Source organism: Tiliqua scincoides, chromosome 12 (genome assembly GCF_035046505.1).
Source record: "Tiliqua scincoides isolate rTilSci1 chromosome 12, rTilSci1.hap2, whole genome shotgun sequence".
In the NCBI taxonomy this organism is placed as follows: Eukaryota; Metazoa; Chordata; class Lepidosauria; order Squamata; family Scincidae; genus Tiliqua; species Tiliqua scincoides.
In genome coordinates this window covers 11,562,606-12,139,321 of record NC_089832.1, presented here as the reverse complement: position 1 = coordinate 12,139,321, position 576,716 = coordinate 11,562,606, and the positions used below count along the sequence as shown (strand labels likewise).

Below are 576,716 nucleotides of genomic sequence, written 5' to 3'. Positions count from 1 at the left end.
GAACTCCCCAGGAATGGGGGTTGGGATCCAGCATAACTGCTGGATCCCAGCCCTACCTCCCGCTCCCCACCTGCCCGCCCCCTGGGGTCACCCACCCAGCCCCGGGGCCACCCTCTGCCTGCCCTCCCCCTGCCCCAGAATGCCTCCCTCCCTCCTCCTCCCTGCCTCCTCCCCACCCACCCCAGAATCTTATGTCGGCCAAGCTCAGCCAATGCAAGACTTGGAGCCTCCACCTTCATGGAGGCTTATGCATGTTTGCAACCCTCCTGGGCCAGCGCCAGTCCTTGCGCCAGCCCAATGTGCAGTCTGGATTGCGCTGTACATGGACTATGGTAGGCCTAAAAGTTTCTCAGCTCATATCACCAGAATTGTCCTGCAAGATCTAAGGTAGCTGGTATGGGTGAATAGGCCACTGGTCAGGCTCTAGAGCATAGATGGTGTGCAAGATGAGACCTGTTTGAAATCTTCATAGTGCATCAAAAAGTTCCCTGGAGATCCAGGTTAGGGAAGTTCTTATAGAGAGGCACCATATTGTCTTTTCAGGTTGTCTGCTTTCACCTGGGCTGCTCGGCTGTAGTTTCATTTTCCATCTGTTCAGTTCAGGAGGGTAGGACCTCCAGGACTCTTGGATCCCAACTGCCTGTACCCAACACTGGCACTTACAAAATACACACATAAATCGCTGTTTAATCTCAGCATAGAAACATACAAAGTTGCCCAACTGGGAATCATTTCTGCACAAGACTTGGGAGATCTACAAGAAAGTGTTTCATCCAGACATAGCAATTTTATCAGTAGGAATACAGAAGATGGGATAATTTGACATCCTGCCTAACTTTTATCTGTTCTCCTCTCTTCAGGCCCTAATGGATTGTTTCCTGCCAGGGAGGCTGCCAGGAGCTCAGAAATATTTTAGTTATCTGAATGAACCTCATGGCAGTTGATCAGAGAATCCTCCATTGATTTGTGGTTGCCGACGACCATCTTCCTCCATTTCATTCCATGTGGCAATAAAACTGAAATAGAATACAGACTATCAAAACCAAGAGCAGTTACCTAACGACACTGGGATTTCTGTCGCAGGAGATTAATTGTAATGAGATTCTTGCATGATGAAGCAAGGGCCTCTTAAAACCTTCCCCAAAAAGTCAGCCTCTGCCGAGAAATAGATGTTCATGGGATAAGGAATTTCTCAAGGCAACTTTTCCTTGCACTTTGATCCTACCCAGAATTCATTTTGCCGGCTGTCAGGTTGGTGGCACAAGAAGCATGATTAGCATGATTTTGCTTGATGCGGTTGTCTCCTGCAGTTAGCAGTACCATATTAGTTTACAGAAGTGATGCAATGCAGATACCGGCTGTGGCGAAGTTGCACATTTTAAAGTTCAGGAATGCTCCGTGAAACAAACCACACTAAAGTCGCACCCCCATAGCCAACCCCTGTTAAGACCATAAACTTCACATACCTTCATTAGAGTGTTTTTTTCCCCCTCCTGCCAATTACTCCTACTTTGAAACTTCTTCACTTTCATTTAAAAAGTCAAGCTCAGTTCACCCTAAAATCTTGGGTTGCAATAGCTGGAAAATGAATGTATCAACGTTGAAAAATAGGATTTAAAAAACATTCCAAATACATATAAAAGGTATATTATTTTGTTTGTTTGTTTGCTTGTTTGTTTTCCTAATGGACCAACATGGTTACATAAAAACAAAGTGTTTTGTTTTTGTGTTGGTGAAACACAGGGCCCAATCCTAACTGGGCCTTTGGCCGGCACAAATCACACGCGCAGACCTGGAGGTGTTGCAAAATGCCATAAGGCACTTCTGCACCACTGGGAGAGGAGGGAGGCACAAGGTAAGACTGCACCAACTGAGTCGGGCTGGCACAGAGGCTTAGGGAGGGTGGGGAGAGGGCAGAATGGAGGCGTTTCGGGGCAGGGGGAAGATGGGTGGCGGGGGTGGCTGTGGACAGGCCAAGCAGAGCGGGGTGTGGGGGCAGGATCTGGTATTTAGGCCGGATCCTGGCCCTGATCCTGGGCGACCTGGCATAGCTTCGGACTGCTCGGAGCTGCACCACTCTTCTGCATTCTCCTTGCTCCGGGCTGAGATGTGGGCAGCCCGACCCCACTCTGGAGACAGGGCAGGCCAGCCAACCTCCCTGTTTCAGCATTGGGCTAACAGTCCCTCTATTTTCACAACTGTATCTACGACAAGCAGCTGAATGTAAAGGAGACTGTTACCTATGTGAGATGAAGAGAGAAACATGCAGATGGCGCATATCAGCATGTATGCATGGTTCCTCTTTAGCTAGACATATATGGTCTAGCAGTTAGGGTGTTGGTCATAGTTAGGGGGATGCACCACTTTCTCCTCCCAGTGCCTCTTTCTCAACCTGTTGTTCATGCTAACCAGGCTAAGAAACATGTTTTAAGTGGTTGGTCTCATGTATTTATTGGGGGTGGGGTGATGAAGAGCAGTTGTTCCTATTTATCCCAGCCTACAGTGATCTCCAGGAATGTTTGCTGGTATCTCATGTGTGCCTTTCCAAAAGTTTCTGTTTTCTGCCTTTACAACCTTTGTGCATTTCTTTTGGTTTTTTGTCTGTCTTAATAATGCCCTTGTTATTTTTGCAAGTTGTTTGCCCATTCCTTCCTGACCAGAGCTAAGAACAAATGTCCCTTGCTTCCTGACAGATTCCCCCAGGCCCAAAACTACAAAACGCAAGTGTGGATGCAGAGGAATCAACTGGGTTAGTTGGCTTCCTGGGTTTTTCTAACAGCTGGCTTCTGTGCTGAAGGGATCCCAGTAATGAAGCTCTTCCAGAAGGACAGTTAGTGAAGAGAACCTCATTCTGTGTCTTTCCCTTCCTGATATATCCCCCTTTTGCACAGCTGCCAGACACTCAGGAGGTTTCTGAGTATGCAGTATGGAAATGGAAAAGGTGCAAAAGAGAGCGACTAAGATGATTACGGGGCTGGGGCACCTTCCTTATGAGGAAAGGCTATGGCGTTTGGGCCTCTTCAGCCTAGAAAAGAGACGCCTGAGGACATGATTGAGACATACAAAATTATGCAGGGGATGGACAGAGTGGATAGAGAGATGCTCTTTACACTCTCACATAACACCAGAACCAGGGGACATCAACTAAAATTGAGTGTTGGGAGAGTTAGAACAGACAAAAGAAAATATTTCTTTACTCAGCATGTGGTTGGTCTGTGGAACTCCTTGCCACAGGATGTGGTGATGGCGTCTAGCCTGGATGCCTTTAAAAGAGGATTGGACAAATTTCTGGAGGAGAAATCCATTATGGGGTACAAGCCGTGATGTGTATGCGCAACCTCCTGATTTTAGAAATGGGTTATGTCAGAATGCCAGATGCAAGAGAGGGCACCAGGATGAGGTCTCTTGTCATCTGGTGTGCTCCCTGGGGCATTTGGTGGGCCGCTGTGAGATATGGGAAGCTGGACTAGATGGGCCTATGGCCTGATCCAGTGGGGCTGTTCTTATGTTCTTAACAGAGTGACTTGCTTCTCCCCCCCTCCCATCACTGAGCATTGGGTCACACGGGCCTCACAGATGGTACAGGAGACAAAGCACTAAATCAGGGGTCTCAAACATAAGGCCTGCAGGCCAGATGAGGCCCCTGGAAGCTCTTCGTCCAGCTCTCATGATAACTGGGCTCTCTCAGCTTGATGATTGGGCTCCTCCATACCTTGAAAATATGATTAAAATTTGTACATTATCTCTTCTGTCATTTGCAACTCCTGAGTTTCTGTGTGAGAACAAAGTGCTTCTTTCTGGCTATTGAGTGATGCTTAAGGTTGTCACTTCCTGCTTAATGACATCACTTTTGACCCTCAGCAGTCACCATGAATGCTATTTGTCCCACTGTATGAAATGAGTTTGACACCCCTGCACTAGACCTTCTGATTCCATTCATTGCTATTTTGATAGCTCTTTCCTCCATCTCTAGACAATCAATTTTGTATCTTCCAGATGTATGGTGCTTCGGTACTCTTGCAAGCAACCTATCACTCTTCCAAACATAACATAAACCACATTATGCTGTAACCATGTGAATCCCCAGCTATCAACAGAGTATAATGGCAACCCAGTCAAATTCACTCCTCTGAAAGCTCCCTTAACCTTTAAGCTACCTTAGCAGCTAAACATGGGATAATTCAAATTATCTCTTCTCTGAATCCAGAGATTATTCATTACCTATGAATTTCTATTACGAAAGAAATGGGGGGGGGGGGGAAGGAAGCAATAAAAAAGATGTGCCTCTCCCTGCTTGGGGAAAATAATAGACATATTTGCATAAATATCTTATTGGATACAAATTGCCCGTCTTCAAATAGGTCAACTATTGCCTTGATAAACTCTCTGCGGAGAAGAAATGGAAAGCTATTTCATTTTTATTTTAATTACAATGAATTTCCTGTTAAGTGAAGGGGGGAAAGAAAAGTCTTGCGCAGAGGAAAGGTTCTTCTCCCCCTCCTTTCAGGAAGCCGTTTATGGCCAATCCAATTTTATACAGTCCAGATCCATTTTATTAGCATATTATCCGTGCAGGTTATTCAGTCAGTCAGCTGTGCACTTTTCAGAGATAAAGTGACATAATTTCTCCTGTTGTGGATGCTACACTGCTTCCCATTTCTCTCTCTCCCCCCCCTTCCTACAGATAAAAAGCAAAGAGGGAAATAAAATGATCATGAAGCTGTATTTTCATCTTCTACTATATTAATGTCATGAGCTCAGGCTCTTAAGATCTTATAGGGGGATTTTCTGGCAAAGACAGCCCCGACTATGTTATAGCTAAAGGTATAAAAGAGAGTTAACCACCCCTCCCAAAAAGAAAAAAATACACAAGCATTTGGGAAAAAGCCTCAAATGCATGAATAAGCCAAGAGAACTTAAATCTGCCAACCAGTTTTCTTTGCTGCATACAGGGAAAGGTGACACATGCTCTAATGACTCCCTTTAATGTAGGGCAGTGGAACATTTTTGACTCGAGTTTCTAATTTCAAGGAAGGAGAACCCCAAGTTATTTGGTGCTATAGCTGATTAACCCCCAGCAGGCTGGAAACAATCAGATGTCCACAGGTGCATAAAGGCATCTCTGCCTCCCCCCCCCCCACACACACACATCTGTTATGACAAGACCTACAATTCCATGCCCACATATGAAAGAAAAGTCTTTGATGTATTTCCCCACTCCGCTCTCTACACTACCGCAAAATGGTACAAGTGCTGGATAGATTACAAAGTTGTTTTTGCTTGAGAGCCCACCAGCACTCAGTTTTAGCAAGCCTAGGGAGAGACCTGAATAACTGCTGGGTTTAATGTTTTCAGAAAGAGTACAATCATATTTCTTCAAGCCTCCTGCCTTGAGTGTATTTTGAGAGTATTTCAAGCAAGGCAAGTGCTGCTGTTAGATTGCTGGACAAAGGCCTGGATTGCACTCAGTGGCGTTGCTAGGGAGTGCGGGGGTGTGGGCTGCACCAGGTGACATACACAGAGAGTTGACACCGCTACTACTAGCAGAAATTTGCTCTCAAATAATGCCATCCTGTTATATATCATTGGATACATACAGAATACCTGCAGAATTTCATACAGAATGCAATGAAACAGACTGCATTGAAATATCTCTATTATACCAAAAGACCAGCGGGGGCAGGGTAATGGTACATGACCACACTCACTGCCCAAGCATTGCCCCAGCCACTGCAAGGGAGGAAGTCCATCATGGGGATGATGTGTTGGTCTCCCGCACCAGGTGACACAAACCCTAGTTACACATCAGGTTGCACTGGATCCTCATGGTGCAATGGGCTCCCATCTTCCTAGGTTTATGGTCGGCAGTGGCAATGGCTCTTTCTACCAGCCCCACTGACCAATGGCAGTAAAGATGTTTCCAGGTGTAGCAGTGGGGCAAGTCCCTCAATCAACTTGCATCACCACTGTCATTGGTTCTTGAGGGGGGGTCATGAGGGAGGGAGATGACTGGCATTTATTACACCTATCATTTAAAAATGGGTAGTTATGACTTCACTGGTTAAAAGGAACATCACAGATGCATACAGTTGACAGGTCCATACCTGCTCAGTGACATTGCTAGAGGGGTGCGGGGGATGCAGGAAGTACTGGGTGATACACACAGGGTGGGTGACATCACTAGTGGCCAAAATTTTTCAAATAATACCATTATGTCATTTGAAGTGGAATTTCATGCAGAATGCAATGAAATAAACTGCACTGAAATATCTTTATTCTCTCCAAAGATATAGCCAAAAAACCAGTGAGGGGCAATGGTGCATTGCCCTGCCCACTGCATGGGAGGAGGTCCATCATGGGGGTGACCCACTGGCCTCCCGCACTGGGTGATGCAAACCCTAGTGATACCACTGTACCTGTGAATTCCCAGAACATGTGACATGGCCCTGAAGGCTTAGGTTGCAATGTTATACAGGTTGGATCTTGGTATCTGCTGGGGTTTGGTTCTGGGACTCCTGCAGATACAAAAAAAATCATGTTAAATCAAAGTCAAAACAAAACAAAAAAAGCAAGTCAGTCAGGCAGTCAGTTAGAGCTGCTATTTTGCAGCTCAAATCGGAGAAATGTGATCCCCTCTCTTCGCCCTGGTTCCTAGCTGATGATTAATCGCTTCCTCATTCCATTGTTCAGCAAGGCAGGGTGAGGGGAGGGGTCGCTTTTCTTGGAGCAAGCTGCAGAATAGCAGTTCTAATAGTCTGACTCCCTAGAAAAGCGGTTTTTAGAATGGGAATTGTAAAGGGTCATTTTTGGGAGATTGGGAGGGTCCTTCTTATTGACAGTGACCCTCAGTGTTGAGTCTAATCCGTGAATAAAAAAAGTCAGTATAAAAAGCTTGAACCTATACACACTTTCCCAGGAGTAAGTTCCACTGAACTTAATTTCACTTACTTTTGAGTAGACATGCATAGGCTTGTGCTGTCAGTCTGACAAGCCACAATGCCACTTTCTTCCCCATTCATTTCTCGAGCAAAATGAATGGAGGTTTCACAACAAGAGGGCCTGGCTGGATTCTGTTCGTCGTTATTGGCAGCCCTTATTTTACCGTCTACTTAAAGCATCCCTAAATTCACCCACAGAATCCCATTACTATTTTACCTGCCTATAAACAGCAGCCATTTTGAGACAGGCTAGCGGTATTAATCCTGAGGCTGTCATGAACGCCTACAAACCGCTTTCAATAACATTGATTTGGCTGTCAAAATGGGAAAAATGTCAACATCTCAAGCTATCCAATTATAGTCTAGAAACCACACTACTCCTTGCAGGGGAAAACAAAAGGTCTGTTTCTTAGCATCTCTAACATAACTCACTGTTGTGTACCGAAGAGAATACATTATGATAGAGGAGCCTCTCAAGGCGCATAGAACTCGCTTCTATCCGCCAGGCCCTGGGGAGGAAGGATGCCATCACATTTATGGCCATGGAGGCACATATGCTCCAGGACATACAGGTGGGCAGAGAGGAAACGGCAATGAAATTGTTCTACACATTTTTTTTTTAAATTGGTAAAATGTAAAGACTTTCATTTTGTGTATATAAAACACTTCCAGAGCCGGCTTGAGAAACAGGGATAGTTTTGAGACATAAATGAGTACCTTCACTCTTTGTAGGAATCAAAATGTCAACTTACTGCATTCAATATTTTATCACTTGGTTTTATTTATTTTTTTCCTTAAAAAAAAAAAAATTCTGACTGAGCATTGCCATAATCGGGAACGCTGAAATAAGTTTAGGAGAGGTAAGGTGATACAGAAGCTGAGGACCCTGATATCACCGCTCAGGTGCTTTATTGCCTGCATCACTAAAGCATCTCCCAGATGTAGGTAGCTGTTGGCCTGATCTCTGCTATATTATAGTATGCTCACCCCAGTAGGTTTAGCAAGTATTGCACCTCTTCAGTCCAGGAGACCTGAGAAGCCACTAGGAGCTTGGCAGGCTCTCTCTAGTGGGACATCTGCTAAAATTGAGTGTTTGGGGAGCTAGAACAGACAAAAGAAAATATTTCTTTACCCAGCGTGTCATTAGTCTGTGGAACTCCTTGCTACAGGGTGTGGTGATGGCATCTAGCCTAGATGCCTTTAAAAGGGGATTGGACAGATTGATGGAGGAAAAGTCCATCACAGGTTACAAGCCATATGAGTATAGCCAACCTCCTGGTTTTAGGCTACCTCAGAATGCCAGATGCAAGGGAGGGCACCAGGATGCAGGTCTCTTGTTGTCTTGTGTGCTCCCAGAGGCATCTGGTGGGCCACTGTGAGATACAGGAAGCTGGATTAGACGGGCCTTCGACCTGATCCAGTGGGGCTCTTCTTATATTCTCTCTTCCTTCAAGCCCATAATCCTGAAACTGAGCAATTCACTGGCATTGCCATGCAGACCACCTCGCTTCAGTTCATAACCCATGTTTGATCCTTGCCACAATTTCTGCATCTGACCCTTCGGATCCTTATCCATCCAATTCAGTGCTAGACTCAAACCTGACTCCACAACGCTGCCTCCGTCACCCTCCTCTCCTTTCATTGTAATTGAACCTTTCTAGAGCTACAGCCCAAGTTCTGACAGATGAGTATCAATTTGCATCAGAGCAGTGCAGAAAAAAAGGTTAAACCCTGCACCATGGTCCCAACTCTGTTCAGCTTTACTCCCCCTGTGCTGCTACTTCCAAAAGAAACAGAAGGAAAACATTCTAATTATATGTAGTTTGGCCCTTCCTGGAGTCAGGAAGCCTTCATCTTGTCAGGGTTTCTTCGGTGACTGAAACTAGATGTAAAAGAGATGCCAGGGCTTCTGTCCACGTAACAGCCCAGTATGTCTTCTGTTTCTTCCTCACCTGGTAGTAATCTACCCAACTAAATGTGATGTCACAATGGGATTTTCCCCACCCTTCAAAAGCGGGCAACCAATGGCATGGATGAGGGCTGGGAAACTCACAACATGTAGATGTCACATTTTAAATTTCTAGAAATTGCATTCATCCTGTTTACATTCTAGAATGGCTGGTCACATAGACTTCCCCTGTCAAACCTGTCTCCATCTCCCTTCTGTTGTCTTCCTTGGATCAATAACTAAATTATAAGCCCCTTGGAGCAGAGACTTGTCTTTCCACCCAATAGTTAACAAGCAAAGATAAACAAACAAGCATAATTTGTTACTAGAAGCACAAGGTGTTTAAAGCTTTAATTTTCCATCTCTATTCCAAGAAGTTGTAATGGAAATACACAAGATCCCTCGAGGTGTTGGGTCAACAGTGGCCCCTTGCTCTGGCAGGTAAGCATGGGGTTTACACCAGGCCCTTAGATTGCAGTGAGTGTGCTGTACAGCTGCAGCCACTTAGAGGCAAAAAGGCCCTCAGGGTTAAAAGCAGCACCTACAGGAAGGAAAAGTGTGTGGGTAGTAGAAGTAGGAAAGCTTGGAGAAAGGAAGGAGCGAGAGGGCATGAAACCGATGGATTAATGGACTGAGGAGCTAATAGACTAGCTGATGGACTACTGGACCCGTTGACTGACTAACGGACTAATGGACAGACAGGCAAATGGACTTCTGAGGACTGCTGGAACTGAGACTGCTGGACACACTGGCGACTGGTGTGTGGCTGCTATGCCCAAGACTGGCTGAGAACAAAGGTCTAGAAGCTGCTGGCAGGAGAGGGGAGGAAGGAGGACCTCTGTAGGTTAAACAGGCAAGCTACCCTGGTGGTGGGGTCCTGCAATGCAAAACTAGGGTCATTGTTGGGGAACAAAGGGGAGCTAATCAGCTGAAATTGGGTATAGGATCTCTAGGCAAAGCTTGGACCGGGAATTTGGCAAGACAGAAATGGGAGGGTTGTCACTGGTACATTAAAGCGATTCTTTAGGGCAGTGATTCTCAGCCTTTTTCATCTCATAGCACACTGACAAGGCATTAAAATGGTCAAGGCACGCCACCCGGTTTCGACAATTGACAAGGCACACCATGCTGACAGTGGGGGGGCTCACATCTCCCATTGGTCCTATTAATAAATGACCTTCCCCCATATTCCTGTGGCACACCTGTGGACCACCTGTGGCACACAGTGTGCCACGGTACAGTGGTTGAAAATGGCTGCTTTAGGCGGAGGAGGGGGAAATGGCTCCCTAAACGAAGAAGATGAAGGCTTCTGATGTTTGATCAATAGCATTATCAGTAAGCGTCTAGTCTGTAATTAAAATGGAAACTTGTTACAACTTAGAGTAGACTGAAGACTCAGGCTGAGAGTGGAAGAGAAATGTCTGCTCGTTTGTCTCAAGAGTTCAGAACATTGGTCATTTTTCTATCCTGAATTGTTTTGCATTTTCCATCCTGAACAAATTGTTCCCAGGGAATGTGGCTTGCTGTGGTGTCACTGCAAAGAGTGATGAACTTTCAAAACAGCTAGTCCTCATTGAGGTAGCAAACCTCAGTGTTTTGATTCAGTGGTGTTGCTAGGGAGCAGCAGGGGATGAAGGTCATACAAGGTGACACACACAGTGGTGACACCATTAGTGGTCAAAATTTTGCAAATTTTGGTACTTTCAAATAATACCACCATGTTATATATCATTCGATGTGCAATTTCATGCAAAAGTCAGTGAAAAAAAACTGTGTTGAAATATCTCTATTCTATCAAAAAGTTATAGCCAAAAAGCCATTGAGGTGGGGTGGTGGTTCATAACCACACAGACTGCTCAGGGCATTGCCCCACCAACTGCATGAGAGGAGGTCCATCATGGGGGTGAAGATAGACCCTAGTGACAACTCTGTTTTGGCAGTATCAACTTCAGGCTGCAATTGGGGCTCACATGATGAGACATAGAAAGTTGACCTCTACTGCATCATCCCTTCTCACTCAGTAACAGATGCCTACAGTGGCTCTCCAGGGTTTCAGACCAGGGTCTTTCCTAGCCTTACCTGAAGATGCAGGAACTGAACACAAGACCTGCTGTTTGCAAAGAAGGTGCTTTCCCACGGAACTACAGCCACACAGCAGGATAAATAAGTTGTCTCAACTTTTTCCCTCCCTGCAATACCACTTTTCTATATCAAGGAGTATTCAGTAATGTCTGCCCCCCTCCCCTTTGCAATCTGGAGTTCTACAGCCCAGATAGATGCTGTCCACTTCAGTCAGCACAGGATCTGTTCTGTCTGGCTTACATCTGGGCAATGGAAAATTACCCAGTGCGGAGCCGGCTGTGGAGAAACAAGTGCTCAAAAAAACCTTTTAATGATGTGACAGGTCATTCCTATGTGCATTGCGTTGTCATAAGTTGTCAGTCCAATTAAAGGGTTTTTTAAATAGGAACTTATGCCACCTGTCAGTTGGAGAGAAACAGTTCACACTGGACACTCTCCTTGAGACACACATTTCAGGGTATCCAACTTGGATTCACGGCACACTTTTATAAGAACATAAGAACAGCCCCACTGGATCAGGCCATAGGCCCATCTAGTCCAGCTTCCTGTATCTCACAGCGGCCCACCAAATGCCCCAGGGAGCACACCAGATAACAAGAGACCTCATTCTGGTGCCCTCCCTTGCATCTGGCATTCTGACATAGCCCATTTCTAAAATCAGGAGGTTGCACATGCACATCATGGCTTGTAACCCATAATGGAGTTTTCCTCCAGAAACTTGTCCAATCTCCTTTTAAAGGCGTCCAGGGCAGATGCCGTCACCATATTCTGCGGCAAGGAGTTCCACAGACCGATCACACGCTGAGTAAATAAATATTTTCTTTTGTCTGTTCTAACTCTCCCAACACTCAATTTTGTGTGGTTTTTTCAACACAAAGAAATGTATTCATGTGCAGGATCCTTCAGAAGCAGACCAAACATTCTTATCCAGCTTGTTTCCAAAAAAAGATCTGTCTGGGAAGCTCAGAAGCTAGGTGTGAATGCAACTGCTCTTCTCCAGTGTTTTCTCCCAGCACCTAGGAGACAAACTGCATGTCATGTCAGTCTTGACATCAACTCCTTTTTTGTTTTCTCTGTTCTTCCTTTCTCTAACTAGAAGCCATGAGAGAGCGATCAGGACCAAGGTGTGGGGACCTCAGCCCTTTGCTAGTATTATGGTCCCATATCTGGATCTCGTTCCCCTTCTAGCTGTTACTTAATAATAAGTAGCAGCTGGAAAATAATAAGCAAGCCCAGAAGGGTTGGTCACACACTTGACCACTTTGGACCTGGCAGTCAGAGATATACTGCCACTGACCATGGAGGTTCTGTTTTGGGTTTAATTTCTCCTGAGCCCACAAATTCACTTCTGCAACCTCTTCCTGATGAACCAGAAGTTTTGTTTGTTTGCTCAGCTGAACTTCCAGGTTCAACGTTAAGTGGGGGGAGTGGACAAATTAGAAAACATTCCACAGACAAGGAAGTTTGAAGGATCTGTTTTTATTCAGTCAGTAGCAACCATATTGCGGTCTGCCCTCTGGGGTCAGCACCATATTGGGGAATGACAATATTGGGGTTTTAATTCTGTCTTGCCATTGACCTGATCCGTGGGGGTGGGGGTGGTCAAAAAGGCCTCCTCAAGGTAAGGCGAACTTACCTCGAAGTTGCATTGCCCTTACATCAGTGCTGGCAAGTTGGTTAGGATTGTGTCCTAAGCCCCTCAGTTTGGCCCTGTGGCATAGCCAAGCCTGAGACATTTCCTGTGCTGCTTGCACTTCTAAACCAAGTAGCTGTTTAGATCCCCTCTCTTTAGAATAGCCATTTAATGAACCCCTGCTAACATTAAAGCAGTGACTCTCTTATACCTCACAGAGGGAGAGGAACTATTTATCCCAGCAAGGTATCTATTCCCTGCTTGCAAGTGTCCAACTGCTTGCAAGTGTTTCTCTTGTGTTTCTTTTTTAGAGTGTGAGCCTCTCTGAGACAAGAAAGCATCGTTTTGCATGTGGAACTCCCTGCCTATTGAGATTAGGTGCCCCCCTTTTTCTTTACAGCCTTCTGGCAGCTGCGAAAATGCATTTGTTCTCCTGCTGCCTTGGCCTTTAGCTTTGATTTGTACTCCATTGTTTCTGTTCCCATGGCTGATTGTTTTTTTACACCCTGCCTCTGAAATTTTACTTTGTTTCACCTGAGCATTGTTCTTTTGTTGACTTTTAATATATTGCCAGTGGCCTTGAATGCCTCTCTGCTGGGAAGAGGAAAGGTGGAGTAAAAATACTTTAAATCAGTGGTGCCCCTAGGGTTTACATCCCCCAGTCCGGGAGGCCAGCATAACACCCCCATATTGGACCTCCTCCCACGCAATGGGTGGAGCAACGCCCCAGGTGGTGGGCATTGTGATGCACCATTGCCCTGCACCCACTGGTTTGTTGGGCTAATAATGTTTGAAAGAACAGAGATATTTCAACGTGGTTTGTTTCATTGCATTCCACGTGAAATTGCGCATCAGATGATATATAATATGATGGTATTATTCAAAAATACCAAGATTTTAAAAATTTTGGCCCATAGTGGTGTCAACTCCCTGTGTGCATGACCCAGTGTGGCCCTCACCCTGTACTCCCCAGAAACACCATTGCTTAAATAAATATGCTAAAAGGAATTCTTGTTCTTTTGCTATGTAAATCAGTTTGAGAAGTTGTTGTTGTTGCAAAGCAGTATATAAATATTTGTAACAGCAGCAATAATAAAATAAAATTATATTACTAGTAATCTCACATTCAGAAATGGCAACCTCTCTGTTCTGACTGCAGAACATAGCCCTGCTCATCCTTCATGGTAGCATCTCTCCATTTTCTAAATCACATCGTTCTGTCCTAAATTCAGAGACTCAAAAATATCCGCAAGCTGAAGTGCCCTTCCAATTTTTTGACGGATTAAAAACAGGTGCAACACTCAGCAAACAAGCAGGTCATAACGTAATTTGAGTGAGTAAGATACACATGCTGTTTGAGCAGAGGGGGTTGACAGCACCATCTCCACCCCACCTCCCCGCACTTCCCCCAGCTAAATTTAGATAGCATTCAAACAAAAAAAAAAGTGTGTAATTTGTGTGTGTGCGTGCATCTTATAACCCAGTCAACAATCTTGGCGTTGGGATGCTACACAGTCTATCTATATTCTCCCCCCTATGCCAGACAAAAACTGGCTCCAGAAAAGAAGCTTCTCAAAATTCAAGGCACGCCAACCAAGTTGGAAGATCCAACAGAAAAGGGAGACAGCTACATAAGTACGAGTGAAGGGCATGTTGATGTGCCCTTAGCTGTATGTAGCCTTCAACATATAATATCCTATACTCTAACCTCTTGCCTCACAGCTGACAAGAGTACTTTTTCTGCACAAAACAAATATTACTCCTCATTCCTCTTTTCATTCCATATGCAATTTTCTCTCCATCTTAGATATGATCCCTGAATCTCCTTCAGCACAGCAGCTTTTCCAATAATCTCTTTTCCATTAATAGCATACTGACACCACAAGCTTAATAATTGTCCCTTCTCCCCATGGAGTCCTGCAATGCACACTGCTAGGAGTGGGGCTAGAGAGCTCTAACAAAGAACCAGTTGTGGTACTTGGTTGCTGGCTTCAAAGTGCTGCCCACTTGCCCCTTGATGGTGTAATGGGGCTACTGTTACCACCATTCCTGAGGATTCCGGGGGTAAGCCAACCAGGTGGGTACTCGAATGGGTCTGGGCCATCAGACAAAGTCTGACCTGGCCACACCTGCCTAAAACTCTCAACGTCCTTGCCATCCTGCGACTCCCGGCATTCATTGGGAGAGACCATGATTGTTAAATTAGAATAAAAGCAACAGCAAATTTGTACTGTAGATGCACTCCAGGTGTTTGGCATTGAGATTATTTCAGAGCAGGCATCTGGAATATTCCTGAGAAAATTGCTAGCATTATTGGAGGCCTTGGACCCCAAGCCCTAGGGCAGATCTCTGCCTCCTCCAGCTTACTAGTGGTGACAGGTCCTCAGTGCCTTTGCCCCCAGCCAATGGGAACATACCTGACACAAAGATGTAGGGACCGCTGGGAGATGCTTGGTTGACTTGCACCACCTCTGCAACTGGTAATGGAAAGTTCAGGGATTGTCCTGGCTGGCATGGGTTACATTCTTTTGTGTTCTTCCTTGGGAGAAATCCCCATGGACTCAGCAGAATCCAGCCTGTTTGAGTTAAAAGTTACAAGAATAAAAAGCTTGCGGGCAAAACAGCATATCTGCAAATTAAATACCTCTTTTCACAGCTAGCAGATTTGCAAATAAAACACTCTTTTTTATTAAATTAAATACTGTAATGCATTTTTATAAAGGAGAAAGCTCATGATATACAAACCTCACATTATCCTCATATTTAGCCATCCAAAATGCATCCAGCAAAATCCAGTTTATAGCAAACTTGCTATTACATTATGCTGCCCTCTCTGAAACTAACAATGTTAGTAAACTTTCTCATACACACAATTTCCCAAACCTTAATGATATTTTAATTTGTTTCCCAATTGCTGGCAATTGTTGTTTTGGGTGCTGTTAATAAGTTTCCTACCAGTTCTACATCAGCATCACCCCAATTTGATCCCAGCAGTCCTAACAGAACTTCTACATGAGCCATTGTGGATCAAATCTATTGGAACCGACCTTTAAATAAATAACCAGAATTTCTGTTATTGACTGTACTGGTGCTGTAGTTTTGCCTGCACTAGAAGTGGTACATAGCAGTTTCCAAAGATAAGATCCCTGCCCCAAAGAGCTTGCATTCAACACAGGGAAGAAAACAGAGGAAGAAGAGGGAAATGCAGGAATAGATAGAGAAGCATATTTGCTTATTCCAGTTGTATACTTTTCGGCTCTGCTATAGTGGAATATGAGCACTAAGTTGTACCAAAGACTTTGTAGAAAAGGTGGATTTTAAAAAGAGATTTTAAGGAAGCAAGGGTGGCATTAGGAGATGGCTCACGGAGGCACTGGCCAAGGTGGCAGGACCATCAAAGAGACCATAACCCATTCTTGGTGAAAAAAAGATGCTGGCCACCAAGAACTGTTCCCAGCTGCTGCAGCCATGGAAAGATAGGAAAGATCTGGCTGTCGGCTTCTGCAATGGGCCTCATCCTTGATCCAATATCACCTTCGCTTTTGGAGACAATGATGGAGACAGAAGCAGGTGCAGGCAGGGGGTACTGAAATCTCATGCTCCTTGGATGGGAGAGTTCCTAAGAGTCCTACAAGAGAGATGCTGGGCAGTCTGCAGAACCCGGCTCCCCTTCTTTCTCTGAGAGGGCTTCCTCCGAATCAGGTTCTGGCTGGGGCCTGACACTGGCAGGGATAAAGGCACTGCATTTTAGGCAAGTGAAGATAGCAGACAGCAATGCGCCTGCCCATGCGCTAAATGGGCTACCTCAACAACAATTGGTCAAGGGGCTCCATGGACCCACTGCCAGCATCATGCATGTGTTCTGGGTTGGAATTCCAGGCTCTGGAAACAGCAAAGGAGCAAAAAAATAATGAGTCATTTGAGGGAGCACGAAACCTTTAAATGGCCAAGCATGGAAGAGCTGAAGGAACAATGATTCCCCTTCCCCCCCCCCCAAAAAAAAAGAAATTGGGGGGGAGGATTGGCTGAATCAAAACAAAAGGCCTTAGGATTCAGTTCTACTGGCAACGAATGAACAAACCTCTTTCCTGCCGCTATTTTACTTTGGCAGGGATATTTTGCTGTCATAAAAACAAAAAAAACCACTCTTGATACTGATGGCCAGTCTGCCTCCTTGTCAAATTGTAGCTCACGAGGTGTGGTTTTCTCCCCCCTTGAAGAAAATGCTGTGAAAAGATGTAATTTAAATGCAATAGCAGTGTCCCCTGGCTAATACTGGTCTCTGTGCTCAACAATAACAAAGACAGAACGGAGTTAGTTCCTTGAAATGGCCCTAACTGTTCCCCCCCATGCCGCATTTATTTAGAAAATTGTGCCAAGAGACAAGAAAATAGAACACAAATGTGTTCTGAACTTGTACAGTTCAACATGGCATTGAAATCTTCCTAGGAAGTGTCAACTACCTTGACAGCCTCTTCAAGGACACTGTTAAAAACAGAAAACCATATATAAATTGTGTGCCTGTGTGTGTGTGTGTGTGTGTGTGTGTGTGTGTGTGTGTGTTTCCAAGATGGAGCAGTATCAAGCGAAATATAAAAAAACATTTAGAGAGGGGTGCAAGCTTTTGTGAAATATAGGTGATCCAAAGGCTGTAAAGCAATTTTCTCTGAATACTGCTCTAATATCACTTTATGGATGCCATTTGAAAAGCATTGGACTGGATACAGATAAAGAAGTTATCAGGAGCAAGCTGCTAAAACTCTAGATTTGTGTGTGTGTGTGTATGTGTGTGTGTGTGTGTGTGTGTGTGTGTGTGTGTTTGTTTGTTTTTTTTACAGACCAAATAGATTTTAGTAAAGTGACCTCCTTGCATTCCCATTTGCAAAGGAAACCACTTCACACTTTGGTGAACCTGGAAATCCTCTAAGTGTGGAAAGACATTGGGGGGTGGGTGATGTGATAGTGATGGCTGAGCTGCCCCTTCCCCAACTGGATTAGGGAAAATGAACTCAGAAAATGGCTTGTTTTGTTTTCAGTTCCATTCCCGAACTGGTTGTGGATTCCTTGGCACTTCCAGTGAAGCCACTAGGAGTGTTGCAGGGCTCCGTCCCTCCCAAAACTCACCCAAGAAATGTTCAGCACATCTCCACCCCACCTCCCCATCCACATGCCTTCCCCATCCACTCCATACAAGCCTCTTTCCCATGCACATAACCATTTCTGCCCAGCCAACAGGTGGGCTGTTGACCCCTGTTGCGTAAATACAATTTTGGGCAGAAATGGCCTAAATTTCCTGCTGCTTTTGCAGGAAAGAGAACAGCTATATATCTTTCTCCCACCTTTCTTTGGTGCTTGGCACATGGACAGCACAATCCTTGTGCCACACAATACCGCCGTGCTGACATGGTCACTGCTGTATCCTGTGGGGCCAGGGAAGCTGCTGGAGGGAAAAGGGGACACTCATCCCCTTATCCTGAGTAAAACCCCAGTCTCCGCAATGGCGCTTCTCACATCTTCACCAGCTAAATTGCTGGTGCAGAGTTGAGAAGCCCAGTGTTGGGCTTCTGAACCCAACATGGGGGACAGGATTCAGTAGAGAAGGCCTTCACTCATCCCATCCCCCCCGTCCGTTCTGCCCTCTCTCAGCCCTCCTCCACCCAAAGACGCCTCCCCCATGTCCTCCCTCCACTCTCCCCTCTCCCCCATGACACCTGGCACTCACCGTCTCTCTCTCCAGTAGCGGTCTGAGCCTCCCAGCTGGTGCCTGATAGGATCAGGCTCTTAAATGGCTGAGTATGAGATGAATGAAAGTTGGGAATTGTAGTTCATCCTGAGCTAGAGGCAGGGGTTGTCCTCTGCCTGCCTAACCATAGAGCTGTTAGTTCCCTTGCTTACTTAGGAACTCTGGCAGTGAAGCACTTAGGCAGAAGAAGATGGAGAATTCCACTAAGATGTCTTCTAGTGGAGGAAGATTAGCAATTAATCCAGTCAAACATGGGCTAGAACCCATTTCAGGGCCTACTCCATAGCAATGATGGAAGTGAAGAAGTCATACTTCTGAGCAGCCGTCGCAGCCACTGAAAGGCATCAAAAGGAGTGTGGGTTGGGGTCTTGGAACAAAGGAGAAAGCTTTGTCAAAGGAAAGCCTCTTCCTTTCTCAGGGTCTTCACTTCTCCAGTTGATCTGGGCATTCCCACCCATCGGTCTAGTACAGGGGTGCCCAAACCCTGGCCCTGGGGCCACTTGTGGCCCCCAAGGCCTCTCAATGCGGCCCTCAAGGAACCTCCAGTCTCCAATGAGCCTTTGGCCCTCCAGAGATTTGTTGGAGCCCACACTGGCCTGACACAACTGCTCTCAGCATGAGGGCAACTGTTTGAGCTCTCGCGTGAGCTGCGCGATGAGGTTTCCCTCCACTGATTGCTGTTTCACATCTGTGATGCAGTAGCGGCAGCAAAGGAAAGGCCAGCCTTGCTTTGTGCAAGGTCTTTTATGGGCCTTGAGCTATTGCAAGACCTTCATTCATTCATATAAGTTCATCTTTAATATATTCATTTATGTAAACTTATGTAAATTTATTCAAATTTAAAATGTAAATTAATTCTCCCCCCCCTCCGGCCCCTGACACAGTGTCAGAGAAATGATGTGGCCCTCCTGCCAAAAACTTTGGACACCCCTGGTCTAGTACACAGAAAATTAAAATGTCCATTGCTGCAAAGTCCTCAAGTTCCCCTGCCCCAAACCACCCAGCTAGCACCTGTTTTAAGGGCACAAATTTCTTGGTTGATGAATGATCCAAGTTTCACATAGTGATTTGCCATTAATCATGATAAAGAATAAGCCTAACGAGTCATATATTCAACGTACAACTGTTTTACCAGCTTAAACATGAAAGAGTCTATTAATTTCACTGTATTTGAGACAAAAGAAGACCGGGAAAGGTTGCGCTACAGGTGGAGACTTTTTTCCTAAGGGCTGAGATGAAGCCATATGCATTCATGATGCCCTTTTTGCTCTGTCCTTTCGTTCTCGCAAAGAATCAATTCCCCCCCTTCTCTGCCCCTCATACTCAACTTTGCTCTTTCACTTATTCCAATGGCATGCTATTTGCTGAGATAGCACCAAGCAGTTTGCAACTTCAGGATACTGTTAGCAGTTTTTGATTGCCCCATTTTAAGCCTTTCTTCAGCATTCTATGAACAGAGCTAGAAAACTTTCCAAAGTGCAAAGATGAAATTTGCACGTTTGGGAGGGATACTACTTGGGAAGTCAAATTACAGTAAACAAAAACAAGAGGTGACATGGCAGTTTCTCTAAACCTTCCATGTGCTGAGAGGTATGGTGTGGGTTTTACAAGGGAGAGGCCCACAGACTGCATTGTCCAATTAGACTGCATGTCTGTAACAGAGTTTCATTTCTGCTCCAAGTCATTTTATTGGGTAAGCGTGGACCAGCTTCTGAAGAAGTGGCTGACTTCTGAAGACCTATGACATCCCTGTCCTTCTTAGGAGTGTCAAAATGAACAGGATGTCATTTTTGTATGTGTCAGAAAAAGGCTGTACTCACCCAATTTCCCTTTTTTGTGGACATTTTAAGGATGCACAAGTGCCAATCTCCCTAAATCAGTGGTTCCCAAACCTTTTAGCAGTGGGACCCACTTTTTAAAATGATACTCTATCGGGACCCACCTAGCTTTACGAAACCAAAAAAAAAGTTTCACTTTACCAACTGCTCAAGCCTCTGTTTTTATCCTTTTACTATTTTGAGGAGGGCTGCATTCTGGAGCATTTGTTGAGCCCCACATTCAATGGATTAGAACCATTATGGTGGCCTGGTGTTCCTCTTTGTCTGGCCATCGATAAGAGCCAAAGCAAACTTTCCAACTTGCAAGTAAATGTGCCTGTGTGTCTCAGGGTGCAATTCAAAGTAAATGCTCAAAGTGTGTCCCTTGCACCAGCCTCTGGGCAATGCAAAAGTGCTGAAAGGCACTTCTGCACCACTGCGGGAAGAGGTAGGCTATGCACAGATGTACGCTGGCCTCTGGAGGCCAAATTGGGTCCCACTGTGAACGGGGGCATTTTAGGGTGGGGAGGGCAGGCAGCATGGGTGGGCCATGGGTGGGCCAGGCCCAGGAGGGGAGTGGTGCCAGGATCCAGCACTTAGGCCAGATCCTAAACCCCCTCCAAAGCACAGCTTTGTACTGGACCGTTCAGATCTGCACCACCTCTTTAGATGGCACTGATCCGAGTAGCCCCATTTGGGCCGCTGCCATGCAACACAGGGTAAGGGGAAGTGATTCCACTTACCCCAGGTTGCACCATAGCCAGCCCCAAACCTGCGCTGGATACAGTGCAGGCCACCTGGCCTTCCTGTTCCAGTGCAGTATAGGATTGGGCTGTCACTTAATACATTTCACTTAATACGTTTTATTAATACATTTCACTTAATACGTTTGGGTGAGTTTTGTGACTCACCCAAAATTGGGTTGCGACCCACTGCCCTAGATTTTTTTATTGATTGTTCAGTTTCTCCCTTCTCAGGCAACAAATAGATGAACTGGGGTTTGGGGGAGCAAGATTCAAGTCAAAGCAAAGCTTCTTTCCTTTCTCAGTGGTTTGAATCCAAAGGATGCTCTAAAAGTTATATCAACCAAGACTTGTGAGCCTTCCTCTTCCCACCACACTCCCTCACATCTCCCCAAATGCTGTGAGTAAAGGAGGGTGCATCTGGAGTGTCATGCGTTGCAAAGTTGCGGTGGGAAGGTAACTTCGCAGAACTTGCTTTAGCATGTGTCAATGCTTCGGGTGTAAACTAAGAATCCTTGGTTCTCAGCAAATGTTTCTGTTATGTATACAAGTTATGCAGGATCGAAATCCTGCATAATTGATTGGCCCAGACTTATTGCTGGCCAATCGGGTGATGGATCGAAATCCTACCATCCAATTGGCCCTCTAGTTAATGTTTCAGCTGCACCAATCATGGGGAGTCTGGGCGGAGCTAAAGGGTATAAAAGCCAGGGGTGTTTGCCTTGTGTCAGATTCATTCAGATTCATTGCCAGGTCCTGTTCTGAAGATGGAATGAACGTATTGAGCTGTTATCTCTAAGCCTTCCTTTATTCGCACGGACCCACTATATAACTGTTTCTCAACCCTTAACGTGAATTCTGATCTCTCTTTTTAAAAATTTCTTTTACAAGAAAGGCAGAACATTTTCCATTGTTCCCATTTTCTGCGCTTGTTTTAGCAATGGCTGCCCCCCATCTCCTCTGCCTGTTTGTGAGGTGCTCTATAAAAAGTCATCACCATGGCACCTAAGCCTTTTCCCATTAAAGAAACACTATTTTCACTGCTTACTTAGCAACACTGACAATAGCCTCCAGCAGCTGTGAAGCAAACCGACTTCATGGCATTTTGCGAGATGAATTCTTCACCACAGTCTGTTTTCTCCTTGTGCTTGTTCCTTTCCAAAAAAAAATAAATAAAATTTCAGCCTTGGGAAGGAGGAACCAGAGGGAGGGGGGGAGAGAGAGAGATGCTCCCCTAGTCAGCTCCTGCTGATGGTGCCACTGTGTGAGCACTGCATCCATGGATCAGTGGGTACACTCTGTACCTTTGCATGCCAAGAGGAGGAAAATCAATTTCCGCCTTGAAAAGGTGAAACTAGTGTTGCAGAAGATCTACACACCATTCCCAGGTGCTCCAGGGCACTGACGACTTGATGAGGGGATCCAACTAAACTTGACAGAGGGACGAGGCTTGGCTTGAGAGCTAAGTGATGTACTGCCAAAGAGACAGGGCTTTGGAGGGCGGAAGAAAAGGTTGAAAACACCCTCTCGTGCTAATTCATTAATCTCGATTTTTAGCCAGTCCGTGCCCAAATCTCGGAACATATTTATTATCCCAACTCTTTTTAATGAAAAAAAACCTCTTCGCCAATATCTATGTATTTATTTATCTAGGGATTTCTATTCAGCCTTTTCACCTCTAAGAGGTATGCAAGGTGGCTTACAGCAATTAAAATATTCATGAATAAAATGATTAAAAACCCTGAACATAAAATAATTCCAGCCCCAAAGACAATTAAATAACTTCGTGGAGAGGTCAGTATAAATTATAGGAACATAAAAGCAACACAGCACAAGGTTGGTGGTATTAATTAAACAAATGCCCATTCAGTTTTAACTCAGCCACAGAAACTGACCAGTGGAAGGGGGGCAGCTGAACCACCAGGGAAAAAGAATTCCAGAGCCCAGGGGGCTGCAACCAAGCAGATCCCGCTATGCGTTACCTCCAGCTGAAACACTGAAGGAAGGGGAACATGGAATAGAACAGGGATGTCAAGCTTGTTTCATACAGAGAGCTGAAGTTTGCATTCATGGTGACTGCCGAGGGCCGGAAGTGACATCATTCACCACAAAGTGACATCATTAAGCAGATGATGGCCGGAAATAAGCCCTTTGTTCTCACACTCATGAGTTGCAAACGGCAGTAGAAAAAATGTGCAAATCTTGTTTACATTTTCAAGATATGGGAGAGCCCAATTATAACAGGGGTCGGAAGAATTGCTTCCGGGGCCACATTTGGCCCTTAGGTCTTATGTCTGACACCCAGAACAGAACCTTTGATGTTGAGCAAAATGGGTGGCTAGACTCACCAGTTCACACCTTGGCTGCTCTTCTTTTATTTATTTGGACGCATTCATTTTAAATGCTTGTTACATGGACTCCCCAAGCAGTGAGAAATTCCAGGGTCAGGGATGACCGGATTCCGACGTCTTTTGAAGGAAGCATCATTGATAGTTTACTACGTCTTGGTGATATTTGATTTAGTTGCCAGTATGATCATTGGATGGTGGTAGATAGGACAACACACCTTACAAGCAGCAACAGAAGGTTCCAGAAGGTGCCCAGAAAAGCCTTTGCACACTCTAAAAGGTGCTGCTCAATTCTGGCTCAATGCCTTTGCTGCCATTTCAGGATCTCTCTGTCTCACTCAGCAGCTGGCAGAAACTGCCATTTCATCTTACATGAACACCAAGGTGAAAGGAATGAGGGCACAAGCCTATGCATGTCTACCCAGAAGTACGTCAATGTGGCTTACTCCCAGGGAAGAGAGTATAGGATTGCAGCCTGAGCCACCTGATAATCTCCTCTGAGCTCCTCCCAGCAGGTAAAATTCTGGTGGCATCTTCTAGGGCAGTAGTTCTCATCTGACAAGAGCTGAGACCTACCTTCAAATCCCAGTGGGTGAGTGGAGTGAACAAGGGAGTAGCCACCGTTACTACTCTTGACCTGACAGGTGCTGATCGATCAGGAGGTGCTACCACGGTTTCATTCTGCCCCCTTTTTTTTTTCTTCCAGGATGGCGAGGAGGAGCAGAAAGTAATCCATTCAAAGCCAATCTTCAGTGGCCAATCTCCATGCACTGAGTGCATGCTAAAGAGTGCCCGGCTTACTGTATTCGAACCTGGAACAGTTAGGGTTCCCAATCACATGGGGAAAGCTCTTGGCGGGGGGGGGCTCTTTTTTTTAAATTTATAGGGTACTCTTTACACAAGGTTCAAAGTGGTATACAGTGAATGATAAAATACAGTTTCAAACAGATCAAAGTCACACGTATGACAAATGCCAAAATAAAACCAAGACAACCTAAAATTCTCCAACCCCAGTCTCAAACCCTCTGCAGTATATTGTGCTCTGTGCAATTTGTAATAAGATCAATTGTGGATAATAAGAGGTATGTGACGTGCACAGCCCTCCTTGTGGTCAAGGCAGCATGCCAATGCTCCCTTTCTTTCTTTCTTTCTTTCTTTCTTTCTTTCTTTCTTTCTTTCTTTCTTTCTTTCTTTCTTTCTTTCAATGAGATGTGCCAAACTCTGCTCTTCCCACTCCTGGATTTGAAAAGGAAAAAGGGATGAAATGGGGAGGGCACTTTCTCCTCTGCTCTGCCCCTCTCTTCATTTTCCAGTCCAGGAAATAAAGTAGGAGTGAGTGAGTGGACAGAGGTGGGTGCCTTCCTTCTCCAATCTGTTGCAGTCCTGTCCAACTTTCCAGCACTGGTGTGACCTCAATGCAGCCCTGGGGTAAGGGAACAAATGTTCCTGTGCCTTGAGGAGGCCCCTGTGACTGCCTCCGCATCACAGAGGGCCAGTGCATACCCATTGGCACAGCAGCACCAGCACTGGAAAATTGGATAGGATTGGGCCCTCAGTTGGCCTCATGAATGGACTGGTCATGAATGTGCAACTGTGATTATATCTTCTCCATTCATACCTGGGGATGCTGCCAGGAATTGAACCTGGTACCTCCTGCATGCAACACTACAGTCCTTTATGAAGGTCTGACTCAGCTTCACATAGCATGATTTTTCCAATTTCCCTGCAGTTCAGTCTCTGAAACAAAATTAAGCAATAAACAGGGCAGACAGACCAAGAGTTGTTGGAATGGGCTTCTATTTCTGTTCTGTAGTCTTCTTTTACTCCCTCGTGTTTGTCATCACAGACCTACCCACAGTGCTTAGATGGGTAGATGGGAACACACACACACACACACACACACGCACGCACGCACGCACGCACGCACGCACGCACGCACACTCTTACTTCTTTACTTCCCATTTCCATATATACACTAGAATGGAACTATTTTTTGTTTCCCAAGTTTAATGTTAGCAGGCCTTATCTTCTCTATTTTCGCTGGAGGAATTTTTGGGTGAGTCAGATATTAATATTTCAAGCTCTTACTGGAGGAGAATAAGTGCTGGTTAAAAAACAGAAAAGAAATATATAGCTTTTTATCCTAAGTGTTTGAATTAAAAATGCATTTTATAAAAGTTTGCGGCAAGTAAAGTTTTTGAGGGAATTTTCAGACTTCAGGGCCTGATTACTAGTCATTTTAACAAACCAAAAAGCTATCCTTCCCCCCCCCCCAAAAAAAAACCCTATACTTCTAGCCCACTCCTTCAGCTAAGCTGAATTACCTAGACAGACACCTTAATATTATCAGTGCATTTATAGATATGGAACGTATATTCTATTCTACCTAAGGGTCCAAACACATGTGATATTAGAAACATAGAATGTTCAAGTTAGGAGGGCCTTGGAGATTCTAATCCAACTTCCTGATGAAAGCAGGCAGCTTCTACAGCATCCGTGACAGGGGGATGCCCACCCTCTTGCTTGAAAATCTCCAAAGAGGAAGACCCCACAACTGACTGAGGCAGCCTTTCCAGTGCCAGACAGCTCCCCTCTTCCTTGTCCAGTTCAGGAAATAAAGTGGAAGCAAGTGGGTGAACAGAGGTGGGTGACCTCCTCACCAATCTGTTGCCTGAGGTGACACAGTTGGCCTCATGGATGGTCCACTCCTGGATGTGCAAATGTGATTAATACAGTCAGTTCTCTTAATCTGCAAATTTGCTATCTGCAAATGGCAGAACTGACACCTTTTTCTTGTTACCTGTGACTCTGTTCTCATTATCTGCAAATACTGTGCCAGTGCAAGCTGAAAATTGTCTGGATTGGGTCAATTTTCCACATCAAGTGGGCATTGGTATTGTCAAATGAAGAATCATCGGATACATTTGTGTCTACTTCCAGACTTGCTCCACATCTTGGGCACCATCTCTGGGACTCCAGCTGAACCTTCAAAACCCTAGTGATGATGAGAGGTTGATGATGAAAGGTCTGTAGGCTACTGAGGGCTGCTCTGGGGCTGGGACAAACCAAAGGAAGGCACCAAGAGAGAGGTGGATGTGTGAATCACCCCCTCCCCATTGCTGAACTCTGAGGCATCGTTGTGTAGCCTGAATTTAGGGATAGCCAGTACAGAGAAATCACCATTGCCACAACCTTCAATGCATCAAGGGATACCAGCATGGAGGAGGAAGCATCAGATGTTGGAGATGTCGATGAGTCCTATCACCCAACCCCATAAACTTCAAGTTAAGATTCAGGTTCATTAAGTTCATAGACTGCATGGTGAAAAAGTCCCCTGGAACCTAACCCCATTTTCCCTGTAGAGATAAATGATTCTGTATCCACTAATTCAGTATTCACTTGGATTTCCAGGAACCTAACTCGTTGATACTGATAATGAGAACTGACTGTATCTTCTCCATTCATACTTGGAGAAGATCTTACAGTTAGAAGATTCAGATTCTTCTTCATATATAGCCTAAATCTACTTCCCTGTAGTTCAACCAATTGTTGTAGTTCAACATAAGCAAGGGATGGATAGGGGAGGATGGGTGGATAGAGGGATGTTCTTTTCCCTCTCACACAACACCAGAACCAGAACCATCCTCTAAAATTGAGTGTTGGAAGAGTTAGAACAGACAAAAGAAAATATTGCTTCACCCAGTGTGTAATTAGTCTGTGGAACTCCATGCAGCAAGATGTGGTGATGGTGTCTGGCCTAGATGTCTTTAAAAGGGGATTGGACAGATTGATGGAGGAAAATGCCATCCCAAGCTACAAGCCGTGATGGAAATGTACAGTCTGAGTCTCTCATCATGAGGGTTAGGTAGGAATTTTTGTCTGTCATCCAAATTGGCTATGGTTGGCAATTTTTTCACCTTCCCCAGACTGGTGAGGGAGGGAAGATGTGTTCAGTAGGTTACACATGTTAAAAATTGGTCACCTGTGTTTAATAAGGTGGCCCAAGTTAAAGCTAAGGCGCAGTCTGGTGTCTTCGTTGGGGAGTGCGTGGGTAAACCAAATGCCAGATGTAAGGGAGTGGCAGCAAGATGCAAGTATCTGTGTGCTCTCTGAGCCATCTGGTGGACCTCTGTGAGTTACAGGAAGCTGGACTAAATGGGCCCTGGGCCTGATCCAGCAGGGCTCTTCTTATGTTGTTAACCAATTGGTTCTAGTCCTGTCCTGAGGAGCCACAAAGAGCAGGTCACCGTATCTTCCATTAGTCTTCTCTTCTCCAGGCTGAACATACCAGGCTCTTTGAACCATTCCCCATAGGACTTGGTTTCCAAACTTCTCACCATCTTAAAAGGGTGAATGTCCCTCTTCCCACACAACAGTCCTGATAAAAAATAGGGACGTGCGTGTTTTCTGTTTGCATCTTCGAAAGCAAGCACACAGACCCCAGTTGTGCATTATTGGCTCATTTGGGCCTGTGTTTTGCCTTGCATTGTGTAGCTCTGAGCCCTGCCTATCGAAATAAATTCAATCAGTTAGGGGGATTTTTGGGGAGGGGGTGCAAAAATGCAGAGAAACCTCATCGCAATGCGTTACATTTCACTCCAAAGCTCTACAAGCCAGTGCAAAATCTATCTGGCAGTGTTGTGTGCTTGTGCAAGCAGCTGCCTTGCTTGTTTGCCTCACAAGGGACACGACACTTGCTTGAGTTTAACCCTTTGGGTAAGAATCAAGTCCATTTTAATGAAGCAAAGGATGCAGAGAATCTCAGCCGGCTCTGCCCTCTCCTCCAGTCAGAATGATTTGCAGCCTCTCTATGTGGCTGGAATTTAAAATGCTTCCCCAGAAATCATCCCTATTGCTTTTTCAACTGTCACTTTGTGGCATCCATTCATTTGTATTTTGCCTTTGAATAGCCATCCGTGTGAGACCTAGCATATAATCCCAAAACTGTTCTCATGCTGTTGCAGGCGCCCTGTTGCATATTGATGGCTGCCGTAGCTGACCATATGCTTTAAACGGTTCACTTCACAGCGGCAGCCAAAGTGACTGAGAATGGGAGTTAACTCGTATTTTGTCTCAAACAGCCTTCTGACACAGAGTCGATAGCGGGGTGGAGTTGAGACCGGATTTGATCTGGTCCTGAATGCAATAAGATAGCAAAATAATAACCCAGACCAGTGGTTCTCACACATTTAGCACCAGGTCACTGGTGTAGCTAGAGGGGGGCCAGCGCACTAAGTTTTGCAGTGAGCCTCCCTGCAGCGTGCAAGCGGCTCCTCCCCCACCCTTTGGGAGCCATTCACCTCCATTCCCCCCACCACATGGTTCCCAAAGGGAGGGGGAGGAGCCATTTACATGCTGCAGGGAGACTCCCTGCAAAACTTAGTGCACCACCCCCCCTCTAGCTACGCCAGTGCACCCCGGTGCACCCACTTTTTAGAATGATAATCTGTCATGACAGGAAGTGACCTAATCAAGCAGGGATTTTTTTAACAATCCTAGGCTGCAATCCTACCCACACTTACCCAGAAGTAAGTTGCATTTACTATCATCATTAAAATAATAGAGACTTAGATTCAGATTCAGACACCTTTATTAGGCATTATTAAGAGTACAGACAAAGAACATACAAAAGTGCACTAGTATACATGCAAAAGACAATGCAAACAGACTCATTTCCTAAAAAATAAAATCATTGGAATATTTTAGAAAAGTGGATCTACGTCTAGTTAGGATGACGTACAGGAAACTGGCCAGTTGGTTTAAAAGAATATACGCAGTAGCTTGTTAAAAGTACAGGTCTGTTACATTTCTCCAAATGCAGTCGCATACCATGGTAACATCAAGTCTAATAAATTAAAAAATAAAATATTGAAATGAATGGGGACCCACCTGAAATTGGCTCGCAACCCATCTAGTGGGTTCTGACCCACAGTTTGAGAAACACTGGCCCAAACAAATCTGTTTCAATTGGTCGTCCCTGGTTCTAATAATGTGAGAGAGCAAAACTTCTTTCTGTCCAACCCCATTTTCCCATTGTAAAAGGCTGCTAGTATATCTACAGATCTACTCACTGATTCTATAACAGTGCCGTGGCACACTGGTGAGCCATGGATGGTCCACAGGTGTGCCACAGGACTCTGGAGAGGGTCATTTATTAGTAGGGCAAATGGGAGATTTAAGCCCCAAGGCACAGCATGGTGTGCCTTGTCAATGGTCAAAAAACCGATGGGCTGCCTTGACAATTTTAGCTCCTTGTCAGTGTGCCATGAGATGAAAAATGCTGAAAATCGCTGTCCTAGAACTTCCAGGGAGGTAGTCGTGTTATTTTGTAACAGCAAAAACAACAATGAATCCTGTGATACCTTAAAGACAAAAAACTTTATTTCGATTTTGATGGCTATTCACAATTGGTGATGTGGCGTGGGGACTCGTGGTGCCGGCAGAAAGGCCAGCCTGCCAGCAACAGTGGGAGACTAGTCCATGCTGGAGCAGGTAAGTTCCACGTGGGCCAACAGAAGGGTAGGGGCAAGTTGTGTAGCTGGGAGGGGGCAAGAATGCAGTGCTCCTGGGCAGCATAGTTTTTGGGGCAGCAGTGCCACCCCTGCAGCAGTCACTGACCCCATGCCCACCTGATTTTTTACCCCTGACCTGGGCCACCCTCCCCCATTTGTACCCCTCTGAATATGACTAGGGCTGTGCTCCAGTCATGTCCAGAGGATGTTCTAAGGCCTGGGGAGGCCGCACACGACCTCCCTGGGCCTCTGAATGCCTTCTAATGCATCCAGAAGGTGTTAGAAAGGCCGTTCTATGCTATTCCCCCCCCCAAAAAAAAAGTGGAAGTGCCTTTCTAAGTCCTTCCAGAGCCATATATGGCATTCTGAGGCCTGGAGAGGCCACACATGGTTTCCCTAGGTCTCAGAACTCACTCCGGTCACATTTCGATGGGTACAGTTCATGGAGCTGCCCAGGTCAAGGGGCAGCACTGTACTACTTCCAGCTACGTCACAAGTGGAGGGAGGGTGGGCAGAATGGGACAGGGAAAGGGTGTAATGGGGTGGGGAGGACTCCCATATACTATCCCCCCTCCAGGGCCTGAACCACTGACACAAGGCTGTTGGAACTTGCATCAGTGATTTTCTGTATGAGCCTGAGAAGGCCCATAGAGGCTGCTGGGGCTTACAAGTGACAAGTGGGCAAGTGGACAAAAGTTCCCATTATGCATGTAAGTTATGTTATGTTACATACAAGTTATGTTACATACATGTTATGTATGTAAGTTATCGAAATCCTGCATAACTGATTGACCCAGACTTATGGCTGGCCAATCGGGTGATGGATCGAAATCCTACCATCCGATTGGCTCTCTAGTTAATGTAAGTTCTGGCCAATCGGGTGATGGATCGAAATCCTACCATCAGATTGGCCCTCTAGTTAAAGTTGCAATTGCCGCAATCACAGGAAGTCTGGGCGGAGTTAAAGGCTATAAAAAGCCAGGGGTTTGCCTTGTATTTTGCCAGCTTCTGTTCTGAAGATGGAATAAACGTATTGAGCTGCTATCAATATGCCTTCCTTTATTCACATGGACCCACCAGGTAACAGTTCCCTTAACTCAGAGAGACCTGAAATGGATGCAGTAAAGGCCATTTCAGCACCGCTACATCACAGAGTGGGAATCTTGATCGGATTGTGCCATCAGTGACACAATTTTTTTTTAAAAAGCCCATTGTCCTTATTAAGACCTACTACTGTGATTTTTATGCCTAATAAAGGTTTTGTTGACTGTTGACTACTCCTGTGATGGTGCTGAGTCTTGCTCAGAACTCTAATTCTGCTGATTCTTTATCTGCTTCTCCTCTCCTGTAAGCAACGCCAATTGCCAGTAGTGATACTTGGAAAGGGTGCTGCAGAGTGGCACAGATTTCAAGCGCTGAGTGTGATGGTGTTTCTAAGACTCTTCCCAGAAGATTAGCTTCCCAGGAGTCTGTTCATACACAGACTCTGCAAGGCTCTTTCTCCTCCATATATTTGTGTGAATATGCATGAAACAAATAAATATCTTGAATTTGTTTATTCAATACCCTCTTTTATCTTCAGTACTCTGCCAACTTACCTGCTCCAATGGGAGTTGGGCATTCTTTTGGCACATGCATGTGCTTTTTTGTAATATAATTTTATTTTTACCCTCCAAAAATAGAATAAGAACAAGTTTGGCGTTCAACAGCCCCATGTCTTTTTTTCCCCCCTTCTTTTTTCAGGTTTCCAGTGCAGCTGCCTTGCTGGAAACGCTGAATCTCTTCCCCACTGATCAGCCTTCTATTCATCCTCTTTATTGTAACATACACGGGGGCCAGTCTATTGCTGGCGGCCTGCACAAAAGAACTATGAACTCATGAATTAACTATGGAAAACCGCTTCATTGTCTCTGTTGTTGCACCGTCTTTCTGACAGTTCACAGTTCTTGAATGAAAATTGAAAGTTTGGGGAGGGGGGAAGCCCCTGCCTCATGAAAGTAGTTTTGGCTTTCAGCCCGTATCAAAGGAGAGATGATGCTTTGGGTTCATTGCACAATTAGCAGCTGTACATTCCAGGACTCCAGTCCTCGTTTGCCCCCCTCTCCAAAGCAAGTGATTACCCTCCTTCAAAACTCTTTCTCCTGTAATGTTTTTAAATAGTGACATGTCAGACAATGAAGTTCAGGGGAGGTTGGCCAAGCCTCTTATTCTGAGATCAGTGTCATTTCATTGGTGCTAAGCATTGCATATATTCCGCACACTTAATAGGACTGGAAAGTGTCGCTCCATCCCTCCCCTTTCCCAATTGCTGTCATAAACAATGGACTTCCAGAGTAAGCCCCTGAAATCAAATACTTTTTTCCAGCTGCGCATGGGATGCGTTGTGACAAATTGCGAAGCACTTGAATAAAATTAGCCGGAGACGTAGCAGCATGAAAAAGTAGCTGAAGGATCAAAGGGAAGAGCCCATACATTCAGGGTCTCAACTTGGGAAACCTTCATGAGACTTCACAGAAGAAGAAGTACAACAAAGAATGGGTGGGAGGGTAGGGGGGAGGGTGCATATGTCCCAGTTTCTCAACATAGCTGGTCTTTGCTTGCGATAAACACATGTCTTGGAACTGCATATAGCAAAGAATACTTAACCATTCTTTTTGGTGGTACAATGGAAGCAGGGACCAAGCTGTATATTTGCATTAGGGTCTTGTCTTAGTTTTTAAACAATTGAGATACATAATACCATTAATGTTACATTTTTATCCTACTGATCCACTGAAAAGCTCCATTTAGCACACAAGGTTATCCCTGAGGCATTGGAGGTTGGCCATATCATGCACAGACCACAGACCCTTTGCCAACCGGGTACCGCTGAACCCTCAGCACCAGTGCCAGTTGGCAAAGGAACTCATGTCGTTGCTATAGCCAACAACCTGTCCCTCCAAAGGCTTTAACATCAGCCCAATAGGATGGGTAGGAACCATTGCTGCCCACTTCCAGAATGCTTTAGGGCAGCAGTTCCTAAAGTCCTACTTTGGGACTGTTTGCAGGGGAGGGGCAGAGGGAGGCCGCACTGGTGCTGAAGCTATCAGAGCTCTGATCAAAAACTGGAAGTGCACTCCAATCAGCAATCGAAGCTCTGTGCAGCTGCAGAGAGGCTCGCAGAGGGGGCTGTGGGCCTCCCAGACACTGCCAGAGGCCAGCACAACCTCCCGGGTAAGTAAGTGTAAAAGCCCCTGGGTCCCCAAGGCACCACGATCACTGCAGCACCATCGGGGCACCCATTCCTGGACCACTCCCCTTAAGGAGGAATTGCCCATTTCCTGTTCCCATGATGGGTTGTGACCCACTAGATTCTGCCCATCTTCTGAGAACATCTCAGCAGGCTCTGTTGTGGGTTCCGCCTCCAGCGGAAGTGTGGTTGGCAATTGCACAGGCTTTGCAGTGGTGGCACTGAATCTCTGGAATGCCCTCCCACTGGAATTGAGAAAAGCCCCTTCCTTTCTGGAGTTTTGGAGGGGGCTGAGGACTTTTTGTTATGGACTGGAATTTGGTTCATTTGTCCTCCTGCCGGGTTGTGCATTTGATTGTTAATTTGATTTATACATTTAATTATTTGATTGTACGGTTATTTGAAAGGGTACATTGTGCAAATCAATGTATATTGATGTATACATTTAATCATCGGGGACTGTATGGCTGTTTTAATTGTTTTGCAGTACAAGCCTATGCAAATCTACTCAGAAGTAACTCCCGTAGAGTTTAACCCATTTTGGCCCGACCCACAGGTGTACACATTTGGTCCCTGTTGCAATGTTGGGCAGAATTGGCCTAACTGGACTCCCAGACAACTGTAGACCAATTCTGGGTTTTGACTGATTGTTTTATATTGTACTTGTAAGCTACCTGGAGCATCCTTTCCTGAGAATGGTAAGGTGCGGTATTTATTTTTTAAAAAATTAAAGAAACATCTTTCAAGGTAAGCAGATCCAACTCTGATCAGTGCCCAGAGGGGTGAGTATCTGAGAACCCTTAAGCATGCTGTCCTGACCTCCATGATGGGTGAACAACTGGTTACATATATAAAGCAGGTGGGGAAGTAGGCCCATACTCATAGCATACAAGCTTTTGATTGTTCAAACAATCAAGGGTTTAATCATTTTTTTCAAATCCTGATCCTTTTTAGAACGCTAAAGAGTGCCAGCCTGTTACATAGACAAAAAGCTGGAGCCTTAATGTGTTGAGTTGGTACCTTTACAGTCTGTCAAATTTGAAAGGGAAGTGTGATGAACTAATTTATTTTAAACTAAGCAGATAGGGAGAGAAACGCACACACTGGTGGTTCACATATAGGGGGATTTGTGTGTGCATGTTGAAGTGGTGATTAGCACTCATTTCTGGCTTCCTTGGATTTTTAAAAGCACTTTATATTACCTAAGGGCCAAATCCTATCCAATTTTATCGTGCGGTGTAGCTGTGTCAATGGGGTGCGCACTGCATCCTATGGTGGGGAGGCAGTCACAGAGTATGGGAATATTTGTCGCTTTACCCTGGGGCTGTATTGCGGCTGCACCAGTGCTAGAAAGTTGGATAGGATTGGGCTCTAAGCTCTTAAGAGCGACAGCCACACCCAATAGTTTGGCTTGGAATTTGGGACTCCCCCACCCCATCTGAACAGCAGACTACACCCCCCCCCCAACTTGCCATTTCTAAAAGCAGCTTTTGGAACATTTCTTTGGTTTCAAAAGTGGTTTGCAGAGAGTATTATTTCAGAGACTCAAACTCCAAGCTTCCTTAAGAACACAGGAAGAGCCCTGCAGGACACAGGTGGCCCGGGGGGGGGGGGAGAGATCTTGAAAGATTGCTTGCCCCCTGTCCCTCCATGCCTCATTCAGTTTCAATTGGCAACCTTCAGTCTCGAAAGACTCTGGTATCGCGCTCTGAATAGTGGTTCTGGAACAGCATCTAGTGTGGCTGAAAAGGCCAGTTCGGGAGTGACAATCCCTTCCACACTGGGAGCAAGTGCAGTCTGTCCCTGGTCTGTCTCCCTGGCTATGGGCCTTCCTTCTTTGCATAATGATCTCTCCCACCGTCAGAAGCAGCCCCTGGCGTCAAGCTCTACGCCAATCGAGCAAAGACTTATAACCAATAAACTGCTGCTTCCCGTGTTGTGCCGACGCCTTATGGCGAAGTTGGAGTGTCCTCTCCAGTGCGCGAAGCCTGGGTAAAGAAGGTATGGAGGATAGGCTGCTACCCATGCAGCAAATCCCCCCTCTCCAAGTAGCTGAAATGGTCCAATGGAAAGGCAGAAGCCAATACGGTTGGTTCCAGCGGCATCGCAGGAGTTGCCAGAGCGTGACTGTGTTCAGCCATGAACTGCCTCAGGGACTCCGGCTCCGGATTTTGCCTCGAGATTGACTCCTGAAGCCTTTTCCACAACTGGATATAGCCACAAGGCAGTGGAGGTTTGAGGTCAGAGTTTCCTTCTCTTAGATGAGCTGCCTTCCCAGGCTTCCCAGGCCTCATACCTTGAAGTAAAGGCACTTATCACATTCCCATCGTGCTTTTCTTTCTTATTATCACTCACTAGAAGGAGAAGCTGAAGGCCTTGTGCCCAAGTCAGACATGGCAAAGTTGAACTCACGCAGTGGCTTAGGTAGAGGGGGTCCAAAGCGCTAAGTTTTGCAGGGAGCCTCACCCTAACATGCACATGGCCCTGGCCCCTCCCCTTCAGAGCCATTCTGGGCAGTGGGAGCAAAACAGAGGTGAATGCAGGATGAGCACATGGGCAGTCAAGGCAAATGCCTCCATTATGCTCCCACCACCCTGAATGTCTCCCACCCTGAAGAGGAGTGGGAGAAGCCGCTTGCATGCTATGGTGAGGCTCCCTACAAAACTTAGTGCTTTGCACCCCTCTAGCTATGCCACTGAACCCATCGCATAATGCTTTTTAGATTTATTTTCTTATTTTAGTTACTATTTTAACAATCTTTATTTGGATTGCTTTAAACACCATGTAAGTTGCTGCTTTGTTCACAAATGAAGAGCGGGAGATAAATACTATACATTAAATGAAATAAAACATACTTGGCAATGGTTGTTACTCCACTTTTTAAATGTGTCTTGGGTTTAAAAAAAAATTCAGTTGCAATTTTAATTTCAGTCTAGCCTCATTGAAACCTCCACTTAACTCCTAGCAGATCCCTGAATTTGTATTAAACTATTTCACTTCTCTGATCTAAATAAATAAATCCACCCATGTTACTGAACTGTCACATTGTATTGAAGGTAGATGGGGGGATCTTTGTTTGTTCTGCTTCCAGTGTGCAGTTGGCGATACCAGAGGGACTGAATTGAAATGGGGAAATTATCTCCTCTTTTTGATAGGATGATATTTTGCAGGGCATCTGGTTGTTTCTTGACTAACGAGCCTTTCTTTGCCAGTCTCAGCACAGAAAGTCTTCCTTCCTCCTTCCCTCCTGCCTTGCATTTCTGTAATAAAACAATTGATGTGTCATTTTACATTACGTTACACCACATGTTGAAATGCAAACTGACATCTTGTACCCTACAGGTATTTGAACATCTCATATCAGAAGCTAGAATTATTTTTTTTTTAAAAATGCTCTCTCTCTCTCTCTCTCTCTCTCTCTCTCTCTCTCTCTCTCTCTCTCTCTCTCTCTGGGCATATAATTGTTCTTCATTCCTGTTTTAATTCCTCTTCATCTGCATTTTCTTTTTAAAAAAATAATACTAATAATGACAAACCACCAGCCATGCTAGCCAAACATAATGCCCATTGTGAAATTCTTTTCCTTCAAATGGTGAAGGGAACCACGGTGGCAGGAGAGAAGAGCCAGCTAATCTGGTAGGCTGCAAGGACGACACACATACACAGCCCTTCTGTGTTTGCCAGACACGAGAGCCGCAGGAAAGATTAATTAAAGTCAATGGAGAATTTAAAAGCGAGAAAATGCAGGGTAACAAGAAATCATCTTAGGAAGCCAGAGGGGGCTCAATGCCAGTCAACATTAATTTGTGCGATGGGATATGTCAGGAACTGAAAACACTTTTTGGCAGCACAGACAAGGTAGTCTTGGGCTTCTATTCAGGGATGGAATGATGGCTGTATCTGCTGCAAGGCTCTTCTTTGCCAGCCTTGCTTTCCAAGAAATCCCATCATCTTCTCTGTCTTTTCCATCTAGCCTTCTTCCTCCCCCCCCCCCAGCTTTATCGCTTCAATTTAATTCAATATTCTAGCTTTCTCTCTCTTTGTTCACTAATTTTGCTTTTTCCAGGCTGAAGGTATCAGCTGGCAACATTCCATCAAAAATAATCGTGGCCCCTAGGAGGAGACAGTGGGAAGAGCTAGGGAAGATGGAATGAGGGTGGATCCAGCAGGTGGGTCAAGATGGAACTGGTGAGCTAAGGCAGAACAGAGCATGTTGGAGGCACACAGCAAGGCACAATTTGGAGTTTTCTGTTTTTTTGGTTTCTAAGACCACAGTCCTAACCCACTTTCCAGCACTGACATATGCAACTCTAAGGTAAGGGAACAAACATTGCCTTACCTTGAGGAGGCCTCCGTGTCTGCCCCCCAACTGCAGCACATGCCCCACTGGCACAGCTATGCAAGTGCTGGAAAGTGGGTTAGGATTGCGCCCTAAGGCAGTGATTTTCAACCTTTTTTGTCTCATGGCACATTGACAAGGTGCTAAAATTGTCAAGGTGCAATATCAATTTTTGGTAACTAAAAGGCACACCACATTGGCAGTGGGGTCAAATTCCCCAATGGCCCTACTAATTAGTGTGGCCTGTGCTGATATATACTGAAATCAAGCATGTATAGATTTCTTTACTCCTGCACTTTAATTCCAGATTGTTGGTCCAGGTGTGCTTGTGTGTATTTTAAAAGAGCAAAATATCAGCTGTTTCAGTGCCAGTTCTCTGCCCGACACTCCTTCAGCCTCTGCAGGGACAACTTCTTGCAGTCCAAATCCCCAAGCATATTGTAGACAGCTGGCTTTCGAAAAAATGGAGAGGCAAAGTTTACCTTCCCCCTCCAGCCAAAATATGCCATTCCTCTTTCTGGGGCCACAAAGGGCTAGAAATCTTCAGTGGCTTTCAAATCCAATGTGCATGGCGAAGACAGGACAAAATGAGTTTAGGAAATGCATCATGCTGCTAACTCTTTGTTCTGGGGGAAAAAATACCTACCTAACCTTCATGTAAATTATATTTTTAAAATCTGCATTTTAATTTTTCTGAAACTAGGGTAGCACCTTTTAGTTACAACAGAGTAAGAAACTGGTGTCTCAACTTAGGAAGTTGGAAAACATATCCACACTCTATTGCAACATGCTAGAAAAATTGAAATTAAACTTGGGGTTGGGAGAGGAGCTTTGAAATACCAGCATTGTGTGTAATTGATGTTTGGAGTTCACTAATGCCAGGATGGTGTAGTGGTTTGGGAGTTAGACCTGGAAGATCCTAGTTCCAATCCCTGCTCAGCCAATGAAGCTTCCTGGGTGACCTTGGGCCAGACACTATCTTTCTGCCTCACTGACCTCACGAGGTTGTGGTGAGGAGAAAAGGTGGGAGGGAACTATGTTCACCACCTTGATCTCCTTGGAGGAGGGGGCAGTATAAAAATGTAGAAAATAAATTTATTTATGTACATTTTTATACCACCCTTCCTCCAAAGAGCTCAGGGTGGTGTACACAGCTGCTCCCCTCCTTTTGTCCTCACAACAACCCTGTGAGGTAGGTGAAGCTGACAGAAAGTGACTGACCCAAGGTCATCCAGGAAGCTTCATGGCTGACGGGGGATTTGAACCTGGATCTTCCAGGTCTAAGTTCATCTCCCAAACCAGTACACCAACCTCACTCTCACGCAAGATGACCATGAACTGAGATCACTTTAAAGAATGTTAGAGACATTCATGAATATCTTGGGCCACATCATTCCAGAACTCTTTCTGGAGTGATGTCTATTCAGGAGTGACATCAGGTTACTGTCCATGTCCATCAAATACCCCAACCAATTGGGCTGAGCCTTTAGGTCACAGTACAGATTACCGCATACCGATTTTGGCCTCAGTACCAATTCCACAGGCCAACACACATTTTGCTTCCTTAAACGTTACACCAATTCCTGGGTATATTTGGGGTGCTGATTCCAAAAATGGCATCCGTTTTGCCCTATCACGTCTAGTTTTGGAGACGCAGCATAGCCTCTTTAGTGAATGGTTCAAGCAGCTTCCTAATGAGGAAGACTACACCATGGCTTCCTCATGAGGAAGCTGCTTGAACCATTCACTAATGAGGCTATACTATATCTCCAAAACTAGATGTGATAGGGCAAAACGGATGCCATTTTTGGAATCGGCACCCTAAATTCATACCAAACCACCATAAAGTTTGGGAAAAACTTTTCTGACCCTCAATTTTGTAGGCCTGTGTTATCGGTAAAGTTGGCCAATATCCAATTAGGGGCAAGCTGGGGGAGCCATGGGGCTCAGATCAAGGCTTTTTCCATTTAGTGGAGCTCAAAATTCTCCAGGTATGTTTCTTGCAGAAGAATCCCTCCAAATTCACTGTCAGTTTGGCTGTCACTGAAATATTGGTGGCAACCTTAAAGAATCTGTCATTCTCAACATGGTGCTGTGAAGGCTGTGACTGTCGGGCATAAAGCCACAAAACAGTGAAACCCAGAGTCTAATTTCTTCCTTATTTAATCAAAATTACAAAGCCTGTAATAAATGACAGAGAGAGCTTGCTGCAGGTGTGTGGAAGCACTAAGTACTAGGATAGTATCTACACATCTGTCTAATTGCAGAGAACATGGGGGAATCTAAAAGCAGTTTTTCTACCCTGGTTCTGAAATTAGCAGACTCCATCTTTCCCAGCACCAGAGGAGGACTGAGGTTAATGGGCCATTGTGAAATATCAAGGCTGGGTCCTTCCCAAAATCTGGTGTCTGCTGGCAACACAACAGTCAAAACATCTGCTTGCCAGGCATGTACAGATGTTTATTGATGCAGGCTTCAGCATGCACCAGTCATTGTGAACAATTGTTGGAGGCAAAGTGGCACTGTCTCTTGTTGAACACACAGTCTTACAATTTGAGGCATAATTGATGGTTACTTGCACGTGGAATTAAGAAGTTCTCTGCAAATTATTCCTGGGAAAGTCATGATGAAGGCTTCAAATGTTAGCACTGGCTCAAGGGATCCAATGCATGATGGGCCACAATAACCAATACTTATGCTGAGGCAGCTGACTTTATGCAGTAACAACAATTGCATTGTAACATCACTTATAAAATATGAGCATCACTGTCCTGAGAAGCAATAAATGAAAATAAGGTAACAGTTTCTTCTCAGGGAACTTCACAAACATGGATTCTCACAATCAGCCAATGATACTGGCCAATATGGTCTCCAAATGATGGACAGCGAGGAGCTTCAGTAAAGGCACCCATTGTATTCACATTTACCTATCTACAAAAATGTCTGTCCTGCTTTTTAAGCCCTCAAGGGTGGTGGGACAGTCTGTTCTACTTTTTAAGCCCTCTTGTGGTTGTGGGACAGTGCCTGGGGCCTTCTCAAGGTATGGGAACATGTGTTCCCTTACCACAGGGCTGCATTGTGGCTACACTGGAGTTGGAATGTTGGATAGGATTAGGCCCTAAGACAAAGTTGGATAGGATAGGCCCTAAGACAGAGTTGGAAAGTTGGCTAGGATCGGGCCCTAAAGATTGGGCACATCTGTCTAATTGCAGAGATCATGGGAAGAGAAACTTCATGCAAAAGAGAAGAGAAAGATCTTCATGGGAAGGGAAAGATCATGCAGAGAAACTAAAATTAACAGACACAAACTCAATACAATGATACAATGACACATCCAAAAATATACCACAAACAAAAAGATAATGAAGACATACATTGAAAGTTATATAGCAAGTGCAGAGTCCTAAATCTAAATTACTTTGTTGTTCTACAAAATATTAATCAGAAGTAGCTTAGAATAATGGGCTTCAACCATTGTTGTGCCATGACCCAAATAAATAAATAAAGCAACTGGAGACATGTCACTGATCCCATTCCCCTCCTGGGAACTGATCCCCCCCACTCCAGCCCCAACCCACATTGCTTCCCACTACCTTTTGCGTTTTCACAATGCTGTTCGGTAGCAGCCTCGGCAGGGCCAAGTCTTAGGAGCTGCAGGGCAAGACAACAAGAAAAGACTGTGCAGGATTGTATCAAAAACCCAGTTTGGATAAGGGAGTATTATGATTGGATTGGATCCAAGCTGTCTCTTGCACAAGCTTTAAATGGTTGCTGTGACCCCCCAAATGAAGCTTCTTGACCCAATTGAGGGCCATGAACCACAAGTTGAAGAACACTGGCGTAGGGAAAAAAAAAATGTTGGTAAAAACAATAGCAGCCCCAGAAACAATTGATGCAGATTGTTTAGATTATGAGCCTTTGAGACAGGAGCAAGAATGTGAAGAACGAATATATGAATGAATATATGAAGGATATATGAAGACTATATGAACATGGGGGGGGGGGGAGAGAGAGCCTCAGTAATTTATGGGAGTGCTGAAAAAGCATCTGCCACAGTATAGGAAGAAAGAGGCCAAATGGTACCACATTTCACTGGAATTCCACAGGGTGGACCCCACCATGAAGAACATCTTTCACACATCTTCATCAACCAAGCCTTGAAAGGCAGTAGAACCAAGGTACCACACATCCCACCGCCCAATGCACCACATTGACTGGAAGTGCGATTTGACCATGGGTATCCGAACCCACAGCTCGTTCTTTTAACCACTGCTGCAGATGGCTCTGTGACTAGAATCGGAAGGGTTGGGCAGACGTTGTGACCGGTAGATCTGAAGGGAAGGCTGCACACAAAAATCAATACATCCCCAACTTGAGAGCTCACTCTTAAGGCCATGTCTGCCCTAGGCAAAGATGTTGAATTTCTTTCTTTCTTTACCAGATAGGCATGAGATGTTTTGCTGCTCCAGGCAAATCTCTTGTGCAGCTGTTGTCCCTGCTCATTACTACGAGACACTCAGGCTTGTCCAACTATAGTCGCCATGATCAGATCACCTTTGAAAGACCTGTAGATGACCCACACGCTTCTATTCATATCCTTTACTGCTTCAGTGCTTCGATTCAGCGAGGCTGGTGCTGTTTGGAGTGATTTCCCCAAGCTGGGAACTTTGTGCTAGTTTTAAAACAATGCAGGGGAAAGAATAATTGTGTCTTACTTGCAACAGGAAGAAAAAAGATGTGTGTGTGTGTGTGTGTGTGTGTGTGTGTGTGTGTGTGTGTGAGAGAGAGAGAGAGAGAGAGAGAGAGAGAGAGAGAGAGAGAAGAAAAAGTAATTCCACCCCTCCAAAGAAATCCATCTTAATATCATTCATACAGCAATAAATACCATTTCGTGAGCCAATCCAAACATAGATCATGCAGCCCTAAACCACTTGGAGACACAAGATGGATTTTGTTTCAGTCAAATAAATCACTTATTTTCTAAGAGAGCAATATTTACAGCAGCAGAAGGGGAACAAATTAACACTATTTTCAGTATAGAAAAGGCCCAGGGGTGGAATTAATACGTATAGACACATCGATTTCCTCCCACCCCCCAGCCCCGTATTTATTCCTTATTAATGAGAACCTACAAATCTACCGTTTTACTGGAATAGAGTCATACAATAGAGTCATACAAAGAAAACAGCATTGCCCTTCTCTCTTCGTGGGATAGAATTTGTCAGTTTCTATCAGCTCACATGACTGTACTGGCCAACTGTTGAGGTTATGGATAAAACCCAGTTTCTCTTCATGAAACTGAGATATAGAATCCATCCAGGAAGACTGTGTAGACCAGAGATGTCAAACCAGTTTCGTATAGCTCAGGGTTTCGTATAGCTCAAACAATGGCCAAGGGGCCACATCCGGCGCACCACAAGATTCTATCTGACCCGCAGGAACTTGGGTTTTTTGCTAATGTTTGACATTTTTGCTCAGTATATATCATTTATCAGTTTAAACATGGCATTCTTTCTTTGCAATTGGTACATTACTCTTGTCCTGAGTCATATCATGCTGGTTACAAAAAAAGATCCAAGTAAAACTTATTCCTCATTTAAATTCCATTCATTCATGTATAAAACAGATTTTTTTTTTCAACCCACAAAAATGTGCGAACTATGCTATGTGGCCTTTGTGCTGATAAGTTTGGAGCCTTCTGGTATAGCATACTGAATAGAATTCATGGTGACATCATTAAGCAGGAAATGACATCCTTAAACAGATTGCCAGGAATAAGCACTTTGTTCTCAAGTAGGAACTCATCAGCTGCAAATAACAGAAGAGAAAATGCAAATCTTGATCATATTTTCAAGATATTGGAGAGCATGGCCACCTTCTCAGCGATGCTGTTTCTGCTGAAGCATCTGTGCACAGCTCAGCAACTGAGAGGTACTCTGTGAAGTGTGAAGCCTTGGCAGAAGTGGCACTGTTGGAAAGGTGGCTCTGGGTGAGGCCAGATAAAGAGCTTCTGGGGGCTGCATCCAGCCTACAAACCTTATGTCTGACATCCTGATGAGGTGTCACTGCTGATGAGTGAGAGCCTGGGTATGTATGTTACTCATGCTCCAGTAATATCCTGTTTGAATTGCTGGCATGTACTGTATTAGAGACTGCCCTTGTATACAAATATCAACAACCCTTTGAAAAGGAAAACATTTTAAAAATTTTTATAGGTCCTTTTGTGTTGAATAACCATCATCATCATCATCATCATCATCAGGCTGCAGTCCTATCCACACTTACCTGGGAATAAGCCCCATGGACTCTAATGGAACTTACTTTTGAGTAGACATGCATAGGATTGGGCTGCAGTTTTATTATTATGGATTATATTCACCTCCTCCTCACTGTTCTAGACAGCAAGCGTCTTATCATCACATCCCTTTAATAAAGTTGTGGTCTGTTGAAATCCAAGTGATTGGTGGCCTTTGCTTTATTTTCTTTCCCCTGCCATTGTTCGTATGTTGTCTTTCACAGTTCTTTTCCAAAGCGCTTTCCTTAATCTCCTCTCTTTTTTTTCTATTTCTCTTTGTTAAAAAATAAATAAAACTTCAGAGCCTTTTTCCTCTTTCAATAATATAATCCAGGTATTGTTTCAGTGAAGGAAATAGGTTGAAAACAAGCCCAGCTCAGGAATGGCAGATCATAGTCTAGAGAAAAACATCAGGATAATATCTCTTTGTATACTCAGAGATGCGGACAGTTTCAAAAAGATTGTGCTCAGCATGTGTAAGGTTGTTAGATGCTCGTTCGGTGGGATGCCGAATACAGACAAGACAAAACAGAGAGTTACAAAAAGAGAGTTCTTTGCCGTTCAAAGACTTGTCACTTAGCCAGAGTCTTATACATGGAAACGAGGACGGCTTTCGGCACTAATTAGTTCAGGCAGTCAACAAAGCAAGCCGAGGACGGAACAAGACTCGGAATAAGAATGAACGGACTATCCCCTTCCCCAAATAATAGCCATCCTGCAGATTTAAGAAGTCAGATAGTTTGGGGGGGCCCTAGTTCTGGTGACCTCCCAGGTCACAAGTGCCAACAGCATCAGAAGTAATTCTCACTCTTTTTCTGTAACTTTTTCTTTAGCTCCTATGGTGAGAAAGATTAACCTTCCAAATAGGGGTGAAGTTGAACCAGGCTCCTGGAGGCTGAGACCAACAGCTGAATCCTGAGCTACCCAGGGAGTGGGGCTGCAACAGTGCCAAAAATAGCTGCCGCCGCATCCTAAGCACTCCAGGCAGCCACCTGCAGCTTCTCGGGAGAAGAGGACATTTGTCCCCTTCCTCTGGGTAAACCGAGTAGCCCAGCAATGGGGCTACTCAATTCTCTGCTGACCCAAAGGTCAGCTGAGAATTAAGAGCCTCAGTGTTGGGCAGTGACCCTGACATGAAGGATCTGGATCCAGTGGAGCTTTGCTCCACCAGTCCCACCTCCCTCCCTTCCTGCTCGCTCCCCCCAGAATGCCTCCTCCCCACCCTCCGTCCACCTCCCCCCTCCCCAGAACACCTCCTCCCGGCCTCCCCCATGCCCCCACTTACCTCTCTGCTGCTTGGCAGTCTGCATGACCAAGCGGCGGAGCTCCGGCAGCCAACTGGCGCTAGCCCAGTGCTGGCCAACACTGGGCTAGCACTGCCACTTGCTCATTTGCGACAGTGCACACAGGCAGTAAGCTGGCACGCCCTGTTCAGGATTGGGCAGCAAGTCAGAGGAGCTGCTTAAGGGTCAAATCCTAACCAACTCTCCAGCCCTGGTATAGCTGTGCCAATGGGGTGTGCATTGCATCCTATGGTGGGAGGATAGTTATGGAGGCCTCCACAAGGTAAGGGAACATTTATTCCCCCACCTAGGGTGCATTGCAGCTGCACCAATGCTGGAATGTTGGATAGGATTGGGCCCTAAGGCTGCAATCCTATACCTACTTCCTTGGGAGTAAGTCCCACTGAAGTCAGTGAGACTTACTTCTAAGTAGACATGCATAGGATTGCGCTGTAATAGTGCTGTTGAGCTCCGTCTGGACCACATGGCCATTTTGTGCTCTGTTCTTTCATTTGTATCCCACTCAAGCATCTTCATGCAAAGGGCTGTTGGCACATTTACAGCCTCTGCAAGGGGCACATTCCAGGCCGACGAAGTCAGCAGCAACTGGTGATGGCAATGGTGGGGTCACCCTTGCTTTCTTTCCTTTTTTCAAAAGGCTGTTGGTGTTGGTATACAAGGGCAGCCCCTCACACAGCACATGACAGTAATCCAAACAGGATATGACTAAAGCATGAGTAACATACCCAGGCTCTCATTCATCAGCAGTGACACCTCATCCCAGGCAGATTTGTCATCCCAAAAAGTTGGTCCCGGTGTTAAAAAGCTTGAGAGCCACTGGTCTACGAGCATAACAAAAAGTTGTGACCTACAACTGTGTCAGCTTTAAATGTCTTTGTGGTAAAAGACTATGTGGGATCACTAGGCACACATGGTCATGTTGATAATTTGTGCAACTGGTTCCCCGAGGGCCTAGGAGCGAAGGGTAAAGGGGGTAATTTGCACCCAGGCCCAGGGTCAAAAGGGGGCCCAGAAATTTCCTGGGATCTTACATTTTCCTATCTACTCAGACTTGTTGTCTACCCGGGATGCTGGGGACACTACCATGAGTGTGCAGCTGCAACTGCTGTCAAGCCATATATGCTGGGCCAAGGAATGCAGACATGACTTCCTTAACACAGTGTCAAATCTGGGAAGAAACTGGCCTGCTACAGTAACTCTTTGGCTTGTGGATCTGCTTACCATGAAGGAGTGTATAGGAGTTCAGGGACACAGCTGTGGGGTTACAGCTGCTGCAGAAGCAAGTTTTCGTACACACAGGACACTTTCCATTCTAGTGTGAGCCTGGATGTATGCTAATATTCTGCATGATTTTCTACATTTAAAAGATTTTAGAGAGACTTAGGAGTGTGTTTGGTTTTCTGTATTATTATATCTAGCTGCCAATGCCACATGGGTGGGTAGACCTGGGCTGCAAAGACTTTTCCAGTTGTCACCACCCTCCCCCCTTCCTTGCCCCCATTCTGCTCCCCTGCTCTGTTTCACTCCTCCCCCTTTGGGAGGGGGCCTAAAAGAAACTGTGTATCCCCTGATAAAATTCCTCTGCCCCCTCCCCTTTTAGTAAAATCAGGATTTCAGTAGAAATAGTGTTCACTGAGATTTTCTAGCTACATGCACCCAACCATCCCTTTTAGCTTGCTGCTAATTGGCTGGGCAATCTTAACGACACAGGAATGCTGGTAGTTTTCCAAACAAACAAACCTTTCTGGTAATAAATAGTGAGGATATGGAAAGCAGGGAGACCATTCCACTGGGAAAGTCTTTGTAGCACCAGTGCCTGGTGCCACCCACGTGCCAACATGTGTGCTAGAGGTTTTTAAGTCCAAATGGCAGAGGAAAGGAAAACTTAATTTAAAAAATAAAAATAAGAGAGCTTTGTGATTTCATGGCAGGACAAAGCGGGTGCACTCCAGCTGCCTGAGTTGGACAACTTGCAAACTAAGCTGTCAACAAAAAAAACATTTAAAAAAAACAAAACACCACTATGGCAAGCAAGTATGAGCTTCAGCATCAAAGATGGAGGTTGTGCCCTCACCCTGGGAAACTGGCGATGTTCATCGAGTGGAAAGCATTCTTGTGCAGGTGTTCCTATTGAAAGCTGGAACAGCTCTGCCTGAGCAGGAGTGTGGCAAAAACAGGATGTGGCAACAGAGAGGAAGGAGGCCTTCATTTTGGGCAAGCTGTCGAGGTTTTGCTGCCCAAACCAATTGACTCCTGGGTGGGATTTCATTGGCCTTCTTATGTAGCATATGGTCACACCAGGTATGGCTGTAGTGAAAAGCCTGGAATGATCTCCCTGTCCTTCAGTCCCTGGTAGTCCCCCTCTGTTCCCCCTTTCTTTGCCAGGAGAATGTGTAGAAATGAAGAGGAAACCCGAATAACTGGCCCAGAATAAATATGCAAACCCTGTAAACAAATACATTGGGTTGCCAGAATCGGCACATCTGAACACAGGGCATGTGAGCTTCCTGGGTCAAAGAATTTGGGTTGGAGCCAAGGAGACCATGCCAGAAAAAGTCCATTAGATGTGAAGTCCTGAATGGCTATATTCCCCCCCCCCCAATGTGAACCATTTGAAAGGTGGAGGGGAAAAAAAGATAATTATGCAAAACAGTTATAGGAAGGCACCAAACTGACTTCACCAACTAGCCCAGCTTCACGATAACTGCATTTGATTCAGGTCTTTTCAGGGCTTTCGCTCCTACTGGCCACAACAGCACTGTGAAATAGTAGTATATTTCAGGAGCATGTACAGAGAGTTGTCCTCTTGCCATTGACCACCTGCAGCCATTTCGACAAACCTGGGGATAGGTACAGAAAGGGACAAATCCCAGGCAGACTCATGGCACAGCAGTCTTCTCAAAGCCAGGTTTGTAATGCCAGTGAGGTGCATATGGTACAGCCCTCACAAGGATGGCTGTCCTCTACTTCACTTGAAAAGCTGCTTGCACAAAACAATATAAGAGGCAAAAAAAAAAAAAAAAAGCAGGGGAGAATAAATCTTATCAAGATTAACAATACTATTTGTTTCCTTTTACAGGCTGTTTGTGTGCCTAATCCCAGGTGTGTCAACTCAGAAGTAAGTACCATTATAGTAAACAGGTTTTGCTCCCTGGTAAGTTTGGATAGGATTGCAGTCCAAGTCATTTTTTGAAAAGGAGTGCAAAAAGAGACACAGAAGCCCCTCCATGCACCCTTCCAACAGCACAGGGACTGTCCTTGCCATTGGCCCTCCATCCCTTCCTTGGAGCCACAGGGGGGTGCACCGCATGCCCCCCCCACTGCCACTGCAGGCCTCTCCTTGTGGTCTTCTCTTGCCACCCTAGAGGAGAAAGCTCTGAGCACATGCCTGAACACATCCCTGCCATGCACAGCTGTTGCCACATGTCCTCCTTCTCCCTTCCTCACATTGCCCATGCCCTCCCTCTGCCTGCAAGCCAGTTCTCAGGCTGCTCCCTCAAGGAAATAGTGTGTGGTGTCAGCAGTGGTCCCTTGTGTTGACAGGTCTGGAAAGTATAGGGTTAAAACTTTGGCTTGCAATAAGTGTGGCCCACAGCTGCAGCCTAGTAGGGAGGATGAGGATCTTGAGGGTAAAGGTGAAAGTATGATTGTGAGAGGTTGTGAAAGGAGAAGTGGTTGAATGGTGTGCGGCTGCCTTGGTCAGGAGCTGCTGAGAGTTAAGGTGTGCTGCTGTGCTGGAGATGGGAGCAGGGAGGTTTCTGCAGTTTGAACAGGCAAGCTACTGTGGTAGTGGGGCCCAGTGGTACTTTCTGCAGAACCGGGGCTACTTTTGGGAGAAGAAGGGAGGCTAATTAGTCTAAAGTAGGCATAAAATCTCTAAATAAAGGTTCTGATGGGCTACCATAACCTGATGGAGCTTGGTGTTGGCAGCAGGTATTGCATCCAGCCTTGGCCTCTCCTGGGTCTGGATAACCCTGAAGTTGTGTTGCTTGCCTTTCCTCCAAGTGGGTCTTCTAGTGGTCCCTCCCTGCTGCCTTTCCTCCTGCACTGGCTCCTGTAGGTGCCAACAGCCTCACTTTCCTGGTAACCAGGTGGGCTCTTTGTAGCACATTTTCTGAGGGGTTTCTCTCAACCCCACTTCTGTTCCTGCCCAAATTATTAAAACAATAAAACAATCATAATCAAATGTATCCCCTCTCAGTGCCCTGTGAGCCATGGCAGCTGCCTCCTAATGTTTCCCGGGGGGGGGGGGGAGATAAATATGTGAAAGCTCCAAAGCCTATTGGTGAATTTCTCCTGAGGAACGCTTTGCGTGTCAACTTGGAAGAAAGGTCCACAGAGTTCAGTGGGATTTGCTCTCAGGAAATATATATATATTGGCAACCTTCAGTCTCGAAAGACTCTGGTATCGCGCTCTGAAAGGTGGTTCTGGCACAGCGTCTAGTGTGGCTGAAAAGGCCAATCCGGGAGTGACAATCCCTTCCACACCAGGAGCAAGTGCAGTCTGTCCCTGGCCTGTCTCCCTGGCTATGGGCCTTCCTTCTTTGCCTCTTTGCCTCAGACTGTTGGCCAAGTGTCTCTTCAAACTGGGAAAGGCCATGCTGCACAGCCTGCCTCCAAGCAGGCCGCTCAGAGGCCAGGGTTTCCCACTTGTTGAGGTCCATTCCTAAGGCCTTCAGATCCCTCTTGCAGATGTCCTTGTATCGCAGCTGTGGTCTACCTGTAGGGCGCTTTCCTTGCACGAGTTCTCCATAGAGGAGATCCTTTGGGATCCAGCCAACATCCATTCTCACGACATGACCGAGCCAACGCAGGCGTCTCTGTTTCAGCAGTGCATACATGCTAGGGATTCCAGCACGTTCCAGGACTGTGTTGTTAGGAACTTTGTCCTGCCGGGTGATGCCGAGAATGCGTCGGAGGCAGCGCATGTGGAAAGCGTTCAGTTTCCTCTCCTGTTGTGAGCGAAGAGTCCATGACTCGCTGCAGTACAGAAGTGTACTCAGGACACAAGCTCTGTAGACCTGGATCTTGGTATGTTCTGTCAGCTTCTTGTTGGACCAGACTCTCTTTGTGAGTCTGGAAAACGTGGTAGCTGCTTTACCGACGCGTTTGTTTAGCTCGGTATCGAGAGAAAGAGTGTCGGAGATCGTTGAGCCAAGGTACACAAAGTCATGGACAACCTCCAGTTCATGTGCAGAGGTTGTAATGCTGGGAGGTGAGTCCACATCCTGAACCATGACCTGTGTCTTCTTCGGGCTGATCGTCAGTCCAAAATCTTGGCAGGCCTTGCTAAAACGATCCATGAGCTGCTGGAGATCTTTGGCAGAGTGGGCAGTGACAGCTGCATCGTCGGCAAAGAGGAAGTCACGCAGACATTTCAGCTGGACTTTGGACTTTGCTCTCAGTCTGGAGAGGTTGAAGAGCTTTCCGTCAGATCTGGTCCGGAGATAGATGCCTTCTGTTGCGGTTCCAAAGGCCTGCTTCAGCATGACAGCAAAGAAAATCCCAAACAAGGTTGGTGCAAGAACACAGCCCTGCTTCATGCCACTTCGGATGTCAAAGGGGTCTGATGTGGGTCTCAGGGCAGCATGCACAGGATTGCAGCCCAAGGAACTTGAAGCCAGGTAGTAGGCCCCACCAAGGGAGAAATGCATGTCAAGGGTTGTACCTTTTCTGAGTCCATGTGAACACAAGAGTTATAGTCACATTTCCCAGAGGAGAGCATGTTTAAGGAAGGGCTTTCAGCAAAAAGGGTAACCTGCTCAGGAGCAAGAACCTCATTTCCAGTGTAATCCTAGACATGTCTACTCTGAGTAAGTCCCATTGAGTTGTATGGAACTTACTCTCAGATAAGTGTGCAGCCTTAAAAAGTCTTCCAAATAGCTCGGACTGAAACAAGTCCTCTTGTCCTTGTCCCAGCTTCTGAATTTAAGACAGTCTATGCTGCAAAATAAGTGTATTCTTTGGTTGGGTTTATGTTTCTTTTATTTATTGGTTTTTATTGATTTGATTTTATTTATTGGGTTTACATTTCTCCTAGTGCAGGAGTCTTTGGAATATAAGCATAAACTAGAATGTTAGGAAGCATTCTCCTGCTTGGCTGTGCTGTGTCATGTTTACTCAAAAGTAAGCCCTGTTGTAGTCAGAGGCGCTTGCTCTGAGTTCAGCATGTGTAAGGTTGCAGCCTTGGCCTTGGAATCTGGAGGAAAAGGGATAATTGCCCAGTAATGAAACACTGCCTGCTGCTTTACAAATTGTAATGGCAGAGCTGTGGAAGTACAGTATGGCTTTCCATTCCCCTTGCCCAGAAGAAGAGGTGATGTAGCTGTGGGTGCTCTGTGTAAGAGGATGAAGACGGGTAGAGGGGTGAAAGGGCTTATTCTGCAAAACTGCTGGCTCTGCTGCCACTGAGGTGCACGTACAATGCTGGGAGTGTGTGCTAGTGGGCATAGTTGGGGGGGCAAACTTGGGTTGCCCATGGATGTATGCTGGTGAGTTCATCAAAGATGCTTTTGAAACTGCTTTTGCACTTCTTTTAGAACTAGAACCAATGGGTCCAAACTGCAAGAGAGGAAATTTTGATTAGACATCAGGAAAAAAATTCCTGATGGGAAGGGTGGTTTGGCAGTGGAACAGATTGCAGAGGTGGTGGACTCTCCTCACCGGAGATCTTCAAGCAGAGGCTCGACAAGCACCTGTTGGAGATGCTCTAAGAGCATTTCCTGCCTAAGGCAGGGGGTTGGACTAGATCAGGGGTGTCCAAAGTTTTTGGCAGGAGGGCCACATCATCTCTCTGACACTGCTCCGGGACCCAGGGAAAAAAAGAATAAATTTACATTTAAAATTTGAATAAATTTACATAAGTTTATATAAATGACTATATTAAAGATGAACTTATATGAATGAATGAAGGTCTTGCAATAGCTCAAGGCCTATAAAAGGCCTTGCATGAAGCAAGTCTGGCCTTTCCTTTACTACTGCTGCTGCTGCTTTCACAAATGTGAAACAGCAAGCAGTGGAGGGAGCCCTCATCCCACAGCTCTCACGAGAGGTCAAACAGTTGCAATGGGCCAGTGCAGTTCTCTTGCAAGTCTAGAGGGCCAGAGGCTCATTGGAGAGTGGGGGCTCCCTGAGGGCCGCATTGGGAGTCCTCAAGGGCCACAAGTGGCCCCAGGACCGGGGTTTGGGCACCCCTGGACTAGATGATCTATTAGGCCCCTTCCAACTCTGTGATTCTATGTTTCTAAAAATAAGAATTCCTGAATTTAAAAAAGTGAATACTACCACCCCTTTACTTGAGCGACATGGTTAGGCTCAGAATATTCTGTTATCTAGTTGTAAAGCTGCTTTCAGCAATCTGATTTTGTACATATGTGTTTTTTTTTCCAGACATGACAGTCTGCACTTTGTACATGACAGCACGATGGTTTAACTTGGTCAGATCACTGCTCCAATGGCTTCCACTGGCTACTGGTTTGGTTCCAGGTTCAACTCAAGGTAGAAGCATTGATCTTTAATGTTCTCTATGACTTTGGACTGGAGGGGACCTGAGGAATCAATGTCTCCAGTATGAGGCAGCCCCCGTGACACCTAAGGTCATGGGGGAGGGGTTACATGTGCCACCACTGGCTGTCGCTAGGTTGGCCAACATATGGGGTAGGGCTTTGTATGTGAAAGCCCCATGTTTGTGGGACTTCCTCCCTGTCAGCCTTCTGGTGGGGTGCCTTTCCAATGTAGTTGGCAACCTTAGTTGGCAACCTTCAGTCTCGAAAGACTCTGGTATCGCACTCTGAATGGTGGTTCTGGAACAGCGTCTAGCGTGGCTGAAAATGCCGATTCAGGAGTGACAATCCCTTCCACACCGGGAACAAGTACAGTCTGTCCCTGGTCTGGCTCCCTGGCTATGGGCCTTCCTTCTTTGCCTCTTTGCCTCAGACTATGTAGCTTCCTTTGTTATGGAGTGTTTTATTTTATTTTGGGATGCTACTCCTATTGCTTGGCTGTGTTTTATTGCTTACTATATGTTTGCATCTTCTGTTTTAAAACTTGTTGTATGCCATTTTGGGCATCTTGGCTACAGGGGAAAAGGCAGGGTAGAAATATTATTTTTACAGGTGTGTTTGGTTACCCCTGGAGGCAATAGGATACAATAGGTACTGGACACAGTAGGTACTTTCTATGTACCCCTCTGGTTACCTCTATGAGTTTGTTTAGGATTGGCTCATACATTTAGCTGAAATACTTCGCTCTGGCAGCCTTCCCATAAAACCACACTTCATAGTGAATTGGATGCTTTTTAGGACATCTCCTACTCACAGTCTACCCATCTTCTGGTTGATCAGTGCTCACAGATCTGCATATGATTTAAAAGACACTTTTTTTATCCCCAACCTTTCTTTTTTAGTTTAATGTTAAGATGGAATTAAATGACATGAGTAAGGATGCAAGAGAACAGTAAAAGTTCTAACGAGGTCCTCGTGGATGGCATAATGACCTGTAGAGAGTCTTGTGGCAGATAATGAGGTACGAACAAACAATAAATTGCATCTCTGCTACATTGTGAAGCTCAGGTCAGCTCCGGATCTTGACAATTGCCTGCAATGATTGGTACTTAGAAAGCTTATGATTCAGTTTCCAGGAGATACAGGTGACAGATGCTGTAGGCAAATGCTGTAGCCTACCAAGAACTCCTTCTTGAAAGAAATTTGTCTCTCACCTGAGGGATAATTACCTCCCTTACCTGAAAATGCTTCATTTCAAATTACAGTGCTCTTGACTGTTCAGGTCATTTCTTTCTGTATGTTTTTGCACACATTTTCTAGATTCCTTAACTCCTGCAATTCAAAGGTGGTGGTGGGCGAGGAGAAGCAGGTGGGGTGAAATTTGTCCCAAGCAGGGACGTACGGTATGGGGGTGGCAGATGAGGCAAAACTGCCCTGTGCTTGTTTATGGTAAAGCACCACAGTTGCCCTGCCTGCTTACACCTGAGGAGGCTCTCCTCTTCAGGTGTAAGCAGGAAGGGTGGCTGTTGTGCTCTTCCACAGACTACGATGGGGCGATTCTACCTCACTTGCTGCTGCCACAACACACATCCCTGCTCCCAACTTCTCTAGTCTGACTTGACTAGACAAGCATTTTTCTGACAGTGGGGGGCCAAATGTAGTTCACATAGCAGGCAATGCCAGGCTCTCTTGCAACTTCCAACTTTCTGCCAGAATGGTGGGTCATTTGAGTTGGCCACTTAATAATAATAATAATAATAATAATAATAATAATACAGGTATTTATATACCGCCTTTCTTGGTCTTTATTCAAGACTTTATTCAAGGCGGTTTACATAGGCAGGCTTGTTAAATCCCCGTAGGGATTTTTACAATTTGAAAGAATGTTCTATCTTACAAGAACCACAACATTCAGGTGCTTCTTTCTTGATCTGGTTTCACATTCTGGCCTCCATCCTCCCACACTCAGAGCAGATGGAATAACTCAGCTCAGCTTGTCAGCTACGTCAAGGTCGCATGGTGCCCGGTGGCCTCGAACTGGCGACCTTTGGATGTTATCTTCAGGCAAATGGAGGCTCTACCCTCTAGACCAGACCTCCTGCCCACTTCACTCTGTCACTCTGTCAGTGCAGCCAATCAGGGTTGGCTGATTAGTGAACCAGCATAAGACATACATTTCACGCATACAGGTTGATACTTGGCAGAGGGAACCACTGACCTTCAGGTGTAGCTAGAAGTTGTTTTGGGGGTGTTTTAAAATGGCTACTGGAGGTGTTTGCAGTTGATGACTCTGGAGTTTACTGTCTTTAAGCCATTTCTGCCCAACATTGCATATACATAAGAGAGATCAAATGTGTACACCTGTGGGCTGGGCAGAAATGGGTTAAAAAGTGCAATAGAAAAAGTCGGAAACCCCTTTAATTAGACAAAAGCAGGTCTTAGAGTTAGGTGCTTACTAATAAAGGAGTCAGCATTTACAGTATAGCAGGGGTGGCTGAACCTGCTTTAATGTAAAGAACCACATACGGTAAACTTAATATGTTCGAGAGCCGCAAGAGGTTTGAGAGCCATACTATTTAAGAAGCATTTTAATTCTTAAATATGTTTCCTCTTCATGAACATCAAACTTACTATTTAATCCAGTGGACTCTCAGTTTATGCCTTGTAAGTAATTATGAATCTTGAAAAAAAATTATTTACCTTTCATATTAATTTTGATGCAAATACAATTTCAACCAGCATATTTCTGTGAGCCACACGTTGTATGTCAAAGAACCATATGTGGCTTGCAAGCCACAGTTTGGCTTCGTTCAATATAGGATTGCACCATAAATGTACAACTCCACCTCTGTCTTGGGGCAGCAAATAAACCTAAAAGTAATCTAAATGGAATGGAATCTAATTTTCTAAGAAGTGTATCTTTTTAAAGAAATGCCCCAGCTTTATAAGTTAATGTTGTATGGTTTATGGCAGGGGTCTCCAAACTGTGGCCCAGGGACCACATTTGGCCTGTCACAAGATTTTATCCAACCTGCAACAACTGGGAATCTGAATTCAACCATCTCTCTTCAAATTTCAACCCTACCTGTTCTCCCCAGTTTTTTGGCCTTCTTCCCTCACTTGGTCACCCCTTCAATTATTTCAGTAAGTTGATTAACCCTATTAAGAGGAGAGCTTTTATGCTTGCGAGATTTAATATCTTTCCCTCAGCTGTTCATTCTGGCAGATTCTCCAATATCCCACGAGATCACAGATTATGTCCTTTTTGTTTTTTAGAACCGGACACAGTGGAACATATATTACCCTGTTGCCCGGCCCACCAATCTCTCTGAGATACTCATTTGGAACCCCTGCTATCCTCTTTTTCTGACACTTTTATTGACCCCTTACTTGTCCTCCTGAGTGACAATTCTGTGGTCATTACTAACGCAGTCCCCTGTTGCGACTTACCCTTTCGGCAACACACCCACTGTGATGGCTATTGTACTGCTATTTATTGTTTTAATGCCAATAAAGGTTTATGATATGGTACTATGTGGCCCTTGTACTGATAGGTTTGGAGACCTCTGGTGTTTGTATGGTTACCCAAGTGTTCAGACAAGAATGTGCTTTTTAAAAAATTATTTGATGAAAGGTGCTGCATTGTCACTGTGGGTTTCATCCCCTTCCTCTTTTCATTAGTATGCTTGGTGCCTTTCCATCTTTTCTTTGTTGGAATCTTCCTCTCGCCTTGCTGTGTAGATATTTCAGCAGTAAGGAAGTCGCTAAAAGCATGAGGTAGTGTCATTGTCTCTCTTAAGTGGTTGGCTTCCTTAATTATACCGAAGATAGCTCGGTTTCAAGAAGCTGCCATTAAGGGGTGACATTTTGCTCTCTCATTGAATTTTGCCTTGTTTACCTTAACTTCACACACACACACAAAATCCCTGGCAAAGGAAGATAAGTTGATGGCAAGAACTGACAATGGGGAAAGGTCAGATTGAAGTCCTTGTTGGAAAACGCATCCTAATTTATTTCTCTTTAGAAAATCCCCTTTTTCTACGAGGCCAGGCTCAATTGTAACCAGCGTGCTCTAACAGCTTTGTCTTAAAGTGGTAGCAAATATGTTTCAAAAACATGAAAAATACTGAAATGTTGGTCAAAGGCAGGAGGTCAAATTATGCACAGTCTTTGCTGTGTCTAGGATGCCTCTGATGGATGGAAGGAAAGGACCAGGCTTGACATTAAAGGGAGTGGTTTTGAAAATGAGACTGACTTAATGTCCGTGGGAATACTGTACATCTTTGAGGACGGGAGGATTTTCAAGTCAGAGCACAAGTGCAGTAAAACAAACTGTCCACGACATCTCAGTTTTGAACAGGTCAGGATAATTTCACCTGAAGGATGGTGCATCCCATATATATCTATGAGCCTGCTGGTTCCTACAGTTGTCACAAACTTGAGCAAGTAAGGACTATTTTTCCCCAGCCACAAACTGCCTCGGACACTCATGTAATGCCACGTGTTCTCAATACATTTAAGGAACATAAGAAGCTATTGTACAGGCTCAGGTTGTTCGTCCAGTAATGTCAACACTGAACATAAGAAGAGCCCTGTTGGATCAGGCCAAAGACCCATCTAGTCTAGCTTCCTGTATCTCACAGTGGCAGTAGCTCTAGAGGCTCAGACAGAGGTCTTCTTCGCCCTATCTTCTTATGTTCTTACAGTTATTTTTTCACATTCTTTAAGCCACCCTTCCTCTGAGGGTGGTGTATATGGTTCCTCCTCTCTTTTTACCCTCACGACAACCCTGTGAGGTAGGTGGCTGAGAGAAAGTATGATTGGCCCAAGGTCACCCAGGAAGTTTCATGGCTAAGCAGGGATTTGAATCTGGCTATTCCAGTTGTAAGTCCAGCTCCCAAACCACTACACCATCCTGGCTCTCCATCCTGGCTGAATTATAAATCCATCACAAATTACAAGCCATAATGGCTACATGCAACCTCCAGGTGTCAGAGGTAGCCTACCTCTGAATGCCTGATGCAAGGAAGTGGCAATGAGATACCTTGTTGTCTTGTGTGCTCCCAGAGGCATCTATGAGATACAGGAAGCTGGACTAGATGGGCCTTTGGTCAGATCTAGGAAGGCTCTTCTTGTGTTTATACTCAATGCCAACATGGTCATTTGACACAGAGGGGGAAGGATCTAAAGGCCAGTCATGAACAAGGAGCAGTCAGAAGATCAGATTCTCAGGCCTTACTTTCCTAGATAATGTTGGCCTAGTAAATGCTCACAGTATGAAGCAATTTCATAAGGCTGTGTGGCGGAAGACAAGTTGTCCAGGAAGCCAAAGAAGTGGCCATTGTGTGTGTGAATGTGGCTCTAATTGTGCAATCTGTTATAATTCCCTTGAAGAAATTGGTTGAGTGTTGTTGAATGTGGCTCTAATTGTGCAATCTGTTATAATTCCCTTGAAGAAATCCCTTGAGTGTTGGTTCTCAAACCTTTTAGCACCGGGACCCACTTTTTATAGTGACAATCTGTCAGGACCCATTGGAAGTGATGTCATGGCAGAAGTGACATCAATTTAGGCTTCAAATCTAAGACGCAGCCCGCCAAACATCTCATTTTGCAGCACGCTCATGCTGTTACTTTGCATAACTCAGAATTCAAACATTCCAGCTCAGAGGCAAAGCAGAACACAGACTCTGATCCTTCTCCAACCACAGAGCCCTCCACCCTTCCCAGGATCGCATCTTCCCACCTATTCAGGGCAAAGCCGCAGGCCTCTCTCCCACCGAGAGCCCACCCTGTCCACCAGCTCTGTACCCTGTATTCTCAGTTCTGTATTTTCAATGGCTGCTGAGCTAGGCACCATGTGACCCACTGGGAATTGGCTCGCAAGCCACCTGACTCACAGTTTGAGAAATGCTGTTTTAAGAGAATCCCATGTATGCCAGGGAGTAAAGGGCTTGGAGGTAGAAAAGTAGGAATGGGCATCTTTTCTCATGCAAAGTAACATAGTTAGAGTGTTAAATGTTGGGGGAGGAGGTGAATGTTGTCTGCCATGTAAAATGGGTATAGACGCCTGCAACACAGGAAATCGTTTGAGCCATAACCCATCTCTGTCTGCAAAGTGCTTCAGGATCCTTGGACGAAAGAAATGAGAGCTGCTCTAAAAATCTAATCACTCATTATTATTGCCCATTTATTGCTATTGCCTGTGCTCAGTTTCCTTCCCCACATTAGCATGCTGAGACGTTTCTGATGGTCTGGCTTCCTGACATAGACGCTTGCAGATGAATTTGGACCCATAAGCGACCAACAATGAGATGATTTGTTAGAGGAAGTTCTCAGAATAAAGTTATGGTAAATTAGCAGGCTGTTTCCTGATTAAAAAAAAATGAAATGAAAATGAAAACAGAGGTGGGGAGGGAGAGAATTTTGCATGGATCTGGAGAGCTTCCGGAAAGCTGTTTTTAATGCAGCATTAAAATTGCATCCTAAATTTTGAAGACATAGGGATGGATGGGGGAATCTGCCATTAAATGCAGCAAAAATGGTATCTAAAGAACTTTAGGGGAAGGAATGTAGCTTCCTATATCTTAGCGGTGGAACATCTATGTTTGGGTAGAAGGTCCCAAGATTCCAGCAGCATCTCCACGTAGGAGAGCAAAAAATTCCTGCCTATATCCAGAAGAACCAAAGTCAACAGAGATAGTACCAAACTAGGTTGGTCAATGGTCTGACTTGGAAGAAGACAGGGTTGTTCACAGTTCTTTTATTAAAATGAATGCTACCTTTCATAAAGTGCCCAGTCATATGGAAATAATCCACAGGTGGCTTGTGCATGATGCAACTGGTGTGACTTGCATTGAGAAGCAGGGTGTAGAAGGCAAACTGGCTCAGAGTGCCTTTCTTATTGAGTCTACTGCCACCTCTCTCCAGCCAGAGACAGAGCAACTCCAATTCACTCTCAGCTTGCTAAAAGTGAGCGGGAAGTGGGTTGAAAGGCAGCAACCCAGCCCTCTACTTCCACACACTACTCCTTTTTTGTGCAGTCCCTTTAAACAAAACAGGAAGTGTGATGAGTACTGGGGGAGTTTTCCATGCATTCTGCACTTCCTGATTTGTTTTAAAGGGACCATGTGCAGAACAAGCAACAGGAAGAGGAGGTAGGAGGCTGAATAATCACACTCTATGTATCTTCTTTAAAGAGGGCAACAGTGGCAGGTGCTTTGGCTCAAGTGAGGTGGGATCACTCTGCCCCATCCCAATAATTTGACAAAAAAAATCATGTTCAAATGTGCTGCAAAACAGTCATAAAACAGATACAAATGCAGACCTAGCAGCAGATGAATACTGTATGAAGCTGTTCCAGAAAACACCATAGTAGCCATTAAAATGTTGATGTATTAAACACTTGATGTAAACATGGAGGTCTTTATATGGTAGGTGAAGGCCAGCAACAAAGTGACACAGTGCCCAATCCTATCCAACTTTCCAGTGCCGATGCAGCCATGCAAATGGGGGCATGTGCAGGGTGACCAGATACAGTGGAAGACATAGTGCCTATACCTATAGAAGAGGGAATTTGGGCAGGTGGAGCTCAACATGGAAGGGTTTAAAAAGCTTCACATGCTAAAATTCCCTCTTCTATATGATGATTAAAGGTAGAAGCACTATGTCCTCTGTTGTATCTGGTCACCATGGGCATGTGCTGCATTTTGTGGTGGAGGGGCAGTCACAGAGGCCTGTGCGGTCTTTGTTCCCTTACCTCGGTGCTACATAGGCACTGGAAAGTTGTATAGGGTTGCGTGCAAAGTGTGTTTCTCAGGGATGGCATTTCTTTCTGCAGCCTGGGGATGGCCATGAAGAAGGGTCTCTCCCATGTTCCAGCAAAATGCATATCAGATGTTGGTGGAACATGGATGGTGCCCATGCTCAGGCCACATCCAAGTCTATGGAGGTTTGGATGCAAGAACACTGGGGGTGGGGGGTGGGAAACATGGTTTCTTAATTTGGTGCCTCATTGGAATATTGTGCAGCCATTGCTGGGTGCATTCTGTGCATTAGAAAAGGAAGTCTCTTCCACTCCGGGGATGTGCTTCACCACACACAACCATGTTGTCTGTTTTTAGTCTTTGCCTGTGCATCTAGGACACAACTTCTGCATAATTTGAAAGCACTCCTCCTCCTGGCACTTAAGTGAGTGTTTATTTCTGCTGTCAAAGAGAACTGGATGTCGTTTTTCTGCTCCTCTTTTTTTTTGTTCTTCCACCAGCTGGTTATTATGGCATTGGATCTGTTCATATTTGCTCTCCTCTCCACACCTGTATGGTCTTTGCATCCTATTTTGTATCGTAAGCTTCCAGTGCTTACAGAATGCCAAGTTAAGCTTCCCTGTGGTACCACAGATGTACTGCGGAGGCTATAGGACTTGTACCTGCTATGCATCTGTGCAATGAAACAAAACCGTTCGGGGAGAAAGGAGGTAAAGTGTGGGTTGGTTTCCATGCCTATATTTGAAACCAGAAAAGAGGATTATATCAAATTATGTTAAATCGCCCTTACACACATCTTGAGTCACTTAGCATATGTCGTACAAAGGCTCTCTCGGTATGGGCTTCTGAACATGTCATGGGCAAGGTGATGAAGAGAGATGGCGCTCCTATCTCTTGCCAGTTTGAGAACCCACTCATATGACTTGAATTGCAATTTAAAGCAGTCATACTTACCTGGTAGAGGTTATTGTGGGTCTGAGAATAGTAGAAACCTTTTTCTCTTTATGTGTGACGTCAGGGCTGTCTTGGGGGGCTGGGGCATCTGGGAATTTATTTATTTATTTATTGGAGTAAAAAAATGTATATCCCATCCTTTCCCATTCTGAATCAGATGCCGAAGTCAGCATACAGAGTTCCCGCATTAAAATGTACAAGGTATCAAAAAATAAAATCATTAATAAAAATGATAAAACCATGGAGGGGGAACGATTTGGTTCAGAAAGAGGCAGCAGAGCCAAAATACTACTTTGTATTTTTTGTAGGAGGCACAGAGGGCAAACAACACGTCACCCAAATTGTTACATACTGTCATTCAGAAAGAAGGAAGGGGATCCCCTGCTGCTGCCTGCCTCCCGTTGCCCCTGGGTAACCCTCCATATTGGACCTTGGGACCCTGGCCAGTTTACTAGGGAGTGGTTGGAAGTATATTTATTTAAAAGATTTCTACCCTGCCTTTCCTCTGCTGAAAGCAGATGCCTAAGGCAGTTTACAATTTATAGATTTAAAAAAAAAATAATATACTGTAGAGTAAAAAATAGAAAATACAATGCAACAAAAGAAAAATGAAATACAATGGGGGGGGCCAGGACCTTCAAGAGGAATTTTACCGAGGGTTCAACATTTCTTTTGGGCCCCTTCTCAAACGGGGAGGGGGCAATGGGGCAGGCAGAATGGGGAGCAAACTAGAGAAGGGAGAGGGCGCTAACAGCCAGAATAGTCTTTGGAGCCCAGGTCTACCAGGCGGCTTGGTGCAGAGCCCAGGTCTACCCAATCATGTGGCATTGGCAGCTAAAAAAAAGTAATATGGAAAACCAAACACACTCCTAAGTCTCTCTAAAATCTTTGAAATATGGAAAATCCATTGTAGAAAATTAGCATCATGGTATTTAGGCTCACACTAGAAGGGACAGTGTCCTGTGTGTACCAAAACTTGCATCTGCAGCAGCTGTAGCCCCGCAGCTGTGTCTCTGAGCTCTTATGCACTCATTCATGATTATCAGATCCACAAGCCAAAGAGCTACTGTAGCAGGCCAGTTTCCAGGTTTGACAGTGTTCAGGAGGTCATGAAAGCATTCCTGGGCCCAGCGTGTATTGCTTGCAACAGCAGTTGCCACTGCATACCTGTGCTTGTGCCCCCAACGTCATGTCAGTTGCAGACCTACCATAAGGTCTACCCACCTAGAAGAGGTGGTTCCAGAGGGAAGTCAGGATGGGAGCCCAGTCTACCTACCCTGCAAACCTTGGCCATGGTAAATCTGGGCTTCAAGTCTAGATGGGAGCCCAGGTCTACCCGTCCCGCAAACCTTGGCCATGGAGGCAGTAGTTCAACTGAGAGCCCAGGTCTACCCATCCGGTTGACCTGGGCTCTGTCGTTATGGTAGTGCTCATGGTGCCCCCCCCCCAATACAAACACTGGATCTGCACCTGCTACCAGGGTAGGTAAGCAGAAAGCGTGCAGCTGGCAGGCTTCAGAAGTGAGGAATTAGTCCATATCCTCATGCTGATGTCACCAGGAGTGCAAGCACAGGACATCACCACAGGGGAGGGCACCAGGACGCAGGTTATGTCTAGTGTGTTCCCTGAAGTATTTGGTGGGCCACTCTGAGATACAGGAAGCTTAAATAGATGGGCCTTTGGCCTGATCCGGCAGGGCTCTTCTTATGTTCAGATTTGGCTCTAAATAAACCCAATTGGTTTCTGCTATTTTGGAAATCTTGTGGGCATATGCAAAGCATCCATGTGGACAGTTGACGTACAAGAGTATGATGTGATTCAGTACAGTGACCAGCATGTGGGAAGGCTTTGGTGGGATTAGTAATATAAAAAAAAAAAGGAGAGGGGTTTGTTGTGAAGGCTCTCAGGAGCTAGGAACTAAATGGTTGTGTTTGAAGCCAGAATCCCACAGTGGTTGTATTTGCTAACTGAGAGAGTTCTTGTCGGAACTCCTTTCAACGGCTTTCAGAATTAAAAAAGGCAACTGTACGGTAATTAGTCCAAGGAAATTAGCAACATTTTGCATGCCTTCTGAGTGCCAACTTTGTTAGCGGAATTTCAGCAGGGGACGCCGCTCTTCTGTGCTTGTTAAAATTGGCCTCGCAGAACGAGTTAGTCGCCTGTTGTTTTGCCGGTCCTTAGGCTGGTATAACCCATGCATGTTTTTTTGCTCAGGGTACTGTTTCTGTATTTGGCAATGAATGCCATGCAAAATTGGTGTCAAACCCTGGTAATGTCATCCCCTTTGACAGTGAATAATAAAGGAGAACAAATGCCCGGCGCTTCCTGGTTTTCAACCCCTGCGGTGGCAAAGAAATGAGTCCTTTTAAAGGCGCAAATGTATTCTGGAGGTGGTGATTGAAAGCATTTTCGCATCTTGACAAAGATGTGACTGAGCGGGGCTTGTCACTGGCATCCAGTAAGGCCCGCCAGTGATCTAGATAGCAGTTCTGGAGGGGGGGAATAAGCCGTCCAGTTTCACAAAGGATTCATTTAAAAAAAAAAATAGATTGTTGTACTTGCAGGTTACTGTGTTCAAGTGATAATTGTTCTACTGAGTTTCTGTCTGCAAAGCTCTTGCCTCCCTCTGACTCATCTGCCTTACAGGAGTTCTGTGCAGAAGGCTGGTACGCGAAGGGAAGCTGCATAATTGTACTAAATTTTGGCAAATCAGAAAAGCATCCCTCTTTTTTTTTTTTTTAAAGGAAAAAAGTCTAAGTTTTTTTTTCCTTTTGTTTTATATTCCATTTGCAGAGGATGTTTTGCTGTGCAGTCACTTAGCAAGCACATTAATAGCACCGTTAATTTCTATTCCTGGCGGAATCAAAACTCAAGCAGCTTGTTACCCAATAAAATCTCAACGGGTTCTCTCCCCCTCCTACTTGTAATCTGATTATAGGAGCTGTCATTTACTTAAGAGTGTAAGCAGCTGATCTGAGTTGCATCTTTTATTGAAAAGCTTCACTAATGGGCAAAAGAAAATCTGAGCCCTGATTTGCAGGCACGGAAGTGTCAATGAGCATCATTCAAGCTAAAGGAGATGTTTAAGATTCCTGAGAAATGGCGGGGGAGGGACAAGGTGGGCTGGGGGAGCAAGAGTTCCCACAACAAAACTCAGATAGCAGTGATTCCAACACATTGATGGGGCAGACAGAAAAAGGGTAGGAGTTAGTGCTTTTAACACAGAAACAGAGGGCTAGCATCTGCATTTTTTTCCTACCGAAAATCTCTCTTGTAAAGTTAGTGCATTAAAATTTATCGTGAAGTTGTCTCTTTGGGCAAACAGCAGCTTAATGTCTCACTTCCTATAGTAGGTTGAAATAACATCCATGAAGCTGGTGCTGAAATAACACCACATTACATGTCTACTCAAAAGTAAGTCCCACTGAGTTCACTGGGACTTAGGGCCCAATCCTATCAAACTTTCCAATGCCAATGCAGCCCTGCGGTAAGGATACAAATGTTCCCTTACCTTGAGGAGGCCTCTGTGTCTGCCTCCCCCCTGCAGCACGTGCCCTGATTGGCATGGCTGCATCAGTGCTGGAGAGCTGGATTAGACTGGGCCCTTACTCCCCAGTGAGTGTGTACAGGATTTCAGTCTAAGGTGCCTTAAGATACTCTGCTATTAAAATGGCTATCCCCCTGAAAGTTGTTACACAAGTTAGCTTCACAGTCCTATGTGCAGCCATGTAAGAGTGTGTTATTTATTTATTTATTTATTTATTACTTGTCACATTTTTATACCGCCCTTCCTTCAAAGAGCTCAGGGCTGTATACATGGCTGCTCCCCCTCCTTTTTTCCCCTCACAACAACCCTGTGAGGTAGGTGAGACTGAAAGTGACTGGCCCAAGGTCACCCAGGAAGGCTTCATGGCTGAGGGGGCATTTGAACCTGGGTCTTCCAGGTCTGAGTCCACCTCCCAAACCACTACACCACCCTGGCTCTCCACTATAAGATTGCAGTCTTGTCACCGAAAGAAAAGAATATTTCCAAAGGACAGAGCCCGCTTGCAGTGCGATGTCTCAGCAGCTTTTAGCTGCTGAACTTGCACAGGAACTTCTGGAAACTTAAAAGTGTCCAAAAATATTGGGGGGGGGGGAGGGGAAACAAGGCATTCATCACAGGTGTAAATACTTTAGCTAGGAAGACTATCAGTCATTACTGTTGTAAATCACTTTGCCTGCCACGATGTGTTTAGTTTACACAAGAGTAGTCAGGCTGTGCTTCTTGCATTCGATAGCAGTTTGGCCCCCGTCTTTCTCCACTTTGAAGCTGTTTCAGCTTCAGTAGGGACGATGGCTTCTTATCCAACTTCATGCTTCGTTAACTTAGCATCACCAGAAAGACTATGTTGTTATCACCAATTACTATACTGCTGGGAATTATTGTCGCTACACTTTCTTGCATCTTAAGCTTTCCATAATGATCATCGCAGAAAGTATCTCTTCCGTTTCATGGCTCTCTATCCTCATGATTCACTTTTCTCCCTTCTGTTCCCAATGTGCAGGTCTGTGCACATGGACAGATGGACACACACCCAACAACAACAACAACAACAACAACAACAGGTATTTATATACCGCCTTTCTTGGTCTTTATTCAAGACTTTATTCAAGGCAGTTTACATAGGCAGGCTTTATTTAAATCCCTTATTAAATAGGGATTTTTACAATTTGAAAGAAGCTTCTTTCTTTCAAGAACCACTACATTCAGGTGTTTCATTCCGATCTGGCTTCACATTCTGGCCTCCATCCTCCCACGCTCAGAAAAGATGGAATAGCTCGGCTTCAGCTTGTCAGCTGCTTCAAGGTCGCAAGGTGCCGGTGGCCTCGAACTGGCGACCTTGTGGATGTTATCTTCAGGCAGACGGAGGCTCTACCCTCTAGACCAGACCTCCTGCCCCCCTACCTTCCACTTGTTACACTTCTGGAACTAATGAAGGGGACCTGGAATTTTATGGTACAATAAAAGCTTGTCTTTGACATACCATGAGAAAAGTTATTTCTAATGTTCTCTGGTATTCATTGATCAGGGCCTTTTTGCAGTTCCAGGCTGGTAGGCCTGCTTTCAGTTGCTGATTCCCGGGTGACCTTGGGCCAGTTACTGCCTCTTGGCATCACCTACCTCACAGGGTCGTTGGGAGGACAAAAGGAGAGAAGGATCCATGTACACCACCCTGAGCTCCTCAGAGGAAGGGCAGTATAAACATGTGGGGAAAAAATTAGGAAACAAAATGTGAGCGTGAGTTTTAACGGGGGTCATTTTTGTCCAGATGATACAGCTCCCCCATTTTACCAGCTGCTCTGATTTCTGATATGTTTCCAAATTTGCAGGTACTTTTTTTAATGTTCTAAATCAGTGGCCCCAAACTTACTGCCATCGTGACATGGAGATCAGCGCCTGGAAGTAATTGGTGAGGATGGGATGATGTCACCACCAATTACCACCATTTTCAGGGTTGCTTTGCAGGCTTGAGTAAGAGGCTCAGGGCAGGTGGCTGGGCTTTTTGTGCAACAAAAATCTTGTGCATGGAGCTTTGCCCACCAAGCCTCTATTCCGTGGTCTTTGGCATTACAGTGTTCTTGCTGCCAAGCAACTTGGCATGCAGAGTAACTTATGATGTCCCTGTGCCCCACAGAGCCACGATTCACAGCCTGGGAACCACTGCCCTAAGTGGTTGGGGATTAGGTTACTTGCTGAGTACACTTCTGTTACTCCTGAGTACACTTCTGTACTGCAGCGAGTCATGGACTCTTCACTCACAACAGGAGAGGAAACTGAACGCTTTCCTCATGCGCTGCCTCTGACACATTCTCGGCATCACCTGGCAGGACAAAGTTCCAACAAAACAGTCCTGGAACGTGCTGGAATCCCTAGCATGTATGCACTGCTGAAACAGAGACGCCTGTGTTGGCTCGGTCATGTCGTGAGAATGGATGATGGCCGGATCCCAAAGGATCTCCTCTATGGAGAACTCGTGCAAGGAAAGTGCCCTACAGGTAGACCACAGCTGCGATACAAGGACATCTGCAAGAGGGATCTGAAGGCCTTAGGAGTGGACCTCAACAACCCTGTTGAGGTTGGAAACCCTGGCCTCTGAGCGGCCTGCTTGGAGGCAGGCTGTGCAGCATGGCCTTTCCCAGTTTGAAGAGACACTTTGCCAACAGTCTGAGGCTAAGAGGCAAAGAAGGAAGGCCCATAGCCAGGGAGACAGACCAGGGACAGACTGCACTTGCTCCCGGTGTGGAAGGGATTGTCACTCCCGCATTGGCCTTTTCAGCCACACTAGACGCTGTGCCAGAACCACCTTTCAGAGTGTGATACCATAGTCTTTCGAGACTGAAGGTTGCCAACAACCTACTTGCAGGACTACATGACTGTGTAGCCTCCTCAGAAGAAGACTTCAGAAGAAGTCTTGCTTTATGGTCAGCCACAAGCACAGGCGTCAGCACACAGCACAGTTCACAGCACCAGGATGCTTTCTGTTGCCGAATATAGGCTTCACAACCCACTTCCATTTGAGTGCTAGTGTGGCTATTGAGGCTCACTTCCATGGCTGACCCATATTGTGCTAATGGTACATTCCGGTATGTCTACTCAGAAGTAAGTTCCATTGTGCTTAATGGGTCTTACTCTCAGGAAAGTGTGAATAGGATCACAGCCTAAGAGACTGAGCTGTGAATAAGGGCTTTTCATTTTGAAACTCCCCTCTGCCATGAACTCATTAGAGTAGACTTAGGGAAGCCATTCTTTCTCTGCCTCAGTTTTCTCCAACCATAATATGAGTATAATAAAACCTCACAGGGTTGTTTTAAAGATTGTACTGTGATCATTCATATGTAGCACTTTTCACACACAGAAAGCACCATATAAATGTATCTGAGAAGGAATGAAGAGCCATCTTTAATTTAGATTGCCCCCTCCAAGCAACACCAGGTGAATCTGATGAGAAAGAAATCATGTAGCCCAATCTTCTAACCCGCTTGATCTCAGAGTGGGACAGAGCAGGGTATAAATCAAAGTTGTGATCAGATGCATAACTAAGGTGGAGCCTGAGGGGTACCTACCCCGGGCGCTAAACCAAGGGGTATGTGAAGCCACCAGTGCCACCTCCTACAGGGGGAGACCCTGGAAGTTATGCCACATCATGCTGTGATGTCACTGCCCCAGGCACTGGGACTTCTAGCTACACCTCTGGTTCTGATTTGAAAACCTGTGGAGGCAAAAAGGTAGAATAAAAGTGTCCTAAATAAGTACAGGTAGGTAAATAAATACCCCTTGCTTAGCTGAACTGCAGGAAACTGTCAAATTTCCATCTTTGTAAAATAACAGTGGGGAACAGAAAAGCAAAAGAACAAAAGCTTTATAACTATTGAGTTTCGCTTTCATGGCTGACCAGAACCATTACAAATCGTGCCATAATTCCTACAGCAGAGGTAGACTTCCCCCCCCCCCCAAGATAGCGGCAGGGGAGCCTGATTCTCCGAAATGCCACGGTTGCGCTAAACACGATTTTTCGATAATGTATGGGACGGGAGGGGAAGCGATGATAAAGGACTTCTCATAACATAATGAGAACCAGTCACAGGGCTCCGTTTTATTCGCCTCAAATGCTTCAGAAAATTGGATTTTTATTAAGTTTTTGCACCTTAATTTCCTCTCCCCACATTCCTACAAAGGATTATTACATAAAACACTGGTTTAAAGCTGCTGCACAGCCGGAAGGAAGACAGTCTGTGCGCTTCAAGATGCTTTATTGGTTTCTGTGGACATTAGGCATGGTGCATCTACTGGCCACCTACCAGCAGAGCCAGACAGAAAGAAATAAAATCCCAAGTCACAGCAGTAATAATTAAAAAGATTTTGCTGCCTTCTTCCTTCCCTTTCACCTCTGAACTTTGGTTTACTTTCCTCCTTCTGATCTTTGTTGGTTTATTCCTTATTTTATACTTCCTATTAAATCCTCCCCTGTAAAATGTTATAGAGAGCCTTAAATTTGGCTAACTCACCTCGTGTGCCCTTCTTAGAATGGCTTTGATTTTCTGCTTGGTTTTTAAGTTTGCTGTGAGATGTTCCCAACCAGAAAATTTCAAGGCCTCCAATAAAGTGCATGTCAGGAAATTAGTACAGTTGCCATCCTGGACACACCAAAGTCTCTAGAACCATGGAGCACAATAGGATTTGCTTTCGAGTGAGCATGAATGAGGTTGCACAGCATGGCTGCAATCCAATAATATTTACCTGGAAGTGAGTGCTGTTGAAATAAATAAATAAATAATAATAATAATAATAATAATAATTAACAACAGTATTTATATACCGCTTTTCAACAGAAAGTTCACAAAGCGGTTTACAGAGAAAATCAAACAAACAACTAATGACTCCCTGTCCCAAAGGGCTCACAATCTAAAAGGATACAAAATTACACCAGCAAACAGCTACTAGAAAAGACAGTGCTGGGATGAGGAGGGCCAGTTATTCTCCTCCCACTAAATAAAAGAAGAGCACCCATTTTATAAAGAAAATATTTATAAAGAAATTATTTCTTTACCTAGCATGTAATTAGTCTGTGGAACTCCTTGCCACAGGATGTGGTGATGGTGTCTTCCCTAGATGACTTTAAAAGGGAACTGGACAGATTTCTGGAGGAAAAAGTCCATCACAGGTTACAAGCCATGATGGGTATGTGCAACCTCCTGATTTGAGAAGTAGGTTACCTCAGAATGCCAGGTGCAGGAGAGAGGCCACAGGGCGCGGCTCTCTTGTTGTCTTGGGTGCTCCCTGAGGCATCTGGTGGGCCACTGTGAGATCCAGGAAGCTGGTCTAGATGGGCTTTTGCCTGATACAGCAGGGCTCTTTTGTTTTTAAGTAGCTAGGACTTCTTTTTGAGTACTCCTGCCTAGATTGTGTTGAATAGTTGATCCTTATTTCAGTCATGTACCGGTAAAGGATGGTTTTTTTAAACCATCCTTTTACTGTTAACAGTAGTAATAAGAATCAAATTCCCTCTTCCTCTCCCCCTCTCTGTGTAATATTACACACTGACAGTTGCATCCCAGCACATCATTTGAAGTGATTGTGCCATGAGAGTCATCTCAGGATAGTTTCATATTTAGGAGGAAGATATGGAAAAAGGACACTTCCCCCCTATTCCATCATCACCCTGAGAGCCAGGGTGGTGTAGTGGTTTGGGAGGTGGACTTAGACCTGGATGATCCAGGTTCAAATCCCCCCTCAGCCGCAAAGCTTCCTGGGTGACCTTGGGCCAGTCACTTTCTCTCAGCCTCACCTACCTCACAGGGTTGTTGTGAGGACAAAAAAGAGGGGAGGAGCAGCTGTGTAAACTGCCCTGAGCTCTTTGAAGGAAGGGCAGTATATACAAATGTGAAAAATAAATAATAATAAATCACGCAGAACTTCCTCCAGTCTCAAATTTATATCTGACAGTTTGTGAGCAGAAGTATAGCCGACTTCAGAACTGGCCCTTTAGTACTGTCCAGCACAATAGGGCATGGCCTGAAGGGAATGGAAAGAGATGAGATGTCTTTTGTCGTCTTCCCCAGTGTTTCCCAGTCTGTGGGATGGGACCCACCAGGTGGATTGTGAGCCAATTTCGTTTTGACTCTTTATTTCTTTGGGTCCCCTCACCAAGCATCAATTTCTATTGGCTTGTATAATAATACACTTTTAGTATATCTGCAATTACTTTAGGGAAGTTCTGATACATTACCAGCCAATGTCTGAAAATCAATGCATCTTCATTGCAATTCTGGGCATTCAGCAGTCTGTCCTGGTACATGCCAACATTTCCTAGTAAGTGATGGCAGAAAGGGTGAAATGGGTCACTGGGTCATTGTCTTATGATTTATTTAGTTGCATTAAAAGAGTTTTTATCCAGAGAGGTATTTCGCCCCTTATTGAAAATATGGTGAAATATCAACTTAGTCATTCTCATATTCATAGGGCACAATCCTAACCAGTTCTACTCAGAAGTAAGTTCTATTTTGTTCAATGGGGCTTATTCTCAGGGAAGTGTGGTTAGGATTGCAGCCTAAGTCTTCTGAACCAGTAGTTCTCAAACTTTGGGTTGCTAACCACCAGTAGGTCGCAACCCAATTTTTGGTTGGTCAGGAGGCATTATGGCACGCAACATGGAAGTTGCCTCCAGGTTTTGCTGACGCATGACCTGCTTCAGCTGTGATTGGCTGTGCAGCTTCCTGGTTGTGGCAGACCCACAACCAATCAGAAATTGGGTCATGACCCACTGTTTGGGAATGCCTTGCATTGCGAGGCATGAAATGGACAATGATGCAGGACATGTGCTGGCACAACCCGGAAGCAACATCCATGTTGCTCCCCATAATAAAAATAAAAATAGTGAGGTGGCTAAGTTTGCAGACGACACCAAACTTTTCTTTGCAGATTCTGCCTTCTGTGCAAAATATCTGTTGCATCCAGGAATTGAATGCAAAAGGTTGGAGTATGGAATAGAGAAAAAGGACAGTAGCATTAGTGGGGGCAAATGCTGTTGGAGCTGGGAAAACTTTGGCTGATCCACTGCAAACCACTGCTTGTTGGATCAGGATTGTGGCGGTAAGGAGGTTACACACTTCCTGCTTGGGTTTGGCACAGAGCTGTCATGTAGCAGTCTTGGGCTCAATCCTAACCCACTTTCCAGCACCAACATAAGGGCAATGCAGCTCCAAGGTAAGGGAACAAACATTCCCTTCCTTTGAGGAGGCCTCCATGAGTGCCACCCAGCTGCAAGATGCAACCCACATTTCACTCGCACAGCTATGCCAGTGGTGGAAAGTTGGTTAGGATCTGGGCCTTTGTTAGTTAAGCCACAGCTACAAAATTCATCTGGACTCCAAATGAGTCTGGTTTCTAAAGCATAGTTAAGTCACACATGGAACTGTAGTGTCACAAACCAGGATCCCTGGGTACACAAGGCGAGAAGGGAGCATATATGAATTTGCACCTCATTCAGTTCACATTCATCTTTGTTGGGTTACTTGATCCAGTTCACTGACTCAAAATCACAGAGTATGATTTGCAAGGCTGGGTGTCAACAGTGTAAAGCGGGCAGGGGTTTGGCCCCAGCACAGCTGCAGTGCCAGAGCCAGAGCCATTCTATGTCCTCTGTACTGAAGCAGCATCTTAAAAGGAGCAGATACGACAGTCCAATTGATGTTGTATGTATGGCTACCACTTAAGCTGGAAGTTTAAGCTCTGTTGTCCGGTGTCCAGGATAGCACAAGTTTGAACTCCCTGTGTATACAGCGAGAGAGAGAGAGACAGAGAGAGAGAGCAACAACACCAAATGCCTCCATGCTGTCACTGGCTTGGTACAAGGCCCTCCTCCTACGCTTCTTTCTGCAGCTGGAAGTGGAGAGAAGAGAGTGATAGCAACTGTAATCGAGAAAATTGTGAGTGGAAGAGAGAGACCAGGAGAGGCTAAGAGGAACCTTGGAGTCCTTTCAGGTCACATTCCCCCCTCCCGGCTCCCTATGCGCACCCTGTGCCACATGCCAAATGTTCAAATCATTGGACACCTGGTAATGAACCGAATGATGGATTTTTGTGAGTAAATTGTTTTGGTTGCTGAGTGACTGTCACTCTCTGGTGATGTATGCTTCAAGAGAGCATGTTTGTTTGCCGACGGAGGGGGAGGACACGATAAGAAGAGAGAAATCAATCTGAAGGCGATGGTCAAAGACTGCTAATTTCACTAAGTGACTTAATAGTTTTCCGTGAAGTGAATTCTTTCCCGACATCCACTTTGCCCCCTTCCAAAGACAGGCTGATTAAATTGATGGCTGCACACGCCATGGAGCCAAGCAAGACTATTTTCCCCCTGCTACCCATGAGATTGTGAATCGAGCAGCATGACATACGATCAGTGTGCAACGAGCCAAGTCTATGTGAACAAGCTAGTGAATGATGCAAGGATAGACTCCTAGAGCCCCCCCCCCAAGTGACTTCCTGGTGCTTTACCAGGTTCTGGCCCTCCTAAGGGGGGCAATTAACCTCACCAGATGAGCCTGTCCCACTCAGAGTAGCACTCTTGAAGTCTGTCCAAGTGAGACACAAAGTCCCTTCTCCAAAGGAGGCTTAAATTATTGCAGCTGAGCTTGTTGCTCACAGCACTCTGATATAAGTGCATCAGGATAAGTCTGTAGCGGTGCTGACTTGAACTTTCTCATAGGTGAAAGATTCTCCCCAGCTACAGGATGGCTAGAAAAGCCTACCTTTCCCCATTTTTCTGTACTGTGGTTTCTCTCGGTTCATCTGTTCACCTTTCAGTTCAAGCATCTGACTGCAACCAGCCACATGAGAACACACTGGAGGTCTCAAACTGCTTCAGTAGTAAAGGCATAGATGAGTGAAGGGGCCCTTGGTGTCTAGCCCTTCCTCTGCTAAAGCCTGTAGAAATGACTACAGGTAGATACAGTTCTTGAAGGGGAGGGACAAATGTTTTTTTGCCAGGCCAATGGAGGGGGCCTTGGTGTCCTGGCCCCCTGTTGCTGCTGCTTATCTGGTTGCCCCTTGCTTGATACCTGGTCCTTAACCTAAGCGATGCTTAACTCCTTCTAGTAGTCTCAATTCCTATAGAGCAGGGTTGCCCAAACCCCGGCCCTGGGGCCACTTGCAGCCCTCGAGGACACTCAATGTGGCCCTCGTGGAGCCCCCAGTCTCCAATGAGCCTCTGGCCCTCCAGAGATTTGTTGGAGCCCACACTGGCCCAACACAACTGTTCTCAGTATGAGGGCAACTGTTTGACCTCTCACGTGAGCTGTGGGATGAGGGCTCCCTCCACTGCTTGTTGTTTCACATCTGTGATGCAGTAGTAGCAGCAAAGGAAAGGCCAGTCTTGCTTTGTGCAAGGCCTTTTATAGGCTTTGAGCTATTGCAAGAGCTTCATTCATTTATATAAGTTCATCTTAAATATATCCATTTATGTAAACTTATGTAAATTTATTCAAATTTTAAATGTAAATTAATTATTTTTCCCCCGGCCCCCAACACAGTGTCAGAGAGGTGAGGTGGCCCTCCTGCCAAAAACTTTGGACACCCCTGCTATAGAGCAGTGATTCCCAACCTGGGGTACGTGTACCCCCAGGGCTACTTGCCAGGACCTTTAGGGGTACTTGAAAAAGCATTGAATAATGACAGAAAAAGGCAGGTCTGTGTTAGAATGCCTTGTGGGGCTGGCAAGGCAGGAGGGAAGCAAGGCAGTTAACTAGTTGCAAAAGCCCCAGCAACTTCTAGTTTTTGGCCATCAATTTGTGTATTATCAGATATGGGTAAGTAGTTGAAAACATATAAATTTGAAGTAACAGCAACTATTTTACACTTTGCTAGTATAAGGGGTACAATTTATGGAAATGGGCTGCCAAAGTGTTCACAAGTGAAAAAATGTTGGAAATCACTGCTATAGAGCAGCGTTTCTCAAACTTTGAGGGAGCTTTACTGACTCACAGTAAGTCCTTGCAGGGGAGGGGCTAGGGCAGTGATGCGATCCCCAGGATCTCGTCACTAAGGAGAAGCGAGTGGGGAGTACTTTGCACTTTCCTTGAACTAGGTAGGGCTGCTGAGGTGTGGGGAGCCCTGTGCAGCCCCTTGCAGCACTCTCCAATGCTTGGCATCTTCAATAAAAGCAGGCACAGAGCACCTCCTGCAAAATGGAAGTGCTTTGTGCCCACTTTTGCTGAAGATTCCAAGCTTCGGGGAGCACTGCAGAGGGCTGAATAGGGCTCCCCACACCTCCTGCAGCTTCCAGCAGCCCTACCTAGTTCAAAGTAAGTGCAAAGTACCCCCCCACTTCCCTTAGCAACATGATCCTGGGGATCCAGGGAAGCCTCCCAGCTTCCCTGCCTGTCATGAATATGTACAGTTTAGGCCTAGTAGCATATAGAGCCTGAACCAACCTAAACCAGTAACAGAGAAGTGGCTTGCAGTTCCTAGCTGCAAGGGTGTGAGTAACAACAGCCAACAGAATTTACAACTCCATGGAAGGTGATAATGTAGCACCTACTACATTCGGTAGCAGAAGGCGCCCATCAAGGATGGAATGCAGCTGTGGACCTCCAGTGGGGAGGGGGAAACTGAGAGGGCTAGCATCCAGCCCCACTTCGGGAAGATTCGGTCCCCAAGAGTTTCTGATTGGACAGTTTAAATAAGTACAGAGTCACCTGCATCCTGTTAGCCTGAGAAGTATAAGAACAAAGCCCAAAGGGGGCGTTGGGTCGTCTTTTGGTGGAAAGGTTTGTGGGTGCAGTGTCCTGCAGGCAGAGCCTGGTCCACCAGGGCCACGTGGCCTCATAGGGAACCTGGAGCTGAAAGATCTACAAAAGAAAGCTGACCGAGGTGAGAGTTAGGGAATAATAGAGATAGCCAGTTAGTTTTGTTTTTTTAATGTTGATGTGTTTGCTAGATGTTTTATGCCTCTAGCATTTGCTGCCTTTTGTAACTTTATGTAACCCTATGTATTTAATAAAGTAAAAATCCTTTTACTAAGTTGTTTCATTGTCTGTTGGGGACAAAGTTTCAGAATCCTGCCTAGCTGTTCAGCAAGCTACCAAATACTCATTGAGGACTAGCAACTTGAGGACTGAGGCTTTAATTAAAGAAAGTGCTCAGTGCCTGCAAGAGATAGAATTAAGCCTAGAGGGTCTCCGTGTCCCTGGACTGAGAGACTGGCACATACAGGGTGGTGGCAGTACTACCAAACAGGGGTCCTTGCAGGCTCTAGGGTTCGAGAACCAAGAACTCTGAGCACCCCAAACCCTGGGAGTGTACGACACTGCCTCTTCAAGGAATGGGGGAAGTCACGACCCACCAGTTTGAGAACCACTGCTATAGAGGATTCGCTTATGGGTAGACCAGGAGTGTCAAACTCATTTCTTACAGTGGGCTGAATGCCATTCATGGCATCTACTGAGTGCTGGAAGTAGCATCATTACACACGACGTGATGTCATGAAAAGATGATGACCAGAAATCAGCACTTCGTTCTCACATAGAAATTCATTAGCTGCAAATGACAGAACAAAAAATGTGCAAATCTTGTACATAATTTCAAGATATGAGAGAGCCCAATTATTATAACAGAGGCCAAAGAAATTGCTTCAGGCTCATGGACCTGATGTTCAGCATCCCTGCAGTAGACCATGGTGCAAGCTTTATGTACAAATAGCCGCAAATGATTGATGTGCTTCCATAGATATTAATGCCCACATGTAAACCAAGCAACCAGCATTGCTGTCCATCATTTTCCTTCCTCAACTTCCAAGTTTCCATCCAGGCTTATTTTGTTTGTTTGTTGTTGTTGTTGTTTTTTGGGGGGGGGGAGCCTTGAAAAAAATCATGCATGGTTGTTTTCTAATTTGACGTGTAGAGTTGTAAAGCTGACACTGGAATAAATTTGTCAAGATTTAAAGTTATTTGTTGTGAAAAGCCCCATTGTGTAATTAAGATTTTGAAACTAAACTTTAAAGAAATCTAAGAACTTCCTCCAAAGTTTAAACTGAATTTCTGGTGGTGATAGAAACCAATCAACATTTTCCTTGCTTGCCTGTCCCAATATTTCACTCTACATGCCTTATCCTAGATCCTGTACATACCTAATTTCCCTTTCTAAATAGTCAGGTTTCTATTTTGAGGTATTGTTTTTTGGTTGTTGTTTTTTTTAAGTCTTTTCTTCATTCCTGGGTCACTGTTTCTCCCCCAGTTCTTCACAGAGTTCACAAAAGCTGGTGCTGAAATAAATCTGCTAGCCATTAAAGTGCTGCAAATCCTTTATAGCGAAAATCACTGTAGTTATAACTAAGTTTTTGGAGCTACATTTTGAAAAAAAAGTTGAGATCCTCCTCCCAAGTTTTGAGCTGAATTTCTGGTGGAGGTAAGCTGCAAGACAACCTGACCCATTTTTTGCCTGCCCCAATACTTTTGCTTTTCTGGTCTGAGGTCATTACCATATGCATCCATTGTTGCCATCTGAAACCGAGATGGGGACCCATCCAGATTAGGAAGGTGTTGACAAGTCGAAGGCACTTCAGGCAATGTGGAAAGACCAAAATGGCAAGCAAGTATCATTATTCCTTTTTTCTCTGTGAAAGCTAGCAACTGGGTTATAGCCCCCCCCTTTTTGGGGGCCTATGTCACTTAAGCAGACTGTGCAAAGAACTGGGATAGTGTTAAAGAAAAAAAAGTAATGAATACAAGCCAAGGTGGCCCTGATTTGTGTGAGAATTTGAAATGCATTGGTTCTAGTTAAAATTGATTTCTTCCAGCAAATAGTACTGGTTCCACCCAAGAGAAAATGGATAAATCTAATCTCTCTAGATGCTGCATATTTAAATGATAAATACACACACTGAACAGAGGGACTCAAGTGGTGTTTTTCAAAGGAAATCCATTGTCAATTGCTGTGCTTAACTTGGGCACAGGTTTTTTTTTTCTTTTTTCCCCACCCCTAAGATAATGAAAATGGAAGATATTCATAGCTTAGAGGCTGTGCAAGGCAAGAGAGTAGTGCCTGGGTGAGCTTAATAACCTGTCAGCTTTGGGAGGGTTCATCAATATATAATGAAATTTGGAGAATTGCAAGGGAGGAGTCATAAGACAGGTCTTTTCACCCTTACAAGAGGAGGACGACAATGTGTTAGATGGCAGAGGGAAAAATGGCATTTTTCCTTTGGGTAAGTTTCCCCAGGTAATTTGCCTGGCCACCTATCAAATTTATTTATTTATTTATACAGGTATTTATAATCCAAGGCGGTTTACATAGGCAGGCTGTTCTAAACCCCCGTAGGTATTTTTACAATTGAATAGTTCTAGTCTTTCATGGTTGGCAACCTTCAGTCTCAAAAGACTATGGTATAAGCCTACAGCACCCAGTATTCCCAAGCGGTCTCCCATCCAAGTACTAACCAGGCCTGACCCTGCTTAGCTTCCAAGATCAGGCAAGTGCAGGGTAATAGAACTCCTCATTCCAGCTGGATTCCTTCCCGGTCTGGTCTCTCTCTGGCCCTTCGCCTCCCATGCTCCACTTGACGGCAACTCCTCTCTGCCACCGAGGGTCAGCTCATCAGTATATCAGCGTGTCGTCAGTTCTCGGGTACTTCCAGTTGTTTCAAACTGGCAACCTCAGATCTTCAGGCATACAAGGCGGCAGCTCTACCAACTGAGCCAGACCTCCTGCAAATGTACATGAAGGGTTACCAATAGAGGTTGCTCAGAATTTCACTTATAGGAAAAGCGTAGGAAGTTGCCTTCCGCTGCCTAAGACCCTTGGCCCAGTGTTTCAGACAGGAGTCTTTCCTTCTGTCTCTTCTAAATGTCCCCACTAATCATTTTCATTGGATGACTCCTTGTTCTAGGGCAGGGGTGTCCAAAACCCAGCCCAGGGGCCACTTGCAACCCTCAGGGGCCTCCCATCCGGCCCGCAGGGAACCGCCAGTCTCCAGGGAGCCTCTGGCCCTCCAGCGACTTGCTGGAGCCCACGCTGCCCGGCGCTACTGCTATCAGCGTGAGGGTGTCTGTTCAACCTCTTGCGTGAACTGTGAGATGAGGGCTCCATCCACTGCTTGCTGTTTTACATTTGTGAAGTAGCAGTGGCAACAAAGGAAAGGCCAGCCTTGCTTTGTACAAGGCCTTTTATAGGCCTTGAGCTATTGCAAGACCTTCATTCATTCATATAAGTTCCATCTCTAATATATTCATTTATGTAAATTTATGTAAATTTATTCAAATTTTAAATGTAAATTAATTTTTTTCCTGGTCCTCGACACAGTGTCAGAGAGATGATATGGCCCTCTTGCCAGAAAGTTTGGACACCCCTGTTCTAGGGGAAAGAGAAAGAGAGAACGCTTCTTTGTATCCATTCTCTCCATACCATGCATAATTTCATAAGCGTTAATCATGTCCCTGTCTCCCCAATGCCCTTCTAAACTAAAAAGTTCCAGACTTCAGAGGTTGGGAATGAAGACCCCAGTGTGACTTTGCCCTCTTATCACATTTTCAATTTACAGAGGACCATGTGAAAAGGGTGAATATGTGCTGATTTAGGGAAATTCCACTTGAGATAGCGGTAGATCCCTTTGGCAAAGGGAGTTCATTTTAAATGTGTCTTCTGTCACGCTTAGGGGTCATGTAAACAGCAGAGGCAAAGTGTCTTAACATAATAGTTTTTTATTACTTATTTCCCAGATGTAATTTCCTGTTTCCTCTTGTTTTATAAGCAAGCTCAAAACAAAAATCAGATGCGAACAATCAAAACACATGCAGCATTTAAACATCTGAATCTCCCTTTTCAGAGCATTGTTTCACCTAGCTCAGAGCAGCAATCTGGGACAGGGGATCTCTTAAGTGTGCATTGCAATACATTAGGCAGCATTTCTCAAACTGTGGGTCAGGACCCACTAGGTGGGTCATGTAGCATCCAGCTCAGCAGACACTGAAAATACTGAACTGAAAATTCAGGACACAGAGCTGCTGGGCAGGGCAAGTTCCCAGTGGGGGAGAAGCAGGATGCTTTGCCATGAATAGGTGGGAAGATGGGACCCTGGAAAGAGGGGAGGGCTGTGTGGTTGGAGAAGGATTCAAGTCTACCTTATGCTTTGACTTCCAAATTGGAATGTTTGAGTTCTGAGCTATGCAAAATAGCAGCATGAGTGAGCACACTGTGTAAAGGAACCTTTGGCTGATCACAGCTTAGGTTTGAAGCCTAAATTGATGATGTCACTTCTGGCCATGATATCAGTTCCAGGTTAATGACATCACAACCAGTGGGTCCTGACAGACTGTCATTCTGAAAAGTGGGTCCTGGTACATTAGGGCATTGCAGCACACTTACGGGGTGCCATGGGATGTCCCTGGTGGCCCTTCCTCCCTGTTCCCTGGACATTGCCATCTTCGATCTTGCAAAATCATGTGAGATTTGGATGCTGCCATCTTGGATCTCACAAGATTTTGCGAGATCCAAGATGGCAGCACCCAGCTGGGCCAGGAAGAAGAGGCTGCAGGGGCATCGTGAACCAGATACATTTAGGAACCACTGGTCAAGATTCTTACCCATCCCTACCTGGGAATGTCAGGAGATGAATCTTGATCTTCAAGGTCAAACATGTACCCCATCACTGAGCTACAACCCCTTGTGTTGCTTTGTATTATATAGAGCCACATACATGTTTTTTTATCTATCTGTGTCTGTCTGGGTGGTGTAACACACTCCCTAGTAATACTGAAACTAGGTTACTGCAACATGCAGTGCATAACATTGCTCTTGAAAAGTTTTTGGAATGATCAACTGTTCCAGAATGTGGTAGTATGGGTTCTGGTCGGAGCCCAAGCTTGGCAGCAGTATATTCTGTACTTTCTGGGCTGGTTACCAGTTCATTCCAGGCTCAATTCAAGGTGTTGGTTGTGACCTCAAGGACCCAATCCTATCCAACTTTCCAGTGTCGATGCAGCTCCAAAGTAAGGGAACAAATGATCCCTTACCTCGAGGAGGCCTCCGTGACTGCCCCTCCTTTTCAGGATGCAGTGCCAGCCCTGTTGGTACAGCTGCATCAGCAAAGGAAAGTTGGATAGGATTGGGCCCATAAAGTCCTAAGTGACTTGGGGCCAGGATATTTAAGGGAGTATCTCCTCCAATATTAATCTGTCTGCTTCCTTTGTCCATCATCTAAGGCTCTGCTCTGTATTCCTCCACAGCCAGAGGTATAGTTAAGGTAAACGCATGTCAGGGTGTTTTTATTTGCAGCCCCAAAGTTGTGGGACTTCCCACCCTTAGCTTGTTTGGCCCTTTCAATTTTGATATTCCAACTCCTGACAAAGACAACATAAAATATGATATACGTTGATTATCCCTGCTAAGTCTGTTTTTGTTTGCTTTCTGCTTTATATTGGTTATTAAGATACTAAGTGGCTTCAATTGTTTATTTGATTTTGTGTTTTTTTTAACACTGAGTTGTAAAGACTGTTTTAATTTGTGCCTGTGCATTGCCTTGGGGTCTCCCTATGGGGGCTGAAAAATGGCCAAAAATATATTTCAAGAAATAAAGACCTATGTCCACCCATCTTATTGGTTTGTTGAATCAAGATCTAACATGCCGGAACATACATACCGATATTTTGATACCAAGGAAACCAGTGACTTCAATGTCAGAGGTTGATTATTAGTCCTTCTCCCAGTGAGCCTTCTGCAGTGTATGTAAGGAATTTAATTCTGTAGCTAATTTAATTGTTCAGTGGCGCCTATACATGTTGTGATTTAAGGCATTTATTAGCACTTAAGGCTGGGGAAGTTGATGGTATTGATCCTTTGTACTTAAAATAGCTGAGATGATCAATTTTAGGTTGTAAACCAGGGATTTTTCAATGCGTTACCTTAATACCTTTTTAAGGCTAGCCAATTGTCAATCTCATTAGCCCACAGAATGCAACAATTTCTTACAAATAAAACATCAATGGGTGTTATATAGGAATGTTTCACAAATCAAAAATTCCTTTCTTGAATTTAACCTCTCCAAGCTGCTAGCCAATCCAGCGCACTTGCTCCCTCTCCATTTCCATTTATTCCATCCTTGAGTTGCTCTTGGAACAGGATTATCGGATCAGACTACGTTTTTTGGGAAGCATCAAAGATGTGTTTAGTTGAGTGGTGCAGCTCTCCATATTTGAAAATGGTTGTCATGGGCAAATGTATGTGCTTTGAACGAATGCAATTAAGCAGCAATTCTGTGCATGCTTGCCTGGGACAAATGTATGTATTGGGACTTACTACCAAGTCAACACGTATAAAATTGCACTGTAAATGTATAGAACAGTGATTTTTAACTGTTTTCATCTCAAGGCACACAGACAAGATGCTAAAATTGTCAAGGTACACCCTCAGTGTTTTGACAATTGACAAGGCACACCATGCTGCTGGTGGGGAGTTCACATTCCCCAATGGCCCTACTAATAAATGACCCTCCCCAAATTCCCTTGGCATACCTGTGGATAATTTGTGACACACCAGCACAGTGGCTGAAAATTGCTCATATGGAAGGACTATTCTGAAGCTGGTATTCATTATAAAGAACGTTATGTGCTTGTGTGAGAGCATCAGTGACTCTAGCTTTGATTTTCTGCAGACACATATTCGGTGCTGAATCGTCAGTCACCCAACTAACCTTTGGTTTTACCCTAAATGTCCTCTCCTACCATGCTGCGGCATGAAGGGTTTTTAACCGTAGAACTGTTTGCTCTGTGATTAATGACACATGTATAATTGGTGACATACACCATACTCTTCTGGGAACAGTGGAGAATGATTTCCCTGACTCTGATGGTTTCATGGGGAGGGGGGGAGGTGAAGTACATCATTTTGAGGTTTGCTTACGGGCACTAAACGAAACTGCAAGAATTGTAGAAGTAAATCAGTGTAAGTGCATGCTTGGTAGTTGGACTGCGGTAAGGTTCCCTGCTAAACTGGCAGTGTCAATTCTCCAGCTCTCCTTAACGAAACATACCTCTGTGACCTGGGAAGCAAGTGTGTTGAATGATATGATTGAGTGGCACTAACATAAAGACAACGTGGAGAGTATATATCCATGTGTCCTTTTTGCTTTTTTAGGAATTTGGAATAAGGAGGGTGATTCCCCCTTAAAAAAGAGAGAGATGGGGGGGGGGTGTTGGTTTGGGTTATTTTGTCTTTTAGGTATGGGCTGCTTTGCCAGGCAAGAGACTTAGGACCCAATCTTATCCAGCTTTCCAGTACCGGTGCAACCACAATGCAGCCCCGAGGTAAGGGAACAAATGTTCCTTTACTTGAGGAGGCCTCTGTGACTACTTCCCCACTACAGGATGCAGTGCACACCCCATTGGCATGGCTGCACCGGCACTGGAAAATTGGATAGGTTTGGGCCCTTAGCCCTTACCCAAAAAATAAAATAACTCATCTCTCACATGCTCATCTCTCTCTCTTTTTAAGGGGGAGTCTTTTTAAGGGGTGTGCACTGCATCCTTTAGTAGAGAGGCAGTCATAGTTTGTTCCCTTACTTCTGGGTTTTTTGCAGTTGCACCAGGGCTGGAAAGTTGGATAGGACTTGGCCCTCGGGTCCATGGGATTTTAGATTGAGATTTGAATGTTGTGGACTTCATTCTGTGTGTGTGGTGGTGTTATAATTTAAGGCTGGGATAAAAATGTAATGCAGGATGGAAAAATGAAAATACAGAGTGTGAACTACTGGGAATTTTCCCTGTGTAAGTTGCTCTGAAATTGTGCAGAAACAATTTACTCAGGGCAACTTCTGTCTCTCCCTCCCAGAACCTCAGCAGAACTGGCACTGTTGAAAGGGCAGTATTGGGAGAGACCAATTAACGTGTGAGCCAAATAAAGAGCAGCTGCAGGCCCCATCTGGCCCACGGGCCTTATGTTTGACACCTCTGCCACATACCTTAAAAATTTTTTTAAAAAATTCCATTAAACTGTAGCATAAGTTCAAGTTTGTCAACCCAGAATGCATTACCTGGAAACTGCAACTTGAACTGAGTGTTCAAACATGCCTAACCTGGTGCCCAGTTTCAGAAGACTCCTGGCCGATTTTGCCCTGTGTACAAGGATATGATGGAACTCAAGTGTGGGTCCAAGGTGAAAATATATTCTGTGCCTTGCCCACTTACCTCCACAATTAGTAGCCCTAAATTTCATGGTTGTTTTTTTTCCCCTTTGATCGGATCTCGCCACGTTTAGAGGCTGAGCTTGTGGAGAGGCTCAGCAGGCGTCAGTCCATGGGAGAGCTGTAGCTAATAGAGAAAAGAGAGGTGCAAAGAAATTTTCCTATTCAACCAAATAGTCTCGAGCACAGTGTCAGGCTCACCCATTGAGGTGAAAGCTGAATTGCTTTTTCGTTCAGCGCCACAGATAAAACACGATTGACACATAGCTAATTCTGCAGTCTGCCCACTGTATATCTGTGATGCTGCATAACAGAAAACTACATCTTGAGACAAAGTGATTTTTCCCCTTGTCTCTCCTTTCTCTCTGCCCTCTTTCTTTATGAATAGTGCTTCGCTTTTCCTCCAAACCATGCACTGAACACTCAGCTCTCATTCCCTTTTCCTCCCCCTGTTCAGTCTGTTGACATGCCCCAGCCTACCCCATGGAATGTTAGCTTCTTGGGGAAGCAGGCTTCTTAAAAACTTCCCTCCCTCCTTCATTGTTTTGAGGCTACAAGAATTGCCACTTTATCTTAGAATGAGGTCAGTATTCCATGATTTTTTGGTTAACCTTTGCTTTCTGGAAGTGACCAGGAAATGCCTTTTCACCTACGATATATTTGAAGAAAAAGCAAAAGAGCTTGTAAAATGTGTCTGTCTTCCTTAGGTAATGCTGGTGTCTGTTTCAGAAGTTCAGGAAAGGTAGCCTTGCTTCAGCTGTGCATCAGGGCACTGGTGATCCTGGTCCCTGCACTGCCCGAGGTCAGGATCACAGAATGCCTCCCCCCCCAAGTTAAATGCCTCCCCTTTGGAGGTCACGGGAAGGCCTTAAACATCGCTTCCAGTTTTCAAACAAAAACCAGAAGTGAGCTTTAAAGGCCCTCCAGGCCTCCGAAACCACATGTGGCTGTTCTGGTCCTTTTGAAGGCCCCCAGATGGGGTGAGGAAGGTGGCAGGGGGTGAGGAAGACACCCTGGTCCCTGCAGGTGTGGTACCGCAGGGCATTTCCCTTCCTTGACCCCCCTAGGTACACCAGTGCATCAAGGGGAATCCAGAGAGGGCTTGGAATGGCGGTGATCCTCATCCAATGCACAGCCTTCTCTTGAGCAACCCAGAGGTGTGTGATAAAGGAAGAGTTTGGGGGGCTGCCCAGGGTAGTAAAATTCTTCTTGGCAGCTATGCTGGTAGTGCTGTTTGGTTATCTATTATTCACATGTCTATCCTACCCTTCTGCCAAGGAGCTCAGGGCAGTGTATATGGTTCCTTCCCTCCTTTTATTCTCACAATAACTCTGTGAGGTAGGTGAGACTACTGTGAGTGTGTCGCTGGCCCAAGGTCACCTGGGAAGCTTCATGACTTAGCAGGGATTTGAGCCTGGTTCTCCCAGTTTCATTGCCAAAATTGCAACACCATCCAGTACCCTGACACTGCAGGACTAGAAGGTTGCATTGAAGTATTGTGGGTTAAAAAATGACAGACACTGTCATGGCCACGAAGAAGAGCTTCAGGCCATGGGCCCAATGTTCGAGGGGAGCGGAGTCCCAGAGTCAGTGGTGGCTCCTGCTGTGTCCCATTGCAGCTGCCCAATGCCTTGTGTAGATTTCTGACCTTTTCTCCATTGTGGCTCCTTATTGCTCAGTGACCTACCAGAACACCTTAGTGAGGCCTCCTTACTCTCTTCTCCTCCAAATCCTCCATTTTCATGAAGTCTTTGGCACATCTCTTTACTCACTTGTTGGAAAAGAACATAGCCTAAGTCCTGGGTCCGCTCCCTAGGATCTTCGAATAGGGCCAGAAAGACTGCTGTGTTAAAAATCTGGAGAGCCGTTCCTGGACAGTAGTCCGCTTGACAAACCAGCATTACGACTTGGTATAAAAGTTTCCTACAGCAGAGGTTCCCAAACTCACAGAGGCCATGGCACCCTTCGCACTCATAGGGGCTCTAGGCAGCCTTTTCTTCCCATGCTGATATCACATCTCATGCTATTCTTGTGAGATCTTGTCTGTTCTCATGAGATTTTGCATGATGGCCTGGCAAGCCAGGAAGAAGAGACTAAGTGGAGCGTTCCCCAGTGCCCTGGGGCACACCATGGTGCACACTTTGGGAACCTCTGCCCTACAGACACCATGTAACTCAGTTGGGTGCATATTGTTCCCCTAATTTCCACCTGTGTGTCAATTGTTTAAAAAGATTATAAGCACCTTGCTGTGAACACTTGCCTTTCTGTGGTTACAGAAGTTTTCCGTTGTTGTTTACTCAGTAAAATACAGTGCAAGATGAGGATCCTGTATAAATAAATGAGTTGCAATAATCTGTGTATTCTTGTTGTTTCCAAAACCTTGTCGGAATAGGATTCATTAAAAAAAAAAGACTGTAGTGATTCAAATCTTGGACCGCTGCCCATTTGTGGCTGTTGCTCACAGAGTCCTGAAAATGATGAATCCAAAGAGAGAACGGGGGAGATGGCACTCGAACAGAGAGAACGGCTGGTACAACCGCTTGGCACGAGAACAGCTCATTTAGTACTAATGTGGGATTCATGACTAAATCACAGACTTAAAAGAGGTCACATGCCATGCGACAGATTTCTTGTAGAACAATCTTGATAATTTATTCATCAAGATGGTGCCTGGAAGGATATGACAGTGGGGAGGAGAAGAGGAGATTTGTACAAAGCAGGATGTTGGGAAGGTGCAGTAGAATTATAATGCACTCGGTGGTATTTAGGGCAGGAGGTAGTAGAAAATCTAATTAAAAAGCAGCCAAAAGTGGAAGGAAAAAAAAATGAACGTGCAAGACAGTGTGATGCAGGGAGCCAAATGGATAATTTGATCTCTTGCTAACGGAAATGCGAGTTAAGATGTATGAGGCCAGGCACAAGTTTGGGAAGGAAGAGGGGATAATTCCCTAACGATGAAATGGTCTTGCAAAGGATTAGAACTTGCACAGATGCAGTATTATAAGGAAGGCGGCAGACCACATTTCTTAACTGATGAATGACCAGTGCCCATCCCAAGGATTGGTGCCCCATCTGGCTTGCCACTGTGCATGGTGTAACATGACTAAATGCTATTCACCCTTGGGTGCAATTGGTTTTCTTGTGCAAGTCATCACATTTTTTGTGTGTGCATCCCTTAGAAGTACAGTCGGTCCTTGTTATCCACTAGGGTTAGGTTCCTGGAAAACCTAGTGGATACCAAACCATTGAACCTATGGGGAAACTTGGGGTTAGGTTCCTCTTCACCATACACTCTATGAACTTTATAAACCTGAATCTTCACTTAGGTTTTGAGGGCTGGGTGATAGTGATGGGTGGGATCATCAATATCTGATGCTTCTTCCATGCTGGCTATCGCTTGATGTGTTGAAGGTTGTGGTGATGATGATTTATACATTATGCTATCCCTCAATTCATTGAAGGTTGGTGACCAATAACACTTTGACGATCAGCAGAGGGGAGGGGACGCTTCACCCATCCTCCTCCTCCACCTGTCGCTGACTCTTTCCCTTGGCTTGTCCCAGCCCCACAGCAGCCCTCAGGTAGCCTTCCAGAGACCTCTCATCCATAGGGTTGTGAAGGTTCAGCTGGAGTCTTAGAGATGGTGCCCAAGATGGTGGGGCAAGTCTGGAAGGAGACACAAATGTGTCCAAAAGTTATCCACGGGCCAATACCAATGTTCATTCAATGTGGCACCAGCACAGTATTAGTGGATAATGAGGTGATTGGCAGTTCTGCCCCTTGGAGATAAGTGAATTTGCAGATAGCAAATTCCTGACTGTAGTCAGGCAAGAGTTGCTATATTCAGGATATTTGTCTGCTACTACAAATATTCAGTTTCCTTTTTTAACTGTGGCATTGATAACCTTGGGCATCAGTTGTCCCATGAAAGGTGACCAGGGTACAAACATATACATATGGGAGCTTTGGGGATGTAGTACATCTTGAATTCACCTTTCTAGGATGTGCAAAAAAGGATGAGGAGGAAGCTTCCTCTTTTTAATGTTGGCCTCAAATGTCCTGGTTTGTTTTTCTCCTAAGCACATGACCAGGTCTTGACACGCTCTCACGGCTTGTGAAAATTGGCCCCTGCTAGAGGCTTCCGGGGTTTTCCATTTCGGCACTGCAAGTGGCTGCTTCCATCGATGCAGATGACATTGGCATAAGAACAAGCGCTCCTATCAGGATCTCCAGCTGTTCCAGGCACGCTTGGCTTGCAGGCACGCTCAGCAAAGAGCCCCTGGTTTGAAACTTGGAATGTGCCATCTGGCAGGAAGGAGAAGGTGATAAAGTTCAGAGCCATGACAACAGCATCTGCACAGTCGCTCTGCTGCTCCTCTCGTCACTTGGCTGGAGGAGGGGGCTGGCCGAAATATTGGTGAGAGCGTACAAGGGGACAAACGGCCCCAGCGCTCCATAGTTTCTCCAAACAGGACCTGCTGTCGCCACCACAGTTCATATGCAAAAGTGACCATAGAGGCAATTCCCCTAGAGCGTTGGTAGCTCAATGGCAGAGCACCTGGTTGGCACACAGGTGATCTCAGGTTCAATTTGTCCAGGTAGTGTTGGAAAAGAGTCATCTCTGAAATCCTGCCAGTCACCAGAGAGGTTGATGTACTGATGATGTGACTCAGGATAAGATGGCCTAGTACAGTGCTTCTCAAACTGTGGGTTGGGACCCATTAGGTGGGTTGCAAGCCCATTTCAGATGTGCTATCATGTGCAGGAAGGCTCTGCTGCACTGGCTGCTAATGAAGAGCCCCACTGGATCAGGCCAAGGACTCATCAAGTCCAGCATCCTGCATCTCACAGTGGTCCACCAGGTGTTTCAGGGAATGCACAAGTCAATGAAATTGTATCCTGTTGACCTTCCCTTGCATCTGACCTACTGAGGTAGCCAGTTTCTAAAACCAAGGAGTTGCACAAACCTATCACAGCTTGTATCCTGTGATGGACTTTTCTTCTAGAAATCTGTCCAATCCCCTTTTCAAGGCATCTAGGCCAGATGCCATTTCCACATCCTGTGGCAAGGAGTTCCACAGATGAATTACATGCTGGGTAATGAAATATTATGCTTTATTTCTAAGAAATAAAGTGCTTTATGGTTGCTGGGCAGCACCATGCACTTGTTGGAACACATGTCCTGCTGGTGCTTCCTTTCCATAGGGTTGGGCTACAAATCTAGACCGGGTAAGATGCCCTAATTATCCATGAGATATTTCCAAGATTGTTTTCGATGAGCCTTGGGCCTTGTTTAAACTGTCTTTTTTAATGCACCAAAGTAGTTGTGGGCTTGCTTTTTGCCCCCATGGATTTAATGTCTTGAATGAGTCTTCTGAATGGCCTGACACACGTCAGGATTGCAAAACAAGCAGCTTGAGAAAATGGCAGAAGTGAGTTGAATCCATGCTGTAGTCGAGCAGTGAATTTGGACACATGGCAGACCATCTATGACAGGAGTCTTCACCTTTCTGAGATCTGGGACCCAACCTTTTACCCGATCCTGAAACCCAGACCCCCCCTGTTTCAAGTGTTTGCCATATATATCTGTCTTTTCTCTATCTCTTCTCCATACATATCCACCATGTATATTCACTAGGACAGTGGTTCTCAAACTTTTAGCACCAAAACCCACTTTTTAGAATGAGAGTCTGCCAGGACCCATCAGAAGTGAGGTCATGACCGGAAGTGACATCATCAAGCAGGAAAAATTTTTAACAACCCTAGGCTGCAATCCTACCCACACTTACCCAGGAGTAAATCCCACTGACTATCGTTGCTAAAAGTATATAATCCTGTTCAAAATACAGATCTGTAACATTTCCCCAAATGCAGTCTCATACCAGGGTCGCATCAAGTCTAATAGATTAAAAATAAAATATTGAAATGCATGGGGACCCACCTGAAATTGGCTTGAGACCCACCTAGTGCATCCCAACCCACAGTTTGAGGGAAAACTGCACTAGGAAATCAACTCATTAAAGAAATGCTTGTGTGAATCCACCCTTTTGTGGCTGTGTTCGACAAGCCTGCTGAAAATAAATCCAAGACAAAGTGACTGAATGGGGACTTACCTTGAGGCCATTCATGCTGTCACCAGCTCCAAAGTGTTCCTTGGTGTAAACTCCTGAGTACTCTCCTAGCATAAACTAGGAAAGCTTGTCTTGATGATCTGGGAGCTGTGCCTTTGTTCACAGAAGAACTAGTCACAGGTCTGTTGTAGCAATGTGGCTTTAGCGTACCTTGGAAAGACGATGCTTCTACAGCAGTGTTTCTCAAACGGTGGGTCGGGACCCACTAGGTGGGTCTCAAGCCAATTTCAGGTGGGTCCCCATTCATTTCAATATTTTATTTTTGATAGATTAGACTTGATGCTCCCCTGGTATGTGACTGCATTTGGGGACATGTTATAGACTTTGTTCTTTTAACAAGCTACTATGCATATTCGTTTAACAATGATAGTAAATGGGGTTCAGTCTGTTCTGTGGAGCAGAGCCTGTACTCTGTGGTCTGTTGCATCACAATTGCACTGCTGAATGGCTCAGCCAGCACATGTCCTGCAACATCCCCGGGAGCTTGTTGCGATGCCCACTTTGGTAATCTCTGCCTTAAATATAATGTGGCTACCCCCCTTGCTTCTTGTGAGGTGTTGTTCTCTCCAAGTGTGACTTGTGGCTTCTCTTGTGCTATGGAGATGGAGCTGCTGATGTCTCGGCTGTCCCTTCCAGCTGAGCTGCCACTCCTGTAGATCTTCTTGTCTGGTCTTCTTCTGAAGCCATCCCTGCCCATGTTAAACACCACCTATGTGAAGTACTTCCTTCACTCTGTCCTGAATGATTCCAAGTTATATTATTATGAAGACTTGGGGGGGGGGGGAATAAACTTCTTTCTGTCCATTTGCATCATGTCACAATGGAATTCTGTGTTAACATGTCTCAACACCCCCATCCTGTGGGGCCTACAACTTTGGAAGAGTTGGAAGCCAGTGCACTACAGTGGATTGTGTTGAACCAGAGAGACTTGAGTTAAAATCCCCAATTAGCCATGGAGCTTTCTGGATGACCTGGGATAAATCCCTGACTGTGTAAACTACCTTGCAGAGTGGTTTGGAGAATAAAATGTACTATGTACATCACGCTGAGCACCTTGGAGAAAGGGAGAGATACAGTTGGGATAAATAAAACCAAATAAACTTCTGTGGTTGTCGACTTGTCAGCTCCTGCCTCCCTATCTGTGCACTGACCCATGAATTGTTACAACAAAGTCTTATGTTGACTTAGCAAAGAGTAGAACATGTAGCTGTCTTGATTTATTTTTTTCCCCCAGTTCTCTTTCTACCTTCTGGCCTCTGTGCCATATCCCTCTTTGCTTTCTGAACTGTGTCAATGTGTTGGCCGGATGCTTGCTCGTTTCCACAGCTTAAAATAATTGTGAGATTATAGCACTGAGCTGAAAATGCAAGAGTGTTGTGGAAGTGTGGGACGCAGACCATACAGAGTCTTCTTAGCAGCGCTTATCTATACACGCCATCATACGGATGCCAGTTTATTCTATCTGCAGAATCAAATTACAAAGCTTTGCCTGGAATGTAGCTCTTCAGCTGCCTGTCTGAAAGTGCCAATTGGATTGTATTGGCACCACCAGCAACTCAGACTGTCCAATTCACAACCAAATATCTCCTCTGAAGTCTTCTGCTCTTCACATACTGTCTGTATCAATTGATAGCATCCAGGAGCATAGTTCAGTGGCAGAACATGAGTTTTATGTTTGCCGGGTTCAAAAATAAACCCCAGCATGTCCAAGTAGGACTAAGAAAGACCTCTCTGTCTGAAACCATGAGAAACCACTGTCAGTCTGTGTACAGCAATGGTTCTCAAACGTTTTAGCACTGGGACCAGCTCTTTAGAATGACAGTCTGTCAGGACCCACCAGAAATGATGTCATGGCTAAGTGACTTCATCAAGCAGGAAAATTTTTAACATCCCATACGACAAAACCAAATCTAATTAAGTAAATTACAATAAGTTTAAAAATGTATTTAAAGTACAGAAAAATCCTCCCAAGCAGTTGCTGTTGTCCTTCAAGCATTCCCAAGGCTGTGATCCTATTCACACTTACCCAGGAGTAAGCCCCATTGACTATCATTGTTTAAAGCATATACGTACATAGTAACAAAAGTACAGGTCTGGAACATTTCCCCAAACGCAGTCACATACTGTGGTAGCATCAAGTCTAATATATTAAAAATAAAATGCACATTGAAATAAATGGGGATGTGCCTGAAATTGGCTTATGACCCACAGTTTGAGAAACGTTGGTGTAGAGAATTGCTAGATAGATTAATGGCGAGACATGGTACAAGGTACATGGTACATGGTCCTATGTCATTAGCTACCCTGTTGATCATGTACAATGTTTATTCTATGCATGCCTACATGGAAGTAGTGTTCAGTGGAGTTTAATTCCCAGGAAAGCAGGTATAGGATTGCACCTTTGGCTTTATCTTTCCTTCCCCGAACGTTTGCTTCCAGTATTCAGTCCATCACCAAGTCCTGGGATCTGTAGTTTCTCCAGTACTACTGGGAGAAAGGGAGATGTCCCTGTCTCTCAGCTCTCCTACCACCTTAGCAACAACCAAAATCACTGAGAGAACTGGGAGGGAGGCAGGCATACTGGAGAAGAACTTTCAGGCCTGTAATAATAGCCTAGACTAGTAATATTGGACTATGCAGTCATTGCAAGCCTCTCAAATTCATATTTCTGACCCAGGAATACAGATTTGGGTGTCCCACTATTTTCTGACACTGAATCTTCCATTTCCAGCCATGCTACTCCTAACTTCAGTGCCAAAAGATTACCATGTTTAGACACACAGATGGAAATCGGCCCCAAAGCACTTTGTCTGTGAACTGCAGCAATCAAAGGAAATGTTGGGGGGAAGGACTTCCTCCTGTAGGCTGTGATTTTTTCTGACTTTCATGGCAGCCTTTCAAGAATTCGACAAGAATAAAATAGCTTTCTTACAAGTGGTATTTCTGAGTAGCTACTCTCAATTGTATAAAAAGGTTCTACTTCTGCTTCATTCATTGCTGTAGCTGTTCAGATTGCCCTCCCTGATCCAAGTCCAGAAAAGGACAGGGTTAGAAGAGATGCAATATTCTCCTGTTATGCAGAGTTCCTACCACAATTATGGAAACTAATTTTCAGGGCCTTCGCACTATTAAGCAAAACCAGATGTGTGTATGGTTTTGTTTTTTTCCTTTTTGATGAAATGAATAAATCCTATTGTAGTATTTCTACTATCTTATAAAGCAGAAACTCCTTTGACATCTGTACAAAACTCCCTAGATCGAGCTACAATTTATTCTGTATCACTTAATACAGTAGGTAGTATATATTTTTCTACTAACATATAGGATTAGGATGTCCTCTCATTATGGTTTAATAACCACATTTGATCTGCTCCCCCCCCATCATAATTGTATTTTAATTTGGGGGCACAAAATTGGTGAGTGTTTCAAAGAAAGGGGGGCATTAGAAAGTTTTACTGGGAAGTAATTAAATCTAGAAGGGCATGTTTCTCAAACTGTGGGTTGGAACCCACTAGGTGAGTTGCAAGCAATTTCAGGTGAATCTCCATTCATTTCAATATTTTATTTTTAATACATATATTAGACTAGATGCTCCCATGGTATTTGGGGAAATATTACAGACCTGTACTTTTAAGAAGCTACTATGTATATGCTCTTAACAATGATAGTAAATGGGACTTACTCCTGGGTAAGTGTGGATAGGATTACAGCCTAGGATTGTTACAAATTTTCATGCTGGATGATGTCACTTCCGGTCATGACATCACTTCCAGGGTATTCTGACAGATTCTCATTCTAAAAAGTGGATCCCGGTGCTAAAAATTTGAGAACTACTGTAGTAGTACTATCTCTTGGGTTTGGTTGTGAGAGAAACACAAAGATTTTTTGGGAAGGATGATTGCTTTTAAACGTAAGTAAAACAAGTATTTGGCTTTAGAGGTTTTATTTCAGCCAAGGGATGGCACATCATAAGGCCAACTGAGGCAGTTGTCTCAAGCAGCAGACGGCACTCACCTCTGTCCACCCACTTACCTCCACTGCTTCTCCACTGATTTCAGAGTTAGCTTCAGACCTGTGTACTTTCCCTCACTACGCCTGAATGCATATCAGTGTTTACATGCCTGCATGACTAGCCCCTTATTTACTTGGTCAGTCTTCTTTATTCTCAGACCTGGCAAATAAATGTTTTGTAGCAGCAAAATTGGAATTTCTTAACTTTTTCCCCCTAAAAACAAGAGATACCCAATTTATTTGTTTGTTCATTTATTTATTTATTATTAATATAAATAAATATTATATTTTATAATATATAATATATATTATATATTTCTTTACCCGGTGTATTGATGTTCATCCATCATTTTTCAAAGACCACCTTGTCCTCTAACGGGCTATAAGAGTTGGGGGAATGTCAAGACTTGCGCGTGAATTGGATTACAGTGAAGGAGATGTGCGCCTAGTCAGCCTCACTCTCTCTTCCCAGATTCCATCTTGCTGTAATGGCAGGACAAAAGTCAAGACGGTTGGAGATGAGCTGGGTGCAGTGGTTTACCAGGGTGTCTTCGTGTCTTGCCATGCTCTTAGTGTACCATGTCGCTTGCAGAAACCGCCTTCATGACCGTTGGTCCTGTTCTAGTGGGACTCATCCGCTCAATCTGCCAGAATCTGTCTTCCCATGCTCGGGATTGACAAATCCCTAACTCACCAAAGGTCAATGACCCGACTGCTACCCTCAACCTAGTTTAGCCAGCCTGTTGAAGCTGTTGCCAGGGTGTGGCCGCTGTGCATGCTATAGCTCCTGGGAGCCACAGGTGAGAGCTGAGTGACAGGTGGGGACCAAAGGTGGACGAACTGTCCAGAAAGGACACGACATGCCCCTACACCAGAGGTGCACCCCTCCCTGAACACCCATATGGTATACACCCCATATACCCAGTGTATAATTGGTCTGTGAAACTCCTTGCCACAGGATGTGGTGATGGTATCTGGCTTAGATGCCTTTAAAAGGGGATTAGACAAAATTCTGGAGGAAAAGTCCATTACAGGTTGCAAGCCATGATGGGTTTGTGCAACCTCCTGATTTGAGAAGTGGGCTACCTCAGAATGCCAGATGGAAGGGAGGGCACCAGGGTGCTCCCTGAGGCATCTGGTGGTCCACTGTGAGATCCAGGAAGATCCAGGTGGATCCAGGAAGCTGGACTAGATAGGCCTTTGGCCTGATCCAGTGGGGCTCTTCTTACGTTCTTATTTTCATGCAGCTGCCTTTCCAAACAACCACTCACAAATATGGGTAATTTTTATTTCTGTTTTAGTTTGTTGCTCACTCACCCAGCTGTCTTCTGACTTTTTTTTTTTGCAGCGTGAGTCTCTGACATTAGAAATGTTGAGTATCCTTGCTGAAATGGGCTTGTGCATTTCGTTTTGTATTTATTTTTAATGTAACCTTTATACATTCATACATTTGTGTGTGGGGGTGAGTAAGATGAATGCTTAGGATTCCTGTTCTCTGAAACATGTTTAGTTTAAAAAAAAAAAAGAAAAAAAAAAGATGGTCCTTGAGGAACCAAGGAAAGAAGCCATTAATTCACCATGGAAATATTTTCACTGTCATCTTTCCTAGCTTGTCATCTGGTCCTCAGGCCACAATGGCACTGATCCAGTGGTGTGTCATGGCTGTGAGCTCATAGGAAGGGCCTTTTTCCTTCTCAAATGCTGGGACTTCTACTCTAAACATGTGATAACGAATGACTTTTTATATCCTGCACATAACTCTGTTCATGTAAAGCAGTCTCTTCTTCCTGGCTCGGCTGGGCTCTGCCATATTGAATCGCACAAAATCACATGTGATTCAAGATAGCAATGCCCAAAACTTGCAAGATTTGGGCACCACCATCTTGGATCACATGAAATGTTGTGCGATCCAAGATGGTGGCACCTGGGAGACCAGTAGGAGGGGATGTCCCATGGCACCTCTGTGAGTGACGCATACTTTCAGCACCTCCAATGTAAAGGGATGGGTCAGGCACAACTTCTGCCATAATGTGCAGAGGGTGAGATTCTAGAAGCGAAAGCTAAACTGAACAAGGTCTAACAAGAGGTAAGCAGTGGGATAATGCAGAATAGGCAGCATTCAGCATAGGCTGCCCCACATGTCCAACTGAGGGATTTTTACAATTGAAAGAAGGCTCTATCTTTCAAGAGCCACAACAAATTCAGATGTTTCGTTCTGATCTGGCCTCCATCCTGGCCTCCATCCTCCCACGCTCAGAGCAGATGGAATAGCTCGGCTTCAGCTTGTCAGCTGCTTCAAGGTCGCACGGTGCCGTGGCCTCGAACTGGCGACCTTGTGGATGTTATCTTCAGGCAAATGGAGGCTCTACCCTCTAGACCAGACTTCCTGCCTCTTGTAGGCAGCAAGAAAGCCATTTTCATCTCTCTTGGCAGCTGTTTGCACTCCGCATCCTTCCCAAGGGAGGATCACTGCCTGCTTTGAGAACTGCCATCCTAAGCAAGTAATAAAACAGATGTGACGTCAGTGTTGGCGCTTTGGCTTGGAGAGCGGACAGAATCTCTGCTACCCCTCGCTTTGGGAAACGGCTCAGACTGTGACTTACTGTTCCCTCCCTGGAGAAAGAAATCGAATGCCATTTCTGAAACGTTCTCAAGGATTTCATCAGAGGCTCAGATCTTCTGATGCTAAGCTTTCATTTTAAAGAGCCACTGGTGGGCTACAAGAAGCACTTTAGTGAGCTCCGGAGAGGGTGTTTTTCATTTCCTGCTCTAAACTGCAGTGCGGTGTAATAGCAAACAGCTGCTGTGCTCCCTCCCACAGGTAGTCGTGTCTCAACAATGAGCAAAATCAGGCCTGTCTATAGAGTGGCCCATATGCTCCTTTTTTCCTGTGGAGGAGCAGCAAAGGAAGGCTGTGCACACCTCTGGAAATGCCACTTCAAATTGAGTTGGGTTTTTTCATCTGTCTGCGGCGTCCCCTCTGCCGTGCTGCCCAGCAGCTCTCTTTTTGCAGCATGTTCAGGCACCGAGCTTTTGGAATCAGGATCTGTGGTCTGGAGCAATGGAAGGAAGAGCTCACATAAGGCAGGAGATTGGCATTTTAACCGGTATTCTGTAATCCATGATAGATTACATGGTAATGATAAAGAGATGCTCTTTACATTCTCACATAACACCAGAACCAGGGGACATCCACTAAAATTGAGTGTTGGGAGGGTTAGGACAGACAAACGAAAATATTTCTTTACTCAGCGTGTGGTTGGTCTGTGGAACTCCTTGCCACAGGATGTGGTGACGGCATCTGGCCTGGACGCCTTTAAAAGGGGATTGGACAAGTTTCTGGAGGAAAAATCCATTATGGGGTACAAGCCATAATGCGCAACCCCCTTTTTTTAGAAATGGGTTATGTCAGAAGGCCAGATGCAAGGGAGGGCACCAGGATGAGGTCTCTTGTTATCAGGTGTGCTCCCTGGGGCATTTGGTGGGCTGCTGTGAGATACAGGAAGCTGGACTAGATGGGCCTATGGCCTGATCCAGTGGGGCTGTTCTTATGCTTAATCCAAAAGTCTGTCTTTGTGCAACATATAGAACAGGGATGTCAAACACATTCATACAGAGAGTCGAAGTTTGCATTCATGGTGCCTGCTGAGGGCCGGGAGTGATGTCATTAAGCTGGAAGTGTCATCATTAGGCAAATGATGTCCAGAAATATGCACTCTGTTCTCACATAGAAACTCATTACCTCCAAATGACAAAAGAGAAAATGTGCAGATCTTGCTCATGTTTTCAAGATATGAAAGAGCCCAATTATCATGCTGGGAGAGCCCAGTTATAACAGGGGCCAGATAAGTTGCTTCTGGGAGCCACATCTTGCTCATGAGCCTCATGTTGAGTGTTGGGAGAGTTAGAACAGGCAAGAGAAAATATTTCTTTACTCAGCGTGTGGTTGGTCTGTGGAACTCCTTGCCACAGGATGTGGTGATAGCGTCTGGCTGGACGTCTTTAAAAGGGGATTGGACAAGTTTCTGGAGGAAAAATCCATTACGAGTTACAAGCCATGATGTGTATGTGCAACCTCCTGATTTTAGAGATGGGTTATGTCAGAATGCCAGATGCAAGGGAGGGCACCAATATGAGGTCTCTTGTTATCTGGTGTGCTCCCTGGGGCATTTGGTGGGCCGCTGTGAGATACAGGAAGCTGGACTAGATGGGCCGTTGGCCTGATCCAGTGGGGCTGTTCTTATGTTCTTATGTTTGACACCCCGGGGTACACCATGGTGCAAGCTTCATGTATAAATAGCCTCAAATGATTGCCCAATTATAACAGGGACAGATAAATTGCTTCCAGGGCCTGCACTCAGCCCATGGGCCTTATGTTTGACACCCCTGGTGTAGCACATTGCAGTTCATCATTGTGTAAGTTCACTATGTCAGGGGTTTTTAGCAGCTTCGAAGGAGAGTGGCCATGAGATTTTTGGCACAGGAAAACGGTGCTGAATTAGATTAAATGCTTTCTACCTCTGGGCTATGGTCCTGATCTTTGGATCCAGCTATGAAGCAGCTGCTACATTAAAATAAAAACAACCCCAAACTAGATGTTGGCATCCTTCAGTCTCGGAAGACTATGGTATCATGCTCTGAATGGTGGTTCTGGAACAAAGTGTCCTCTCCAGTGCGCGAAGCCTGGGTAAAGTAGGTATGGAGGATAGGCTGTTACCCATGCAGCAAATCCCCCCTCTCCATGTCGCTGAAATGGTCCAATGGAAAGGCAGAGGCCAATATGGTTGGTTCCAGCAGCGTCGCAGGAGTTTCCAGAACGTGACCGTGTTCAGCCATGAACTGCCTCAGGGACTCCGGCTCCGGATTTTGCCTCCAGGTTGACTCCTGAAGCCTTTTCCATAACTGGATGCAGCCACAAGGCAGTGGAGGTTTGGGATCAGAGTTTTCCTTCTCTCAGATGAGCTGCCTTCCCAGGCTGACGAGTCCCATCTACCCGGTGGCTGTTTAGTCGCCTCTTACGACAAGTACAGCCAAATGGAGGGCCTATTCTTATCCCCCAGGGGAAAAACTGGATGGGAAAAACAGGGGAAAAACTAGATGGTGGCCTGTTTTAATGCCACGCTTTGCTTCTTCCTCATTTTGCATTTTTTCTCAGATCAGGCCCTCTTTAAAGAGGGGCTGGATTGCCCATTATACCAAGTACTCTTCAGAGCACAACTATAACCTAATTACAGATATGGTCTATTGAGTTATTGTTTTGGGGTCTCTTGATATGAGTTGATAGAAGTTGATTGGGGAGGGATTTAATTGTTTTTGAATTATATTTTTTCTATGTTGAATTGTTAGTAGCTCTCGTGCTCTCCTCATGCTGTTGTGGAGAGTCACTTTTGGAGCCCAAAGTAATTGTAGAAAACTGGCATAGAAATATGAAATGAAAAAAAAAATGTGTCAAGGATTTTTGCAATATTTCAAGCAAAGCTGCCTGAGTACCACACTGTATGTTTAGCTTGATATGGAGATAGACATCCTTGTGCAAGTTTCTGTACAAATATCCTGAGAAGAAATTAGGGCTGCACCCAATTCCTGCTGGTCTTAATGGCTTGGGACAAAAGGAGTGCTTTTGTCTCTCTTAAATGTTCCCTTTTCATGGTTGCTTGTAACAGTTATCAATCATTATTTTGTTTCTGTGCTATTGTGTCACCATTTTTTAAGACTCCTGTAAAATCAGTTAATCAGGGGGTCAGACATGTGATGGCACCATGATGCTGTCTGCCAATCACCTTGATGATGAGGGCAAACCAAAGCCAATTCAGAGTGAAGGCAATTAAATGCCACAAGCATTTTCCTCACTCTGAATGGGCTTAGGTTGCCCTTGGTCTATTTTGTTATTCAGTGGTTGCCAAACTGTGAGTTGGGACCCACTGGTGGGTCACCAATGAGTGATGGAAAGATCAGATAACTTTGCCTCAAACCCTGAGGCTATTCAAAAATGAGATACTGTAGCTGCTAATCACCCTGCAAAGAGCTCAGATCCTGCAGTTTGCAAGCATGTGTAAATATAGAGTTTTAAATTTGAGGGTCTCTTTTCTGGTTATTATTACTTATAAATAAATAAATAAATCTAGAAAGAAACATTTATTTATCTCCTTTTTTTAAAGTGTGGCAAACCTAAGTGGGTTCTGATTTGAGTGTCATTTTAAAAAGTGGGTCCCAGAGCTAGAAATGGATCCCGGAACCACTGCTATATAGCACTGTGACTCTGAAAGGTGAATATTTTCTTCCTTTTTCACCCAGTCCCTGAAACTTTGCTGAAGGGTGCGTAGGAGGCCTTTTGCTACTGGGAAAAGTATTCTTAAAAAGCCATTTTTCCCATTTGGGCTCAGAATGAATAAAAATGGCATGTGAGACTTTGTGAGTTCACTTCCATCAGTGCATGTGAGAATGTGCAATGCCCCCCATTGTTTCTGACCACTTGCAACCTGCTGCACAGAGCTATATCTGTACCATGGCCAAAATATCTCCAAAACCCCACATGTGGTGTTTTGCAAATAGAGTGCTCATTTCAGCTTCCAACTAGTTTAAACTGGTGGCACCCAGTGAGAAAAACTTGACTGGTTCTCCATCCCTCTGTTTCCCCCCCCCCTTTATTCCTTTACAGAATGAAAAGAAACTAGGTCTCGAAAAATGAGTAAAGGAAACTGTGCTGTATATTTCTTTTTAACATACTGTATGACTGGGAAGAGCAAGTACTTGCTTGAGGTGGTGGAGTCAAAATCTCAACCCTCTAAATTAAGCATCACTTGTCAATTGCGCATTACACCTGTATTCTGCCAAAGCAAATACAATTCCATATTTATTTTGTTTGTGGACAAGCTAACTCAATCAGAAGTGAGAGCAGCTCTCCGGCAAATCCCCCTGAGTCCTGCCTTCTGCAATGATTTGATTGGGCTTCTTGTATGACTCTCTTAAATCTCGACCTGATTTGATTTCTGTTTGGGTTTTTGGTTGGTTTTTTTAAATGCGTGTCTGTGGCCTGTCGCAGCACAGGAAAGGCAGAACACAAGGAAAAATCCTGCTGCATTTTAGAAGATGGGGTGGATGGATGATTGTAGTTCGGTTGCTATTTTTTCCTGTGGAGACGAAGGATTGGTGGGGGATATTGCCAGTTAAAACTAGAACAGTCAACCAATCTCAGGCCACACAACACGCAATGTGTCTCTTTAGATCTCCAGAACAAACCTAAAGACTATCCTGAGACTACCTGCCTGCAACATATTTAGTAATTTTTGGTGTAGCACAGTAGCTAACAAAATTGAGTTGTAAATTGGAACTTCCCTGGTTCAGACCTTGCCTCTGCTTGCTAACAGTTACACATCTTTAACTTGGAAGTAAGTTCCACTGCATTCCATGACTTAGGGCGCAATCCAAACCCCTTATGTCAGTGCTTTCCAGCACTGGCATAGGCGTGCCAATGGGACATGTGCTGCATCCTGCAGTTGGGTGTCACTCACGGAGGCCTCCTCAAAGTAAGGGAATGTTTGTTCCCTTTCCTCAGAACTGGAAAGCACTGACATAAGGGGTTAGGGTTGTGCCCTTAGGGCACAATCCAGCCCTTGACTTGGGCCGGCACAAGTCTCCTGTGCCCACCCAGGAGGGTCACAAACTGGCCGTAAGGCATGTTTGCGCCTCCCCAGGAGGAAGCTGGGCCAGCGCTCAGAGAAGCACCTGTTCAGTGCGGAATAGGATTGAGCCCTTATTCTTAAGTAAATTATATAGGACTGCAGCCAAGTGGCTTTGTTTGCTGCCAAAGAGGTGGCATAGATCTCAGCAGCCTGCCGCTGCATCGGGTTGCCTGGTAGTGGGTTTAGAATCCAGCCTAAGTACTGGATCCTGGCTCCACCCCAGCTTTGGCCTGGCCCACCCACGGGCCTACCCTCCCATGCCCCAGAATACCTCTGTTCCACCCTTTCTCCCCGCACTCCCCAGACCTCCATGCTGGCCCAACGTGATGGTACAAACTCACCTTTCTTCCAGCCCTACACTGCTGGGGGCGGCCTCCTGACTCTCAAGATGGTGCAAAAGTGCCATGGCAGTATACCTCTGGGACGGCCAGCCCAAGGGCTAGTTTGCATTGCGCTCTTATTTTCACAGCACAATCCAGTGCACACGTTCCTTGAATGATTCCCACTGAATTCTGCTGTCTGGTGTCTTCGTTGGGGGGTGCAGTGGTAAATAGAATACCAGTTGCAGGGGAGTGGCAGTGAGATACAAGTATCTTGTGGTTTTGGGTGCTCCCTGGGGGATCTGGTGGGCCACTGTGAGATACAGGATCTTAAACTTGATGGGCCCAGGGCCTGATCCAGCAGGGAACTTCTTATGTTCTTATGAATATGACACTCCTCTCTGAGTAGATATGTTTAGGATTGCACTATAAATTGTTTTATGGTTTATTGTTGGATTATATATTGTTATTTTTAATCTTGTACTTTTACAGTCTGGAGGATTTGACTGAAACACAGCCTAGGGATATTTTAAGTGAACAGCATAAAATAATTCCTAATCCTCATTTATGTAGCCTGTTCCGTAGTTCAGAGGAAGTCACATTGCTCTGAACAGTGGAGAGAGCCATTTAAATGAGGATTGGGATCTATTTTATGTTGTCATGTATTATCTTGTTATAACCCTTAGAACTGTCTTATAAGGTAGGGTGGGTTTGTTATCCCCGTTTTGCAGATGGGGAAGACTGAGGGGGAAAAAGAGTGGCAGCTTGCCTGTGGCCACCTGGTGAATTTGTGCCAGAGATAAGATCTGAAGTTCTCATTCACAGTTCAGCCTCTTACCCCAGCTCTCAATAAGAAACATGACACCATGCTCCCATTTTCATTTTATCTGCCAAGGTTCTCAAACTTACAGGGAGTTTGAGAACCAAGATAAGTCTTTGTGGGGGAATGGTGGTGACATGATTGCCAGGATCGCACCACTAGGGACATAGGGGCTTCTAAAAAATGTACCTTCGTCTGTATGGAGCTCTGGGGGTGTGAGGAGCCCCACGGAGCCCTCTGTAGGGCTCCCCGCACCTCAGAACACTTAAAGGAAGTGATTGTGACCCACTTTGGTTTTGCAGTGTGCAGAGGGCTCTGCAGGGCCCCTTGCTTCCTGCCCCGGAGGCTGGCACAGACTGGGGTGCATTTAAAAAAAGCTGCTCTGTCCCCGGTGGTGGTGTGATCCTGGCAGTGGTGTCATTGCCATTCCCCCCTGCCCCTTAAGGGGGCAGAGACAGTGCTTCTCAGGTTGGTGGGTCACAACCCACCAGTTTGAGAACCACTGAGTTTAGGAAAAGTGGGGGGAGGGAATAACTGTATATAGCCAGAACAGGAGCTGTGGGAGGTGTGTGAACTTGATTCCCAAGCATCTTAGCTGTTTGGAGGTGCTGAAAACCTTCTTGTGGCCTCATAAGGATCTTTTGTGTAAACAGCTGCTCTGTGAGAAATAAACAAGCAGGCAGGTCTATCTCTTCTGCTCTGCAAAGTGGAATTAGCGCATTCAAACTCAGCAGGGTGCTTTACACCTTTTCAGCAATCCGCGGCCTTGTTGTAGGCACTTGGACCCTGTTTGTCACACTACCTGGGGGTGCTTCAGACGGTGTCTTTACCACTTCTTCACTGTGCAAATGCTTCTTCTCTGCTCTCTCATCCCCCTCCTGCAAGTGTCTTTGCAAGTGTCTTCGATAAGAGACCTGTGGATCTTCTTCCTTGGCTATGCAGTTGCCTGCAAAAATTGGTGATCGTAATTGGTGTTTCTGCAGAAACCACAGGCTGGGGCTGGTGGGATCATGAAGCTGCTGTCTCTTAGTGGGGAAACACACACACTCTCTCTCACACACAGAGGTTTTTATGCATTACCACATTTTAAAGGGAAAAACCAGGTGCAAGAACCTCTTGCTACAGACTAGTGGTTCTTGCTTGTTCTTGGGGAGCCTTGAAAATGGTTGGAAGGAGCTAAGAAAGCGACGTCTCATAAGAACATAGGAACAGCCCCACTGGATCAGGCCATAGGCCCATCTAGTCCAGCTTCCTGTATCTCACAGCGGCCCACCAAATGCCCCAGGGAGCACACCAGATAACAAGAGACCTGCAAGGCTTCCTGGGAATTGTAGTTAAGAACATAAGAACAGCCCCACTGGATCAGGCCAGAGGCCCATCTAGTCCAGCTTCCTGTATCTCACAGCGGCCCACCAAATGCCCCAGGGAGCACACCAGATAACAAGAGACCTCATCCTGGTGCCCCCCTTGCATCTGGCATTCTGACAAAACCCAATTCTAAAATCAGGAGGTTGCACATACACATCATGGCTTGTACCCCGTAATGGATTTTTCCTCCATTAGCCATTGTCTCTATTAGCCATTGTTGCTGCCACTGTCATGCACAGGTCTTTAAGCAGTGGCATCGCTTGGGGTGTGCGGGCCGCCATGGGTGATGCATGCGGGGGGGGGGGCGGGTTAACCTCACAACAGGCCAGAATTTTTAAAATCTTGGTATTTTTAAATCATGTTATATATCATTTGATGCATAATTTCATGCAGAATGCAATGAAACAAACCATGTTGAAATAGCTCTATTCTATCATAGGCTATAGCCAAAAAAACCAGTGGGGGTGGAGCGATGGTGTATCACCATTCCCACTGCCAGGGTGTTGCCCTGCCCACTGAATGGGAGGAGGTCCATCATGGGTGGTGATGCGCTGGCCTCCTGTACCAGGTGACGCAACCCCTAGTGACACCGCTGTCTTTAAATGACAGCCACCCAGGGAGGATCACATCATACAGTCCACACTGCCAAACAGGACTCCATCTTCCATCCAACGTTGCTGAGCTTATGCACAGTAAATTGTGTGGCCTTTTGTTTTCTTTCTTCCGTGCAATGCTTGTTGTTGTGCTGTTGTTAATAAGAGTACTTATATAACTCCTTTCAACAAAAAAGTTTATAAAGTGGTTTACAGACAAAATCAAATAAGTCCCTGTCCCTAAGGGCTCACAGTCTAAAAAAATGCAGAAAAACATTAGCAAACAGCCATAAGAACATAAGAGCCCTGCTGGATCAGGCCAAAGGACCATCTTGTCCGTCTTCCTGGATCTCATAGTGGACCACCAAATGCTCCAGGGAGCACACAAGACAGAAAGACACAACCGGCATCCTGGTGCCCTCCTCTGCATCTGACATTCTGAGGTAGCCAACTTCTAAAATCAGGAGATTGCACATACCTGTCATGACTTGTAACCCACGATGAACTTTTTCTCCATAAATTTGTCCAATCCCCTCTCAAAGGCATCGAGGTGAGATGCCATCACATTTCCTGTGGCAAGGAGTTTCACAGACTAATTACATGCTGGGTAAAGAAATATTTACCCATATTTATAGAAATACTTTCTGGGTAAAGCCACTAGAAAAGACACTGTGCTGGGGTGAAGAGGGACAATTACTCTCCCCCATCTTGAGAATGCCACAAAAAAGAGGCAAATAAATAGGGATTTTCCCCTCCAAAATATAATCCATTTTTCATAATTAGATGTCCGAATATATATATATATATATATATATATATATATATATATATATATATATATATATATATATATATATATATATATTAACCATTCCCTAATTGTGCCAGGAAGACCCACATGGAAAGAAAACAGGATAGCACCAGCCAGTAGTGCGATACTAGCTCAGTTACTGATCACCTGTGCACTGGTGCATCGAAACTCCCCCTTGATTTCCATGACTTTATATCAGATGCAGGCCTCTGAGACCCGCCTTGCAGGACAGACGATGAATCGTCCTTATCAACTTTCCTTCATGAGCGATTTCAGAACAGAGGAACCAAATTGCCGTACGTTCTCCGTGATGGATCAGAGCACATACCCATTGCTTCCTGGATGCGTTTAACAAGACAAAAAACCGAGGTCATGCATTCAATTTGTGACAATTACTGTCACTTAAACCCCCGACAATGAAGGACGATGGCACGTAATTAATCAAGCACATAGACATATGACTGTTGAGGGAGATTTAATGGAACAATGGCTGGAGGAATGGGGAGGTGACACCATTTGTCATTTGGGGATGGTTAGTGCTCACTTGGCTTGTTCCAAAATTAAGACTACAGTATGCTCATAATATTCTTTCCTGAAGCATGAAGCAGATCTATATCTTATTAGAAACCACAGGGATGGGGTTGCCGCTGACCCTCCCTAGTAAACAGCTGTGAAATGATAAAAGCTCCAAATTCTTTGGAAAAGGGACTGTGGGGGCCATTCTACAAAGCAGGTTCTTGTTGTGCTAAACAGAGACAGAGGAAAACTCTGTAGAGATGTTGTTTTGCTTTTCTTTATTTTCTTTTTATCCAGTAATAAAGGAGAAGGGGAAAAATAATGTTTTTCCGGCATCAGGAGTGTGTCCGTTGTCAAAAGGAGGGTTGGGATCTAGCGGGCGTCTGTTCTCCCACTTTCCACCATGTTCCATTTCAGTCCTCTCTGCTTTAGTTGCTCTGCTGGCAGAGTTGCACCAGCATCTGACTTGGGTAGAGTCTATGGCATGTTCTTCAGTGATTGGACTTCTACTCTGGCCGGACTGTCATTGTGCCGGCGCATGTGGGAATCAACTGGGGGTATCTTGAGGGTAAGATTGGGCTGCAACCTTGCTAGTTTTGCCAAGTATCCATTGGCAAGTCCTAAGTCCCTTGCACTGGCCCAGGGCTGTCACAAAAGTGCCACCACGGGAGTTGGGAGGCTGGTGCATAGATGTACACCAGACTCTGGAGGTCAGATCCTGCCTCTGCAGCACCTGCAGCAGGTAAGTACATGCCGGCTGAGTCAGGCCAGCACAGGGGTATGGGGAGACCAGAACGGAGGTGTTCTGGGGCCAGGGGAGGGCGGGCAGCAGGTGGGCTAGTGGCTGTATTGGGCCCAGGAGGAGGATGGTGCCACAACCTGACACTTAGGCCAGATCCTAACCCCTCCCAGGCAGCCCAGCCTAACACCAGGCTGCTTGGATCTGCGACACCTATTTAGGTGGAAAAGATCCAACTACCCATTTAGCCTGCTGCTGCGTTGCTCAGGGTAAGGGGAATTACTGTACTGTTGTGGATGCAATGCAGGCTAGCCAGCCTGCCTGCTCCAGGGCAGGAGAGGATTGGGCTGCCCATGTCCAAACTTTATCCCTTCCAGCCCTTCCACTACCCCACTGCTGTCACTCCTAATCTTTAAAAAAAAAAAAATCAGCATCTTGGACACAATTAAACCCTGCAAGTAGGTGCCAATTGTGTGTTTCATTTTAGTTTAAGAGTCTAGCTACCTTAACCTACAATCCTGACTGTTGCCTTAACTGCTGTCCAGTTCACAAAAGTAGACAACCCCCCCCCCCAACCTGCTAAGTACACAGGTTGAATTGCTTAAAGGAATAGCGTGGCTGAGACCCCAATGCAGTTGGTCTTCTGCTGCTGTCCTTTTGGCCCATGTAGTCTGCGTGCAGTTGCTAGTTTCTTCGCTATGATTAGGGTTGTTCAACATCTCTTGGTATGGGTCTAAACACTGGTGAGCTCTGGGGGAAATAAGTTGCGTAGGACAGCAACTAGAGCATAATGGATTACAATCTAAAAGTGCAAAGAGACAGACAAATGGCTGGAGGGAAATTTATACAAATAACTATATGCAAGCTGGTTAGGGTGATTGATGTCTGGCACTTTATATGTTATTCACATTTTTGGTTGTAAACCTTTGTTTCACAGCCAAGCGAAAAGGCTGCCAAGGAGCTGTGAAGTCTCCTCCGAGGCGCTGTCATTGTTGGTTCCAGTGTGGGGGGAGGCCCCTTGAGGCAGGGGCAACGAGACCTTGATTTAACCTCGCCTGTAGCACACTGGAGAGATGGCCTTGATCGCCACTCATTACTCTGACCATAGTGGCCACCATCACCATGTCTGTTGTGCTGTCAACAAACTTGGTAGATAAATTATGCGCTGTGTGGAGAGGAGAGTGAAAGAGAGAGGAAGAGCCCCCATGCGCAGGGCTGGCAGGTTTTTGTTGTTTTTTTTAAATGTGATATTTCCGAAGTGGGGCCTGGTGGTGTCATAAGACTGTTAGCCTTTGAGAAATGTGAAGGGGGGTTGCTATAGTGGGTGCTTCTTCCGCTCTGAGTTCCACTGCACCTGATGCTTTCTAATTACTACTGTAGGATCACCCTGAAAGTTGTGAAATTGAAGTACAGGGTATAAATAAATATTGGGGGGGGCTGCATCTGCAAGTCAATATGAATTTGCATTCTCGCTCTCTCTCACACACACACATGCGCGCGCACTGCTAAGGATATTGCTTCTGACAAAGTCAGTTCTAGCCCATGGAAACTTCTGCCACAGTAAATTTGTTCACCTTTAAGTGCCAGGGCAATTTGTTGCTGAAGCATGAAGGGATTCTGGGCGTTTGACCCAAGTGCAGCCCTCTGTGACAAATGGTCAGTGCTCCCCCAAAGCACTGGAAATTCTGTGTGCAATTGGGAGGCAAAGACTGAAGCTCTCTGAAGCTTCTCTGTGCTGTGGCATCATCGAGTCTCTTTCGGAATGCCACTTTGTTCACCTTCTGCTACGCTGGCTCCGTTTACGTGCCGAACTAGCGCTAACATATTTCTTTCCTGCTACATCTGTGCAAGGAACTGGAGGGTCTTTTTAAGACTGTGAACTGTGAAACTCCGAGAACAAGAGAGCTCGCCTGGCCCAGTGACCCCAAACAAAAGGCTGCAGTGGGTGTGAAAAGGAGGGAGCTGGGAGGAAGGTTAAAAAAACACAAAACACTTCAGAATTAACCTGGGAAGTTGATGTGCTCTGACAGAAGGAAGCAGCCACCACACACCCTTCGAAAGCTTCGCCAGCGTTTTGCAGGGAGAGCAGAGGCCGATTGCAGGTGCAGCGCAAGGGAAGAGGCACTTAACAATTGGGGAGGGGAATTTCCCCTGCTTGGGAAAATTAAAGAGGGGATTGAGAATAAAACAGCCAATATCATAATGCCATATCACACATGTTTTTGTGGAATCATGCAGGCTCACGTCTGTCTGTGTCTAGGTGTGCTTGCTTACTTTTTTGCGGTGTGAAAGACCTCATGAGGCCATCATTCAAACAGGGTGAGCAGTAGGGAAGTTCCAGTTTAGGAGACAGGAAAGGGTTAATTTTATTATTATTTTTTGCAGCGAGTGGGGGAGTGAGCTCTCTTTTCCATCTCTGAAGGAACCAGTGGTCTTTGGACGAAGGATGGGTGGTCCGATTTTTTTATTTGGGTGAGATAGGACAGAAGGAGGAGCCCAAGGGAGTTCTTGCCTTGGAATTTGCTGGAAAAGCCCGGGGGGGGGGGGAAGGCAGGGAAGCCGAGGGGAGGCAGTTCGTAGCGATCCCACTTTCCAACCACATGGCCTCCTTATCAGGAGGAAGAAGCCTCATTGAACAACTGGCACAAATGGGACTACTTCTGGGTAGAGCTGCAAAGGATTGGGTCATACTGGTAAGCCTCTCGGATGCTGCACGTGACTCTCCTCCTTGCTGCTTTGGGCCTCACTCTTTTACAGTTGGTCCCACCCCCTCCCGCCTTGTTTACAGATGGGAAGTGGACATCAGGGGAGTAAAGAGAACTCTGACATAAACAGGGACCCCAGCAGCAGCTTCCGTGAAGCCGCAGCTGACTTTTTAAAGGGAAAGACTCATGATTTGAGTTTTTCGAGTTGCCAAAATGCTCTGGGCGACTCGGAAAGTCTGCCCATTAGGACTAGTTTTCAACTTGAGTCACGGGGGCAGAGACTCTTGATTCAACTCAAGTCAAGCCGTGCTGGACTCGCCCACCCCTGATTGTGTCTGCCATATATCACTGCTGTTGGAAGGACATCGCATCTAGCAAGGGTGAAAGCCCTGCGTTCCTGAGGATGTTTCAACAGGTATATGCTGGTTGGCCGGCCGACCTTAATCGGAGTCTGCAGGCTCAAATGGAGGGCGGTCTTGTGCATGGCTTCCAGGCATCCTTTACCATTCCACTTCCGACCTGGACTACTAACTAAACTAGCAAGGTGTTTCTTCAGTTTCCACTCAGTATTACCAGCATTAAGACTGTAAAACATGACTTTGTGCGTCACAAGTGTCCTATGCCCAGTCCCGCCTATAGCAATTGGTTTCAAATGTGCCCAAAGGTGTGTGTGTTTAGAAAGAAAACATGTTGACAGTTTTTATTGTCTCTTTAAAAACCACTTAAAAATGATAATCTCTTGGGGGGGTAGAGGGGGGATTAAAATAGAGCCACCGTCTTCTCTCGCTCGCCTGTCTGCTCTGTGCTGGTTGTCGCCCCCAGCCCAGTGACCTTCCCCGCCCCAAGACGGTGTTGTTGTGGGAGGATGGGAGCCGCTTCCTGAAGCTGGCTGGGAGGGGGGGGCTTGGGGTCCCATCCTCCATGCCCGTGGCCTGGCTGGGCTTCCAGAGGTGGAGGAACAGGGTAGCGGGGTGGTCCGGCCCGCATATGTGTGTTTATCCATTGTCTAAGCGCCTGAAAAGTCTTCCTTCAGTATCCCCGCCTTCTAGTAACGTTCATGGAATCTGCTTAGTATCTTGCTTGCTATGAGGCTGTACAAGCCTCCAAAAAGCTAAAGCATGTTCTGAAAAAAAAACAAATCACCAGCCTGCACCTGTGGGCTGCATGGAATTATTTTCCTTCTCACGGGCAGACAGCATGAAGTCAGCCGCATGCTGAAGTAATCGGATGCTCTGCCAACTTCCTCTGCAGCCAGGATCTGCTCCTTTTTCTCCAAATGGATGTCTGCACATCTGCACCTGCTTCTGGCAAGCTCCTCCGAGGCAGTTTGACAAGAGGATCTTGGCTTGTGATATGAGCAAAGCTGGAGTCCCTTCACCGGGGAAACGGTGCACAGCTGTGCATCTTTTTGTCCAGAATTGACCCTGTTGCAGTCGAGTGAAAGCAATGGGCCTGTTTTGCAGCAGGGTGTGGGGAATCTAGAAACTGGGGCGGGAGATGATCCACGCCTTTATGGTTTAAACACCTGGTCCTATGGCCAGCCAGGTAAAGGAATGCCAAAAAAATTACACAATTAGTCAAAGAAAGCATATGTTGAAATGCATCTGTTAGCCTTGAAATTTCTGCAAGACTCCTTTGTTGCATTTGCAGTAAGGCTGAAATCCTATGTGCATGTACCTTATTACTTATTCCAGTGGTCTTCATTTAAAGTATGAGACTGGGAACCCACCATCAATCCTGTCCACTCCCGGGAACATATCCACCTACCCTATCCCCATCACCGGACACTCCCTGCCCTCTGAGACCTGTTCACTGTAACCAAATATTCTTATTAGGGAGAGTAGAAAAAGTTACCATGAAGCCTGGCACTAGTGAAAGCACAATTGCTAAGATCCTGAGCAGGACTGGGACACAATCCCCTGGGACCTGAAGGGGTACACCAGATACCTCCACCATTTCCTGGTGGTGCTCTAGTCCAGTGGTCTTCAACCTTTTCATTCATGTAAGTTGCTGCAACCCCAGAACTGAGGCTTTTCTACCTCACTGGGGTCCCCCAAGTTTGAAGAACACTGACTTATCCTATCCCATTACTTATCCCATGTGCACTTATGTTACTTGCCTATGTGCTATGTGCTAATTGAACATAATTGGGCTTACTTCAAATTAAACATGCACAGGATTGCGCTGTAATTATGGATACCCATGTGGAAGATGAAAATTAGTATCTCATCCTATTTTGTTCATATTTAAGGCTAAGCTATTGATGACAAAAGTAGGACTTTCTAACTTTTGCAGGATACCACTGGTATTGCTGGAGTTGGCAGGTGTGCACAGGAGTTGGGTACCCCACAACTGGGACTTTGTTTTTCACCTCCTTCCCTAATTCATGTCTCTTTTGGAGGGTCTTTCGGTTGCAAAGCTGGCAAATCATTCCACTGCCCGACGCAACAGCTTCAGTTGGTTTAATGGGTTGGTCTGGCCCTGGCACAGACTCTCATGGACTGTCCACTACCATGAAATGAAATCCTCAATAGTCTGTTAGGGGTACGTGGGTGTGAATACACACAGATGTATACACGTACACAGGTTTAAAAAAAACTACGTCAATTGCAATACTACAAGGCTGGTTGCGTGACAAGCTTAAAAATATACAAGATAAACATGGTGACAATTCACAGATGGTGACAACCACCTCCTGAGTTAATTAACTCTAATGTGATGATAAACCATTGTCTCTGTTGAGGCCTGCTGAGATGGTGCCAGGTCTTGTTATAAACTGTAATGTAGCTGATTCTCCATTGAAGTTTTCTGCTGAAGAATTGTCACGTTATGATCTGCTCAGGGTGTTTAAAGCGTTCTCCTACAGCTGTGATTTTCAACCTTTTTCATCTCATGGCACCCTGACAAGGCTTGAAAATGCTCAAGGCACACCATCAGTTTTTTGACAATTGACAAGGAACACTGTGCTGCCGTTGGTGGGGGGGGGGGCTCACATCCCCCAATAGCTCTACTAATAAGCAATCCTCTCCTAATTTTTCGAAACACACCTGTGGACCATTTGTGGCACACCAATGGACTGCAGCACACTGGTTGAAAATGGCTGTCCTACAGTGATGTCCTTTCTGGTGTCAGATGCTTTGTTTTGCATAGAGAGTGCCTTGTTTTATCCCGGAAGAATAGCATTGGCAGAAAACAGCATTTATCATTTTGGGAAGAGAAGCCAGTAAATTGACTCCAGTGTGCAGTTCATATCTTTGGGTCTGGTAATGGTGTTGAATGAATAGAACTGAGGACGTTAGCATGGGAGTTTGCAACAGGGTGAAAGGACTTACTTGGAAGGGGTGGGATGGTGGAACTGTGCTTTAGTTTGGAGGAGCAAAGGAGCTACAGGTTGGATACTGATCTCAGCTTGATTGTTGCAGTGTGTCTTGCTCCTGATCTCACACAATGGTGCGGTTTTGGGAAATTCCACAAGCAGAGGCAGAAGAACCTGTGCCTCCTTTTTGGCTGTTCTCGCTAATATTTTTTTTACATCTCTGTTTACAGTCACGGCACTTATACAAAACTGTTACCAGCTGCAGAGAAGCTGTCTTATTAGGCATTTCACTGGCTCCTCGGCTGTGATATGATGCATTACAAATACTGTCACTCTTCAGCAAAATGCCGAGCACGGCTATGGGGCTTAAAAAAAATACCGGTGTTTTTAAACAAAACACTGTTTTCAAATACTGTGCGCAGATGACATGTTGGAAATGAGATTTGCTTCCTACTGTGAAGACTTCTGAAGCAGGGAAGGCTGCCAGACAGGTAGGGCTCTCCTTCAAGAGGCATGAAAGCTCTCCTTTAAGAAAACCTGGTCCTCTATATAACATAGAATGGAACAGACGAGCATAAGAGTTGGGAGAGAGCCAGTGGATTGTACAAATCCAATCTCCAACCTTGAGAAAGAGTGCAGAGTACATTTCAGGTAGAAGAGATGTGGCAGTTATGAGACATAGGTGCAGATAAATCATTCCTATACTCTCCCAATAACACCCTCATCTTGTATTTCAGCTTTCCTTTCCCATGAAAGGAATAAAACTGTGGTAGGAGCAGACTGTTGACTTGTTGGAAAGTCCTACTTTTGTCATTGGTAGCTAACACTTAAATATGAACAAAGTAGAAAGAGAGACTAATTTTCACCTTCTACGTGGATAGCCAAAATTACAGCACAATCTTTTGCATGTTTAATTTGCCCAATTATATTCAATTACATAGGTAATAGCACATAGGCAAGTAATGTAAGTGGACATAGAATAAGTAATGGGATAGGATAGGTCAGTGTTCTTCAACCTTGGGGTCGGGACCGCAATGGGGTAGCCTGTGGACTTTGTGGAAATCTCTGACTGGCCACTGTAGAGACAGAATGCTGGATCAGCTAGTCCAGAGGTTCCCAAAGTGATGCCTTGGGGCATCATGATGCACTCGTAGGGGCGCTGTGGGGTGTCCCCAGTGGCCGCTCCTACCTGTTCTCCTGGACGCCCCATCCTGGATCATATGAGATTTGGGTGCCACCATCTTGGGTGCCGTCACCAAGATTTTGTGAGATCCAATTTGGCAGTGCCCAGCTGAGCCAGGAAGAAGAGGCTATGTGGGCACCAAGACCCCGGAAAGTTTGGGAACCCCAAAGCTAGTTCTTTGGTCTGACACAGCAAGGGTCTCCTCAAAAAGGGAGCTTTCCTAGAATTCCACCTCCACCAAAATTCTTGGTGAATTTGGAGCTTCCTGCTCAGTGAGATAAAGCATCTCAGATTTGCATTTGACAGGAGAAGCTGAGGACTATTCATCCCTCCTTAAGGGGTGTTAAGAGCATTGTGCATTTTTCAGGTTTGTAGCCACAAGAAAGCTCAACCTCCAACACAAAGGCAAAAGAGACTGAAGAGATTTTCATCATGCTGTTGGATGAAAGCCACCAAAATGGGGAGAAGTTTATCCTTCAGTGCAGTCTTTTTTCTTTATGTGAAAGGGATTATGCCTCTTGTGATTTGGTGCTTCTCTAAAGTGGCCGTGGCGCTATAAATAACGTTTTAAGAGAAGAACAATTTAGGTACCCAGCAGAAGGGCAATTTCGGAGAGCCTGGAAAGCACCTGAATTTTTGCAGAATCACTTAACCCCGACCCCTTTTTGTGTGTGGCACAGCTACTCAAGTGCATGATTAATATTAGGAATACAATATCTTCGAGGAGTGCTAGTTTAAGGAAAGCCCTAAGTATTTCAATTAATTCTATCAGCCATCTCACTTTGGTATGCGTTTAATGACTGCAAAGTAAGGTGGTAGACGTAGCTATCATTGGGTGATGAAAGGACTTCTCTTTAATAATAAAGCCAGAGCCTCTTTAAAAATGATGTAGTTTAGAAAAATACAGCTTTTACTAGACCTAAATATAATTTGAACGTGGCTTTAATATTGTTGGCAAAACCTTTGCCCTAATAGCATTAACTCTGTTCCTGAAGTCCCCAGCCCTGTGCCAATAGGAATGTGTGACAAACAGGGTCACCTGTGACTATGTTTCTGGGTACATACTGAACTTGAGGTTTGCAGAGGTTGGGGAAACACACACACACACACACACACACACACACACACACACACACGGCGGGGGCAAATTAACCCATAATATTTTGGTTCCTAGGGAAACTGTGGGTCAAGAGAGTTAACACAGCTAGAGAAGCATTTGTTGACTTGTGTAAACTCTCCATTTGGAAAATAATATGTAATGTCGATAGAAGTTGGGCCCCTGTATAGTGGCTTGCCAGTTTATTCTCTCTCTCTCTCTCTCTCTCTCTCTCTCTCTCTCTCTCTCTGCACTTGAGAAGGCCTAGTCCAGTGGCTGCTACCAGGCAGGGGAGCTGCAGAATCCTTGAGAAAAATTCACCACCCTATGCAACATATAGGATTGTAGCCCTAATGGGAGCCAACTGCCAAGTGGAGGGAGCTGCTAGTCAAAAATGTTTTGGGACCACTGAGCTTGTCTTATCCAGCGCAATCAAAGTTGGTCTTCAGCTATAAAATGTGGAAAGAGGACATGGTGTGGAAATCTTAACACTTAACAATTAATGCTTTTCATATAACATATAACTTCTGGCATTGACTTGTAGAAAGCGTTTTTATAATAATGTTTCAAAGTGAACCAAGATGTATCTATGTCTAACATTTCAGAGCAGACACTATCGGGATGTGAGGAGTGGCTCAGTTTTTTGACAATATGCTTAGCATGTAGATTAGGGTATCAAACATAAGGCCTCTTGGCTGGATGTGCCCCCTCCCCAAAGCAGTTTATCCAGCCCCCATTATAGTTGGACTCTCACAGCTTGATAATTGGCTCTCTCATATCTTCACATTTTCTCTTCTGCCATTTGCAGCTAATGAATTTCTAGGTGAGAACAAAGTGCTTATTTCTGGCCATCATCTGCTTAATGATGTCACAGCCAGCAGGAGACACCATGAATGTTATTTAGCCCACTATGTGAAAGGAATTTAACACTCCTGATGTAGATGGTCCCAGTTCAATCCTTGACATCTACCGGTAGAACAGGGAAAGTTGGAAACTGTGTCGGAAACTGTGAAGACCCTCTGCCAGTCTGCCAATTCTGGATAATTCTGGGTTGGATGACCCAACTCATTAAAAGGCAGAACTTCTGCTGAGTTGGGTCTATTGTACACCTGAGATTGAAAATGCCACCTTTGCAAACATCATACTAGCCTTGCAAGTTTGTGATTGTTATGTCTGCAACATTTAAACATTTAACTGTTTTGATCACATTTTGATGGTCTAGAAAGGCTTCCCTGATTTTTTTTTTTTAATCAACATATTTTCAGCAATTAGGAGTGCGCAAACACTGGCTTGGCTTATAAGCGAGGTATCATTTGAGATCGTCACCACCCCCCAACAAGTTCTCTGTCATGCACAGAGGGCTTGAGAGAGAGGCATGGTCATTTCTCCCTTGTGCTGGAATATGGGGATAATAAGAAACAAGAGGAGGCTTTTCTGCTTCTCAGAGAAGCGCTTGCTCTTCCTTTATCACCCAAAATTGCAGTTTAAATGAAAGCTCCGGGAAAGCAGCCTGTGTTGTGCTGTGTGCTCTGCTCATTAGAGGTTGGGACACTCAATCTCTGGTGAGTGGATTTGTGGCTCTCTGTTTTTAATCCAAATAGTGTACATTTAAAACCAAGTGCCATCTAAGAGGAATTTGATACGTGAGAGGAGAATATCTCTTCTGTGATTCCTAGTGTGGTGCACACATACATCAACAATGAAAAAACATGCATTTCTTATGTGCAGGATCAGCTAGAACTCATGTGGTGTTTAATCAACTAAGTTTACTGTAAGTAAGTCAGGTGACAGGCCCAATTATTGTTTTATATTTTTGCATGAAGAGTTACCAGGTGTTGGAAACCTAAGGCTAGAAGGTTTTATCTTGCCAGTAAATGTCGATGCCCCCACATTGCATCTTTAACTGTCCATCCCTCTGTGCTCTTTGATCTGATAGAGGTTGGCACACCTGGGCAACAGTTTCCTATGATATTTGGAAGTCTTTAAAAGAAGGTACAAGGCATTCGTGATCCCCACTAATTCAAACTTCCAAGATTCTCATTGCTTCCTCCCATAAAGGTTAAAGCATCCCAGAGTGTATGTACTCCTTAATGAAGTAATTATGAAATTGGGATTATGTAATGAGGTAATATGTTCTAAGAATAAATATTTATGAAGTGACTCTGAGGCTAGACATTGCATTTGATTAAACTTCCATATCCCATATGTTCGTCGTTAGGTTCACCATAAGTACCAAAGCGAGAAGGCACACAAGAGATACAGTAGATCACTTGCTGGTGCAGCTTTCCATAGACTGGGCCTGTTGAGGATATTGTGTGGCCAATATTTGTCTATGCCAATTTATTTGCAGTTACTCATTTTGCATAGTATTTCATTAAAAGGAGACTGTAGATGCAGAGTATAAAGTGTACAACTATCCAGATTTAACTTCTTGGCACTGCTAGCATGACAGCTGCCCTCTCTGCCTGGTCCAACAGTAGGAAGCAGCTTCTTATATTGGTTCAAGTAACACAATAGTCTATCTGTACCACTTAGGGTGCAATCCTAACCCCTTATGTCAGTGCTTTCCAGCACTGACTTAAGGGCAATGCAGCTCTGAGGTAAGGGAACAAACATTCCCTTACTTTGAGGAGGCCTCAGTGAGTGACACTCAACTGCAGGATACAGCACACAACCCATTGGCTGGAAAGCCCTGACATAAGGGGTTAGGATTGCGCCCTTAAGCATTTTATATTGCAATGGCAGTTATGGAATTTTTATTCAGTGTTTTTACCCAAGAAACTCCCGGTGGTCTTTCCTCTCCCTCTTTTGCCTTCTCAACCAGGGCTGTGAGGTTGGTAGGTTAGGTTGTGCAACTGTGGCTGGTTCCAATTATCTTATACTCCAGTGCTTCTCAAAGTTTTTAGCACAGGGACCCGCTGTTTAGAATGGCAGACGGGACCCTCCGGAAGTGACAATGTCATCATCATCATCATCTGACACAATGGAAGTAGTGTCATGGCTGGAAATGACATAATCAAGCAGGAAATTTTTTAACACGTAAGAACAACTCCACTGGATCAGGCCATAGGCCCATTTAGTCCAGCTTCCTGTATCCCACAACAGTCCACCAAATGCCCCAGGGAACACACCAGATAACAAGAGACCTGCATCCTGGTGCCCTCCCTTGCATCTGACATATGACAAAAACAAATTAAGTAAATTAAAAGTTTACAATGTTTACAAATTTATTTAAAATAACGAGCACTCCTAACCCTCCCAAGCAGTTGCTGATCTGCTTAAAAAGAAATCCCGAAACATCCCAAAGGCTGCAATCCTATCCACACTCACCCAGGACTAAGCCCCATTGACTTATCTTTGTTAAAAGCATATACACAGTAGCCAGTTAAAAGTACAGATCTGTAATATTTCCGCAAATGCATTCACACACCATGGCAGTATCAAGTATATTTTAAAAAAAACACATTGAAATAAATGGGGACCTACCTGAAATTGACTTGCGAACCACCAAGTTGGTTCCAACCCACAGTTTGAGAAGCACCAATCTACTCAGTGAGCTCCATGGCTAAAGGGATTTGAACTTCTGTGTCCATATAGTCCAGTGTTCTGTGCATTGGTGGTGCATGTAGCTGGGCAGCGTATCCATTGTGCAGGCATTTCACTAGTCGCTTTTGCTTCAGCTAAGTGGACCTGACCTTGTTAAGTGGCCACTTCTGCTTTTCTCTCACCTCTTTCCTCCAGTCCCTCCCAGAGTTCACTCCATTTGACCTTTTCCCTCCTCCTGGTCCATGAACCCAGTATGCTCTTGTGATGAAGAGCTATATATAGATGGTGCTTTTGTCATCGTATAGATTTGTGCATTCAGAAAGTGGCTAGGAGAGGAACTGAAAAAATGACAAGTCTGAGACCTTTGGTTCCTTGAGGTCAGTATTGCTTTCACCAGGGTGGGCAGAAGGTCATGCTTGGGATAGCTGTAGCTCCAGTGGTGATCAAAAATCACTCCCAAAACTTCTGCCTGTCCCACCCATCCCATCACTAAGTCATTGTTTCTTGTGTCCACCCTGACTCCCAGGTTCAGCCCAGTCTTGTTTGGAACATGGTCAGAACATCGAGCAGAGTATACTAGAAAAGTCTTTGTGCGTAAAAATAATTTAAAAAATGTAAAATTATTATAGAAGCCACCATTTTGCAACTGACTCCACCTCTCCAAACTGCCATTTTGCATTAGTACCTCTCAAGGCACTGGCAAACAATGTAGCTCCTTGAATTCAGTCCTTGGCAGTGGTTGCTGACCAGCAGTAACTCTCCAGGGCTTCCTTCCCGGGGGAGGGGTCCTTCCCAGCTGTACCTGGACATGCCAGGGATTGAACCTGGAGTCTTCTGCATGCATGGCTCCCACTCAGCCACAGATCTCCCTCTTAAGTGTTTGGCTTGGCATGTAAACCACACTCTCCAGTGTCTCCAGCTTCATAGTTATTAAAGCTCTTCCATAAATTACTCATCGACTGCCTACTTCCTTGTGTACTGGTAACAACAGACTCATTGCCCTTTGGTGTATCCATGGAGCCTTTCCACAGGCTCTTGTTTCTCCTAGCTGTGGTTTTGTGTTTTGGCTTGAGGTATTGTGAAGACGGAAGAGGCAATAAATTACCCTTATTACCTTAATCATCACAAGATTGCTGAATAAGCTTCACTCCATCATACAAGAAATCACATCCCAGCAGCTGCTACAGCTCTTTAAGATTGGCTGCCGTTTCCAAGGAGGAAGGAATACGAGTCAATCAATATAAAAGGCATTATGATTGCACAGAGTATCATGTGCAACAGACTCCTGCATATAGTTCAGGCTCTGATTGTATCTCTGGAGAGTTTACACATCTGATGTGTATTAATACAGTAATAGGATCCTTGGAGGCATTTTTCATTGCAAATGCAAATCAGAGCAATTCACTGGGTTCTTCTTCTACTTCCTCCCCCAAATGCATTCCTTTTACCAGTTTCTCACCCTCCATTTTGTTCCAGGGCTTGAAGTTATGTTCAAAGTAGGGAGCAGCGTGGGACTGAAAATAGTTATGTAGACTGCTTGACAACAAGAACTTGGCTGATACGTTGCTCAGAGGATTCAACGCAGCGGGAACTTGGACTACTACAGGCAGGTCATCCAAAGCGCCACCTCTCTGCCAGCCTCTCCGAAACAGGGAAACAAACCAGTAATTACAGAACTGCAATTTTCAACCTGACTGGCAGCTTTTACACGTTACATTAACAATTTATTTTTGGTGTATTATGCTCACCCCAGGATACTTCTATCAGTTAGCAATTAGGCTTCTTATTAGTGGTAGAAGTACAGCTCAATTGACCTTAGCCCTCATTTGCCATGAATATATGACTTCAGCAGCACAGGGCTCTCGCTGCTCCCCCCAAAAGTTTCAGATGCCCCCCCCCCCACATTCTGCCCCAAAAGGCAGTGCCAGCCTTTTAAAGTTTTAGACCATCGTTTGAGATGCTTCCCATCATTGAAATGATGTCCTTTCCATCTTGACAGCTCTCACCTTGGTGGAGCATATCAAGAAGGGAAGCTGTCTTCTCATAAGAAAGCCTCCTTTGAATTTTTGTTAATGCCTTATTTACAACCCCTTGCAGAACTGTATGAATTATGGGCTTGGATCCAAAACAAACTGTGGGTGGAAGCTGATCATGACTTAGTATGGTTTTGTATATTCATGGGCAAATGCTAATGGAAGACCCTTGACAGTTTTGAGTCACTGTGTGTTGGGGGAGGGTTGCACTATGCAGTACTGTATATTGAGGGAATATATACAGTACAGTATATTGGAATCCTGATGTGTGGCAATTTCATGGTTTCTGACTTGGGACCCCAAGACGACTCATTTGGTCATCTTCCGCCACCACTGGTCCCTAGCTTACCAAGTTTCTGCTATCTGCAAGGGCTTGAGGGAATAGGGATGCTTCCCTTCTGAATTCTCAACCCGAGTCTGGCTCACGCTGTAGTCAGCTGGCGCTCTGTCAGAACTTAAGGCAGGAATGAAATGGAGTCAATGCAGCTTCTCAAATGAAACTGGGTTTATTTACAAGGTTAATTTCGGTTGCCATATTTCTCTTGGGTAGTTCCAACAATGAGATCGAAGCAGCATTACAACCTTTCCCTGTAAACTCCAGCTCACACAAGAGGGGTTAGGATCTGGCCCTTAGATTCTCTTTAAGACTGCTTAATGCCTTCCCCTTTCTGGTAGTTCTTTGTGAGGGAAATTCAAAGCCAAAATGTCCTGCCTTAAAGGTTAACTCAGAGCTGGCTTTTGAACCATTCTTTAACCTCACCCACATATAAGGTTCAGAAGTGAGGCTCTTAACATTTAAGGTCCCATAGGCCATAAGGAGGTTTTGAAGCAAGCTTGTCTTCTGCAAATGGGCAGACTCCTCTGCATCTGGGGCTCTGTTTTTTTTACACAACACTCTTTCACTAAGGCTGCAACCCTAACCACACTTTCCTGAGAGTAAGCCCCATTTCCTGAGAGTAAGCCCCAAATAGGACTCAGAGTAGACCTGGTTAGGATTGTGCCCTTAGTTGGTAATAGCTCTTCTGTGAGCAGGAAGGGCTTTGCCTGAGTGGATTGGCAGTTTTGTATGCAAGCTATAATTCTGGTGAATAGTGTGCAAAGTTGGTTTTGTGAGTCTTGTGTTCTTCCCTCCTGTGGGCAGGAGGTCTGGTCTAGAGGGTAGAGCCTCCATCTGCCTGAAGATAACATCCACAAGGTCGCCAGTTCGAGGCCACCGGCACCGTGCGACCTTGAAGCAGCTGACAAGCTGAAGCCGAGCTATTCCATCTGCTCTGAGCGTGGGAGGATGGAGGCCAGAATGTGAAGCCAGATCGGAATGAAACACCTGAATGTTGTGGTTCTTGAAAGAAAGAACCTTCTTTCAATTGTAAAAATCCCTATTTAATAAGGGATTTAAATAAGCCTGCCTATGTAAACCGCCTTGAATAAAGTCTTGAATAAAGACCAAGAAAGGCGGTATATAAATACCTGTTGTTGTTGTTGTTATTATTATTATTATTATTATTCCCATGACTCTAAATTATTGAATTACTGGGGCACACCCACAGGGCACACCCACAGTTTCCCTCAACTTCAGAGTGGAAGTGACTTTTTTCCCCAGAAGTGACATTTAAATGGCCATTCTGAGCCATGCAGAGGCATGGCAGGTGCTTGCGGCCTCTGCGGGGCTCAGAAGAGCCTTCAGAGGGTGGAGACATTCCCCATATCCATGGATTCAGGTATCTGTGGGGGATTCCGGAACAGAACCCCCATGGATATGGAGGCATGCCTGTATTCATTAAGGCTGCAATCCTATACAGTTTCCTGGGAGCAAGTCCCAAGAAACACACTAGGACTTCCTTCTGAGTAGGCATGAGTAGGGTACTGCGGTAAGACAAATCAACAGACCTTGGAGTAATGCTTTGCTGCAAGGAAATTGTTGTTAACGCTTGTGACCTCTAACGAATGTGTACCCTTGCTCTTAAAAATTCCACTTCTTGTAGGACTGATTTCAGACTTCTGGTTCTAGTTCAGCAGGGCAGTTCTTAATTTCTTCAAGAACATATGTGAAGTTTCATGAGCAGGCTTGTAAGTCTAGTGAAGGCGCGCGCACACGCGCACACACACGCGCGCGCACGCACACACACACACACACACACACACACACGTTCATGTTACATTTTTAAATAAAACATCCCCAAACATAACATAACCCAGTGTTTCTCAAACTGTGGCTTGGGAGCCTGTAACGTCCATGGTGGGAGGAGGCCCCTTCCCTGGGGTTGTTACCGAGTGCGAGGGGCTTACCCGGTCAATGAGCAGTGGTTGGCGGTGAATTAAAGGACGGGAAGCAGGTATGGTAGCTCTACACAGGCGGTTTAATTGCATCAACCGTTTTACATTCATGTGGACCGTTACTGCACAGCCCACCGCACTCTATGCTGACTTGTGCCGTCGTCGTCTGATCGGCTCAGGACCCAGCCCTTCCGGCTCCTTGGAGGTTCCAGCCCAAGCTTCCTGGCCAGGGTCTCTTGGCCCAGAGCCCGGGTTCTGGATGGCCACAACCCTGCCGGCCGGGGTCAGGCTGGCTGGCCCTGGGAGGGGCCACGGTACCTCTGTGCTGGATCCCTGGTCAGTTCGCCACCACGGGGTATAGTTGGCTGCGAATGCCCAGCTCGAAAACCCAGTCTCTCCAGGGTATACCCTCTGGGTCCGGGCAGGTCCTGGGTCAGGAAGGTCCCTGCCCCAGCCTCCTCTCTCTAGAGTGGACTGCAGCCCCTTCCCTTTGGAGGCCTCTCTCTTTCCCCTCAGGCAGGGGAGACTTTGCCCCTCTGGCTTCACTCTGGCCTTCCACCCCTCTAGAGAGGAGCAACTTCCCTCTTCCCTCTCCAGGCTCCTTATGAGGTCAACCTCCCGTCGGCCTAGCCCCACCCCTCCTGACCACATGTCTGTCTGTTCCCAGCTGTTCCTTGTCCCTACTCCCAGGTAGGTGTTCTGCAAGGGCCCTAGTCCTGATGACACTTGGAGCTTACTCCCGAGTAGGCCTCGACTCTAGAGGAGATCCCTGCTCCCAGGGAACTCCTGGTCGCTGGGCCCAGGTGACAGACCCACTAGGTGGTCATGAGCCAATTTCAGGTAGGTCATTCATTTCAATACTTTTAGTCTATTGGACTTGATGCTCCCATGGTATGTGACTGCATTTGGGGAAATGTTACAGGTCTGTACTTTTAACTACTATGTATATTCTTTTAATAAAGATAGTAAATGGAACTTACTCCTGGGTAAGTGTGAGTAGAATTGGAGCCTAGGATTGTTAAAAATTTTCCTGTTTGATGATGTCACTTCTGGTCATGACATCACTTCCGGTGGGTCCTGACAGATTCTTATTTTAAGTGGGTCCTGGTGCTAAATGTGTGAGAACCACTGGGTTAACCATTAATCATGTCATCTTCCTGTGGGGCCTTACCAATTGCTACTGCTATTCTGATCCTTATCATGGGATAGTTCAAAGCTGCAAGAACGTTATCTGGGACTTGATCGACCTTGGCAGTCCCATACCCAGTGACTGCTCTTTGGATCAAGAGTCATCAAAAGAATACAAAAGGAAGGCCAGGCTTTTGAAATATTTTGCCACAAGGGCACTCCACCAACACACTATCCAACTGTCAACAAAACTGATCATCACTTTTCCATGGGTGTGAAATATGGGCAGATGACTGCAGGCATATCAAACAACTTGAAAGATTTCACAGAAATTATCTTGCAGGTCTCTTGGCAAGATAAAGTGTCAGATTTCACAACTGTTAAAAGGGGAGGGAAAAAAAAAACACAACACAGCATCAAGGCATTGATCATTAAAGGCCAGATCTGATGTATGTGTGGTGTGTATTACAAATGACCTGACCAATGTTGGATTTCTTGAGTACTGTGGCAGCAGAGAAACTTTTTAGATGTCAGTCTCTGGCTGTTGCTAGTTGTGGCAACTGTGTATGTTTTTGTGAGTTGTGTAACTTTAACTGAATTCATAACAGTAAAAATAAATGGGTATTATAGTAGCAATAGAGTGCTATAAATATCATACAAAACACTATGATATTGTCCTGCAAGGCTTACAGTATACTACAGCCTTTCATCTCTCCTCAAGGTTAACAGTATTCAGCAAATAAGAGTGTGTATACCAATGTTTGCTCAGGCTTTGATTGAAGAAGCCTGCCATGGCAAGAGACCTGGGCAGGTAGTAAGAAGGCAAAGTCTGAGCTCAGGAGTAGGGCAGTAGTTTGTTCTAGGGCAGGGATGCCCAAATCCCAGCCTGGGGGCCATTTGTGGCCCTCGGGGCCCCCCAATCTGGCCTGCAAATCGCTCCCAGTCTCCAATAAGACACTGACCCACAGAACACTTGCTGGAGCCTACACTGGCCTGATGTGACTGCTGTCTGTACGAAGGCCGACTGTTCGACCTCTCACACGAGCTGTGGACTGAAGGGAGCACTCCCTCTTGCTGTTTCATGTCTGCCCTGAGCTATCGCAAGACCCTCATTCATTCATATAAGTTCCATCTCTAAGATAAAAATTTATGTAAATTTATTCAAATTTTAAATGTAAATTATTTTTCCCTGGCCCCTGACACAGTTCCAGAGAGATAATGTGGCCCTCCTGCCAAAAAGTTGGACACCCCTGGTCTATGACAAGAAGGTCAGGAAGGTAGCTAGAAGGCTGGGGTCTTATATGAGTTCTAGGAGTTGGAATGGAGTGATTTGTGCCAACAACTTCAGGTTTCCGGCTGAGGTCTCATCAGGCTCTATCATCTCTCTTCTTGCTGGCAGCTTTAAAACAGGGTTCTGTGTGCGAAAATAAATCCCAGATAATGCAGGAAATCTGTTTTCTTAGGGAGCAGATCCCAAGCCACTGAATGGGAACTTCTTCAGTTCTGATTTGGCCTGTAGGAAAATATGTTCTGAGGATTTATGGAGCAACTCTGGGGAGGCTACCAAGGGCAGTACCTTGCCTACTGTTCAACTGAGTTTTGTTTCCTGGTTTTCATAGTTCAGGAAGCATCGATTCAATAACCAGGGGTCAATAACCTCTGAAGTTGAACTATAAGTTGTGCCCTTCATCCTCCCAGATCCCCATCTGGAGGATGGAAGCTGCTTTATATAGACTGAGATCATTGGTCTAATATTGTGTAAACTCCCTGGCAGCAACTCTCCAGGGTTTCAGGCATGGAACTTTCCTAGTCCTACCTGGAGCTGCTGGGGATTGGTTGTGTGTTCATAGAAAACTACCTAGATACTGAACTGATAATCTATCTAGTCAGCATCATCGACATTGACTGGCAGTGGCTCTCCAAGGTTTCAGACAAGAATTTTACTCTGCTTTCCCTGGAGATGTCAGGGGTTGAACTGGGGTCTTTTTGCTTGTGCTCAAACCACTAAACTAGAGCCCCTCTTTGATTGGATTGAAGGTTTGGACCTGACCTTGCTGATAATGTTTTCCTGCTGAGTTACTCAGCCAGTTTATTTAATATAAGCACAATGCATTGTTTTAAAATATCCATGTATGTCTAGCTGGTTTATTATGTTTACAACAACTTACATATAGTGAAACAGAGACGCCTGCATTGGCTCGGTCATGTCGTGAGAATGGATGATGGCTGGATCCCAAATGATCTCCTCTATGGAGAACTCATGCAAGGAAAGCGCCCTACAGGTAGACCACAGCTGTGATACAAGGACATCTGCAAGAGGGATCTGAAGGCCTTAGGAGTGGACCTCAACAACCCTGTTGAGGTTGGAAACCCTGGCCTCTGAGCGGCCCACTTGGAGGCAGGCTGTGCAGCATGGCCTTTCCCAGTTTGAAGAGACACTTGGCCAACAGTCTGAGGCAAAGAGGCAAAGAAGGAAGGCCCATAGCCAGGGAGACAGACCAGGGACAGACTGCACTTGCTCCCAGTGTGTAAGGGATTGTCACTTCCGAACTGGCCTTTTCAGCCACACTAGACGCTGTTCCAGAACCACCATTCAGAGCGCGATACCATAGTCTTTCGAGACTGAAGGTTGCCAACAAAAAAATAACATATAGTGATTTGCATTGTTTGAAATAAAACAGAGACCAGTTTTAATGTGCTCAATGACTGCTTTATATTGTAACATTTTTAAACTTGTACCACCAGGAATTGACGGAGTTTAAAAAGAACATAATCTCTCTGTTTTTTTAATTAGCCATTACAGAAGATATTTCCCTTGCCCATCTGAAACAAATATATTTGACACTTCAGAGTTAACCCCCCTAAATATAAAACCCTGAACTTTGTTGCACAAAGTGACTTCAAAATGATGATGATCAAGAGATATTAAATAAACATAAGCAACTGCACAAGATTATTCAAAGCAAAGTTGATTTTTTTTTTTTTTTTTACAAAATTTGGAAACTGCTGATGACCAAGTTCTGGAATTACCAAAATAGGTTTTAGTTTGCAGTTAGGGGTGTTGGTGTAGGGGTTTAAGGTGTTGAAACTTTTAATGAATGACACTGGGAATGTATTTTTTGAAATCTGAAGCGAAAGTATTTAAAGCTCATCCATCCAGCTCAGAGTTATGTGGTTAACCTGTACTGAAAATCAATTAGTCTTACATCTGCACAGTTTTTACTGTATTTAAGCTGATACAGTAGGTTAAATATCTGCTTGGAGGTAGAGAAGGGCATTAAGATAAGCAAGCCAGAGAGAATGTTTTTATGTTTTACTGTACAACTGCATTTTTCAAAAACAGCAGCAGAAATGCATGTTTATTCTCATATAGTGCATGCAGTTACATCTGGGGGATTTCAAGAACCTCAGAAGACTTAATGATGCTTTCAGACATGCATGCAATGTGCAAAATGACTTTGAGATGGGGGGAGGGCTTTGAATTGAGCTTCTCAACTCAGTTTTTACTTTGGCTTCTACAGTGGTGGGTGAACAAACATGTTTCCTGAAAATGCAAGGTTCACTCCAGAGCTGATAAGCCAAGGTCCTGATCAGTATTTAAATTACTTCTGGGAGTCCACAGGTATGCTGAGACTGACATACATTTTATGGACATTTCTGAAACTGGCAGGACATGGAAGTGGAGCGATCACCGTATGCACGCACAACAGATATGTGCCATGTAAAGTGCACATATTAAGAATCACACTTTAATTATTTTTATGTTGATAACTGATAACACGCAAGAGTAGGTTTCACACTGATCGATGTTCATGAATAATACAGCCAGGCTCTGGTATCCACAGATCTGGTAGCTGTATTTTCATTTATCTGCAGATGCTGGGGAGGCTGGGGATACTGGAGACCCACTCCAAACATGTTCAGAAAGTTAAAAAAAAAGAAGCCCCCAGTAACTTGCCCAATTGTTGCACAGTGCTTTAGCTGTGTCTGCAGGGCTCCAGGCAATTTGGCTTCTTCCAGCCAGTTCTGCGGTCATGTGAAGGCCCTTGTCTCCACTGAGTTTCACCCCAGACTTAAAGAGGGACTTTAAAAAACTTTCTGACCATGTTTGGGGTGGGTATCCACAGGGGAAGTCTGGAATGGAATCCCCATGGATATTGGGTCACTCCTATATGCTAAATAGTGATTGTGTGTGCACAGGGTAAGTGACAGTGGTGTTTTACTCATCTGGAATAAGGGTATGAGGGCTTCTCTATAGGCTGATTTCTGGTACTTTTAAAGGGAAATAAGCCAAGTCGAGGTGCAGCTTACTTATTTGAACCTACAATAATCTAAAGCTAAAAGACATCATGGCACGTGGGTGGGAAGTAAAGAGATGTCTCTACCACCTGCTTTCTTAAACAGTTAACTATATAATGACAATGTATGAGATGCGTTGGCTGCACAGCAGTGCTCTGACCAGAGCACAGGTGAGGCAGGTTTTTACTTAGCATAGGAGAACAGATGTCTTTTGCTCTACAACCCTGTACAAACATTGTGAGTGATACAATGTGACAGCATTTGTGCAGTTATCAACAGATTCCATCCTCCCATAATTATGTGGATATTAATATTATACTTCATGTAAAGTACAATTTAAATTAAATGGTCTGCCCCACCCCTCTTTTTCCCCATAATTATCAAATGCTTTAGATATTTCCTATAGGAGGTGATATAAGGCTACTCTATATGGATGTATAGGTTAAATGGGAGGTTGCAAACCTTGTCTGCAGGCAATCCGATGGGCAACAGATTTTGCAAATCTCTCCCGCAATCGAAACGGTACACAGATTAGCATCCTTTTTGTATCTGCATGGCTGTAGAAAATCTGTTAACAGCTCAGTAGGGCAGGGACCTCAAAACCGATCTGCCAGAGAACCAATTCAGACATGCTGTTAAAGGGCCTGGAAAGAATTGTACCATGTGAATTGTGCCTTTCTGCATGTGTGAATTGCAGCCTGACCTTTTAAAGTGCCGCTGATGTTCCTTATGGCTCTTTGTCTCTCCACAGCAGGGATGGAGTGGGTGAGAGACAAGAGCTGCACTGGGAGAACGGCCAAGCATTGTCGACATAGTGACATTGAATTTCTTGCAAGTACCTTTATTTTTAATTGTAAATGACTGTAAAATTTCCACTAAGATTTAGATTCCCTGAATACTTAGAGCGGTGCAAAAGTTATGGGCAACAGAATTTGCTATCTAAGTTGTTGAACACAATGTAACCCTGAAAACTGGACCAAACATTGATCTGGATGATGTTCTTTTCAGTTGCATATGCACCGCGTGGGGGGGTTGCAGCACATGCTGCACTCGATGGTAAATGGTGCCACCAAGATGGCAGAGGGTGAGGCACTGAAACCCATGAGTTCCTGACTCATTGGTTGTGGGTGTTCAAGAGATTTGCACACTGGTTGACACTCAGGTGATATCTTACAGTTGAAAAAAGTGTCACCTGAACTGGTTCTTAGTTTCATGAAGGTCTCTGGAACCAGTGACCAAACTTGTCAAGTTTAAAGGCAAGGCTGTAATGCAAAATACAAGTTTTAAGGTCTAAACGAGGTGAGATGTTAGAGATCCATAAAAAAATTAAAAAGATTAGAGAGCTGACCACGGAGCTCCAACATTTCATCTCCTCTGGGCCTCTGTTTACACTGATCTATATTCTGTGGGGGAGTAGGAAAGGGAGAGGAAGAGAAAGAGGGAATCTGCACATAGCTAAATTGCACTCTGAGGTAGTACATACACTTATATATGCAGATATAAATGCCAAAGAACTAAGCATATACATTTATATATATTTAAGCTTGAAAATAGTGGTCAGTAGCAACAGGCAAGTTTTACCCTCAACCATCTAAATAAAAATATAGACCCACCATAAAGTGAATGTCACTTTGGGGCTTGCTTTTTAAATAATATCATAGTGGTTTCATATTTTTTAAAGTGGCTTGACTAAAAGGGCTTCATATTTGGCAGGGATTTTGTTTTCCTTTGTTTTGTACACCACGTAAAAACTAAGGTCAGGATTTAAGATGTCACTCCTTGACGGGGAAAGGTATTTGCAGGATCATAGCCTGCTAAATGGTACATAAAATGTGCTGCCCATTTTCCTGGAGGAGAGGGAATACACACCATGTACACATACAGAGCAGGAAGTAGTGGCTAGCGCATAACAAAATCTTCTGGATAACGTCAATGTTTTTTAAAGAGTAGGGTGTGTGTGTTTCTGCACTTGTATTGAATGAGAATTAACTCAATTTCATACATTTTAAAAGAATGTTCTTGAGTGATGCAAAATTGGGAAACCACCCAAAAATGATAGTTTTGTCAGAGTTTAAAATGTACATGCCTACTGATATTCTACAGTATTGGACTACATATTATATTCATACTCATGGTCTTTTACAATACATGGATGTTGCATTTCTAAGTGGTGATTACAAAAGGCTCCAGTGATTTACTTACTGTGAATAACTTGAGGATTATCCACCAAGCACCTCCCTTTGCTTCCTTGGGGTTGGTGGATAGTTTCTTTTTGAATAAAAATATATAATTGGATATAGTTCTCAAATTTCACATTGAAGATTAGAAAATAAGGCAAGTGCAGTTTTGAAAAAGGTGCTATAGTCTCTAGACTGCACATATGTATGAGCACACCATCTAAACATATGGTGAATGTGAGAATCATCTCAATGTTTTTTTGTTTAAAATCTGCATTTTAAGGAGAATGAAAAGTTATCAAAAGACTCTGTGATCATAAAATTCAGAAAATATTTTAGAATTTATAAATACAAGCGCCCTCTATTTACACATATCTTCTTTTACCCTAATTTCTTACTTCAGAAATAATGTTTAGAAGGTAACATGTCCATTAAATTACATTAATGTTTCAAATGCAGAATAAAATGACTAGGGTAGGAAAAAAACAAAACTGTAATATTGGAAAATCTTTAGGGCTGTTTTTAAATTTGCCAGAATTTGATTCTTTAAAATCTCATTGCCAACTACCAGGCTGCTCAAAAACAAAGTCAGGAAATGAGAAATGATGCAGTCATAATAATTAATGCTACAGTTTTTAAAAAAATCTCTGGTGTACTAAGAGGTTATGCTCACAGATGCTTTGATAATTGCTTTAACGTTTTGGCTGTTTAAATTTCTAGCAAGTTACTTATGTCATTTCTGAGATTCAGTACGTTGCTTCAAAAGATGTATATGTTAGTAATACATTAGATTTTGGCCTTTATGTATGACACTTCTTGAGTCTCAATATGTGAATTAGAAAATGTATATGGGCAATAAAAACGCTATTCCTTTTACTTATTTATCGGTTCAAGTCAGGGTGGGAGGTAAATATAGGGTATTTTGACCAAAAACCTAGATGATGTAGGTTTGTTAATGGAAAGAACAGAGATCTCAAGAAAGTATGCAAATTGTGCTATTTGATAGTTTCCAGTTTAGGGGAATTTCGACAACCCCTCACTAGAGCCTTTAAGAGACTGGATGCAAACAGCAGGGAGAGGCTCCACAGATGGGGCCATGTGCCCCAGTTAACACCTGGGGCAGGGAGAGTCCACTGATACTCCCCACTAAAGTCAGGTCCCATGCTGAAGCTTACTGGACAACTGTAGGAAAACAGAACCAGTGGACTGACACCTTCATGCTATTTTACCATTCCTGGATGTCTTGTCCTCATTGCAGAACTGGGGCTCAGGGCCTCTAGTGATTGTAAAATGGCACCAGGGAAAGAAAAGGGATGATGGTCTCTTGCGTTATCTGCTCCCCACCATCACCCAGATAGGCGAGAGCCCTCCTTCCTTGATGCTACTGACCTGCTGCACTGCAAGTGACAGCAGGGAGGACATGCACCTAATCTGCTGCCTAGTTTCTAGGCATTATGTGGTGGTGCTGGTGGGGGGGGGGGGTGTTCCACAATGCCAATGCACAGAAAATACAACACAGTAAACATCAACAAAAGCAGTCTCCTTCCCTCAAATTTTGGCAATGCCATACAATACGATGTGAGCAAATAATTTTTAAAAAATACACCACTGAAAATGTGTTGCAATAGTAGTGGATGGAAAAATGACTGCATGCCTTCCATATAACACTGAATCTCGACCTCCTCCCCAAGAGGAGGTCAGCACGGGAGAAGAGTGGTAGTGCACCAGCTCAGGAAAGTCTGGGTTTAAATCCCTGCTTTATCACAAGACTGACCATTGCTGTTGAACCTGTGATGTGGACTTGTTAAGCCATTTCTGCCCAATGCTGCATATACGTAATAGGGAGAAAATGTATACACTTGTGGACTGGGCAAAAATGGGTTAAGATAAAACCCTACATATACTCCATAAGTAAATGGGAGGCAAGGTGGTGTGTGCAATATTGTTTAGTCTGGGAAAAATCTGCACTGTGTCCCTGTTGCACAGTTTTCTTGAAGTACAGAAACACACAACGGGAAACAACAATGGAAGGAAGGGTTTGGGTTGCTGTGAGGATTTGATCTCATTCATGCATATGGTACTGAACAAAACACCTTGCTAAGGAAACAATAACAGATTGTTACCTTTGTCCACTGGTTGAATTTTGGCTCCCTGCTCACCTGAAACTAACCCCCTTCCCCTATAGACTGCTATGGTGCTGTGCAGTCAATATTCTCTCCACCAGTCACATACTATCCTTTTAACATGGCCCCTGTAAACTACTGGTGCAAATAACTGGTATGAGGTATTATGCCTCTCTAAATGAACCTATATAATCACCAGCAGGAGAGGGGAAACAGGCATTTCATCATGTTGCATGCAGGATAGAAAAGCTTTGACAGCTTTGCCAAATCTTTCCCAGAGGTAAGACTACACTGGAAGTGTGGGAGGAGCAGTTGTTAGGGTATGTTACAAAATAAACACATGAAACCCACAGCTACCATAGATTGGTGGCCTGCTGGCTAATGAGAAAGGGCCATAAGTCAGAATGGCCAAATGGAGAGATGTAAGGTGATGGAAGTAAGTAGGTGAATTGCTTGGGTCACCTCAACCAGGCCTAGCACAGCTTTTCTAGACTGTGCTCTTGCGTGTACCTCAAGAGTCAAATCCTGAATAACTGCGTATTAGTAGACTGTCTTCCAAAGCTTAACCAAAGGCAAAGGAATTTCAGAACCATCAAAATAGGACAGGTAAGAATTTTTCCTCCAAAATATCTGTATAAAGTTTATATAAGTGCATAATTAGAAAATACATATTTAAATATAGTTAAAAACGTATTCTGCAAATGATATGGTTTAACTTTGGTACAATCCTATGTTCTCATTCTCTATTTTTTTTAATTCTTAACTTTTTTAAAGCAGTGATAAGCTATATATCTTCTCTAGAATGGAGGCTGTAGATTTCTGATAAAGTTAACCGCAACCAAAATAGCTAAATTCATAACGCTTAAGACTTGAGATAAGATTCTAAGGAAAGTGATGGGGCTATACAGCACTTTCTCAAGCTTACAAAAATGGGTCTCTTATGATGTGTGCAATATCAGCTCATATCTGAATTCATTAATATGCAAAAAATTTTTGTCAAAGTAAGAACTACAAGTGGACTCCCTGTCGTCTTTCATTGACTGTGTTTGTTTTTAGCAGCTAATTTGCTTTTAACATTTTTTAACCATAGGTCATATACACCCTTTCCCCTCACACTAAGGGCACAAACCAGAGTGCAAGCCCCACTCAAACTAAGCTGAGCTGCTCAGAAAGATGCTGGATTGTGGTGTCACCTGCCAGTTTAACAGCAGCAAGTAATACTAAAGAAGAGAGAGAACTGCATATTTTAACACTGCTTACAGCTTTTGAGAATCGTGTTAGTAATATACAGTGAGTCCATTTTTATTTTTTTGTGTAATAACTTTTTGTAAAAATAATATTTATTCTTCTGCTTGTTATTCCCTGGAATTCATTTGACTTTCATTACTGATCACTGTTGCTCTTCACCTATTTAGTGCTCTTCGCCATGTCTCCATTGAAAGGAAATAAAATACTTCTCCAGTTCTTTGGCATGGGGGACAGGGAAGAATTCAGACTGCTGTGATAGCTCCGTTGTGGCGGGAACGTGACCTTTCCAAAGTTACTCGTCTGTTATCTGGAATACAAAAGGGAAAGGGGGGAAAAAATAAAACAAAACAGCACAATGTTTTAAAACATGGATATTGCAATGTCAAGAGTTTTCAAGCAGCCCTGAAAATAATTTCAAATGAATATATAAATAAATTACTAGGAGGGTGGATCAGAGACGTTCCAGCATGCAGTTTCCAGGCGGAGTTCAAGAGTTCTGCAATCAGCAATAAATTACTTTCCTGATCAAAGGAGCTGGGGTGATAAAAGCATTGGAAGAATCCTGCAGCACTCTCCCCTTGGAAATAGCAGATGACAACTAAAATGATGGGGGGAAAGTGTTGCTATATAAAGAACTCTCTCTGCCGAGTAGCTTTGGGAAAGAGCAAGGCACGTCATCCCTTTTTATCATAGGGAAAATTCACCAGGCCTTACACAAAGTAGAAACTGATGAGATAGCAACTATTCCCTCTGTGCACACCCCACCCAGCACAATGCAGAGATAAAATCTTCAGTTTGGTGTAAGTAAATCTGCCATTTCCTACACATCTCCCTGGATGAACAATATTAACAACAGCTTCAGTAGGAGCTATTATACATAGTAAATTATTGCAGTGAATAATCGTCTTGCAAGAATAACCCATCCTAAGCTAAAAACCCTCAGCAAAATTTTAAAGATCATTTTTTTTAATGAACATGCTATTTCTTCAGATTTATTTAGCAGCAGTAAACGCAATGGATGAAATCGACATAGGCGTGCTACAGGTTAGGATGCATGGTATGGCAAAACTTGGCACCTTCTGAGAGAAGTGAATGAGGTATGTCAGAAAAGGGTGTTAAAAAGTTGTGGGTAGGAAGCAAGGTGCAACAAGAGCTTGAAGGTGAATACGGTGGTAGTTTTCTCCCTTCAGGTGGAATAAATTCTGTGTAAGTTAATGGGGTGTGAGAATTTGAAGCAGGAAGCCTGTGTTTACTTTCTCCACACCCAACTATCCACAACAAAGATAAGGCTCCCTGGTCCCTATACCTGGTGAGAGAGGCATGAATGTGAATCTAATTCACATTTTGTATTCTGATTTACCCTTACAGAGATGGTACAGAGCCTACACAAACATTTGGAAAAGAATAGCACACCATGCTCTTTAAAAAATCCTAGTTGCTGATTCAGGTCTGCATCATTCCCACTGTGGGATGAAAGCATCTCCTAGGCCTAACAGATTGAAGTGATTGCTTATTCTGGGCTAGTCATTCCCCTTTGAAAACTTTCCCATGTAACAATTTTTCTGTTTAAACAGTTTAGGAGTTTGTATAATGGCTGGTGCAAACAGCCAGGGGATATTCTCTCTGGGATCATGTTGTTGACAGAATGCAGAACCAGACTCCTGAATTTTTAAATTAACACCTACAATTGTGCGGTGCTCCTAAAATGAATATTTGCCATTCCATCTAGAGTGCTTAAGTTTGTTGAAGAAATGGGAGAAGGAAAGACACAGTCCAGGCCAGAGAAAGGCTCCCAGCTATGATTGTTGGCTGGGGTGGAGGTTAGGTAGTTTTTAAGGGGAAAAAAATGCAGAGTGAAAGCTTTTTGAAAAAAGAAATGAACAAAAATATGTGTATAACTGTATAACGATACAGTTAAAATTAGGTTAAGATGAACTTTAACTATAGGAATAGCAAATAGCAATAACAAGTTGCTTACAGGAGACTTATCCAGTATAACCTGTCTTATCTGTTCCAAGTGGCTAAAGTGGGGACACACACACAAGTACAACAGTTTGAGAAGCACTCACTAGATTGTATGATAAGGTCATCTTCTGCTTGCAGAAGGAGTGCAACAAGGGCAAGATGATTTTGGCTAATGATGTCTGCAGTTCCCTGTACCTCCTGAGGAACAAATATTCAGGGGATGCAAGTGGCTGCAGAGAGAAGGAGAGATTGGTGAATATCACCAATATTGGAATATCTCTTTGGCAAATAGCATTTGCACAGCAGAAGACTACTTAAAGTACAACCGCTGTCTGCTGTGTTTGTACTGCTAATACTGGTACTTTACAGGCAACTCCTGTTATAGCAGAGACCAATTTGAGGGACAATCTGGAGAAAATGTGAACCATTAAACACTATTGAAACCTTTGCTTTATAGGATTTATTATATTTAAGATTTATATCCTGCTTTTGCCATGCAAAAGTAAATGCCGAAGGCACTTGGGCACTGTTCTGCCACTTACTCCATTAGCTCAAGGAATATGGGAGGGGGTGGCTATAAAGGATGGGAGGGTAGAGAAGATAGCCTGTCTATCCTGTTAACAAATCTGCAGTCCATCTACAGAAAGCCACCTTATGCTGAGTCAGCCCACTGGTTTATCTGCCTAGCTTCTTATTTGACTGGCAGATTTATCCAGGGTTTCAGACATGAATCTTTCCCAGTCCTTCTTGGAACTGGCAGGGTTGAACCTAGAACCTCTGGCATGCAAAGCAGGGGTGCTACCCCCTAAGTTATAGTCCTTCCCCAGTTGTTACATCCTAAAGCTGCATTTTGGAGGTTGAGTGTACAAAGCCAGACAAGTCTCTCTAAGGCCCTGAAATTCTCTTGAAATTTCTGTTGATTTATGATGGCTTGAGACTGTAGGCCCTGGGAGTATAGTGAACAAGTTGCTTACAGCAGACTTATCCAGTATATCTTGTTTTATCTGTTCCAAGTGGCTAAAGAGGGGACACACACACAAAATAGTGTCATTTGTTGTGCCTAGAAACAGCTGTAGCACAGAAGGAATGACTATTAAGAGCTAGAAAGGTAGTCTATTAAACTGTACAGCTACAAATAAAAATATCCTTGGCTAGTGAGCAGTTCCAATAATATCTGTGTTGGGGAAAACATTGTGGGAGGTGTATTGGCCATCAGTAAAACACAATTAGGAAGCACAAAAATTATGGGGACAATTCTGTTAAAGCAAATGATACAAAATGTAAATGAGTACACATCAGAGTGGTAACTGAGATCTTGTGATGAAACCCCTTCTCATGCTAAGCAGCAAATCTATGATGCACCTCAGTGGTGATCCTAAAGCTGTTGGTTTCATAGCTCGCCCTCCAAGGTTGACACCAATACAGGAGCAGCTGAAGCTGCATTGCAGGCTTAGCAGGTAACCAAAAGTTTGAGTTGCTCTGACTGTTCCCGAAAACTTCACTGCCTCTGGATGACAGTTCCTAAACACTCCTTTTGTTCCCTCTTTTGCTCTGAAGATAGTTACATAGAGCAGTGCAGCTAAACAAGGCGAGTGCTGGCATGAGGGAAGATTCTGCACACACAGAGAAAAAAAGATCCCTGACAATAACTTGAAATGCTTACAGGTTGGTCCTCCTCAAGGAAGCGTTCAACACTCTTTCAAGGCAGAAGAATACATAAGTGGTGCATTCCCAGTTATGCATGCATAGTCTCCTGGAAAGATTTGGGCTCAGTAGTACAGCTTGGGGATTGGTCTCAAGCACCACTACATGTACAATCTGCACTCTAAGGCAGTGTGTTAATGGACCTGTAGACAGTGCTATAGTGACTCCACCTCCTCATCAACCATCTCTTATACAACCATGGTTTAATCTGTGTAACCCACATGTATAGTAATAAACGGTGGCATAGCTAGAGGGGTGCAAAGCACTAAGATTTGCAGGGAGCCTCTCTGCGGTGTGTAAGTGTCCCTGTACTTTCCCTTTGGAGCCAGGAATTCATCTCCGTTTTGTTCCCACAGCCAGGAATGGCTCCAAAGAGGAGGGGCTGCTTGCATGCTGCAGAGAGGCTCCCTGCAAAACTTAGTGCTTTGAACCCCCTTCTAGCTATGCCACTGGTAATAACTGAAATATGAAGCAAGTTATCATTTTAAAGCTTACTGATTACAGACATTCTACAGAAATAAATTTCAGAAGTAGCCTTTTTGTAACAAAACAAAACTCCCCCCCCCCCAAAAAAAAACAACAAAAAAACACACAACTAATTTTCAGGGAGATTTCAAAACCATTTGCAGATACATTAATTGACTATGTAACTTCTGTGATTCTGGATGAATTTCAAACTTTTTTTCTTGAAAATCTTCCTTTTTTAAACTGTCAAAAAGCACAGCAAGCTGAGCACAGACTTTCATTTTAATTGTAAGACCTCTTTCAAGCACATTTTGACATTGTAATAAAATGTGCCAAACTGGAGATGCAATGAATATATTATGTCCAATATGCAAATACAATGTAACTGCCTTCATTCGTTTGCTAGCTGCGTCTGGGATGACTGTTGTTCCTGTAACAGCCAAAAGACATCAATACTCCAGAGTGTATTTCTAGCTCCAGGGATGCCAGCAAGGGAAGATTTACTTAGCTTCTAAGCACTCCTCCTCCACTAAAGCTACCACCTCTAGGACTCCCAGTCTTAGGTCATTTATGTGGCTGGAGCTATTCAATCTATGGAATTCAGAAGCACCTCAAACTCCCACACAACAGCAATTACAACAGCTGTCCCTCTACATAGCTAAACAGTCTGCTTTGCTGTCTGTTCTTTCCTAAATCTTGCATATATCACTCTCAAGCCTCAGAAGCTTGAGGAATTTCTCTGGAGACAGAGTGGTATTCACATTCCCCATCCTTGTGAATTAAATGAAGAATTGCCCTGACCAGAGTTTGCTCTCTAGATTGCATTACCAAGATTCAGAAGTGCTGCACTGGAGACACAAAGGTGTTCTTGGCATCACTTGTGAAAACACACTTAAGAGCAACTCTGGGCAGTCCAGAAGGGGAGATCAGTGTGTGGGAGTTTGTGATGCTCTGAGGGAAAGAGCATTTATTTGCAGCAATGTCCTTGCATGGTTTACAGTTGCATAGACCAACTCCTCCACAATGCCAAAATGGACTCAAAACAGAACAGCACACCATTGTCCCTGTTAGTGAACAAGATCTGAGAGGGTTCTGCATTTAGAGACAGGAAGCTTAACTGGCTAGAAGAGGAAAAATATTGTGATACCTGTCAAGACACAAAAGGTGCAATCCACGTGAAGTTTACCCCAATCCTCACTTGAAATGAATGGGATCCTCACAAGAGTCTGTTACCTTCTTCTGTAGGTCCCATTCATGGGGTGTATGCAGCAGAATTTCCCTGTGCAATTATGCCCCAGTTGTGCACTTTCTGGGGCAATAGCTTTTACAGCCAAAACCTACTTATATCAAGTGCATAAACTGGACCACAGTGAAGTAGTAGGTGCATATCAACAAGGTTCAGGCTTGTTTATTTGACCTACCTATCCTACCCTTCAATTTACTGTAAACTCACAGCACAGCTTATAAAATGAAGAAATGAAAGCACAATAACTTCAAAACACCATAACAAACAATTACTGAAATAGCAGAAAGGAGCTTGAAAGACCAGCAGTACTAAAAAAAAAACCCAAGTCCAATACAAGTCTTAAAAGCCACAAAGAAACAAACGGTGTTGATGAAAGGACCAAACAAGCACCTCTGCCTAGGTAAGCCCTCTGGAGACACAATCCCAAAGCTGGCGTGGACACACACACACACACACACACACACACACACACACACACACAAAAGCGTCAGGAAGATCTTTTCCCTGGTCACTATCTGCCACAAGGCAGAGTGCAGGGGAGTTCAGAGAAAGGACTCATGTTCAGGCACAATCATGTGAGAGTGAGCAGGCCTTTAGGTAACCTAAACCATGCAGGGGTTTAAAAATTAAAAACAAGAACAGTTTGTCCACACCCTCTTACTGGGAACATACGCGCATACACAACACAGGCCACCAACCAACTTAAGTGTTCTGTTCCAGACACTCTTGCCTAAGTTAGAATCTTTGTTCCACCACTGTGTGAACTCGAACAGCGAGGGGAGTGAGAGACACAGGGAGATATGTTTCTGCTGCTCCACCTCTGCTGCCCCTAACTTAGGTAAGTAAAGCCAGTGTTCACACTGGGGATAGACTGGGAGGTGGTGGTAGTGCCTGCCACCTCCGTTCAGTCCACTGTGGACAAACTAGTCTCTTACCTGCTGCTTTCTCCACACAGGCCCTTTACACAAAGGAGGAAATGCTTGTGTGCTAGGATCACTCCCAGCATGCTCTGTGTGTTCTCCTTGGTTAAAAATACATGCACTATCTGGAGGAAGGAGCTGTGTTCCGAACCTAGGCCTGTGCAGGACTTTATGTAGAGCTGAATTTACATAGGACAAGAAGTTCGGCATACAAAACAAACACATCCACGACCATGGGTGAATATAAGAGCTGCTCTGTTTGCTTTTACCTTCCTTCCTCACCCTCCTGCAATCCAGAAGATGATGATATGGAGGAAGACAAGTCACCCTTGCTGTGCAGGCCACAGAAACAAGTGTGGATTTGGGACCACAGCTTAATAAACCTTTATTTCAAAAGGAAGATAGAAGAGTGTACAGATTGGGACATGTTTCCCCCTAGATGGAGGAGTGTTGTGTGCTGAATGCACCAGCAGGCGTGCCTTCTGGTTCCACATTTCCCAAAGAATTCATAAAGTTAAATATCTAGGGTGTCTTACTCTCGTTTTATGTATCCCGGAAGTCTGATGAAATATCATTTTCAATGCTGTCATGACAGAATAATACCTAAACGTTAAATAAAAAGCCGGGCATTGTGAATGCACAACGGCTAAAGATAAGAAGCTGAAGCCTTTTTAGCAATAAAAACATAGCAAGAGCTCCACCTTAGAGTAATTTTCATTGAAACAGCAGTGAAGATGGGGAGAAAACACCCTTGTAGAGGCTTTTGTATGGCCTGTGCCTTTGGGAGGCAATGAAAGCATTTGCATCAAATATTTATTTGTTGCTTCATTTAAAACTTTGCTCACTGGAAAAAGCTTAATGAGATACACATCTAGTTTTATGGAAGACCCAGGGGACAGCAGTCATACTATTCCGGGGAACTTTAGTACAATATAAGCAATACAAAAAATCCTAAAATACAACAGCTGAGAGAACAGTCACAAGCAAGGTTCATTTTCTGCTTAGAGGCTTTATTAGGGGATTAAAACAGCTGAAAACCTGGTGAAGAAAACTACAGTGCCGGAACACAACATGACAGTGGCTCCCAAATGGTGAGCTGTGGAAACCTTGTGAAAAACAATGTATAGGATTGTAGCCGTATTGGGGAGCTGTGGCCAATGGCCCAGTAGGTTCAGGAAGCTGCCAATCGAAAAAGTTTGGGAACCATTGCTACATGGTATGAAAACTGGAGCGACTCTTGGTTTCTAACCTATAGTGAAAAACACTTAGCGTGAGAGCAATGCCAACAAATTTTGGTCTGCAAATCCCAGCTGGTCTGGCTGCTAGGCTCATGTTACAATAGAGATATGTTAATAGAAAAATTGACTTTGCCACAAAGAATTGTTCTGGGTTTGCCAAGCAATGTGAGGAATTAACTGTTGTGCTGAATGGGGAAAATCACAATTCAGTGAACCTACTTGTTTACCTCTCCCGCTTTACAGCTGCCAAAGAAGCCTCCAAGGTGACTCATGACAAATAAAAAAATACAGTGATTAACAAAACAAGCCTAACCGAATTCTCTCTCTCTCTCTCTCTCACACACACACACACACACACACACACACACCCCATTAGGTGTCTGAGAACAGCGGAGTAAAACAGTAAGAGGGAAGGGGATGGGTGTCTGTTGAAATGGAAAAGCTCTGATGGGGTGACAGAAAGGCTAACCTGCAACATTTGCAGAAACAGCTAATGGACCAGAGCATGAAAGGTCACAAGCCCTGACTGTGACTGGATCAGACCTGTTTCTTGGATTCTAGTAAGTACAGGATTACAGCCTCCTGCATCTTTTCCCTTGTGCTTCCCTACTTCTCACCTATGGACCCACTCTGCTTTTGTGCCTCACCCCTCCGCTTTGTCTGCTGCATCCTGCTTCTTGAACCTTTGATTAACCAATCAAAGCAGCCAGTGTTTTTATTCCAGACACTTTCTAATCAAGCTGTGCATTTGACCCATTTAACAAATGAGCATTTGAAACCTACCAGAAACAGAGTCTAACTATACAGCAGGTAGTTGCAGGTGAACCACAGCTTTCTAAGAGCTGCTGTGCTTTCTGTGGTTCCAAGGCACACAGCTGATTCATTACACTAACGTCTGCATATTCCAATTCTGCAACTGGAGAAGGTTTGGACATATTTTATTGCCAAATTTCCTTTTCTTTTTCAAAACCTCACCTTTCATTTTACCTGTCAAAGCTAAAGGGTGGGGTGAGGATGGAGTTTCAGCAACAGAGTGTTCTGTGAGAAAGGGGGCAGCTGGCTCCAAGCTCTTTGGTAAGTCTTAAGGCCATCTGTGGATAAACTGAGATCAGAAAGTATTCCAAAGCAAGTAATCCATACTCCATTCCTTAGAACTAGCAACTACTTTTCTCATTATCTCTCCTGAACTTGCAGATCAATACAGCAGACCCCAGAATTGTATCTTGCTGATTTATTAAATTTCTAAGTGACTATGAGACTAAAAAGAGATTTTTTGAAAGCATTCACCTCCTGGTATTCTTTTTTAGCTAATTAGTATTTTAAACACAAACTTTTCCTTTTAAAGGGGCAACAGTTTGAATAAGGCCTCCTAAAATGCACTGGAAAATAAATCTGAACGTAACCTTTTAGAACCAGTGTAAGGTGACATTTATTGGGATTAGTTTCCTTTGTAACCAGAACTTAGAAAAAGATCAAGTGACACGACATCCCAGCATGCAGTTTGGGTGATAATCTATGGGGTGCTTGCCTTCTATAAAGTCGGGCTCAAGGACGTCATCATCATGGCTGAAATGTTACAAGCATAAGGTCAAGAATTGCAAATGAACTTGATTTTGACTCTTCTGTTCCATTTGTTGCTTTTTGCTTTCATAACCAGTCTCAGGACTTTGGACTATCAATTTGATTGAGCAAACAAACCCTATTCTCTGGCTCAGGCTCCAATGTCACCAGCATGAATCAGTAAATAATTGTGTGCTAAAAATCACTTACTGCTTTTCAGGTACCCAAACTGAGTTTACTAAATGTGGAAGGAGCTAGTTAGTTTTTTTCTTAGTCTTCCTGCGCTTACAAGGGACCACACTTCAAGACAACATTGCAATAAGTGCTCCAGGGCCCATTCATAACCCCGAAGGAAGGCCATTAGGTGGAATGGTAAGTGATTCACTAAATTCTTTGCTTTCTTTCTTAATATCAGAGAATTATGCCAGTGCAGTACCTAAGACTAGCACCAAGTTTTTTCGTTAATTTGAGTCAGGCTGCTCTGCACCAAGCTGTTATTTTCAAGGACCCTGTTCAGCCTTGGAGTTGGTGCAGGATGGCTTCAATAGAAGGAACCAAAAATGGGGTCCACATACACTGTGACAAAAGCTTTGTTGTCACCCTTTCTGCGCCCCCCCAAGCAACAGATACTTGCAAGTTCTGTAAACACTAAAGCAAAATAGAGTGAGGATTTGCATATTGTGCAGTGCAATCCCTTCCTCTGAAGCAACAGTCACTGTGACTTGCTTATGCTCCCTTGTGAAAGTCAAGATCCTTGCCGGGGAAATTTTTCTTTAAAAGAAAACTTGAAATTTTCTGTCTAATACTCCAAATTTAACTGTGCTTCCTTCAAAAAACACCACCAGCTGGGAGAAGTGCTTTTGAAATGGCTGAAAGCTTCTATTTCCCTGGCTGTTGCCATGATAAGTCTTATTTTGAAACACCACCACGTGCCTGCCTCAAGGGTTACAAGACAAATCAATCTTTTTTCTCCTGTCCTCCAAGGGTAATTGGCCTTTAAAATCACACAGGAAAATAGGCCTCTTTGCCAACACAAGCTCAGTCATATACAGTCAGCCTCTGCTTCATTCTGAGTTTCAGCTCCCAACTGAGAATGGGGATGGGGCAGAAAGGACAACGAAAAATCTGCTGCATCAGGGAGATGAAGCATAGACGGACATTTTGGAATAACAAGAGCAGGGAGAATAATTGGGAATTTGACTTCCCAATTGACGTCACCTTTATTGCCTTTTCTTTCAACTGATCCTATTCTGTTTGTTTCATAAGACTTGCAGTGAACAGTACAATGACTCACCTCTGTACCTGCAGAATCTAACAGCAGCCAGTTACCACTAGAAGCTGTGTTCTCCACCACTCCCATCTAGCAGTGTGAGAGGTAAACATCTAATTAACAAGCAAATACCAAAACCACAAAACATCATGCAGTTTAAGGTCATTTACACCAGGTTACTTGATTGGGAAGACTAATTACCTTTTTTGCAGCTGTGGAGGAGGATTAAAGGAATTTAAAGGAGGAATTTGGAATGGACTAGAAGCCTAAAGCAGTTGACATCTCCCTGTCTAATCTCCAGCAGTACAATCAGACCTCAGTATCCATGGGGGATCCATTCCCAGAGCCCCATATGGATACCACAACCAGCAAATAAGCGAATCTGCGGGTTGGTCTAACATTACCTCTAAATGCAACCAGAGATGTGTTCTGGTCATATCCTGAGGCGTTCTGAGGCCTGCAGAGGCCGGCCTCAGAAACACAACTGGAGGACCCTGAAAGGCACTTCTGGTTTCCATGAAAGCCAGAAGTACTACACCTCCATGAGTGGTCTCTGTGAGGCTCAGAAATCCTCTTGGATGCAACTGGAGAACCCCTCTGGCTGTGTGCAGGAGCTCAGGTCCAGCCCTCCACCATAGTTTCAGAATCCGTGATGCGTTAAAGCCAAGGGTCCTAAAATCCATGGATAAGGCGGACAGATTTGTATTCTTAGGCGGCGATCCTATGGATACTTTCCTGGAAGTAATCTCCATTGAACTCAATGGGACTAACTTCTCACTAGACATGCATAGGAATGAGCTGCTGTGTCATAGCATCTCACTCACATATTTTTGTGTTTCATGCTGTGCCAGAGTTCTAGACTTGTTTACTGCCAGGTACTGCAGGAACTGCCAGGTACTGCAGGAACTACCAAGCTGCAGGAACTCTGGTGATACAGCTCCACAGGCCCCTTTGATTGCCCAGTCTTGAAATGATCTTGCAGTATAAATTCAGGGTGACGATAGATGGAATATGAGTGTTCTAAAGTGCTAGATCAATATAACATTGGCGATGTCTGTGCACAGAGATCCAAGTTACTCTCAGAATCTCGTTCCAAATGTAATTTTCACAAGATAATACATATCTGATATGTATCTGATATAATGCACCAAAGAGATCAGAAGAATGTATGGGATAATTACTCTTGTGTCTGTTATTTTTAATATATAAGTGATACATTAATCAACTACTGCTTGACTCCTTTAAGTATCATCTCCTCAGCTCTGCAGTAATGCCTTTCCTGAACAATCCAATGTTTCACCGGATTCTTTGTTTTCTTGTTCCCAGCACTGTTTTAACCATTGCATCTTGTCCACCTGTAGACTAAATAATTTGGGAAGAGGCTGCACCAAGCTCATCCTTAGTGCTAGGGGCCTGTTGAGACATTTATCTCCCCCTTTCCTCCCCTTTATATGCTTGTGATCTTAGAAGCTGATCTTGGCCCTGTATGTTTCTTTCCTCTAACTGTGTGAAAGAAGTCAAAGACCAAACTGGCAACACCTACATTCAGATAACTGAAAGAATGCCCAGTTTGGAGCAGAGGGGAAAGCATATAACCCCAAACTTAATCTAGGTCTTAAACTTAGAGCTGCATGTGTGTGGTAATTTCCAAACAGGCCATAATTTATATCCATGAATAAACCATGTATTGCTGCTCTACACAGTCATGCCTTTGCAAAGTCTATACTCCCAACATCTCCAAAATAATGACAGAAGCTTTTGCACTTCACCTTCCATTGTGTTCAACATCTAGTATTTTGTGTGTGCTGACTTGGAGGAAATATATTCAGAAATATTACTCTTAGCAAGAGAACATCTGGATAAACTATAATTGTGTGTTACCTTCTGCTTTCCATTGTAAAGGCTCAATAGAAAACAATCCATATTACTAATGTAATGCATGAAAATGTTTTTCTAATGTTTGCGTATCTATGAATGAAGATCGAATAATCCATTAAAATACAACAGACCCACAAATAAAACTTGATGGGGGGGGGGGGAGATCAGAAAACTATTTTTGGGGAAAAAAGAACCAAATCCCTTTGGAGCACAGTATTGAAACTGTTCCACTAAACCTTTAATGTGAATTTGCTCAATGGGACTGTGTATACAGGTGTAGAGCAATTATTAGATTTGATATCTGAATGAATCCAGGTTCCCATTAGAGCTTCAATGCTTCAATGACCCCATTATTTTTCTTCCAGTACTCCTAGACCTGATCAACTTAATTATTCTGACTAGTGAAACATTTAGGACATGAATTTCTGATTTGTTTGAAACCAAATGGGACAACGGAAAGTGCACCATTAAAAAAAAACCATGCGCACACAGGAAGAAAAAAAATGGCTGCTGTAATGTCTCAGAGCTTGGAAGCAGGTCAGGTATATGACAACACTTTGGATTATGGAAGTGGCTATATTATATTGTACTGAAATTCCTTTTCTGTTTAGAATGAAATTTGCTCCCTGCCATTTTCACCTGGGCTTTCACAACCAAAGTGCCAGTTCAGCTGAATGGGGAGTGAACTCAGTGCACACGTGGACAGCCTACAAGTGGTGTCCACCAGAATGCAACCATTATACCGGAAGCTCCCCACAAGTGGCTAAACAGGATCGATATTTACACTTGCCATTCTAGTTGCTTCTGGGGATGTCTGAGACTGGGGTCAATAGGTCTCCCATTGTCCTTAACTAAATTTCAGGGAAATATAGTCCTGCTTTTGAAGTGATGTCACCTGGCCAAGAGTAAGGTAAAGTAGGGATGCCCCAAGGAAAGCTGCTTGTTTGGATTTGGATGAGAAAGTTGGGTAAGAGAGAAGGAGTGGAAATGGATGACGCTCATTCAGAAGGGAATAAGGTTTAATCTATAAAAACAGATATATGTATTGGGAGGGTGAAGATGTTTATGGGGGGATGTTTTTGATCTCTCAGTGATGGGAGTGAGACCTTACAGTGCAACACACTCATAAGCTATCCTGAACCTATAACAGGTTACAAATCATATCAACAACTCCAACCTTTAAGGCAAAGGATGAGATACAAATCCACCGTTACAACTGGCCAAACAAGTGAAAGGGAAGAGGCCAATCTCAAACTGGTGCAAGATAGAAAACTAATTCATTGCTTGATATGTTTCACCATATTGTCTTCCTGAAGGGTATTGGATGACTTCTCCCATTTCTAAGAGAAAGCAACATTCTGTTTGATCTAGAACACAGAGGAAACATTTTTGTGAAAGAGAAGCACTCTCAACCATTGCCCTTGAGAAAGAGGTTGGAAAAAATCAACGTGTCAGTAGACTTGTCAGTAGACAATGTCTACTTGTCCTCATGTTCTTTTTTAAATATTTAACAGGTTGATGTTCCCCACCTTTTTCCCCATTTAGATCTTCAAAGGAAGTTTACAAAGCTATGTGACGAGAGCTGCTTTCTGTTTCAGCAACAGCATGCTTCCGCATGTTGGTCTTCCACTCTATTAGGGAAAGCCACACTGGCTTGCCGGTAGTTAGAACTGTCACAGGAGGAACTCTAATGAAACAGTCCTCTTCCTTTGCTAATGTCAGCAACTGCTATTCCTGCCTTAGCCTTGACCATGGGTCGAGGATGTAGTTTCCCTGGAAGCTCCTGTCCCTCCATCCCAAATTTGGGAGCAGAAGAGATAAGGGTGTCAAGAGGACAGGCCTATTCTTGTCATACTGTGTTTTTCACAGACAGCTGGCTTGATGAAGCCGTTTTTCACCTTTGTGGGTGTCAGTGCTGGTGCCAGTGCCAGTTCTACAATTCAGCAGCTGAAGCTGTGAGGAAGACATGGTTTAAAATACTTTCTCCTACTGGTTCACTTGCACACTTGTAATGCAGATTACTCACTGGAACACAGCTTAGCTCAAAACTTCTTTGACAAAATCCTATTTACACGGAGCATTTATCCCTAAAATCTTCCATTGTTTTGAACATGTCAAATATTCAAGAAGTGAAAGAAGCATTCACAGGACAATCAAATCTCATGGTTTTTGTCTAAAAAAATATACAAAATGTCAAGTACACAATTCCTTTCCCAGTTGGCATGTAAGGAAACATACCTTTAAATAGCTCTACTATGATAGAAGTACAGGTGTGTACCGCTTAACAACCGTTTGCTTAATGACATATTGCATATATGATGGTGGTCAAAGCACAATAAAGATGCTCTTAATGAGGCAATTGTGTCTCCCATAGCCCGCAATAGAGTGTCTGTTTACACAACAAAATGGTTCTTAATGCAAAGAAGAGACAATCTATCTTCAGTAGCCAGTGCAGCCAGCAAGTGTCTGGCAGAGTGCCTGTTTAAACAATAAAGGCACTAGATTGAGCTTAATGTTTGCTTAACGACCTAATCACATAACAAAGGGGATCGGATAACATTTCCCTGTTGTTAAGTGGCACACGCCTGTATATTGATTAGCTGAAAGAAACCTTATGGTGGTACTGGTTTTTCTTCCAAGATAATGCAGACACTCAGAAATTGTTATTAACTAAAACCAGTACAAGATATGGCATAGGAATTGTGCATTTGTGCACCTGACCCATGTTGCTCCAAGAAACTTGGCAAGTATGGTATCCTTGACCTGACATCAAAGATCTGCACAGGTCCTACAATGACTATTTTTGGTTTGCAATGGCCATTAAACAACCAATTTCAAGGCCATGCAATGTCAAGGAATCCTGAATCTTAAGTAAACAGGTAGGCATCCTGTTAGCATCATCTCATCTGGATGCATTTGTTCTTTCAAAAATAAAAATTAAAAAAAACTAAGCTTGACACCAGAGTGGCCCTCTCTAAAGATATGTACCAGCTGCTGAGCCGGGAATAAATGTGTTTATGTCCAGCTAGATTGCCATCATTTTATAACGCAATCTGATTCTCTCTTTTTTCTCTTAAGAAAGAAAGTGAAGTCAAGGCACAGGAGACCAGCACCAGCTCGTGCTTAAAGGCACTTCCTGACATCAGCTTTCACTTCGCACTTCAACTGCAAGTAGCAGATTTGACAAAACACACAGAGGGCACTGAGAAAAAGCTCTTCACCTCCTATCCAATACTGCCTGACAGGAGTCAATATGATTCCTTCACAGAGCTGCAATGAAATAATAATAATAATAATAATAATAATAATAATAATAATAATAATAATAATAATAATAATAATAATAATAATAATAATAATAAATAAGGATAAAAAAGCTGCCAGATGAAAGTCTGTGGGAAAACTTTCTAGCGATTCCTTCCAATAGTTTATTAAAGGTGGGTGTAAAAACGCATTTGCCTCAGCAGGACATCTGGTTCAAACTAAATCACTTCTAGCAGCTGACAGCTCAAACACCAGAAGTTAGTTGCTCATGGACAGATCTTCTGTTAGTTGCATACAGTATACGCTATGAAAGCAATGGATTCAAAGCTGGGGAAGAGGATAACTCTTTCTACCAGAGAGAGAGAGAATGTGTGCCTGCGTTTAATGGGAGCTGCAGCATTCAAAGCTTCTCTGCCATTTGCAGAAACTGGCTACAGTGCTTTTCTTTCAAGCCCACAATTACTGACAGTCCCTGTCAAAAGCAAATAACTTTCCCTATATCCCTGCTCTAGCCTCACCTCTTGCATTTTTAATGTCCCAGAAACAATTTCAGCCCATAAAAAAGAATACAAGTGGCAACTTTGAGATAGCCTGCAGTCTACATGTAAAATGAAATATTTTAAATAATACAATAAAGGCAAGCTATCCATAATTATTATTTTTAGAATAAAATATCAACATTTTTTATTCATGCCTAGGCTAACATTAGCAATTCAGCAGTTTGCAATATTTAAATGGAGTTGAATATGCTATGAGGAAACTGATGACTGCATCTTCCTTGTCCAAGTGGCTGGTGCAAGGAAGAATCATTAGTGCCTGCCCATTGAGTTCATCATCTAACACTGGAGATTCTGTCTCAGTCTGGCTGGATAGTCTTGCCACTTACCTGTGGTTTCCCCCTGTACAAACACCTCCCTACTGGGAAATGCTAAATATTGTATGTATCTTCAGCGATAAATTATTTGTGACCAGAGTATTACAAAATGAGAAGCCCTTCCTTGTTTTAAAGAGAGTAATTTGGAAGATGAAACAAACATTTCAAGTCATAATATGAATGAACACTGCCCTGGAGTTACTTGAGTCTCCTCTTCTGGTGAAGAGAAAAGATTACTCTCACCAGCTTAGAGCCCACTCAGAAAATTTCTTTTACATACACCCAAGTCTCATGCCATACCTTGGATGCAAATACTGAATTATACAAGTCATGCTTCTGCATTGCATGGTGAGGATAATGTTGAGACATGCAGTAGCAGTCAGTGGTAGGGAGGCCCAATTGCTCTACTAAGAGCATCATTACCTAAGTCCTGAAAAGGATTTAGCCATTGGTGTGAAATATGGTAAGAGCTGCAAGGCTGCATTTGGGTCCCCAAGGTTTTATGCTTAACCAGTGTGACTTAATGGATGTTCTGGATGGTCTGGAAGAACCCATAACCATTTCATCTAGGAAGCTAAACAAGTCTAGGAGACTCATACACATAAAATTGAGGTAGCACCGAAGTTGGTCAAATCAGTCAATCACAGAGGACCTACAGCCACCCAGAGGCCACCTGACCAAGCTGACATCTGAAGCCTTGATACTGGTACAAGTGGTAACATCCACTGTGCCATCAGGTGGTGGACAGTGGGCACAATGGAGAAGCCAAGTGCAGGGGTTCACCCCAGAGCCCCAGCAACTTGGAACCATTATGAAATATGATTTCTAGAAATTTAGAGCTCCTTGGATACTCATCCAAGTATAAATTATGTACTGAGCTATAAATGAATGAATAAGCCTAATCCAACTAGCTCTTTGTCAGCTACGTATGAATTTTTTAGTTCCATTCTGAAGTCCTGAAAGCCAGGAATGCCCAATGCACAGAACGACCCTTGGCAGTGGCTAAAGTCATTGACTTTGAATTTTTCTATTGTATCTGATCAGTCTAAGAGAGTAGTTTCCAAACTGTGGGTCTGGGACCCCCCAGTGGGTTGTGACCCAATTTTTATTGGGTTGCAAAACTGACAGGGCAGTTTGGGCTGTGTGCTTTTAGGGTTAAGTTGTTATGGGGGGGGGCACTGCTGCCCAATCACCATTGTGGCCACACTCTGGCATTTATAAATTAGGCAGCAGCCTCTAGGGTCTATAAAAAGTTTGGGAACCACTGGAATAATATGGAACACACAAATCACACATAAAACCCACAAAGATCAGTGATTACCAGGCTTAAGACCATTCCTAATTTTCTTGTCAATGCATGCAAAAACAGATTAGTTCCAAATGACTCGTTGTAAGCTTCTGGATGAATTGTATGTATTTCAGTAATTTCGTCTACACCTATTTTCACAGGAGTACAACAGCTTCTGATGAGAAACACTTGAATGAATCCTATTTCCATTACATTCAGTAATGGGTTTTCTGTGGGGTCAGCAGCACATGTTCTCAAAATTTCCCAATCTATACATTCTCTCTCTCTCTCTCTCTCTCGCACACACACGCCTGAAGTTCTGGATACTATGAACAAGTTACTTTTAAAAATGAGCATGTTTTTAGTGAACTGAACTGAAAATTGCAAAGCCATGACATTTGGAACAGGCCTTTTGCTGCGCTAGGAGGGCTTATTTCCTAGTAAGCTTCTATAAACATTCCCTTTTCCTCACTATCAACATCATTTATTCTATAGTAAGACGAGAGCAAGCAGATACCCCCTCCCCATTCTTTCTTCTGTGCCTGGCCACAGGGATGACTGGCATGAGGACAGAAAGTCTTCCCCCATACCACTGTACTCAGGGGGCTCTCTGTATAATGGATATCAAATCATCACAAAACTGTTAAGTGCTCCTCCAAGTGCCTGGGCAGGAGACATGTAGAATACTGAGTGGCAACTTCAAATCCCTCGATACCAGAACTTCCAGCTTTCTGACACCAAAAACTCTTATAAAATGCATTGCCACTAATGGAAAGATCTCTGGAGCAGTCAGTGCCAAGGTTAACTTTGCTGTTGCCTTTGTCAGTTTGTGTCTTTTGATTACTTGAAAACAGGTTTTAGCTTGTGGGAGTTCATGGAGGCCTCACAACACTCCTTTTCATACCACCACCATCCTGCCTTTCAGTTAATTTCCAACACAATTTTATTTGAATGACAGATGAATGTGTTAAATGAATATGTCCTTTTTAAACTCATAATGTATCAATTTGTCTTTAGATTCTGAACAAGCTTTTAATGTCAACAAAGGCACTCAGAACATGTACAACCTAGGAGTTTAGCCACAAAATTGCAATTACCGTATTTTTCGCTCCATAAGACGCACTTTTCCCCCCAAAAAAAAGTGGGGGGAAAAGTGTGTGCGTCTTATGGATCAAATACTGGAAAAAAAAAACAAAAAACCTCTGCCCCAGCCCAGCCCTGGCCTGGCTCGCTCTGTTCTGCTTCCCCGGGCAGTCAGAGGCTACTCAGAAGTTAGTCTCAGAGTCACTCGGGCTCACTCTCAGGAAAGCGTGGGTGGGGTGGCAGTCTCACTGCCCAATCCTGTGCATGCCTACTCTGAAGTAAGTCCCATTAGAGTCAGGGGGGCTTACTCCCAGGAAAGCCTCTCTCTGCCCCCCCCAAGCCTGGAGCATCACAGCCTCTCTTCCCCCCCCCCCACCCCAAGCCTGGAGCATCACAACTTCTCTGCAACACAAACACTTTCCCCCCTCTCTCTCACACACAGGCTGCCCCCTTCTCTTACACACACAGATGCTCTGCCCCCCCCCACACTCACACAGCAGGGGAGGGGCGCTTTCACTCACCTCATCCAGCATCTGAATGTAAGCCCCCCCTATCACAAAGAAAAAACTGTCTCCTTGGTCAGAATGCCAGTGTTTGCTTATTGCACAAGCCCCAGGTAAGGCTCGGTTCTCACCATAAATCCAGAGGTTTGTTGTGTCTTGAGAATTCAAGTTGTGGTTGGACTTTCCACTTGCTCATTTGTATTGGAATCACGGAAGAACTGGCAAGGAGGTAGATGTGGTGTCAGCAGTGGCCCCTTTAAGGGTAAGGCCTGGGCATTCAGCAGAGTGTGCTGCACAGCTGCAGCCATTGGAAGGCAATAGGGCCCTCAGGGATATACCTGAGGCAGAAAGGGTTTGTGGGTTTTGAAGGAGTGCAGGTTGGAGGTAGGAGAGGAGACTGACTAGGTTTATTGAATTTGGAATCTGACTGTGGATTGTGACTGGACTTGGATACCCTGATGGATTTGACTGACCTTGGACTATAATTTGGTTTATTGGTTCTGGACTCTGATTTGGCAACTCTGATTGATGGGACTGATTTACTTGGCATCTGTGGACTGGAACTGGACTCACTTTTGCTTGCTGCACTGGTGAGTTGCACAAGGGGGACTGATCAGCCTTAAGCAGGCACAAGGCCCAGTGGATTGGGATTTGGCAGAACATCATTGTAGCAGAAAGATAATGTGATCCCCTATTTGTGTGCACCTGCTTTTGTGAGCTTCATAAATTCTGACTCTAGCGATGATGAGTTCTTGGGGTTTCCAGAAAACTAGAGTACTCAAACCTTTAAGTCTCTCCATTTGTTAATGACAGTGATAATGGTTCTTAATGCCATTGTTGACTGCTGTTCACTTTACATGGTTCAAATGTTATTCTGTTATAGTTTATTAAATATTTTATTACACTATTTGGTTCAGAATATTTTTTTCCTGTTTTCCTCCTCTAAAAACTAGGTGCGTCTTATGGTCAGGTGTGTCTTATGGAGCGAAAAATACGGTAGTTTAGTTTTAGATATTTTCTAAGTAGGTTATTCAATGTTCATCCTTTCCCTGCAACATCAGCCACAACTTGCCAATTTCACGCTTCCTAAACAGTGCCTAGTCACTCCTTGGTTTCTGATTATCTGTCTGGACATCTTTCAGTCATTTTTCCCTGTGCTGTGTACTAGGACCATTTAGAAGTTTATATGAATTTCCCCCCCAGACTGCACTGAAAACTTGCTTTTATGAATGCCTTCTTGCAAAGAAGTCCCTGCACATAGAAACCTAGCTTGCCAGGCAAAACATTAGCCTAATCTTCTTCGTCTTTCTCTCTCTCTCTCTCATGTAATATGCAACCATAATGAAATCCCACTATGTTCAATGAGGCTTACTTCCAAGAAAGTGTATAATATATAATGACTCCAGCCTTACTACCTAACATTACTATTTTACTAGTCTGAGGCAGGGGTCTCCAACTTTTCAGTATGAGGGCCACATCGTATATTTTACACATTTTCGTGGGCTGAAGAAAAAAATCAGTTTTATAAATGAATGAATGAAATTAAATGAATGAATATGTGTTACTTGGATCTTTTTTTTTGTAATCAGCATGATACGATTCAGAACAAAAGAGAAATGTGACAATTACAAAGAAACAATGCCATTCTCAAACTGAGAAATGATAAATAATGAGTAAAAATGTCAAACATTCGCAAATGCTCTGGCAAAAAAAAGTTGTTGCAGGCCAGATTTGGCCCCTGGGCCATAGTTTGGAAACCCCTGGTCTAAGCCACATGTCTGCTGTTATAGACTATAGTGTTCAACATTAGCTGGCCCAATGTGTAAAAGCTGTCTCCCAACCTGCTTTTAAATACTGGATGAATTTCTTATTTTGTCAACATCAACTGTAAATACCTATGAACCGAAGACATTCTGTCAAGTCAGACAATTGGTCCATCTAACTGAAGCAATGTCTATGCTGCCTAGCAGTGACTTCCCAGGGTTTGAGACACAAGTCTTCACCCAGCCCTACTTGGAGATAACTTGACATCTCCTGTGTGCAAAGCAGGCTCTATCATTAAGCTACAATCCCAAATCCATTCCAAGGAAAATAGTGAGCAAGTATCCACGCAGAGCTACAAAATTAAGACCCATGTCATTATTCCAAATTATTATTGTTGGCATCGGCGTGCGAGTTTCATTCTCCCTTGGTGCCTGGCTATTTGAATACGTTAAATCCTCTATAACACAGTGTCCCTAAATTAATAGTAGATACTTCTTTGTTCTACAACAGTAATATAACTGACCCTCCTTATGTTAATCCCCAAAGAAATATGACAGTGCTATAGAATCTATCTCCCATATATTATTATTAACTTTGTTTCTACCCCCCTTTCTCCCTGGAGGGACTCAAGGCGGCTTACAACAAGGTTAAAACAAATTTAAAAACATAATTTAAAAACAGATAAAAGCATATTAACAACATATCATAAAAACAGTAGTCAGGTAAAAAGAGCATAGAGCAGCAAATCATAAAAGAATCAGGCCTGTATACTTATAACAAAACTGTAATAACTGCATATCAAAATAAACCAATGAAGAAAACAAGTAATTGTGACAGAGAATGTTGAAATGCAGGGTAATATGCAATCTCGTATTCAGAGTCTCTCATAAATTCTGTAAAGACTGTGAGCTAAATCCAAGTATTTATTTGCATGGCATTGACAAAAGGCCTCCATCTACACTTAACTATATTACTGGCTACTTGTTGGCCATTCCCTTAGGGCAGTGGTTTTCAAACTTTCCCAAAGGGTTTGAGAGCCACTAAATTCTTGCATGGGTGGGAGGGGGGAGGCAGCAAGGGTGGGGAAAGGCAGGAGCGCGATCCCCAGGATCGTGCCGCTCAGGGGGGCTGCAGGGGCTTGGGTACACGTACCCAAGCCCCTGCAGCCTCCCGGGGGTGCGGGGAGCCCAGTGTGACCTGCAGCAGGGCTCCCCCGCCTCCCTCCCTCCCTGCTCTCTCTCCGTTTCCTCCCCTTGACATGCCTCCCCAGCCCTCTCCCCGTAACACTTCCTCCCGACCCTCTCCCCCTTCCCCCATGAAACGCCTCCTCTCCATCCCCCTGCTTACGTCTCTGCTGCTTGGCTGTCTGCGTGATCGCCAAGTGGCGGAGGTCTGATGGCCAGCGTTGGGTTATGATCAATGCTGGGACCCACAAATGTGCCTTATGGCATGTTTGCGACAGTGCACGCTGGTGGTGAACCAGGGCGCCAAGCCCAGGATTGGGCTCTAAGTTGGTTTTGGATGCTCCACAAAAAAACAAACACAAGTTTCCCAAATTATGGTGAAAGTCTACAGGTGGCTGCAAAATCTAATGAGGACATTCCAAGAAAATGTTTGCATCTTAGAGCCCCACAAAAAATCAACAGCACAGAATCAGAACCTACAAGACCAACAACTCCAACCCCTGTCAGTGCAGGAAGTTCACACCTATAAGTCAGAAATTTGAGACAGATAATAGCATTGTGGTTAAAGTGCTTGCATGCAGATGCTTTTTATTTTTCCTTCCTGACCAGTAACTGCAATGTTCAAATTCTTTCAACAGAGATTTCCTGCCCATTCTCTTTCAACTTGTTCTTATTAATACTTTTTATGGGATCACTTGGGAGTCAAATATGTTATTTTATTTATCATCAATATGTGACAAAATATCCATTATGGATGTACCTAGATACTTCACTCATTCTAATTTTGTAGAGATCTTAAAAAAATAATAATCAGTAAATAGCATTCAGAAGCTCCCTCCAGCTTATGTATGTGTGAACAGTACATATACCAAGAGGTGAGTAGTTTGACATACCATATATATATTTATATTTACAAGGAGAGTTAAAAATGTTTTAAAAGAAACAAATGGAGAAGGTTCATGAATACAGTTCAATATGGCACGGCCCACACCACCCTAGTGATGCCACTGACCTGCAGACCTAAAAGCTATGTGCTGGGCACATTCATGCACCGTTTTGAGGATCCAAAATTGATGCCTCTTGAGTGGTTGTGAAAGTAAGCTATTTCAAAGAAGTTGAACAGAAGTGGAGAAAGAAGCAAAAAAAAAAACAACCCTTGATTTTAATTTTGAGATAGATTATAGTTCCTTAAGTAGTAACACAGATTATATTTTTATTTCTGGGTTCCCTATTTGGACATGTCAAAATAAATATTATGAAAGGGCAGAGGAAGGCAACTGATTGCACTGCTTTATTGCTTCCAGTATAAAGAAAAATGACTGGGATGATCATTCCAAAGTGAGAGAACAAATGTTACCATCCAACCTGCATTTGCTAATACATTCCTAAAGATGGCCAACACACGCATGTGGACTGTGCAGAGAGATACTTGCATAGAAAGGGCAGATCTTCTAGATCAGGGGTGCTCACACTTTTTTGGCTTGAGAGCTACTTTGAAACCCAGCAAGGCCCGGAGATCTACCAGAGTTTTTTTTTTACAATGTTTGCGCCATCATAACATATAACATTTATGTGTACAATGTATGTTGGTGTACCTTGAGCCCCACTGAGTATAACAGGACTTACTCCTGAGTAGACATGCCTAGGATTAGGCTGTGAGGCTGCAATCGTAGCCACACTTACCTGGGAGTAAGCCCCATTGAGTACAATGGGCCTTACTCCCGGCGTTTCCTCCCAGAGGCACCTGAAGGGGGGGGGGGTCGGCACTCTGCGATCTACTCATTTTGCCTCGCGATCTACCGGTAGATCGCAATCCACCTATTGAGCACCCCTGTTCTAGATAAACATATATGCAAGAACGATTCAAGTAGTGGCTGTGCATAACTGATGTCAGACGGCCTTCTGGGAAGCTTTTAATGCAAATATATTCTTAATCAGAACTGAATTTTGCTTGATTGGATTGTTACTACTCAGAATTACACTGCATCTTTTTGCAGTAATTTCCACTTACACTTGCAAGAAAACCTCACCATAAGGAACTCCTTTTAGAAAGGCAAAATAATATAAATGAGGCAGTGATTTGCCCACAATGTTTGCAATTCTAAATCCAATGCAGAATGCTATTACCCATGAAACTTCAGACCAAGGAGGGCAATAGCCTAGCACTGACAAAAGAAAGAGTTGGTGGAGGTGTGTATCATGTGGTGGTGTATCGCTTACAAATTTGCGATAATTAATTGACTGTGGTTCAACCAAGTCCATTAATAAGCAAGTGAATACTGCAAGAAGGGCCAGGAAAAAAATACAAGTGTTCATTACTTAAGGATGGAGATATGTTCTCTGATCCCTGTTAAGCGATTAGGTCATTAAGCAAACATTTAGTGCCTTTGTTGTGTAAACAGACACTCCCTGCCAGACACAATTGCCTCTTCTTTGCATTAAGACCTCTTTGTTGCTTAAAAAGACATTCTGCTGCAGGCTATGGGAGACCTGACTGCCTCATTCAGCCTCTTTGCTGTGCCCTTTGTTGACACAGGCCTGTAGTTACAGGACTTCTGCTTTTCCATTAGTTGACTGTATTGTGAATTAACTTTGAAATTTTGAAACTTTGAAGTTTTGGTGGCAGGACAAAGCAAACATGGTACAAACCAAATGAAGTGTAACTTGGCTGAGAAAATTGCCCTCCAAGGCTATATGGGGCCTTCACTCTGCTTAGCGGAATGTCCGGTGAACAGGTAGGCCAGTGAAAGTGTTTCATACCAATTAACCTTTTGGAGATAAGTTGTGCTAGAAGGAATTCTTGAACTGTAGCATAAATGGAAGATGCTTGCATGAAAAATTCTGTGTTGCTGGCACACAGTTGAAGTTCCAGGGCAAACAAAAAATAAACAAACAGAAAAGTAGCTTGAGCTCTGCTCATGGATTGCTTTGAGCCTCTGAAGAATCAAAGTTATTATTAGTCACAGTCCAATGGCAATATCAGCTGGGAAGGAGTGGTTCTTTGGAAGCGATAGCATCTTACTTAACATAAAGCCTGAATGACAGATGAGCTTTCAATGCTTTGCCTGATTTTGGCCTGATAAATGTTTGCTCCAGAATGGGAGATTACACACAATTTTCTCTAGTTCTTCTCCAAACAAAGCAATTAAGAAAAAAACAAAAAAACAAAAAACACTTTATACCAGTATAATTATGTAAACCCAGAGTATAACAAGAGCCCTCTCTAGTACTCTTCACGGCTTCCTGGATCAACCTCAACAGAATTGCTAGTTATTGGGCAGCTCCATGTAGTTCAGAAATAAAACAAAGGTAAGAAGTGGTCACTTTTTGGCTATGCATTTGATCTCGGCCTATGGGGTGATGGAAAGCTATGAAAAGGGAAGCAAGATGTGCTTCCTGCAGGATGGAACTGCACAATCTACTCTTGGCCAGAGCAAAGACCTTCTCCTGTGTTTCAACCAAAAGCACATCAGATGTTGACAGACCATGGAAGACAGGCCTTTCTGGCACATCTTAGTACTCAGGTAGACAGAACCCCATGAGATTGTGTAGTCAACAGTTGGCTAATTGCTTATCATTCTAAAACCGTATCTCCAGAAAAGACCAGAACCACTGCAAAAGAAGTTCTATCTTGGCTAAATATTTCAGAATGGTTGCCTGGTTGATGAGACTGAAAACCGCTGAGAGGTCTAACAAAAACCAACAAGGACATGTCCTCCCTTTACAGACCCTGTGATAGATTACCCAACAAACCAATCTTTGTATCATAACCAGGTCTAAAGCAAGATTGAAAGAGATCTAGGCAATCTAATCCAGGAAACCTCAGACGAAGGGTGGAAAAACACATGTGAACAATGAATAGCGAATGTTGCCTTACAACAAATTACAGAGAAAAATCATCCTATCTATCAGTTGATCAATCGATCTACACCTATCAATGTTGGAGTGAGTAACATTTAACCGGAGGGGGAAAAACACTGCACGCCAACTTTAAACTGATCCCCCATAGAACAAAATTTCTATTTTCTATTCTATTTATTATTAACAGTATTTACATACCGTATTTTTCGCTCTATAAGACGCACTTTTTCCCCCCCAAAAAGTGGGGGGAAAAGTGTGTGCGTCTTATGGAGCGAATACTGCAAAAAAAACAACAACAAAAACTCCGCCCCTGGCCCCGCCCCCTGCCCGCTCTGCTCGGCTCCACTTCCCAGGAAAGCGTGGGTGGGGTGGCAGTCTTGCTGAGCAAGCCCGCGTGTCTACTCAGAAGTAAGTCTCAGAGTCACTGGGGTTCACTCCCAGGAAAGCGGGGGTGGGGGGGTGGGATGGCAGGCTCGCTGAGAAAGCCCATGTGTCTACTCAGAAGTAAGTCTGAGTCACTGGGGCTCACTCCCAGGAAAGGGGGGGATGGCAGGCTCGCTTGGCAAGCCCAGGTGTCTACTCAGAAGTAAGTCTCAGACTCACTGGGACTCACTCCCAGGAAAGGGGGGGGGATGGCAGTCTTGCTGAGCAAGCCCCTAGAGCAGGGGTGCTCATTATGTCGATCCTCGAGCTACCAGTCCATCTCCAGGCGAAATGAGTCAATCGCGGGCTTCTCTCCTGTCCACGCATCCCTAGGAGTGAGCCCCTGGCAGGCTTGTGAGCCCAGGGAGCGAGCCTAGGGAGTGAGTCCAGGGAGCCCAGGGACTGAGACGGGCTCCTCCCTGGGAGAGGAGGCGCTGGCAGGCTTTTCTCCCGTCCACTCATCCCTGGGAGTGAGCCCCATTGGCTCTACTGGGGCTGACTTACCTTTCCCCTGCTTTTGCACTGGTATGTATGGAGATCTGCACCCCCCCCCACTTCCATCTGTTGGTTCTGTGTGCAAGGGGTTTTGCAATGGTCTTGCTGTGATGCCTATACAGAGATCTTACCTCCCCCACACTTTTCCCCTGCTTTTGCACTGCTATGTATGGAGATCTGCACCCCCCTCCCCACTTCCATCTGTTGGTTCTGTGTGCAAGGGGTTTTGCACAGGTCTTGCTGTGATGCCTATACAAAGATCTTACCTCCCCCACACCTTTCCCCTGTTTTTGCACTGGTCTGTATAGAGATCTGCTCCCCCACCCCTTGTATTGGAATCCAGGAAGATCTGGTGAGGAGGTAGATGTGGTGTCAGCAGTGGCCCCTTTAAGGGTAAGGCCTGGGCATCCAGCAGAGTGTGCTGCACAGCTGCAGCCACTGGAAGGCAATAGGGCCCTCAGGGATATAAGGAGTACCAGAGGCAGAAAGGGTTTGTGGGTTTTGAAGGAGTGCAGGTTGGAGGTAGGGGAGGAGACTGACTGGGTTTATTGAATTTAGAATCTGACTGTGGATTGTGACTGGACTTGGATACCCTGATGGATTTAACTGACCTACCTGGAACCTGACCTTGGACTGTAATTTGGCTTATTGGCTCTGGACTCTGATTTGGTAACTCTGAATGATGGGACTGATTTACTTGGCATCTGTGGACTGGAACTGGACTCACTTTTGCTTGCTGCACTGGTGAGTTGCACAAGGGGGACTGATCACGAGGCCCAGTGGATTGGAATTTGGCAGAACATCATTGTAGCAGAAAGATAATGTGATCCCCTATTTGTGTGCACCTGCTTTTGTGAGCTTCATAAATTCTGACTCTAGCGATGATGAGTTCTTGGTGTTTCCAGAAAACTAGAGTGCTCAAACCTTTAAGGCTCTCCATTTGTTAATGACCTTGATAATGGTTCTTAATGCCACTGTTGACTGCTGTTCACTTTACATGGTTCAAATGTTATTCTGTTACAGTTTATTAAATATTTTATTACACTATTTGGTTCAGAATATTTTTTTCCTTGTTTTTCTCCTCTAAAAACTAGGTGCGTCTTATGGTCAGGTGCGTCTTATGGAGCGAAAAATACGGTACTTGTTTGTGTGGTAATCACTCCATTTAGCAGAAGATAATTGCCAAAAGTTTAGAAAACTTGTGAATGCCTAGAAACATACACAACCTGCACAAATATCTGCCACCTGTGTGTGAATTTTAATACCTGTTCACACATCCAGGAAGTTTATTAAGCTTGGGAAACATGTACCTTTCAAAAATGCCTAGTAATTCAGAAACATGGCATTTGCTCTCAGCTCAGCTGGCATTATATTTCTTAAGCATGTTCTCTAGGACTTGGCTCCAAAAGAGAAAACGGTTTTTCTGCAGAGTTGCCATTTTTGGAAAGAGCTGCTGTTGTCGGAGAGCTTCCAAATTCCTACAGTCTGCCTTCTGGGATGGTACAGCTCGTATTGAAGCAGCAATGGGCATAAAATCCTATGCAAGTTTTATATTCAGAGAATACCTGCAAGATATTAATAACCAACTGGAGGGAAGCCAGGATGTGCTGGTGGAAATGAAGGACAAAATTAAGCAGTGGGTGACAACAAAACTGCTTGTGCTTCCCCCAAGAGTTGAAAATGGCATTTTTTACCATTAAGTGCAATCTGAGGACCATATTTAGGGAACAGGTAAAAACAAAGTAACATAGGTAGACGTGCTGATGTGCAGTGGGTGAAGCAGGGTAGCTGGGAAGCAGAAAGAGCTTCATATGGATGTACTGGACGGTGGGAATGAGAACTTCAGAAACAGGATGGCTGGTTCTTTCTGTCCAGGGCATCAACAGCATGGAAAAGGTGAGCAAGGGGGGTGGTTTTTATAATAATAATAATAAAATAATAATAATAATAGTATTTATATACCGCCTTTCTTGGTCATCAGATTTCTGCTCAGACTTTAATTCAAGGCGGTTTACATAGGCAGGCAATACTAAATCCCAATAGGGATTTTTACAATTGAAGAAGGTTCTGTCTTTCAAGAACCACATTTCAGATGGATCTTTAATGATCTGGTATCACATCCTGGTCACCATTTTCCTCCCAAACAGGCTGACAGCGGCCAAAGAGCAGGTGGAATAACTCAGCATAACTCGGCTCGGCTTGTCAGCTGCTTCAAGGTCTCGCTGTTCACGGTGCCGGTGGTCTCGAACTGGCGACCTACAGATGTTATCTTCAAGCAAACGGAGGCTCTACCCTCTAGACCAGATCTCCTGCTTTTAAGCAAATAATGTATTTTCCTCATTTATACACTCTCTTTGCTCCAGGAAGCAGAGGTTGTTGCTAGTTGTTCTTCACCTCCCTACTCTCTTCATTTTTACATAGACCCAGGTAGGTTTAGAGATACTGATTGGTTCAGGTCGCCCAGAAATTGTCATAGCTGAGCAGGATTTGAATCTAGGTGTTCCTGATTCAAGGCTGGTACTAACTACTACATCAAGATGACATGTAAGTCTATTGTGTCTCCCACTTACTTCTCTGTTGCTATTTGCATACTGGCCAGAGCTTGATGTAATTAATGAGAGCCAGGATGTAACAATCCTGCAAGGTCCATTGGTGGCTTCCTCCCTGCCCATCTTGTCTAGAGAGAAAAGTGCCAAACCACCGCCATACTGTGGATTTGGCAGAACAAGGCTTTTCATCTTCCTGAGGTAAGATGTTCTGGACTGGGGAGGGAGGAGCTGAGCTCTGGCTTGCCTCCGTAGTATTAGCATGGAAAAAGGTGATATCTCTATTTTGGCTGATCACACCTAATTTAGAAAAGTAGAGAGAGAGCATAAAGCAGCCTGACTGAACACATCTCCCAGTCTTTTGGCGTTTTAATTGATTTTTCCATCAATTACCATGATAACTGAGATGTAACAACACACCATGAATCAAACTAATAAAAAAGTAGTTATTGAGAAAAAAAACCTATAAAACAATAACATGTAATGTCTTTAGAGTCAGCTTTGGAAGATAAGTGAATGACAGTCCCAAGCAAAACATTTTTTTTTGGGGGGGGGGAGAGAGAGATGAGGGAATTTGTCTTCCAGGTTTTAGGTATACTGATGAATAGCACACAAACAAATCAATACCTGCAGCACACTGTTAAATCTGTTTGATTTTAGGGTATTTGTATGTGCAACTGAAAAAGAGGGATCACCTGTATTTATAAGCTTTTTGGAAGAGCCAGAAAGGAATCTGATCCCAAGAAAGAAAAGGACAGATCGTCAAATGTAATTTCTCAATCTCATTTTTAATTAAACTGAAAATCAGATATACAGTTTAACAAGGCGATGCTATTCAAATATTTGGACTCAGCTCTTCCTTGCTTTTAAATTCTGGAAGGCTTGATTATTAATTCCTCATGACAGAAAATCAAGATTTAATGAATGATAGCCCCTAGGAATTATAAAGTAACTAAATGATGGCTCAGAATAAAACAAAGTGATCTTCAATCTCTCTCACACACTATCTATCTGTCTAAGACACAAATAATGAATGAGTAGCAAATGTTAGCTTTGGCAAGCCTCTTGGGAGAAGTGACTAATTTTTGTTACTCTGAAAATGTTGATTAAATGCAAGGCAAATCTGACATGTTTCAATACATACCATAGAAGGCTGTATGGGACTACACATGGAAGATCTGCATTATTTGTTGAAACACTACCACCCTTTGGCAAAAAGGGAAATTAAAGTTTTGGTAATGTTGAAAAATAAAAAAAAATTACATACACATATTTTAAAGTCATTCCAATATGTTCTGATCTGTACCAGTAAAGAAGATATCTGAAATTGGCAGAACTATTGATTGGTTGCTATTATAGCTACGCTTTGCTGAGGTTGTAAATGATTACGTGAAGAGTCAATCAGAATTAGAGAGTTCACAATTACAGTACGAGCAAGATAGAAACACAGTAGGAATCACTGACTAGGTTCCACGCACCCTCATCCCTGTCATACCCAATACCACTCTTAGAGGACATGAGAGCCAGGGGTGGTGGTGGTACAGAGAACCACAATCACATCAGTGTGGTATTTTTAAAATACCTAGTACACAAAGAACAGTTATAGTGTGGAAAGAAGATGGATTCTTGTTTTTAAAAAATGCCACCCCACTCCTAAACATTTTGTTCATATGGATGTTACTAGTAGAAGATTCTGTGAGTATGCCATTTTTCCAGATTGCCCCTATTGACTACAGAGAAAAAGACTGACAATTTCAGCAGTTGGGTGGAATCAATTGTGGAGAAAGTGAGCAAGGAACATGGTTTTTTCCTTTATCAGGCTTGTTGCTCACCTTGCACATGAGAAAGGAGAGTAAATAAAGCAACAGTGTTTGAATATAGGCTTACCCAACTATATCAGAGACAGTTTTTCTCTATTCAGTAAGAAGTATGGCAAGGTGCCCTCTAAACTCAACCCACTTAAGTTTTGCTTGTACACTTTATTTAAAAACAGTCCCCAGATGAACGTACACACACACAAAATCTGGTTTCTAGTCAGTAAAATGACATAGCTTAAGTGATTCAATGTGAGTTTTTAGCTTCCATCCTCCATAGGGAAATACATCAAAACAAAAAAATGGTGTGGAAAATGGAGATGCAGAAATTATACAACTTGTGCATTGATTTTTCCTTCAGTCCTATCTTTGCCAGCAGAAATATTTTACTACAATCTGAGCACAACCCATTTCTGTCCTAGCAGTGAGAGCTTCAGGTAGCTCTGTAAAGTGAGCTAACCCCAGAGCAATTTCGTGAGGATTAAATAATTGCTTTGTATTCTAGTTCATTTGAATATTGTGTCATTTTACTATCTGATATGACAATAAAATGGAGCTTATACATTCAATAATTGTAAGGACTGATTCACGACTATTTGGTTGAGAAAAGTAAGGCTAGCATTAGTTTGTCATTCATGTCTAAATTTTATTTAAGGCCAAATTCTGGCAGATAAATCATATGTTTCCATTCTAGTTACTTCTCTACTTACGATATATTTTCCTGCCCTATAACAGGAAATAGCATCAAGGTGCACTAGGAAGAGATAAGTGTTTTAGGCTGCAATCCTATAAATGCTTTCTGGGGAGTAAGTCCCATTGAACACTTACTTCTGAGTAGATACATGCTGTCTGGTTGCTCTCCTATACACACTTAGCAAGAAGTAAGCCCCATTTAATACAGCAAAACTTATTTCTAAGTAAACATGCACAAGATTGTGCTAAAGAGCTCAGTTCAGACATCACACTAAATCAGGGGTCTCCAAACCTTTTGGCCAGAGAGCCGCATCAAATATCTGGCACAGTGTTGAGGACCAGAAAAAAAAAATTAAATATAAAATGTATATAAATAAATCAGAGTGAGTGATGAGTGAATAAATGAATGAATGGGCTCATTCATTCAACCTCTCTGGCCTTCAGACCAGATGCAACCCTCCAGATGCAACCAGAGCAGTTATGTTCGGCCAAGTGGGCCAGAGGCTTTCAAGGGACAAGAGGCTGGCTGCGGGCCAGATAGAGACTCGCCGTGGGTCGCATCTGGCCCCTGGGCTGGGGTTTGGAGATCCCTGCACTAAACTATGGAAGATTAACTACTGTTTGCTGTGGGTTTGGAAGGTCAAGCCACGGTTTGCATTCTAAAGTATGACTAATGCAAACCATTGTTTTATGCAAAGTTTGAACTGAGCCCAATTCACCCATTCAGTGCACGTACAGACTGCTTTTATCTTTAGCAGAAATTTGCTAAAACTTCAGCTACAGAACTGAAAATTCCTCCAGCCCACTATTGGACAACAAATTTTAGCTCAATATTTACCTGTTAAATTCAGCCAAAATATTTTTGGATTATGTGCCCTTTGACATATTAAAAAAGGTGAACTATTTTAATGTTTTAGCTTAAATCAGTGTTTCTCAAGGTTTATCCTCCACCATACCACTTCACACGGTCCACCTATTCGGAGTACCACCAGATGCGATGCAACTAACATCAGTAAAAGGCTCAAGGTGGACAGGAGGGCTTTTTTGACCACAGAAAAGCATGCTTTGGAGCTCTGCCTGCCGAACCAAGCCTCCTACCGCTGTTTGTGGCGTCATGTTCCTGGTCTTGCTGCCAGGCAGCAAGTGTTCAGGGGTCCTGCAAGTACCACCAGACATCATCTCAAGGACCTTTGGTGGTATCCATACTTCTGGTTGGCTTAAATGATTCCTGTTTTCTTAGCTGGCTGTAGACAGTTTTTTTGTCTATTATTATTTCCTATTTTAAAAATAATACGTTAAAATGAGAAAAACACAACAGATAGTGTATTTTGAACAGCATGAAAACAACACACTCACCAGCCAAACTCTGATGAGTGTTAATTGCATAGGATTTTAATTAGCAAATAGTGCAGATCAATGCTAGGTAAATACAACAGACAATTAAGAACTATCACCACTACACAAAGAATTGGGCTTAATGTATTTGGTAATGTAGCTTTCAAGACTAATTTCACAGGGTGAGGTGCTTTGATTCTTTACCAAGCTGCTACCTGATTTAGTTTGGAAAACTGACAACCTATTTCTGATCATCTACTCAGCATGTGGATACCATTTCAGGGCACACAGCAGTATCTTAAACATGGAGCTCTGTGTTTTAACTGAAAAGTCGCAATTTAGTGGTTCAAAGAAGAATACTCAGAGAAGAAGAAGTAAATACTCTTTACTCAGCGTGTGGTTGGTCTGTGGATCTCCTTGCCACAGGATGTGGTGATGGCACCTGGCCTGGATGCCTTTAAAAGGGGATTGGACAAGTTTCTGGAGGAAAAATCCATTATAGGTTACACGCCATGATATGTATGTGCAACCTCCTGATTTTAGAAATAGGCTATGTCAGATGCAAGGGAGGGTACCAGGATGAGGTCTCTTGTTATCAGGTGTGCTCCCTGGGGTATTTGAAGGGACCGCTGTGAGATACAGGAAGCTGGACTAGATGGGCCTATGGCCTGATCCAGTGGGGCTGTTCTTATGTTCTTAATGGATATCCCATAGTAGCAAGCAATCAAATACATAAAAACCTGTCCCTGCTGACAGATGCAGTCTGTAAATATGAGAAACCCAGGGGGAGGGGGTTCAATCCAAGGCTGGCCCATTTGTGAGGCCAACTGATGCAGCTGCTGCAGGCATTAGATTGGTATTGGGCAATGCTTCCCAAACTGTGGATCACAACTCATCAACCCACCAGTCAACAATTGTGACCTGATTGTTGGTGGGTTGTTAAACTGACAAGCTGATAGCTGACAAGGAAAATGCGTTGAGCCCTATGGAAAGTGAAACTGAGCCACACATGCAGATTTACTCACAGATAGGCAAACATGCTTCAGTCCACTTCGAAGGGCAGGCCGAGAGGAACGCAATATCACCAGAATGGTCCTGATCTGATGAATGCACTCCCCCAAAAATACTCAAGAAGGCAGTCGTCCCGTCCCCCCCCCCCCCCCCGTTGACAAGGAAAATGTATTGGGGAAAACAAAACTGAGCCACATGAGTAGGAAACCATGCCTTGGTTCTTATTAAAGGTAAGGCAAAGGGGAAAGCCACCAGAATGGTACCAATCCAATGCACAGGGAGCCAAACAAATGCTCCAGAAGGTGGTTCCCCCACCATACTAAAAAGCAGCTGTCTTTACAAACTTTACACCTAAGTTTGTAAAGTTAGGTGAATCTTGATACAGTCATTTTAAAGAGTGGGTCCCTATGCTAAAAAACTTGGGAACGACTGGCAGAGGGATTTCCTGGATACAAAAAGAGGGGAAAATTCTTCCCCTTCTGCTCGGCCATTCTCTTCCTTTACAAATCCTGGGGGAGGAGGAGCAGCAGCAGCTAGCACAGCCATTGTCAACCACTGTGCCATGGCACACTGGTGTGCTGCGAGTGGTTCAAAGGTGTGCCACAGGAATTTGGGGGAAGATCATTTATTAATGGGACCACGGTGAGATGTGAGCCCCCACTGGCAGCATGGTGTGCCCTGTCCATTTTCAAAAACCTGGTGGTGTGCCTTGACCATTTTAGTGCCTTGTCAGTGTGCTGTGAGATGGAAAAGGTTGAAAATCACTGAGCTAGCAAGCCATCTAAAAAGGAGGGCACAATTTGGTACGTTGCCTCAGGACTGGGAAGTCTTGAGCCGCTTCTGCTTCAAACAGAACCCAATAAGACTATTGCAATGGGAAATGTCGACATCCTCAGTTCCTCATAGTCTCCTTTGCTATTCCTGCCTCTCTTTTGCTTATGTTACCTATGAAGTGCCCTGTACATTAATAAGTGCTGTTATTATCAACTTACAGTGTTCCTAAATTGTCCCCCAGTGCCATTTTGCTTTAAACCGTGGACCCATTTCCTTTTCTGCTTAAACTATTATTATTATTATTATATTATTATTATTAACAGTATTTATATACCGCTTTTCAACTAAAAGTTCACAAAATGGTTTACAGAGAAAAATCAAATAACTAAATGGCTCCCTGTCCCAAAAGGGCTCACAATCTGAAAAGATGCAAAACACCAGCAGACAGCCACTAAAAAAGACACTGCTGGGGTGAGGTGGTCCAATTACTCTCCCCCTGCTAAAAAGAGGAGCAACCACTTGAAAAAGTGCCTCTTACCCAGTTAGCAGAATGAGAGAACTACCAATCTCTCTCATTCAAAGCAATTCTTCTCAATCCTTTAAAGGGGACAGGATGGATGGATGGATGGATAAATAGAGTGAATAAATATGTAAATATAATGTCCTAGTTTTAGTAGACTCACTTGATTTGATCTGAAACTGATATATTAACTTCAAATAGTTAAGAGGAGCCACCTTATACTGAGGCAAACCACAGGTCCATCTAGCCCAGAAGAGGCTGCACTGACTGATGAAGGCTGCAATCCTAACACTTTCCTGAGAGTAAACCCCACTGAACAAAATAGGACTTACTTCTGAGTAGACCTGGCTAGGATTGTGCCCAAAGGCTCTTTGAGATTTCAGGAAGAGATCTTTCCTAGCTGTGATACCCAAGATCTCTTAGATGGAGAATGCTGAACTTGGGACATTCTTCCTACCCTATGAAGCACATGCCCTACCGCTGAGCACATGCAAAACCTAAGACCCTCTAAAATTGTCCTATAAGTTCTAGGTTGCATGTTCCTTATTTGGTGGATTGAGTAGTACCTGTGAATTACTTCTTAGTAGGGAATAAAATGTGTGCTCCTTGATTATTTCACAACTGAAAAGTTCATAAAACTGAAGTTTCTTAGTTGACTTTTGGAAGAAAAAAAGACGTGTGCCAGAACATGATGAAGGCGGTTGACCTGAAAGGCCAGTTCTCAGCTGGCACAACTGCTGTACTGATGGAGGTCTTGGAGCTGACTGCAGATTCCTACCATCCCAGGAGAAAGGAAAGTGCTATCCTGGCAACCTTTTCTAGCAATGATTGCAGACATTGAAAGGAATCCAGGGCTGGAGTGAAAAACCTAATCTAGTACAGAATAATTTTTAAAGCCACTGAAACGCCATAACAACAAACAAAAACCCTAATACCTTCATTGTGGAAAATGCAAGGATGCCTGAAGCCGGTGAAACTCGGATAATAGAAAGGCGGTATATAAATACTGTATATTATATATATATTATAATAGAAACCTATTCTTTTTATAATAATATAATAATAATAACAGGTATTTATATACCGCCTTTCTTGGTCTTTATTCAAGACTTTATTCAAGGCGGTTTACATAGGCAGGCTTTATTAAATCCCTTATTAAATAGGGATTTTTACAGTTTCAAAGAAGGTTCTTTCTTTCAAGAACGACTACATTTAAAGGTGTTTCATTCCGATCTGGCTTCACATTCTGGCCTCCATCCTCCCACGCTCAGAGCAGATGGAATTGCTCGGCTTCAGCTTGTCAGCTGCTCCAAGGTTGCACGGTGCCGGTGGCCTCGAACTGGCGACCTTGTGGATGTTATCTTCAGGCAGACGGAGGCTCTACCCTCTAGACCAGACCTCCTGCCCAGAGGTCTCAGAGCAACACTGATGAGGTAATGGTTTAGTTCAGTTAACTAGAAACAAGGGCATTTCTACTTCAGAAAATTAGCTCTAGGCAATAGAATAACCTACGCCAGCAATACGAGGACAAGTATGATATGAAGTGGGATAAACCTAGGCTGATATTGCACACGGGGTTTTTATGGTCCCACGTTTCCTGCAATGCAGAAAGGCAGGGAATGAGTACAGGTTCAGCTCAGGCTGTGCATAGCTTGTGCATGTGTTCTAGTGTACACAGTAACTCAAGGAGGCTTCATGCAAATTCCTCAATGTAGAGTATGTTGAACCTAGTCCTGAGCAGACACACTAGGGAAAAATCCATTTCAAGTTTTAAGTGCTGCTATTCCCTTCCATCCACATTTCTTTTGCAGTTTTTGCCTACAAGTTTTTCCACAAGTTACATTTATCCTAAATTACTCTGCTTAAGATTCCCAGCCTTGGTTGATGATGCAGCTTCTGAGATGTTGGTTGGAACATGGAACCTTTGTCTTGCAAATTACAAAACAGGAATATTTTTCTCCTTTAAAAGTATGGATCCAGAAAAGAATTAAATTTTAAAAAAACGTAAAAGGAATTCTAGTTCTCTCTTAAGGTTCGCTAGAATATGGCTCCAATCCTAACCACACTTTCCAGAGAGTAAGACCCATTGAACAAAATAGAACTTACTTCTGAGTAGACCTGGTTAGGATTGTGCCATATTTGTGTTAATTTGACTCACAAATATGATGTGGATGTTGTGTGGTGGGGAACCACGAAAAAGGTTCCGTTTATCTAGAAAATCTTTCTCCATTTTCTAGCAATTCACTTTAAAACTTGTTCGTCCTGTATTTAAATGACTGCTAAATATTATTTTTGGCTGTCCTTCTGCTAATAATGGCTTATGAGCTGTAGAGCGCTGTAGCTCCTGCCAATATTTATAAGAAGCACCTCAGACCTGTTTAATAAGCAAAACCCTTTGATTTAAAGCAATTAAAATTATGAAACAGAAGTCAGGTACAAGGGACTACAGGAACTTCAACAGACTGAGAGAGCCTTTGATAATCAAACTGAAGCATGTCTAAAGCAGAGTGATTTCTCTATTATTTTTTAAATGCGTCATTCATTGAAAACAGGTATTGGATATGTATCTTGCCTGTCTCTGGGAAATATCCTCAGACCTTGTATAAACACATATGTCACATTTAGCTTATCTGCTGTGAGTTTTTGGCCAAGACATTACCCCCAATTCCTGTGTTTTTGCTGATTTCAGTATTTCCTGAAATGGCTCATGGCACCAAAAATGTCAACTATATAAAGAGCTACGCTAAGAACTCAAGAGTTGAAACAGTCCTTTTTAAGCACAGTAAGAATTAAGATATTTACGACTGACAAAATAACATCTAATGCGCCTCCCAATACCATCCCCATACTGATGAACTTATGCACTACAGTCCAGTACCACAACCGGAGAATACGAGTATATTCTCTGCCAAGCAACTTTGTCCAGGTGATGAACAATGACAGATGGTTCTCCAAAACCATGCTCTGTGAGAGATAAACTGGTTTATCTGGTGAGAGATAAACTGATACATATTTCTCTGTGAAGACACTTAGCATTCCAGCATTTCAATTGTTCATGAATTCCTTCCAGCTCTTTCCTACCACGTTCAAACCCTACAATTTTTATAGCGTCTACTAGAATGTTGTGCTAGAACGTGTGGTCCATGCAGCATAAGGCAATTATTTCATCTTGAGACCTCTCTGCAAGGACCCCTGAGATATTGGAATGCACATTCTGTTTGCAGTTGTCTACTGCCAATCTCTCTCTCACATGATGCAGAGTAAATGTATTTTCTTATCAGTTCCTGTTCAGCAAAATTTAATATTATGTACTGAGTCTGAAATAGCTCAGGTTGAAGTTTTAATTCCATATCCAGGTGCCCATTTAAATGGTGCTTCATCCTTTTCAGAATCTGCAAATGTTGTTCTCCAGTGATGATTGAGGTAATTGTAAAGGCCACTACAGCCATACAATGTATTCACCTTTTTAGTCTGTGAGGGTACGAAGGGTGGGGAGAGGAATTCAGCTAGTTCCATACCTTCAGACCTTTTTGCGCTGTTTCTAAATACCCTCGTGACAGTCTAATGTCTACCCAACATTCTCACATGTTGTCTAGAACAGGTTATGTGGACATACACATACTATGAAGGAATATGCTATGAAGCCCCACACTTGAAGACACTATATAATCTGCTGCAATTTACAAAGATGGGCATTGCTCAATGCCAGTGTTTCTCAACATTTGTTCTCCACTGTACCACTTCACATGATCTACCTCTTCAAAGTACCACTGGAAGTAACTGGTGACAACATAATTGCTAGTCACTTCTGTGTTGGGAGGCCAGATGCAACATTGCAAACACCAGTAAGAAGCTCTGAGTGGATGGGATGACTTTTTGAGGGTAGAAAAGCATATTTTGGAGCCTCCTACTGTTGTTTGTTGTGTCGTGTTCCTGGTCTCACTGCTGGGCAGCAGGGGTCCCGCGAATACCACCTGGTTCACCTCAAGTACCTCTGGCTGTGGTACCAGTGGTACCTCTACCACTGGTTGATCTCTACCACTGGCTGAGAAACACTACTGCCATCTTTGAAATATTGTATTGCATGATGAACATTCATGCTAGTTCATTAACAGCTTCCCCTTGTCCACTACTTCCCTCTCTTGTAAGGAAGTAACAACTGCCGGTTTCTGATGCAGAAAGCAAAATGTAAATTTGGGATTGGGTGTGGACTTTCAGAAACTTAAGAACAGAGACAGAAGCCTGGTTTTTCTTAAATCAGACTCTCTAGAGTACTAGCAATTTACTCCAGTCCCAGTCTAGCTTAAAAAAAAATATTAAGTTATTATTCAGTTCTAGATTCCACTAGGAATTCTGTCATGTACTATGCATTAACAGCTGAAAAGATAATTTTGAGCCTGTTTTCCCTAAATCATGCAGCTTTCAGTTATTTATGAACAATATTGACATTCAGGATACAGGCAATTGCAAATGTGCATTGAATTTCCATTTTGTGGCACATTGTACAAGTCAAATTGGTAGATTTACTCAGCCTCCAGAATATTTTATCTTTAAGAGTAACCTCTTGGCTATATTTCAGTTTTATGTTTCTCTGTAGTGGACAGCAACTGATGAAAGTAAATGGCCAGTCTGGAAAGAATAGAGTGAATAAGGCAAATTGCATAAATAAATTGTGAATACACACGAGGAAGAAAAATAAAATAAAATATAGCTCTGAACATGAAAAAAAAAAATGACAAGGAAAGAAAACAATACACAAGCACCCATCTCTTTCCCAGTGAGCAGAAAGAGCAAAGCTTTCTTTAAAAAGATGGAGTAGACAATAAGTGTGGTCTACTAAGCAGGACAACAGGACAACCTACAACTGTTAATCATTACATTTAGCTCTAATAGCATGGCAGTTGCTGTCTAGAGCAACAACGTGATAAGACCCTTGCCAGAAGCACTTAGAATCCACATTAGGCTTAATGAATAGGATGGAGAAGCCAGGGGTTGGTTGACAATTCTGAAGTCAGTGGGGTAGAGAAGAGCCTGTTGGTATCAGAGAAGTAGGAAAGGTGGATTGTTGTCTGTGTGCCCAAATGTCCTTTAATGCCTGTATTGGGACCCTAACTCTGCATTAAGAAATAAAAACGCATGTTACTATTCCTTATTTAATAGCTGCAAAAGTTAACATTTCCTGTAATAGACAAAATGGACGAGGGCAACAGATTGGAAATGCTAGTCACTCCATTTAAACCTCATTCTAGGGAACTGTAAACGGATTCCAGTGAAATGAAATTTCACTGGATGAACAATCTCAGTGGATGAGATAAAAGAAATTCCTTACTGCCTCACTACCTGGAGGAATAAATCTGTGCTAGAGTGCATGTTAATTTACACAAGGTTAAACATGTGTTAGTACTTGGAACTGACAAGAATGGCCAGATTTAAAATCCTGTAGTTATCTAGAGGCATTAAATTCTTTTTTTACTGCTATTTTTGCTTTTACTTTTCTACTAACGTCTTGCAATCCTGCAAGTATAAATCTCACTGAGGTCAATGGGAACAGAAAGGCTCATAGGTGACAAAAGAATTGTAAAGTTAGTCTACGTTAACTTTCTCCAGCTTCTCAACTTATCTTCTTAGTTATACCATATGCTCATTTGTCCAAATGCCAGGACTACCCAAAACACAAGAATAAATGGTTGCACTGTTCCTAAAGGGTTCACTGCATCTTAGCAAAGCTCATGAAAGAACTAGATGTTTTGGAAGGATGCTAGAGTCACTCTACCTCTACTAGAGCACAGCATTCAGGTACTACCATTCTACCCATCAAAAACCGGAATCCAAAGCTCTTCGTGGATCTGATACACATACACACTGTACTGCAGAGGGCTCCTCTTTCTTCTTGGTAAGGAAATGTACTTATAGAAGAGCATGTACAGAAAACACATGGTCCAGAACACACATCTAAAGTGCACTGCAGCTGCTGAAGCAATACAGATGAGTATACACAGATGCCTTGACCCTAATTTTTGTTCTGTTCTCACTGGGTAGGATATATAAAACTCGGTTTATTCATTTGAAATATTACCTTTTTATCATTCAGGACACATTTGCATGGTCCATTTTTGGTGTGGCAGAGCTTGGACTCACTCTTGGTCTGGTACAGACAGTACATTTTGTATGTGGTCCTGAATCTCCTCAAGTACTTGTTCATAGTTCGCAACCAGAATTATTGTTGATTCGAACCAGTTACAGAGAAGACAGAGGACTAAGGCATTAACAATTATGACTGCCTTACCCCTTCACATATATACAAACATATACTCAAGTAGGAAGTGGCATGAGTGGGAAAAGGCATGGACCTTTTCTGGAATTCAGGCTCGTTCAGATAAACTAAGCTGCAACTACAGTATGTAAGCTGGACATCCAAGTTTCCTGACCTCCCATAAGAACCAACGTTTAAATTGTAGTCCTGACAAGGTGGCAAAAAAACCTATCATATCAACCGGGGGGGGGGGGGTCAAAGCTAACTCATATTTGGAAAAATAAAAGATGGACTCCATTATAGCTGTGACAGCAGTGATGAAAGCCTTAGGCTTAGGTACAGTTTATTTCCTACATTTACAAGTCGAGTATGCCTGCCATGTATACATAAAACTTCATTTCACATTCTGCCAAATATGATCCAATAGGGTGGAAAGCTGATTTTATGTATATATCAATATTAAGGGATGCTGAGCTGGCTTTTCCCGCCTCCGATTACAGCCGACTACACTTCATGTTTCCACTGGCAAATTATATTTGACATTTAATTTAAAAACTAAGTTACCCTAATCTAAAGCTCTAGTACAACAACAGTGATAAAGCAGCGGAACTGTCTAAGGAACCAAAATGATTTTTTGTTTTTAAGTTCAAGATAATTTTAGTTATAAGTAATTGAAAATGCAATTTAGAATCCATTACTTTGGATGGTTAATTACACCAGAACAGCCACTGTTCCAAATGATGATGAACCAATAAAATAAAATAATTTTCCTTGCTAAAAATGTATTAGATAAATAGCAGCTAAGAAACAATACAAGCCGGTATAGATACACCATTTGGACAAAAAACTATATATGTGTGCATTCTGTGTCTGAGGATTTATGCCTGCCCACATGTCCTACTACTTCTTTAAATAAAACATTCAGCTTAGCCATGTATTTTACCCAGGAAGTTCTAACATGCTAGTTAATGAGCAACAGCTCTTTTTTACATTGTTTAATGCATTGCGACTGTTTATTCTTGACAGCGTTTGTGCAAGTTGCTCTTTAATCTGTACACAAGCAAAGGGAGAGTTATAAATTACTAGCAAAAGACACAACACTTAATTCTACTCTGATTTCCATTCCTCACCTGCTACCACCATTTTGCGGACACACAAGACAGAAAAAAATTTAACAACTGAAACAGCAACAACTAGAACAGGAGCTCAACATTTCTTAAGAGCCTGCTTACATCTGGCCTGCCTCAGAAGCCAGCAGCCACCAGAATATCTGGACTGGGGTGAGAACAGTTGCAATTTCTCTCCCCCTTCCAAGTCCTTGCTGTCACTCGGCATTGTGCAAGGAAGAAGAGGTGGCAGCCAGGGGCTGCACTGACATCTACAGCCCAAAGGAGGAGAAGCTTTGCCCCCTCCAACTGACCCCTGCTGCTAGCATCTTCCTGGTGGCCACTCTTCCAGGGACAAGTTGACCCCAGGCCTGCATAAGAAGCCAGCAGCTACCAGAACGCCTGGACTGGACATGCACTGTTGCCATCTCATTCCCCCAACCCTTGCTGCTGCTCAGAGCTGATACAAGAGGTTGCAGCCATGGGTCACACTGATATCTTTTACTCCAAAGGAAAGCACTATGTATTATTTTCTTGTTATAAAACATTTTCAGGTTTCCAAAGCTCTTCTCACAGCACAACTCAACAGACGATAGCCAAGCCTGTGCCTGAAACCACTTACTATGACCTCATTTTACAAATCAAAATCAATACGAACATTGGCTTCTGCCTTGCGTTTTGACTTACAAAACCAATTTTGTGAATTTCTATTCTTGGTCAGTCCACGTTTCAAACTTTTCTCCAGCATTTGTTGAGCCACAATCTGGACAGTCAGAATACTCAGAGGAATTGTTCAACATGTCAAGGCCACTGGAAGAGTCCACTTATTTTAATATCTGCATATTACAATGATGCTTGTGTTAATGAACCAAGTGCCCTGGATGGGAATGTGGTTCCTTTAAAGTCAAATCCTCTTTAGAGGGAGGAAAGGGCAGAATGGAAGGGGAGAGAGGTCCCTGCTACTCAGCACAACTTCACTTCCAACATAAAGCTATAAAGGTATTTGAGTCACATAAAACAGGATCTGGCAACACTCATTTGAAAGGAGGAAAATAAAACTTTAATGATCAACTCTTAATTGTTTATACTCCTGGATTATATTCCAACAGTTAATGTCTACTTGGGGAGCCTGAAAGAACAGAAATCCCCCTCCCCTGTTCATTGCCCGGTCAAGTATTTTGCTCTTAGTCTGCCATACAGGCACACCACTGAGAAAACAGCAGTGTGTGCAATACCTGAAGCCACTCTGGGTATACAAGGTAGTGAGTGTAGGATTATGCTGTAGTGCACGAAGGTAGTCTGATCTGTGGGTTTCTTTTAAGGCATGCTTTCCCCATCTCCCCTCCCCCTGAAAAAAAGCAAATGTACTAGAACCCTAAAAGGAGCGTGGGAGGCGAAGGGCCAGAGAGAGGCCAGACCGGGAAGGAATCCAGCTGGAAGGAGGAGTTCTATGACAGACTAGAACTATTCAAACTATTGTAAAAATCCCTACGAGGGGTTTAGAACAGCCTGCCTATGTAAACCGCCATAGATTAAAGTCTGAGGAGAAATCTGACGACCAAAGAAAGGCGGTATATAAATACCTGTATGTATGTATGTATGTATGTATAAATAAATAAATAAATAAAAGGAGCCATGCACCGTGACTTAAAAACTTGCTATTTTTTTAAAAACATATATTTAAAGATTGACACTCTTGTATGAAAAAGATGATATATTCCCTATTGTTCCTTACAAAAGATGAACACCAAAAAACTACCCAGAGATCATGACTGCCATGAGTGCAAATGCTGGCATCCTTCAGTTTCAGAAGACTATGGTATCGCACTCTGAATGGTGGTTCTGGAACAGAGTGTCCTCTCCAGTGCGCGAAGCCTGGGTAAAGTAGGTATGGAGGACAGGCTGTTACCCATGCAACAAATCCCCCCTCTCCACGTCGCTGAAATGGTCCAATGGAAAGGCAGAAGCTAATACAGCTGGTTACAGCGGCGTTGCAGGAGTTGCCAGAACGTGACTGTGTTCAGCCATGAACTGCCTCAGGGATAAATAAATTTGCACTCAGAGTGCAAATAAAGTAGATGTAATAGCAATGTCCCCATAAGACATGCATTCCTGAAGTCATTTATGGAATATCAAAACAAAATCCATAATATGCATGTATTCAGATTTGCTCTTGTTCTTGACATGATAAACCTGAGTCTGGGTTACTTCCTTTCAGATTAAAGGTGGAGCTCATTTGGTTGAATGCTTCTCCATACAATATGCAACTATTAAAAACCAAACACCCTGTATGCATAAAACCAGCATCTCACAGAGAATGCCAGGCTAGAATCTTCCTCTCCTAGTTTTCCACATTCCAGTTTTTGTAAGGCGGAAAATTCACTCATCTGAGCCCACCCCCACAGTCTCAACCGGTGCAGTCCAGATACAGGTTCACCAGCTCAGTACTTCTGATTCGGAAGACAGGTGAAAGGGCTACAAGAAATCCATATGAATTTCACTTCACAAACTCCTCTGGCTGTCTAAGATAAACAGACAGCCGACTCTGTCCATCAATAAAACAGCAAGTCTTTTCTGTTTGGTGTGAAGGTCAAGCACACATTAGGCAACCTGAACTGCCTTATTCTGTTTTTTATTGCTTTGAGAAAAACAACTTTTATTCAAAATAATTATATGCTGTTCTTCACCATGTAAGTGCTCTCAGGGCAGCTCACTAAATTAAACAAAAATGATGAATACAAACAAACCTTAAGCAGCAATAAATACAAAAAGATAAAGCAACAAAGCAGTCACTAGCAGCTTAAAAGGGCTAGGGGAAAAGAATGAACACACTCTCTCTCTCATCTACCTGTATATAAAAACTTTTTGTTTTGTTTTTAGATCTTTCCTTGGCACCTCAATGGTACCAAAGTAGGTTTGGAGGAGGTCCTGCTAGGGAAAACACTGGGGGGGGGGGGAAGAGGGAATAATGGCCAAGAAAGCCTTTTCCTCAATGTCACCATGCCTAATCTCCAAAAGTTGGAGGTCAGTGGCGTTATTGGGGGGGTACAGGCCACATCGAGTGACATTCATTGGGGGGGGGGTGACAGCACTGCTGGCCAAAATTTTCAAAACCTTGGTACAGGTGTGTGCCACTTAATGACGGGGATACGTTCTCCAATTCCCGTTATTATGCAATTACGTCATTAAGTGAACATTCAGTCCACTCTATTGCCTTTGTTGTGTAAACAGACACTCCCTGCCAGACACTAGCTGGTTGCACAGGCTGCTGGAGATTGCCTTTTCTTTGCATTAAGAGCTTCTCTGTTGTGTAACAGACACTCTGCCGCAGGCTATGGGAGATGCAGTTGCCTCATTAAGAGCATCTTTATTGTGCTTTGGCCGCCATCATATATGCGGTCTGTCGTTAAGAGGCGCACGCCTGTATTTTCAAATAAAAGCATCATGTTATATATAATTTGATAATGTGTAATGTCATGCAGAATGCAATGAAACAAACCGTGTTGAAACATCTCTATTCTATCAAAAGTTATAGCCAAAAAACTAGCAGGGCCAGGGCCATGGTGCATTACCATGCCTACCGCCTGGGACACTGCCCTGACCACTGCATGGGAGAAGGTCCATCATGGGGATGACACGCTGGCTTCCCGCACCAGGTGATGCAAATCCTAGTTATGCCAGTGATGGAGGTTCCCAGAAAAAAGCTTCCAGCAACCATTTCTGAAGATAGACGAAATGGATCAGTCTCCCCCCAAACTGCCTTGCATTGCTAGGGAACCAGTCAGTTGGGCATCCTGCCCCAGAAGAGGTATTTGTGAGTATATGTCCTGAGGAACCTGTGATTCAGAAATGCCTGCTGCTATAGCACAATGTTCACCCTTTCCTCAGATCAACAGAGAGAGCCATGGGATCAAACAGATTCATGAAGAGCCAGTAAGAGGAACTTTAAGCAAGTTCATGAGTGTTTGCCCTGTTTTCATGTGATATTGTTCCTGACCTGAGAAAAGACCTAAAGAGTCTTAAAGATCTTCCTCTCCCCTCTCCAAATGCATTTAAGGTGTCAAAGTGTTAACCTGGGACAACTTATTATGCCAAAGTTTGAGAACCCTGATCAAAGCCAAACCGGAAACAAAAATAAAAGTGACTTCTAATAAATACCAATATCCAGCCTACAACACTTTCAGTCTTACTTTTTTGCTACTTCAGCCCAGCTAAGCTAACTTGCTAGGCCTGCTAATTAATGGACATTTATTTTAACTGCTCTCTACAATTCCCGAGTAAATACAAGCATACGCTTTAAAGTTAAACCACTGCATGTTGTGCAACTAGGAGAAAAATGGTGCTCATTTTCTAGAAATCAGATGAACTGAACTGCATGGAAAACAGAGAAGGATTTTATGTGTATAAACCTAAGAGAAAGTCATTGAATTTGGGAAGGACTTTTTTCCTTTCTGTTTTGAAAAGAGGAGAACAAACAGGACATGAAATATACATCCTGCAGCTACAAAGTTTCACTGGGGACACACTGCAGAAGGTGTTCAGTCAGGAAAAGCACATTGCAGATTCAATGTTTAGTGTACAATCCCTCAAGTAGTGTATTTGCACATACTTTCACGTCATATTTTAACACCATTTTGGCACTCTTTTGACACCTTTGCTTGCTTTCACTGTGTATGGTTACGTCTCTCCTATAGGATGGATTGCCTGAGGCTTTAAAACAGAAGGATATGTAAAATTTCAGACCAGTATTCAGGAAATTTATTTTTTTCAAAGTTCTGAAGAAATTATGAAAAAAAAACTCGCTTAGTATGATATACTAATGGAGTACATGAAATAAGAGAACATGCTGAACTGAGAACTGTCTGTCTGAAATGGAGAAGTTACTGGGATGCCACATGTACAAGACTCTGGGAAAGTCATAGCAAAGATCCGTGGATTCTTGTATTGATTTGACTCCCTTAGAAAGGCTAACACCACCAAGTGTAGTATTGGTGTAGTATTGCTTGAATGTTATCACAAACTTTCAAATATGCCACTAATCTTTTGTCTAATTAAGTAGTATGACTCCTTTATTTTGGGACAGGCAGCCCAATTCTGAGCTGCCTGGTGCGTGGCGCTGCCATGGTGCCAAAATGGTGACCATGGCATCCTGGGTGCACCAGGCAGCTGCTGGCAGTTGCTCGGGAGAAGGGGACATTCATACCGTTCCCCTGATTAAGGGAAGTAGCCTTGCAATGGAGCTACTGATTCTGTGGCAGCTCCAACACAGAATCAAGGAGTCCCATGTTGGGCCATGTGGAATGTACAGAATGTGATATGAAAGCATCATGTTCTGGACATGGACAACTTGACACTGAAAAGAGAGAGGTTTATCAATACCTTTGAGGTCAATCCTATTTACATGTGGCTTCTGTGCCAGGAACGCCTCCAATTTCCTCACCCCACACTTAGTGGTAGGAGTAGGCAATGGCAGCAAGCAACTGTTCCTCCCAACTGCTCCATTAGTGATCAGAGAGGAGTATTCAGTGGTGACAGCTCCTTACTCTTCACCAACCAATAGACGTATCCTCTAGAGACCCCACAATGATGCAGGGACCTCTAGGACACATTCAATTTATGAATGGGAGTGCAAGGTACAGTGACCATAGTAGTCTCTCAACTGACTTGGGTCACTGGGCTGACATCAGTACTGGGCTGGGGGGGATTAAGCCCATTTGAGTGAGTCTTCTGTGGGCATGTGTCCACGGCCATTGTACCCAAGTTCTGATGCTGACACTGACTAATCTGGGAGAGAGCCCCACAGGACATGGAAAAATTTACTTTTCAGCAAGCATATTCCGAGCACTGAACTGAGACCACTATTGTTTTCAATGGGAGGAAAAGTGTAAGTATCTATAAATCTGCTCCAAATACTTTGTGGCCAGTTTCTATGTTGTTTATTTTTTGACATCTACACTGTATATTTCATATTCCCCAATGGGTACTTTTTGAAACTCCTTGTATAAAGTTAACATTGAGAGCACTCTGGAGTGAAATTACTAGGGTCACTCATGCCTTTCAACATGGATCATCCTGAAATTGATACAGCAGAGAAAGGAGACATCATAGGGAGGGGAAAAAAAAAATTGTTGAATGAAAAACACCAAATTTAGTTCAAGCTGCTATTCATTTTCTCTTTTCAACTGCTGAAGATTTAACATAGTGTGATACAAGCAGCTGAGCTCATAAAGTTTTAGAGGTTTGTATCTACCAATACTCTATGGATTGCTCAACTTGGCAAACACAGCTTATTACACAAAATGTATTTTTATAGAGCCTTTCCACACTTTGGTGACTTACAGCAAAGTAAAAGAAAAGCCTTGGTTATAGTGAATGCAATGGGGACTTTTGAGCTAGCATCACTTAGAGAATATTGGGGATCATGATGGGGCAAACACAATCAGCTTTCCATCACTGGAGATTTATGATTGAATCTAATGGATGTCTCAGGAGAAAAAATATAGCTCTCAAGTCACATATACCATGGATTACACACACTGACAGTTGTAGGACTATCAAATCCACATCACATCACCAAAAATACTATTATTTTGGGCTGTGATTTCTGTACTATGAAGTGCTGAGAGTCTTTCAAATCCTTTGCTGATGGTTATTTGCACTGTACAAAGTGCTTTACAATTCCTATTTGTCCTCATGAGACTATGCGGGGTAGTTTTAGGTGGCTAAGTAGAGACTTGCCAAGGTCACTTAGAGTTTATTGATTAAAAGGGCACTTGGACCAGCATTCTTTCCATCTAAATTCAGTGGCATAATTATCCCAAAATAGCACATTGGCATTTTCTAGCCAATTTTAGGAGAAACGAATGAAAATGCACAGAAACATCTAGAGCAGTGGTTTTCACTCCTTTAGCACCGGGACCCACTTTTTAGAATGAGAATCTGTCAGGATCCATCAGAAGTGATATCATGACCGGAAGTGACATCATCAAGCAGGAAAATTTTTAACAATTCTAGGCTGCAATCCTACCCACACGTATCCAGGAGTAAGTCCCGTTTACTATTATTGTTAAAAGCATATACAGAGTAGCCTGTTAAATGTACAGATCTGTGACATTTCCCCAAATGCAGACATGTACCATTATTATTAACAGTATTTATTATTAACAGTAGCTAATAATAGCATCTTATGGTAGCATCAAGTCTAATATATTTGTCTAATATCTAATATCTAGACTAATAGCATCCATGGTAGCATCAAGTCTATTAAAAATAAAATATTGAAATGAATGGGGACCCACCTGAAATTGGCTCATGACTCATCTAGTGGGTCCCGAACCAGTTTGAGAAACACTGATCTAGAGACCAAGCAAGATTTTTCTAACTCTTCCAGTTTTCAAGATACAAGATACCTTTATTGGCATATTAACTCCTCCAGTTAAGTCGTATTGTACTTGAAAGTGGTATGACTGAATTTTCAGCAGCCAAACAGATACCTAAGGCAAATCTTTCATAAACAAGATAAGTAAATCAGGGTTTATTTCGGGCTCTGCCTCAGATAGAGGAAGCTCAAGGCAGTCTACTTTACAAGAGAGATGAGTGGGGAGCACTGAAGTCTTGGACTGGTATTGGCATCTTAGGTGATCTGAAAGCACCTTCTATGGTATAATCTCTGATTACCCATTCACACATGCAAGTCAACAAATGTCAATCAAATAATGAATGAGCTTGAGGGTGTGAGCCAGTTTTTACGAGGGCCCCTTGAATGATCTGCTTATTTACAAATGTGCTATAAACTACATAGGAAGAGAATGACTATGTTGGCAACCAAAACAAGAAACACTGGTAAAGCTAGCCCCCACAAAAACATCAAATCGGTTACCTTTCCAACAGTCCAGCCAGCTCTAGGCAGAAAATTTTCTGCATGCCTTAGCAACTTCTGAATCAAAAGAGGTAAGCATTCTCAGAATCCAACATTTTGGTACCTACTTGCCAGATACAATCTAGGTGGCTTACGAGTAAGGTTTTGAACCAGGAGTTATAGTCATACATCGGACGATATCTTTGTCACTTCTCAATGAAAAAATGAGATTAAGAATTCTGGGTGAAGAAGCTAGAAGTCTGTTGACTTCATTAAGTATCAGGAACATGATAGTTCCAGAATCATCACAGTCAAGAAGCAACATTAACTTATTATATGATGGAACATGGAGGTAAAAGGAGTCTTTAAGATTTAGAAGATAAATTTTGGGCTACTGTTCTAGAAACATTTGGTAGCCAGAACTCCTTTGGTTTATGGGGATGCTCCCAACTAGAAAGATTTTATTTTTCTAAACTTTAAGACAAACTGCTGCCTTTTTGGGGGAAGGGGGCACAGAAACTGTAGCATCTCTCTTAAGGACTCTTGTCGTATGGCCCTCCCCCTTCATTTTTTCTTTGTCCTTGAATGTATTTGTACAGTTGGGCTGCTTTGTACTCACAATGCCTATTATGTCATTCCAGCAGACAATTTAAAAAAAAAAAAAGGCTTGCAAGTGGTGACATTTACATCTGAACTTGGTCCACATATTCATGGGCTTGTCTCAGCTAGCTGTACTACTCCCCACTTCACTCTCTTCAAAGCAACCCCAGCTACACCTTGCAAGAAAAGAAGGGTGGTGAGACCATGAATGCAAACAGCCCAGTCAAGTTAAAATGCCACAGTGCTCCTGCCAGGAAATAAGTACTTTTCTTCCTGAAAACAAACAGGTTCCGATTAAAATTTGTGTTGTGACAGCTCACATCTTTTATCTGCTTTTGTTTCATTCTCTGAATTGATGACAGGGCAAATGGCTAAGCGAGCTGTTGCGATTAAGAGGTCAGGCACTGAATTCAGTACCCATTTCATCTACAGTATTTTCCCTTCATCTGACACTTGAGCTTTCCAACCTATTCATATCAGCAGGGGGCCTATGGGTAAACACCCCCCAGTCACAAATAGAGACCAGCCTCATTATCTATCAAATATTGCTTGAAGTAAATAAACTCAATAGGTGTTCATATAATCCAGGAGACATACACTGCCTTTCAAACTCAATTATTATTTTAATTCCCCCCCCACTTCTTTGCCATTAATTCCATTTTGTTTAGCTTAAAAAAAGAAAAAAAGTTAAAAGCCCTTATATAAAGGGGAAACCACTTTTGTCCTCACACAAAGAGCAGCAAAAAAGGTATTCCTGTGGACTAGGTCCGTTAAAAATCAGATTATTTCCACAGCATTCTCCTATTATTCACCTGCCAGTAAAATATGTACTCTCATTGTCTCTGTTTGAATGCCTATTTTTATCCGACAGAGTATATGGTCATTTTTGTATTTTATTACCGAGTTCTTAAGGATTTCTACCCCCGCTTCTAAAGCATGTTTTTCTTCTCTCAAAACTGGGCCACATGCCTCTAAGGAGAAAGTAGTGCATTATTTCATTCCCACCTTTTCTTCTTTTTTGGCATCTCTGAGGCCTGCTATGCCCAGAAGTGCTTCCACTCAAGCTGGACCATCAAATCAATTATCACAGCAGTCTGCTTTCTAAATATGAATGGCAATGAATGACAACAGGCACAGCAAACTTTCAGCTTTGATTTGTCACTGGTAATGTAATTTTTTTTAGGTTCTTGTTTTTGTTTTATGGATGTTTCTCAGGGGCTGGTAATTCAGCCAAACTCTTCCCCCTGCTGTCTGCAGCTGCACTTGTCAGACACCAAGATAAAAAAAGTTTCACCTTTCTGGAGCCAAAGTCACAGCACAAAAATGGTACAGAGAACCACAGCAGGCACGTCCTGCTACCTCTCTGGATTGCTTTGGCCTCTAAGGAAACACTGCAATACAGCAGGGTTCATTCACTGGCTCTGCTCTTCCTACTTGCTCCACCATAACAACTTTCCCAGTGACTGCTGGTGTCTCTTTTGCATCTTTGTTAAGAATTCAAGTTCTCTGTGATAGGGAATCATTTTTTTTTAATTATGTAAAACACTGTGAAAACTTGTTGAAACGTGGTATACAAACTGTTATAATATTTCGCATAGCAATTTTCAAACTTTTTAGCACTGGGACCCATTTTTTAAAATGACAGTCTATTGGGACCCACCTAGCTTTATGAGACTTATTTTTATTTACAAGTAATGTTTCATTTATTTACAAAAAACCTTGATTCATTTCTCACAATGCGGCAGTGCTAATGAATCGCCTCAAGGCTTGAGGGGTTTAGTTATGTGACCCACTCTCACCTGCCCCCACTACCTGTCATTGACAGACAGTTTGCAACCCAGGATGGGAAAAAGTCAATTAAGATTCTAATCCCTCTAGTTAAGACACAAAGTACATTGACCCTAATTTTACAGGATTCAGGAAGTTAAGTTGGAAGGTGATAAAGAATAAGGATTTGTTATTTCAACTATTCTCAATCTGATTGCCAAATATATATGTGGATCATAACAGATAAAACATTTCTAGATTAGGGAAGAGAAACCAAGAAAGAAAGATTGACCAGTTAAAACACGGAGCCAAGAAGATAAGTTGTGACTCTCGATTCTAATCCTTGATGGAGCCTAGGATCTAGTTCAAAATGCATGTGCTGGAAGACTGCTTAAAAACAGTGATGGCAGTATTATCAAATTCAACATATAGGAGAAGAGGAAAAAATGCGCTGAAAATCCAACATAGCAATATCCAATTTCAAAAGGGATAAATAAAATGAAGGAGGAAAGTATGATTAGGATGGTCAAATCCCTGAAAGAAGCTTGGAAATAATTTAATCACACAAAATGTACACTACAGATATAAGAAACCAGATATAAAGAAACGGAAATGATCTTCAGAATGGTGGAACAGCAGAGTTTATAAAAGGCAAGTTGATTTTCTTTAAAAGGCGGAAGTCCTGCTCAAGCAAAGGAAAAAGCACAAAAATGCAGTGGCAGCACCAGGAGGAGAGAAAAGAAAATATTAAGGTTGGGCACAGAAGGGGTAAAACACATTTCAGAGGGACAAATTTTGTTCCACATTAGAATTTTGGAAGAAAGCTAATAGCATAAGCAACTGGAAAGGTACAATACATCAAAATGATGTTCATCAAAAAAATAATTTGAGAAGCAATTTTGCATACAATTTTTTTTTAAGTCCAGACCTCAATGCTGTAATCACACATGGCTATTTAAAATTCCCCTAGTTTCAAATAGGTTTTTTTTGGGAAGGTAAGGGTGGATGCTATTCAAGAAACATAAGCTTAAACCTTCTTTTGATGTGTTGAACTAGCTGTGTGTTTGCTAGATCCACATCACTTAAAAAGAAAAAGAAAAAGGAAAACAAAACATGTGGAAAAAAGCAACTGAGGAATAACTCTTGTTTTACCTTTCCCAGCTGTGAAGTATGTCTTTATGCACCTCACCCATGGTATGATCCTGTGATCTTCAGAAATGAACTAGGACTTATTGATGAACTACATGAGTTCACAAGTTACGGAAAAATCAGGGAACATAGTGAGAGATACAATGAATGATAAAAACAAGACAGCAGCTTAAGCGCCGCTGCGTATTCATACAGTGAGCAGCAATGGTGGTCAAGTAGCAGTGGCAAGGCCGGGATCAATAGTCAAGTACAAGAACAGGATGGCAGGTTACACTCACCTTAGGGGTGAGCATAGGATCTAAAAAAGACTAATTTCTTGCCTTGAACGGGCTTCATGTTCCATTTGAAAAGGAGATAGATTTCCTCTTCTTTGCATTAAGGGCCTCTCTGTCGTGTAAACAGACACTCTGCTGCAGGGTATGGGAGACATGATTGCCACATTAAGAGCATGTTTATTGTGCTTTGACCACCGTCATATGTGTGGTCTGTCGTTAAGTGAATGATTGTTAAGCAGCGCACAACTCTGTGTGTGTGTGTATTATAGAAAGCTGTTAAATCTACAGACATAATCATGAACGTCACAGAAATAGATTATACCATATAAAAATCTGCTAAGTAAGAAAAGGGCATAGGATGGATGGTGACTGATAACACAGAGGTATCTTAAACTAATGTATATTAATTTAAATATACACACTCATTGTGTAGTAGGGTCTCTATATATGAATTAAATGAAACCTAGAACGTCATTGCATCCTTTTCCGCAAAGAGGGGTGGTAGAGTTTCTAGCCAACTGTACCTCTATGCAAAGTGCATGCTGGAGCTTAGCCCACCAAGCCAAGCCTCCTACTGCTGTTTGTCGCACTGCATTGTGGGTCTTGCTACCAGGTGGCAGGGGTCTGGAAGTCCTGCAAGTACCACGGGATACCACCTCAAGTACCACTGGTGGTACAAGTACCACAGAAACACTGTTCTAAGGATTCCCACTGGATAACGCATGCAAAGTGCTTTGAATATTTTAAAGTATATACATATTCAGGGCTTTTTTTGTAATAGAACGTACTGGAACGGCGTTCCGGCACCTTTTTTTCCTTTTCACTGAGGGAGGGATTCGAACCTCTGACCTTGTGCTCCACCTTTTTTTTTTTTTTTGGCACCCCAGGTCTGACCTTGTGCTCCACCTTTTTTTTTAAACTGCGGGCTAGGGAGGGATTCGAACCTCTGACCTCGTGCTCCACAGCCCAGCACTCTCGCCATTGGGCTATAGGAAAGCCTGTAGTCAAAGTGCTCAGAACTAATATATAAGGTCTTGAGCCCAGCTGGTGGCCATCAGCGCCTCAAGTATTAGTTCCAAACACTTTGAGTCTAAGAGTTCCTATGGCTCAAGTGTTAAAGTGCTGGTCTGTGGAGCCAGAGGCTAGGGCAGTGATGGCTAACCTTTCAGAGACCGAGTGCCCAACCTGCAACCCAAAACCCACTTATTTATCACAAAGTGCCAACACGGCAATTTAACCTGAATATTGAGGTTTTAGTTTAGAAAAAACAACTCATACATTAACATCTTTTACCCACTATTACTTATAACCCTTAATGAACTTTTCCTCTAGAAATTTGTCCAATCCCTTCTTAAAGGCATCTAGGCAAGTTGTCATCACTGCTTCCTGTGGCAAAGAGTTCCACAGCAAAGCCCCACCCACAGAAGTGGGCTCTAAGGCTGCAATCCCAGCCACTCTTTCCTAGGAGTAAGCCTCATTGACTCTAATGGGGCTTACTTCTGAGAAGTCATGCATAGGAGCAGGCTCCAATCCCAGGCACTCTTTCCTGGGAGTAAGCCTCATCCACTGTAATGGGACTTACTTCTGAGTAGACATGCACAGGAGCGGGCTCCAATCCCAGCCACTATTTCCTGGGAGTAAGCCTCATCCACTGTAATGGGGCTTACTTCTGAGTAGACATGCACAGGAGCAGACTCCAATCCAAGCTTGCAGAATGGGCAAAATTGAAACCAGAAACAAATGAGGGGCAGGTGGAGGTGAAGGGAGAGGAGGGCAGTGAGCGCAGGGGGTGGAGGGAAGCAGCCCGCCTTCCCAACACACGGGGGCTTGGAAAAAGCCTCCATTTCCTTTAAAGGGACACGCAGCTTCAGCGCCCCTCCCCAGGCTGCCAGAGACGGCGCTGCGTGCCCCGTCTGGTACGCGTGCCATAGGTTCGCCAACACTGGGCTAGGGGTTCAAATCCCTATGAGGAAATTTTTTTTTTTTTAGGAGGGGTGGTGCTCCATGGATGCAAAATATAAAGGTTGGTTGCCAGTTGCCAAAAGGGGGGGCCAGTTGAGCCTGCAAAACTCCTCAAAGTTCCGCTTAAAAATAATAAATAAATAAATAAATAAATAAATAAATAAAAGATTAACAAGTTGTGTGTTCCTGTACCTTTTTTTTTTTTTTTTTTACAAAAAAGCACTGTACATATTTATACTTTTTTTATTTATACTTTTTAAATATTTAAAAGTATTTGCATATTTAACAGTGAACTTTCCTATTTATTGCCTGCAAAAAGGGGGGGGGGTTGGGAAATATCAGGCTACCAAGACCATTATAATCTTATTCTCTAATGTTCCCTTTCTGAGTGAAAACACCAGAAAGATGGCTGAGGTTTGGAGGAAGCACTCCTTGATCTTCATCCCTTCCAGACTGAGCAGCTGGTCACCTCAGGCAGGATAATCAGTATAGTGACCAAAGAGCTGATAACTTGGTTTCAACTTCTAATAATCGGTGCTGTGTTTAAAACAGGATTTTTTTTTTTTTTGGGGGGGGGGGGTGAACAGTTGATTGATTTCAAGGTATTTGTTCACAGGCCCAAGCAACACCACACATTCCAAAGCAGCTCATCCCCTTGCTTCTCAAACAAATAATATCCACAGATGGCCTGGATTAAAACAGAATCAAAACGGAACTATATTCCGGGGGGAGGGGGAATTGTACTTTTTAGCTCACTCACAAAGCTAGCTGTTCTTTGTATTACACTCTCCTATAAAAACACAATATGCTACATAGCAGGCTTTATTTGTCACATAAGCTGCTAGTTTTATAAAAGCAAGGTTACATTTGCATATTATTGAGTATTCTGCCAGAAGATGCATAATTTGCATTAATTAAGTTTGCTATGCGTGAGTGCTTTTTTGCTATGGACAATAAAGCCACACGTGGAGATGCAGGTTGCATCTATATCTATTTATCTCTCCACCAGGACACAGGGGCCTCTGGAGTGATGTTCCCAATTGCAGATAGGGTTCCAGGCTTAGATGACTCATGTCACCACTGCCACTTACAGGGTCTACCTGGTTACTCTGATGAACATGGTCGAACTAAAAGATACAAAGTCTTAGGAACTTTTGAGCCCCATGTTAACCACAGTAAAGAGAATCCAGCACTCCACTTAACCGGCTTAATGTCTTTTCTGTCGCTGCTGTTAGGTTAATTTTCCAAATTCTAAGAGAAATGGCTACTGTGAATGGAAAGCCAGAAAAGGCTAAGCCATGTTAACTAGACTGCAATACAAACATACCTGGGATGGGAAACAAACCAATGCTGTTCGGATGAGTTCCAACTCACCAGCAAACAAACTGTACAAGGACATCATTTTCTGTCCATGTGGTGAAAGATAAATGTTTCAGTGGCTATTTGATAATGCAGGTGCAATTTGCAAATGTTTGGCCTTAATCTCACTTGACAAGAATTTCCCCACGTCCCCCAGGCTCCTTACTACAGGTTGATGGGACTTCTCTCATATGAGTTCACTAGCTTTTCTTTGCCTTGCACATCCTTACCAGAGTTCAGCATTCTTCTGTAACCAGGGAGCCCCAACCACGTTGCCCAACTCATCCTCACATTAACACACTCCAACCTCTCAGTTTATGTTTTCATAGTATTATTTGGTAATCAGCATCTACACAGTTAAAACACAGACCTCCTGCCAGTGTTGCACCATTGTTTTCAACAAACATGCCTGGGAGACAGACACACAGTTTCTTATGTTCTACCCTATGGGAGTTATGTTTTAACCAATGAGAGTCAGCTTGCTTCATCAAGCTTAATATGCTCTATACTGACTGGCTGCAGCTATCCAGGGTTTCAGACAAGTATCTTTCTCAACTCTACCTAGTTGATGCCAGAGTCTGATCATGGGGCCTTCTTCATGTGAAGCATGTGTTTTGCCTTCACCAAAGCAGGTGCTCTACCCCCTGAGCTACACTCTCTTCCTATGAAGTCGACTTACTCAGAAGCAGACCACTGGTCTACCCAGCTCTGTACTGTATTACTAGCATTGACTCTCCATAGTCTCAGGAAGATGTTCTTCTATCTGAGATGCTTTCAATCTCTGGCATCTCCTGTTGAACATAATTTCTCTCTCCCCCCCCCCCCCCAAGCCTCCTGCAGTCCCACACTGGAAGGTTCACAAAATTCTGCACACAAGGGTTCTTTAATCTTGTTATACTTTTCAGATGTTGTTTCAAGATACTCAAGCAAAACAGGGCTATTCCAAGAGAGCAATTCTTTATTTCCTATGACACTGATGTCTTTTAGTACTGGGCATCGTTTCGATTCAGCAGTGAATAAACATAAAATTATAGAGTTAAAAGGGACCCACAAGGGAACCTAGTCCAACCCCCTGCCTGAAGCAGGAAACCCTCCTAGAACAACTCCAGCAGGTGTCTGTTAAGCCTCTGCCTGAAGATCTCCAGGGAGGGAGAATCTACCACCTCCCTTAGCAATCAGCTCCACTGAGTTTGTACCCATTGGATCTAGTTCTATTCTCAGAGGTAGCTGAGAACAAATTTGTTCCTTCTTCCATATGACAGTCCTTCCGTATTTGAGGAGAATGATCATATTGCTTTTCAACCTTTTCTTCTCCAGTCTAAACACATCAAGTTCTCTCAACTTTTCCTTGAGTAGAAAAACCGGAATTTATTGGAGCGCCCATGCTTGACTGAGTTAGGGAGCAATCCTAATCAAATTTCTAGCACTGGCATAATTGTGCCAGTGGGGCACACGCTGCATCTTGAAATTGGGGGGGGGGGGCGGTCATGGAGGCCTCCTCAAGGTAAGGGAATGCTTGTTCCCTTACCTCGGAGTTGCATTGCCCTAAGTGCTGGAAAATTGGTTATGGTTGTGCCCTTAGGGCACAATCCTAACCAGGTCTATCAGAAGTAAGTCCTATTTTATTCAATGGGGCTTACTCTCAGGAAAGTGTGGTTAGGATTACAGCCTTAGGGGCCCAATCCTACCAAACTTTCTAGCACCTGTGCAGCCGCAATGCAGCTGCACAGGTGTTCCTATACCTTGAGGAGGCCTCTGTGTTTGCCTCCCCGCCACAGGATGCAGTGCATGTCCCACTGGCATGGCTGCACTGGCACAGGAAAACTGGATAGGATTGGGCTCTTAGTCTCCCAACAGATATCAGGATAGTTAAATTTCACCTTTACAGCTACTTCAAATTACCTTATAATGCCTGTAAATTGTTTCAAGAAAGCATCATCCCCTTGGCCTGGCAGTCTATGGTAGACACCCATGACACCCATCACAATATCCCCCTAACTTTTACTTAGATGTTCTCATGGGGCTACCTTGACCCATGGTTGGATTTCTAAGCATGTGTATACATTTTTTACATTTAATTCCACCCCTTCCCACCACATCTATTCTTCCTGAACAAGGGATAGCTTTCCATTTGTGCATTCAAATCATCCCACCAAGTTTCAGTTGTTCCTATCAAGTAAATTTACCTTAACTTGGTAGAAGTTCAAGCTCATCCTGTTTATTTCCTATACTCTGCACATTTCTATATAAGCAATGTAAGCCCTGGAGGTTATGACCCAATGTCCCTCCCCCTTCTTTAGTTAGGCTGGGCCTCTCCAAATGCTTCCTAGTTACAGCGATGTCTCAAAGGTTCCCACCTGGAGCACCTGCCTGTGAATAAATATTCATATAACTACACTCTGCTCAAATGGGAGGCTTAGATTATCTATTCCACTATACGTAAATTTACTTTACTTCCAGGTGTCACTCAGTAGATCAGGGAATGAACATTTTGGTCATTGTCCTTTTCAAGATGTTTATTCTAATGGCTGACATTTGCAAACAAAACAGACTCATCCACGCAGACAGATTATGATCACGGCTAAAGGGAAAAATGAAAACAGAACATTTTGGTTGAATTCTTAGGAATACTTGGGAGCCATAATTCTACAGTTTACAGAATGCACTGCTACTGTAAGACACTAACATAATGTTACAGTCAATACTCAAAGCCAAGTAGATTTGCAATTAAAATTCAGTTCAATAAATGCTGATTTATGCTTAAGTTACAACCTGTGCAATTCCAATTTACAGATTATCCACAATTCTTGAAAAATTAGCATACTTAAGAATCAAACGGCTGTGACAGTAGAGGATGAATGCAGCATGTAGCAAGTTTTGGTCCTTCCCTCTCCCACTTTACTGTCTGCTTGAGCTGATTGACAGCACTTACAGGCTGACCCAGGGAACTTTTCAGCCCCAAAGTCTTCACACATCTCCCCGATAAGTGATGAGCTAAGGTTCTACTCTGGGCATTGTCTCTCAAGCCCCTAGAGATATGACAGTAATGTCAAGGGCTCCAAAAGCTATTGTAAACATTTGATGAAGGCCAATTCCTCCAGGGATGCTGTCAAATTGATTTTTCTGCTAATGTGTTCTTTTGGAAGCATGTCAAAAAACACATCTTTAGTTAAATATGCAACAAGTTTAGCATATTTTGGCCCTAGCTATTTCAGCTCCATAAGATGGTGGCTGGAAAAACGGCCATGTTATTGGCTAACTGAATCTTATTGCAAGATGACAAAGTCTGCTGTTTTGTTTTATGCACTTAAATGTGCAGTACTTCTAACATTATAAAAACAAGGCATCTGTACAGTAAAATTATTTGAAAGCACTGTACGATGCTATGAGGTATGCACACATAGAAGGAGCAAGATTTAGCTTCCCATGGTTTTGGAACCAAAACTTTCCAAAGCAAAATGTACACTTTTAAATCTTTCAAGATGACATTTTAAACAACAATACATGAGTCTATGCATGTTTGTACACAGAAGCAATGGAGCATATTGGTTGTTGTGAAGAACTGCAATGTGTGTTGTCTGCATTATAATTTCATTTCAAACTGTTCCTACCAGCAACTTGCACAGGTGACCTTTATAGCTTGTAAGCTTTGATGCTAGTGGGATACATCTGAAACACAGTCTTGTGGGAAACATAAGGACCCATTGACAAACTGAAGGCGGAAAGAAATTCATCTTGCTCTGTGCTGTTCAATATGTTCCTTGCATGTTTTTGCTGGCAAAGTCCAAACCATTATTTGATTTACCTCCAAAGCTTGGAAGGAAGACAGTCTTAATAGTTAGCCTGAGGGTTGCTTAGGAGCTGATTCTCCCTGCAGGACTAAGAAGACTCCTAGAGCAACCATTTTCAACCAGTGTGCCGTGGCACATTGGTGTGCTGTGAATGGTCCCCAGGTGTGCTGTGGGAAGTTGGGAGAGGGTCATTTATTAGCAGGGCCATTGGGGATGTGAGCCTCCCACTGGCAGCACAGTATGCCTTGTCAATTGTCAAAAAAGGATGGTGTGCCTTGACCATTTTAGGGCCTTGACAGTGTGCCGTGAGAGGAAAAAGGCTGAAAAATCACTGCCCTAGACAGACCTGAGTCTCCTGTTGAGCACCAGGTAGGCTGGGAACTGTGGTGTCCCTGCTGCCCACTCCTGAAGTATGGGCAGAGCATCTCCATGCAAAGACCCCCAAGGGGGGGATCCGTTGCCCAGTTGTAACAGGGCAACTGAACAGAAGAGCGAGCCACCTGCCAGCACACCCCCTGAAGTGAAGGATCCTACAAAAGGCATCAAGAAAGCCCCACATTTTCATTTGGTCATCTTTCCATGTGTTCTTCGTTCAGCATAAACAAACAACTATTGCAGCTCAAATCCAATCTCCCTGGCTCTTCTGGGTTGGGGGAATGGCCTACACCCTACACCAACAACTCACTCAACACAGAGTTACCTCTGCAAGGGGAAGAGGAGGATACTGCTATGATCATACCAATCTTCATGCCTATTCTTCCTTCTGACTGTAGAACAGACTCTTAAGAACGTTCTGCGTTCCTGTAATTTGTACCCGTGAGTTTTACAGATTATTTGCATGGAGCATAAATATGTTTTCCTTTTCTACAAGGAATCTGGAGACTTTTCGAAAGGAACATCTTTGTATTCTTGAAAGAAAGTATAAGATGACATTTCCAATTTCATTTTACCATGCCATTTGTTACTTTGTACACAGCGAGATCTTCTGACTTGTTCCTTCTAAATCAAATTCTGACTGTTTAGAATTTCAATTTTCCAAGCCTTTAGTGATTTGTGCCACATCCCTGGATCTGATCTTTTGTGCAATGTTTGTATAGTATTAGTGGTGAGAGCTAGTACACCAGGAGGCATATTACAAATCTATACTGACCACAACGAGATACACCACACTCTATTTTATGAATACATTAGTGGCTTGCTATTCAGATTATTTTGCAACACACATGCCACAAAAACCCAGAAAAGATCAGCTAGCAAATATTATTCATGAGATATTTTCTACGTTCTTTACAGGCTGAAGAGCTAATAGTACAACTTGCTTTATATATATTCCAATGATGCACAGCCTCCTGTAAGAGTTTAAAATAATAACCACCACCACCACTGGAAGATGAGGGTTCAGTGAAGAAATGCAAAATATTAGAAATAAACTCCTTTATTATGTGTCATAGCGGTCTTTCAGCCCAATCCTGAGCTGCCTGGAGTGCAGGGCTGCTGCAGTGGCAAAAAAGGCTGCCATGGCATCCAGCGTGCCCTGGGCAACTGCCGTTTGTCCCCTTCCCCCTAGTAAAGGAAGTAGCCCTGCAATGAGGCTACTCGATTCTATGGCAGTGGGGTCCGACACGGAGCTCTGGATCCGGGGAAGCCGAGCTCCACTGATCCTGCTGTCCTCTCCTTCTCTGGCACGCCTCCTCCTAGCCCTCTCTCTGCCTCTCCTTGCCACAGAATGCCTCCTCCCTGCCTCCCCCACGCCTCCACCTACTTGTCCGCCGCCAGGCGGTTTGGTCAACCACTGAGTGGTTGAGCACCAGCTTTCCACTGGCGCTAGCCCAGTGTCAGCTGGTGCTGGGTGAGCTCTGGTACTGGGTTGGTGCTGAGGTCTCACAAATGTGCTTTATGGCACGTTTGCGACAGTGAGTGCCAGCTGTGAGCTGGCACGCACTGCTTAGGACTGAGCTCTTTATCATCATCCAAGGGAACCCTGCTGGATTTATTATCCATACATCAAGTTCACCATATGAAGACAGGAAGAAAATAATTTTGGATGGCTATTCTACAACTGAGCAAAGACAGAACCTGAGCAAAGACAGAGCAAAGACAGAAGCTTTTTTTTTGGGGGGGGGGGGAACCAATTTAAGACCTCTTCTCTGTTGTTGGTTTTACTTGATAATAGTAGATCTATGTTACATTTATTATTTTTTTAATGTTTATTATTTATTATGTGTATTCAAACATGGTGTTCACCTTCTCATTTGCCTAGGCTCACGAGCAGGAGATGCTTTCGGGGAAACAAAAGCAAACCTTGACATTTTGTACTCGTATTTTACAATCTCTATCTTTTTTTAAGGTTCCTATAACTCCAAAAATTCAAACATTGGTGGACTGGCATAGCGCTGAAATTGCAATAACCATGGGTTGTACCATGCATGGAGAAAGAGGCTGAGACTAATTAACACTGAGTATTATCGAATAGAGAAAAAAAAAACCTGAATCAAGCATTATCAATATTAAACGGGGCTTGCTCTGAGGATACTCCCTTTAGTTATGGAGATTTTTAAATGATGGACAAGTTAAAATGAAACCAGTAATCTTATTAGTGTCCTCCTATATACCCATCTAATAAGCTTATTGGGTTGCTTCCCTACAGCCTCTGATATTACCTTCTCCCTATACCTAATAAATGATTTAATGTACTCATTGAAATCTGGTTTGCAATATAAATGTACATACACCTATCTTTTTGACAATTATTTCCTTGACCACTAGGAACTCTTAAATTGTAACTTTATCACAGAAAAAAGTTAACATGCAAGTTGCTTTAAAACCAATTTTAAAACCAAAAACTCTTACACAAGTTTTTGAAGAAATGCATGAGCAGCTATTTTCCTTCTGATTGCAGATTTTGGGATCCAGCCCATTATTCCTGAAGCACATACATAGGGTAACTTTAAAAGTTCCTGAAATGAGAGCTAGCCAGTAGGTGAAAGTGACATTTACATGAGGCAGACAGATTCTTCTGGTCACATCAAAATCATTTGCTTTCAAAATCGGGAAAACACACATACAACATTATTGATTTTGTTGCCATGCCTTTCACTTTGGTAACATTAATGACAATTATTAAGACAAATGAGGCTGCCCTAGACATCACATTTATCTTTACTATTTTACAGGACCTAAAACTGAAATGTCAAATTCTATTTCTGGAATTGTCTGCTTGGAAGTGTGAGAAGGGGGCAAAAATCTGCTTCTTGTCTCTGAACCTGTAAGCTTGTTCGTGCATTGAAACATCTATCTGTTGGTAAAGTAGATGTCATCTGAGACTGAGGATGCTTAACAGGGAAGAAATATTTTTCCAAACAGCAGACTCTCAAACCTTACAGAGAAGCAAGCAAGCAAAAAACAAAAAACAAAAACAAAACAAAACAAAACAAAAAACAGCAGGTGGTCAAAATAACTTAAAACAAGCCCTCTTGTGACTTGGTTCAGCCAATTTCTACCTGTGAAATGATCATTGGGGGGGTTTGGCTTGTCCTCACCAAAAGTTCAATGAAGGTTTTTGATGAACCAAGAACACTTTGGGGTAAAAAAGTTGTGGAGACCTCTATGAACTGCTTAAGTGAGGGGTAGCCCAATCCTAGTCAGTGTTGGAGCAGTAGGGCCTACACTATTTCCAGTTCTGGTCAAGAGGCTGCTGGAAGTCTACTTGGGGGTAAGGAGACATTTGTCCCCTTACCCCATGTAAAGCCCCAGCTTGCCCAATGGGCTTCTTGGAACTGCGTCAGCAATATTGCTGGCACAACTCTAAGGCCTGTATAAGGTTGTCAGGCCCAGGAAGGGGGTTAGGATGTGGCGAGGTCTCAGCCACTGAGCCCGCCCCCATTCCACCATCCTCACCTGTGCCAGCGATTGGGGATCTGAATTCAGTGTACACCTTCCCCCTGGCGATCCTTGCTCATGAGTTGTCGCAAACATGCTTTACAGCACATTTGTGACACTTAGACAGCATGAGTTAGGATTGCGCTGAGAGAAGAAAAAAGGATTTGTATTCAAAATCTGCACCCCCTGCCTTGAGAAATATCATCTAAAACCAAGTGAAACAACTACAAAAGCAAAGAGTCCTTTGTGTACCACCTCCCCTGCAAAAGGAAGATTTCTTGCGAGTTCCTACTTGAAGGTATTTCTGAGAGAGAGAGAGAGAGAGAGAGAGAGAGAGAGAGAGAGAGAGAGAGAGAGAGAGAGAGAGAGAGAGAGAATAACTGCAAAAAAGCAAAATAAAACTTGGTACTTGTGCCTGAAAAACCAGTGAATCAAGAATTGTGATTATGGATAGCCATGGCAGGGCCAGGCAACAAAGGGATATTATATATGATCTTATGACAGCAGTTCTCAAACTTGGTGTGCTGAACCAAGTCATCATCTGGATGTGTGGTAGCTAGAGAAAAAGACTTGGCCATGCTCACTTTCAGGTACATCAGCCCTTGGAAAAGGCTGATGCAGTCACTTGCATCTGTTGCCACATACAGGATTCAGCCTTAACGACCTGTCTGAAAACTTGTTGACCCATGGCTTCCCCGAAGGTGTTTCTGTCTCCTTTTACATATGTGCAGGCTTACCATGTGTTATACTGCCTAGATGTAGAACAAATTCCTACATACACTCTCTCTCTCTCTCTCTCTCTCTCTCTCTCCTGGTGTAAAGGAATATTGAACAATGTGCAAGAGGCACAGGACAGTCACTTAGCACAACATACCCCCCCCCCCCAAATGGAAATGGTGAGGTTTGTACTCTTGTACAACTGGAAACTGCCAGGACTAGAACTGCTATAATTTAGCATCAACTTAAACAGACAAAGCAACTTGCTGAACAAGAGAGGCACATTGTAAGGAATATTTACAAAGCCTTTAAAAATATATACCCATTTAATATGATACGAATTATAAGGAACAAATGGAAAAATATCGGCATTTTATTCAGAATATGATTTAACAACAAACTTAAGTAATTGTGCATAGTTATTATGCTGTTTGCAGTATGTAGAAGAGAAAATCTCTCTTTTATTCAACATTGCTGAATAGTCTCAGTTCTCTTTTCATGTACAAAGATAGATCAATAATGAACGCCAGACATTTTTGGTAGCCACATTCAGACAACAATGCTCTTTCATAAGACGAGGAGAGAACACAATAGGAGCGCATGCCTGAAGAATGTAACTACATTTTGACTGGATTTTATTGCAGAATACCTAGAATTACAAATTAGAGACCTGTACTGTGGGAGAGTGAATTTCCAGATACGTATGGCTGCCCAAGACTGAATTTTAATCATGTACTGGGGCTCTCCAAACCCCAGCCCATGGGTCGGATCTGGCGTTTGGAAGAAGTCCTCCCACCCATGAGCGGTGCTTACCATTCTGCATCCCTGTGTCCAGATCAGTTTAAAAAAAATGCAGCCCTACAGCAGAACGGAAGTGCTGCATGGGATGGGGAGGGCTTTTTCAAGACACAGTGGTTTCAAGTTTGGAGACCTCTGATGTAGACAGAGAAACCACACCACACAAGACTCTAAATACCCCAGTCACGATATTTACACTCCTACTGCACAGAAAGTATTCTTACAGGACACTGTGAAAAGCCTACCGGGAGAGGAGTTTCATACACGACATTATTTGTTTTGACAATTTGAGAGGTTTTGGAACTCTGAACACTAAACAATGCTGACTATGCTGAAATAATACAGAAGTAAACTACAGTCACTATGTGCCTGAAGATATTCCCTGCACGTGTTATGATTGGTTACTATATAAAACATAGCAGTCAATGTCCTTTTTAGACTCTCTCTCTCTCTCCAAAATACACACAATGCCCTGCCTTTGGAAACGTGTCAAAATTAAAACATTGCTTATACAGTATGGAATGATATTTTATGTACTCATGTGTAACCGTGATAGCCTTAACATTTCATGATTGTCAACATCCGTACATGAATGCTGACAACTCCAGATGAATTTTGTGAGTCTCCAAACTCAGAGATATCTACTTCCACACTTTATGGGCATGCTGACAATCCTATCAGCCCAATCCTAACCAAACCTCCAGTGTCAATAAGGCTGCAATGCAACTTTTAACAAGAAGGCCTGAAATATGTGATACTGTACGAATTGTGCATGCTCTCCGTCCCGGTTCATCCCACCTTAACTTTATTTTCTCCATCCCTTGCCTCAGTTTTGAGACTGTAAGCCTCATGGGGCAGGAAGCTGTCTTTTTTTTCTTTGTACAGTGAGATGTATACTGATGATGCAATAACAACAACATCAAGGTGGGGTTATGGGATTCCCAAATTTTTTTGTAGCTATGCCTGTCTTTGTAAAATTCAGCAATAACCCCATTAAAGTGGCCATAAGTACAGCAAGCACTTTTAAAGGAGTTTTATAATGGTACCTAGGCAGTTATATGTAATCTTCTGCAGCATTACCTCAAAGGTGGGACAATAGATCAAGTAAATAACAATTCTACAGAATCTTATTGTTTTTGTAGTGAATGCTAACTTGTCTTTACCTGGGAGGCAAAAAAAAGAAAAGAAAAACACCACACAATTGTTTTAAGTATCTGCACTAGTGGAGAAAGGGGGGGAGGAGGGGGGGAGGAAATAAACTCAGACCAATCTATTGTGACGGCAGCCAAAAAGCTTCATAAGATTTCAGGATAAAAAGCAGAGAATCTGTCTTCAAGAAAGCCAAATGTATCATTTCTGGTTGGCAACAGGACACTGATAGCTTGTGATTATATGCTCCATGAAAGCAAATGTAAAACTAAAATATTAATTTCACATTGCTGCTCCTTGCAGAGCTGCAGTGGATGCGGACACAGCAATTTTACGGCATCAGAGCACTATTTGTCACCAGTAATGGACGCCTGCATATGAACAATATGAAAATCACTACGAAAATAACATTAGCATTGCAATCAAGTTTCATTTAGTAGGAACTCACTTCTGAAATTGTTTACATCTTAAAAGGAAGAGATAATGCATTTTTTAGACCATTTGTGATTAGTTATTTGAAACCTCAAAGAAATCTCTTAGAACAATGATTTTTTTGGAGTGGGGAGGGGAGGCCTGGTCATAAATAGAAAAATGACTTCCAAGAGCTCCTGCAAGTTGCAACAGACTTATCTAAGACTTCCCCCCTCCTTCCCTCCCTTTCAATTCTAATTATCACTAAAAGTCCTTCCCTCCTTCATTCAGCAATCAGAGAGCCTACCCAAGTGCTAGAAAAAGCAATCCATGGCAAATTTCTATTTCTGACTCCTCTTAATGAAATCGCATTCAGCAAAGTGATATCCCACATCACACAAAGGTGACTCTGGATCAGGGGTCTCCAAACTTTTTGGCCAGAGGGCTGCATGAAATAGCTGGCACAGTGCTGAGGGCCGGAAAAAATTTAAGTATAAGATTTAAATAAATAAATTAGAGATGGAACTTAGATGAATGAATAAATGAATGAGTGGGCTCATTCACTCAGCCTCTCTGGCCCTCAGAACACCCTCCAGATGTGTTCTCAGAGCACAGCTCTGGTCATGTTCAGTCGAGTGGGCCAGAGGCTTTCAGGGGACAAGAGGCTGGCCGTGGGCTGGATAGAGGCTTGCTGCGGGTTGCATCCCAGGCCGGGATTTGGAGACCCCTGCTCTGGACTTTTCACAGCTTAATTTTCAATGCTGAAAATGAGTGCCAGGCACAGGAAAGGTGGCATTTGGAATCAGATTCTGAGCTTTTGATGACTAATCGCATCTCATAAAATAATTTTAGAAAAAGGTCCAAAGAGCAGTTTCGCTTGAGATGCTGGACGGATTCAGGAAAACAAAAGAGGATGCAAAATACTGTAAATGCAGGAGGATTTTATATATACTAGCATTATATAATTGAACGCTCCGACACCTGATACAGGAACTGTCAGGTTTGCAGTGCATGCACATCCGACAGCCAAGATGCAACAGGAATTGGAGGGCTGTGATCTCATCACTTCACTACACAGCAAGCCAGAGCACCACCAGGTCACTTACCCCGAATGAACCATCATCTCATGATGAGAGTTCAACATTTCATTCAACATCTTTGATACTGGTATTTGTGTCCTGGTCAAATGCATCCTGGAACATTACAGGGGAGTACGTGTGTGCGTGTGGTTTTTTTCTGTGTTCCAGTTGTTTGCATCCCACTATAACTAGGCAACAAACCTCATGTTATATAGTAGAGGTGGGCAAACTTTCAACGTTAGGGATCTTGGACTTTTAACAATTGTATAGAACCACTGTATAGAACCATTGCACTTTGTCATCTCACAAATGACGAGTTGCACCTGCTGAAATTCTCACTCCTGCACAATTGTTAAAGAGCCAGGATCCCTAAAATTGAAAGCTTGTTCACGCCGTTCTATATCCTAAGCCTTTTTTCCCAGCCCTAACCCTAATATAAAAAAGGATGCAAAAGTTCAGGATGCCAAAAGAACGGACACAAAGGTCCAAGACTGAAATGCATTTGAACAGGACACAATTGTCCAGGAAATGATGGTTCTGTCACTATCTGTCCTACAGCTACTGCATAAAAGTAATTTCATTTTATTCAAGGTGCAGACGGCCTGTGGATTAGCTGCCATTTTTTTTTTGTTGAACAAGAAATGCCTTTGGGTCACAGGAAGGGATGCACTTGTATACTCGAGCTGGTCCTCTGTTCTTTTGTATATTATAGGCTGTTCACATGCCACAAATTACTTCTTGCAAGTATGGGCAGGCAGATTTGTGACAAATAGGTGATGTGGCCTTACTTACAAATTGAGGTGTTTGTTTCCAGTGAATAAGACAAGATTACTGCCTAAGTTCTACTGAACACAATGGGCTTACTTCTGAGTAAAACAAATACAGAGGGGCCTCCATATCTGTGGATCCCGTATCTGCAGATAGGGTCCAACCCCCCCAGTGTGTGCCCCCTCTGGAGGCAAGGGGAGAAGGACTCCCTTCGCCTATGGAAGGGGGGACAGCCCGCAAGACCGCGGAGATGGGCATTTGCCCATATCCACGATTTCACTATCCGTAGGAGGGTTCCTATAACCCATTTTCAAACATCACTACCTATAAGGTTGCTTAATTTCCCTTTGGTGAAGTCAGGATGGTGAAAGGGAAGGTACGGTTTCCTCATCTCTTCCAAGTGCATGACCATAGATACTATATGAATTCATTGCTAGGCCTGTGAAACTGCTAACACACCAAGCTCAACACAGCTTTAGTCATACTTTTTGGATGTCACTAAAGGCAGATAGCAAAAAGAGACAGCTCTGGACGTAACATATTTAGCAACTACCTACTTAAGTAAGGGGTCTTTCATTGAGATAAGGTGGGTCCTCCCTCCTCCTTGCTGCTGTTGTCATTGCCTAATTGTGGGCACAATCCTAACCAGGTCTACTCAGAAGAAAGTCCTATTTTGTTCAATGGGGCTTACTGTCAGGAAAGTGTGGTAAGGATTACCGCCTGGATGACCTACATCTCTAGGCCCAAGTCACATGGCTGCCCCGAAGAAGAGGCAAACATGGACTGCTGCCTCTTTTCCTCACTCTGGTTGTTGTTTGTTTAGACACAGTTGCTAAGCAAGAAACCACAGCAAAGGGGAACAACAGAACCACTGAGATCCAAGAACTGCAATGGACTTCCAACAGAGGCACAGTCAGACACTTACCAATGCTGACACCTGCCGGCAGCCATGCTTACTGAGCTGCAAAACTACGCTTACTCCAGAATTCTGATTCTGACACAGTCAATGTGACCAGTATTTAAATATTACATTTTAAGTCATAATAGGAGCTGCTTTCTAGGGTACAAGAGGAAAGCTATTTAGATACACCATAATACAGGACATTTGGAATCAAACCATAAAATGCATGCTAACAATGAGCAAGATCTATCCAACCTTGAACTTGCCACGCATAATGAGAGTGAGTGACTGGCTACGAAAGCCTGACTACTCTGCAGGATGCACTCTTTCTCACTTCTGCCGACTCTCATCACTGAGTGAGATATAGGGCATAATATAAGATTCCCCTGGTGTCACAAAATCATCATGTTAGTGCAAGTATTTATGTTTCTAATAAAAGATGGTTGGCCTCAGGCCGTTTGCTAGGATTCCAGCTCTGCACGCTTCCATTCCTTTTTTAAGCATCACAATGCTACAAAAATGTGTTTTATCTTTTGCTGTTTCTTTGATGTAAAGTGCAGGTGAAAGGGCTTCTCTCTGTGTTAGAGGGGAGAAAAATGCATAATACAAAACTGAATCTCTATGATCAAGTACCCACTCTCTTGATAGAAATTTACTGCGATAATAAATGTTATACCTGAAAAAAATTAGTATACCAAATGCACACACAGCTATCAAATTTGATTAGACTATTAAAGCCAAATATTGTTAATTTGAAGAAATCTTCACTTTATTATTGCTTTTTTATGTAGGCAGATAAGTGGCTGTTTCAGCTCCTCTATAAATGATTTGAAAACTATCTTATGAATGAGAAGTACTGTATATTTCAAACAAAATTCTTCTTACGATAAACCCACAAGGCCTTGCTTTTTAGAAGAAATAAATAGGAGAAGTTTTTCAGGATTAGATGCTGGACACAGATGTTGAGCAGAAACAATTGGGAAGGGCAAGGCAGAGTCAAATCAATAAAAAAACAAGAATGCAAGTAAAAGTTACAGACAGTGTTACAGGTACTGCAGCAGGGCAAGGGAATGCAAGACAGCAGAAAAGATGACCGTAGAAGGTTCCCACCTCCCCAATTTAACTAAAAGAGCAGCTAGAGTGGGGGAGAGATGCCTCTGACAAAGTTTACAAGCCAGGAGGGGGAAGCAACAGCTTTTCTGTGTTATCTGTCATGATTCTTAAATAACACACGAAGGAAAAGTGCCAATATGGCTTTTTGGTCCACGCAGTTTCCATGCATATGGCCATATTAAGCTAAGACTGTATGATGAGATAGGGAGAATGTTGTGCAAATCAGAGATGAACCTCAACAGAGTAGCCCATATGAAAACAGATTAGCGCAGACATGTCAAACATAAGGCCTGGAGGCCGGATGGGGCCCACCAAAGCTTTTTATCTGGCCCTCAGGTTCTCATCTGCTGAGCAGTGCTGAGGTGTTACTTCTGAAAGGGCAGGCCACAAGAAAAACTGGGCTCTCCCATATCTTAAAATATGATCAAGATTTGCATATTTTCTCTTATGTCATTTGCAGCTAATGAGTTCCTAAGTGAGAAAAGGTGCTTATTTTTGGTTATGACCTATTTAATGACATTTCCTGCCTAATGACATCACTTCCGGCCCTCAGCAGGCATCATGAATGCTATTCGGCCCTTGGCTTGAAACGAGTTTGACACCCCTGGATTAGCACAATAGATGGTGCCTGAAAGGAAGGAAGCAAAGGTCATGGAAATATGGTCACCAGGAGATTCTGGAAACCTGAGTTTGAATGAATTTGAATGAATTGTAGTCAATTCACTTTGCTCAACCTGCATATACATAAAACTAATAATTCTAGAAAGAAAGAAAGAAAGAAAGAAAGAAAGAAAGAAAGAAAGAAAGAAAGAAAGAAAGAAAGAAAGAAAGAAAGAAAGAAAGAAAGAAAGAAGGAAGGAAGAAAGGAAGGAAGGAAGAAAGGAAGGAAGAAAGGAAGGACAGGACAGGACAGCCTGTCTGGATTAGGTGGTTTATCAGCAGTCCCACTGATCATAATGGAGCTTACAATCACAAGATCTGCGGAACTGAATATTGCACAGCCTGATGGGACATTTTAGCAGTGACGTGGGCTAATTATGCTCCCCTCCCACTTCTTTGCTAAGCCAACTCCTCCCAGAACTGAGACTCAACACATTTGCTGACATCTGAGAGAGCCTGAAGCCTCCTTCTCAGCACCTATTCCCCCCCCTTTTTTCTGACTCAGGTAGGAGAAAGCAGAAATGGCAGGGACCACTTTAGAAAAAAGGGGAAGTAAAAGAGAGAAGGGGGAAAATTATTCTAAAGCGGAACCTGATTAATGGGGAACACATCCAATCAACTGGAAGCTCTTCCAACAATTCACAGATTTGAATGAATGACTAAACACTGCAGAACTAATCTAAATGTCCAGTATCTGGCTTCAAAGAGCAGCATGAGTGCAAGATGCTGGCTTCCCTTATCAAGTTAAGAGATTTGGGAAGAACATTAAAAAACAGGATTTGCTAGAGCTCATGATATTTGTTCAGTTCAGGGCGGTATTCCAACAAATACAAAAGTCCAAGAATAGGGGTGAATTCAGCTAAAGTTAAGCAGAGTCAATGAGCCTAACAAATAACCAAGAACAATATGGAGCCAACATTGAACTGAAATACTGGAAGTCGGCTGCAGTAAAACACTCAGAGCAAAGAGGGTTACAGCTAGAGGTGATTGAACATGGTATTGTTATTTTACACAGAAGTAAGCCCACTGTGTTCAGTAAGGCTGTAATCCTATCTTACTCCCTGGAAACTGTGGCAGATGGTCACAACATCTGCAGCTGCTTATCCCCATGTGATAAGCACAATGGTGTGTCCATTCAACCCTATCCAATGGGCAGCACAGAAAACTGCTGAATGGGTGCCATTAGGTCTATTTCCATTTATGCACATGGTATTTATTAATTTTTCATATTTTTATACCACCCTTCCTCCAATGATCTCAAGACAGTATACATGATTCCTTCCCTCCTTTTGTTCTTACAACAACCCTGTGAGGTAGGTGAGGCTTTGAGAGAGACTGGCCCAAGGTCACCCAGGAAGCTTCATAACCAAGCAGGGATTTGAACCTGGATCTTCCAGGTCTAACACAAGAACCACAGTGGTTCTCAAACTTCCTGGGATCTTTACTCCTGGGGTCTTTGCGGGGGAGGGCGTTTGCAACTAGGAAATGCTTTGTACCTGCTTTTTTCAACACTCTAAGCATCGGGGAGCCCTGCAAAGGGCTGCACAGGGCTTCCCGCACCTCCTGCAACGTCCTGCAGCCACTTGTAAGTAAAAGCACCCCCCTTCCACCCCTGTTAGCGACACGATCCTGAAGATCATGCTGCTTCCCTCACCCCCTCCCCTGCCCCTTAAAGGGACAGGGGAACCTTTACATGAACTGATGGGTCACCACCCACCAGTTTGAGAACCAGTGAACTATACCATTCCGACTCTCAATATAAGATTCAAATTGTTTTATCACACTTAGGGCGCAATCCTAACCAACTTTCCAGTGCCGAGGTAAGGGCAATGCAACTTGGAGGTAAGGGAACCATTGCCTTACCTTGAGGAGGCCTCCATGACTGCCCTCCAACTGCAGGATGCAGTACATGCCCCACTGGCACAGCTATGCCATTGTTTGAAAGTTGGTTAGGATTGTGCCCATAATGCTCCTATGTGAGGCCATCTGGAATAAGGATAGGTATTTTGAAGTACTCCAGAAAAAAAATAAAGTTCAAACAGAAAAAGTGGATGCAACTGAGAACAAAATGAAGCATTTGTACATTACACTACATAAGGCTGTGGTATTTTTAATGATGTCTTACATTTTCACAATTTCCTTTAAATGTATTATGCTTAAAATAATATTGTTCTTCAGTTAATTTGCAGTGCTTTGGGCACATTTCCCTAGTGATAAGTAATTCAGTCAGTGTAATCTTGACTTTAAGGGAATGGCATCCATATAGGAGCCTCGAATAGCAATCACATCAACTCAAGAAGCTGAATTCAAGGAACTTGAGATATTGCCTTTGAGTGACTCAGAACTGTCTACATTGTCTGGCAAAGACTCTCCAGGTTTTCAGACAGGGGACTTTCTCAGTTCTTCCTGGAGATTTCGAGGGACTAATCTTGGGAACTTTCTGTGATTTGCCACTCAAAAGCATGTGACCTGTCACTGAGCTAATGCTCATCTCCCTTTATACTGAATCAGATCATTACACTATCTAGCCTGGCACCATACACACTGACTGGCAAGCACAGTATGGGATTTACTTTGGAGTAGATATATGTAGAGCATTGGGTGATGCATGTTGCTAAAGAAGCTGATCACTTCTAAAACATCTAAAAGTTGGGTCCATTTAAAATTTTACACTTGCTTGCAGCCATTATAAAGCCACTTGGCTTTATTCTTCTTTCTCTAATGCACTTTGCTTGATTACTTACCTACACTCCCATCAACTCAAACGGTAGCATTTCACCTTTAAAAAAATCTAATCTCTGAAGAAGTGGGTAACAGTCTGGATGTTATCAATTCTCTTTATAATTTGGAACATGTTCAACAGCCTCCTGCTGTGTATTTTTAATGCACTTCTGAATTGCATTCAATTCCTTTAACTAATTCATTTTCTCTTCTCTCCAATCTGGCTTTTCTGAATTCAAAGAATCATATATAACTATGTCAAGCAAGCAAACTTGGAAGTTTTGTAAATTTTTGCACCTCCATAATTCTTTGTTAGTTGCTAGTTTCAAATTCCTAGTTTCAAACTCCATAATTCTTTGCTAGGTGCTAATTGTTAGTTTCAAATTCCTAGGTACTTACATCACAGAGGACCTCTCATGGACTATTAACATCAGCATGTTGATAAAAAAGGCACAAAAGCGGTTACATTTTCTGAGGAAGCTTGGAAGGTTAAATTTGTCACAGCAGCTGCTTGTGTCTTACTATCGTTGCACCACTGAGAGTGTCCTAACCTATGATATCTTGGTGTGGTACGGAAATTGCTCTGCAAGGGACAAGAAAGCTCTGCCGAGAATTATTAAGATCGCACAGCACATCATCAACCTTCATCTACCAGCTTTGGAGGACATCTATACATCTTGCTGTATGCAGAAGTCACATAGTATTCTGAGAGACCCCTTCCATCTGGCTCATAAGTTCTTTGAACTGTTGCCTTCGGGTAGACGATACAGATTAGAGCAGCACCACATGATTCCTGAACAGTTTTTATCCCACAGCCATAATTACGTTTAATAAGGCGATATAGTTGTTACCATGCTCCTGGGCATTATGGTCTGTTATACTGTTTTTATATTATGATGTATGTCATATAGAATGTATGGGTGAGTGTGTAGAGTGTGATTGTTGGAATTGTAGTATATATTTATGCTTGTATCTCAAAGGTGCAAAAATTTCGTTGTGCTGTAGCACAATGACAATAAAGTTACTACTACTACTACTACTACTACTACTACTACTACTACTACTACTATTCTGAAATGCCAGGTAGAAACCTCTTAATCGGGGGAGGGGGAGAGTGTTCCTGCCCTGTTTCACAAAACCTCACTTCTACAAACCTATTGTTTTGTAAACTGGGTGAAAGTCATTAGCCACAAGCAACAGACCACAGGTTGAGAGTAAATACTCCAGCAAGTGGGCAAGATAATTCAGACACATCTTTGGGGTAGTACATATGACTTCAAGCTCTGGGAGCAAAACCAATTGTCTTGTTTTAAAAATAACTCTTGCCATGCCTCTCGGGACAGTGGCAGCTTTAACAGCATTCAGAGTCCTCTCCTGGTAGCTCGATCCTACTGGTTGCCATTTTGTTTTCTTTCAGAGTACCAGAAAGTGAACTAACGGGCCATACAATCCGTTTCTGGTACGCTAAAGAAAGAAAAAATGGTGATCAAATAAGTGCCAATAGCTGGGAGAGTTATCCGTTATGGACCTGCCCTGTATGGTGCCCCGGGGTGCAAGTCCACGATGCTGCTCCCCTGCAGCATGCTGCCCCCTGCATGGATACCCACCCAGTGCAACGGAACCTTGTACGGTGTTAGGGACAACTCAGACAGCCTTCTAAGGCTTCTGACACAGTCTTAAGCAATACTTCTGGGAAACCAAAAGTACTGCTTACAACCGCATTGGAAACCTCAGAAGGCCTTCCGAGTGGCCTGCAAGTCTGTGAAGGTGCAGCGCTTGGGGCTTCCCCCCCCACCCTCCTCCAGCCCCGCCACAGAGAGTTAGCAAGCATTCCTAAAGTTGCCCACTGAGGCATGGTGAACAAAGCTAATCAAAAGATAAACACTATATTACAGTAATTCACCCAGACATAAATTCAAGGCTTCCATGGTGACAGATGAGTGATTAAGAATATCTGTTCTAAAATATCCAGTATACCTGAGCCACTGTCTCACACCAAACTAGGAAATTATAATTAATAAAGCTAAGGAGGGGTGTCAGGGAGCTGGGCGATGGATTTTGATAAAGTTAACAGGAGCTGATGAAGTTGGATGATTCACTGATGTTTGTGGCACGAACAAACAAACTCTGAGGCATAATTGTGCTCAGTGCCACAACAACTGCGCTCATTCCAGAATGATAAGAAGTGGCATCATTTCCTCTCCAGATATTCAGAATGCACAAATGCAGATCAAATTTACTTACAAATGCTGTGAAATTCTATCCCCAGTTACAGAATTCTCATCAAACACCATCATTTGCTGAACACAAACAAGGAAATTAACCACTCTGTATGTTTGAGTACGCAATGTTTCCAGCAAAAGTATTTTTAGGGGGTGGGTGGGGGAGAGGAGGTTGCCTGCAAGATGAACATCTGTTCCATCTAAGCACCATTTTGGAGAACTGATAATGCAACAACGCACAGAAGAAGTGGAGAGAAGAACTAACACTAGTAATAAAAACAACTGCTTTAGAAGGCATACTAGTCCATATAATCATTTCCTAACATGGATTCCACCAAGGAGTATTTGCCAAAGTCATTCCTTGCTCCTAATTAATGTACATTGTGCTCCTGGGTATTCAAACCTGACAATATAGCTGAAAGCGGCTTACAATATACTTAGCATACGGATAATAATGCGTATTTAAAAGAAAACAATCCTTCCCTTCTGTCATCATTTACACTTGCCAAACAGAGATTTTCTTGCTTTCATCTTCACTCAGTAGGTACACTGCCTCTAATGTCAGTAACTGCAGGAGCATCTTAAAGATGAAATGAAATTTCTGAGCAGCCTTCCTCAGTGAACTGTGAACCTACTTTAAAATGCTAGGAAGCATCACAAGATTTGTTTTGTAGGTTTCAGAAGGGCCTGCAACCTTCTGTAGGGTCTTTCCTATGCATTCTATGTACGAAGCCAATAATGCCAAAACTGGAAACCAATACCATAAATATGATTATATCCAACTCACTTCTATAACCCAAAAATGTGGTCTGGTGAGTCAGCTGAATGCACTAAATTCCTAAAAAAGTCAATTGGTTTCATAAATTTTGTTTTGGAGGCACAATTGCTTGTAACAAAACTTTCCTTACAGTTAATGAACTGGATCTTCCAATGGAAGTCTCTAAGGGAGGTTTCAATAACCTATTTCCCACATCAATAATGATACCAATATGCCCAGCTCACAATATGGAAATATCCCAAGATGCCCAGTTCACCCATAAGGCTCTTCTCTGACCAAAAGCCAGCATCTAAAATCCCTCTTAGAGAACAGGCTAACTGTGGTATACGTTCACAAGGGTAAACAGAAAGTCATAAATAGGAGCCATAAACAAATAAAAGGGATGCATAGAGTACCAGATCCTTTGTAATGGATATATCTGTAAACAAATTGCCGATGCGTATCGAATTGCCCTCCTGAACATCCTGAGGATCAAGATGTTGATCTGATAACCAAGCCAAATGTTTGTGGGACTGTTGGTCTGTTATTTTTCCCATGCTTGCCATGGATGTGTTTTGCTCTCTTTGTGTGCTCTTGTACCCCCTCCCCTACCTAGACCATCCTATAAAACCAGCATCATTTTAATTGTTCATGGTCTCTCCATGTGTGTGTGTTTGTGGAAGGCCCCGTTTGCAAACGAGTAAAACGTTAGAAGTCCTTTGAATTCTCCTGTCGCCTGTTTGTTTGCCTCTCCAAAAATCCAAAGAACCGGGTGTGTGTTCATTCGGGAACAATAATAATGGAATATTTCCAATCAAAGCATTAGCACTGAATGCTACTGACAGCTCTTTAAAAGAAAGTCTGCTTCTAAGTTTCTCTCCTGCATTATAAGGGGCTGCCTCATTAGTAAAATAGATATCTTTGCACTGGAACATTTTCTTAACATAGAAATTCAACAGGATATACCATGTAGTTATTACTAGCATATAATCAATTAAAATAAATTGCATGAAGTAAAATACATATTTTTAATTATCTTAGTCCAGACCTGGGGTGCCCAGACCTCGGCCCTGGGACCACTTGCGGCCCTTGGGGGTTTCCAATCCGGTCCACAGGGAGCCCCCAGTCTCCAATGAGCCTCTGGGCCTCCAGAGACTTGCTGGAGCCCATACTGACCTGACACAGCTGCTCTCAGCATGAGGGTAACTGTTTGACCACTCGTGTGAGCTGTGAGACGATGGCTCCCTCCACTGCTTGCTGTTTCATATCTGTGATGCAGCAGTGAAGGAAAGGTCAGCCTTGCTTTATTCATTCATATAAGTTCAATCTCTAATTAATTTATGTAAATTTATTCAAATTTTAAATGCAAATTAATTCTTTTTTTCCCTGGCCCCCAACACAGTGCCAGAGAGATGATGTGGCCCTCCTGACAAAATGTTTGGACACTCCTGGTCCAGACTATGACCAGAACCAGAGTTGAAGTCTATACAAGCTATGCTTGTGCCTCAAAGCTGTGACTTCTCTGCAGCAAGAAAGAGGAAAAACATGATAGCACGTAACACCACTGCAGCTGCAATATTTCTGAACTAGGACACTCCTAAAAGGGCACCAGCTATTAATGTTTCTAGAAATTTAATTCTATAGCCAAAGATTTAACAGCTTAGTGCAAAGTTTAAAAAAAAAATCTTGATAGAACAGTTAGCTATGCAGGGGAGGAGGAGAATCGCTTAAACCAATATTAGAGGGAATATATTTCAGAATCGGTCATGTCTTATCATCTCATAGCCTGAGGCTAGGATAAAAGGTCATGGATAATTGGTGAAAGAGTGATGGATGCCATCCAAATTGTGTCCCCTTTAACTGTTTCAGTTATGACAAGATACTGGCAGAACTATAAAAGGGAAAGGCATATCTCTACATTGAAATCTTATCACTGAATCATTAAACTACCAACCTTAAGGAAGGATACTTATAGAAGATTCAGGTTCTACATTTGAATTCCCCTCCCTTTATATGATATTTGGATACACAGAACCAGGAAGGGGGGGGTGTTTAACACTTTTAAGATTTTAGTGCTAATGTGATTTAATATGTATTTAGTACAGAAGTGCAGTTGCAGGAAGAGTGAATATTTTTGTTTGTTTTCAAGCAGTTCATTAAAACATATTGTCATGGTCAAAACATCAATGAAGATGTACGGATGATATAGGGAAGATGTAGATATTTTTGTAATTTTTACAGGCTGGAAAAATAAAGTTTTGCTTAACAATATTTAATTATAATTCATCCAATTTAATTTAATTTAATTATAATTCATCCAATTTAAAAAAATCTTGGCTGCATACACAAGATATTTTTTGTTTTGGAAATGCATAATTTGTCTGCTGTGCTTTATTTCTGGATACATAAATGCAAACCTGAAACAGAAGTCTTTGTGTTAAACTGATGTTTGCCAATCTTTGCTGAAGTGGGCAAACAGCATGAACTGCTGTGAACTGCTACACGGACATCATTCCCCTTAAGAAAAGCCATGTGGGTTGTCAAAAAGCAACTTTGCCCCATACCATTCTCTCTTATCTCAATCTAAGAGACAGGACAAACTCTTAGGGAGAAGATGACTGGTTGATATAGGTAGTTTGAACTCCTGGGTTGCACAAAATATTAAAAAGTGACAAGGTTTCGCCACCCACAATGTGGGACTTTGTTGTGCCCTTGGATATGGCAAGTATTGCAGGGAAATGGGAACATTAGAGGCATCTCATGTATGCTTCTTCACAGGCATTCCTATCTCAAATTCCTGGGTTCTGACATAACACACACTTTTAGAATGCACAGAGTAATAAGTGACATTTACAATACATTACTGTAGGATCAATAGCACAACCTTCCATATGAATGTACTCTACAGGGTAATCGGGAGGATTTGTAGAGACCATTTATGAAAATACCAGATGGCATAAAATGATTAGACGGTAAGGAAGCTAAAGAAAATGCATTACCTTGTCGCAGCAAAGAGAATCCTCCTTTATACGTAGCAGTATTTTGTCTTACCTATGTACCTATCAGAAAACATTTTAGCCAATACCATTTGTATAAACGCAGGTATGCGGGGAAAAATTTTGCCTCCCAGTCACAGATTACTCATGTTAATCAATGAAATAATCAAGTGGATTGACATTCCACAATGTGTAAGGTGGCACAAGGTTCCTTTTGAGGATCACATTTCAAATTCCATGTACTTTCATCTGAACAAAAGTCAGTGGCATCACTAGGATCCGTGTCACCCAGTGCGGGAGGCCTGTGCGTCACCCCATGTAGTGGGCGGGGCAACGGCCCAGGTGGGCATGGTGATGTACCATCACCCCGCCCCCACCGGTTTTTTGGCTGTACCTTTTGTTAGAACACAGATATTTCAATGTGGTTTATTTCATTGCATTCTGCATGAAAGTACGCATTGATTGATATCAATTGATGGGATTATTCCTCCAAATTCTGATTTTAGTGATTTTGAAAACTTGTAAGAGTCTCACATACACACCCGTGTCAACTTACTAACACCTTATTGCAGCAGTTCTCAAACTTTTAGCACTGGGACTCACTTTTTAGAATGACAATCTGTCCAGGACCCATTGGAAGTGATGTCATGGCCAGAAGTGATATCATAAAAATTAAAATAAATAATTATAAATAATTAAATTAAAATAAAATAATTAAATAAGGGGGCACCAGTCCTGTTCCACCAAGTGAATCTACTCTGAAGTAAGTCCTACTGTGGTCAATGGGGCTTACCCTCAGGAAATTGTGGGCAGGATTGCAGCCTGTGAGCCCAATCCTATGCATGTAAGTCCAATAGTGGTCAATAGGGCTTACTCTCAGGAAAGTGTGGGTAGGATTGCAGCCTGTGAGCCCAATCCTATGCATGCCAACTCAGAAGTAAGTTCCATAGTGGTCAATGGAGCTTACTCTGTAGCCTACCTGCAATAACACCCCCCCCCCAAAAGAATCAGTGAGATTTCCAGCCCTCCCAGTGCCCAGTTTAAAGTTCTTCTATTTCAGGCATATCAAGATAAAGACCCTTTAGAAATAGAAAACTTTCCCCTTACCATTCAAGCCTCTTTTTTGTTCTTTTTAGGCGGGGGGGGGGAGGCTGCCTTCTGGAGCAGCTCCATTGGGCTGCTCACATTCCCCTTTGCCTGGCCTGACTACCAGCCAAGGCACGTCCGCCTACACACGAGTAAACGCGACCATGAGGTTGCTTTGCTTTCCATAGGGCTCCATAGACTGGGAGGGAGGCAGCTGGGAGGGAGGAACCTCCTTCTCCGTGTTTCTGGGGTCTGCACTCACTGGATGAGGACCATTCTGATGTCCTTGGAGCCTCTAAGCCTGCCTCAACTAAGGCAAGTCTGCCTACTCACGAGTAAATGCTGCCACGTGGCTTCGTTTCGGGCTCAGACTTGCAGCTGGGAGGGGGGCGCTTCTCGGGTGTTTTTTGGGGCTGCATTCATTGGATCAGGACCCTTATGGTGTTTTTGGATTCCCCTCAGCCTGCCCTTTCTGAAGGACCATGGCAAGTATGCCTACTCGCGAGTAAACGCGCAATACGGCTCACTTCCACTTTCCATAGGGCTCCAAGCATTTTTTTTCTTTACAGTTTTTTGGCCATAACTTTTGAACAAAAGGAGCTATTTCAATTTTGATGTTTTGCACTGCACTCCGCTGGCCATTCCGCATCCAACCGTGTATGGCATGACGCAGTAGCTCCTAACCCTGCGATGTTAGCGCGTCCTCCCCCAGGGCGCGTCACCCCCACAGCGCGTCACCTGGTGCGGCCCGCACCCCCTAGCGACGCCAGTGACAAGAGTTGAAATATGGACACAGACATAACAACCTTCTCCAACCCAAAGGAAGGGTAAAATACAATGGTCAATTAATAGGCCTTTGGGAAAGAAAGACATCACATTACTACCTAGTCTGTTAAGTTCTTCTAGCATTTACACTTCAATCCACTGGTTTATTCAGTAGGTAAATACAGTGAACCCTCAATTTCATAGACTAACAAGGAGAAGGGGTGTCCATTAATGCTGAAGGTCTGTTAAATTCAAATGCATTTATAACAATACATGTGTGTACGTGCACACCATGACTAGTTTTTGATGAAGCAGTGAACATCAGTTATATGAGGTCTCTTACATTGAGGAGAAGGAGAATGTGTGTATGTAAATATATCTCTCACACCCACACAACTTTTAGTTTAAGATATAAAGCTTCAAGACCACAAGGTGTTGAATCCAAACCATAACAAATATAACAGAAAGTTCAATCTCCTAGTTCTTAAATCAGATAGCATCTATACTCCTGCCTACTCATGTTCTTTAATTTCTAATGTGTCTTTTGATCCAGAAAGATCCCAAAGCAACTTACAGGTAAGCTCTCCTCGTTTCCTTCTCACTGGCACTGTGCATCTGACATTGGTACTCTAAGGGCACAATCCTAACCCCTTATGTCAATGCTTTCCAGCACTGACATAAGTGCAGTGCAGCTCCGAGGTAAGGGAACAAACATTCCCTTACTTTGAGGAGGTCTCTGTGAGTGACACCCAACTGCAGGATGCAGCACATGTTCCATTGCTGGAAAGTTAGGATTATTAGGGGTTAGGATTATGCCCTAAATCTTTTTACATTCCCACATCTTTGCCTCTAGCTAATTTCTCCTTCAAATCTTTTGGTTTCTTGTTCAGGAAGATTGTACCATATGGGAATACAAAGTTTGTCCTTGAGATAGGAAAATGAGAAAACCAAGATGGATTTGCTGTTCAGGACCAGACCTGACTAGTCTGAGGCTATGAGTGACTATAAATTAAATCTGTACAGCAGGCTATACATTTTTAAATAACAGAATAACACTAGAGGGATGGTGTGGTGCAGCAAAAATGGCAAAAGAATTTAAAAAAGGAGAACACGCAGCTCTGCGTCTAAGGGTTTCAACTGAGAATTAAATTATACTGATGTTTTTCAGTGATGTTTTGCAAACCAAAGAATGTAGATTCATTTGTACTTAATGCTGTGTCAAACACAATGGGAGCCCCTTCTGCTTTCCCCCCTAACTATACAATTTTCTTAACTTAATACAGTCAACATATTAAAACTTGTGATTTAAATGCCCTGCTAAGACTTCACATCTTAGCTCAAAGAGTTTGAAACTCATAAAAAACTTTCTCTAGATTTTAGTCTTCTCCTCCTCAACCCTTAACACTAGATATATTTTTCCTGCCCTGGCACCACCAGAAATTAAGTTCAACAATAAAATGTCCTACCCTGAGTTCTTGGCATTCGTTTCCTGCGATCTCTGAATGCTGCCCCAGATTGCAGTGCCTCGAGAAGATTATCCATCACTCCTGTCTCGTCGCCCTCTGTGGATAGCAGAGAAAGTAAAATTAATCTCTTTGCAATTAAGGTTATAACACAGGGAAAAAAATTATGGAAAGCAAAAATAGGGTCACATTTACATAAAACCACTAAATTAAAGACATATATTTGACTGTAATGAAAGCTGTCAGTTTCATGCAACAACATTGACTAGTTTGCTTATGAGGTTCTATTAAGCAAAATTGATGTCAACTTCACTTGCTGTTCTTCTGACTTTAAGACCTTGTCTTGTGTGTATTATTGATGATGTACTTCGTATGCAAATAAACAGGTGCTGACCAGCAGCTGCTTTTTCATTCTTAAGGTCCTTATGAAGATCGCTAAGCAAGTCTGCTTAGCGGAATCAACGCACACCAAACAATTGTACAGATTGGTCAGCACCAATTTTAACTATTGAATAAAGAGCAAAGGCAGCACTGCTGTTCAATGCACGAAAGGAACTCTTCATTCATTTCAATGGTAGGGACAAATCCACTGGGGCACACGGATGTAAACATGGGTTGGCAAACTCCATTTACGAGAATGGGAAAAGCAGATTCAAACAGAGGGGTATTATTGGACAGTATCACTTTACTGCATTATTTTTCCCCTAGACTAGATGGCCATGAAAGTTTGACCAAAAAACCCCTCAAACTTTGGCGAAAGGCAAGGCCTGAAGGGAACTATAGGAAAGAGAACAGCCCTTAAATAGTGCTGCTTTCTGCCTAGAACCTACTTAAGCACTTGCTTGATCTGCTTCCGAGACTGAATGGATGCCTTTTGCCCCAACCCTGAACTAGCGTCTAGAATGTCTTAAGAAATATTCCTCCATGGAAGAGCTACCTCTCTTTTGTTCTCTGAACCAAAACTCCAGTCTGCCAGGTCCTCAGAAAAGTTCTCTTGATATATTCTGGAAATGTATTCCCGCCCCAACCAAGCGCCCAACTGTTATTTTGCATTCAGATACAACTACCAGAGCCAAGCACTGACTACTCACTGCAGAAAATCTTTTGTTTGGGCAGGTATGACTACAGCCACCTGAACAACAGGAGACTCTACTAGCTCCCCACCAAAGAACTTTGTGACTTCTCTTTTAAAAGCCTCTGTTTCCCTACATGCCTGCACTCTGGACATCTTTTTTAGGGAACTAATGACTTCATTCTTGGCAGAGTAGCTCAAACTTTATGGGAACTTAGCACTGCCTAGTCTGTTTTCCATGCCCTCTAGCATCTTCCAACATTTATCCAGAGAACCAGAACAAGTTAACTGTGGCCTATGGTCCCTTTCTCTTCTTTTCTCTTCTCACACGCAGCCAATGTGTGTGCAATTCTTCCTGTTTTTCCCCTTCTCTCTATTTTTACCTAGTTAAAATTTGTGTCAAATTAAAATTACCTAGTTAAAATTTACCTAGTGTCAATTTGCTAGTCAATTTCAATTAGTATTATTATGACACTTTACTTGCTTTCCCTCTTCTGTTGCAAATAACCCTTTCAATAAACCTTGCACGTGTTTCAGAAGCATTCAGACTCTGACTCCCTGTTTCTCTGGTACCAGGTTGGGTAGTCACTGCATCCTCCACTACATGGACTATGAGAGACAATGCACTGGATGAACAGTTATAATGTTTCTAATTTATACCTTAAATTGGAGACAAGTAGAGATTAACAAGTAGAGATTAATTTATCTGAAAGGGAGTTTACAGCATTTTATGTTTTATACTTATTTTTACTACTTATTAATATGTTTATTTTTAGCTCTGACTTTATCCCAACTTTGGGATACAAAACGTAGCTTTAGCTATTTGACTTATTATAGCTTGTTTTTACTTCTAAGTTTACTTTTAACTTTAATTTTATCCCAATTTTAGGATATAAGCTACAGTTTTAATCTACCTGAAATTTATGTAGATCATGAAGTTATTATGTAGTGCAGCACTGATTTTGTTTTATGCTGGTCTGTGACCATAATAAAGAATTGAATTGAACTGCACCAAAGCCAGCAGTTAAAGATCCCTTGACATGTGCCCTGAGAAATGTGTGCACTGCCAGTGCTCAAGTCCTGGAGGATATGTTATAACAGAAGCTTCACACATGCACTGCAGCTTTCAAACACACAAAAAGATCTATTTATGTCTGGACTAGAAATGGTACCTGTACAATAGGTACCAATATCATGCTTAGTTCTCCAAGTCAGCTCTACACATCGCCAACCACCACCATTTTAATTCTTCAGCCAGAAGAATACCATAATGCAAAGTAACTTGCTCATTAAGATAGAGAACCTATAGCGGAAACAGCTAACTAAAGCAGCAAATGCTTGGGTCATAGCATTGCTTGCATCCCCGGTGTATTATGGAAACCTGGTTAATATGATTTATTTAATTATTTGCAGTTATTGGTTTGCATGTTTTAACATCATGTTTCAATTTGTTCTGTGAATAAATGGTTTGTGGTGGCAAGTAATAAAGCATGAAATACGGGGCTAGAAGAGCTATAAGTTAGTGAAGGGCCAGTGTACCATGGCTTTGTCCGTTTCCACATTACCGCCTCTCTATTGCAAAAGCTGAGTATGCAACACCATGTACAAGTAACCCCAAATTGAACTTCATCTTACTTACATCTATGAACTGCCTAATTAAATGCAACACACACCACAACAGATGATAGCCGTATAAGTTTACAAGGCCATAATAGAACATACAATAGTATATTATGTTTCACATTCTAAAAATGACACTGTACAATAGATTTGGTCATAGTAACGTAGGGCACAATCCTAACCCCTTATGTCAGTACTTTCCAGCACTGGCATAGTGGTGCCAATGGGACATGTGCTGCATCCTGAAGTTGGGTGCCACTCACGGAGGCCTCCTCAGAGTAAGGGAATATTTGTTCCCTTACCTTAGAGCTGCATTGCCCTTATGTTAGTGCTGGAAAGCACGGACATAAGGGGTTAGGATTGAGCCCATAACCTCATTCCACCCCAAAACAAAACACAAGAGATGATATACACCTTCTGATGTTATCACAAGGTAAAACTTTCCTGGAATAAAAGGAAACATTTAAGAAAGCAGGTAATGGGACTGTACAATTAAAACAAACACAAGACTGGGAATACACAACATGTGCACTGGGAACACAGAAAACCAACATTTTACTGAGAAGGCTGGCTAGAAACATTCTCCTAACTGAATAAGACTTAACACATTTAAACATGAGGTCACATGTAGCTTTGCACAAGTACAGTCTGATGATGACTGTATTACAAGATTTTTCTGAAGAGGTAGATCACCCTTTAATTTGAGGAAGAATCAGAGTTTAGTGAAGTTGAAAAAAAAAACCCACAAAGCAACTGGAGAAAAAAGAAATACACCACGACACTGCACATCATCACGGCTTGTAGAACAAAAACAAGAACAAATGCCTAGAGGGTGCTCAAAGATCCTCAGATTACAATTCTCTTTGAACTCTTATAGAGCTAATAAGAAGTAGGCTGCACCAAACAAGTCAATGTGTTTAGTGCAGCTTTATGAACACATCCATTCACAGGACCACCAAGAGTCTCCAAGAGTCTTGTCTGCCAGCAATACAGGAAGGTTAATATCTTCCAAGTCCTCTCTTAATTAACAAGCAGTACCTGGTGATGAGACCCTGCAAAGACTGAAGAAGCTTTATAATGGTTGGAAAAGGAAGCGATGATCAAAATGTTCCATGGGTAGAACCTACACTCCACTCCCCTTCAAATTAAACACAACTCTCCCACTGCAAGTGCTTGTTATACTCTGACTGCGAATAATACCCCAATGTCTTTAATACATTTGGCTAAGCAATGTGCTTGGCTAATCTCAAATTCTTGTTAAAAGTTTTGGATACTGCTCTGATCAATGGAGCCTAAAAGAAGAGCATAGAACAGTGGTTCCCAAACCTTTTAGCCCCAAGACCCACTTTTTAAAATGACACTCTACTGGGACCCATCTAGGTTTACAAGACTTTAAAAAAATCTAGGAATAAATAATATTTTTACTTATTTACACATAATAATAAGCAGAAAAAAGATGCTCCAATGTTTATCCCCCTATATTTACAAATGCTTGCAAGCTGCAGGAGCTCATGGCAGGGCAACTATTTTTGAAAAGTCTCAGGGTCTGAAGGCAATTAGTTTTCTGATCCATCACCTGTGTTTTCATTGGACGCTCTGCTCAGCTGCTGTGGAACCCACCAAAATCAGGTCCAGACCCACCAGTAGGTCCTTACCCACAATTTGAGAACCACTGGATAGAAAGTTATACAACTTGTAGAAGCAGAGTCATTCAAGCACAATTCAGATAGTCAACCATCACTGATAGATTTTACACACCGAATTGTTTCCATTTGGGAAGGGAGGGGAAAAATCCACAAAAGGTAGCTTATTTATTTATGTTATTCTGTTATTATCCAGCTTTTCTTACATGGAACTCAATGCAATCAACATAGGGTTGCCATATATTTAGGAGTGCACAGGGAGGTCAAGGTCAAACATTGACCCATCGGAGTAACAACACTAAACCAAGTCCTCAGTAAAGGGGCAGTAGTGGCACTCAAGGCAACACCAGGAGGAGGGGGAGTGCGGGCATTAGGGGCTCAGTGATGGGTCTGCCTCAGAGTTCATCATGTGTCTTCAAAACCATGCTTTGGTATTAAAAGTACAATAAATTAATTCCCAACAGTTTGGATTGTCCTTTGTAGTCTGAGACATATCATCTGGTCATATCATGGTAATCTTATTATGGGTACAGTACTCTTATCATGGGTACAGGTAGCTAATAAATAGTGGCAATTCATTACAGCATGCATGCAACTACTATACTGAGTAAAAGTGTTGTTTGCAACATTTAACAACCCTTCCTCACCTGACCATGAATCTGCACAAATAGCACCGTGGTAAAATATAACTCTTCAAAAAAAAGAATATAGATGCTGGTCTTTTCAAGAGGTTATATGCATGTTGTGACACATTACCACTTGGTAGATGGCTGTCTGAATTCATCTGATGTCAACTAATGCAGAAGGGATTTGGCCACCTGTATGGGCTGGTTCTATGAGCTGCCCTTTCAGCATAGGACTGAGAAATTACATTCTGAGGGTCTGCTAATCTGTCCTCAGAATCTGTTCTTTCAAGTTTTGTCACTCGCAAGTGACAGCTAGAAATAGAAGAAATGTTGAATTACTCCCTTCTATCTTAAAAAGCACACAGACATAAAAATGTAATATTCATTTAAGTGTACTTTTTATACCAACTACCCGTCCTCTATAAAGTGATTTTCTGTTTAATGCTTCAAGTGTCTTTCAATATAATTTAGAAGCAGAAGTGGGGAGAAAATGGACTGAGGACTAAATGCTGGAAACGCTTTGAGAAACCAGCCACATCACCACTAAGGGAGTCCCACTCTACTGCCTTGCTGCTATGTGTGATTCTCTTAAAGCAGTATTTCCCAGTCCACATCTATGAGCCTGATTCAAAAATGCAAAACATTCTGTTCTACGATGTGCTCAATGATAGTTTATAGCAATTTGGGCATGAACAGAACACGCTGTTAATGGCGGAGATCAAGCGTAGTGTTCATCAGGCACACTAGGTTTCCAAATGTACATGGAGAACCGTAAAGATCTGACATTTAATCTGTCTCAAGAGCAGCACAAAGGGGATTAAACCAGCTTTGCTTTTTCATAACTATAATTTATTGAAACAGTCAGGGCTTGCACTATACAGCAGGTGTTTCTGAAATATTTGTAAAGGCTGGGAATCCAACAATTTCAGCATAGTTCATAGACTGCTAAATTAACCTAAAGGAACATCTTGCAAGGATGGAAGCTAAAAAGGCTGAGCAGAAAGTTAAGAATGATAAAGGAAGCTGAGCACATTTTCTATAATGAACCGTGTTGTTCTGCAGGTCTTAGAATACTCTTTCTTTTATTTCCTCAATGGAAAAACGAACGATGACAATAATAGCAACCACCAACACCAAAACAAATGGTAAGTCTCCAATTCCTAGTTCTCTTCAATAAGGCAAAAAGTTGACATCCCCCCCCATTATTTTATGTTTTCAGCATTCTTTACCTGATATGAGAAGTTATGAGACAGCCCACCCTCCAAGTAAAACCATGTGGCTCTAACAATTGTCCTCCCATTCCTCTCTTCCTCATCCCTTTGCCAGAAACATCTGTTCAGTGCCAGATACATGTGCCCTCACCCACATGTCATTGGGGAGAGGGGCCTCAGCAGTTCAAACACTCTTTGGCAGCTGTACACCAGCTCTGTTTTCTTATAACACAATGTGCTTGACTCAGCCACTTCATCACTAGACCCAGTGAGAGGAACAAACATTATAGGTAAACACAGGTGATGGGTGCTAGGAGTGCAGCTGCCACAGGGCATTCTAGACTACCACTGACATTAGGGCAATATGCCAGAAGATTTGACTGCTATTCATCATAGTGGTGATGGGAGTAGCGACAGCGCAAAAGTGGACACCTGGAGCTGCAATGGTGGCTGCTATGTTTGTTTACCTAATATGCAACCCCCACCCCCACCCCTGTGAAGGGCTCCAAAAGTAAATAAACATAAAATCTCCCAACCATTCACTTGAAGCTGAAATTGTTCTTTGCCTACCAATGCAGGTCTCTATTAGAGAGAGAGAGAGAGAGAGAGAGAGAGACAGACAGACAGACAGACAGACAGACAGAAATAGCTACTGCTGCTTCTGACTGAGCTTCTGACTGAAGAGGCTTCTTTATTTATCACAGTGTCAAATGGCAATCATAATAGATACAGCACTAACCATAAAGTTAGTCAAAACGCCTTTACATTAAGCTAAGGAGCTTAACTGAGGTTTTGGTGGTGGCTTTTGTCAGGGAAGTTGTAAGTGAAGAACTAAATGACAAGGTCTGGGTATGCAGCCAGATTTGCTGAGAATTTGCTGAAAGGAAATTAGAGAGAATTTCCAGAAATTTTGATGTCATGGAGTGGTGGTGTTGGTGGTGCTGCCTCTGTTCCCCTAAATGCAGTAATGATGATGGAGATCAGTCAACAGAAAGATGGCAGGTGACAGCAGCATGGTTGCCAGTGAGTGCTCAGGGCTGCTCCTAAGGTCAGCACCCACAAGGGTTTGGGGGATGTTTATCATAGCAGTAATGGCATTCTTCTCAGTGGTTGCATTGAAAACCACCATCTTTTTTCACCAAGATCTCCAGAGTTGGAATTGCTCCTTTGGATAATCCTGGGCCACGCCCCAGCTGGTCAGTCTCTGGTGTTAGCCCTGTCTTGTTCCATGGTAGCAGGATAAGGAGAGGGAATGAAAAAGAACACTTTCAAGTTTCAAAAACATACACATTGCATCATGCATTTTATGCTCTTAAAGTAGTAAAGCAAATTTAGATCGTGAGGGGGGAAAATATACACGTTCTTTTTTTTAAGTCTGAGTATTTTTCCAAGGGGGAAGGGAAACAGAGGCAGCACCACTGCTGCCGCCACCTCATGGCATCAAAATTTCTGGAAATTGTCTCTCTCCAACTCTAATTTCCTTTCAGCAAATTCTCAGCAAATCTGGCTGCATACCCAGACCTTGTCATTTAGTTCTTCACTAACAACTTCCCTGACAAATGCCACCACCAAAACCTCAGCTAAGCACCTTAGTTTAATGTAAAGGCATTTTGATTCCCTTTACGGTTAGTGCTGTAACTATTATGATTGCCATTGACACTGTGATGAAGAAGCCTCTTCAGTCAGGAGCTCGGCCAGAAGCAGCAGTAACTATTACAGTCTCTCAATGTTTCTCTTTCTCTAATAGAGACCTGCATTGTTAGGCAAGGAACAATTTCAGCTTCAAGTGAATGGTTGGGATATTTTATGTTTATTTACCTTTGGAGCCCTTCATCATCCAAAACAATGATTTTCAACCTTTTTCATCTCATGGCACAGTGACAAGGTGCTAAAATTGTCAAGGCACGCCATCGGTTTTTTGACAACGGACAAGGCACACCATGCTGCTGGTGGGGGGCTCACACCCCTGCTGGCTCTACTAAAAAATGACCCTCCCCCAAGCTCCCATAGCACGTCTGGAGACCATTCGAGGCACACCAATGTGCCATGGCACGCTGGTTGAAAATCACTGATCCAAAATAATTCGTTTTCATTGGGAAAAATTTGGGCTGGGAGAAAGAGTAAACTCTTCCCTCCCAGTAGTTGTCCCAATTATATTATATTATATTATATTATATTATATTATATTATATTATATTATATTATATTATATTATATTATATTATAAATACATAAATAAATAAATAAATAGCATCTGTGACTGTTATTTGCTGCAACTTGGACACTGGAAATCTCATCATGCATTGCTATTGTCTTGTCTATCAGGCATCAGTGTACCTAAGGTAAATATGAACAAAATCAAGGTGGTATTTGGCAGTCTCCTTTTTTCATTTTTCAAGGGCAGGCTGGTGAAAGCGATCAGTAATCTCTCCTTTCATATAGCTGCTGCATGCAGGGGAAAAAAAGGCTTCACTTGCAAGAAATGATTTAGGGCATTAAGCTGCCTTTGGTTGAGTGTTACCTTTCCATAGTGTCCTTGCACAGATTCTTGTTTTTGGTTTCTTTGGAACAGTTTGGATGAAGTGATGGGCAGATCATAACTCCTAGAGATTATGATGCATGACACTTGTTAACATGTGGTAGGGGACCTCATTTGGAGCCTACGGATATGCAGTGCCACCACTCACTGGCAGCAGCTTAAAAATCTGGTAAAGAACAGATGGGGCTTAAGTATGTGTGGCTGTAGTCTACAGGCCTCAACACGCCTGTGACATTATACATGCTACATATACGCTTTTAAATGGGTAACACCGGGATCCCCTACCATCGGAAGCCAACCTTGGTTATATTTTCATGGCCCGCTAAATATATTTTACATGTTGAACAAATAACTGCATGGGTCAGTTTTCCAGCAAACTGGACAATAGCTCTGATGTGAATATTAACTGTTTTAATTTAAAAAAAGAGCAAATTGAGACAGCGTAAATAAGTGAATGTATACCTCCCTGTTTGCAAAATGAGTTTGCAAAGACTTGCTTACATTTCAATTAAGCAGATTTGTTTATGGTAACCTGATCTCAGATTTATGTAAATTTAACGGAACAGTAAGAGATGAGGAAGAGATGACAGTATACAGAAATTGTGTGATGGTGGGGTTTAGAATATACATCAGAATGCCTTCCTATTTGCAGAACAGGAGAAAAAAAATGTTAGTCAAGGTCTTCTTTAGCAGGAAAATGCTTTGCTGAGTATATATCAACATTATCTCAAGGGGATCTTTCAAAAATGGACCTATGCTCCCCTTCTAAGCTTGTTTTTCATCAAAGTGGGAATCTGTAAGAATTATGCAGAGCACAAATACGTTGGTACAGAAAGGAAAGTTACAGATTAAGCAGCTGGCGAGTGACAGAAAGGAAGAAAACAGGAAGAATAATGTACAAAAAGCAATATGACTTTAGCTACAGGTTGGGGAAAAGACTGCCTTTTATATTAAATATGCTACAGAGCAGCATGCATGAGTGAGAGAGACTATCCCAATATTGGCATACGGCTCTTCTAAACATTCCTCATTGCTTAAACCATGACAGTTGTTGCCTCACAAAAATACTGGCAGCCTACAACTTGACAGATCAACCATTTCCATATATCAAAGTAGACGTTATACTGGAAAAATTGAGGCAGGGTGCTTGTTTGTGGGCGCCTTTATGAGCAGAGTTCCCTCTAAGCTACGTGGCCACTCAGCTCAAAATCAAAATCCACAAAGATTGGAGCTCGGGTTTCCGGGAAGTTTGGCAATGATGTCATCACCAAGTGTGTAGAGATGCCACTGTGCTGACACAGAAGAGGTCTGCACAGCAGTGCAGACCTTTTAAAAGAAACGCTATGTATGAGTGCATCAGAAGGTCGAAGTGCAAGGGATGGGGGGAAGTGGCACATTTTATCTATCCAGTGGACTTCAAGAAAATAGACTGCATTTATACAGTGGTCCTTGTCTTTTTCTTTTGGTAGTAGATTGCCCTCATATTATGCAACCGGAAAACTTACGACTAAGAATGGTGCTCCATGCCCCCTGCCCTTCCATAAATACCTTGATTTCTTTCCAGTATTGATCAGTGCCTAGTTCAATTAGAGGGTCCCCAGGGCCTGTCCGAGATCACTCAGTACCAGTACATCAAATGCTATCCCCTTTACCCGGTGGTGTGCCAGCTACTGCCTCTCTTGCTCCCTGAATTTGAAGAGGGAAACCAGGAAGGATAGACACTCTAGTCCAGGGGTGCCCAAACCCCGGCCCTGGGGCCACTTGTGGCCCTCGAGGCCTCTCAATGCAGCCCTCAGGGAGCCCCCAGTCTCCAATGAGCCTCTGGCCCTCTGGAGATTTGTTGGAGCCCAAACTGGCCCAATGCAACTGCTCTCAGCATGAGGGCAACTGTTTGACCTCTTGCGTGAGCTGTGGGATGAGGGCTTCCTCCACTGATTGCTATTTCATGTCTGTGATGCAGTAGCAGCAGCAAAGGAAAGGCCAGCCTTGCTTTGTGCAAGACCTTTTATAGGCCTTGAGCTATTGCAAGACCATCATTCATTCATATAAGTAATATATTCATTTATGTAAACTTACATAAATTTATTCAAATTTTAAATGTAAATTAATTCTTTTTCTCCCCAGCCCCCGACGCAGTGTCAGAGAGATGATGTGGCCCTCCTGCCAAAAACTTTGGACACCCTGCTCTAGCCTAACATGCCCCTTCACTTCACACTTCCATTTCCTCGATTTGAAAAGGACAAGGTGTAGAGGAGACAGGTGGAATGATGGAGACACCATCCGAGACTTAGAGACACCACTTCAATTATACTGCTTCAATCAGCAGTATATTGTGGATGGCAGGGGTGGAGGGGGGGAAGGCAGCTCATCTAGGAGAAGGAAAACTCTGATCCCAAACCTCCACTGCCTTGTGGCTATATCCAGTTGTGGAAAAGGCTTCAGGAGTCAACCTCGAGGCAAAATCAGGAGCCGGAGTCCCTGAGGCAGTTCATGGCGGAACACAGTCATGTTCTGGCAACTCCTGCGACGCCGCTGGAACCAACCTTATTGGCTTCTGCCTTTCCATTGGACCATTCCAGCGACGTGGAGAGGGGGGATTTGCTGCATGGGTAACAGCCTATCCTCCATACCTTCTTTACCCAGGCTTTGCGCACTGGAGAGGACACTCCAACTTCGCCATACGGCGTCGGCACAACACGGGAAGCAGCAGTTTACCGGTTATAAGTCTTCGCTCGATTGGCGTAGAGCGTGACGCCAGGGGCTGCTTCCGACGGTGGGAGAGATCATTGCATCTCATTGGGCAGCTACTGCCCGCCTTAAGCTGGGCAGTCCCCAGCCAGTAAGGTGTTGCCTCACCACGGCCCGTTAACCTCACGGGGTGCGTGGGGTTTAGGGTGAAAACCGACAAGCGGATCGACAACTCTGCACCATGCAACAGAAAACAGACTGCACTTGCTCCCGGTGTGGAAGGGATTGTCACTCCCGGACTGGCCTTTTCAGCCACACTAGACGCTGTGCCAGAACCACCTTTCAGAGCGCGATACCAGAGTCTTTCGAGACTGAAGGTTGCCAATACAATATTGTGGATGGACTGACTGCTCCTGATCCCTTTCATGTTTCCTTTTCGCTTGGCAGCAAGCAGACGGTGTTGTGCTGTTCCTGCCTCTAGAATCGGGCTAAAGATCTCTATTCCTGCCACAGTGAAGGATGGAACTCTCCGTGGTAGAATTCAAAACACTCTCTTTTCTTTTCCACAGGTTGAGTGAGACCAAAGAAAGGCTCATCTGGTTTCACAGTACATTCTGAGACACAGCCAAATTGCTTCTCAAACTAGATATATTTTTGCATCATACCCAAGACAAAAAAGCAACATAAGCCAATACATCTAAGAACAAAAGACAAATCATCTCAGTGTGCCTGAATCCTACTTCTCTTCCTTCAAAAGCGGTGAGTTTTTTCACCCCCTTTAATAGAACTTCAAAAGACAAGAATGCATGCTGCAACTCACAATGGGTTGTCGTGTTTGCTTTTCTACACATAATTTCATTATCATGCTTACAATCAGACAAGAAAAACAATTCTTCCCATGTACTCCTTACAACTGTGTTGAGTTTCCGATTGAGAACAGACTGCTCTTTCATATCTATGCCTTTAAGAAGAAGCTCCCTTTTGAGTCTATTGCACCACAGAAAATGCGTACTCAGTCATCTTTACCCAATTAATTTGTTTTGGGGACCAATACTCTTTGTATGATCCTAATTTCTTCAGATTCTAAGAGTTCTGTGGCCCACTGCTTCTTAACATACCAAGGAAATAGCCGTTTTAAATGCAGGTTGGGAGGCGAGACGGGGTTGAGGTATCATAAACTTGGTAACAGATTAGATAATTTTTGTGCAGCACTAAATTGTACCACACAAAAGAACTATGCAACCATTTTGCATGGAGCCACTGTGGGTTTTTCAAAAGGAAGGCACCCACATCTATGACTGATCTTGTGAAATGGCTTCTCTGAACCTGCAGAGTCCCACAACTAACTGGACTTTTGGAAGCTTACAACATGCCTGTCTCATTAAGTAAATCATCTTAGTGCACATGACTGGATTACCAAAAGGAATGAAACAAAGTCTACCTTGCACGGTAAATAACCTTTGAAACGTAACTTCTAAACACACACACACACACACACACACACACACCCCTTGTCACCAACTATGAATTTTGAATAGTACAACAACCCAGAGATTTAATAAATACAACCTAGTTTTTAGCATAATGAGTGCCCTGTCTTCTGTTGTCTAGTCTCCCTGGATGTAAAATAGTGCTCCTGATGCTTTGCTATCTGAAGCAATATATTTAGACTTTATGCTTTCTACAACTTCAGGGTTACATCTTGTGCTACTTTAAAAAGAGAGACAGATATATTCTCAGGAGTCACATTTATGTTTTAAGAAGTATGAAAACAGCATGTCTGAACATTATACCATTGCACTAAATTCAGATGGTACAACAGAAACAGCCTTGTCTCCTGCGTCCAAACATAATCATCTTGACTGTACCTGCTGAAATTTTCTGAAACACATTACTGCGTTTTAACATGATGTACAAAAAGAACTTCAGCATATTCTTTTCATATAGAGGTAGAGCTTACCACTTTGCTTCTATATTAATTATGAGAAACCTATGAGAAAAGGGAGTGATTCAGAATAATGACATACTACTGCCAAAGACACCGTAGATACTCGTCTATAAGTTGACCCCACAGATAAGTCAAGGGCAGGCTTTGAGCCAACAATCATGGAATTTTCTATGACCCTTGGATAAGTCGGGGGTTAAACTTAGAGTGTCTGACTATTGTTTTGTCTGATTTTATCCCAGGCCAGATCCTGAAAAATAACCTACCACTAATTGTTACCTAAGAACTGTAGCCTCTTATTTATTAAAAACATAGTAAAAGATCATTAGATACATTTTTATTCTTTCTAAATTCTGGTCTTCACCACCTTTTTGTAAACACTATCAGAGTAAGTGCAACCTGGTATTCATGTACTGCCAGGGACACTCAACAGGACCGTTAGGGGTACTTGAAAAATAATGGTAGAAAAAGGCAGGTCATGCTCCAGAATGCCTTGCAAGGATCAGCAAGTCAGGAAGGGAGGTAGTTAGTTGGCTTTGAAAGCCCCACCAACAGCTAGGTGCAAAAGAGAGCGACTAAGATGATTACGGGGCTGGGGCACCTTTCTTATGAGGAAAGGCTACGGCGTTTGGGCCTCTTAAGCCTAGAAAAGAGACGCCTGAGGGGGGACATGATTGAGACATACAAAATTATGTAGGGGATGGACAGAGTGGATAGGGAGATGCTCTTTACACTCTCACATAATACCAGAACCAGGGGACATCCACTAAAATTGAGTGTTGGGCGGGTTAGGACAGACAAAAGAAAATATTTCTTTACTCAGCGTGTGGTCGGTCTGTGGAACTCCTTGCCACAGGATGTGGTGATGGCGTCTAGCCTAGACGCCTTTAAAAGGGGATTGGACAAGTTTCTGGAGGAAAAATCCATTATGGGGTACAAGCCATGATGTGTATGCGCAACCTCCTGATTTTAGAAATGGGTTATGTCAGAATGCCAGATGCAAGGGAGGGCACCAGGATGAGGTCTCTTGTTATCTGGTGTGCTCCCTGGGGCATTTGGTGGGCCGCTGTGAGATACAGGAAGCTGGACTAGATGGGTCTATGGCCTGATCCAGTGGGGCTGTTCTTATGTTCTTATGTTCTTATTAGTTTTTGGTCATCAATTCATGTATGAACCAGTGATTGAAAACCAGCACAGTAAAAAAGCTGAAGCATAATATGTAATCAATCACCCAGAATTTCTCAGCACACTTCTGGTGCAAAACAGCGCAAAGGCAGAGTCTTCTGTTCCTCAAACAGATAAAAAGAGAAAACACTGTGATGAATACATGAAGTCTGGGTTTTCATAGAGAGGAAATGAGGGCTTGTATTATTACAAACATTTTGCTAATATGAAGGGAACAATTTATTATTGCCAAGGGATATGCAAGTGAAAAAGGTTGGCAACCACTGCAGGAGAACCATGAATCAAATCCACCTTTAAGGTGTCTGGTGTGTTAAGCTAGAAGCTGTACATACAACCCATAACACATAACTGAGAGTGTGCAATTCAATTCACAGCAGAGAGATGCAGTTGCATATACATTTGCAATCCTTTTTACTCAGAAGTAGACCCACTGTTTTCCATGGGTGTTATTCTTAAGTAATGTTGCATTGAATTGTAGCCTGGGAATTGTTGCTTGACCTCTGCCAAATGCAAAGCCTTTGCAAAAGGGAATTGGGTTGCAGCAGCAAATGGGAAAGGAGGGGAATAAAAGGTTAACTTTGGCTGAAACGACCCAGGAAAGTAACTATAGCAACTAACCAGCTGCCTGCCTAAGCTTAGCAGATAAAAAACCTGTTCAGAGTTGAAAGGCTCTGCCCTCTGATTGACCGGAGATGGTGAAGTGAGAATTGGAGCTTGATTACTTGGCAAAAATTTCACTACTATACCTGACTATCTACCGTAAGTACAATTCTATGCATGTTTACTTAGAAATAAACCTCAGGTTTCTTTTCTTTTTTAAAGTAAGGCTTACTCCAATGAACCTGTGCATAGGATGGTGGCATTAGAGATTATTTCTCTTCCCTGGCGTAAATAAAATTGATCATGCATTCTCACAGCACATAATTGTAATTGAGGAGTTGCTCTATAAACATACATAAGATTGCATGAATGATTAAGAAACATCGGGAAAAGACTTGAGGATGAGGAGGCTTCATATAGCCCATTAAGATTTTATGGTATAATATCAAATTGAATTCATCAATAGAAGTCAGAGCTTTAGAGTTTGTCTTTAATTAGAAGAAACTTGTGTACTTTCAAAGAGTCACAGTCGCTTATAGGTTTCTTTCTGATATTGCTCATCCAAGTATTCACTTCTTATTAGTAAAAACATCACAATGTCAACCAGAGGAAAGGATATCACCTTTCATTAACTTTACTAGTAAAAGCAAATGTTTAGGTTCATATCCAGAATAATGCTTCCATGAATGACAGTTCACGAAACAAAAGAATAGGCCACTCCTGCAATGGTCCCCCTTCCCCGCTTGTGCAGGGATCCTTTTTACTAAGCTGAATGCTCTGTCTGTTCTCAGAAGGAACTTATGTTCATGGAGTATACTTCAGTTCATGGAGGTGACCCTTAACCTGTCAACACTGAACACTATTTTGTTTGTTTTAAACAAAATACTTCTCTGGATTTTATGCCTTGGGTTATATTGACAGTTCCTGTCCCTCACTATTTAGTTTATGAGGTCTATTTAGTGTAAGCTCAGTTGTGGTTGTGCAAGACACAGTCAGTCCCCCAATGTACGTTGCCAATTACCTCACTTTCCAAATGTGCAGTCTCTTCAAACTTCATCTTGTTCACCCTGGAAGGGAGTGAGGCATGTCTACCTAATCATGATAATGGGATATTGACCTGAACGGACTGTTGTAGTACTGTGGGGCATCTGTGTGTGTCACCTTCCTCAAAGATCTTGCAAATTGGGTACCCTACCTTGACACAATCACATTTGCAAACACATCTTCCTGAAATTAGCTTAACCACCAAGCCACCAGGACAGGTTCACCCCAAATCCTTTTTCACATCCTGCCATACTTTTTGCCCCTTCAGGCACCTCTCCAATTGGGGTGCAGTTAAGCCTTAGTGCCCTCCTGGAAGGATGCACCTTAACTCCGTCAAGCCCAGGAAACTCCTGGCTGCACACCCAGGAGATGCTCCCTTTACCCTTATTCACCCAGGAATGTCACTATTCTTGCTCTCTAGCAATGCGTTCTGTCTAGGCACATTTCCCTGATGAAGTTCTGAAAAAGTTACAGAACAAAATGCTGCACTTTTTAACAACATGGATTCTAATTCTTTGACACAACCATGGTCTTCTCACTCTAATAAAGGTATGTTAAAATGTCACTATTTTTGGCCATGCCCCCTGCTCCAAAGTGCACTTAAGAGAGTAGGTATTTCAAGAAATGTCTATAGAATTGCTCAAGGAAAGCAAGCAGCTTGGGAAGAACATTCTAATCACAATGTTTATCACATAAGCTGTACTGCTGTAACCCAGGCATCAACTTCGAACAGCACAAAGCTATGGATTCATTAGCGTGTCGGGACATGGGAATTGGAGCCATAGTGATTCTGTAATGAGTCACAATTTTTCCATCATTATGGCTCACCACATTACAGTACTAGAAAACCTAGTTGAGAAATGGATTGGGGATGATTCATAGTGCAGGCTTACCATTTGATGAATACAAATTTTGCATTTATGAGTGGGTCATCATAGATATAACACCACAAGGAGAACTTACACTGTCTACTCACACCACCTTAAACATATTTCCTTCCCTGCACTGGGAGTCAGAGTCAATTCTCACATGCAGCTGCTGTCATCAAAGGTATAGTAACTAAGCACAAATAAATCAGTTGGTGTTAGTGGACATGGGAATCAGGTCACAGTGAGCCATATTGTTGAGGTACAAGGTGCAGCCAGCAAAACAAAAGGACTGCTTCCCTACAGGTACAAGGTTCACATTGTAATTCATACATTCTGATGCTGATAAGTAATGTGAATCAGCTGCAGGCATTTATAAATTGAAGGTAACAGAACTTTCAAATTTAGCAGCAACTGGGGTCTCTTTGCACTGGAGCGTTAAATAGTTATAGCAGTATTATACCCATTGTGTGAAGTACAATAGAGCTATTAGCGATAAGGTAATTTTGCATATTAATAGACAGAAGCTTACAAAGTGACTTATGATTCAGCTACTGGGATGCTAATACATTTTCAGAAGCCAAATACCTTGACATCCCAGATAGCCATCAACCCCCAATAATGAACTCCACTCTATTATCTTAATCTACATTAAGGGAAAATGTTAATATACATTTCAAAACAATTATTTCAATATTAATGGTGACTGGAGCAGCTCATTCTGCTAGTTAACAGGTACATTTAATTGCCATGATAATCGGATATAATGAAGACTGAAACAGTTTCTGATTAAACATTTTCATCCAAACTGCTGCTGTAGATTTTCTCTTTTTTGTTCTTAAAAGCTTCTATGTCTGTATTGCTTTTCTTCCCCACTTTATATGCATGCATTCAACAGAAGAAATTCATTAAATAAATAGTAATATCTGTTGAGTTACATAACCAAATGTCTACACTGGCTCCCCAGGTTATGGATGTACAACTTACAGACATCAGAATTATGGATGGCAGATTCAGGGCTTTTGTGTAGAAGTGGTATGTCCTTTGGGGTGTTTTTTGTCCAGCTGTTTGTTTAAAGATATGTATGTTCCAATGTCTGGACAAATCGCTGGAATGGAACTGGTACATATGTTGGGGATTTATGTCCCTATCCTGTGCAGATTTTAAGCTGCCAGAACTAGTGCTCTGGCAGTATAAGATCCTTTATAGCAAAGTGTGTACACACCATATGCAGTACCTGGGCCACCATCACAAGCAAACATAGTGGCCTGCAAACAGTCCAATGGATGTCCCCTGGTGCCAGTAGGTCAGCATAGGAAGCAGGAGGGATGCAGGGAGGGAAAGGAGAGACCAGGGGGAATGTGGCCTAGAAGAGGATGGTGCCAGCGGCAGGGACACTGGCAATATCCTATTCCTCACCCATGCTTCAATCTGCATTCCTGGATCCACTTGGACTTTGCTAAATCCACATGGCCAAATCGATGGCACAGGTCCAAGTACACCTGTTCAAGCACAGGAGGTTTACTACCACAGTAAGGGAACACATATTCCCTTACCCAGAGGAGAAGGCAATGTGATATTTTTAACATGTGAGTAATCATAGCATACTTCTCTGGAATATAATTTACTCATTGCAAATGATGCCTTCTTTTGACTACTGACAATAGTGACCTGCTGATAAAAGTGTGATTATGTAGCCATCGTCTCAGGTACCCACTTTCATCATGAGACAACAATGTCTCAGAAATGGAAAAGAGAAACCATGCATGCAGAAGGCCATGCTTTGCTGCAGGCACTGTAGGGGCACCAAGACATAGTGGGTGGGTGTAGGTGCACCCATATGCCCACTGTCGAAGATTACAAATGGAAATCAAAACACCTACATACAAGTAGAAATTTTGAACACTATTGGCTTAAGATCCAGGACACTGCCATCCTATAAAATAAAAGAAAGGTCACTTAAATGTGACATTTTTTTTCTTGTCTCATAATTGGTTCAAGCCCTGCGCAGTCCTGCTACCTCAATTCACCCTGATTATAAGGCTTGTTCAGGTATAAAACTAATACACCTTGGCATCTTACATAAGACTTGTCAAGAGAAAAAATACTGTTATTTTGCTGGGCCCGAGTCCCATCAGATTTGCTCACTGGGTAGAAAATACAAGCTGCAGTCACACACTGAGCATTTTTATGTGTTTTATGATTGGGATGGATTAAGCTCTGCCTCACAACAGAACTGAAATGATCACAGAAGAGAGAACAGCAAACGGCAGGGTGAAGTAATCTCTCGCTCAATCTAATTCATATTTGTGTCACCTCTTTTCTCAGTTTTAGGAATCCAGAGGGACGGAGAATAAAGCACGCATTTCAACAGTCTTTTGTAACTTGGCAAACCACAGACATTAGGGGCCTATTGATTCTTCCTTTTTGTGCCCCCTCTCATAGAATGCCCTCGCACACAATACAGCATCATTTCAGCTAACCAGCAAGCCCAACATATGACTTTTTAAAAAAATCATATCCAATTGTCAATCTGCAACACAACTCACATTTGAACCAGATTTTGCAACTCATAAAATATTGTTAAGAGATCCTCCACACTGCAGAAGAAATATGTTAACTGCTATACTCTCTCTCTCATAGAGACTGTTGCTGAATAAAACTTAAAAAGGTACAAATGAAGAGCTTTTTAAAACAATAAAGCTCTTCATGTGTACCTTTTTAATTTAAATATATTTAAAAAATACCTTTAAATCCATTTAAAAAAAACCCAAGAACACTACCAGTATTTGAGTGTACCAAACAAAAAATGTGTCAATAACACAAAATGCCTTAGAAACACAGCACGAGACAAATGACAACAGAAGAGATATAAACAACAGGCATGGTGAAGATACTGGAAAAGATGCCACGGTTCCTCCTACCTTAAATGTGGAAATTAAGCAGTTTTGCAACTGACAGAGCGGTCTTAACTTCATCATGCCACCACTACAATGGCTGCCTTACCTTTATTCATATCTATTAGTTGCTTCTTCTTCTGTTGCCTCTCCAGCTTCTCACGCTCTGCTTTCTCTTTTGCCAGCTTGGCTCGCTTAATCTTCTCCTCCATCTCTCTCCTCTTGTGGTTTTCTTTCAGTGCCTCCTGCATTAAGAATGGGAAACACAGGATTCTGCCATTACTTATGCACAGCAAACTGAGGCAATCTTGTTTATGTACAGACTTGACTTGTATTTTTACTTGCCTGGAGAAAAATCATGTCACTTTTGAAAGTGCCAGGTGAATAACCATTTTCAAACAAGCAACAACAACTATAATATTCTCCTGCTCCTTTTTGTTTAACACACACACGCACGAACACACATACAAAGGATGTAAGGCAGTCCCAAACTGCAACTTTGGGTAGTGAAAAATTAAAGAAATGACTATGTTACAAAATTATTAATAGATGAACTCTGAGCAGGTGAACAAGCCCTCAATTGAGTGTGGAGAAACTTCAAAGTGAAGTTCTGAAGTGTGCTGTACCCACTCAACCAATAAAAATTTGATATTGCTCTACCACTCACTCCAAAGGAAGTAAAATGTACCACTTGTTACAAACAGCAGAAAATGTACAACCTATGAATCCCAACAATGGTTTGAATATAATTTCAAAAGATCTTCCCAATGTAAAATTTCTTTCTTTGAAAGATCTTCACACCTGGTGAAATGTTTGTTGTCTTCCCCAATGTGATGCTGAAATCCTCAGTCTCCTTTCATCCAGAATGCATTTGTGTTCCTTACAAAGCAAACTAAAAATGACCAACAGCTTTAACATGTAGAGAAAGATCCCTTGGCATCCCTTGGCATGTAGAGAAAGATCCCTTGGCATCTACCAGGCAATCGTGACCAGCTTCTCTTCCTATTTCTTTAAAACACGCCTATAGCTTTTGTGAAAACCATCACTTTTCAGCTCCTAGAATGTGACAGCTTCCTAAGTTTACATGAAGTAGACGGGTACCCTAGTAATTATATCATCTGGATCCTAGTGGACAGTCAATTCATTTCTCTATGACTTAAACGGAATCTTTCACCCAACCAGGTGAAAGAAAGCAAAAAGAGAGAAGACCTCAATAGACTTCAGTGTTTGACTATGGTGGTAAAGGCAGATGACTGAACATAAGAACAGCCCCACTGGATCAGGCCATAGGCCCATCTAGTTCAGCTTCCTGTATCTCACAGCGGCCCACCAAATGCCCCAGGGAGCACACCAGATAACAAGAGACCTCAATTCTGGCGCCCTCCTTTGCATCTGGCATTCTGACATAGCCCATTTCTAAAATCAGGAGGTTGCACATGCACTGAGGAGATACCTGAAGGAGGAGATGGGCCAACTGGAGACAAACTGATACAAGGTTAAAGTAATACGTTCATTAGGCACTGAAATCTGTGGTAGATATAGAACTCCTATTGTTTTGCAGCCATAGCAAGCTTTTGTTGTACCTGAAACTTAACAGTTTCACTTTTAGCCATTCTATGTATGGAAACCACTACAACACTTTATTTCTGATATATACTGGCTGCTGTCATTTACATCTTTTGTAACTCAGATCTAGACAACTACACTTGATGTATATGAAGTTTCCCTTGAATACTGTCTGGAAGCTGTGATAGTACGTAACATGTAAGTTGCCATTTAGACAACAAGCTATCTCACAGACCAATCTTATACACATTTGCACAGAACTCCCACTATAGTCATTGGAGCTTATTTCTCCACTGATATAGGATTGCAGTTCAAGTTATCAAACCACACACACACGCTCTACCACCACCCCAGCCATAACCACTGATGGAAGCTAACTGTCAATTACAATAAGCATTATACACAACAAATCAAAGAGGACAACGAAAAACAAAAATCAATCCAACCAGACCAGTATTAAAATACTAGCAATAACCCAATGAAATTAATAACTTTCCAATTTGTATAGGATTGCTGCCTTCTGATTAAACCTAATGTGGTTGGCTGAATGTTTCTAAGTAGAAAGCACAGAGATAGTGCCTCGGGGTGGGGCGGGGGACTCATTGCTATCAGCCTTGCTTCATAGCTGCTGCAGATCCTTCCCCAAAAATTTCAATACCCCCAGGATAAAGACCTTAAAGCCTGGTTAACGTGTGGCAAGTTCAACAGTTGTTATTTTTATAACCATGATTTTGAATGTCTCCTAATATACTCCAGTTTTACTATGAGATAACCCCAATATGATAAACTGAACAAACGAACTACCTACCTTCCTCTCTCAGTTAATATGTACCCTTTAGTGTTAATAATTCAGTAACACACCAAAGATGATAAACAAGGCTGCAGGTATTTGTGACATGGATAACCCATGGAAACACAGCAGAGTTCTAACAGTCATTACATGCTATACAGAAGTCTAAAGAAAACAACATTCCCAAAAAGGGTAGGGGGAAAAAGGTAACCTTCCAAGCCACTGTTGGAAAAGTTAACTACCATGATAGAGACCATTCATTTTAGGCAGGCCACTAAATTTCTAGGTGGCTTTAAAGAAGGTGAATGGATTATCTCAGTAGCTAGGCATTAAGTAGCTAGGCATTAAGACCTGAAAAGGTGGCACAAAACATGCTTCTCATAGGGCCTCTGAGCATCACTTTTTTCACAGACTTGAAACAATGATGCTCACTAAACATAAATGGTCATGAGAACCAAGAGGTGACAAGCACCTTAGTGGCCACTATACTGGATCACGGCTCTCTGTCAGACTCCTTATTTTAATTATTAATGTAGGCTACAATTGTATATATACACCTACCTTAAAGTAAGCCCCACTGACTACAGTGGGACTTACTTCTGAGCAAACATGTAAAGAGTTGTGTTGTAATATGACTAGACACTGTACTTTTAAGACTGTGAGGCTTGGCCAAGAAATAAGAGAAAACTGAAGAACACAACAAAAATAATATGGGACTGAATGAAGATTCAAAACACATCCATAGACAGACAGAGACAGACAGACAGCCTATCGATTTATTGATAATCTTATAGGTGTATACTCGTAGGGTAAAAGACAGAACAATTCTATTTCCCATACAAGGTGGCATTTTAAATGTTGCCACTCTGGAATTGATTTGCACTGCCAGTTATTATCCAGTCTGAGCTACATAAGGAACCCACTCTATTACCTATGTAACATTAAAACTAATCCTAGCTGAGAACATGATTAATGCCTCCTTAGAATAGTAGAATCTACTAAATAGGAGCTTGCAAAGTGGCCCTAACATTAGATCCCTTCAATTTTGTTGTTCAGAATTTTTACCTTTAAAAAAGCATCTTGCAACATACCCAAGCACTTGATCCTCTCCTAATTTTGGCACCTCTCTTATCCCACTCTTTTGTGCCAACTTTCAGGTTTTGCTATTTATGCCACGAAGTACTGTACTGCACTCCCCCCACTGCCTCTTTCAACTGAAAACTGAGCAAGTAAATAGATAAGGCACACCACATTCCCATGAACTCGTGCATTTGCTGCAGCTAATTGTCAGCAAACATACTCATAGCTACACGTACTCATATAACCTTCACTGAAGCATTTGAGAGCAACATGCATTAGCGTGTTAGCGGGATCATTAGATAATGTCACTGGTTCAACACATTTAATACATAATTAATAGCTGAGCATTATTTACATCTGCCCTACAGCACTCTTACTGCAAAACTGAAGAATGAACTCCGAGAAAAAGCAGTCACCTAGAGGAAAGAAGTCACTTGTACAATGGACACTTATGAGAGACTATTCAGAAGAGGAGGTATAACATTTCTGCCAAGGAATGAGCCAATGTGTCATGGAGGGAGATTTTTTATTTTTCTTATATTGATTATATTTCTGTGACACCCTTCAGTATTAATGTTCTCAGTGTGGCTGACAATTAAAACAGTAACGATGGAATATTCATTCATTCATTCATTCATTCTATGCTGGAGCAAACGCCCAAAGTGGCCTACAATTCCAGACTAAAATATACAATATATATATAAAAAAATAAAATCATAATAAGAACAATACAACCAACTGGAGGAGGGCAGCTACTTATAACCAAAACACTGCTACAGGGGCATAGGGGGCAGACAACAACACATCACCCAACTGCAAGATGGAACAAAAATGTTTTGGACCCATGCCGAAAGATCATGAAGGAAGGGGTGGATCTCGCAGACTGTACTAGAGCTCCTTAAAAGCAGCAGTGGCAAAGGATTTGGCACCAAAGATTTGGCAGCAAATACACATTAGATGGAGCACTTATACACAAGTACTGTAAATGAACTAATTTTGATTAACTGCACCATGCTTGTGCATGAAGAGCTCTATCTGAGCAGTACAACTTGCATGGGATGGAGAGTTCTGGATCACCATGAATTTTTTGGCTCCATCCAAACAGTGACAATACAAAGTGCAGGTGCATGCGATGCCATTTATAACCATTCAGGTTGTTTTTACCTTATCAACCAGAATCACAACACACTGCTAAAGAACTTTATTTTTCCACTGAATAGAAAATTCTTGACTATCCACCTCACCGACCTGCTCTTTTTGTTGGTTTGAGCAGCTTTCACTAGTTTTCACTGAATGCTTCATAACTTTGCAAAGTTCCCATCTTCCACAACTGCCACAGGTTACAGAAAAAAGGTTTGCTGACAGTCAAGGTAAAGATGTGTGTGTGTGGGGGGGGGGGTATTGCATGGGAAGTAGGTCATATTTGCTCATTTGTTAAAGGTTGATTTGGTCAACAGGCTCAAAGGCTGCAGGTTTGCTGACAGTCAAGGTAAAGATGTGTGTGTGTGTGGGGGGGGGGTATTGCATGGGAAGTAGGTCATATTTGCTCATTTGTTAAAGGTTGATTTGGTCAACAGGCTCAAAGGCTGCAGGAAAACAAACGGCTCTCCTAGAACAGTGGTTCTCACCCTTTTTAGCCCGGGACCCACTTCTGAGAATGAAAATCTGTCTGGGGCCCACCAGAAGTGATGTCAACAACCTAGAAGTGATGTCATAGCCAGAAATGATATCATCAAACAGGAAGTGACATCATCATGGTGTCAGAGCCGGAAGTGATGTCATCAAGCAGGAAGTTCTTGCCTAGGAACTCAAATTGTAAATGACAAGAGACAGTATTCCAGCTCAGAAGCTTCTTCCAATTCTCCCTGCCCTTGCTACCATTGTTATCAAGCAAAAAATAAAACATCTGGAACAAAATATTTGTGTATTTATTTACAAATCTCAAGCTACTTCTTGTATTGTGCTTGAAACTAACAAACACTGATGCGGTTATTGATACTGTGCTCAGTAGAAACAAGTGCAACTAGGCAGAAACAAGTGCACCCTACTCATGCACCTCAATACAAGAAGTAGCTTGAGCTTTTATAAATAAAGGAAATAAAAACAGTAGTATCCCCCTCAGAAGGAAGATAAGCAGGGATGCTTCCCCTCATCTCCCCCAAGCCTAAGCACATCTACTCAGAACTGACTCCCACTATTGGCAATGGGGCTTACTCCCAGGTAAGAGTAGTCAGAATTGCAGCCTAAGAGAGAAGTAAGAAGAGGGGAAGGGTGCACATCAGAGAAGTGGCTGGGGGAGCAGCACTCTTCCAGTGTGCTGGCTCACCCTCCCTCCTCACGGGTGCTCTCTTGGCAGCCAGGCAACTAGGGATCCCCCCTCACCCAGCAAAGATATAAAGAGAGGATGTGCAAGCCAGGGCAGGAAAGGATCATGGCTTCCAGGCGATTTAAGAGAGGAAGAGAGGTTGTGATGCAGAGGACAAGAACAGCAGTGGGGTGGCGGTGGTGGTGATGCTGCTTTCATGGCAGACTCACAAGAGGGGAGATCACGCGAGTCTGCCTCTACTCACCCAAGCCCTGTGTTTAGGCCCTGCCTACACTCTCCAGCCCAGTCCAGCTGTGGGGGGGGGCCTGTTCTGTCTTGCAACCGTGAGGCAGCCCATCCCATCAAAGCTGACAAAGGTTGGTGGGGAGAAGCCTGGTTGGCTCGTCCATGTCTCTCCCGGTCCTTCTTTGCCTGTAATCCAAGCCTGTACTCTGTGATTGGCCCCCCTGAGGGAAGCCTCCAAGTGCAGAGGGAGGTCCAGCTGGAAGGCAGCAGCACACTTTCTGGGGAAAAGTGGCAAGCTGCTTTCTTTGCACATGTGCAAGCCGCTCTTAGTTATGTCTCAATGCCGGGAAGTTTAAAATGGCAATGCCCAGGCTTTGCCCACTTCCAAAATGGCGTTGCTTAGGTCTTTTGCCAACTTCCAAGATGGCTGCCACCAGCTTCTCGCAACCCACCAGAAATCGGGTCACAACCCATCAAGTGGGTCCCGACCCACAGTTTGAGAACCACTGTCCTAGAAGAACAGACTGCAACACAGGTACAGACTCTACACTTGGAAATAAGACAATGGAAACAAATATATAAGCAATCTGAGTGTTCAGATAAATAAAACCAAGCAGACACTTGTCAAGACTAAATGCATCCCCTGCCCCTACACATATCTGGAACCGTAAAATGAAAATGCCTTTTGACGTCCAGCACTCTGAAAGTCAAAGGTTTTCTTTTTGCCACTAACTGTGAGTTTAGTCTCCTGAATCTCCCTTGATGAAATGGCTATGAAGACAAACTTACAGGGGGTGAAAGCTAATATTAGGATTCTGAATGTGCACATAAAGCCAATAAAAATGCTAAGCTTTCCCTTAAAAAAAGAAAAAAGAATACAGATTACCTTGTTATCTGCCTACTTCATTCAAACAATTTTTCTCTAAGGCAATGAAGATGAATTATTTTATTTCTATGAATGTTTATTCTTTAAGTTAACTGTGTGATGATACCAACTGCTTACTTGAAAACACTGTTTAGTTTTTCACTAACTGAAATTAAATACACAGCTAATGCATTTCACCTGCCAATCTTTTTCAAGGTGGGCAGGGAGGGGGGAGAAAATAGATGGGTTCCCTCCCCAATTTACTGGCAATGAAACTTTACTGAACATGATGAAAATTCTTTAGGAATTCAGGAAGAGAGTTCCACAATGTGTGGCTAAATTAGAGCTTTTCTCTCTGAAAATGCACTCCCTGAAATATGGCACACACATTAAAAGAGGTCTGAGTTGCAAGAACTCTTTTGGTTCTAAGAGGTCATGATGCGAAAACAAAGCAGAAGCTTCTCCCCACTTCAAAACAAGGAAAGCAAAAAACGATTAATGCTTTAGCAGAAAAAAAAAATCTAGCTCTAATATGCCAGAAAATAAGCAGACAGAACCAGCACAAATAGTTGCTTTGAACAGCAGGATGGGGGAGGCAATGAACCAGAGGAGGAGCACTGAACCCCACACCCACTTGCTGTTGCCTCCTCCAGCACGCCATCAGCTTCACCCCACTGGCTGCTCCATCCTCTTTTCAGCTTAGAGAGTGAGTGAGAAGAAGATGAGGAAAGAAGGTGACCTCTTCTTCCACTGCTACTGCCAAAGATTTTGGCTGCAGTGCTGGAGAATGATGTTGCTTCCTCCACCTCCTCTGCCATCCCTTCTAACTGGCTGGTCAGGGAGGATACTAAGGGTTGTGGAGAAGGGAGGATGAAGAAAGTGCAAGAGAACATAAATATCAAACGAGGAGTTTGGATGCCACTGTGACTGGCCTGGAAGCAAGGGTAGACAGGGGAGTACTACCATAACCTGCAATACATCAGACAGAATATTTCAGACTATGTGGTCTACTGACTGCTAAGACTCAAATGAGGCATTGTGATAAAACAGTGGCCGCTATCTAAAATGGATGTCGTATGCAGAGCTTTCCACTTGCATTCTGTGATGTATACATAATCCTAGCTCACATTATGGTATTACATCATTTTGCATTTCCCAGCCTTTACTTCATACCATCAATGACACAGCAGGGTAACACAAAACACTTTGTTCTCATGATGCAAAGTTAAGTTCCTATGGACATTATGGAAAGGGAGAGGGAATAAAACCGGAGTCACAGTTTTTGATGGCTGGTGCATATTTTCTGTAATGATATTTGACCCCTTCCAAACCCCATCCCATGAACATTTCTGCTCAGATCTGCAACCAAATATCTTTATCCTGCTCTAATAAGGATGCCTGCCTTTGTAAAGAAAGCACTTTATATAAAAAAGTAAGTATTCATGGATTATGTTTTAGAGAGGGAAATGGTAAAATGTCTGTATGAGACAGGCCAAATGAGCATGCTTGATGTGACAGTTGTCTTCTAGGATTATGGTGAAAAGAGACTAGATTAAAGCATAGTCTTTAGCAAAAAGTTTCACTTTCTAGCCAGGATGCCAAGACAAAAGGGGATAAGTGAAAAATCAAGCGGGGAACACAACTTTCAAGTAGAAGTTAGGAAGAAATGTGGGGAATGGGGAATAGTTACTGTCCAAGACAAGCATCATGCTGATTTGCTACTAAAAGAACCTTATTTGCTTGCCAAATCAAATGATGAAAAAGTATTTACTTAATTGCAATAAAGAAGACCACAGAAGAAGATGAAGACGAGAACACGAAGAAGCTTTTGTTCTTTATGGGGAAGTGATCTGAAAAGTTGGTCTCAGTTTAGCTGAAGAAAGGTTTGTCTCTCTTGTTTGGAAAACTGGATCACTGTTATCCACTCCTGACAGAGCTGGCTGGAGTGGGAAGTGAGGTTCCACACTGCTCCTTATCTCTGTTTGGATTCACAGAAGTAGATTTATTATGTTCAGCATAGGAACTTTGCTGCTTAGATTCCCCAGGAAGAGAAATATCACATTAATGAGTTTCTTACATACCACATCTCGAGGTTTGAGAAACAGAGATTTCCACACCAATGCAGTTTGTGAAGAATCTCGGATGTAAATTATTAAAAATAAGAAGAAAGAAACTGACTGTAATGCGCAAATCTCTTTGGATATTAAAGATACAGTTGGTTACAAAGCGGTCATGCACTGATAATGAAGACTGGCTGTCATCTCAAAGACCTTCCCTTTAGATTTGCCTAACTGAGGGGGAGGGTATCTGAAGTTGTAACAGAGGGAAAAATGTATTTCTTGTCGCAGCTCATTAAGCCGATGAACTCTTGATTAACAAGAAGTTACGGATAAGACATACAGAGAGCCAAGATTTAAAATTTCTAACTCGTTCACCTATGTCGGCTGGAGGTTAAAAAGGAGAAACTTTCCTTCTTACACATGTCTATATTTCTTACTCAAAGTGGATGACAAATTCAAAATTCATGCTTGTGATGACAAGCAAGAAAACAAACATACCCAGAAACAGGTAACCAAAGCAGAAGGCAAACTGTGCTCTTCCCAGTGGGTGGGAGGAGAGATAGACCCAGCTTGTGCTCAGCCTTGTGGCTCATGCAGAGGCATCACATCTGACATGAAACTTCTGAGAGATGTCATGAAAGATTATGATTCCTAGCAAGCCAAGCTATTGTGACAAATTCACTGGGGAAGGAACTTTGCAAACTGGCACATCAGTGCCACAAGAGCAGCACTCCAGCAACAAAGGTCTTCACACGGTAAAGTGCTAAATATGGAGTTGGGAAAACATCTAGTAATATTATGTGCTCTGGCTCTGCACAAGCGATTCTGCAACAGCTTGGATGAATAATAAAAAGGCAGTAGAATGTAATACAGAAACTGGCTTTTGTTATATCTCAACATGGTTTTTAGCAAACAAATGGTGCCAAACATTAATTGTATACCTTCAATCCATAAGCAAATAAGATATGGGCTGTGCACTAGGCCATAATGCCTTGTCCTAATGAGAAGAATAAATAGGAACATAAACTGTGGCAAAAGAAATGTAAGAAGGTGATATGGGAGGCCAAGCAAAACTATGAGGAACGCATGGCCAGCAACATTAAGGGGAATAATAAAAGCTTCTTCAAATATGTTAGAAGCAGGAAACCTGGCAGAGAAGCAGTTGGCCCTCTGGATGCTGAGGGAGGGAAAGGGGAGATAAAAGGAGACTTAGAGATGGCAGAGAAATTAAATGAGTTCTTTGCATCTGTCTTCACGGCAGAAGACCCTGGGCAGATACCGCTGCCCAAACGGCCCCTTCTGACTGAGGAATTAAGTCAAATAGAGGTTAAAAGAGAAGATGATTCAGACCTCATTGATAAATTAAAGATCAATAAGTCACCGGGCCCTGATGGCATCCACCCAAGAGTTATTAAGGAATTGAAGAATGAAGTTGCTGATCTCTTAACTAAGATATGCAACTTGTCCCTCAAAACGGCCACAGTGCCAGAAGATTGGAGGATAGCAAATGTCATGCCTATCTTTAAAAAGGGAAAGAGGGGGGACCCGGGAAACTATAGGCTGGTCAGCCTAACATCTATACCGGATAAGATGGTGGAATGCGCCATCAAAGATAGAATCTCAAAACACATAGATGACCAGGTCTTGCTGAGGGAGAATCAGCATGGCTTCTGTAAGGGTAAGTCTTGCCTCACAAACCTTATAGAATTCTTTGAAAAGGTCAACAGGTATGTGGATGTGGGAGAACCCGTAGACATTATATATCTGGACTTTCAGAAGGCGTTCGACACGGTCCCTCACCAACAGCTACTAAAAAAACTCCACAGTCAGGGAATTAGAGGACAGGTCCTCTCAAGGATTGAGAACTGGTTGAAGGCCAGGAAGCAGAGAGTGGGTGTCAATGGGCAATTTTCACAATGGAGAGAGGTGAAAAGCGGTGTGCCCCAAGGATCTGTCCTGGGACTGGTGCTTTTCAACCTCTTCATAAATGACCTCGAGACAGGGTTGAGCAGTGAGGTGGCAAAGTTTGCAGACGACACCAAACTTTTCTGAGTGGTGAAGACCAGAAGTGATTGTGCGGAGCTCCAGAAGGAGCTCTCCAGACTGGCAGAATGGGCAACAAAATGGCAGATGCGCTTCAATGTCAGTAAGTGTAAAGTCATGCACATTGGGGCAAAAAATCAAAACTTCACATATAGGCTGATGGGTTCTGAGCTGTCTGTGACAGATCAGGAGAGAGATCTTGGGGTGGTGGTGGACAGGTCGATGAAAGTGTCGACTCAATGTGCGGCAGCAGTAAAGAAGGCCAATTCTATGCTTGGGATCATTAGAAAAGGTATTGAGAACAGAACAGCTAATATTATAATGCCGTTGTACAAATCTATGGTAAGGCCACGCCTGGAGTATTGTGTCCAGTTCTGGTCGCCGCATCTCAAAAAAGACATAGTGGAAATGGAAAAGGTGCAAAAGAGAGTGACTAAGATGACTAAGGCTGGGGCACCTTCCTTATGAGGAAAGGCTATGGCATTTGGGCCTTTTCAGCCTAGAAAAGAGGCGCCTGAGGGGGGACATGATTGAGACATACAAAATTATGCACGGGAAGGACAGAGTGGATAGAGAGAGGCTCTTTACACTCTCATATAACACCAGAACCAGGGGACATCAACTAAAATTGAGTGTTGGGAAAGTAAGGACAGACAAAAGAAAATATTTCTTTACTCAGTGTGTGGTCGGTCTGTGGAATTCCTTGCCACAGGATGTGGTGATGGCGTCTGGCCTGGACGCCTTTAAAAGGGGATTGGACAAGTTTCTGGAGGAAAAATCCATTACGAGTTACAAGCCATGATGTGCATGTACAACCTCCTGATTTTAGAAATGGGCTATGTCAGATGCAAGGGAGGGCACCAGAATTGAGGTCTCTTGTTATCTGGTGTACTCCCTGGGACATTTGGTGGGCCGCTGTGAGATACAGGAAGCTGGACTAGATGGGCCTATGGCCTGATCCAGTGGGGCTGTTCTTATGTTATGCTACTGTTCATATTTACAATAAAATAAGAATGGCTACCTAAGCTTTGCATAAGTTTCAATGCTGGAGAAAAGTAAGCTAGAATTCCCGCTTAAATTTTTTGAAGACATTGAAAATTTAATCTAGTTTTTACTTAAGAAGGACAATAGAGGGGGAAACTCTCTCCCAAAAGTCAGCAAATATACAGGAACAGTTTGCAAGCATGTGCAAATAATTACTCTGCAGGGTAATTAGCAACTACAGGATCTGATTTTTGAATAGCCTCAGGGCTTGAGGCAATTTGTTATTTCCATTACCCTCTGGAGTCTCACCAAAAACCAGGTCATGACCCACCAGTGGGTCCCAACCCACAGTTTGGGAACCACTGAGGTAGGATATCTATACTATTTATAAGAAATTAAATGACAGGTAGAAACACCTTACAATGGTTCTGCCACAACAAACTGAAAAGGTAAGATGGAGGCTTTTATTTTCACCTGCAGATATAACTAGCAGGTTATAAATTTAACACAGCCACTAGCAACTGCTGTTCAGTCCCTACTATGTAAATGGTGCCATTGTGGGTATTTGTATTTGTATCCAACTCCCAATTATGTTCACTGATGAAATGCTCTGGTAACACTTTGAGTAGGTTTGTTGTATCAAGTTGAAACTGCTTGCAGCAATTCTGGGTATCTCCCACTAGAAACAAGACACCACTCTATTTTCAAAAGAGGGACATATGTCACAGAACTCCAAAACTATGATGATATAAAGGAGCAACAGGAGAAGGAGCAACCAGACCCTGTTCCAAGAATTCTCCATCAGCTTTTGCCATCCTTCACTTTGCTGGCTTGTCAAGGGTAACCTTAGCTTTGAGCAATGGTGCAATGCCCTCTTTATGTACGGCCCATTCCGAGTCAGTCACCACTTGGTGGCTGTGATTAGGTATGATACGCAAGCATAAAGAAAAATCACTTTTGTACTACATTAATAGAGAGCTCATGCTATGCCCCACCCACCCTTCAACATTTATCTATGTTCATTTCTAAAGATGTGTCTTGCCTTTTTCTGAATCTACTCTTGAGAATTGTAACAGGAGGATTGTTAACATTGACAAGTTAGACAAGCCTCACTAACAAGGGATTTAGGAGGCTTAAAAATACACTGGATTCTTGGCTCTGCAGCACTTTCCAATCATAAAGGTAATGTTTTAGACTTGATATCTTCCAGTGGGGAACTTGGGTGAAATGTGTTTCACATCCTTAATCACACTGTTTCTATCTTTTGTCAGAATCATCCACTTATCCTATGATGGTGACCTTCAGATTGTATCGTTTCCAGAGATCCTTCGTCATTAAGCACAAATATACATCCTAAATGTATTTGTTGACCAGAAATACAGCAATATAAAATGAATTAAAGGTAAAGATTCCCCCCAGCTTTAAGCCTAGTCATGACTGATTCTAGGGGTGGTGCTCATCTCTGTTTCTAAGCTGAAGAGCCGGCGTTTCTCTGTAGACAGTTTCCATGGTCATGTGGCCGGCATAACTAGACCCCTAAATGCATGAAACGCCGTTACCTTTCCACCAAGGTGGTACCTATTTATCTACTTGCATTTTTACATGCTTTCCGACTGCTAGGTTGCAGATTCGAACTGCCAACCTTGCGGTCAACAGGCTCATCAGCTCAGCGGATTAACCCACCATGCCATTATGTCCCTTTAAAATGAATTAGACCCATCTAATAAATTTGATCATACTGGTCATTTTAGAGATATCAGAAACAGAATGTCCAACTATCATTATCCTGAGTAGTTAGTAGTATCAACTAAGTTTCAATATGTCAATGTCACAAGCATGTAGAACAAAAGAAGGGGAAAAAAAGAGTGGAATTACAGTGAACACAATCTAAATACAAGTGCAAGCGAAACGGGTAAACATCTGTGTTATTCTGCATTGCCTTAAAATAGTGCTTCTTTGCTGATTAAAATCTCCTCGCTTATTACAGGTTTCATGTGGGAAGCAAGAAGTGGTCACAGTTTGCTCCACAGAGTCAATAACCACTTACACACACCCACAACAACAGTGAGAAACATGGAAACTCTATAAGCAACATTTACCATCCACATGGTATATGTGACATGAGCAATAAGTTTTAAAATGCATGCTTTGGTAGTCTCCCTCTTTGCCTCCCATTATACTGTCATTTCCACCTTAAACCACCTCCTGTACACTCTTCATCTAATGTTCTAAAGCACTAGTATTCAAACTTGGCAGTAGTAAATCCCCCGAGATAAGTCTTTTTGGGGGAGGGGGAAAGGATCCTGATGCGATCCTCAGGATCGTGCCACTGCAGGGGAAAGGGGAGAGGCTATTTTTATACTTAGCTGCCAGGGCCCAGAGGGTGTGGAGAACCCCACATCTTGAAAAGAGTGAAAGGAATGATCATGATCCACTTCCGGTTTCGTCGTGAACATTCCTTTCACTTTTTCCAAGTCACAGGGAGCCCTGCAGAGAGCTCCGTGGGGCTCCCCATGCCCCTCCGGACCCTGGCAGCATATAAGTTGTTTAAAAATAGCCCCCCTTCCCCTGCAGTGGTACAATCCTGGGTAGAGCCTCCATTAGCCCAAAGATAACATCTGAAGGTTGCCAGTTTGAGGCAGCTCTGTGAAATATTAGTGAAAATCACTTATCTCTACAAGCATCAGGTTATGGTGTTTGAGACCTTGACAATTTTGCTGTGCCACTTCTGCCCCAGAGACTGGTCACAGTGTGGGACTTGCCTATGAATGGTGCTTGGTGGCCAAGGAGAGGTGGCATATATTCAAATAAATAGTTTCATTCAGGCATGGAATGCACAAAACATTTAACATCACCATCCAGGCCTCTTTTTACCAATACTAAACAACAAGGAACAAGAAACAAGGAGTTCTATGAAAGACTAGAACTATTCAATTGTAAAAATCCCTACGGGGGTTTAGAACACACTGCCTATGTAAACCGCCTTGGATTAAAGTCTGAGGAGAAATCTGACGAAAAAAGAAAGGCGGTATATAAATACCTGTATAAATAAATAAATAAATACTAAACAGGTTGGTTCCCACCTCCATTCAGTTTATCGAGGCTCACACAGAATTTCCTGTTGGAATTACAGGAAGGATTTCATACCACGACTCACTTTGAATTGTCTTTTTAATAGCTTTTTCTGTTCACTTTGAATAGCTTTTTCTGAAACAGTTCCAAGTTGTTCATAAATATTCTGGGGATTTTCCATTAGGCACCCAGGTCTTCAGAAAAACTATTTCAATTAATCCTGTTCTAGTATATGGCATGATTACTTTGCCCTGTGAATCCAAGAAACCACACCACAATCCTATTCCAGAGGGAAGTCCCACTGAGTTAAATGAAACTTACTCCTATAATCCTATAAGCACATATAGAATTGCAACCTATACATCCAATGAACGATAAAGGAGAAGTTGAATTTACTGCAATGAACAGGGGCATGAAACCCATGGAAACAGACCAACAAAATTCCCCACAGATAACTTTAGGAATAATAATGAGAGCCTATAGGAAACTGGAACAGAATACAGTAGGATAAACAATCTGGCATTCCTTTACTAACTAAGGAAGGGACACCACCGAAACATGTGCAAAAAGACTCTCACCTGGTACAGTTAAATGCCTACAAGGTGAAGTGGACAAGTTGTGAAATGGCATGACAAGGCCCTGCATGACAAACCTGATAATCGCACTGGATTGTCTCTGATTTTTAAAAAAAGTCCATTAAGATTTACCATCTACATACCTGTAGTACAAGCAGCCAAAACTTCATTCCACAAAATAACCCAAAGCAAATCTTCTGTGTGCTGATTGACTTGTAATCAATGTCTGCTGTTGACATAAAACACCAGCTTCATTTCGGAACATCTTGCACAGAAGCCCATCTGTCTGCACTACCCATTGATAAACTGGCTACTTCTGCTGGAACATTTACTGTGCATTTAATTCTGAGAGGCAGAGTCTACCCTCCCCCCCACTTCTTTATCACATTCCAGTTAAAAAATGGAATAGCACTTCTGATCAACCAAAGTAAGGGACAATGAAGACCTATCCTAACAGCTCTTCCCTATCCACTCACATTGGGAAGAACAGTCAGGATTATCCAGGAACGGTTCGATTGACCAACTAGCCTAAAACAATCAGATGGGATGAAAAGCCAACTGGAGCAAGCCTGGACTTGCAGCGAGTCTTTAAAACACCTGCACTGAGTTTGAAGGCAGGAATTAATATTATTATTGTTGTTTGTCTACATTGTTGAGTGTGGTCAGACCAAAAGGCTGGAGTAATTCACCACTATGGTTCTCCTCTCATCTATTTCTTTGGGACAAAAAGTCGCGTTTCACCATGCAGTAACATTCAGAATTTGCAGTATTAAACTTCATGCAAATTTTACATGTCTATTTAAGTATTCAAATTATCCTTCCTATGTATCTTCATTTCACGGTAATGTTATGTGATCTGAATACAGTGGGACCTCCACTTATCTGAGGGTTCAGCACCTGCAGAGTCCCCCCATCAGAGAGGAATCTCTAAGACACGACCAGAAGCAACTTCCAGTTCACATGCATGGCTTCCAGTCACACCTGGGAGGTGTTCTGAGGCACAAAAAGACCCACAGAGTGCATCTGCAGAATTTATCATCCATGGGGTATCCAGAAAGAAACTCCTGTGGATAATGAGGGCCCACTGTACGCGGTTGATTTTCTGTGGATGGTTACTGGATTAGGATGCAGATTAAGTTTTAAGCAAACTTCTGAAATAACCCCCCCCCCAGCTACCCCCAACGCAGTATCTTCTGGTGCATTTTTTTAAAGGTGTAAAACACAATCAAAACCACATAGCTTAGACCTGTCACAATTTGTGCTTCCTGACAATAAGATTTTCACACCTGCAGTATTTAAATTAACCATAAACTATTCAGGAAACCAAAAGGTGTGAAAATCTGCTTTTGAGTAAAAGAAAAAGGCACCTCTCTGCTCCCATTTTTGCTTACTCAAAAATCTAATTGGAAAAATTGTGGCATTAATTCAAACACAAATGTGGAGGTATACATCAAAAAAGCAGCCCATCCATCACTCAGTCTCCATGGCATGAAAATGCACATCCTTCTGCTCAAAGAACTAAGAGCCCAATCCTATGCTTGTCTACTCAGAAGTAAGTCTCATTATAGTCAATGGGGCTTACTCCTAGGTAAGTGTGAACAGAATTGCAGCCAACTTTCCAGCACTGGCATAGCTATGTCAGTGGGGCATGTGCTGCAGTTGGGGGACAGTCATGGAAGCCTCCTCATGGTAAGGTAATGTTTGTTCCCTTACCTTAGAGTTGCATTGCCCTTATGTCAGAGCTGGAAAGTTGCTTAGGATTGCAGCCTTAGTTGCATGCATCAAGCACAGACTAAGTACGGCTGCAATCCTAACCACACTTTCCTGATAGTAAGCCCTGCTGAACAAAATAGGACTTACTTCTGAGTAGACCTGGTTAGGCTTGTGTCCTATCTTGGGGAAAGCATAAACAGAGCAATGATGCGAGAGGATCTTCAGGAAATACAAAGCAAACATACAAAAAAAAAACAACCAGTAGTAGTAGACTACAGAAATAATGGGCTGTAATTTGACCACCTAGATTGAGAGGTTGTTTTGTTATTCCATATACAGGCATATCTTGACTTTCACCCATGTGACTTTCATTGCTTTGCTATTTCATTCGCTTACAATTATATGTATATTTCAAATTTTGTTCACATGCTTTCCCTTTTTGTCCTATTTCATCTAACCCTCCAGAATTCTCATCAATACTCTTATGTTTATGTTTATTTTATTTCTGTTTATTTAGATTTTGCACACATTTGGATGTGTTATGTACTTATTTACATCTGTCTAAATAAATTTACAAGCTAAATAAGGCTATGCTTTGACTTTCAACCATTTTTGACTTTCATCCATGCTCTGGTCTCTAACCAGTTGAAAGTGCAAAGGTATTGCTGTAGTCAAGTATGCTCAAGATCTCATTTGACCTGTGGTCATTCTTATGGCATGTTGAATTCTTATGACACATTACAAGAAATGCCGGAGAAGGAATTATAGCACATGAAAAGAATTCAGCATGCTGTAGAAATGACCACAGGCCATGTGGGATCTTGGGTGAACTTGACTATTTAGAGCAGTGTTTCTCAATGCTGTTCCCCCAACATGCCACTTGCCACAGCGCTGTCCTCAGAGGTGCAACCAGAAGTAACTGGCGATTATGTTATTGTCAGTAACTTCCGGATTTGGACACCATGATAGGAGTTTCTAAGGTCGGTAAGAGGCTTGCAGGGGGCGGGCAAGCTTTTTCGTGCTCTAGGAAACCACACACTAGAGCTCTGCCCACCAGCTCGAGCTTCCTATCACCACTGGAAGCTCCTGTTGCGGTCTCACCGCCGGACAGTGGGTGCTGCACGTACCACCCAACGTCACCCGGCATACCACTGCTGGTATACAAACCACCGGTTGAGAAACCCTGATTTACAGCAATATAAGTGACAACATTCTCTAATGGATCTACCTCCCCTTCTCACAACTAAAGTAACAACGAAATAACAAAACATCAGACCACTTTTCAAGTATAAAACCAGTCTGTGTGATAAACATCTCAGCAGGAGGCATAGTTAGCAATTCACTGTTGATTTAAAGTACAGGGCATGAGGAAGAATAATTAAAAAGCATAAGGGGAGGGTGGAGCAAGAAAACACACAAGTCAGTTCACAGCAGTAAGTGCCCTTTTCCAGAGATGCAAGTCTTTCTGTCTTGAAGGAAGGAAACCATTCTGATGGTAATCAATACCTGCAGAAGCTCACAAAGAAACCGAGAAAGGTCAGGGCCTGTACCAGCCATTGTCTGCTTTATAACTTCCTTTCTTCCTGATGCTCACAAATAATGTGATAATAACTTATTTATAGGGAACATTTTGCTGGAAAATCATACTTGAAGAGGAACTGCAAGACCCAAAGGGATATCTCTTGTTTTCAATGCTTTGATTAAAATAAGAGAAGATTGTGTTTTTGGCTTTTTCTCTTCTGACTGTTTGCATTATTTTTTTTAAAGCCTACAAAGTATTTCACTTGAAACTTTTAAAACCCAGAACATTGAACTCCACTGGGAAACCTTACATGTTTTATCTTTAGCTAAGTGGGAGGCAGAATTTTTTCCCCCAAATTCTTTTCAAGATTAATTTATCTATTTAGGAAACTGTTTATCTGCTTTGGAAGCCTGATACTATTACAGAACTCTTCTGGTCCCTCTGATATATATTTAAACTTTTACATTGGAAACAGAACATGCATTTGTTCCACCATTCTGAAAATAGCAAGTGAGCTAGTTTCTCAGACACTAGCATGGTATTTAAGTTTATGGCCTGTGTTGAATGAAGTCTTCATATGTCTATGAAGCAAACAAATATGCATAGGCAATACAGAAGACAGAGGTTGTACTGGGATTGTGGTAACCCAATTCCAAAGTAATCCTACATTTAGCCTGAACCTCAGCATTGTGCTCTCTGCCTCTCCTTTCTGTATGTAGGTGTGTGTGTGGGGCGGGGGGGGGCATCATTGTTTCCATTCCTGGTTTAAAAATTAGATTTGACACTGGATCCAAATCCAGCAAATCCCAATATGTTGTAACCATTGTTGGTGAACAAGACTGAAAAAGTGGTGTTCAACTGTGGTTACAACATGTTGGAATTCACAATGTTCAATCTCAGTCCACTTGAAACCAGGAATTGGATGTAGTATACAACACTAAACCATAGGCTAGACCTGCACTGGAAATCAGCTAATATTTTGAAAGTGTATGATTCAATCTCAGCTTCACATGAAGGCTTATTCTGAAAGTTTGATTAGAATTACTCAGAATCAGTGGTGGTTTGGACATCACAGTTCTTTGGACTTCTTCCAAACAACAATCAAAAACACAATTATTCTTCTTTGCACACAGAGGCTAGGAGATGCCTCACAAGCCATGACTAAATCCTGGTTTGATGTGACATCTGAATCAGCCCATAGTGAAAATGTCACAGAAGCAATGGTGAATCAGAATGGAAATTATCATTTGCTAACCTAACCATGCCCACACCAGTTGTATAGGATGTTCCTGGCTTTAAAATTCTCCTCTGTTACACAAAGAGGTGGGATGTTAACTCAAAAGTCCTCAATTATGCTGTGCTAGCAACCTTTTACACTTGGAAACAAAACAGAGGTCAGAGAAAAGCAGTTCTGGGGGGAAAAACAAAAAAAAACAGGCTCTTCGGATCAGAAATTATAATAGTTATATAAGGCTTTATTTGTTGACTAATGTTTACAAAAATATGTCACCACCAATAGCTTTACCAATCTCTGAAAGAGAAGCAACAAAATCAGTGCATCCGTGGACATGCTGTTCCCTTTTCAAAGGTTCCCACTCAACTAGGGAGAAATCATTACATAAATAAGTGGCACCTTTTACAGTCAAATAAACCATCAGTGCACACATAAGTTCAGGCACTCCTGTTTACAACTCTCAGCTTCTGTTAGGATTCATGGCCAGTGGAACTAAAGAGCCATAAGCTCTACTTATGTCGCCTGTACAGTACCAACAGATGGACAAGCCAAGGTTGGAAAGTGGTTTGGGTTTGTGTAGCGGAAGGGACTATTTCAAAAAATTGGCATCCACACCTGTTACTGACAGCATAACTTGGAGTAGTGTACAAATGCAATTAAGGACTGATCTCAGCAAAAGACTTACATTATACTGTACTTTCCTCCCACCTTGAGTCTCAATCTGCATTTCTTCTCCCCCCACACCCAGAAATGATGAGCCAATCAAATAAGAAATCTTCACAACCAAATTCCCATGGTGTCACTCTTACAACACTTTTAAAAGGTGTGAATGCTTAAGCAATTTTAAGATCTGTGGAATTCTCACTCCTCAATTCTTATTTTAGCAATAACATCAATAATGAAACTGTTTAATTTTGCATTATTTACAGACAGAAAAGCACTTGTGAATTATACAGTGAAAAGTTTTGTTATCTGGCGTGCTTGAGAAGCAGGGGCTGCTCTTTAGTCAAATATGCTGATTAACAAAGCTTTCAAGAGACTAACATGCCTCCTGCCTTGGACAGGGCTCCCTCACTTACCTGACAGAATTCCCTCTGGAACGCAGCTCTTATTCCTTTTCCATGTCTCAAGGAAAGGATATTCTATTTTATTCTATTCTATTACTTATTCTAGGGAATTTTTCCCTTCCTAGATTGTCCTCATGAAGAAGAAAGGGGAGGCAGAAAAGCACCACAGAGGGAGCCCCGATAGATAAGTGAAGGAGGGGACTGGGGAACTCACCCAACACTTCATTAAGCTAGATTAACAGGAATCTAGATTAACACTAGATTAACTAGATTAATCTAGGACACTAGATTAACAGGAATCTCCTCTGATTTGATTGGTGGGCAAAGATTCTGGTCAGTCAATTTTGCTGCTCAGTTCAACCTGTCATACTGCTAAGAGTTTGGGGAACTGATATCCTGGGTTAATCTAGTCTCCACAATTCAGGATCTCAGCATGCACTGTTAATATTCACATGGAGTGAGACACATGGCACTGAGATTCCCCCTTAATCTCAAATAAAGGAATGTGCTCACATGCATGAATGTGAAAACAAACACAGGTCTGGTCCATCCACTGAAATGTATGGGGAAGCTCTTACAGGCATAAAAAAAAAAACATAAAAAGGTTGGTTGGGTGCGTGTGTGTCTGTGTGTGCATGGGGGTATTAATTAATCTCTCTGATTTAAAGTACAGGTCCAGCCTTGTTATACGCAGATTTTTTTATACACGGATTTGACTCAACATAAATGGCCACTGCAAATGAGAAGGAATGTGCTGATCCCTGGAGAAGGGGAAAAATGCACCCCTTTAAAATCAGTTTCAAAAACTGAACAGTCCTTTTACAATAGCCTCATTAATGAGAGGGGGGGGCAGCTGGCTGACAACCCATCAATCTCTCCAGGCGATCCCTTTTCTCTCTCCAGGCGACCCCTCCCTTCCCCCTGAGCTAGTGAAAGAAAGAAAGAGAAAGAAATGTGATCACTTTGCATTGGTGAAGGGTGAAGTGAAGCGCGTTTCTAAGCTCTTGGAGGAAGACTGATTGATGGATTGTCTTCTTAGTGACTCTTATCTTACATCACAAAGGTCAGCAAGGCTGTTTTTAAATCAGCAGAGCAAAGAAACTATGTTTTTTAAATTGATTTGCTATAGTGCGTTTTTTGCCATCCACCTGAGTGCCTGGAATGGAATCCACGCGAATAATGAGGCTCAACCTGTACAGGGGTTTGTGTTCTCTTTCTCACACATTTCTTGTACACACTTGCACATGATACATTTTCATCCTAATGTTTTCCACAATTCAATTTTTTTTTGTTTTTTTGGCAGGGGGAGGCATTCAAAGCTACCTCTGTTATGCAATTCCCAAAAGTCCCTATGACAAGGGTAAGAATTGCACAACAAATCACGGTCCACACAGCTTGCAAATGAGATGCATGCCCAAGAGATAATGAGCACCGAAATGATACCAAATCGCTCCCCTAGGACAGCCTAGTTGTCCCAGAATGAAGGGATACAACAGTGGAACAACCAGTTGCCAAACGCATAGCAATACAGTAGGAAAAGTTAATCTAGACCAGGAGTGCCCAAACCCCAGCCCAGGGGCCACTTGCAGCCCTCAGGGACTCACAATCCTGCCCGCGGGGAGCCCCCAGTCTCCAATGAGTGTCTGGCCCTCCAGAGACTTGCTGGGGCCATGCTGGCCCGATGCAACTGCTTTCAGCGTGAAGATTACTGTTTGACCTCTCACATGTGCTGTGGGATGAGGGCTCCCTCCACTGCTTGCTGTTTCATGTCTGTGATGCAGGCAGTGGCAGCAAAGGAAAGGCCAACCTTGCTTTGTGCAAGGACTTTTATAGGCCTTGAGCTATTGCAAGACCTTCATTCATTCATACAGGTTCCATCTCTAATATATTCATTTATGTAAATTTATTCAAATTCGAAACGTTAATTAATCTGACACAGTGTCAGAGAGATTATGTGACCCACCTGCCAAAAAGTTTGGACACCCCTGATCTAGACTATCAGTAAACAGTCAGACCTCATTTTTACAAATATACAAAGTATATGGCTTGTGTAGTTTGGAGTAACTCTAACTTTCATTACTTGATTTCAATTTATTTTTATGTTTATGCATAAAAAAATAAAAGCATAGAAAACAAGTACACATCATTTGATGGTGCGACACTTTTTCACTGTGAATGTGTTACCAGCAACTTCCCCTTACGGCAGATCTGTAAAATACATTGGAAAGATGCTCTGTTTTAACCTATTAAAAATTAAAAACTGCTGTAGTTACAAACTTACAATAAAATAAATTGCACATAGTAAAGTTACACTGTTGAGAACTGTTTGCAGCTTAGGTGTACAAACTGCTGACGGTTACTCAACAGATTAAGGCTTGCTGCTGGCGATATGGATCTACGCACTACAAACTGTATGGCAAATGGCTGAGCACTATTGATAATTCTAGGCGATTTGAATATTTCCTGAAGGTAAACATCGTACTCTGGACCATATGTTTTTTTTTCCTTTCTACCCATTCTCACGATGCACTTAATTACAACAACCCATGGGCAGCTACTGGGAAAGACATCAGCAATAACCAAATTTAAAAAGAGAAAAAGTGAGAGAGAGAGAGGAAAAGAAAAATCTCCATCTGATAGTTATTTATTTTATACACACATATAATGAAGAAAAAAACACACAGCTGATGAATTTTGGGGGGAAAAAGTATCAGTATAAAAAAACCAAGACAATCACAAATGCTTGGATGCTAAGAAAAGTAGTTCCATTTGAGGAACAGAGACATCACAGCCCCTCCTTCCTGCTGCAGCCACATGGCTCTGACTCCTGAAAACTATGAGATGTAGCACAGGGGCTTGTAACTGGACGAAGGGACCTGTGGAAAACGGGTACCCCTCCTTTCATAGGCAGAAGAAGTTTCAACTCACACATGCAATCCTTTGGCTTCAACCCAATAGTATGAGAATCATCAAGTCCAAAAGGTAGAAGAAGTTACCTGATCCAGAGCCCCATTGGCTGCGTGAGGCTTACAGAGCAGCACCTGTTCAAGCAGCTATTCCCCTGTACATTATGAATGGAACCTGGCTGCGGGGAGCCGGGCGCAAGTGCCTGCAGGGCTTCTCGGGTCAGGGAAAGTGAGAGTGGAGCGCAATGGCTGGGACGGCTGCTGCAGGGACTGGAGGGTGCACCCCAGTCCCTGCAACCCGGTCAAAAGGGAACATGGAGTGATCGCGCACCGCTTCCGGTTTAGCGGAGCGGGGTGCAATCACTCCACTGTCACCTTTCCTGACCCGGGGAGCCCTGCCGAAGGTCGTGCAGGGCTTCCCACACCCCCAAGGGCTGCAGGGGGCTTGGGCAAGTGCACCAAGCCCCTGTAGCCCCCCTGAGCGGTGCAATCCTGGGGATCGCGCCGCTGCCTCCCCCCACCCCTGCAAAGTCTTACTGCAGGATTCAAACTCCCTGCGAGTTTGAAAACCGCAGACTTAGGCCAATGATGTCAAACCAGTTTCATACAGAGGGCCAAAGTTAGCATTCAAGGCGCCTGCTGAGGGTCAGAAGAGACAACATTAAGAAGGAAGTGACAGCATGATGGTCAAAAATAAAACTTTGTTTTTATGCAATAAACAAATATATGCAGTTTAATTAATTAATTAAGGAGTTTTCATTAGCTGTAAATAACAGAAGAGAAAATGTGCAAATCTTGTTCATATTGCCAAGATAGGAGAAAGTCCAACTGTCACACTGCAAGAGCCCATTTATAATGTGGAGAACGGATAAATTGTTTCTGGGGGCCGTATTCAGCCTGCAGGTCTTATCCCTGGCTGAACAAGCAGTTCTATTTGTCATTTTTAAATCCCCTCTTATATGCCTGTGAATGGTCTGGTACTGGAAAGTAAAACAGCAACAGAATCAAAGGTCAATCAGAGTACTTATGGAAAGGGGATAATGGTTCACCCTACTCACCAAAAACAGCGTCCGGAACATGCTTATATCTCCAAAGAATTCCTCGATGCTCACAGCTTTAGCATCAAAACAGAAGTATTCCCCCAGACCTTCATATAACTTGATCATGTTGTTATGCATGTTGGATAATTTTTCATACTGCTCTCTGGCCGTCTTAGTAAAGCTGTAGTCTGTAGTTAAGGATGTTTCGAAGGAAACTCATTCAAAAGAAATGAGTGAAAAAGCAACACAAACACAATACTGCTACTCAACCACTAATTTTAGTTACTAAATTTACACAGACAGCATGCTCTGCATATTCTAATACGCTTCTGGTCTAAATAATTCGTCCTGCACATGGTCTTAAAACAGTGGCAATTGTTCAGTTTCAAATCTGTTGGATGTGACTTTACTTTGTGTAGAACTCCTGGTTGTTCCAGTGAGATGCCCCCTGCAAGGTTTGTGCTTTTTGGTTAATCTTGGCTGATGAGCAAAAGATTAGACAATGATGCTGCCAACACTTGGGTCCATGGGTGAGTAAAATGATCAGCCCTGTATACGCACATATAAAAAGATACAGAATACCAATCACAAAATGATTGTTCCATGAGATTAGTAACATTTGTGCCATAGGAAAAATATCCTAGAAGTGAGAGGGAGGAAGGATGTGTCTGTCCATTATCACACTTTGCTGGTTCAGGAGGTAAAGTTCTGTTGAGATGGCCTTACAACAACTGTGATTCCCAAACCACTTTGCACCAAAACCCACTATTTAAAGTGACACTCTGTCAGGACCCACCTATATTTACCAGAATTTTAAAAAAGGAGATCTAGAAAGAAATAGTATTTTATATATTTATAAGTAACAATAACCAGAAAAAGACCCTTACACATTTATCTCCCTATATTTCCACAAGCTTGCAAACTGCAGGAACTCAGCTCCTTGTAGGGTAGGTAGCAGCTATCTTGCAAACTGCAGGAGCTGAGCTCTTTGCAGGGTAATTAGCAGCTACAGTAGCTGATTTGTGAATAGCCTCAAGGCTTGAACCAGCTATCTGATCTTTCCATCACCCTCTGGAGACCCACCAAAGTGGGTGGAGCAGGAGGCAGGGCCATGACCTGGCAGTTATGCCAGATCATAACTCCATTCCCTGGGCAGCATGGAGTGGCTCCAGGCTGCTCGGCTCTGTAACACATCATGAGGTGGCGACGATCCGAGTAGACCCATTGGGGCCACTGCAGATCTCCCTGGAGTAAAGGGAAAAGTTTAGCCTTGTCCCTGGCTGAGCCACAGACAGCCCCAAACTTGTGCTGGATACAGCGCAGGCACGCTGGCCTGCCTGCCTGCCAGTGCAAAGTTAGGATTGTGCTGCCCATTTGCATGTGGACTTTCAAGAGAAAAGTGATAATTCACTGTGGGAAACAGAATGCTGGGTCATACAAGTCTGTGGCCTGATCAAACAGGGCTTTTCTTACGGATCCCCTCTGACACAACACACACCTTTAGCAATGTGGGGGCTGTTTCAGTCCAGGATGCTTCAAAATGCAAGAAAGGGAAGCCTGACATTGGAATGCAGAGTGTCGACACTTGCACTTAAAATGCAGTTTTAAGAAGGGCCTCAGCCTACCAGCAAAGGTAATCCTGAGTCAGAGTGATAACACTAAACTGAAGCAGTTTACAGAATTAAGTAGTGGGAGTGGTAACCACACTGATAACCGTTTCACATAAGACTTTCTTCAGTGCTGTTGACTGAATAATTAATGAGCATTCTATTAATGAACTCAAATTAAGCAAGGAATACCTAACGTTGTTCAAAGTGCCGCTATTCTGTTAGAGTAAGCACACAACACCTTTTTGTTAGTCCCTGAAGAGGACTGGAAAATCAACCCAAGATGTACTTGACCTTCGAAAAAGTTTTGGTTACAAATTGGATAATTGTTGCTCCAAGTGGGAGGAAGCAATTCTGCACAGACTTTAGAACAATGTGAATGAAAATAAAGGTTAATTATTTCATTATGGGAATAATTAAGGGATTCTCCCCTCCTCCCATTCTTCTGCTCCAAATTTAATAAAAGCTTCACTTAATAAGAGGAAAAAAAGTTGCACAAAATATAACTTAAGTTGCTTAGCTGTGATGGTATTGAAATGTTTAAGGGTTTAAGTGTTTAAGGCTGGAACATTACACTGCTGATTGCAACACTGTTCTGATGTTCACAGTAAACCACCCAGTTTTCAACATGCAAGGCACATTTTCCTGCACACTTACATCTTTCTGCCAACATTATTTTGAAGAGAAAAAGCACCAAAGCTGTAAGAGTGAGACAAGTTCATATATCCTCCTGTACGTTCAAACAGAGGCATATCTATTATACATGTACAGGTCTGCACCAGAACCAAGTTCTAATATTCTCACATGAGTAGCAAAACAAGTCTGACTGCTACTGTATTCTCATTTTAAACCTTTTAAAGATCTCATAGAGGACATAGAGATTTCCAGTGTTATACTTTACTATGAGCCAGTCAAACACTTTCTCCAAGCCTAACTTACCTTAAAGGGTTGTAAAAGTAAGCGGAAAGAGTTCCATACATTGTTATAATGTCCTTGGAGGAAGTCTTGGGTTAAAAAATACTAATACTATACTATACAATTAGTTGGCAACCTTCAGTCTCGAAAGACTATGGTATCGCGCTCTGAATGGTGGTTCTGGCACAGCGTCTAAAGTGGCTGAAAAGGCCGATTCGGGAATGACAATCCCTTCCACACTGGCAGCAAGTGCAGTCTGTCCCTGGTCTGTCTCCCTGGCTATGGGCCTTCCTTCTTTGCCTCTTTGCCTCAGTCTGTTGGCCAAGTGTCTCTTCAAACTGGAAGAGGCTATGCTGCACAGCCTGCCTCCAAGCGGGACGCTCAGAGGCCAGGGTTTCCCACCTGTTGAGATCCATTCCTAAGGCCTTCAGATCCCTCTTGCAGATGTCCTTGTATCGCAGCTGGGGTCTACCTGTAGGGCGCTTTCCCTGTACGAGTTCTTCATAGAGGAGATCCTTTGGGATCCGGCCATCATCCATTCTCACAACATGACCAAGCCAACGCAGGAGTCTCTGTTTCAGCAGTGGATACATGCTAGGGATTCCAGCTCGTTCCAGGACTGTGTTGTTTGGAACTTTGTCCTGCCAGGTGATGCCGAGGATGTGTCGGAGGCAAAGCATGTGGAAAATGTTCAGTTTCCTCTCCTGTTGTGAGCGAAGAGTCCATGATTCACTGCAGTACAGAAGTGTACTCAGGACGCAAGCTCTGTAGACCTGGATCTTGGTACGTTCCGTCAGCTTCTCGTTGGACCAGACTCTCTTTGTGAGTCTGGAAAACGTGGTAGCTGCTTTACTGACGTGTTTGTTTAGCTCGGTATCGAGAGAAAGAGTGTTGGAGATCGTTGAGCCAAGGTACACAAAGTCATGGACAACCTCCAGTTCATGCGCAGAGATTGTAATGCAGGGAGGTGAGTCCACATCCTGAACCATGACCTGTGTTTTCTTCAGGCTGATTGTCAGTCCAAAATCTTGGCAGGCCTTGCTAAAACGAATCATGAGCTCCTGGAGATCTTTGGCAGAGTGGGTAGTGACAGCTGCATCATCAGCAAAGAGGAAGTCACGCAGACATTTCAGTTGGACTTTGGACTTTACTCTTCAGTCTGGAGAGGTTGAAGAGCTTTCCGTCTGACCTGGTCCGGAGATAGATGCCTTCTGTTGCAGTTCCAAAGGACTGCTTCAGCAGGACAGCGAAAAAAATCCCAAACAAGGTTGGTGCAAGAACACAGCCCTGCTTCACTTCGCTTTGGATGTCAAAGGGGTCTGATGTGGAGCCATCAAAGACAACAGTGCCCTTCATGTCCTTGTGGAAAGACCTGATAATGCTGAGGAGCCTGGGTGGACATCCAATCTTGGGGATAATCTTGAAGAGGCCGTCCCTGCTGACCAGGTCGAAAGCCTTCATGAGATCTATGAAGGCTATCAAGAGTGGCTGTCGTTGTTCCCTGCATTTCTTCTGCAGCTGACTAAGGGAGAATACCATATCAGTGGTGTTGCAGTCACCCCGTTGCCTTTGTCCTTGTACAGCGTGATGATGTTTGCATCCCTCATGTACTAAGGTACTCCACCTTCTCTCCAGCAAAGACAGAGGATTTCATGCAGCTCAGTGACGATGATCTCTTTGCAGCACTTTAGGACCTCAGCAGGGATGCTGTCTTTTCCAGGTGCCTTGCCAAAGGCAAGGGAGTCCAGGGCCACGTGAAGTTCTTCTCAGTGACGATGATCTCTTCGCAGCACTTTAGGACGTCAGCAGGGATGCTGTCTTTTCCAGGTGCCTTGCCAAAGGCAAGTGAGTCCAGGGCCATGTGAAGTTCTTCTAGGGTTGGTTCACTGTCAAGCTCCTCCAACACAGGCAGGCACTCAATATTGTTCAGTGCTTCTTCGGTGACTACATTTTCTCTGGAATATAGCTCAGAGTAGTGCTGCACCCAGTGTTCCATCTGCTGCGCCCGATCCTGGATGACCTCGCCTGCAGCAGACTTCAGAGTGGCAATTTTCTTCTGTGTTGGACCTAGGGCCAGCTTGATACCATCATACATCCCCTTGATTCTGCCCATGTCAGCTGCTATCTGTATCTCGGAACAGAGCTGGAGCCAGTAGCCATTAGCACATCTCCTGGCAGTCTGCTGGACTTTGCTGTGAGCAGCTCAGAGGACCTGCAGGTTGCGCTCACTGGGACAGGCCTTGTATGCTGCTTGAGCTCTCCTCTTTTCCTCAATTACTGGTGTTAACTCCTTAGAGTGGGCTTCAAACCAGTCTGCCGTCTTGTTGGTCTTCTTGCCGAATATGGACAAGGCGGTGTTGTAAACAGCATTCTTGAAATGTTCCCATCTGTTGGATGTATCTGCATCGGCTGGACCTGGAAGAGATTTCTCAAGCGCTTGTGCAAATTCCTCCCCTTTTCTCTGATCCTGGGTCTTGCTGGTATCAATGTGAGGTCTTCCTTCCTTTTTTGTGTGATACAGTTGCTTTGTTTGCAGTTTCACTCTGCTGCACACCAGGGAGTGGTCAGTGTCGCAGGCAGCACCATGATAACTGCGTGTGATCTTGATGCTGGGAAGGCTGGAGCGTCTGGTGAGAATCAGGTCGAGCTGGTGCCAGTGCTTTGATCTTGGGTGTCTCCAAGAGACTCTAGGTTGGGCCTTTGTGTTGAAGAACGTGTTGCTGACGCAGAGACTGTGATGACAGCAAAACTCTAGCAGGCGTTGGCCATTTTCGTTCATCTTCCCAGTGCTGAACTGACCTAAGCAAGTGGGCCACGAACTGTGATCAGCACCAACTCTAGCATTGAAATCACTGAGGATGAACAACGGCTCTTTTACGGGGAACTTCTAGATAGTGGTGGCCAGGTCACCGTAGAATTTGTCTTTGGCTTCTGCTGGAGACAACAGAGTCAGTGCATATGTACTGATGAGAGTGACAGGTCCTGCTGATGACTGGAGCTGCAGGGACAAAATTCTTTCACTTCCCGAAGTAGGTGGGATGATGGATTCCAGCAGGGTATTTCTGACCGCAAAGCCAACGACATGTTCCCTGGTTTCGTTTGGTGGTTTTCCCTGCCAGAAAAATGAGAAATTTCTCTCCTTGACAGATCTGGAATCCAGCAGCCTCGTCTCTTGAAGGGCGACAATGTCCATCTGCAGTCTGCTCAGGTCCATGTCGATGACAGTTGTTTTGCGTGCATCGTCTATTTCTTGCAGGTCGTCAGAGAAGCCAGGTGTCATTGTCCTTACGTTCCAGGTGCCCAGCTTTAGGGCAGGAGTTTTCAGTTTTCTGTTGCATGGTGCAGAGTTGTCGATCTGCTTGTCGTTTTTCACCCTAAACCCCACGCACCCCGTGAGGTTAATGAGGCGAGGCAACATCTTACTGGCTGGGGACTGCCCAGCTTAAGGCGGGCAGTAGCTGCCCAATGAGATGCAATGATCTCTCCCACCGTCGGAAGCAGCCCCTGGCGTCACGCTCTACGGCAATCGAGTAAAGACTTATAACCGGTAAACTGCTGTTTCCCGTGTTGTGCTGACACCCTATTGCAAAGTTGGAGTGTCCTCTCCAGTGCGCGAAGCCTGGGTAAAGAAGGTATGGAGGACAGACTGTTACCCATGCAGCAAATTCCCCCTCTCCACATCGCTGGAATGGTCCAATGGAAAGGCAGAAGCCAATACAGTTGGTTCCAGTGGCGGCGCAGGAGTTGCCAGAGCGTGACTGTGTACAGCCGCAAACTGAAGGCCTTTTCCACAACTGGATATAGCCACAAGGCAGTGGAGGTTTGAGGTCAGAGTTTCCTTCTCTTAGATGAGCTGCTTTCCCAGGCTGACGAGTCCCATCTAATCAGATCCCATCTAATCCCTGACTAATCAGAAGTGAATCAACAAACAAATGAAAGATATTCAATTAGAAACCAGTGTATAGTCATGGAGTAGTTACCTTGCTAATAATATGCTGCTCTTGGTCCAGTCCAGTGGTTCCCAAACCTTTTTGACCAGGGGCTCCCTTGACTTACTGGAACATTAGCTGCAGCTCCTCATTAGGACTACAATTCTATACATTGCATAGGGCGGTGGGTTTTTGGTGAGGCTTCTGCAACTCCCCTGGTTGATTTCAACAGCTCCCCAGAGAACTATGGCTCACAGTTTGGGAACCTCTGGTCTAGTCAGTTCCAGGATGGGGAGAGCTTGGAAACTCCATAGAACCACCTTCAATTCCCCCCCTTTTTTTTGGGGGGGGGGAGAGTAGGCAATAAATAAATAATAAATAAATAAATAAATAAATTTTAGGCAATAAATAGGTAATAGGCAATAAATAAATAAAAAGGGCTTCATGAGCCCCGCCCAAGATCCCTTGGAATGCACTCACTTTCATATGCAGAAATCTACACGACAGTACACACATCATTTATTTTATAACGCTGGGCTCCTGATTCACATGACTAAAAATCTATAAGGTAATCTCAGAAATAGAAATCCATCTAAACCACACATAATGAAGTTTTCTCTTGGTAGCTAAGATGCAGGCAAGCAGGGGGTTCCATTAGCGGTATTATCCAGCAATCAAGAGCTTCCATTTCTAAACATCACGTGCCTACTGCATTAGTGTTTTCCCTGCAGAGGAACTGCAGGGTGAATCCTGCTTACTCACTTCTATTACTTTTCTTTTCACCATACCCATTTTCATCTAAAAGCTCTTGCCTTCTCTTCTCATTAGACACTAAAAATCTAAAGGCAGGCAGGCAAGTTAATGTTCTATGCATTGTATTTAAACTTGATTTACGTTAAATTAAACTTAAACTGTCCTAAGCCCTACAACACACACAGAAACTCAAAACAACATTCAAAAGATGGCAGTTCTTAATCTATATTAAAACATTTAAGCAATTCCTTTAATGGGACATTCATAGAACATGGTTTTTGACCTTTCTAAGTCCATAAGGAGGAAGGAGGGGATTCTTTGCTTTTCACTGCCAAGGAACATTGATTTGGCCTACCTGTGCTAAAATTGAACAAGGTGACATGAATAGCTGAAGAATTTTCAGCTCCCTTTTGGATGTTCTTAAGACTTTTTTTTACATCCACCCCAAATGAAGGATGCTGGGGGAAATCATCCTGGTTCCTAAAGTAAGCAAGATGAAGAAGGCAAAGAAGAAAACAATGCTCTACAAAGCCTGTGAACAATGAAGATGTAGAATGAAATAACATGGGGGGGTAAGGAGGGTACCTTCCTAGCAGGCAGTCTCCCATTGTCAGCATGGAACATAAAGGACAAGGGACTAACCTGATAAAATAAATTGTCACTAATGCCAAAATGAACAGGGAAGTTACACAACCAACAGCTTCCAGAGAACAGCTGACAAAACTAATTTAAAGACGAGATCATGTGAAGGCATTTTGTTGAACTTTTATCCCCTACATCGCACACCATGCAGAATATCATGTAAACGGTTGTTTCTGAAGGCTTTTCAGTGCACACTGTTCCCAATATGAATTTAACATCCTTTGAAGCAGCTAAAAAATGACATGGGTGCCATTATTAAGCGCCACTTTGCAATACGAATCTCCAAAAGACTTGTCGTCTTCACTTTTATGCAAAACCATCAGTTTTAAAACTACAGCAGCTGTGCAAATTTTCATGCGACTTGATTTTGTAGCTGGAAGGGGACAACATAGGAAGAAGGAAACTTAGTGAAATGAGCAGCTGGACAGTATCATTTCTTCTACTCGGAACAGGCAACGCAGAAGGGAAAGTTCTGCAAAAGCTGCCGATTTGAAACACTTAATTTTATAGTCAACTAACAGCTCTCTTCTGTTCATTTCCTCTGTGCTTGCAGTTTATTTGACAGCAAACACTGCTCCACAACTGAATGGCTGTTACACACTGCATGGTGAGAAGTGCTGGGGAAAAGGCCTTCACCTTTCTGCTTTCCCGTGGAAAAAAAAGAACCCAGAACACTGGCAGAGCACAATGAACCACTTGCTACTGATGAAGAAGGGGAACAATAGCATGTGGTACTGGAGGAAAAAGGTAACCCCAGGTAAATATTTCTGTTTGAAACACATTAAAACACTACCACAATGAACAACAAGCAAAAGGCAACCATTGACACATGCCAGGCTCTGATTTAAATGAAGTGGCCTTGGCTATCTTGCTATTTCATTAACAATAGATAATCTTGAATAGAAACGGGAGAAACAAACAAAAAATCAATATTCATCCACCCTGTGCCTCTCAACACACACATGGTTGAAAATGCTTTGTATACTTTACCACAGTAATTTTCAACCTTTGTCATCTTGCGGCACACTGGCAAGGCACACAATGGTCAAGGCACACCATCAGCTTTCTGACAATTGACAAGGCACACTGTGCTGTCAATGGGGGCTCACATCCCCCAATATTCCTATTGATAAATGACCGTTTCCCAAATTCCCACGGCACACCGGGGGACCATTCACAGCACACCAGTGTGCCATGGCACAGTGGTAGAAAATGGCTGCTTTACCACAATTTTTTACAGCATATTCATTGGTTTGAAACCAGTTAATTCCACATTCCTGAACTTAATCATCACTTACTCACGTCTACTCACATCTTACTGACATTGGGTTGGATCAGGACAACCAGTTCTCTGCTGTAAAATGGGATCTTCCCATTCCCTTTCCCACCTTGAGACAGGCCTACTTGATCTACATTTAAGCTACTTTAAATTGTGATCTGAAGTTAAAACTTCAGGGCTGAATCATAAGTTTTCCTTCTGCTGGTAGGGGAAGGATAGAATCCTTAGTATGTTATCTTTATTCTTATTCAAGTGTGGTTTGTGGATTGTCTGAACCTCCTCTAAAAGACTCTCTCAAAAGAGGGCATTGCTTAAGGATGTAACTGTTTCTCAGTTGTCCTGAACTAAGACAATGCTTTAAAGTTTTGTTAAACAAAAAAAACTCCCAGTTTTCAACTTCTGTTAATGTGTCAAATCTACTGGGAAACAAACTATATTTGGAAACCATTTGGAATTAATCCAGGATGTAAATGAATGCAGGAAAGATCATTTAGACTTTGAAACAAAAAGGTGGCCAAGGATTATTTTTTTTTGTGCTTCCCCCTCCCACTCCTCCAATGCAACATGCATTTAAATACAGATCCTCAATTAGGGAAATGTTTGCCTTCTCATAGAACTACTGGGACGCAGCCTGCCCACTTAGCATCTAATAGATCATGAATATTAAAGCCCAGGCAACTCTACAAAACAGGGTGCAGAGTAACACTGAAGAAACAGCACAAGGTTATCACCAACCAGATACAGACTCCTCCCTGCTAACTATTCAAGATGACGAAAACGGGGGGGGGGGGTTACTATTAAGCCACATGAACTTGCAGAGAGAAACCTGAAGCAATAGTATCACCTCTCCCCTGCCCCAGTTCAAACACTGTTCTGATCATTGCATTTTCTGGCCTTGTCTTGACAAAGATTCTGGTCTTGTCTATGTGGTTTTCTAAGTAGCTGCTTTCTTATATCCCTTCCTACACCTGTCTGTCAACCTGCCTGCCTGTTCGATCCAGACAAAGCCTTTTGCTCAATCTGTCATAATATTGTTCTTGTTCCATTCTGCTGTACTTCTAGGACCTTCCGGTACACTCAAAGCAGAAGCGGAAATGGTTGGTGGATTCAGGAGGCAGAGGCACACACCACCTCAATTCTCTAGAGGGATTCCTTCTTAAATTTGTATGGCACTGAGTGTGCAAAGCACTCTACATGAATTATGTTGATGTGGTTCTGACAACACCCCTGTAAAACAAATATTATTCTCCCATGTTGCGGATGGGAATGGCAGAGGCTGAGAAGAAGTGACTTGTTTAAGGCCACCTATGGAGTTCAAGTCAGAGGCAAGCTCCAACCAGGTAAGTCCTGATTGGTCAGTCTCACAGTGAGACTCAGTCTCAGGTCTCAGTATTTCCATACAGTAACTTAAAGTTCACCCATCACATAAAAAAGAGCCAGCAACACTTCTTGTTAAGAAGTCTGAAACTGGTTTGAAACTACAATTAGAACTAGCGCTGGGTGCCCAATAGGGTGATTCTGAATCCCAAAAAGGTTTTCATTAGTCAGAGATAATACTCTGGAAGCCGCGAACATGACTATGGAGACAACTACCTTCACATATAGCTCACCAACCTGCAATACGCAAGACTCCATGCCAAGCAAAAGAAATGACAAGGAAATGAGCTAGCCTGTTTGCAGTAAACACTCCCATATTAGATCGTGATGTCAAATTAGTGCCATCCTAAACTGGAGAGCTGCCAACAGGTTAGTGAAGCCAGGGGAAACTTTCATTTCCTCTCCAAAGTGAAGTAGTCACAGAACATATGAAGGAGGGGGGAAAATGATTGCAATAAATGCCACATGGCTGATCAGGAAAATAATTTGATTCGGTCTGCTGCGCAACAATTTGTCTGTTTATGAACAACAACAGTTTTCAATACAATTGGAGGCCTGTCATCAAAACAGAAACTGCCGCTCCTGAAGATCTGAGGACTTAAAGGACTGTGAAGCATGGATGAAAGTAATAAAATAATTTAATAAGTAGGAAAACCCACTGGTCATTCAAGCCTTGAATTTTATACCAAAACACTTAAATCATTCACATAAACAGGCTAACACAGTGTGCGGGTTACAAAATATGTCAAAACAAGGTGCTCAGACAGGTGTGTGCGTATGTACATTTCTCAGTTCATTAAAATGTGGCTTCCTTGGTCATGTTGGGAAGCCAGTTCACACAGTGACCAATTGCAATAAAACTGTAACAGTTAAGTGGAATTCTTTCAACTGTGAGCAAGAATGTTCTTGTACACACTCAAAGCATTTGTGGCCTTCTGGGTGCTGAAGGTCAACGCAAAAGTAATGAAAGGGGATAATACATGCCATAAGTAATACTGCATGATGGTAAAGAAGAAATAAGCATGCTGGTATAAGAAAAAAATGTGCAAGGTGTATGAGAGAGAGAGTGAGAGAGAGTGCATAAGCTTCTACTGATAGCTTAACTCTATTTAAGAGTCAGCCAGAATTGTTCCCTCAATGATCCCAAGTTAATACGTGTGAACAAGACACTTGCTTTTGTAAAACCAATAGTTGAGTTCCACTTTAAAGTAAAGACACTCTAAATTTTTGTTAATATGCTATAAAAATTACTGATGACAACTGCATTGTAAACTACTGGTCTCCCCATAGTGCATTCTGAAGTGGGGGGAAAATTGCCTGACAATATTAGTTACAAGGTTAGAAGTTGGTCTGTGTTAATTCAACTTTTTAAAAACTTGTTGATGTATATTGCTGCTTTATCACTATTAAAGAACAGTAAAGAGCCAGGTAAATCTATTTAATCCAGTGAATCCCACTGCATTTTTTTTTTCCATATAGATGTGACTTGCAAACAGGACTACACACATTTTGGAGATGAAAATTGCAAAGGAATGAGGTGTTTTGAAATGCCCAGGTATTCCAAATACTAAGACTTATAGTACAATCCTATGCATGTCTGCTTCATTCAGTAAGCCTCAATGGAGCATACTTCCATACAAATGTGAACAGGATTGCCACTTGAACAAAGGCTATTTTCACCTCAAAGTAAAAAGGAGCAGAATAAAGAGGGTGAGAGATCTAGCCTGCAAGTGGCACATCAGCCTACAGTAGCCCTCACACTCCCATTAAAATTTTAGTTATAATTTAACAAGAAGGTAATGTTGGCTAAAGGGAAAAGCAAGGAACTAAACAGCCAACAAGTTCATGAATACCTCCACTATCAGATGGACCATGATTCTTTGAGCCTTGATAAAGGTTTAGCACAATCCTAGGAGCCCACACAAAACACATGTTGGCAACCTTCAATGTCAGTAGTAAACTGATGGGTTCCAGGATCATTCAGCTGAAGAAGGTATTGTGGACCTTAAACCTGGAATACCCTGACTCAGATATGAGGATCCCTGAATGCTAAGGGTCAACTGTAAGCCCTCTTAATTGTATGCTTAAGAAGTGCACTGAAAAGTGGCTTCTCATTAACCAAAACAGACATGGGTTCCAAATCAAAACTGTGATGATGCCACACAGTGATGGAGGGTTGACTGTTTCCCCTTTGCAATATTTTGCCAGTGAAAATTGCTCTGCTTGAAACTGTTATTTGTCCCTTGTTTGCTTCTGTAAATAGTTGTCTCAGGACAAATATCAACCTGAACGGAGATTTTTAAAGGAAAAAGCAGTGTGAGGTGACGCCTTCCATCCTTTCACACTGTATGGTGCTCCCTCCTCCCTAACTTTTTTTTTTGTTTGAAGTAAGTGGAACTTTTGCTATTAAGCAGGTTTTTTAAGCATTCAGGAAAACATGTATTTGTTAAAATGCTCTGAGGATGCATACAAAAGGACATATACAGTGTAGCATTCACTCTCTTGTTTTATAAAAAGAAAAACTCTGGATGTTACCTAATCATAGTAAATATTATTGTTAATATAGCTCGGCATAACATGCAGTTATGCAAATTCTGTGCAATTTAAACTGTACGCTTGTCAATATACAACAACAAACCTTACTCAATTAATTTAACATTTTATGGAACAGCATATAATGTTTTTCTAAGCTTATTTTTTTCTTTGTATCAGTTTAATAGCAAAAATGCTTTAAGTCATGTCTGCCCAACACTGTGTATACACAACAAGTACCAAATCTGTACATCTGTTGGTCAGGCAAAAATGGGTTAACCTTTGAATCCTGGCTATGTTTATTTGTGTTTAGATGACTTTTTACAAGGTCCATCTTAATTTACTGGAGACTACTGTGCTATTTTACATTTGTAAAGAAATTAAAATGAGAGATTTAAGAATAAATCAATAAAAATGTAAGGGCTCTCTTAACAAAAAGTGAACAAACTCTTCTTCATCATCACCATCCATATAGGTTTCTCAGCTTGGAAAAGTTTCTACTGTATATGGACAATCTACAGAATTCAGGTTAGTTGTTGTGGAAAGGAGGGCAGTACAAGATAACACAGAAAAGGGCTCAGGCTTCTCCTCACTGGGATATATATCACTTGCTCCAGGCAAGTGATAGGCAGCAGAGAGGTGAGTGGGGGGAGGCATTCCAGGGCAGGAGAGTACAGGGGGAAGGCACGGCAGGCAGAGGGAGAAGGGTGGAGCTAAATAGCCAGCGCGGAGTTGCCCTATAACAGGGCTGCTTCCCTTACTAAGGGGAAGGGAATATTCCCCCCCCCCCCGAGAAAACATTGGGAGCCTCCAGTGGTTGCCCGGTGCCCACAGGATGCAGTGGAAGTCAATTCGGCACCGCTTCAGTCCTGGGCGCTAGGCAGTTCAGGACTGGGTTGCCCAGGAGCTTGCCAGGTGTCCACAGGATGCAGCGGAAGCCAATTTGGCACCGCTTCAGTCCTGGGCGCTAGGCAGTTCAGGATTGGGTTGCCCAGCAAGCATCACGAAATGGTCAGAAACAAGACTTCCCTTTGAGAAGGAGGGTGCAAGTGCAACAGAGAGTGAAGAGGGCGGGTGCATGAAGAAGGACATTTAAGAAAGTTACCAAAGGGAACTTCCCCTTTTTAGGACGATTTGTTTGAATGACAACTGAAATGTATAAAAGGGTGTCACACCCCACTTGACCCCGGCCTTCTGAATTTGAGCGAGCAGAGCTCTCAGGGGTCCCAGGCATGCCTTGCTAACCAATAAAAAAAACTTCCTAGGCTTCCACCTTCTAGACTCTTGCTTATTCGTTCTCAGTGGCACTGGACAGAATCCACCCCTGTCGGACCAACTGGCTCTGCCCTTCCGGGCAGGGGTACGACACCATTAAAGGGACATCCTAAAACACACATACATACACGCACCTATATTTGCTCACAGAATATATAAAGCTTAAGTAGTTATATATTTCAGCTTATAACCTCTCCAACTGTTTTCTGAAAAGGAGGTATGTTTGGCTCCCCCCCCCATTTGTATCTATGGCAACACAGAATGATGCTGCTATAAAGACAGCAGCAAAATGCTAGTATGTGACATGATCATCCTTTATTAGAAAAGAAAATGGTTAGCTACAATAAACACTAATCATAGCAGCAGCGTGAGGCCCACTTCCAACAACCCCGCAAGAAATGAACACAACCTTGTAGCACTGAAAGGAAAACATGTGCGCTCTCTCTCTGGATTTATCTAACACTATATAGCATGGCTGCTTCTTAAAACCATTTTATCACTAACCAACAGCACAATCCTAGCTATATCTACTCAGAAGGAAGTCCCACTGTGTTGAATGGAGCTTACTCCCAGCAAAGTATTCATTGGATTGCAAGCCAAAAGGTATTACATTCATTATTAACCAATGAAATACTACAGAGGACGTCAACCAACATCTGGTGTTTGCATCATTACGAAATTACATCATGTGCCAGGGAAATTCTACAAGTCACTTCCATTTTATTTCCAATAATTTGCAATTTTGTCTAGATTGCTTATAAATTGGTCAGTAGTGTGTTACATGATAATCTGCACCCATTTTTTATTGGATATGCATGATATGCACTAAAAGCAGCCTTTTTCAATTGGTCATCATTCACAAGGGATGAAGAGAAAACCTTACTTGGGGAAGCCATCAACTGAAATGTACAATAGTGCCAGCCTGTGATATGACAGGTGTCTATGGACAGACCGGCTGGCAAACGTTTGCATTTCTCTACAAGGCAGCTAAAACAGATGGCTTAGGAGAAACCTTCTGGCATACTTTCTCATCTTTATGTTTCTCATGAACAACTGCCAATGTACTGTCCTGACAAGAGACTATCACATGTAGTATATTTTAGTTAGATGAGCCTTCCTGTAACACTGAGTTTGAATTAGGATTTTCTACTTCTGCTATTATGTTATGTCTTCAGTGATCCGTGGCTTGACTGATCTCAGTTTTGGTGTCCACAGGGATCAAGCCAAAGAAGATTCTACTGGAACTGGAATTGTTTCAGCAATTAACCTGGTTACATGGAGCACTATGTTCTGTCTCTTGGAAATCCTACATACATACTCTTTTTTTCTCAGCTTCCTTGAATCTTCTTGATAAATCAGCCTAGTATTTCAGTTTATCCATCCCATTAATGCTGGAGCGAGAAAAAGAATTTTCTGAGTTGGATAAACCATTTTTATCCTGGTGCCTTGCAGAAACAGATTTCTGTGCAAGACAAGAAGAAAATAAAAAGGTCTTGGATGCTTGGAAAGAAATCCGTGTAATCTGTCCATTATCCATGTTCTCTCTTTTTCCCCCCTAGCTTTTCATACATGGTTGAACATGATTTTGAATATTACAAGATGACAGGACAGAGTACTGGATAAATTATGCATGCTTAATGCCACCCACCAGTAACAGGGGGAAAGATTGAAAAAAGGAACCTGAAGAGTTTAAATATGTACAGTTAAACAATGAATTACATCTCCAATAAATGAAGCTTCAAATTAAGAGCCATATTGAAATGCTTCAATTTAAAAGGGTGGTGACCTTTCAGCTATTACAACCAAAGCATGGAAGAATAAAGACTGGTCATGAAAACTTTTTTATCATAATTTTAGATTATGATATAATCTAAATATCATAATTTTAGAAATAATTTTTCATCTCTCAATGTTCTTTGCTGTTTCAATAATACAAAGGAGCACAATATGGCAATAATGCATCATCGGTCAAAAGAAGAAATAAATATGAACCATAGTACCTGTAGGAAGCCGTGTGTGATTCTTCCCTCAAGGGTCCCATTAATTACAATGGGATTAAAAAATCTAAACTTCTAAGGGTATCATCCTTTCCCATCTTCCCAGGCGGTACTGAAAACCATGGACCATGAGGGAAGGTAGGAAGGAGAAGCCCAGTTCAAGAAGCTCCTGTGAAGACAATCAGTAGCTTGACATGGATTCTTCATTTTTTTAAACATGCTTTTGGAATGCATAAAGCATTTCACATGCATTATCTTGATTTGTCCATTCAATAACCCTGGGAGGTAAGTGGCACCCTCATCCACTGAAAATGGGGGGCAATTCTGTTGTTTGTGTGGATGCAACATTTTTTCCTGTTTTTGTATTGGAAATCACTCTAAGGACACAATCCTAAGGAACTTTAGAGCACGGACATAGCTGTGCCAATGTGATGTGTACTGAATCCTTCAGTGGGGAGACAGTCAAGGGAAGCTCCTCAAGGTAAGGGCATGTTTGTTACTTTACCTTGGGGCTGCATTGTGGCTAAGTCAGTGCTGGAAAGTTGGTTAGGATTGTGCCCTAAGTGCCTCAGCCAAGGTAGCCTCCTTCTCTTTTGCCTTATAAGCAACAATTTTCAAGATGTGGGGCACAGTAAATTTTACTTTGAGCATCTTACAACAGTGGTCTTTTTTTTGTACCATGACTCCAATAAACACACAAACATGGTATGAGATGGGACCCACCTTCAATCCACCCCTCTCCTGGGACCCTATCTGCCCATCCCTGCCCTCGTCACTACCCACTACCCACCCCCGTAGTGCCCTTCCAGCGCTGTTCATTGTAGCCAAATATTCTTATTTGAGAGAGTATAAAATGTTACATGAAGCCTGGCACTAGTGCAAGCAATTTTAGTACAACTGCTAAGAACCTGAGCTAGACTGGGACACCATCTCCTAGTACCTGAAGGGGTATACAAGGTGCTTTTCCCTTTACCTGGTGGTGCACTAATCTAGTGGTCTTCAACCCTCTTCATTCCTGTAAGTTGCATTGCAAGCCCATTGGGGTCCCAAACCCCAAGGGTGAAGAACACTGCCTTACACGACACAGGGCAAAGTAACAGTAAATAATACCTATTTATTTTGCCACGATAAACTCATAACATTCAGAACATCTATATCTAGTCATTTGATTGGATAAAGCTCCTATATCACTGCAAGACAGACTTAAAGAGTTGCCTTTGTTCTTTCCAGTGCTTATCAAAAGATTGTAAACAGCACCTGTTACAATACAGACATCCATCATCTTGTTTTGTTATAACTTGTTTAAAATTACAAAGATCTAGATTCTCTATCACAGCACTAACAAAAAATGCAAGGTTCAGGCAGGCTTTGAAATTCAAATTTCATTCACTTTTACTGGTGGTCACAATTAACAGTAATCACTATTCATGCACAATTTAGAAGACAACACATAAAGACATGGCAGAAAAAGAATTCATCAAACAGGGAATATTGTAAGAATAATGGATCTCTAGTGTACCTTCCCTGGAGAGTAAATTAGGTAAAAAATCTGCCACAATAAATTGAGGAAACTTAAAGACAGCAATTGAAGTACAGGTACTACAAGCAAATAAAATATGTATTTATGATATGGCTGGCAATTTAATTTTGCATACTGTTTTCACATTAATTAAACATGACCATTTGGGATAATGGGGGGGGGGATACCACAAGTTGCTTGCTAAAAATAATGAGAATCTGGCACTAGAGGCAAGCACTATGGGAATAAGACCTGGTTGCTCTTCAACTGATGTTCTTGTCGAATCAGTCTATAAATGTGAGGTCACTGGTCTGAAGCACATGGTCAAATTTGTCTTCCCAAGAGACTGCATGGTGCTCTCTCTCTACAAAAACTCCCAGAAAGAAGAAACTTTGCAGCCAGCAGAATGCCTGCTGCATTGAGCAACTGTTTGTGTGTTGCATGCCTGAAATCCTTTCTCTGCTTGGAAACTGGAAAATAAGAGTGTAGTTTGTACTCCTGTGCACCCAAAATACCAATAGTGAGGAAGAGGTGATTGTGATCGGATAAAGATTGCACAGGGCCTTCCCCTGAACCAGTCTGGAAGGTAGTTTGGTTACGGTGGCTCAACTCTGTACCAGAGCCCCCAAACCCCTTTGTGGAATCATGGCCAGATCTTAGGAAAGAAGCCTATGGCACTTGCATGTTCGAGTTAACGACCTTGTGTTTGGATTCAGACTCTCACACAACATCAGGTTTCAAGGGAAAGGGTAGAACCAGGGAGGGAAGACAACATGGTCCCAGTACTACATTTTGTGGATTGGTGACTTTTGATATATGTCCAACCCACATGAAGGAAAAAAAAAATCAAGCATGGGCTGGTAGTTGAGCAGAAGGCTGCCTGAAGAATGCTAAGGAAGCAGTCTTGGTTGAATTTTGGATGGGAGACTGAAAGCTCATAAAGTTGTTTTAAACAACAGAGCCAGGAGCAGTCATTGTTTACAACTTGGCTGTTCCTGCTGGAAGCTTGGAAGGCAAACCCAGATGCCATGTGTGACAACCATGCCATGAACGTTTCAAGGGTTCTACGAGCTGCCTGTAGAACAATTCTTGTAATAAATCCATTTGTACTCTACTATGGAGCTTTGTAAGTGGCCTTTGGCATTTGCTTCTGCAGGTGAATGGTGGGATATAAATTTCTCAAATAAATAAAAAATGAATAAATAAAATAAATGATCTGCTTATACCAAGTCAGATCAATAACCTATGATGGGCAGTTGTCTGCTCTGACTGGCAGTAGTATTTGTGGTTTAAAGCAGTGGTTCCCAAATGTTTCTAACTGGCAGCTCCCTTGATCTTCTGGGCCACTGGCTGCACCACCCCATTAGGGTTACAATCCATAAATTGTATAGGACGGAGAGTTTTTGTGAGGATTCTGTGTCTCCCCTGGCTGGTTTACACTGCTCCCTGGGGAGCCACAGCTAACAGTTTGGGAACTACTTGCTTAAAGTATGAGATCCTTCTTTTTCAAGTCCTGTTTACTGGAGACACCAGTGACTAAACTGAGGACCTTATACATAAAAAAACAAGTTCAGGTTCAACCTTGTTATACACTGATTTGACTAAACATGAATGGCCACTACAAATGAGAAGGAATGTGCTGATCCCTGGAGAAGTGGAAAAAATTCATCCCTTTAAAATCACAGTTCAAAAAACTGCTTTTTACAGTCATGCAAGTGATCCCTTTCAGGGAGAAGGGTGGGATACAAATAAAGTTTATTGTTATTACAGGTATAACCTAATTATCCATGGATTTTTCACAGGGGGGGAGGGGGAAAATCCACAGATTTCTCTCTCAACACTGATGAGAAGTACCCTTTAAATTAAAGGGAAACAGTTTAACAATAGCCTTGTTAATGCAAGAGAGGGGAGTAGGTTGACAATCCATCAATCAGTCTCTCTCCAGGCTTCACTCCTTTCTTCTCCCTGAGCACATGAAATAAGGTTAAATGGCAACAATTATCGCCTCCTCCATTCTTTCCCCCTCACTGCAGCTCCTGGTGGAGGGAGGGATTCCTGCTTCCTAATGAAGCCTAAGCACCTGGAGAGAGACTGATTGCCTCTGTGTGCATTTCAAACTGTCAGCAGGCTGTTTTTAAATCACAGGAGCAAAGGGACTTTGTTTTTCAGATTGATTTGCTTTAGTGCGTTTTTTGCCAAACACATGAGTTCTGGGAACAGAACACTCCCCGAATAATAAGAGTCCACCTGTATTCTACCACTGAGTTAAATACACATAGAAAACAGGTTATGGCACAGCCTGGATGTGTGCAGAACCTTCAATTGTTTGACAATGATATGTTGAAAGTCAACACGATAACTTTCAATATGGAGGAGTACACAACATAAGTTTGTTGCAACAACACATGCAAGATTTAAAATTGGTTAGAAGTTTGTACAGCGTTGATACTGATGTAAAACAACAGGGTTGTTGCTTCATCTGTTTGGTACACAAGGGGCTCAAAATGCAACTGCAGCCTCTCTTAAAACCAAAGTGGTCATTCTTTCCTTATTTTCACTATACCAGTGGTTCTCACACATTTAGCATCAGTACCCACTTTTTAGAATGAGAATCTGTCAGGACCCACCAGAAGTGATGTCTTGACTGGAAGTGACATCATCAAGCAGGAAAATTTTAAACAATCCTAGACTGAAATCCTACCCACACTTTCCCAGGAGTAAGTCCCATTTACTATCATTGTTAAAAGCATACACAGAGTAGCTTGTTAAAAGTACAGGTCTGTAATACTTCCCAAATGCAGTCACAGACCAGGGTAGCATCAAGTCTATTATATTAAAAATAAAATATTGAAATGAATGGGGACCCACGTGAAATTGGTTCGCCACCCACCTAGTAGGTCCCGTCCCACAGTTTGAGAAACATTGCACTATACGATTACGACAATATTGTACTCCACAGGTTAACACTAAACAATACAATGCAATATAAGCAGTGTAGGTTGTCCTGGATCTTTCATAGAAATGGTGCTCTCCTTTTGATCATTTAGTCTTCCATTTAATTTTGTTTTAATTAGGAAACATTTATCTGAGATGTTGGTTACGCGCTGCTTAAACACATGGCGTCCTTATTAGCCCACTTCAGCAATCAGTTCCTTGAGGGCATCCTTGCAGTTTTGCTCCATGCATGCTTTTTGCAACTTGAGGAAGGAACTTGCAACTTGAGGAAGGAATTTGCTTAAAAGAATTATGAAAAAAGAAACTTGGTTTGCAATACACAACTCGTAGGAATATACAGCTGGTCACATATAATAGATGTCAATATAGTGCACTGTATTTCTTACAATGCATAAGGTCAGAAGACACATTCTAACATGTTTGCAAGTGACATAAGCAACACTTTGGCTATCAGGGGCAATTTTAAAAGCACACCCAGTAACTAATAGCAGGGGGCAGAAGAGGAGCTGCCTAGACTTGCCTGAGGCACTATTCTCTCTTATCACATCCATTACTCCATGTACTCAGAAGGGGCTAAGATAGGCAGTCACTTGTAGAGCTGCATTGTGTTGACATTGTGTTAATGACAGCCATTTCCTATTTACCTTCAGAGTTACAGATTCTAAGTCTGGAAAGTGGCAATAACCCATTGTTAACAAGGACTGCATTTTGGTGGCTGGGCCTGCCTTATCTTTCATATAATCAAAGACTCAGCAGATCTTTAAGGTCTGAAAAGGCAGTGAGGACTAGGGGGTTTCAGAGATGCAATTCCTTAGGTAACTAGGCTACTTGCAAGCCTGTTAAAACTCATCTTCTGATCTAGTGAGTCCAGTGTGAATGAATATGGCTAATGAAACAAAAATGACTAATGCCGCTCCCATTTATAGTTTTACCATGTTTGCATGCCCAATCTAAAAGAAAGTAGGGGCTCCTAAGATCTCTGGAAATTAACAGGGATAGGTGATATCCTATTAGTTATTTGTGTTCTATTCATTTCTATTGAACTGCAGCATGTTCAGCTTCTTATAGGTTGAACTGCCCCTTCTCTTCTCTCCTGCTTGCTGCCACTTACGCCACAGTAGATGCATTACAGAATTACATTTGGCCTGAACATTACCTTCGTAGACGTTTACTTTATGTATTTACCAAGAAGACTTCTTCAGCAATTCCATTACAAAGCACCAAACAAGTGTTTCATATGAACAAGATCACCATGGGAACAATAACCCTTGTCTGTTCAAGTAACCTTTAACTCAGACAAATGGACAAAGACTGCTTTAAGAACAGTTCCTTGTAAGATAAGACGGTGTGAAGCAGGGTGAAAATAACACCACTGCTCTGAGATTATTTTGAAGGAGCTGTTTTGTGACAGATTAAAGGCCAATTTACATGGCCACACTGTGTGTGGCAGTGTGTCCCCCCCCCCCCCAGCACTCATACTGCAACATTCTTATAAGTTAACAAGTCATACAAGGGATTCTACAAGGCCATGAATTGCAGCTTGTGTAATGCAAATTCATACTGGCAATACTTGCAGTGCATACTGGGTCAAATGACATTGTTTCACCAGGGAGGGAGTACATTCTGGGCAGGGGAGGGTCAACAGGTAGCTGTCCATTCATACCACAGCTCAGGAATCTATCATTACCAACATGCAGAAGACAACAAGTGTGTGCCAAGAGTCCAAGAAATACACCTGAATCAATTATACTTTAAAAAAGTGACCTTTCTTCCTCTGATAACAGGTCACTGTAGTTATTTTTTAAAAGATAAGAAACATCAAAAATCTACTTTAAGCTGAAAAGACACAATGGAAATATTAACTGACCTTTTCAAAAAAAGTTACTAGGGTTAAGATTAATCTAAATGAAACTCTATTCTAGCATTCTCTTTGACAAGATTTTTTTTTAATTATACAAAATGCTTCATCTGCACTTTAGTACTGAACATGGAGAACTCAAAGTAAAATACAAAAAAGGATAATGCAAGAAAAAAGTTTTATTTTAAATTTTTTTCATTTAAAGGCGCACAATATCAAGACATAAAACATTGTCCCATTTAGAGCAGAAATTATAACAATGAAAACATTGTACCATTCATTAATTTTATATCCTTTAACAAAAAAAAAAAAAATTGAGGTATATCTGCAAAATGGTGATTGCCAAGTTTAAATCAACTAAAAGCTTTAATTCTAGTCATCTTGATTTCTTAGGGATAGAGGAAGTAGGGGCAGCCAAGAAGTAAAGAGCAGACTGCTACATATTTATGAGGCTTCATGGAGTCCAAAAGGCACAGTTGCCTTGTTTGTTGCAATGTGCTTGCCAGTCTATTTAAAAGAACAAAAACTATACCTACATTTTGCTGTACAAGCAAGCATTCTTAATTAAACATCACATACTGCCTTAACAGCCAAAGATAGAGGATGTGTAGTTCGAAGTTTCCAGTGGCTAGCTCTGCAGGAGCTCAGAGATTCAAAGACTGTCCCAACTGAGATGCTTAAGTCTTGATCTGAATGACAATTATTAGCCTAGTGTGGTTTCCCTCTCCCCTATGCAAAATTTTCCTTGGTTTTCTACTTTCCTATAGGGTTCCCCCCTTTAGCTTTCACCTGTGATTTAAAACAAGCCAGGATTTGTCTTGTGTGTCAGGCAGCCCAATCTTGTCTAATTCCACCTCTGAAGATGCAGCCATGCCACCAGAATGCATGCTGCTTCTTATGGGGAGGGGGGGCAGTACTACAGGTCTCCTCTGGCTAAGGCCTCCACTGCTGCAATGGATCTACTTGAACCTATGCATGCAATTTTGCTGGTGCAAGTCCAAGTGGACCTGGGAAGGAGTATCAAGGCCAGGAAAGGGGACTGGATATTGGCAGAGCTGCTGTCGCTTATATTGACCCCTTCCTGGACTCAACATTTCTCTGTTTCTTGCAACAAACCAGTGGCATGAACAGTGGGTTACCTCTTGTGACTGCCATAAAGCACCCTGAACCACCAGACTGAGACTTCCAGTAGTGCAGCAGGCCCATAGGATTGGGTCCTGAATCTAGCAAATTCCAGCTTGTTCTAAAAAGAATTAGACGCTAAGATGTGAACCTCAGATTCAATCAGGGTTTAGATGCAATAGAAATCTCAAGTTTATCTAAGGGCACAATCCTAACCAACTTTTCAGTATTGGCATAGCTGTGCCAGTAGGGCATGAGCTGCATCCTGCAGTTGGGGGCAGTCACGGAGGCCTCCTCAAGGTATGGCAATGTTTGTTCCCTTACCTTGAAGTTGCATCGCCCTTATGTCAGTGCAGGAAAATGGGTTAGGATTGCGCCCTAATACATGGAAGGAAGGAGAACATTTCTGAGGGTTGTGGCCATCCTAATAAACCTTGGTTAAAACAGTTACATCCAGGGCTTTTTTTCTAATAGAACGTGGGGGGACGGAGTTCCGGCACCTTTTTGCAGGGGCCCCTCCCCTTTGGAGGCATTCCAGGAGGGGGGGGACCAAAAAAGAGGCATTCGCTGGGTGGGTGCTGGGGGGTGCTGGGTGGGCGGGTGCCTGGCCCCTGCCTGACTGCACAACGACCCCCTCCTGCCCCCATCTCCAAGCTCTCACCTGAGCCCAGCCCGCCTCCCCTCCCCTCCCCCCCGTGCTCTGCTTCCCTGCACAGCTTCCAAGCCGGTGGAAGGCACAGGGGACATGCGCTGACGCCGAGGAGGAGGACGGATGGACGGACGGACAGCCAGCCAGCCAGCTAGGGAGACGGGCTGCGGCACCCACGGAACGCCCAGGTACTGGCTTGGTGGAGGAGGAGGGGAAGCAAGCTGGCTGGTGCAGCCCCCCCCCCCCCGCCAATCTGCAGCACGAGCCTAGGTGTGTCTACTCAGAAGTAAGTCTCATTGTGCTCAATGGGGCTTGCTCCTGGGAAAGGGTGCATAGCCTTGCAGCCTGAGAGCCCAAGCCTATGCATGTCTACTCAGAAGTAAGTTCCATTTAGTTCAATGGGGCTTACTCCTGGGAAAGTGTCATAGTCTTGCAGCCTGAGTAGACAGGCAGAGGAAGGGCTCTGAGGCTGCAGTCCTCTCCACACCTTCCTGGGAGTGAGCCCCACTGCCTCTACTGGGACTGACTTCTGAGTAGACAACCATAGGCTTTGGCTCTGAGGCTGCAGTCCTCTCCACACCTTCCTGGGAGTGAGCCCCACTGCCTCTACTGGGACTGACTTCTGAGTAGACAACCATAGGCTTTGGCTCTGAGGCTGCAGTCCTCTCCACACCTTCCTGGGAGTGAGCCCCACTGCCTCTACTGGGACTGACTTCTGAGGAGACAGGCATAGGCTTGGGCTCTGAGGCTGCAGTCCTGTCCACACTTTCCTGGGAGAAAGCCCCACTGCCTCTAATGGGATTGACTTCTGAGTAGACAGCCATAGGCTTTGGCTCTGAGGCTGCAGTCCTCTCCACACTTTCCTGGGAGGAAGCCCCATTGACTCTAATGGGACTGACTGCTGAATAGGCAGGCACAGGATTGGGCCCTGAGGCTGCCATCCTATCCACAGTAAGCCCCATTCACTAAAGTGGACTTCTGAGTAGACATGCATAGGATTGGGCTCTTAGGCTGCAATCCTAGGCACTTTCCTGGGAGCAAGCTCCATTGACTAGAACAAGACTTACTTCAGAGTAGACATACGTAGGATTGGGCTCTTAATCCTGGCAAAGATATATATCTGCACCCGTTTTCACATGCTTAGGGCAGGTGAAAAGGGATTCTACATGTATACAACATGCTGTCCAGCCTTGCCAGAGATCCTCCTCATCCTTTCCCCACAAGCATGCCCTCCGCCAGCCAGCGTTTGCAGCTCCTCTCCAGCAATGCACAGCAGCTGCTCAGGGCAGCAGAGAACATACAATTGCATGCCAAGCGCCTTCCCAAGGACATAGAATATTCTGATACCTGAATTAAACCACATTTAATCCCTTGTTTGCAAACGTAGCTGTTTCTATGAGCACCAAAGGACCCCTCTCGTGTAAGAATTCCTTTTTTGTTCTTACTCCCACAGTTGCTTAGAGTAATTTTACTACATGGAACTCATTTAAGCCATTTTTCAGAATCCATTCACTGCTTCCTCTCCTCAAAGTAGTGCCGCACTACATACTACACGCTACAAGTGCACCTGTACAGTATTTTTCCCCATGTGTAGAAAAAGTAGCTAGGGGGAAGGGGATGTGGAGATTGACAGACCAATCCTATGCATGTCTACTCAGAAGTAAGTTCATCTTTAGGGGGGAAGCACATAAAAATATTTTATTTCTCCAATAAAAAATGGTTTAAAAATAAATAAATAAAAGATTAACAAGTTGTGAGTTCCAGCACCTTTTCTTTTACAAAAAAAGCACTGGTTACATCAGTCATGAGAAATCTCCCTGAAAGACAGCTTCCCCTCCACTATCAGTCTTCCCCTGGAATTCTTCCCCAATGTGGTGTGACTTGTGGGCAGTGTTGGACAGTGAAGTCCAACAATTGTGGCCAGTGCCTTATTAGAAATTAATTGTACTCTCTTAAAATATGCTTCAAAGTTCTCTCCAATAAATTGTAGTCTATGTCCAACACAATGGACAAGAAGTTGTGGAAATGCGATACTTGAAATTAGAAAGCCTAAAAACCATTGTTATATCTCATTAGGAACAGAGACATTTAAACTAGATATACTTTAAGCTTGTGTTATTTTTGTATAATATTAGAATATAGATGACAGTACAACTCAATTAGAAGGCCTTCCTACTGAGCAGAATAGAAAAACAGACAGCTGAGATTTTAAGCTGGGGGAGTGTAATTTAGCCCAGATTCTCCTGCGTTAAAATTTCCTTCTCGGATGTATAAGAGAGCGCTCTCTTCTGTTAAAGTAGAAAAAAATAAAAGGTTTCTTTGGGGGCTTTACCATCGAAATGCCTCAAGATCTGCCCCTTGTTCAAGACTGAGCCAAGATAGAGATAGTTAAGAGCCTTCCATCTGAATAGTCCATGGTTGAGCCTTTAAACCTTTTTATCACTTCTCTTATTTATATCCCTTTCATTTATTTCTCCCTGCATAGTTCTGAATTGAAGCTATAGAAAAGCAAGATGTTGTCCCTGAAGTACACACTCCCCCATGTGGTTTACTGGCATATTCATTTAAAGGAGGATAAAAAAAAAAGTCAAAACACACTTGTAATTAAAGTCTGGCATGTGATAATCTTTCAGCAGAACTCAGCTACAGTGTCATATTTATAGTATGGATTCATTTAAGACATTTTCCCCCATTAATACTGCCAAACCAGAATGTGTCCTTTAAAGTAGCAAAAAAATTCGCTGTGATGATTGTGAGCAGATTTTTATGCCATCTTTAACAGTATTCAGAAATCCTGCTTCATTTACAGGTCATTCAACTACTTCCAAGTGATTTGCTTTCTTTGGTGCAAGAAAGGACAAAATAGAGAGCAGGAAGACAGCCATTCTTGATGTGGAAACTTTTCAAGCTACTAAGCTCCTGAATAACAAGTTGCTTAAATTGTTCCAGCTGCCATTCCACCCATGCAAACTTGTACCCAATTTGTCATCATCTCCCACTTAACTATACTCTCATTAAATTTATGTGTCCCGTTAATATTTGCCCTGGGGTTTGCATGGGCAGTTTTTAGATTCAATCTTACATTTTATTATTTCCTGTCCATGTTTCAACTCTCCCTAAGCTCCCTGTTATTGCTCTATCCACCCTACTGTTTGCATTACCTACAAATTTATTATCTGTGAATTTAATTAAAGTTCTCTTTAGCTTTACCTGCAGATCTCTCATAAAGGTTTTAAATAAAGTTGGACTCTACAGGGATCCCTGAAGTACCCCGCAAAACACCTTAGGGTAATAATATATTGCTATTCATTACCTTTCTTTCTCTCCTGCCCTCCTTGTCCAGTATTGAGATCACTGTCTATGAGATACTTCTAAATAAACAACACACACACACACACACACACACACACACACACACACACACACACACACACACACACACACACACACACACATTTACCCCTTTGACATTATGACAATCAGACATCATTTCCCACAAGTATATTTGGGGGATGGTATAGTGGTTTGGTAGTTAGACCTGGAAAATCCAGTTTGAAACATGGTCAGCCATGAAGTTTCATGGGTAACTTTGGGCCAAACAATATCTCTCAGCCTCACATACCTCAGAGGGTTGTTGTGAGGAAAAAAGGAGAGAAGGAACCATGCAGATCACCCTGAGGTCCTTGTGGGAAGGGTGGTGTAAAAATGTGAAATAAATTTTCTTACAAACCAGTGGCAAACCAGCAGCTAGTCAGCAACCCAAATTGTCCTCCATGTGGAAGTACTTCCCCCAAATATCCACATTTTGGAATCCTGCTGACATTACCAACACCCAAAGACTGGAAGTTTCTGCCACGAAACAGATGGGGCTGCATCTTTCCATCAGCTGGCCCATGGCTCCATCTGGGCCTGTTTCTGACTCCTCTATAAACTCTCAAAAACATCCCTACGTGACATATTGTATATTTTAATTATAATTTATATTGTAAGCTACTTTAGGAGTCTGTCCTGGCTGAGCAGTAGGGTATAAATAAAACAAATATTCAGCATTCACCACACTATCGCTGGTATGAGGGTTGTTTCAAGCATGGAAACTTATGAAACACACACACACACGTAACTAAGCAATTTGTGCTCCTGCACACCCTCTTCTAGAGAAGGCTTGTGTCTAAGCAAGCAACCTGCTTTTCTCTGAAAAAGGCATCAAGCTGCCACAGAGCATTTACTCACAGCTAGGAGTTATGGCAGATGCAGACCAAGGCCCATACAGCCCCAAAAGTCTCGCATCCTGACCATCCATGTAACTGAAAACTCAACTGGTTTTGCAAAGCATGGTCAAACTGAACAGAAGGTTGTAAAGGGAGGAAGAAGAAGAAGCAATTTGTGGCCCACATAACACAAAACATAATGTTTGCAATAGACCTGATCAAATACAGCATGGTGTATGCTTGAATGTAGTAAGTAAAGTCTATGAGAACCTAGGAAGATCCCTGCCATATCAACTCAAAAGCTCATCTCTTCCAATGTTCTGTTGTGTAAAATATCAGAAGGTTGGTGGTCTATTCCTACTCAATATATACGGAACAGTACAGGGGGGCCCCATATCTGCGGATTCAATTATCAGTGGATCGGGTCTGGAGGCCCCTCCACATGCCCATCCCACATGCACCCCCTCATGAAGGACTTCTGAATTCAGCAGAGGCCATGGATATCCTATAGAGCTATAGAGCTGAAAACATATGACTTCCGGTTCCTCCATAAATCCGGAAGTGATTTTTTAATGCCTTATAATGGGAAGCCCTCCAGGGTTCCCAGACTGCGGGAACAGGTGTTCGCCAGTATCCATGGATAAGGGTACACACCTAGATGTACATTTTCTACATGTACACGTACATTCTCTAGATGACACTTACAAAGCACTAGTTGTGGCTCCAGGTCAATGGCAACGTTCAGCTCTATCTCCTGCTCTGACACCATCTCAAGACCTAACTCTGCTCAGAACAACCACTCCAGGAAGATTTCGAGATACAGAACTCATAGTTCTGTTATCACCACCACTGCACGTTAAGGGTTTTTTTTAGAACTGTAAAGCTATTAAAACCACAACATTACTGTTGGAAACAAACAAAAAAGGTAGGATACTGACACTATTAAGAGTCTTACTGCTCTTGTACTTTCATTGTTATGGCTCGGTACTTGCATCTGCTATTTAAGTACTACATATTTTAATTTTATTTTGTTTAAGCATTTTGCTTACACAGAGGGGTGTTTTGGTATCCACTCCATAATAAAAGAATTCTCCTTGTCTAAATCCTTACCTGTACTCACAACTGTTTCAAAAATCCAAGATTGGCAAAGACTTTTGAACAGTGGAAGGGCCATTTTATAACTTGGGTTAACAATATATTGTTGTTTTGCCTGACAAAGTTTCTAAAACAAAATACCTAAACTGGCCCTGAATACTAGCAAAAGGGTATATGATCAAAAACGTGTGTCAGGGGGGGGGGCTAAGACATAAATCTGTACACTGTTCACCCACAGCACGGAATGTGTCTGTTTGCTTTTCCCCTTTCCATGCAAAGAAAAATAAATGTTCCATTATATTACAGCCTTCTCTCTCTTTTACTTTACAAATTCTAAAACATCCCGCCTATTCATTGGATGAGAACATTTCTTATGAGATATGTTTTTAAGATAACTTCAAGAGCAGATTGTATTGTGAATTGTGGATAACAATTCAAACACACACTTAGAACGTACTTAAACAACAAGATTAACTTTATTGGAATGTCATACTTCAAGATGTGTTCAGTACATTTGTGAACTTCTGCAAGACAAATGCCAGAGGGAGCTAGACTTTATTTAAGCACTGTATAAATTCCATTTTTAAACATATAACCATATTTTAAGTGTATTTCAAAAATAGCTGCAACAAGGAGGCAGCTAAAATAACTAAGAGCTGGAACAACTCAAACCTGTGATAAGGGATACATCATACATTCAATGTAGTTTGAAATTATTATTTCATTTTTAAATAAAGTCTACCTGTAAAACGATGCAGCTGTTCCCTCCTAAAGTTAGTATAAGACTACACCTGTGTTCATGCAATTGAAGGTTGATAATGGTTTCACATAAGACCAAACCAATTTTAGTAACAGGAAGACAGAATATAAATGCCAATAACTAAATAAACTGAGGGGTTATGGGTGCATCCTGTTCTAAATCTGTTTCTGTATATTGTCCAACCTGGGTCTAATTTATTCATTTCTAGTCTAAACACCACATAGCGGTGACAACAGATAATATAAATAGGTACAAGTCCACATCTAGCTAACTATTGGACAAAATTTTGATTATTTTAAATCTACATGACTGCCTTCAATTGCCAAAAAGAGTGCCACAGTTTTCACTTACTAAACCAGTGTTTCCCAAATTGTGGGATCCAATGGGTCATGACCTGATTGGTTGTGACTGAGCTGAACATGCACATTTACTCATGAATAGGCAATTGTGCCCCGTCACTTTGAAGGGCAGGCCAAGAGGAACGGGACCACCAGAATGGTCCCAATTCAATGAACACAGGCCCCTAAAAACACCCAAGAAAGAAGTCTCCCACATGTGTGCATTTACTCATGAGTAGACAAATGGATCTTGGCTCCTATTGAAAACAAGGCAAAGGGGAACACAAGGCCACCAGAATGGTCCTGATCCAATGAACATGGAGTTCAATAAAAGGCTCCAGAAGGTTAAAAACAGAGCCTTTGAGCAACTGGTAAAGTGGAACTTTTTTCTCATAAAGCTAAGTGGGTCCTGATACAGTGTCATTTTAAAAAGTGGGTCCCAGTGCTAAAGTGTTTGGGAACCACTGATCTCAACTCATAGCCTTCTGCGTTGAGATGCAAGAAAAGAAGTCAAGACAAGAAACTCAGCTTGGAGTCTCTCAGATAACATATATGTGCATTTAAAAGAAAGAAGCTGCACTTTGAGCATAGTAATATGCTCAAAGTGTTTGACCAATTATCACTTGTGCGGTCTTTTTAGCAGTGCTGCTTCTGCCGAGGTGTCACTTTGTAGCTCAACAGCTAGAGGTGCTTTGCATAGTGACACCTTGGCAAAAGGAGCGCTGTTGAAAAGGCTGCCTGTGTGATATTTGGGCTCTCCCAGCACCGTGGCTGCTTTTGCCTTTGAAGGCCTCCTTCCATTTTGTCCTCCCAGTGCAGCTGTTCAGTTCATCAGAAGTTGTGCTGCTGAAAGGATGGACCTCGTGATAGCTGGGTTTTCCCAGTACTGCCGTTTTAGCAGCAACACTTCTGCAAATGTTTCTTGGCTGCTAAGACAATGAATCACATCTTTTTTAGCCAAATCATCATTTAAATAATCAATTACACCTATCAATTAAAACAAAGCACCAGACAGTCTTGAGACCATATAATCTTGGAAGAGGCATTCCCTCTTGTTGTCCCATAGGAGATAATACCCCTTAAGATGATACATTCATTTCTACCTGCATTCTACCTGCATTCTACCTGCATTCATTTCTAATACATATTATATTTAAAATAAATAAAAGTTCGCCTCCAACAAAGCAGTAACAACTTTCAAGACAACCAAAATATTTTCTATTTGACAATGCATTCCTGCAGATAGAGCATGCTGTCTATAGAGTATGTGCTGCACGTACACATACTATACAGGCAAGCACAAAAGAACCATAGGAAAATATGCACCCACAACTACCACCGAGCAGCTTCAAAGAGCTTCCAAAACATCAGGGTTGTTTAGTCATTTAATAAAGATGTGGGACAAGTATGTAGAGAATTCTTATGACTCACTAAAAGTGTACTTGATAAAAAGGCAGAGCTCAGATATGGGAAGAAATTATATTCCCTGCTGGATGATATACTTAATCATATCTGACAAATCTTGTGTCTCTTAATTTAACTACACAATTATGCTGTTTCCAGAGTCACACTAGGGGATGCAGGCAAAGAAACAAGGGGCCATAAGCTCTGCAAGAACCTCCACTGTCAGCTATTTACTACACAGTGTCCTACCTACAAGCACTTTTAATTTCACCTTGTCAAGTTACTGCTAAGATGCAACTTTACTTGTTTCGTTATTACACTGAAATAAATTCAGCAATTTTCCCCATATTTGTGCCAAACAAACCGCAGCAATATAAGGTGTGCTTTAATCATGGTGCATATTGTTGGTCCCCATAATTCCTTATATGTTGATTAGTCAGCATCCTCTCTAATAACACAAACCTACAAAACTGAGGGTCAGAAAAGTTTTTCCCAAACTTTATGGTGGTTTGATATGATTTTGGGGTGCCGATTCCAAAAATGGCATCCGTTTTGCCCCATCACGTCTAGTTTTGGAGATATAGTATAGCCTCATTAGTGAATGGTTCAAGCAGCTTCCTCATGAGGAAGCCATGGTGCAGGCTTCCTCATGAGGAAGCTGCTTGAAACATTCACTAAAGAGGCTACGCCGTGCCTCCAAAACTAGACGTAATGGGGCAAAATGGATGCCATTTTTGGAATCGGCACCCCAAGCGAAATGTGTGTTGGCATGTGTAATCTGAAACCTTTTAATGACCATTTCACATGTTCCAGCTGATGACCCCCCCCCCCATTTTCTTTTTTAAGATAAAAAGTATAGACTAGAATCCAGGTGTTTTACACATGTTTAAGGGATTGGAGATGTCCAGTAATTTTTTCCCCTCCACTTACTTTCTCTGAACATTCCTCTCTTCGCATGCCATATCAGACAGTAATCTAATTAGCACTACCCTGCAGGTAGTGGTGAGATGAAGGCTTGTCAATTTCATTAAACTGATGGGTTAGCATGGGGCAGAATGGGGAGAGGGCCTGGGGTATGACGAGGGCAGGAGGATAGACATCTTGTTCCAGATGCTATCCCGTCTGGAGCGAGCCAAGATTTGTCTCCTTGGATTTGTGCCAGTTAAAGAGCAGGTGTAAGTCTGAGGGCACCCATTTCTGGTTGCAGGTTGTACAGAGGAGTAAGGGCAAATTAATCCTCCCTCCCAACCAGCCCCCACCACAACAACATTCAGAGCAATCCAATTTGGCACAGTTGCATGCTATGGCAGGGAAAAGTATAGGATTGGGCTGTAAGTCCCTATGATCCAAACCAAGTAGCTAGTCAAATACAGCACTCTTGTTTGAACAACACAATAAATGTCATCCAGCATGTATTAAGTAGTGGAGAAGTTCCTTTACATCCTAGTCATATTAGTGTGAAAACCAACATTTAGCCTGTTTTTCGATGTAATGTAAGAATGTAATGTACATCCCTACACAAGGATGTAGTTGATCCCTGTGATCAACTACAACTATGGTCTTACTACCATGAGATAATTGCTTTTCCTTTCCAGTTGATCATCAACTCCTTTCAATCGTTTGTTTCCCTGCTGCTTTTCATGTAAGCTCTTCTCACATTTTTTCCCCCCTATGCAACCAAATTATAATAAAGCCTAGGAGATTCACAGTCCAATCTTATGCAGGTCTGCTCAGATGTCAGTCCCATTAGAGTCAATGGGGATTACTCCCAGGAAAGTGTAAATAAGATTGGGCTGTCAAACAGCAGCATAACTTTCCAAGCAATTTCTAGTGACCACCTGTTTGTCATGATTTTTTAACTGAAATTATACAGATTAGATAAATAAGTTGAGACAAGTGTAGCCACATTAATATTTGTCATGTCACAATTTTTTGCTTGTTTTGTTGTTGTTCTTCCCAGTATAACTCCATTCACCTTGGATTATGAGGTAAACAAGTTGTGTAAGTACGTGTGTGTGTCTGCTTTTCAGTGCACATTACATTCCCTACGTAAGCACAGGTAAGGTTCCAGGGGACTATACTTAAGATCATCATTATTACTTTATGCTACATAAACAAAATTGTAACTGCTTTCTGTAGTAGCTGAAAAACAGTAGCAAGCATGCTGTAAAACATGGAAAAAATGTATTTACTGTGCACCTACAGTACAGTACTCAAAGTTATGTGGTCTTTTCTTGAAAAGCAGGCTAACAGAGCTTGCTAGGGCTGGTTGTTTACATGGATGCCATGGCCCTCCCCTCTCAGGAAACAATGAAGAGAGAATGTGCAGCACAAGTACATTCTAAATGTGCTGCACATTCTAAATGTGCTGCACATTCTAAATGTGCAGCACAAGTGCTGGAAGATGCAGGGATAGTAGGCATTCCTTCACATGCAGAAGTTTGCTGCTTTCTTGTTACTACAACACTGCTCTAGCTGTCCATGTGGTCCATGAGAGAGAGTACTCTCTCTCTCATGGCCCATGTGGTAGAGGGAAATGCCTTCCTTCCACTTCTACTGTATGTGCCTATGGGCGGAAGGGGGGGTGAGCATGTAGGTGTGCAAGTGCTTCTTTTCCATTGCCACCCCACATCACTTGCCATTGTCCTTGCTGGCCCAGGTACTACTGTGACAGTGCAAACACAGCACACTAGCATACCTATAAGTAAAATATCCATAAATCAGGGGATTTGTGCATAATTTCAGGCGCACTTCTTTCAATCAATGTACTTACATGGGAAAAAGTAAGGGAACCTTTGGCTCTATCTCAAATTATTTGGGTGCATATTTTAAAAAAGAAAGAACTGGTATGGAAAAAGTGTCTACGGCAGTGGTTCTCAAATGTTTTAGCACTGGGACTCACTTTTTAGAATGATAATCTGTCAGGACCACTGAAAGTGATGTCATTAACCTGAAAGTGATGTCATGGTCAGAAATGACATAATCAATTTACGCTTCAAACTTAAGCTGTAATCAGCGAAAGGCCCCATTGCACAGTACACTCATACTGTTATTTTGCATAGCTCAGAATTAAAACTTTGAAGCTCAGAAGTCAAAGTACTGGTAGCTGCTGCTACAAGCATAAGGAACATTGTGGTTACTCAACAGGTTGTTCCATGAGAAAAGGATCTTGAGAGAAAATTGGAGGAAGCAACCTCTGACAACAGAGCTGCCTCCTTTGAAATCTTAGAATACAGTCAAATATTTATTCAAAAGTGGAAAACTTTCAGCTAATCAGAATCAGGATAACCAAATGTTGAAAGGAAAATTATTATTCATTTTTAGGGTAGGTGTTACCCTCCCCAGAACACAGGCTTGAATCCTTCTCCAACCACTCAGCCCTCCCCCCTCTCCAGCATCCCATCTTCCCACCTATTCAGGGTAAAGCACCAGGCCTCTCTCCAACCAGGAGCCCACTCTGCCCAGCAGCTCTGTAATCTGCATTTTCAAGTTCTGTATTTTCAATGGTAGCCAAGCTAGATGCTATAAAGCCCACCTTAAATTGGCTTAAATAGTGGGTCTTGACCCACAGTTTGAGAAATGCTGGCCTCGCAAATTATGTAACTGGCTCTATCCCAATGGAATTAAACCTCTTCCTTTGTTTTCTTTTTCCCCCCTGAAAAATTCTACTGTTCCCTAAACTAAGAGAGAAGAGGATCTACTTACAGTGAGACCTCCTTATCCTGATTAGCTAGAAGTGAAGGTATTACTCTATGAGGAGGGTTCACTGCATCCAAACAGCAGGGGCAGAATTACCATGCTGACAAGGAGTTCTGACAGAATGCTAATGACATTAACACCCCATCAGCCATCAACACCTGGGATTTCCTCAAAGCTCATTATGGAGAAATAATTCATTTGAAGTGTAGAGATGTCCTTCCAGCAGAGCACATTTCTCTTTGCAGTCAGGTCTAAACAGGAGGAGTTTTCAATCACTGCATTATTTCCAACATTCAAATATTAACAGATTTTAAACAACAACCATTCCAAAAATAAGCAAGAGGCATAGAGAGTCAATATGGCCACCTCCACTAAAATATCACTACAAATACAGAGAGTTGCTTGATGGATTTTGTATAGGTAACATCTTAACATTTTAGGGCTCTCCAAACTATGGCCTACAGGCCAAATCCTCACCTGTGTGAAGAGAGTTTACTATTTCACACAGGAGCCTCTTTTCTTTGGGCTAAATCTCCCCCAGATCTCATGCTGGCCAGCCACTTCCGAATTATGTCGCCCCAGCAGGTTTTGCATCTGGATTTCAGGGCAGACATGGCTGGCCGGAGCAAGGTTTGTGGGAGATCAGGCACAAAGAGAAGAGGCTCCCCGGTGGAATGGTAAGCTCCGGTCATGTCGGGGAGCCTGTTTTAGAGAGTTAAACACCACAGAGTTGTGGTCAAGTTGTGACTTGGCTATGTCAAGATTCAAAATTGATCTGCAAGAGAAATGCATATTATCAGAATCACCTTTATCAGCATACATCCAAATCACAACAACCTAGCAAGAAGTATTGCTTGTAGGGTAATGATGGCTGCAATCCTAACCTCACTTTCCTGGGAGTAGGTCCCACTGAACATTATAGGCCTTACTTCTGAGTAGACCTGCTTAGGATTGTGCCCAATGTCTTACAATTTCATACAACTATCAGGTTATATCAGGTGGGAGGACAGCTCAGTGTTAGAGCATTTGACTGCATATTAGTTGTTTTTTTCGGTAAACAGCTTTGTGAACTTTTCTTGAGAAGTGGTATATTAATACTGTTAATAATAATATTATTTCAAGGTGCATTTGATTTATACTTATTCTGCTGTTGTCTTTCTGGGTATGGAAGTATCTGCTTCAGACGCCTAGGTTCGTAAAAATGCAGCCTGGGATTCAGCCAGCTATTTGAGATACACGCCAAGTCTTGAGTGGGATTTTGACTTTCTTCAACCCCAGTTCCCCATACCTAATGAAAAATTGTTGTTTAAACTTCCCTGAGCTGCCAAAATGATGTGAAATGTGGCACAAAAGACTGCTGCTTGAGAAACAAACAAACAAAAATACTTGCATTGTTGTGGCCTGTTTGCTGATCTGATTTTTGGGGTGTGGGGTGGGGGGCGAAGCACTAATGTTGCTAGGCATTCAAGATGGTCCCAAGGCTCAAGAACCATACTGTCTAGTCCATTGTCTATGGTCATCTGAAAGGGCCCTGTTGGCTAAGATGGCATTAAGAGAGGTTAGAGCAGCAGTTTTCAACCACCGTGCCGTAGCACACTGGTGTGTCGCAAGGCAGCCTCAGGTGTGCAGCAGGGCCAGAGGTGGCAGGCAGCAGCCGCGAGCGCTGGGGAGAAGCAGCTGCTTTGACCCTCACGGCCAGCGAAAAAAGAGTAGCCACGGCTGCTTTGCATCTCTTGCTGCTGAGCGAGAGGAAGGCTGCAACCTGATCCACATTTACCTGAGAGTAAGCCCCGTTGACTATTATGGGGCTTACTTCTGAGTAGAAACGCCTAGAATTTGGTATCAAGTCTGCCTCGGGAGCTGATTGGGCAGCCACAGATGCCCGGAGGAGGTCCGCACAGTGAGTGAGAAGGAGGGAGGCAGGAGCAGGCAAGCAGGTCGAAAGGGAGCATGTCTGCTGAGACCACCAGCCCAAGAACTGGCTGGCCTGGCGAAGGGTCCATGAAAGCCCCTTTTCCTGCCACAGTTGCCTGCAACTGCCCAAGGTGACCCTCCCTGCCTTGCCTTTCATCTTTCAGAGGAAAGGCTTTGGGCCACAATCCTATCCACACTTACCTGGGAGTAAGCCCTGTTGACTATTATGGGGCTTACTTCTGAGTAGACACACCTAGGATTGGGTATTAAGTTCAGGCAGAGAGGTCCGAAGTGCGAATGAGGGAGGCAGGAGCAGGCAAGCAGGCAGGAAGCGAGCAAGTCTGCTGAGGCCACCAGCTCAAGAACTGGCTGTCTAAAAGGGTCCTGCTGCCATAGTTGCCTGCAGCTCCCCAAAATGACCCTCCCTGCCTTGTCTTTTGCCTTTTAGGGGAAGGGCATTGGGCCACAATCCTCCCTTACCTGGGAGTAAGCCCCATTGACTATAGTGGGGCTTACTTCTGAGTAGACATGCCTAGAATCGGGCTTTTGGTTGCACTCTTTTTTCTTAAATACAGGAGCAGGCAATTGGCACTTCTCTCCACCCCACTCCCTCCCACAGGCCCACCCCCCCATCTCATAATCATAGTTAGCATCTCTCTTACTGTACCTCCCTTCACTCCTCAGCACCTTTCAAAGGTCCAGAATCACTTTCCTCACATTCTCCCCCCCCACTCCAGCTGAGTCCTGCACTTCTTTTAATCATGTGTCTTCACTGCCTCTCACCCCACTATATGCTCAGTCTGACCTCTCTTTGCCAGCACTTTCTGGCATTACACTTTAATAACATTTTTCCTCCTTTCCAGAATCACATATACTCCAAACTTCATACTCTCCAAACTTCTTGTGAGTCTTTGGCTCCAATCCTAACCACACTTTCCTGAGAGTAAGCCCGACTGAACAAAATAGGACTTACTTCTGAGTAGACCTGGTTAGGATTGAGCCCTTTGTCATGTAATGATTTAATTGTATTAATAAAAAATTAATTAATGTAGTAATTTAATGTAAGTAAAAAATTGGTAGTGTGCCTTGACAATTTTAGTGCCTTGTCAGTGTGCCGTGAGCTGAAAAAGACTGAAAATGGCTGGGTTAGGGGATGGCAGCCAGAATTAGGGCCTTCTCGGTGGTAGCACCTGTTCTGCGGAATTGTCTCCCCTTTGAGTTGAGAACAGCTCCTTCACTGCTAACCTTCCGGTGAGGCCGTTTTGAGGGGACAGTTTAGTCAAGAGATCAGCAACTTCATTCTTTAATTCCTTAATAACTCTTGGGTGGATGCCATCAGGGCCCGGTGACTTATTGATCTTTAATTTATCAATGAGGTCGGAAATATCTTCTCTTTTAACCTCTATCTGACTTAATTCCTCGGTCAGGAAGGGCCGTTCGAGCAGTGGTATTTGCCCAAGGTCTTCTGCCGTGAAGACAGATGCAAAGAACTCATTTAATTTCTCTGCCATCTCTAAGTCTCCTTTTATCTCCCCTTTCCCTCCCTCACCATCCAGAGGGCCAACCGCTTCTCTGGCGGGTTTCCTGCTTCTAACATATTTGAAGAAGCTTTTATTATTCCCCTTAATGTTGCTGGCCATGTGTTCCTCAAAGTCTCTCTTGGCCTCCCTTATCACCTTCTTACATTTCTTTTGCCACAGTTTTTGTTCCTTTTTATTCTCCTCATTAGGGCAAGACTTCCTTATAAAGACTTCCTTTATGGCCTCTCTAACTTGGTTGGTTAGCCATGCAGGCACCCTCCTGGACTTAGTCGAACCCTTCTTCCTTTGTGGTATTCACTTCCACTGGGCCTCTATAACTGTTGTTTTAAGCAGCCTCCATGCACTCTGGAGAGATTGGACTCTTTTTACCTTCCCTTTCAACCTCCTTCTAACCAGCCTCCTTGAGAGAAGTCTGCTCGTCGGAAGTTCAGGGTTTTTGTGAGAGACTTGCCCGGTATTCTTCCCCCGACGTGCATGTTGAAACGGATCACAGCATGATCACTGTTCCCCAAAAGCTCAGTAACATTTACATCTCTAACCAGGTCCTGAGTATCGCACAATATGAAATCCAGAGTCACCTGTCCTCTGGTGGGCTCCATGACTAGCTGCTCTAAGGCACAGTCATTTAGCATGTCAAGGAATCTGGTCTCCTTTTCATGACCAGAACACAAATTGAGCCAGTCTATATGAGGATAATACAAGTCCACCAAGATTACAACCCTGTCCCTCCTTGACACCTCCCTGATCTGTTTCCTCATTTCAAGGTCCCCTTCTGGTTTCTGGTCTGGAGGACAATAGTACATCCCCAGTATTACATCGCTCCTCAGGCCTGGTAATTTAACCCACAGAGATTCTATGGTGGAGTCGGACCCACCTTCAATCTCTGCTGGATTCTATCCCTTCTTTAACGTAAATGACCACCCAACCTCCAACACGCCCCTCCCTGTCCCTCCTGTAGAGTTTATAGCCTGGGATTGCGGTATCCCACTGATTTTCTGCATTCCACCAGGTTTCCGTTATGCCCACAATGTTTTCCCTAGTCACCAGACATTCCAGTTCTCCCATCTTTGCTCGGAGACTTCAGGTATTTGCATAAAAGCATTTGTACATGGAATGCCCCAGGATGGGCTGCTTATTCGCTCCTTTGTCCCCGCATCCTCTCACTGTGCCAAACTGTCTATCACATCCCATCATGCTACCATTCCCAATTACTTCTCCTACTCTGCCTTTACCTTGTTGTTCTCTAACCTCCCCGTCCTCGTCCCATAGGGATGAGGAGTCCCGAACCGGATGCCCCTCGGCTCCTGTCGACTTTCCCCCAGGGATCCCCCAGGAAAAGCTGCTCTGCCACCTTTTTAATGTTATGCGCCAGCAGTCTGGTTCCATTCTGGTTCAAGTGAAGCCCGTCCCTCTTGTACAGGCCCCGCTTGTCCCAAAATGTTCCCCAGTGCCTAACGAATTGAAACCCCTCCTCCCTACACCACCATCTCATCCATGCATTGGAACCCCTGATCTCCACCTGCCTAGCTGGCGCTGCGCGTGGAATAGGTTGCACTTCCGAAAATGCTACCTTTGAGGTCCTGGCTTTCAGCTTCCTACCGAATAGCCTAAATTTGGCCTCCAGGACCTCCCGGTTACACTTGCCCACGTCGTTGGTGCCGACATGCACCACAACCGCTACCTCCTTCCCAGCACTATCTACCATAAATTGACAACCAAATGCAGTAATGTTACGGTGCTCTTTATTGTGGTGAGCACAGGACATCTTGTTATTAAACAGTTATGAAATGCATTCTGGCATACGTCCCAGTTAATTCTATAGTTGTCTCTGACACACAACACTGCATAGCAGCTAATGTGAATATATAAATAAAATGTCAGTGGTTTTAGACATCTAAAGCAGAATTCTTTTTTGCATCAGACTAAATCAAGATAAAATTAAAAAGACAGTATAAACTGTACGTACTACACTAGAAATTAAAATTAAAAGCACAGTATAAACTGTGTTTATACTAGAAGTTTAGGTTTCTTTCCTTTCAGGTTAACCTGCTTTCGTTCATTTTAAGCTTAAACTCCTGGTTTTGAGTTAGCTCTAGATTCATATATAAGTATTTTGGCTTTCAATTAGGTTTCAATTGTTTTTGCTTCCACATCAAGTATTGACATAAGTTTTAACATTATCGTAAAGTGCATTAATTCCATCAATTAAAAGACCAATAATAGGCACAATAAAACTAAATGCCACAATTTTGTTTAAGAGTATTGGCTTTCAGTACTAATTTCCTGCTCTCATGTGTCATGCCTTATTATGGCTAATTACAAAATGATGTTGAAATCATGCAACAAATAAGTTGTACAGAATAGCTGCTCACTTCAGCCAATACCATAATGGCTAAAACAGAGCTAGATAATGATTTCATTGGTAGATCACAGTTTCTGCTGTACTAGCTCTTAATTTAGGGCACAAACCAGGTCTACTCAGAAGTTCATTGTGTTCAATTGGACTTACTCCCAGGAAAGTGAGGTTAGGATTGCAGCCTTAATTTATATATAGATCACTTATTAGGTTCTGTAAGGACCAATGGTTCCCAGTTCCATTATAACATATTCTGTTGACAAAAATGCAGAGCAACAAGTCCTCACAGTTTAATATAGTTCCCTATCCCACACGGACAAATAGTCACACTTTGGTGACAATAATGAAGAATAACCAACTGTCTGTGACTTGCTGATATAGAATGCTGAAGACTTTCATTTTAAAATGCCTTAATTACCTGCAGAAAGAGAGAAAACAATATAAGGAGTCAAAGCCAAGTTCAGAAGGCTCTGAAATTGCTTTTCTCTTTCTAAATTATCAGAGCTAGGCTTCTCAGTACTGAGCGCTTCCAGGCTGATTTTAGCTGAAGCCTTATTAAAGGAAGAGTTTGCTGAAGCAGAAAAGAAGGGAGGAATTGCCAAGATCCTAGTGGTGAACCATAATTGAGCTTCCATTCACAGAATAGGAGCATACCTGGCACAGTATGTCCCGGGAACAGTTACGAAGTTAAATAAGAACGCTGGGGGTGACCCCATACGTCAACAAAGACTCAATGAAGTGAAACATGACTACTGTTCCCTAGCCTCAAGAGAGAATCTTCTAAAATAGCTATAGCTACTTGTTATATTTCTGAGTGGCCCCGTGCTGGAAACAGATTCTAGATAACCCAGTTACACACAGAGGTTTCAGACAACCCAATCCTGAGCTGCCTATCTTGCTGGGGCTGCTGCAGCGCCGAAACGGCTGCCGCGGTATCCCTGCATGCAACAGGGCAGCCGCCAGTGGCTCTTTGGGGGAATAGGAATTTCTTCCCCTTCCCCCAGGTAAGGCAAGCAGCCCCACAATGGGGTTACTCAATTCTGCAGCAACCCTTGGACTGATGTAGAATCAACAGCCTCCGCGTCCAACATAGAGGCTCTGGATACAGAGGAGCAGAGCTCCTATAGTCCTGCCTCCCTCCCACCCCACTCCCTTCCACCGCTACAGCTCCTCCCACCCTCTCCCTCCCCTCTCCCAACAACCCACCTACCTCTCCATCGCCTGGCAATTCAGGCAACAACGGAGCAGCACCAGTCCACCAGCGCTAGCTCACTGTTGCCAGCACTGAGCTAGCACCGGCGCTGAGATCTGCAGACATGCCTTACAGCATGTTTACAACACTCAGCGCCAGTGGAAGAACAGTAGTAACAGCTCAGTATTGGGCTCTAAGGTCTTAGTGAAGTGGTAAATCTATATGTGGGTTGTAGCACTTGACTGAACACCATGGCTGACATCAGGGAATGCTCTACCACAAAGCAGCAGATTCTTACACATTAAGACTAACATGACAGGGAGAAGTTGAAGTTCTCAAGTAGGATGCCCTGCAATACACATTCCTAGCCCCCCCCTTCCAATACTCACTCCTATGGAAAGTTTGGACAAAGTAAAAATAGCAGTGCCACCCTTAGATCTGTGCTATATCTATGAAGACCTGAGCCTGATCCATATTCATGACCTAGTTTATTTCTTCCAAATGTTTCTCCACCCCCTCTTGTTTGTCGTCCTTTTAAAAACAAAAAAAATGGGTCACCTCTTTGTACTATAGAGAACAGGATGGCTTTTATTTTATTTTATTAAGAAACTGACCTAATACTTTGATACTCTTCCTTGCAATATTTCTTTGGTACTTTCTATAGGAAGAGTCATCTACAGTAGCTAGAAGGTATGCTCCATTTTTTGGTGCGACGGGAAGCAAAGCCTTTAATTACTATATGCATGGCAGTACATCCCAGAGCTCCCAGAGCTCCCTCTGCCAAAAATGATTAATATTACAGGCTCTCTTGTCTCCTTTATTGCTTTGGATACACTCAAGTGGTAACTCAGCATGTCTGGTTCTTCCTCTCTGAAAAAATAACGGCAGGATGTGCCACCAGAAGCCAAATAATTAGGAATTGTATTAGCAGATATATGCCATCAAACATTTAAAACAAGCAAACTTATTGTATTTTTTCAGCATACATATATTTTTAAAAAATGTAAATAAATGCAATGAATTAAATAGCATTTATCAATGACAGTAAACAAACAGCAGGTTTGAATTTCTGCTGCTATTTGATTTTACTCAAATACAATTTCCAAGCACCCCAACACCAAACAAATTTAATGAGCCATGTTTGATGTCTGCACTCTTAAGTAGAAACAGAATATTCGTGACAGACCTATCTAAGATGTCAAATTTGTTCCAGGCTTATTGTATTATAAAGGCCTGCAGGCAACTACAAAACAGAGTTTGCTATTTTAATTACTGTGACCTGTAGCTGAAACCTGTGTTTCAGGCCAGAGGTGTAGAGAAATCCAATGTTCTTTTATTAGCAGGGTTTCCATTTTGTCGCTGCATGTCGATCAAATCATAAATTTCACAGGAACTGTTGCAATGACAAAATAAGTCCTGCTAGATCAGGTCAAGGGCCCATCTAATCCAACATCCTGTTTCCTACTATGACCCACCAACTGCTTCTGGGCCCAAATCAGGAGAGGAGGGCCACTGCTTTCCTGCAATGGGTATTCAGAGTCATACTGTTGCTGAGCATTAAGGCAGTTCACAGTCATTATGACTAGTAGCCATTGATAGACCTGTCCTCCATGAATTCTCTGTCGAAGTCATTAAAGTTAATTGCTATCTTGTGCTGCATCTTGTGGCAGTCAATTCCAAAGACACGTGCTATATGAAATACCACTTCCTGTGGTCTGCTGCAAGTCTCTTGCCAACGTTTCATTCAATGAACCCTGGTTCTAGTACTGTGAGATGGAGAAAAAAAACTTATCTCTCTCCACACCATGCATATTTTTATAAATCTCTATCATAAACCACTTTAATCACCATTCTTCTAAGCTGCCTCCCAACACTTTGGAGTTTCCTAATAAGGAAAGTGTTCCAGTCTTCTGACCATACAGATGGCCCTCATTCACACTTTCTCGTTCTCTAATATCCTTCTTGAGGTACGGTGACCAGAACTACATGCAGTATTCCAAATGCAGACACCACAGATTTGAACAGAGGCAGTAAAATATCACTGGTATTATTCTCAATTACTTTCCTAATGACCTTCCTCATTTCTAATTACCTTATTTCTTTGTAACACAGTTTCAAAATGGATAGGTGATGCAGATGTCTTAAGCTGGTGGCTCCTGACCAGTGATGCTCTACAGAGCTGGGAAAAAAATCCTTAAGAGCATCACTGAAATAAGGTTAACTTTGATCAGTAAAACACGCAGACAAAGCAAGAGCGTAACATTTTTGGAAAAAAAAGAGCGACTATAGCCAACTCTGACCAACCACATTAGAAGACTTCTTTAAACAATAGCAACTGTCAGAACATAGAGCATAATGACAAGGAACCACACATTTATGAAAAATTTCAATCAAACTGATTATCAACAGAATTCTCTCTTATGAAGAGAAACATCTGTTCGGATAACGAGAAGGGGGACTCCAATTAAACACAAGGTCATCAACATGGACTCAGAGTAACATGCACAAAATCCTGGGCTCGCACACTTCTCCCTCAAATCATTGCCTTCTATTGTACTTTCCTACACTGCATCTTTAATGGCACATTATAAATCACTGCTGCATTCAAACCAGGCAATCTATGGTTTGGGGAAAAGAGACTGACCGGCTTGAATTTAATAGCAAACTACCATTTGCTCTGAAAGATGAGCCACAAGAGGGAATCAGAATGCCCTGGTAGGAGCATGAACAGAAAAAATCAGAATGGAAGGAAGGAGCATGAGCCAAGGCCTTGTCCATGCTGTGCTAAGTCATAGTTTGCCGTTAATATCTGAACCATGTCATAGTCATTTCTCAAGCAAAATTGGAGGAGGGGAAAAAATCCTCCCTCCCTCCAGAAACTTAATAATTCTTGAAATTATATTTAGCATTGGTTGCTTACCTGTAACTGTTGTTCATTGGAAGAGATTTGGGGGTGGTGGATGGATAATGCAGGTGGAAAATTAATACACTGAAATGCAACCTGTGATGACTGTAGTTCAACAGACTAGGATTCAGATGACAGAATCCGAATAGACTAAATTGTTCAATACAGAATCTGAACTGTTCATTAGACTATGTTACAAAAAGCATTTTCCCACACTCCTCCTTCCCCACTCTTTCAAATGATATGAAAAACAGACATGGAAAAGTACTCCTTCCCTACCAAGTAGATGCTATTGATAACTGTGTTGAAACTTTAAAGGGTTAATTTTCTTAGGCAGCAAAAGTGGGAATGATTTACAATAACACTAAGCATAGATGCAGAGGAAGGAAGGAGTTCATAGCAGAAGGGATCTTGGTATAATAGGGGGCGGAGAAAACACACAGGTATAAACAACAGAGATATGCAGATAAAGTGCAGTTTGATAATAAAATAGTTGTATTTAAAAGAGTTTCCAGAATCAACACTTCAGAGAAGCAGTATTGTTGGAACCTAAGTCTGCCTCAACAGGCAGTGCTGAAGTTAGACAGAAAGCCCTTAGCTCAGGAGAAGAGAACCTATTTGCATGCAGAAGATTCACAGTTTTATCCCAGTATCTCAAATTAAAAGGTTCCTGAGTGTCATATAGGCTCTGCTTAAGGTTCTAGGTATGTATTCAACCATGTAGTCTCACTTACAGTTGCTCATTCTTGGTTCAACAGTGTGGGAATATCCTCACATAACGGGAAGAGAGTTCTTCCCTAAGTTTCAGGTGAATCTTCTATTTTAGGAGAATTCTTGATAAAATTTAATGATTGCCAAGTTCACAGGCCAGGCATTTATTTTCGATTAATACCTATGAAGACAGACAATGCTATGGAGGAAACACACACGCTCCAAAATTTCACATTTTCAGATTAGTACTCTATCCCCCGACAAAGTAGCCAATATTATAAAAAAAATACTTCAGGGGGATAACCATTTTAAGATCATGATAGGTTAGGCTTAGAATCAATATGGTTATCCTATATCTATTGGGTTATGTGTTGTTTTAGTTGTTTTTAATGTTTTATTATTGCTGTGTTTTATACTTGTAAGCTGCCTCGATTGCCCTTGTTGAGAGAAAGTTAGAATACACAGTCTTTAAAAATAAAATAAATACGTTTCCAGACATGGAAATTAGATTATATTGGTGTATACACTCCCTTAGTGCAAACATGAAATAAGAAACTATCTTTTACTATGGCTCACTGCTCTAACATAAGAAAAATTTTGATGTAAAGCAGCTTCCTCCAAACCTCTGCCTGTGGGCCAGATCCGGGTTTTGGGAGAAGCCCTCCGCTCCATGAGCAGAGCCTATAATTCTGGTGCTCCACAGCTCTTCATGTCCCCAGATGGGAACAATGCAATGCTTTGGGCAGTTGTGTCTGCCTGGAAACTCCGGTGGAATGCAGCTGGGGCACTGTACCATATACGCAACTGCCCAGAGTGTCATGTCATTCCAATCTGGGGACACGAACAGCCATGGTGCACCGGAACAGTAAGCGCCAGTCACACTAGGAAGGCATTCCTGGTGTGCAGTGGTCTCCAATTTGAAAACCACTGATGTAAAGAATGCACAGTATTAAAGTTGCGTAAGGATTTGGAAATATAATGCAATTTATGTATTTAACTGGCAGACACATCAGGAGAATTATCAGTCCACAAAGGATATAATCATCTTCTCAACGAAAGTATCACGTGGATCATCTGTTTTGGGGAACTTCTTGATATCGCTTTCCAAGCGCTGGATCTGATGTTCCATGGAATCAAGGTTGCTCTTGAGACTTTGAGCTGAAACTGAGGAAAAATGCAAGCAGTGAGAAACCAAATTTGGGTTTGCAGAAGGAACATGATGTCAGGAATAATATCCGTGAAAGCAGTGAAGATAATTTCATTAAAATATACTCTCATTTTTTTTCTCCCCCTGAAATACTGCTCATAAAAAGTTCCACTCTACATGAAATAAGTGAGAATATATAATATAGCAAATCATCATGTTTAATGTGGGAATGTCACCATTTTATTCTGCCATTAGCTCAAATTAATCAATTTCTATTCAAATTTATTGATAGAAACGCTAATATTTCATTCCTTTAAATGTAATTTGTAGATTAAACAGAAACTAAGGTTCAAAGAGATTCTATCTTAACAATGCATACAGTTGGTTATGTAAATGATTTTAAAAGAGGTTGTAGAAGCTATATCTCTTTTCTTCCCCACTGCTGCTGCTGCAGCAATATCAAATCTGTACAAGCCTGTATCAATAGATACAGGCTTCTTTCCACCACATGCTTAACAAAAAATGGGGTAGTACAAACAGCAGATACCTAAAATACATATAAGCAAGAAGACCTGTAAAGCTGATATACTTTTTTTTAGTATCACAGTATATGCCATATTATATGGTGCTGCTTTAGGGTCAAAACCTATCTTAATTTCCCAGTGCTGGTGCAGCTGTGCCAATGGGGCATGCACTGCATTCTGCAGTGGGTGGGCAATCATGGAGGCCTCCTCCAGATAAGGGAAAGTTTGTTTACTTTCCTCAAGGCTGCATTGCAGCTGCACCAGCACTGGAAAGTTGGAAAGGATTGGGCCCTTAATTACTTCTGATTATCTTTACAGTTTCTCTGTTGTTTTTTTAATTGTTTGACTTTCCTTCCCTGTTTATTTCTTTCTGAGGACACGTCAAGGAAAGTGTTCTAACATGCATGTGTGTGTATGATTATTTATGCATCCGCTCTTCTGTTCGTACACTATACAATAGATGCAGGATTCAACAGAGGACTCTACCACGCTCACCCTCTCCCACCCCGTCCCTCTCCCCATTCTGTCCTCCCCCTACCCCAGAACACCCCCCCCACCTCAAACAAGCACACCACCAGTAGGCAGTCCCACTGATTGCCAGCAAGTGTCCTTTCAGTGCTTGGGCCAGCACCAACTGGCACTGGCCCAGCGCCCCCTACTCCTGTAAAAATGTGCTTTACGGCATGTTTACGACACCTAGCATCAGCACTGAAGCTTAGCACCAGGGCTACAGGCCATAGGATTGGGCCCTCAGACTAATGTGGCAGTTCAGTAGAAGGTTGCTTCCTATGGTCCATGATTCATGTGCAAACAGCATTTATCTCTCTGCTGGTGTGATTTGTGATGGGCTGCCATTGAAATCCCCCACTACAGTTCCAGTCTGGATCCAAATTAAAGATCCTGGGCATTAATGATCTACAGCAGTGGTTCCCAAGCTTTGTAGAGACCCAAGGCTGCTGCCTGATTTATAAATGCCAAGGAGCATGACTATAATGGTAATTGGGCAGCAGTGATTACTCCCACAAGTAGCAGTTTGTTTAACCCTTGATGCACATAGCCTAGTCTGCCCTGTCAGTTTCATGACCCCAAAAAATGTGGGTCATAACCCACTGGTGGGTCCCAGGTCCACAGTTTGAGAATTGCTGCTTTAGAGCCAGTATATCTTGATGGATATCTTATTCTACATTATTAACCTGTCCATGTGATGAGGTTGACCTCAGAAGCCCTGCTCCAAGTTCTTACTCCATCCAAAGTGCCACAGGTGGGGAGTCACAAAAAAGTATTGCTGCACAATTTGGGAAATGCTTGTCATAAGCAGGTTCACCTGGCACCAAGCTTGTCCTCTTTTCAGAGTCAGGTTAAGATGCTTGTTTGTTCATTTATTCATTCATTCAATTTGTAATCCGCCTTTCGCCCCAAAGGGCACCCAAGGCAGCTAACACTTAAAATACATACAATACATAAAATTATAAAAAATATAACAAACAATAAAATAGATAATAAAACAACAAGACCAGCAGCAATAAAACCAGCAGTATAAAACAATTTCCCAGATGTTTGGGTTCACTAGCATTTAGATTGTGTCATGCTATTTAAACTATTTTATTTTGATAAATGTATGTTTTTGGCTTTTATTCTGTTTTGTAAGTTACCCTTAGAAGTTTCTAACCTAATGAGTCAGATGTAAAGACAATAACCATGATCATCAACTTCAACAATTGTATGCAATTCCCTATATTTGACTGAACCTTATCAAAAGGGGGAGGGGAGGCATTGATGCAACCTACATTTTCTTTCCTCTACTTGCTTAAATGAAAAACCACCTTCTTGATCTCATTCCCTGCATAATAATGATTTTCTCCTTAATATCTGGGATGTCATTGCACTTGTCAAGGTTTTCAACCATACAGAAGATTTCCCATGAACACCAACATGAAGGCAATAAAGACAGAATTAGAAACAAGACTTGCATGCACACACCCCAAACTACAATGCAAAATTGAAAGGGATGTACTTGTGTGTTGGTATCTTTATTATATTCGGCGCTGTTTGAAATATGACCAGAAATTGCTTTTAATAAATGTGGATATTGTGCCTTGCCAAAACATCTTGCCAGCACTTCTTGAATATTTTCTTTTTTCAAAACACGGTTATTGTTCTAAATGAGTATCTTTACAGGCCTGACTCCTCTATGATTTGCTGCGTTTTGCTCTTTTTATCTGACTTTTTATCTGACTACTGTTTTTATGGTATTTGTTAATGTGTTTTAATATGTTTTTATTTGCTGTTAAATTATGTTTTTAATTTGTTTTTAACATGTTGTAAGCCGCCCTGGGTCCCTTTCGGGGAGAAGGGCAGGATATAAATAAAGTTGTTTATTATTATTATTATTATTATTATTATTATTATTATTATTATTATTATCTCTTACACAGTAACTGCACTCTGTGAATTCCATTTCCTGACAATCTACAATGGACACAAAGTTGGATTTCTAATATCCCCCTATTCTATTTCAAGTCCTGAAAGACTTCCAGATGCAGTTTTCATTCTGACTTTGATATCCACTTCCAGCTAAGCCAACTGGCCACCTTGTTGATGACGCTTGCTAGGTTTTGCCTGCACTGGCACAAGATGATTAGATAGCTTGCTTCTCTTTGCAGAGACTCTCTGTCTTCCCTTGGCAGTTAATGTACACCTTCATGTTTTCTACAACACAGCATCTCGTTCTGGAATGATAGCAGGGCCATCACTCCAAGTTCCAACCAATTTATACTCCGTGACCCCTTTCTGGATGAGGAGTCTTGCACCAGTTGGTCTCATGTTCAGGCTCCCCAACCCAAGAGGTTGGCATTCTGTTTGACTCACTACTTGAGAAACTTCTCTCTCTCTCTCTCAATAAATACTTTATACACTGTGTTTTCTTGGCTAGCTGTCCAACACATAGTAACTAAGAGGCCTATTAAAGCGAACAAGAGCTCAGGCGTGTTTGCTGGTAAACAGAAATTGTCCTCGGAACATGTGTTAGTTGCCTTCAGGAAATCCACGGCAAACAGAGGAAAGAGAAAAAAAAAATCCTTCTCTCTGCTTTTCCCCCTTCCCCTGAGACTTGATAACTTATTTCAAATGAGAAAGATGACCATCAAAGTGAACAACCTCCGCATCCTGGGTGACTAAAAACCGAACTGCACTTTGGCTCTTGCACTGTGAGGACTAACAAAGGACGAAGGCAAAGGACAGAGTCTGAATAGTGCTCCTGTCGACACAGGAAGGAAGAAATTGTACAACTGACAATGCTTTCCACAGTAACAACTGTGATGAGGAACTACCTGTGTCATTTAAGCCTGTGCTATTGAAAAGGTAATTTGGTATGACCAACAGGGCTCAAAGTGTACCTGATGTTTCTTGAATGAGTTCAGGTAGACAGGCAGGCAGGAAGACACTTTCAAACTTTTTCATCTCACTGATAAGGCATTAAAAATGTTATCAATTCTTAGACAATGGACACCCATGACACCACCATGACAGTAGGGGGTTCACATCCCCCAATGGCCCTACTAATAAATGACCCTCCTCCAAATTCCTGTGGTACACCTGTGGACCATTTGTGGTATACCAGTGTGCCACAACACAGTGGTTAAAAATGAGAGACTGAGACTGAGAGAGAGAAAAGACAAAGCATTCAAAACTGACTATCAACCCCTGGATGGAACAACCCCTGAAAAAATTATACCATCAGTACATGGCAAATGTCAATTTTTGAAGGTCTAACTTAATTGTCCTATCAAGCAAATGAAAACAAACACTGTATCAGTGAAGTGAAGAATATTTGGCTTGTTGGGCCTACCCCCCACTTCAATTATTTTGAAGAAAAAAAAACCCTAATGATACAAATTGGCTGGAGTTCATCACAGAAAGCTCATTGACAGGGTTAATTCATTGATCCACCATGTCAGAAAGGCAAATGAGTTCAGGCATGCATCACTCAACACGTCCTTCCGCTTAACGACAAACCACATATACGACGGTGGTCAAAGCACAACAAAGAGGAAGAGGCAATCTAACTCCAGTTTCCTGCACAGCCAGCTAGCATCTAGTGACAAAGGCATTAGATTGGGCTGAATGTTCACTTAACAACCAAATCACATAAAAATGGGAATTGGAGAATGTAGCCCCATCATTAAGTGACACACACCTGTAATAGGAATTCTAAACCTAGGAAAAATGTTGACAAACTGCAGGCACTTTAATGCCACCCTAAAGTTTACTCATTCCTGATATTTACATTTTTGTGCAGTTCAGGCTGTCCCATCTCTGAAAGCATATCAGAACAACTAAAATGGTCTATGAGACAAAAAATATATATTTGAAGAAAGGTTTCAATGTAGGACTTTTCAGTTCAAAATGAGAATAAGGTGAATGGGGAGAAGAGGGGTTTATAGCACTGTAAAGCATGTGAATGGAAATAGACAAATTTCTCACAGAGTCTGGGCTTGCAACAAAATCTTCTACCAGTCAGTCTGGGAGAAGTGAAAGGAAGGATTCTGTGTCCAAACACACCATTATCCACAAACAACATCCATGCAGATTAAGAGCAATCAACAAATATTAACTGTGTTAGCCAGAAAGTGAGGAGGGATTTGCAGTGGCAATCAGGAACACGACCATGCTTATCAAGTAGCATGTTTTTAATCTCTCTCTCTCTCTCTCTCACTCACACACACACACACACACAGTATGCAGCACTGCTTGAATGGCCATGTACGCCAGAACACACCCTGATGATGATAAAAGACAAGTTAAGAATTCTTGTCACACTGTAATTTTGTCTTTATCATGTCATATCCACAAATAATTCATAACTAGCTTTTAAACAGATGATTGTTTAGGGAGCCATTCTTTCTTATGAGCGTCTGGAATACAGGAAAGGTCATAAGCCTCATTTCTTTGCCTAGACAAGTAATTTACTAGATTCTTAAGCATTCAGACTGCACAAATAGCATACAGAGAGAAAGAAGAAGCAGGATAGAAAACATTCTCTTTTTTTCCAAATTATCTGTGCTGCCAATTCATCTTGCACCTGCACTCTGGTTCTGGGCATTTTCTGGGAGGTTGATGGGGACAATACTATGACACTAAGTGTTTAAGGAAACAATAAAATGCCCTTTTTCCCCTCCTGTGGATGAACTGGGAGACCCTGTGAAGATACACAAACACAGCTGCAATGATTACAGGCTCCTGCAGATTCTAGCATTCCAAAGGAAGAAAAAAAATATATAGCAGAGCAGAGAGAAAGAAAAGACTCCCATGGTCTGGGTACAGTAGAATGGCTGACAGTGTTTAACATATTATGTCTACAGTGAAATTCAACAGAAAAAAAAAAGATAAAACACAGAACACAATATGTTGGTTCATATAAAACTTCAACCCATAGTTTGGCATCAAGGAAATGAATTCTGTGCTTGTGTGTTCCTCCCTCAAGACTGTGGCTTGGCAGGCAAACACAAATCATAAAAAGTCAGTTCAAATGTGATGGGCAACTATGGCTTGACCAAACTAGGAAGCAGTGAGTAGAGGCAGAATATGAGAGGGAAGGGCAATTGTGGAGCAACAGCACTCATTCCTGAAATGCCAAGCCAGTTTTGCACTGCACCTGAGCCAAGTGAACCTTTCGAAGTAAAAGATTTGCATCAGAAAAAGAATAACAATGGGGAGAGAGGGACACTACACTTGATTCTGCAGATTCACACATGTACTTCAGTGGGGGCTTATGCATGTATGTCCAGTCAAACTGCAAAATAATTGCTTTCTCAGCTTAGACCAGTAGTTCTCAAACCTTATAGCACCAGGTCCTATTTTTTTAGAATGGCAATCTGTCTGGCCCATTCAAAGTGATGTCATTAACCTGGAAGCCATGCCATGGCCAGAAGCGACATCATAATCAAGGGAGGACATCATCATGGGAGGGCACCAGGATGCAGGTCTCTTGTTAACTGGTGTGCTCCCTGCGGCATTTGGCGGGCCGCTGTGAGATACAGGAAGCTGGACTAGATGGGCCTATGGCCTGATTCAGTGGGGCTGTTCTTATGTTATGTTCTTACCAAATTAGGCTTCAAACCTAAGCGGCAATCAGCCAAAGGTTCCATTACACAGTGTGCTCATACTTGGAATTTTGCATAGCTTGGAATTCAAACATTCCAGCTTGAAAGTCAAAGCAGACTGCAGACTTGGATACTTTTCCAACCACACAGCCCTCCCCCATTTCCAGCATCCCTTTTCCCTCCCTATTCAGGACAATGCACCTTGCCTTTCTCTCACCAGGAGCCTGTCCTGCCCAGCAGCTCTGTACCCTGTATTTTCAAGTCTGTATCTTCAATGGTGGCTGAGCTAGGTGCTAAGGGACCCACCTAAAATTGGTTCCCAACCCAAAGTTGATAAAATTAAATACTTTATTTTTTTTTTCTAAATGCAACTGTTATCCGGCACCTATTTCCATTTTGTACAAGCTTCCACCAACAGAATGGTAGATATTTGTCAGTTATCAAGCTAAGTTAAAAAAAAAAAGGCACATTTTCCTCACTCCCCCCAGAGTATAATTTAGGCCAAGGGAGTTCAAAGTTTTTGGCTGGAGGGCCACATCATCTCTCTGACACTGTGTCAAGGACCGGGGGGGGGGGAATTAATTTACATTTAAAATTTGAATAAATTTGCATAAGCTTACATAAGTTTACATAAATAAATATATTAAAGATGAACTTATATGAATGAATGAAGGTCTTGCAATAGCTCAAGGCCTATAAAAGGCCTTGCACAAAGCAAGGCTGACCTTTCCTTTGCTGCCTCTGCTGTAACACAGACATGAAACAGCAAGCAGTGGAGGGAGCCCTGATCCCACAGCTCACATGAGAGGTCAGTCGCCCTCACGCTGAGAGCAGTTGTGTCGGGCCAGTGTGGGCTCCAACAAAACTCCGGAGGCTCATTGGAAACTGGTGGCTCCGAGGGCCGCATTGAGAAGCTTGAGGGTTGCATGTGGCCCCAGGGCTGGGGTTTGGGCACCCCTGATTTAGGCTATCAAAAATATTTTCCAAGAGAAGGGGCAGAAACACAGTTGGTTCAGCGTGTTTCAAACACACCAGAAAACACCCTGAAGGATCAACTCCAGGGAGCTACTGAAAACTAGCTTGAGAAGCCCAGAACCTAATTGATGTTTTCATCCTGAAGAGATGGCCTTTTAAATCCATGAACTCAACTTCCAATCTGGACATCATAGGACTGAGAACATTTCTATATTTCACATGAAACAGATAAAAATCTCCTTCTTACAATGGAAAACAATAGTTAGCATCCCAAGAGAAAGCTTTCATCGTGATACTGATAACACCTGACTTGCATAGGAGAACAAATCTGAACTCCTAAAAAAGATCCAACACATTTTCACAACAGTACTTTAATGAGTACAGAAGGAGGGCATGAACACAACAAGGCAAAACGTTGGAATGAAAATGTTTCCCATGATTAACTAGAAGGCATAGTAAGTCTTGCCATATTCCTTTTAAGCAAGGCTTCAATTACCCTTTTTTTTCCCAGCAGCAAAATAGGATAAATTTGTTTCATACCAAAAATGTGGCAAGACTGCCCCAATGTCTGAGTATCTTCAACTGTCAGGAAGCAAACAGATTGAGCACAATCCTGAGCTTGACGCTTCGGCTTTCCGCCAGACCGCACTGTTGCAAATGTGCCATAAGGCATGTCTGCAAGGCTTACTGCTGGGCCAGCGCCTGTGCTAGCCCAGCACTGGCCGGCACTGGGCTAGCGCCGGGCGGGCACCCGTCCTCTGCTGCTCAGCTGTCTCACGGACCGCTGAGCTGAGGCACGGTAAGGGGGCGAGGAGGAGGCGTTCCGGGGAGGGGGGAGGCAGGCGGAGGGCAGAGAGAGGGCAGGCGGGAGGCGTGCCAGGGAGAGGGAGGGAGGTGGGACCCGTGAAGCTCCGCTCCACCGGATTCAAGGCGTTTGTGTGGGGCTTGGTGCCCTACACTAATGCCTTTACCTTACTGCCGACCATTTGGTCGGTGGTAAAGTGAGTAGCCGCATTGTGGGGCTGCTTCCCTTATCTGGGAGAAGGGGACGAATTGTCCCTCCAAATACCATTTAGTTACGATAATTTTAATGTGCAGGATCAATACATAGGGCACAATGATGAACAGTCTCAAAGAATCACCAGATTACCTACAGCACCAGTTAGCATCTTGGAGGTTTGCTTCCATACCAGTTACAGAACCTGGGGGAAAATGCATATTGAAACATTATGCTTCATTTTATGGTTTTTACCACATACTGTGTCTTGCATGTTAATATATCTCAGATTCTCAATCTTTCTAGGGTAATTCATCAGAAAAAACATTACTATAGTCTCGGATAACAGCTGAAATATAACAAACGCCCTTGTTACATGAACCTTTATCTAGCTCAGGGGTGCCCAAACCACGGCCCTGAGGCCACTTGCAGCCCTCGAGGACTCCCAATGCGGCCCTCAGGGAACCTCCAGTCTCCAATGAGCCTCTGGCCCTCCGGAGATTTGCTGGAGCCTGCACTGGCCCGATGCAACTGCTCTTAGCATGAGGGCAACTGTTTGAGCTCTTGCATGAGCTGTGGGATGAGGACTCCCTCCACTGCTTGCTGTTTCACATCTGTGATGCAGTAGCAGCAGCAAAGGAAAGGCCAGCCTTGCTTTGTGCAAAGCCTTTTTATAGGCCTTGAGCTATTGCAAGACCTTCATTCATTCTTATAAGTTCCATCTCTAATAAATTCATTTATGTAAACTTATGAAAATTTATTCAAATTTTAAGTGTAAATTAATTATTTTTCCCCCAGACCCTGACACAGTGTCAGAGAGAAGATGTGGCCCTCCTGCCAAGAACTTTGGACACCCCTGATCTAGCTCAATGACTAGCATGAAAAATGTCACTAAAGTAGTGTTACTATAGTGTTAGTTAATTAAGCACGGATAATGCAGGACCATCTGTATATCAATATCAATACTGTATTATAACAACAACCTATCTAGCCCAGGGAGGTGTCAGTTTAAGAAATAAACTGACATTGTACAATCACTTTTAATGAAGCAACTATGAGCAAAAGGTCTATGCTGCAATAGCAGTCTACTGTGCAATGGTTAAAGCAGAAGACTTATCCATTGTTGGGGACAGAATGGTTCTCTGTGTGAAACAGAAAAATCTGTTAAACTTAGAAGTTGAATTCTTGAACTTAGAAGTTCATGGTTGAAGCCATGAGTCAACAGAGGAGGCTTCCTGTTCCTTGATACAGGACAACAGTTTAAAGGGACTGGCAGTAACTGCAAGCATCACCCTCTCTGAAAACTTTATTTGGAAATAGAGTACATTCAGCAACTCATCTCCTGCTATCAATGTGGCGCAATTCACCAGACATGGTGCAATGTACATAGTCTTGACTGAAATGACAAGGAAGGGAGTAGAAGTAAGCTGAAAGGAAAACAGGAAGACAGCAGACTGCTGCAAAACCGATGTCTGAGAATACCTTTGGCAGCAGATCTAAAGAATCAGGGGAGAAGCAAGACACAATGGCACCAAGACTTTGAACCCCTTTCAGATCAGTGGCAGTATGCTGAAACATATCTACAATAAACTAATATATGGCCGACTGTCACTCTTGCATTATAATTTTGGTGCTCTGACTTAGGAAAGACATAAGGTGCTTTAATAAATCATGTCTTGGGTAAAAAGTCTTAAGTTCTTAAAGCACTGCATTGCCCAACCAGAATAAAAACCAAAACTATTGGAAAAGTAGAGAGAGAATGGTAAGAACTTAATTCTTAGATATTCAATTCATGTCAAGTCACCTAGAGCAGTGTTTCTCAAAGTGTGTGTCGAGATCCACTAGGTGGGTCACCAATTTCAGGTGGGTTTCCATTCATTTCAATATTTTATTTTTTAAAATATTAGACTTGATTCTACCATGGCATAAGAACAGCCCCACTGGATCAGGTCATAGGCCCATCTAGTCCAGCTTCCTGTATCTCACAGCGGCCCACCAAATGCCCCAGGGAGCACACCAGATAACAAGAGACCTGCATCCTGGTGCCCTCCCTTGCATCTGCCATAGCCCATTTCTAAAATCAGGAGGTTGCACATACACATCATGGCTTGTAACCCATAATGGATTTTTCCTCCAGAAACTTGTCCAATCCCCTTTTAAAGGCATCCAGGCCAGATGCTGTCACCACATCCTGCGGCATGTGATTGCATTTGGGGAAATGCTACAGATCTGTACTTTTAACAGGCTACTCTGTGTATGCTTTTAAATGGAACTCCTGGGTAAATGTGGATAGGATTTCAGTCTAGGATCGTTAAAAAATTTCCTACTTGATGATGTCACTTCCTGTCATGACTTCTGGTGGGTCCCAACAGATTCTCAATTTAAAAAGTGGGTCCCAGTGCTAAAAGTTCAAAGAACCACTGACCTAGAGCTCTCCAGGCTCCGGTCTTTGGGCCAGACCCAGTGCTCTTGCTAATCCCTCCACCATGTGAATGGAGCTTACCGTTCTGTGGGGGACACTTCCACTGTCGCCACCAATTGCCACCATTTGGCACCAATTTGGCACCATTTGCCACCAACTGCCCCTCATGTTCGTTCCGCCCTGCTGCTTCTGTGTTCTGCTGTCCCAGCAGGCTCTGCTCCAGGCTTTCCTGGCAGATGCAGTGGGGCGAAGTGAACACGCGGGGGGGGAGCAATTGGCAGCAACAATGGAAGCTTCCCTAGCAGAATGGTTAGCTCCGGCTGCACCGGGAAGGCTGTCTGCAGCGCAGTTTGGAGACTGCCGATCTAGAGCTAAGGTATGTATTAACTTTTATTTATTTATTTATAAGTCTCAGTCTAGCGCAAAGGATCACTGTTCAGTAGGAGTAGCTGGCAGAGCATGAAACTCCCCCACACGCTAAAAAAAAAACTCAGAAGGTTCTGATTCATTATTGGGAAGGGGGACTAAATCCTATGAAGCTTCACTACATGTACTGATGAAGTTTAAACAGCCAAGCAACCAAACACACAGCAATTTCTTAAATACAATATGAATCCGCAGTATAATATTAATACACTTAACAGTGTTAAATATTTTAACATGCAAAATCATTTTAATAATTCAGAACATCAGGCACCTTGGAAGAAAGACAAAGACTTAAAACTGCAAATTATGAAATGGGTTCTTCCAGAAATCAAGTACTGAATTTACTGTGTAGCCTTTCAATCCCTTGAAAGAAAACATTCTTAGGTCAATTACTCTGTTTCCCAATCAAATCAAGACAGGAGGTCAAGCTTCCCTCAGACATGTTGAAATGTTCAGGAAAAGGGACAAGAGAAAAAAAAAAGCATGGCCACACTTACAGGGTGACTACTCAAGTAGCTAAGAAGGAACTGCTCACCCATAAATCTCACTTTTGTGTGTTGGAAATGTAAACCTTAATTGCCAACTGTCTATGAGTTGAAATATGAAACGAAGTGTCAAGGCTTTCTTCAGATATTGTTTATTTATCTAAGACTTTCAATAATGCAAATCTAAAATGTGCTAAGCAGCTAAAATGTGCGGAGCACAAAACACATTATTAAGTTGAGTAAATACTGAACTCCATATGCATACTGAGGAGGTAGCGTGTGCAGGAACAGGGTGAAATGTTCAGCTGAAGGGGCTCTTCTACAAGTGCCACCTTTGTCCCAGGTGAAGGGGTGCCAGCTCAGGGGCAAGCCTTCTCTGTGGTGGCACCACAACTGTGGAATGCCCTCCCAACAAAACTGAGAACAACTCCCTCTCTCATGGCTTTTCGGCAAGGGCTCAAAACATATCCGGCATTTGGTTGCTGAGTGGATTTTTCCTTCCGTGTCTCTGATATATTGTGGTGACTTGACTGCTTCCCTGGACTCATTGGTTCCCCATTGGCTCAATGAGTTCTTTTTCCCCTCAATCTTTTTTTTTTTTTTTTGGGGGGGGGGGGCTCGGTTTTGATATTTATTTTTCACCATACAATGTTAAAATTAATGTTTGAATGCTTTGAAATTTTTACTTGTGATACTTTGTACTTGATTATAAAGCTTTGTAAGCTGCCTTGGGCATTTGCTTCAGCAAGACAAAGGTGGGGTACATACGTACGTATGTGCGTGTGTGCGCATAAATTAATGAATGAATGAATGAATAAATAAATAAATAAAGTTTTCCTCCTCTGTCATAGAACCATGCCAATATCAACATTACAGTTTACAAAATTCAATTAACCCAGCTTTCCTACTTCCCTCAATTTTGGAATTCAAATAGAAGCATTTTTTTTTTTGTATAAAAAAATCACTATATTGCTCAGTATTCAAGACCTCTGCCAGTGAAGCAATGGAATGCAGGATACACACATTGTTTACTTTAAGTCTGTTGTGTCTGATGTACCTTGTTTCCTCACATTAACATGCTTGCACAGGCTGTTATGAGCATAGAACAGCAATGATTTACTGGCATGGCAGAATGATGGGAGTCGCTGTGAAGCTTGAAGGTGGCTCTTGAATTTAAGACAGAACAACAGTTTTCAGATGCAATATTTGAGAGAATGGTCACAGATGCAGGCATTAAATTTAATGTACCAGAAGGCATAATCCATTTTCATTCCTGAACGGGGTGCCAGATTTGCTGGAAATCTGTTCCAGTTATTTAGAAAATATTGCAAGTTTTCATTGGCAAGTGCAGCAAAATACTACATTCTTTTTTAACCAATTTGTAGACATCACATACAAACTTTTAAATTACACATTTTAATATTTATTTATTTATTTACAAATTAGCTTTGCCTCTGGTAGTATTTTCTCTGTACGGAACACTGAGCAATTTCTCAGTCATTTCATATAAACTGTTGTGCATGGCTACTCATGGTTTTATTTATTTATTTATTTATTTATTTATTTATTTAAATAAACAAAAGCCTAACACTTCAGCATAAAAGAACAATCATGTTCATTTTAATTCCATAATTCTGTCTGCAATGCTTGGAGTCACTACAAGCTGTAGATCTTTGATCTCCTGAAAATGTAGGCTTAAACTACATGTGAATGCAAGCATGGTTTAAGAGGAGTATTTCCAACTGGAGACACCTCTTTAAAAAAGAAAAAGAAAAAAACACAGGCCCAATCTGTCATACATGAGGAGGCAATTCTTCCCCAAGTCATTTTCCTACCGGAACAGCCCTTCCAAACTGGTTATATGCTGTGGGCAAAACTGCAGCCCAGGGAACGCAACTTTCAGCAGCAAAATAGCATCCCGATCAGGAGTGGGGCCTCCCACAGCTCTGTCCCCCCCCCACACCTAATGAACAAAATTAATCATATTTATTTATGTTAAAAGATCTCTATCCTACCCTCACCATTAAAGAGACATGAGGGACCTAAAATAATAATACAATTTTAAACACAGTAGAAAACAATGAGATAAAGCAAAAAATTAAAACAGTTTAAGAGAGAGAGAAAGGAGCAATTAACCCAGTGTAAAGTCCACAGCGGGAGGAGGCCCTTTCCCTGGGGTTGCCACCGAACGCGAGGGGCTTACCCGGTCGATGAACAGAGGGCGGCGTCGGATTAAGGGAAGGGAGGCAGGTATAGGTGCTTGACACAGGCGGTTTAATTGCGTCAGCCGTTTTACATTCATGTGGAATGTTACGTCACAGACCACCGTACATTATGCTGACACGTGCCATCGTCGTCTGGTAGGCTCCGGACCCGACCCTTCCCGTTCCGTGGCGGCCTCAGCCTGAGCTTTTCGCCCAGTGTCCCTGGGCCAGGGGTCAGGGCTCTTGAGGGCTGCGCCCCTGCTGGTCCGGGTCAGGCTAGCTGGCCTTAGGAGGACTCCCGATACCTCTGGGCTTGAACCCCGGGCAGCTGGACACCACGGGGTATAGTTGGCTGCGAACTCCTGTCCTGGTAACCCCGTCTCTCCAGGGGTCACCCTCTGGGTCCAGGCTGGTCCTGGGTCAGGGAGATCTCCGCCCCAGCCTCCTCTCTCCAGGGCGAACCTCAGCCCTCTCCCTCTGGAGGCCTCTCTCTTTCCCCTGAGGCAGGGGGGGTTTTCCCCTCTGGTTTTCCTCTGGCCTTGCTCCCCTCTGGAGAAGAGCCTCCTCTCTCTTCCCCCTCCAGGCTTCTTATGGGGCCAACCCCAGGTTGGTCTAGCACCACCCCTCCTGACCACATACCTGCTCTTTGTCCCCAGCTGGTCCTTGCCCCTACTCCCAGGTAGGTATTCTGCAAGGGACCCCAGTCCTGGTGGAACTTGGGCCTTACCCCAGGAGGCCTTTATCCTAGAGGAGATCCCTGCTCCTGGGGAGTTGTTGGCCACCTGGGCTGGGTCCAGGTGACACCCGGACATAAGGAAGGAATGTCCGACCAAATAAATACATTTTAAGGAATGGCAAAAGAAATGAAAAAGGGAATTCAGTGAACCTCCTGAGGGAGTACATCCCCCACACACACCACTTAGCCCCCTATGGGGACAACTTACTACTTCGCGAAATCTTCATACTTTAGCAAACACTAAAATGTGTGGCAAACAAAATAAAATAAAATTATACCGTGTTATCATTAACACAGATGATCTACCAATACACGGTAGATAACCTATCACCACAATTAGGCTGATTGTTCATACTGGAGAAGAGTATGGTGATAAGTAAAGCAGGAAATTCATCAAATAAAACTTGAATCCCATGGTATTCACAGCTACAAAAAAAGCAAAAGAGCATGACCAGGTCAAGATCACAGGTAAAAGTAGTCAAGAGTGATAATAAACGACTGTAGTAAAGCAACACAGCTTCTGAGGGAAACTTACTGAAGAAAACAAGGCCTTCCCCACTCTGACAAGACAAATGCACTTCTAATTTAGCTTAATAAAGTGAGAGACAGAGTAATAATTAAAAACAGGTTGACAACTTAATTTAGTTGCATACTGAAGGCAATAGCGCGCTGCAGAACCAGTGCACCATTTATAGCACGTGCTCTAGCAGAAAAAAAGAAAATTAAAATTGACATTGTTAATGTATGTTTAAAAATAGCATATTATTCATTAATCTGGGAGTGAAGAACTTGCCTTGAAATTAAATATATTTCTGAGGCTGGAACAAAGCATACAGTGTAAGGATCTCTCAACCCAGAGAGGCAAGAGAACCCAACCACCTCATTCTCTGTGCTGCTGTGACAGTTGAACAGAGGAGCAAATTGCTGACCTGTTCCCTGTTGTGCTTCAGCAAACGCCACTGCACATGGCCAGTGAGCAGCAGTGATGAGCCTAGTGACACAGAAGGGACATGGTGGTCCGTCCCCCCGAAGCCATAAAGCAGAAGGCTCTGGCCTGGATCTTCAGTCTAAAGAAGCTGTTGTTCAGACACAGACTGAGCTCTCAGACCGACCATCCCATTGGGCTGCATGGCTGCCAGACTACTTCACTGCCCAAGTCCTGATGTCAAACAAATGAACAAAGGAAGAATGTAAGTCTGTGAAAGCACAAGAGAGAAGTTATAATGTGAGCAAGGTATCCTGAACACATGAGAAGATGCAAAAAGTGTCCGACAACGGCTATCCAGTTTCTCCATACTTAACTGCTTATGTCAGGAGTCCCCAAATAACAGCCCAAAGGCCACATCCAGTTCACCGTCACATTCTGACCAGGACAATGAGACCAGGTCATGCACTTCCTTCCTTCTGCTGGGCAAAGCAACTGTTGGGCTAGGTCAAGCTCTCTTGAGTGCCCAGCTGCATGAGAGATATACCTAATAGTCCTGCAGTTGCTAATATCCATTCTCCGTTTCTGAACATTTAAGACTTATGTACAAAATGTACACATTGCTTTATATAAATTGACCTGCTCAGGCCCACCATAAGAGCAAGACTGAGTGATGTGACCCAGGCAGCTGAAAGTGTGGCGACCTCTGGCCTGCGTATTAGTTATCTCTTAATAGGAGACATTCACCCACATACACTCAATGAAAATAACTAGGCTTCTACTTCATTAGTGTCTTTCATGCTCTTTTTAGCTCTCGCACACAAAAAAACCCAGAAAAAAGAGCTAAATGCCACTCTCTAGAGGTTTATAGGCTGTGACAAGGCTCACAGTGCTTTTGGTCTCCTTCCAAAGCAGCCTCAAACACATCAAGTGCCAGTGTATTTTTTCCCTTCAAATATGCCCCATCTGAAGAGGTGGTTTTTGAAAAGAATTGAATTATAGTGGCTTAATATTTTCAGTCAAGTGTTAAACACAAATCCATGGGAAACAGAAACAGAAATGCAGTGTTAAAATTATGCAGTTTCTCTGAAATTTTAACTCTGAAAGTCACTGAATGGGCATGGATAGAGAAGCAACCATCATCTATAAAGGTATATTCTAAAGTAGTGGTTCCCAAACCTTTTAGCACCGGGACCCACTTTTTAAATGGCACTCTATCAGGACACTTGGGTTTACCAGACTCTTAAAAAAGGAGATCTAGAAAGAAGTAATATATTTTATTTTATTTATTATAACAACCAGAAAAAAAACCCTCAAATATTTATCTCCTTATATTTACACATGCTTGCAAACTGCAGAAGCTGAGCTCTTTGCAAGGTAATTAGCCACTAGAGTATCTGACTTTTGAACAGCCTCAGGGCTTGAGGCATTTAGTTATCTGACCTTTCCATCACCTTTTAGGGATGCACCAAAAATCAGGTCGCAACCGACAGTTTGGGAACCACTTTTCTAATGGCTATTGATTTTGTTGGGGAAACTTGCAGTATCCTGAAACTTCAGCAATACATTCTTTGAAGAAAGCATTCAAGTGAAACAGACTGTGGACAAGGCATAGATCACCTGTCTCTTTTTTGTCCCATGACAATAAAGAGGGTTCTCTTCCTACTATGCTATTCACTTCCAAGCCAGTTGTGAATACCTGATGGACCAGCTCCACCACCTCCTTGTCCCATGTGATGACATCTAGTGTAGCTAGGGGAAAAAACAGACCATTCTGTCACTCTACCCACCTGAGGCCAGGACACAGGCAGCTTGGTCAACTTCAGAATGGAAAAGGAGGTAATGAAATGATCTTTCTGCCCAAGGTCAACCAACAGAGAATTGCTTCTCCCCTAAGATAGCCTTCCCGGACAGAAAGTTAAAAAGATAGCAAGAGATTGAAATTCTATAGTGACTTTCATCTATATTACTACCTTTCCTGAGCAAAAACTTAATTATGCATTGATTTACAATGTTCACTCTTACACAGGTATACAATTAAAATTAACATTAATTTCTAATGTAATGTTTTGAAAGGACACTGCAACTCCATTACAATTACTGAACTCTTGGAACCTTAATCCAACGGTACAGATATTTTCAACCACTGTGTCGTGACACATTGGTGTGCCACAAATGGTTCTCAGGTGTGCCACAGGAATTTGGGAGAGGGTCATTTATTAGTAGGGTCATTGGGGGATGTGAGCCCCCACCGGCAGCACAGTTTGCCTTGTCAGTTGTCAAAAAACTGATGGTGTGCCTTGACCATTTTAGTGCTTTGCCTGTGTGCAGTGAGATGAAAAAGGCTGAAAATCACTGCAATAGTATTTATCAGACTTGGCTCCCCATCAAGAGTTTTTGAAATGTAAAACTGCAGATGAATGTAGGAAAAGTAACTATTTCCTCTCTGAAACCAGCGATGTCTTAATGGGTATTCGGAGAGTTGAGCATGTATTGGGTAAACTTCCAAGTCTCTTTACCCCCATTTTTTCTGGTCCAAGTGGCACATAATTTATCTTAGTTGGTACAACAACATTTTTTTTAAAGTTATTGTAAAGCAAAATAACACTGTTTGCATTTCACTGTAATCTGTAATATTCAGCTTGGAAACTCGGCTGCCACAGAAATAGGGTGCTCAAGGAAATCTCTCTTGAACAGCTCAGTTCAATTTTCTGTAACAGTACTTTCAAAAATCTAAGATAAAGCATCCCTCTGCTTTTGTGTATAATAGTGTTTATTGTAGTTAATAAAAATGCATTCTTAATCTACCCTCAGCACAAATGGAACCAGCTGATATTATGCAGGAGACATGCACAAGACATGATACACAAGATACAAGACACAAGATATTAAGAAAGCTATCAAGTGTTCTGTGGCCACCACACCCACAGGTGATACAGAGGACTGAAGAACAGTAACCTTAGGCTCCAATTTCAAGTTGCCTCCTAAAAGATATGTTCATGAAGAAAGCAATGAAATTTGATAGTGCTATCTTTGCTTTATTCTAGGTGCCAGGCAAAGTTCACCCTCTTCTATTACATTTTAAATTTGTCATTTGTGTTTTTAATGGCATTTTAGATATTCATATTGGTTTTTAGTGGCTGACTCAGGGCCCAAACCTATCCAATTATCCAGTACCAGTGTTGCTGTGCCAATGGGGTATGCATTGCTTCCTGTGATGGGGAGGCAGTCACAGAGGCCTTCTCAAGGTATGGGAACATTTGTTCCCATTTGTACCTCGGGGTTGCATTGAGGCTGCACTGGTGCTAGAAAGTTGGATAGGATTGGGCCCTCTCTCTGCCAGGATTGTCAATTTCATCCTTTGCCATTTTATTATTATTCTGATATTGCATTAATCACCTGCTAAAGGTTTAGCACTGATTGCTTGTAGGCACCTTGAGGATGTTCACTCTGAAAAGTTCAGTATCAATCCTATCAACTTTAGCAGGTGGAAGGCAAACAACTGCCCCACAATAACTGCCTCAAATTTCAGGACAGGTTAACAGGACTGCAATCTTATGCAGACTTTCCTGAAAGCAAACCTCACTGGATAAAGGAGAGCTTCTGAGTAGATATGCATACCATTGCACAGCAGGAGATTCACGTTTTAAAGTTCACTAATGATATTTTTTCCACGATTGTAATATCTCCACAATTGTTCAAGTATGTGGTACAATACCTCATGGAATGTATCTCTACATAATGTTTGAATGAATAACCCTGTGTGCATACATTCCCTGCCTTCTTGAACACAGAAAGTTAATACATCAAATAAAAAGAATCTAGCCTAGCTTTATCTTTGAGATGCTTAAAAAAAATGCAGAAGAGAGTTCGGATTTGTTTTGTTTTCTTACACATAAAATAATTGAACAATTGTGAATTTCTTACACATAAAGTAATTCTCTGAACATTTACATCATTTATCATCATCACACAGACCCCTCCCCCACCCCAGAGAGCTGTGCCACTTGATTTTTTTTCATAAACGTATAGATCAGCCTACAGCACAGTTGAGCAAGCAGACTTCACGTTACTAAAAGGAGATGCTTAGCATTCCAAGTCTTCCCATCAGAATTGTGCACTGGGGACAGATGTTGTGTCACAGCTAAGAGTATAGGAATTGAGTCTCCACCTGAATGCCACACTTGCTCAGATGTATAGCCTGATCTGTCATCTGCATCCTGGGGATAATACCACCAACCCATCTACCTTGTTGCAAGGATCGCTAAGGAAATGTATGCAAAGTGATTTAAAAACTCTACACATGATATATAAAATGTCACCATGCTTGACTAATGCCTCTATCTGTAGCTTTCAGTCCTGTGCTTTGCTTCTGCCACACAATGGAAGGGGGGACCCCCCCTACAAACATTTTCCTGGGTGCTAGGTGAATAGATGAGTTGGTTCTCATTTTGATAACGATAACTAATCACGGGCTGGCCAATCATGTGAAACTGCTATCAAAGATCAGCTACCTTCTTATCAGGACAACAGAGAACATGGAGAGCTTTGATAAAATAAGCTTTATCCACTTGAACTGACCCTGAGAATTGGCCCTGCGCTGCTCAGAAAACATGATGACACAAGCTGCTGGGTTTTTGCTCTCATTCATATCTGTGGTGATAAACAAGCATTCTATAAAACTGAAGCAGACTACACAAGCAGGATCATTGCTGGCAGCTCACGGCGTGACTTTTTTAGTATTCTTTTTGATGGATGGCAACACTGAGCATTCCATATACTGCAGAACGACGCACAAATGGACACTCTGACATAGAATTCATATCGAATTAAGGCCTTCCCTCCCACCCACCCCCCAAACCTACCTTCCCTTAAGAGCACCTGACTTCCAGTCACAGATTATTTTCAGTTCAGTTGAAACTAATCTCCTCATCCCTGTCAAACGCTTTAAATGAACTTTCCAGAGCAAACCTCCAGCTACCGGCTGTCCTAATGGTAATCACAGGCTGTTGCATCTAATTCACAACTTAGCTGGGGAAATCCATGGGTGGAAAGTGCAATAGATACCACTACATTCAAAAGCTGTAACATTTTAATTTCAGGACATTTTTTTTTAAAGGTACTTAGGACCATGCCTGACATCAGTGCCACAAATAGTCTTACCTGTCAGTCACTCCACTTCACATTAACATTCTGGCTAGCATTGCAAGCAGATCCTGAAAACCTGCATCCTGTGGTTCATGAGAAGAGACTACAGCACTTTGAAATCATTTTAAAAATGATTTTTTTTTCTCTCCTCCCCATGCAGAGTTGATTTAGAGATATATGATAAAAATTCATAGCTATCTTGGGATTTCAGTGGGGAACTCTCACTTGCCATTTGTGTCCTTGAGAAATGAAGCACAGGAAAATATAAAGAGAAACGTCTTGGAAATGAATCTTAATGGGGGTGGTTCTGAATAAATATTCAGATGGCAAAGCCTCAGAATACCGAGTTACCTATCTTCAAATTAAGGGATGACCCATTATTTAAATTTTGACCCCACCATGTTCTAAAGTTTCAGACGTTTTATTATAATTATGTTTCAAAATTTAAATATAACAATTTCGAAGGACACATCAACTGATCGATTCCTTACCAATAGGTACCCCATCTCTCAATCTATACTCTGTTTTGTTTGCATCCTTCCATAAATTGGGGGGAGCAGATCAATGCCTTTTGATGCAGTTCTTGGGTACCCCATTCCTCAATCTACACTCTATCCTTGCATAAATTAGGGGGGAGGAAGCAAATTAATGCCTTTTGATGCAGGTATTGTACCATTACATTTTTGTATGTGTTTTGTACTTGCCAAAACCTAAACAAAGAAAGTAAAGCCCAGATATATCTACCTACTATCCTCTTCTGACATTCATTCATTTGTTGCTAGTTCTTTATGCAGAGACGGTACATGCAAGCAAACAGTAGATATCTTTCAAATCAACTGGGTCAGTTTAGTGGAGTCTTTTCCACTACACAGAATCAGTATCAAAAGTACATGCAGTGCAATAACTTCACTATTGCCATACCAACTCTATTTTCTTCTTTTTAAATAGCATGAGTGTAGGGGCCCATATGGAGCCACAATAGAGTCAAGGGATTAGAGCCCCCCCCCCCACCTCTCCACCAATCAGCCCTACCCTCCGCACACACTTCTATGCAGTACTTACAAAAGAAAATAGCTCTTGAATGCTTGGGATAATATTTTTGATACTGTGTCGGTTTGACCCATAGTTCAGCACGCAAGTTGCAAAACCCTATCCTTAGCCCTACCAAGTCCAGGTCTGTTAAAGCTTAAGAGAAAAGCAACCCACAACAGAACTACTTTAACAAACTTTTGTTTACAGGGTATATAAACATTTTAACACACCACCATAGTACACTGGTTAACAAAAAAGACCAGCAAGATCTGAAAGAAAGGAGTAACTAAGAGTCTGTACCTCCAAATCTCCTGTGGCCATTTAACTTCATTCTACAAACATTTGGCCTCTGTTTAGAAAGATGATTAAACAGGTGTTGTCTACCCTTTCTCAATAGATAAAATAAAATAAAACAATAAACAGAAAATAAGAAATAAAGCTAGTTTGGACCTGAGTCTATTCAAGTCTTTCCATTTTTAGTGTAAAATTTCTGAGTTCCAAGTAAGTGCCAAGTTTTTTCCACGTGTGACTCGAGTTTGCACGAAACGTGAAAAATGCATGCTTTTGCGAGTTGTGTCCGAGTCATCTGAGTTGCAACCTGCTTCCTCTCTTTCCACAGCACACAAATGCAGCTCTTGCCCTTCCTTCCCCAACAAGTAAGACATGACAAGCAGGGACGGTAGCACAAGGGGTAAAAAAACCCAATTTATTAACACCTGAGCACTCATTATTTCTAGGCTAGAAAACGAGAAGGGACAACCAAGCATAGATAAAGGTATTTTTTTTCCTCTTTCCTATAGTGAGAAGATAAGCAGTGAACACATTATCTGACAAGTAAAGTAACTTCCTTTACAATCTTCAAGCAAACTGGAAAGAAAAGGATTCACACTTAAACAAAATGCAATGCTTTGGAGGGGAACTGACTGTCTTACATTTACCTTGGAGTACTTTCAGAAAGCTCATTCTGGTTAGAAAGGATAAAAAAGGTTTGTTCAGGCACAAGATATAGGAAAATGGCATCTCACTTTTGTGTTGCTTTTTTTTTGCAAGACGTCATGCATTATTTATGCACACTTTTTTCTGTTTCAAAACTCTAAGTTTTCAAAGCATGCATCTCAATTCAAACGGTATTAAAGAAGAAATAAAAAAAGTGGAGGATATGGGTGCAATTTACATCACATGCAAGTCAGTGGCAACTCCTATTTCCTGATACTGGACTGTAACCTAATGTTTCAAATTCACACAACACTGAAAATCTGAGAATTAAAGTTATATGAGCACATGTGTACTCTTGGGACTCATGTTTTTGATTTAACTTATTAGAAGATGTATACACTGCATTTCCTATTTGTTAAGCCACTTCTGCCCAACGCTGCATATACGCAACAGGGATCAAATGTGTACACCTGTGGGCTGGGCAAAAATCAGTTTACTTTAAGGAAAAATTCAAGGCAGCTAATATTACTTTAACACACACACACAAAACAGACCAGGAAATACCAATGAACAGAACAGGCCCAGTCTTACAGGAAGTTTGTACTTACTATACTGTACAGGCCAAACAAAAACAAAAACATGTAAACAGTGCTGGCTTACCCAAATAATACAATATCATTAGAGGTGGGAGAAAAATTGTTTTATTTGTTCATGGAATTTGGGGTTTTCCAAAAGTCAGAAGTCCAGAAAGTGGCATTTCTTATAATCTTTTGTTCAAAATTATTATAATTATAAATTATACCATTTTAAAAGTACACTAGGTAGGTGATATAGGTGGCATAGCTTCAGTCACAGTCATTAACCATGCACCCCCCATTAAATAATATATAAAAACCAAATTAAAAAGTTTGTAATTTTTTGTTTGCTTTTTTTGTAGATTTCAGGTTTGTTTCTTTACAAAAATGAGAAATGCAGAAAGTGGTGTTGTGTGCTTTTATTTTGTTATCACCCTTTTCTCCCACCTCTAAGACAGGACCACACAGATGTCTTGGGGCAAGAGTTCCAGAGCCTGGTGTCAATGGAAAAGGTCATGCTCCGCATAGATACCAACTGCACACACTTCTGTTCGTTGAGGAACATGAGACAGAGAACAAGCAGAAGGTGGTCTTTTATAAATCCTGTATATACCTCATCCTAAACCTTAGGCTGCAAATGTTATACATATTTATGTGGAAGCACGCCTTGCTGAATACAATTGAACTTTCTGTCACGGGGTGGGGCAAGTGCCTTTCCCCTTAAGATGGATTAAGTTGGTTGTTGGCTACCCAGGTGTAGTGTATTAGTAATTTAGAGAATAAATAATTTAGAGAATAAAACCTGGACTTGAGTACCTGAAAAGACAGACAGCAGGAGGAAGGGAGCTAGGGGTTAACAGCTTTTACACTGAAAGAAATGCTGAGAGACCTGTAAGGTGGTAATTTTAGCCTATTTTAGTTATATGATCTTTTCTTGTTTTTAACTACTGTAATTCATGTAAATATGTTTTTTGGAGCAATTGAAGCTCCCTTAAAGTTATAATAAAAATCTTATACATGACAATTGAGTGCAATAATTGACCAAGGAAATGTATGTTAATAGGACCTGGGGCTTGAAGTAAGCAAAATGGAAAACATTGTCCTTGGGGGGGGTTTGTGGAGGATGGTGTAGGGGAGGAGGATTAAATTCTGCTTGACTTGGGAATCTCCCCTGGTCTTTCCCTACCCCAAGGGTGATGTTTGTGACACTTTCTTCTGAACAGACATGCATAGGATTACACTTACAGCTTTATGCCATTCCAGCTTGGAAACAAATTAGAAGCCAGTACAGAAGCCTGGAGTTTCAGTTTCTAAAACCTGGTCCAATTAGAACCCTTGCTGCTGCATTCCGTGCAAACGGAAGTAGCTTCTTGTCACTTTTCAAAGGCAGACCCATGTGTAGCAGTAATCCACCTGGGATGAGACAGCGGCCAGAGCTGCCCTCTCTAGAACAGAGCAGCTGGTGCATCAGATGCATGTGGCTGGGGGAGGGGGGAGTCTTTTGTCAGTCCTCAGATGTTCCAACTGCCACTCTGCTGTTGAATTGCTGGACCACAGAGGAAGAAATAACCCCAGCCAAGCCAAGTAGCAGCTGCCCAAGCATTCAGATATTAGGAGTCCCTAAAAGGATGCAGCCACTCTCTTTTGCAGTAGCACACCCAAGAAACATGCTTTGGTGGGGGAAGACTTACAACAATTGCATCCCCTCCCTTTCTCTTCAGAGTTCAGAAAGATATGTGATATCTATCACACTGTATCCAAATGTTCAAAAATATTCCCCAAATTGACTTGAAGAATCAAGATGATCCAATAGCACCAAATAATGAGAATGGGAAGCAGAATTAAGCTAATTCCTCAAATGGCTATATTAGGATGGATACTAAAATGTTCCAGAAGTTGGGGGGGGGGCATTAAATAGATTGTGCATGGACAAAACAAAAACACCTCTATATAACTAACAGTTGACAGTGGGAAGAGACTTATCATTAGTGCAGTCATAAAATTTACAACATAAAACACCAAAACCATATAAACACTGCAAAAAGCCAAAGCAATTATTCTAACAATCACAGAATTTTTAAAAAAGCATAGAAAAGAATAAAATGAGCTAGCTGAAAAAATGCCTGACTGAATAAAAACACATCTATGCTTTGCCTTCTGGAACTGTGGCAGGTTGGTATGTAGCGGATCCCATGAGGAAAGGAAGTCTATGACTGTGTCATCACAAGAACACCGCACATGATTTTCCAAATGGAATTTCATTCAAATGCCAATGATTCACAAAGCAAAGCTCTGACAACTAAAGACTGAAGGGGAAAAATGGGGGGGGGGGAGGTTGAAAATCCTGGTTTAGAGTTCTGGTACTCTGATTCCACTTTACAATTCCTATAATACAGCAGCACAGGATGTAAACCTACAACCTTATCTCTGGTTTGTCAGTTCAGACACAATGCCAAAGCACTGTTTCTAAACCAGTCTTCGAATCCAGGGGTCTCCAAACCAGCCAGGAGGGCCAAATTCGGTCCTCAGGATAATTTTATCCAGCCTGTGTGGTTCCCCAGCCTCATGGGGTTAAAAATAGCTGAAAAGAAGCACTTCCGGGTCTCATAGCATTGGTATAAACCAGGGCTGTCTAAACTTTTTGGCAGGAGGGCCACATAATCTCTCTGACACTGTGTCAGGGGCCAGGAAAGAAAAGAATTTACATTTCAAATTTGAATAAATTTACATAAATGAGATTTATTAGAGATGGAACTTATAAGAATGAATGAAGGTCTTGCAATAGCTCAAGGCCTATAAAAAGCCTTGCACAAAGCCAGGCCAGTCTTTCCTTCACTGCTGCTGCTGCATCACAGACATGAAACAACAAGCAGAGGAGGGAGTCCTCGTCCCACAGCTCATGCAAGAGGCCAAACAGCAGTCTAGCTGAGAGCAGTTGCATCAGGCCAGCGTGGGCTCCAGCAAGTCTCTGGAGCCAGAGGCTCATTGAAGACTGGGGTCTCCCTGAGGGCTGGATTGGGAGTCCTCGAGGGCCAAAAGTGGCCCCAGGGCCAGGGTTTGGGCACCCCTTGTAGAAACCTTGTTCAGTCACTAGAGGTGCTGATTGTAATGCAATAGAATAATTCATTGCATTCACCTCCAGTGGCTAAATGCAGTATATCCCAAGTTTTTTCAAACCTTTTCCAAAATCAATTCTTCTTCCTGTGCAAGTCAATTTTGCCCTTTGCTCCCCTCCTCCTTCCATCCCCACCCACTTATCATACTCAATCAAACTCTCGGCACCTCGGTCTTCCATGTATTTATTATTTATTTTCTGGCCCTAGACACTGTGTCAGATACACAATGTGAACCTCATGCCAAAAAGTTTGGAGATCCCTGTTCTAATCCAAACAAAAAGACAAAATAAAACACAACATCAGCAAACACTGATTAAGCCATTTCTTCCCAACATTGCATGTACGTAACAAGGACTGAATGTGTATACCTGTGGGACAGGTAAAAATGGGTTAAGGGGGAACAATGTCCAACCATAATTGCGGATTTCAATGTTAACCCTTAACCATGGCTAACAAGGGAAGAGTAGGGTCAGTGGAAACAATGTTCCTGGCGGGAGTGGATGGAGAAAGGCTGTGCACGATTCCCAATACAACACTGCCAAAATGGTACGTCACATCTGCTCCAGACCCACGCAACCTAAATTTGTAAATTCACAGTGGTTATAATTTAGTGAGAAACGTTTGCTTGTCTTATAGTATGATTTATATTTAGAGATGCCATGCTGCCAGGAAATTAAGATGAAACACAGCAAGTCTTTGTGTGAAATCTATATTCCTCTATGGTTTTCTGTTTGTGCAGCAAGCCAAATCATGCGGTGAACTAGAAAAATGAGCGTAAGTTAAACGGAATTCCATTTTTAACAGCAAGCTTGGTAATCAAAACTGAGAGGAACAAAACAAAGCAAACCTTACTTGAAAATTCACAGAAGGCACACATGAAGGGTCACCAAATTAACAGCCCAATCCTGTGGTCCGCACCGCTCCTGCATGGCGCAGACCACAGTTGCAAACGTGCTTACCGCCGGGCTCACGCCGTAGGTGGCTCAGCTACGGCCAGCGCGCGGCAGGCACCCACGTTCTGCAGCTCGATGGTGCCTGTGACCAGGGCTGCAGAATGGCAGGCGGAGGCGTTCTGGGGAGGAGGGACGGGAGGGGGCGGGGAGGGGGCGTGCCGGAGGCATGCTGGGGGTGGGTGGGAGGAGGATCTGCGGAGCTCCGCAGGATCCTAGGCACTTGTGAAGGCTGCGTGCCTTGCACGAGCGCCTTTACTTTAGCGGCGAGCTTTTGGTTGCCTCTAAAGAAAGTAGCCCCATTGCGGGGCTGCCTCCCTTACCCAGGAGAAGGGGACAAACGTCCCCTACTCCTGAGGTGCCTCCCACGGTCGTGCGGGAGGTGCTGGATTCGGCGGCGGCCCTTGTGGTGCCCTGGGCAGCTCAGGATTGGGCTGCCCGTTAGGACTGGGCTGTAAGCCACTGCATACTAAAATCCCAGCACTATGTCTCTACCCTGTCTAATCCTGTTTATTAGAATATTTGTAGTTACAGTCTACTACAGAGCAGATCACATTGTGTCTCACAAATACCCCAGAGAGAATAAAATAAAATTACCCAATCCTCCAGTTCTGTGACCCCATGCTATCGCTGGTCAAGAACTAACCAAATGGTGACAGAATCACACCAACAGTGATTTCATCAGTTAACTCAACCACCATAGTTTCCACATTTGGGGGGGGGGATCCCAAAAAGCAATCTACTATCACAGCAATCCATAGAGGTCTATTTAAAAACAAAAATAAATTTATGTAACTCCGTGTGTGTACATACAAAAACACAGCTTCCTTCTCTACCACCGCATTCAAATAAGATTGGCAAGGGATTTTTAGTTTACTTTCCTCTTTTCTCCAAGTGGACAATTTCTGTATCTTAATTAAATGCCCACAAACAATTCTCCTTCAGGTTGCCAAGTCTGTTTCAGTGTACAGTCAGAACTGGCAGGAGGCATCCCAAAGTAGAAGCAGTAATCATTTCATGTGTTTGTATTGCCTTTTCTGTTACAGCACTGTGAACTATCCAAATACACTGATGATTGCACTTCAATATTTAGTAGCTGACCACTACAATGCCTTAATTAAAAATAAAATAATTGCAATGCCCCTTGCAAAACTAAGAGTTTCTGAACTCAAGTGCTCAGTTGTCTTCCGCCTTCTTTATGATTTGTACCAAGAAAGAAACAGTCCTCTGACCTTGGTGGGGGGAGTAGCTGAACAAGAACTGAAAAAAAAATGCTAATTAAACTACTGTGGAACAATATTACCCCTCTTTAGTTTTACACTGACAATTTTAATGTTGATTCATTGTAACAGGCTTTCTAATCAGAACACAATGGGCCTCTCATTATTTCTCCAAATACACTGAACATATTCATTACCAGACTTTGTTAAAATACAAAATGAGGCAAAGTAAAAATAATAATAATAAAACAAATTTCATGAAAGTTCCATCAGCACCTTTATAAGAACAAAACAAAACAGCATTTTAGGGAGTCATGTGTAGAAAAAAAAAATTAAAAAATTAAAAACAACAACACATCCAGTATGTTTTATGCCAGGAACTTGTGAGTGCATATGAACAAAATAGCTAGGTATAAGGAGAAGTGTTAAACAGCTTAGACATTAGTAAGCTGTTCATTGTCTTCAGTTCTTTTTTCAATGTAATTTTTACATTTTGTAGTATCAGAACAATCAAGACTTATTGGCAACTCTGCTGCCAAAACACGCACGCACGCACGCACGCACACACACACGCACACACACACATGTGGGGAGAGGAGAACTGATGCAATCCTACCTACTCTTTTCTACCCAGAAATAACTCCCAGTAATGGTGCTTGGCCTATTCAGTTTCTCATACCTTGTGGAATAGCTATGCTGACTAAAATCTGGAAAATCTGTGCTGGCTTGCAGTTAAGGGGGCTGGAAGGGGAGGAAGGTCTTTTTCCCAAGCTCAGACAATGTGCTTTGTTAGACCAATGGGCAGGAAGCTGTCATCAACTCATATTGAGTTGGTTGGTTTTGTCTTATTAAGTTCTGCTTACTCTGTATACTCCTATTCCCATTCCTTAAAACGGCTTTAAACTAACTGACAAGTAACAATACTACAAATATTCTTCCTAAGAAAGACTGTGTTGATACAACGACTTTGAATTAAGTTAACCTTTACCTAAGTATCCAAAAATATTACTAGAATTATCAAGCACCGGGGGAAAATGTTTATGTCTTTCTAACAATTTAAATGTTTTATGAATAATTCTATTCTCAGCTAAGCACCAATCTTTTCATTTTACTCTTGGAGGATTTTCATAGCAGTATCAATAGAAAATGAGAAATAAAAATCCAATTATGAAATCCAACAAATTAGCTCTCTTATGATTTCTTCATATACATTATCTGCACATTCGGAGCAACAAAATTAAACGTAATTAGCATTCAATTATCCTGAATACAGCATTCTTTTAAGTCTGCCAATATACAAATATATCAAAAGTTTTAATTGAACAAAGAAGTTACCCTTTGAGTTATTCACTGACATTCATACACCAAGGAGCTCTGAAATGTCCACTCATGTTTTCTTAGTGGATAGCATTCTAGTGTCATTTATATGACAATGCACCACTGATTAAAGTTCCTTGATTGAATATTTATCATTGAAAGATATTCATTAGCTCATCCTGTCTTTTGCCTCTGCATTTCAATACACGATGACTCAACAACAGTGAGAGTTAATTGGTACTCAACATTGAAAAGGAGCTATCTTAAGGGCTTCATAATTCTGGTAGAAGAGATAAAGGGGCACACAATGATCAAATATAGCCTTCTCCTAGATGTAATCGAAACTGAAAGAGCCAAACCTTGCCACTGTTCTTTGGTCACTGTAAAAAGTGAGTGCTGCTTTCTGCAATTATGTCCATTGCAACCTTGCATATTGCAACTCTAGCATTCATAAGTTCACATTCTCTCTACTGTGGGGCTGTTAACACAGTTTTAAGATACAAGATTCACCTTGACATCTTCCCAACCTGAGTCAGCCTCCATGCACTATTCCAACCTTGATCCTCTCATAGTCTCACAAGCTTGTGTGAGACAAAAGGAGGATGAGGAGACAAGTACACTGCCATGAACTACTAGAAAAGGTGGTGTAAAATATGTGAAAAATAAGCAAATATGAACATGGCATCCCAAACCAGGATGTCTGTACATACACGCATAATCATAACCAGCTGATGATGTCCTAATGCATAAATTACACAGGTCAACACACATTTTGCTTCCTTAAACGTTACACCAATTCCTGGCTATATTTGGGGTGCTAATTCCAAAAATGGCATCTGTTTTGCCCTATCATGTCTAGTTTTGGAGACATAGCATAGCCTCTTTAGTGAATGGTTCAAGCAGCTTCCTCATGAGAAAACCTACACCATGGCTTCCTCATGAAGAAGTTGCTTGAACCATTCACTAATGAGGCTATACTATATCTCCAAAACTAGATGTGATAGGGCAAAACGGATGCCATTTTTGGAATCGGCACCCCAAATTCATATCAAACCACCATAAAGTTTGGGACAAACTTTTCTGACCCTCAGTTTTGTAGGCCTGTGTTATCAGTTGTTACATTTAAACCCTGATTTGCAGTTTGGGCAGACTCCCAGTTTACACTTTAAGTAATAATTAAGACAATATTAGGAAAATGTTTTGAGTTTAACTGTAGGACTCAGAAGCTGGTCGATGGTAAAAGCGTCAGACCACATGTTCATTTATTTTTATTTTTCTGCAGCACCTTTTGGTCCCTGACAGTTGGTGACACCTTCTAAATTTTGAGGCTCCCTTCTACAAAGGGACACGTCAGAAGGAGCTGACAGACTAGGGAACTAGGGACAGGCTAACGTCAAAAGAGACCAGCCCACAGGAACAGCCTTTCTTTTGCTCTGGCTATTTGCCCTTGTGGTGATAGGCAATGATTGATTCTGGTACAGCCATGAGCTACAGAAATCCAAATCACAATAAAAACCATAATATTCATGATGGCATAGTGAAGTAAAGTCTGCTTAAATTGATATATAGCTTGCTACAGGTACCTCCCTGCCACGTTATATTCAAGATGGCTCGACGTATTTAAAAATTCTGAAGGCTTTCAGGTCAACAGCTTCTACTTCCAAAAGTTTACCAACAAAAGGGCAACTTCAAATGAAAACAGGTTTTAATATCACAAATACCATCAAACTTATTAAGCTGATGGTAAACCCTAGTTCTAAACCAAGAGAGGAGAAGACTGCAGGGATGCAGCATCTCTTTTATCTAGAGCCCCAGTTTTATCAACTGGAGTACAGTGCAACACAGTGGTTCATGAGTGTACTCATGTCACCAATTTTTAAAAAAGTTTTTTTTATTGTTGTTGCTACTGTTGAGCAACTCGAAATCATATACCTTTTCAGATCTACTGCCCTCACTCAGAGATCTCTCAGTATATCCCAATCTGCTTTCTGCCCATATATTTTAAGCAAAGGACCAAATATCATTTGTGGTGCCTGCTGAGGGCCAGAAGTGATGTCATTAACCAGGTAATAACCAGAAATAAACATTTTTTTTCCTCAATTCATTGGTTGCTCTGCATTTTTTTCCTCAATTCATCGGTTGTTATGATAAGAGAAAATACACAAATCTTACCATATTTTCAAGAGAGGCCAATTTGGGGGGCTGCCTTTGCAGCAGTGACCTTGGAAAATCAGCAGCTGATGGTGGTACTGGGAGAGCCAGAGGGTCAAATAATAATAATAATAATAATAATAATAATAATAATAATAATAATAATAATAATAATAATAATATACCGCCTTTCTTGGTCGTCAGATTTCTCCTCAGACGTTATTCAAGGCAGTTTACATAGGCAGGGATGTAAAAAATCCCCTAGGAATTTTTACAATTGAAAAAAGGTTCTATCTTTCAAGAATCACAACATTCAGATGTTTCTCTCTGATCTGGTTTCACATTCTGGCCCCCATCCTCCCACGCTCAGAGCAGATGAAATAACTCGGCTCAGCTTGTCAGCTGCTTCAAGGCTGCACGGTGCCGGTGGCCTCAAACCGGTGACCTGCGGATGTTATATTCAGGCAAATGGAAGCTCTACCCTCTAGACCAGAGCTTCTATGGGTCACATCTGGCCCGGGAGCTTTATGTTTGACACCTGTGTTCTAAGTCATACAGTGTACATCTATACCACACTGTTCTATCATCATGGCTTCTATTCCTTCTCTGGTTCTGAACTGAAACCCTTTGTTTAAAAGGAGTTATCTACCAATATGGAAACCTGCAGAATTAGATTATCTGTTTCCTACTCAAATCACCACATTCTATTTCCTTCCCACCACCACCGGTTTTTTTTTTCTCCTTCACAAAAGGGCTGTCATAATTACATGTCTGTTTATTTTTCACTTGAATAAGGTTTAAGGTAGGCAACTAACTTCTGCTTTTAATAAGATGAAAGATTTTGCTATAAATTAAGACCAGATTATTGAAGATTCTAGGAAACATTATTTACCCTCCTAATCCTCCTGACCTTTTCATATTAAAAAACTAATTTCCACTCTGTTCATACAGGATAGTTTATCTTGCAAGTGTCATCTTAAATGTAGGAACTTTGCTGGGGTTGGTCTTGTTATTATTCAGACTATCTGTATATGAACATTTCTGAATGTTGATACCCTTCTGAAAAGAATGTGCATGACAATTTGTAATGCCCAAGGTTTATTTTGTGTTTGTTTTACATCCCTGTACATTTATACTGCTAATTTTGTTAATGATTCAATCCACTGGGCAAAGTTTAAAGACTGATTGATCTGATTAGTGCACCTGGAGGTTAGTGAATATTAAGCTTGTGAAATTCATGATTTTCTTCCCCATGCAAGTTATCTTTCCTTCATATGATGAAAGAGATTATGACACCTGGCACGGAAGAACTAGATCCATCATCACTATGAAATCTGCATAGTACTTTTTTGAGAATTCAAAGCACTTCACATGCATTATATTGCTGGATTCTTACAATGATCCTGTAAAGTATTACCCCTACTCTGCAGATACAGAAGACTAAGAGTGCAATCCTAACTGTGCTCTTGGCCAAGATAGTAGCTGCTGTGCCAGCTGAAGGTGTCACAAACCGTAAAGCATGTTCACACCACCCAGAGAAGAAGCTGCACTGGTGGGGAGGCTGTGCCACCCTGCCAATGCTGCATCTAGGCATTGGGCCAGACAGTGCAGGTAAGATTGTATCAGGCAGCAGACAGATGTGGAGGGGGGAGGGGCATTTCAGGATAGGGAAGGGAGAAACCGGGAGCAGATCAGGACTGGGAATAGGTGGAATCAGCAGAGGCCTCCCCTGCTGTACCCTAACCACCACCCCCGGCACTGCTGGCGATGCCTAGCTATGCTGGCTCAGGTTAGGATTGGGCTGTGAGGCAGAGAGGCAGTGGCATGCCTAAGGTCACTAGTGCAGTGTTTCTTAACCAGTGGTACTCGTACCACCAGTGGTACTTGAGCTGCTGTTCAGTGGTACAGAACCCCCAGACCCCTGTCACTTGGCAACGAGATCAGCAATGCAACACGACAAGCAGCAGTAGAAGGCTCAGTTTGGCAGACAGAGCTCAAAAAAGTCCTCCCATCTACCCTGAGCCTCTTAACCAGAGTCTGTCGTGTTGCATCTGGTCTTCTAATCCAGAAGTAACTGGTGACGACATAATTGCCAGTTACTTTTGGTGGTATTTCCAACAGGTGGACCACACGAAGTGGTACGGCAGTGGACAAATATTAAGAAACACTGCATTAGAGAGTTTGGGGCAGAGGTGAGATTCAAATCAGGGAAGTCCATATCTGCAGCTCAGTCTCTTAACCACTACACCACAACATAGCTCTAAGAAACAGAGGAATGTATCCCACTTCTCAAACACGTTCCTTTTAGAATACGGGAATGCTACACATGAATAAGAAAATATTATGTATCATGGGCCAATGCCTGTTACAGATCAGCATACAGAAGAGCATAAGCCTTGAGTTTAGTCATTAAAGTATGCAATAATTTACACTAATCAGTTAATGCTGTTTATGGAAAACTTAACTAGCTTTTATCTTATAGAATGGAACAAATTTAGCTGAAGCAAAACCCACTTTAGATTTATGCAAAATCTCAGGCTTAATAGGGACTTCAGATCCATTAATAAATCTTTCCCACTCCTACTGATGCACTGGTTTTAATTAAACTTTACCAACCCTTTTTGGTTTAATCCCTTGAGCTGACCCCCACACACTGAAGGTTTTAAATCAAACTGCAAAAAATCCTCAAAGCTGCAACTTAAAGTGTTAGCCACAGGAGAAAACCAATAAAGGATTTATCAAACATGTCTGGTAAACCAGCAAGGGCTTTGTAAAGAGAATTTTTTATAAGATTTTTTTTTAAAAAGGAAGAAGAAACTCTAAAATTAACACGTAGAAAAAAGTTAACAAGTATCAAAACCTCGTTTAGTATGTAATACTTCTGGCAATGGACCAGACTTTTTGCTAAGTTCTGGTAAAATGTACATCTATCTTTCAGAGCATGTAATTATGAGAGACTTTCCTCAGTCAGGAATCTCTACGCTTTAGATCCACAGAACGCATTTAAAGAATTTGCACCCAGCCTTTCAGTCAAAAAGGCCACTGGAGAGGTTTGTATTGCCATTAATGAATGGATAATTATGACACCAGTAGGACAAATATATATCACTTCTCTTCTTCAGTGCACACATGCAGGTGCAATCCTAACCAACTTTCCAGCACTGAGGCAAGACAATGCAGCTCTGAGGTAAGGGAACAAACAATTCCTTAACTTGAGGAGACTATCTTAACTTTGTGACTGCCATCCAACTAAAGTATGCAGCACATGTCCCTTTAGCACTGCTGTGACAGTGCAGAAAAACTGGTTAGGATTTTGGCCTAAATAATTTATAATAAATTTCTACAGATTTGTTTGATATTTGCATTCCGCTGTTAACCATATGACCCCATGACAGACAGTCCATGACATTAAGGAAGACAACTAAAAACAGTCATAAAAGAGCAAGTTGATTTGCATGGAGCAGCACTTGCCAGCAGTGCAAGAGTGTGGTGAAATAGACCCCCCCCAGTTCCTCCTTCCAAGTTTATGCCAAAACCACAACCTCCCCCACACCAACACTAGCCTACGACAGACAGAATACACTACATCTTCCACATACACAGGTTGCAGGTCGCTAATCCCTGGTGAGTCTATCCTACTCCACGACTTCCCCACCTCCTTGTTGAAATTTCTGGGCCAGGGCAAGTAGAGAATAATTCTGCAATTACCAGGAGAATGGCTATTCCCACCCACCCCTGTTTTACCATTCTACTCCACATTTATATTCAGGTGAAGACCAAGGAAAGGAAAGAGTGGGGCTCACCCTTATGGCTGTCCCTTTTCGACAGCAGATCCACCACCTACAAGAAGTGTCAAGGATTTGTCCTATTGAAGAAGAGAACACCCAACAACTGGATGTCTTTTGTCCTCCTGGGTTGTGGAGCTCCCTCCCAGCTTGCTGCTGCTCCACTGCTTCTCCTACTTCTGCTTGTGCAAGAGGTTCATAAAGTGTAGCACAAGCAGAAGACTTTCACCAAGTGTTATAGCACAAGGTAGAAAGCTATGCTTCAATTTTGGAGCAGGCAGAGGGCAGCACAAACCCCAACCTTTTGTTTTTTTGAGAGAGAACACTCTCTCAAGCACTTCCCTAAAATTTGCGGCAAGTTCCACAGAATTAAAATGTGTCTGCGATTATTTACCAAGAAGCCCTAATTTAAGTAGTTCTGAAACATTTCAAGAAAACATCACTGTGTGCATTCTAACCGCACATACTGATAGTGAAGGAAGGTTGCGAGGTTGATAATGAGCTGAACACTATCATGGTAATGATGTTACAAGGTGCTTCATCAAAGGTTCAAAGTATTTCACCGTAATGTGCCGCGTTAATACTGCAAAACAGATTATTTCCTTGCTTTCCCCAGGTCAATAAACATCTAGAAGAGGGGGGGAAAAGACATATCTATGAGAATTATTAATGTTTACAGGTAACGTAATCCTACAATCTAAAATGAAATGCTCTGAACACGTTCCACGCTTAAGCAGATACAAATTACACACAGTGATTTATCCTTCCATATACCTTTGCTTGCACTCTCCACATGTTCAAGTTCATCTGGGAATTTTAAGATGTCCCGATAATTTTCTTCGCAAATTTCAGCCACAAAATGCAGCAGTGTTGTTTTCTGATCCGATGATTTGGTATCTCTAATCTGCAAATGGGAAGAAATAAGGGAGTGGGGATGTTATTCCTTAGTAATATTTTTTTTTCCTCCTCTCTCCAAAGTAATGCATTTTCAACACATATACTTGCATTTGCTTATAGGAATTTTGTGATAATATCTGGCAGAAAATATAGTTTTGTAAGGTTTTATGTTATACAAGTTACAGACTTGTTGCATTTATTTCTATTTTCTCTATCAGGATGCTATAATATTGGTTCCTTGTTGTTATGCTACTGAGGGCCCAATCCTATCCAACTTCCAGTGCTGATGCAGCTGTGCCAACAGGCATGAGCTGCATTCTGCAGAGGGGGGAGGAGTCATGGATACTTTCTCAAGATAAAAGGATGTTTGTTCCCTTAACTTGGGACTGCATTGCAATTGCATTGATGCTGGCATGTTGGATAGGTTTGGATCCTAAATTGCAAAAGTCTTGCACAAGTCTTGTTTCTAACCTATAGTAGTAGGTAAACTCAAAACTAAGTTAGAACATAACCTAAACAGTTCAGTAACTTGGGGCACAGGACACAGGATCTAGAAAGCAATTAAAAAATTAAACAAACTCAAATAAAAACTAGCTTGAGGTTACGAAACAGTCCAGTCTAAGAGAGCAGAAATAGGAGGTTAAGAACCTAGGAAGGGCCAGTTCTCAACCACCCAGGCAAACTAGCATAGTCCATTTTAGAAACTTAGCATCACCACCTTTAGGAGGTGATAAGAGCCCCATTAGGCTAATCCAAGCACTCCATTCAGGAGCCTGCAGAGTAGATTACGCCCATCAGCAGCCTTTTGTCTTCCTGAGCTTTTGTAAGCTCACCTGGGAAGACCAGCCCCCCTTTCAATCAGCAAGGAGGAGGAGCCAGCTAGGAGTATAAAGCTAGGGCCTGCCATCGCGTGAGCCTCTCTGCAGACAAGCGTGGCCTCTGGGAACCCAAGTGCCTCTGGGAACTAAGTGCCAGGTAAGGCACCGCGAGTTTAGCCTCAGTGAGAGTTGAGCAGCAGGGCGAGGCGGCCAGGGCCCCAGACACCGCCCTTCTCTTCCCTTGAGAAGAGGGCTGCTAACCAGTGAAGGGTTTTTTTATAGTACCCCTAAATAAAAACAACAAAAAAGCTATGCAGTCAGACAGCCAGCAGCAGGGTGGGGGCTATCCAGTGTTCTGCATTGAGTGCCATATGTATGATTATTTGCCACTGGGGCATAAGTCATGGGTGTGTCCTTGTTGCAAGGAGCTCCAGGGTCTCAGGGCGCGTCCGCTCCCTTAAAGCCTTGGTGGGCGACCTGGAGAAGCAGAGGCAGGCAGAGAATGAATGTGGGGAGACTTCCGGGGACAATCAGGCTTCGTCCCAACCTCCGGCGTGCAGCTCCTCAGCTGCCCGGGTGGGAAGTCTCGGGGCTGGTGGACGTTATCCTGGACAGGAGGAAAACAATTCCCTGGGGGGGACCCCTTCTCCAGGGGACGGGCCCATATTTGAACGCACTCAGGATACTCCTCGGTGGGAGGGGGGTCGGGGGCTTCTTGTAGTGGGGGATTTGATTATTAGAAACATAGAGGGGGGGTTGCGACAGAAGTGAGGACCGCATGGTGACTTGCCTGCCTGCTGCAAAGGCTGCGGACATCACTTCTCGTCTAGACAGGCTGGTAGACAGTGCTGGGGAAGAGGTAGCGGTTGTGGTGCATGACGGCACCAACGACATGGGCAAGTGTAGCTGGGAGGTCCTGGAGGTCAAATTTAGGCTTTTAGGCAAGAAGCTGAAAGCCAGGACCTCAAAGGTAGTGTTCTCGGAAGTGCTACCTGTTCCACGCGCCTGGAGACCGGATTTCGTGAAGTGCTAAATGACCTTGGCTTAGAGCAGAGGGCAGGTGACCCACCAGAGGGCAGGTGACTCTGGATTTAATATTGTGCGGTACACAGAACCTGGTTAGAGATGTAAATAGAAGTCTTGCCCTAATGAGGAGAATAAAAAGGAACATAAACTGTGGCAAAAGAAATGTAAGAAGGTGATATGGGAGGCCAAGCGAGACTATGAGGAACGCATGGCCAGCAACATTAAGGGGAATAATAAAAGCTTCTTCAAATATGTTAGAAGCAGGAAACCCGCCAGAGAAGCGGTTGGCCCTCTGGATGCTGAGGGAGGGAAAGGGGAGATAAAAGGAGACTTAGAGATGGCAGAGAAATTAAATGAGTTCTTTGCATCTGTCTTCAGGGCAGAAGACCTCGGGCGGATACTGCTGCCTGAACGGCCCCTCCCAACCAAGGAGTTAAGTCAGATAGAGGTTAAAAGAGAAGAAGTTTCAGACCTCATTGATAAATTAAAGATCAATAAGTCCTGATGGCATCCACCCAAGGGTTATTAAGGAATTGAAGAATGAAGTTGCAGACCTCTTGACTAAGATATGCAACTTGTCCCTCAAAACGGCCACGGTGCCAGAAGATTGGAGGATAGCAAATGTCACGCCTATCTTTAAAAAGGGAAAGAGGGGGGGACCCGGGAAACTATAGGCCGGTCAGCCTAACATCTATACCAGGTAAGATGGTGGAATGCCTCATCAAAGATAGGATCTCACAACACACTGATGAACAGGCCTTGCTGAGAGAGAATCAGCATGGCTTCTGAAAGGGTAAGTCTTGCCTCACTAACCTTATAAAATTCTTTGAAAAGGTCAACAGGCATGTGGATGCGGGAGAACCCGTGGACATTATATATCTGGACTTTCAGAAGGCATTTGACACGGTTCCTCACCAAAGGCTACTGAAAAAACTCCACAGTCAGGGAATTAGAGGACAGGTCCTCTCATGGATTGAGAACTGGTTGAAGGCCAGGAAACAGAGAGTGGGTGTCAACGGGCAATTTTCACAATGGAGAGAAGTGAAAAGCGGTGTGCCCCAAGGATCTGTCCTGGGACCGGTGCTTTTCAACCTCTTCATAAATGACCTGGAGACAGGGTTGAGCAGTGAGGTTGCAAAGTTTACGGACGACACCAAACTTTTCCGAGTGGTGAAGACCAGAAGTGATTGTGAGGAGCTCCAGAAGGATCTCTCCAGACTGGCAGAATGGGAAACAAAATGGCAGATGCGCTTCAATGTCAGTAAGTGTTAAGTCATGCACATTGGGGCAAAAAATCAAAACTTCACGTATAGGCTGATGGGTTCTGAGCTGTCTGTGACAGATCAGGAGAGAGAACTTGGGGTGGTGGTGGATAGGTTGATGAAAGTGTCGAGCCAATGTGCGGCGGCAGTGAAGAAGGCCAATTCTATGCTTGGGATCATTAGGAAAGGTATTGAGAACAAAATGGCTAATATTATAATGCTGTTGTACAAATCTATGGTAAGGCCACACCTGGAGTATTGTGTCCAGTTCTGGTCGCTGCATCTCAAAAAAGACATAGTGGAAATGGAAAAGTTGCAAAAGAGAGCGACTAAGATGATTACGGGGCTGGGGCACCTTCCTTATGAGGAAAGGCTACGGCGTTTGGGCCTCTTCAGCCTAGAAAAGAGGCGCCTGAGGGGGGACATGATTGAGACATACAAAATTATGCAGGGGATGGACAGAGTGGATAGGGAGATGCTCTTTACACTCTCACATAACACCAGAACCAAGGGACATCCACTAAAATTGAGTGTTGGGAGAGTTAGAACAGACAAAGGAAAGTATTTCTTTACTCAGCGTGTGGTTGGTCTGTGGAACTCCTTGCCACAGGATGTGGTGATGGCGACTGGCCTGGACGCCTTTAAAAGGGATTGGACAAGTTTCTGGAGGAAAAATCCATTATGGGTTACAAGCCATGATGTGTATGTACAACCTCCTGATTTTAGAAATGGGCTATGTCAGAATGCCAGATGCAAGGGAGGGCACCAGGATGAGGTCTCTTGTTATCTGGTGTGCTCCCTGGGGCATTTGGTGGGCTGCTGTGAGATACAGGAAGCTGGACTAGATGGGCCTAGGCCTGATCCAGTGGGGCTGTTCTTATGTTATCTTTCATTCCATACATCTAATTCTGATTATATAGCCTCTAAAGTCTGAAAAGGTAGGTATGTTCTGACAATGTTTATATTAAATAAAACCTACTCATCCTAATTCAAGATACTAAGATGAAAGGAAGAATCCAACAGAGCTAAGCATTACAGAAAAGCTAAGACAGAAACTGTTTGACCAACAACCCAGTAGGAGCAAGTGACACAACATTATAAGTTGATCAGTTGCTGCAGATTTGTTTGGGGACAGGAAGGATGAGAGGAGTCACTGCTGTAACCTATTTGCCAATAAAGAGGTAGGGGCTGTGTAAGGGGCTTTGCCCCAAGACCTCTATCAACTGGTGCTGGCACTGGAGGAAAACATTTACAATACAAATGACCTCTCATTTAATTGTGCTATTTCCTGTGCATACCCATAACTAAGGGTATGACTTGGGGCAATGACTCAGGGCATGAGTCATTTGCTGCTATGGCTATCTTCACAAACTCAGCGCATTTTGAAAACTACTCAACAAAACACTGACAACCAGGGGAACTGTTATCCAATTGCAGAATACAAAGCAAAACTTGGGAAATAATTAGTTACAGTACATCATGGTAGGACAAGATTTAAAAAAAAAAACAAAGTGGAGAAGAGCACATGCATAGAAGCACTTGTGCATTGCTCGGATGGGATTTCAGTTCAACAAACAGTGGAGCAGCTAGCCACGAGCAGATGTTAGAAATAACAGTGTCTATGGGATGCAATTATCGCTGCAACCAGAGGATGACGTCTCACTTCGGTATTTGGGTGCTGATTGACATTTACTCCATTCACCTAATGCAGCCTCCCACCAACAAATAAAGATGCTCTCATGGAATGTGGCAGGTTGGCGTTCCAAGTGTCAGTATTTAGACCTTCCCTTATTGTTTAGAGCCCAGGATGTGGTGTTCCTGCAAGAGACTTGGATGGTTGCACCAATATGGTTTGGGGACTTTAATGTCATCTCATTACCAGCATCCAAGCTTTCTAACAAGGGGGGTCCCTCAGAAGGTTTGGTGCTCCTAACAGCCCCTCACATATAACAGTATGTATGTTTGATGGTCCTTGTAAAATATTAGTCACCAAAATAGTAGCATCACAGCATGTCTTATTATTGGCAAATGTGGACATTCCACCTTTGAAAGTTAAGGATGATAGAGTGCTCCAGTGGAGTTACTTAAGTCAGTCTCTCACATGTATCATCATCATCAATATTTATGTACTGCTTTTCAACAAGAGCAGTTCACAGAGTGGTTTACAAAGTAAATTAAATCAATAAATTGCATCATAAGCATGTCACCTGGGATAGGGGATTTCTGGCATCCAGGATAAAGAGACCTCTGCCTCATACCTCAGATATGAAGACTTAAGTTTTAGCAAAATGGCTCACAGCACTAAGGAGCATATGCCTGTGTCACTATTCGATGGGCACTTCTAAAATGTTGTTTTAAAATATATATCCCACTTTCCCATCCCAGTTATAAGATGTTTACAATGGAATCAAAATATAAGACATCAACATCAACTTATCCAGTTCATCCTTTGTGTTGCATTAATTAATAAATAATTACTAAATTCACAAAAAGGAAAAGAAATTTCAAGTGGTGGATGGGTGAACATCTGTACATGCGTGTGTGAGCATGTGGAGGAAGGAGGGTGGAAAGCTTGAAACCTTTAAGGTTGCATTTTTACAGCTAATTTTATACTTTTGCTTTTAAAGTATCCAATTTTGACATACAGCTTTATACAGGAATAATAATTTAAGAGACAAATTGTGTTGTGCTAAAAGTGAGAGCATTGCTTTTTGGAATATTGTGTAACAATTCTATCTTTTACCCCATATATCTGCAGTTCTCAAATTTGAAGGGAGTTTGAGGACTGCAGTAAGTCCTGGGCAAGGGAGGGGGGAGGCAGCGGGGGCAGAGGGAAGGCAGTGACACGATCCCCAGGATCGCGTCACTAAGGGGGCTGCAGGGACTAGCATGTACTCACCAGTCCCTGCAGCAGCCTTCCTGGGTTGCAGGGAGCCCTGTGCAAGCATTTGCAGGGCTCCTCTAAGCTTAAAAAGTGAAAGTGAGTGATCACACCCCACCTCCGCAAAACGGGAAGTGGAGTACGACTGCTCCACTTTCATTTTTTAAGCCCGGGGAGCCCTGCAGAAGGTCGTGCAGCTGCAGGGACTGGTGAGTATATGCCAGTCCCTGCAGCCTCCTTAGCGACAGGATCCTGGGGATTGCATCACAGCCTCCTCCCTGCCCCCGCCCCTTAAGGGGAAAGAGGCCATGTCTTTTAGTGGGGAGCCACACACACCCTTATTTCACACTCTTAACTATCTCAGAGGACAATCTAAATATCAAATTCTAACTGGAGGTCATTCCACAGAGGAAGTGGAAACAAGGAAGGCAGACCTTCAAGGAATGAGATGGCTCCTTCACTGGACTTCCACTTTTACTTAAACTATCACAGATGCAACAAGAATCTCAATCTCTTCTCTTTGCCAGGATCTATATCCAGAACACTTGAGCAGTATTAGCACACCTACATTTGAAAAAAAGCTTTCAGTAATGTAGTAATAAGCCACAGAACATAAATTATATGATGGATTTCATAAATATATGAAAAAGCTGCCAGTTTCATTCTCTAATTTTAAAAAAATGTTGCAAGTCGTAAGTCTATAATCCCTCGATGATAAATGTGTCCACCGGCATTCCCTTTAGTACAGTCCTTTCAGCTTTTTAGATTTACCTTGTTAAGGATAAATGAATGCACTCTAAACAATGAGTTTGGGGGGGGGGGAAGAAGAGAAGGTAGGCAATTAGAACAGCAATTTCATTTATAAGGATTTGGTGACTGAAGATAAAGTTAGTTCTATAATGGCACATCATCAAAATCAAGTATAGATGTACTAAGCTGTTTATGTTCTGTTTGTTGTTATAATAAACTCCCTTGCAGAAATCTCAACACAGAACAAGATTCAATCTCTTGCTTGAAGATCAACAAACCAGAACAGGAGGAATTTATGAGTACATTTATGAATACAGGTTTCATTCCAGAACACTCCACGGTTAAGCAAAACAATGGATATCAGGGAACGCCCCCCCCCCAGACCTTCTGAGATCAGCAAAGGCCATGCACATCAGCCCATGGCCTCTGCTGGGCTCAGAATGACACTTAAAGCGAGAAAAAAAATGCTACTTTATTTTTTTTTTTAAAACCACAAGTGACGTTTTTAATGCCTCATAAGGGGCTTCCCTGGGCCTTCTAATGCTTTACAAGACATTAAAAAGGACACTTTGGGTTTTTTTTGGGGGGTGAGACAGAAGTCACTTTTTTTGCTCTAAGCATTTTTATGATGTTCAGGAAATTCTGGGGTTTTCCAATGAGGAGATCACTAATAGTGCACAAACTTTCTGAAGTTTGGGAAAAGACACAACTGCCTCTGCAACACATAGTCACAGGGAGGAACTAGTTATGTTTAGGGTGCACCATCCATTCATGGTGAAGCCCAAGAGGATGGGTCAGTGCATTACATGGCCCCTAGAACATCTTCCCAGAATTCTATAACCCAGCGTTTCTCAAACTGTGGGTTGGAACCCACTAGGTGGATTGTGAGCCAATTTCAGGTGTGTCCCCATTCATTTCAATATTTTACTATTAAGATATTAGACTTAATGCTACCCTGGAATGTGACTGCATTTGGTGAAATGTTACACATCTATACTTTTATCAGGCTACTCTGTATATGGTTTTAACAATGATAGTAAATGGGACTTGGGTAGGATTGCAGCCTAGGATTGTTAAAAGTTTTCCTGTTTGATGATGCCCCTTCTAGTTATGACATCACTTCTGGTGGGTCCTGACAGATTCTCATTCTAAAAGGTGGACCCTAGTGCTAAACGTTTGAGAACACTGCTATAACCTAGACAGGACTCCTTTGGCAGACATACAAAAGTTCCTTGGATGACACACTGATATTATGATTATTACTTTTTTTTAAAGGGGGTTCCCTAGAAATTTGAAAATTGCTAAAAACGGTTCAGCTACTATAACGTGCTTGTACACTTTGCACAGAAGCTAGCATTAAGGTTGTCCCTCCATTATCCGACACGTACAAGAGATTGCCAGAGAAAATATCTGGGAGAAATAAACTTTGAAAATCTCAGATGTAGAAAGAGATGAAAATACACAGTGCTATGACAAAAATACGCAGAAAACATTTATGCAGATATATGGAGAAATATGAAGAAAATATGCATGCACATACATGCAGAAACAAGAACTGTGCAGAATATAAATATCAAGTGATATCTGGGGTTCAATTATTATTTAGATAAGAAAATAAATAATTCATACACTTAAACTATTTTGTAAAAAGAATACTGACAATGTCAACAATAGCAAAAATGTATGACATGATTTTCTTTCCCTATACTTCTTCTAGTCAGTTTTTATTTTATTTTCACAGGTTGAAAATTGTCAAAGTAGGCTATTTTATTTTTCATTACTAGAGAATCTAAGACAGAGGCAAACAGGAAGTTAGCATACCCACTAATTACCCTCATTGTTCAAAGTTATTCCTGCAGTACCCTTGGAGGATCCAATGAAGGCCCCCTATGTGGTTTATTAACAACTACAGAGGCGTACTGTGAATATTATTATACTTCTTCCCCCACCCCCCCGCCCCCCCAAAAAAGGTGCCATGCATTATTTGATGCTGATTTCCAGTCCTTAGATAATTAATTTCTCCCATAGTCAATACAGGATATGCAAGGTCAAAATGGAACCCTATATGCATCATACAAGTATAAATGCAGTACTCTTTTGAATGATTTTGCCTTTGGGAAGAACACCTGGGAGCAAGGGGGAAGGATTATAGATTGCTTTGAGGATATCGCTTCTATATATTTTGATACTCATTCTAAATAGTTCAAACCCTTTTAGCAAAACATTGGCTGGAAAAGTCCAGGCATAGAAATTCCTTGCATACAAATACTTTATATATTAGCACATTTGAATTTCACAAATACTGACAGCTAAGATTGCCTAGGGCTGAAGAAGAAACAACACTGCAGCCCTCTAGCCATGATCTAACTCAGCCATTTTCAACCACTGTGCTGTGGCACACTAGCGTGCCGTGAGTGGTCCACAGGTGTGCCACAGGAATTCGGAGGAAGATCATTCACTAGTAGGGCCAATGGGAATGTGGGCCCCCCACTGGCAGCATGGTGTGCCTTGTCAAGTGTCAAACACCTAATGGTGTGCCTTGACAATTGTCGTGCCTTGTCAGTGTGCCACGAGATGAAAAAGGTTGAAAGCAGCTGATCTAACTTGTTCTTTAAAAAAATATCTGCAGGCTCTAGATAAAGCTTACCATGATTAGCTAACATCACATACCCGCTCCACCAAAGGATGTGGAAACTTGCAGGTGAAAGGGAGGGAGTATATGAGCCCCACAGCACACTGATCTTATAAAGATGATTAGATTACATCTGTGCACAAGGCTATTGTTTTAACTATGACCTTCTGATGGATGAACTGAACAGCTGCAGCTCTAAACGGAAAACTGGTGAATTGCCCACCATCACCACCAAATGCATGCATAACTGCTGCAGCCAGCAAGAGTGAATCAGCGAAATTAAGCATCAGTTGCAGAAGCACTCAAGCATTTAGCCCAAGGATACGGTAAGCCCTCACACATGGCTGCTAATGTATTTTTGCTTTCACATCAACATCCCTTCATTCAGTAGCATAGCTAAATAAATATTAACTGTCCAAAGAATCAGCACGAATGCTTCCCTGTCTATATCAAAACGACTGCTCTTCTTTGCCAGCTTCAATGGCAGCCTCCTTTCTTTAAGCAAAATTAAAGTTCCCTGCTCTCAGCCAAGGGTTGTTTAAAATTGTTGCCACACTCTGCGATATGACATTCAGAAAGATTATGCATTTTTAAGGATTTGCAATCAACATAGAGACATTAGCTTTTGTCGCCAGCACTAGATAGGTTTAATATAGGTTTTCTGGCTGTATTTCTATATGGGCTGCCAAACACAGCACTTCCCAGAGCTCCATGACCAGGAATATCTCCAGTCAGATTTGCACAGAGAAGTAGCATTGTGGTGGCTGCTTTCAGTGCAACTCATGCAGAGAGTAAACAGCGGTTGGCTACAACAGACTAAGGGTGCAATCCTAACCCCTTATGTCAGTGCTTTCCAGCACTGGCATAGCAGTGCCAATGGGATATGTGCTGCATCCTTCAGCCGGGTGTCATTCAAGGAGGCCTCCTCAAAGTAAGGTAATGTTTGTTCCCTTACCTCAGAGCTGCATTGCCCTTATGTCAGTGCTGGAAAGCACTGACATAAGGGGTTAGGATTGCGCCCTAACTGTTTTAACTAAATCAACCCTCCTCTCCCTCTGTATAACAATACTATCTTTGATACTGTAATACAGTCAGGTGTGGGGGGGAATGGATATATTTAGTGGATTTAAGCCTTTTCTGCCCAACGCTGCATATACGCGACAGGGATCAGGGGCTGCGCACAAATAAGTTAAACAAAACAGACATTTTAATTTTCAGCAAATTGCATTCAAAGGCTCTTTTGAAACATCAACTTGAGCCCAGACTCTACCTGAAATGGCTAAAAGGTAAAATCAAAATACAACTGGCCATCCATTCAGGCACTGGAAAAGGTTTCCACTGCAACAGCAACAAGCAGTCATCAATTACTCCTGCCTACAGGCAAGGACACCACAATTGGAACTACATATGCATTCCCATTCTCTGCCACCATTTAAATCATTTTATTTATTGAAGGGATGTACATCATGCCTTTCAGATCTAAAACCCTCCTCCCAATCAGCAGCTCTCAACACAAAATTTAACAATGTATCAAATATAAAAGGCACACAACACAATAACGTTTAAAAATAACCCCCCAAAAGCCACAACACATGGAAACACAGACAAATCAGAAACAAAAAGTGTAACCCTAGATGTATCAGCAACCTCCTGTTGGGATTTGTGTCTTAAGAGATAATTCTTACAGCCATATATAAGTAGCACATTTAAATTTCATTTGACATTTTGAGTTTTAATTGACCTTATTATACAATGCATTTGATTATCAGAATTGTGAATATACAACACAACCACGGTCTTGCAATGCCATAATTGTGCTGCGTTCCCTTTCTCTCTTTCTTATTTCTAAACAAAATACGAAAATACAATACAAGTATTTTCTTGCTCGTACAAGTGGAGCTTCTTTATCTGTGGACTGGGCACGCACGGATCTACCCTACCGCAAATGCCAAACCCCTGAACCGACCCCCCTCGCAGACCTCCCAGATGCGACAGGAACCTCGTTCCAGTTTTATGCATGACTGCTAACTTCAGGTTTTACAAGAAGTCATTCGAAAACAGCTCCAGGGACCATTTTGAGCCTCTGATAGGCTGTGTGAGGTGGTACGCAGCCTCTCCAAGGTTCAGGACGGTTCTGGATGCGACCAGAGCAAGGCTCCAATTGCATTTGCAGCAAAGGTGAGCTCAGGAAACTGGATTTTGTTACCCGCAGTTTTCAGTACTCGCAGGGAAACAGAAACCCCTGTAGTCCTTAAAGGAAGAATAAGTCTTTATCTCATTTCTCAAAATAACAAGCACAGAAGTCCACAGAACCCAGCATTCGCAAAATCTGCTGGCGTCACCTTATGTATTTACAGCGGAAGTGGGATAAAGACTAAAATGAGATCCACATATTGACAGATTGAAATATTTATTAGGTATCTGTTTCAGCAGTTCTACCCTGCCTTTCAACTTCACAACTCCAAACTTAAAATGCTAATATTAAAGTACAATTAAAAACACAAGAAAACCAAAATACGGATAAATTCACTTGTATATTCAATGGCAAGTATCTCCCTGTTTAAATTTATGATTTTCCACTAAAAAGTGTCCTCATTTTTCAGCTGAAGCCTTTATATTTGATGTTGCAAAAAGTTATCTCTTCTTTTACTCTTTTAAAATAATTATGACTACAGGACAGCATTTTCCTGTAGATTTTTTTTATTTTCTTGAAAGTTGGGCAAACCCTCCAGAATTTGGCAGAACACCAAGTCTTTACTGTACTGGACAGAAGAGCATTGACTGACAGGGATAAAATTAGTGCCAGAACTTAGGAAGTCGCTAAATGGAGATTAAGGTTAACTCTCTTATCTGTTTAGAAATGATTTGTTCTCTCTATTCCAAAGTTATCAGTGTACATAAGCAAGCATAGTTAAACTGCCAAAGAAATAAGATCGCCACCAGAACACTATTGATTTATCATTTGTTATTTCAATATTAATCAACCACAGAAATGGGTTGTAATTATTTTTAAACTCACTATAGAGAAAAACTAAATTGAGGCCAGATAAAATTATAGTGCCTAAAAAAGGAAATGGAATCCGTTATCATGAAGGCAATCATACAAACTGGCATTTTTTCCTCCCCCCCCCCCCAATGTTATCTCTCTTCTGAAATATTTTAGGGCAGAGCATTGTGGTCTCAGAACTACAGCCATTGTTTCACCTGAATCTATGGTTGCCAATCATCCAGGACTGGCTTGAAGATTTCAGACATGAGAAGTAAGTTTCCAGGTGATTACGGAAAGCAATTCTGGAAATGTTTAACAGGGTCTCCCTGGTTTCATCAAACCAGGGAGACTACATCACATGTGTGTAAAGGGGGAAATCCCTCCAGAAATAGCTCCAGCTGGCAATCCTATCTGGATCTCAAACAAATAAACTTTTGCCTCCAAGCAGGCCCCAAAGACCTTGAGCAAATCAGCCATAAGGGCTAATAAATTTGCTCAAAAGTTGAACACAAGCACTATTGATCTAGAGAACTGTTAATCATATTATTGCCTGCAGTAAAAGCCCGAAATTGCTGTTATCTCCCAGCAACACCTTAGGTTTCTAGAATTGCAGGTGAGTCATGACTTATGCCTATATTTGCATATGCAATAATGACCCATCAAACCATGCAACTCAACAGGGCATCAGGAAACCTGATTTTTTTTTTCTTTTTGGCACCTGTCTGAAGACTACAAAACTGGACAAGGAATGAGCCATGATACACTGTTGGTACAGTACACTGTAGACCCACAAATTGTGAAGACCTCTTAAACATCTCCAACAGAAAGTATTTTGAGGTACAGCCTGAAGGAAGAAGAAGTCGTAGTATTTTGGCAGAAAAATTCAGTGTTGACATCAAATTATTAAGGGTTCTGCATTGGGTCACCTATGTCCATTGAATTCCAAGACTCTCAGTTTTGCAAGTGGTGGCAAGCAGCAGCTGATGGCTCTTCCCACCCACCTGATCAGCAAATGGATATTCTCCTCCCCTGAATGTAAGCCAGTTTTCAACAGTTTCCAGAGAGGGAAAAAACGACACTTTTTTTTTTTTTTTAAGGCTGGAATTTGATGACTGAGCTAAAATTATGTCTTAACATAACATTTGATTTTCTTTTTAATGATATTGCCCTATATCTTCAAGAAAGTGAAGAATCCCAATAGAAAGACAGAACGCTGTTGGAACTCGGTGAATTTCTGTCGTTGTTTTTAAATACTAAATAATCATTTTAAAAATTGGGAATACAAAGTTTGGAAACAAGACCTCTGTGCCTACTTCCCCAAGCTCCAAAGTTAACACAATGTGCATTATGAACCAACTTAAACCAGGTTAATCCATGCTTGATTCATCTACATGTCTGGCTATACAAAAGATTTGAATGGTAACTATTTTCATAACATGTAATTTCAAACGGATGTCTTAATCCGCTCATTCCTCCCCCCCAAAAAAAGGTTTTACTGCTTAAACATGTGAAGTGACTAAAATTAATCATGTTCTCTTTGTGTTTTATAATGTAACTAACTGAATTGGGAGAGGGGATATGAGAATTACTAACCACCATCCCACCTTGACTGTACAATTTTATGTTCATTATATTACAAACTGAGCAAAAAGATTTTCACGAGAAGCATATTTCATTTGGATTTAAGCAACATAATTATTAATCATTCTGTTGGTGCCACACAGGAAGACAGTGTTTTCTATTTCCACTGAACTAATCGTGTTCAACAAAACTCAAGCTCAAATCCTCAAGTGAAGGATAGAGACTCATTTCAACACAAGTCAGGGCCAAAGCACTCATCACTGCTGCTGTTTCCCGCCCCCCCCCCCCCACACGTATATAAACTATCTAATTGAGTAAGAAGTATTCACACATTAGCTGGGACTCAACAGGCATCTGACATAGCAGTGTTTACTATTCTTTAAAGACATTTTGGAATTAGGGAGACTCAGAGGTTCTGAGTACCTTTGCATGTTATGCTATTCACTTAAGTAAGCCATCTGTGAAAGAAGAAAACAGCACTAGGTAACAGCATATAGGTAACTCCACATATAGTATTATTTTCAGAATAACACTCGCCACAAGTCACTACTGTACTGCTCACTAAGAAGCAATGTTCAAGGTCTACTTTGCAACACAAATCCACTTCAGCCTATATCCAAAGTGGCACCAAAAGGCACATCATAATACCACTATTTAGCCTTACCTTGCAAAGAAAGCTAATATTGAAGCCCAGCGACTGAGCATTTCTTGAGCCTGAATTCATGTAGTTTCCAATCAGCAGAAAGAACTCCAACAGCTTGCTAAAGCTTTCGCTCTTTTTCAGTTCCTCACAGGCTATTGTTACAGCCATGATGCCAGGCCTGATGTTGTTTACATGCTCATCAAACGTTAGCTTGAAAAGGATGCCATTGAGTCGAGGTCGCAACATTTTCACTGAACTCATCTGAAAAGTAAACAAAGAGTTAGAAGGGAACAATGCAGGGATACCTTTCAGGCAATGCCAGCAGAACCACTGTAATACTTTTCTTTTCCTTACATTAATATATTTTATATTCACCCTGTGAGATTTATATTTACCCTGTGAGATGCATTAAATGGGGAGCAACAAGTCCAAAGTCACTCAAGTCCCAATCCTATTAAACTCTCCAGCACTGATGCAGACATGCCAACAAGGCACTTGCTGCATCCTGTGGTCAGGGAGCAGTCACTGAGGCTTTCTCAAACTAAGGGAATATTTGTTACCTTATCATTACAGCTATATCAACAAATTAAAGTTGGATAGGATTAGGCCCTCAATGAGCTTCATGACCGAGTATGAATTAAACCCCGATCTCCTTCATCCAAGTCAGACACACATGACTACATCAGCTTCCAGTAAGTATTTAGAAAAATCCATGTAGGAATTGTTTTTCCCCACAATGCTGTAGTATTCATCTTTTCAACAGTTAGAATCCAAAGAAACACACAATTAGTTCTGGACAGTCAAGTGGACTTTGGGTATGAATTTCTCAGAGTAGCTTCTCATGGCACATGCTAAATTGCTTTTCCAACCCGTAAGATTCTCAAAAACAGTATGAGATATAGTGGAGGGTCTGCCTTTGAGATAGAGGGATAAATACCACCAGGAACACTTAGCACATAAGAGGAGACCTACTGGATCAAGCCTAGGGCCCATCTAATCCAGTTTCCTGTATCCCACAGTGGCCTACCAGATGCCTCAGGGAGCACACAAGACCACAAAATACTTGCATCTCGTTTCCATTCTCCTGCATCTGGCATTCTATTTAACCTTGCACCCCCTAACCAGACTGCACTTGGGTTTTAACTTGGGCCACTTTATTAAACAGAAGTGACCAATTTTTAATGCACGAAACCTGAATACACCTTACTTCACTTGCAAGTCTGGGGTAGGCAAAAAAAAAACTGCCATCCATAACCAATTTAGATGACAGAAAAAAAAATTCCTACCCGGCCATCAGGAAGAGCAACCAGCTAATCTCAGACTGTACATATCCATCATGGCTTGTAACCTGTGATGGAGTTTTCCTCCAGAAATCTGTACAATTCCCTTTTAAAGGCACCTAGGCCAGGTGCCATCACCACATCCTGTGGCAAGGAATTCCACTGACTAATTACACGCTGAGTAAAGAAACATTTTCTTTTGTCTGTCCTAACTCTTCCAACACTCAATTTTAGCAGATGTCCCCTGGTTCTGGCGTTATGTGAGAGGGAAAAGAGCATCCCTTCATCCACTCTATCCAACCCCTGCATAATTTTGTATGTCTCAATCATGTCCTCCCTTTTTTTTCTAGATTGAAGAGCCGCAAACGCTGTAGCCTTTCCTCATAAGGGAGGCGCCCTAGTCACTGGCTACATTCATTTTGGTCCCTCTTCTTCTGCATCTTTTCTAGTTCTACTATGTCCTTTTTAAGATGTGATGACCAGAACTGAACATAATATTTACTACATTAGATCCTGATTATTATGATGTGTGTGTGTGTGTGTGTGTGTGTGTGTGTGTGTGTGTGTGTGTGTGTGTGTGTGTGTGTGTGTGTGTGTGTGTGTGTGTGTGTGTGTGTGTGTGTTGGTAAACTATTCCCTAAGAAATATATCAGTCTGTACAACTTAAGATGCATCAAACTTGATAGTTTTTTATACATATAAGTTGCAATCCTAAACACGCTTTCCTGGGAGTAAGCCCCTTTGAAAGTCATGGGACTTCTGAGTAGACAGGCATAGGATTGGGCTGATATTTTACAAAACAGGTACTTCACAGGGGCTTCACTGCTCACCTTGCTGTAAGTGAGGGTGCAAGTACCAGGAATCTGAACCAGCATAAGCAATCAGGGTAGGGGGATAACCGGAGAAATCACATCTGTCTGTTATTTTGTTGTTGCTTGAATTTTAACATTCTTCGACAATCTTTGCTTCGCCCTCCCCTTATTTCCTTTTATTAGTTTCAGTGCCTTGGTAGGTTTTTTACCCTTACATTTTTCTCCCCATTGTTTCGATAATTTTATAGCTTTTTGATACAACCCCCTTGTATTTTTACTATTTTATCAGTCTGATTTCAACTCACTCTCAAAGGGAGCACAATCCACCACTCTTTGATTGTAAGGTGGCCTCCCAAATGTTGGTGATCCCTATTAATCTGGGAGGGCAGCACTCCTATCTGGGCTCTCAAGTTTTCAGTGTTGGTATATTCCTTGGTATAGGTCCCTTGCCCTAGTTCAGTGGTTCTCAAACGTTTTAGCTCAGGACCCACTTTTTAGAATGATAATCTGTCTGATCCACCAGAGGTGTTGTCATTAACATAGAAGCAATGTCATGACCAGAAGTGACATCATCAAGCAGGAAACATTTTTAACAATCCTAGGCTGCAATTCTATCCACACTTGCCCAGGAGTAAGCCCCAGTGGCCATCATTGTTAAAAGCATATACATTGTAGCCTGTTAAAAGTACAGATCTCCCCAAATACAATCACACACCATGTTGGCATCAAGTCTAATATACTAAAAATAAAATATTAAAATGAATGGGGACCCACCTGATATTGGGCCGCGACTCACCCAGTGTGTCCTGACCCACAGTTTGAGAGATAGTGCCCTAGTTCATTCCCAGTCGACCAAGTTAAAAGGGAGCAGTGGGAAGCACAGATATGGATGCTACTCACTAACCGCTTGGTACTATGCCCATTTTGCCCTCAGTCTTCCCTTTATATAGGATACTGGATTAGTCGCAGATGCCGTTAGCTTCCAGTTCCTAATTCAATTTTTCTGTTCATTTTCCATGGAAAATCCACATGCTGAAACACTCAAAGAAGAAGGGAGGTTCCACGTTACAATGGCTACAGCTTAGTAAATGTTGGATGCCATTGTTCATAAATACAATCTATGAGAGTCTATAGGACTGTAATCACCAATTACTGAACTGAATTCTAAAGTTTGAGATGAATGTTTTTCACCATGTGGTACTCTTTTAAAGAAGGAATCATAGAAAGCAGATAACTAGAACAAACAAGACTCTTGTTATCAGGATCATGGGAGGAAGCGTTTGTAATTACTGCTAGTTTAACAAAGGCCCTTTTGTCTTTGGGAGCAAGAAAAAAAACAACAGATTTTAAACTTCACCATATATTATTTAAGGCAGCCACCCACACAGCCAGGCAGGGACTGGTAGGAGTGCAATAGTTACTGGGTAAACACAAAACAGCAGTACAAGCAGATAAAATTATTAAACGCTTCTAGGCTCACAATAACATTACAGCCAGACTAAACCATATAAGCACCTAAAACCATTTGATTGAAACCGGTGACAGTTGTCAGATGTGATCCCTTGCTGAATTTCAGATGACTTACATTTTATTTTATGATTCATTGCGTAAAGTGCTCTGGGACACTGACCATGATTGCATATTATACAAGGGTTTATTTGTATTATGAGGTCACTGTCCATCAAAATGCTACCAAGGGAATTTCACTCTTTCGATTTGATCCTTCAGTATATTAAAAAGTGGGGTGATGACAGCTTTTGAGAGTTGCTGCGAGTGCCTTATTTCCCTATGGAGCTTTTGGTAGATTTATGCGTTTGCTACTTATGAGATTTCTAAACAGTGTTCCTTCCACGCCTCTTGCCACCCAAAAGACTCAAGCGTGCCTCAAACAGATGGTGGATTCAGACAATTCATTTTCTCCCTCAGGAATTTATTTTCTCACTTAACTTGTGGAGAGCATTATGTTAAATTAGGTTGCCTACATGTGTTCCCTGGGAAGCTGCCTTACACCTAATTGGACCATTTGTCCATGCAGCCTGATATGGTCTACACTACTGGCAACAGCTCTTCAAGGTTTCAAGTAGGCATGTTCCATGGTTTCAAATTCATGGTTCCAAGGTTTCAAGTAGGCATGGAACCTCCAAGGATTCCAATCCTTGAAATACCAAGGATTGAACCTGTGACTTTCTGTATTCTCTGTATGCTTCCTTACCACCAAAGCGACAGTCCATTCCTGATGTTGAATAGTGCTCACAATCCATATATGAAAATCTAACTCTTGTCTAAGAGTTCTGTGTAATTCAAAAGGCTGCTTCCAACATTTTGCACAGGAGCAGATCAATGCTTTTCTCACTTGTGAGATCAATGCTTTTCCCACTTGGGCTATGGTACCAATAACACTCCAAACCTAGAAAGCAGGCAGCAGGTCAAGAATATGCTTAGTTCCTCAGTAAATTATTTTTACAATCCTGCTCAATTGGATATCTGTAAGACTTTGTTTTTGAACATTTTCCTGCTGTAATTCAGTATTACACATTGGGAATATTCTCTTCTTTCTCTGTTAAAGAATATTTGCACCTTGTTGGTTTTGGCTGCTATCTTCTATATCAACCAAGAACTGCAACAGTGAAATCTACAAGGCTCTGAGATAGATCATTCCCCCCATTTGATAACATCTGCATGCTTCTGGGCTAGCGGTATCAGTGGTAGCATTATAAAAATTGCCTCTCCACATGTACTGAAGTTGTCTTGACATTGGTGTTTCATTCAGAGCTTCATGGAAAGAATGATGGGGGAATAAAGCCTAAACCAAGAAGGTTTAGCATGACTTCATATTATTGTACAAGCACCAACATAATGTATCTATTATTAGAGGCACTAAAGGTAACTGCAGTCATCCAATTAAATATGAATAAGACAATGATCATAACTATGATTATAAGAGCTGAATGAAAACCATCAGATGATGCTTTTCTCTATCACTAAACTACACATACCTTAAATTAGACCAGGGGTCTCCAAAATGAACACCAAGCTGGAGACCGCTGTGCCCCATGAACAGTCTCCCCAGCGTGACCAGAGTTTACTGTTCCGCTGGGGAGGCTTCTATTGTCACCGCCAATTGCCCCAATATTCACTCTGCTCCACTGCATCCATCAGGAAATCCTGAAGCAGAGCCTGCTGGGACAGCAGAACACGGAAGCAGTGGGGTGGAGCAATCATGGGGGTGATCAGCAGTGACAATGGAAGCCTCCCCCACGTGAACAGTAAGCTCCATTCAAGCATGGGAAGGATTAGTAAGGGCACCAGATCTGGCCCGTGGACCAGAGTCTGGTGAGTCCTGCACCAGACCACCAGAAATAGTGTTCTAAGACCAACAAGTCAAAGTTTTGGTGTGTTTTATGCCTGTGATTTATGAGAATTAACTGAGGGCCCAATCCTATCCAATTTTCCAGTGCCAATGGGGCATGCACTGCATCCTGTGGTGGGGAGGCAGTCACAGAGGCCTCCTCAAGATATAGGAACACTTGTTCCCTTACCTCAGAGTTGTGTTGCAGTTGCACCGGTGCTAGAAAGTTGAATAGGATTGGGCCATGAGACAGCTAACAGCCTAATCCTATTCAACTTTCCAACTTCAGTGTAGCCACACTGCAGCCCCATGGTAAGGGAACACAAGTTCCTATACCTCGAGGAGTCCCAAGTGACTGCCCCTACACCACAGGATGCAGCACCATAGGATGCACACCACACTGGCACAACTGTACCAGCACTGGGAAACTGGATAGGATTGGGCCCCAAGAGAGCTACTTCACTTTGATCCATCCTTATTAAATTTAATTTATCTTACGATAGATGGGGAACTTCATTTGTTCCTAGGTCTTCAGGCAAACTTTCTGGTGCAAGGGTCACACAGCAGTGCAAAGATTTTACCAAGGGCCATAAAGCATGCTCATTGCCATAATTACCTTATAACTCATTTAGTTATAACTATATGTTCTTATCATTCTATTTTTAAAATTAACTTATGCACAGTAACCTCCCACCCAAAAAAGGAGCATCCACCCAGTTCTACTTCCAGTTGTAAATCACAGAAAGAGTTCTGTTTTTAAAAGTTTTAAATTAATCCATCATCAGGAACACACATGCACATGCACATGCACTCATGCCTCTCCTCCAGTTACAAATCAGTGTGTTAAAATTAATTGATTAAAATTAAATGAATCTTCCTCCCATCCCACCCATGCAAACAATTTACTCCAGTTTGCACTGGAAGTTGTAAGTCAAGTTGACTTACCATATGGGGTGTCACCATATCACCATATGGGATGATAAGAGGAGCGGGAGACAATAAGAGGAATGAGAGACTGAGGCTCTGTGCAGTGGCATAACTAATGTATCTGGCACCCGGGGGGACAAAAATTTACCCCCTGTGACAGAAAAGCGAATATTGCTGATCAGGTAATATCTGAACAAGGAAAGTTTCTGCTTGTAGCCATGTTGCTAGGCCCGAGTACAAGGCCCCAGCTGTAACCAACTTCTAATTAGTGCATACCAGGTCTGAGAGAACTGTGTAGGAGACTACTTCGCAAGGCCCTCAGATATCATAGCAAGCTACTAAGTGGGCTCCAAGGCCAACTTTATTAACAACAAGGTACAGCTGTGAACTTCTCAGGTTGGGAGGGAGGATTCCACCATGAGTAAGGAGTCTTGCGGCATGTTCACCCCTAGAATGTTCAACTGGAACCGAGTTCAGATTGGTAGATGGGTTAGGAGACCTATAAAGGTGAAGGGAAAGAGCTTTCCTTTTTTCTAGCTTTGTCTCTGGCTAAGGGGGCCTGAGCTTTGACCATTCTGACAAGATGGACCCGCCTTGACTGCAGCAGGGATGGGTTAGACTGGACTTTGGAAATATAAGACTTTGGTGAGTGATAGGAGTTATCTCCTTATTGTTTTATTAATGCTGAGTATTGTATTGATATGCTCTATCCTGGGTTTAAGCTGAGTCAGTGGGGCTCAGGATGGAGCATGGTTCAGGGGAGGGTTCCCCAAATTGGCCTGGTTAACAGGATTGAAGGCTCTTACGGTTAAAGAGCAATTGGTAACTGAAACTGGAGAGGCCTGAGGAGTGTTAAGTGGCTGGATGGGTTTACAGCCACTTGATTACTCCTAAGGGCAATAAACGAATTATTTATTATATTATATATTATAAACGGACCCTCAAGGGGAGAGTTGTCTTGGATGTCATACCCCCCCCCCAAGTGTTTAACATCTCCTGGAGCATGGGAGGTAGTCTGGGGTGTGCAGAGGCTGCATGTGGTCTCCCCACGCCTCAGAACTCCTCCCAGATACACCTCCGAGTGCCTGCCTGCCTTTGGATCTGCCAACGGGGGTGGGAGTTGGCACCCTCTCAGGGTGTGATACTTGAGGAAATAGAACTTCTGACACCCCTTAGCTACACCACTGTCTCTGTGATCAACTCACTCTGCCTGCCTAACTAACACGGTGACAGGCGGGTTAGCGACTGAAGTGGACCACATGGAGTGCTACGGCAAAAAGCTTCTAGGCACATAAGCCTGCCTGCCCGCCCACCCACCTGCTGCCGCCTCCAACCACCTGCATGCACACAAGTACTGCCTGTTTCTGTGCTTCACCAAGGAAGACCAGGTTGGAGCCAAGAAGGTCAGACTGGGGCTCTCATGCGTCCAATCTAGACTGCGGTTCTTCCTTTGCCCACCTCTGTTGTAGGATATAACTCCCCAAACTGTACTTAATGTGAATATATAATTCATCTTAATACTTCATCTAAATTAAAATGTGATGCTCCAATTTTCATGCACAAATAAGAATATTAAGCTAATTAGTCTGTTATAATAAGTAACCTAATTACAAAGTGTGACTTTTCTAAATGAATTTTAAACATCTAATTCTGACCTTTATTAGGCTTGATGGGTATATTGATTATCCAATTAAAACCTATATTAATAATTAACTTACCTAATTTGTATATGCAAATAGGTATACACTTTCTGAAAAGAAAAAAATTCAAATTGACGGAGCCTTTCAATCATCCTATACTTGCTTCTTCACCTGTTCATCTTAATAGAAGTATCCAGATTATTATAAACAAGGGTCCTTTTAGTTAGGTTATTTTCTATAACTACTACCTGAAAGGAGGGAGGCAGAAATATCCATAAACTGCCAGTTTTAAGTAGACTCTAAAGTCTACAGCATCAAGAGTCTGTATGCAGAATTGAATACTTTCTGTACACGGTTATATAAAACAACAAGACACTTTATGGTAATATGGAAAAATACACACCCATGGATGTAGTTAAGACCACACACATCTATTTTAACACACAGGAGTGCTTTAGGAAATGGCCCATGTTTTAGTCTGTGATTAGTCTGTGAAACTCCTTCCCACAGGATGTGGTGACGGCATCTGACCTAGATGCCTTTAAAAGGAGATTGGACAGATTTCTGGAGGAAAAGTTCAGCACAGGTCACAAGCCATGATGAGTATGTGCAAACTCCTGATTTTAGAAGCAGACTACCTAAGAATGCCAGATGCAAGGGACGGCACCAGGATGCAGGTCTCTTGTGGTCTTGTGTGCTCCCTGAGACAACTGGTGGGCCACTGTGAGATACAGGAAGTTGGACTAGATGGGCCTTTGGCCTGAGCCAGGGGGGCTCTTCTTATGTTCTAAAGTTTCCAGTACAACAAACAAGGCATGTGAGATCTTCCCAATGGACTCCATACAAATCTCTTCATTCTACACTCATTTATATCCCATTCTATTCCAGGGTCTCAAAGTAGCTTACAGCTCACAGTTCATTCTCCCTTTATGTTATCAGCCCTGCCCCCTCAAGGGTTCCACAATCTAAAAATGATAACAGCTTGGAGGAATAAAAGGCAATCCTATTCAAGTGTGGGGCCAATGGAACACGTGCTCTGCCTGCATGAGCTGTCACAAAGGCACAATAAAGTACTTTGCAACAGCATTAGTAGCCGACACGCTGGTGGGAATGACAGAGCCTTTCTGTGCATGCTGGCGGCCATTGGGATGCCCACCAGATCAGGTAATTCCAGTTCAGGGGGAGGGCAGGAAGGGGGGGTGGAATGGGGAAAAGATCAGGTGGGGGGAACAGGCCTAGAGGGAACAGAATCGGTGACACTGGTATGCACTATATCCTGGGTCAGAATTGTTAGACATTATTTCCCAGGACAAAAATAGGAGAACAGCAGGATAAACCGAGATCATTCTTCCTTAAAAGAGCTCAAAATCAGTCATGCTAAGATTAGTTTCTTATTTAGGTTTTCTTTTTCTTTTCTTTTTTTAAATGGGAGGGAATAATCCTGAAAAGCTTATCAACCAGGAATACATTTTTAAAGTTTGGGTATAATCATGCAGACATCTCTCTATACGCAGACAGAAAAGGGTGAAAATAGCTTTGGATGGGAAGATTCAGTGTTTCCTGAAAAGGAGCATTAGAATGAAATGTAACACAATGCAAACAGATTATATTCAACCACAAAAACAGAGAATGGATGCTGAAAACTGCCTCAGGCAAAGCATTTAGTTCACAAGTGTGTGCTTTTTTTGCTGGTCTGTTTATTTGAACACTGAAGTCTGCACTTGGTGGTCAACAGCCAGGTAAATCTTTATTCACTCCAGCAGCAAATACTTCTGATTTGTGAAAGAATAAATAAAAGAATACACAATTTACCCAACTTGTTTGAACAATAGATACATTCATACAAATGTGTGATAAAAGCACACAAAGCACCTATCTCAAAACTCAGAGCACATATTCTTATGAATCTTAGGTTGACTTGAACCTGGTAAGACTCACCCAGAATTAGTAATTATTCAGCTGACTGAACTGGACTGTTGTTTCAAACCACTTAAGATATAATTCCAGACAACCTGCAACTTTATCTACTCTTCCAGGCTGTAGCATAGGGGTCAAAGAACAACCTATTAAGGATCTGAGAAATACGCTCAGGGCACCTGAACTTCACAACAGTGGAACACCTTGGGAATCTTAAAAGAGACCTAATGGAAGCTTAAAAGATATCTGTGTGAAGATATGGCTTCTTCATTTCAAGTAGGTATTCACACGACTTTGATGAAGCCCTAAAGGAAGGTAAACAACCCTGAAGAAAAAAAAACAGGCTTCCCCAGAAACAGCAGCAAAGTGCTTGAGCACAATAACTATGAACTGAAAGCAGACCTGCTAATATAGAAGAACAGCCCTCACTGAGTGAGTGATTTGTCATAGCTTAAGATTTTTCTTGTCCTGTTGCTCATAGTTCTAAACGGGCAGTATCAGGGCCATAATGATAACAACAGCTGACAACTGCAGTTAGAGAAATACACTACAAGAAGAGAGTCAAATCCCACTTTTATCTTTTTTTTTTTTTAAGTGTCACGGTTCTATTCCAGTACTTTCTCCAAGGAACCTAGAAAAGGATACAGTGGCCAAGTGCCTGCACTTCATGCAGTAGGTACAATCCCTGGCATTTTTTAAACAGAATAAGACCCTTGACTGAACTCATAGAAAACTGATGAAAGTCAGTGTAGATCAGCCATTTTCAACCACTGTGTCGTGGCACACACTGCTGTGCCATGAATGGTCTGCAGGTGTGTCTCAGGAGTTTGGGGGAGGGTCATTTGTTAATAGGGCCACTGTGGGATGCAAGCCCCTACTGTCAATGGGTGTGCCTTGTCAACTGTCCAAAAACTGATGGTGTGCCTTGACAACTTTAGTGCCTTGTCAGTGTGTTAAGAAAGGTTGAAAATTGCTGGTGTAGACAATACCGAGGATTTGATCCAACAATCTGGACTCAGGGCAATGCAGCTTCCTATATAGTTGATGGGATTAGAACATTAATTCTCAAATAAAACTTTCATTGAGGACGTGATTAGACAAGGCTGCTCAGTGAGTTTCAGATTCAGGCAGAAATTTGAACCTGGGCTTCCCGCAGTCAAACCCAATATCCTAGTAGCTCTACTGCAGTGTTTCTCAACCAGTGGTATGGGTACTACCAGTGATACTTGAGGTGCATCTGGTGGTACTCTGGACTTCTGCCACCCATCAGAATGCAGACCAAGACCAAGAATACAACACAACAAACAGCATAGGAGGCTCCAAAGAATGTTTTTCCATGCTCGAAAATGCCCTCCTGTTTGCCCTGAATCTCTTACTAGTGTTTGTTGCATTGCATCTGGCTTCCCAATCCAGAAGTAACTGGTAATTATGTCATTGCCAGTTACTTCAAATGATACTTCGAAAAGGTGAACTATGTGAAGCAGTACGGTGAAGGACAAACATTGAGAAACACTGTTCTATTGCACTTGCTCTTGCCAAGATTCAGCATGATTGCAGGAATGCCTCACATGATATGCAGCCACATCTTTTGAGCGCATCCATCCTATGCCATATGGTCATTCCTACTCTGTTTTCAGGACTTCAACGGTGAATATCAATCTGGAGCAAAATATTTATATCAATACACAACTTAGAAGGGAAAAAAATCACCTAGCTACTGAGGTAACTGCTAACTTCGCAATACGAGATGATTATATTCTGGGTGGTGAGTGACAAGAATAAGCCATTCTCAGTCATCAAGCCTATATTATGAAACACATTATGTTATCCCACCTCAGTGGTGCTACAAGATCAACTTTGTTGGTTTTAGAAGAAAGGGAAACAGCTTCAGAGGTGATGCAGATATGACTAGAAAAGATAAATGTAAATGAGCTCAGTGTTTCCCAAACTGTGGGTCGGGGGTTGCGAGCCAATTTTTGGTGGGTCACAAAAAGTTTCTGAAATATTAAAAAAAATTATTGCAAGCACCCTTGCCCAGTTCGCAGAATAAAATTGCAGCAGTGGCCAATTTCAATGGCAAGATGGCTCTCATGGCTGGAATGCTAACCTGTGATATGAGGTAACCTTCATACTCCCAAATCAAAATGTCACATCTTTCCAATTTTCTCTAGTAATTCGCTTGCCATAAACACATGTGAACTCAGTTTCAGCCTTTTGTCTGGCCTGGAAGTCCTTACTGCGCATATGGCTCTCTGGTTCAGTCTTCCGGGTACCCTGGAATGACTGTAAAGGTTTGGGGGAACAGTCCTTCAATTCCATTTCTAGGAAGCATCTAACAAATGTCTACAAAACACACAGTAATATGTAAGATTCAGCAGCCTCAGGAGCATAGCATCCTGATCATTATTAATACTTTATCAAATATTATTTCTTTCTGTATCACTTTTTTGTCCAATAAAGTTATATAGGTCACGACAGATTATCAGTTTAAAAACTGGATCTCAGTGCTAAAAAGTTTGGGAAGCAGTGGTTTAGCTTATTATTGTTTACCTATCTGTTTTAACTGCATGTATTTCAACTTTTGATTTTTTGAAGTGTGACAGCTCCCTGCCCCCACCACAGCCTTAATACATTTTGAGCTGTATCAAGGACACTCATTGGCCGTTGGCTGGATATAAGCTTTAAAAATATAATGATAAAATAATGTTTGCTCTCGCAGGAGCATAACATGATTCAGCTCTGTTGGGTTCCAGGGTATCAAACTTAAAGTTTGATACTATATCTCTTAAATAGTATAAATGTTATTGCAATGATACCTGAAAAGCAATGCACACATTTTTTTCCACAAAGAAAAATCTGATGTAAACATATGCTAAAAGTGGGGGGAGGAGATTGAATACCTAAAATATAATAGTTGCACTTCATTATTTAAACAGTGCACTGCTATACATTTGCAAATACAATAATCTGTTGGGCATCTCTAATTGAATCTTCAGTATGTAAACCATGAATAACGTTATGACTGCCATCCACACAATAAACACTCCACAACATGTACAGACGGTAACTGCAGGCTAAATTTATGGAATATATATACCACAACTCCAAACTGTTCAGGTTCACAGAGGTCATCATATTCGCTCTTCAGTTCGGCTAAGGCACTGAGCTCCTTCTGTTCAGGGAGGTTCTTAACCAGATTCTAGTGGAAGAGATACAGATCAAGGTTATATTCATGAGAAACCATGTTCTCTGTTATAATAGAGATATCTACAAGAATTCTTAATTACTGGAACACAGCCTGATCACTGTATATTTGTCAAGAAGCCTGACCTCTCAAACTCTGATTTATTGTACTGATCTTTATTTCCATGTTTCTCACCCCCAGATAAAAGTTGTCTTCCAAAGTGGCTCACATCAATTGAAATATCTGAACATCTGATGAAAGGCAACGTGCATAAAGGAAAATGAAGCCCATGCCCTGATCTCATTGTTACCAAATGAAGAAAAAGACACACAAGGGAAAAAAAATGGAAACTAAACACAGAGGAAAATGATCTGTTTGACTATTCCAAAATGAAGTATCAGTTAACAGGGATTTACAAACAGCTGGGGTCATGTACATCTTCCCATCCTTGTCAGGATGGACACAATGAAACCCAGAATTCAGCAGGCCTTGGCCTGAGGCAGAGGTCAGACTATTCCTCTTGTCACTATTGAAGTTCCAGGATTACAGTGGTCTAGAACACTATTTCTCAAGCAGTGGTACTTGTACAACTGGTGGTACTTGAGGACCCCCATGTCTGCGGTGGTACACGCAGGACCCCCAGACTCTCAACACCTGGCAGCGAGACCAGCAATGCAATGCAACAAGCAGCAGTAGGAGGTTCACCTCAGCGGGCATAATTCCAGCATGTGATTTTCACAAGCTCAAGAAAACCCTCTCATCCACCCTGAGCCTCTTTCCAGTGTTTGTTGCATTAAGTCTGGCCTCCCAAACCTGAAGTACCTGGTGATGACATCATCGCCAGTTACTTCTGGTGGTACTTCCAATAGGTGGACCATGCAAAGTAGTACAGCAGGGGACAAACACTGAGAAATCTCCTGATACCCATGAAAAATAAATGTGTTTGGTTTCAACCCTATGTTTCAAAATACTTTCAGAAGCATTCCGTATGTTTCCACAACTGGTTACAAGAGGGAAATACTGTTAAATTACATACTAATTTCTAAAAATGGAGGCAAACAATAGCTACAGCCCTTGGATTAACAAGCAATAAGGGGATGATGGCTGTTTCCCAGATATAATTTTAATACAATCTATGTATGAATCCATTAATTCAGTACACTCACAGAGTAACAAAGAATACAGGGCAATATTTTGCATAAAATCACATTTTAAAGTGGCACCTCACAGATACTGTTGTAGATGGGGAAGTCAAGAGAAAGTGTTTTGTGACAGCAGTGAAGTACACTTTGTATTCAATCTTTCATGCCTCATAGCTCTAATTTTATGGTATGTCAGCACTGTGATGTGAAAAAACTGCCTGTTAAACAAAACTGAGACATTTAACTGCTTTCCACATTTCTGCAATTATTCAACAGTATTCCACAAACTTTATTTTCTTTAAATGTTAATTGCGTACTTAAAGGTTAGTTGAGTGAGGATATCGAACCACAGTGCCCTTTCTTGCATGCCAAAACATAACCTTTCTTCTGTGTCTCAAAACATCTCATTAAGTCACTCAAGTCTTGGCCACACTTGGGTTCTCCATTATTAAAACCATCATAATGTACAGGGGTTGGAACCTTGTTAAATTCAAGGATATATTACATAGACAAAGCTATTGCCAATATACTCCCAATTAGTAGATTTAAAACCCTCAATGCTATAACTTTTTTTTCTTTCTTACATCTACTATCTGAGACAGGAATAAAGCAACAACAAAAGGGAAACAGCAAGTCAAGCTCCAGCTTAAGAACAGACTATAAATCAAGTTCAATGTTTGGCTCAGGATTCTGCTGTGTAATCATACACTGTAAATACAGAATCATGCTGCCAATTTGCACTGAAACGCATTAGAATTTGTACTACTTTTAGAAATATTACTTTTATATGTAAAAGCTGCTAGTTCAAAGACTAAAACTAACCAACTGGATTATATTGGATTATATCTGAAGAAAGTTACTCATGATTAAGCACCACTGAAATCAATTAGGGCCCAATTCTATCCAACCTTCTAGCACTGATGCTGCCATGTCAATGAGGCATGTGCTGCATCCTGTGGGGGGGGGAGGCAGACACGGAGGCCTTCTTAAAGTGCAAGTACATTTGTTAATATTGGGGCTGCATTGAGGCTGCATTAGTACTGGAAAGTTGGAAAGGACTGGTCCCATAGTCATGACTAAAGCAACTCCTATTAAATTTTGATGGGGTTTACTCATTACTAAGTTACTTTAGATACAACCACACTTAAAGTAGGATCTCATATCCATGCTCCTGCATTCACAATTCAAATCAAGGTGCTCTCCTTTACAGTTTCCTAAACTGACAAGAAAAATCAATAAGGACTCTGAATAGGGACATTTCATAATATACATACTGAGAGCATTATACAACTGCCTGTGATCTAGGATTTTTTATTTTTATTTTTTAGATATGAGCAAAGAAAACTAAGAAAACTAATGGTTGTGACCGATGAAGCTCCAAGCTGCTCTGGTAACACAGTCTATGGAATCCACCTTCCTTTCTACATTCCACTGTAATCTAAAACCAGCTGATTGTTCCCCTCAATAATATTTGGGTATCAAAAACATTTGTGCATCAAATGTGTATGACTCTGCAGTTTGCTTCTTCTGGAAATTTGCCAAAATCTAAGCTTGAAGATTTTCAGAAGGTGTTTAAAGAAACAGCAATGTAGGTGTTAGCAGCTCTATAAGATGTTTAAAAAAAATCTAGGATGCCATTAAATCACAAGGGATAAACAGGTATAATGCAATTTTAATGCAGGTGCTTGCTTTTTACTGTTTTAATGGTTGCTTTATTGCGAGTAATTGGATTTCGATGTTTGTGTGCATGGTAGCGTTTGTCACAGACCCCTTGAGCTGGACTAAAAAGCTAAGCACATGTGAGAAAATTATGGGAAGTGGCAAAAGCATACAGAATGAATACAGTCTATTTTTACAGTCACATGTGCTAATAAAGATCCCTTGAAATTAATGCTGGGACTGCTGCCAATATTTTTAGCCACAATTGTATAATTTTCAGTTATCCACTATAAGGGAATTCAACTTAAGCCATAAAGAAAGCAGAAAAATTATATTCTGACTGAAAGCAGAAAAAAAAGAAAAGAAACAAAAAGTAACAAATATACACCTTGGTGCAATAACACACAAATATCTATTTACTGTTGATACCATTATTTCTGTTTTCTCACAGTAGGAGTGAAGAAGAGGAAAAAACTGTTTCTACACCAGAGTCCTAGCATTTTCAAGCAACTAAACTTGTTGCTTGGTGGCAGGAAGGAGCAATCATCCACTAGAAACTGGTAGCACCAAGAGTTTTAGCAGCAAATACAAAAAAATACAAAAACCTCAGTGAGATGTCATATAACAAACAACTGCACTCCACAGGAAGTACTGCTTCTTTTGTCTGTAAATCACCTGCAATTAAGATTTAAAACATCTGTTCTCTATGGTGAATATCTCATAAGAACAACCCTGCTGGATCAGCTTCCATCTCATCAACACTGCAGTTGTCATGAAAGTAACTCTCAAGGTGAGCTAATTATTAACGAGAAAGGGATGCATTATTATTTGTCTATATTCAGATTAAATAGTTGGAGCAGTACAAAAACACACTTCATGGCTTGGAGTAGAGAGGTATTGTAGCCCCGCTGGAGCTTAGAGTGGTACAAAGGAGTTCCATGCTTCAACTCTCTTCCTTGCTTCTTCCTTCCTTATTCCTATAAGAGTGAAGAGGCTTCAGAAGAAGAGCTTCACTTTTCAAAAAGCTGTCTGTTGGCAATGCAGTAGTGCAGTGCTCCTCAAACTGGTGGGTGGTGACCCAATAGTCTGAGAACTCCTGTTCTTTTCTCTTTAAAGCAACACGAGCCCCAGGATCATTCCGCTGTGGAGAAAGGGGGGCTACTTAGAAGCTTCCCTTACTTTCTGCCGGGGCTCAGGGGCTGTGGGGTGCACCCCGTGGCTTGTAGAAAATAGAAGTTGAAATTGTGACCCAATTCCGGGATGCGATTGAAATACCGTAAGTGGATCACAATCACAACTTTCACTTTTTACAAGTCATGGGGAGCCCTGCGGAGTGCTCTGAGGGGCTCCCCACACCCCCTCCCAGACCCCAGCAGAAGGAAAGGGAAGTTTAAAAATAGCCCCCCTTCCCCGACAGTGGCACATTCCTGGGGATCGGGTTGCTATCTTCTCCCTCTCCCGCAAAGACTTATCTCCTGAGAAGTTTGAGTACCATCTTTTTTATCCCCATAGTTGCCCAACAGACATCTCAATGAAGCCCACAAGCACGCCATGAAGTCTGCATGCACCTCTTTCAGACCGTTCCCCTGCAACTGGTATTCAAGACAACAATGTTGGGTGTGGGTCAGTACAATGATCTTGCATATGATTGTAGCGAGCATTCACCAATATGACAAACTGGTACAACTTAAGAGGTTAAACAGTTCAGTGTCCTTTTACATATCAACCACTGAAAAAGCTTTCAATCTGTTAAAAATGCAACAAAACTCCACACATGACTATACACTATCCTTTTCACATTGACCCTTTATGAGGGTGAATGAAAAACTGCCTCATTTTAACATTATATTATTGTCTATCTTTTTTAAACTGATTTAAAACACACAGATAGTTATATGACAGAAAGGAAACAAGGACACTTGCAACTTAAAGTCATTGTCTATATTCTTTAAAAATAATCCCCATTACATTAGAAACTCCAGCTTTATATCAACCTTTACAGCTCCCAATTGTCTTTTTTACCCTCAAAAGTAAAGCCTAGATCTCAGTGAGATGGTAAACCTGGTATCTTCATTTGGGCTACAGCATGTCAAACTGCAGGCACAATACCACATGACTGGGTATTCCTCCATTCAAAGAATACCTTCCATACAGAAAATTATTTTATTGAAGGGACACCCTCACTGCCTCTCCCTACCCTCTCCCTCACTACACCCTCACTATACCCTCTCCCTCCCTCTCTCTCTCCCTCACTACACCCTCACTGCCTCTCCCTACCAATGTTCTCCCTACCAATGTGCAGGAAGAGTCTTTGTATGGTGAGACAATCAACTATGAACCGTCAGCCACAATTTGAAGTGAGAACTAGGTCTGTTTCACTTAGTTCAGTGGGAGCAGTTTCCTGGGAAGCATGCTTAGAATTGCAGCTTTAAGCACCGAATGTTGACCTAAATTAGGCTACACTAATTCCTGATGAAATAAACAAGTCTAGGGGCTATGTTAATTCACTTCAGATATTTTTAGCGAAATATTCCTGGATTGTGTTAGCACACACATAGAGATCTCAAACTTCTGCTTTGATTTTAAACTGCAAAATACCTGCACTTGACATATCAATTCATTATATGGTTACTCACAGAGTTCAATTTTAATTACAAGTGCATGTGCGCACACAGAGAAAATGTTGCCATAATAAAAAGAGTATAAATTAACTTGATTTGCATTACCTTTTCTAATTTTGAGAACAAAACATTATGATGTTGGGTATAAATATTACTTTCTAATCTTTCTTAATAAGTCAGTTTAAAAAAACCTCCTGGAATATGTATGTCAGTTTTTTAAAAAAGTAACTGAAGAGGTTATGTAAGTAGAAGAGGAAACAAAAAAAAACACTTTAGTTTGAAAGTTCAGTCCTCCGAACAGGTGTTCATTTACTGCCACTTTATTTCTACTGAGTACAATTTCAGTGCTATCATTATAATGGAATCCAAAGCTTCATTACAAAAGATTTGCAAGTCTGTTATTCTAGAAATGGTATTCAAAGCTCTAAACTTTCTAGAATAGGGAGGGTAAAAATCAATAAAGATTGAGCACAGGGAAGGACGACACAATGCCTCAAAACAAGAAAGGATGCAGCCTAATCGTACTGTTATTTTAATACTGCAATTCTGGACACATCTATTCAGAAGTAAACCTCACTGAGTTCAGTGGGACTTACTTCCAGGTAAGTGAGTAAAGAATTGCAGCCTTACAGCACAATCCTAAATCCCAAGTCCCTTGCACTGGTTTCTGGGAGTAGCAAATGTGCCGTAAAGCATGTTCACACCACCACAGGAGACAGAGAGGCCAGTGCAAGGATGCACACTGGCCTCCCCTTACCGGAGCAAGCCCCAGCAAGGTAAGTTCACACTGGTGGCAGGGTGCTGGTGCAGAGGTTTGGGGAAGGCTGGGGAGAGCGTTTTGTGAGTGTTCCAGGGCAAAGGGGGGAGGGCAGGCAGCCTGGCCAAAACTGGACTGCTTGGACCTGCATCAGCGATTTAGCTGGGAAAGTGCTTGGGTTAAGGGGGAAAATATTCCCTTTGCCACACCTGTGTTGTGCCACAGCCACGTCCAACCCTGCCCTGGATACAGTGCAGGCCAGCCAGCCTGCATGTTCTAGTGCAGGTTAGAATCAGGATACCTTATTTAAAAAATGGACAAGCAGTCTAGCTTCAGAACGGGTGTCCCTACCCCTTGAGTGATCTTGCTGCCCTATAGCGCACACAGCACATCCAATGCAGTTGGGAAGGTAAAAATAATAATAATACAATAATAATACAGGTATTTATATACCGCCTTTCTTGGTCGTCAGATTTCTCCTCAGACTTTAATTCAAGGCGGTTTACATAGGCAGGCTATACTAAATCCCAATAGGAATTTATACAATTCAAGAAGGTTCTGTCTTTCAAGAAACACAACATTTCAGATGGATCTTTTATAATTTGGTATCACATTCTGGCCTCCATTTTCCTCCCACACAGGCTGACAGCGGCCAAAGAGCAGGTGGAATAACACAGTATAACTCGGCTAGGCTTGTCAGCTGCTTCAAGGTCTCGCCGTTCACGGTGCCGCTGGCCTTTGGATGTTATCTTCAGGCAAACGAAGGCTCTACCCTCTAGACCAGACCTCCTGCCCTCCTCCTGTGTAGAGTTTTACTAATAAGCAAGTGTGCATGGAATCCCTGTATATCTGACATGGTTGCATTTTCATGTTCAAACTGTAATCAATGGAACTATCCTATTTTCATCCCAAAAAAGGCTTTTCAGAGTTAGATACACCTCTCAAAAAAGAATTCTAAAGAATTAAATTTTAAACTCAAGAGGAGGCATGCTTACTTACCTGAATCAATGCTTCACTCAACTTTTCTTCATTTACTTCTAAAATAATAGATTTTATTTCCTCGTAAGGCATTCGGAAAGATCCCAGAAAAATGGCTGAAACAAAACAGCACCACAATTTGAGCAGCCCAGTACTGTCAAATGTACAGCACATGTGACTTTGCATTTATTTATTACACTAACATTTTCATAGGAAACTGATATCCGCTGAGTCAGATCATTGGTCCATCTAGCTAAGTACCATCTATACCAACTGGCAGCAGGTCCCCAAGTTTCCAAACCTCTAAATTATCACCTTCTGTTTTACATTTGATTTGGACCCAGGACAGGATTTTCTGCATGGCCACACACACCCAGGCTCTGGAACTACCTTCCTAGGAAGTTCAACCTCTCCCTGATAAGCTTCGGTCACTTGCTAAACCCCTTCCTTTTGGCAGCAGGTTTTTTAGGGCGCAATCCTAACCACTTATGTCAGTGCTTTCCAGCACTGGCATAGCGGTGCCAATGGGATGTGTGCTACATCCTGCAGTTGGGTGTCACTCATGGAGGCCTCCTCAAAGTCAGGGAATGTTTGTTCCCTTACCTCAGAGCTACATTGCCCTTATGTCAGAGCTGGAAAGCACATAAGGGGTTAGGATTGCGCCCTTAATCTGTTAAATTGCTGGTTCCTATTGCCTGTTGTTTATTTGCATTCCAGAACCGATATATCTACTGGTTACTGAACAACACAACCATCAGACACTGAAGACCGTGTATGTTTGTGCCCGATTTTTACTGGGGTTTGATAAATGCATGGATGCATATATGCAGGCACTCAAGTTTGACATAATGGTGAGCCGGGTCTCTCCTTCAATCCACAGTGGGAGCCAGAGTACTCATCTAATGCCCATGTCTAGAATCATAAGTAGAACTAAGTTGTTCCTTATAGCACCAAACGTAATGATGTTTAAGGAGTTTTTGCTAATGAAGACAAATGCTAGCCAGTTTGCTTCCACATTAATATACTTCTCTATGCATATTTATCCCTCATAACCAACAATGTCTGGAAGTTTTTGAATAAAAACTCACATAAGCATTGAATAAAATGAAGGAATCTATTACATACACAAATTCTGTGCTGTTTTCCCATCCAATATTCTTAACTCTTTAACTTTCTTCTTAGGCAGGGTTATCTTCTTTTCTTCTGTATCCTCGACTGTCTTTTTAACTGAAAGGCAAAGGGGCGTATTTATGAATACAGGCAGATTCAATAGAAGTGCATGTTTTTACATCCAAGTTTTGTTTAAACCCTTTAAATGTTTGCAGTGATGCACTTCTACATGTTGTGCTTAAGAATTTTCATCCGTTAATTAAAGGAAGTCCAAGCAAGCATGTGCAGGGAGAAAAACAGGATCACACACAATGTTTTAACTTTTCACTAGAATCAAAGAAATGAGTTCAAGTCCACCAGTGGATAATGATTTGTTTGATATCACATTCGACAGACACTGCTTGTTTGGGAGTGATGGTCAGATTCTGCTGCCCCCTCCTTGTTCCATTTTAGCCATCTTCAATACATGAGCTGCCACAATTTCCACCTTCAGCACACTAGAGCCTCCTACTGGTTGCAACCACACAATGCTAAGCTTTATTTATCATTGAACACTCACGTTAATTTAAAACACAGCCAAGGGAAATGAAATAAGGTTCAGGTGTTAGGAAAGGTGAACAAAATGCTGAGCAAAACAATCAAAAAGAGGATCTAAATTAAACCTGTTGGTAAGCAACCAAGATTTTGTTTTCATTTAATACCGTGATCTATTCTGTGAGCAATAACGTATTTGTTTATCAAAGCCATGGAAGAAAAGCTGATGCAACATGCTGTAAGAGATTGTTTTCCATTGTACTCTTAGGTTATGTACTTACATGTGCAGCTGAAAGGTGGATATATTCTTGCACTGCCACATCTGCAAACTAATGTATCCCCCTGAAAGGGTAATTTTATTATGACACCTGCTTGTTGCCTGCACAAGTAATAATGATCTTAGCCAAAGTAAGCTAGATACAGAGAAGATTAACTCAACCGAGTGTTCTGGTGAACATGGAAAACCCACAAGAAGGTTGCAATGGTTCAGAGACTTGATTAAGGAAAACAACTAGCTGCTCATCTCAAAATCTGGAAACACATGCATTTGAGAAAACTCACAGCTGCACAATATATAATGTAATCTCACACCTGATCATTATATCAAATTACTGAACACCATTAAACACTACCTTTGCAAGATTTAACTGTCCTAATGTTAAGACTAACAGATTACAAAGCAAAATATTGTGCAATACTGGCCAGAGTAGAGGGTGAGCCTTCTGAACTATTTACAAGTCACTCAGAACAAGGAATTTCTGGAGGTAGACCTTACCCCTGCAACATGACAAGGTGCACCTCTTGAATTTTCTAATTGAGGTGCAGGAATAGCCAGATACCCCAACGGTACCTTCAGCTGTTAGATTCTTACAAATTTTACTAAGGAGTCTTCAGGGGTAAGTGACAGCATAATCCTATGCACTTCTACTCAAAAGTAAGTTTAATTTAGTGTGACTTACTCACAGGGAAGTGTGTACAAGATTGCAACCCAAGTAACCAAGATTTAATACCAAACAAAACTCACTCATTGTTGAGTCTTCAGCCATGGTGGTTTAGACACCAATAGTAATGATGATCTACCTCTGTGAACTGCTACTAACACCCATTTTTGCTAATTTGCTAGGAAGTCTCCAAATCAGACAGTTGAGCCAAGCAGAAAGATGTCATATATCCTCTAACTTTTAACATATGACACTGCTTCCTGATGACATGCAGTGTGATAGCCTGCACTGCCATCCAGAATGCATCACGAACTACATTTGTCATCCTCTGAATCACTAAATGCTTATTGATCTAACACTGCAACTAACAGAGTCTTGTGCAGGGGTACATTACAGCTACAAGCAGCCAGTACCCTATCCATTACCATAAACAAAAGGTTTATTGTGCCATTATTTCAGTAAGGTGCAAGATATTCAGATCTAATTAGCTTGTAGGCTTGATTTGCCCATTAACTAGCAAATGGGCACTTAGGAAATAAGAGATATCTGTGCTAAGCAGGAGTTTTAATGCATCCTACTATACATTGCTTGCATAATTATATCAATCGGGACTTGACCAAACAGGAGAGCACACTGGGGGGCACAAAAAGTGTGTGCCTGTTTGTGTGTGTGTCTCCAACAACATTTAAGAAACACACCTCCTGGTTCTTATATTTGGCACTCGAGCAGCAGCAACACTCACAACTCTACTCAACTGCAGCTCTGGTACCATTTTGTTTGAAAAATTCTACTGCTTCCTAATAAAGAGTGGCACTGTCATCAATGGCAAACTAAGCACATTCAGAGTGAGAGCAATGTTTATTTAGCAAATAGTGCAGTAATTCTGAATTAGCTGTGCTTGTTCTCACTGACACTGCCAAAAATCTGTACCAAATTTGGATTGGCTGCAAATAGCAGTAAACTAGCCCCACCACCACCAAAAAAAAATACACATCATTGGAGGTCATTTAGCAAACTATTCCTGAATGACCCCCGCCCCCTTTATTTTATATGAGAATAGTCACTAGAAAATGTTCAGTTCAGCACCATTACTGCTTGGTTAAAACCAAAATTTCTTACTACATTGATCATGTGATAGCTTTAAATATTTCCAAAAAGTGCACCAAAGGCCCCTAACAATTAAACCCTAGAGTACAGGTTACTAAGAGGGACAGGACAGGAGTGAATAAAGCAGTGATTCCATTATTACCATCAAAAACCAAGTCTGACCACTACTTGTACAATTATGTTGGAGAGGAAAGACTAACAGTGGGCTGTCTCCCATTCTTTTCCCCCCTTGAAGTCTTGACTAAAGCAATACAAGCCCTTTGTTATTGTTCAAGTCATAAACACATTTCCCTTGGTATGCATGACCCCCATATGAAAAAACATATGGAAAAGGGAAGTGGTATCCAGGATAAGATGATGCTTGTGTGTAGCTGAACCGTCTGCTGTGGACAGCTTGTTGCAAGCTCAATACACACAGAAAGGCAGCATGTGCTTCTATGAGCAGGCCACACTCAATACTGAATGATGAAATCACAGTGCAACCGAGCTAAAGAAATCAAATTATATAAACACAGGTCATTACCGCACCATCCGAATCTCCTCACAGTGATGATTATGTTTGAAACTTGTTCTCAAAAGCTACAATATAACAAAATGAGTGCTTTACGTACCTTCTAAGCAAGTCTTAGTCATAACAGTTTACTGAGAATTAATTAAAACACTGCATATGCAAAAGCATTTGAAGCATTTGTAGCATGTAGTGAAAATGAATGGAAAATAGCTATTTCATTTCACCCCTACTTTATTTTTAAAAGCCTACCAACAAAACTGAGTTAAAAAATAAGTACAAGAATTTTTAATAAAAATTACTAGCCTTTTAGTATTGTTCAGTTATGCGCCCCCTTCAAAAAAAATCATGATGCTGAATACAAAGTTTTTCAGACCCAAATCCTAACCAACTTTCCAGCATTGACACAGCTGTGCCAATAGGGTACGTGCTGCATCCTGCAGTTGGGAGACAGTCACGGAGGCCTCCTCAAGGTAACAGAACTTTTGTTCCCTTACCTCGGGGATCCACTGCTGGAAAGTTGGTTAGAACTGTTCCCTCAATTTCTTCAGAAGTCACCTCTTCTTGGTGCAACATACAAGAAAGTCTAACAGCATTCTTATGAACAAATCAATATCTAAATTTTGTCATCATCACCACCACCACCATTAACCCATTCTCTTAAATAGTAGAACAGTGATATTTTAAAAGGTGCAAACCTTCACTACCCAGTAACATAAGACAACCACTGGCATCAATAACTCTTGTTTTACAGAAACACCACCACAACAAAAAAGTTTTAAGAAATCAATGTGACCCCTGCCAGTTCTGTACAAGTGACTGTTTTGGACACAATAAGGGCAGGAATGAGTTCTGAAGGGATGCACTGCAACCAATTCCCCAAGGAAGAAACTGTTCCTGACACTCAGAATTCCTCCTAGGCCATATCAGAATAGAGTTCTGTCTGCTTTTTGCTTACAGCACAGTTCTGACTCTTTTCAGGTAACATGGAAGACAGAATAAAGGTTTTGTTCCTAAAGGGGAGGGGGGAAGGGTGTCCTCTGTGAAAAGGCTTTGCTCTGAAGTGATACAATGGAAGAGAAAGCCAAATGCTTGCCCTTTAACATTGCAAGAGCTCTCTTTCCAAGCCTTTTAACAATTTGTTTTGAGCTAGCAATATACTGTATAAATACCAAACCACTTTTTTTGACATCCCAAGTAACCTTCCTTCAGGCCCTTCCTTCACCCACCTGTCTTCCCACCCACCCACATGTCTTCCCACTTCCCCAAAATTCATTGCTGCTATGATTTAAATGCAATTCATCTCTTGGAAGAAGGGGGGGGGGGTGACTGGTTATGTGTCAAGTATTGATCACGCATCTGCTGAAATCTTGAAAGTGTGGGGAGAAAAAAAGTGGTATCTGACAAGAAACAGAAGACTACGCAAAACACAGAAGCAAGAACGAACAACATGATCTCTGAAGCAAGGCAATTAGCCTGACCAAAACAACTGTAGCCTGGCCTCAAAAACATTTGTTGCTGCTATACAGTATGACTAGACACAATCAGAAAGGCAGTTAGATTTCAAGAGCAGGGAGAAAGCAATTAATGCTTAAATACAGGTATAAACAACAATCTCCTATTGTCTCTGCTCTTTTGCTTTCTCTTCTCTCTCCACTCCCCTAAATTAACATTTGTACCAGGTACAACAATAACTCAAGGAAAACAACAACAACAAAATGAGAGAAATATTTTCATGAACGTTTTCTAGTAAACTTCCTTTACTGAAGTCATTTTCATTCACCTTTGCTTTGAAGCCTGAATACAACCAGAGAGACACAAAGACACAAAGACTTTAACCATTCATTTCGGGTAAGACTTGGACACACTTTTAAAAAGTCCCACTTTTAATATACTGTATCCTGCCATACACAATCCAACACCCTTCGTATCTAGTTCCAACCAGCATACCTACTTCCATATAAGCATAGCTTCCCACATAAGAAGAGCATAAAGACTTCCAGAGTTGACTATACACACCCCTCAGCTTGTCTCTGGATCATAAGAAGAGCCCCACTGGAACAGGCCAAAGACCCACCTAGTCCAGCATCTTGTACCTCACAGTGGTCCACCAGGTGCCTCAGGGAGCACAGAAGACAACATGAGAACTGCATCCTGGTGCCCTCCCTTGCATCTGGCAACCCTTTCAGATCTATCTGTTGAAAGGCCATTGTTGGTGGTTACAACCCCTACTCAAAAGAAAGACTCTTTGGCATGCAGCAGTTATATGCCCTGAAGTTATTCCCTAAAATCTATTGCCAGAAATACTTAAGTTCCAATTGTACACCTACAGTACAAACCTATTCCGTGTCAACTCAAAAGTAAGTTCCACTGAATTTAATGGAACATATTCCCACATAAACATGTAAGATTGCTACCCTAGATCCTTAAACAGAAATAAAGGAGCAACAGGAAGGTAAACGGTGTACCAACATACCAACGTCTACATATGAAACTATATGAGTCAAACTGTTTGGTCATCTAACTCAGTATTCTGCTATGACCAGCACTGCCTTTCAAAGCTGGTATTCCAAGCACTACTAGAATTGCCAGGGATGACACCTGGGGCCTTCTATGTTCAAAGCAAAAATGTATAATGTTCTGGTTAACTACAGCAAGTTGGAAATTAAGAGATTTCGATCAGTTACTCGGAAAACCTTTAACTTTTAAAAGCAAATCACTAGTGCAGAAAATTATATGAGGTGGTTGGTTGAATTTTGCTTGGGCAATCTTCAGCAGCACAGTCAACTATGCTCCAAAGCAGGAGTGCCCAAACCCTGGCCCTGGGGCCACTTGCGGCCCTCGAGGACTCCCAATCCGGCCCTCGGAGCTCCTAGTCTGCAATGAGCCTCTGGCCCTCCAGAGACTTGCTGGAGCCCATGCTAGCCTGATGCAACTGCTCTCAGTGTGATGGCCAACTGTTTGACCTCTCGCATGAGCTATGGGCTCTCTCCACTGCTTGCTGTTTCACATCTGTGATGCTGCAGTGGCAGCAAAGGAAAGGCTGGCCTTGCTTTGTGCAAGGCCTTTTATAGGCCTTGAGCTATTGCAAAACCTTCATTCATTCATATAAGTTCCATCTCTAATGTTTTCATTTATGTAAATTTATTCAAATTTGAAATGTAAATTAATTTTTCCCCCCACACGACACACAGTGTCAGAGAGATGATGTGGCCCTCCTGTCAAAAAGTATGGACACCCCGCTCTAAAGATTAACTGGGGAGGGGGTAGAGAGCCAGAATCTGTAGATAATGGTATCTATACTTCCCAGCCAGCTGAAGGCAATACAATGCCAGATAGATCTAGAATAGCTTTCATCCCAGATTTTCAAAGCACCTGCTAGCCACACCCATTTTTTCCCTCAATTAAGTTAGCAGCTGTGTGATCTAGCCACATACACACAATGCCACCTGGAAGGGATGCAAATTGCACATTTATCAGTTCCTGCAGTGAAAATAAAGTGTTTTTGCTGTATACCAATCCTTCCTGTAATCATAAAAGCCAACAATCCTGACAAGGTGTTTAAAAAAAAAGGACAAGGAGAAAAGTAAAGAAACACACACACACACACACACACACACACACCTTGCCTATTTATTTTCCCAACTGTGATATCAATTTAAATCAAAAGTTAGTGTATCAAAGCTTGCCAGGTACAAACACTCCATTAAAATGAGAAGAATAATTGATGCAAAGTTGCATCTGTGTATCAACACTGACATTGTTTCCTAAGAACAAAACCAAGAATGTGCCAGATGAGTCTGCTTCATCAGCCACCTTGATAGAGTCGGATTCAGATTATTCATGTGCCTCTGAACAAAGCATAGTAGCTATTGTGCAAACTATTGCTTGAAATTAAAAAAAAGTTAACAGAAAATGATTTTTTAAAAACATAAATAAGAAAAGACACTCTCTTTGTTTTCTGGGTTTGATTTTTAAGCCCAGCACATTCCAATTATTCAAGCGCCGACTGCAATCGTGTGGGTGCATGCACAAGAACCCACATAAAGCACACGAATGAGCCCTTCTACATCCTGGGCATGGAGGAAAGAATCTTCCTATAAATACCCAGAAATGAAATCACTGAAAGTAAACCTGACTTGGGAAACTGGGCACAGCAAAGACCACAGGGCTTGTCCGTCCACGAGGCCATCTGAAGGAGTCTGCTCAGGCAGTGAAAACTCTGTCTGCCAACTTAAATCTATTGCTGCTCCTCCCACTTTATGGATTAAAATAGGAAGAAAATAAAGCAGAAGACAAATTGAGAAGCGGAGAGTGGTGGACTAGAGAACTGCTATGTCTTCCCATTCTCTAATGGGGGGGGGGCAAAAGCTACCACATCATCAAGTAAGGGGAGCTGTATTTGGTGCTGCCTTCAGTGCCACTAAGTCTTTGGCCAGCCATGGGAAGTGGCAAAGATAGGTACAGAGAAAGCAGCTGGTTCAGAGAAAGCAGCAGCAGAAAGACAGGTTCTGGGCACCCTCATCGTATTAACATGGTACAGTCAACAAGAAGTCATGGCTGATATTATGATCTTAAACAGGATCCAGGTACAGGGAGGAAGAACATACATGCCTTAGATCAGTGGTCTTCAAACTGGAAACCGCTGTGCAATTAAAACTTCCACCCTGTCCTGAGCAGTGCTTACCATTCCGCTAATCTGCTGCTTCATTTCTCATCCATTGGGGCACAGAGATGCTCTGGACCAGCAATTTTCAGTCACTTTGCCATGGCACACTGGTGTTCCTGGTGTACGTGGCATCACTGTTCCTGGTGTACATGGCATCACTGGTGAACCTGTGATGGTTCACAGCTGTGCCGCAGGAGTTTGGGGGAGGATCATTTATTAGTAGGGCAATTGGGGGATGTGAATTCCCAACCAGCAGCATGGTGTGCTTTGTCAACAGTAGAAAAACTGATGGTGTGCCTTGACAACGTTAGTACCTTGACAGTGTGCTGCAAGATTAAAAAGATTGAAAATTGCTGCTCTGAACAGTTGCGTCTACAGCTTGGACATTCTGGTGCAAAGCCTGCTGGGACATGAGCCCAGAGTGTCCTTATGCCCAGATGACAAAGTAGCAGAGCAATGGAATGGTAAGCAGGCTTTAAGAGGGGAGGGGTTTGGCAAACGCCCAACCCGGCCCACAGGTGAGCCCTGCCTTAATAACATTATTTTAGGTAATACTTGTAATAGAAGTAATACTTCAAAATAGAAGATGTCATGTCATTTTGGTCCATAACATATTCCAATACCAAGGATTAGTCAATAACGATAAACACATAAAGGGGGCACATGTTTTGCACCCAGAAAAACCCAGGTTCAATCCCTGTCATCTCTAGTTAATGTTTCTATCTCCAATCCCTCCAATCTCCAATTTCCCAGAAGATCAGGGAAAGGTCTCATCCTAAAAACCAGGAGAGATGCTGCTGAAAACTAGGCCATGCTAAACAAGAGCTTCATATCTTCGCTTAGTAATGAAAATTGATGACAGAGCTAAAACAGGTCTCTAGAATTTCTTGAGACATTTAAATCACAAATGGGAAGATAATACCAATACCAAGAAAAATTAATCTAACAAAAGGTGAAAAGGTATGTTCTGCCACAAAAACAGAAAATCAAGCACAGATCTCTCCCCCATTTATTTCTAACACTAAGTTTTGCACACTTCTTCAACAGTACCTTCTGTTGTCTACAAACTAAACCACAGAACTTCCTGTTGAGGAACTGTATACTAGCAAGCAAGTTCCACTGTCCAGGTCCTGGTTGGGCGCCCATCTGGTTGGAGGCATTCCAGGGGGCAACAATTTCCCTCCTGGCTGGCAGCCCCTCCAATTAGTCAGCAGAGCCTCTGCAACAGGGCCCACAGCCCAGAGAGGCTGAGCACGGTGAAACAGCCACGGCTGGGGCAGAGGCTTTGGAAGACAGAGGCGATGTGGGCAGAATGCAAGGAGGAATAGAGGCACCGAGGGAGCAAGGGGGAGAAGGAGGGCAGGATCCTGTGACTGAACTTACACGACAGAGGGAGAGTGGGTTCAAAGGGGGCTGGCAAAACTTTTATAAGGCAGGAGCAGGTCAGGGATGAAACTCAGTGGTGGTGAAAATGCTGGCTGGTGAGGAAGTTGGTTGGCCTGTGAGCCTAAGAGGAGTGATAAGCAGGGAGAAGGAGAAGGATGAGACCTAGTACTCTGAGTCTGCAAAGGGGGAGCCACCCCCTTTACCTAACAGTTGTGACCTCTCGTGGACCCCACTGAGCTTGACACCCCTGGAATGGTAGGCACCCCACCCAGAGAAGTACACCAGCAATTAGAAAAGTTTGTTGCTTTCAACACTTTGTTTTTCATCCCCAGGTATCTCCTCCCCCCACCCCAACATACTGATAAGAGTTCTCCTTCTCAACTTTTAACAACTTACAGGAGTTGAACTATGATGACTAATGTTAAAGAGAAAGTCTCCCATAAGCACCAGCAAAGGACCTAACTTCTTTTAACTGGCTTTCAAAACTTGGCTCCTGCCAAAAAGAAACTATGAACATATCAAACAATCCTCAGTCGAAAGAGCGACTTACTGCAGTGGTATAAATGCTTTCAACCAGCAGCATTCTATTGAGACTGTGTATGAATAATTCTAGTTTTGCCTTGATTTTAAATTAACATCGTGCTAGAACACCTGTGAATAATCTTATTCATTTTAATTAAATATACGCACTCCACCTGGGATAAACATGAAAAGGGGGAGGGAAAGGAGTAAGTATTTCAACTAATTCAGTTATTTATCTGAAACTTCAAAGCGCTTACTTTATGCCAGAAATATTTCAGATCCCTCATCTTATTTTGTACATTTCCTCTAGTTTGCCATATGGGCTGATGCAAAAATACATATTCATCAACCATTTATCCTGATAAGAAAAGAAGCAAAGCATATTTACTTGATGTTAAACCAGTGTTTCGCTGTAAAAAAATCAGACATTTTATACACTTGCATACAGTACACAAGTTTTAGCAATCTATTGGAATTGAATTCATTGTACTGTACTATGGAAAGTCTTTGATGTATCCTGATTTCAGGCTTTAAAAAAATGTATAACGTGGCAGCTGACAATGAGATCTCCTCTTTAGGTTTATGAGTGAAATGCATTACTGAAGTCACTGCTATTAAAATTCCACACAACTTTTTCAGGGTTGTCTTTTGTTTTCTTTTAAAGGGTTGCCAAAGTCAACAAGGACAAGGAAGGAAGGAACACATTCAGACACAATCTAACAAATGATTTAGAGCAGTGGTTCCCAAACTTTTTTCACCAGTGGCTCCTCAGACCTACTGGGCCATTGGCCACAGTTCCCCATTAGGCCTACAATCCTATACAGGTGTGTGCAGCTTAACAACCATTCACTTAACAGCGGACCACATATATGACAGTGGTCAAAGCACAATAAAGATGCTCTTAATTAAGCAATCGTGTCTCCCATAGCCTGCAGTAGAGTGTCTGTTTACACAACAGAGAGGCAAAGATAATAAATAATAATGCAAAGAACATGCAATCTATCTCCAGTAGCCCATGCAGCCAGCAAGTGTCTGGCAGGGAGTGACTGTTGACACAACAAAGGTAACCAATTGAACTGAATGCTCACTTATTGAAGTAATCGCATAATAACGGGGATCAGAGAACATACCCTCGCCGTTAAGTGGAACACACCTGTACACTGCATAGGGTGGAGGTTTTTCATGAGGATGTGAGCATGGCTCACAGTTTCGGAACCACTGACTTAGGGCCCAATCCTAACCAACTTTCCAGCACCAGTGCAATCATGCCATCAGGGGGAAGTTATAAAGGCTTCTTCATGGTAAGTGCGTAAATGCTCCATTACCTCGGGGCCGTGTTGGCGCTGGAAAGTTGGGTCGGACTGGGCCCACAGAATGTTTTTGGAGCCAGCAATGATCCTAGTCCACAGGCATCCTAGTCTTCAGGCATTTTCAGGATGGGTTTTCATCCAACTGCATACAGTACATCTTTCACATCAGGGTCACTTCATTTACACCACTGCACAGTGGAACTAGTCTATTATCATTTGGCCTATGTGAAGTCTTTTGCTCTTTAAAGCTTCCCACCCCATTTCTAAGAACCAAAGAGAGTTAGGCTGCAATCCTATATACACACTTTGGGCAGGAGCCCCACAGCACACAGTTGACACTTACTTCTGAGCAGACAAACACAGGATTGCATTCTTTGAATTCTCATTTGTCCTCACAGTGAAGTTGCTTAGATTGACAAATCTATTTTTCGCCCAACACATAGTTAAATCACTAATGGCGCAATCCTAACCCCTCATGTCAGTACTTTCCAGCACTGACATAAGGGCAATGTAGCTCTGAGGTAAGGGAACAAACATTCCCTTACTTTGAGGAGACCTCCGTGGGTGACACTCAACTGCAGGATGCAGCACACGTCCCATTGGCACTGCTATGCCAGTGCTGGAAATAACTGACATAAGGGGTTAGGATTGTGCCCTGAATCTATGAACATAAGGGGTTGTGATGGCATCTAGCTAACAGCACTATCCTATGCATGACTACTCAGAAATAAGCGACACTGAATTCAGTCAGATTTATTCTAAGGCAAGTACAACTAAAATTGCATTATATATTTATATACAGGTTGAGACTAATTATTTGTGTGGGTTCCGTTCCAAGCATTCACAAAAACGAAGCAGGTAAATCAGCAAAAAAACGCACTATAGCAAATCAATTTAAAACACAAAGTTTCTTTGCTCCTATGATTTAAAAACAGCCTTGCTGACCTTTGTGATGTAAGATAAGAGTGATTAACACGACAATTCATCAATCAGTCTTCCACCTAGAGCTTACAAAGAGCTGAGAGCTTACACTCAGTCCCTCCCTTCACCAATGCAAAGGGATCACCTTTCTTTCATGGGCTCAGGGGGAAGGGAGGGGTCCGCTGGAGAAAGAAGGATTGATGGATTGTCAGCCAGCTGCCCTCTCTCATTAAGGGGGCTATTGTTAAAGGACCAGTTTTTTAAACTGATTTTAAAGGGATGCATTTTTCCCCTTCCCCAGGGATCAGCACATTCCTTCTCATTTGCAGGGGCCATGCGTGTTGAGTCAAATCAGTGTATAAAAAATCCATGTATAAATAGGCTGGACCTGTATATGAAAAATAAAAGAAATAAGCATGCTGGAAAGTTCTGTCAGCAATTAGGGGACTACCATCTAAATGAGGTCAGAAGCAAAATATTGCTACGCTATGCACTCCTGTATTTGGTTACTATGAACTGTACTGGGAGGGCGGGGAGTCGGCAGCAACAGGGGCAGGGTAGGGACAGAGAGGATCGAAGGATTGATGGTGTGTCCCCAATCTCATACTTTATGCATTTACTTCTTGGGATAGAGGCACCAGAAAAAGGTGGAAGACCACTGCTATAGAGGCTACTAGCCATTATAGTTGAACAGACCCACCACCACCAATGAACGAATGAGTGAGTGAGCGAGCAAACGAAGGAAGGGAGGAAGCTCTGTACCTCTGAATACCAGGTGCTGGGCAAACAGGATGATCATCACCTTATGCTCTGTATGAGAGCTTACAAGATGTATATCTTGATGTATACCTCGCAGGATCGTGTGGGAAACAATACAGGACAGCATATACTTGGCATTCCAAAGGTGCAGGGATCAATCCCTGACATTACCACATAGAGCCTGGAAAGAACCCTGCCTGAAACTCTGAAGAGCCACTCCCTGTTGGTATATATGCAATTACTAAGCTAGATGAGACAAAGGTCTTTCGCAAGGTCAAACAGTTTCCTATATCAAAACTCTTCTGAACAGTTTAATGTTTTGGAAACTTGTTTTCAGGAAAGTCTTCAAAACTGTAAATAATGGTCCAATTCTATGCATTCTGCCTTCTGGAGGTGCTCCCCCTCTGCTGGCTCTGACTGCTGTAAAGCAGTCAATACCAGTTGTAAAAGGCGCTCCGACAATGCGCTGCTTGGTGTACTGCCAAAAGCACCAGCTGGAAGACCTGTGTGTTGCCACTTCTCCCGCCACTTGCCGAAGCAGGTAAATCAGCAGGAGGAGTATAAAAAGTCAGAGACTGGCAAAATGGGCATGGCAGACTGGGTCCAGGAAGGAGGTGGAGTTGGTGATAGCAGCTGAATCCTAACCCCTTTCCAGACCTGATCCCATCGTGCAGACCTACATTTAGCTAGTGTGGGTTCAAGTAGACCCCTCACCCACACTGTGTAGGCCTATCCCATACTGTGTAGGTAAGGGAGTTATTGCTTCCTTACCCTGAGGAAATGTCTACAAGTTCTCTCCACCACCACTACCAGATGCAGCAGTAGCCATTTTGGCATGCTGCACTAGTGGGGGGGGGGAGAGAAGAGAAGGATAAGTTTGGGCCATAAATAAATCTAAATAGTGTGAGTTGCAGCAGTTCCCAAAAAGTCTAGGGATGTGTGAAACAGCATCATTGGAGACACTATCAATCTAACCTGGTAGGAAATGGGCACTGATTGGCCCAAAATACACTGTTTTCTTTAGTTAGAATGGCATCCCTGAGAATACATTCTTCATACCATGGATTTATTTTTTTCAGGTAAGGTGGATAAGAATAAAAAATTCAGCTCTAAAGAGTATAAAAAAAATCTGATTTTATTTAAATTGGAGTTCTTTTAAAGTTCAGTTACCCTGGCTTGGATTTGCAGCAATAGTTCCCAAACTGGCAGGTCACAACCCACCAACCAGGAAAACACTTATCCCTGCCCCTTAAAGGGCAGGAAGGGGAAAGGCAGCAACACAATCCCCAGGATCATGCTGCTGCCGGGGATGGGAGGGTATCTTCACCCAGCTCTGGACTCCTAGGAGGTCTGAGGGCTCCGCAAGCCTTTGTAATTGTGAAAAAAGGGCACTTCCAGTTTTCAGCACAAAACCAGAAGTGCCCTTTTTCACACTGCAGAGAGCACCCCAGAACTCCCAGGACTCCAGTACTGGGTGGAAAAAAACCCTCCTGTCCCCAGCAGCAGTACAATCCTGGGGGCACACTGCTGCAATCGCCCTGCCCCAGCAAATTTGTTTGCTATTTCCTCCTCCTTGTTTGTTTGTTTGTTTCCTCCTCCTAAGGAGGATTTTGGAAACCACTGATCTAAGGCATCCGTATCCCTCAACTAAATGGAAGGTATTTTGATTTGCACAAACAGATGCCACTGAAAAAAAAGTTGATTATCCCCTCCAGCTGAAGCCTCCCCCCCACCACATCCCACTCCATTCCCAAAGGATTAGGGAATGCAGTGCCACAAGCATTCCACAACCAATGAGCATTGCTCTCCACATAGCTCTCAGGAGCCAACTCATTAAGTTTGTTTTTGAAAAAAATAACCTAGTTTAAAAGGAAATCTCAATTTAACACAAACATTTTAAACTCTTATCTCTTAAACCTGAATTTATGACCCTTTATCAAACACTCCGAGTTTGTGTTTCTATTTAAAAGAAAAAAAGACACCAAGGGGAAAGATATTGTACTTCCAAAGGCAAGAATTATAAATATGATACAGTATATACTGTATTTTTTTTTATTGTAGCAAATTATGAGAATGTATCAAAAGAGTGTCTGAGTAATGATTTTACCCAGTAATTATCAACCATATCTCCGGAAAATTTGGGGCACTTATTCCACAAGCCAGCAGATCTGGGGATTGTGGTTATTTTGCATAAATATGTGATCCTACTCAATCTGTCTGTATGTTTACAGACAGCCAGAAGAGGAAGATTTACATGGCAATTTCGCATTTGCTGAAGCATGCCTGAGAAATGGAGCAAACCACTGACACCCAACTGAACCTCTCTCTGTTTGATTTTGCCATGGGTTGCATTCCAAGAAGATGATCATGTCTAAGTATCACTGAAATCAGGGAGACAAGTTAATCATGACTAACTTCAGGCCCATTAATTTCAAAGGGACTTAGCTATGACAGAGTTTTTTAGGATGCAACTCTACAGCTGGTTGATCTTGCTGTCTGTGACTCTGGGGCAAAAACGGGTGAGGCCATGAAGGGACGAATCCTTTCAGGCAGGCTTAAATTACTTCCATAGACCAGGGGTGTCCAAACATTTTGGCAGGAGGGCCACATCATTTCTCTGACACTGTGTCAAGGGCCCGGGGGGGGGATTAATTTACATATAAAATTTGAATAAATTTACATAAATGAATTGATTAGAGATGGAACTTATATGAATGAATGAAGGTCTTGCAGTAGCTCAAGGCCTATAAAAGGCCTTACACAAAGCAAGCCCAGCCTTTCCTTCACAGAAACTGCTGCATCACAGATGTGAAACAGCAAGTAGTGGAGGGAGCCCTTGTCAGATAAGACAGCTCAGGTGAGAGGTCAAACAGTTGTCCTCATGCTGAGAGCAATTGCCTCAGGCCAGCATGGGCTCCAGCAAGTCTCTGGAGGGCCAGAGGTTCATTGGAAACTGGGGGCTCCCCGAGGGCCTGACTGGGAGCCCCCGAGGGCCACAAGTGGCCCCCAGGCTGGGGTTTGGGCACCCCTGCCATAGATGATCAGTTTGGAAAGATGAGTTCTGACCACCACATGTTTGAGGGAAATCCAAAGACAGAATAGCAATTAACATGCATTCATCTTGCTCAGCTCTCCAAGAAGTCAGGCTTCTAGGAGGTGGTCAGGTGGTCAGAGACAATACATCACATGCATAGTCCCCTCCCTCTTCTAGCAAGCCTTGCAAAAGTCTCAAGAGCATCATGGTGGCATGCGCTCTCTCACTCTCTCTCTCTAGCACAAGCCCTTGAAAACTTTTCCCTTTTTAAATGTTTCTAAGGATAGAGGTCTGAAAATTAAATGGGAAGGGGTGCAGAATTTAGTAATTTAACCATAGCTGCTATGCTAGATTCTTAGGCTGCAGTGCCATTCGAGGCAGAGTCTTCGCAAAAATCAATCTCTGCACACAGTCAAGATGCAAAGTTTGCTATTCATCTGCATCCTGAATGCTCATAAAATGAAAAGGTGTGACTAAGTAGGTATAAATATGAGATAATGCACCCCCTCCCTCTCTTGAGGAGTGCCCCCCAAGGAGGAGAAACAGACAAGCTCCCATCTATTGGTAAGTGCAGTCACAAACCATGGGAAACAACCTCAGCTCATTAATGATTATTTTGGGGGATACATCCTTTTTAGAGCAACTTCTTCACACACAATTCAGTTCACATGAACTCACACACAATTCAGTTCACATGAACCCTTAAACTATAATGTGTTATCTTAGGGATAAGTATTAAACTAAGAAACCATGCAGAGTATATGGACCTTATAAGACAAAGCATATATAAAAACAAAAGCATCTTTAGCATTTGCTTGAGAAATCACAAGATTAGTATACTCTATAAACTAAAGGGAAAGAGAGGCCATCTATTTAGCAACCAGGGCTACAATCCTGTGAACGCTGATTTTGGGAAAAGCCCCACTGCACTCAGTAGATATACTTCTGAGCAAACATAAATAGGACCACACTGAGACGTCTTTTAAAGCAGTGGAATTTATTAAATCAACTATCTTTTGCAGTGCAATCTAAGCACTCTTACTTAGAAACAAGATTCACTTATATTTTGATTGGATGGGACTTTGCATCTACACAATAAAACTTGGCAAGTAAGTTCAGTCACAGTTGTAGACCCCTGCAGAAAGCCAAACAGAAATTCATTAATTTTGCAATTGCACCTGTTCCTTGCCCTCAAGTGGTATGATTATAAGCACAAAAGCCGTGTAGGCTGTAAAATGAGAGTGAGTGAGTGTGTGTTTTGTTTTGTTTTTTAATTATGCATCTAGGTAATATAAAGCTTTTTAAGTTGGAAACTAAATTTGTTACAGCAACCAATTAGTATGCATTTTTGTTCGGGAAATGCATGGGTCATAAAATGGAAAATGATTTAAATCAATGTTTTAAATTAGTCTCCTTTTTTGTGCGAGATTTAAATCATTATTTAATTTGCCTTGACTGAAATCATTCCATTCTGTTTGCAGGTCTAGTTTTAATTGGCTAGGAACTCAAAATTCTTCACAAACGCTGGAAAAGAAAAAGAGGCAATTTATAAAAATTGCAATATTGCTCTCTTCATGTTTTACTGAGATGGAGCCAGTGAAGTTTGCACTAATCTACACACAAAGGCATGTGCACATATAAAATTGTTAACATATAAAAATTAAAAACAAAGTTTAAACACTCACTCCAATATATCTGTAGTTAACTAAAATACTTCAAATAGCCAAGAAGATTTTAGTACAGCTACACAAAATATCCACCCACACCCACAAAGTGCATGTATGGCTGTCATTAAGTTTTCATTTGTGTACTTGCACCTCAATTGTATTTATGCATCTGTACATTTAGAGGTACCACTCCTGTATATTAAGATTGGAGGAGGGACCACAGCTTGGAGGTAAAGCACACACTGTGTATGCAAAAAGTTCCAGGTTCAATCTCTAGCATCTCCAGAATTTTAGACAGGAATTTTTCTCTCCCCTACCTAGAAGCCTCTGCCAGTATTACAACCATGGGACAACAAACCCTGGTTAGAGGTAATCATGGTTACCATTAGTTTCTGTAAGGAGTAATGCTGCATCATTATGTACAGGTAACACATGGAAGAGAAAAAGAAAAGAGGATGTAGAGAAGAAAGCGGAAAGAGAAAAGAAAAGCGAGAACACAGGCCAAGAGCACAGATTCATCTTCAGACCTTTATTCAGCAATTGGTAACATTATGTCTGCACCAGGCCATTATACTATACTTATGACCCAATTCTATCCAACTTTCCAGTGTTGGTGCAGCTGGCATAATGGGGCATGTGCTGCATCCTGTGGCGGGGGGGGGGGCATTCGCAGAGGTCTCCTCTAGTTCAAGGAATGCTTGTTCCCTTTCCTTGGGGCAGCACTGCTGCAGCACCGGCACTGGAAAGTTGGATAGGATTGGGCCCTTAGTTGGCTCCTTACACTGAACAACTTTATTAAACAACAGATACTACATTCTCATGCTTCCAGAAGCTCCCATGGAATCCTTGAAGAAAAAGGTTTATCTTTCTGAATTCTTTGCAACATCTCACATGTTCATGGGAGCAATCTTGAGGAAGATGGAAAAGAAAATTTCAAGTTTTAGGCTCCAAACAAAAACCTGGACAATCAAGTTTTCAAAACAAGCAGTAAGAACTTCCTCCCTATGCTTCATACACATCAGGGTTAACATATTAAATGATTAAAACAGTCATGGCCCTGGCTGATAAAAGCTAACCATTTTAAGATACTGCCTGATCTAGCTATATCCAACAGAAGTGGGTGACTTTTAAAAGATGAACAATGCTCTGATATAACCATTAGAACGTAAATGAGCAATAGCAGAGAAAGGGACATTTGAATGGGCTTTATTAAAGCATATTTTTAGACTGGAATTGAAACTGTCAGAAAAAACTGAAGCGCCATAGTATGCATTTGGTCTGTTTCAGCTGTCTCCTGATGAATAAGCACATCCCACATAGGCACAGAGAGAGAGAGATGAGAGAGAGAGAGATGAACAGGCCTTGCTGAGGGAGAGTCAGCATGGCTTCTGCAAGGGCAAGCCTTGCGTCATGAACCTTATAGAATTCTTTGAAAAGGTCAACAGGCATGTGGATGTGGGAGAACCCATGGACATTATATATCTGGACTTTCAGAAGGCGTTTGACACGGTCCCTCACCAAAGGCTACTGAAAAAACTCCACAGTCAGGGAATTAGAGGACAGATCCTCTCATGGATTGAGAACTGGTTGGAGGCCAGGAAGCAGAGAGTGGGTGTAAATGGGCAATTTTCACAATGGAGAGAGGTGAAAAGCGGTGTGCCCCAAGGATCTGTCCTGGGACCGGTGCTTTTCAACCTCTTCATAAATGACCTGGAGACAGGGTTGAGCAGTGAAGTGGCTAAGTTTGCAGACAACACCAAACTTTTTCCGAGTGGTGAAGACCAGAAGTGATTGTGAGGAGCTCCAGAAGGATCTCTCCAGACTGGCAGAATGGGCAGCAAAATGACAGATGCACTTCAATGTCAGTAAGTGTAAAGTCATGCACATTGGGGCAAAAAATCAAAACTTTAGATATAGGCTGATGGGTTCTGAGCTGTCTGTGACAGATCAGGAGAGAGATCTTGGGGTGGTGGTGGACAGGTCGATAAAAGTGTCGACCCAATGTACGGCGGCAGTGAAGAAGGCCAATTCTATCATTAGGAAGGGTATTGAGAACAAAACGGCTAGTATTATAATGCCGTTGTACAAATCTGTGGTAAGGCCACACCTGGAGTACTGTGTCCAGTTCTGGTTGCCGCATCTCAAAAAAGACATAGTGGAAATGGAAAAGGTGCAAAAGAGAGCGACTAAGATGATTATTGGGCTGGGGCACCTTCCTTATGAGGAAAGGCTACGGCGTTTGGGCCTCTTCAGCCTAGAAAAGAGGCGCTTGAGGGGGGACATGATTGAGACATACAAAATTATGCAGGGGATGGACAGAGTGGATAGGGAGATGCTCTTTACACTCTCACATAATACCAGAACCAGGGGACATCCACTAAAATTGAGTGTTGGGCGGGTTAGGACAGACAAAAGAAAATATTTCTTTACTCAGCGTGTGGTCGGTCTGTGGAACTCCTTGCCACAGGATGTAGTGCTGGCGTCTAGCCTAGACGCCTTTAAAAGGGGATTGGACAAGTTTCTGGAGGAAAAATCCATTATGGGGTACAAGCCATGATGTGTATGCGCAACCTCCTGGTTTTAGAAATGGGTTATGTCAGAATGCCAGATGCAAGGGAGGGCACCAGGATGAGGTCTCTTGTTATCTGGTGTGCTCCCTGGGGCATTTGGTGGGCCGCTTGTGAGATACAGGAAGCTGGACTAGGTGGGCCTATGGCCTGATCCAATGGGGCTGTTCTTATGGAGAGAGAGAGAGAGAGAGCACAAAATAATGCAGTGAATACGACTGTCTTGATTACTGTGAATGGATCTATCAAATCAATGGCTTAGGGACTTAAAAAATATGTATCAATATTCCTTGGTGGCAGGACATTTCTCTCCCTTGCCCTTAGCTAGCTGTAAGGAGCAGACAAAAACTGTAAATGCTTGACACTAACAGTAAATGTTTGAATTTGTTGAGACAGAGTCAAAGCGTTGAGAGTTCCAAACCAGAGTCAGATGGACTAGAGGTAGCTATAGGAATCCCATACTATACCCTTTGGGAACCAAACATAGAACCCACAGTGTTTTGCTTGTTGCAGAACTGCATTTGCTTCTGCTGTGTTCTTTTTGCACATTTCTAAATAAACAAGATCTCAGAAAGATACTTTAAAGGTCCAATCCTATCCACCTTCCCAGTGCTGATGCAGTTGTGCCTACAGGGCATGTGCGGCATCCCGCAGTGGGGTAGAAGGTAATGAAACGAATGTTTCCTTGTTTGGGGCTGCAATGCAGCTGCATCAGCACTGCCAAGATGAATAGAATTTGGTCCTCAGTCTCCAGTGCCCCTTTATCCTAAAGAAAGCTACTTTTGGTAGTGATACCCCTGGATTTACCACTCAGAGAATTGTGCTAACACCTCTGGAGGTCAAATTAGATTAACAGGCTTAAACATAAGGCACATCAAATGTAATTGAATCAGATGCACACATGCTACTTTGGACCCTCAGACATCTGGTCATTTTTTCCACTTTCTCTTACATCTATTCAGGTTTTTGACAACTCTCATAGTTCAACAAAGAGTCTTAGAATCTTAAAAACTGGCCCATTTATTTCAGCAAAAGCTCTAGCAAATTACAGTCCACTTCATCAGTTATTTGTAGGAGGAGCATCTATTGCCCACATTCACCACTGCACAGAATTAGTTTAGATAAGTTTTCTCTACTATGCAGCAAAAGGAGAGGAAGGAAAATGTAATTCTCCCCATTTTTTATACTAAGTAAGTAGAGCAACTTAGCTATGCTCAGCCTAATCTCTCCACAGGTCAGTTGGTTCATGACAGAAGTAGGCTAGTGCCCCCGCCCCCCAAGAAAATTCCTGCTTTGGTTATAAGGGATGTGGAGGCAACTGTATATAGGGGCTGTTGCAAGCACAGGCACAAAAGACTCAACAATGTCTACATATAAGGAGCAGTAAGTCACTAAATTATTCATCAAGCATCCTGTTCTCCACTAATGATGATCACAACCAGTTTCAGTGTAATGACTAAAAAAAAATCTGACAACTGCATACAAAAGATTAGTATAGTTATGATGTGCTTCTTTTGAATAGCTTTCTTGTGCTTAATCATTTGTTGCACAGACTAAAGTATTTTCGTTAGACACAAATGCCATCATATTATCTCAAATTGTCTAATCAACACACTTTTAGGCTCTGGAAGCTGTCTGCCAACTGTCTTTTTATTCAAGCTTTGCCGTCGGTTTTAGCCAACAACTCCAAAAATTAGTATTCCAAAAGTGAAACTTCTGTTATAAGCTTGTAGAATGGGGACAAAGTTAGGCTGATTAGAGGTATTATGGTTTTCTAGAAGTTTCTATTATTGCCTCAGAATGTGGAAGAACACAGTAACAAAAGGCCACCACATATATATCTATCTATAAGAATCTATACAGGCGGATAGTAAAAGTAAACATAAGCCCAGCTATTTCGCCAGGATTATCAGCTTTCTGCAATGCCTCAACATTATTAATTCCTTCAAATCCCAGAATCTTTTATTTGCTCACTGCATTTAGAATATAAAGGGTCTTTGATTATTCACATTTAATCCCTCACACAGGTTTACATGCTACTGTCCAAAAAGGAAGCTTCAATTCTACCAACAGCTTCCCGCTGTTCAAGTAAGTTTAATTCTTAGTGATGCAATACAAAGAAACACAAGTGTCCTCTAGGTCAAAGATGGCTGCATTACTCCAAAGTCTGATTTAGTATGGAATGCTTACATTCACATGCAACGCCTAGAGCAGGGGGTCTAACCTAAGGCCCGCAGGTCAGATACAGCCCTCTGGCTCTTCCAGAACCATCAACTGCTGCTGAACAGGGCTGAGGTGTCACTCCCATATCTTGAAAATATGATCAAGATTTGCATATTTTCTTTTCTATTTATATTAATAGAAATATAACTATTTATAACTAATGAGTTCCTAAAGTAAGAAAAAAGTGCTTATTTCTGGTCATGACCTGCTTAATGACCTCACTTCCTGCTTAATGACATCTGTCCCTCAGCAGGCAACATGAATGCTCTTTGGTCCACTGTATGAAATGAGTTTGACACCCCTGGCCTAGAGTGCCTTATATTTTAGAAGGAAACATGGAATATAATCTTTTACATAAATGAATGAAACATTTATGGTGCCCAAAATACAACGGAAACTGATAACAAATAGGTTCATTCTTATTGAGTGACAATAAAAGCCTGCCTTTATGAAGATACTGAATGTTGGTCACAATGCTCTTCACAATTTCAGCTCCCCAGAAGCATAGCCCATGCCTGGCATGGCTATCATGTCTCCAGTTTTCAGCACTGGGTGCGTGTCGCAAAATCCGTACCTTTATGGCTAAAGGGAAACTTGGAAACTTCCAATTCAAGACTGTACTTAATATATATAAAATATGACAGGGCCCCACAATAAAATAGTAGTCAACCACGAAGTGCAATTCCAAATTTAGCTATAACATAGAAAATGAAAGTCTCTTTCTGTTCATCTGCCAGGAAGTTCCAAATCATAAATGTGTCACTAAGAATCCATACTCTCATTAACCCTTAGCTACACAGGACACAAAATGCATGTTTGCCCCTTTGGGTCATCTTTTTTAAAGAAAGTGTCATACTTCAGGAAACCTCTGGAATTCTGGGAGCAATTAGAAACTTTACATTCTTTGTGGGTCATCTTTTTTGTTTCATTCCTATTGGCATAGGGTGGGACATGGGGGGAGAAAAAGAACTTATTACACATCCTCCCTCTGCACCAGGTCAAGGTTCAGCAACTTCACGTTGCAATATTCAAAAATTCTCTTCCACTGCTTTCCAAAGCAGCGTCTCTTCATTATGGTTTCTGGTCCTCTGATCTTCCTTCTTTTTAAGACAGTGTGCATCAACGCCACTTTCTCCCCCTTAAAGATGCTTGCAAGGACACTCCCTTGCCATCCTCAACAGCCTTCCACCTAAGAATAAACCACACTATCACCAATATAGGACAGCAGTGGACCCGACATTAACTAAAAGGGGCAAATGCCTCTGGCGTGGAGTCCCATGCCCCTCTAGGACCACATAGAAGCCTCTCTGAGGTTCCCGACTCAGTCAGAAACTGCGCTTTCCATTTGCCAGAAGCAGTTTAAGGCATTAGGGAAGTCTCCGGAGGCTTCTCCAGCGTGTCCTGGAGTTGCGTGAGACTCTGCAACACATTTTGGTGAGTGGGGGGGGGCAGATTCGTGTGTGGGGGTCAACTTCATGGATCTTTGCTCTGGTGCGGGGCTGGGAAGGTTTGCTACTGACTTAGGAATCAACTTAGGACTTATAAACAGATGCTTCCAAAGAGGAAAGAGAAGGCAAAAGCAGGAAAAAAAATGACTGAATTTTATTCTTGTGATAAGTATGTTAAAATACATAATACAGAATGCCACTCCAATGTTAATGCTTATCGATTGCTCTTACAGAAATTCACGCAAATATACTTTCTTGTTTTAGTACTTCAGGTCAGTACAGAGAGTACAGAGAGAGAGAGAGAGAGAGAGAGAGAGAGAATGAGAATTCTTTATGTTCTTTTATTTGGATCACCACTAGGAAAACTTTCTCTGGGAAATTAAGCTTTCTGGAAACTGAAAACCAAGTACTATTTTAAAATTCTCTAATGCAATCCAAGTTCTGAATTTCTCTTCATTAAACTCATGCAAAAATCATTCCCTATAATATAGGAGGCCCATAGATCAAGACTACTTATATGAATGTATTCATATTTCATGCTAATTAGTCCCTGTACACATAATCTCTTTCCCTAGTGTGTCCAGTACATGTGTCTCTGTCCTTGATTGCTCATTAAATTTGCCACAGTTCATTTGAGCACTGTATCACTGTGACTGAATTAGACATTTTAGAATCCAAAGCCTCTTGCTTCCTTCCTCCTGTGTATTTCTTACAAAATCTTTACATGTAAAGCTCTGGTTCTGCTGTAGAAATAATGCATACAGTCGTCAATATGTTCACTAAATGTATAAACAAGGTTATCACAAAGGCAGACCAATGTCCTTAGTGCCTCAATTCTGCATGCAGGTTGTATGCCCTGAATCTGACAAGTTCTGTGAAGTAGCAATCCTTATTCCGTTTAATGGGGAGCTTGGAGACCAACCATGTTGAGAAAAATATAGTGCTCACTGTTATACTCTGGCATCTCTTCAGTGAATGTAAATCCCAAACTCACTCGTTCTCCCTCACCTCTGCCACTACTTAATTTTAACATGGAGAATATTAAACAGAGAGCATTCCTTAGTAGATAGCATTCCCACCTAGCCTTAGATTACTCACAAATTAATTCTTCATGAGTATTGGAAGGTGGTTAGGATGAACCAACACTGGGTAAAGTGATCTCAAGTGTATTAGATGAATTCATTTAATTGAGTGTTTTTGTTCTAGCCCCTTTTGTCTTCTCTCTATGCTAGGCAAGAGCAGTCCTGGAGGGAAGGCTTTTCCTTCAAAGACAGGTCATAGTATTCTCAAGGTAAGACATTAACTCCTTTCTTCTAAAAACAGCAGTCATAGCCCAGGCAATTGACTATAAGGCAGTGTTTCACAACCAGTGGTAGTCATACCACCAGTGTACTCAAGGTGGTGTTTAGTGGTACTTGTGGGAGCCCCGGAGCCCCACTGCCTTGCAGCAAGACCAGCAACGCAACACAACAAACAGCAGTAGGAGGCTTGGCTCAGTATGCAGAGCTCCAGCATGTACTTTTGGTGCACCTGGTCCTTGACAGGTGCTGCCAGCTTAAAAGGGACAAATCTCCCTACAGTTTGAGCAAAGGTTGGTATAAGTGTTTAAGACGGAAGGGTGATGAGAGAGATAGAGGGGTGAGAGGGGGATTAGGAAAAAGAAGAGGTTGCAGAGAAGGAAGGAAGGAAGGAAACTGAGCCAGGGTCTTATAGAGAAGGTTGATTCTCACTGGCATGGCAGGAAAGAGGAGCTGAAGGGAGATCAGCATGCCAGAGCCAAGAATGGGGCAGCTGCAGGCTCTCATCTGTGACAGAACTTCAATGCACCCTCAGGGGCTGGATGTACAGTACCCACCAAGGGGGTGGGAGGATCTCGCTGGCAACAAATAACCTGCAGTACGGCACAGCAGACAGATTTGTGGGGCACTCCTCTTTCTGGATGCCACTCCAAAGCTGGAAAAAAGTATTCCACTGGATGCCACTCCAAAGCTGGAAAAAATTGACGTAGGTCCTCAGAGTCAGGAGTTTCCGCACGCCTGTCCTTAGTTTCTTGGGGCTACTTGGAGGGTCTCCTCCAAGTAGCCCCAAGAAACTAAGGACAGGCGTGCGGAAACTCCTGACCCTGAGGACCTACGTCAATCCTTAGACTTGCAGTTCCCCGGTGGAGGCGGGGGCATTCCTCACCAAAGGGATTGTCCCTCACTGCTGCTGGAGGCAGGGCCAACGAAAAGGGGGTGGAGCTCCACAGGCACAGGGATCTGGTCCCCAGACCGTCCCTGCCTCGCTGGAGTTCGGTCATCTCCTTTGGAGCTCCTCCTCAGCGGTTTCAAAGCGAAGGGAAAATGGTTCTCTTCAGCCTGTCTCCCCTCCTCAGCGAGTCGGGTCCATTGAGTTCCAGAGAGAAAGGAGCGCATTTGCCTGGCGGATGCGGCTGAGGCCCGGCTCTCTCCACCGCAGAAACATTAACTGCTGCTTTTTTTCACCACTTCTCCCACTGTGAGGGAACTGGCAGCTTCGGCTGGCAGCGCATGGTCTGCGCCTCTCTGAGGTGGCAGCAGGTTTGGGGGTCAGCGGCAGACCCCTGAATCGACCCGGCACTATTGCACTGTTCAGGGGCGATCAGGCAGGACTCTCCATGAGTGCCCAGAGCCTGCCCAATGCTCACAAGCATCAGGTCTGCTATTACTTCAGCGGGCACCATTTTTTACCTCAACAGTTGGCGGTGACAGTGCCTGGTTCGCGCCTCTCTGAGGTGGCAGCAGGTTGAGCAACAGAAGCAGACCCCTCCATCAAGGCACTATTGCAGTGTCAGGGGCAAAGGGGCAGGACTCTCCATCAGCGTGCCCAGAGCCTGCCCAATACTCACAAACACTGGCTCTGTTTTTTACCTCAGCAGGCGCCATTTTGTACTCAGCAGTTTGGACTGACAGTGCCTGGTCCATGCCTCTCTGAGGCAGCAGGTTTGAGAAACAGAGGCGCACCCATCAATCAAGGCACTACTGCAGTGTCGGGGCAAAAGGGCAGGACTCTCCATCAACGTGCCCAGAGCCTGCCCAATGCTCACAAGCACCGGCTCTGTTTTTTACCTCAGCGGGTGCCATTTTGTATTTCAGCGGGCAACATTTTCCTCACACGTAGTGAGTAACCCAGTAAAGGGTTTGTTTTCCCGCTCTTTTTGACCAGCCTCTGTTTTTCCCTCATAAACAGTCCAGTGAACAGCCATATGGTTATTCTTCAACTGTTCAGTGGGGTAATATATATTTATATATATAGCCTAGAGGTGCTAATAAGCTTAAGAGGTCAAGTAGTGGTACTGCTGTCACCCCTGTTCCTCCTGTCCTGGGTGGGTCCTAGTGCTAAATGTGTGAGAACTACTGCCTTAGAGGATTGTTAGCTCCTAAAAAAACTTTTGACCACTGATTTTGGGTTCAGACTAACTGATGAGGATAACATCATACATGAACCCCCTGAATGTAAAGCTCCCCTCCCCATGGGACAAAGGACAGGAGGGGAGGAAACTCTACTATCCTCATCCACAGGACACAGAACAGCAATCTCCCTTTCCATGATACAATTGACAATGCTCTTGCACTTGCTCTATGCCAGTCCAGGAACATGAACAAGTTTCCACATTTGAGATGTTCCCAACAACCTATTTATAATACACATTCACGCAATACACTTTCCAGGGGACTGTATGGCATAGGCTGCTAACCCCTGCTAATTGGGTAAGAGGCACTTTTTCAAGTGGGTGCTCCTTTTTTTAGCAGGGGGAGATTAACTGGCCCACCTCACCCCAGTACTGTCTGTTCTGGTGGCTGTCTGCTGGTATTCATTTGCATCTTTTTAGACTGTGAGCCCTTCTGGGACAGGGAGCCATTTAGTTATTTGATTTTTCTCTGTAACCGCTTTGTGAACTTTTAGTTGAAAAGCGGTACATAAGAACATAAGAACAGCCCCACTGGATCAGGCCATAGGCCCATCTAGTCCAGCTTCCTGTATCTCACAGCGGCCCACCAAATGCCCCAGGGAGCACACCAGATAACAAGAGACCTCATCCTGGTGCTCTCCCCTACATCTGGCATTCTGACTTAACCCATTCCTAAAATCAGGAGGTTGCGCATACACATCATGGCTTGTACCCCATAATGGATTTTTCCTCCAGAAACTCGTCCAATCCCCTTTTAAAGGCGTCTAGGCTAGACGCCAGCACCACATCCTGTGGCAAGGAGTTCCACAGACCGACCACGCGCTGAGTAAAGAAATATTTTCTTTTGTCTGTCCTAACCCGCCCAACACTCAATTTTAGTGGATGTCCCCTGGTTCTGGTATTATGTGAGAGTGTAAAGAGCATCTCCCTATCCACTCTGTCCATCCCCTGCATAATTTTGTATGTCTCAATCATGTCCCCCCTCAAGCGTCTCTTTTCTAGGCTGAAGAGGCCCAAACGCCGTAGCCTTTCCTCATAAGGAAGGTGCTCCAGCCCCGTAATCATCTTAGTCGCTCTCTTTTGCACCTTTTCCATTTCCACTATGTCTTTTTTGAGATGCGGCGACCAGAACTGGACACAATACTCCAGGTGTAGCCTTACCATAGATTTGTACAACGGCATTATAATACTAGCCGTTTTGTTCTCAATACCCTTCCTAATGATCCCAAGCATAGAATTGGCCTTCTTCACTGCCACCGCACATTGGGTCGACACTTTCATCGACCTGTCCACCACCACCCCAAGATCTCTCTCCTGATCTGTCACAGACAGCTCAGAACCCATCAGCCTATATCTAAAGTTTTGATTTTTTGCCCCAATGTGCATGACTTTACACTTACTGACATTGAAGCGCATCTGCCATTTTGCTGCCCATTCTGCCAGTCTGGAGAGATCCTTCTGGAGCTCCTCACAATCACTTCTGGTCTTTACCACTCGGAAAAGTTTGGTGTCGTCTGCAAACTTAGCCACTTCACTGCTCAACCCTGTCTCCAGGTCATTTATGAAGAGGTTGAAAAGCACCGGTCCCAGGACAGATTCTTGGGGCACACCGCTTTTCACCTCTCTCCATTGTGAAAATTGCCCATTGACACCCACTCTCTGCTTCCTGGCCTCCAACCAGTTCTCAATCCACGAGAGGACCTGTCCTCTAATTCCCTGACTGTGGAGTTTTTTCAGTAGCCTTTGGTGAGGGACCGTGTCAAACGCCTTCTGAAAGTCCAGATATATAATGTCCACGGGTTCTCCCGCATCCACATGCCTGTTGACCTTTTCAAAGAATTCTATAAGTATATATCAGAGTATATCATCAGTATATAAATACTGATGATGATGATGATGATGATGATGATGATGATGATTGATGATAATAATAATAATAGGCATGTTTTATTAACGTGTTGCTGAAAGCAACCAAATGGGTACGTCTGTACACATTCAAAGGCTGGAATGGGACCAACTGTGTAGAGTCATGCCAGTAAACATGCAAAAGAAGTGCAAATTAAGCTGGAAAAAGCAAGCAATGATCTTTTCCGTCACCCTTTTGCACACTCCTCTAGGTTTTTCCCTGCAGATGCCTGATCTCATCTGATCTTGGAAGCTAAGCAGGTTCAGGCCTGGTTAGTACTTGGATGGGAGACCGCCTGGGAATACTGGGTGCTGTAGGCTTAATACCATAGTCTTTCAAGACTGAAGGTTGCCAACCAAATAGGACAGAAAATTATTTCATTGTTTTAACATCTCAGAATTCTTCAAACGTTGCTGAATTTGGACAAATTTGATGCTCTGCAAACTTCAAAAGTCAGTTTTTCCCTGTCAAGTATTTCAAATAAATAACTGGAAAAGTTTTCCTTAAAAACTTCCAGAAGATATTCCACAGGTCTGAACAGCATATTGTTCCATTGATTTAAAGCAAAAATCTAGCCTTGAAAAAGTCACCTTCTCTTGATTATTTTATTTTCTGTATCTAGCGTAAAGTCAGATGTATTTTGCTTGGCCTCCTCCTGAAGGAGGATAAATCAGCACTCCTAAGGTGGCCATTTTACTTAGAAAAACAGGTCCGAGTGCAATTGTCTGTCAAACAAAAGATGAACCAGAGCAAGCTCAATGTTTACAAGAGTCTCCGTTGCTGGAAGCACTGGTTTGCTCTGGCGTCACTGGAATGCTGTTCCTCATGGAGACCTTTTGTATAAGGATGAATGAAATGGCTTCTGATGCTCTCTCAATAAAGAGACTCGCACACCCTACAACAGAAGCAGGTGCTATCGAGCAGCTAGTGTTTGCACAGTCGCTTCTCAGACAAAAACTTTATACAAAAGAGAGAACATGCAAGCCATCCCTGGGAGGCCCACAAAGTGAATCTTTTAAACAATAGCCCAGCTGCAGCAAAGCCACATGTTTCATCACCAGGTCAATCTGCAATCCATACTCTTCAGCAACAGAACTAGTTATGAAAACTCAGTAAGAATGAAGACTCAGCAGCTGGGGTCAGTTCTGTTATACAGTAGGGTTTTATCACACAATGCTTAGCTGCTGGTCCTTGAAGCCTTCACATAATTACAGCTATGATATCAAATGGGAAAAAGAATGCTATCCTATGCACAATTGCAAGGGAAGAAATCCCAGTACCATCAGTGAAGGCTGCTTCCAAGCAAGCGCATATAATAACACAGGGCTACAAGTATCCCCACCCCAAAAGCCACTTTCACTATTAAAATGTTGCAAAATCAGTAATTAAACCACTACATATTTGAACTTCTTTAAGTTATTTTATACCAGGGCACCCCAACTGCCTTTTGACTGAAAAAAGCAATTTGTATCTCAGTCATTAAGGAGTAATATGGCACAATTATATTACCATTTTTTTAAAGCATATTTATGTATTATTCTCAGTTGGGACCAACAGGTTACCTTCATATGATCTACATTTTTTTAACTTTGTGAAGTAAGTTGTCCTATCGGTGTACTGAGCTACTATAGCAAGAAAACAACTTGTAATCAAAACACTTAAATGCCATCAAGAGTTTTCAAATATTACATTTTAACCCACAAACCGTGACTCACTGTCTTAAAAATTCTTACTGACAAATGAATGGCAATTCTAAAGTCATGAACACAGACAATTTGATAATCTTTCCGCTTCCCAAGTAACACTGGTAACCTAGATATTCATCCAGTTACATATGGGGCACCTTACAAGCTTTGCTTCAGTCTCCTATTCCCCTGCGAAAAATTAGCCTTCCACTTTTGAAACTTATCCATTATCCTCTGCTTGGCATTCACTTATGTAATGAGGATGTATTAAGAAAAAGGAAAAAAAAAAACCAGGTCGGAGATAATCAACATGTGCTAACCAGAAGATCAAGAGAGCCACCTGCAGTTTGAAACCCGGAAGACTGTGATACAGGGTTATTTATTATTTTATTCCCATTAATCACCTTTAGAGATTGCCAATTCCCAAACGTAGGCCTGAAATAAAGCATTTACACTGATGCTGCGATTATTACCCATTTGCAACTTCAGAGCCAGCCTTGTTCACAGCTGTGTTCTCTTGTGGTTTTCATTTAAAATCAGATGGACTTTAGCACCGGAAAGGGCAGATGGGGTTCAATGCTTCCATCTTTCCTTTCTCACAAGATCAAGATACCTAATATTTTATCACTAAAATTATTTCTGTCTGTGGAAAGTTGTACCTACACAAGCTCAGATATTCAACCAAAACCTCTAGTATATTAGATTACTGTCTTTAAACAAAATATATTCACTTGGACATTTCTGGATGAGTAAAATGATTGCATTATTTAACTACCACAGTAAGAGAAATTTGCTCATATTCCTACCTCTGACATCACCATTTCAATTTAATTTTACTATGGAGTATTTCCAGAGTATTCTCAGATTTTGGTCAATAATAACACAGATAATTTTTCTCAAACTGTGAGTCGTGACCCACTAGGTGGGTCTTGAGCTAATTCAGGTGGGTCCACATTCATTTCAATATTTTATTTTTAATGTATAAGACTTGATGGTACCATGGTATGTGACTACACCTGGGGAAATGTTACAGACCTGTACTTTAAACAGGCTACTACGTATATGCTTTTAACAATGATAATCAATGAGATGTACTCCTGGGTAAGTGTGGGTAGGATTGCAGCCTAGAATTGTTTAAATTTTCCTGCCTGATGATGTCATTTCCAGTCATAACATCACTTCTGGTGGGTTCTGACAGATTCTCATTCTAGAAAGTGCGTCCCAGTGCTAGAAGTTTGAGAACCACTGACACAGAGAACAAAATGGGAAACTCTGTGTTGTCATTTCTACGGAAAAGGGCAGAAGCAATGGTTACTTTATCAATTCTATGCAAATGGATATACTTGCAAATTCTGAAGGAGATGGCCAACTGACCAACGCATCAATTTGAAATAAATAAAAGCAGTATGAATCTGATGTAATATAAATGTGTTTTTTTTAATTTGCAGAAAATGCATCTAGAGACAAGCAAGAATGATTCCATTATGATAAAAAGAATAACTTAAGATTCCATTCCAGCTTTTGAAAAAAATGAAAGTAAAACTTTTGTATAGTGACAAAAATGCAGTGCCTTTGTTTCTTTAAAAAGGAAGTTAGTTTGTCAAAAGGCAATCACAGTTATTAAAGACTATTATGCACCAATAACTACCTTGACTGTACCTTGACAGTACACACAATTAATTTCTTCAGCGTGCAACTATCATTCTTCACTGGCAAAATACACAACCTAAATTACAAGAACCAGAAATTAACATGATCCTTCAGGGAGAAGGTTTTAACTTCCTTTATAAAGCTTGATAATTGGACAGTGAGAACAGCAGAGGAAAATGGAGACTGCTGCCAGAAGAAAGCATACTTACAGTCCAATTCCATGCCAGTATACTCAGAAGTAAGTTCCACTGAGGTCAGTGGGATCTACTCCCTGATAAGTATGTATAGGACGGCAGTTCAGATTCCAAACTAGATGTTCTATGACAATGATTGAAGTCCTGGAAGAGGGACAATGCAGTAACTCATTGTCCCTGGAAGAGGGACAATGCAGTAACTCAAGGTCCAAAGGAACTGAGAGCGCAATCCCAATTGCACCTTCGGCTGGCACAGCTGTGACTGTGCCAGCTGAAGGCAGCGCAAATGTGCTGTAAGGTATGTTGCAACATTGCGCAAGGGTAAGCAGTGCCGGCAGCCAAATTCTGAACCCCCAGTCACTGGCTCAAGCAGGTAAGGTGCTGAGTGACAAAGGGGCATGGGGGGTAGTAGGGAGACAAGGAGGGGGTGTTTTGGGATAAGGTGAGAATCCAGACTTGGAAGGGCATCCTAACCCCCTTCCTAGGTCAGGCAGCCCTACAAGGGTCTGCTTGGATTTCCACCAGCGAGATCCAAGTAGCCCCATAGGGCTGGCTGGGGTTTTACTTGGGATAAAGGAAAAAATCCTTAGGAGACCTTCAGCCAGTTCCCAACTAGTGCTGGATACCGCACAGGTCAGGCTGCCTGGTCATACCAGCACTAGTTAGGATTGGGCTGCGAATGGTTTTATAACGGAATGGTCAAGTGGAAAAGGAGCATTTCATTCCCCAATATTATTCCCAAATATTATTATTTCATTCCCCAATACTCTCAGATCACAATTAGATAGGACCAGTAGCCATCTAGGCCCATCCCATTACATACACCCAGGACCATCTGAACAAGATGAAACATTTTTACATTTGAGGTGTGACATTTCAATACTTTTCAAACATCTTTTACCTGGGACACAACAGTAATTCTAGTCTTCACTACAGAGAACACTTTTAAACGTTAAACCTTATATGTCCATCTTTCTCTGGAAAAACACACACGCTTTAAATACAAAAATAGAAAAGATTGTTTGCCACTGATGTAAGGCAACTTACATGAGTGCTTGAATTATGGAGGAGGAAAGGTTCAAGGTCCATGATAAAATTCTACCAATTCCCCCTCATTTTAGGCAGACAATGTCTCTCAGTCTCCCCAAACAGTAGCTTAGGGCAGTGGTTTTCAAACTCTCAGGGAGAGTTTGAACTTTCAAGGTGGGGGGGAAGGCAGCAACGCGATTCCCAGGATCACATCGTTAAGGGGGCTGCAGAGACTGGGATGCACTCACTAGTCCCTGCAGCAGCCTGTTGGGAGTGCAAGGAGCCCTGTGCAACCCTCCACAGGCCTCCCCGCAGCTTAAAAAGTGAAAGTGGAGTGATTGCGCTCCAGTTCTGCAAAACCGGAAGTGGAGCTCGGTCGCTGCGCTTTCACTTTTTAAGCTGCGGGGAGCCCTGCAGACACTCGGGCAGGGCTGCACGCACCTGCAAGAGACTGCTGCAGGGACTGGTGAATGTATCACAGTCCCTGCAGTCCCTTAGTGACGCAATCCTGGGGATCGTGTCGCTGCCTCCCCCCTGCCCCCATCCCTTAAGGAGAAAGTGGTCAGGTCTCACAGGCTGGGGCATTGCGACCCCCCAGTTTGAAAAGCCCTGGCTTAGGGGGTATTATAAATCTAAGGATGCTGGTCCCTTCTGGCGCCCCTGTAATTCATGTGCTTACACCTAAGTTGGGGTCATGAGTCATCCATGGAAAAATACAGTACTACTATAAGTCAAAAATATTTGAATGCCATATGCTAGCTTCATCAAATGTTTACCATCGAGCACGTGGTGATCCCACCATACAAGCAAATGGAAAGAAGATAAAAGGTACAACTTTGTACTGGACCAAACTAATGACATAATGCAACTAACAAAACTAGCTGGAAATTCAGTTGTTTAAATTATGGCACACTGCTTTACATAAATTATATTTGTTTCAGAACAGTAAAACTGCTACACTTCTTTTTAAATGTACAAGAGTGACACTGTCAGCTAGAATTTGGCTACTTTGTTCATTTCTGTCAACACGTTCTTGACAAAAATTGCCTAATATAATTAGTGACCTTCAAATAGTAGTTTGAATACATCATGGAACTCTTTCAACACCGTACAATATGAGAACGTGACATTTCACAAGGTCACTTTTTTAAAAGATAAAGATTATAGTCTGTGAAGTCATGATGTTGCTTTTCTTAAATCCTTCACAATTAACATTAATAAGTTTAAACATAATTCAGGTCCCCACCACCTCTTCCCCCCTCCACTAAAATTATTTAAACTGTTTAACAAGCCAATACTTCAGCTGTAAAAAAAGGACAAGCTTCCTGAAGTAGATCAGTCCCACAAGACTACTTGTTAAAAAACATCAACGCCACAGTCCTATGCATGTCATGCCACTCTCAAAGTTCTTCCAATATCCAGATTGGAATCCAAGGAACTGTACAATTCCATGCACCCGAGGGGGCCTGCATGTTGTAATTCTCAGGGTGTACTCCTAATCCACTTTCCAGCACCATAAAGGCAGTGCACCTCCAAGGTAGGGAAACAAACATTCTCTTACTTTCAGGAAGGCTCCGTGAGTGCCCTCAACTGTAGGATATTGCAAATGTCCCATTGGCTGAGCTATGCTAGTGCTGGAAAGTTGGTTAGAATTTGGGCCTCAGTGGTTTTTCAGCTCCCTGCCATACCCCCAAAACTGTTCCTACTACTTGGTTTATACAATACAATATTACAGTTTTTACAAAACAAATTAAAATAATTTGCACTATTCAAAAAAAAAAAAGTCATACAGCATGAGATTACTAACAAAAGTTTCAGTATTTGAAACTGGGTATTAACACAGCTCTTGGTCTTGTTTTACTTATCCTTCTGAGCCATTAGCGATGTCTCCCTTGTGTCCAATCTGAAATATCGCATTTATCTAGCTCAGTGACTTTCAACCTTTTTCATCTTGAGGCACTAAAATTGTCAAAAAACCTGATGGCATGCCTTGACAATTGACAAGGCACACTGCACTACTGGTGGAAGGGGGTTACATCCCCCAATGGCACTACTAATAAATGACCCCTCAAACTCCTATGGCACACAAGCAGACCACTCATGGCTCACTAATGTGCCATGGCACACTGGTTGAAAATACATGATCTAGCTTCTACTACTATGCATATTGGGGTGTGTTTTTTGTTTGTTTTTTAAGGATTTCACATTTTGTGTGACAAACACCACATATTTAAATTCAGTATCTCCACTACTTGCTAATCTAGATACTTCAAAAGTGAATTTCACATAAAGTTAGATGTCATCTTTGTGCCTTCAGGGTTGAGAGAGTTTTTATTATCTGGCAATGACCAGGTAGCCCTATCAGATCTCTGCCAAAATGTTATTTCGTTGGGTGAGAAGTGACACGATCTCTTTGTTTCCTCTTCTGCTCACAAGAACTATCAGATAGTACTGAGGATGTTCACAGAAAGTGACAGTGGATTGTTCTAAGATGAAAGATAAACCACCACACAGAACTGTACTCCCACTTTGACTGCTGCGTGAAAAGGTCCAAGGATTTGCCATTCAATTTCCCATTTCAAGACAAACCAAACACAAAGCTGAAGGGCAGCCATTTCACACACACAGCAGTTAAACAAGCATTGAAATCAATAAGACTTAAGAGTGTTCAACTGTGCACCTCAGGTTATGTAAGCCGTGTAGCATGTTATTGCGTACTAATAGGCTTCAAATAAATACATTTGAACAAACCACTTTCCTTTGTGGAAATTACTCACACACACACCCCAAGAACTTTAAAAGCTCCTACTATCCCTCACCATTCAATATACTAGAGAATGAAGAGCAAATGTAACATATTTTCCCTTCAAGATCATCTTGAGAGTCCAGCATTCATTTGGATGCCAAGCACAGTGTAACTTCATAAGGAAAACTACAAAGTTTGCATCCCTCTGGGAGGGTAGGGGGGTGGTGGAAGAAAGATTTCCACCTCACTGTATGTAACGATTGAAAATCTTTCAGAGTATTTGCCTGAACTAGGGTTCAGACTTTTCAAGAGGCAACATTACAACTAATGGTACCTATCAATCATCACCTTGACTTCATAGAACTACAAATACACCTTCAGAATAAACAAGACCACAGCCGCTAACTCAAGTTCGCAAACATGCTGACTTGCCTTTGGGGTGGAAGTCAAGGCTTTTGACATAATTTAGTTCCCCTTTTCTGTTCACCAGGCTATAAATGTACCTCTACATTTGTGGAGTCGCACCTTCAAATAAGTCAGTTGAAAGCAACATAAAACTCTGCCCGATGCAGTGACAGAACTACTGATTTCCTTTAAGAGACACATAATTCTTGGAGATGTAGCCAGTCACAAGTTGGGTATGGACAAGAAATACAGACTTAGGAATGACCATGAACTCAGGTGTCAACCACTCCAAAGTAGTTTTGTGTGAATACGTCTCTAGGTAGAGAGGTACAAAAAACCCAAGTTTAAACCTCTAGATAAACACAAAGCAAGATGTTGTCTGTCTTAAAGTTCTTTTTCACAGCAGTTAATGCATAAACATTTAAAAAGTCCATAAATAATACTGAACTGGTAGCATACTCCAAATAAGAGTGTTTAACAAAAGTTTACGATAGTAATAAAATGCAGATGGAGAGGCCAAGACAAATCCTTGCAGGTTTCCCAGCACTACCGTATCACAGCCTGAACTTTGTCAGCCAACATCTGCAGCACATCTGCTATAATCAACATTGTAACAGTAATCATTTGGGACAGTACTTCTACCCTTCACTGCCATTTCATGAAAGCCAGCTTAGCTGGCTTTCTCTGCTGCCACCCATTTGTTAAGCCAGCTCATGCTCAACTCCTTGACATTCTCTTCTTAACTATTTCCAAGCATAAATTTTATTTCTTCTGGGTTAGCTTGCATGCATGGCTATCAATTAATCCTACATTACAGTCAACAAATCAGATCTTACAAATAAGGATTTAGTGGTATCTCTTATTTATATTTGTAATTGCAGTAAGTACAAAGATGAATTTTGGATAATGCAAGGGCCAAGCAGAGAGGAAAACCAAAACATGAAGAAAACACATATGGAGACACAAGCAACGAGGTCTAAACTAGAGTTTGAAATATTACTCTTATATTCAGTAGCGATCTCTTAAGTAAATGTGACTAAAAATGATATTCTGCAATTGACCTAACAAACCTGACAGTTATTTACCTTAGCCAAACAGAGGAATGCACGTCAAACATACCCCAGGAGCATAATTACATGGCTGCTGTGCTATTTACACAAAAATATGCTTTCTGTCCAAAGGCTAGAATAAGAAAATTTGAAATCATTTCACTTCGTATCTTGTGATACTCAGGAAACCTAATTAAAACCTATTTCTGGTGTTTGATTATCAGTGGCAAAACCCAATTTGAACCTATAGGGCAGTGTTTTTAAACCTTTTCCATCTCACAGCACACTGACAAGGCACTAAAATGGTCAAGGCACACTACCAGGTTTTTGGCAATTGACAAGGCACACCATGTTGCTAGTGGGGGCTCACATCTTCCATTTGCCCTATTAATAAATGACCTTCCCCCAAATTCCTGTGGCACACCTGTGGACCACTCACAGCACACCAGTGTGCCACGGCACAGTGGTTGAAAATGGCTGCTATAGGGGAACAGGCTTCAAGGTCTCAGACTGGGGAAATAAAGGCCTCATTCCAAACACATTAATTGATGGGCAACTGTAGCACATTAGAACTCTAGATGATTATTCTATCATTGGGAATAAGTCTGATTTGCTCCTTGTTCTAACCTTCAGAGCTCTCCATGGCTTTACCCCATGATATCTTTCCACTTTCATAGTCAGCAATATTCTTGTCTAAGATCTTGGCTCGACGTTTTCAGCTGTTCAAAGGTCTACTATTCCCCTAAACAACCATCTTTTCTTCCCTGCTTCCCTTTATGCCCAAGATTCTCTTACAGAAGACAAGCACAATGTCCTCCTTCACTCTTCTATCAAGTGTCTCCCCAAAACCAGTCTCTTTTGTGAGACTACTGGCTTCACCCCTCAGTCAGTGATTCCCAAACTTTTTTGACTGGCTGTGGCTCCCCATTAGGGCTGCAATCCTATACACTGTATAGGGTGGCAGGTTTTTTGTGAGGATCCAATGGCTCCCTGGCATGCACACTGGGAACCATTGCCCCTCAGCCTAAGCCTAACAACTTGCAATGTACATCAATACCATCTTCTTCCCCTCTGTAATTCTTCCAGCTATAAAGATTTAGATTGGTGGAGTTTTGATTTTTGTTTCCTTTTTTTAAATGTTACACTTTAAAGCACAATTCCCATCATTGGTGCAACAGCTGTAGCAATTCACATGTAGACTGACAAGGAAACACAGAAATAATTACCTTTCATATGTGTGGCAAAGGCAAGGGCCAGCTTTGCAAACAGATCAGGATTTTCAAATTTGTCCTCCTTCACTTTAAGCCAAAAACAATGTTCTGATATTTCCTGAGGCTCAATCTGAAATGCAAATGAAGGTCAATTAAGTCTTTAAATATGTTAATTCTTGTAATACCCACACTGACCTCACATATTTAGCAGGTTAAAACACAGGTTTAAACACAGAAACAAAATGCATGACACAAAGCAGATTATCAGATCTGTACTCCTAAAAGCAAACACTGGGAATTTTCAATGAGCAAAATCCAAATTTCTATTTTTTCCTCAGCAAATGAGAATCAAGAGAGAGAAGAAACATGAGAAGGCAAGTATTCACAAATATGATTCTACAAGCTTGGAAAAAGTGTGCGAGCTGTAGACCCTTTTAATGAATGCAAGAGAATGAAAGAAGACTTCAACCAAGTCCTTTCTCCCTTAATAGCTCACCCAGTGGATGCTGAACTTATTCTAAAGAATTCCCATTAAAAGTTTCTTTCTTGTTGGCTCTTCAGAATCTAAGTCAGTGACCTGGAGTACTTGCCTATAAGTAGGACAAGTACTCCGTCCTCTGATCTGGACGAAGAGGACAAGTAGATACTTGCCTATAAGGAGAGAAATTTTTACCAAAAAAATCCAGCACAGATCATCACTTAGGGGGTGGGGCAGTTCAGGGGTGTTGCGACAGCCAGGAGAAGCTCAGAGCAGCAGCAGACACAAACTCACCCTGTGCAATGTCGCTCCAAGCTGGCCATGCTTTACATCTTCCAATGCAACTAGCCAGCACAAGACTCGGCAGGCAGGTAAGGCTGGCTAGCTGCCACTGGGTCTTACAGCCTTCCTTCTACAAACTCAGTACAACTGCAGATCAAGAAAAAAAAATTCCCCTTGCTTCCTCTCTCCTTCCTTCCTCTCTTCTGGCTATTCCATTACACAGAAGGGCGGAATGACACACTGTACTGCATAAGCACCCTGTTAATATATTCAAAAGCAGTGATGCAGCTCAGATTCTTTCTCCACTTTCAATCAGGCTACAGGGCAAGCTGCAGCTCTTCCTTACAAGCACCATTCTCCAAGTTTTACCCCCCCCCCCAACTTATCCAAGGGTCATGGAACATTCCATAGTTTGGCTAAAAACCCTCCCTTGCCTTATCTGTGAGACTGCCTTATAGCAGTGGTTTTCAAACTGGGGCATCGAGATGCCGCAGCCTGAGAGCCCTGGGTAGTTTGCCCTTAAGGCAGGGGTGAGGGAAAGGTAGAGAAGCGATGTTCAGCATCATGCCTCTGATCGGGGCGTAGGGGCACGCTGCCACTCACCCCTGCCTGCAGCTGCCTGGGGTTGGGGGAGCCTGGCGCCAGCCTCAGCAGGGTTCCCCACGCAGCGCAAAGCCTTCCAGAAGACAGTCGCGACTACTTCCAGTTTTGCCCCAATCCTGGGAGGCTGCTGCTGGCAGGGGCGAGTGGCAGCACACCCCTTCGTCCAGATCAGAGGCACAATGCTGAGCTCGAGTCTCTGCCTTCCCCCCCCACCCCCACTGCCTGCAGCAAAGACTTAGTGACTCCCAGAGAGTTTAAGAACCACTGCCTTATAGACAAGTATCTTTGGTAGAGATTTTCAACCTTTTTCATCATATGGCACGCTGACATGGTACTAAAATTGTCAAGGCAGACCATCGGTTTTTTGACAATTGACACTATGCTGTTGATGGGGGCCTCACATCCCTCAATGGCCCTACTAATAAATGACCCTCCCCCAAACTCCCGTGGCACACCTGCAGACCATTTGCGGCACACCAGTGTGCCACAGCACAGCAGTTGAAAATAACTGATCTATAATATGTTGCTACACTATATGATAATTTCATGTTTAGAGAAAATGAAGATCTATTCCAATGCATTTCCCTGGTCATGTTCAATAAGATAATAATAAATTGTGTTTATACACTGGAATTGTTAGTTTGACAGAATATGTGCATTGTGTTACGCTGTGCATTCATAATGTACCTGTACCTCAAAAAGCATTAACTTCAGAACTTTCAATAGAGGAAATTTCTATCCTGAACTTATATAACATCATGCATATAAAACGTTTTATACTGTTTAGCTGCTAAAGTAGAATGAATAGTAATAAACCTATTCATAACTGTGAACCTAAATATGCAGAATGGAGCTCAGGATAGTAAACATAGTTAAACAAAGATCTACAAGCACGTGTTCTTGGCAACAGGAAGAAAAGATTTATAGAAGAAGGCTGTTGGAGCTGTATCTTTCATTCTTTTGAAAGAATGAAATTATGCAGACAACTGGACAGCCATATGCATGGACACCATTCTCTGTAGCTATCACAATTCCAAGTACCAAATACCAAGTACCAAGTTGGTCCACTGGTCAACTTAGCTCAGTACTGGATATACGGGTATAACCTAATTATCCACAGATTTTTTTCACAAACCATTTTATCTCAATACAATGAGAAGGGCCCTTTAAATTAAACGAAAACAGTCGTTTAACAATAGTCTTGTTAATGTGACAGAGGGCAGCCAAATGACAAGCCATCAATCATTCTCTCTCCAGGCACTTAGAACAGCTTCACTCTAAGGCAAGCGACCCCTTCCTTCCCCCTGAGCACGTGAAAGAAAGATAATAATGTGTATTCTTTCCCAGCAAGCACTCTGGGTGAAGGGAGGGGTCACTGGCTCAGAGTGAAGCGTTTCTAAGCACCTGGATGAAGGCTGATTGATGGATGATCTGCCTTACCTTTGTCTGCCTGTCTTACATCACAAAGGTCAGCAAGGCTGATTTTAAATCGCCTAGCAAAGGGATTTTTTTTTTTAATGAATTTGCTTTAATGCAATTTTTTCCATCCATGTGAGTTCTGGGAACGGAATAAGGAGACTCAACCTATACTGGTTTACAGCAGCTGTACAAGGTTTTAGGTCTAGACAGGGGCCTTTCTGAGTTCTACCTGGAGGATTACGTTCTACCCAGTGATTAAGTCTGGAACTGTCTAACTCAATGGTCTACCGGTAACCTATTATCTCTCCCCCAAGATTACCTTTCTCCCCACAACAGAAGTTTCATGATCTTTTATAGCCAAGTCTACATTCAACACAGCATGTATTAAATTCCAGCATCTCATATTCAAAACAAAATCCCTAATATTCTTCCTCTTTAAAAATGTTTCCAACTTAACATTATGATACCTTTGACCAATTGATCCTCTTCATAGACACTTCCGGAGTATATTTTTTCTTGTGCTTCATCCCAAAAGGCAGTGCTGGTGCAACTCCCAAAGGAGGAGGAATGCCACCAGGAGGTGGAGGAGGTGGAGGAGGACCTCCAAACAAAGGAGGTGGAGGTGGTGGAGGTGGTGCTCCAGGCAAAGGAGGAGGAGGAGGAGGAGGTGGTGGAGGTGGACTGACTACACCACCTGGAAGAGGTGGTGGTGGTGGAGGTGGAGGTGGTGGGGGTGGACCCCCCGTTGGAGGTAGGCCACTTGAAGGTGCAGGAGACTGCAAAAGAAAAAAAAATAGGGATGAGTAAAAATGTTACCAACACTGACAGTATCTAGGAGTCTATCATTTAAATTACAGATCTGAGAACTTGCACATTCTGGATGCCTTCCCAGGCCACCCAAGTTAGCAAGGTCATTCAATTGCATATCATTGAAGGATTTCACCAAGATGATATCTATAATGAAAGAGAATGGTCTTATACCAAGAGGAAAAAAATCATTTTCAAATAAGTATGAGTCATTTAACAGGAATGGGTTATATTTTTGGCACTGCATTACAGTGAAGAGCAGCAGGCACCATATGTAACTTCTGTAAGAATTTCTTCGCATTAAAACAGATCAAGAGAATTAATGAAGTGACATTTGAAAACAAGAAGAAAAGGCCCATTAACAAAATACATTCCAGGGGTTTAAGATATTTTTATCAGTGTGGTATTCATAGAACTCTTAAAAAAGAAGCCAATTGGCTGAAACCAAATTATCGTCGTAAGGTTGCCATATTTAAATATTCACTACTTCACAAAATCCATCTTCCAAATGATGTTAACTGTGCAGGCTGGGAAATTAGGATCTGGCTCTTGGCTGTGATTCTTAATAAGGTTCACTTCTGCTGGCAAGATAACACTAGGGAAGTTCATTATCTATACCCATATACACTTTCAGCAACAGATACAACAACTTTTGAGGCCACCCAAGCATGCCTGCATATTACAATAAACAGTGGCACAACCAGCATTAAAGTCATAAATTGGAGATCTATTCCTCAGCATTATTTTTGTCAAAATCTACAGGTACAAGAGAGCTTTCAGTAACGGATTAACAAATGGCTAAACTTCCAAACTTGAAGAGAAAAAGAAAAATCTGCACTAAAGACAGGAAGACTCTGCTCTGTACTGCTTCTCTCTTCTTTAAAAAGAAAACCAAAGTTGGTCTACAGCAGTGGTTCCCAACCTGGGGTAAATGTACGCCCAGGGGTACTTGCCAGGACCTTTGGGAGTACTTGAAAAAGACTTGAATAGTGGCGGAAAAGGCAGGTCTGTATTAGAATGCCTTGTGGGGTTGGCAAGGCAGGAAGGAAGGCAGATAGTTGGCTGCAAAAGCCCAGCAACTGCTAGTTTCTGGTCATTAATTTGTGTATTTTCAGATACAAATAAGTGTTGAATATACATAAATTTTAAATAACAGCAACTATACTAATTACAAACATTTTGCTAATATGAGGGATACAATTTATAGAAATGGGCTGCCAGGGGGTATGCAAGCAAAAAAACATTGGGAACCACTGGTCTACAGCATTACTGCTCTGTAGTGCATAGCACCCCCTTGGCACTGTATAAATGTTAACTAGCAGAGAATATTAACTAGCAGGAGAATTCTGTTCCTCAGGAATCATCAAGAAAGATGTGTGCGCAACAACAGAACCACCAAATCTACCCATAATCACCACCAGCTATGTTGAAAATGCCAAAACATTTAGAAAGACGTTTCACTAACAGTCTTTTGCTACCACTGAATCAATAGTGCTCATTTACAGTTTAACACTGTATGCTTATTTAAGGATCAATTACAGAAAGCATTCTAACAAACAAGCAAATTAAAAGAATTCACAACAAAATGAACATGCTTACAAAACCAAAAACAATTTTGGCAGTTGCTTATGGAAAATCTTCAAAGAGAGAAAGGCTGTCTTATGCTACACTTCTGTACGAAGATTTGGGCATTTTAGTGGCACAGTTCAGTTTGGGTATTTCAGTGACATAGATGTGGCTGTGCTTATAAGGTGGCTGGAAAGAGCCATAAAACTCACATCTAATAAGCAGGAATATTTGTGCGCTATTCTCTTTCAACTAAACACTCTGTCCAGAATGCAATGAGACTTCTGAAATGCATGTGTCTCATTCTTCCAATGGAAGGAAAAAGTGTGTATTTATGTGATTGTGTTTGCACCCTGCTTTTCAGACCTAAGCTGAAAAACAGCTTACAATATTAAATAATAAATTATTAATAAATAATCATTTAATGATTATAATTTTTAGTTGTAATAATAAACAAAAATGACCACGATATCGGATAGAGGAATTTGTAAATGTCAAGCTGCTGACGAACTCATAACCCTTCCATGGCTCTGTAGAGTCTTTTGGTTCCTGGCAGTGTGTGGTGACATCACAGTTTCGATCTCCTGCCTCCAAAGTGAGGAACTACAAATGGACAAGGGGACTGCCTGGCACCAGCCCACAGAAGCAGCCCTCCCAACAACATACACACAGATATGCTACCCTGATTGAAATCAATAAATTTTGTAGTAGGTGAATATCCATGTGCATACTGCAACTTACATGCTTTCATTTAAATAGCTCCATTTGGTCAAAAGTTCCACGCTGTCTTCCCCATTTAAAAAAACAAAACACTCCCAACATAACCTCTGCCCCTGGAAAAAAAGCAGAGGTGAGCAGCCTACAGTATGTTGCGCAATGACTGGTCTGAGAAAGGCTTCCATTCATCTAGCAGAAACAACCAGTCACTCAGTATCATATCAAACAGAGAAGGAACATTTCTCCTATCACCCATCCTAAATGCAACGTTCACAATCTTCCCTTCATTCCAACAAAAGTCCCTAGTTGCCCCCCAAAGCAGAACTCATTTTGACAGGGTATAAAATCCATCTTTGTTACATTACCTGGGCTCGTAACTGCTGGATCTCAGTTTCAAGCTCTTTGATTTTCTCTTCTCGTTTCTGAAGCTCAGTTTGTGCCTCCTGTCGAGCTGTGAACTCTTCATCAAACTGCAATGATCACCAACATAGAAACACTCATCCATCTTTGTCCAAACTTAACACTGTAACTTTCACAATGTTGTATAGATTGAGGAAAATATTAGAAGCTTGCTTGGTTCCTAGTCCAGTCAAATACCTCCCCTCAAATTTTTCCCCAGGTTCTGAGCATTCACAGCAAACAGTCTAGGAGTTGGTTAATCTCACATCCCTGTCAAGCTGCAGGTGTGAAAAACTTGCTACATTAGTTATTTTTATTAGAATCCACAGAATCTTAATGTTTGAAATATTAAACACAGAATACCTCTCACTATATTTGGTCTGAAATATTATATGTCTATGGAGTAGCTGCCAAGGGCAGTTTAGAAGGCCCACTACTGGTCCCTAAGACCACCTCTGTGTCCCTAGCCCTTCAGTAGTGGGGGGGGGGGTAGAGCTACTCTCTTGGAGGCTCACTCAGGACAGTTTGCCAAGTGCCCCCTGAAGTTAGCCCTAGCCACAATCCAAAGACTGCATATTCTAAGACCTCCTTTTTCAAGCTAGAGTGAGAATTCAGGAAGCAACACCCTTCCCCCCCCCACCTGCATTAGGACAGCTTGTATTGTTCTACTGTTTTCTCCCCCTCCCTCACCAGTCTGTAAATAAGTGCAAATAGCTACAAGTCTGATAATTTCTGGACAACCTGCCACAAGTTTTAAGTTCTGTTCAAAACGTAGGTGGTTGTGCAGTCTCTGCAAGCAGTCGCTGCAAGCAGTCGCTGCAAGCACACTATGCAAACACTGCTCACACACTTGCTGTTGCAGTAGTGGAACAACAAGTGGAAAGTTAAGATCAAACATACTTGGATTTAGACCAATCCTGCAAGCAAGATAAAATATTCTTTTATAGTGGCAAAGTCTATGTGCATCACAGTTCAGGGTTGCTTTTCAGTTTTTTGTTATTGTTTATGTTGCAACAGAAAAACATTCTACCTTCCAATTTAAACACACACACACTCACACACAGCAGATATTTCTATACATAATTATTTCCACAAGCTATACAGCCTGTATATGTTACAACCTAACATACAGTGGTAGGTTATGTACCACTACTCAATTTTATAGAACTTGATCAACTACAACACCCACAGGAATATTAAAATGCTTGCAAGGAGAATGGCGTTTTCAGACTGAACGAGTGGGGCTCTGCAGTTGCAGCAGCATTAAAGAAATCCTCAAGTGTTGAAGAATGTTTAACAGGGATGTTTACAGGACTTCCCAGTAATCAAGACCAATATATTTTGCCTGCTTCAGTAGGCTTAAGCATGCTCATGACAGATGGTACACATGTACTTTTTTTTAGCAATATTAATGGCAAAAACACATTGCCAGCATGCTCATTTACCTAGTGGCACTAATGTCTTATATGATGTCTTAACCACTTCATGAATGTTTTTGTTGATAAACAGTATATAAATACTGTTAAGAAGAAGTAGCAGTAAAGACAGCATAACTGACTTGTGCATGAACAGAAAGGTCCAAACTTTGCTGCCAGAATGCAAATGAATGTAACAATGTTTTGGCGTGACACAAAAACACCAGAACATACGTATGCAGCATGCAGACCCATCTCCAATTATGTGCACCTTACTAGTAATCAAACATATCAAGCCCTAAAGTAGTAGGCTAAAGCAATATCACTAAAACATTTGCAGCTAGAACATCAACCCACAAGAGTGTAAGTGCTTATACAGGGCAGCACAGTTTCCACAAGGGTCCTGTTCCCAAAATCCCGCAGATACCAAAATCTGCGAATGACTTTGAATGATAGATTTTGGGACCCCAAACCTTCCTCCAAACCTGAGGACCTTCTGAGGGTTGGGGATGTCAAAACCAGAAGTCACAATTTTTTGTTGCCTTCCAGAGCCCTCAGAAGACCTTTGAAGGGTTGGGAAGGCATCACTGGCCCCCATATGGCAACCAGAGTGCAACTCCCATCACCCCCAAAAGGTGCCAGTTGGACCCACCCGTGGGTTCGGAACCCACTGTTGACCAATGCACGGGTTCTGAATCTGCAGGTAATACAGGCCACCTGTATTGATAGGACTATCACAACACTTCCAAAACTCAAATGGAACCTAATACATTAACCCATTTCTGCCCAGTCCACAGGTGCACACATTTGATCCCTGTTGCTTATGTGCAATGTTGGGCAGAAATGGCTGAGGCAACTTAAATCACAGCACAATGGATGTTTTCCACAGCTATGTCCCTGACCTATGCAAAGCACATTTTAACATTTAAATCTCTAATTGCTTAAGTTTTAATTTCTAATATACTAGTAAGTAATAATGTAGAACAAAATTGGTTGCTACAGATTTTTCAGAGTTAGTAGCTATATACTGCTTCCAAAAAAGCAAAACTGCAACTACTACACTTCTTGCCTTTCCCTTGGCTGGGGCAATATGGGAGACGCTGCATGCAGCAAAGACACAAGACAGCAAATGGATGGATTAATGCACCCCTCCTTCCCGGCTCTGAAACTTTAGAAATAGTTGATTACCTTATAGGCCTTTCTCAGCATAGATTGAAATCTGTTGACTAGAAAACCAAGAACAGTACTGACTCTGAACCAAGGCGGAGAATTGCCTGAATGCAAGATGTGTTGGGCAGAAGACATACATCACCACCTCAAACACACAGGGTAGAACCCACACTGGGTTGAGTTTAGGTGATTAGTTCAGGTTTCCCCACCACAATTCCTGCTAATTAAATTGTGTTTTTTTTTTCTTCATTAATGACCATAAACACGTTTCCACATAAATAGGATAGACATCACTGATTAATACTGACCCTTTAAATAAACACCCTCTAAAAAATTTTTTAGAAAGTATAATCAGTTATTAATAGAAGAAGCAATGAATCACACATGCAAACAGTTTTCAGAGTTCAGAATGAACTAGTGCCTACCTTTTTGGAAAATTCTGTAGCTTTTTGTTCACTTTCTTCTACTTTTGCTTTGTCCACACAGCTGTCTAAAAAGATTTATAACACAAGAATCAACATTCACTTCACTTGAAAGGACAAATGTTACAGTAGGTTACATGTTAATGTAGGTTACAGTAAACCTGCTTTGACTCAGAGAAGAATGAAATTTTAAAAATACCACATTTCTTGGTTCAAAGTTTTAACAAGCAAAATCTGAGTTTCAAATTCAGTTCTGCAGAAACTTGATGCTGTTTGGTAAAACACTTACCTGATTGCCTCAGTAAAGAATGGTTCAAAAGGTTGTAGACGAAAAATATATATTTGGTCAAAAATTTCGATGATCTATTAAACCGAAGATATTTCCTACTGCAGTCCTCAGAACCTCTCTGAGGTTCTTTAAAATTGATTCTATTCATCTGTATTGATATTTACTATTTTTGCCTTTGAGGTTCAATACAGAGTCACAAAAACATGGGGAGGAGAGAGGGAGAAAGAGAGACCACATTATGGTACTCTTTCTTTCTTCTAACTGGGTAAGGGGCACTTTTTCAAGTGGGTGCTCCTCTTTTATTTAGCAGAGGGAGAGTAACTGGCCTCCCTCACCCCAGCAGTGTCTTTTCTAGTGGATGTCTACTGGTGTTCTTTTGCAGATTGTGAGCCCTTTTGGGACAGGGAGCCATTAGTTATTTGATTTTCCTCTGTAAACTGCTTTAACTTTTTGTTGAAAAGCAGTATATAAAAACTGTTAATAACAATAATATAACGAAATGAAAAACTACTTAATGTTGGGCTTTGGTTTCTGCCTAGTGTGGATTTTACTTATTATTACAAATACAGGACACAATTCCCAGCCCCAAAAACGTCCCAAAAACGTTAATAGGCAAGTACTTTCGACATCAACGGGACTTGTTAGATCACAGTAATAACACGTAATCATTTTTAAGAAGTCTAAAGGATTAGTGATTATCAAAACATTAAGAGGTACATAATGCTAAGATGCACATACCTACAAGGTGAGAGAAGTCTACATCCAATCGCCCTCTACACTTGAAGTCAGGATCCATACCACTACAGTGCAATACAATCTGTGAAACACATTCTTCTATTATCTTGTAATACTGAGGGCTGGTGGAGGAAAAAGACCATGCAGTGATCCCATTTAAACAATTAAAACTCTCCATTGAACACTTAACACATAAAACAAACATTTCAATCTACTTAGTAACCAAAGAGACAGAGTCGATTTTCTTTGAAGTGACGCTTGATTTGTTTTTTATTTTGTTTGTAGTAAAGATATGATCTAGCACAGGTGCAATACTACTTTTTGCAGAGGATTTCCCTATACCACTGGTACTCAAAGTGGAGCATCGCGACCCACCTTAGGAACTAACAACAGGCCATTCCCCCTTAAGAGCACCCAGGAATGCATGCCCCAGTGATGCTGCAGCAATTGCAGTACTGCAGACCCCCAGAAGCTTGTCTCCCTAACTGGGGGGGAGGGTGGAGAGTCAGCAAGCCTCAGAGTGGGTCTGGAAGGCCTGCAGTCCCCACTGTGGGTCTTCCCCAAGTGTCTTATCACTCAGAACTGCAGGTCAAAGCGTACTTTCAGTAAACCGGAAATCGCTCCAACCTGCAGATCAGTGTAATAAATTGCTTGGGAGAGACCCACAGAGAAGGCTGCCGGCCTCCTGGGCCCTCTCTGAGGTTTGCTGATCCACCCCCAGGTACGGAGACAAGCCGGTATATCCCCCCTCCCAGTCCCTGCCGCTGCAAGCACTTACCAGCAGTTCTTGAACTCCTGGAGAGTTTGAGAACTGCTACCCTAGACTCAAGACAGCCTTTTCTATTTAATGTGCATAGAAGCCAACAGTACAAGTGGCTGCCAGAAATGGAAATTGTGAGCCCCTCTCGTATTCCCTTTGCATACTGATGTGACACTCACTGTGAGACAGTGTCAGTCTCTAGGGCTTTAATCCTAAGCACGCTTTCTTGGGAGCAAGACCACTGAATACAGTGGAACGTGCTTCTGAGCAAACATGTTTAAGATTGCACTGTAGGTCTGTCAACCAAACGAAAGAAAGGTGAAATTACTAAGATAATTTTCAATTCAAACCTGAGTTATCGTCAGTGTTTATTTCTCATCAACAGCTTCCACACATGATGCATTCCATAGGAAAAGATACTTAAACTGCAATTCTATACACACTTTCCTGGGAATAAGTCCCATTGAGTAGACATGCATAGGATTGCACTGTATCACTTTAGAAGACATCTTGAAACTCAGAAATTTGGATTATACTTGTTTTTATTTTAAAAAGATTGTATCCAATTTCACTCCAAAAGAATTTAAGATGGATAATCCCATGATTATCTACTGGGCATAACACCATAACATTATAGTAATTCTTGGGATGGATGGGTATGCCACGAAGAACTGACATTAACATCTCAAACTAAAAGACTCAAAAGTTCAGCATGAGTACAACACAATCTTTGCAGGCCAACACACCTTCAGATACAGCTAGAAGTGTTTTCTCCGATAGGCTATCCTGCCACATGTGGAGGTAGTAAAAAGAGAACACTAAAGAAAAATATCTCAAAGCTACTGCAACACAAAGGACAACCTCACTCCACATGAACCTGCCCATGCATTATGGTATGTATCAAGTCTTCCCTTGGATGCCACTACACTCAGAAATTGGGATGTGGCAACCAAAGTAAGGACCTTTCCACTGGTGGTCTCATGGGGAACATTCTCCCCAGGGTTGTTTCCCTGGCATCTAGCCTGCTCACTACATTTTAGGCACCGTTAAAATCTATATTAACCCCAACATTCACTTAATTGTAGCTACTCCTTTATGGTATTTCATTCTGTTCTGCAGTTTATATTTCAATTATTTTACACTTTTATCTGTTTTTAGCCGCTTTGAAAACCTGTGTTTAAAAGCTGAAAATAAGATTTTGAAATAAAGAAAATAAAAGTAGCATAAAGGAAGCCGTCAACTTATTTTCTTCCCCTTTGATGAGCATATCCCCCACCCCCAGGTTTCCCAAATTACTTCACTTTAGCTATCATATTAGAATACCTGTGCATGCAATTAAAGATCAGCATATTATCCTGTGAATGAATTGAACTGAAAAGCAAAAACAGCCATTGCTGACTCACCGAACATAATAATCATTCCTGATGAGTAGGAAATGTTGCAAAATAGATAGAAAATAGTTTTCAGATGCCGTTTCTTTCAGCATATTATATAAAAGGTGGTAGACCTCATTCACATCAGTAAAAAAGATTGTCAAGGAAACGCCAGAAGAAAAAAAATCATACAAAAATGTTAGATAACTTCCCTTGGAAAACCAGGACCTAAGAACCACAAACGTAAATCCCAGTGGGCACACACAAGCCACACTCTCTGGATTTCAAGTGATGTATTCAAAACATACATTGCTACTTCGAATTTATTTACGAGAATTTGTTTTTCTACTTCTCACGCAGGCTGAGGGCCCAATCCTATCTAACTTTCCAGCACCAGTGCAGCCACAACGCATTCTGAAGGTAAGGGAACAAATGTTCCCTAACATTGAGGAGGCCTCTGTGACTGCCTTCCCACCAAAGGATGCAGCACACGGCCCACTGGCACGGCTGTACTGGCCCTGGAAAATTAGATAGGATTGGGCACTGAGTTCCCTATCAAAAACAAGATAGTAAAGAAAACTAGCAACATCTCTAACTCCAAGACCTCAATTGACAGCTAGAAACCCCTCTCTGAAATCAAATAAGATGGATATTTTTTTCCCCATCCCTATTTGCATTTTCAAAACAGAAGCAACCAGACATTTTATCGGGTTCCTTCCAAAGCCAATATCTTTTGTGTAAAGATTTTAGTGTCAATGGTTGTTTAAAAGGATTAGAAATAAAGATTTAATGCAAATGAAAGCAATACAAGTGTTATAAAGTGTAAGAATTCCATATCCACTGACAATTATTTTAACTATTTAATCAAATAATATTTAAGCCAGGCAACAATATCCTTACACTTCCATCACAAAGTGAACTCAAACTGACAAAAAGAATACAATAAATTATTTTTATTAGCAAGGGAATAGTAAATGCTCTCCAAGTTATTCTGAATTGAAGTTCTAGACCAATTCATGATTACGCTCATTACTCATCCGTAAAAAGCCATAAACTCCTTAATGAATTTCTTAACAAAAGCAACAGAGTTTACAAAGTGTGTCATCTTTATTTGTATTATAGCATAAAGTTAAAATGAACTAGCAATGCATGCAGGAAAACCAAACACGTCCGCCGTCTCAAAAAAACATACAATTAAACAATAAAGTCTAAACAAGTGAAGAGATGGAAACATATCAATTCTGCAACACTTTTGTGATGGTGAAGTTAAAAGAAAACTACTGACATCAACCAGCTGAGCTAGTGTGGGGTGACACCACTTTGTTATCCAGAGAACTAAACAGTTCGCAGTTTCCTTCGTGAGAGTAGAAGATGTTCAGTGCGACTGAGATTGTCAAAGGAGTGGGATGCGGTCCTGGAAGCAGGGAAGTTCAGAATACGTAGTTAGGAGGCAAGGAAAGCGAAAGAACAGCACCTGATAGGCAGAAGACTGAGAAACTTAGAAGTGCAAGGTTTGAGAAAATATGGGTAGAAGAATAAGGCAACTCCGGTAAGAAAGGTTTAAGGGGGGCACTCTGCTTGGAATGAGGAAGGGCTATATGCTATGGTAGATGAGAGAACTAAGGAACAGGATGCCTAAAGGAAGTAGTTGGCAGTTGAAAAGCAGGAAGCTGGAAAAACAGCAGATAATAGGGAGATGAAGTAAGAAAACAGAAAACAAGGAAAAAGCAGGACTGGGACAAACTGAAAGCAGTCTGAGTGCTCTTTGCAAGCAGGAAGTGGGCAGGCAAGAGAGGTTTGGAGAGCTACGGACCAATATGACACAGCATTGAACAGGTCTAAAGTCTAAACCAACGATTTTAAAACTTTTTTTCATCTCATGGTACAATAAGAAGATGCTAAAACTATCAAAGCACACAAACACTTTTAAGACCAATGGTTATCAAAGTGGTGGGTCATGACCCACCATTGGAACGTAAATGCGTATCCCAATAGCGCCACAGTGATCTACAGTCGGAGCCCACATACGATTTTGGAAACTCCGTACTCCAGAGTTCCAACCGCAAACCGGAAGTGGGCTCTAACTACTGATCAGAACCCATTGCAGTGAAGAGGAGACTTGCGGGGGGGGGGGCTGCAAGCCTCCAGGACCCTCTGGGAGGCTGCACAGTATCTCCAGATACGTTTAAATGTGCCTGGATGCCCGCAGCACTGCGATTGCTTTGGCGCCATCGGGACATCCCCCCCTTCCCAGTTCCCGCCCCAACAAGTACTTACCCCAGGTTCTCAGACTCTGGAGAGTTTGAGAACCACTGTTTTAGGCAACTGACAAGGCACACTGCACTGCTAGATGGGGGCTCACATCCCCCAATGGTCCTTCATATGACCCTCCCCCAAACGCTCACAGCACACATGCAGACCATTTGCAGCACACCAATGTGCTGCAGCATAGTATTTGAAAATTACTGGTCTAGGTCCAGGCAAATTTAGAGATTTATCATTAATCGCAATTGGTCTATGCTCCATTTTAAGGTCTAATCATTGGTGACTAATCTCAGTTAACTTGGAAACAACTAAATTTGTTGTTTAAGTCTTCCAACTATTCCTGGATTAGTTGGAACTGGGATTAGTTATTTATCAAAAGCTTCTCCATATTTCTTATATTCCAGCTTAACTGTAATAGTCCCTAAATCCTTCCAAGTTCACTAATCAACTTAACCTGCTTTGAAAACCATCCCATTTCTTGGTAACATTAATTCTTAAGAAAAAACTGTGACATCTTTATAAAGGATATTCCATTTCCACTTTGATGTCATTGAGGCGATGGGCCAATTCAATTAAGTCTTCTTCTTTGTTTTCATCAAATACCTTCAACTGAATATCAAGCTCTTCATTCTCCTTCTCTTTTAGATCCTAATAATCCAAATGTTGTGAGATAAACACTTTGGTTAATGTATTTTCATTTCTCCTATACATAAAGTACAAACATACATCGAAAAAGACACCACAATTTAAAGATATTAGAGTCACCACATGATCTTTCTGTACTCAGTGGTTTGTGTTCTAAGTTTAGTCAGTCATGGCTATTCTCCATTGATAAATTAGGATATAACCCTATATGTGTATGATTGAGATGCACAGTAAAATACTCGATTTCTGATATTTGTATAGAATATACCATCACTTTGCCTATAGTGTGGCAAAAAATATTACTGTCTATTCTTAATTGTTGTTCTAACGAAATACAGTACATCCGCGAATACAATATATCCAGATCAAATAAAGTGATCCAATTAAACAGTTGAGAAACATCTTACAATTCATGCATTTATGAAAGAATATAGATCGTAACAATAATATAAACTACGTTTAGATAAATCACATTGATATATTCAAGCACAACAGTCCCAAGTATGGCGTGTTGAGAATTCTGTCTGAATTGCTGTCCTCTCTCACAATACTAATAATCACTTTAAGAGGCATACTCCTTTGTTAGGACTGGTTTTGCACCTGCAGTTTCCATCAAAAATCATGGACTGAAACACTACAGGAAACTGTCATCTTCAGCTACAGTCTCCATATGAGGCCTCTGTTTTATGCTCTAGAATCTCATAACATTAGCACACATTCACTGTAATTCTTAAATGTATTTTTTTTGTCCAAATCAATTTATTGCAATGCATTTGTCCAGAACACAGAGCTCTTCCCAAATAGACTAGCCATTCAGCTTTAAGATAGTGCCAATGGCATTTAAGTTAATGAACTTTAAGAATATAAACAAATTCAAACAGCCATGCAACAAACAACTATACTGGGTAATTTCCAGTGGTGGGCACTATAGTGTGCAACTATTCCACCTAAGGAGTACATGTAAAAGACTATACCCTAGTATTGATTAATACTTACATTATTAGTATTAATTCAGATCAGCAACTAGTCCTCTATCTTCATGATCACCCTGACTATTCAAAATGATGGTTAAAGGTCAGCTGACATGTTCTACATTATTTTAACTATGCCATGCAGCTGTATCCTCCTCTTAAATGTCAAATGGTCTGCTAAGAATTTGTTAGTGGTTCCTTTTAACCAACTTTTGTTTCTGATTGCAGAACACCACCGACAAATTACAATGTATGTAGTAACATACATTTGGGGATCTTCAAGCCTCCCAATAATAAATCTAATTCTTGTAGAATATTTCTACATTTACATAAAACTATTTTCTCCTAAGTGTGGCTGAAAAACTAGAATAATGATTATCGATAATACATTAAAAGCACATGCATCAAAGTTGTCGGTTTGTTTTTTTAAAAGAAGAAAAATCCACACTAGTATAGCATGCCACACTAGAGATTGTTGGGATTAATATATCACCTTGAAGCTCTTTTACTATGTTCCCTTTTATCCTGTAGCTTTCAAAAGACATTCGATAATCACAAGTGAGGACATTCAAAGACGGTAACAGAAGGAGGAGGAGGATGACCAGGCGTGGTGTCTATAACAAAAATGTCAGCAATGCGGAGCCCATGATTAGCCACATAGAACAGAACTAGTTGTATTGAGAGTAATGATGAATATCTGATTGGCCTACCAAGAACATAAATTACACAAAGACTCATAAGCTACGTTACCCATGCCGCCATCAAAACTTAAGGTTTGTCTTTTCAGGTCATAATAGGGAGGATGTATAAAACATCTGCAAAGAAGGCAAACTTTTCCCACACCACATAATTATGACTAAGGTCATCAAACTATTGCAAACAAAATGAAAACACTAACTTCTATGTAAAGACTACACGAACAAATTTAAAAGGCTAGAATGAACGTTTATAAGAGTTCAAAAAGAGCATTGCAGTTTTACAACAAAAGTTACCTATAACTGCTGCTAACTGCTGTTACCTGTTAACCCCTGCTAATTGGGTAAGAGGCACTTTTTCAAGTGGGTGCTCCTTTTTTTAGCAGGTGGAGGGTAACTGGCCCATCTCACCCCAGCAATGTCTGTTCTGGTGGCTGTCTGCTGGTATTCTTTTGCATCTTTTTAGATTGTGAGCCCTTTTGGGACAGGGAGCCATTTAGTTATTTGATTTTTCTCTGTAAATCGCTTTGTGAACTTTTAGTTGAAAAGCAGTATATAAATACTATTATTATTATTATTATTATTATTATTATTATTATTATTATTATTATTATTATTATTATTATCAACAACAACAACAACAACAACAACTGAAAAACTCACTGCACTCAAAGAAGCCCAATGCACCTTGTTCTACAATGGATTCTGATGAGGTTGAGAATCGATAGCAGAAATACAAACCTCCTTCTGGATTGCAGACAGTTTCCAATCAACATAACTCTGAAACTGTATTATTGGCAAGACTCTCTGGATATTCTGCTAAACCCCAATGGAAGAGACAAAAAGTCTACCCATTTCTCATATTCAAGAATAGGATCATACTTCTACTAGCTCTCCAAAATGTATAGAAGTCAGGTTGCTATTTCAATAAAGCACAGAAAATTAGTTCTGTCTTTGTAAGCAGTTCTAAACTATGAATATTTTTAAACTATTTAATTTGACCCCGATATGCTACGTTCATCAGTGCTTACTTACAGTGCAATCCTATGGAAGTCTATTCAGAAGTAATCACCACTGAGCACAATGGGGCTTGTTTCCCTGCAAGTGTTTCCCTGTAAGTGGGTATAGGATTGCATTTGAAAGCTATTTGATGGCTACAAAACAAAAGGCCCTCCAGTTGTGGAAGATTAAATAAAGATGAATGTCAATCACAATGCTTCACTATAAGGCTGGTTGTGCAGAAGTTGGCCCCAACAACCACACTGTGATTGATCATACCGACTCATTCCCTGCTTTATTAAATGAGTACGTCAGTGATTATCCACATGAACCTAGCATCCTTTCTTTACTCCTATATTCCTTTAATAAAATGTGAACCCTTAACTGAGCACTAAAATTAAAATCTAAATTATGCCTAAGGTTAGGAAATAATCTTGACTATTAATTTGTTATCCTGATTGAATTTAATATGACTGAGAAAGTTATGAAACTAGACACCAAAGGGGAATAAATTTTACCATAAATTCAATATAGACTTCTTCAAAATTAGAATTGAATGCAATCCACTTATTTTGTCCTGTTGCACTATGAAAGACAATGTATAATATTGAGGCAGTGATACCTTTAGAGGCAAAAACAAATTATTTGCTTTGACATTACAAAACACATACTAAAAATAAAAATAATGAATAGCCATCTATATTTCCAGTTGTGAAATCTGTCATTTTTCTAAAATACCTTCCTTACATAATGCACCTGGGGAAGTCAAGCACCACTCTTATTTAAGGATAATAGCCTCTATTTTATTTAATTGCCTCAAGTCATAATCCCAGTTCTGATGTGATGCTACTACTGCTGGCAACCTTCAGTCTCAAAAGACTATGGTATCGCGCTCTGAATGGTGGTTCTGGCACAGTGTCTAGTGTGGTTGAAAAGGCCGATTCGGGAGTGACAATCCCTTCCACACTGGGAGCAAGTGTAGTGTGTCCCTGGTCTGTCTCCCTGGCTATGGGCCTTCCTTCTTTGCCTCTTTGCCTCAGTTTGTTGGCAAAGTGTCTCTTCAAACTGGGAAAGGCCATGCTGCACAGCCTACCTCCAAGCAGAACGCTCAGAGGCCAAGGTTTCCCACCTGTTGAGGTTCATTCCTAAGGCTTTCAGATCCCTCTTGCAGATATCCTTGTAGTGCAGCTGTGGTCTACCAGTAGGGCGCTTTCCCTGCACAAGTTCTCCATCGAGGAGATCCTTTGGGATCCAACCATTGCCCATTCTCACGACATGACCAAGCCAACGCAGGCGTCTCTGTTTCAGCAGTTACTACATACTATATGCTACTTATATACTTATAACATGCTTATAAGAAAAATACTATTAACTGCTGCACGGATGCAAACCTCTGAGGCAACATGGCAGTTTCCCCCTTTCTGAAGGTAAATTTATAATTCTCAAATGAAGCAATGGATAAGCAGAGAGAAATGCATAGTCTGCAGACCTAAACAATGGATCATTTTCATGTCAAACAGTGGTGCGATGTGGATGACAGAGTTTAATCTATAAAGCATCCACATCTGATCACTAAGCAGACCTACAGCTGGATGCAGAGGACAATGTGTCAACTCATTTATTCAGACAGGAGAAACATGGGAGGAACAACAGCATCTCATACCCAAAAGTGATCATGTGAAAAGCATGTAGGTTCAAGCCTACAATGATATGGTAGGCAGCATTTATGCAGCTACTTATCTAAAAATCTCTTCCATTCGACAATGATGGATGAAAGTGGCCTCAAAGGCCTGTAAACAAGACCCAGCAACAGAAAAACACAGTGTACCATTTCCTCACAGAATCATATTCAAATAATGCATGGTTCCCATGCTCGAGTCCAGCCTAACATCAGTGTCAATGATCCTTAAGGAAGGTCATAATGGTTAAATAGGAATAACTGCATTTCCTGCTTTGACAGTGAAATAATTCACCAGAGGACTGGGGTCGTAATATTTCCACACTCTAAAGTTTCTAATAAACATAGGTGATAAAGTTTCAGGTTTCCCCACTGAACCATATTACATGGACTGCATTTGCTTGATCAAATGCCAAGTGCTTGATGTTGTGGGAGAGTGTTGTGAAAAATTATATCCTTTTAAAATATAAAAGGATTAAAATAGGATTAAAATAGCCTATAAAAGGTTAAAATAGGAAAGGGCAATGCTGCAAAGGCAAACTTGCCAGGGGTAGTCAGTTTCACTTCTGCTTTATACAGCTTGGAGTTGCTCCTATTACACATGATGGAAAATTAGAAGGATACAATTATTATTCTACTCTGACTTCGGCTAACACAAAAAGAAACTATCTAGAAAGAGGTAGTCCACGATGGCCATCCAAGGGGGGAAAAACAGAGAAAAGTTAATATTCTTATCAACTCCTACATGGTTGCACAGCTACTTTGCAGCACAAGAGCATGGTTATATGTTGCATTCACAAACAACATGACGACCAGATGTGGTAATCAAGTGTGGGACATCATCAGAGAAAACATTTTCAGCTCTGCAACTAGTCCCTGTGCAACTACTGTTGGCCTTGCCATATTAAAGCAAATGTCCTAATGTACTAGGTTACTACTACGATGCTAAGCTCATAGTAAATGTTATTGTGTTCACTGTGCTTTCTCCCAGGTAACTGTGCATAGGACTATGCTGTAAGGATGCAACTCTATACATACTACCCTTGCTAACTGAGAAAGAGGCACTTCCTAAATGGGTGCTCTTCTTTTATTTAGCAGGGGAAGAGGAACTGGCCCTCCTCACCCCAGCACTGTCTTTTCTAGTGGCTGTCTGCTGGTGTTCTTTTGCATCTTTTTAAATTGTGAGCCCTTTTGGGACAGGGAGCCATTAGTAATTTGATTTTCTCTGTAAATCACTTTGCGAACTTTCCACTGAAAAGTAGCATATAAATACTGTTAATAATAACAACAACAACAACCTGGAAGTAAATCCTACGAAACTCCGTGAGAATTACTTCCGAGTAGACACATATAAGATTGTGCTGTTAACACTCTGCAATTTCCCTCTTGCTCAAGACCCTAACTACTTTTCATCCTGCAGCTTGTTTAGTCATACAGTCAGCTGCTGGCCCTAGAAACCATGATCACATCACATCACGCCACCTTAGGACTTCAACATTGGATTATGGAAGAACAATGGACTGAATTTTAGACTGTGCTAGTTTTTAAAGGTCCAGACAATATTCAATACCCAAGGTTCATGCTCTGTGATTACTGGCCATTTGGGATACTGTACTCAATGATCAGTCACAATGCACTGAGTAAAACCATTCACTTCATCTCTATTCCTCTCCCTTATCTTTATAACAACAAAAATAGTAATCATAGAAGGAGGACTTGTACTAAGTCAGATTACTTATCTAGGCTCAGTAAGGTCCATATTGACTGGCAACAGTTTTCCAACAGTTTCAGGCAGAAATTTTGCTCTGCCCTCCCTGGAAATACTGGGAATTGTGCTTGCTTTCTGCAAGGTGAAGCATATGCTTTGTCACCAAGGTATGGATGCTCCCATCAATAACCTGAACATTTTTATTGAACCAGGTTCTTTCAAAAGGGATCCCCAGGAGCCCTCCTTAGTGTATTCTTTATTAGCATATTATTATTCTTATTAATTAGATTAATTCCTCTTCTGCTTAAAATCTGAGATGATTTATTTTACTGTAAAGTGCTTCATGTGCCAAGTAGCAGAGAAATATATTACACGTATAAAATGCAATATAACTTCTTTATCAAAAGGATTATTTTGTCTTCTTTCTTGCATTTAACAATACGCACTAGAGGAATGTTTATTAACTTTCATAAGTATAAATGATTTGATATTTCCTTCCTGCCTAATAAGATGGCAAACCGGATCTGAAAGTTACTCTACCCCCACAGCGTTCAAGTTCAGGATTCAAAGTTGGATCCCCCTTTACTTTGCAATCTCATGCTTGCTTGCTCTTGCAATCTCTTTCTCAAGAACCTAGACGCTAATGAATATAAACCAATCATTTTTCTAAAAAATTAAAACTAATTTCCCTTATTGGACATTTTTAATGCTCTCAGTTTTGCTCTCATTTCACAATTATGAAAAATTATACAGAACCACTAAAGTCTTATTGGCTGCAGCAAGCCAGATTTATAATCATAAGGTAAGCAATAGCCAAGTTCAATGCATTAGCAGTTTTTCTGCAAATAACTTACTGGCAATATTTTCTTTAGCCCACAGCGCAGGAATTCATTTCTCAAGTGTATCCTAAAATCAAGATCTTCAGGAGAAGTGACAAGGGCATTTATGAACTGCATGCAGGCTGCCTGTAATTAGAAATTATGGTAAAAGTAGCTTTTTAGAATCAGCCTTCCCAATGCACACAAGCAATAAACATTGCAGAAAAAGCCTTACTAAACAAGGAAACATAATCTTACTTAAAAAAAACAACAACAACACTGATGTACTTCACCACAAAGACTGTATGTATCTTCAATAACCTGCATGGTCTGACCTCTACAAAGTACTTCCAATGTAGTTTATTTTAATGGAGTGATGCTATTTAAGTGACAGACAGCAGATTGCCAACTGTGCCGTTAATCATTAAGAGAGATCAAAACAACTATCAAAATATAACAAGTTTAGAAAAAGATTAATTGCAAATCATATTTGAAACAAGCTCTTAATCAATCATTTCTGGCAGGAAGGCAAGAATAAGCATCAAATAAAGATCCACTCTTTAAGTGTCTTTATTGACCATTTAGGATTAAATAATATGCAAGTCAAACATTAAATCTGATCCTGGATGTCCCCAAACTTTTCTGTACTGATTACTGCGAGGTGGTATGATCTTTCAATACTATACATGCCTTTAGCATTGTCATTGTCTGAATGATGCCTGTTATGCTACAAGAATCAGCATGGCTTCTGTAAGGGAAAGTCTTGCCTCACAAACCTTATCGAATTATTTGAAAAGGTCAACAGGCATGTGGATGCGGGAGAACCCGTGGACATTATATATCTGGACTTTCAGAAGGCATTCGACACGGTCCCTCACCAAAAGCTACTGAAAAAACTCCACAGTCAGGAAATTAATGGACAAGTCCTCTCCTGGACTGAGACCTGGTTGAAGACCAGGAAACAGAGAGTGGGTGTCAATGGGCAATTTTCACAATGGAGAAAGGTGAAAAGCGGTGTGCCCCAAGGATCTGTCCTGGGACCGGTGTTCTTCAACCTCTTCATAAAGGACCTGGAGACAGGGTTGAGCAGTGAGGTGGCTAAGTTTGCAGACGACACCAAACTTTTCCGAGTGGTGAAGATCAGAAGTGATTGTGAGGAGCTCCAGAAGGATCTCTCCAAACTGGCAGAATGGGCAGCAAAATGGCAGATGCATTTCAATGTAAGTAAGTGTAAAGTCATGCACATTGGGGCAAAAAATCAAAACTTCACATATAGGCTAATGGGTTCTGAACTTTCTGTGACAGATCAGGAGAGTGATCTTGGGGTGGTGGTGGACAGGTTGATGAAAGTGTGGACCCAGTGTGCGGCGGCAGTAAAGAAGGCCAATTCTATGCTTGGGATCATTAGAAAAGGTATCAAGAACAAAACTGCTAAGGCCATTATACAAATCGATGGTAAGGCCACACCTGGAGTATTGTGTCCAGTTCTGGTCGCCGCATCTCAAAAAGGATATAGTGGAAATGGAAAAGGCGCAAAAGAGAGCAACTAAGATGATTACTGGGCTGGAGCACATTCCTTATGAGGAAAGGCTATGGCATTTGGGCCTCTTCAGCCTAGAAAAGAGACGCCTGAGGGGGGGACATGATTGAGACATACAAAATTATGCAGGGGAAAGATAAAGTGGATAGCGAGATGCCCTTTACACTATCACATAACACCAGAACCAGAGGACATCCACTAAAATTGAGTGTTGAGAGAGTTAGGAAAGACAAAAGAAAATATTTCTTTACTCAGTGTTTGTTTGGTCTGTGAAACTCCTTGCCGCAGGATGTGGTGACGGCATCTGACCTGGATGCCTTTAAAAGGGGATTGGTCAAGTTTCTGGAGGAAAAATCTATTACGGGTTACATGCCATGATGTGTATATGCAACCTCCTGATTTTAGAAATGGGCCATGTCAGAATGCCAGATGCAAGGGAGGGCACCAGGATGCAGGTCTCTTGTAATCTGGTGTGCTCCCTAGGGCATTTGGTGGGCCTCTGTGAGATACAGGAAGCTGGACTGGATGGGTTTATGGCCTGATACAGTGGGGCTGTTCTTATGTTCTTAACTATGACATGACTAGACAAGTCAAAGTATGTGTCCAATTGGAAATTAATAGAGAGAAAAGGTGCCATTTGCCATGATTGTTTTTGCCAGAAGTAACTCTGGCTTAATCTCTTGTGTTAATACTGGTAAAGATAACATTTTAGTCAAAAACGAGTTAATGAATCTTGCAATTATACCTTCAATCAGGAAGCCTGGATCAGAAAGATCATTAAAATGCTTTTAAGTGGTTTCTCCGGCCACTTGCTGTCCATGTGATATGGTAAACTCGCAGGGGAGTTTGAGCCCTGCTGTAAGTTCTTGTAGGGGAGGGGGGAGGCAGGATTGCATTGCTTTGGAGGGGTGCAGGGTTTTGTTGAGATTTACCAGAGCCTGTAGCAGCCTCTCGGGGGTGCAGGGAGTGGGTTGCAATTGTTATTTGTACATTTGCCGCATGTTGGAGAGCCCTGCCGAGGCTGGCACACCCAGGATGCTGCTGCAGGCTCTGGTAAGTCTCAGCAAGCCCCTGAGCCTCTCCAAAGTAACGTGATTCTGGCGATCGCGTCGCTGCTCCTCCCCTCTCCTCCCCACCCCACAGTTTGAGAATCACTGTGATATGGTCATACCAATGTAATACTGTCAATAGTGAACAATATTGTTAATTTTATCCTTTTAGTACTTCTGCAATGAAAGAAAACATTTCTCTTCCCCCTCCCCTTCATTTCATCCCACTCTTAGTTCCTTTCTTGAGAGGAAGGGAATTTGACACCATGCTCAGAAGGAGAGATGGGTGAATAAATTGCTGGTGGTCAAAGAGGTAGGGAACCAGAAGAAGAAGATATGGAAAGCTGATCAGACAATTATGCTACCACAGTGAGGAATAACTAACAGCAGTTCCAGTAAGCATTGTACCCTTGCTAGGAGCTATACGCAAGGAAGCATGACTGCTACAGGTTAAACAAAAGAACCTTTTTCATTACAACTAGAAACAAACAAGGTCTGTGCAAAAATGACAAATTAAAGATTTGCGGGGCATCCGGCAACAAAATTCTCAAACTTCGCCCCATCACTAAACATCAGGACAGTCAGGTATCTGGGATAGCAATTTATTGCATTTACTGCAGAGAACATTTCTTGGATTTGTAGACAATCTTCCCATGACATTTTCATACATCACTTTTGTTTATCTAGAGATTTTAGCATCATCTAGTAATAAAAATAAGTATTGTTTTAGATCCCTCCATGTCTATAGAACACAGACTTTGCAATTACGCTGTTCATAACACAGCCTGCATTCGTCCAAGGAAAGGGACATCACTGCAGCATAACCTTGACCTTTTACGAACATAATCTTTCCTTTTGGTTCCTCTACCATTCAAAGTTTTCATATTGTCATGTCAAGATTACAAAAATGATTCTTGTCTTATGGCCTTAACCTTACAGGGCAGGAGTCATGAACTCAATCATTATCTCATTCACAAGGTGGTATTCCAGGACTTGATTTTATCCCTGTCATGATTCAGAGCTAATACACAATATGTGAGAAAAGCAGACAGAGTAACTAGCCATCTGAGGTTTTCCTTCTACTCTCTACTAAGCTCCCAAAGCTATTCAGCTGAAGGAACTTCATAGGCAGCACAGTAATAACCATTTATACATCAGATACACAAATGACAAGACCTTTCTGTCTTGTTTATCAGTAGGTGAACCTTGCATGTAGATCTTGCAGATGGAGAAACTCCTAGGCATACCAAATTAGTTCAGAGGTTTCATTTACACATCTGAACACAAACAGGGCTTTGGGCTGCAAGAAATTCAAGGCCTATTAACTTGTGGTATATTTTACTATGAAGATATGCTATTCATGTAAAAACAAATCCATGTGGAAAATATTCAAATATTTGTTTTCTCTGTGTTCTGAAACAAACAGTCCATCTTTGAGAGAAAAATACTCATGTTTCAGGAAGCACTGAAGTTTCAGAAACTATAGGATCCTCCCTAAGCTCATTAAAACTAACCGACATTGAATGCTAAATGCCTCCCACAACACTGCCTTGAAAAATGGGGGGAGGAGGTAGTCTTAGGGCCCAATCCTATTCAGCTTTCTAGCACCAATGCAACCGCAATTCAGCCCCAAGATAAGGGAGCAAAACTTCCCTTGTCTTGAGAGGGCCTCCATGACTGCTCCCCCACCACACAGTGCAGTACACTGCATCAACAATGGGAAGTTGGATAGGATTGGGCCCTTAATCTTTTTTGTGTGAGTATCAGTTTTGTATGAGTGTCAAATCCCACAACTATGGCATTTCAGTTAGTTTTATCACTTGGACACCCAAGACTCCCAATATGCCATAATCACCAGGAGAACTCTGTTTATTAAAACACAAAGAATCCAATAGTCTAGCTTGATAACCAAGGGATCCTACCTGTAACTGCAATGCTTCGTGATTCTCAAGCCCCTCTACAATGTTAGAGAAACGTTCTCCATTATTTCTCTCAGCTGCAATTGTTATGGCTCCCAAGATTTTGTCCAGGCTGCAACAGAAATTGATGACATTTAATGTTATGCATAATAATATATGTATGTACTTTATGCTTTTTAGAAAAAGTTATATTTAAAACGAACATTGATAATTGTGTTTGTTATCTTTCATATAGTCACACACACTCACCAGTTCCCAATAAGAATGATTTTAAAAAAACACAAAAAACCATAAAAGATATGCTAGCTTCCTCTCCTCCCATTTTAAAATAAATTCAGGATACAATTTTTGATATGCAGTACAACTCTCCACCCTGTGTATCTCATATGTGTAGAGCAGTGCTTTTCAACCTTTTTCATTTCATGGCATGCTGACAAGGGGCTAAAATTGTCCAGACATACCATCATTTTTTGACAAAGGCACACCATGCTGGTGGGGGGCTCACACCCCCATTGGCCCTATTAATAAATGACCCTTCCCCAAACTCCCATGGCACACCAATGTGCTATGTGCTATGGCAGACTGGTTGAAAATCACTGGTGAAGAAATGCTGGTGAGGAAGAACTGCTGGTGAGGAAGAAATGCTAATTTCAAACATTCTAACTTGGGAAAAAATGGATCTGTTTCCCATCTCAGGGTCCAATTCTATCCAACTTTCCAGTGCTGATGCAGCCATACTAAGGGGTGTGCATTGCACTGCTGTATCAGTGCTGGAAAGTTGAATAGGATTAAGCCCTCATATAGACATAGACAGAGACAGACCAGTCTGTCTTTTCTTTCTTTTACAGTGTCACACACATAGGTGATGCTATATAAATGTAATACACACACAGGTATATTTTTGCAACTTATTTCTAACATAGGGATGTTGATCCACATTATTCTACAGTGCTGTGGGACTACTACAGAACCATCACCTAGCCCTGTTACTATTTGGTTCAGTCCCACATTTTGTTTCTTTGCATTAAGAGAGATGCATTATGGCAGTCTCAACAATGCAAGTTGTGCTTCAATTCCCAAGGAGATAGGAGAATCTGGATGTCACAAACATGCCGTAAAGCACGTTTGCAGCACCCTTTGAGTAAGCAACGCCAGCGGGGATGCCTGCATCGCCCTGTCAGCGCCGCAGAGGTAGGCCCAGCTGCCGCTGGCGACCAAGTAAGCACCAGGAAACACGGGGGTGTGGTAGGAGGGAAGGCGACAGTTCCAACGCTATGGAACGACACAGGGCTTCTCAAGTCTGCACCAGTGATTTAGCTGGTGCAGACTCCAGTAGAACCATAGGGTAGGGGCTGGGGCTTTACTGAGGGTAAGAGAATGAATGCCCCTTTCCCCTGAGGAGACCTCTTGTGGCTTCCTTGGACTCTTAGGATACAGTGGCGGCCATTTCGGCACCACAGTAGCCTGGGAAGCACAGGATTGGGCTGCCTGTTGGGCAGCACAATGTATACAAAAGGAAACCTCTTGCTGGTATTACTTACATATTTTCTTCTCCAACTATGCAAATGGCCGAAAGTATCTTTACTGTCTCAGTCATCATGTTTGGTTGCTTTGGATCAATTGCTCTGGCGAGTAACAGAAGGCTTCTTTCATCTCCTAGAATTCTTTGCAATCCATACTATGAAAAACAGGAAATTGTTTTCATATTATGAAAACTCTGTCTCTCCACACACACACACAAAAGCCCCCATGCCTTCAACAAGGAACTCAAGTTTTGAAAAATGCACTCCAGCATGCCAACAGGCTCCAAAACAAAAATCAATCATTAAATTATAGCATTTTGAGTTAGCTAGGTTAAACCCATTAAAATTTTTAAGGTTACTATGCAGCTTCACCAAAGACATTTTAAAGCCTACATTCAACAACTAAATGCTTCATTTTCTCAAGACAACCTTTTCAAAACTCTGACATTATACCAAAAAAGCTGGTGATTATGGTAGATAAAAGTTTCATATGCTGCACTTCATCAAAATACTTGCCTGTAGATCTTGTATATGCATAATACATTTATAGTATTGGCCCACAGGTCATTAAAAATTACATTGGCAAAATAAAAAACCAAAGTTACAAGCATAAGATTCCAGACAAGTATAATTGAAACAAGTTTATATTTTTAAAACAAACGATCCTCCTTGCAATTAACAGATGACTCAGTCAAACATTTTTGATGCAGCTTTTTGCAGGTATGTTGAACAGCAACATAGAAAGTTGCACTGGAAGGGTCTACCTTGGTATATGGCAATCCTATGTAATTCTGCTCTGAATAAATCTCCACTGAGAATTGGACTTACTCCCAGTGTGTATAGGTGTGTGTAAGTGTGTACAGGACTGCATTTTCCTTCCCACAAGCTTAGTATCGCCAAGATTAACTGACAGCATCTTCCTAAGATTTCAGACAGGAGTCTGACCCTACTTTCTCCCAGTATCTTCCCTGATACTTCCCACCAGCACTGAACCATCATTTCTTGTACAGAGAAAAAAAAAATTCAAGAATCTCCATCTAGGAGTATTATACAGGGAAAAATGTACAATCATAACGTGCAGATGTTTTTCATTTTGCTTGAACTACCTGTACATAGGCAGAAAGCTGTTAATATATCCTTCCTTCCAAACATGGCATAGTCACTGTTTGGAACCTTGAATCTAAAACTAACTGGGACATGTAAAATGGGGGGAAGTGGGTCTGTAGTTCAGTGGTACAGCACCTGCGTGGCATGCAGAAGGCTCAAGGTTTAACCCACAGCATCTCCAAGTAGAGGAGAGAAAAAATTCTGACAGTCGTCGATAATACTGAGCTAGAAAGACAGGTAACCTCCAACTTTTATAAATCACAGAAATGTGTTGTCTGCTCAGTTCTATTTCAAACAGATTGAGGCTGCAATCCTATACACACTTACATGGAAACAAGTATCATTGAACTCTATGGGACTATCCCCTGACTACGCATACAGGGTTGAGCTGTGAACTACTGACCAAAGTGCTGAGAATAAATAAATTCTTAGTTAGACTCTATCCAATAAATGTGGGTCACAAAGACGAAGTCAAGTGACATTAAAAAAATATGTTTGACAACCTTCAGTCTCGAAAGACTCTGGTATAAGCCTACAGCTCCCGGTATTCCCAGGCGGTCTCCCATCCAAGTACTAACCAGGCCTGACCCTGCTTAGCTTCCAAGATCAGACGAGATCGGGCATGTGCAGGTTCAACAGGGACCCAAGTCAAGTGAAAATGGGGGAAATTTAATCAGAATGTTTGTGTGACACAAATATTGTTCTCCTGCTTCATTATGTATCAGCTTTACATGAACCACTTAAGTTTGCCCAAGATGCACATACATCATTATTTGCCTGGCTTTGTACTATGCAAGGTTCCTGAATCTGAATCTATGCCAACTACTTTGCCCTCAGAGAGATCCAAGGCTTTTGTGATCATCTTCCTATTTTATTTTAAACATTTGTATCTGTCTTTTCTTATGGATAACTCAAAAGCACATAACATAATTATTAAACAAAATAAAAATCAAACTTGCCAACACAATGCAGCAGAATAAATACAAACCATTTATCAGAAGCACCAGCCAGCCAAGAATAGTCAGCAAAGACAGGAAAATAACCCATACAAACAAAACAACAGAGAATCATCCCCAAAGGCCTTTTCGAAGAGACAGATTTTTGCCTGTTGTCTGAAGTAAAAAGATGGAATTCAAAGTCTTACCTTATTATTCATAAATGCTTTGAGGCACTGTATAAGTTTATGTTGATTCTTCTTGTCAATACTTTCTTGCCTTTAAGGGAAAAACAATGTTAACTGAAGGTATTGCTGCTATCTCCCCCCCCCACCTCTTCTCATAATTTCTATACTTACTGTTTCTTGTCCAGAAGCTTTTCGAGAACATCCAACAGAAGACCGAGTCCTTCATGTCCAAAATTGTTAACCCAACTGTTTAAAAATAAAAATTTCACTTATTTAGAGATTGATGTCCTGCCTTTTGCCACCCTAAGGATCCCCCATGGTAGCTCACATAATAAAAACAATTTTACATAGTTCATAAAATCAATAATAAAAACAAAAACAATAAATGCCAAAACAAAACAAAACAGCAAGAGTCAAGGGAACAAACCATCAATCAATCTCATAATTTAATTCAGCAAGGAGGAACAGTATTTAACACTGAATTGGCTGGCGAAAGAGAAGCATCTTGCCCAGACACTGTCAAGATAAGAGTAGGGGAGCCAAATGAACCTCCAGGAGTAGGAAGTTCCACAGTCTTAATATTAATTTGCATATTGCATTATATTACACAATCATTTACAATGTTCAGCACCCTGATCCAGTGATCATGGCAGGATGAGGGGCTCCAATGTGTACATAGGGTTTTTACACTGTCTGAGTTGCTTCCCTCCACTGAAATTAATAGGGAAGTCAGAGTATAAGATGTCTATGTATGCAGGGATGCACACATGGTGATCTGGTTTGGGCAGGAATGTCAAAATGCTGATGCTGTAAAATAAGAACCACAAACTTTTAAATTTCAAATATAATTGACTTTGACACATTCATAGTCTGTGTGCCAGACTATTTAGCAGACAGAAAGAGTCTTGCACTGAAGCAGTTACAGTCCAGTATCTACCAACATTAAAGAACTTACAAAACAGGGTTTATGTCTTAGCAATTTTTCCTGGAGGGTCCCTTTGAAGATGAGATGGAGGTAGGTGGGTCAAGGCTCACTTCCCCAAAAATGACACTTTTGCAAGTTCCACTGCTATAGACACTGTTCCATCCATATCCTTCATATGCTCCTGGGCTGACAATTGCTAACCAATGGATACTTCTCAGGGGGCCGGAGTTGACCCTTGGGCCTCTCTCTGTTGATCCACCTAGTCTTTGTTGTTCATTTAAGAAACCATTTCTTTGCTCTCTGGAATCCCCTATAGGTCTTGCACAGGAAGCTGCCTTCTACTGAATCAGACCACTGATCCAGTACTGTCTACTTTGAGTGGCGGTGGTTCTCCAAGGTTTCAGACAGGGTCTTTCCCAGTTCTACCTGGAGAGACTGGGGATTAAACTGCATGGAAAGTAGGTGCTCAAGTCCTAAGCAACAATCTCTCCCCTAACTGCACTCCATAATGGAGTAGTTTGCTAGTGAACAGGTGGCTACATCTTTCTGCTTCTCATATCTGATTCAGAAACATACATCAGGTGAATTTTTATTTTTTTTTAGTAATTTTAGTATATGTGCTGCCGAAGTGATTTTTTACTTATTAGATTTGTACTCCACCTTTCTCCCTGAAGGGCACCCAAGGTGGCTGGCATAATCAGCATACCATATGCATCTGGTAATGCTTGAACCGCAGACCATTTCCTGGCACCACAATTTTATCTTTACTTATTGGTTACGGTTAAATCTGGTAGGTTCTCAGGTCTCTTCATTCTACTAAATTCTCAGAGTTCAACAGTTTTGTAGCTATGCTGTGCAAAGGCTATGTAAATAACTAAAATGTTCAAAGAATTTCCAAAATGCTTTTACCTACTGCTAGCAAAGCAAGGTGCAGTACAAGATGAGTAAGAAAGAATAAGGCTATGTGAAACCAGTATGAGTTACTCATGCCATCAAGCTCAGATATCCAATGGAGTCAAAGCAAAGTTTGCACTTCCCACACAAATTGTAACTTTTGCAAAAGAAAGAAAAAAAATCATATGGGATTCTAAGCATGCCTGAGGCAACTAGTCTCATGTGAAGAAGTCCAACATTAGCTGTGTTTTGTCTATCATTGTTTGTGCAATGCCAGAGGCTAGCATTCAGAGTTGTGCATTATATACAGACTGTATCTCTCTTTAATGGCATTCCATTCCCAGCTGTAATCTCACAGCACAACCCAAATAGCTGAACATCAAATAAGACGAGTGATAGTTCAAAGCTATAAGGAGAAATCAAGAACGGTGGGAAAATTTCAAGGTGCAGCACTCCAAGAACAAAAGGAAACAGAAAAATCTCATGGTCAACTGAAATCTTCTAAAATCAAATTATCTTTAGTGTTTAAATAACTAAGAGGACCTGCCTCCATTTTTCTTCCTTACAATTTATTTTCCTTCTTGTCTATTAGCAATCTTGAAATCACTTGTCATTCTTATAATACTGCTCATAATAAATGAGTGTACATAAACTTCAGAAATGGAGAAACATGGTTACAAATCCCAACTTGCAATCCAATGTTTACCACCTTTGTTAACTGCACCTCACTCTTCTTTTGCACCACCGCATGCTACTCCACCATGTCAAATTGTTGACTGGACGCTACTGAGCCAGAGGTCTAAAATATGCTATCAATACCAAGTCATAGAATCATAGAGTTGGAAGGGTCCTAATAGGTTATCTAGTCCAACCTGCCTTAGGCAGGAAACCCTCTTAGAGCATCTCCAACAGATGCTTATCGAGCCTCTGCTTGAATATCTCTAGTGAGGGAGAGTCCACCACCTCTCTCGGCAATCTGTATAGCACTTTCTGAGTGTTCAAGACACACTTGAACCTTTACAAGTATTTGCTTGGTGTAGCCCTTACATTAACCTTGCAAGATATGCAAGTATTAACATATTGCATATTGCAGATGGGGAAAACTGAGGCCGAAAGGGAGTGGTTTGCCTAAGACCACCTACTAAGTTCATAGTAGAGGCAACAATTATACTGGGGAATTCCTGATTTGCACCTCAGTCTCTTTGGTATTACATACACCAGTTACCTAAATAGGTACAGATAAAGATTGGTTCCTTCTTGCCTTTTATAATGTACACTGATGGCACTATATACATAAGCATCAACTCAGGGTTACCCTAGTTTTTAGCTTATTTCCTAAACCCCTTATTTCTTGCAACACATCAATTAAATTATGTAGGGCAGCGCTTCTCAAACTTTTAGCACCTAGAACCCACTTTTTAGAATGAGAATCTGTCAGGACCCACCAGAAGTGATGTCATGACCAGAAGTGGCATCATCAAGCAGGAAAAATTTTAACAATCCTAGGCTGCAATCCTACCCACACTTAACCAGTAGTAAATCCCATTGACTATCATTGTTAAAAGCATATGCCTGTTAAAAGTACAGATGCGTGACTTTCCATCAAATGCAGTCACATACCATGGTGGCATTAAGTCTAATATATTAAAAATAAAATATTGAAATGAATGCGGGCCCACCTGAAATTGGCTTGTGACCCACCTAGTGGGTCCCGAACTAGTTTGAAAAACACTGCAGTAGGGCTTATCCCCAGGAAAGCGCATGTAAACCACAGACATACGTCTGTAAAAACAACACCTTTGGCAACAAAGCTTCTAGCAATTACTGTTTTCTACTGTTTTGTTTTGTTTTCCTTAAACGATACAAAGCATTTGCTAATTAATTTATTTTCCCCAAAGATGTTTGTAAACATCCTCCACAAGGTGTTTTTTTTTTATTCTCCAGAGATACTGGGATTGATCAGGCTGGGCACTGGTCAAGTCCCAGGTCCATCAAAATTTCTCACTTCTGAACCCTCAGCACTGGGGCAGATAATGCCCAATGTACCATCAGGAGGGGCAAGGGGAAACTATGGGGAGGGGTTCCAGTGCAAGGCACTGCCCCAGGCCCGCCTTGCAACTTAGCACCAACACTGTCCTCCAGGCAGGAAAAGCAAGACACATATTTAAGTGGTTAAAAAGAAGAAGAAGAAGAAGAACTAATGGCACACCTGCAACAATTTGTAAGGGCAATTGCTGCTGTTGACATTTTTAGAGTCATAGACATCCTACATCTAAAGACAGAGTTCCTGAATAGAAGATATATGAGTGGAGTACTAAACGAACCAAGCATTCAATAATATTCTATTAATGCCTCAAGCATCTAGAAATCCCATTAATCAGCTAAGCCCCACAGGGAGCTTGTAGTTTTATTACAACCATCCCTCTCCTTTCTTGCTAAAAAGTCAGATACTGGTCACTCATACGAGTGCTAGGAAGGGCTAATCGTATGCAGAATTGCCAGCATATTTCAGGGGCTGACGCAGGTTGTTGTTGTATTTTGTTTTTGGTGGGGTGTATACAACACTGTGTCACTAGATGGCTCTCCAGAGCCATCTACATTCAGACCTGCTTCTGAGAGACACAGCAGAATATCCATCCTGAAGCAAGACAAGAGCTGAAAAACTTGTCAGAATTAACAAGACCACAGACTAACAGCAGGGACAAGACATCCAAGAAAGGAACTCAAGGGGAATCAACAAACAGCAACACAAAGAACTTCCCTTCACAAACTCCCCATATTTTAAGATCTTCCGAGGAGCCCCTGCTGTTTTATTGGAAAATTAACTGCAAGCACAAAAAGGCCTTCTCTACAGCACCACCTCAATGGTAGAACACTCTTCCGAAGGAGGTCTGCATCAAACAAAACCCACTTGGTTGAAGCAGCAGTCCTCAAAACTTTCAGCTGCTTTTTTATTTTGCCCCCTAACTTTGTGTCTTTACTGTGATCTTAGTTGCCTCTTGCTCTTACCTGTACCCTAGCCTCTGGAATTCAAACATTCCTATATGGAATGAGGAAACTTTAGCTTGGAAAGGTAGCATCAGTGTTTGACACAACAATTTATATACACATTTTCACATAGGGCAACTTTTACAACTGAACACCATAGACTTTTGGAGACATTGGTCAATGAAGGCCATCTTGTCCCCTGTCATATCTCATACTCAAAGACCCTCAAGCAACCACTTAAAATGTCGTTATTAGATTTAGGAGCACCATTAATTCAGCATAAAACTGTTCTACAAGCTCAATGGGCTCCAGACATATTCTGTCACCTTGGACTTGCTAGTCACAATCACTCCCAAAGATCTGCAGACCTAAGTGGAACCTTGTCCCACATCCTATAGCCCTTCCCATTATTCCTCTAGTTGGTAGAAGGATGGAAGAGAGAACTGTCAGTGACACAGCCTTGAATTATTCAACCATAACTATCATGAGATATATGCTATCAACATGAAAACACAGCTTATCAATGTCTATGGATTTTAAGAGTTGCTGCGATAGCCAGATTATTAACCCTGTAGAACCAGAAAGTGTGAACACTCTCCACACACTGAAATTTGGACAGAGGACCCTATATCTGACAGTCAAAATCACATGACATTAAACAATATCTAAATACAGGCAGAACCTGTTTATATGCAGGTTTTATATCTATAGCTCTGGTTCAATGTGTTCTCCCCCCCCCAAGGCCTCCCAATGCCTTATTATTATTATTGGCAACCTTCAGTCTCGAAAGACTATGGTATCGCGCTCTGAAAGGTGGTTCTGGCACAGCGTCTAGTGTGGCTGAAAAGGCCAATCCGGGAGTGACAATCCCTTCCACACCGGGAGCAAGTGCAGTCTGTCCCTGGTCTGTCTCCCTGGCTATGGGCCTTCCTTCTTTGCCTCTTAGCCTCAGACTGTTGGCAAAGTGTCTCTTCAAACTGGGAAAGGCCATGCTGCACAGCCTGCCTCCAAGCGGGCCGCTCAGAGGCCAGGGTTTCCCACTTGTTGAGGTCCATCCCTAAGGCCTTCAGATCCCTCTTGCAGATGTCCTTGTATCGCAGCTGTGGTCTACCTGTAGGGCGCTTTCCTTGCACAAGTTCTCCATAGAGGAGATCCTTTGGGATCCGGCCATCATCCATTCTCACGACATGACCAAGCCAACGCAGGCGTCTCTGTTTCAGCAGTGAATACATGCTAGGGATTCCAGCACGTTCCAGGACTGTGTTGTTTGGAACTTTGTCCTGCCAGGTGATGCCGAGGATGCGTCGGAGGCAGCGCATGTGGAAAGCGCTCAGTTTCCTCTCCTGTTGTGGGCGAAGAGTCCATGACTCGCTGCAGTACAGAAGTGTACTCAGGACGCAAGCTCTGTAGACCTGGATCTTGGTATGTTCCGTCAGCTTCTTGTTGGACCAGACTCTCTTTGTGAGTCTGGAAAACGTGGTAGCTGCTTTACCGATGCGCCTGTTTAGCTCGGCATCGAGAGAATGAGTGTCGGAGATCGTTGAGCCAAGGTACACAAAGTCATGGACAACCTCCAGTTCATGCTCAGAGATTGTAATGCAGGGAGGTGAGTCCACATCCTGAACCATGACCTGTGTTTTCTTCAGGCTGATTGTCAGTCCAAAATCTTGGCAGGCCTTGCTAAAACGATCCATGAGCTGCTGGAGATCTTTGGCAGAGTGGGTAGTGACAGCTGCATCGTCGGCAAAGAGGAAGTCACGCAGACATTTCAGCTGGACCTTGGATTTTGCTCTCAGTCTGGAGAGGTTGAAGAGCTTTCCGTCTCAATGCCTTATAAAGCATTAAAAACATCACTTTGCATTATTTCTCATTTCTCCAGTTTTTTGGGTCATTCTGAAGTCCTCAGAGGCTGCAGGCCGACGCGTGCGGCTTCTACAGATTTCAAAAAGCCTCTGGAGACTTAAAGGAGCCAAAACTGCAGATTTCAGTATCTGCGGAGGGTTCGAGAATGGATCCCTCACGGATACCGATACCTCACCTGTACCTCACCTGGCTATATTTAGCCATATGAATGGACTACATGGATCATTTAACCCAACCCACTCCTCCTCTCTCCCATCACCGCATTGCATGTGTCATTGATTGCTTGCTTGAGAGTTCTGTAAATATTTAGCTATGATCTTGTCGCATCTTTTTGTATAAAACTAGTCTGTTAAAAATATTTGTGTACGTATGGGAGGTTCATGAGAAGCAAGAAGGAAAAACAAAGAACAAGCAATCATATTGCAACTGTGAGAATTAAGGGGACACCAGCACCTTCCTCCTCATGCCAGTACTTTCATATATACCAAAAGAGAAGGTGGTGATTGAAAAAAACAAAAACAAAAAAGAAAGAAAGGACACAATTCTAGTCACAACTGGAACAGAGAGCAGTTTCAGGATTAGACAAGGAGAAATTGTAAAGGCAAAGTATTTCAGAATATGAATGTATTTGCAGTGATACTTTCTGATAGAGCCCAACAATACAGAATTCAACTGGATGTTAAAAGGGAGATTTGAAAGTCATCTGAACAAAGACAGCAGCTAAAACTATAGCAGTAACAGAATACAAGAAGAGATAGATAAGCCCCAAGCATCACCATTTAACTAAAAAGACAATTAAGACTCAAAGGTGACAACAGAAAGGAAAAACATGGGGAAAGTTTGATACAAAGCTGGCAGAAGAATAGATAACACTGTTCGTGTCCTGAATGCAAAAGCAGTTAAAGGAGAAAACAGGAACATTAATAAAACAAGGACTGTGTCGGGAGTCAGAGTCGCAGTCGAAATGAGTCAGACAGCCTTTCACAGAAGGTCTCAAAAGACTGAATTGACTCTCCTCTGTCTTTACACTGGAACATGTCACACAAGATCATGTTTACATGCTATGCTTCCCCTCACTTTGCTTCGGTCAGAGATCCCTCAGAAGTGTGCTGAATTCAATACATTTTCTCTCAGTATGCCATGTGTCCTGCACTGTTCACATAGCATGGACAAGGGACACATTTTTCATACAAGTGACATCCTGGAATTAATGGCACACAATACAAAGTCAGACGCAAAACAGCCTGAACAAGACACAAATTCAGTGGTGTGAAAAAACTGGTGGTTTTCATCAAAAGAACAGCAGTGCTGCCAAGCCTGGAAAATGACTCTTGTCAACATTGTCTATATTTATAAATATTTCTGATACATTCAGTTTTTCAGTTCTTTTCCTTCCTGTTCAACATTCATTTCCACTGTGCAGATCATTCTACTGACAGCCTTTGCTTACTTTGCAAAATTTATTCTGCCTGGTGCTTGGTATAGAGTATGCAGCAGGCTTTGAACTGGCAAGCTGAAAGATGGAAGTCCAGTTCATCTGAGAAACACCATCAAGCACGGGCCAGAAGTGTTCAGAAAGGGGGAGTAACTGTATCAACCAAGGAAATATCCTTGTGCCAATATACAAAAACAAATCAATTGATATTCCACAACATCATATGCTCTTCTGGAGAGGCCCATGAATCCTAGGAGCAGATGTTCAGAAGGGCATGAGGATCCACAGGAAGTAGGAATAGTGCATACTATCCACCTTGTCATATTCTTTGGCTCCAAACTGCTGGATGAGCCAAACTCCTGGTTACTACTATGTGCTATATATTCCACTAGATACACCTGACAAATTTCAGGCTCCTCTCTACAGCCTTAAGTATTACAACCAATTTTTAAACCAGGTGCACATAATGACATTCTACATTTTCACAGTCATCCTGTGGGCATGCAAAAATATACAGTCTTGTGTGTGTGTTCATTCTCAACTATATTTGTTTCATAAAGGTAACTCCTTTAAAACCTCCTGTAAAACCTCACCAAACATTATTGTTATAAGTAACGAATGACTAACACTAATAAGCCATGTGAAATACTGAGTTTTCACTACTATAATGATTAGCATAACAAAGTGTCAGGAATTCCACTGCTGGACTGAATAAACAAACTAAATTGCATGTGATTGCATGGTTTCTCACCTTAATAAACAAATCTGTGTTTATATCTGCTCCAATCAAATCATATGTTCCACATGAACGCTAAATAAAGCTCAAACACTTAAATCTTATCCATACACCACAATCAGCTATGTTATAAAAGAGTGAGGATGTTTGTGCTACTTTCATCATCCTGCAAGGGAGGGTACCAGGAAGCAGGTCTCTTGTTATCTGGTGTGCTCCCTGGGGCATTTGGTAGGCCGCTGTGAGATACAGGAAGCTAGACTAGATGGGCCCATGGCCTGATCCAGCAGGGCTGTTCTTATGTTTTTATCCCCTTAAATATAAGAGAACTTTTCACCAGTTCTTTCGAGGAGACATGGCACATTATGTTGTTATTGAAATTATTTAAGCAGGGAGCCATTGAAGTACTGGGAAAGACAACATGGGTAGCAAAATAACAGCAATCCACAATTTGAAAAAACAGCATGTTAAACCAAGTGAGCCTGGCCCCCTTATCTACAACACCTAAAACACCACAGGTTCATTTCCTTTTAATCTCTACTGAGAAGGTACTTCTTAGCAAAGAAGCTAGTATCTGCCAACATTCCTCACATTCCAGCTGATAACTGTCAAGCCCAGTTGGTAAACCTTGACATATTCAAACTCCAAAGGAACAGGCAGGATGGAGAGATGTCTGAAATTCACCAGACATATTATTAGCAAATAGACCATATGGTTGAGCATATCAAACAAAATTATACCTTACAGGTTAGCAACTTTCATCCTTCAGTCATGAGCCTTATTTACCACCAGATGTAAACAATTTGATTTAACCCAGTGGAATCAGAAGTCAAAGGGATACAAAAACAAATAAATACAAATACATTTTCAATTAAAAGTAGGTAATGGTTGCTTTATTTTATGCAGTTCCTGTAGCCACAAGAATGTCCATCACACATGTTTTTGAACAGCAGCTCTCAGGATCAGAACAGGAGTCTTGTCAGATATTTTGGCCAGTCTGGTTGGTATTTTCAGTATGCCCCAACCTAATTCACCTTCATTGTGTTTGGACACACTTGTCCTTTCCCATTTGATTCAGTAGCACTGCCTTCACCAATATTCACGTCCACACAAGAACGTCGTCCCAAGTTGCCCTGTGAGCATAAAATAAAGCACATAGACCAACTTTGGACATACTATCTCCTGCACAGAGGGCAGAGGCAGCGAGAACATGTACAGGTCCGACCTCCTTACCTGCAGAGTGGGGACCCACAGATTGGACAAAATCCAGGTCCCAACCCACATCAGGAGGGTCAAAATTTAGGTGGTCTGAGACCCAGAGAGGCTGTGTGTGGCCTTCAAAAGGCCCCTAGAAGGCCTCTGAAACAAACTTCTGGTTTTTGCAAAAAAGGAAGGTCATTTCTAAGGCCTTCTGGCATCTTTCTGAGGCCAGGGGAGGTCGCACGCTGGGTTCCAGGAACGGAACCTATATGTCCTTACTTCACTCAACACATTTCCTTCAATTCATTGCACTTCAGTTCAGATATGGTAATGCTTTATAATGTTATACCTTTTAATGTATAGTGCCGTACAAACCACTACCTCCAACTGCCTTGAAGAACAATTTCTACCACCTACCTGACTGGATTACTTGTAAGAGAGACTCTCAGAGACTCTAAACAGTTGAGAAGTTTTTCCTCCGAGATACCCGATCGTAGCTCATGGACATATTCTTGGGATGACAGAGTGCACTCATGTTTACTGTTTTTCAGGCCTCCCTTCATAAGGAAAAAAGAAACACCTTTTATTCTGGTACATTAAAACAAAACCAGTATGTTATTTGATAAACACAGATAAGATGAATGTTTCCCATATCCACAAATGCCAAACCTTTTCAATAAATTCTTGCATGTCTGTTCAAGGTAAAGCTATACAGGTATGGTCCGCTATCCATGGGGGTTCAGTTCCGGAACCCCCCCTCCACTGTGGTTAACTGAAATTATGGATACCAGGGAGCGCCCCACTTCCCCTCTCCGGAGGTGAGGGAAGCTTTGCTCCCCTCACCTCCAGAGGGTCCTTTGAGCCCAGCAAAGGCTGTGCGCATCCATACATGGCCTCTAAGAGGCTTTTTTTAAAAAGTCACTTCTGGTTTTATGAAAACCCCCACCACAGATCTCCCAGACACGAATGAAACCTCGTTCCAGTTGCATATGAGAGATTTTCTGAGCCTTGGAGAAGCTGCGTGCAGTGTCACGCGGTGCCAGGTGGCCTCTCCGAGGCTCAGAAGGGCTCCAGACACAACCAAAGCAAGGTTCCAGTCACATTTGGAGTCCAGGTGGGAAGAAAATCACAGATATGATTATCCGCAATTTTCTGTGTCCAGGAACAGATCCCCCATGGATACAAAGGTCCCACCTGTACTAATTCCCCCATGAACCTTAATCATAGTTAAGGTTTGTTCTGATCTAACCATGCTATCCAGAGATAATTCTTAACTAGAGATTTAAAACCATCTTAACACTCTGTTTTTAAGAACTGTTTAAGAGCAAACCCTGATTAAGGTTATTAAGGCACTGTTACCCTTGAATACAACGTGAGAGAGACGTTCCTGATCTCTTGATGTCTAAAGGCCCAGTCCTATCCAACCTCTCAGGGTTGGTGCTGCCGCAATGCAACCCAGAGATAAGGGAACAAATATTACCTTACCTTGACTACCTCTGTGACTGCCCTCCCTCCACTGCAGGATGCAGTGTATGCCCCATTGGCACAGCTGCATCAGCACTGGAAAGCTGGATAGGATTGGGCCCTAAGTGTCAAGAAACATTGTATCTGTACGCTCATTCTTTAACAGTCAAAATAAAGAGATTAGAGCAGAGTTCTTCAATTCACTTCCAAAACAAAAACAAAAACATTTTATGCAGTATGCTATTTAAAACTAATATTCAGGTAATGTAAATGCATCCAAAATACTAATCCTAGACACATTACATTTAAGCTGAAATAATCCTTACTAACCGTTAAAGCTAATGCTAGAAAATACATGGCTATGTATTAAAATATGTAATAAAATACATTTTATTCCCTCAGCATTACAATTTAAGATATGTCCAGGTTCTGATGCAATGCTAAACCATGGTTTCGCCTAAAGCTCACCCCCTCATCCCTCCAAGTCGATCTGAATGTCCACTTGGGAGATAGCGGGATATAGGTAGATAGGAAAGCAAAACTCTTGGCTGTCACTCCTGTTTCAACATTACCAGTATTTCTCATAGAGTACTAATGCTACAAATCCTGGTTTATTCTAACCAAGATTTGTGAACAAGCTAGGATATCAAACCAAACTTATTCCCAAACTATTGTTAGAATAATTCTGGATAATTCTGTGTAGAGATGCAATGACAATTTTTTTTTTGAACCAGAAACAAAAACAATAAATTTCATTCTCGTATAAGCCAAGAGTAGAAGATTTCAGCCCAAGACTCATGATAGTAGCGTTAAACCAGGGGTCTCCAAACCCCGGCCCGGGGGCCAGATGCGGCCCACAGCAAGCCTCTTTCCGGCCCGCAGCCAACCTCTTGTCCCCTGAAAGTCTCTGACCCACTCAACTGAACATGACCAGAACTGTGCTCTGATTGTGCCTGGAGGGTGTTCTGAGGGCCACAGAGGTTGAATGAATGAGCCCATTCATTAATTTATTCACTCATCTAAGTTCCATCTCTAATTTATTTATTTTTAATTTTTTTTTTCCGGCCCTCCACACCATGCCAGATATTTGATGCGGCCCTCTGGCCAAAAAGTTTGGAGACCCCTGTGTTAAACCATGATTTAGCACTAAACTGTAACCCAGTTATTATTAAGCAAAAAGATATGAAAATAAAGTATGCCTTAAGAGCTTAGAAGGCTTCTTCTCTTAAATTCTATCCACTGCATAACACGGCTTAATGTGCAAACAATGAGAAAGAAATAATCTTTCTTAAGAATTTGTTAAAGCATATTATAGCTATGTATTTTAATGGAGTTACTCACTGAACTTAACTCTGAGTTGGATCATGGCCTTTCACACAAACACACTGGGTCCTTCTTATCCATGGGGTTGGCATCCATGGATTTGACCAAACATGGATTGAATTTTTTAAAAAAAATTCACATATCCAGCCATTGCACAGCACTCGGTCACCTCATTCATTTCACATCCAGCTCACAATGCAATTAACACATGTTTAAGTATGTCTTAGGCTGTTTTCTTGCACAAATGTACACAATGTTAGGCAATGATTGCTATTTGCACGAATTTCCACTTATATCATTTTCTTACTGGGACTTGACCATCTGCAGAATTTGTTATCTGTGTGGGTTTCTGGAACCAAACACCTGCAGATAAAGAGGGCCCACTATATTTTACACCAATTCCCAGAATTTCAGTTTTCAGGCTATTGTTTAGTGACATGCTTGACACATGCAGTTGTACGTTTGATCAAAAACACAATGCATACAAACTACCCAGGCTTCAGCATGCTTCAGGTCATGCCCAGGGCAATTTCTACAGATCAAAAAATATGACTAACTGTGAGAACTGTTGATGCAATAAACTTTCAGCTTTTTGTTACAATAATAATCCAAATTTTAAGTTATCTTAGTTTTCTTTTTTTTTTAAAAAAAAATGTATGCTTACAAGCATTTTCAATCAGATTGTCAAGTCTAATATGTATCAATCAGATCTGGATGTGGTGTTTGCTCAGCCCTTCCTCTCTTCTGTGGCAGCTATAGTTCAAACGAATGTCAGTCAAAATTTGGTAAGATGAGTTTAAGTTGATCAAGATATCATGGCTGCCCAAATGAATATAAATTTTGCTCAGTAGCACACTGCAATTTTAGGATAAGTAGAAAGGTTTAAGACTGAGCAATTATAATGAGGTTTAGGAAGAGCTGTTTATAAGCTTTCTATAAACATAATACACAGGATACTTTAGGTGTGTGCGAATTCAGTATCCTAAATTGAGTCTCTTCTTTGGACATTTTTTTCCCTTCAGATTAACAACCATTTTTTTCAAATTAACTCACAATTCAACAATAACAATTTTCAGATTAACTAACATCAACACAAGTGTGATAGGTCTAAACATTAGGATGCACTTTTTCTACAATCCATGAACAAAAAAGTTACAATATAAGAGAAAGAGAGAAAAAAAGAACACACGTAAGTTTGTGAGTGTGGATCATATCAATGCAACAATACACACGTTGCTTATTTCTAAACAATCCACAACCTTCTCTGTTTTGTCCCCTCCTGTCTCTTACACTATGAATTGTAGCACTGGATCAACATCCTTATAACACCAGTTCTCCTTTACAACCACATCATCACTAGCACAAGGAGCAGAGTTCAAAGTCATTTGTTTCATGTATGGTAACTTGTACACATTTAACCTCTGTACCACATCGCATTTTTACACCTTCATTAATCATAAGAATCTGTATAATGCAAATATACTAAGCTAATTATGGAGGCACAAAAGTCAGCAAGCTGTACTAACTAGTGCTGAAAAAGTAACATAATATTTTCATGCCAATATTACTGCACCTTCAGCATATTCTTTTGTTGCCAGTAACTCTCTGGGTACTTACAATCTAACCTCTAAGATCAATTAATAAAATCAATATTAAGCATTCACACACTGGTGCACTATGTCAGATGACATGCAAGTCACTCTTTGCGTTCCAGCAAAGTCTCAGCAACTTGCCATGCTGACTTGTATAGTATACCTATATGACAGTGTTATTCAAACTGTGAGGCGCGGCTCTTTAGGGAGGCGCCAAGAACTCAAAGGGGAGGCGCGGGATGTCCTCTTTGCAGCGATAGTCACACCCCTGGGCAGAATATGAGCCCGTCTTCTGCCTGTCATCTGCACTTTTTTTTAAAGCAGAAGAAACGGGAATTGCTCAGCTGCGAGAGTGGCTACTGCCACCCCGCCTTCTTCTCCCTCCACTCCAAGGCTGTAGCCTTCTGTGTTTGCTGCATGTTGTTTCCAAAGCTCTTAGACTCCAACCCCCATCTGGCAAGTACCGAGCATGCTCAGTTTGCAGACCTTGCCCTTGCTGACCATCAGAGAGAAACCCTTCTTGATCCTTATCTGGTTGGTTCCTAGTTCGCAGCCTGGGATTGCTTCTCATCAGAGTGAAATCTCTCTTTTCAACCCTCTCCCTCTTCCACTCCCCCCTTTCAATCACCAAATCTTCCTGCTTTCCTCCCCCTCCCCAAATAAAACACTTCCCAGGGGTCTTAAAGTTGTTTCCATGCAGTTGGCAAAGGGGGGGGGGGTAGAGAAGCACACACTTTACTTGGCCAGGAGCAGAAAAAGGGTACTGTTTTTAAAGTGATTCATTAATCTTGTTGTTTGACTGAAGAGGAAAGGCTGTATTTTTAAAGTGATGAATCTTGCTATTTGAAGGGAATACTTATCAGCCTTTGATGAAGTGATTGCCAGCCCAATCCTATCCACACTTTCCTTAGAGTAAGCCCCATTGACTCTAATGGGACTTACTTCTGAGTAGACATGCATAGGCTTGAGCTGTGCATCTCCTAGTATAATAATAATAATAATAAGTATTTATATACCGCCTTTCGTGGTCTTTATTCAAGGCGGTTTACATAGGCAGGCTTTATTTAAATCCCTTATTAAATAGGGATTTTTACAATTTGAAAGAAGGTTCTATCTTTCAAGAACCACAACAGTCCAGGTGTTTCTCTCTGATCTGGTTTCACATTCTGGCCTCCATCCTCCCACGCTCAGAGCAGATGGAATAGCTCGGCTTCAGCTTGTCAGCTGCTTCAAGGTCGCACGGTGCCGGTGGCCTCGAACTGGCGACCTTGTGGATGTTATCTTCAGGCAGACGGAGGCTCTACCCTCTAGACCAGACCTCCTGCCCTTGTCTCTATAGGAGACAAATCAGCTTCCTAACCAAACCCTTAACAGGTCTGATATATTTTCATGGTCTATTTTTGTTTTCCACACCATCTGCTGGAAAAATTTGATTTCATTAAATAAAGGGTTCAATCCTATCCAAGGAAATTGGAGAAATGACTAGTTGGATTGGGGTCCACAGGGGTGTGTGTGTGTGTGTGTGTGTGTGTGTAATGCTGGTCAGACTGGTTGCTCACAAAGTTCATTTGATAAAACAATTCTATTGGTATGCTTACAAAGTTAAAAAAATGAGTCTTCCTAGACCAGACAAAAATCTACCTACTCCAGCATCCTGTCTCCAACAGAGATCAGCAGTCGATCATTTATAAAGCATGTATATTGCTGTGTATTAATAATATATTTTTAAGAAATGCATTTAATAAATGATATGATTAATATAATTAATATTAATATAGTTAATATTTCTGGCAACTTCCTGTTTAATGATGTCACTTCCAGCCATCAGGAACATGATGGGGAGTCATGGCCAACAGCCACTGGGGTCAAGGGAGCCACTGGCCGGAAAGGTTTGAGTACCACTGCCATATGACAATAGCCCAGGTAAGATAATATAAGTACTGCTTCAAGAACAAATTAACAGCCCAATCCTAGCCACACTTTCCTGGGAGTAAGCTCCATTGACTCTAATGGAACTTACTTCCAAGTAGACATGCACAGGATTAGGCTGCCAGTCCACTGATGAAACAGCAAGGAATAGTGTTTGAACCATTCAAGTTGTACAAAGGTATTGGAAGAAACTGACAAAATTATTGCCAAATTTCTATCAACACTCTGCTCACAAAATTAGGGGTTTTAAAAAAACACAGAGTGATTAAAAGATACTTATTCTCAAACAAACAAAAAAGAAGCTCCCATTTTTAATGGCAAAGAATAGTGTCTGCATCTGGACTTGCTTCACCAACTCTGTGACTCCAGCTGTCCCATCACAACCCTGGCAGGGAGCAGCCACCAGTACCGTACAGCTAATGCATTGCTATATGTCCGGACTTCCTGCTGCCCCCCATGCCATCAAGGCACAGGCTAGCTGCTCCTCACAGGATTAGGGCCTCCCTACTCTGGGGCAATGCTGGCCCTTCAACCCCAAGGAACTCTGAGAAATTCTCATCTTTGACAGTGGCATCACTAGGAGGGTATGGACTGCACTTGGCTGACACCCTCAGGGGGTGGAGCTGATGGTGGGGATGAAAGGGAGACAGGCCAGGAAGGGGAGGGCATATAGCTTCATAAGACACTCAGGGTCAGTGATAAGAAATACACCTGGACAGGCTACATGAGTGCTACCTTGGGGCTGAGGCAAGCCCAGGGAAGGAGTCAGGTGACAGGAGGAAGAGGAAAAAGGGGGTGGAAACACCCCCCCCTCCGCTGAACAATGAGGTCTGGTTGGGGGAATCCTGGCTGTTGGCATAGCAATCATGCAGAGGACAGAGAAACCTACAAATGATAAGTAAAGCTGGTAAAACTTTTGTGAACTTTGTGTTGAAATTTATACATTCAATGAGAGACACGAGTTCACATGAGCTGAGCTTCTGATGAACAACTAAGCAAATTATTATTATTATTATTATTATTATTATTATTATTATTTATATACCACTTTTCAACTAAAAGTTCACAAAGCGGTTTACAGAGTAAATCAAACAAACAACTAATGGCTCCCTGTCCCAAAAGGGCTCACAATCTGAAAAGATGCAAAAAGAACACCAGCAGACAGTCACTAGAAAAGACACTGCTGGGATGAGGTGGGCCAGTTACTCTCCCCCTGCTACAAAGAGGAGCACCCACTTGAAAATGTGCCTCTTACCCAATTAGCAGGGGTAACTAAAATTACATGGAAATCAAAGAGTTTCTCTACTTTCTGCTTCCAGACTTGAATACAAGTCTTGGACACAACTTAAGCAGAGATGTAAAACTTGTAGTCAGAGGACAGGTATTGGATTGGGAAGATCGGTCAGAGAAGCTCAGTGAATATGCAGCTGCTTTGCTCTCCAGGCTTGGAAGCTTCCACAAGTTGTGCCCTGTGAGCTGGGGAGGGACTGCATACATTCCCAGCATTTCAGAAACAATTTCTGTGCGCTTAGAGCAGTGGTTCTCAAACTTTTAGCACCAGGACCCACCTTTTCGAATGAGAAACTGTCAGGACCCACCAGAAGTGATGTCATGAGATAATTTTTTTTTTAAACAATCCTAGGCTGCAATCCTACCCACACTTACCCAGGAGTAAGTCCCATTGACTATCATTGTTAAAAGCATATCTACAGTAGCTTGTTAAAAGTACAGATCTGTAACATTTCCCCAAATGCAGTCATATACCAAGGTAGCATCAAGTATAATATATTAAAAATATAATATTGGAATGGATGGGGACCAACCTGAAATTGGCTCACAACCCACCTAGTGGGTCCTGATCCATAGTTTGAAAAACACTGCCTTAGATAAAAGTAGATAAAACTTCAAAGAGCAGCCCAAAGCTCCCCCCACCCCACTCCCAAAAAAGATTTGCTTTTCAACAAAGGTAAAAGAATCTTTAAAATCTCAGCTTAATTTTAATGATTAGTAAGTACACATATCTGCTAAAATAAACTGCTATGGCATTTGTTTTTCATCGCCATAGCCTTGGGATTTTGCCCCAAATATAGTAAATAATCTACTAAGAGGATATAAAAAATACATCCCATTCCACATTGAACTTTGTGGACTGCCCCCCGGTAATGAAATGCAAGTTTACTAGGAGAGGTTAAAAATGAAGCGCTGTTTGGATTATGTGAAAGGGCTGTAAGCACCTAAATTCTTGCCAACCTTTTTTCCCTACCACCAAGATCAGTCAACATGAAATGAATGATCAATACAAACATCTTAACAGGTGCAAGAGGCTTTCTTGAAATTTAGCCTCAAGTGTTCAAGTACCACTGTCGGTGTGTCTTTTTTACGGCCATTTTTATGCCCATTACATGGTGCATAGGTAGCGACATTCCCACTTCTCTTCACCACCACTGTACAGTGCTGAAGTAATAATTCCAGCATCATCTTGGAAGGTAGTTTAAGAGTCAAGGTCAATGTAAGTGTAGTGCACAGGAAGGCTTAAAAAAAAAGATTTGAAGCACAGCATGGAAGATATCCAGTCTTGCAGAGCTTCCAGACTAAAAAGGGATCAAGAATAAAAACAAGAAAGAGTTCAGGGGGACAGAAAGCAACAAGACACAAAACTGAAACACTGCAGCAGGCACCACAGAACACTTCTTTAAATCTGGGCAAAGAGGCACTTCTGGCGTCCGCAAAGAAATTTCAGAGCCAGAGTCAAAGCTGGAACAAAGCAAGACATTTTCTGTGTTCATCCTTAGAGATTACAAAAGCCAGAAGAATCAAGAGACAGTGGTTGTAAGCCACATGGGACTGACATATGGGCTACATTACTGTGTCATTAAACCAAGTTAAAGTCTGCTTTTGAGTCTCTCCCACCCAACCCCTGTCTCCACTCCAAAAAAACACGTTTAGGAATGGTAACAAAACATACTGAATCCAAGAGACTAGCTATAACCATAGACGGCCTAACACAATGGTGTGGAAAGGACTGGCAACAAACTGTTGCTTCTCTCCAATTGTAATACCTGCCTCTAGGATACTATAAGCCAGTCATTTTCAACCATTGCACCGTGGCACACTGGTGTGTCACGAGTGGTCCACAGGTGTGCCACAGGAATTTGTGGGAAGATCATTTTTTAGTAGGGCAAATGGGGTTGTGAGCTGCCCACTGGCAGCAGAGTGTGCCTTGTCAATTGGCAAAAACCTGATGGTGTGCCTTGAAAATTTTAGTGCTTGTCAGTGTGCCATGAGATGAAAAAGATTGAAAATCGCTGCTCTAAGCTGTACATGACTCAAGGCCCAATCCTATCCAATTTTCCAGGACTGGAGCAGCCATCTCAGCGGGGCATGCATTGCATCTTGCAGTTGGGCAGTCAGAGGCCTCCTCAAGGAATGGGGACATTTGTTCCCTTACCTCGGGGCTGCATTGTGGCTGCATTGGTGCTGGAAACTTGGATAGGATTGGGTCCTCAGGCAGGCCAATCACCTCTTCCCACCCTTCTCTCTCTTCTGCTGTCTTTTACACTGTTCAGCAACTTAGTAGTCCACAATCCATGGGCAATGAAAAATGTTCAATCCACATTAGGCCATTTTGCATTTTTTCCTCTTTACTTTTTCTTTTACTTTACAACTTTATATACTTTTGTACTTATGTACCTTTATATCTCTAGGGTTCCCCAAATATATAGAAATCACTACATTATTCTGGGGAGACCCCTTTTTTTCCAATCCGATTATCCAATAAGAAGAGAGTGCATACAAGAGGGGCCTGCAACAAAACACTGTATCTCCCCAACTCAAATTGCCCAATTGACTGAAGCAAGTCAATTTCATCTCTGCCACGCCCACCCACTTCAATTTTTGTGGGATTTTTTTTTGCTAACCTTAATTTTTTTCTAATTTACAAATGCAGGTACTTCAGCCTAACTAGGTACTCCCCAAAGTATACAGAAAGCACCTTTGTTTTGCTTCCAATCCAATAAGCCCTCAACCCCGCAAGTTCAGGACTGGCCATTGGTTCTGAGCTCTATGGGACATTATTTCAAGTCTGATTTTCTTCAAAATATCAATCTCCAATCATTTTTAACAGTATAATTCACTGTGATGCTGAAGTTAAGTGACACAAGAATACCTCTATGATTATACATAGAGGCAAGGATAGCTGCTGCTACTTCTTCACAAAAGAAAAAAAAAGGCTGCCTCAGTATCTATGCAGGAACAAGCAGGTAAAGAGTGTTCAGTGCTTTATAATGAGTCAACATCGCCATAATTACTTTCCATCTTATTCAATCAAATCTCAAGACTGCTTCATTTCTTTTCATTATAGACATGCCACCTAAAAACACGTTCACACCACTTTGCTACAAGAAAATTAGTTTTCAATTTGTTTTCCAAAAAAGAAAACTAATGTGACCTCTTCCATTTTAAACAACCATAAAAATTGACAGTTTAGTGAAAGTCCTAACATTTTAACATTGAATTAATGGATATGTTTGTGCATGCAACACTTAGCATTTATATAATTGATGTCCAACATGCTTCAGATGTGTCACAAGTATTCTTTACAACAGCCTTGTAAGTTAGCCATTCTTATCAAATTACACATGAAGAGAGGGAGATACTGAAACAGAAAGGTGGTAGCTTGCAATGATCTAGTGCAGAGGTGTCCAAACACCGGCCTGGGGGCCATCTGCAGCCCTCAGGGACCCCCAATCCAGCCCGCAGGGATCTCCCAGTCTCCAATGAGCCTCTGGCCCTCTGAAGACTTGCTGGAGCCCGTGCTGGTCCAACACAACTGCTCTCAGCGTGAGGGCGACTGTTTTGACTTCTTGCATGAGCTACGGACCGAGGGCTCCCTCCACTGATTGCTGTTTCAAGTCTCTGAAGTAGCAGTGAGAGCAGAAAGGTCAGCCTTGCTTTGTGCAAGGCCTTTTACAGGCCTTGAGCAATTGTGAGACCTCCATTTGTTCATATACGGTCTAGTTCTAATATATTCATTTACATAAATTCATTCAAAATTGTTCAAATTAAAAAAGTAAATTTTTCCCTCCCGGCCCCCGACATAATGTCAGAGAGATAATATGGCCCTCCTGCCTAAAAGTTTGGACACCCCTGATCTAGTGAGATCAACAGCAAAAGGAAGATGCTAACTGAGAACTTTCTCCTCCAAAGCTCCTAGCCCACTGCCCTATACTAGCTCCTATAAATATATACAGGTCGAGTCTCGTTATCTGCTGGGGTTCCGTTACAGAACCTCTAGCACAGTGGTTTTCAAACTCTCAGGGAGAATTTGAGAGCCACTAAGTCTTTGCTGCAGGCAGTGGGGGTGGGGGGAAGGCAGAGGCGCGCTGCCACTGATCAGGGTGCAGGGGCGCACTGCCACTCACCACCGCCTGCAGGAGCCTCCCAGGGGTCAGGGGAGCCCGGAGCCAGCCTCAGCAGGGCTCCCCATGCAGCGCAGGGCCCTCCAGAAGGCGAACCATGGGAATTCTAGTTTTGTGCAGATCTAAACATCACAAAACAGGCTTTCAGGTTTATTTTAGCCTGCATTGCAAACAAGACTTGCAGGATTCACACAGCCTCAACCTGATTCTGTCACATGACAGGTAACAGCCTCAATGTTCTACCACAGTTTTATTTTCATGATCCATACCAATTATGTAATCAATAAAGCTTGATTGCAACTGCTAGTATTTTTCAAAGAAAATTGGCTTATCCACTCTGTTTGGATAACTGTTAATTGTTTTCTCCTCCGGCAAAACACTACATAGCTCTATAATTCACCTTGTTTTGTTTTGGTTCTGTACTGGTCACTTAAACCCATGAGGCTTTTAAACTTTTCAGTTCATTATGGATCACTGAATTGCTCTAAATGGTGGTTTTCAGTACAGGAGCTATTTATGGTAATGGATTTTTAATGTCTATGTATTTGCAGTGCATTGCATATGCACTGAAAAGGATATCAAGTTCAGCCAAAAAAAGTACATTTCAAAGTCCTTGAGAGGAATTCAACTTGGGTAACTTGTCACCTTATAATAAAGGAAGACTATAAAGAAAGGCAGTCTGAGGTCCTGTATCATTAATTACATGTCTCAGGCTGTTCTAAAATTAGAAGCATAAAAATCAGTAAAGTAATTTGAAATGACATGTTGACGTTCAGCATCACAAACCTTTGAGACTCTTTTGAAGTTTCTCCCAAGCATTGGTTGCTCAAAGCTACTAATTTATCCAATTTTAATTTTAGTAATTTAAAATATCCAGATTCAAATTCCTGCTCAGCCATGAAGTTTCCTGGGTGACCCTGGGCCAGTCACTATCTCTCAGGCTTACCCACCTCACAGGGTTGTTGAGAGGACTACAGGAGGAGAGGAATAATGTACTCCACCCTGAACTCCTTGGAGCAAGGGAAGAAGAGTGGTATAAAAATGTGAAAAATAAAATATATAGTCATCAGTCCTTACCTGCTGCAAGACACAAACTACTTCCCTCCTCTTGAAGTATAAAATCAAGAAAAGAAAATCAGAGATGTCAGAGGCAGCACAAATCAGCAACAAATATCTGTTTAAAGACAGGTCCTTCCATTAACAGGCCTGCCACATTAAATCTCTGAGCACAGTGTTCACAAGGTCCGTGAAAGATATAGTATGAGGCAGTTCAGATACACCTCCCAAAACAACATTAAGAAGTTTGACAGGTCCTTGAGACATGATGTTCCAGGACAGGGGAGCATAAATATTAAAATGAATTTGCTTCTGTGGTTAACATGTTTGTCTATTTCAGGAAAATTGAGAATATTTAGAAGTTTGCTGTTTGCCCCAAATAAAAGACTATATTACCAAAAGTACAATCCTACATAAATCTACTTTAGAAGTTCCATGAGTTCAATGTCTCATGTCATTTATTTCCAGGTAAGTGTGTATAAGACTACAGCTTAAGTCAAAGACACAGCTGTCAGTCAAGGACGATGTATATAAAAACAATGAACTTGGGAGTTATATGAACCGGTTTCTCCTCTACCACCTCTGAAAAACAGAAACAAACTAGCAAATGCTCTCAAGGGGCTTAGTGTTCAATCCTGTTGGCTGAGTCCCTTAAGAGCCCCTTAGTTGCACTAGAGTACAGTGAGCCCTCCTTATCCAAGGGCTTGATGTTCACGGATGCCAAGCCAGCACTTCACAGAGCCTCCAAGACATAACCAGAAGCCACTTCCAGTTCACTCTGGCAAACTCCAGTCATGTCCAGGAGGCCTTCTGAGGAGGCTGGGAGGCAAGCACAACCTCTGGAGGGCCTGGCATGGCCTCCAGGCAAGTTCCTATGGCACTGGCACTTTGCCCCCACCCCCGTGTATTTCAATATCTGCAAGAGGTTGCAGAACTGATCCCCCACAAATACCAAGGGTGCACTATACAAGCAAGCTCTTGTCCCAACAATGACAGTGTTTGCAATAACAGTCTGAGAACAGAAACAGAAACGAACCAACCAATCTATACATGCATCTAACAACTAGCAATACTATACCAAGCACATTTACTCGAAAATCTCTGAGAAGCAGGGCTGCCAGATCAGCTCCCTAACAACATTTTTGTCTTAACAACCACTGATGCAGCAGATGATGCATGGAGCAAGAGGCAGTAAAAGACCATCACAGACAGCTAAGGGGCAGAAAGCCTCACCCCCTTACCAAAGAGAACAAAACAGTGCAGTAGAGACAGAGGGTGGCTCTGTAGGTGACCATGCAGGTGTATAGCTGCCTTAGGAAACTGGTTTTTGCTTTGGTAGGAATTTAGAGGAAGTTCTCTCTAGCAGCCATCTAGTACTTTACTAGGCAAGGAACACAGACAAGCGCCTGTTCCTTATCCTCTTAACCTGCTTTTGTTCTTTAACAAGTATGTTCTCATATGCAGATTAAGATCACTTATTGAAAGTTTCTGCTTGTTGTTCTAGAGCAGGGGTGCTCAATAAGTCGATCCCGATCTACCAGTCAATCGCCAGGCAAAATGAGTCGATCGCAGGCTTCTCTCCCGTCCACACATTCCTGGGAGTGAGCCCCGCCCTGGGAGTGAGCTCCTGTCCACACATCCCTGGGAGTGAGCCCCGTTGACTCTCCTGGGGATGACTTACCTTTCCCCTGTTTTTGCACTGGTATGTATGGAGATCTGCCCCCCCCCCCCAACTTCCATCTGTTGGTTCTATGTGCAAGGGGTTTTGCACTGGTCTTGCTGTGATGTCTAAATAGAGATATTCCCTCCCCCACACCTTTCCCTTGTTTTTGCACTGGTCTGTATAGAGATCTGCTCCCCCCCCCCTGTATTGGAATCAAGGAAGATCTGGTGAGGAGGTAGATGTGGTGTCAGCAGTGGCCCCTTTAAGGGTAAGGCCTGGGCATCCAGCAGAGTGTGCTGCACAGCTGCAGCCACTTGAAGGCAATAGGGCCCTCAGGGATATAAGAGCACCTGAGGCAGGAAGGGCTCCACTTATTTATGTGAGTCAGCCTTTTCCTACATGAAGATCTTTAAGTCCAAGTACCGGTCCACCATGACTGTTGAACATTTGGAAGTGTGCTTGAAGCTGGCTGCCAGCAGCTACTGTCTGGGCTATGCATCCTTGGCTGATTCACTTCAGTGCAAGTCAACAAAGTAAACTCAAGTAATTACAAAAAATGTTTATAGTTAATTATGTTGTGTTGTGCAATATTGGCTCATGCGGTTATGCAAGGTACACCAACATACATTGTACACATAAATGTTATATGTTATGATGGCGTGAACATTGTAAAAAAAAACTCTGGTAGATCTCCGGGCCTTGCTGGGTTTCAAAGTAGCTCTCGAGCCAAAGAAGTGTGACCACCCCTGTTCTAGAGATTTCTTCCCACATAGATTAACAAACCTCTCTGCACCCAATCCCATCAACCAACAGACACCAAGCTGAACAAAATTTAGAGCCCTATCTTGGGAGCAGCCCTACACAACAGTGAGGAAACCTGTTCTCTTTGTGAATCACCCTCCACTTTTAACAAATGATTCTCAAGGGTGACAGAAAGTTCATTTTGAAAGTCTTTGGTGGTCAAGTATAATGCATACTTTTATTGGTTTGGCCTCTTGCTGTTATAACTGCATTTCACAAACTCTTTTCACAAACAAAAACAAACTATTTTGATTGGGAAAGTTGGGCTGGCAAAGAAGGTGGGAGTAGTCATGCTGGATCTTCTAGTCCAGCAGTCTGTTTTCAACAATGGCCAACAAGATGCCTCTGAGAAGCCCAGACACTCCTGCTTCTGCTTCCAAGCAACTGAAGCAAGCTGCTTCTGATGTCGTCAAGTGGCAAGTACAACATTAATATTTTATTTTGTGTTTTTAGACTACTGTTCATATGCTTTTGTGGATCCAAATAATTCTTAGCAATTGCCCCCAAAATTGTGTGTGTGCATATACACAAACACTCAGTTATCATCACTATCGTGCCTGATTGCATGTTCAGGTCCCTATCAAGAGCTAGTCTCAGAATAGATAACACAAAAAACTGAAAATAGCACAGATACTCTGTATCTATCTTGCATCTGGATCTAATCCAGCATAGAGCACTTAATCTGGAACATTAGTGTCTCAGTCGTACTGCTTCTACAGCAGGGGAAGGCTGTAGAAGTAGCAGTACTAATATATAGTGTGTTTTATTATGGTGTCAGTTACTTATAGAATTAACCACCTTTCTAATTCAATTGACTTGTAAGTGGGTGGTGGTGATGGTGATACATTAATAGAAAGTCTCCAGAGGACCCTCATCCCATTTCCAGCTCAATATTAAGCTAGAGTCTGAAGAAGAAAATGTGTTGTAGGTAGCACAACAGAGCCATAAATTGCCCAAGGACTATAAATGAGATGAAACCAGTGGCAAAAGTGCTCTTCAAAAACTTGCAAATGTTGCTTGACAAGGGTTTGATAACAAAATACATTAGCTATAATTTATATAAATTATAAATAAATATAGCTGTAAATAAATAAAGCGATAAGTAAGCATAAAACTATGAGCCAAATCCTATCCACCCCTCGCCACCAATGTAGCAAAACCAAAATGAGCAGGGGGTTGATTGGGAGGCTTTGGAGGGGAAAAGGAATTGCTCCCATTACCCTTTCATAAGCTTCCTGCTCCTCAATGTGTCTCCTTAGAACTGTCCCAGCTTTATAGCTGGCACATGTCTGAGAGGACAAGGGAAGTGAGAAGGATGGCAAAATAAGAGATAGGAACCAGCACACACCATCAACAGCGCATCCACTTTCTCCTGCAGCCTCCCTACCCATCCCAACCACTGCCTTAACCTCTTCGGTGGGTATGGCAGGGTCCAGCAGCAGAGGCAGAGTGCCGCAGCCTCTGGTGCAACCTCTGGTGGTAGCAATCTGAAAATGGCTGCCAATGAGTGCCCCACATGTTGGCAGCTACTATTTTGTGACACTGGAAGTGCCGTCCACTGTCACAATGCAATCCAGCCAGTAGCCCAGTCCTGGACATGACTGAGCTGCAAATAAAGCTATATGTGGTTTTTATTGTGTTTTCAGATAAGCTGCCTTGAGTATCCTCACAAGGAGAAAGGCAGGGTAGAAATCAATTAAATAAATAAATAAAATACAGCTTTGCCATTATTATTGTTGTTGTTGACAGTATTTATATAAAGTTCACAAAGCAGTTTGTGAAAAACACAAACAAATAATAATAACTAATGGTTCAATGTCCTAAAAGAACACACAATCTAAAAGATGCAAAAGAACACCACTTCCGGTTTAATCGCACTTGCAACTTTCACTATTGAGAAGCCGCGGGGAGCCCTGCAAGCACTCCCCGGGACTCCCCACACCTCCTGGACCCTGGGAGCACACGTTTTGTTCAAAAATAGCACCCCCTCCCCGCACAGGGACACGATCCTGGGGGTCGCTTTGTTGCCCCCGCCCCCACAAAGACTTACCCCAGGAGTAAATATCCTGGGAAGTTTGAGAACCACTGTTGTACACAATTGTTACCTTGCTGAACGCTGCCACTGTACACTTAAAATGCTATTATCCATTTTAATAACATGGACTATTTTGGTTCTTAATATATTTGGTCTATTTAGTCCTTAATTTTCTTTGTATTTCTGGCCCAAAATAGACTACAGACGTCCCTCCGTATCTGTGGAGGTTAGGTCCCTGACTCTACCTCAGATGCCCAAAACTTCAGACAGCAGCCAAGCCTCTCAAGTTCCCCTGAATAAAGGAAGTGACAGTGAGAATGCAAACAGGAAGTGGTCAGCAGAGGACTTCCTGTTAGCATTCTTACTACTGCTTCCTGTACCATTCCTCTAGCAGCTAAAATCTAGATTCTCGCAGCCTGCTTCCTGCTCCAAAACAAAAGAAAAATCTTCCTTTTGCAAAGTATTTGCAAATGTGGGGAGGCAAGCCCTGAGCACGATGAATTTGAGAACTGTGAATAAGTGAAACTGCGGATATGGGATCTGCGGATACAAGGGGACACCTGTATATCAACTGAAGAAAAACAAGAACTTCCTTTTGCAATTGCAAATAAGAGTGATATAAGGAATATTTCTGCCCCATTTAGTTGAAGCCTGCTGCTCCAATGTTCTTCTGTCTATTCAACGTTCTAATACCACCAAGTATGTTATTGTTTGTTGTGTAATGAAACCATGACAGAGGCTGCGATAAAGTTGTCATCTTCCTATTGCTGAAAAGTAGTAGCTAAGCTATACAATTGAAGCTGCTATTGTAGCAGTGAAGTATCAGCTAATCAGCCTTTTGATGTTATGATGCTTAAAATCCAGAAGAATAAGAAAACATCTCTTTACTAAAGTGAAAGAATTATCTTCACATTTTTGGCAAGTTGCAAGAAGTTGTCTTATTTTAGAAGACTCGTTATTAATAGGCCACCTTTAAAACTCCTTAGCTCTGTATGGTGCCTGACTGAATTTAATGAAGATAGGTCATTCATTTTTCACATGTTTCTTTTCACCCATAGCATCTATAACAGGATTTGTATGTGTTTGGTACTTAATTATATATCAGGGACCTCATCAAGCACTCTAATCCTTTTTTGCCTCTTTAGGCAATTAGACATGCTTGATCAAGGTATTTTGATTTATATAACTGCCACCAATGCCATTATCAAGACTGTCAAAAACTTACAAGACAATCAAATTAAGTGAATTAACAAGGAATGGCTAAGGTCCAATTCACATAACCATTATTCTGCAATACACTGACTTTGAGTGTCAGTGTACTGAATACACTGAATAGAGAAGGCCCAATGGAGCTTCTTTTCTGTCTTGAAAACAGATATCTTCCACCCATAAGAGCTCCTTCTTATGTATGTGAGGGCTCCCTGTGTTCTCTTGTGGGAGTTCAGTGGGAGCTGATCCAGCTCTGTCCTGCTTGGTCGAGTGGCTAGGTCAGACTGGGGGAAGTCCAGGTAGCCGCTCTTCCTCAGGAACTTTCTTTACCTCTGGCCTGCCTACCTGAGAGGGAAGAGTTACCCAATGAGGACTGACCCTGACATGGAGATCCCACTGGAGAAGCAGCAGGTACTTTAGCTTGGTCATGTCCAACACTTCTGATAACAGTTTAAGACATACTGTGTCAAACATCAGTGCTCTCATGGAAAGGAACTATGTCTTCCTCCCCACCTCCCTTCATTTGCTCCTTGTTTCAGTCGTTTATATAATGGTGCAGGACCTGTTGTTGGTAACCTTCAGTCTCGAAAGACTATGGTATCGCACTCTGAATGGTGGTTCTGGAATGGTGCAGGACACTACCATGTTAAAGCAGTAATCATGTCACATGAGGCCTTTAGCAAGACAGTATTCTGTGATGATGATGCTCTTGCTATAAAACTGCAGAACTGAGAAGGAAACAGCTAAGAATCATGAGAATTAGAGAATTTTTTCTCTCTTTTTTAAAACAGTACTTAGTATTACACTGTTTCCCTGGAAACCATCCTAAAATATGCAGCTATTGCATGAAATGTTTTCCATATCTGGCAACTTCATGAGTTTGTTTGGGACTTTGAGTGTGTATTTGGGATCTAAACCTTCTGGCAACACCAATAACTGCCAAGAGGTAAGAGAGAGGATTTCTTTTCAGAGCCTGAATCCACCCCCACCCCCCAGGCACGACACACTTTAAGGAGTCCAGTGAAATATGGCATAACAGTCTTCCAAGAACAACTTTCTGAAATGCCACATGCATGCTCAGGTCTATGAAAGAGGACATCAGAGAGATACACCCCATAAGCATATGCCCTCCCCCCAACCCTCCACCACATCCATTCCAATGATTACAGTTATACCTCTGGTCTAAGTACGTAGTGGCAATTCAGGCATATCTTCCATTTCAATTCTTTTCAAACTCTTTTGAAAGATGGCTTTCATAATTCATTTTTCAAAGTCTTTCACCTGAATATTCCGATTCCTTCCTATGGTTCATAGTGGATAATTCTTAACAGGATTACTGTCTCCCAATTTCCTTTCTGCTGGAAGCAACCTATCAGAATTACTCTGTTCATCTTCTTGTGCTATAGACATGCTAATTTGAAGTGCTAAAGCTCGGGCCTGTTTCTTTCAATATAATATTCAGACATGGCAAGAATGAAAGGTGTTTCAACTGTCATTTCATTATTTTAGTTGCTTATCTGTAATGAACTGCAGAAAAATGCATAGATGGATACTCATTTCATATAATAAAGGGAGAATATTTATATTAAATGTGTAATAATTCACATTTTGAGTGCACTGCAGTCAGATATTTAACTTCTTGGTTTTAGCAGACTGGTATCTTGCAAGTAAGGAAACTAGCAATCAAAGGGTTGCATTTGAAATTTACTCAAACTTTGTTCCATAGAAGGGTCTGTTATGATTAAAATGTATAACCTGTAGTACAAGTTATTAAAACAAGCTTCAGTCTTCATCGGTGGTATGTCACTATATTCTAGTTATGATTACTTTTTGAAAACTTTGGAGCTGCCAATGGAAGTAATAAAGGTGCAGGAAAAGATATTATGTAAAAATGTCCAAGATCAACTCACACTTTACAAGAAAGATTTATTATTGTGCAAGTCTATCCTCCCTCATGGATCACAGTTATTTTAAAGATATGCTTATCACTGTTCCTAAAGGGTTCCTAACCTACAGTAGTAAGTATGGACTGCTTTTTAAAATTGATGAAACACAGATAAAAATTATTCTCCAATCACCATTTCATTACTTCTGTCTTCCTATCATGCTAGCAAGCACTTTTGTTCAGGTACCCTTCATCCCGCCCTTTCATTCATTCATTCATTCAATCATTCCATGAATGAAAGAGACCCCCAAAGTTTATTTGTCCTCCCATCTTTTTTTTCTTTCTTTTTTTAAACAGTACACCTGGCCCCTTAATAGCCTCTTGTGAAGTGGAAGAACCAAGACCAAGCAGGTGTGGGTAGTAACTCTTGAAAGATGGTCAATTTCAAATGGCCACTGTAGAGTTTTAGTTAATTTGTGTCCTACTAAGTTAAATAGCACAGGTATACAATCTTAAGGACAGACAGGATAAAGCCAAGAGCATCTAGGAACTCTTTCTCCAAAGTAATCAACTTTTTTATCATCAGTTCAAATCATTAAATATGGCAGACTTCTCTGGTGGGAGAAACACAAGGAAGCAAGTTTATTGTACACTGAACATCTTGGAGGACATCTGGACAATCCCAAAATAAAAACAAATATTAATTATGATATTGTGCTAAGAGTCCACAATAGAGGGCTGGAAGGAAGCGTTTGCGTCACATTGTTACTGTAGTTAACTTACGTTACACATTAAGATACCTCCCCCCTACCTTTCAGAGGAAAAGCCTTTGGTAACTTGCCTGACACTTTTACAAAATTAACTTACTTTATTGAGATACTACCAAGACTCTGTTTGTCCAATAATTTGTCTATGACCCATATGGATATAGATATAAAACAAGATATATAGTTCCAGTTCAGATGCCATATGTATACAGTGTTTAATTTCTGGCTCAGTATGACGATGCAAACCTTTAGGCTTGGCCACCCAACACACGCACACACGCACCATGTTTCAGAAGTTTTCAACATTGTAGTTGATTAGAACAAGTTGGAATTTGTCAACATATCAAAACCCAGAAGTTCTACATCTATATTATCAACAGTTTGCAAATGAGTCAGGATATGAAATTGGGACCCAAAAGCTGGGGGTGGGTGTCCCAAACATGTTTCATTGGCCATCTTTTTCATTTAGTTCACACAGCCAGTTTCAGTACATTCAATGTTAAAACACGCCATAGGTACACAGAAAGCTACCTTATATAGAAAGTGAGACCATTTGCCCATTAAGCTCAGTTGTGTCACCTCTGATTGTCAGTGGGTCTAAAGGGCTTCAGGAGGGGATTTTTCCCTACCCTACCAGAAGGTAGGGAAAGGTGCCAGAAGGTGCCAAGGACTGAACCCAGAACTTTCTCCATGCAAAGCATGTGGTCTTCCACTAAGCCACAGCTCTTCCCATTTCCACTGCAATTATCAGCAGTTTCAAGTTTTTTAAAAAAAAAATCTCAAATATTCCTTCTTAGAGTTACAATTTAAGATCCCAGGGTGCAGTGGTCAAACTTGGAATGTTAGCTCTTAAACTATCTTTCGCATCTCAGTACTTTAGACACAGTATGGCATAACTTTAATTTCTCCTACAGTTAATACTGCTCTATGAATGTAAATCAATAATGTTAAGTCCTAAGGGTTACAGCTTTATATTGTGTAATAATGTGTGGTGCAGAAGTTCGTCTAGATTTCCTACTGCTTATTCATAGGGAGAAATGGGAATCACTTCTGTGTCTGAAGACAGATTTCACCAAAAATGAACAACACTGAGTCTTCACACAACTAGCTGGAGAGCTTTTTAGTAACTTTCCCATAGTAGGCTTGAAACATGGCCATTCCCTGCTAGCAGCACTGTTGCAGCCCCTTAATTAGGAACAGATGAAATGTTTACTGTGATGTGTACTCAGGCATTAGTGGGAAAATGAGCAATACTTCAATGAAGGGCTTAAGCACAACAAAAACCAGAAGTGAAACACCGAGAGCCAAAACCAGGCAATTACTTTAAATTTGTACTTTGGTCCTGATGAGTCTGGTAAATAGAGGCCACAGGTAGTTCCCAATCCAGATTTAACCCTCTCATCTACCCATAAACCCAATCTGGATTGAATGCTATTTACCTAAAATGAGCACAGTTGCACATACACACACTACTCCCAAACAATGTGTTTGCATCCCATTATCCAATTCTGAACAGTTTAGCGCGGTGTAAAATGATTAAAGTCTCAATTATACCTTTAATTCTTCTTAAGAATTCAGAAAACAAACATCTTAAGAAATGCTGACTTCTCACATGAAGAAGCGTTAGAACTGGCACCAAGAGAAGAACTGCTTGGCTTCATATGGAGATCTGCTCTGTCTTTGGAGACCTTTCAGCAGTGTCTTAAGACATTTTTATTCAGGGTGGCTTTTAGTGGCAAATGCTGACTCAACTCTCAGACATGATCTAATTGGGGTTTCAGCTGCTTAACTGGTGCTGAACCACTCAGGTTCTTACTGTTTCATTATTGTTATTATTGCTTTAAAATGCCAGCAAGCCACCGTGAATGCCCTACAGGAAGAAAGGCAGGATTTTAAAAATCAATTAAATAAATAAAATATTGAAATTGAATTGGTTTGGATTGTTTCACCAGTAGTTCAAAGTAATGACTTCTTAAAACATGGCAGTATTTCAACTACAATGCTTGTAAACATACAGAAACACTTGCAACTGGCATTCCATAAGTATTTCAGGCTACTATAATACTAGATTTTTTCCAAGCTGCCAATTTAAGACATATCATGGAATTGGCACACTCAAAATGCAGTGGCTTCACTAGGGTTCGCGTCACCTGGTGCGGAATGCCAGCGCATCACCCCCCATGCAGTGGGCAGGGCAACACCCCAGGTGGTGGGCGTGGTGATGTACCATCACTCTGCCCCCAGTGGTTTTTTGGCTGTACCTTTTGATAGAACAAAGATAGAACACATTCTGCATGAAATTATGCATTGATTGATATATAACATGAGTATTATTCTTCCAAAATATGATTTTAGTGATTTTGGTCATTAGTGGTGTCACACCGTCCCGTCCCGTCCCCCCCGGGTGTCAACTTACTAACACCTTATTGCAGCAGTTCTCAGACTTTTAGCACTGGGATCTGCTTTTTAGAATGACAATCTGTCCAAGACCCACCAGAAGTGATGTCAGGGTGGAAATGACATCGTCAGGCAAATTAAAATAAATAAGTATAAATAATTAAAGTAAAACAAATAAATAAGCAGAAGCCAGTCCTGTTCCACCAAGTGAATTTCCTCTGTAGCCTGCCTACAATAACACCCCCCTCCAAAATCAGTAAGGTTTTCAGCCCTACCCAGTGACCAGTTCAATTTAAGAACTTCTGTTTAAACTAGATTACTGTCAAGATCCAGCTGGCTTCGCAAGTCTCAAAAAAATTCACCTTATCAGCTGAAGCCTCTGTTTGGATCCTTTTAAGTGGGGGGGGGGGAGGGGAGGTTGCCTTCTGGAGCACTTGTTTAGCTGCAGGTGCATAGGATCAAGACCATTCTGGTAGCCTTGCACTCTCCTTCACCTGATCTTCCACACCAGCCAAGGCACGTTTGCTTACTCACAAGTAAACGCGACCGTGAGGTTTAGTTTCGCTTTCCATAGGGCTCAATTCATTGGATCAGGCCCATTCTGGTACCGTTGAATTCCTCTCAGCCTGCCCTTTCCGACGGACTAAGACAAGTTTGCCCACTCGTGACTAAACGCATGATACGGCTCACTTTCCATAGGGATCCATGCATTTTTTGTTTTCTGGTTTTTGGGCCATAACTTTTGATAGAAACATATTTCACTCTGGTTTTTTGCATTGCATTCCGTTTAAAATTCCACATCCAATGGTATATAACATGATGGGGTTACTACTAACCACAGTGATTTTAACATGTCACCCCCCTGTGTGCATCACCCCCCACACCCCCCTAGCGACGCCACTGTCAAAATGAAGAAATATTACTGGTGAATCTGAATTGGAAGCCAAGGGATAGAATTGTTAGAGAATCAAATAGCTGTAGATAATTTACAGCCCAATCCTGAGCTTCCTGGGGCACAGGGCTGCTGCAGCACCGAAAATGGCTGCCGCTGCATCCTGCACACCCAAGGCAGCTGCCGGCAGCACCTCAGAAGAAGGGAACTTTCATCCCCTTCCCCTGGGTAAGCACAGTAGTCCTGCAATGGGGCTACTCGATTCACCGCCAACCCAAAGGTGGTGAGCCATGTAAGGCAGCGAGCTTCACTCCACCAGTCCAGCCCCGCTCCTTTTCCCTGAAATGCCTCCCCCTGACCTCTTCCCGCCTCCTGACACACCTCCTCCCCGCTCTTTGCCCGCCCTCCCCCTCCCCAGAACACCTCCCCCACATCCCTGCTTACCTCTCCACTGCACGGCGGTCCGGGCAACTGACAAGCAGCGGTTGTCGGGTGCCTGCTTGGCAGTAGCCCAGCACCGGGCTACCACCAGCACTCACCCAGCAATATGACCCACAAACATGCCTTACAGCACGTTTGCGACAGTGCACACTGGTAGTGACCCCGGCACGCCAAGCCCAGGATTAGGCTCTTAGTTCCCATGGGAACCAACTAGAACTTTCTAGAACCTAGATCAGGGGTATCCAAAGTTATTGGCAGGAGGGCCAAATCATCTCTGACACTGTGTCAAGGGCCGGGGGGGGGGGGAGAATAATTAATTTACATTTAAAATTTGAATAAGTTTACATAAGTTTAAATAAATGAATATAATAAAGATGAACTTATATGAATGAATGAAGGTCTTGCGATAACTCTGAGGTATCTGTGCATATTCAGTCTGATTCAATTCAATCAGGTATTCAATCTCACTAGCCTCCAGGGAGGCGGCAGGCATCTCAGGGGGAGAGAGGCTGGGCTGGGCTGCTCTGCTGCACGTGCTGCCTGCTGACTTGCTGCTTTTCTGCAGCTGTGAACAAGGTGGGTGGGGCAGCGTGAGGCTGGGAGGGCATGTGAAACATGGTGGGGGGAGGTGAGGGAGAAGGCTGGCTAGACAGGCAGGCAGGCAGGGGTGCCGCATCTCATCATAGAGCTCTCTCCATGTGCAACCTCGCCCCAAGGACTACATTTCCCAGTGTGCCCCTCACCCTGGGCATCCTGGGATTGGTCAAGGCTGCTTGGGAAAGAAGGAACCAGCCTGCTCCTAGTGGGGGGGGGGTGTCCAAATGCTCCAGCCTACATCCCTCCATCTTGCCTGGGGGGAACAGGGGTGGCATTTGCATGTTGGGTGTGTGTGTGAGCAGCCCCCATCTACTTTCGGGTGAGTTGTAATCTTGCTGGATGTGGCTGCAATCCTTTCCATACTTTCCTGGGAGTAAGCCCCATTGTCTCAAATGGGGTTTACGTCTGAGTAGACTACATAGGCATGGGGTGTGTGTCCTCACCTTTCTCTTTTTCCTCCCCCTTCTAAAAAGAAAAAAAGCCACTCTTGATGTCTTTGTCTCCAAAAATTAATTAAAAATAAAAAATCCCCATTCCTTTTCAGCCATCCCTTTTTCCTCCTGCCTCCTTTGGGGGGGGGGGTACTCTGTTGGCTGCTATTGTAAGACAAAAGGCACAATCCTAGCTAGGTCTACTCAGAAGTAAGTTCTATTGTGTTCAATGGGACTTACTCCCAGGAAAGTGGGGTTAGGATTCCAGCCAAACAGTCTCTAGGTCTCAGTTTGCATCAGTTTGCAATTAGCAGATAAACACAAAACAAAGTCTTCCCCTCCCCCAACAAATTCATCACTTCTCCCTTTCCAAAACCCTCCAGGTGTGCTGCTAACAAACTCAGGGCACAATCCTAACCAGGTCTACTCAGAAGTAAGTCCTATTTTGTTCAATGGGGCTTACTCTCAGCTAAGTGTGGTTAGGATTGTAACATCAGAGTGCTGGCAGCCTTGTTTCTAGTGTATAATTATATACTTCATCCCCATTTTGGGGGTAACTGAGATGAGGTGTTGTAATGGGGAGCCGTGGCCAATAGCGACAAGGATCAGGGGAGGCGCGAGACGGAAAAGTTTGAGAACCACTGCAATAGCTCAAGGCCTATAAAAAGCCTTGCACAAAGCAAGGCTGGCCTTTCCTTTGCTGCCGCTACTGCATCACAGATGTGAAACAACAAGCAGTGGAGGGAGCCCTCATCCCACAGCTCATGCAAGAGGTCAGACAGTCACCCTCACACTGAGAGCAGTTGCGTCGGGCCAGTGTGGGCTCCAACAAATCTCTGGAGGGCCAGAGGCTCATTGGAGACCGCGGGGGGGCTCCCTGAGGGCCACACTGAAAGGCCTTGAGGAGCGCAAGTGGCCCCAGGGCCGGGGTTTGGGCACCCCTCTCAGTGTAACGTATCTGAAGATATATCTGAAGAAGTTGAGCATTTTATTGCTGAGACCCTGTCAATAAGTTCATTCAAGTCTAAAGCTAGGAAATTACTTTACCCTTTTGCTACTTGGCCAAAAACAAAGATGCCAGAAATTGTACATATGCTGTTTGAATTATGTTTACCATGAATTAAATCAGCAAATTTCAACCATTTTCATTTCATAGCATACTCAGAAGGCACTAAAGTTGTCAAAGCACACCATCGGTTTTTGGACAATTGAGGGCTTACATATCCCAACGGCCATAAGAACATAAGAAGAGCCCCACTGGATCAGGCCAAAGTCCCACCTAGTCCACCTTTTTCTATTTCACAGTGGCCCACCAGATGCCTCAGGGAGCACACAAGACAATAAGAGACCTGCATCCTGCTGCCCTCCCTTGCACCTGGCATTTTGAGGTAGCCTATGTCTAACATCAAGAGATTGCACATACCCATCACGGCTTATAACCCCAACACAGCCCTACTAATATATGACCCTCCCCGCAAACTCCTGCAGACCATTCACAGCATACCAAAATGCCAAAGCACAGTGGTTGAAAATTGCTGAATTAAACCCACTCCTAGAAAAACATCAATTAGTTGTTTACAAAGAACATTTGATATCTTGCTTCTAGACAGACCATTAGATTCAGGTTTCTGTTAAATTTTTCAAAATTGGAATCACTGTTCGTACTAGAATCTAAAAAGATTAAGCAAAACCTAGCCAAATATTAAAGTTCTTTAAAGCAGGGGAACTGAACTCTCAACACATCCACAAATATCTGTAGAATGAAATAGTCTAAACTTGGTTGAATTATGCCCAGTTTATAACCCCCTCTTAAATCTTGAAAATTAGAGCTATTTGTGCTTCATAACCTTTTGTGTGCTGCAACTAAGATCAAACAGTAGTTACAATAATTTACAGAATCTTGTCAGTCTGAATGTTTTCTGCCTAAATAGTTTGAGTAGTATGGTTCAGAGATCATGCAAAAGCCATGGTTTAATTGTACTATTTTAACAGTACAATAAAATAACCACAATATGGGATCAAAGAGACATGCAAGAGACCAACACCAAGTATAGTACAGTAATCACAAACAAACTCTACATTTCTTACAGGGTTACCATCATGCCTCTGTCAGGTGTGTCACACCACTCATACTCACCGGAACTTTACTTCCAATAATCTGCATGCAGAGATCAACGGAGAAGAGTGATAGCAATGAAAGAAAAACCAAACAAAAGCAGAAATTAGGAAGCTTAAGCATTTCAAACAAGTGCTTAGTAGTTAGTAACTAGTAAAGATATTTCATACAGGACACACAAATCATTGACAAATGCAATTTCCTCAATAAGCTACAGAAGTAGAGATTCTGAATAGCTTTTTAATTGTCTATATCCATAACATTTTAATATGAAAAAGGAGACTTATTTGGCTAGTGAGACACTGTATATTAATTAGTACATGCAAATACAAAACCCAAAAACGTCATTTGTTAGGTTCATAACTATCTGCAGCCAAAATCAGATACAAGATTTTGAGCACAGCTTGCTATACAACAGAAGGCCGAATTCTGACAGTACTTTCACTACCCTTTAGAATTCAGTTGGTTCTCTTCTTTAAATAAATCTGTTTTAAACAAATGTGTACACAAAGGAAGTCATGTTCCATTTACCCTCCTACAACCATCCAACTACTACACATGGACTCCCATGTCCCTACCTCATATCATACTGGGAATGTGTTCTTTAGTCCAGTAATCAGACTGAAAGGTTTGCAGGGGAAATGCAAACTTCTCTCAACATCTCTCCTCGGCCCAGATCCTTGACAAAGTAGCTCAGAGCAGGTATGGAACCTTGAGCCTGATACCAAGGAGTAGAAAACAAAGGACAGCCAGCAAATAGTAAAAAGGAACTGATTACAGTTGGTTTGAAGGGCAGTCCAGTCATATTTGGGATGCTTGTACCACTCCACCCAATATGTTGCTGGTGTTCCAATATACTGAAACAGAGCTGACAATTTCCAGTGAGCACATTGCTATGTTACTGTTATATGCTTAAGGCTGCAATCCTTTCCATGATTTCCTGGGAGTAAGTCTCATTGAACATAATGGGACTTACTTCTGAGTAGACATGCATAGGATTGGGCTGTCAGACATACAAGAAGTAGGTAGTACACAGTGGACCTGGGCTATGAGCCCCCTCCATCTCCAAAAGTTATTTGTGCAGCATAACAGGACCTCTGGATTCTGCTGTCCCCCACATGTACTAAACACCAGCATTAGGAGTTTTACCGCTAGAATGTCTGCCGGCTGCCTGAACAGCAAAGCACAGAATCAAGTTACTAATTACTCAAGAGCTCTGTCTCATGGCTTCTAATTAACATAAGACAACAGGTACAACTTTTAAGATATTAATGACTTGGTCAAGAATCTAACATCTCTTTGTTTTGAAATTCTCCATGTGAAGCAGCCCTGTTACCAAAGCTACACAGGACCCAGTGTCTACACACCAGTGCCAGTTACCTGAAGGTCCCACTCGCACAGCTGCTCTCCTCCCACACCCAAAGGAGGAGTGGGAACTCAAGGAATGAGGGGGAACTTCAAGAATTAACTTGGACATTCCCAACTCACACATAATTTCTAATCGTATGGCTATGGAGATAGGGCTCTTCACCTGGAGGATTCTGACATATCTGCCCTGGGGCTCTGATGTCGCAAAACATAATTAGGCAGCAAAGTACCCCAAACATATCTAATTTAGAGGTCAAGGTACCTTCCCCCATACCCACCCCCCAAAAAGCTCTCCTAGGAAAATGAAAGACAGAATGCTACATGTCAGTGAATACTATTGAATTAGTATCTTGAGAATGGGTATAATCACATCAGATTATCTCTGATTTTGAGACTTCCAGAGATGTTCCTCACTACTGCTTGGTATTTGAGGTAACATGTGAGACTTTGCAAATTTAGGGCGCAATCCTAACCAACTTTCCAGCACTGACATAGCTGTGCCAATGTGGCGTGCACTGCATCCTGCAGTGGGGAGGCAGTCAAGGGGGGGCCTCCTCAAGGTAAGGGCATGTATGTTACCTTATCTTGGGGCTGCACTGCGGCTAAGTCAGCACTGGAAAGTTGGTAAGGATTGCACCCTTAGTCAGCTAATACTCCTTGGGGAACGTGTGCAGTATTTTTTTATGTTACAGAGCATGTATCCAACCAAAAAGTTACATCTTTTCATATTTCAGGTTTGCTCAATATCCAGTAAAGTCCCTCACCCCTTTTATCAAGCCTACAATAGAAATGGATGAGGAATCTCCTGCACCAAGCTGTCTAGTGTTCCCTTGATTTTGCAACAGCAGCAAAGTCAATCAGTAAAACGGAGTCTGATGGGCAACTGTACAGTTGACCTTTTGCTCAATTGTCTCTGGTCAACCTTTCATGATCGTGACATCAAAGCTTAAACACCATTTCAAATAGCTAGATAGCAGCTCTAGCCACAGCTTAGTTTGTCTAGAGTGGGCTGGTACATTAAAACACCTTCAAGAGCTGACTCAGCTTGTTTCCTTTGAAAAATGCCAGATATCAAACTAACAATTGATTTTGTATGCTATAATTAGTGTGCCTTTTCTCTCAACAGTGAACTTGTTGTATAAGGCAAAACAGTTTCAGAACCAGGCATGGTCACTCCTCTACTCCCTGCCATTCCTCCTGCCAAGAGCAGACACTAGAGCAGGGGTGTCCAAACATTTTAGCAGGCGGGCCACATCATCTCTCTGACACTGTGTTGGGGGCCGGGGAAAAAAAGAATTAATTTACATTTCAAATTTGAATAAATTTACATACATTAATATATTAGAGATGGAACTTCTATGACTGAATGAAGGTCTTGCAATAACTCAAGGTCTACAAAAGGCCTTGCACAAAGCAAGGTCAGTCTTTCCTTTGCTGCCACTGCTGCATCACAAATGTGAAACAGCAAGTAGTGGAGGGAGCCCTCATCCCACAGCTCATGTGAGAGGTTGAACAGTCACCCTCATGCTGAGAGCACTTGCGTCAGGCAAGCATGGGCTCCAGCAAGTCTCCAGAGGGCCAGAGTCTCATTGGAGACTGGGGGCTTCCCGCGGGCCGCATTAGGAGTCCCTGAGGGCCGCAAGTGGCCCCCGGGCCGGGGTTTAGGCACCCCTGCACTAGAGAGATTCTCCATATCTAAGCAAGCATTGCAGACCAAGAAGCATTACATGGTTAGATCATCAGGGCAGTTTTACTTTGTGAGTTTTACCAACAAGCCTTTGAATTAGGCTGCAATCCGATACACACATTCCTGGGAGTAAGCTCCATTGAAAGCAAAGGAACTTGCTTCTAAAGAGATATGCATACAATTGCACTGTTAGTAACCTTCATAACTATGGGGATTTGAACCAAGTCTCCCCAGTCCACATTTATCTACCACAGTACCTCATAAATATATTTACTGTTGTGTAGAAACTAGTTTAGGAAGTATATCAATGAAAGCTAGCAGGACTGCAGCCATAGGTTTGCTTGGGAACCATTACTACGATGCTCTTTTTCCAAACACAAGCGGTTCCACGAATAGCTCTCAAACATAATAATCAAAACACTGAAGTATTTTTTCTCATGAATTATCTGAACCAATAATACTTCTAAGTCTAGTTCAAACCCAAGGGGGAAAAAAAGTACATCAGTCTGTAACCCTAGACTGTGTGTTCATGAAGCTGTGCATTGTATGATTGCTGTATGCCGAGTAGGATGTAAAGCCTTCAACTCTGGATTTTAAAGAAACATCCATGACGTCTTTGTTTTTACTTAATAAAGCAGATCCAACCTTTTCACTCATGAGACAGTTAAGAAATAGACAAGCAAAAACATGTTATTTCAAATAAATGTAGTCATGTGTGTTTAAGATTATGTGCACTGTTGTACAGTTTGTATGTTCCAAGCTGTGTATTGATGATTCTTTGTGAGTTCTCTGCTCCACATTTATAGGCAAACACAAACATAATCTCATTTACTACTTCATTTTAATATAACACATGATTATTCATGTACTGTTATCTGCATTTTGCACTCAGATTTAGCTTTGTAGAATGATTATGTCTCTGCCTTTAGGTATTTGAAAAATAGTACTGAATATGCAAGCTTGTGTTTCCCAAAGCATTTTATTCCAGACAATAACTTGAGTACAAAAATGGGAAGAGATTCATTGGAATTTCAAAGTAAAATCCTGTGCATCATGTAATTCTGTTGAAATTAGGCTAGTGGCAAATTTCACTTATCACTTGGAACATATTTCTGCCCTTAGATACCAAGGCAAATTATAACACACGCAGCTACTCTGTTCTGGTACCGCTACAAAGAGCAACTTAAGTTGATATTCGGCAGCACTGGCATGGAATGCTGTAGCAGCTAAAAGAATTAGAGGTGTACTTCATGGGACTTCCCTGCAATTGTTGCTTACTATACATTTTTGTTTAGTACTAATAACCAATGCTGAGGATGCAATCATTTGTGACCCCTCCCCCCCCCAAAAAAAAATTAATGTGGGATTTAACCTCAAATTCTGAAAAAAAATTTCTTGGCAGTAACTTTAAAAACTAGCATTAGTCACACTTAAGTAAATCTACTTACAGGTGTCAAGTCTGCCTACACTTTCAAAAGTTTTTTTGAACTGACACTGCAGTGGTTGTAGTCCCACTGAAAGTCACAATTCCATTTATTTTGCTGTTGACAGAAAAAAAAATGACTAACAGGCAGAAAATCTGTGCCCAGTGAAAAACAGTTCTTCATCCTTTAAAAGATGACATCAGCATAACCTCTAAGAAAGCTTTACAACCTCTCCTATGCAAAAAAAGAGGAAGTCAATATTCGTATGGCTTGTACAAACATGAGGCCTTAGAGTGGTGTCCTCTTAGAAGGGGAAAAGCAACTGTCCCTCTTCGCCCCACCATCATCTCTTTTCCAGTGGTTGTTGCTGATGTCTCTTCTGTATTTTTTTTTTTTTTTTAAGATTGTGAGCCCTTTCGGGACAAGGAATCTTTACTTCATTTACTTTATTATGGAAACCACTTTGTGAACTACTCCTGTTGAAAAGTGGTACATACGTATTCATAATAAGGAGAAATCTGATTATTACCAGTAAATATCATCTGCTCAAGCCTCTAAAGAGCAGCCCTGCTATTCTGTAGGAAGTGGACCTAATCCAGGCAGTTGCCCCACTTGTTTAGGTCATTAAAGTACACTAGATCCTCACCATTTGCAGTTACGTTTGTACAGGATCAATTACAACATTCAAAGATTTCCATTTAGGCAAGTTCCAGAGAATGAAAAAGAAGCTCCTTCTACTCCTTGCTGCATCATAAGCAATTTATCAAAGCAATCGTAACAGGCAATTGGAGGGACTGGCTTCAGGATGAAGGAATTGAAAAGGCACACTACACAGAGATTTGTGTGTATAGTTCTTTGATCTTAGTCTATTTTCAGGGGTGCTGAATCTAGGGTATCAGTCAGAGTAGCAAAGAACATGCTCCAAGAGTTAGAACACTCTTTACACCTTGCTTTAAACAGTACTATCGGTATCTCCAAGTTTGTGCTATTAACTGTGAAAGAGATACTGTAAAAAGCCCTAGCTCTGTGATGATTATTCTGGAGCAGTGGATTTCGGATACTTATTGGTTTACAGTGGAGGCAGCATCGTGTTTCAGATTACCAAGCAGTTGTGAGATATGTAATACATTCTAATTAAGGCTTTTATCCATCGTTGAAGGCATTTTAAAGGATTTTATGAAGGAAGCTTTGTAAGCACTCTAGGAAGGGTAAATTGAAGCAGAAATCTGAAGATTTGAGTTGAAAACTGCAGATGATGCTAAGCGTATTAGTCTGACCTATCTTGGTAGGAGAAAAGGCTTCCTACTTACAGATTTGGCAGTTGCAGAAATGTACTGGACAACCATCTCACGTTTTGTGATCAAATCCTTATTCCGTAAAGGAGCTTTCCGTTCTTCATTCAGGTTCATGTCCTCCTGTAAATAAACAGGCATAATGTTATCAGGATTGAATTATTACTTCAGTTTTAGTTAATCTCTGTGACTATAGGCACTGCTCTACATTTAAGAAGGAAAGAGCAAGGATGAGTGGTTTACTCCAGACAGGCTATTTAACATTACTACCTAAGTTACTGGTGTGCAGAAGTAACTTTAAATGCATACCCCAAACCTTTTTCATTCATGGGGGTGGGGAGAGGAAAGAATTACACACACACACCCCTGCAGTACCTGCCTAATCAAAGCTGAACAACAGAACTAGCATACTCAAACAGGAGGAAGAGGTTACACACTGCAAGACAAGAACAGTGCAATCCATTTTGCAAGGCATAGCAAAATGCATGAAGAGCAACCCGCCCCCCACTAAGTGGGTCATCATCAGTTGCAGACCTGCCTTAGACTTCTATGAGGCAAAAGCCCTGGGTGCGAGTTGCTAGGACTCCACGGAAGTCTCTGTGAGGCTCCCAACAGGGGCGTCGGGGAACAGAGAGGCTTTCGCAATGCAGTCCTGGGTCATGCGAGGCTCCATGAGCCTCAGGTGAGGGGGGGGAGAACGGATTTTTGCACAGGGAATGCAGCAATAGCCCGGGGGGGATGCCATCGCAGACCTGTGCCCTGGGCACAGTGTTGGGGATGTCCGCGCTGGTCACTGTAAGATTTCAGATTGAGGAATTTCATAGCTTCTCTGAATATAAATTCTGCATTGATGTAAAATATTTTAAAGGAAACACTGCCAGGATAGTTACATCACATCCATTCATTAGTTTGTTTTCATTATAAGCTATCCCAATATTTTCCTCACTGCTACATGATATATGCTTACCAACTGATTGGAGAGACCACATGCCATACACATTGGTCTCTGCCACTACACCAGTGTTTCTCAAACTGTGGGTAGGGACCCACTAGGTGGGTCGTGAGCCAATTTCAGGTGTGTCCCCATTCATTTCAATATTTTATTTTTAATCTATTAGACTTGATGCTACCATGGTATGTGACAGCATTTGGGGAAATGTTACAGATCTGTACTTTTAACAGGCTACTATGCATAAGCTGCTGCCCAACAGTCTCCCTGCCTGAGCTGACTGGGTTGACCTCAGACATGGCATTGGAGGCCCCCCGCCTATTGGTGCTGGACACATGATAGACCTCGTGTTTTTGTCGGGACAAAGGGATGGTGATCTGGATGTGGAGAAGATTAAGATCACTCCATTGTCATGGACAGATCACTTCCTGGTAAGGTTTAGACTTGTTGCGGCCTCCTATCCACCCCCAAAGACTGATGGATCCAAATTAGTTACGGAGGGCTTTGCGGATTTTTCTGCTGCTAAGACCAGTGACTCATCTGAAGCTCTGGTTGACCTCTGGAATAGACAGTTGGCCAGGGCTGTGGATGAGATTACTCCTAAGCGGCGTCTGCCACGTAGCAGAGTCAACACAGCTCCTTGAAGTGGCAGGCTAGAGGTCTTGAGCGACGATGGAAAAAGACTCATGACAAGTCTGACCGAACACAGGCTGGGGCCCATTATAGGGCCTGCTCTGTGGAAATGATGGCAGCAAAACGTTCCTTCTCTGCCACCATCACATCCACACAGAGCCGACCAACGGAACTGTTCCATGTTGTACGGAGTCTTCTCCAACAGACTCCACCAATTAATCAGGAGGAACACACGGAAGTCTACTGTTTGCCAGGCACTTTGTGAATAAAATTGCTCAGATTCGCCACAAGTTGAACTCCATGTTGAGAATTTCTAGTGATGTCCCCATGGCATCTGTCAGTCCTGTTTTGTGGGATTCTTTTCAGCTTGTGGAACCTGAGGATGTGAACGGATCCTTCGGAGTGTGAGGCCGTTCGCCTGCTCGCTGGATACTTGTCCAGCATGGTTGGTTAGATCTGCCTGGGAGGGACTAGACAAGTGGACAGAGGGTAGTAAATTCATCTTTGAGGGAGGGGGTTTTGCCTCTCGCATTAAAGCAGGCGGTGATTCACTCGCTCCTGAAAAAGCCCTCTCTGGACCCCTCTATACTGGATAATTATCGGCCAGTCTCAAACCTCCCATTTCTGGGGAAAGTGATCGAGCTGGTGGTGGCGTCTCAGTTCCAGAGGATCCTGGATAAAGCGGATTATCTGAATCCCTTTCAATATGGCTTCAAGCCTGGCTCAAGGACAGAGACAGCCTTGGTGGATGACCTATGCTGAGGGCTGAATGGAGGGAGTGCATCCTTGCTAGTACTTTCGGACCTCTCAGTAGCTTTCAACACCATCGACCATGGTGTCCTTCTGGGACGGTTGGCCAAGGTGGAGATCGGGGGCACAGTTTTGCAGTGGTTCCAATCATTCTTGGCTGACAGATCCCAGATGGTGGTACTGGGGGACTCCTGCTAGGCACCCTGGCCCTTGAGGTGTGGGGTGCTGCAGGGCTCTATACTGTCCCCCATGTAGTTTAATATCTACATGAAACCGCTGGGCGAGTTCATCCGGAGATTTGGAGTTGGGTACCATCAGTATGCTGATGACACTCAGCTCCATCTCTCCTTTCCACCAGACTCCAGGGTAGCTGTCTCTGTCCTGAAGCATTGCCTGCAGGCAACTGGGATCTGGATGAGGGTGAACAAGCTGAAATTAAATCCAGAGGTTCTCCTGGTGCAGAAATCCACAATGCAAATGTTGGACTATTGACCTGCTCTGAATGGGGTTGCACTTCCCTAAAAGAGCAGGTTCGCAGCTTGGGGGTTCTCGTGGACTCACAGCTGCTCCTGGATGTCCAGGTGTCGGCTATGGCCAGGAGCGCCTTTGCCCAGCTTCGGCTGCTGTGCCAGCTGCGGCCGTACCTGTCTGAGGCAGATCTGGCCATGGTGGTCCATGCCATAATGACATCAAGAATAAATTATTGTAATACGCTCTACATGGGGCTGCCCCTGAAGACGGTCCAGAAGCAAAAGCTACAGAATGCAGCAGCTCGTGTAGTTGCTGGAGGATGACTCTGTCATGCTGCTGCTCCAGTGGCTGCATTGGCTGCCAGTTCATTTCCGAGTTGAATTCAAGGTGCTGGTTTTGACCTTTAAACCCCTAAACAGCTTGGGACCAGTGCATTTGAGAGACCACCTTCTTCCGGTCTGTTCTCTGAGCCCTGTTGGTTGTGCCACCATTGAGAGAGGTGAGGAGGATGGTGGTCAGAAAAAGAGCCTTCTCGGTGGTGGCACCTGCATTATGGAACTCCCTCCCCTTTGAATTGAGGACAGGTGCCTCACTTTCCGGTGAGGTCTGAAGACTTTTTTTTTATTTAGGAAAGCCTTTGAGGCCTTATAAGGGCTGCTTTTACAAATTAATGTTTTTTACTGTGCATTTTATTGCTGACTGCTTCTGTATTTTATCTTGTTTTTAATTTGAATGTTTATTTGTATTTATTCTATTTTAATGTTTTTTATTGTTAGCCGCCTTGGGTGCCCTTTGGGGAGAAAGGTGGAATACAAATTGAATAAATAATAATAATAAATATGCTTTTAACAGTAATACTCAATGGGACTTACTCCTGGGTACGTGCAGGTAGCATTGAAGCCTAGGATTGTTAAAAAAATTTTCCTGCTTGATGATGTCAAGCGGGTGGGTCCTGACAGATTCTCAATCTAAAAAGTGGACCCTGGTGCTAAATGTGGAGAACCACTGCACTAGACTAAAGGGCCCAAGGTATGGTTTTACATTGTTATTTGTTTCAGGAGGCTTTAGGGATATTTTGAGAAACAAGCAAGATGTACTTTTTAACACACAAGGCAGGAGCCCTCCATCAGCTCAGTTGCAACCAACTATCACTAGCTAACTATTAAGTGCTTGTTCTGGTCTGGCATACTTGTCCAAACATGAAATGCATGAAAACAGACATCATTCCTTTCTGGTGGTCAACAGTTCACATTTGATCACCAAACATGAGGTCAATGTGTTGCTCAACTCACATTAAAGTCACAAGCACAGTGTAAGCTAGGATACAAGCTGCACTGATGCCCTGTTTTATACCTATACAACCTATCCAGATTGTATACTGCAGCACTGTTAATCTGATGATGGGATTATTCATTAATATGTCAGATTATTTTTTAATGAGATTGGACAAGAAAGATATTCACAGTTTTTCTCATGTGCTCTCATCACTCCTTAGCTTTGCAAGTTGCAAGCAGAAGAGGTGTGAAGTGGGATATAGAAAAGCAAACAACTGAATTGCGATTGATTTACTGATAATGCACTTCAGTTAAGGAAATAGGCCTGTTATTTGTAGAAAGCATCAAGTCAAACTATGATTAATTGCTCTAAATAATTGACTGAAGATTAAAGCATGGCATTTCCACTATACTATGTCCAGTTAGCAGAGAAAAGTGAATTGACATCACCCCCAGTTCAAGACAAACAACATTCCACTTTGGCATTCTCAATAAAGAAGCAAGTATGTCCCAGATGACAAGTTAGAGACCTAGCATAATGCTGTTTCAAGGTGCTTTATACCTAATTTCCATGGGAAAAGTCAGTTGGTGTTTTTATTTATTTATGTTACTTTATTGCACAGATACCTGTATAGTTGCTAATGTTCGAAAAGGCAAGTAGAGCAAGTTGGTCTAAACAGGGTCTATGGATTATGTAGAAATAGCCATCAAGTCTTCAGCATTCTTTCTGCCAGAATTTTTAAAGCTATCATATGAACTTTGTCAGAAAATAACTGTCAAAAAAGATTTCACTATTTTGAGACTTTCATTTAAAAAAAAAAAAAGAAGCTCAATTCTAGATTAGCTTACTCCTACCCACTGAACAAGTCTGCTAACTGTTATCCCAGTTCTTAATGTTAGAATATGCTACAAAGCCATGAAACTGCCACTGAAAAATGGTCTATATTCCATGTAAGGGGTCTATGTCTCTGTGTGGATCCTTTCTCTTCCAATGCTCAAGGATGAGGCTGTGTCTTCAGACACTTGGCGATGATGTCATAAGTCATCACCAAACTTTCAGGCTACTGAATTTGGCTTTGAACTGTGCATCCACAAAACTTAGGGGGAAAACATCCCATAAGATGGGTCACACCTGTCCCTGCCATGAAGCACAGAAGTACTTCTTGCATGATCAGCTGTTATTACAGAGATGCCTCTGCCACCCATATGCTCCATTACTGGAAATGACAATTTCTTACTTTTTTGGCAGCACTTCCACAACCAAAATGTACTTTCCAACCCTCCATTTTAGATAACCATGCTGGAAAGTCCACATACTAATCCTAATCTATCCTCTTCTCATGCATTATTTCATTAGTGTCTGTATTTGCCCTGGAGTAAGGATTAATTCTTTTCCTCAGAGGTTCAATAGCTGACAAGAATGAATGAGAAGACCGATAACACAGAATTCTCACTTTATATATTGTTCATAACCATTGTAGCCAAAGCAAAAAGCTCACCATCATTTTTTCGAAGAGATCCATAACTTCTTTTTCTGATAAATTCATTGAACGCTCATCAAACAGTGGCTGAGGCACTGGCAATTCATTTATCGATGCCTGTGAGTCAATGGGGTGCTGAATGAGAAGCTTTTCCTTTTTGACACCCGATTTCCTGAAACTGGTTATTCTGTCGCGCTGTAGAAAGACCAAATATTTTCTTAAGAGTTAGCATATAATATACAGCTCATGTAAGCATTGTACCACATGCTTAATAACAAAGTAATCATGCCACAGATAATTAAGCCATACAGTTACAATTCTGAGACAGTACTCCAAGGCTTTCTTCTGTCCAACTATGGAGTCTGTTCTGCTAAGAATGCTTTATGCCTAATAAAGGTTTTGTTGACTGTTGACTGCTAAGAGATGCAGTCTTTTTACAGCAAAACTCATGTCTTAAATTAAATTAGACGCAATGCTGGGCTACATAATGCAGCATGTAGCTATTACCTGCTGATTATCAGGGCTGTGTATAATTTTAGGTTTTATATACTCAAGACTGCAAATTCTGCACCAATGAACTACTTTTTAAGTCAAGGGAAAAAAAGCCAAGTTCTGCAATTTGTATATATTATGCTCACTGAGTATATGTGCTCATTTCACTTTAATGCCTTCTTATTCATGATGAGGAGCAAGAAGGCATGAAAAGCACCTCCTCTCTGGTTCATGAGATTTCAAGAGGCTTCTTTGCTTTCACAGTCTTTGGGTGTAAGTAACTAACTTCTCAGTATCTCAGTTTACTCCCAGTACCAAATGTTGTGCTTGTGAGGCATATTCACATGACCACAGCATACACACATCCCTGCCTTTGTATATTTATCACAGTCTAAGTGGAACATCCAATTTTCTTCAAACTGCAGACTGGACAACATTTAAACTGGGTATATTCAAATAACAGAGCATTGTTCAAGTAGCTCATAAGGAGCCTAGATCGAAACATCTCAAAGTTATAGCATTTAAGTACAGTCTCTTTTTTTAGCGCTCATTTTCATACAAACAAGTTAGCTATTATACTGCATCCAAAGCACTTTTACAAGCTGATTTGGCATTAGTTGAAGGTAGTGTTAAGAAGCTCAGTACTGCAGGCGGAATGGTTTAGTCAATTTCTTCTTCCTTTCAACAGTGCATGCATGCCAGCATATTAGTTGAAATACACAGCTAATTCCTCCTCCAAGTGTGGCCCACATACCAACAGGCCTGATGGGAAGGCTGACGCTCACCGGAGAACGCACAAAAGGACCTCCGCTTGACATGAATTGCCTTGGCTGCAGAGAAGCATGCATAGCTTAGCAACAGCCATGCATGGGGAAGGTTTGAGTGGGAAATGCTCCTGGCCCTGCTCTCCATGAACACAGAAGTTCAGAAGTTCAGTTTCTTATTAGGAATTTTCAGGTTTTGTGAAAGAGCCACACAATGTGCATTGTAGCAGCAAAAGTTTTAATCAGAAACAATCTAGAATCTAGGCTAGTTGGCACACATGTCCAACTAACACAGGCAGCGTTACATCTGGATGGGAACTATTACAATCAATTAGCACGATATAACCAGACTCAAGTTTTGTCGGTCTCTCCCACACTGCCAGCTGCATCCTAACTAAGGAGACTGGAGGCCACAAACACACCAAATAGGGGCTAGTACTGTCTCATAATTTGGCCTTGATCTGTGGCACAGTTGCCCAAAAGTTTGACCATCATGGTTATCAAGTGCATTATTATTCAGAGTCACATCTCATCTTAAGATTGTCAGTCTTGCTGCAATTTAATTTACATCTAAAAGGTCAATGTTAACATCCGGGATGAAAGTGTCCAAACTGACCATCTGTGAATAGCTAATGAAAAGAGCACAGGGAGGAAGGATACAAGACACAATAGAAAAGGGACTTTTAAACTCATGGTAGGAAATAAATTCTTTTTCTAAATATCGTCCCCTCATAGGAAGTTGTGAATCGCCTACTGGAACATTTCATACTCTTCAGGGTTTACTGTCCAAAATGTATTTGATGCAATACAAGCAGCATGCACTAGAGAAATAGAAACTCAGCACATGAGAATCTTACCACATCATCTGCCAAAGTTTTTATCTGAAGGTTCTATTCAAATCAAAAGAAGAAAAAGTGTGTTACCCAACACCCTTTTAAACCCAATGCAAAAGTTTCCAAGTAGTGTTTTGATGCTATTTCAACCCCTCTTTTTCATTCTTGCAAAATGAGGTGTACATGCCCCAGAAGTATCATGCATTTCATAACCCCTCCCCGCACATCTGCTTGCTGGCTATATGGCCCTAATATATTCTCATTATTACATCTCCATCTATACTAGTACTTCCAAGATAGAGCCATTAAAATGAAAGAACTCTATACAAACAAAAATGTTAAGAACTTGCAGATGGTCAAGACAAATATAAGCAAGGTTAATACAAAACATTTAGGAGAATGAAACACTTCAAGGAAAAAAAATATTGCATGTTTCTCAAACTCAACACAAAAACATATTTATAGCTAACAAACAGGCACTGATCAAGTACAGAATAGCAAAAGAAAAAATTTCTCAACCAAATGATAGCGCAAGGTTACCCTTCAAGCCAATCCCTATTAGAAGGTTTATCGAAGGAACTTCCTAGTTATTTACTCAACACCAATTATCTTCATCATCATCATAATTTATACACCACTTTTCAACAAAAAAGTTCACAGGCGGTTTACAAAGAAAATCAAATAACTAATGGTTGCCTGTTCCAAAAGGGCTCACAATCCAAAAACATGCACAGGAACATCAGCAGACAGCCACTAGAAAAGACACTGTTGGGGTGAGGAGGGTGAAAAATGAAGCACTGTAAAATAAAATAAAATGGAAGCTGGTCAACATTAATCTTCTCCTCAGGCTTCAACTTCCCAGCATTTGAAGGATGGAACAGCTCACACAGAATTGAAGTTCCTGGGTTACCACTTGCCTTAAAAAGAAAGCCAGTCTGATCAAGTAAGTAGAAAAATTACTGATCACTATAATGGCAGACAGTATGGTGCACTTTTACTGCATTTCCAGTTTATTTCAAAGAAACATGTTTGAAGAAAATTCTTATTAGCATGGCTATTCCATTATACCGCCAATAATACCCATTCTAGACTGACACTTTGTCATAAGTCTACATTTATCAGAAAATTTAAGCTCACTGAAAGGCATATATGCATCCAGCAGATTCTGTATTTTTGAAGAATAGATGCTCGCACACCATTCCATGCTACATCACAAGTGTATCTGAAATCCCCCTCAGTTTCAAAAGTAGTTTGTTATGCAGCATGTGAGGCCACTACTTGAGGAACACATACTCCCAAGTCCCAAGTCTCTCTTCAGCCCACAGAACCAGCGGGATAGTTCTTGGAATCCTGGTTCGCATTTCTAAGAGTTTAAACTCTTCAATGTACTTTTTCCAAACCTATTGAAGGCTTTGGAATTACTAAAATAGACAATAACTGACAATTTCAGAGTTCTATTCTCCTTCTGCATTATAGACCCTGAACTCATAATTCAACCTTTTAAAATTATACACCACAATACCACTTTTTTCATATAATAGCTTTGCTTGGCAAAGTCAACCCTTTTCAAATATTGTTTAGAATCCAAAGGTGCAATCCTGAGCACTCTCACCAGCAAGAAAATCCCTGAGTTTCCAAGTTACTTCCAAGCAAGCATGTTTAGGATCCGGCTGTTCATCTAAATAACATATACCGTGTTTTATATACAATGCTTTAAAGTGTAGGATAGATTGATTCTTCACTTTTAAGACCATAGCAAACAAGATAAAAAGCTATTACAATACAACTCACATTTCTTTGCTTTTAACTATGACTGATTAACTTCTCCAGTGACAGGAGAACAAGTCTTTAGCGTTCAATCAATGTTGCCATGTGAAAGCATACATAATTCAAGCTGTAACCAGTCAATTATAGCAGTTAGTGTCCCTGAAGTATGACTTTTACTGAAGTTTAGCTCCATTAACAGTCTGAACTCTCATTTTGCTCTAATTGCAGGACTGAGATGAAGAACTCTGGTCCAAATTCACCTTTATTTGAAAGGTTACTGAGCTGATGAGAAGCAGAGGACACTGCACTGAAAAAATGAAACTGTACCTGCTAAAATGCATCACAGTAAGCAAATAATTCCTATCATAACATTTCAATCCAATTCAAATCATAATATTGTCTATGTCGCTATAGCGTATATTCATGAAGAACTAAAACTGCAGTCCAAGAGGAACACAACATGGATTTCAGTATTGTTCAGTCTGAAAACCTAACACCCAAACAATTTCAGATTCCTTCACCTTTCCATTTTGAATAGTGCAGGGATGAAGAGAGAGAGAGAGAGAGAGAGATCAGTTTTTTTTTTGTTTTCAATTTCAACAACCTTTAATGGCATAGCAAAGAGATCACAGCACACATGTGGTAGCTGCTTTTTCTGACCCAAAGAGCATTTTGTCCCCGAATTCAAAATGAATACGCACAAAGTAGGTAGTCTAAAATTGTATAACACACATGAGAAAGCACCACACTACTGATTAGCAAACCCAAGATACACGCAGGAATTCTCAAGACGGTACTGAGTTTTGTTAAATTCAGTGCCAGTAGGTTCCACCATATGGAATTAACCTCAGCTCCCCACTTGGAGTCTCCACAGAAGGAGCAACAAGGAGGAAAGCCATAAACGTGGAAAGAGGAGTGCTGCATTTCTGAGCAATCACACCCACATCTTCTATTTAAAACCACACACATATACACACCGCCAAGCCACAAGAACAAGAATGTGGGAGAACACAACTGTAGACAATGCACCAGATTATACTTTGCTTAACCAAGAGCCATGTAACTGGGAGGGTAACAGATGACCTAATTATATTTTCCAAAGCAAGCATTGGTTTTTCTAATTTAAAGTGATGCCAGTGGTTTTACTAGACCTGTACTAAGGACTGGATCTGATAAGCACTGAAGACTCCTGGCTACCTGTTAGATTTTTCTCACATAGAAGGCCAGAGCTTATAGGAAATTATTTTCAAGGTATCTAAACCAAAGTTCCCTGCATTTTTTTTAATACAGCATTTGTGTAAGAAAGAATAGTTCAAGTTGCCAGCAGTGAGCACTCTCCTCATCCTCCCAGATAAATAGGGATCCACAAGTGTGGTCGCTAGGGGCAACCATAAGTCTCTTTCTGCAATCATCTTGAAATCTTAGTGCATCACAGTAAACCAAGAGGGATCTTAGTGCCTGGTGGGAACTGCCTTACTGCTGTTGAGTATTTTCAAATCCCTGTGCAAAGTGAAAATACACTGATCAAAAACACCCCCAAGTCCCCTGCAAGTGGAAGGCAACTGTGGACAGATGGGTAAGTGGATGCAATAATAATTACAACTAAAAAATACCAAGAGAAGAAAAAAAGCATGCTGCCCCTGAAATATTACACCATTTTATTAAAAACCTTCTAGATTTTTTTAAATGTAACTCTATAAATGCATTCCCAATTTTGATCAGCACAGAGTTTCAACACTTACAAAAATGGTGATGTTTCAACACTTACAAATCACACAGCTGTGTGTAGATGATGCCAGGGTTCAAGCTCTGGCATTCATCTTAGCAAGCATATTTCTGCAATTAATATATATTTAAATATTAAGAACATAAGAAAAGCCCACTGGATCAGGCCAAAGGCCCACCTAGTCGAGCTTTCTGGATTTCACAGTGACCCACCAGATACCTCTGGGAGCACACAGATCAACAAGAGACCTGCAACCGGTTGCCACTTCCCTGCATCTGACATAACCTACCTCTAAAACCCAGAGGTTGCACATACCCATCATGGCTTGAAATCTGTGATGGAGTTTTGCTCCACAAATCTGCCCTATCCCATTTTAAAGGCATCTAGGTCAGATGCCATCACCACATACGTGGCAAGGAGTTCCATCAGTTAATTACATGCTGGGTAAAGAAATATTTTCACACTGTTTTTCATTTAGTATTTATCTTAAATCTCAGTGTTAACACCATATTCATTCAAGGGCAATCTTATCACATGCAGACACTATCTAGGTTCACTTGAGAGAAGCGTCCAACAAGGTGACCATTGTAGAATGATTTGTCTTTCCTCTGTGAATAGAAGGGTTGTCTGTATGGACTAAATCTTTTGTTAAATACCATTCAAACAACACAGTTTACAAAATCTAAGGCAATTCAATATGTCAGAAGGGTCCAAACTCCTAGACAATTTAAGCGAAAATAATAAGACTCCTTTAGTGTAGTTGTCACTAAGGACAGAAAAGAACTGAGATCTGTTCACTACCTTGCAGGCATATACTGAAACACAAAGTACCTCAAAGGAAGAAACAGCAATGTTAGCTGAATCAGCTGAATCTGGTCTACGTATGAAACTTCCCAAAGCTTCCAAGGGCCAACTGCAGGTTCAAAAACAGCACCCTTCCTAGGACTCAAACTCAGGGACCTTGGGGCATGGGGAAACATTCCAAATATGCAATCATCCATTCATATGCCAACCTGAAATAACCCTAAACCATACTACAATTTCCTCAACATGTACATCATCCCTCAGGCTGGTCTTCAGGCATTAAGAAATGAGCACTGGGCTGAACAGAGGTGGGGAGAGCCACAACAAGAGGAGTTTATTGTACAGAAAGAAGAAACCAAGAAAGCAGCAAGGGTCTTTTTTCAGGATAGAGTTGTAAATTGGCCAGAACACATGCAGAGCCTGGTTTGCTCCTGTCACTTTAACAGAGGTTTGATCTCCAGAAATCAGCAGGTGAAGCTTTTCTTGGCAAAGCTTTTCATGGTGCTGAGCTAAACATGATCACCTGCTAATTGCTGCAGATCAAGCTGCTGTTAAACAGGAGCAGCTACAGGGGCCAGTTCAAGAGTTGATAAGGGTGTTTCAGGAGAAACAGACAATAGTAGAGTGTTGTGTATGGCTCTTTGTTACAAGATCAATACAGTATACTACTCTTCAAGCAATAAAGCTTTGGGCATTGCAGTATGGTCTAAAATACCTCTGATAGGAACCTGCCTTCTTTCTAGGCTTGGCATGCCCTGGGTGGAAATGAAGGAAAGAAAATCTCACCAAATTAAAGCAGAGAAATTTTTCACACATATTATGGAAAAGACTGTGTTTGTGCTCCCCCCCCCCCACCATTCCATTCTCATTTCAATTGCTAAGTTGGCAGGGGCTGAATAGGCTACTAACCTGTAGATGGCAACTGGCTCGTACCCAAGAATATTACAGGCAAATTGTGGAAGTAGTTTAATCAGTTTCCCTACACTGTCATAACATAGGTGGTTATAGCTTGCTTTAATTAAGGTGCACTCAAACTAAAACTGGAAAGGCCCCCATTTTCCATAGTGTGTCGCTTGCCACTCACAAGAGACAGATGGCTTCATCTGCACTGCTGTCCATTTGGCACACCTCTCAAGCACTAAATTAACTTAAACTAGAGTAAATAAGAGCCTTGTGTCAGTTCTTCGTCTATTCAGATGTTCTCCAGCTTTAATGCTTTGGCAAGGCACTTCAGTGGCAAACCATTTTGCACATCACACAGCCAGTTGCCACATCAGCCTGTATACACCTAACAAAACTGAAACTGAATATTCAATTCCAAATCAAGTTTCAACAAGCGTAGCTATGCATCTCTTAGCAGTGCTTAAACATACACAGTCAGATCAGTTGCAATTTTTATTGTGTCCTGAAAAAGAAAAGTATAACCAACATCCATCCAAAGGTCACTGAAATGTATTTAAATTGTTTGTCCCAGTTCCAATATGCCATCTCACTAGCATAAGCTGCAACAAAGGGAGTGTGGAATGTAAACATGATTTGGTCCCTTAACCGAACTAAGCTTGGCCAATCATAAACAGCAACAGAACACTGATATAATTGTTATGCCTGATGAATGCTTTGTACCCAATTCAAGTTTGTTAATGTTGCATCTAGAGTTGGATTGTTGTTTAAAATCTTGTGTAATTTGTCAATGCTTCCAGAAGGCTTGAAATAGGAATCCAAATCAAACTACAAAGCGTACCTCCTATACCAGTGGTTCTGATTTATTTCCTAAGTAAGTCTTTGCAGGGGAGGGGTTAGGGCAGCTACATGATCCCCAGGACTGTGTCGTTAAGGGGGAAGAGGGGGTACTTTTACTTACTGTGGGCTTGGACAAGAAGCAGGAGGCGCGGGGAGCCCCATGCAGGGCTCCTGAGGTTTGGAATATTGACAAACAGTGCATGCAAACTACCTCCTGGTTGCAACGTGAAACTGGAAGTGGTTTGCATGTGCTGTTCCTCAACATTCCAAGCCTCAGGCAGCTCTATGGAGGACTGCACAGGGCTTCTTGCACCTCCTGCTGCTTGTCCAAGCCTATGGTAAGTAAAAGCAGCACCCCTCGCCCCCCCTTCCCCTGCACCTTAAAGGGATGGGGGAAGCTTTACACAAACTAGTGGGTTGCAACCCATACAGCTGACCTTTCAGATAAGTGCCTAGATCAGTGTTTCTCAAACTGTGGGTCAGGACCCACTAGGTGGATAGCAAGCCAATTTCAGGTGGGTCCTCATTCATTTCATTATTTTATTTTTAATATATTAGACTTGATACTACCATGGCATGTGACTGCATTTGGGGAAATGTTACAGACCTGTACTTTTAACAAGCTGCTATGTATATTCTTTTAACAAGGATAGTCAATGGGACTTATTCCTGGGTAAGTGTGGGTAGGATAGCAGCCTAGGATTGTTAAAAATGTTCCTGCTTGATGTTGTCACTTCCGGTCATGACATCACTTCCTGACAGATTCTCATTCTAAAAAGTGGGTCCCAGTGCTAAATGTGTGAGAACCACTGGCTAGAACAAGGCCTAGATCACTGTGTGGTCAGATCAGAGCCCTCAGGTGGCACATACACCATACTACAGACACCATTTGGGTTCTCCTAGGTAGATTTGAAAGTGTCTTTGATACTATTAAGGGGGAATGTAACCCCATGCAGAAATGCATCTTCCCATGAACCATGTACTACAAAGCAGATATGCATTTTTCTTCAGTAATGTTGAAGTCCCAGGACAACAAATGCATGCAATCCTGTGAACAATTACTCAAAAACCCCACCAAGAAGTCACCCAGTTCACTGAAGCTTACTCCAAGCAAGCACGGATAAGACTGCAGTTCCATGGTAACCTCTTTCATTCACAATCTAGCTAGATCAGGGTTTCACAACTGCAGTCTGCCAGGAACATTTGATGCAACATCCTCCGCTTATGAGTCGGATATGACTATGCTGTGGCTTCGTCTGTGGCTATGGTGTATTCTCTATGGCCCCACCAGTCTCCACAGCTGAAGACCAGTATGATAATCTGAGCTAGATTACTTGATAGGCACCATTCAGATACAAGAATATACTTATAACACTGAGGGGTTTTTAGGTTTACAACCTGTTACAATTTGCAACACTTCCAGTTAGTTTGTGCCAAAAGAAGCACTCTGTGAAACCAACTTGATTGCAACATCTCAGATCTCACATGTGATACAATTAAAGCACAAAAATAAGATGCATTTGCTAGAAGTTTAAATGTTTTTTTCTTCAGTTTTTTAAAACTACTGTTGTAATGGTTTGATCTAACTTAGAAGTGACAGGTGTCTCAACATAATGATCCTGAAAGATAAACGCAAATTGCTGTAACAGCACCGGAAAATAATCATTATCGTTGAACTCTACATATTGTTCAGAAAGTCAGAACTACAAAATCTCTCAATTACTTGTTTTAAAAATAAGATCAGTAATTGAAGAAGAAAAAACAAGAGGTGAACAAATTAAATCAACACTATAAAGAAATGAGAAGCAAGTTATTCTACATAAAACCTTAATCTTTTATTTGCATAATTCATTATAACTATTCCTACATTAAGTGAATTCCAGTATTACTTTTCTCATTTATTAGTTTTTCAGTTTTACTTGCATAAAAGCCAGGGTGTGGTATCAGGACACCATAAATGTCTAACTTAGAAGCCTGAGAGTTAGAGCTAAATATTTCCAATCATGCAAAAGGAATGGTAATGACACACCACAGTTCTACAGAATAAAATGGGCATCTTACAACCACACATGTCATCTTGCAAAAGCTTTCATTTGAATTCATGGGACAAAAACACTCATGTCTACATTGCCCTGTTTTTTCAACAACTTTACAGTACTGCAGAAACAAAGTCCAAAAGACTGTGTAGCCCAGGGGTGCTCAACACGTCGATCCCGATCTACCGGTCGATCGCGAGGCAAAATGAGTCTATTGCAGAGCCCTAGACTAAGGGCTCAGCGATCGACTCATTTTGCCTTTAGCTGCTAAAGGGTTGGGCTTGACTTTGCAGGACAGCCCTCACTAATCGATTGCTGAGCTCTAGCTAGACCTCTCCCAACCGGGCCACGTGGGAGCGGGGAGGTTGCTTCGGGGGCAGCAGGTAGGCTGTGGATTTCTGCCCTTCGCATCACCAGCTTGGGCTCTTGCGATGGCTCAGCTTCAGGCGCGCTTCTTCACCGATGACACGAGGTATGTGTGGGAAGGAGCCTGGCTGGGGCTGCAGTGCTAGCCACTTACACAGGAATAAGCCCTGTTGGCTCTAATGGGGCTTTCTTCTGCGTAGACATGCCTGGGATGGGGCTCTGAGGCTGCAAGCTTGTCCACACTTTTCTGGAAGGAAGCCCCACTGTCTCTAACAGGGCTTACTTCTGAGTAGACATGCATAGGATGGGGCTCTGGCTTCGTGGAACTAAAACTGAGCCACATATGGAACTAAAACTGAGCCACATATTCAATTCAGTCCCAATGGAACTGCGAGGTTGTTTTGTGCCATCACTTCACACTTCCCTGGAGGTGAATCCTTTGAACACAGATTTACTTCTGAGTAAACATGCAGAAAACTGTACTGTTAATCGCTTTTTTCCCCCTATAACTTTTTCTTTGTATCCCCCTGTGCATCTGTTTGCTAAATGCAGACACTTTATGCATCTGATAAAATGGGTTTTGGAGCCCAATCCCATGCATGTCTACTCAGAAGTACATCTCATTATAATCAATGGGACTTGCTCCCAGGAAAGTATGGATAGGATTGCAGCCCTACAACACAGTCCTATGCTTGTTCTACCCTGAATTAAATTCCATTATAGGCAATGGTGCTTACTCCCAGTAAATGTGCATAGGATCAATCCTATGCCTCTCTACTCAGAAGTAAGTCCCATTATAGTCAATGGTTCTTACACCCAGGTAACTGTAGTGGAGCTAAACAAGGGTTGGGCTTGACTTTGCAGGGAAGGCTCAGAGCAGAACTTCTGTTGTGCCTTGGAGAACCTGAGGAGCATCTCCAGAAGGGCTCGGGAGCAGTCCGGGACTGTCTGGAGGAGTTGCTTGGGGCCACTCAGAAGTGCTGCTGATGCAGGGTGGTGGCAGCCTCCAGCTGGGGAAGTTCAACAGCAATTGAGAGATGCAAGTGCCCAAGACTGTGGTCCTCTCCTCACTTACCTGGGAGTAAGCCCCATTGACTACCATGGGACTTACTTCTGAGGAGACAGGCTTAGGCTTGGGCACACAAGCTGCAATCCTCTCCACACTTACCCGGGAGTAAGCCCCATTGACTAGCATGGAGCTTGCTTCTGAGGGGACATGCAAAAGATTGGGCTCTAAAGCAGGGGTGCTCAAACTTTCAACTTTAGGGATGCTGGACCTTTAACAAGTGTATAGAAGAGAGAATTTCAGCAAGTGCAACTTGTCATCCCACAGATGACAAGCTGCACCTGCTGAAATTCTCTCCTACACAATTTTAAAGGTCCAGGATCCCTAAAGTTGAAAGTTTGAGCACCCCTGCTCTAAAGCTCCTATCCACACTTACCGGAGAGTAGTCCCCATTGACTAGCATGGGACTTACTTCTGAGTAGACACCATAGTGTTGGGCTCTGAGGTTGCAATTCTGTCCACATTTACACAGGAGTAAGCCCCACTGACTATAATGGGATTAAAAAAACAACTCTGGTAGATCTCCGGGCCTTGCTGTGTTTCAAAGTAGCTCTCCAGCCAAAAAAGTGTGAGCACCCCTGGTGTAGCCCATGATCTTAGTACCAATTCATTTGTTCATTGCAATCACTTGATGCCTCTTGAAAGAACATGCAAATTGCCTTCACACAAAAAGTCATAGCCATTGACTGAGAACATGCATTGTGCCAAGTTGCTTTCTCAGCACACCAACACCACCACAACTTAGCAAACTGATACTGTCAAACTGGCACTCATTATATATCAAATAAGTGCATGAAATTAGTTTTCATTATGAGAACACGCCGCTTCAAAGTTGGCTGACATTTAAGATGCCGCACAGATTTGTTGTCTCCACTCTGCACACTCTCTCTCACCACACTTGTTTCAGCACTGCAGAAACTGTGCAACAGCAGCTACATCAAAATATACCACTTTATGTCAACAGAGGCCACTGACAGAATAAGAACATGCATTAACCAAAGTCACTCCAGAAACGCAATGCTCCAGGACTGACTATTTTGGCATCCAGAGTTGGAAGGGATCAATTGCAAACTCATGTAATGATCCACATCTTACAACATCAGCCTACAGGGGTGGGCAAACTTTCAACTTAGGGATCCTGGACCTTTAACAATTATATAGAAGAGGTAATTTCAGTAGGTGCAGCTTGTCATCTCACAGATGTCAAGCTACACCTGCTGAAATTCTCTCTCCTACACAATTTGTTAAAGGTCCAGGATCCCCAAAGTTGAAAGTTTGCCCACCCTGGGCCCACACAATCCAGTCCACAAGCAAAGAGGAAGTGCACTGCTAGAGTCCCTAGAAAGTAGTTTCTGATGTTTCAAGCAAGACTGCCAAGCCACACACTCCAAGAGCAGCTTAAAACACCCCAAACAACCAGGCAATTTAGCCTTCTGGATAATGTTATTTTCTGCCATGGTCAATCATACCCCAGACAAGCCATTTCAAAGCAAAGTGTTAACAAGTTTAACTCCAATCTGCCAACATTTTGTCTCTTACAGTAGCTGTTCCTGATGAACTGGAGAAAAGGTAGGGAGCCACTTACAGAAAGAGGAAATATGAAACCAACTGACCATTTGTCCTTTTGTCAATGTAACTATCAATGTACCCTCATACTACACACCAACTGCCAGCACATAGAACTGAAGGTTTTGGTGTATCACAAAAACCTACCCCACATGTGAAGCCTACAGCAAAATTCAAAACAGTAGGCTTTATAAAGTTATAATAAAACTGGAATATTTAAACTGACTCGCTTCCAAATTAACAAGCCTTTAGACATTTCCACTCGGGGAAAGTTCCCATGTGTTCTGGTATTCAAGGTATGTACTGAAAAACAAATTGCTGCATTTCCTGTGTTCGAAGAAGATTACTTGAAATCCCAAAGGCCTTTACATTTGAAACTGAGGCATCCTGCAGGCAGGACTTGTGTTATTTTTAATTTTTCCACAACTCCTAACAACTTAAATAAATGACAGGAACCATGAAATATTTCAATACAATTTACTGAACAAACTGGAATGCAAGTTCAATTGTACCCATTCCCCCTTTACACAACTACTTTGTGAAGGGAAGTCAAACAGGTATATCACCTTTACATTTTATTGATATGGGGGGGATATAAGCTGGCTTGGGCACCTCCCAATGGAAAAAGGCAGGGGACAGAGAGATTAGATAAAATACAACAAACATGTAATGAAAATTGCAAACAGAATCTAAAAATACACCAGAAACATGAATAAAAATGCCTCACTGGGGGAACTATAAGCACACACACTCAAAAAGGGCATTTTTCAACCAATAGAAAAAAAGAGCTCACTTGTTTTAAATTCAGCTGGTAAGGCTGAAGATAAAAATAAAATTTTTGCCAAGCTAGCACTATTAATACCCTTCTAGAGAAAAACAGCACTTATCTGGATGGAATTCATAGGTATCTCCCACCACTAGTTTCAGTTATATCTCAAAGCCAATTTGAGGGGGGGGGGGAATTTAAGATGTTTTGTGGCTTCTGCTCCATCTTTAAACATGAATTCTAACAACAAGTTTTAAACAAGTTCTAACAACAAAATTCCCAAATAAGTAGGCATTTGCCTTGCTTCAACCCACATCATATTTCTGATAGAACAGTAGTTTCCAAAGTCCTACCTGACTCTGGGACTGCAGTAAGTCTTTGCAGGAGCAGGTGGGATAGCTGTGACACAATCCCCAATATTGTGCTGCTGCTGGCACCAAAGAGGGATTGTTTCTACTCACAACAGCAAACACTAGCATCCCAGAGAAGCGGGGAGACCCATGGACACCTCCGCAGGGGGAAGGTGAGAGGTGGTAAAACAGATAATTCTCAGTTTTACCTTCTTCTACAATTTTGAAATCCTTCCCCAATGTGATCACCCAGTGGTAGTGGATTTGTGCTCACAGAGAGCATGTCAAGTTCTTCCTTCCCCCCCATACAAGAAAGGTCAGTTTCCCTTGAATTCCAAGGGACTAGTATGGTGGGAAGCTAACAACTTATCCTTGTTTAGGATTAAACCATGAGTACTGCCCTGACACAGCTAGGGATATGCCCTAGAACAGTGTTCCTCAAACTTTGGGTCGGGACCCACAAGGTGGGTTGCAAGCTAATTTCAGGTGGGTCAAAGACCATCCAGCTCAGCCTCCACTGAAATACAGAGCTGAAAATATAGGGTACAGAGATGCTGGGCAGGGTGGGCTTCCACTGGCAGAAAGGCCTGGTGCTTTGCCCTGCATAGGTGGGAAGATGGGATGCTGGAAAGAGGGGAGGGCTACATGTTGGAGAAGGATCCAAGTCTGTGTTCTACTTTGACTTCTGGGCTGAAATGTTTGAATTCCGAGCCATGCAAAATAACAGTATGCGTGTGCTGTGTAATGAGATCTTTGGCTGACTGCGTCTTAGGTTTGAAGCCTAAATTGATGATGTCACTTTTGGCCATGACATCACTTCCAGGTTAATGACATCACTTCCAGTGGGTTTCAACAGACTGTAACCCTTTAAAAGTGGGTCCTGGTACTAAAATGTTTGGAAACTACTGCAGGACATGTGTGTTTGTGCCACTCTCTGCCACAGCCAGAGTTCTAAAGTACTTTCCTGACAAGGTACAGATTTTAACCTCCTACCTTGCCTGGCCATGCGCGCCCACTTACTCTGTGCAGCTGCATTCCGTGACCTATTACTATTACATTGAGCTCTCAGTCCTACAACTGAATAGGACTCTTCAGTCAGTGATATTTTGCCCACATAAGTACTCGTAAAACCAAGTCCACAGGCACTCCTGCTTCTATTGTGTGCCAGGGATCATCCATTCAGTTTTACTTGAACAAAGATGGCTTATTTGTTGTACTTTCACTAACTGTCTAGAACACAACTCCAGCCCTGCTTGTATGTGTACCACAATCCAACATGTTATTTGGGATTCTACAACTGTTTTACTTACAATATATTCCAGTCAGCCATAGCTGAATTTTCCTCTGAGATAGCCCAATAAATATACCATTTCTGAGCTACATGCAATTTAAAAAGTCCTGTCAAACTTTCCCCCCTTACTGCTGCACTGCATTTGTCAATGTAGCAATGTTTGTAAGCATGAGGTTCCTATAAACGTTTAGATTCTGATCATATGACTACAAAGGCATGTGACTCTCCAAACCTTTCCTTTTGCTTCAGTTTACTTTAGAAACTGATAAGTGGCAAGAGAAACTTAGAATTGAATTCAGACATTGGAAGATATACTAAGCATGTTTTCACTTAATCACCAATTTCTATTCAATACAAAGTAAAACAGGCCAAAATGTTTACTCCTTTAAATGACACCATTAAAGTTCCTTACACCCCATCAAAGTTGCCTGGCAGCTCTGGGAAACCCAATATATTTTAGCAACAATAAAGCACAAGAGCTAAGAGGAACAGACTTCCACCATGCCGTCTCAGTTTATAATGATGTTGCTTGGGCAGGAAGAGCAGGAGAGCTGCAGGGAGCTGCCAGTAAGTTATCTTTTGGGGCAATGACACTTCTAGGCCAAGAGATGGCAATGAATTGGGTCCAAAACTGACAAAATTCATCTGGCAGGTTCTCAACCTTGTAAATTACGTGGCAGGCAGTTGCCAGGACAACTTTTTCAATAACAAGGCCAAAAATAAACACAGCACAAACTTCCTTTGCAGAAATCTATTCCTTTCTGTTATGAATCCTGAACACCATAAAACCAAAACGGAGTTTGCTTTTAGATCTTTAGTGAAGGCAACATCAAACAACACAGAACAGAGACAGGATTGCAGATGTGGTAGGCACTTTACTAACCTCAGGTGTGCAGCAGTGTCTGACAGTTAACACCACTGAGTACAAGATAATGAATAAAAGAAGTAACTTTGAGGGCAGTAATTTAAACAAATGTCTTCTAACCAAGGCATCCATACTACAGACCACTTGCCTACTCAACTGGGACACATGGCAATTATTCCCAAATAAGCAGCAAATGTGCACCAAAAGCTTTGACTTTTGCCTCTCCACAAAAAGCACACTGCAGAAGTTTTCTCAAGGCTCTGTCTTCAAGACTTAAAAGACCAGTTAGGGATCAAGTAGCAGTGATTTAGAGTATTTTGCTGTGGTTTCCTCCAGCACAGCCAGCAAAGACAGGGGTACTGGCAGCCAGGAAGTGCTGCATTTCCTAGTACAGTGTTGTGTAGTGGCATTGGCGAGGGAGAGGAGAGAAAACTCATTCAAGTTACCCCATGCAATGGAACTGATGCATGACCACCTAGGTGAAAGCTCAATTTCCACCTATTGAAACCTCACTGTAAATAGCTTGGTATCAAATCACATTGTTCAAAACAAATCTATAGAAGATTTCCTGCTAGACGGGGTGACCCATCAAGCTACTGTCACTCTTAGCCACAGTCAATTGCAGGAAGAGGCAGCTGCACATGTTTGCAATATACCACATCCAGGAAATCAAAACACTACTCATAAGTGAACTCAAGCCTGGGTTCCACAGACCCTATGTTTTGTCCTTCTCCTTAGTACTACAGAACTGCTTGGGTTAGTTCTGAGCTCGATGTCATAAGAGAATGAACCGGTGCACAAAAGACAGTGGTTAAACATAGCAACTAGCTCCCAGAGTCAGCTAGAACACCCTGTATTCTGCTCACAAGTCAAGTCTATAAATATGAGCTATTATCCAGTCCCACAGTACTCATGCAACTCAAGCACACTTAAGATTGTTGAGCTGCAGCCAGCTTCATGTTTAGTTGCTAACAATGTAATCCTATGCATGTCTACTCAGGAGAAGTCAAACATGCATGCTACTATGCATGTCTAATCCTTTGAATGTTTATCCAGGAGAAGACAATGGGGCTTACTCCTAGGTAAGTATGTACAGTCCTATCGCCTAAAAAACTGAGATGAAAATCAGTACTTGTCTGGTTTGAATCTCATCTCTGCCATGAAACTACTAGGCAAACCTAGGTAAGCTAGGGCGCAATCCTAACCCACTTTTCAGCACCAACATAAGGGTAATGCAACTTCGAGTTAAGGGAACAAACATTGCCATACCTTGAGGAGGCCTCTGTGCCTGCCCCCCAACTGCAGGATGCAGCATATGCCCCACTGGCACAGCTATGCCAGTGCTGGAAAGTGGGTTAGGATTGCGCCCCTACTCTCTCTCTCAGCCTCCGCTGCAATATGGGGGTGGGGGAGATAAGAATACTTATGAACCTCACAGGGTTGTTGTCAGGTCAACACTAAGATAATATACATGAAGAACTCAGAAAGTAAACAATAAGTACTTTTACAACTATATTTGACAGTCAAATCATATGGACAGTTAGGTACACCTAATCTAATCCTATTTATTCCATTAGTCATGCTTTCCTAACAGGAGGGGCTGTAGATCAGTGGCAGAGTGTATGACTTTGTATGCAGAAGAGTGTCTCCAGGTAGGGCTATGAAAGACAGCAGACTGGAACCCTGGAAAGCTGTTGCCAGTAAGTGTAGGCATTACTGAGCTAGACAGACCAAAGGGCCGACTCAGCAGAAAGCTGCTTCCTGCACTGTCAAACCTGGATCAGAAACTAATTATTCCTTCCTTGCTGGGCAGGCATCCTGGTTTATTGCTATACGTTCCCTCATGAATTGCATTTGGTACCCGACAACAGTTTCTCTAGCACAAAATCCATGCAAACAGCACCCACATGGGTAAACTATAGATTAGAACACAGTAAATGGGAGCTATAGCAGACAACAGACCCTGAGGCTGAATTCATGCTGGGTCCTGGTGTGTATATTGTACTTTGAATGAGCATGGAAGGATAGTCATACACACAGATACAGAACCTGCTGCATGCATAAAAGAAGGCAAGATCCATGTTTCGTATGTAGGATGTTCTGTGTTCAAACTCTGATATCTTCAGCTTCAAGGATCTTCAGCTTCAAGGATCGAGCAGAAGTGGGAAAGACCATAGAGCCTTGGGAAACACCAGTGTCAACCAGAGTGGGCAGTGCTACAGTAAAATAGATCAACAGGTCTTACTAAAAGCTTTACATGCTATCCCATAATAATTAAAGCTCTAAATGGTTTGAAACATATATATCTGAAGGTCAGGTTTGGGCCCCACAAGCCAACACAAGTCATCTTTCGAGACTCTCTTTCAAATCCTCTGATAGATGGCAATGAAAGGGGGACCTTCTCAGTTGTTGCACATCTTGGATGGATCACACTCCCCAGAGAAACTTGCCTGGTGCCCAGGTTTGCTATCCTTTTGATACTAGGCAAATAATTTTCCCAGGTTTCCCAGCATATTTTATACCTGATTTTAGATGAGTGTGCTGTGCTGATTTTTATCAACCAGCCATACGTCTGAAGTCTCAAATTAAGGTTCTGTACTGCTTATTTTATGCAAGCACTTCCCTTAGTATTTAGCTGACGGGCAGCATACCATGTTTTCAAATCCATAAACAAAAATAATTATGTGACCTGACAAGAGAGTAACCATCCAATGTTAATGCAGCATACTCAAAATGTAAAGTTAAAACCAGGCACACTAGTAGTCTAGGCTGCAAACCTATAGCCATCCACTGCAGCAGCAGAAGGAAGAACTGCCCACTGGACTAGGACATGCCTTCCAGTCCAACTCCTGCAAAAGTCTTCCAATAAGTTTCATTCTACTGATAGATAGATACTTTATTTACGGTCATCCAACCAGCTCGTCACAAACAACAAAACAAAATACACAGAATTAAAACCAACACCCCGTTACACATATGTAAAATCATAAAATCAGAGATCTACACTCTCAATTTTCTTCCTTACCAACTGTGCAGCATAACAGAAGCGGGCAACCCTGAGTGATATATCCGAGTAAACATCAGAAAGCAGAAAAGCAAGCTGCTCCTCCACCTGCATCCCCGTTTCAATACCAAAGATCGGGGAGATAAATTTAGATCTCAAATCGTCAATTCATTCTACTGAACTGAAAGGACTCTGTGTCTGCACTGATGAAGGGTAACTGATTAAGGGATACCTTTCACATTCCCTATGCCTATACATGAAGTAGGGATTCTAAACCACATTAGCAGATAGCTATGGAACTGGGAAACATTACTATAGATTAGATCAGGGGTGCTCAATAAGTCAATCCCGATCTACCAGTCGATCGCCAGGCAAAATGAGTAGATCGCAGGCTTCTCTCCTGTCCACGCATTCCTGGGAGTGAGCCCCGCCCTGGGAGTGAAGCATCCCTGGGAGTGAGCCCCGCCCTGGGAGTGAGCCCCCTTGACTCTACTGGGGTGACTTGTGAGTAGACCTGGAGAGGAGCTGCTGGCAGGCTTCTCTCCTGTCCACGCATCCCTGGGAGTGAGCCCCGTTGACTCTCCTGGGGATGACTTACCTTTCCCCTGTTTTTGCACTGGTATGTATGGAGATCTGCCCCCCCCCCAACTTCCATCTGTTGGTTCTGTGTGCAAGGGGTTTTGCACTGGTCTTGCTGTGATGTCTATATAGAGATATTCCCTCCCCCACACCTTTCCCTTGTTTTTGCACTGGTCTGTATAGAGATCTGCTCCACCTCCCCACTTGTATTGGAATCAAGGAAGATCTGGTGAGGAGGTAGGCTGTGGTGTCAGCAGTGGCCCCTTTAAGGGTAAGGCCTGGGCATCCAGCAGAGTGTGCTGCACAGCTGCAGCCACTTGAAGGCAATAGGGCCCTCAGGGATATAAGAGCACCTGAGGCAGGAAGGGCTCCACTTATTTATGTGAGTCAGCCTTTTCCTACATGAAGATCTTTAAGTCCAAGTACCGGTCCACCATGACTGATGAACATTTGGAAGTGTGCTTGAAGCTGGCTGCCAGCAGCTACTGTCCGGGCTATGCATCCTTGGCTGATTCACTTCAGTGCAAGTCATCAAAGTAAACTCAAGTTATTACAAAAAATGTTTATAGTTAATTATGTTGTGTTGTGCAATATTGGCTCATGCGGTTATGCAAGGTACACCAACTTACATTGTACACATAAATGTTATATGTTATGATGGCGTGAACATTGTAAAAAAACTCTGGTAGATCTCCGGGCCTTGCTGGGTTTCAAAGTAGCTCTCGAGCCAAAAAAGTGTGAGCACCCCTGGATTAGATAAACTCTAGTTTAAAAAAACTGCATGACCTTGAGGAATTCACCATGACTCAAATGAGAATTTTGGCCATGACATCACTTCATTTCACACCTACCTTCTCATTCTGCTGCTGCTGTCTCTAAAGCCATATGCACTTCTCCATTATTACCACACCTGATCACCCCAGTATGGATCATAACTGAATGAGTTTCATAGCCAATTTACAGCCCCTCTCAAAAAAAACAAAAAACAAAGGTGGCCTTTAACAAACTACAATACAGGTACCATGTCAGTCCACTCCACCAAACGGAACCCACAGCAATGCCTACAAACACAGTTTAGTTCTGCAACAGATATACAAGGCAAGCCAAAGTCTGCCTTTAAAGCCATCTCTTCTGACTTCAGCTGCAATCCCACTTTCTTTCCAAAGCCACTGAAAGTCTATCAAACCCCAAACCAGACCAGTCATTGCACTTCAGATTCCCCTAACCAATTCAAAATAAGGCTGCCACTTTTTTTCCTGGCAAAGCAAATGTGTCTTAATTGCCCTGCAAGCAGCAGATTTTAAGTGGCATGGCACTTGCTGGCCTAGTGTTGCAGTGAGGAGGAAAACTGCAACCACTGAACACCTGTCAGACGGTCAGTTTAGAGACAAAGATTCTGACAAGAGAGCCGAGGAAAAACAGAGACAATCTTTTCAGAAACAGTTGTCATCTTCACAGTACAGGCTTCAATGCCTTTAAACAGTCACATCCCAGTCAATCAACAGGCAGAGTATTCCATCACCATTGGCGTACCTGGGGGGGAACAGTGGGTGCAAGTGGTCCTGGACAGCACAGCAATGGGGCTGGTGCCACACCCAGCTGTGCCACCACAAGGGCCACCTGCAACCCTTGCCTTCTCATCCAGAGGCATTCTGGGGGCCTGGTATCCAGAGGCCCTGAAGTGACATTTTAAGGCCCTCCAGAGACCTTTGAAAGTCTTCTGAGGGTCGGAGAGACAACACACAGCTTCCCCAGGCCTCAGAAAGCCTCCATATGTCATGCAACGGGGCAGCACAGTGGCCAAGACTGCCACCGTCCATCACTGCACCTCCAGGGAGATTGCACCTGTTGAATATCTACCAGGCATGTAACTGTCAAAAGCACTTTAAAAGTCAAAAAAGCACCAGGTAACAATCCCACCTGAAAGTCTGCTGCTGCCCCCCCACCAGTAACTTTTATTGCTGCAACTTTCTGCAGGCCTAGGTTGCCAGTTTTTTCTTTCTACTGATTCCTATGGCTCCAACTGAAACTCAGCATGCAAAGGGGTAGCAGGTAACACTTTTCCTGGTGTGATGGAACAGTTTCATGAGTCTAGAGAAGTAACCTGCAACAGCACAGAAACAAAGAGAGCGAGTGTGTATTTTGGTGTGGCACTGAAAGATAGCTAAGAAATTACAAAGGTGGCACATGCCTTAATAAATAGCTGACAATCTTTAGATGGTGCCACATCACTTTATTTTGTGATCAGTGTTTACCGCCCTGGGGGGCTGCTGTCCGAGACATAGAAAGATGGTCTGTTCGCAGTGCTACACAGGTTTCCACTTCCTTTCTGCTCACACTCAAAGGACTGCCAATTCTTAAACAGGCCCCTGTACTTTTACCATTAATTGTTTGACCTGCACTCCTGAGCAACTGAGATTGTTTGGCTCCATGTTATGAAAAATGCCTCGCCTCTTGACCTGCATTTGAAGTCTCTGTGAAAGACACAAGAGCAGGTCCCAATCAGAAGTTTGCAATCTCAGACATACCTCTTTTACAGAGCCCCAAGGGAGCTGCTTCCCAAAACCCACAAAGTAATGCCAACTTTTGAACCAGACTTTGTAATTTCCCCTTTAATCAGTGGCTTGGGTCTACAGCAGTGATTATACCCCAACTATGCAACCTGAAATGCTTCACTTGTTGATTTTGCAGTCCAAACTTCTGTAGAAGGTGGAAGGGCAATGAACTTCTGTGAAAGACACAGAAAGGGGGGGGGGGCATGAAGCAAGCTGTCAACCACAGGTTTCATACAAAAGTTCAGTTAAGTTCAGTTTATTTATCTTTGCCTCCACCTTCCCCTTTATGCCTTACCATCTTTTGAACCAACCTTTGTAAGCTGTCCTTTTAAAAACAGCATGATAAGCAGCTGATCATAATTTCAGTTTAGTTCCCTATTACGAAGACTTTCTTGCATTTCAACAGTTTCTGAAATCTCTATGCATTTTTTTTGCTTGATTTTATCTTTAAAGAAGTAAGTTATTTTTATTATTTTAACCTCATTATATGCTATTTTCCACAAGCCACAAACCACACCAACAAACTGCATGAAGACCAATATATTTAAAAAAAAAAAAAAACACCTAGCAAATATAGTTGTCTCTATATTTTAAAGCTAAAATAAGAAAAAGACATTTTAACACATATTATAGACATAAAATGTGGTATAGGAAACTGGAGCAAAATATGTGAATGAATGTGCTTGTACAGATATAAATACATGCATGCGGAGAGGTGTAAAAATGTGCGCATACACATGCATGTATATACATGCTATATACATACACATATATATATACATATGCACGCACACAGAGAGAGGCGGAGAGAAACAGGGAGAGGATCTGGTGATGGCATCTGGCCTGGATGCCTTTGAAAGGGGATTGGACAGATTTATAGAGGAAAGGTCCATCACAGGTTACAAGCCATGAGAAGTAGGGTTTCACTGAATGCCAGATGCAGGGGATTGGCAATAGGATACAGGTATCTTGCTGTATTGTGTGCTCCCTCAGGCATTTGGTGGGTCACTGTGATATCCAGAATCTGTACTAGAATGGCCTGATCCAGCAGGAATCTTATGTTCTTATTTTATGTATAATGTGTGTGTACACATGCATGTGAGTGTATAAGTGTGTATATACAAATCCCTTTCCAGACAGAGTACAATTTAGGGCCCAATCCTACCCAACTTTCCAGCTCTGGTGCAGCTAATGCAGCCCCGAGGCTGGGGAACAAACATTCCCTTACCTTGTAGAGACCTCCATAACTACTCTCCCACCACAGGATGCAGCACACACCCCATTGGCATAGCTTCATCAGGGCTGGAAAGTTGGATAGGATTTGGCCCTTATTTGGCACTGTAAACAGTTTTGATTTATTTGGCATTGTAAACCACTTTGTGAACTTTCTATTGTTGAAAAGCAGCATATAAATACTTTTTCATCATCACCATCAAAATAGAATGTATCATTACAGGAAGTAAGGGGAAGAGAGGAGGACCCAGTGCAATCCTACACGTCATGGAAAAAAAGACAATGTATTCATACACGTATCCACTGAAAAGTGAGTCCCACCAAGTTCAATGGGGACTTAGGGGCCAATCCTATCCAAATTTCCAGCACTGATGCAGCTGTGCCAATAGGGCCTGTGCTGCATCCTGCAGTAGAGGAGCAATCTCAGAGGCCTCCTCAAGGTAAGGGAGCAAACATTTCCTCACCTTGGGGCTGGAAAGTTGGATAGGATTGGGCCCTAACTCTTTTGTCAGTACGTGCAAGATTTATATTCTAGAACAGGTGGAACTGAAAAAAGACAAGTTGTCAAGAGAAAGAATGAGTGATATTTTCATCATCACCATCAAAACAAATTATATGAAGTAATAGGAGGAAAGTGGAACCCAGTGCAATCCTGGGGGGCGGGCGGGAACAGTGCAATCCCACATATATCCATTGAAAAGTGAGCTCCCATCAAGTTCCATGGGAACTAGCTCCTTTGTAAGCACATGCAGGATTTGCTGTCTAGGACAGGTGGAATTTAAAAAAGGTAGGTTGTCAAGAGAGAGAATGCATGATAATATTGTCATCATCGCCACCAAAATAAATTACAGATCATGCCTTGGATTAAAAAAAATCAGTGGATACCAAATCAGTGGAAAAATAGCTTTAAAGATCCAGTTCCAGGTTTCTTGCTCTATACTGATGCATTCTGGGGTGACAATGGAGGAGCAAGAAACACAACAGAGGGTCTTCATTAATAATGATTATATTAATTAATTATATTAATAATGACATAATTATATTATTAATTATGATAACAACATTAATTATGTTAATAAGGACAATGATAACATTAACTATATTAACAATAATGATGGTGATGATGACATTAATTCAGTATATAAATTATGATGACAGTGATGACAACATTAATTAACTATATTAATAATGATGGCGATGATGACATTAATTAATTATATAAATAATGATGGCAATGACAACATAAATATATAAATAATGATGGCGACGATGACATTAATTATATTAATAATAATGGCAACGAGGATATTAAATATATAAATAATAACCTAATATTTATATTTTAATGTCATTAATGATGACAACATTAATTAGTTATAGCAATAATGATGGTGATTATGACATTAATTATATAAATAATGACAACATTTATTATATTAATAATGATGGCGATGACAAACTATATTCATAAGGATGACAGCGATGATGACATTAATAAAATATTTATGACAAATACATTAATTATATTATTATTAATGGTAATAATATTAATTATATTAAGAGCAGTGGTGATGGTGACATTAATTATACTAATAACAATAATACTATTAATCAGTTTTATTAATAACAAAATCATATTAATCATAATATTAGTGTTTAATTAATTGGGGATGAGGATGAACGCGGATGGGGCTCGGGGAGGCCTGCTCAGCCCTTCGCAGCTGGCAGCCTGAGCCCAGCTTCCCCAGCAGCCTGCCCATCACTGTGATTGACAGCTGCAAGCCCCGCCCCGCGAGCCAAGCCCCGCCCCCACTCACCAGCTTGGGCTTGTTCTTGCCGTCCTCCTCAGGGACGCGGCCGCCGCTGCCTGCTCCACCGCCCCGCCTGGGGTTCAACCTCCCCGGCCCCTCCTCAACGGGGCCGCCACCGGCCCCCTGGCTGTCCATGCCTCCGCCGCCCTCCCTCAGGCCCCCATCGGCGGCGTCCGCCTGACGAAAGGGCACGCGCTGCGATCGCTCAGCCTTTTGGCCGCCGCCTCGCCCGTCTCCGCCTCCTCCTCCTGCTGTCAGGTCAGTCGGCGCGCGAGGGCGGGGCGGCCGTCTTCTACGCATGCGCCGCGGGGAGGGGGGCAAAAAGACAACAAGCGCTGAAGAAGCAGAAGGAGAGGCGGGCGTCGGTGACGACATGTCGCAACACGCACGCTGAAGCTGCGGCGGCGCGGTGTCTGCCCTCACTGCGGTGTTGAGGGCGGCGAGGAACCCGGAAAAAGGGGCGGTGACGCTGGAACGGGTGAGGAGGGGCCGGGCGGAAGTGAGAGCCTTGCTGGGAAGGAGGAGGCATGCAGAGAGGGGATTAGGCAGGGAAGGCGTCTGTTAAGCACGGGTCAAGGGGCTTCTTTGAGAGCAGGCAGCAGTTCGGGCTGCCTTCCTAGCCACACTTTCCTGGGAGTAAGCCCCATTGACTATAATGGGACTGACTTCTGAGTAAACATGCCTAGGATTGGGCTCTCAGTTTTTCCATGATGTTGAGGACTGCCAGCAATTCAACAAGTGGAGCACAATTCAAGGGACACAATCTTTCCATGTTTCTGAGGACAGGCAGCAATTCAACAGATAGAGCACAAATCAAGGGACAAGGTCTTTCCATGATGTTGAAGACAGGCAGTAATTCAACTGGTGAATCTTCTCATAAAGGCATTTTTTCCCCCACAACGTATTCGGTCTAGAAAAAAGGTCTAGAAAAACATATTCGGTCTAGAAAAAAGGAGACATGATTGAGACATACAAATTAAGCAGAAGGTGGATTGTTTGGATAGAGGGATGCTCTTTTCCCTCTTACACAGCACCAGAACCAGGGGAAATCCACTAAAATGGAGTGTCAGGAGAATTAGAACAGGGAAAAGAAAATATTTATTTGCCCGGTGTGTAATTAGTCTGTGGAACTCTTTGCCACAGGATGCAATAATGGTATCTGACCTAGATGCCTTTAAAAGGGGATTGTAGAGATTTATGGAGGAAAAGTCCAACACAGGTTGCAAGCCATGTTGAGTATGTGTAATCTCCTGATATTAGGCTACCTAAGAATGCCAAGTGCAAGGGATAACAGGATGCAAGTCTCTCGTAGTCTTGTGTGCTCCCTATGATACCTGGTGCACCACAATGAGTTACAGGAAACTGGACTAGATGAGCCCTTGGCCTGATCCAGTAGGGCTCTTATGTTCTTATATAACATATATTGATAGTATAATTGCTCCTTGTAGAGGAACGAGTGACTACAGAGTAATCCTTCTGTGTAGGGATGTTCTCCTGTTTGTGCACAACGCAGAACTCTGCAGGGATTCGATTCAAATCACAATTTAAATCCCCCAAGAGAAAGACTGATTCATATATTTCCTGAATGTATACACCTACTAATTGGTTGCTTTAACAATTGACACATGTCGGGTTTGTAAATAAATAGAGATTTCAGGGAACCTGGAACCGAAGTCATGGGGCTTCCATCCTTTGCACTCCAGAATGAAGAGTCCAATCTGGAGCTTGATGCACTGGTGCTGGGAGTCACAAATATTTCACACCTGCAACACTGCACCAGGTGAGTGCTGGCACCGGCCCAGTGCCATTCGGCGCTGAACCAAGTCCCAGCTGCATACCACTTGAAGCAAGGGAAGAGCTCCAGGCCGCAAGGTTTGTCGGGGTGGGGGGAGGCATTCTGGGGCAGGGGGAAGGTGGGGCAGGGGGAGGAAGTGGGGTGGGAAGGGGTGGGAGTGGCTGCTCTGCTGGATCTTGAACTTTGTCTTGGGTCTTCCAACCTGACATGGAGTCTCTCGACTCTGCACCAGCCAAATAGCTGGTGAAGATTTGAGAAGCCCCATTGCAGGGCTTGGGGCTTCCCTGGGGGAAGGAGATGAAAGTTCCCTTTCCTGAGGAGACCTCTGGCAGCTGCCACGTGGCCGCAAGATGCTGCTGCTGCTGCTTTGGTGCTGCTGCATATTGTGGCTGTACCACCTTCAGGATTGGGCTGCCAATCTGCTTATGGGGTGTATTATAATATGGTGCAATTGTGAAATTCATGGATTTCTCTTTTATTTCCTCTGTACATGTTAAGGACACAATCCTATCAATGTCTACTCAGAAGTAAGTCTCATTCATTCAGTAGAACTTACTCCCAGCAAAGTCTGCATAGGATTGCAGCCTAAGCAAGATGACTTACAGTGCAGTTCTGTACTCAAGTGGCAAAGTACACTTCATGGAGCACCAACGGTCCAGTCCTAAGCAACATTCCCTTCCCTTGAGGAGGCTTGCCCACCACCACCACAGTATACAGTATGTGCCCCCGTTGGCACAGCTGTATTGGTGCTGGAAAGTTAGTTAGGATTGGGCTATAAGTGTCCCGCAACACCCTCCTCTGTACCCAGCCATCTATACCAGGAAAACAGAGCCTACACATGGAATGCTTGTGCAGTGAAAAAATACAAATTCAGTACACAGCTTGAGATGTGAGCTCTGTTCGGAATTGGTTTGGAGTGACCACAAAACAGGCACACCTAGGAGACCAACGTGCCAGCCATTGGAGAGACCACTGCGTTAGCTAATGAACTGACTTGCACAAGGAACATGTCCTAGTTGGCAATCTTCAGTCTCGAAAGACTATGGTATCGCGCTCTGAATGGTGGTTCTGGAACAGCATCTAGTGTGGCTGAAGAGGCCAATTCGGGAGTGACAAACCCTTCCACACTGGGAGCAAATGTAGTCTGTCCCTGGTCTGTCTCCCTGGCTGTGGGCCTTCCTTCTTTGCCTCTTTGCCTCAGTCTGCTGGCCAAGTGTTTCTTCAAACTGGGAAAGGCCATGCTGCACAGCCTGTCTCCAAGCGGGACGCTCAAAGGCCAGGGTTTCCCACCTGTTGAGGTCCACTCCTAAGGCCTTCAGATCCCTCTTGTATCGCAGCTGTGGTCTACCTGTGGTCTACGCTTTCCTTGCACAAGTTCTCCATAGAGGAGATCCTTTGGCATTGCCCCTTTCACTTAATGGCAGGTCCACCACTGGAAACCTCCACAGAAGAAGAAAGGAGGGGGCACAAAGTAACCAGAGCTTCCTCCAGGGAGAACCTGGAAGTGACTGCCTTGTGCCACATGCAATGCAAGGCAGTCACTTCTGGATTTTTCCCCAGAGGAGGAGGCGCTCACTGACACAGCTTTGCATCCCAGTTCCTTCTCCTGTGGATGCTCCCTTTTAATGGAGAAGGAACAAGGACCTGAAGTCTCTACCACCTCCTCCATAACAAGGTGGAGCCTGTGGGGTAGTCACACATCCCTCCCCCCACCTAGCGTCTGGTGCAGGTGTCCCTCAGGCTCCACCCTAGTTACACCTCTGATGTGATGCTACCTGTATATATACTCAGAAGAAAGTTCCATGTGCACAATGAAGCGCAGTACCAACTAAGTGCGCCTGGTAGGTAATGGCGCCGGCAGAATATCAGTCTTGCTACAACAACCGTAAAACAGTAGTATTTAACATTCTGTTTATTAACTACCCACTGCATAAAATGACGCTTTCACTGTTTAACAGACTACAGCGGGGACAGCAACTAATTCTGTTGATCAACAGAGTTCCCTCAAGCTCCTGCCAAGGGCAACAAACAACTCTGCGTGATTTTTCCGTCCACAGCCTCTCACAGCCGGCAGCACAGGGCATGTGCTTCAAGCATCTCCAATTTGAACACAGCATTCTAGGCTCTCTCTCCTCTTGTGAAGCCAAATCCATAGCAAGAGTTTTTGGCAAGTGTTGCAGCATGGGGCTTCTACCAGGAATGATGCTCGCATACAGGACTGTGTGCATCCTGAACGTACATCACCGTGCCCGTATTTATGACTTATGCAGTCCATGTATCATCTTCGTTTTGTTAATTAGTGATTTATTTATTTTGTTTATTAGTAATTTAGTGATTGATTACATTTGTATAGCACCAAAGCACCACCAAAGCACTCAAGGTGGTTTGCAGTGTATAATAGAATAATAATGCAGGAAAAAAAGTTCAAAAAATAATGGGGAAGCGGGGGACAAGCAAATTCAGGTAGTGGTTATTTCATACTGTTACGTAATGACATTACATACATCAGTGGAGACCTGGAATGGTTCTGTTCCATTCAAGGATTAACAGAAACAGGGTTGCCGCAATGCCCCAAATGGAGAAAGCAAAGAAAACTCCAGTTTCCTGCTTTTCTCTCTCTCTCTCTCTCTCTCTCTCTCTCTCTCTCTCTCTCTCTCAGGTAGATAGGGGATCAAGGATAATCTCAGGGCATTTTGGGCTGTCCCTTTGCCCATTGGATCTGCCCCAGTTCCATATTTGTTTCTCCCATTCTTCAAGGGCATGCAGTCTTGTGACATCACTACTTTGGCGACATCAGGAGTCCCTGCCTCAGAAATCTCAAGTTTTTGGAGGCATCCAACCTGATGACTTTAGACAGAATCTGTCGAAGTACAGGTGTGCCCCAGTATCTGTGGGGGTTCATTTCTGGAACCCCCCATGGTTAACTGAAACCGCAGATACTGGCAAATGCCCCTTCCACCCTCTGGAGGCGAGAGGAGCTCAGACTGAGCCCAGCAGTATTTAAAAAAAACACTACTTCTGGTTTCTCCGTGAAACCAGAAGTGACATTTTTAATGCCTATAAGGCAATAGGAGCCAAGGAGAAGCCCCAAAGTAAATACATGCTACTCTGAGGCTTGTTTGTTGCCTTCCAAGTGAAAGCACAATGCTTTCATTCCAACTATGAGTTTAAAAAAAACTAATCATGTGCAATAAGAATGACAGCCCAATCCGAACCAACTTTCCAGCACTGATGCAACTGCAATGCAGCCCCACGGTAAGGGAACAAGCATTCCTTTATCTGAGGGCAGCCTCCATGACTGCCCCTCCACCACTGAATTCAGTGTATGCCCTGTTGGCACGGCTGCAATGATGCAGAAATGTTGGTTAGGATTGGGCTGTAGGAGTAGTTTAGTGATACACTTGTATCGGTGAAACAGAAAATCATATGTCGGGCGAAGGGGACTCCAGGGAGAAGACCAGCGTACCAAAGGGAGCAGAGTCTAGTGGTTAGCACACACCAAACAATTCAATTGCTTTTCTCCTCTTTGTTTATTTGCTAGTATTTTCTGCTGTTTTTCATTGCTAATGTATACCATCCCAGCTACATTATGGCTTCAGTAGGCTTTTGTTGGCTAGCCTGAGAACCTAAGCACCCTTTAAAACATTGAAAATGTGTTCCCAGTTCCAAACACCCAACTTACAAATGAACTTCTGGGACACAACTCATGTGTAAGTTAGGGGGCTTCCTTTGTGCATCCCTAGATTGATGGGTCATATAGGTAAGGTTCACAGTCTAAGCTTGGGAAGCTGAGGTTATCATGGACCTAAGTGCACACAGGAGGACCTGTGAGAGCATTTCAAGCTAGTGGCTGCGGAGAGGCTTTTAAGAAGCCTTTGGGGTAAACGCACGCAGGATTTTAAAGATGCTAATTTCCTGTTTGATGAAGCAGAACATCAGTGCATGGGCAGTATAATTTCTGTTGATATGGAAACAAAACAGCTAGACCCAAGGTTAGAAGCAATGTTCATTGTACACAATGAGGAAATCACTAAGCACTAATTGCTTCCAGTGATTTAACCGTAATTTGCAAGTATAATTGCTGTTCTGCTTGCCGTCTCTTGAGGATGGAACTTGGGTTTTTTTTTTTTGCCTTCTATTGCATGGTAGGGTATAAACTCTACAGGGCTCAATAACAAATCTGGTGCCCAGGATTGTATGCAGAGGGATAGGAGAGAGAAGATGGGGAACAAGCCCAGCCCAAAATCACCCAGCACATGAGGCAGTGCATTGAATGCCATCCCACCTCACCCATTTTAACCCCCTTGAGAGCATCACCTGGTATGGTCCACATACACACCCTGCATAGCTCCCTAGTGACGTCACTGCCATGTCCAGTGCCAGTGATCAGCATTGCTGGATAGCTGTTGAGGACCCAGAGCCTTCAGAAGAAACTACTGCTGAACCTTGAAACCACATGTGGGCTCCTAACCTTCGTGTAGTGGTGACAGATCAACTCTCTTGGGGTTTACCCAGGTGAGAAGGACCATGACTAGCCAGTTGATTTGGGACCTTTCAGGCTAGGTGCCAAGCCTGTCTAAATATCACCCTAGTGACTTTAAAGTTTCTGTGTTTCAGGCTTGGGATACAAATCTTAGTAAACGTATTTGTCATTCTAGATTTTGCTGTTCTCAGAATGACATTTTCCAAGCCACAATATTGGGTGCAGGAGCACCAGCTGAATGCTTCCAGTTCTGAGCACATATGTGCCACCAAAATGTCTGAGAACTTCTCGTTCAGCCTGCTGTACTGCCTCTTGTTTAATCACGTTCCTGAAATGAAAAGTGGGGGACATATGGTCCATGTAAGCACACTGAGGGCATATTTTCAGTGACAACATTTACGTGATTACAGCAAGACACCAACGTGTTCCCTGCACAAAACGAGAAGAGCAGTTTCCCCAGAGAGAAAATGGCCTTGGAGGATAGGAGGTTTTGATGGTCTCACGTGGTTTAAGAAAGTGTTCTCAATGTGGAGAAATATGTTCCTCTATTTCAAAAGTCCCCATCCCTAAGCTGATAGCACTGGAGCCAAAATGAGATCGCCCATTGAACTCCAGAGATTTGCAATTACAAAGAAAATGAAAAAGGGGGGATCCCCCCCCCCAATGCTTTACTTCCTGGGCATTCTAAGTGTTAAAGGAGAAAATAATAGGAAAATTCCTAGAAAGGCATCATGCTTCCTAGGAGGTGTGTACTTGGGACAGAGAAATAGGTTTCAGTTTTAGCTGTAAAGAAATGTGGTTGAGTGCATAAAAACATAAGAGCATAAGAAAAGCCCCATTGGATCAGGCCAAAGGCCCATCTAGTCCACCTTCCTGTATCTCACAATGGCCCACCAGATGCCTCAGGAAGCACACAAGACAACAAGAGACCTACATCCAGGTGCCCTCCCCTGCATCTGGTAGTGAAATAAAAAGGAAAGGAGGTCAGATTTCTGAGAATACTTCTCAGAAAAAGTATAGTATTGCCTTTTCTCCATCCTAAATTCCTCGCTGAACAGTTTCACTGGACAACCCCTCATTCCAATGTTGTGGGAGATGGAGAAAGGCTTCTCTCTCTCCACCCTCTCCAATAAAGATTCTCACCCCACCCCATTGCTTGACAATAAAATACATACCTATGTATGCACAGCCCGCAATTTGATTCAATGCATTAGTTCTTAAAGCACAATTTATTCAGCCACTTGCAATAGGGGAGGAGCGATTCAGCGGGTCCAATAGAATTCTGAAAGATGGTGTTGCCAAGGCAAGTGAAAAGCATGAACTGATTTTGTGTCCCTGAGCTAAGCCACTTCAGCAACAGTGACATGGCTGGCAGAGTGCCTGGTGGTGAGGGTAAGGGCAGGGCAGGTATTTAAGGCTCACCAAGGTGCTTGGCAGGCAGTTCCATCTTATCTCTTTCTATTGTTCAAAGCAGTATGACTATGACTAGTTGCAGCCCAAACTCTAAAGCTGAAATGGGGTTACATTCATTGCCATGATGCTAAATGCTTGCAGTTGAATGGGTATTGTTTCTGCAGCCCTTACTTGAATCAGAACCATTTTTAAATGCCACACTATAGGTCTGAAAAATATGCAGCTAAAACAGTGGCCCTCTGAACATGGGATAAGTGCTTTGCTCGCACCACTATGAAAACATAACCCATCCACTCCCACACTGGCTCAGTTCAGATGATCCTCTAGAATTAATTTACTGCAGCATTTCTCAACGAGTGGTACTTGTATCACTAGTGGTACTTGAGGTCCAGTGGTAAGCATGGGACCCCCAGGCTCCTGTCACCTGGCAGCAAGACCAGCAATGCAATACAACAAGCAGCAGCAGGAGGCTTGGCTCAGCAGACATTGCTCCAGCATGCGCTTTCATGTGATTGAAAAAGCCCTCCTGCCCTGAGCCTCTTACTGGTGTTTGTCACTTTGAGTCTGGCCTCCCAATCCAGAAGTAACTGGCAATGACCAGAGGCCTATCTAGTGTGGAGTCTTGAGGGGTTCCTGTTCCAGGCACTATGCAAAGGGAAGCACATGACTGCCCCCAGGCTCCACCTAGTTAGGGAGGAGATGCTGGCAGTTTCACACCCCCTGCACCTCCCCTTCAAGGGGAGCCTCCACAGGAAAAGGAATTGGGGGGTGCGACACCATGTAGTGAACACCCCTCCTCCAAGGAGGACTTGGAAGTGACATCATGTTACATGAAGTCATGTAACATTATGAAGTCACTGACCCAGGCACTGGGTCACCTCTTATGATGACATCATCGCCAGTTACTTCCAGTGGCACTTCCAATAGGTAGACCATGTGAAGTGGTACAGCAGAGAACAAACGTTGAGATTTACTGTAGTTCTATTCTGCCTGCAGGGGCCTGCTCACAGGGAAAGGGAGGCTATTTAAGTTCTTTTCCAGGACATGATGCTAAAAAAGAGGACATGTCCTGGAAAAGGGGGACATCTGGTCACCCTGACAGAAGGTAGGGATGGCATCTTGGGTTAGCGTCACTGAGCAGCTGCCAAGAGCCCAGGATCCTCAGAACAGCCCCTTGCAGATCCTTGAAACCACCTCTGTGCCCACAGTCTTTGTGTGGTGGTGGCGGCAGAGAGACTTTCTTGGAATCACTCTAGTAGTACGGGGCAGTTTGCCCTGGCCAGGAGGGACAATGGGTTCCCATGGCATGTTGCTAGTTCTGGTGTCAGTGGATGTCAGTGGATCAGCACATGTTTTGTCCCAGGTTCAATCCCTGTAGGGCTGAGAAAGACCCGTCTGAAACCCTGTCAACTGGTGTAAGGAAAAGTGAGTTACAGGGATCAGTATACTGACTTAGATGGGCTAATATTCTGACTCACTCGAAGGCAGCTTCCAAACTTCCTATCCCAAATGGAGAAACTCTTATGAAGCAGCATAGTCAGGAGTCTCCCCCCAGGCAAATATGAGCCTGAACACTGCAGGGAAAAAAGTACACTGGGAAAAGCAGTGTGTTTATCTGTTGCTGCATTAGCACAGTTTGTGAATAACACAGAGAATTAAACATCTGAGTGCTAGATAATTAATATGGTACAGTAACCCTGTTTGACAAGCAGTTCTCCAAAGCTATCCCTGCTCCTCTTGGTGGATTAATGTCTAGATGAGATGAGCTAGCATTATAAACTAGATGTGTCACACAGTCAGTAATAAGAGACTTCTGCTTATGTAGATTGTGTTGCTTTTCCAAAAGTGGCAACCATTCAAAACAAGAACTTGGAGAAACAAAGCATAATTTGACCATTTTAATGTCAATAATAATTTTTTTGATCTGATCTCTTATCCTTAAGTCCTTATGTCATTTGGCATCATACAAGCAATAGGTTATTGTTGAATCCACGCTAATCAAAGGCTGGCTTCTACTATTGCTAAACAGGCCTAACAAAGTGATTATGAGTCAGCTTGGCTGGGCCAGTACTTAGCTTGCTTAACAAATGAGAGCTTTGGTGACTAGGTAGAAAATTATGTCTGGGAACAAAAGCAGTGTTTGTATTCTAACAACTTTCTTCTTTTCCCCTCCCCTTTTATTTTTGCACTTCTGAGATTTATTTCAAGGCTTGTGCGCATTTTACATCTGGAGTATGCACTTCCCAAAGCATAACAAGAGAGAAGCGGAATCCAAACTATGATGCTTGATTAGCACCGAAACTCTTAAACTGCTGGTGAAATTAATTTCCATATGTGGTGACGGGTCACGCAGAACAGGCGTGAATTTAGCCAGTAATGTGGAGTTTGGACTAGACGTACATGTAGTTATTAATGGAGCACTCCATAGCAGCTGGGAAGGCAATTTCCATTTTATAGCACTAGAGCAGGAATGAAGTGCATTGTAAAAATCATTATTTATAAATAAAACTCTTATTTGCGCATGAATATTAATTACCCTCTCTGCTGAAATTGCAAAAAGAGCTTCCGCGGAGCAGTTTAATCAAGTCAATTATTCAGTGGCGATGTGTGGCCTCTGCCTTGCCAAGTATAGGCAAAGAGGAGATACTGTAGGCTCGGGGGCAATGGCATCACTAGGGTTTGCATCACCTGGTGCAGGAGGTCAGTTCTTCGCCCTCATGATAGACCTCTTCCCATGCTGTGGTGTGGGCAACGCCCCAGGCGGTGGGCATGATACACCTTTGCCCCACTACCACTGGTTTTTTGGTTATAACTTTTGATAGAATAGAGATAGTTCAACGCAGGTTGTTTCATTGCCTTCTGTATGAAATTACACATCAAATGATATATAACATGATGGCATTATTCAAAAATACCAAGATTTTAAAATTTTTGGATAGTAGTGGTGTCAACCCTTCTGTGTGTGTCACCCAGTGCATCCCGCATCACCCTAACGACACCACTGCTCGAGGTAAAGCAAGGGTGGCCAAGTGAGCCTGGTCCCTGAGCTAATTTTATCGGATCATTGGTCACCCTGCAACTTGGAATAAGCTGGGAAACAAGGTTTGCCCAGTGACTTGTGCAGTCCAAAACTCAGGTAGTCTCAAAACTAAAGGCAGATAAATTGTGCTTGTTTTATTTTTTCCTCCAATCCATGTTTTGCTTTTCCCGCAGTGAATTGTTCGCAATTAATAACAAAGTTATTAGAAGAAAGTCAGTCTTCCAATATTCCACTCTTAGGGCTTACATCTGTCCTAGGATGACATTGGCAGCCAGCTTTTTTAAAGGGGGGGGGGAACGTTTGTGATGAAGCCATAGCTCAGTGGTAGAAATACATGCTTTAGAAGCAGGAAGTCACTTGCTTGATCCCCAGCATCTCCAGGCAGGACTGGGAAAGGCCCCTGCCTTCAACCCTGGAGAGCTGTGCAGTGCAGACAGCACTGGATAAGATGGACCAATAGTCAGCCTGACAAGGGGCTCAGACCCATGCTGCCAGTGTGTGCTGGACCAGACTGTTCCTGCTTGGCAGATTTACCAGGCAGATAAAAAAAAAGGATAGAAATAATGAACCCACCCCAATATCTTACCTACAGTCCAAATACTAATCTAAATAAAACAGTCTCCAGCCCACATCAGAATATCTCTAAAGAGGGAGCAGTTCTTAAATCATCATGGATGGAGTTTGCTGCCAGTTTCTGCCATGGTAACAGATCCCCCCCCCCAATTTTTCAAGGGTTGGCAGTCTTCTGGCATTGCCTGATCCCTCCCTATGACACCACCAGGCCCCCAACCCCAAAATCTCCAGTTTTTAGATGTGTCTGCCCTGACAACTCTAATGCAAGACATCATTTTGTCTGGTCCGAGGCCTCCAGCCTGCTGAAGGGACCATCCCTGCAGAAGAATATGTGCATGGTTTGCCACTCTCTGAGTTCAAGACAACACAGCTTTCCATCAGTTTGTACATTCAAATTTGTAGCCTGTAAGAGGACATGATTCTTGCATTTCCCAAAACTTTAATGAGTCATGACTAATAAAAGCACTTTTGCTTTTTTTACGAAAGAGTGAGCTTAGTGAGAAGCACAAGGACAAAGAAATTGGAATGTACAACATTAAATCCATATTGACTGATAATTGAAAGGAACTGCTTCAAGTTCAGTTTTTAGAGGGTTTTGCCAGTGATGTTCCTTATTCCTCAGCCAACAATTGCTAAGGCTGTAATTTGCCTAAATAAAGCTTCAATCATGGGTAAAATTGAGTGCATGCAGAATTTAATACTAATGAAAATTGTAGCCTAACAGCCCAATTACTGTCTATAAAGTCACTAGCGGATTAATTAAAATTGTATGTAGCAGTCTCTATTATCAACCTGCATGTCTTTTAAACTATGTTTGTTCTGAATGTAGGGGGCTGCCTAGACCATTGGTATGTACGTCTAGGTCAGCATGGCCTTCGTTGGTGGGCTGGAGCTCTTCTAGATCCCAAACTGCGGTCTTTCCCAGCCCTACCTGGAGATGAGAAGGGACTGGAGCCCAGACTGACCGGATAACGAGGCCCAATGAGGTGGTGCCTCAAGTGGTGGGAGATGGTTGCTTGGTAAGAGTGTCCCCCACACCTATCTGCCCACTTGCCTCTGCCAGCCAACCCTGCCTTACTGGCCAAATACTTGCCTAGCCCAGACTGGTCCCATGTCAGTTGCCCCTCCTCTTCCCACTGTGCACTCTGGAAAAGGCAGGTGCTGGGAATAAACAGAAGTATGCAGAGGAGAGGAGAGTGCTGGCCTATCTTTTGGGAGGTGTTCTAGGCCAGTACTCTTCTGCCCTCTACATGTTTCCTTTTCTGCTCCTAAGTCTAAAAGAGTCTAAAAGAGTCTTAAAAAGTTTCCAAAGTCTAAAAAAGACTTTGCTTTTTTAAAACCAGTGAATGGAAAAAAGAAGAGTAGCAGCTGCGGCAAAGAGAGGGTGGAAGGGCACATCTGAACAGGGCTGGATGGTCACAATTGGTGGTGGCAACTCTCCCACACTCATGGGGTACTGGTAAATTTTAAAGTGCAAGAGCTTGTCCTGATGCCTTCCCCATAGCCACACCCCTTTAAGACCACACCAAACCAAAGAGACAACAAAAAAGCAACTTTAAATTTCTTCATTACAGTGTTTTCTTTTCCCTCCATTTTCCTTTTAGACTCCTTAGACCAGCCATTTTTAATCACTGTGCTGTGGCACACTGGTGTGCCACGAATGGTCTGCAGGTATGCCGCGGGAGTTTGGGGGAGGGTAATTTATTAGTAGAGCCATTGGGGAATGTGAGCCCCCACTAACAAAATGCTGTCCCTTGTCAATTGTCAAAAAACCGTTGGTGTACTGTGACAATTTTAGTACCTTGTCAGTGTGCCATGAGATGAAAAAGGTTGAAAATCACTGCCTTAGACAGTAATTTATGTAAAGATCTAGGTTTGTTCACTCCTTGGAGTAGATTGCACTAGTTTTAAAACAAATGCATAAAAATGAGATAGGATTAAATAAATATAAAACATATTTTAGAGTGCTAACCTATGTATGTGTAGTCAAGGTAAGTCCCACTGAGCTCAATAGGTCTTACTCCAAGGTACATTTGTGTGAGAGTATATCTGTAATGTAACATAAGCTACATATGGTCTCTCACCTGGAACGATAATGGCCTAGACATGAACATATGTCCCTAGGCAGGTGTCCCAGTTTGCCTCCAGCTGAACCGGACGCTTCTTCTCGGCTAAACCCCTTTGAAATTACTCTTGATCATTCCTGCTGTAGGAGTCATCCTGAGTTCCTCTCTTCCTCAGCTACACTCCAGTTCACACCCCTTTACTCTGGAAGTGGGTAAGGGCCCAGTCCTATCCACATTTCCAGCACCGGTGCAACCACAATGCAGCCCTGTGATAAGCAAACAAATGTTCCCATACCTTGAGGAGGTTTCTGTGACTGCCTCCCCACCACAGGAAACAGTGCATGACCCATTGGCACTGCTGTACCAGCACTGGAAAATTGGATAGGATTGGGTCCTAAGCCCAACTGGTTGGTTGGCAACCTTCAGTCTCGAAAGACTATAGTATAAGCCTACAGGCGGTCTCCCATCCAAGTACTAACTAGGCCTGACCCTGCTTAGCTTTTGAGATCAGACGAGATCGGGAATCTCTGAGATTCTACCTACCTCTGAACTACAGCTCAATTCCATAAGAAACATATACTATTAACCACTAAGAGGGGTCACAGCGGTGCTCTATCTGTTGTACTGAGGACTTTGCATTCAACATTGATGTACTTTTAAAGATAGGTTATATTCTCAAAAGTAAGAAGGCTGTTAAGCTTCTGGGAGGGGAAGGAGTCAAGGGCTCACTTCACCTTGACTTTTAAAGTCTTTTCATTGAGACCAGGCAAAGCTGTTTTCTTCGCTGGCATCTGTTACGGAGAATACAGCCACTTCACGTGAAACTTGGGGGGGGGGGAGGAGCAGAAGAACGACAGGTGCAAATTGAAGTGAACCCACACTCTGTACCAGAGAGACATTCTGGAATGAAAGTCAGGCAGCTGAGATATGAAAGGGACAAAGCCATCCATAGGCTTCTTTGAAAATGTATATTATACCTTGTATACCTTTTGCCACTTGTTGGAGTTGAGGGAATAAAATCGCTCAACTCCCGACAATCTCCACAGTGCAATAGAATACAGTTGAGAGAATACAGAGGCTCATGTGTGTGTTGGGGGGGGGGGGAAGGAATAGACTGTGGAATGCATGAAGGTGCTCCAGAAGCATTCAATTTGGGCATCCTCTTATTGACATCTAAAATGATGTCATGAAGGGGAGCTCCTCAGCAGTGGCGTAGCTAGAGGGGATGCAAAGCACTAAGTTTTGCAGGGAGCCTCACTGCAGTGGGCAAGCAGCCCCTCCCCCTCTCCTTTGAAACAATTCCGGGTGGTGGGAGCAAAATGGAGGCGTACGAAAATCCAGTAATCAGAAGTGGCTTGTGGAGGCTTCTGAAGGCCATCCTGAGACCCAATCCTATCCAAAAAATGGAGTGGGTTGCCAGGTTGGAAGAGGCCTCCAGCACCACCAGGAGTGTTGCAACCCACCATAGAGGATGGGGGGGGGGTTGTGACACTACAAAGACCAGGAACCTCTGGTCTTAAGGACTGAACCAGTCCTGTGGATAGGATTGCTGTGATATGTTAAATTAGTAGCAGCTACAGAGGAAAGGCAACAAAGATCAAGACAGTGAGCACTGGGGGAGAATGCTGTAACTGTGGGAAAGGGGCCCTCGGCATAAGACTTTAGGAACATATGAAACTGCCATTTTGAGTCAGGCCATCGATCCACCTAGCTCAAAAATGTCCACACAGACTGGTAGCAGCTCCCCAGGGTTTCAAGCAAAGATTTTTCTCAGCCCAAGTTAGAAAGATGGACAGCATTGAACCGAAGGCTTTCTGCATGCAAAGCAAGTGAGCCATAGGTCTTCCCATTAAGTTTGTCCCTCACTGACTATTATTGACGTACAGCTGAGTGAGAGGACTGTACCACATTAGTAACTTGACCATTTGAATGGTTTGTTTATGGATGCCTGGGTAAACAAGAAACACAAGGGCAGAGTTGTATACAAAATTAAATGGGTTGGGAAACAGCTGGCATAGGATACTTGTTCCCAAATAAATTAAACTTTTTTGGGGGGGAGGGGGGCAGTTCCTGTTTGTTCAGCTGCATATGGATTAGTTTAAACAACTAACCAAACAACTTTGCCATGTGTGCAAACACCCAAGCCTGCCCGTGCTCCTGCAGCTGCTTCTAATAATTAAATCCAGGAAGTAATTGGTGCACATACATAAAACCCAAGGCCGCAGGCCATGCAACGTCTCGCTGACGTTTGAAGGGAGGGAACCAAGCAGACTTGTCAGCATCCTGCTTGCTGCACTTCCAACATTAAGTGCTCAAATTAAAAAATGTTAATATACCAACAATGAATTCCGAATTTTAAACTGGAGCCAGGCTTTTCAATGCAGCACAGTGAGCGACAGTTCTCTGAAAAAATGATTTCCATTTTCTGTGCTGTGATTCATCCGTGCGCATTTTAGAGCATTCAAAGGCATGACACCGAAATAGTGCTGACCAAAAAGAAAAAGTTATATTAGACAACAGTATTAGGAAAAATGTGAATGGAGAAACAATAAGGATGATGATGAACACTTCTATGGACCTTTGGCACTGCTGTTTGCAACCACTGTGCCATGGCACACTGGTGTGCCGTGAATGGGCTGCAGGTGTGCCACAGGAGCTGGGGGGAGGGTCATTTATTAGTAGGGACATTGGGGGACATGAACCCCCCCCCCCCCGTTGTCAGCACATGTGCTTTGTCATATGTCAAAAAATCTTATGGGGTGCTTTGGAAATTTTAGCAATTTTGTCAGTGTGCTGTGAGATGAAAAAGATTGAAAATAACTACTTGACCATATTCAAAGCCCAGAAATTGCAGTCGGTTCTCCTTATCCACTAGGGTTAGGTTCCTTAAAACCCTCATGGATAGCAAATTATTAGATAATGAACCATTGATCCTATGGGATCAGTGGGGTTAGGTACAAGGGGTACCATCAAAAGAATCCAGCAGAGACCCTCAGGAAGCAAGCAGAGTGCAGCAGGAAGGGCCAAAATATCTCTGAAGGCTCTGAAATACCTTCCAGAGACTGCAGGGACCTTCAGAATGTCACCTGCAACCAGTGTGAACCCCTTTAAAATGCCTGACAGAGGCTTCCACCAGCCATTTTAAAGGGTCTGCACTGGTCACAGACACCATTCTGTAGGTCCCTGAAGCCTCAGGAAGGTCTCTGCATAGCTGATAACGAAAACAGAGTCACAGATAAGGAGAGAAGGTAGCATAGCAACTCTGCCCCTCATGGATAAGTGAATTTGCATTGGCATATAAAGAGAACTGACTGTATATCAAGAAATTGTACAGCTATTAAGGTGGATCTGTGTTGGTGGAACCAAGTAAGGAATGAAGACAGAAGGGATAACACATGAATAAATATTGCAGCCTGAGACAGGCTGGAGAGAGAAAGAGTTAGACTGGAATAGAAACTAAATATAAGAGCTGAAAACACATTGAAGCTTAAGGATCTAGGGGCCCAATCCTATCCAACTTTCCAGCAGTGATGCAGTTGAAATGTAGCCCCAAAGTAAGGAAACAAACATTCCCTTACATTGGAAAGGCATCCATGACTGCCCCCACTGCAGGATACAATGCATTCCCTATTGGCACAGCTGCACCACTGCTGGAAAGTTGGATAGGATTAGGCCCGAAGTGTTCCTTCCTGGGGATCTGATGCATCCTTTTATAACCTGCAGAAGTGCTGTGCTACTGGCCTCCATCCAATGCATACCTGCTAATAAAACCAATTTAAAAAGATATTATAAGGTTCTGGTGATGGCCTGTCTTTCAAAGGAAGTCAGAATCTGCTTAGCTCTGGCCCTGGAACTATTTACTGCTTGGGGGAGCATGCATAAAATATTCTGGCAACACAATCCAATGCATGTGTACTCAGAAGTAGGTTCCACTGATTTATTCCCAGGTAAGTGAGGATATGATTGCAGCCTTCTACTTATATTTCCCTGGCAATGGTTTTGTATCCATGACTGAATTGGCAAGTCACAAGTGTTTTAAGAGAGGGATCCCACATTGTATGTTGCACAATGCTTTAGGTTTTTAGAAAAGCGGTATATAAATCTAATAAATAAACAAATGTATCCCCCTCCTCTGATTGAAAGGATGCAAAAAATGGTTAATACAAGCTGAAATTTTTTTCAGTAGGTAGATCTAGACTTGTGGTTGAGCTTTGAGGACTGGGTCCTTCCTGGGATTATGTGCATGAAACAACAATGATCAAGCACTCATGTTTGGTGGTGCAAATGAATAGTATTCACATCCATGCATTAAGTTAATCATGTGAGAGCCCAATTCTGTGGTCAGCGGCATGGCTCTGTGCCACCAGCCATAGTTGCAAACGTGCCGTAAGGCACATTTGCAAGGCTCACCACTGGGCTCCCGCTGGTGCTAGACCAGTACCAGCCAGTGCTGGGCTAGCACTGGGCAGTGGCCCACGTTCTGCGGCTTGGTGGTCTCCCAGACCGCCAGGCTGCGGAACAGGAGGCGTGGGCAGGGATGTGGGGGAAGTGTTCCAGGGAGGGGGGAGGCCGGCGGAGGTGGTCGGGAGGCATGCCGGGGGGGCGGGCAGGAGGAGGATCCACAGAGCTGAGCTCTGCAGGATCCAGGGTGCTCATGCAGGGCTGCGTGCCCTACATGAGCGCCTTTACTCTACCGCCGACCTTTTGGTCAGCGGTAAAGTGAGTCGCCCCATTGTGGGGCTGCTTCCCTTACTTGGGGGAAGGGGACGAACGTACCTTCTCCTGAGGAGCCTCCCGCGGTAGCGCAGGAGGCACAGGATTCGGCAGCAGCCCTTTTCGGTGCCACCAAGCCTGGGCACTGCGGGCAGCTCAGGATTGGGCTGTAAGTTGTTTGTGTGCTGAGTTGTTGTGTAATTGTGACCTTATCCAGAATGGCAAGCAAGTGAATCTATACTGTGGATTTTTTTTTTAAAAAGGCATCCAAACAGAGAGATCCTTCTCATTCAAGTGATTCTGGAAGGAGTTTTAAAAATCTCTGAAGTTTCTCTTGGAGCATGAACTTGTAGCAGGGCACAGAGTTGGGGGGTGTGATGGCATGGTATTTTCTTCATTGGGTCACTTCACGAGTTTTACATTCCATTCTGCCTGGTGGGAATGGAATGTATCCACATACTTTCCCAGTGAGAAATCTCATCAAGCTAGGTCTTGAGCACTGTGTGTCTAGTTGTTGTTTTTTACAAGTGCCACTGGAGGAAGGAAAATGAAGTTGCCTCCACCACCACTTTCTCACTCTCCTTGCCCACACCTGGCTGTGCATTAAGTTAGCAACCAGATTAAGAAAGCAACCAGATGGGCAAGGAGAGGTAGAGCATACTAATCCAGAATTTGTCCAGAACAACCCTCTTTCACTCAGGCAACTCACGTCCATCTTCTTGTTCTCCTGGCCACATTCCTAAGAAGATCCTCTCATGGTCCTCACTGACCAAGCCTCAGAAGATGAGAAGACCTGCAACAGGCCTTCCCTAACAGATCAGGTTGGTATGTGGGTTCATGATGCTTGCACCCATCCTTTCTATTTTAAGGCATACTTGTGAGATCAGTCCTTTTATGTTGTCTGGGGTTATTAATTCAAAATGACAACCATGTGTTGACTCCATGCTCTTCTTGACTCCTATCCCAGGGAAGAATCCTAACTTTACCGATAACCAGGGTCACCAGATACAATTGGAGGACAGAGTGCCTATATCTTTCAACCACTGTATAAGAAAATTTCGGCAGGTGCAGCTCAACATGGAAGGGTTTAAAAAGTGGCATCTGCCAAGATTTCCTCTTCTATACAATGGTTAAAAGCAGTGGTTCTCAATCTGGGGTGTCGCAGTGCCCCAGCCTGAGGGCCCTGGACTCTTCCCCCTTAAAGAATGGGGGCAGGGGGAAGGCAGTGACGCGATCCCCAGGGTCAGGTTGCTAAGGGGGGCTCAGGGGCTGGTATGTACTTACCAGTCCCTGCAATAGCCTCCTGGGGGTGTGGTTAGCCCTGTGCAACCCTCCACAGGGCTTTCCGAGCTTTAGAAATTGAAATTGGAGCAATTGCATCCCACTTCCAGTTTGTGATTGCAAACTGGAGGTGGGGCGTGATCGCTCCACCTTCACTTTCTGAAGGTTGGGGAGCCCTGCAGAGGGACGCGCAGGGCTCCCCGCACCCCCAGGAGGCTGCTGCGGGGACTGGTAAGTACATGCCTGTCCCTGTGCCTCCCTTAGCGACGCAACCACAGGGATCATACCACTGCCTTCCCCCCACCCCCGCTGCCTTCTCCGCACACACTTACAATGGTTCTCGACCTCCCTGGGAGTTTGAGAACTGCTGGTTAAAGGTATAACCACTCTGTACTCCATTTTCTTGGAACAGATCTCCAGCAGCTCATGGATCGTTTTAGCAAGGCCTGCCAAGATTTTGGACTGACAATCAGCCTGAAGAAAACACAGGTCATGGTTCAGGATGTGGACTCACCTCCCTGCATTACAATCTCTGTGCATGAACTGGAGGTTGTCCATGACTTTGTATACCTTGGCTCAACGATCTCTGACACTCTTTCTCTCGATACCAAACTAAACAAACGCATCGGTAAAGCAGCTACCACGTTTTCCAGACTCACAAAGAGAATCTGGTCCAACAAGAAGCTGACGGAACATACCAAGATCCAGGTCTACAGAGCTTGCGTCCTGAGTACACTTCTGTACTGCAGCGAGTCATGGACTCTTCGATCACAACAGGAGAGGAAACTGAACGCTTTCCACATGCGCTGCCTCCGGCGCATTCTCGGCATCACCTGGCAGGACAAAGTTCCAAACAACACAGTCCTGGAACGTGCTGGAATCCCTAGCACGTATGCACTGCTGAAACAGAGATGCCTGCGTTGGCTCGGTCATGTCGTGAGAATGGATGATGGCTGGATCCCAAAGGATCTCCTCTATGGAGAACTCGTGCAAAGAAAGCGCCCTACAGGTAGACCACAGCTGTGATACAAGGACATCTGCAAGAGGGATCTGAAGGCCTTAGGAGTGGACCTCAACAAGTGGGAAACCCTGGCCTCTGAGCGGCCCGCTTGGAGGCAGGCTGTGCAGCATGGCCTTTCCCAGTTTGAAGAGACACTTGGCCAACAGTCTGAGGCAAAGAGGCAAAGAAGGAAGGCCCATAGCCAGGGAGACAGACCAGGGACAGACTGCACTTGATCCCGGTGTGGAAGGGATTGTCACTCCCGGATTGGCCTTTTCAGCCACACTAGACGATGTTCCAAAACCACGTTTCAGAGCGCGATACCATAGTCTCTCGAGACTGAAGGTTGCCAACAAGTACTCCATTTTATTTGGTCACCCTGCCCATAATTGAATATCGAAAGAGAAGCAGAAGCCTCCATTTTAACCATGCTTAGAATAAAAGAAAAAGTACTACGGCGTAACTAATCTGTTTTGTGTGATCTCAAATAGGACATTTTGTGAATCAGGGCTGGGATCGAGAGAAATGCTTTAGATGTATCCAGAAGACTTGTGTGCACTCCACGGGATATTTGACACTTTGCTCTTTATGTAGCAAACTTTGGCAGTGCATCACAAATTGCTTCTGAAACTGCCCTAATTTTCAAAAATAGCATGCCAAGTGCACCTTGCTGATGTTGGAGACATACAAATCCCAAACCTCAACTACACAAATGGAATGTATTGCACAGTTCTTTGGACAGCAGCCTGTGTTTTTAGAGGTCTTTAAAAAAAAAAAAAAAAAAAAAAAGGTTAAATTTTGTAGTCTGTTCTCTCTTAGACTTGATTTATGTAGGAAATAAGCTATAAATAAAGCTCCTATCAATTTGCAAACTGCTTTTTTAGAGAGTGCAAAGTGGGGAGAAGACGAAATAGGGGAGCGAGGGGGGCAGGCAGTGGCAGGCCAGTGGGAGGACCAGGCCCAGAAAGGGGGCAGGACCCAAATCCTGCACTTAGGCCGCATCCTATTTCCCCTCCTTAGACCAGGCCACTCGAATCTGCGCCACCTCTTTAAGTGATATAGATCCGAGTAACCCCCTAGTGGCAGCTGCTGAGTGACACAGGGTAAGGGGAATGAATTCCCCTAACTCCAAATTGCACTACGACCCAGCCCAGCTCTGTGCTGGATGCAGCGCAGGCCAGGTGGTTTGTGTGCTCCAGGCCATGTTAGGATTGGGCTGCCCATTTTGGAGGAGGAGAGAAGCAGCGGGAATGGCAGGTGCCTCGAGATTGGGTCATCTGCTCAGACAGCCAAACATGCCCTCCAGATCTGTTTTTCGGGCCAATCACCTAAAATCTGGCAACTCTTAACCCCACAATGGGCATTAATAACTGGTCTGCTAGTGTTACTCATGAGTGTAGCAGTATATATAGTCAATGTATTTAATGTGACTGGCTGTACTTGAAATGTTAACCTGTAAGATGCCTGGTCTGGACAATGCACTCACCTTTTGAGTAGTTATCTATTAATGCAAAGGTTTTTATTATTTGTAAGCAATGTTACAATCTCATTACTTTTAAGCAGTGGTACAGTCCAATGCATCTTGGGTCTCCCACTCATGCATGGCATGATGGATTTGTCTACTTTTAAAAAGGAGCATGGTGTTTGTACTGTTTAGATTCTGGTCAGAAACCAGGGGATAGGAAACAGGAGACAAATCATGATCAAACAATCCCAGTCAAAATCGGCTACACCACGTTTCACAAGCAAACATTTAAAAGAGCAGCACACGTGGTAATGATCCAAGTCTAGGGCAACCACATCTGACTGTGGCTATTCCTGGAGATTTATTTCCCAACATGTTCTAATGTGGGAAATTCTTGGAGGCCCTATTAAAATCTCCAGGTTGGCTTCCCTGGAGATTGATGCTGACTCCTGGCGACTCCAAGATAAACCTAGAGATTGGCAGTCCAGTGCAGATTATTCTCCATTTTTGGACTCTCAAAACACCCATCATCAGTGCATTGTTTAGACTGGGTCTGAGACAAGCCTTAAGCAGGGTAGTCTATAAATCCAAAAGAAAACATAGCGAAGAAACAGACTTGAGGGCTTGCAATGCCATGTCCGAAGTCTGTCTGGTGACTGACAGTCAGTATCGTGATGCATAAAGAATTGATGTGTATATGGGTCTTATTTTATTAATATGTAGAAATTGTATGAAACAGCATAAAAGCCTTCCCTTTGTGATGTGAAAATGCCTTTGAGGATCTGACCTTTAAACCAAACTTTTTTTTTCATCCATGCTTGAAAAAATGTGAAATCAAAAGATTTCTGCCCAGGTTAACCTTCTGATAAACTTGAAAGAAAATTTACTTAAAAAGGAAACTTTAGAAAGCAAATGACCCACACAAAATCCTATGAAACTTATTGATTTCAGCAGATTATTTTTTTCCTTTGCAATTTAGAAACCTCTTCAAGGTCCACAGAGAACCACATCAGAGTCGCACAACCTTCTTTACTTCTGTATAAAGTTAATTTAGACTGATTTTTCCCCTATATAACATTTACAAAATGGAAGGAAAAAAAGATGGACAATGAATGTCAAAAAATGATACAGAACCTCACTCAGTTTATAGAAATGTAAACTGTATGCCAAGCCCTCAATCCACTGGTCACTTTTCCAGTTTGTTTAATCCAGAACAAATACAGATCTAAAGGCTTTTGATTTGGCATTTTCTGCATGATGGGTTATGAAAGACTTTTTATGATCATCTAAATAAATGATAAATTCATGCATAGTTCTTACCTCCTGAAGTAGTTGTATATTTCATACTCATCAGATTTCTGAGTTTCAGTGAATTCAGCCTCAATTATTAATGACTATGGAAGAGCAAAACATGAACTCAGAATGCTAATCGCTAATTTCAATGTCATGTTTCAAAAAAAGAAAGAAAAAAGGTACCATGTTATGCTTCCTAACCTGATAACCTGTTTCCTACTTTTATCAAATTACACTTTCTTATTTAAACAACATCAAATTACACCTCCCATTAGTTTCGGTAAACAATAGTTTGGATGTACAATGAGTTCTCCTTATAGGTGAACTCATTATCCGTAATTCACTTACCCATGAGGAGCAGAATTGTTACCTATCTCTGGTTATCTGTGCCTCTTTTCTTGTTATCTGCTATGCAGAGACCTTCTGGAGGCTGCAGGATCCTTCAGAATCGCACCTGCAACCAGCATAGACCCCTTTAAAATAGCTGGCAGAAGCTTCTGCAGACCATTTTAAAGCGGTCCACACTGGTTGCGGGTGCCATTCCACAGATCCCTGCAGCCTCCAGAAGGTCTCTGCAGCTTTCAGAGACCTTCTGGCACTTCCTGCTGCATTCTGCTAGCTTCTTGAGGGTCTCTGCTGGATTCTTTTGATGGCAGGTAAGGTACCTCTTCCCGCCAGGGTATCTCTTGCACCTAACTGCATTTATCCCATAGGATCAATGGTTCATTATCTGCAGATTCGCTATTGGTTAGGGTTTCCAGGAACCTAATCCTAGCAGATAACAAGAACTGACTGTAACTGCAAATTATGGTTTGCTGTGAACTCAAAAATCAGAAAGGCAACTGAAGGACCCAAGGGAGGGAGGAAGAGGCAACACACATGAGCCTGGAGAAGGCCAAACCATGAGTTGCCATTATCTGTGAACTGACCCTAGGAGGGTCTGAAATTTGCCCTCTCGTTCTGTAGCCTGAACAGCACTTCTGTTTGCCCCTTTGCCTTTACACTGTATTAACAAGGGAACAGTAAATTTTCTCCCTTGACATCACCAATTGTGCATGGAAGAAATTTGCCTTGGCCTCTGCATCTCCTGGGGAAGTGCTGTTGTGAAAGCCTTTTGAACTTGACCATTCACAGGGTAAGGTATGTCGTTTCAGACTTCGACTTTAAATGAATTGTGTGTTCTAAATTTTTTTTTTTTTTTTTTTGAAGAACAGGAAACTTACAGAATGCTTTTAAACAGCCTCTTGGAGACTTGAAGACATTAAGAATACAACTTTGCAGGTCCAGCCTTTCATATCCTGAACAGTAAACAAAGTGGTGGAAAGCCAATTGCTTGTATTTCAGCTATTCCAAGACAAGGGACTTCAATCTGAGACTGAAACTTCACCCAGTGAAATGCTGCAAATAGTTTGCTCAAATGACAGCCAGCCCAATCCAGAGATGCCTGTTGCGCCAGGACTACCGCAGCACCAAAACGACTGCTGTGGCATCTTGTGTGCAACAGGGCAGCTGCCGCCAGCTCCTTGGGGGAAGGGAACTTTCGTTCCCTTCCCCCGGGTAAGGGAAGTAGCTCCACAATGGGGCTACTTGATTCTGCGGCAGCCCTTGGGCTGTCGTAGAATCAAGAGCCTCCGTGTCGGGCTGAGCTCCACCGGTCCCGCCTCCCTCCTGTCCCGCTCCCCTCCAGCATGTCTCCTTCCCGCCCGATCACTGCCCTCCCCCTGCTCTGGAACAGATCCTCCCCGTCTCCCCCCATACCCAAACCTACCTCTCCGCTGTCTGGCAGTCTGCACAACCGCTGAGTGACAGAGCACCAGTGTTCCACCGGCATGAGCCCAGCCAGGTGCTGGGCTAGCTCTGGTGCTCGGCCAGTGCTAAGCCTTGCAAACGTGCTTTATGGCACTTTTGTGACAGTGCACAGGAAACTTACAGAATGCCAGCATGTACTGCTTAGGATTGAGCCCACAGTCTCCATCAGAAGAGGATAATGGTGTGAAATATTAGAGACTCTGTGAACAGTGGTGTCACCTCAGCAGTGGTGTACCTGGGGGGCAAGGAGGACAAATGCCCCAGGTGACAAACTAGGGAGGCAGTGCCACACTGCCATCTGCTCCCTGCAGGGCCCTCCTTGTGCCACTCAGGTACTCAGGGCCTTTCACACAGAGGCATTCTGAGGGCCAGGGAAGCAGTGTGCTGCTTCCTCAACCCTCTGAAGGTCTTGTAAAGGCCTTGGAGGGCCAAAAAACATAATTTCTGGTTTCATGGAGGAAACTGAAAGTGATATTTTAATCCCTTGGAAGGCCTTCTGAGGGGTGGGGAGGCTTTCCCAGCTCTCAGAGTGACTTCTAAGGTCATAAATATGTCACATCTGGTTTTCTCTGTGAAACAAGAAATGATGTTTTTGGCCCTCCAAGGCCTTTAGAAGACCTTTGGTGGGGTAGAGCGGGTGGGTGTGGCCTCCCCGGGCCTTTGGAAAGGAGGCAGGGGCAGCCTGCTGGTGGGGTGGGGTGGCAGCTTGCCTGGTGGGGGGGGGGGGCTGGCAGCCTGTGGTTGTGGCTCCAGGTGGTACCAGGGCCAGAATTGCCACTGCACCTCAGAGGTGCAGGTGGTAAGTACTGCACCAGGCATCACCCTCAGGAGAGGTGATGCCACACCTTCCAAGCTTCCATTTGGTGATCTTTGGCCCACTCCAGGCCCAGAGGCCTCACACCCTAACTGATGATTGGATTTTTGCCACTCACCAGTGAGAACGTGAAGTGACTAGGCTAGAGTGTGCTGGGGATTGCTGAATGGAGGTGATCTGGGTGTAGGCTTTTTGCGTTGAAAGCAATGCGATAGCCCGAAAGGTCAGGAGCAACATGATTACATCATTACTTCACACCCCCCCCCAAATGCTGTGCCTCCGCAGGTAAGTGCTGTACGAGGGCACCATTGCCTGTGAATAAGGTGTCCAACGAGATCATTGCTTTTTGTTTTCTGCATTTCAGGACCCACTTCCTGCTCAAGCCATTGACATCAGGGACCATGAGCTAGAGAACACGCACTCTCCAGCTTTAGATTTCAGTGCTATTGCCTTTCCTTCGCCCTTACAGATATAGATGAAGGAAATAAAAACTGCAATCTGTACGAACGCTCTACGAGAGTGGTCCCAGCATACCATGACAGAAGAATGATAATTGATTGAGCGTGTGCCACAATTTGTTTGTGGGAACGATTATTCCATTAGACATTTCTCTCTACCTTTGACAAATATTGTGCTTGAGAAACGGCACACACCTTGACAATTAATCCAATCACAAACCTATCTGGGCGTGCAGATGCTGGCAGCTGATGCTTCATTTATTTGCCGCTTCCCAGTTCTGCACATCAAATAACCAGGCTAATCAAGTTATTGCTGGTGTCTCGCGTGGAGCGAACAGTGATTAATATCGCGGTGCGGGAAGCCACTTTTGGAGGGTTTACAGGGGAAAGATGGGGGACTTCAGAGGAGGGTGATGTTTTCAACAGACTGTTCTGAGCCATTATTGTTGGACAGAAAGCTGATAAAAAAATATGATGTTGGCTTAACTGATGGGTAGTACTCTCTCCCTTGCTTGCTGTGTTTAAATCAAAGTTAAAGTTTGTACCTTTGGCTGTCATGTAGTTAAAGACATCAGCTTGATAGCAGCAGGAGGAGGGCGGGGAAACTTGCCACTGATGCATGTGAAAAGGGAGGGCCTTCAAAGCATTAAAATAATAGGACTTTATCTCATCTAGTACCATCCGTTTAAATTTACGCGCTTCTTAATCTGCATTTGCATACTGTAAATTTATGATTTGGATTGCTTAAGCCTTGTTCTGGGTGCTGCTGGTTGTCCACCCCCTCCCCCAATAAATGTAGTTTTCCACCATATGGATATGCAAATGTTGAAATCTGTGCAGGAAAAAGCAATCCCTGAGCATGGTGCAGCCAATTACATTTTTAAGTAAGCCATAACTGTTATCTCAAACTTCTGCATATGTAAGTTTTATAGTCTATAGTCTAACAGGAATTCAAATTTCACACTAGATCAGGCTCTTACCTAGTCGTCTCCCATTTACTTTAAGTCACTTCCAATCACATAACTGAAATGTTCATGGCAATGCCACGAACGCCACTGTGCCCGATCGGTATTGCCCCGATCGCCTCACCCATATGGACCCACAACGCTATGGAAGAAGCTTTAAATTCCTAACCCAAATGTTTAGATGTATTGAACCAAAGCTAGTGTCAGGCCTCCATCTGGTTTAGATGTGATAAAGTAACACATTTAAATTAGTACTTGGAGGAAAAAAAAAGTTGAGAACTAACCATGACTTCCGAACATACATTTCCTAAGCAATTATGAGCCAAGAAAAACATATGGCAGTGGAGATAACTAAAGTTTCAAGCCATCGTTCTTTATTTTCTAATATAGAAGTGTTGTGAAGAAATGGCTAGTGCACTTTTCAGTGACTTGCACAATGGTAAGGACACAGATTTCTAGAAACTGCCCATTCTATATTCACAACAACCCTGCAAAGTAGGTTTGATTAACCGAGGGTCTCTGCAATCTCACACAGTTTGATTTAAAGCCCAATCCTGAGCTGGGTCCCACCAGCAGGATGGATACACATGCTGTTGCAAACATGCTATAAGGCACGTTTTGACTGTTCAAAGGCCAGTTCCACCAGTGGAAAGGCCTGCTCTGGCAGACCACCACAGGTGTTGGAACGTCACCCGCCGACCAGGGCAAGTCCTCCACCAGGTGGTGGTGAGGTGGGGCGGGGGAATGAGGATAGGGAGAGGGGTTTTGAGGTGGGAGAAGGGTAGAGAGTAGAGCAGTTTAGGTATGGGAAGGGGGATACCGGAGGAGGCCTCCGCCACATCCTAACACCTGTTCCAGGTTAGGCCTGAAAGCCCTACACAGATCTTCTTGGTTCTGCACCAGCAATTTTGCTGGCATGGATCCAAATAAACCGAGTCTGCTGGGACTTGACATGGGGTAAGGGAACAAATGTTCTATTACCTCAAGGAGACTTACAATCTAGATTCTAGATAGAACATAAGGGAGGGAACAGAGGGGAAGGAAATGGAGGCGGGGTAAGCAGAGGAAGCTTCCTTACAGTAGAGAAAAACAAGTAAGGCATTGTGCCAAAGTCTTCAAATAAAAGGAGGGTTTTTAGGTGGGATCTGAAGGAAGTAAGAGAAGAGAAATTGTGCAAGTGCTGTGGCAGGTATAAGGAGAAACAAAGGCTGGATCCATGGAGGTCTCTGCTCTAACCCCCTGTTCATTCACCTTGCTATTATCATTCACCATAAGCACAAATCTTAGAGCCCTATAGATAAATGTTATAGTTTCTCCTAAAACCCAACCAGCATCTATCCTTTTAACTTAGGCCTTGACCCTATCCAACTTGCCAGTACTCAAGCAGCCACAAGGCAGCCCCCAGGCAAGGGAACAAATATTCCCTTACCTTGAGAAGACTATTGTGACTGCCCCCACCCCACAGTGCTGGAAAGTTGGATAGGATTGGGTCCTTAGTTACAAAAGGATACATGTTGGTTGGATATTTGGAGAAACTTCAGTAAGAGCAATTTGACAATGGAATTGATAGAACCAATAGGTGTTGTGGGCTCTCCCTCACTGGAGAGGCTGGACGGCCTTCTGTTAAGGATGCTCTATCTCTGGGTTTTCTACATCAAGCAGGAGCTGGACTAGATGGCCTACAAGGCCCCATCTAACTCTATGATTATGAAAACACAACTTACTAATAGCTAGAGAGACAACAGCCTCCAGTGAGAGGTACCTGAATGCCGAAGTCCACACTGCATGGCTAAGGGCTCTGTATGAAAACATTCACAGCTTTATAAAAAGACACAGAGAGAGTCTGGGAGGTCAAACTGCACTAGTGTCCATTACTTTGCACAAATGAAGCAAGTGATCACTGTGCAGCCCACCTGAAATCCTGTCACTCCTGAGCAATGGAATCCCCTGCAGTCTTCGCACTCCTTGGGCTCATTCATACAGAAGCAAGCCTTGATGTGGCCAGAAGTCTCTAGCTGACTATAACTGTGATTGGTTCTGGCAATAGCTAGAGGACAAGGATGTCCCAGAGGCTCCCTAGTCAAAGGACAGAGGAATGCAGGTCAGCCAGGAGATCACTGCAGTAATGCAAATGAGAGGTGATATGGCAACACCTTTTGTGGGGTTTCCTTGCTCTCTAACACACACAATTTCATCTTGTTTGTTGGACTAGGTTCATATGTATTCAATCTTGCTCCCGATATAATGGAAACAGGTTCCTCAAAGCCAGCGGTTCCCAAACCTTTTAGCACCAGGACCCACTTTTTAAAATGACACCCTATCACAATGATCTACAATCTTTTTTGTCTCACGGCACACTAGCAAGGCACTAAAATTGTCAAGGCACACCATCAGTTTTTTGACAATTGACAAGGCACACCATGCTGTTGATGGGGGGGGGGGCTCATTCCCCCCGATGGCCCTAATAATAAATGACCCTCCCTTAAACTCCCACAGCACACCTGCAGACAATTTATGGTACATCAGTGTGCCATGGCACAGTGGTTGAAAATAGCTGCCAGGACCTATCTAGCTTTATATGAATGAATGAAAGTTTCACTTTACCAACTCAAGCTTCTGTTTTTACCTTTTTAACTGTGGTGGGGGAGGGAGGACTGCATTCTGGAGTGTTTGTTGAGCTCCATGTTAATTGAATCCAGACCATTCTGGTGGCCCTGCATTCCCCTTCACCTGGCCTTTGTTAAGAGCCAAGGCATGGTCACCTACTGATAAGTGAAAGTGTATGTGTTGATCAATTTCACTTTCCAATACATTTTCCTTTACAATGTTGGAAGGGGGAACTTCCTTTTTGAGAGTTTCTTGGGGCCTGCACTCATCAGTTTGGGACCATTCTGGTGGAATTGCAATCCCTCTGCCTGCCCTTCAAAGTGGACCAAGGCATGTTTGCCTACTTGTGAGTAAACGTGCATGTGCCACTCTATTTCAGTTTCCAAAGAGCTCAATACATTTGCCTTGTCAGCTATCTGCTTGTCAGTTTTGCAATCCACGCAAAATTGAGTTGTGATCCCACTGGTGGGTTCCGACCCACAGTTTACGAACCACTGCTCAAAACCACTCATTGGAATCCAGGCTGATTCTCTTTTGGAGTATCAGGAGGTGGCTGCAGAACAATTAAGATCAACAGAAGCAGAACCTGCAAAAGGTATTGACTTTAAAAAAAAAAAAAAAAGTCATATGGGAAATACATTCCCAGGTGCAGTTTATAGCTTTGAACTTTGACCCATTTACAAACCAAGCTACAGTTGCTGGCAAAGAAAAATTCATGTAAACCCTGAGTTGTCAATAGCAGGGTTTGAATATCCGCCAGGAAGTGGCCTCTGTGTGGTTCAAAGGGCACATTGCCAGACCATCCGTTCAGCTGCACCAGCCAAAGAATCAAAGGAAGACGCTTTATGAGACAGCTGCAGCTTGCCAGAAGTTGTGGGGACACTATAAGAAGCGGGAGAGGCAACTGCAAGAAACAGCAGAATCAAAAGTGGACCGCATCCAAGCGATGGATATTTTTCAGGCAAAAGTAAATGGAAAGGAAGGAGTGTGTTTGTCTGCCAGGATGTGTGGGTTTAGCTTAATCAGGTCAAGAACCATTTCCATGCTAGCCAATTGTGCAGGCGATAAGCACCTCGATCACTAGCCCTGAGATGAGATGGAAGGACTGAGATCATACTAATAAGCTTGTCCCTGCACCCTAAGTGCTCCCTAAGTCCTGATCTCCAAGCATACAGTGTTTGTCTTCACTGTGTTGGAAGTGGACAAAGGGGCAACAGCACTGCAAAAGCATCCTTCACTTGAAGGATAGACCTAGACCTAGTGAACTGTGTTTCTCAAACTTTGGATTGGGACCCACTAGGTGAGTTGCATGCCCATTTCACTTCAATGTGTATTTTATTTTTAATGTATCAGACTTGATGCTACCATGGTATGTGACTGCATTTGGGGAAACGTTACAGATCCGTGCTTTCAACTGGCTACTATGTATATGCTTTTCACAATGATAATTAATGGGGCTTACTTACTAACAGCCCAATCCTAAACTGCCTGGGCTCAGAGGAGCAGCAGCACAGAAATGGTTGCTGCTGTATCCAATGGCTGCCAGGCAGATGCCGGCGTCTCCTTGGGGGACATCTGTACCCTTCCCCTGGATAAGGGAGAAGGCACCACAATGGGGCTACTCAAGTCTGTGTTGGGTATTTAGTAGAGTAAAATGGCCCCACGTCAGACTGGGAGGCCCGACAAGGGGTTCTGGATCCAACCGTGTGTCTTATAACAAGCGTGCCATAAGACACACGGAACAGGTGTGTCTTATGGCACGCTTCTCAATACTCATTACCAGTGGAGGGCCAACACTGAACCCTCAGGATTGAGCTCTTACTTATTAATTTGATTTGATTTTGTTGTATGGGGAGTGTTAAAATTTTTCCTGCTTGATGATGTCACTTCTAGCCATGACATCACTTTCAGATTAATGACATCACTTTGGGTGGGTCTTAACCAATCGTCATTCTAAAAAATGGGTCCCAGTGCTAAAAGCGCTGGTCTATATAGGACTGCAGCCTTTGTTTGCCATCTGACAAAGAGTTCTGTATAACTCAAAAATCTGTTGCTTTGTTACTTTTGGTTGTCCCTAAATAAAGCACAACCCTCCTTTGGATTGTAGATGTTTCATTTAATAGACTCAAAATGTTTTGCTTCTTTTGGGTTTCCTTCCTGGGCTCTTGCAGCAATGGCAGCTTTGAGTCACAGCAGCATTTCCTGAGGAAAGCAGGAGACATCATGGCTAATGAAGATTTGTAGATCCTTTCATGATTTCTGTTCACAGCCTTTGTGAAAGTGGAAGTGTCAGAGCAAACAGGAAGCGAAAGTGACACAAAGCCATTAATGAGAGGACAAAGGCAAGTTGGGAAGAACATGACAATTTGCTACATATATGAAACAGATTAATGCGAATGCTGCAAACAGCTGGATAGCAGGATGCTCAATAATGAGTAAAGTCATTTTAATTTGATTTTAGTCTCAGTTTATAATTGAACTTATTAGGGCTGTGTGAAAAAAAAGGCTCACAGCTGCTGACAAAGAAAAAAAAGGAAGAAGCAACAGGGCTTTTTCTCCTAGAATTAATTAACTTGTGTTCAAGAATCCAAGAAGTTACAAAAGCAAGGCGGGTTCACAGGTGAAGACAGATGATGCTTTCTGTGCTTGGCACACAGCTGCACATTATACAGCTGCTCTGAGACAGTGACAAACATCCACAGGAAAGCTATAGAGAAGTCCTGGTCTCTCCCGAAGCTGTGCAGTCTGGTCTTTTCCTGATCAGGATATGTGGAGCCTGATCCATCGTTGGTCTAACTATAAACTTGCTTGTGATAGATCAGTGCTCTTTAACTGTGGGGTTGTGACTTCAAGGGGTTGCAGAACCTCAGTTGCGGAATCTTGGCAACTTATTGGAATGAAAAAGGTTGAAGACTAAAGCACCACCAGGTAAAGAGAAAGTCTTCTGGTGTACCTCTTCAGGTATCAGGGGATTGCGTCCTAGTCCTGCTCAGGTTCATAGCAATTGAGCTAAAGTAGCATTCACTAGTGCCAGGTTTCACAGCAGCATTTTCTGCTCTCTCTAATAAGAATATTTGGTTACAGTGAACAGTGCATTACAAGGGGAGGTGGAGAGTGGGTGGTGACGGGCGCAGGGGTGGGCAGATGGGGTCATAAGAACATAAGCCCCACTGGGTCAGGCCAAAGGCCCATCTAGTCCAGCTTCCTGTATCTCACAGTGGCCCACCAAATGCCCCAGGGAGCACACAAGACAACAGACACAACCTGCATCCCAGAGCCCTCCCCTGTATCTGGCAATCAGAGGCAGCCTGTCTCTAAAACCAAGAGCTTGCACGTACCTACTATGACTTGTAACCCGTAATGAACTTTTCCTCTAGAAATTTGTCCAATCCCCTCTTAAATCCCTGATTTACAGACCAATCCTAAGCTTCCCTGCACCAAGAGGAACAGATGTACCAAAATAGTGATTGCTATTTGTCCCCTTCCCCCGAGTAAGGGCTTAGGCCCTGGAATGGGGATTCTCAAATCTGCACTAGCTATTTTGCCAGTGCAGACTTGAGAACTTCCATGTTGGGCTTTTCAGCCCAACACAAAGGGTAGAATCTGATGGAGAAGGCCTCCACCGGTCCCACCCTCTCCCAGGCCAGTTCCTCTCCCCACTCACCTTCCCTCTGCCCCAGAACGTCTCCCCCCACCCCAAAAGCCTGCACAACTGCCTGGCGGTCTTACCTTACATTGTGGGACATCCTACCAGCATTGGGCCCAGCGCATCTACAACACCAGGTGCCAGTAATGGAGCTCAGCACTGGCGCTATGGGCTTTTAGGATTGGAACCTTAAACAGTTTGTGTTATTGCGTGCACGCGCACGCACACACACATTTTCAGACAATGTAACTGAGGAGAAGATACTGGTCAGATGAACAGGCAAAGGTAGGTTAGACTCCCAGTATGTTCAGAGACTTTATACTTCCAACCAATCACAGGAGCCAATGTTGCCCACATGTACAAGGCATTTATACAAGCACACATTCTCTTCTGTGCCTGATGAAGACTGAGCACACACTATCTGAGCTCAATGCATTACCACCGTCATATGCTCCTGCAGTCCAGGCTCTCTCATTTTTCCTGCTGTAGGAAGCAGGGCTTGCAGTCTGTAAGCCATTTCAATGAATAACAGGAGCTCATAATGCACTGTCAATATTGTTAGTGTCTGAGATTTCCTATTCAAGTGGAGCAGCAGAAATGGGCTTGCTGCTCTGTTGCTGATAACAATGCACCCTGAGAATACTTGAATATCAGATTTCCATCACGTCAGGTACCATGCCCCTCGATCCATAATGCAGCCCGTCTTCTCACTGCATCCTCATTGGTAACTTTTTGTCATCTTGCCCCATCATTCACAAGAACAGTACAGGAGACAACAGCCTGTCCCAGACTGATGGGATATCAATCACATTCAACTGGAGGGGTAATCAGAAGATCAAGTGTTGTCTGTTTTTGTGGCTGCTCTGGTGATGGATTATCCTAATGAGTGATGAATGCAACGGCACTCCAACTCCTTCTCCCCCTATTCTTTTTCATCCAAGAGTTCCGAAGCAGAGTTCTTTCAAACCACCTGGGTTGCAGCGTGTCACTCGCAGAATGATGGCTTGCTTTCTCTTCTGCTCTACTTCCTTCCAGACAACTGTAAATTGTTTGGTTTGGCTGGAAAAATGTGTTGCAAATTATTTTTAGCTCTTACGATTTGTTCAGCATTGTTCCACTCTTTGAGAGGCACACATAGCTACAGGTGCTGGATTTGTCACAAGGTTTGGGGTGTTACTGGAATCATTTATGACATGATTTTCTCATTTGGGAGGGCCTATAGTTCTGCATGTTTTGCATGGATAACTTCCCAGGTCCAGTCCTTGGCATCTCCAGGTACGACTGGGAAAGGCCCCCATTTGAAACCTTAGCCACTGCTAATTGGGACAGATAATACTGTAATAGGTTAGCAGCTGAGAATTAGCTGCTCAGGTTAGCTGCTCAGATAACTTGGGTTCAGCAAAGACTTCAAGAGGCCACTTGGCATGGTTCTTAACTGAATACAAGGAGCACACACATTTTTCTTAAACTGATCACTGTTTGATTATCCAGGAAGCACAAGGATGCCTCTTTGAAAGATAATCTTCCTTTCTAGATCATCAAGCTAGTAGAACTAAGGTGAGGGGCTAAGGTGAGACCACAAGGTGACAATGAAAGAAGAGTGGACAGTACAGGAAAAACAGAGGCTGGAAATGGAAGCTAAGAGAAGGAGCTGGCTGCCAGCAGAGCAGAGCTGGCAGTGAGAACAGTGAGAAGTTCTGGAACTGGGTATTCCCTTGGTTTGGGCTTCCTCTTGGAGGAGAGATCACTGGAGACTTATAGGGCACAATCCTAACCCACATTCCAACACTGACATAAGGACAATGCAGCTCAGTGGTAAGGGAACAAACATTCTCTTACTTTGAGGAAGACTCATTGAGTGCCCGCCAACTGCAGGATGCAGCACATGTCCCACTGGCACAGCTATGCCAGTGCTGGAAAGTTGGTTAGGATTTGGGCCATCGTGTCTTTGGAATATATGCTTCATTTACAAAGATGTAGGTTGATCATTTGAATGGAGGTAGATGACATTCCCTCCTGCAAGCAACAACGGGCAACACATCTTACAGGCATCTTTTGTAGCTGCCTGAGGGCCCATTCCTATCCAATTTTCTAGCACCGGAGCAGCTGCGTCAATGGGACATGTGCTGCATCCTGCAGTGGGGGGCAATCATTGAGGCCTCCTTCAGGTAAGGGAATGTTTGTCCCCTTTCCTCAAGAATGCATTTCAGCTGCCTTGGCACTGGAAAGTTGGATAGGATTGGGCCCTCAGGCAGCTACAAAAGATGCCTGTAAGATGTGTTGCCCGTTGTTGCTTGCAGGAGGGAATGTCATCTACCTCCATTCAAATGATCAACCTACATCTTTGTAAATGAAGCATATATTCCAAAGACACGATGGCCCAAATCCTAACCAACTTTCCAGCACTGGCATAGCTGTGCCAGTGGGACATGTGCTGCATCCTGCAGTTGGCGGGCACTCAATGAGTCTTCCTCAAAGTAAGAGAATGTTTGTTCCCTTACCACTGAGCTGCATTGTCCTTATGTCAGTGTTGGAATGTGGGTTAGGATTGTGCCCTATAAGTCTCCAGTGATCTCTCCTCCAAGAGGAAGCCCAAACCAAGGGAATACCCAGTTCCAGAACTTCTCACTGTTCAGACTGGTGGGGCATGACCACGTAACGATACTGTCCTTGATTGACCGATGCTCCAGCAGCCTCCTCTGTTCTGATGAACACTGGTAGTTCTGGTGATGTTTGATCTGCCGGGAAGTCACAGCAAGAGCTGAAGTCACAGCTCCTCCTCTGAAAATATTTGTGTCACCTGAAAGTTTGGATGTGGCTTTTATGCACAACTTGGTATAACTGATGGCCCAATCCTATCCAGCTTTCCAGCACTGATGCAGTTGCAATGTGGCCCCAAGGTAAGGGAACAAACATTTCCTTACCTTGCAGAGGCCACCAGGACTGCCTTCCCACTGCAGGATGCAGCACACCCCCTGCTGGGATGGCTGCATCAGTGCTGCAACGTTAGATAGGATTGGGCCCTAAAGCCCTCTTGCTCTGTGCTCCGAACATTATCCTTAAATGAGAGACTAAAGGGGGGGGGGAGAGAAAGAAAGAACAAATCCAAACTTGGTGTTTCTACGTTCTTTGCTAGAATGCTGAAGACCGAGACACCTGACATGTTGATCACTCCAATAATGAGAAACACAGTCCTGGAGCATGGAATAACAAGACTGGGCTGTGTGTGCATGTGTAGCACAATGGCAGTATAATTGCCACACTGCCAATTCTGATCATCCCCTGAGAGCAATTATCAGAGCAGGCAAGGGGAGCGGAAGGCAGGCAGCTCCTAACAGAAAACTGAGAAGCTAAACTTCCAGGGCTAAATGTTCATTTTATGTTAGTTTTTGTGTGTGCCTCTCTCTCTCTGTGGTGTCTTAGATGACTCCCTTTCCCTCACCCTGGATTTTGGATGTATTTCTGGATGAGTAAGGAGGGCAAAGAGCAAAGTGTAGGTGTGGAAAGCAGAGACAGAGCGGAAATGAAAAACAGTGTAGCCACGCAGTTTGTGTCTCTACCCCTACCCCATAATCATGCTAGAAACCCATGTTTATCTCTCAGATCTGCTATATATTTGTCTCATTTGTGTGACAGAATTCAAGGAGAATGTTTATGACACAGAAAGAGGAGTCCCTGATTTCTCACATGGCTAGCAAGGATTTCATGATGATCTCTGTCCGCTATCTCTGTCCACCTACCCTTCATCCACCAGACATTACTCTCTCTTCAAGATATTAGAGCTGCCTTATATATGAAAGTTCCAGCCCCTGGCTGTAGCCAGGACTGGAGGTCCTTTGGGATCCAAGGAAGAAGCAAGTTTAGTCCAAGGTTGTCATAAAAGAGCTTATTTGTCTAAAAATTTGCAGTATCAACTTACAGCAGTGGTATCGCTAGGGGGAAGTGGGGGGTATGAGCTGCACCAAGTGACATGCATGGGGGGGGTGACACCACTACTGGCCAAAATTTTAAAAATCTTATTTTTGAATAATACCATCACCTTATATATCATTTGATGCATAATTTCATGCAGAATGCAAGAAAACAAACCATATTTAAATATCTCTATTCCATCAAAAGATATGGCCAAAAAACCCCAGTGGGGCAGAGTAATGGTGCATTACCATGCCCACTGCCCAGGGAGTTGCCCCTTCCACTGCATGAGAGCTGGTCCATCATGGGACAAACCCTTATGATGCCACTGACCTACAGGAGAACCTCCAGGCATACAGAGGCATCTGCAGGCATAAAACCTACAGCATTTCAGGTGACTTTATAGGGGACACAGCCTGCCAGAATCCAGCAAGCTCTGACCGATGATAGTAGGGGATGGGCAGGATTATATGGGGGAAGGTTGTGTTTGAGTTATCCTAGTCCTATGTTGGGTTGGGAAAGTCTTCTCTCTAAAAACCTGCTACCAATTCTGAACAAGGTGGATCTCTGGTCTGACTTGGTGTAAGGCGGGTTCCTACGAGAACAGGATCTGAATGATGTGTTAGCAGAAGAGGAACTGGTTGCAATGGGAGCATTGAGAGATGAGAGAAGAAGAGGAAAATGGTCTGAAGAAGGGGGCAAGGGAAAAAGGGGACAGCACACACATGCAGGAAAGGAGGTCAGAGCCCACTACTGTAAATCCTCCTGTCGTGCCACGAGATTCTTGGCTTACTACTCAATACCCCGGAGAGACTCAGTAATATGAAAGCAATAGCAGGCAGGTCTGCAAATATTATTCATACACAATAGAACTTAAATCAACAAATACTTGTATCCTGTTCACAGTGGGCTGCCTTCTGACACTGCAGTTTGCCTGGAAACTTCTCAAAGAGAGTCCTTGTATGAATGTGTAGGGGGACAAGGAACATGGGGATCTACCAAGACTACTAGAATTCGGGTGTGGTGGATTCAAGCCTAGCAATAAAAATCTGTTCCTCTGCTTTTAAGTAGGACAAGGAAAAGCAATCAGAAGGAAGCCCTCTGGCAGGTCTTCAGTCTTGGATGCAGGACTCTTGCTTCTGGGAATCCTCTTTCTGATTACCGGTAGGTCTGTTGAGGTTTCTCAGGTAGGTTCTGGAATGAGGCTGCCCACACCAGCATCTCTGGCTTGATCTGGGCACTCACAGGAGGTTGTAGTCCTCCCAGTTCATTCATGTTTGTATTTGCATTCATTCTTTCTCTGCCTTTTTTTGCTGTCTCCCTCCGCCATAAGGGATGGGCATGCTGAAAGCACAAATTCCACTTTTTCACAGTTCCACGGTAGCTTCAGTGCATGGAAGGTGGTGTGGTTGAACAGGACAAATCCAGCAGTTCTCATCAATGATCATGGTGGTAGTTGCTGCCACTGTTTCTCTCCTCCTTGGTAAGGACAACATCTGGATATTTGTCAGTGAAATGGGTTGGCTTCTAAAGTCAGGGCTTGGGTTATTGCTAATTAGAAATATCCTTCCCTGACCTTCTCATGTCCAGAAAAAAGATACTGTAAACCCGTTGCCAGAAAGGAGGCCAGCAATTGTGCCTCCTCTGAGAGGAGCATTCTGATGCTTGCAGTTACCATTGTGCAGGCTGCCAAGTGATAACTGCACGCCCACGTGAGAAATGCATGCTGTCTAGTGATAACCGCACACCATGTGAATATATGACTACTAGATATATGACAAATGCATAAACCACCATTGCTTGTTTAAATATGGCTGAGCTGAGCTGTGAAAAACCCAAAGGGTTTCATTCAGGAATAGAGAGATCCTCTTTTCCCTCTCACACAACACTAGAATCAGGGGACAGCCACCAAAATTGAGTGTTGGGAGAGTTAGGACAGACAAAAGAAAATATTTCTTTACTCAGCATGTAGTTGGTCTGTGGAACTCCTTGCTGCAGGATGTGGTGATGGCATCTGTCCTAGATGCCTTTAAAAGGGAACTGGACAAATTTCTGGAGGAAAAATCCATCACGGGTTACAAGCCATGATGTGTATGTGCAACCTCCTGATTTTAGAAATGGGCTATATCAGAATGCCAGATGCAGGAGAAGGCACCAGGATGCAGGTCTCTTGTTATCTGGTGTGCTCCCTGGGACATTTGGTGGGCCACTGTGAGATACAGGAAGCTGGACTAGATGGGCCTATGGCCTGATCCAGCGAGCTTTTCTTATTTTACACTCTGAAGCCGTGGTATATTAATATGACTCCATAGCCACATGTGTGTTTTGTTAGATGGCAAAACACAGCAGCCAACTCAGAAGGAGAAACAGGCAAGGGAATGGGATAAATGCATCTATTTCAATACCCGAGGCATTTAAAGATGGGTGCGATGTCTAAGAACTTGTTTCCTTGAATCTAATGGAAGCTAATTCTTCTGTGGCTTCCAAAAGTAATCCTAAAAAGTGCCTGGGGCACTTTCTAATGAGGTTTGTGTCTTGTTTGCCTTTTAGATAGGAAAATAACTTATAAAGGATAGGTCAAAAGATTCCCTGAAGGCCTGTGGTATGTTTACATGGGAAGCTACCTGGAAGACGGGAGTATCAAGTGGACAGGGAGGAAGGATGTTTTTCAATCAACCTCCTTTGGTACTGAATTGAAAACAACTTGGTTAGAACTGAAGTTCTCAACATCACATCAACAGATACTTTTATAGTTGTTGTATGTTGTCCTGAGTACATTCATACTGAATGCCAACAGAGAAATTGAAAATTAAAAAAGTTGAAATGTACAGATCTCGATCCTTTGGGAGACAGAATGCCTTTTCCTTTGCCTATGTAAACTGTGCCAAGAAACAAAGAAATAAAAACATTGACATCAATGATTGTATAAATATTTTGCTTTTGAAGAGATCTCTTCCCTCCGAGGCACACAGCTGTTTGCTTATTTGAAGGATTTGTACCCAGCCTTTTGGCTGAAGGGTCTCCAAGGGGACTGACAAAGAGCTGCAGAAATAATTGCTTAAAAGCCTCATGTACATCACTCTGGAGCCCTTTGGCTTGTGGTAAAGGGTGCTTCCTTTGGCTCCAGCAGACTGTGGGCAATTGGCAGTAGCAGGAGAGCAGGAAAGTGGTATTCACACCACAGCTGGAGATTTCTCATGAAGTTATGTTAAATCATTTGCAGGTTTACATCCATGTCGGAAGTCAAAATTAGCCTGGCTGTGGTTTCCTGGAAGGGGGTCTTCCATCCAAGCCCTGACCAGTGGCAGTCCTGCTTAGCTTCCAGAAACATCCCCCAAAATACCCAGCTCTTGTGCATCAATATGCTTTTGCCATCATCAAAGGTTATGGTTACACATCCGATTAGACAAGTGTGTGGGATGTTTATCTCCATTTTTTTTTTCTAATTGGGGACCATTTCTGCAGAATCTCTTTTGAAGTATTCAAGTTAGAGGCACGGAACAACGGTATCTGGAGTACTGCATCCAAGTCTGGGCACCACATTTTAAGAAAGATGCAGCCAAACTGGAGCTGGTTCAGCAGAGAGCAATGAAGGTGATCAGGGGGCTGGAGGACAAACCCTGCAAGGAAAGGCTGAGGGAACTGGGCATGTTCAACCTGGAGAAGAGAAGGCTGAGAGGGGATATGATGGTGCTCTTCAAATACCTGAAGAGCTGCCTTCTAGAAAAAGAGACAAATTTGTTCTCAACTGCCTCTGAAAGTAGAACTAGATCCAACAGGTACAAGCTGCAAAAGAAGAGATTCTGATTGGACATCAGGAAAAAAATTCCTGACAGTAAGGGGGGTTTCAGCAGTAGAACAGATTGGCAAGGGGGGTGGTGGATTCTCTCTCACTAGAGATCGTCAAGCAGAAGCTTGACAAGCGCCTACTGGAGATGCTCTAGAAAGATTTCCTGCTACAAGCAGGGGTTGGACTAGATGACCTTGTAGGGCCCTTCCAACTCTATGATTCTATAAACAGCAGGCAGGTGAAGCAAAAGAGAATGTGCATGCACACACTCTCCCCCCCCCCACACCTTTATGACTCATTCATTCATTATCTTCAAGGGACAATCATCTCCTCATTTTCAAACCGTAACAGAGCAGAAGCTCTTCTTGCAAGTTTCTCTTTCCTTTCACCTGAAGATGCAAAAGCCTCGTGAGACACGACCAGTGCGTTGGCAAAGATTAAGAGCTCTGGAGTCTGCTGCCAATCGGCTTTGCTCTCAGCGGTAGGTGATGTTGTAATCAGTGGGAATTATCCATATGGGGTTTAAAAGACATTGTGATAATTGAGTCTGCCAAAAAAGGTGGGGGGAAGCAAAGGAAGAGGCTACAAAAGCCTACAGAGGCTTACACTGAACTGCTTTGTTCTGGTATGGCTGTGGGCCTTTTGGTAGTTGCATCTAAACTGCAAAAGTGTTGCCAGTTGGTGACACACCTCCGTCTCTGGATACCAGGTGCAGGCCCTTTTCAAGACAGGTTCTCTCTTCATAATTTGCCTTTCATTGCTCATCTTGCCTTTTCATTGCTTCAGGAGTCAATCTGTTCCATTAGGACTTCATCAATAATTACTTGAGAATAATTGCACTACTTAATGTCACTAATCCGTAGAGTTTCAGAGCTTCCCAAACAATAACTCATTAATGTGGAAAGGCAATTAGACCTACTTCTCAGTTGAGGCTATTTAAACCTCGGTTGTTTGCCATCTTTCTAAAAGTTTTGTTTGGGTTGTTAGAGAACCTAGTCCAGGGATAAAACTTCTCTTGATGCCATCCTAGTATGTGAGAAGGTGAGACAGTAGTGTCCTTAGAGCTCTGTCCACTTAAATCCCTGATCTTGGAAATCTCCATCTCAGTTCAGTTCAGTAAAGCTTTATTGGCATAATACAATGATCAGAGATAAGCACACAAGGATAAAAAACATCAACTCAAAAATCAACCATATTCATACCTCTCTGATTTGCCATCAGTTTCAGGAAGCTTGCAACCTTCCCTAGAGTCTTAGCGTCCTCCACTGTAAGGATGCAGTATATCGAATCCTGATTGGACCACCCACTTATCTTTGCCAAAATCAGATCCAGATATGATGAACACAAATCTTGATACAGTGGGCAATACAGGATCATATGCAGGTTTCAACACCCCCCCCCCCCCCGTGACAGATGCACCATCTCTCAGGGTAAGGAGTCCCAGTAAATCTGCTGTAAAGAATAGCTGATAGCATCATGTTACATCTAGCTAGTGACAGTTCTCTATGGTTCTGAGGACAAGTTAAAAGATGTAAATAGATAGTTGTTCATATTTTAAGGAAATTGACAGATATAATGGAAAACGAGTTTTATCAGCAGCACCTCATCTCTTCAAGCGGCATCACCAACTGATGGGGAACAAAACTAAGTCCTATCAGTGATGGAGTCCATTTTGCCTGAAGCATTTGACTGAACAAGCGTCCTGCTGGGTCATGTCTGCTGGGTCAATCCATCTAGTCCAGTATCTTGTTGTTCACAGTGGACAACCAACCACCTCTGAAGTCCACAATCAGGACATACCTCTCTTCTGCTATTGCCTTCTTGCAGCTGGTGTTCAGAGACATACTCCTCTGCTCTTGGAGGTAGTATGTCACCATCATGACCAGCAGCCACTGATAGACTTGTACTCCATGAATGTGTCCAATCCCCTTTTAAAGCCATCTAAGCTATGGCCATCACCATCTCTTGTGGCATTGAAGTCCATACATTAATGCACTGGTATTTACCCTAATTTGTGCTGCTACCAAAGGCAGACTCAAATTTCGGGCATCTAATTACTACTTTAACTCCAGAACCCAGATCAACTAGGTGGGTAGAACTAGGCTCTTGGTTGAAACTTATGGCCTCCGTGGTAGAGGTTGGCTGGGCAAGTAGACCAGGGTTCCTGCCCAGTCTTGGAGTCCAGATCTACCTACCAGGTAGACCTGGGCTCCCATTCTGACTTGGCTCCATCGGCTGTCAACACCTCACCCAGTAGACATTCTCCTAGTGCCCGACTTTGTTTCCACTGTTGGGCACCCTTCCCTGCTGGCGTGATGGTTTGGGGGGGTGTATGCACCCATGACCCCCCTTGGATACGCCACTGCATCAGGTGCACATGCACCTAGTGCATGTAAATTCATATGCATGGACATGCAGGCAATCAACTTAGCTTGAGGCTTTTGCCTCTGTTGAACTTAGTTGTGTTGGCCCACTGCTTGAGTGCGCCATGATTATTTTGATTCCGGATTCAGTCTTGCTAGGTGTTAGTCAAATGCCATAGTCATTCCCTCTACCCCCTCATGCATGTACAGTGGGCCCTTGCTATCTGCAGGGGAAACATTCTAGGATCCCCTGCAGATACTGAAATCCACAGATACTGGAATCTGTGGGATATGGTGGTGCAGTACTACAATGACTCACCTGGAGGCCAAGCCTGGCCCTTCAGGGATTGCGCTAGTCTCTCAGCCTCCTCAGAAGACCTGCTGGATGCAATTAGAACTCACTTCTGGTTTGTGTCAGCAACTTCCAGAAGCGGCATCCGGACATGTCTGGGAGGTCTTCTGTGGTGCAGGGAGGCTGCATGCGCCCCCCCCCCGCACTGCAGAACACCTCCAGACATGACCAGAAGTTGCCAGTGTGACTTCCAATCACATCCAGGAAGTCTTCTGAGGACGTCTATGGTGCAGGCCCGGCATCTGCAGATGCTCAAAACCCATGGATGTGGAGGGTCCACTGTATTTATGTACAGGCGTGCATCATTTAACAATTTTCCACTTAATGATGGACTACATCATTAGTCCAACAGTGGTCAAAGCTTAACAAAGAGGCTCTTGATGAGTGAGTCAGGTCTCCCATGGCCTGCAGCAAGAGTGTCTGTTTACACAACTGAGGGTGCAATCCTAATCCACTTTCCAGCACCGACATAAGGGCAATGCAGCTCCGAGGTAAGGGAATAAACATTCCCTTACTCTGAGGAGGGCTCCATGAGTGCCATCCACCTATAGGATGCAGCACACGTCCCATTGGCCCAGTTGTGCCAGTACTGGAAAGAGGCAATCTATCTCCAGTAGCCTGTGCAGCCAGTTAGTCTCTGGCAGGGAGTGTCTGTTTACACAACAAAATCACTAGATTGGACTGCATGTTCACTTAACAACCTAATCACGTAATAACGTGGAACAGAGAATGTATCCCTGTCACTAAGTGAACCACGCCTGTATAAGAATGTTGAACAGCACAGGGTCCAAGACAGAGCCCTGCAGCACTCCGTTTGGTGCCTCTCTTCAGGTTGATCTAGTGTTATTTAAAAAGGGCATGCTGGGATGTTTGGATCAACACACAGTTGTAAGACTGAAAAGCAGTTAATGAAATTTTTTTTTAAAAAAGTGACATCAGTCATTAATTCCTAGAGCAGGAACTGATTGGCAAAGATACTGCATGTGATACACTGAACAAAGAATGAAGAAAAGAAAAAAATAAATACTTCCAGCAGTGGTAGGAAAACCCAAATGAATGTGCTTTTCCTTTTTAAAGTAACAGAAGTAACAAAGAGACCTCAGAGTATGTAGTCAAATGCTGAAATGGAAAGGAGGAACTGGAGAAGGGGCAGAAGGGGCAGGCCTGGCCATTCATCCCCAGCAGTCAAGATGTATGTACAATCTAAATCTTCCCACCTGCCTGACCCTTTCTTGTGAACAGAATTGAAATGAGAGTCGTGGCACCAACAGCATATGCAAGCCTCCCTGTACATTGGTTTGCTAAGCTTTTCATTAAGTTTGAGTTCACTCTCGCAGCAGGAGGTCATCCCTGGCACCCCCCTGTGCCTGCCTTTTTGCCGACAAATCCATTTGTCACTTTCACCCAGTAGAGCGACTCTCAAGACAGAGGCAGTGAACACGTAAGATCCTGCCAGCCGTTCCTCAGCACACCAGCATAAGGGGGGGGGGCTTTTAGGCCATGGGGGGCAAATTAAATAAATTGTTGACAGTATCCACAAGTGCAAAGGTCCACCCATCAGGTTTCAGGTTTGCCCTCCGTGGGTCCCTTTCTACCTGGGTAGAAAGACATTCCTAATGTTGGTGGGGCTTGGATGACATTCCTAATGATGGTGGGGCTTGCCTTGCTCTACAGATTGGGAGAGAGGAGGCGACAATGGAATGACTCTCTTGCTGGAGAAAGTTGCCCTGTTATCACTGCCCAAAGGTGAGGAGCTCAGAAGTAGTCTCTGGGATCAGCAGCAGCCTTTTGGCAGCTGTTCAAAATATCATTCTTGAGCCTGGCCCCTTTGTCTCTTGAAGTCACTTGCTGTGCAATACCGCTAATCATCTCTGAGTGTGCAAAGCACTTCACATGTGTTATCTTGAACAGATGTAGTTCTTACAATAACCTTGTAGGATATTTAAGTATAATAATTATCCCCATTTTGCATATGGGGAACACTGAGGGCAAGAGACAGTGGCTTGCTTTAAGATCATCTAGTGAGTTCATGGCAGAGACGTGGTTCAAACCGAGGACCTCCTAATCCACAGCTCAGTTCTGTAGCCCCTAGGTTACACCTGCTCTCAGCAAGTTGTCTGTGAGTACTACTTTGGCCTTAGAGCTCCTTCCTATGAGCCTCCCCAGAGGGCACATCATACACTGGGTGTGATTGGAGACTTAGTTGCTCTTGCTACGGAGATGTGACAGAAGGACTCTCAGAAGTCCTGATCTGTTGTTTTACTTCATGAGTCTCTCCTCTGGACTTGCCTCTTTCATTACGCGAATTGACTTGGTGTACTATTGATTGATTGATTGATTGATTGATTGATTGATTGATTGATTGATTGATTGATTGATACAGCCCTCAATTTGGCTGTACTTGTCGTAAAAGGTGACTAAACAGCCACCGGGTAGATGGAACTCGTTAGCCTGGGAAGGCAGCTCATCTGAGAGAAGGAAAACTCTGATCCCAAACCTCCACTGCCTTGTGGCTACATCCAGTTATGGAAAAAGCTTCAGGAGTCAACCTCGAGGCAAAATCCGGAGCCGGAGTCCCTGAGGCAGTTCATGGCTAAACACAGTCACATTCTGCCTCTTGCGACGCCGCTGGAACCAACCGTACTGGCCTCTGCCTTTCCATTGGACCATTTCAGTGATGTGGAGAGGGGGAATTTGCTGCATGGGTAACAGTCTATCCTCCTTATCTACTTTACCCAGGCTTCGCGCACTGGAGAGGATGCTCTGTTCCAGAACGCGATTCAGAGTGTGATACCATAGTCTTCTGAGACTGAAGGATGCCAACCCACTACTGATTGTATGGGATCTCCCTTTTTTCTTCTGGACTAGAGACAGTTTGCTTCAGACCTGCCAGTACCAAGTTCCCTTCTACATGCCAGTAATGAATGCTTGAGAAGCTGCCATTTCCACATCACTGATCTCCATCGGAGAACAACCCAGCCTCGCTGGACAAGGTTGACAAAATGATTTTTTTCAACATTGCAAGACTCATCAATGCTAGATGGTGGAATTCATGGTTTATTTTCATTTTTTAAAAAGTCACAGTCTTTCCTCTGCCTAGAGTGAGCCTCCTCATTCTCTGAACGGTTTGATTTTGTTCTGTCAAACCTGGCTGCAAATTCAATACTACATCCAACTGGGAAAGCAGCTGGACAAGCAAATAAATAAGAAGGATGGGATTTAATCCCTGAGTAAAGACGTCTTAGAGCTTCAATCAACAGCTGGAAGCTTTAGAAAGGGGGGATGTGTGGCCAACAAGTCAGTCCTATAGATTCTTGTTCAAGGCAAAAGAAAAAAAAATCAGCATGAGTTCAGGTCCAGAAGCTTTGTGCAAAAATCACAAGCTGTTGTGAACAGGTTGTGAGCTTTCTTAGGAGTCTCCATGTAACCACCCTACAAGTAAAACTCAATACAACAGAGACAAAAGTGCTGGCTTACTCCACTCCCCACGGTGGTTGTTTCCTATTTCTAGGAAGTACTCATGGAGGGGTCCACTGAAAAGTATGATTTCCCCCCACCTGTTACCCAAATGGATCCTGAGCATTCTATTTCCTCATTCTGCGACACATATAGACTTGCTTTCAGCTTTTATTTTAAGACTTATTAAGAGTCCAGATGCTCCTTCAAGACTAACTGAACTGAT

The 576,716-nt window shown here is 42.8% G+C and overlaps 1 protein-coding gene across 3 annotated transcripts; it reads right to left on the bottom strand.

Annotated features, from left to right (window-relative positions):
* Positions 1-126,819: 126,819 nt before the first annotated feature.
* Positions 126,820-529,433, bottom strand: DIAPH2 (diaphanous related formin 2). 3 transcript variants are annotated; one of them, XM_066640285.1, is made up of 28 exons: positions 529,203-529,433; positions 505,696-505,728; positions 503,601-503,777; positions 498,043-498,147; positions 492,275-492,295; positions 464,656-464,795; positions 454,372-454,446; positions 454,222-454,291; positions 451,989-452,125; positions 450,451-450,559; positions 445,976-446,086; positions 438,955-439,073; positions 436,191-436,307; positions 434,031-434,149; positions 433,007-433,071; positions 429,963-430,067; positions 426,975-427,283; positions 423,741-423,855; positions 384,840-384,941; positions 383,736-383,830; positions 376,471-376,572; positions 363,470-363,709; positions 348,744-348,873; positions 311,837-311,961; positions 264,284-264,448; positions 239,307-239,442; positions 219,265-219,360; positions 126,820-134,285 (listed from the first exon to the last, which is right to left on the bottom strand). In XM_066640285.1, the coding sequence occupies exons 1-28, from the start codon at positions 529,329-529,331 to the stop codon at positions 134,221-134,223; spliced, it is 3,312 nt and encodes a 1,103-aa protein (XP_066496382.1). In that variant the 5' UTR covers positions 529,332-529,433; the 3' UTR covers positions 126,820-134,220. The 3 variants fall into 3 exon arrangements, with proteins under 3 accessions (XP_066496382.1, XP_066496383.1, XP_066496384.1); XM_066640286.1 differs by lacking the exon at positions 492,275-492,295; XM_066640287.1 differs by lacking the exons at positions 126,820-134,285; positions 219,265-219,360; positions 239,307-239,442; positions 264,284-264,448; positions 311,837-311,961 and adding an exon at positions 327,896-327,973.
* Between the last annotated feature and the right edge of the window lie 47,283 nt (positions 529,434-576,716).

Coding starts and splice junctions, on each gene's coding strand:
- DIAPH2 (XM_066640285.1), bottom strand. CDS start 529,331: ATGGACAGCCAGGGGGCCGGTGGCGGCCCCGTTGAGGAGGGGCCGGGG. Junction 492,296..498,042: donor TTTCTGCAACTGCCAAATCT/GTAAGTAGGAAG, acceptor CTCTGCATGCAG/ATTATTGGAAGTAAAGTTCC. Junction 376,573..383,735: donor TGAGTGAAGCATTGATTCAG/GTAAGTAAGCAT, acceptor CTCTTCCACTAG/AATCTGGTTAAGAACCTCCC.